The following is a 576,716-nucleotide window of genomic DNA, read 5'->3' on the forward strand; positions in this document are numbered from 1 at the left end:
CTGTGTCTTTCTCTGGCGAGGAAAAGGATTTTTCCTTTAGAAATGGTAGAGATAACGTGGTTAACAAGAAGTTGACATCTTAGTTGAGGGAGATCACATAAGAGATATCATAAGCTTATTTAAATGGCTGCAAAGATGATAAAGGTTATTACTGGGTTTGCTTATATGACTAAGGATAAGCTGCCGGAAATACTTGGAGAGAAAGATGGTACATAGAAGAAAGGAAGAGAATTTGTCTCAATTTTCCAAGAAGGAGCAAATTTGGGATCCAGAATACACCTAAATTACTGTTCATTCTGTTTTCTCAGACCGCCTCCACTTGCCTAGCCTACTCTTTCTCTTTTTGGGCTATTTTGTCCAATCTTTCCCCATCACTGGACAGGGAGTGGGTACAAAATGAGCCAGGTGGATTGTGGCTGGGTTTCATAGGGCTAAACTACAAAGGGGAATTTCTATCCAAGACAACTCAGTACACTAGGTCCTGAAAAGGCAGTTGAGATAAATCATTTGGAGAAGCTGATATTAAAGAAACAAGGTGTAAGGATCAAAAGGAACCAAAGGAAGAAATGGAGTTACAGGTTTAAAAAGCTGAAATGCGGGTGGTAGGTTGACATCAGGTTAGAATGAGGTCTGAAGTTGGCACAAAAAATGAACTTCAGAATGACTACAAAGCAAAATAAAAACAAAATATTAATGGACAATACCAGTTTGGTCTTTATGTAATTGGGTATGTGGTGCATAGGTGGCTCAGGCTAAGGGTTAAGAAAGACATAGAATTCAGTTTGATGGATTCTTAGCTGGTTAGACAGTCACCTTCTATGTAAGGATGAATTAATTAGTTAAGAAATAGATGTCAGCATAGGCAACGTTTTTAGTTGAGTGTCTGGACCTGTCATGTTAAATATTCTTTATCACTGACTTAAATAGAAGCATGAAAGGCAAATATATTAGACCTGCAGGTGAAAAAAATATAAGAGGAACAGTTAAAATGTTGGATGGCAGACTTGAAGAAAGGATTCCATTTTCTCTACTTTGCCCCTGAGAGGTTAAAACTAGCATCAACGGAGGAGCATTTTTAGAGAGGCAGATTTAGGCTTACCATAAAATGGAACTTTCTTGCAATTAATGGTGTACAAAGATGAGATTAACTTTTTAATTTAATTTAATTTAACTTTATTTGAGATTGAGTCTTGCTCTGTGGCTAGGCTGGAGTGTAGTGGCGTGATCTCGGCTCACTGCTTCCACCTCCCAGGTTCAAGTGATTCTCCTGCCTCAGCCTCCCAACTAGCTGGGACTACAGGCGTGCGCCACCATGCCCAGCTAATTTTTGTATTTTTAGTACAGATGGGGTTTCACCACGTTGGCCAGGATGGTCTCGATCTCTTGACCTTATGATCCACCTGTCTTGGCCTCCAAAAGTGCTGGAATTACAGGCGTGGGCCACCATGCCCAGCTGAGATTAACTTTAATTCAACCAATATGTATTGAGCTCCATACATGATACTCTGCTAGATATAATGACAAATAAGAGAATTATTTGGCTGTAAGAGAATTTATGGCTAACTTCAGTAATAATCTGTAAAGTGCTTATTTCTAATATCCTGATTAAGGAAAGTTGCTGGAAGTGTTCAAGCCCAGACTAGGAACTGTATCTCCTTGTAAAGGAGATTCCTGCAAATGGTTGAAACGTTGTGCTCAGCCAGTTGGTTTCAAACTTGACTGTGAACCACGATAAGAAATACATTTACAACAAAATCCAGTACAACCTATAATAAAGTTTCATCAAACAATGTTGCCTTTATACCTTTGCTGTTTTCTATTCTAGCATTGTCTAGTCTATTCCGTTAGAAATATCCTAATAAAAGCCACTAAATTGACTTAGTAATGGGTTGCTACCCCAGTTGGAAGAACATTTTGAAGTAGGAGGTGGAACTTGGCTCCAGAGGTAAGGATTCGAACTTCAGGTGAGATTGAGTACTAGCTGAAATAGGGAAGAGGCCAAAGAGCCTCTCCATAAGACACACCCACCAATGCCATGTCAGTTTATCATTGTCATGGCAACACTCAGATGTTAACACTCATTTCCATAGCAACGACCTGCCGACCCAGAAGTTACCACTCTTTGTTAGAAATGTCTGCATAATCTGCCCCTTAATTTGCATGTAATTACAGTGAGTATATATATTATTGTAGACCCGCCCCTGAGCTGTTACTCTCTAACAGGCTGCCTTTGGGGTAACCCTGCTCTGCAGGAGCAGTCATGGAGCTGTAACATTGCCACCTCAATAAAGCTGTTTTCTTCTACCACCAACTCGTTCTTGAATTCTTTCATGAGTGAAACCCAGAACTTTTCTGGGCTAATTCCCAATTTGGGGCTTGACTGCAACAATTTGGTTAATCACCTGCAGAGGTCTGATATAATATAGTGCTTGTGGGTCTTTAAGTACATGGCACCATGTAGTTAAAAAGTGCATGGCCATAAAACTGTTCTTTGCATGAACTGTGATTGTCAATTGCGTTGAACTGGGAACACTTGACTGTCACAATAAATATGGGCAGAGTAGCACTGAAACATCATACTATACTTGTTCATTGAAGCATAAGTAAACTTCTTTGTAACAACTGAAGTTCTTTTGTGATGTGGTACTGTAATAGACTTCCCAGTCTGCAGAAAGGAAAGACAAGAAGAAATGGAAAGAAATAACTTTCTTCTAAAGAAATAATATTGAAATTGTACACATCACCTCCACTTAAATTCTCTGGTAAAAACTTAGTCAAATGGCCACACCTTTACTTCAAAAGAAGTTGGGAAATATAGTTGTTGACTGGGTGCGATCAAGTGTTCTATTACTCAAGAGAAGAATGGGAGAATGGACACTGGGGTTGTGGGACAATTAACAGGATTAAGTAATTGATTAAGCCATAATAGTTAAACCTTGACAAAACAGGACAACACGGGAGCAGGTATGGGTATTGACCTAGACTACCAACATGAACTAAGAAAATAATCCGGAGCTGACCACGAAACCTCGTCAGATGGATGGCCTGCAACTTAGATTTAAGGATCACCCACATGCCCGTGACTCCAGTTTTCTGAGGCTCTGTTGAATTTTCTCCATATGCTCTTCCTTTTAGGTGTTCATAAAAACTTTATAAGTCTGTGTTGACTTAGTATGTGCTGTGTATGACTAAAAGTACAAAAGTGGAAGATTTGGACACAGAGAAGAAAGGAAGTGGGATGAAACCTTGGGTTTGGCTGTGGTTCAGAGTGACCAGGTAGCATACAGTTCACAGACCATCTTAGGCAGAGGTGGGGAAAAGTGAGACCTTTACTCAGAGTTGGAGGATGTTAGGTAGAAAACAGTAGGAAACTGTATAAACTTCAAAAGAGGATGTTGGGGTGACAGGGAGCAAGTGTGGTGCTAATCATGAATATCAGCCTTTGGTTCCATGTGACCTGTGTTGAGTCCTCCATGCTCAAATACTCCCTCTTTTATGGTTGCCATGGTACCTGAAATTCCTTTGGATTACATCTTTTTCCCAGTGTCCTCCACTAAAATACAGACATTCTTGGGAAAATGAAGTGTCTGATGATGAACATTATTTGGATTGTGAACATGCTTGTAGATTCTGTTCCTTCCACTGACGGGAAGGACTCTAGAAATAGGATAACACCGGATCTAAAGGGGAAGAGGCAACGCAAAGAGGAAAATTAGGCATGGTATGGGTAAGGAGGCTGTAAGTTCCAAATAAGTATTCACAGGTTTCCTGGTCTTTTCTCCTCTTACCTCAAACTACCTCTCTATTTCCTCTAAGTTACTAATGTCGTGATTTGGTGTAAATACTTCTCTGTTTTTCTCCATAGTCAAACAAAACATATTCACAAATACTGGCTTTCTTTGTAGGCTCAGACTACATATTGTCATGTGAGATGCATTATTAATATATTGTGGATATGCCTCCAAGTCAATCTATATGAAACTCTTTTTTTCTTTTTTTTTTTTTTTTGAGACTGAGTTTTGCTCTTGTTGCCCAGGCTGGAGTACAGTGGTGCGATCTCGGCTCACTGCAACCTCTGCCTTCTGGTTTCAAGCGATTCTCCTGCCTCAGCTTCCTGAGCAGCTGGGATTACAGGTGCCTGCCACCATCCCCAGCTAATTATATATTTTTAGTAGAGACGGGGTTTCTCCATGCTGGCCAGACTGGTCTCAAACTCCTGACCTCGTGGTCTGCCTGCCTCAGCCTCCCAAGGTGCTGGGACTACAGGCATGAGCCACCACACCCGGCCCTATAAAACTCATCTTTAATTAGGCATGTACTGATGTAAAGAATAGAAGTACAGATCTGTATTCACTTAATGATGGAGACACATTCTGAGAAAGATGTCAGGTGATTTTGTCGTTGTGTGAACATCACAGAGTACACTTACACAAACTTAGGTGGTAGAGTCTACTATACACCTCAAGTATACATTATGGCCTATTGTTTCCAGGATACAAACCTGTACACTACGTTGCTGTACTGAATATAATAAGTAATTATGGCACAATTGTGCGTATCTAAGCACAGAAAAGGTGCGGTAAAAAGAGAGTATAAAAATAAAAAATGGTACTCCTGTAAAGGGCATTTACCATGAATGGAGCTTGCAGGACTGGAAGTTGTTCTGGGTGAGTCAGTGAGTGAGTGGTGAATGGATATGAGGGCCTAAGACATTACTGTGCACCACTATAGACCCTATAAACACTGTACACTTAGGCTACATTACATTTACAAAACATTTTCCTACAATAATATATTAACCTTAGCTTCCTCTGTTTTACTTTATACATTTTCTAATTTTTTAACTTTTTGACTCTTTTGTAATAACACTTAGATTAAAACACAAATACATTTTTGTACAGCTATACAAAAATATTTGCTTTCTTTATATTCTTATTCTGTAAGCTTTTTTCTATTTTTAAAATGTATCATTTTTTAAACCTTTTTTGTTAAAAACGAACACACAAACATCTACATTAGCCTCAGCCTAGAGAGGGTCAGGATCATCAATATCACTGTCTTCCACTCCACATCTTGTCCCACTGGAAGATCTTCAGGGGCAATAACATTCATGTCATCTCTGATGATGATAATGCTTTCTGCTGGAATACTTCCTGAAGGATCTGCCTGAGGCGGTTTTACAGTTGACTTCTTTTTTTAGTAAGTAGAAGGCACTAAACATGGTGGCTCACACCTATAATCCCAGCACTTTGGGAGGCCGAGGCAGGCAGATCATGAGATCAGGAGATCAAGACCATCCTGGCTAACACGGTGAAACCCCATCTCTACTAAAATGCAAAAAATTAGCCAGGTGTGGTAGCACGCACCTGTAATCCCAGCTATTCGGGAGGCTGAGGCAGAGGAATCGCTTGAACCCGGGAGGCGGAGGTTGCAGTGAGCTGAGATGGGCCACTGCACTCCAGCCTGGGCAACAGAGTGAGACTCGGTCTCAAAAAACAAACAAATAAACAAACAACAAAAAAAATTAGAAGGAGTACACTATAAAGTAACAACAAAAGCTAAAGTATAGTAAATACATAAACCAGTAACATAGTCATTTATTATCATTATCAACAATTATAGATGTACTATACATAATTTTACACACTATACTTTTATACAAATGACAGTGTAGTAAGTTTGTTTACTCCAATGTTAACCACAAACAGGTGAGTAATCCCTTGCACTACAATATTAAAATGGCTACAATGTCACTAGAAGATAGAAAATTTTCAGCTCCATTATAATCTTATGGGCCCACCATGGTATATGTAGTCTATTGTCGATGGAAGCATCATAATGGGACACGTGACTGTATTATAATTTATTGACTTGTTCCACTATTAATGGACATTCAGGTCCTATTTTTAGGTATGGGCCACTGTGTCTTCTATTTATTAAATTATGGTTTCCCCAGACTTTTTCAAAGTGTAAAAGAAATTACAGAGTAGGTACTTCTAAAACTAGAACATTACAGAATCTGAGTTTATTTAAAAATCTCCAAACTTTATAATAGCATTCTAAAATTGGAGGTTCTAAAGGAACTCCAGCAGAACAAGAAGTTGATGATTGGAGGATCTAGGTCAGCATTTCTCTTTTGTTTTTAGAAACAACTTTATGGAGGTATAATTGCTAATAAGCTAAACATTTAATAAGTTGATCAGATCGAAACCATCACCACAATCCATCCATCATCATAAAGTTTCCTTGTGTCCTTTGTCATTGCTCCCTCTGGCTCCTCCCTGCCTACTTCTCTCTTTCCTCGCCAGCAGTCACTGAGTTATTTTCTGTCACAATCTATTTGTTTGCACTTTTTTTTTGCATTTTTGTTGCATTTTCTTGAGTTTTATGATCCCATACAGTATGTACTCCTTTTTATCTGATGTTTTCACTTAGCATAATTATTTTGAGATTCATGCATATGACTGCAAGCTTTGTTCATTTCTTTTCATTGCTGAGTAGCATTCTGTTGTATGGGTATGCCACAATCTGTGTATTCATTCGCCTGTCAATGAATATTTGGATTATTACAGTTTTTACATATAAAGATAAAGCTGCTATGAACACTCACGTTCAAGTCTTTGTATGGACATATGCTTTCCTTTCTTTTAGGTAAGTATATAGAAGTAGAATGGTTGGATCACCTGGTAAGTATACGTTTAACTTTTGAAGAAACTTCTGCATTTCCAAAGTGGCCATACAATTTTACACTCCCAGTAGCAGTGTATGAGAGTTCCAGTTGCTCCACATTCTGGTCAACACTTGGTATGGTCAGTTTTTAAAAATTGTAGCCATTCCATGGGTGGATCACGAGGTCAGCAGATTGAGACCATCCTGGCTAACACGGTGAAACCCGGTCTTTACTAAAAATACAAAAAATTAGCCCGGGTGCGGTGGCGGATGCCTGTAGTCCCAGCTACGTGGGAGGCTGAGGCAGGAGAATGGTGTGAACCCAGGAGGCGGAGCTTGCAGTGAGCCGAGATTGCCCCACTGCACTCGGGCCTGGGCAAAAGAGTGAGACTCCATCTCAAAAATAAATTAAATAAATAAATAAATAAATAAATTTTTAGCCATTCCAATTAGTGTGTAGCTATCTCATTGTGGTTTTAATTTGCATTTCCTCAATGACTAATGCTGTTGAGCATCTTTTCATGTGCTTACATGCCAACTGCATATTTTCTTTGGTAAAGTATATGTTCAACACATTTACACACTTTTAAAATGTTGTTTATTATTATTCAGTTTTGAGAGTTCTTTATATACTCTGATATGACTTTATCAAATGTTCAGATATTTCTTACATTTTGTGGCATTTTTTTTCATTCTATTAGTGGTATCTGTTGAAAAGCAGAAATTGTTAATCTTTATAAAATCCAATGTATCTATGTTTTTCTATTTATGGGCTGTGCTTTAATTCTAAGTATTTTGTATTTTTGATTGGCTATTGTAATTTGTAGTTTTTAAAAAATTAATTCATGATTGTTGCTAGTATATAGAAATATATCTGATTTGTAAATAGTTATCTTGTATTATGCAAACTTGATAATTCATTTATTAGTATAAGTAGCTTTTTCATAGATTCTATTAAATTTTCTATACAGGACTCAACGTTGTATGTTTTAAAAAAGAACAGTCTAATTCTTCTTTTCCAATCTGAATACCTTTTATTTCTCTTTTTTTGACTTATTGAACTAACTAAAATCTTCAATGCAATATTGAGTAGAAATGGTGAAAGTGGATTTCCTTGTCTTTTAACTGCTTTTTGGAAAAACATCCCCTACCCCCACTACACTTTCTAGACTCTGGTAACCCTCATTCTCCCTCTGCCTCCATGAGGTCAACCCTCTGCCCCCATGAGATCAACTTGGATTCATGAGACAAACTCCACTTACTCATGATGTTTTTGGATGTGCGATGTATTGTTGAAATCAATTTACTGAAATTTTGCTTAGAATGTTAGCACTGACATTAATAGGAACTGTTGTTTTCTTTTCTTGTAATGTTTTTGTATATCAGTATCAAGGTAATGCTGGCCTCATAAAATGAATTGGAAAGTATTTCTTCCTCTTCATTTTTCTAGAAGAGTGTGTATGAAATTGGTATTCTTTTTCCTTCATTGTTTTGTAGAATTCACCAATGAAGCCATCTGGGAGTGGAGTTTTCTTTGTGGAAAGTTTTAAACCAGACATTCAAGTTTTACAATAGATATAGGATTATTTAGGTAATCTGTTTCTTCTATAGTGAGTTTCATTGGCTTTTTATCTCTCATAGAATATGTTCATTACATTTAAGTTGTTAAATTTATTTGCATAAAGTTGTTCACAATATATCCATAGTATTTAATATCTATGAAATATTCAGTGTTTTAATTGCTCTCATTACTGTTATTGGTCCTTTGTGTTTTCTCTTTTTTATTTCTGATCAGTTGGACTAGCTGTTTTTATTGATCTTCACAAAGAACCAGCTCTTGATTTAATTAATTTTCTCTATTGGTTTTATGTTTTCTATTTCATTATTTTCCACTCTGCTCTGTATTATTTCTTCTCTTCTGCTTACCTCGTGTTTAATTTGTTCTTTTTTTCCCTCTGATTTCTTAAGGTGGAAGCTGAGGTCATTGGTTAGAGATCTTTCTTCTTTCCTGATACAGGAATTTAGTGCTATAAAATTCCCTCTAAAAACTGCTTTAGTTGTATCACACAAATTCTGATACATAGTGTTTTACATTTTCCTTTTGATTTGTTTTAACTCTATTCGCTTTAATCTTTTGCGTGCTTCTTTCTCTGGCCTCAGGTAGCTTTATTACCTGCATGTGTCAATCAGCACTATGCTGAATACTTGAGAGGAACCCTCTGCAGATGTCCATAGTTCTTTCTGGGCAATACTCTTCTCTTTGCTACTCTGTCTTGTGAACTCTGCACTCCTTGATTTCTCTTGAGCTAGTCTCCTCAACTTAGGTAGATGGCCTCTGCCTGGGTTCCTTCTCTCTGAACGATGACCTTCATTGTCTTATATCCATTGTCTTAACTTTAATATATTTTGTTCAGTGTTTTGGTCATATGATTGAGAGAACAAATCCGTTCCCTATTACTCCATTTTAATCAGAAGTTGGCAGTATTCTTGCTTATTTTTTTACAACTCAGTATTGGATGTTAAAATCAATGTATTGAGTTATTACATGCATTCAGAAATGAAATGGTGTAGAAGAGAAAAGGATATATTAGTTTATGTACTAAGGGTAAGTAAGTTTTGTATTATGACACTTCTTTTTTAGTTAGTATATGCCTTTATGTATGTGTTCATTGGGTTGTGATATAAAAGGCATTTCTTATTGTGGATCATGGTCAAAAGAGTTTGAGAAACATTGCTCTAGGTACATCATGGTTCAGTGCAGGTAGGAACCTGCAGCACTTAATTTCTATGCCTGCATTCAAGGGATCTAGAAAAAAGTCATCTCTATATTGTTCATCTGAAAAATGTTCATCATCTCTTACAAAGGTGTGATCTGAGAATCCTTGAAGTGATCTCTGGGACATATCTTATAGGTCTTAAAATCGAGGTAGATCCACAATTCTATCAGTTAAGAAATAGCTACTGATCACCAGTGTGTTCTAGACACTGTCCATGGAGGTGTTCAGTTACTAGCATGAATAAGTGGGAGGCCCTCTCTGGCCCAGTACTGAAGCCTATCTGGCTACTAAATGAGACAGAAAGTAAGGCAAGGTTTTAAGCAGTGCTAGGAGCACTCAGAACGCAAGGAAGATTTGAAATTGTGAAGGTGAGAAGGAGCGTGTCTGGGGGAATTATCCAGGTTCTTGCAGACTTAGAGGTTAAGAAAGTGAGATCTCCTTTATTTTATTTTATTTATTCATTAAAAATACACATATATTTTAACACCTACTATGTCCTTGAGAGATATCAATGAATAAAATAGATAAAAATCCCTGCCTTCATGGAGTGTACATTCTTCTGGGAGAAATTTTAAAAATATATATAATAAGTAAATTATCTGTCCAAAGGACAAACTGCTATGGTTGAAATAGTAGAGCAGAAGTAGGGTGATTAGAAGTAGGACCGCAAATCCTAATTTTAAGTGGGAGATAGTGGAATATATTTAGAATCCAACTATAATAGTAGCATATATTTACTCTAATAGAAACTCTACAAATATTCCAACATAATTAGACTCTTCTGGTGTACAAACCACCGTAAGACTGCCTATTCTCCATACCGCATTGACATGCTGCAGCCACTAGGGCGAAAATGGGCCGTTTCTTAGAAAAATGGGCTCAGAGTATGGGAGTGTGAGAGAAATGTGGGTGATTACGCACACACTCCTTCCTTCCCCAAGTGTTCCTCAGGGGCTTCTCCGCTTAAGGTTCACTGACAAGACAGGCGGAGTTTTACGTGCGTCTGAGACCAGGTCATTTTTGCCCTTGGCGTCTCTTCCTTGGCGCGTCCTCACCTAGTAGAGAATAGAGGCGCAGCTCAGGAGTAAACTTCAGCCTGGCCGTTCACCACTCGATGTGTGTTACAGCCGAGTGACAGTGGTGAGATAGACCTGCTGGCCTTGCTTTCGGGACCTGCAGCAAGATTTTTGGGTGCTGTCCAAGAATTCCCGCGGTTACACTCAGCGCCCAGGATCTGTACAAAAAAGCCCCAATAGATGTTTTACGTTCCCTTCGTAATATTTAACGCTTGGCCTAGATCCGAGCATTCACTCTAACGTTCGGTTTCTTGATCCTTCCCATCCCCAAACTCTGCGGGTAGATCAGTGACTATTACTATATTTTGAACGAGACTCCAACCCATTGCTCTCTCGAGAGAGAAGGATTGCCCGCCTTTTTCCCCCGGGCAGGAGCTCGGCGAGGCCAGGAGAGCCGCGCACCGGCCGGGCAGGGACGCGCAGGCGTCGGGCGCCGCTGGTTGCGCATCTGGCGCCAGAGCGCGCCCCCAGCGCTGTGCCCGCCGCGACCCGGGCCATGGGCTGGTGCTCCGGAGCGTGCCGGGCGCTCTCTCCCCGCGCGGGGGCACCAGAGCCCTCGGAAGTGTCAGGCACTGCGGTGTATTTTCCCCGTTCTCTTTTAAATGACTGCGGAAAAACAGATTCCGAGCCGCAAAAGGGAAGACGGATTCTCAGACAAGGCTTGCAAATGCCCCGCAGCCATCATTTAACTGCACCCGCAGAATAGTTACGGTTTGTCACCCGACCCTCCCGGATCGCCTAATTTGTCCCTAGTGAGACCCCGAGGCTCTGCCCGCGCCTGGCTTCTTCGTAGCTGGATGCATATCGTGCTCCGGGCAGCGCGGGCGCAGGGCACGCGTTCGCGCACACCCTAGCACACATGAACACGCGCAAGGTACGGCAGGGGAGCAAGGGCTTGGGATGCCCTACGTGGGGGTGGGCATCGCGGGGAGTGAATCCACGATCTGGGAATGGCTACATCCCGTCAGGTTAAAGGATGAGAGAAAATGACGCGGCGCCACACATCGGACAGGCCAGGGTGGCCACCGAGCATTTAGAATACGCATCAGGCGCGCTCCCTTCCCCTCACATGTCTCTATTTCCCGGGCGTGTGATGGCAGAAAACGGCAGGAAAAAGACCCACTTAGAGAGCTAGAATTGTGTTTGGAGACTCCCTTCCCTCTGCAAAAGCACCAACAGGAAGCCCCTCCAAAACCACCGATCCCCAAATAGGTGGCCCGGAATGGGGGCGGTGATCCTTGGTTACCAATGCAGAACACGTTTTGGTGTTTACAACATTTATTTATTTTTAGGATAGCTTGCCCTCCCTTTTAGGCAGGGTGGGAAAGGAGAACGCGGGGAGGGAGAAGGGAGGGAGGATTCCTATAATAAGAATCAGCGCATTTTTCAGAGCTGAACCAAGCACGGTTTCCATTTCAAAAAGGGAGACAGCCTCTACCGCGATTGTAGAAGAGACTGTGGTGTGAATTAGGGACCGGGAGGCGTCGAACGGAGGAACGGTTCATCTTAGAGGTACCTGGATGTAAATGCACACACACACACAGACACACACACGCACGCGCGTGCATGTCTACACGGCCAGGATGTGTGCGTGTGTGCGCGCGTGTGTGAACTCCCACATGCTGCTGCTGTCTGCTTCTGGCCAGTGGCACCGATGCCTCCCTCCTCCCTGCTCGCCCCCAGATTCCCCTCCCCTCCCTGGTGCTTTTGTCTGGAGGGTGTTATGGGTTTGTGTGTGTATGAGCGTGTGTGTGTTTTTGGATTTCAGACTAATTTTCTGGAGTTTCTGCCCCTGCTCTGCGTCAGCCCTCACGTCACTTCGCCAGCAGTAGCAGAGGCGGCGGCGGCGGCTCCCGGAATTGGGTTGGAGCAGGAGCCTCGCTGGCTGCTTCGCTCGCGCTCTACGCGCTCAGTCCCCGGCGGTAGCAGGAGCCTGGACCCAGGCGCCGCCGGCGGGCGTGAGGCGCCGGAGCCCGGGTGAGCAGCGCAGATAGTGCCCTCGGTCGCCTCGGCCCTCACTGTCTCCCCCTGGGGCGGCCTCGGCTACTCCCCAGGTGGGACGTGCCGCGCCACCTGCCCGCGCCACCGGCACCCAGCGGCCGTGGCGGATTCTGCAGCATCATTCGGGGGCCCCGTCGCGGAGCCAAAGCCGCCGGCAGTCTCCGCATTCCCCTTTAAAGGGTCCTTCGCCCGGCCTGTACCATGGAATCCTGTCTTGGGGACCCTTTCCCTACCTCCCCTCCCTTGGCCTCAGGCTCGAAGAGAGAGTGGGCACACTGGTGGCTCCAGCGGCGTCAGTGCCATCGCGGGGCAAGTTGATTCCTGGGCCGGAGCTGGGCACTCATCCATCCACAGTCTCCGGGCTGGGGTCGGGGTGGGGATGACGCGAGCAGAGAGGGAGAGTGCCCCAATTAGTGGTGTTGGGGGTCCTACGCTCAGTCTTACGCGTGTCTGTTTGTCCTCAGCCTCGAGGTGCATACCGGACCCCCATTCGCATCTAACAAGGAATCTGCGCCCCAGAGAGTCCCGGGAGCGCCGCCGGTCGGTGCCCGGCGCGCCGGGCCATGCAGCGACGGCCGCCGCGGAGCTCCGAGCAGCGGTAGCGCCCCCCTGTAAAGCGGTTCGCTATGCCGGGGCCACTGTGAACCCTGCCGCCTGCCGGAACACTCTTCGCTCCGGACCAGCTCAGCCTCTGATAAGCTGGACTCGGCACGCCCGCAACAAGCACCGAGGAGTTAAGAGAGCCGCAAGCGCAGGGAAGGCCTCCCCGCACGGGTGGGGGAAAGCGGCCGGTGCAGCGCGGGGACAGGCACTCGGGCTGGCACTGGCTGCTAGGGATGTCGTCCTGGATAAGGTGGCATGGACCCGCCATGGCGCGGCTCTGGGGCTTCTGCTGGCTGGTTGTGGGCTTCTGGAGGGCCGCTTTCGCCTGTCCCACGTCCTGCAAATGCAGTGCCTCTCGGATCTGGTGCAGCGACCCTTCTCCTGGCATCGTGGCATTTCCGAGATTGGAGCCTAACAGTGTAGATCCTGAGAACATCACCGAAATGTGAGTTCCTGGAGCTTTTCCTCCTTTTTCTCCTTGCCCCTAGGGCCCGAGCTGGCCAGGTGGGTAGGTCCTGGAAGTGAATGCTGTCCCAAGAGTGGGGAGAAGTCAAAGACAAGGGATGCAGGACAGGGTCATCTGTCAGTTACCTGCTGTTTCACTGGCTTGGGACTGCTAGTGCAGGGAGAAGTGTGACACTTTAGAATAAGTTTCAAATATAGATATACATATGCCGATTATATATTTATTCCTCGTGGGAAGGAACTCACTATGCTTTTTATATTTCAAAGCTCTGCTGGGTGTGCTTTAGGCTTTCAGTATGCACTAACTTAGTTTTGGGCATTTTTGTTTCATAAAGTGCTGTGTGTATGTTGTGTTAGAAGTTCCATTAATATTCACTAGAAAAGAGGTTAAAATAATTAACTTTCCCAAATCTGTTGAGGGAAGTGACAGTCTCTCCCTTAACATCTTTTTTGAGATTTAAGTTAACCAATTTCCCTTTTCATTTTATATATCGGATTTTGCTTAGGAGATGGCATCCAGAGATGGCCTTGAAAATGATCTGTAAGAGGAGAAGTTCTGAGTGTTGAAATGCACTCGCTCAAAAGAAAAAAATATGATAGTTGGAAGCCTAAAAGCCTGGTCTAATTTAATTTGGACTTGACTTCCCAGAGATATGATTTTGAGACCACTTGGATTATAACTCTTAATTGCCCATTGAATAATTTCCCAGGACTAGGTTGGATGATAAAGCACTGGGTAGAACTCTGATGAAGGCTGGCTTTAGCATTGGACCTCTGTGTCCCTGGAAATGTTTGAGCTTGTTGTGGCTTGAAGAAACAGAACTGTGTATTTCTATTCTCCTTTTCTGATGCTTTGTGACAAATGCATCACCAAGCAAGAACTTGCCAGTCCTTTCTCTAGCATTCCTGTGTCACCTCTACTGGACTGTTATTGTTATCATTTTTTTCCTGAAGGATGCTGTCATTCCATACATCTCATTAACATGAGATTTTATTCGTATACGTGGAAGATTGTAAGGCAAAGTTTCTCCCAGTTTTCCTTATTGTGTTTGATACTGAGATAGGCAGCCCTAAAGTGGGGCTTGGGCTGTGGCCTTCCGGTTGTCGAGTGCGCATGCATTTTTCCTTCCACAGAAAACATACAACCATGTTTCTGCCAACGTAGTTGACCAAGATAACCTGTTTTTTAATGTAAGTAAGAGACCTTCCTAGTCTCTGTTGCCTGTTCTGCTGCTGATGCTTATGGTGTAAGCCTCAGGCAAAAGGAAATGACAGCAGAGCAGAGGGGAATGTTCAGGCCTAGCATAGCTGAGATGTGTCGGGAGCAGCCAACTGTCGGGCTGAGTCCAGGGTGCTAGGATCTCTATCTTTTTGGCAAGGAGAGCAGGAGCCAAGAGCGGAGAGCAAGGGTGGATAGGGCCCCAACTGTGGTGGTCTTGGACTGGGCTGGTTGAGGCTTACCAGGCTGGTCCAAAGTCTGTGGCCTTTTGTCAGAATCTTTTTCATGAGATGGGGTGTCAGTAGTTAGATGGAGAAGGCCATATGGAATTCAGAGTGCTTCTGACTGTTTTGAGATTATGGGGAGTGCCTTCCACAGTCAGATATTGTTGTGTGTGTGTGGTGGTGCTTTTAAAATTCTGTTTTAGGTGATAGATGCATATAATGAAGAAAGAAAGAAGATAGGGCTGATCATTTTCACTTTGTTTTTCTGTTTGATAATTTTAAGGCCATGATCTGAGAAAAAGGAAATAAAACTATCTTTAAATCTAAAAAATTATTATTTCAGACCTTCCTGATCTTAGCTGCCTGATGTATATGAAATCAATTGATTTCAGCAGAGCTTTCTTATATCTGTCCTCACAATTGTTGTTGCTTCTTTTATATCTGATGGCAGGTTCCTATTTTCAGCTTTTTTAAAGTAGATTTTAAAAATATTTACAAAAGCATGTGTCATAGTTATTCATTCAATCGTGGCACTTCTAATTTCTACTCTAACTTTTTTCCCTTTTGATTTGAAAACCTCTTGGGGTTGTGGGATTGGAGAGGTATATAGGGCTAAGTGTTGAGAACAGGGAATTAGGTTAGTAATATTAGTCTGGCTGGGTAGATGTGAGTCCTGAGACAAAGTATGTTTCTCTGCTCTATCTCAGCTTTGTGTGAGCCCAGCCAGTTTGTGCCCCAGTGCCTTTGTCTGTAACTCGTATGACAATACTTCTTTGGAAAGTACTCCATATAATTATTTTGAATTCTGCTTTTTTGACCTAAAAATGACATCAGTGGATGCGCTTGTTTCACTCGCATCCTTATATGACACCATCTATGTTCTTTTTCTTACATATTAATATTTGCTTGCACAGCTTTTAAATTCTTGTCCAGTGGATACCAGCTACAGTTGGAACCAAATTATACATATTTTAAAACTTTGTTGTTAGGCCCAGTGGTATTCCTAAAATAACCTGTTGTAAAGTTCTGGTTTAGTGGTATGTAGCTGAAGTTACGTGCGTCTATTTTTTAAAAATAGAAATAATGTGGTGAATAAACTGTGATTAGCAACACACAACTTGCTGAAACAACGGTTTACCATATCATTCAAAAATGGTGTATCTTTTAGCATCTATATATTAAACCATCATGCCCTTAGGGTTCTAAGAACACAAATAGTGGGACATTAAAAAAAATGTGTAGATTAACCAAGAGGTAGGATCTTTTTGTTTTGTTTTGTTTTTACATGCATGCTTTCAGCTAAGCTGACATTTTGTCTTCAGAGTCATTGAACCTATTTTATTAAAAATCTTCCCATCACAGTACCTGTTTTATATTTTTTGCCCACTAATGTGACATAACTAGATCAATATCTATCTATAGGTATGTATCACGCCTGCTCAACATCACACTGCTAAGTGGCAGCTCCTGTTATTTGGAAATGGTTATACCACAGCAGTGTTAAAATGAATTTAAACGCAGTACCAATGTCACATGCAATGGAATTCAAGAGTGAAGCCTGTTGTTGGAATTATGTAACTGGCCGTTTAAATCCCAGTTGTATTAAGTGCCAAAGTGCATTGCAAAGGACAAGTTCTGTTTCACCCAAGTGGTAAAAGGCACAGTCAAAAGAAGTCGTGCATTTTTTTAGCTGTGGTAAAAAAAAAATACATAACCTAAAATGTACCATCTTACAGTTCAGTAGTGTTCTGTGTATCCATGTTGCTGTGGAAGGGCATGCATTTTTATGTTGCACGTGCTTTATGAAGACTAATAGGGATCTTTTTTTTGAATTTCTCCAGTGGTATTCTCTGATTTGGGGGTAATATTTGAGAACAGCCTTATATTTTTCCTCTTAGCACAACCTAAATAGAATTTGGAGCTTCTCCTATGACAGACTCTATGTGCAATTTATTGTTGGCCTGGTTAAGCAGCTGTAATGTTGTGTCATTAATACATTGATTTTGGCCCTCTTACTTTAATAAGCTTTGCCATTGCAATTAATTGTACTTAAAAAAAAATCCTGGCATTCACAAAGATTCAGTGAAAGGCATCAATTTTTATTACTCTGATGTTTACTTCTCAGCCCCTCCATTGGGGGTTTTAGAACTTTGGACTGTGTCTTATATGCATTTAAGAGCCATGTATTTAAATTTGGAGCACGGTTACATAAGCCACACTAGACTTGTTAATGAATAAGGCAGTCTAATTTACATCATTCATTATTTAATACAACTTGCAAGCTGGAGTTGAGAACATGCTGTCTTCATAGTGTAGGTATTTACAGACATCAGCTTGGCACAACTGTGTGGAGTCTTTTTAGTTTCATACCTTCAATCTCTGCAATATGGACACTTTTGTTACCCTGGGTAAAACAGTGGAAAAGCCTTGTGACCCTTTTGACCCTACTTTCTTCCACCTCCCCTTCCATCACCCATTATTTATACAGGAAAATGGGTTTGATTTTTTTCTTCTCTGAAAAGTGATATTTCCTTATGGGAATTCAGAATGCTGGAGTTAAGAGAAGAGCCTGGGCTGTATGTTATTACAAGCAAGTATTGGGAAGTTGAAGCAATGTGGTCCCAGTTCCCTAGTGTGGAGTTTAGGTCTGTTTAAGGTCTCTCACTGTTTCTATCCCATAAACCTCTGTTTGTGTCTGCTTCAATATTCCCTTATAAAGGTGTTTTCTAAGCTGAAGAGTTGGCTGAACAGCTGAGAGTTGAGGTCTCTTTCTCCCTAGTAATATTCTGTATGATCTCTTTGACTATATCTAGGTCATAGGAGTATAAAAACTAGTGTTTTTGTTTAGCTGGGGAAGGGGAATTGAATTTCTTTTCTCTTCTCCTTTCTTTCTTTCTTTCCTTTTTTTTTTTTTTTTTTTTTTTTTTTGCCTTGAGTGTTAAGCAAGTGCATCCAGTTTTAACTCATTGGTCATCTTGCCTGCTAGGGAAAAAAACATTATCAAACCATTATTGAATACCATAAACTGGCCTTATCCCTCTGGCTAACTTTACCACTTCTCTAGAGAGTTTCTTGTAGGTTCAAAAGCTATAGCGTAGGATGTGACATGAAAGACCTGCCCCTTGGAACAATGCCAATTTTTAGTTGCTTCTGATGCCTGTAATCAATAGGAGGATTTGGGGGAGAGACTATTGAAGCATGGCAAAGTTTTTACTTGTTTGATGTGTGTTTGTGAGAGAGAGAGAGAAAGATAGAGGGAAGAAAAAAAACCCTGAATCTTGGATTATTTATGGTTGATCAATCATTTTTATAGTCTACTTGGTTGAGCTATTTTAAAACAAATCCCACCTCAAGCCTCAAATGGCAAAGATCTGAGCTCCACTGTGGCCTGATAATTTTAGCTCACATTTGATTGCTGATCAATCTCCATTAGAAAAGTAAAGGTCCCATATAACTGGGTGCCTTCTCACCACTTACTTTGCTCTCTGGGGTGTCCAAAGGACTGGGAAGTTATAAATATTGATCTGGGAGATGGATGAGTGAATGTGCTCAAAGTTACAAAAATCTTGCAAAGAAAAGCAATGTGTAGATACTAAGTTTATTCCTTATGTGTTTCAAAAAATAAAAATAAAAAAGCATATCATGGAAAGCTGAAGTCAGGAGACCTGGAACTTCATCCCAATGTCACCACTACCCAGTCACTACCCAGTTACCTGATCTTGAAGCAGCCTTTTAATGTTTCTGGGCCTCAGCTTGTCACATGTAAACTGAGGGCTTTGGATTTGATGCTCAGACAAGTTTCTCAAGGCTCTGAAGTTCCCTGAAGCCTCGGTCACGGAGATAAGGAAGTGTATACATCAGCTGTGAAGGAAGGGCATGATACAAGGTGCTCGGGGTCTGGCAGTGTGTGAATCTGAAGACCTTTGGTGTCAGAGTGTTATGTGGAAATGTTTTCAGTGTCTGCTCTGAACTCCCTCAAACCATGTCTTTTTAAATGTGAGCTGCTAACAAGGCTAGTGGCATGTTAGTACTGGTCTGATGAGTCCAAGGTCACAGGGTCAGTGTTCAGATGGGTCACTTAGAATCGGAACCTCAGAAAGAGAAAGGGCTTTAGAAATGATCTGCTTCAGCCTCTTCTTTGCAAAAATCAAGGGCAGTGAAGAAAGTTGCCGAAGGCCGACTCATTAACAGCATTGTGGGAACTAGAAGCTCCTTCTCCTAGCATCCAAATGAATGCTGGGGGCCTTTGCTTTAGGGTGCCTCCCCTCCGTTCTGTGTTCTCAAACAGACCGCCTAATTCTGGCTCATCATTTTATTAGGTTGGTGCGAAAGTAACTGTGGTTTTTGCCATTACTTTTGCACCAACCTAATAGAACCACCATAAATGGGGAGACAAGTTTAACATGGCTAAGTCTGTGCAAACTCATCTCTGTGAGAGACCAAGTAATTGAAAAGTGCATGAGCTACTGATCTGAAAGCAATCATCTTATCTTCATATAGGAAGAAATATATTTTCTGTTTAGCTTACTGTGTGTGAGTGTGTGTGTGTGTGTGTGTGTTAAATTTGAAGTGTTCCTCTTCTTTAGGCAATTCATACACAAAAAATTTGAGCTTCAGAGAAAAGCCTTCATGAGTTGGCAGCAATGAGGTATGCTAACCTTGGGCCTGCTGGGCCATCTTTGCAGATTGGCATTAGAAGAGGGGCAGAGCAGACAGAGTGAAATGAAACCTGTTGCCCCTGGAGTCTTTGCCACAGTCGGGGGTGCTTATGTAAGTGGAGAAACCCGCAGCCCTTTCGATGAGGTCTGTGTTAGCTGCCCTGAAAGACCTGTGGCCAGAGAGTACTTATTATTCCCCGACTTCTTTCTTCCCCCTGACTTCTCAATGCCTCAAGATTGATGACTAGTCTCAGTGGCTGAGCCAGTGAGCAAACTTCAGGATTATTGGCTCCCATCCAAAATTCATCCAGCTACCATTTTATGTGTTGTTCGTGTTCTGCTCTGAGACCTTTCCAGGAAAAGCACCCTTCTGAGACATATTTTTGGTTGCATGAAGATTTGCTCCCATGGGACGTGAAGGGCCCTTTACAGACATCTGCTTATTTAGGTTTACAGCCTCACTCTGAAGAAGGTGGGGAGGTTTTGGCAGCCTCTGAGGGGCTGTGAGGTTTATTAGTTTGCCTGGGCCCCTTGGTAAAGCAGAGCATAATTTAGGGGTAGGATCCTATCTAATGTCTCATTTAGGGCTCTGTCTACTCCAACCTTGGTGCCCAAATTTGACCTCGAGAGCCAAGGCAATTCTAGGAGAGGTCTAGAGATTTGAATTCATGTTCACAGATTAAACTTCATGCAGTGGGAAGGAGGTGGGCTGGTGCTTCATCCTCTGTCTTCCCCACCCCTATCCTCTTCTCCTGTTCAGCTCCTGAGCAGTCTGATATATATTGTGAAGAGATAAATGATTTGGTTGCCTTTGGTAATATGGCATCTTCTTGTACAAAATAAAACTGTTAATAATCACACACCATTTAGAGTTCCTTTTTTTATGTCAAATAAGGACAAATTGCTACTTAGCATCCCATCCTTTCCTGTAATCTTCATATCCCAAGAATTGTCTACACACACACACATAGACACACACCATAATGTTGTATGTGTGTACCGTGTTTTCATCAATACATAAATCTGTGTATAAAACTCTGCCATGTGTAATTTGTTCAACTTAATTATCTTGAGTTGTAAAATTTTCTGAATAATTGAGAATGTGCTTCCCTAAACCACTATTTTAATTTTGTTTTTATCATTCTGGATGTCCCTTGGCCAGGATCTGGTTGGGCTGTCTTCTTTGAGAGAAGTACTTGAGCATTAGTGCATTGACCCTGTTAGCCGACCTGGTCACTCAGAGACCCACTGTGTCTATCTTCTGATTCTTTGATATCTTCTCAACATAAACGAACAATGTAAACAAAATTGAAAGGTATCGGAATTTTGGTTTCAACCTCTGCAATATAGTGCAATTTAAAAAGAAAGGATCTTCTCAACGCTAATCTTTGTAACAAGAGTTGTTTCTACTTCATGTACCCCAGAGTCCCTTGCTGTGAGGTGGCAGAGGGGCCTATGCCTGAATTGTCTGACTCTTGCTCACTGTGTGGCAAGTGACCTCTCTTTTCTGGGCTTGGCTTATTCCTCTGTGTGATGCATGTGTAGGGGTGGAGGGTGCTGGGCAAGAGAGCTTGACATCATAGCCCCTAGATTCCCTGGTAAGGTGTGACAAAAAAACACACAACTATGGTGAAACAAAACAAAACAAAACAAGTGTCTTTCTCCAAAGAACAAAACAAAACCCCAAACCAGAACACTCTTTTTAGTTTACTCCCAATTTTACTTCAAAACCCTGCTGCTACCACCCAAACTCAAAGAATGTTATAGATGATATTGCTCCTTGGTTATTTCTTGTGTGCGTCTGGTGCTATGGCTTGAATGTTTGTATTCTGCCAAAATTCATGTGTTGAAACTCAGTCACCAGGGTAGTGGTGTTGAGAGGTGGGAGTTGATTAGGACATAAAGGCAAAATGGGATTGGTGCCCTTATAAAAGAGACTCCAGAGAGCTTGTTTGTCCTTCCTGCCATGTGAGGACACACATAGAAGGTGCCATTTATGAGGAATGGGCCCTCACCAGATATGAAACCTCCCAGAACCTTGATCTTAGACTTCTCAGCCTCTAAAACTGTGAGCAATACATTTCTGTTGTTATAAATTACCCAGTCTAAGATATTTTATTTTAGCAGCCCACATGGACTAAGGTACATGGGTTTGGCCTTTCTCTTTGCAACTCTTCAGCCTCTTTCTGTTTCTGGTGGTGTTTCTTATCCCCTTCTCCTCTGTTCCCAAATCACAGACATATATATACAAACAATCATTTGGCTGTAAACCCCCTTTAATGGATTGTAAAGAAATCTTGACTTGTGTACTTTTTTCTGGTGGACGACCTGTGGGCAGACCATCATTGTTTCAACTGAACCTGGCTTGGTAAGGTTAACACAGTGGGAAAGGCGACAAAGTATAGGAACGTGGTATAACTGAAAGGAGCGCTGGTTAGGGATCTAGGATTTTGGATACCCACTCTCTGACAGTATCAGGGTCTGGGATTTTGGTTGAGCCACTTGACCTCACCAGCCTGACTGATTTCATCTTGAACCTGGAGGCTGTGACACTCATGCATGCTACTCCTTGAAAGACTCTGTGGTTCTGAATCAGTCAGCCATGAGCACTAGTGTTTCCTTTTCTGTTCAAGAATTCACCATTGCCTTCACTCCAGGGGCAAACAAGAGCCTGCTTCAGTTCTTTTGGTGGCTAAACAGCAGAAACCTGACCAGTAGGTTTTCTTTAAGTCCAGCTCTGCCGTTGAGGCTGGATGGTTTTGCAGGTCACCAGCTTCCTGCCATCCTGGGTGACAGCCCTTCCATGGTTTCCCACCAATAGAAACAAATTTTTATTTTTTTCCCTGGGAGTAGTGTTCAAGACTTTTTCAGCCCATTCCTGGCCCACTTCTGTGGATGAGGCTCTGGCAAGTTTTCTAACTGACCTCTTTGGTTAGTCTCTGTTTTCTGTGACCCCCAAGAGCAGAAGCTTTCATGGACATCAAATCTTATTTTTCTGCTCATCAAGTTGTCTTTTCATCTTGGTGGAATAGTTTGTCACATTTCCTGATTGTCATGTGGGTGGGCTGCCATCATGCAAAAAGTAGTTCAGTGTCACTAGTGTTATTGAGGACATGGAGATGTCCAACAAACAGGGTACTCTGCAGAGGCAAGGAGCCCCTGAGCAGCTTATATCTAGCAAGAGACAGATGCATACACATCTAAACACTCCCAATAGTGGGAAGCATTGATGTGTAGATGGGATGTGAGTAATTCCCAATCCTTACTTCCTATGGTAGCAGTAATCCAGCTGAGTTTCATTATTTTCTCTCTGTCAAATAATTTTTGATATTCCTGGGGCCACCTCCACTCATACTGCATTAGAGTAAGCTGCAACTTGCATCTGCAACCAGTTACGATGGAAGGGCTGGAGCGCCTTTCAGCTGAAGCTAATCACTCAACCTCGAGCTTTTTTCTATCAGCAATTTTCCCTCTCTCACATACCTGTATTTTCTGTTTCTTTCTATTGTTCCACATTTTAAGATAAGAATTGAAGCAGGTTCATGTTCCTCCCATCTTAGAAAAGTTTTTCTTTAGTGTGATTCCCTCCCTCTCCTTCTGCTCCTGACTAAAGTACCTCTCCCTTCAAAGCCAGATCTTGGAAGAGTGATCTGTATTCATTATGTCTATTTTCCTATCTCTTATACCAGTCCCATTCCACTGTTTTTCAAACTCACTTCACCATAGTCCCCAGAAGCCTTCATGGGCCATATTGCTCTGTCCTTATCTTACTTGACTTCTTAGCAGAACTTGGCTTCATTTCTCACTCCCTCCTTCTTGAAACATCCTTTTCCTTTGGCCTTGGTGTCACCACACTTTTCTTGTTTTCCCTCTATCTCTCTGCATGCTACTTGTTTGCTTTATTTGTCGGTTCCCTTTTCTCTGCTCTTAAAAACAGACCTTAAAAGTTTATGTCCCTTGGGATTCTGTCCTATGGCTGCTTCACTTCCTGGGCTATCTCTGGGCTACATCACCCTCATCCATTACTTATGTTACCTTCTTTGTGCTAATGATGTCCTAATCTGTTTCCCCATCAATTATCAGTGAAGACCTTTGGACTCATGTGTGCAATACCCCTCTCAGATACAGGAGAGTGTGTCACACTTCTTATTTCTAAACAAAATTTTTCATTGTTGCCCCAAACCCATTGCCAGTGTTCCCTATTGTAATGAATGGCACCATTATCCACTCAGTAATACAAGCCACAAACCGTGACTCTTCCTTCTCTGTAACCCCTACACTCATTCACATATTACGTCTTGTCAATCCATTTTCCTAAGTATTTCCTAAATCTAATTTTTAATATTTCCACTGACATTATTCAATCATTCTTTCAACAAATATTGATTGGGGTCTTCTCTATGTTGGGAACTAGCTAGGTACATGGGATATGGTGAGAAAAACTGCCCTGGTCTCTTCTTACCGGGCTTGCAGTGTGTGGGAGTGGGGGATGGGGAACAAACATCTAATAAGTACTTAACATAAAAACAATATAATTCATGCCATCATCATCTTTTGCCTAAAATGCTGCAATCGCTTCCTATTTCGCATCCCCGCCTCCAGTCTTGTCCCCTCTCTGCCCATACGCCACACTGTAGCTGGAGCGGTCTATCTGAAATGCTGATCTTATCCTGTCACTGCTTATAATTACCCTCTGGCTCCCAGTGTCTCTTAAAATAATGCCTAAAGTTGTTTATTTTTGTTTCAGTTTTTAAAGAATAGAACAAAATTGTCACTATATTGCTATATAAAGAGGCATATAACTATTACATGGACCAGAATGCACAGATCAGCATAACAGTCTTTTTCTACACCAGCAGCTCTATAAAAAAGAACAAATTATAACTGGAAGCTTGCTTGGTGATCTTGGAATTAGAGCAAGGGCATTTAATTTTGCATTTAAAATGTTAAATGGCATTAAGCTAAGCTTGCCTGAGGCATCCATCTCCATAATGGGAGAGCCTTCACAAAGGGAATGTAGAACTTGAAGTACTTTGGCCCAGACTTGTATCCCCTGGATGGACACTCCTTTTCCTCTCCTTCATTCACTGCCCAACACCAATGCTGATTGATGTATTCTTTCTTTGGAAAGGTTAGTGCCTTTAACCAATGCTTCTCATGTCTGGGAGCCTTTCAAATTCCTTAAAGTGATTTTGCACATCTTCTCTCTGAAATGCATTAACTTTATTGTATGGAATTTAGCTGGTAATTATATTTTTTAAAGTAATATTTGAAAGTGATCAGAAATGCAAGCAGCGCAAAGGAGTGTACCATGAATACACTTTGTAACTCTTGTTACAAAGAGTGTACCTTCACTCTGAAGAAGTTGGGGAGGTTTTGGCAGCCTCTGAGGGGCTGTCAGGTTTATTAGTTTGCCTGGGCCCTTTGGTAAAGCAGAGCATAGTTAGGGATAGGATCCTATCTAATGTCTCTCTTAGGGCTCTGTCTACTCCAATCTTGTTGCCCAAATTCGACCTCGAGAGCCCAGGCAATTCCCTCCCACCATGTACTCCCACCCTCTAAAATCCCTCAGCTCCCCTCTCCAATAACAACCACTGATTTTATTTTGTGTCGGTCCCCTTTCAGAAATCTTTGTCTTACATATATAGCACATATATAGGTCTTTTTAGTTTGTACACAAATGAGGGCATGCTATACCCCCTCTTCTACATCTTGGTCGTTTTTCACTTGACGATGTATCTTAAAAATGTTTCTGGATAAACATATGTAACCAACCTTATTTTCTTCCCAGCTGCACAGAAATCCACTGGATGAATAGACTCTATTTAACCAACTTCTTACTGGACAACTCCAGTGTACAAGTTCTTGTGTGTACCTTCTACTTGTGTCCTCACATGGCAGAAGGCACAAATAAGCTCTCTCTGGCCTCTCTTATAAAGGGCATTAATCTCATCCCACCCTAATGATGTAATCACCTCCAGAAGGCCCCACCTCCTAACATCACATGCATAATTTTATCTATAGGAAATGTTCCTAGAATTTGAATTGCAGGAAAATTGCAAGATATTTGTGATTTGTGTGTGTGTGTGTGTTTTCTTGTTGCTTATTTTACTTTAAGTTCCGGGATACATGTGCAGAATGTACAGGTTTGTTACATAGGTATACATGTGTCATGGTGGTTTGCTGCACCTATCAACCTGTCATCTAGGCTTTAAGCCCCACATGCATTGGGTATTTGTCCTAATGATCTCCCTCCCCTTGCCCCCCAACCCCTGACAGGCCCTGGTGTGTGATGTTCCCCTCCTGTGTCCATGTGTTCTCACTGTTTAACTCTCACTTATGAGTGAGAACATACAGTGTTTGGTTTTCTGTTCCTGTGTTAGTTTGCTGAGAATGATGGCTTCCAGCTTCATCCATGTCCCTATAAAAGACATGATCTCATTCTTTTTTGTGGCTGCATAGTATTTCATGGCATATATGTGCCACATTTTCTTTATCCAGTCTATCATTGATGGGCATTTTGGTTGGTTCCAAGTCTTTGCTATTGTAAATAGTGCCGCAATAAATATATGTGTGCATGTGTCTTTATAGTAGAATGATTAATAATCTTTGGGTATATACCCTTTAATGGGATTGCTGGGTCAAATGGTATTTCTGAGACTAGATCCTTGAGGAATCACCATGCTCTCTTCCACAATGGTTGAACTAATTTACACTCGCACCCACAGTGTAAAAGCGTTCCTATTTCTCCACAGCCTTGCCAGCATCTATTGCTTCCTGACTTTTTAAGAATCGCCATTCTGACTGGCATGATAGTATCTCATTGTGGTTTTGATTTGCATTTCTCTAATGCAATGATGAGTGAGGATGATGATGAGCTTTGGTTCATCTGTTTGTTGGCCACATAAACGTCTTGTTTTGAGAAATATCTATTCATATCCTTTGCCCACTTTTTTTATGGGTTTTTTTTTCTTGTAAATTTGTTTAAGTTCCTTGTAGATTCTGGATATTAGACCTTTGTCAGATGTGTAGATTGCAAAAATTTTCTCCCATTCTGTAGGTTGCCTGTTCACTCTGATGATAGTTTCTTTTGCTGTGTAGAAGCTCTTTAGTTTAAGTAGATCCCATTTGTCAAGTTTGGCTTTCGTTGCAATTGCTTTTGATGTCTTAGTCATGGATTCTTTGCCCATGCATATACCTGAATGGCATTGCCTAGGTTTTCTTCTAGGGTTTTTATGGTTTTGGGTTTTACATTTAGGCCTTTAATCCATCTAGAGTTAATTTTTCTATAAGATGTAAGGAAGGAGTCCAGTTTCAATTTTCTGCATATGGCTAGCCAGTTTTCCCAGTACCATTTATTAAACAGGGAATCCTTTCCCCATTGCTTGTTTTTGTCAGGTTTGTGAAAGATCAGATGGTTGTAGATGTGTGATGTTATTTCTGAGGCTCAGTAATATTTGTGATTTTTAAGTAAATATTGCCAAGTTGTTTTGCAAAGAGGTCACATCATTTTGTTCTCCCACAGAAACTGGGAGTGTCTGCTTTCCTACAATTAAGGCAGTACTATTTGTCGTTGAACTTTTGTTATCAAACCTTTTGTCCTTTGTCAACCAGTTTCCTGAGAAATAGTACCTCAATTGCTGTATTTTGCGATTATGTAATTATGATTCAGATTGAAAGTCTTTTCGTATGTTTGTAAGTCATTGGTATTTTTTTTCCGTGAACTTAGCCCTTTTCTTTTTTAATTGAATTGATGGCCTTTTCAAAAAATAATAAAATTTGTACTTCACCTAATGTTTTGCTTGTCTTCTAATGTCAGTTAAGGATTATGATATTTCTTTTCTTCTCCTCCTTCTCTTCCTCCTATTTTGTGAAGCAGAATTAAGTTTTTTTCTAGTAAAGCTTATTTTTTTTTTCTATGTTGTAGGTGTGGCTAAGAAGATTATTCCCTTTTCTAAGAGTATAAAATGAGCAATTTTATATTTTCTTCTACTACTTTTACTATTATATGTTTTTACTTTTAAAGCTTTTGTCTATCTAAATTTTAAAAATATATGGAATGATGTAACAATTGTTTTATTATTTTTTTTTTCAGTATAGCCAATCAGTTTCTGGATCTTATTAGTTATGTAATGCTATCTTTCCCTCGCTAATTTAAAATAGCAATTTGGTTCTGTGGCAGGACTACCTTTGTGTTTGGGCCTGTTTAGGGATCTAGCCTATTCCATTAATCAGTCTGTCTATTTACATGCCAGCATTAAATTTTATCTCCCACAGCTTCTTCTTTTTTTTTTTTTCTACTTGAAGTATTAGTGTCTTACTCATCAGTCTTCTTTCAGAATTTTCAGGATGATTCTAGCGTGATGATTATTCCACATGAATTTTAGGAACTGCTTGCCTAGCTCCCCTGCTTGATAGTGGTGTTTTTAACAAAGATGGCATTACACTTATATAGCAAAGGCTGACAACTTCTTATCAAGTCTTGAAAGCCCCGTGTCCTCAAATTCAAAGCCATTTCTCAGCCTCATTTCATGCCTCTACCTTTGTTTGATGCCATGATACAGCCACTCTGAGTTTTCAATTTATCTACTGAGCTATATTCTCACTTATCTTCCAGGTTGTCCTCTCTGCCTTCTACCCTGGCTAACTCCTGCTTATCTTTTAGGCCTTGGCTGTGATGTTGCTTCCTCTGCCTCTACACCTGGTCTATGTCCCCTCCACTACATGCTCTTATAGCCCCCTGTGTTTCACATCGCAGCGTAGGTCACTTAGTATCATCAGTGTGTGCCTGTGCACCTGTCTGTACACACCGTTAGGACATAAACTGCATGAAGGCAGGGACATATGGATCTTGTTTACTGCTCTTTCCTAGCATCTAGCACAATATCCTAGTTCTCTGTGTTACACAAATACACACGGATATGCACTCATGAGCACCTTCTCCCCACCCCCATATATATACACATAAATCTATCATCTAGAACTCTAAATAAGAGTATTAGTTGGTCTCTGGGTCATCAATATGTAAATCTCTAGACATAATTTTTCTCAAGCTATCAAGTTAAGATGTTTGTTTATATAAATGACCTTTATGGAATTAAAGTGCACAGTGTTAGTTCATGCACAGCAAGAGATTGATTAATTGTGGAAAGGAAAAAAGGCAAAGCCTTGATGAGGCAGGCTGATTACATATCCAACAGGAAGGAGGGACAGCAAAGAGAGGGGAGGATGAGGGCGTTCTGCAGATGAAGAGAGATGCAGAGCACACAAGCTCAGCAACAGAGGAAAATCCAGGGGAAAAGAATCACTCCAGGGTCACCTGATCTCCAACAAACAAATAGGTCTAATGAGAAAGATTTGTGCCTTTTCTGTTAGGTAATAGCTAATAATGGATATCCTTGTGGATCAATTGCAGTTTTCCCTGCGACTGCATTTATGGGGCTTCACTTAAAAGGCAATTCTGGTGTGAGATTTCGGATGTGATTTATCCTTCTTGGAGTACGGATGATAGAGGCTGTTCATTTTTCTCAAAGAATTGCAAACATCAGGAGTATAAAAAGATAATGTGTCAGGTCTAGTTTAATGTACCATCTGATACATATACTTTTGCACTTTTGCAGTAAAAATGCATTGGGCTGATCCTATGAATGTTTCATGGGGCTTCCTTTATATTTATAAAAATTAACGCTATTAGACATTTGAGAAGTTTTGATAGGTGCTTGCAAAACTCATCAAAAAACCCAACTGATAGACATATGAGATTAGAAGGCTTTTTAAAATAGAGTGAAGTCTATAGGTTAATAAATTGTGTTGAATAATCAAAAAGATAATTCTTTCTTAAGATAAATAATATAAATCATATCTATTGATGTTTTATTTATTTATGCTTATATAATCAGTATATTCATAATACGTATACAAATGAAAGTGGTTTAGACTCCATGTGTATTTGAAAATTAAATTTTAAAAAATGAATGGGAATTATGTATTTGACGGGTTTTTTTCCTTTTTTTGTGGAGACAGGGTTTCGCCCTGTTGCTCAGGCCGGTCTTGAACTCCTGGGCTCAAGTGATTCACCTGCCTTTGGCCTCCCAAAATGCTGGGATTACAGGTGTAAGTCACTGTGCCTGGTTTTGGAATGGGAATTATGGAACCAACATAAAATGTTTAACTCTGATGAGAAAAGTCTTATTTTTGGAATTGAGTCATTGGCTCTCACGATAAGCCTAGGTGACCCTCTAGGATTTAACTTCTTGGCTGTCTCATTTGTCTCATTTGCACAAATCTTTCTCATTAGACCTATTTTTGTTTGTTGGAGATCAGGTAACCCTGGAGTGATTATTTTCCCCTGGATTTTCCTCTATTGCGGAGGAATTGCTTTCCCACCAATAAAAAGTGTCTTCTGGAGCTTAAATTCCTGGTGTCTTGAGGGTACTATAGAGCCTCTTACTTACCCAGTCTACACTAGAATCCATGTGGTCATTACCATCCTTTGATTGCATTTTGTATCTATACACATACAGTTCAGAAGGCAATAGATACTCTGTTGGCAAAGTCATCTTTTCCCATGGGTAGCTCAAATTGAGGACAGGAACTAACTTTTATATATGCTTATATTGATTGATTGATTGACTGACTCATGCGTTCATTCATTTGGTTACTCAATCAGCAAATCAGTTTTGAACATGTCTTTGTACCTGGTACTTTCCTGGGTCTTGGGTGACAAGACTTAGGCCAGCTCCTACCATTTATACCTTTTATATGGTCTGTTTCAAGGGCACAAACAGAGCCCCCAGTCAGATGGCCCTACCTTTCTCTCTCCCCAAAACTACAAGGGACCTCATAGGCAGGTGCATGGACAGTTCGGCCTACACACCCAAACTCTATCAACACCACCATAGACATCAACCTTGGACCTCCCCCTTTCCCTTACACTGCTGTACCTGGTGTGTGCATATCCATGGCTTGGTGCACCCTCAGGAAGATGGATCCAAGGAAAAGGCCTGCTCAGGCCGTAGGAGTGGACTCAGGGTCTTTGAGTAGGGAATTCTGGGATCCTGGGGAAGGGTGAAATCCAGGAAGGAGCATCCTATTGGCTCTGTGGACTCCTTGCCTCATGTGGAAGCACTTGCTGAAGGAGAACAGAGTGATGGACTCCAAAGGACCTGGGCCCAATGCTCAGGGCTAAAGGTGCCATGGACCAGGCTGATCGGCCCTTTGCATTGTGGACCTGGCCTCTGCCTCATTGTGCTTTTGTGCTATGACGATGATGCTCTGGATCAGGGCAAGTGCAGGGCATATGTCCTGGGAGTGTGTAGGGGGGTGGCCAGGCTCTTCAGATGGTTCCTACACTTCAGTGCCCCACCCTCTCTTCAGGGGCTCCATGTTCCCAACAAGGACAGAGTATACTGGATTCCTCCCCATCAAGTTTTGTGATATTATCATAGACACAAGCAGATCACAAGCAAAGCATAGATCTGTCCCCAGCAGTCAATGAGAATTGTTAAACGTCATTAGCTACCAGCTTCCTCCTTTCTCTCTTCCCCATATGGATTTTATTATTGCCCCTGAAAGTTCTGGGTCTAAATGTAATGTTTCAAGAATCAGCTAATTGTGGCTAAATACTATTATTTTTTACTGGGACCCCTGGAGGATCCTGAGATTGTAAAAACTGTGCCTGAAAAGTTCCTTTCCTCACGATGTCTTTTTTCCTGAATTGAAAAATTACTGAATATGTCAGTAGACATGCATAATGGATTGATAGATTAATTTTCCATTTTCTTTGGGAGTTTGTGTAGGGGAGTGATTCCTGTTGTAACATTGGTGGGTTAAGGGCTCCACTAGGATGTGTGGTCTGCCACTGCTACTTTGGACTAGTAACTAAAGCTTTCATGTCTCAGTTTCCCCATCTGGAAAAGTGGGCAATAATAGAAAAATAGAAAAGCATTACTGTGAGGTTAAAGTGAGCTGATGCATGTAGAATGCTTATAGCAGTGCCTGACACACAGTTCGCACTCTGCTGTTAGCTTATATGTGTGCGCATGTGTGGAGCTATCTTCAAATATGATTCAGAGGAAACTACTCTGTGAGGTTGGGAGGACTGAAAAGCAAAAGACTCTGCCTTGAGCATGACACTGAACAGCCTGAGGCTAAGAGGACAGATGTAAATGGCGCTGGTTCCCTTATGGCAACCTTTGCATGCCCTTTGGCTTGTCTGTGCATTACTCTCATCGTGTAGGACCTGGTGTGCTTAGCTGATTGGGACATTAACCATTCGTGTGCTGAGCGATCACAAGTGAGATTTCATGACTGTTATTCAGGTCATTGTCTTTGTTCTGTGACTTTGGTTTCTTTGATGGTCCTGGTCTATTTTATTGGTCAGGTTGTTTATTAACAGTCCTCCTGGACTCTGGGATTGTCAGTCATTTTCTCTTTTATTTTTCTCCATTTTCTCTTTTAACTGTCCTTTTTATTCTTTAGTTGTAAGGCCTTTAAAACATAGACATCTTATCCTTTTTTTAAAAAAAAGAATTGTAGTGAAACACACATGACATAAAGTTTGCCATTTTAACCATTTTTAAGTTCATATTTCAGTGATGCTAAGTACATCCACGTGTTGTGTAACCATCACCACCATCCATTTCCAGAACTCTTTACACCTGGAATAATTGAAACTCTGTACCCTTCAAACCATGACCCCCCATAACCTTACCTCCCTCTAGTGCCTGGCAACCACCATTCTACTTTCTGTCTCTATGAATTTGACTGTTCTAGGTACCTCAAAAATGTACATCTTTTTGAACAGTAATATATCCCTTGAATTAAAAGCTTTTTTTTTAAATAAGATATTTGTTTAGGACTTTTACAGCTATTCATGCTTTCCTTTTGCAAAATAACTTACTTATTGTGGCCTTACACAACCACTATGATTGGAATTTCTTTCCACTAGCATCTTTGAAGTTTAACTCCAAAGAAAGTAATCTCTAGCCATCTATAAAAATGACTGAAGGTTAACATGAGAAGTGAAATGCTGAAGATAAAATGGGAAGTGTCCCTGAATTTCACTCCCTTTCCTTACTCCCATAGCCTATAAAAGTTGGCTGAAAAATTGTGCCAATATCAAAACAGACCTTCATAGAGATCCTAAAATTTTACCACTGGAATCATTCTCCTCTCTTGACATTATGCTCATTTTTCTCTTTGCCATGCTTGACCTATCCTGAAGCTGGAGAAGAAGTATTAGTTCCAAAAATTTTCTTCTTGTGAAATGATTTGTCCTGACTGGAGGCCAAGAGCTTTCAAAACTGTGTTCTGCTGTGATTCGTGATGACTTGAATGCTTTTTAGAATTCTTACAGTCCAGGCGAATCATTGGAGATTCTTCTTCAAGAGTCATAAATGGGAAATGTATTGGCTTGAAAGAACAGGGAAAGAGGAAAAGACATTTTAAAAAATGATAATTTATTACAAAAAAAAACATTAGCTGGGCATGGTGGCCGGTGGTGGCAGGCGCCTGTGGTCCCAGCTACTTGGGAGGCCGAGGCAGGAGAATGGTGTGAACCTGGGAGGTGGAGCTTGCAGTGAGCCAAGATCACGCCACTGCACTCCAGCCTGGGCGACAGAGTGAGACTCCATCTCAAAAAAAAAAATAAAAAAAATGATAATTTATATGTTAGATTGAAGTTTCAAGATTTTACTTTTTAATGAGCATTCATTCTGAAATTTTAATAAATCATAGATGAAACTACTTACTAACCCATTTCTTGAAAACAACTAGTATAGAGTAATTCTATAGTGTCAGCATATTGTACATAAAGACCATTTAATTTTTATGGAATGAATGTTAAAAATGTCACAATCAGTTTTTCATCAGTATTTGAATAACTATTTGAATTATAATTATTTTATACAATAAAATTAATAAGGTAAAAATGAGAGGGATGAAAGAATTAAAGACAAGAACTCCAACTAACCCTAATGGTTGGCATAGTTGCTGTAACTGAGTGCAACATTTGTCCCCAACTTCCTGGCAGTGAAAAGAGAAACTCATTATTAGGAAGGAGAATGCCTACTAATTCCACAGGAACACAGATTTGTCTGGCAGTGTATTCCAAAAGGAATTTCTTTTGCAGGAACAATAAGTGATGTAACGCACAGTTTTTATGAAAAATCCAGAAGTAGCTTTCATTTTCTTCTTCCTGAGAAAGCCAGTGAAAGTTGGAGGAAGTGACAAGGACATCAATTCTGCAAGGAGGCTAAAGTTGTCCAAGAATTTAATCTCCTATCCCAGGGCTGTAATTATAACAGATACAACTCAGGATGTTAGACTCCCATTCCTACATGCCCTTTGCTGAACCAGGCTTTGATGGAAACTGGACTGCACATGATTTGAAGTTGTCTCCTTTGACAAGAGCCTGGAAAATTTTAGTCTCTGTTGCTGGTTAAGGCCAGATCTGTTCTCTTTGAAAACCAAACAAGCAGATGGTGGGGGCTGACATCCTTTTATAAAGACCAAGCAGCCTGGTCTGTGTGCTTGTTCAGGTGGAAGCTACCCTATCTGAGTATGAAGATGAGCTGCAGAGGTACCAGCAGAGATGCAGGCTTCCTGGGGGAAGCAGCCCTGTGACTGCCCCAGAACTTAGACAAATGCTTGATTGAAATCCCAGAGTTCCACCCCACAGAGCAGCAGAGAAGGTTTTGGCCTAGGAGCTGTTAGGAGCAGGTGTGACCAGACGGCCTCCCCAGCCATAGGAAAAGCTCCCTTAGGCTCCCGTGGTGCCTCCAACCCTGAGAGAGATGGTCCTCTTGTGAGCCTGCCAGGATGAATTAGCTGCAGAGGGCACCCCAAGTCGCTGAATGAGCTGACTTGTGTTTCTGATGGTTTCATATTGACCGATGTTAGAGTACATCTGCTCCAAATAAAAACTGTGGCTTAAACGTCAACTTTTAAGCCATTTCTATTTTTTGGAGAGTAGTTCAGTGTCATTTTTGTCCTGGTACTCTTCATGGTTTAATATGGTAAATTGGTGCCATGGTACCTGTTCAGTTATTGTCTTCCCATCGGCTGTCGTGGATTACTGTGACCTATGAAAGATCTGAGACCTAATGTAAAATATACAATTATATTAATTAAATACGTTGGAAGAAAAAAAATTGTCAGAAAAAAACCCATCCCTTGCTTCTCCTGGGAATTGTATTTACCATTATACCAACTATCAAATTACCTTGGCTATGTCTGTGCAAGTATTAGTTCATTTTTAACAACAGAAGAAGTTTGCAAAGTTTCCAGAACAGGTAAAAGTAACTTAAAGACATTGTCAATTTTTAATTGTAGTTTCTGTGTCATTTTACACACAGTTTCTTTTCTTTTCTTTTTTTTCTTTTTTTCTTTTTTTTTTTTTTTTTTTTGAGACAGAGTCTCACTTTGCCTCCCAGGCTGGAATCCAATGGCGCGATTTTGGCTCACTGTAACCTCTGCCTCCCAGGTTCAAGGATTCTCCTGCCTCAGCCTCCTGAAAGCAGGGATTACAGGCATGTGCTACCCACCTGGCTAATTTTGTATTTTTAGTAGAGACGGGGTTTCTCCATGTTGCTCAGGCTGGTCTCGAACTCCTGACCTCGGGTGATCTGCCCACCTTGGCCCCCCAAAGTGCTGGGATTACAGGCATGAGCCACCGCGCCCAGGGTTTACATACAGTTTCTGTGTGCTAGTCTCCTGGTAGCATTTATTTGATGAGGTTCATTTTAGAGATTGCTATGCATGGGAGCTCTACACATCTCCTATTCATGTAGGAGATTAGTTGGAGCATTAAAGTCTCTTATGAGCAAGAATTAAATCAGGTGTCATAAAATCTTTCCATGGGCCAGTGAAAGATCGGAAGTTGCTCAAGATGGAACCAATTGGAAATGTGCTCCGAACAACCCAGGGGCAGCACAGCTCGTGGTTGCCAGGAGGAGATGCTGGTTCAGTTTCATGGACCTTCTGTTTTCTTAAGACAACATGGAAATTCAAAACTTTTTAAATGTGAAAATTTTCAATCTCAAATGTTAGTGACTAATTAAAATTTTCTAAAAAATAAAGCACCCTTGTTGGTCAGATCCCGACCACGTGCTTTTGACTGTGACCTCTGGCTGATCATCAGTTGCTAAGATTTACCCATCATGCTACTTGTAGACTGAGATCCAGTCTTAAACTTGCATTCAGGGCTCTGGCAATAAGTTAAATTAAAGTTATCCTTTCATTATAGAGACCTATATGTTTTATGAGAAAGAAAATGTTAAGTTTTTTTTTCTCATCATAAATTTTGGTGGTCCCTGTTGGAAATCACCATATTGGTGGGAACAGATAAGAAAAGTGCTATATAAACACTCAGAGAGAAATACAGAGTGTAATTTTTTTCTTTATAATATTTTGAAGATTTTTTCTCATAATTTATGTATTGAAGAGATGTGAGATATTATCAATTCAAATTTCCTCTTGCACTAGAGGCTGGGTGACATTAAGCTCACCAGCTAGTTAGTAACCAAGCCAGGCCTTGAAACTGGTCTGTTCATTTTAAATAATAATTAGCATTAATTGAAATTCTCATGTGCAGTCTGGTTTTCTAATTTTCCCAACAACCCTAGGAGGCAGTTACTGTCGTTACTGCATTTTGCAGACAAGGAAACTGAGGCGTAGGGACTTGTCTCAGGTCATATAGCCAGTAAGAGGTGAAGCTAGTGCAGTATGTTTAGTCCTCATCCTACACTACCAATTATTTTCCAGGCACTCAAATTTGTAAATGCCCGGAGTATTTGGGCTGTTCTAATAAGCTGCAGTTTTCAGAGGCATTGTGTAAGAATCTGAAGATTTCTTATTTATCTCCTATTGTTGCTCTATGTAAATATAATACAGGACATCATCCTAAAAAGTATCCCTGTTCTTTTCCATTGACTGCTGTGTTTGGGCTGTGATTATTTGTAAAGGTCCATTGTGCAAAAACTCTAGAAATTATTTATCGTGAAGGTGCTGGATTTACAAGTCCCCAGTCCTAGAGCGTGGTACAGTGGCTATGGGCTCAGACTTCAGAGGCAGGTACATCTGGGTTCAAATCCTGTTTTGGCAGCTATGTGACTTAGGGGAAGTGATCTGGCATGGCGAGGCCCCAGTTTTGTCTTCTGAAAAATGGGAACAATCATAGAACTCTCCTGGTAGCATTATTTTGTTAGGAGACAGTCCCTGGGTAGCCTTCTGGCTAACACCAGTTAGCACTCCATAAAGAGGGAGTTACTGGTGCTACTTCAAAGCTCATGGCCAAAAAGAAACTGAAAGCTGAAAATGCCACTGCTCAACAGCATGCAGTAGTAAGCTCTTCAAATTTAGATTTTGGGCTTGCTCATTTAGCGTTCTTTCCATTCACGTCCTCACAGTTGGGGTGCATACCCCCTCAAGAATAGAGCCACAGACTGAGAGTCTGATCTTCCGTATCACCTGCACCTGCTCAGGGACTGACTTTCAAAACTCTTTCTCAGCATTTTTGCTGAGAAACTGAAACTGGCTAGCTGTGAACCCAGGGACCAAGGGAATTTTTTTTTTAGAAAAGGATTATTCTACTCCCTATGAAAGAAACCTTAGAGCAGAGAGAATCCTGTCATAGTTGAAATGCCGTGGCTGTAAGCCTGGGAATTTGAGGTCTATCTACTTTTATCAAATCTAATCTATCAATCAATCATCTATCTATCATCTGTCTATCTAGAGATGATAGATAGATTGATAGATATCATCTGGAGATGATAGATTGATTGATAGATTAGATTTGATAAAAATCTATCTATTGGCCGGGCGCGGTGGCTCACGTCTGTAATGCCAGCACTTCAGGAGACCAAGGCGGGTGGATCACGAGGTCAGGAGATGGAGACCATCCTGGGGAGCTTGCAGTGAGCCGAGATCGCGCCACTGCACTCCAGCCTGGGTGACAGAGTGAGACTCCGTCTCAAAAAAAAAAAAAAAAAAAACACACAACAAAAAACTTCTATCTATCTATGTATCTATCTATTTTATTGATCTATCTATAAGGAGGGAGGATGGGGTAGCAGGAAACGATTCCACTTTGAAGAGTCACCATTTGAAATATTCACAGCTGCTTCCATTTCATTTTGATGTGTTGCCAAAGTACAGTTCAGGTAATAAAGTCTAGGCTAAAGGGGAATTTTTCTTTTGAGTAATACCACTATTAAGCTAATATGCTTAAAGACAAGATGCATTAGATACTACTCCTTGTTGCTTGAAGAGATTACCTAGAGGAATTATTTGATAGGTTGTTAAAGCAAATGTGAAACCTTTTAAAATGTAATGAGGACCCTTTCCAGGAACCTGTAAGTCAAAAATATTTCTGTGAATTTTCTCTAAAATTACCTCTTTTCTCTTATTTTCCAAAAAGCCAGCTATAAGCTTTTTGTTAAGCCAAAGAAGAGGAAATTCTTTACCCTCAGAAAAATGTCTTAGTAAAGGTCCTGAATGTCAAATTGAGACTGGAGAAGATTTGGTGACAACACAAAACAAGATGACAAATAGCATGTACTGTGTTTATGTTCTAATTCTTTATCCACTTTCCGATCACTCTTCAAAGCTTGAGCTCAATGCCCTTTCTCCTTTTAAGCCTTCACTGACCTGCCCAATTATTTAAATATATATAAACAAATATATATTTCCAATAATTTTTGTAGTTCCTTCCACTGTGCCCTCACAGGGCAAGTGCATGTACTTCTTCTTAAAACCTTTTCTTTTTGGCTCATCATATCCTGTGGCAGTGTCCACTGTCTCTCCTTAGAGCATCATCTCCTTCAAGATAAAGAATTGCTGGATTTGAAGAATCATGGAGGCCATTTCTAGTCTTACATTCCTCACATGTTGGGGTTCTGTGGCAAATGAATGCTTATCTGCTGAGGGCAATTATTATTATTATTTTAGACAAGATCTTGCTCTGTCACCCAGGCTGGAGTGCAGTTGGCGCTATCATGGCTCACTGTAGCCTTAACTTCTTGGACTCAAGTGATCCTCCCACCTCAGTCTCCCAAGCAGCTGGGACCACAGGCACCTGCCACCATGCCCAGCTAATTTTTAAATTTTGTGTAGACAGGGTATTACTATGTTGCCCAAGCTGGTCTCGAACTCCTGGACTCAAGCCTCCTGCCTTGGCCTCCCAAAGTACTAGGATTACAGGTGTGAGCCACTGTGGCTAGCTGGTTTTTATCACTTAAATAAATAAGTAAATAAGTAGTGGGTTTGAATATGTTGTGTTCTTGTAATCTAAATTAGCTTTTAGATTGGACAAATTTGGGGTTCCAAATCAGCTTTCCACCCCCTTCTGTTATTGTCTTTCCTTTGTTTGCTTGTTTTCTGCATGAGAAGTGAAGCTGTGTCCTATGACGGTGATAAACTCCAGGTGGAGGATCAGTTTGGGTGCCCTAAGTGAGCAGACATTCCTTGAGCATCAGCTCTGTGCTAGGAAACGGAGATCAGTGAGATGAGATGAGGAGCTAGCAATTCAGTTATGGGGTCAGGTAGACTCATAGAAAAATAAAATTGAGGGTACAAAGAGTACCTCCCATTGCTCTAATTCTTAATTGCAAACTTACAAGTGCAATAAATGCTAAAACTGCATGCCAACCGATGGAATAAAAATGTTCTGATTGGAAAAAGCATTTTTGGTGTTGTGTCTACAAATCACTCAAGCAGTCGTGGAGGGTCCTGGGATAGATTTAGATGAGTACATTGATAAGACTCTATCATATAAGATCCAATCTTTAGGGCAATAGTTAATGACCTTGGGATGTAGTAAATGTGCAAAAAATAACAGCAAAAACTGCCCTCATAATATGAGGTCCTAGCAAGAGTCCTGTATATGGACTTGGTAAGGGAGGAAGGCACATTCTGGGCAGAACAGGATGGTTGAAGGCCACCAATGATTCCTGGCAGATTATTAATAAAGGTTGAGGGCCAGGGACCCTGAGGGACTGACGAGGTGAGAGAAATTCCTAAGGAGTACCAAATGAAACAAAAAATCCGAATTCACCATGCCTCTTGGTCACTATTTAAGGGCCGCTGACTTGCCTAAGAGAGCATGCAAGCAACGTCTGCAGGCTGGGGGGTGGAGGGAAGCTCAATTTTCTGAGAAGATGAAAACTCCGTGGACCTCGTGAGATTCCTGTGAGGCAAGTGCGGGGACATGGGCTCTGGGGGCGGAGGGGCTGTGCTTGGAAGCCCCTGGGCCTAAGCTTTCTAGAGCAGTGGGCCTAGGTTAGAGGAGTTTGAGGTTGTCATGGAGAGAAATCTCCTGGTTGGGGTGTGTGCCACAATTCTGGGCCTTCCCACTGCTCCCTTGAGGGAATGGCACCCTTTTTGGAGATGTGTTTTATTAAGCAGAGCTTGACTCGGTGAAGAGCCCACAGTGTCACTGCACTTTAACAGGGGCAGTGGGGAGTGGTTTTCTGGGAAAGAGCCTGCTGCCCGCCTGTCAGTGGCCCTGACCTGGCACTTCCTCTCTCCTTCCTAACCCTGTGCCTTTGGGATCAGTTGCCCTGAGGCAGAGAGCAGGAGAGGCCAGGGCTGTGGAGATCCTCCTGGAGGCAGGTGGAAGTCACCAGGAGGGGGCAGCGCAGCACACACCTTGGTCTTCTGTTTCCATGCGGAGGCTGTGGAGCAGGGAAAGAAAGCTGTTAGCTGTTTGCTGTTTGGGTGGTCCAGGGAACCAAGAACTTGAGCTCGGGTGTGTTTGTCCACTGAGTCACTGAGAAACCCTGGGGTCTGGCTTTCCTGCAGTTATTTCCTTTGTATGGTTGTTGCAGTCTCTGTCTCTCTTTCTTTCCCTCTCTCCCTCCCACCCTTTCTTGCTTGCTGTCTCTTTCTTTTCTTTTTTCTTCATAAATTTTAAAAATTCAAAAAAGTATAATGACATAATAACTTTATATAATTACATTCAGAAATAATAGTTGAATATTTTTAAGCTATTTTTTCTTTTAATAAAATAGTTTAGCAGTTTAATAACATAAATGGTATAAATAGTTTCTGTGTATGTGTGTGTGTGTGTGTAACCCCAGACCCATTCTCCTTTCCCAAGGCCACCTTCCTTGGAATCATCTTTCTATACTTGGCATATCTACTTGACTGTGAACACTATGTGATATTATTTTTTGTGTATTTTTAAAAGTTCACACAGATTGTTTTATGTTACATGTACGTATCAGTATACAATTTTGCTTATCTTCTTTCTCACTTCGCATAGCAGTGTCTTTCTGTTCAAATATGTAGATCTGATTTAATCTAATATATATATATATATATCACCTTATTTTAAACAATGTCTATTTCTTTATGGATGGACACTCGGGTTGTTCCAGCTTTTGACTCTATGACAATGAATGTTGTAATATTCTACTGATCATATTACAATGACTCTTCTTGAGTCCATATGTGAGAACTTCTCTTGGATGAATACCTGGAATAGAATTGCTGGGCCCTGAAGGGTTCTGATTTATAATTTTCCAAGATACAGGCCAAGTGCTTTTCAAAGTAGTTATAACAATTTACACTTCCTCCAACAATTTCAGAGAAATTTCATCACATCCATAGAAATGTTTTACATTGTTAGACTTTAAACATTTTGTCAATCTAGTGGGAGAGGAATAATATGTCATTGTTATTTTAATTTACATTTCACATTTCTTGGGAGATAAGCAACTTTTCATGTTTCTTGGCCACCGAAGTTTTCCCTCTGTGAATTCCCTGTTATTCACCTTACTGGCTTCTTTTCTAACCCTATGATTTGATTCTTCACTTAGTGGTAGCTAAGGAGAGTTTCTTAGGGGGTAGATTTCCTGAGCAGTTTGTAGCTAGCATCTATATTGTGGACATGACTACACGTAGTAGCTTATGAGGGGGAATTCTTAGGATCTACTACTAGAGGAGCCCTTGCTGAAAATTTTTTTTTTTTTTTGAGACGGAGTCTTGCACTGTTGCCCAGGCTGGAGTGCAGTGGTGTGATCTCGGCTCATGTCAAGCTCCACCTCCCGGGTTCACACCATTCTCCTGCCTCAGCCTCCTGAGTAGCTGGGACTACAGGTACCCGCCACCACGCCTGGCTAATTTTTTGTATTTTTAGTTGAGACGGGGTTTCACCATGTTAGCCAGGATGGTCTCAATCTCCTGACCTCGTGATCCGCCCGACTTGGCCTCCCAAAGTGCTAGGATTACAGGCGTGAGGCACTGCTCCTGGCCCTTGCTAAACTTGTAATCCAGCTCTTCTGTTGGCCTTTCCATCTTGACAAGAAGAAAAATGTATTTATTTATCCAGGGCATTCTTGCCCCCACAGTAGAAGCGTATTCTCTAGTGACCATTTTTCATAACTTCTTTTGATGGTGCTTTTGAATGGTTTTCAGCAAAATTTCCTGTCTGGTCTTAGATTTCAGAATAGTGGTGCTTTGCTTAATTGGCTCATTTTCATCTCATGAATACTGTGAATTTACCATTGACCAAATTTATCCTCATCTCCTTCTTTCTTGGACACTGGTGACTAGAAAGCATAGAATTAAGCTTATGTGTGTGTTTTTTTTTTTTTCTAACGAGTGTATGCATTTCTAAATTGAATTCCGGGCTCCGTTGATATCTCTTTATTTTTAATTTATTTTTATTTTTAAATTGTTTTTTTTCTTTTTTTTCCCACATAGTTTTGTGCAATCCATTGACATCTCTACCCCTGTCTTTCTCTCCTCTATGCCTTCCATTTTTATTTGCTGGTTCGTTGTATTCTATTGAATAAAACCGGGGAGTTTATAAATTAAATGTCTGATGAAAAATGAAAAGAAAGGGCATAAGTAACAAAAAGTTAAAGATGAGTGCCTTGTGCAGATCATAATAAAGTCCCCATTGAGTTCCAGGCCCTTGTTGTGAGCATGGAGGATGCAAGGATAATCCAGGAAAAGAGTGAGGAAGAACTCTCAATGACTTCAGGACAGTGACAGGCCTCATGCTTACACAGCTGGTAGGAGGGGACAGGCTTGCCTGGAAGTCTGGATTGTGACTCCAGAGGAAAACTCGCCCACATTATCTATCCTTTTTGCTGTCAGTTGCATGAGAAAAAGTATTAAAATTCAGGGCTCTTTAGAATGCAGTTCTTACTGTGAGATCATTTAGAAGAGTGAGGTCACTGTGGTCTCTATTGAAAATGTTGGTGAAAAATCTTGCAAAAATGTATCTAAAGTATGATAACTCTGAAACAGTTGATGTTAAAAATTGAGCATTCCTTTCAAGTCTTAAAATGTTTCTTTCTTCTATGTGTGGTGGGAGGAGAGAAGGGAACGAAAGCTTCCTGCACATTTATTAAGTGTGCCAGGCCCTGGGTATCAGGGACAACCAAGAATTTTTTCAGAAGAAGCCGCCGTTCTATCTTGGAGGCTGGTTTTTTATGTAACAGGGGACAATGTTTGTGTGGATGCTTTTAAAAGTATTTCTCTTTGGTGTAATTTTGTCTTCTCAGAGAATCTACTGATTTTTATTTTTAAAATTTATTTTCTAAAAAGAGGTGCCCAAACCCTTACTATACAGCTTGTCATCATTTTCTTTCACACAGTGGGGGACCTATAGATGCTGTGTGTTCCTCCCCATCATTTAATATTTTTTTCATTTTAACTCACATTGTTAACAGCAGGGCTGCATATTTGTTTTCAGTGTCTTAATTGGAATATGTTATATATCTTAAATTTTTTCAAAAAGAAAGGGGAGATTTCCTCCTGGCATAATTTCTTGTAATGCCTTTGTAACTCCAAGTGCAGTTCATCTTTTCTCCATCTGTCCATCCATCCGTCCATCCATCCATCCATCCATCCTTTGAGTACCTACCTTGTACTGGGTACTGAGCCAGGTGCTGTGATGCATATTAAGAATTATAAAACAGATCTAGCTATCTCAAAGACATTGTGATCTAAGAAAACTGAATAGACAGGTACTTAAATAACTGTAGTACAGGGTAGAGTATAGGAAATTCCATGATGATGGTTTTAATAGTTATTTGTTTGGATCACTAGGGACTTTACTGATTGCAAATGATAGAACTTAAGATTAACTTAGGTTAGTGACATCTAGCCTGAGAGACAGTTGTATCTAAAGGCTCAAGTGGTATTTTTAGAGTTCTGTCTCTTTAGCTCTGCTTCTTTCTGTGGACTGACTTCATTCTTGGACAGTCTATTTCCTTGTAGCAGAAAATTTCCCCATGGAAGCCCCAGGCCTGTGCCATCCTTCAGCTATGATCCCAGAGTAAGACAGAGACTCTCTCTTCCCCAGCATTCATTTATTTAATCTCGGGGAAGACTCCTCTTAGTGTAATTGAGATCATGTGCACATCTCTAAGCCCACCAATGTGGGCAAAGGGATGGAGTTTTCTCTCTATTCACCCCTATATTGGAGGGCTTAGGGGGTGGGGGAGGGAGGAGGTTCCCACGGAGAATGCGCTAAGGCCATATGGGGTTTGTGAAATGTGGTTCATCAAAGGAAAGATTGATACTGTTACTGACAAAGGCAGAAGGAGGAGATGCTGGGCCAGGAAAATAGAGAGAAAAGAGGAAGGGGTAGGGAAAACGCACCTTAGTATTTTAGGAGGTAAAGGAGGGAGTGGCTGTCTCTCTTGAAATGTGGGGAAATATGTGACTTTTCTTGTGCAGTGATGACAGCAGCATCTCTGTGGCTCTCACCGTAAGAGTGGAAACACCTTTGAGAGGAGTAGATGCATTTCCACGGTGTTTTCACATATGTACACTGGTGATACTCCAAAAGGGAAAGAAAAGTGAAATTGTTGGGTGAAAGAGTGATGAAACACGAGGAGAAATGAAACCCAGTGCAAGGGTTATTGACCATGAAACCTGGTCAGTCATGGTTTCTGCTCAGTCATGCTCAGTTTTGCTCTACTGCTGTATTTAAAAAAATGGCAAGGCTCAGAGTGGTGTGGAGGGAGCACCTTGGACACCTGGGTGAGGTGGATGGGAGTTCTTCATGGTGCTGCTGCCTACATTCTGAGTCACTGCGATTCACTCTCTGCTTTGTTACAGTTTCATCGCAAACCAGAAAAGGTTAGAAATCATCAACGAAGATGATGTTGAAGCTTATGTGGGACTGAGAAATCTGTGAGTACTCAGGACCAGGGCACATTATCTCAGAGAATTTTCCTGTTGTCTGCTCTGGTCAGGCAGGCATTCACTGGTTCGTTCTAATGTGCATGAAATTATGTGTTTTCACAGGACAATTGTGGATTCTGGATTAAAATTTGTGGCTCATAAAGCATTTCTGAAAAACAGCAACCTGCAGCACATGTAAGTAGAGATTGATTCTTTTGCTTCCCAGGACCCATTTTATTCAATATTTCCCCCCTCTGTTTATTTTCCTTCTTTTCCAACTTGAAACCTCCCTTTTTAAAGTTAGTATAGCTGTGATAATAGCTTAGAAACATTAGCTCTGATTTTGTTTGATTTTTTGAATAGCTTCAGAGGGGTACTTAGAACAGGCTGTTTATTCCCTTTCATGAATTTCTGGGCCAGTTCCATCTTGGACAGAGCAATAGGCTAGCAGCAAGGAGTCTGATGTGAAAACTGTGTCCTTGCACAGAGTTCTTGATTTTCTTCCTTGGAATAATGACATACTCCCTGGAAGACATCAAACTAGTGGAATCGAAAGAAGCTGACTTGGCCTTGGCCTTTATAGGGAAATAAAAATTACTGGTGCTTTTCCCCTCACAATAGGATTCTCTTTTGAACCTTCATTTTCCCAAAGCCGTCTGTCATGGTTTGATAAAGGTAGAGAAAAATCAATCATGGGACATGCCAAAGGTACAGAAAATTATTAACAATGGGAAATATTTCCCCAAAGTCTTGTTGATGCTTTGTCCACTGAAGTCAAACGGAAATATGGAAAATGGGAACTGTTAGCTTGTTTGTTGCTAAATCCTCTAGATGATGGCATTTAAGTCCATAAGGTGTGGCTTTCCTGAGAGTTGTCTTCATTAAACTAAAGATCACCTAAGTGCAGAATATTTATGCATCACTGAGCTCAGACTTGTACTCCCATCCCCTGAGTTTTTAGTGGAACTTCTGCCAGAAGGTTGTTGCCTGCATTTATTGATTCTGTTTTGCTGTACCAAATTCTCTTTGCAGTGATACCTTACATGTCATAGTCTATCTGTGGGACCCTCACCTGGATTATTTCACATGATTTTTTTCTGACAATTGGTAGGACAGATCTTTTTTATGCACATTTCATAGATAAAATAAGAGTGAGAGAGTTCTAGGACTTGCTCAGATTCATAGATCGTAAGTAGCAGAGTTATGACTCCAGGGCCAACCCCTCTCCATGTTCTTACAATAAGAGCACAGGAAATAAAATCTGTATCATCCTTAGAGAATCAGACTTTCTTATAAGGTTCGTCCTCTTTCTTTTTTTTTGAGGAGAACAGTTCCCCAACTGATTTCCATGCCAGTTATAAAAGAAACCATTCTCTTAGAAGCAGATTGCCTGGACACTCTATTGAAATTTGTTGATATTATGGAAAATATTAATTTCATAAAGCCAATATCATAGCTTCATATTTTATAGGTGGCATTAATGATGAAGTCACTTTAAAAATAAAGTCTGTAAATTAAGACATAAAACATTCTACAAAAATGTGATAAAACTCCAGGGAACTTTATTAACACATTTCAATTAAATGCTTTTTGGAATCATTTTTGCAGTCTGCACAAATCTTTGCCTGCACAAATCTGATGGCTGCATAGGCCTTGATAGCATAAACAAGAGAGAAGTTGGATAGAAGAAAAAGGCAAAATGCTCTAATGCAGTCACTTAGATGTAATTAATGACCTCAGTGGTTAAGTTCTGGTATTTTCATTACAGTTGACCTTAGACCCAAATTACTCAACAACTGCATTTTACTGGCTCTTTTATCACATCACTTCTCCTAATGTTGTGATTTGGACAGTGGGCTCTGGCTAATTATAGTTTTATTAATAGACTTACTGATTACTTTACTTTGTATATTTTCATTATTGCATGCTATTTCTATGAATATGAAAGCCACTTTGTATATTTTTTCATGTTGATATATGACGGTGATTTTGGTGGTATTCTTTTTTTTTTTTTTTTTTTTTGAGATGGAGTCTCGCTCTGTCACCCAGGCTGGAGTGCAGTGGCTCGATCTCGGCTCACTGCAAGCTCCGCCTCCTGGGTTCATGCCATTCTCCTGCCTCAGCCTCTCCAGTAGCTGGGACTACAGGCACCTGCCACCACGCCAGGCTAATTTTTTTTTTTTAGTAGAGATTGGGTTTCACCGCATTAGCCAGGATGGTCTCGATCTCCTGACCTTGTGATCTGCCCACCTCGGCCTCCCAAAGTGCTGGTATTACAGGCTTGAGCCACTACGCCTGGCCGGTGGTATTCTTTGTGCAGTACACAGCTTATATAAAGTCAAATATCTCTCCCTAGCTTTCAGAGAAGAATTATTTTAAAATGGGAAGCTAAAGGGACATACATATCTTACAGTTTTCTGAAGAAGCAATTGTTGGGATGTCAATCATTGATCAAATTGCAAAAATGCTACTAATATTTATAGCCATTTATTGAATAGTAAGACAGAGAGAAATAGGCAAGTGCCAGGCAGTTATGAAGAGGTCATCAGATGGCAGTAAGCTTCATATAGTCACAGGACAAAAGAGGCTCTTAATCACCAAAATCTGAAATTAAATTAAGTAGTTTGCTTTTGAGAACAGTAGGGAGGAAGGAAGGAATTAAGTCAGGTGTCTGCCTTTCCGGATCTTAGACCTAACCTCTGCTTGTGATGGAGGACTCTGGGGAACAGCTTGGTTGGTGGTCCCCTGATTTTCCACATGCAAATTGCACTCTTCCCTCAAATATCAACGCAGTGGGGTGCAAGGGAGCTGATAACAAAATATGTATTAAAAGCTGTTTCTCTCTACCCCTGGGATATACTGATGATCTCTCTGAGTTTCCCCAGCAATATAAAAATGCATACAAGATCAGTCTATTTCACTTCGGGTTTTAGGGAAATTTAAATGGGATCCTCTCTCTCACTTTCACCACTTCTCCCCCTACCCTGTCCATGTGAGCATCACATGGGGACTGCCCAGAGCCCCAGAGACTGGTCACTGCGTTATTTCTTGATGCCTTTAATTCCTGCCCAGCCCCTTAGAGCCCAGGGACTGTGAGAAAAGCTGGTATTTGTGTTTTCCAGGGACTTTGCAGAGGTGCTAATTAGCTCCCTTGCAAAGCTCTATAATCAAACAGTAAGAGGATTGTTGATTTTTTTCCCTCCCCTCTTCCTCCATTTTGGCTTTTGGCCCCAATAATAAGTATGGCTCATAAAACTCATCTTGTTCTTTGGCCGGTAACCCCGCTCTTTGCGGTGCTGCTGGCAGCCCCACAGAGGCAGCAGCTCTGCGGGGCGGCGGTTTTACCAGCAGACAGGGAGACCCTTCACCCTAAGCCTCCTCTTTCTTTGCTGCCTCTCTCTGCCTTTTTCTTGAGGAGGAAAGCAGGTTTTTGGTTTTTCGTTTGTTTGTTTTAGAAAGATTGGGACTTCTGATGAAGATGAAAGCATTGTGCCTTAGAAACTGTGGAAGATAGGCAGACTGACTTTTCAATGCATTGTATACCAGTGAAACCCATTCTTTTTTTTTTTTTTTTTTTTTTTAAAGAAGGAGTCTTGCTGTTGTCGCCCAGGCTGGAGTGCAATGGCGCCATCTTGGCTCACTGCAACCTCTGCCTCCCGGGTTCCAGCAATTCTCCTGCCTCAGCCTCCCAAGTAGCTGAGATTACAGGCAGGCGCCACCACACCAGGTGAATTTTTGTGTTTTTAGTAGAGACGGGGTTTCACCATGTTGGCCAGGCTGGTCTCAAACTCCCAACCTCGGGTGATCCAACAGCCTTAGCTTCCCAAAGTGCTGGGATTACAGGTGTGAGCCACTGCACCCGGCCAAAACCCATTCTTAATTCACGTTCCAAAAGAAGAGACCTATGTGGGCACATTTTACAACTTCCTGGTGGATTATTTTTCATGTGGGTGAGCACTTTATACTCAGTGTGAAGAGAGAAGATGCACGCCTAGGAGGAAGGACGGTACCCTGTGTAGGTAGGGGTTTGGATGAGTGGAGATCTTAATATAGAATTAAGCTGGGAGTGGACACACACATTCATGATTTGTGAGACACCAGAGTGGTAGGTTCTTTCTTATCAACTGACTAGCCTTAGTTCATGCTTTAGCTCCTGGTTGTAATGCCAGGACTGTGTGACTGATCAAACACACTAGGATACTTCAGTGATGACTTCCTTGGGCTGACGGCAAAGAGTAGCCTCAGGTGAGGGGCCAGGATCACTGTCACCCTCAGATCTCATGTGTGTTATTTTTTGTTTTTGTTTTTTTTTTTTTTTTTTTTGAGACGGAGTCTTGCTCTGTCACCCAGGCTGGAGTGCAGTGGCACAATCTCTGCTCACTGCAAGCTCTGCCTCCCGGGTTCATGCCATTCTCCTGCCTCAGCCTCCCCAGTAGTTGGGACTACAGGTGCCCGCCACCGCCTGGCTAATTTTTAGTATTTTTTTTAGTGGAGACGGGGTTTCACTGTGTTAGCCAGGATGGTCTCGATCTCCTGACCTCATGATCCACCCACCTCGGCCTCCCAAAGTGCTGGGATTACAGGCGTGAGCCACCGCACCTGGCCAGATCTCATGTTTTATCCAACTCTCAACCCAACACTTGCCTTCCTCGGCAGGAAACACACACTGAAAGTCTCATTGACTTCCTCCGGTTTGTAGAGGTCTTGGCTGTTTTTATGAAAGTTGATGTTTATTTTACATTCATTTTATTTATTAAACACATCTTGAGGCCCAAGCATCGGATACTCTTTAAATAAATTTAAACAGTAAACAAATTCGCAGAGTGAGTCGGCTGCCAGGGTTATGGCTCTGAGTTTCCTACCCCAAAATCTCATGACACTGATCATTGGAAACTCTTTTATAGAATCAAATTACATGTTTGGAACATGTCAGTAAATTATTATTTTTTTTAGTCACAAATATATCTTTTTATTGTCTGGTTGGTCTAAATCTGAAGATGGTATGTCACTAGAATGGTTCAAGATGAAATCTGACATATTCCTTGTTACCTAATTTTTGTTTGTTCTCATCGTGGAGGTATGCGGTTATTTAGATCATATGTAAACAATCTCAGTAGAGTTTTTTTTATCAATAAAATGTCTTTCCTATAAAGACGTATTGAATTCAGTTAATATTCAGAGTTTTGTATGCCACATAATTTCAAAATATCCATGATGCTCTTTAGTTTTAAGGCATATTTTTTCCCTACTGGGTTTATAGTTTTAAATTTTATTTAATCTTACATATCCTCCTATTAATTGTTCAAAAGATCAGGGTTTCTATAAGATATATAACTTGGCTCCAAATCAACATATGAAAAGTAAGCTTTTGGGTGAAAAAGACATTAAAAATACACAATATATTTATGCTACCCCTCCCAGCAAAGAAAAAATTATAGACAAGGTTAGAGGAAAAACTCAGCTATCACTCTAAGTGAAAGAGAGAGAGATCTGGATGTAAGTAAAGCTTATATAATGATCAAATAAAATTATATTTTGAAAAACAAATCTCTATTTGAATACTGTGTTCCTAAAATGTAACATTTTAAATTCATGTTTAATGTTTTTGATTCCTTTCAGCAATTTTACCCGAAACAAACTGACGAGTTTGTCTAGGAAACATTTCCGTCACCTTGACTTGTCTGAACTGTAAGTAATGATTTTGTGTGGCATTTGGGGAAATGTTTTCAAAGGAAGGGGTAATTAAGTATTTTTCTTTTAATGAGTGATGTTGCAGATCTATTTTTATACCAAATTCTCAAAAAATGATTTCTCAAGTTTCAGTCTCTCAGTCTTTTATTCCTTCAAGGTTTATTATCTCTCATTTTTAAAATTCAGTAATTAAAAAAAATAGAAATCTCAGTAGTGACATATCATTTCTGATTCATTTAAATGTTGATTTTACATAAATAATTTCTGGTACAGGGAAAAAAGAGAAAAAGAAGGGGGCTTTGTGTGAAAACGGCTGTATGCTTTATATCTCACAGCTCTGGTTTGGTTCCTGTTGGATCCAGGCCCTAAAGTCAAGCAAACCCATTCAAGGAGGAAATAAAAATGGGCAAAACTCTGCTCACTTTTGTCCATCTTAAGGATAGGGGACATTGGAGGAGAGGTAGTTGTTCTCTCTCCCCACCCATCTTTGTGAGATTTTCTTCCAGATCTGTTATTGCATTCAATATTTATTTTTAAGTCCCATTTTCTTCTGTTGTAAAATGATAGAAAACGTATTGAAAGGTGTTGATGACTAACAGCCAGGATTTCCAAGTGAGCTCCATTCCTTGCATTGTCCCCATTAAACAAATATGAACTGTTGCTATTCTTATGGTAAGGCACCTCAAAGCATCCTAATGCAGAGGCTTTGTGGGGCAGATGTGGGCCCAGGAAGAGGCCTTTGAAGATTAGGCAATGGCATTTGCTTAAACTCTATCTTGCCTGAATTGTGGAGTCTTTTTATGAAGATCCATCCTTATTCACAAGGAAATTGTGCAGATTGGAAGATGTCACTGCTGGAGAGACAACAAGTTAATAGGTGTAATGGGTGTTATATGGTGAAAGTCTTGGCAATTGAGAATTATTTGGAATAAAGTGAATTCAGGACGTTGAAGCACTAATGCTTCTAACACAGGAATAGGCATGACAAACTAAAGGAAGATACATGAGATAGGGTAAAGTACTTGGTGTAAAAATTTTGGGCAACATTGTGTAAAATTTTCTTGCTGGATTAAAAATTAGAGTTTCAATTTCAAATTTATGTCTCAATATTCTTCTTGAAGCATATTTAATCAATTAATTCAACAAATGTTAATTGTGTACCTATTACAAATCAAAATGATATGGCACAGGGCCATGGGGATAAAGGGAGAAAAGTTTCTATGTTCCTGGATTCTGTTATCCAGTGGGAGAAGTAGAAACCTAAAGATAAAAGTGTAATGTGCTGTCATAATCATCGAGCTTGCATAGTAAGCTGGAGAAAGAAGCCAGCTGTGCACCAGTGTTGTGTTGTCATATGAACATTGCTGTATTCATAATTGAAGCATTCCTTTCCTTCTTTATCCCTTCTGCTGAGTTAATGATATCTTCTTTTAGAAAGACTCTTTAGTTTTGCATGTACTCAGAGCTCCAGGAAGCATTTTGGATTAGTGGGGTTTAAACTGGTGGTGGGTCTTTTCTGCATTCTATTCCATATCTCATAACATCAAATCCCATTTTGGTGTTGGAGGGATACTTGGAGGCGATCAAGCAGACACAAATTAAATGAGTCTACCATGACCACATTTTCCCCTAAGAAACTCCTGGAAAAGTCTCCAGGGATCCCTGAGATTCTTAGAACCCAACCAGAAAACCACAGGAGTAAATGATGTTGCAAAGCCCAGGTCCTGTCTTCACGGAAATCTTAAGTATTGTGGTTAATGCCAGGCAGAGTCTATGTAACGATTTTAAATGGCCTCATTTAAAGGCTCATTACCATAAATGGAATTCATCTTAAATAGGCCACTGAGTATTACAAATAAGCATTTAAAGATTTTTTTTTCCTTGTGGTTTTTATTTTCCTCTTGACTACTTCCTCTTTTACCCATTGCAGGCCACAGGAGTCCAGGCAGCATGGCTGAGGTCTGAATGGCGGTGGCTTTCCACCCACAGTGGTCTAACGCAGCTCAATCTGCAGCTCAGTTGCCTTGCCCTCAGAATAGCTTGCTCTGTGTGTGTGTGTGTGTGTGTGTGTGTGTGTGTGTGTGTGTGTGAAGGAGGTCTACAGCTTCCTTTCAGGTTCTCTCTCTCACCTTTACTCCAGCTATCTTGAATCAATGAAACTGACTGTGATTGTATAATGCAGAAAGCTAGGGGTGCCAGCCTTCTGGCATTCACAATTTAGTCTTAGCTTTGTACTTACAGTCTCATTTTAAATTGAGATGAAATTGTTCTGCCCCCTGCTGAAGTTTGAGCTTAGAAAGTGGTAACACTTGAGCCTTTAGCCTGGTCAGAAATAAGTATGTTAGCATTCCTGAAAACTTCTTGTTGGCATCCTTTTAATAACTCTATAATAACCATGATAAATTTGTCATGGCACCTTATTTTCCCCATGTTATGAGATGTTCTTTTCTATCCTATATTTTGGCTATTTCTGTCTCTATCTTGTTTCCCCTGTTATTCTGTAAGGTCTTCTATCATTCTCCAGTGCTGTCTGCATATAGGAGATGCTCCGTAAGTATCAGATAAATGAAGGAATAATAAGTACTGTCATGCTATGAAAGTGGTATGACTTCCAAGCATTGCTGGCTAGAAAGAATTCATAATGTTGTAGTATTTTACAAGCACTAATGTAGCTAAAATGGAAAAAGGAACTTGATCTGTTGTCATTTTTGTTCCCTGTAGGATCCTGGTGGGCAATCCATTTACATGCTCCTGTGACATTATGTGGATCAAGACTCTCCAAGAGGCTAAATCCAGTCCAGACACTCAGGATTTGTACTGCCTGAATGAAAGCAGCAAGAATATTCCCCTGGCAAACCTGCAGATACCCAATTGTGGTAATTTATTTTTAAATCAATGTGTTCTAGTTGCTATTAATTATTCTCATTGCCTTGGTGCGGTAGTCTGGGAAAATTACCACTACCTGGATTGTATATAGTATTCTGTTGATGTCTCCAGTGACTCAGACAACATTTATGTGCAGTGTGGAGTAATCTTTGCAAGTAGAATATTAATTCAGAGTGGATGGCTGTAAAGTGCATAGAGAAAAAGTACACTGCTTATTCTTTTTGTTTGTTTGTTCATTTGCTTATTTGTTCATATTTGTTTTTCCATCTATCCATCCATCCATTTATCCACCCATCCATCTGTGCAAAAACTATCTGCTAAAAGTGTGGCACTTCTCTGGCCACATATACCCTTGGATGGCACCCAGGCCAAGGATCTCAGGGTGATGAAAGTGTCCTGGCAGCACAAGCAAATCCAATTCAATCCAGCACATTCCCTTAAACTTGTCTTACTGCCAGAGGTCTGTGTCTCTTGATGGGGTGCCCCAAGTCTGCCATGCCACGTGCTTCTCCCCATGTCTGGATTTAAGATCTCCTACTTTACCGTCATCCCCTATTCCTCTTCCCAGCGTTTTCATCTCCAACATTTAAAAGGGCACCGAATGGCAAAATCAGAGCTCATGTGAGTGCTAGTGAGTTATAAGGAAGGAATAGCAAAGTGTTCTGCTTAGGATTTTACTAGTCTTCAGTGATGTACCTCTACAATACCCACACATGCATGTTACTACCCCATTGACATTTGAATCGGTTAGTCAACCAGTTAACAAGTTCACAAACAATTATGTTTGATCTTCTGGCCTAGTGGCTGGTGACACAGCAGAAAGCCATGTAGCACCTGGTTCTTGTGCACAAGGAATCTGTGTATTAATCACAAACAACCGATTCTTTGTTTTCGGAAGACGCTATTATTTGAGGTCTATTTTTTATTTAAGAAAAATGGAGCTGCTGCACACGCTTTGTAGGAATGCGATAAAAATAAAGATATGAGTCTGTTTCTTACCCTGAATGACCTTAGAAGACGGCCCTGACCCTTCCCACAGATTTTTCTGTCACAAATAGAGTCCTTTGGTTTCATAATGGGGGAATAAGGCTTTATTCTCTTGCCAACCTCTGTCAGTTTTCTTTGCTAGCTAACACTTAAAAAATAAAAAAACTTTTAATATGTGTCTTTTCCTGATTGATAAGAGGGTAACTGTTCTCTGTTCTGGTGCAAATTTGTACTGCTGAGAGAAATTGCCTAGAGGGACAAGAAATTCAATGTTGAGTCACCTGGCCTTTTGGCCAGCTCCCAAATCCCCATGGCAGTTGTGGCCACATTGGTTCAGCAACCACTGAGAGGAAAAGAGAGAAAGCATCTGACTCTTGCTCTGATTTCACAAACTGCCTCTTAACAGACGTCTGCTTTGTCCTTGCCTGAAACCAATTTCATTTTTTTCCATTGTAATTTTTGGTTGTGTTGTCTTGGCAGCATTCCGGGAATGCACCCCGCCTTACGTGTTATTGCTCGGCCATTGTGATTGGGATAGGGGACGTGTAGGGAGTGAACTGGTCCTCATTTTTCCTAAACAGTTTGTCAATTTTCAGTCATTTTTTATTTCTGTTTTCTACAAATTAGTCAATGAATTGTGTGTCTAAGAGTGAGGTTTTGAATCTACTGTAATGAGGGCATGGGCTCAATTGATCGATTAGGACTGAATGGTTACATTCACGGTAACATTCACAATTCATTTCAATGTCAAGGATGCTTTTCAAAAAGCAACATTATAGAAGAGTGTGGCAAGTGAATCGACAGACTTATTTTTCCTATCGTTTTTGTGTTCTTAACTGTTTTGTTCTTTCCCTTTTAATTTTTATTCTCTTTCAAGTGTTTTACTTTTTATAATTGCATGTATTATATTGATATGTCTTGTTGCAAAAGTAATTTCCTACATTACACATATGATGTTTGTCTTTTTCTTGCCTAACCATTTCTCCTAACCATTTCAGGTCAGTAGTCATAGATCTGTCATATTCTTTTTAACCATTACGTGAAATTCATGATACAATGTGTCTTAATTAATTAAGTGTTCCATATTGACGAGCATTTTGCTTATTTTCCATTTTTTCAATACTGCAAAAATGTTTCAGCAAGCATCCTTATTCATGCTTTTTACACATATGTACAAGTGCAAAGTTTTTTCTAGAATACACAGAAAGAAGCAGAATTGTTGGTTTATGTGGTTTGCACATGAAAAAATGGCTGTATCTATTTATGCCCACCCTAACAAGGTATACCTTGATATTAGCAAACTTGTTAGTGTTTGTCTTTCTAAAAACTGCTGTCATGGCTTTTGAGTTTGCATTTTCCTGATTACTATTGAGTATCTTATATGTTTATTGGACTGTGTTTATGCTTCAGTAAATTTCCTGTTTATATCCTTTGTCTATTTTTCTGTAGGGTTTTTCTGTTTCTTTACTTTCATTGTTCTTTGTTTTTTCTTAATTGTTTGAAAGTGATAAATATTCTCTTTTTAAAAAAGTCTATAATACTGAAATATTTTCTGCACAAATTTAAATATGTATTTTCTGCATAGAGATAACCACCAATAAGGCAGAAAAAATATTTTTGCTTCCCTTTACTTCTCCTCCCAGCTCTCAGTTTGTTATCATCTGGGATTTTATTTTTGTATTGTTACCTGGCTTTTTTGAAGATGTCATATTTCTTTGTATATCATAGACTTTTGTGTCTTACTGTGTTCTTTTGGTGTGATTGTTCTTTTTGCTGGAGTATATCTTCTAATACTTCTTTCATAGAAATTAAAAAAATAAAATCAAGTTCTTGGGTGGTGGGAAATTGGCCTGTATTTTTTCTTCTCAGTGGAATTTGCTGAGTAAAAAATTATAGGCTCAAAAACTGAGAACTTTGAAGATATTGCACCATATTCTTTTTGTATTGAGTGTTGCTGATGAGAAGTCTGAGGTCAGTCTGTTGCTTGCTCTTTCTAGGTAAACTGTGCTTTTTATATTTTTTCCCCTCTAGAGGTTTTGAGAATTTACTCCTTATCCATGTTATTCTTAAATTTCACCACAACGTAACTAGATGTGGGTTTTTTTTTTTTTAATTCTGCTTATTGTGAGGGATACCTTTTCAATGTGTGGGTTCATGTCTTCAGTTCTGGAAAATTTTTCTTATTGATTTGCTCTATGTATTCTTTCCATTTATTCTTTCATTCAGGAATCGACATTGGATAGATATTTACACTTTTGGCTCCACCCATGCTGGCCACCTTTTCCTTAGTAGTTTCCATCTGCTTGTCCTTGTGTACCGCATTATGGGAGAATTGGTTTGCTCATTACTTAGCTTTTCAGCTGTTTCTCCAGCTGCTGATTTTTTTTCCTTTCAACCACTGATGATCAATTTCCACAATCTCTCGTGAGTCATTTTTTTTGTGACTGAAATGCCCTTCTCCATACGGGGTTTGCTACATCAGCAGGGAGTCCTGCAATCCTGCCTCTACTTTTCGGTCCTTTGAAAGCCTCACTATTTTGTGAAGCACATGGTTATGTGTCCACTTGGGGCTGTACTGCTTTTCATTAATCCTCTTCTGCTTTCTCTCGCTTAGGAGTTCTTTATAGTTTCTTCTCCATCAGCGATGTGCCTTCTCACTTTCCAACTTTGTTCTGGGTTTTAAGAAAAATATTGAGTATCACTTCTGGATATCTGGGATAAGAAAGGGAGCCTTCACTTTGGGGCTTAGTCATGTATTAATTTTCTTTTGATGGTTTCCCAACTTTGGTTCTTTCAGGAGAAGTTATAATCTAGACAGAAAATGACACTAGAATGTTGGATTTAAATTCTCTGGAATTCTGTGTTGAAGAAACCAGATAATAATACGCCAATATCTTCAAGTTAGATAAGTCTTCAAGTCTTGTTTGAAAAAAATGAATTTATGGTCAGCTGGCTTTTTCTTTTACATATACTTTAAAAACACATCTGTTGTGTTTAAGTCACAGATTTGAAGTTCATCTTATTTCCACACTTTTTTTGGGGGTAAAACTTTTTAGCTAACTCTGAATCAGTGAAGACCATGGTCTTGTGTGTGTCATCTTTGTAAACCAACAATTTGCCAACTACTGTGGCCATTGTATTTAGTTTGCAATTGGTACTATTTTTATTTCAATGAAAAAGAAGAGCTGCTGAGATTTTATTTGTTTGTAAGATGAGTTTTCTTTAAAAGTTTCCCTTGTTAGTATTTCATCATAGAGATATTATATGGAGAACAAGTTCTCTACATTTTATATGCAAATATGCATATTCCATGGTGCCTGCTGTACTCCTTGATCATAACAGGCATTTGATGAAGGTTTGCTGAATTAACAAATGCATGAACCATATCATATTAATGTTCATATTGGACCAGGTTTTTAATATAATGGTGTGAACGTTTCAGTTAATTAAAAATAACTTACATACATTATTTTAGCCAAATTATTCTATAGTTTAGTATTTTTTCATTATTTTTGAAATTTTTATCTTGATGGCATTTTTGAGAGAGTCTCATTTCTTCTTTTTTCTTTATATCCTTAGAGATTAATCGAGCATGATAGATGGGGCTGGGAAGCTTAACTGCATCATTCTCATTAATAGTGCAGTCAAAATGCCTCACAATATTTTTCTAACAGTCCCCTCCTGCTGTGAATTACTGTAAATTTATTCATGCTGTAAAACAAGTGGTGGTTCATTTCTTCAAACGGCCCTTCTAAACCTTAGAAAAACTTTGTTAATTGCAAGGCAAGAGAACATTTTCATATAACATTTCCACATTAATTGGAATAGAGAGGTGCTATGAGCAGTGGTTCTGAAGACTGAAACAGAATCATGTAAGTGCTGGTGAAGAAAGCTGATTTGGCCAGGCTGTGCTGATTATCATCTCGTATAAAAAATCTCCCTGCTACTTCTTCAAGTGTTTCTAATGAAATTATTTATCACGTAGTATTTTCTTTTTAATTTCTGCTCAATTCCTGCACACTTAGATGATTTTCAGCAGTTAGTCTTGCAGTAGAAACCTTTCAGTCACCTCCCCTGGCATAATGGGATTATTAAGGAGAAGTGGATGTTATATTTTAATTTTAAAAAATACTATCATTATTATTTAAATCTTATCTGAGAGCTTCTTCAGCAAGTGTTAATAGTACATGAAATGCTCTGTCTTAAGTTGATGGCAAATACATTTAAGAAAGGCAGTATTCCTCTGGGTCATATCAAAAGAATCCCTGCACCTATTTTACTAGTAACTAGTTACCACACAGAATAATAGTCCCACAGTGAATATAAGGTGGCAATTCACTTGTTGGTTGAAGAACTGTGCAGTTACTATATAAACCATCCTTAATGGTCCCATGGATTGAAATCAGACTTGCCTTTGATTTCCTTCCTATTTATTAGGACAATTTCAGTTTTCCACTTTTCCAACCTTCCAACTTTTAATGTAGAAGCTTTTAAAGGCACATCGACAAAATACTATTTATGATAGTGAAGGTCAGTTCACAGGTGCCCAGGAGGAGAGGCCGGGTTCCTTGAGATAAATTGAATTTAATGATTTATTTTTAAGAATTACTTTTGGTTTCAACCACAGTTTGTAGCACATATGTCTGTGTAGCATATTTGTACATACTCCTTCTTTTGTTCGTGTTGAACCAAGAAAATAGACTGGTAGTAATTCTACTTTGTTAACACTCCCAGATTAAAAGAATATGCTATATTAATGCTCTATGTGGAAGTTAGAGTGATATGAAACATTATTTTCTTAGCAACTTAGTTGGATTGGCTTTCTTTCCTGAAAACCACACACAAAGGCTATTTTAGTGTACTGCTTTGGTTTAATTTTCTTAGAGATCAGGTTTTATCTCCCAAATCAAGCAAACCACACAGTGGATCGTTGTTTTTCTTTATCTTCTTAGAATGTCAAATGAAGTTGTTTTTTTCTCATCTGTCAACTGCTGTTTAAATTTTTGTGTTTAGAAGTTATGTAGTACCTGTCACTATTGTGACATGGCTCACATGTGTTTAGAAGTGCAGTTTCAAATTTGAGCTTGCAAAGTCATTTTGCTAACTTTCTGTCATTTTTCCTACCAGGTATAAAGCAATCACTTCTAAATAGGTCAGGCTCATTTTGACTTCATTCCTGGTTGTGGAATATAGCTGTTCAGGAGGCAAAGAACTTGGAAGATATGACAAGGAGGTGGAAGGGTAGAGGGGAAGGTTATAGGGTTTTAGTATTCTGTTGAGAGAGAATTAAGAGATAGGTCAAGTGTTTATTTGTTTTAAGTTCTGTTATGTGTGCACAAATAGAAGTGAGAGGAGAGAAGGCAGAGAACAGACAACATTATAATTTACTTGAATACTTTTATACATGTGGAATGATGACCCAACATGAAATGAACAGAGCTCAGGATCACTGAAGCAAGCTGAAAACAAACACAAGCAAGACCTACTGGTGATTACTAAAAAATGTTAGTAAAACCCAACCTTAACCCATCTTATTTGTTGCCAAACTGGGTTAATCCAAAATGACTAGAGATTTGTTTTTCCTTAAGAGAAAGTGAGGGCCTACACACTTTGAATGAGTGATTGAAGCACCTAGTCAATTTGGTCAACTCTCAAGAAGTATGCACTAATAGGTGGAAGCAGAGACATGGAAGATCCCAGCAAAGGAGGCAGCCAGAATGCTCTGGTTAAGGCCCTGGACAGACAGATGTGGGCCAGGGCCAACCCCACTGACTAGCTATTTAGTCATAATACTTGATAGCCTTAACTTCTTCATCTGGAAATAGAAATATTAATGGCACCTACTTTCTAGGATATTTAGGATGACTGATAAGGTGATAAATGGAAAATATTTAAAACAGAGTCTAGCACATACTAAGTACCCAATAAATAATAGCTATTACTATCATCAACAAGAATAGTTAGATTTAAATGTATTTTACATCTGAATTTAAATATATGTATATCTTATATTTTGTCAAATTGCTTGAAATGAAAATAAAGCCACAACAAACATTACAATCAAAGAACTGATTATGTACTCAAATCTGCTTGGGGAATGTAAGATCAATGGAATTCAAATGGATTTCTTTATAGCAGGAGTTCTCAGAACTTTTAATTTTCTAATGTGCATTGTGAACATCCAGAGCTTCTTACAGAGCCTCCTTCTCCTTCTCCTTCTCCTTCTTCTTCTTCCTCTTCCCCTTCCTCTTCTTCCTCCTCTTCTTCCTCCTCTTCTTTCTTCTTCCTTTTTTTTTGTAATCTTGGATTTTTTTCCCTCTAGAATCTCAATAAATTAGAGTTCTATAAGACACACTTTGGGGAAAATTTGATGGACAACTCAGGTCCATATCAGATTTAAGAATAATAGTTGTAGGAACAAAAGCCCTTTGAACAATTGCCCGACACTTATGGTCTAAATCCCTGTCCTTCCAAGTGTGTTCTGTGGAACAGAGAGTTTGCTAGAAATGCAAATTCTTAAGCCCCAACTCAGACATATTGGAAAAGAAGCTACATCTTTAACAAGATACCCTGGTGATTCATACACACAATAGAGTTGTGTGTATGAATATTCTTACACACAACTTTGTGTGTAAGCTTTGGTGTAAAGAAAAGCTTTGGGAAGCTTTGGTGTAAAGAAAGTCAACATTTTCACTGCCTGGTTGATGATTTTCTGCTGAGGTCTACAGGCCAGTACATCCTTCCTGAAGGAATCCAGATCAAGAGACATTTACGCAGAGGTATCTGTCTGCCTGAGAAGCTGGTCATCTCCGATCTCCAGCGAGGTTCCCCAGAGTGCAAAGGAAGACAGCTGTAGGGCTTAGAGTCAGGATCCTTTTACAGTAGAGCTAGCAGCTCTTGGAAACGTTGCTGGGCTTTGCTGTGTACTTGTGCTGATTTCAAATCTTGTTAAGCCAAGAAGTAGTGCCTGGCAAATGGTTGATCCTGCCTTGGCTATTCATGCTTCCCAATTCATTTTTATTGTGCTAATTAAACCTCGAGTGGTATTTCAAGTACAGATTGTTTTTTCCATTATTGAATCTTTGGCCAGCATATTAACGCTGTAGAATTAACATGAGTCAGATGCTTACTTATTTGTGGAAGACTTTACATTTAAAAGATCAAGACTTGGCCAATTTTGCTCAGATTCCTTTGGAAACTGCGATGACAGGGTGATACAATTTCTCTATAAATAAAGGAGACTCACTCTTCTACAGAATAGACACGTAATTATTTTTAAATGAAATAATTCCTTTATCAAGGAATCATAAATACCACTTTATCAGTGGTATTTATGGTCCATGATGAAATGGATATGTACAGCTCGGGAGGTAGTGGTGAAGACCCTGACCTTTGAGTTCAAATTCTAGGTCTATATGTACTCGGACAATGTTGAATAATGTATTTGACTTTTCCAAAACTCATATACTTCATTAATTAAATGAGGGCAAAATACTTATCTTCAAGATTGGTTCTAAGGATGAGATAAAACAAGGTACTAGGCAAGAATATCTGGTTCAGTGAATGCTCAATAAATGATAATATTAGTATCACTATAATTAAATGCTTTTAGAGCTGTTAATTATGTAAGCTTGAGTTTGAAAAAAAACCCACATTAGATTTTATAGGAAAAATTAACATTATGACATAACATTTCCTACTGAGAATCTCTTTATTTTAACCTTTCTCTCCTCAGAATTTCCAAACTATTAGATACATTTATAAAGGTAGGAAATTCATCCCATGGGTTTGTACTTGAAATGCCAAGGTGGGTGTCTTTAGGCTTCATCAGTGGGGTCTGGCTATGGAGGGGGTCATACCTTGAGAACAAGCACCATGACGGGCCTTGACTCTGATGGTCACCCCAGAGTCAGCAGATAAATCTATAAATATAGAAAGTGGAAGAGTCGGCTGGGCACGGTGGCTCATACCTATAATCCTAGCACTTTGGGAGGCTGAGGCGGGTCGAGTGCCTGAGCTCAGGAGTTTGAGACCAGCCTGGGCAATGTGGCGAAACCGCATCTCTACCAAAAATACAAAAAATTAGTCAGGGGTGGTGGTGTGTGCCCATTATCCCAGCTACTCAGGAGCCTGAGGCACAAGAATCACTTGAACTCAGGAGGCAGAGGTTGCAGTGAGCAGAGATTGTGCCACTGCACTCCAGCCTGGTTGACAGAGCAAGACTATCTCAAAAAAAAAAAAAAAAAAAAAAGGGAGAGGGAGAGTCAACAAAGCACAAACACTTGCAAGCTGAAAAAGCAGATGGTTGAGTAGTAACTGACTTAAAGGGTGAGAATACTGGTTACCAAGTTGACAATGGAGAAAGCCAAGGGGAAACTTGGTTTATATGGCAGAACTACTACAATGCTTAGAGTGTGAGAGTACAGGGAACACCAAACACTGTATTGGTTGAAAGTCGGCTAAGCCCAGGTGACTGCACCTCTCCTGCCTCAGCAGAAAACCGGAGGCTTAATTCTCTAAAGTGGATAAAACAAAGGTTCTGAGAAACTACAGATAGAGTGAGGCCATGGGAACCATAAAGAATATGATGGATTTACATACTGAATATTAATATTTCCAGACCTCTTTCTCCTCCAAGCAGGAAATTGGAAGAGCATTATTTGAATAATTTGACCACCCCCTTCCTCAAAATGATTTCATGATCCTGACATCAGGTGGTACCTAGTAAATTGGCCAATAATATTGTCCTACAATGAAGATGACAATTCATAAATTTGTGCGATGTTTCTAGTACCCCATTCTTAAAGATGTATGAATAGCCAGACATAATTGAGGAAAGCTTATAATTGAAAGATAAACACAAAAGCACCAAAGAGAGAAAGAGAGGAAAAAAATGCGAAAAACAAAGCTGATATAGAGAAAAGAAAAATTCAAGAAATGATTATAAATATATGATAGAAATCGTAAGAGACATTGCATCCATGGAACAAGAAGAGGGTGCTATAAAAAAAGAACACTCAGGAACAAAAGAAGGGCCTTGGGAATAAAAAATTGACAGAGGAATGAACAACCTTAAAAGGGGGCTTTAAAGGTTAATCTAAAAAAACTCCTTGCAAATAGAGCAAATAAATGAAAAGTTGGAAAATAGGAAAGGATTAGAGAATTAAATGGACTATCTATAAGGTCCAACCTCCAAACAATAGTTCTAAGTGGTAAGAAAGCATGTGTTATAGTTATATTGGCACATTTTTTTCCTTTCATAGTGGTACATATAACGGTGTTGCAACCTGTAATTAATACCATTTTAAATTTGATGAAATAAAGTAAGTATTGCATATTAGATGGTTCTGGTGTTAGTAAGGCTTGCATACTCATAATACTCATAATAATCTTTTTTTTTTTTTTGAGATGGAGTCTTGCACTGTTGCCCAGGCTGAAGTGCAATGGCGCGAGCTTGGCTCACTGCAAGCTCCGCCTCCCGGGTTCAAGCAATTCCCCTGCCTCAGCCTCCCAAGTAGCTGGGATTACAGGCACCCGCCACTGCGCACGGCTAATTTTTTGTATTTTTTAGTAGAGATGGGGTTTCACTATGTTGTTTAGGCTGGTCTCCATCTCCTGACCTCGTGATCCACCCACCTCGGCCTCCCAAAGTGCTGGGATTACAGGCGTGAGCCACTGCACCCGGCCACATACTCATAATAATCTTTATGTCTCCATTGAGACAATTACAGCACATGAAAAAATGTGAAGACAGAGTATGTTGAATGTGGTGGGGGCCATGGGGAGGGCTGGCATTCTGTGTGTAAGCGAGCCTATATTTCATCTTCCACAGTGGGAGGTCAATAGATACTGCTGAAACAGGAAAACCAACAAGTAGCAATAAAGAATGATACTTAGTGATGAGCAGAGCAATACCAAAAGAAGAAGTTAAAAGAGATGAAATGGGTGCCTCAGGGAACAGGAAATAGTGCCACATGGGTAAGGTGGGACTACTGTTTTTCACACATAGTAGCTTGAATCTTTTTCGTAATTTTTATAGAATTATCAACTCTTGTGACTAAATATTTGATTTTTGAAAAACAAAATTAAGTATATACATATTTTTAAAAGTCACCCAGATTATGCCATTGACTTCAAGGAGATTTTTCACTAAGTAAGCCCATTTCTTCTATTTTGCCTTGACATGCTCTGTAATAAACTGAACAGCTTAATTGTCATAGAAGTTGTGAAGAAAACACATTGAGAAAAACAACAGACTCATCTAAGGCCACAAAGTTAGTATGTGCCAGGTTTAGGGTGTGGGGCTTGTATTACACTCTGTTAATCATTGTTATATATTTCATTGCCCTGTATAACTCTGGCTATTAGGGGCTTTTTTTTTTTTTTTTTTTTTTTTGAAACCCCATGAAAGATGTAACATTGGTCTCTATTGGATGCTTACGGGAAGGAAGAGTTTGGAAGGGGGGGTCTCACTAGCCCCTGAAAGCCAGATCTTATTGGGGAATCCTCTCCCAGTGGTGGGATAACCATGAAATATAGACTGTACAAATCTTATTCCAGTCTGATTTCACTAATAAAGAAAGATGGCTTTGCCGGTAAGAATACATGATAAGAGAAAGGTTTATCCATAATAATGTGAAGACGAAGGGTCAGATATTGCCAGGTGGGTGGGTTAATTGCAATTTAACGGCTGTTGAAAATGAATCGCCTTCTTTGACCTCCAGGTTCTGATCTGAGTTAATGATGTATCATAGTTCTTCAAGACATAGCTGTCGGGTGACTATAGTCCCAAGCAGAGTTCCTGACACCAAGAGAGGGACAGGCTCCACTAGCAGGTCCTGACATATTGTTATACCCTCTAAGACATGCCTACGTGTAAAAATTACCATGATTCTTATGCAGTTTAAAGCAGTGTCCACACTCAGTTGGTGTGATAATTTCATGAAGTGATAGCAGCATCCCTAAAATTACACATAGCTTTTGAAATATAAAAGTATAAAAATGATGCTTTGCTGGACTATTAAAAATGTTTATGAGGTTCAAAGTTTCATCTGATAAATACATTCTCAGAGTCTTTCCAATAAAAAGAACTTTTCACTGAAATGAGTCCAACCCATTTTCATTATATTCCAAACAAGATAGCAATTTTACCTATAATATTTAACTATGATTTATATAACTTTGAAACTTTCTAACACTGCAATAGTTCAAACTGCTTGTCTTTGAAAAATGCTTTGAAACTACATTTTCTTCAATAGAATGAGTCTTTCAAAATCTGTGTCTGGTAGAGGGTTAGATTTGTGAGAGTTACTTAAAGCAAAAAACAGATTTTTGCAAAAACAAAATAGGTGCATCTCACCCTTTTGTGTTCTTGAGCATTAGTAAAAAATGGGGGGTAGGAGACAGGAGGAAATAAAAGACATGATGTCAGTCCTTATGTACAATCTCTGTTTATGTGCAAAAACTGGATTAGTAACTGTAGAACAGGAAAAGAGGTGGAAGACAGTTCTTTATACTAGTGTTCTTGAAATAAAAGGTTATTCGGCAATAATGCTTTAAGTAATGTGCATAATTTATTTTGAAATCTAATTATAGCTTTTTTTGGTTTATGTTAGATCTATGAAGCTGATCAAAGTAGCACTTTTTCAGATCAACAGAAATCAGTCTCAAAAAGCAATTAAAGATTGATTTTTAAAGCATAAACAGTTTTCAATTTATTGCTTTTATTTTGATACTGCATTTAACTATTTGCATATGCCTCTGTTTACTTTTCTTGTTCCATAGGTTTGCCATCTGCAAATCTGGCCGCACCTAACCTCACTGTGGAGGAAGGAAAGTCTATCACATTATCCTGTAGTGTGGCAGGTGATCCGGTTCCTAATATGTATTGGGATGTTGGTAACCTGGTTTCCAAACATATGGTAAGGCTTGTGTTTGGCTGTGTCTTAATAGAGAGACAAGAGTGTTTCAGAATGCGAGAATGTATTAAACCTAGTGATGATCATTTGATATTTTATAAGGCTACATATAGAAATTTACAAAGAGTTTTTGATGTACATTCACTTTCTACTTATTCTTAATTAATAAAGACTAATGCAGGCTTGCATTTTAGTTATGCATACCTAAGAGAGCGAGGAGTCTCTATATCCCTAGTGAGCTCTTTGTATCATCCTGAACAAAGCGAGTGACTTTCCCTGTGGTCTTCTCCCTTGGAGGGAATTCAGGGATCAAGTCAACCTCATGCACTTAGCAATTGAAACCTAGAGAAATAGAATAACTTCTGATTTACTTCTTCGCCTGAGCCCAGTTCAGGCAGAGAAGCTTTTCTAATGCTATATATACATATTTTCTCTAGTTAGGGGAAGAAACCCCAAATCTTGTCACTTTGGGATCAATCCTAATCAAGGTTATTTTTGTCTGTTAATTCATTTGTAGAATGAAACAAGCCACACACAGGGCTCCTTAAGGATAACTAACATTTCATCCGATGACAGTGGGAAGCAGATCTCTTGTGTGGCGGAAAATCTTGTAGGAGAAGATCAAGATTCTGTCAACCTCACTGTGCATTGTACGTAATCAGACTGGCATGTGTTTTTAATAGCAAATGATCATGGACGTACCTACGTTTGTTGCTGGGGCACTCTGGGTGCTGCTTAAATTTGTTAAAAAAAGTATATGCAGTGTTTTGTGCATACTCTATTAAGAAACATTATCAGCCTCTTTTACTGTTCAATTTCTGCTTAATAACTCTTGCTCATGCATGTTTTTTCTTTTAAGCTTCTTTTTCGATTTTGAGCTTGTCATTTTGTGCCTTCCTCTGTCTTTTTTCTGATAGAATATACTTTGGGCTGGTTGCTCCCTCTGGTTAATGTTTTAGCTTAAATTTTCGTAAATCAGTTTCTAAAACTTTCTTCCTCTATAAAAGCAATATGATGCTTTAAAGTTATGATACCTAAAGTATTTACTAGCTGTTCACAAATGCCTAATTGTACTGTTGATAAAATAAAACCTCATTCTTTTGTTATCAAGTTTCTGTGAGAAGGTAGGATTAGTCCTACTTAAATTACTGAAAATTATTATCACCGGTAGAAAACTTTTATTATTATTGTTTTAAATTTCTGTATACATTGAATCTAAGTTCAAAGATATCCCTCTTTTTAATTAAACATAAGTACATTGTTTTTCAGTATTGTAACTAATACAATATACATTTTGAAATTCCAAATTATGGCTTTTAGCATGAAGGTGTATATTCAGTAAAAACTATATAGACACTTCACGTCATTGTAAATTCTGAGCTGGCACGGTATAAATTAATGAGGTTTTACTCTATTTGGATTAGAATTTGGATGAGAAAAACATGAACATGCATGTGTGTAAGTGTATGTCTGACTTACACACGTGTAGACCCATGGCCATAGCTGGTATCAATATGCTGGTTAACACTCACTCATAGCACACATTCAGTGTGTGATTGCTGGAGTGAATGATTGAAATCATCAGCTGTAATCCTTTATCATTGTTAGTACAATCACTATGCCCAGTGGGTACTAAACTCATAATTTCTCATCATTTTGACCCACTCAGAAGCCTGAAGTCAATGTTATCTCCAAACATATGCAAGCACTTTCAACTGTATGTCCTTAAATCAGCACCTAACCCAAAATTCATTTGAGCATGGTGGAAGGAATGATGGGCCCTGGGTGTGGGGACCTGGGCTGGTGGGAGGAAGGTAAGTGTGGCCCCTGCCCCACTGTGGTCCTTGTAGTGGTTGGTTCATAGCACAGGTCTACAAGTGTGTGTATCTACACATGTATGGACCTTATTTTGTGTAATATATATATATGTACATTATATATATTATATATATATTATGTATATATATATGCATATGTATAATATATATAGGGTCTCCCCAAATTATATTTTAATTGAATTTTTATAGATGAAGTCACATATTAAAAACTTTTGTTTTCCAAAGACTATTTTAAGGAGGCCTGTGAGAGATATTTGGTAAAGCAAACAATTAAACTTTGCCCATTTAAATTTAGTAATATCACATTTCTCAGAGTGAGGGACATAGTCACAACATACATGTGCAGAGTTCAGCTGCACAGGTGCTCAGTTGAGAGGAATGTCACTGGTAACTGGAAATCTTTCCGTAAATTATGAAAGTGAATTGGGTCCTTTTATCGGCTTTGCTTCTTCCTAGGTAGTACTGTGGGAGGATTTACCTGAATACAAGTAAGGGGGTAATATCAGATTACCTGCTTTCTATTAAAAATATCCAAACTTGAGTTTTTTTCTCAGTTTCAGGTTAATATCTGTATGGTCACTAGGCTCTGAAAAATTGACCTTATCTGTCATAGTTTAGACAAAGAGCAGAAGCAATAAATTATAAATAATATTAACAACTGGCTGGGTGTGGTGGCTCACGCCTGTAATCCCAGCACTTTGGGAGGCCGAGGCGGGTGGATCACTTGAGATCAGGAGTTCAAGACCAGTCTGGGCAACATGATGAAACCCCGTCTCTACTAGAAATACTAATATTAGCCGGTCACGATGGCAGGCGCCTGTAATCCAAGCTACTCGGAAGGCTGAGGCATGAGAATCGCTTGAACCTGGGAGGCAGAGGTTGCAGTAAGCTGTGATCGTGCCACTGCACTCCAGCCTGGGTGGCAGAGTGAGAATCTGTCTAAAAAAACAAAAAACAAACTAAAAATATTAACAACCAAGATAACCAGTGCAGAGACCCCACTCAGAGGGTTTGTCTGTTCCCTGGCTACAATACCTTAGATTTTTTTCTCCTCTTGTTTGATGAACACATACAGTCAAGAAGCAGTGCCTGAGAGGGAAGGGCCACTGTATTAAACATCAGGATTCAAGATTCTTGTTCCAGATCTGCCTTGCTCAGTAACCTTGATGAGCTCACTTAACCTCATTGCACTTTGGTTTCTTCATCTGAAAAAAATGATGCTATTAGATCTCAAAGGTCTTTTCCAGTCCTTGATTTTGTAATTACCAAAGCCAGACTACATTAAAATGAACAGATGAAGCATTTTAAATACCCTCACTTAGGATAAGTACTCTGTTTAAAAATTCTACTTGATAATGTTTGTTTCCCCAAAGCATAAAGTGCTTTATATCTAAAGTTGAAATAATCCCTACTCTGTCCAGGCTTAGATTGGACCCCAAACATTTAAAAGATCTAAACATTGGCATCTAGGATCCTAGCAAAAATGGACAACACTATCATGAAATGTGATACTTTCAAAGAGTATTTACTATTGACAATCAGTAATAAATGTTGATTTGTTATATTTATAATAATTCATCATCAGCAGCAACATTTATTGCATTGATCAGTTTGATCTGTTTTCGAAGTTATGTGAGATCAGGGCTTCAGGCAAAATTTTAAAAGTCATTTTTGTTATTTAGGAAAGAAGTGCTATCAAAAAGTATTCATTATTTTATTATTTTGAGTTTTTTTGGTGATGAATCTGTATAATATCAAGATACAGATATTAGAAACCAAAGTCAACTTCAAATGAACTCTTTCCGCTGTCAGAAATCTCTTGGATCTGTTTGGAGCTGGTTTTCACTTATACTGAATAGATTTGAGAAATGACTGTAATGCAGGGGTCTTAAGTAGAACAGAGAAAGGAGTCTCTCTGAAGCTCTCTTTGGGGAGTTACATCCACCCTGATGATGATACAAAATACTGATGGATTCCAGAGTTTCTGATGATGTGTTTTTCTAAGCCAAACAATGGTTGAGTAAAATTCCCTATCAATGACACAGACATCTCGAGATGGGGAGAATTCTGAGCTTTCTGATGCTATTAACTCTCTCTTTTTCAATTTAGTTGCACCAACTATCACATTTCTCGAATCTCCAACCTCAGACCACCACTGGTGCATTCCATTCACTGTGAAAGGCAACCCCAAACCAGCGCTTCAGTGGTTCTATAACGGGGCAATATTGAATGAGTCCAAATACATCTGTACTAAAATACATGTTACCAATCACACGGAGTACCACGGCTGCCTCCAGCTGGATAATCCCACTCACATGAACAATGGGGACTACACTCTAATAGCCAAGAATGAGTATGGGAAGGATGAGAAACAGATTTCTGCTCACTTCATGGGCTGGCCTGGAATTGACGATGGTGAGTAACTGACACTTTTGTATGTGGGGAGAAGATAAAGTCTATCATTCACCTGTTGACAAAATCATGTATACAATAAGCCATCCCCCAACCTAGTGGCTTAAAACTCCATTATTTAGTGTTGCTCATGGATCCATAGGTCAGCGGAGTGGTTTTATTTTGCATGTATTTATTGTGGAATTCAGGGTCATGAAGCAGCAGCTACATAGGAGATGTGCCTGTTATGATAAGTGTGGAGTGAAAGAGGACAACTGCAACGATGTGAGGCTTCCTAAGGCCTAGATTCAGGGCTGGTGCACTGGACTGTCTCTTCAGCTTATCTGCCATTGGCCAAAGCAAGTCACAGGGCCAAAGCCAAGTTAAGGGGCAGGGAGTTGTACTCCTCCCAAGAAGGTGATGAGGAAATTAATAATTTTGAACAGTTATCTGATACACACTGGATTAATAACTACTCCAGGATGCTTGGGTATCTTATGAGAAAAGGGTTATTATTATTATTTCCATCACTGTTGCAAGTATTTAATGAGATTTTGTACCCACAATGGCAAAACCCATGCAAAACCGCAAGCGCAGGAACTGTGTATGGTTGGCTCGTGATGCATTTAAGATTTATTTTCTAGCCTCTTACCTAATTCAAAAAGGAGAATTCTGGTTTCTCATCCATGGATGAGAAATTAGTGTCTTGGACTGTTTTGCTTACCCGGGCTGACTGAGCTGAGTGATTCTTTTATTGGCTCCGGAGCTGTTTTCCTAGGAGTGGTAATAGTGCTTCTCTGGCCAAAGGCTAGGACTGCGGAAAGGATGGCTAGCATCAGGGGTCTACTCTGGGCACAGCAGGAGCGTGTCAGTGTGAGCTTCAGGAACAGTGGGACAAGTGTCATGCATTTACCTGCTTCAGATGCTGTCCTTCAGTGGAGTGTTCTTACCTACTCAGTCTCATTGCCCAAATGCTTGCTACCAATGTGGTGGCCAAGGCCTGTGTTTGGATGTTGGGAGCTGTACATGAATAGAGTTCCTCATCAGAGTAGCTCTGAGTCAGTCAAAGTCATGCAAAGATGACTTGGTGGAGAGAAGGGAAAATAGAACCCTGGGGAGACTTGTAAGGCAGGGGCTGCTTGGGCTGCATGTACCTGTGTGGCTCCCAGGGCCCCCCCACCAGCAAAGGTGATCCATGCAAAGCCATCTCTGCAAAACAATAAACAAGAATGCAGTCCTTCTCATTACATGATAAGTTCCTATTATTTTGCTCTTCACTAGACCTCTTTTTAAATGCACAAGCTTGCTTAGTATATTCAAAATGTGATTTGGAATATGTGTTTGATTTATAAACAGTAGCCCTTCAGGAGCACATAAAACAAGCAATATTTGGATGCAAAACCCAGACACCCCTGGCTGTTGCTGTCTTTTCCATTAAATCTTCCTCTTAATTGAGAGTTTAGCTGCTTGGCTATGGTTGCTGCAGTAAATCCCTAGCTTGCAGTGTGCAGGAAGTCATGTTTGAGGGAATAATAGCTTCACAGTTAAATCCAGAGACACTGATTTAGGACAGTAGCTTTTTGCTTGTTCTTACATAAACTTTTTATTTCTGAATAATTTTAGATCTGTAGAAAAGTTGCAAAGATAGTATAGAGCGTTCACAGCCTTATCACCTCCCCCACCATTGTTAATATCTTACATTACTTTGGTACATTTGTCACAAATGAGAAACTAATATTGGTACATTACTAACAACTGAACTTCAGACTTATTTGAATTTCACCAGTGGCCCTTTGAAACTCTTGGGGGCAAAACTTGATTCAGAGTGAAGGTCTGCAGTGAAAAGCTGTCAGAAGTGGTCTGAGTCTTTTGATATCAATGCACAGTACTGTTGGTGTAAAGCCAGTAGCTTCTGTTTTGGAAAGGATTTTGATGTCTTTCCTTTTGAACATTTCTATATGGTACTGATATTTGGTAGAGCTGAACTCTTCTTATCCATGTGGCCTCATTTTCATTGATCATTTCTGCTAGTTTTTACTTAGCTTGTGATGGGGAAGAATTGTTTTCTGGTATAAGAATAACTTGGTGCTTCTCAAACATTCCCTTTAAAAGAAATAATTATTTATAAAAAATACAACTTAGGCTAAATTTTATAAATATGTTTCCTCCCCTTCTTTCTTTCCATCTTCTTGTTCATGAATTTATTAGGTCCTTAAAATATTAATAACTGCTTTCAGAAAAGCCCGTTTTTTTGTTCTCTTTAAGTATTTACTTAAGTGTCAGCTATCAAGGAGTAATAAATGAAAGTGGAAATGAAGGAGACTTGGCCCAGGGTGACAGTGGATATAAATGGCCCTAGTGGGCCATAAACCAGTGTGACCGATTAGAGATTGACCCCACTTGGCTTGGGAAATAGAATCGTTGTGGGTATTTATGAGACTCACAACCATAGCACACAGACAATGACCTTTCTTAGAATTGCTTCCTTTCTCTATTAACCTCCTTTAAAACTAAAGAAAAATAGGCCGGGCGCGGTGGCTCACGCCTGTAATCCCAGCACTTTGGGAGGCCGAGGCGGGCGGATCACGAGGTCAGGAGATCGAGACCATCCTGGCTAACACGGTGAAACCCCGTCTCTACTAAAAATACAAAAAATTAGCCGGGCGTGGTAGCGGGCGCCTGTAGTCCCAGCTACTCGGGGAGGCTGAGGCAGGAGAATGGCGTGAACCCGGGAGGCGGAGCTTGCAGTGAGCCGAGATCGCACCACTGCACTCCAGCCTGGGCGACAGAGCGAGACTCCGTCTCAAAAAAAAAAAAAAAAAAAACTAAAGAAAAATAAACAAATAGCAAAAAAAAAAAAAAAAAAAAAAAAATCCCTGCTTGTCTAAAGTACTTTCCAAGTTAACAACAGCAGGTCAAGTTTGGCTTTATATTCCATTAATATTTCTACTATTATCATATGATAATTGATGAAGAAGTTTAGCTCTCACAAATATTTTTTATAAGAAATTTCAGCTACTTTCTCCCAGTTGTTTTGGTAAGATCCCCCCCTTCCCTTTTTTTATTTGTTATATTGGAAGTTTCCCGGCTTACAAGGAAGCAGGCAGCCTGGGCTCACTGTGAAGCTAGTTGCATTTCCATACAGAGCCATAATTAATGTGACATCTCTGGTGTCGCTTAGCGTATGTGCACCTCATTCAGCTTAGAGCAGATTTCTGCTCGGGCGCGCTGGCTCATGTTTGTAATCCCAGAACTTTGGGAAGCTGAAGTGGGCAGATCGCTTGAGCTCAGGAGTTCAAGACCAGCCTGAGCAACATGGCAAAACCCCTTCTCTACAAAAAAAATACAAGAATTAGCTGGATGTGGTGTGTGTGCCTGTAGTCCCAGCTACTCGGGAGGCTGAGGTCAGAGGATTGCTTGAGCCTGGGAGGCGGAGGTTGCAGTGAGCCATGATCGTGCTACTGCACTCCAGCCTGGGTGACAGAGCCAGATCCTGTCTCAAAAATAAAACGTAAAAAATAATTTTTAAAAAAGAACTAAGATTTCCATGGGATGGTCATTTTGCTTAGGAACTTGTTTTTGAAAAGAGAGAATAAAGACTATTGAAAGAAACTGAAGCATAAATAAACCAAAAGTCTCCAAAACAAAAATTGGTGAAGAGGAATGGACCAATTGGATGTAATGACAGTCCTCATAACCTTTACTTCCGCTTGGGATGCAGACACTAGACGAGGTGGCAGACACTCTGTTCTCTACTTGGAGGAAGGATGGGGAAGTTCGACCTCAAGACAGCGGCAGCCCAGTCCAAGGGGGTGCCAGTCACAGCGTGTGAGGATGTGAGGCAGGCATTAAAAGAGAGCGGCCCAGCAAACCAAGATCCCCGTGTAATGTATCTTGAGAGTGCTGGGCCTTGCAGACTCTGCCATTTCCCCAGCCAGCAGGCTAATGTGGAAGGACAGGTGCTAGCAGATCTTCAGATGTCAGCAGGACCCCAGACACCAAGCCAGCGCCCTTCCCCATCTGTTAATCACTGGTAGCCTGGCTAGTAACTGAGAAAGAGAAAAGACCTTCCCAGACTCCAGATACTAAATCGATCACTTTGGGTCCCACATTTAAGAATTGAACTTAGCTCTGGTTAGTTTGGGATTGTGTTTAAGGCAAAAAATGCAAACTTTCAGCTTCAAAATGAAATCTAGAAAACCATGATGTTTCTCTTCCAGCACACTGAAGAGTACAACTTGTGACAATCAGACTACAGGAGTTTTATGTTACTTTTGTTTTCCATCATGTCTTTAAAATCGATTCAGTATGAGAGATCTTCCCTGGTTCCCAGAACAGTAGCTTCCTGCCCCTTGTTGCACATTTGAATCAACTGGAGACTTTTTGTCACTATTTTGTTTGATTACATTTTTAAATACACATTCCTGGGGCCTAGCTTTAGCAACTCAGATTCCGTGGCTCTGGGATGGGAGTTGGGCTTTGGCTTTTTTTGTTTTTAAGGTCCCTAGTGATTCTAATGAGCAACCAGGAGTGAGCCTCACTGATTGGAGGAGAACTCTGAGCTGTGTAACATTTTTCTGCTTTTGATTGAGTGACAAACAATCCTTTGGTTATTTTCAGCTGCAGATAGAATCTCAATTGAGAAATGGCATGTCCCACCTGAGCTAGAAATGAAAACTCTGGATTTGAGCTCGTGGCCAGTCTCCTGTCCTCCCCAAGTTCAGGCTGGCAGTATGGGGTCAGGGATGGAGTTTGTTGAAGTTTCAGTGTCCCTGCTGCCCAGGTGAAAGGGGGTGGAGAAGGAGATGACAGGGTAGTTGGCTCACTAGTGGCTTTGTGCTCTTGGAACCTGGGAATGTTCAATGCTGATGTGCCGACTTTCTTTCCTGGATACCTTTGTGGGCTTTTGGAGATTTCTCTCTCTGTATTTCCCATGACATGAACAAATGTGCCTCTGCTCCAGCTGGCACAAGCAACTCCTAACTCCAGGAAAGTACTTTATGTTGTTGGGGTCCCTCAGCAGGACCTGACTCCCCACAAAGACTTTCTCCTGTGCTGCCTCTGGACTGCAGGGGACACTCATAGTCTCTTGTCCCCTAGGTGTACAGGTCAAGCCAAATGCCACCTATACCCCATGGCTGCAGGTTTCTTTCACCTTCTCTGGCAAGGGTCAGGCCTTGTCCTCTGAGCCATCCGTTTGCAGAGAACATAATTCAACTCTCAGAGTGGTTCCATGGAAGCCCCTTGGTGGGGTGGTGTCAGAGCAGCACTTCCCTAAAGAAACTTCTTTATAAATCCTTCCTTGTTCTCTCCTTCCGGGGATATCTTACACTCTCAAGGTGAATCAGACATTTCCAAGGACATAGGTCCAGTTCTCAGCCAGTTCCTTTGTGATTTCTGCCTCTGAGTGCCTCACATCACTTTGGTATAAGTTACTGAGGCAGGAAGAGTCTCACTTAACATCCTATTATGCTAGAATCTAGGGATTTTGAACAATGTGCCAGCTGTCTTTGGAGGTATGAGAAACAGAGGGTCCTGGGCTACCCCTTGCAGCGAGTTGTAACACTTGAGACAACGTAGACCCTACCTCTTAGGAAGGTGGCAGGGGTGGGGTGCAGGATGGTGGGAATAAAACACAGCCTCTTGCCCATATAACAAAAGACACCCTAGCCAACCATAAAATATAAAAGGTGGAGAAACACTTGGCTGCTTATTCCTGTCCCCTGTTCCTCTTTGAGGTTGCCTTTATTCTGGTTGTAAGACATCAGCTTCTCATTCCCAGGGATGTCCCTGCCTTGATATTAGGCAGGACCCAGATGAAGGTATGCAGAAAATATAGGCAATGGAGGACAAAGACACCTCTTTAAATCTTCTTTCTTGTGGAAGCCAGGGAACAGAGACTATTAAATGGAATAGGTGGAACCTCTAAGATTTTACTTCTAATGAGATAAACTTTCACTTATTCTCAATTCAAATGACTCATTCAGATCTGATGTTTGAACTTGGAATCCTGAGCATAGTTAGCCTCCACTTTCCATATTATTTAAAGAGCAGCTTTGCTGCAGTGGGAAGGGTTTGGGTTTTGAACTCAGATCTGATTCAGTCACAGATCTGAGTTCCATCCTCCATGATCTTTGCGGCTTTGAGCAATTTTCTTAACACCTTGGAGTGTGAAGCGTGACTTTCCTTCTCCATAAAGTGTAGGGTTCTAGCCCCAAGTAGAGGCCATCTGCCTGTCATGTGTCAGCCCCAGCTTAGAAGGTTGCCGCCTTGAGGCTGAGCATATCTGAAGTGCCGATGCAGTGCCTGACACATGATAGGCAGGTGCTCAGTGTTATTTATCCTCTCCTTAGGTAGGCATTGAGAATATGATAAAGGAGGCGAACATTCCCCACCTCCCTTTGTGTTTATGCCCTGTAGCCATTAGGGAGCAGCTTTCTACCCAGAAATGCTTTTATCTCAGACTAACTCTGCCCTTCCTTATTCAGAAGCATGGGCTTGCCCAGAAAAAGGATCTTGAGACTCTATCATTTTACTACCTGAGCTTTCTAGACTTGGCCCTTGATATGATTTGGCTATGTCCCCACACAAATCTCATCTTGAATTGTAGCTCCCATGATTTCCACGTGTGGTGGGAGGGACCTAATGGGAGGTAATTGAATCATGGGGTGGATTTTTCCTGTGCTGTTCTCATGACAGTGAATAAGTCTTATGAGATCTGATGGTTTGATGAAAGGAAGTTCCCCTGCACACACTCTTGCCTGCTGCCATGTAAGACGTGTCTTGCTTCCCCTTCACTTTCTGCCATGATTGTGAGGCCTCCCCAGCCATATGGAACTATGAGTCAATGAAACCTCTTTCCTTTATAAATTACCCAGTCCTGCGTATGTCTTTATTAGCAGCATGCAAACAGGCTAATACAGCCCTTTAAGGAGAAAATTAAGTCAAAAATTTGACCCACCTTTCAGAGGGTGGGTCAGTCTTAGATCTTTCTGCTGTCTAAGCTCTTTTCCCCCTTCTCCTTTTCATTTGGAATGTAGCCTAGAAATGTGCTGTTGGGGACAAAACCAATCTCCTGTCCTTTCTTCTTTTTTGTAGCTATGGTCAAAGATACCCTGACTCCAATATTTAGGTACCTGGCTATTACTTTGTGTTTCATTAAAAAAATTGTCATTTTTTTGCTGAGTGCAGTGGATCCCTTGAGGCTGGGAGTTCCAGGCCAGTCTGGTCAACAAAGTGAGACCCCGTGTCTATGAAAAATAAAAAGAAATAAAAATAAAAATTGTCGTCCTTCATGCTCACTGAGACCTTTTGACTCTGGTAAAACTTCTCAGTGAGTTGTTAAATCAGGGCTTCTCGAACTTTAATGCACATACCAAACTCCTGGGGACCCTGTTAAAATGAAGATTATGATTCAATGGATTTGAAAATGGGCCAAACTAATGTATTTCTAACAAGCTCCCCGATGATGCCAGTACTGCTGGTCCATGGATCATACTTTGCTTAGTGAGGATGCCCTGCAGAAGCTGGAGGGACCACTGGAAGAACTGGTCAGGCATCCATCAAGATGACCTCACTGACTTTCCCTGAGGATATCAAATAGTAATAACAATACAAATATAGAATAGATGGTGCACAGAGATGCCCTTTAATTGGTTTTGGCATAAAGTTGGATGAATTCAATATGTGGCTTAAGAAGGCTAGGGAGAGTGAACAAAAAGTAGAGACAGCAGTTGCAGGCACGTACACACACACAGGGTGGGGTTATCTGAGGAATCTTCAAAAGTTCTCATGTATCCTATTTAGCTTACCAGCCAAAAAGAAAGACTTGTCTAAGATGAAATTGATCCACTGTATGTCAGTCATTGAAATTCAATCCTCCATATAAAAATCCCTTCATGAACCAGAAAGTGTACATGGAGACTGAGTGGAGATTAGAAGTGATGAAGGTTTCTTTTTGAGTAGAATTTGAGGCAGAAATTAATGGCAGAGAGATCACTTATGATTTGTTGTGAGGAAGAAACCTGAAGCCTTTGTTAGCATTTTCTGATCAGATAGCCCAAGTTGCAACAATTTTGAAGGCCAGGTAGTCCTATAAATGTGAACATCACGTTGATGCAAAGTAGATTCTGTTCAGAATCATTACCCAAGTGATTTAACCCTTTGGCTTGGAACAAACCTAACCAGAGCACCAGATGATAAAATACCCTCGTTTTAAAGCTTACCATTCTTTAGGCAGTACATAAAGAGTGTCTGTATGGCCCACTCATTCAGGAAGAATGTCACAGCTCAAGAATGCTCATTCACACAAGCAGTGGGAGTCAGTGACTTGCGCTTCCTAATTCGGGAGCTCCTGTCTCCTATGCGAAATGCGCGTCAGGAACAAACTATAAATATTGGAAGAGCTTTTCCCACAGCTTCTCCTTCCGTGCTGTTTTATCGAAAGATTCATGACATCTGGATGAACTAGAGCTCTCTGCGGCACTTAGAATGCCCCACACTGGTGGATTTAGATTTGGTGTACTTAGTCTAAAGAACGAGGGGAGAGGAAATTTCTCCAAATGTTATGCATTAAATAAAGCTCTCCTGGCTTTATACTATTTGTTCCTTTGGTCTTTTGTCAGGACCTATTTCTTGTCCTGGAGGTGAAGGAGAGAAATTTATGTCTGCTTTTCTGCCTTAAATAACTGAGAAGAGAATGATTTGGCCATACATTCAGAATAATGATAATTAAGATTTATACTTAAATAGCTTCTTATACCTCAGGAGTGCTAATGTTAGTTAATTATGCTTCCCAAAGCTCCTGAGGAATTGCCAGAGCCAATGCTATTATCCTCTCCTGTCTTATAGAAGACTCCATTGTTACAGAAAAAGTGGAGACTCCCACTGCTATATAGCAAATGAGTGGTTCAGCCAGAAAGGAAACCAGATATTGCAATGCCAATTTCAGGCGCTGAGTTCAGCCTGCCCTTCTGAAAGAGAAGAGAAGAACCTGAAAATCAAAAGGCTGATCCCCCCATGAGTGAGAAAATACTGTCGGCAAAGCAAGGACAGTTTATTTGAATAGAACAAATCTTTTGTAATTGCCTTATCATATGGAATTCTTTGAAATATTTTTCAGGATCACATGATCACATTAAATAGAGTCTGCAAATAGAATGGATAGAAAAGTCTTTTCTCTCTCTCTTTTTCTTTAGGTAGAGCATTAGAGGGAGACTAAAAGTTTAAAGGAAGGAAACAGATGTGTCTTCCTGGCCTCCCCATTATTTTTTATCTTGTTAGCAGAATGGAAAATGAACCCTACTGTCAGGCTACCTCTCTTCCCACAATATATTTTTTTTTATCCAACAAACCTGTTTTTCCTTTAACTATAGAGTCTTAACAGTTGAAATGTCATAAAGATGTTTTCTCTTTCATCAAGATTTACATAAAGTCATAAGATTATTCATGAGCTATAAGTGAGTTTAGAAGATGGAAATAAAAAGGTCCTATTTTAGGTTATTTTGCATGGAATTAGGAGGATGGTGCAGTGCTTGGGTTTGATGCTGTTGGGGAAAGAGGAAAGTGATTCCATCTTTGATGTGTGGAAGACCAAATGCCCTCAGGGCTCATCTGCCTCTTGGAGGTGCAGACCTCACTGGCTCCCTGGGAAGCTTTGTCAGGAGTGCGGCTGTGGCTGTGATACAGTTGCTATCCTTCTTTTACTATTTTTTTCAACTTGTATTTTAGAATCGGGGTGCATGTACAGGTTTGTTACGTGGGTCTATTATGTGATGCTGAGGATGGGGATGTGACTGAACCTGTACCCAGCTAATAAGCATGGTATCCAATAGGCAGTTTTTCAGCCTTCCCCCCCATCCGTCTCTCTCCATCTTCAGTAGTCCCACTTGGGGCACTTCAGGCTGTACCGTGGACTGGCTACTCACTTTCGGTAATTCTTGACAACATTCCTTAGGTCAAGAACAAAGTAAAGGTGAGTATGGCACCTTAGGATGCTCAACACGTTCTTCAGAAAACAGGATTTGACCATCAGATCTGCAGACCTTGGTACTTGGCCTTCAACCTCTTTCAGCTGAGGAGGAGTTGCAGCTTACATCCCAGTGAGCTGTGGGGATCATAGACAGTCTGCTGCTTGTTTGGAACTCCAGTGGGTTGAATAGAGTTCCTGGATTTCAATATTTTATTCCACTGTCTCCCAACATGAAGATTTAAGGCTTGACGCTACTTCTTGCTACCTAAATCTGAGATTTCTGATTTGATGAGCACTACTAGGATAGCACTCAAGAAATCATAATAACCCTTTCAAAACCCCACTTTCAGGGGCATGGCTCAAGTCAGATACAGCTTCTTTGTCTTTCATTAATTCTCTTCTTCTTGGATTTTTTTCTCATAGCTAGTGTTTGTCTTTCCTCAGTGACCTTTTAGTCCTGAATATCTCCAACAGGGCTTCCTAACTTTAGCATATAACAGTGTGCAACAGTATGTAATGAAGGAACCATTTAGAAATTAGACTTAAAAATGGCAAGACATTTTCAACATCTGACCATTGCCAGAAGTCTAAAAAGAAAGTGATACATTTTTTCTGTCAGCATTTAAAATGATGTTAATAATTACCTTACTGTTGGAGTGTAAATATCATGGGAGGTTTTGCTAAACTAGGAAGTTGCTGGAAGCAAAATACTTGATGAGCTGGGGTCAGCTGTAGTAATGTGACCCTCACTTTTCATAAACATTAGGTCTCTATCCTCTCACGTGCCAGTCTAACTAAACCTTTGTATACTGAGAGGTGTTTATTTGTTGTGGTGAGTAGACCTTTGTCAGACATAGTGCAGTATGCTTGGGAGAAATAAAAGCAACTCTGTTATAGTTCGTCTCACATTGTCTTTCTGCGAGTTTCATAATCTTACACTAAATTTGGCTGTTGTGGACAAAAGTAAAGTGACAGTACTTGTCATACATCTGGGAGGATGAAATTAGGAAAAAATAGTGCTTTTCACAAAGTTTAGATATGGCCTAACAGTTTTGCTGGTGAACTTGGTAGGAAAGGCATGCGCTGATATGGGTCATAAGACTGGATGGACACTGACCTATTTTTAATTAAATTAAATTAAATTAAATTATTTATTTATTTTTGAGTCAGAATCTCACTTTGTTGCCCAGGCTGGAGTGCAGTGGTGTGATCTCAGCTCACTGCAACCACCGCCTCCTGAGTTCAAGCGATTCTCGTGCCTCAGCCTCCAGAATAGCTGGGACTACAGGCATGCACCACCATGCCTCGCTAATTTTTGTATTTTTAATACAGATGAGGTTTCCCCATGTTGCCCAGGCTGGTCTTGAACTCCTGAGCTAAGATGATCTGCCCGCCTTGGCCTCCCAAAGTGTTGGGATTACAGGTGTGAGTCACCACCCCCGGCCCTGGCCTATTTTTTAGATTATGGGCTAACGTCTTTATTTACGATTGGACCCCAAATCCCATTTTTCCATACCTAACATTTGTTACAGTGAATAGATGTGATGTTCTTGGATCTTCCTAGGGGCTTCGTGTGGGTAGTGTGTTTGGATGTTCCTGTTCTGCAACGTGGCAGATTAAACCTGTATGTCATTCATAGTCACTGAGGCCGTTTAAATGTGTGGCTGAGATAAATCTGGCTCTGAATCCTCAGGCTTGTCACTTTCTTATGGAGCTGTAGGTGTAAAAGCGATGGTGACCACAGGCCCTTCTCTCACATGCGGTGGGGGTCTGTGGGGGCCTGAGAATAAATCAGTGGCCAACTCCTCCCAGGCTAAGGAGTGAAAGCCCCAGAACTAGAAAAAGCCCTCAGTCCTGGGCAGATGGAAAGGATGTGGCTGGGAGTGTCCCCGTTTTAAAACTTGTAAGGAATCCTCTTAGTTCCTGGCAGTCTGGGATGGTTGGCCACCCTACTGCAAATGAAGACCCACATACTTATATCCAAATATTTAAAGATTATAAATCAAATCAGTGAATGTGAATTGTGAAATAGAGTAGGTTCCACCTTCCTGCAAGACAAATGTATAGTTATGATGACGTGGAAGGCTGGATTTGAAGTTGAAAATCTCATATTGTGTTGAAAGGCACATCAGGAAGAGGGACAAGTGAAATCTTCTAAACTAATGGATTACTGAGTACTTTGAAGACTGACTTGCTCTCTTGGGCTTATAGAATCTTTCCTTCAGCAGGGGTAGTAAATTCCCATGGTGAGGGGGACTCCATTTGGTCTAGGGCTTTTGTAAAGGGAAAGGACTTCAGAGGACAACTGAGTCCCCTGCAAGTGACATCAGGAGGGCAGCCACTGGGACTTCTTGCTGCTGCTTTATTCATTGAGTTAGCCCTCAAACTACAGGGCAGCTTTCAAGACTCTTCTCAGAGTGTTATAACAGCTATAAGCAACCCTGACAAGACATATTCACATATGATAACTCAAAATGAGTTTGAATTGGTGTTTGGGATAATAAAATTCTTCAAAATATGATTGAAATTTACTGGAATCAATGACTTTGCATACATTGATACAGTGCCATCATATGTGGCTGCACAGGGTGTGCACTGCACAATTTCCCATCACATGTGGCTGCACAGGTGCACAGGGTGTGCACTGCACAATTTCCCATCACATGTGACTGCAGAGGTGCGCAGGGTGTTCATGGCACAATTTCAGGTGATGTTATTCACATGGACTACAACATTAAAGGCGCCCCCTAGAGTTGTGCGAAGCATGCACTATACAGCAGTATGCAGCATCCCTGGATGGAAGTACACAGCCATTCATTTCATTTTTTTTCCCTGCTAAAATAGATATTTTTCTAGTTGAAATGCGTTACAATTCTAATTTGAACACTGGGGCCACTTTTATTTGGTTCTTCATTTAGACTAACCTTGATTATTCACTGGGGAATGCATGAACAGAAAATTGGCTCATTTCGCTTTACTTTAATGGCATTTTCCTGCTAAGGGTTCAGAAGTGAAATGAAAACTGAGTAAGCTTTATGGTTTACAAGTTTTACTGTTTCACATGGCAAGTGAGGACTAAAAGCATAGGAAATAGCTTTGGAAATTCATTTTGCAATCACTTAAATGTTAAAACAAAATTTAATTTCATTTCCAAGTAGACTTTCATGTAGAGACCCAGTTAGCTCTGATTGGAGAATAAGTAGCAAATGTTTTTGTTACCAGTTCTTGTTGATGCTGAGTTAAAAAAATGTTTTTGGCAAGTCTCATAGGAATACCTTAAAGCAGAATATTTTGATCATCTTGGTGACTGCAGAGCCATCCTCCAAAATTAAATTGATAACTTTTACATTTCTCTCTGACATACCATTTTTTAATAACTTCTTACACATCAATGATTTCAATAGAGGAAGTACATTTTATTTTTCTTTGTTGTGTTAGGGCTTAAAAAAGGTTTCTTCAGCCCTAGAAACTCCCCTGAAGATAAGGTGGAGAATAAAATTGTGCTTTAGATAGCATTATGCAGGGTGGTTAATAACAAGCTCCTGAATGCAAATGGCCCTGCTACACAGTTAACAGTAACCCTCAAACCATCAGAGAATAACAAAAGTGGTACGAAAATTATTTGTCTCTGGAATAAAAATACCGAAACTGCAATGAAAGTAGCCAATTGTATAAGAGAAACAGTACCAAAAGAAGAAAAATGGTAATAATTCATTGATTGCTGAAGTTTTTTCAAAGCAATTTGTGATCTTTTTTTGTGATTTGTTTTCTTTTTTGGAGGGATGAAAGTGGGAGAACCGGGGAGGGGAACGGAGTTAATGTGGAACAACTCAAGAACTTAAAGTTTTGTTTACCTGTCCTGTGAAAGCAGTCTATTAAATTGCAAAACTTCAGTGTATGTCTAGCTTATTTTAGTTGACATAGGTTAGTAATTTTTTGACTCCAAAATGCATACTTACAAATCTTTGCTCTGTTTTGCCTTTTAGGTGCAAACCCAAATTATCCTGATGTAATTTATGAAGGTAGCTATCGTGTTTTCTACTTTGTATTTCTTTTTCAAAATGTTTGTGTATCATGAAGTAAATCAACTGAAAGAAGACTCTTCTAAGCTCAGTTAAATTTACACTTTAAGCATTACATAGGCCAAAATAGTATTTCAAAAAATCATTCAATATTGATGGCCGTTTTCCCTTGACATTTACAGTGCCTGTAAATAGCACTTTCTCTCTCATACCCTGTTCTTGGAAGTAGTGAATCCATTCCGCTGGCTGTAACAGACATCGTATTTCCTTAATTGGGAACTAATTACCTGTTTAAAAGCCATGGCTACCAAGAAAAGGGAGGTATATCAGTTTCTGGCTATGACAGTAAAGCCAATTCAAAATGATGTTTCTTGTGTAATGAAGGTGTTTGGCTCACAGATGGGAACCTCAAAGGTAGGGCTTGATTTAGGGTTGGTTAAAGCAGCAGCTCCACTATGTCATCTGGGACCCAAGTTCCCTTCACCCTACTCTCTTTTTCCCACCACGCCAGCTTCACTGAAGGCTGGTCCCCTTGTGGTTACAAGAGAATGTGGCGGGGGAGCTGCTGCCATTCACAAGGATGGGAGAAAGGGAAGCGCTCCTGAAGGCGTCCTCAAGGAAAGAGAACTTCCCAAGAGACAAGAGCCAAGCCCTCTTTGTATCCAAGTCAAGACCCAATTGGGTCATAGTCCATTCTTGCCCTTATTACTGCTAAGAGGGATGGATTATCCCTTCAGTAACTAAATTCACCCCCAGACTTTAAGTCAGCTTCCCCGAAGGTGGATAGGCTTAACCCCTTGAAAAAAAAAATGGGATTCTCTCAGGAACGTGGAAAGAAAGAAACCAAAGTCCATTATATTAGTTTTTTTTTTTTTTTTTTTTTTTTTTTCCGAGACGGAGTCTCACTTTGTTGCCCAGGCTGGAGTCCAGTGGCGCGATCTATGCTCACTGCAACCTCCGCCTCCCGAGTTCAAGCGATTCTCCTGCCTCAGCCTCCTGAGTAGCTGGGATTACAAGCACGTGCCACCACACTCGGCTAATTCTTATATTTTTAGTTAAGACTGGGTTTTACCATGTTGGCCAGGCTGGTCTCGAACTCCTGACCTCAGGTGATTCACCCACCTTGGCCTCCCAAAATGCTGGGATTACCAGGGTTAGCCACCATGCCCGGCCTATATTAGCTTTTGATGGAATATCGCATCTCTCCTTTGCTGTTTTGATCGAATGCCAAGGATGTTTTCCTAGGTGTGAAAACCCATATTTAACAGATTTCCAAGCCAGCAAGCCACTGTTTGGGGAAGTGGAAGGCTACATTTCAAGACTTGCTTTAAATTTAGGAATGATTAAAAGATTGATTAAAACATTACATTTATATATTTTCTGTAAAATATTCTGTTCCTTAATTTTATATTTATATATATTGATTGATATTTTATTTTTTCTATAAAATGAGCCTGTCTGTATGTTTATTATATGCGTGTGTATTTAACCTGAGCTAATTTTAAGTTGGGGAATAATATTGTCTTTACCTGCTTGTGCATGTTAAGCCATATTTCTTCCAAGCTGTGGTTTGGTTGATTTTTTGCATATGATTTGTGTGTTGTTGTGTTTGTATTTGTCTTGATATGGTTTAAAGGAAGAATCTCTCAAATTGTTTCACAGAGAAATACGTTTGAATTGTGGTTTTACATCTTAAAATTACATTTTTGACCCTTTCCCAGTTAATTCAAGACTTTAAAAATGTCATCTTCCTGTTAGCCTCAGATCCTACTTTGGATCTTTTGGCCAAAATGTCATGATACTAAACTATAGACACTTGAATGATTTAAATTTTGCAGACGTAGTTGGCTATAACATGAAGAGGGAAAACTAAACAAATAAATGATATCCATTAGTGTTTAAAATTAATAAGTTTTAAGATATTCAAAAGGAAAATGATGAGAATGTGGTTTTGGCATTAAGAATGAAACAGCAAACACATAGAAAATAGATTTTTTTCTGTTATTTTTTATTCACAAAGGAACACATTGCTAATAAAAATACAATTTAAATTGGTTGCCCTGAGGCCAGCATGATGATTCTACCTGGAGAAGTTTAGCTGGGGCTGCATTAACAAGGTAGCCTCTTCAGGATGGAAATTGAAGGCAGTGTACCTATTTAGAATTAAAATACAAACATTATAAACCTCATTGTTTGCAATAAGTTTACCAAGAGTTTTCTGAGACCTTTTATATGCAATATTGCTAATAAAAACTTTGACAACCCCTGAAAAAAAATCAGTCATTATTTCTATCCTGACCCATGTAGACTAAAATTGATCCAGAAGGCAGCAACTGCATTTGCGACTTGGTGAAATGAGAACAGAGCGTTAACAATTCTAAGTATTGTGTGGATCTACCTTTTAATCATTCTGAAACTGAAATATTGGCAATTCAGAACTCTTCAAAAAAGTTTACGTGTGGACCCAAGTTTCATACTGATGCTTGTTCCACATATCCTCTTACGTCTCTGCCCTTTGTGCAAATAAGTTGCACCTGTCCTGGAAATCAGTGTTGCTCATTTCAAATCTGGCGTCACGTGTGAGCGCTACCATCTTCTTGCCTTCACCTGGTCATGTAACTTTCCTCCACTGATATTCTTCAGCTGTAAAACTGGTAGTTATGCTCTGTCTCTGAAGACCTTTCCGGGTCTATAAATCTATGACACGTAGATGATCGATTCCCTGTCGTACTTGTTTTAAATATGCCATCCATAAAGGGGTATATGCTTATGTGCAAAGAAAAATCCCTGAACCAGGTTTGGGGCTGACCAACAAGACAATGATGTAAAGGTCTGGGTTGAATAAAATGTGGGCGTTGTGCAGTCTCAGCGCTGCAGTGCATTGAACTCAGCAGCCTGGTCACGTCCCTCCACAGCCAGACTGTCGGGGGTTTGGAATCTTTGTGATTTGTCTTGCTTCATTCTGGCTCTTACTGTGGCCCTGTGTTTGTTGGCAGCTTAATGACAACTTCATGTTCTTCCTCATTCCCCCTTTGCCCACTTAAGATTATGGAACTGCAGCGAATGACATCGGGGACACCACGAACAGAAGTAATGAAATCCCTTCCACAGACGTCACTGATAAAACCGGTCGGGAACATCTCTCGGTGAGTGGAATAAATAGGTGTCTGAATTGGTTCTGAGCATTTTGGATGCCTCCATGTTAGAGGAATGTAGCTGCTTCAATAAGACACTTTTATTGTTCAGATATAAATAGGGTGTTAACACCTAGGTTGGAAGAATTAATAAAAGGCTTAACAAAAGTGATAAAGGTGTTATATGGCCTTTGACTTATTTGCTGCTTTTGTGCACCACTTTTGGTTGTTAGTGGTTCCTATTTCAATTATCTGTGCTTTAGAAGGGTATCACCAGAAGAGCAAGAAACCAGCTTTATCATTCAGGGACTACACCTTCATACCTGTCTCCTTAAATTTTTAATATAATTTTGACTGCTCGCTAGATGTAGGGAATCCAGTAGCTTCTGAAAGGGACTGGCGGTGGAGGGGATATAATCATATGAACAAAATTAAGATTAGTTGTTTAGAATTCATCAGAGACCCTGGAGGTGAATATTAGCACCTCAAATACAAATAGAAGCAGAGCAAGGCAGTACAAGAGATAGAAGTGGAGGAGCAGATGTTTTGTTCCTTGTAGCTGGGACACTCTGAGGAGCCTTTGTGGGGCAAGTGACTTTTTGCATGGCCTGTGCAGAAGGGTTGGGATTTTGACATACAGGAATGGAAGAGAAGGGCATTTGGGGCATGTGAACAGGAGCTTGTAGGTGGAGAAACATCGTGAAGGTGCTTGATTGGAGGGTAAGGCATGTGCAGGACAGCAGGGTTGGAGATAAAGATTGTGGCCAGGTTGTAGGTCTTGACACAGAGTCTCAGGTGTGTAGATTTATGGCACAGTGAAGAGCCATTGAAGAGGGAAGTCACATGATCCCAGGGGTCTATGGTCAGTTGCTCTGGTCCGAACCCAACAACTTCCTCCAGTTGTTTCTTTTCCTCACTGTCATATGCACACAGAGCTTCCTGTGAGCTCTGCCTCCTTATAAATTCCAAATCTGTCCATATCTCCTTACCTCCACTGCCACTGTCACAGGCTAACCCAGGGGTTGGCAAACTATGACCCATGGGCCAAGTCCAGCTCACCACCTGTTTTTGTATGGTTTTCAGGCTAAGAATGGTTTCTACCTTCTAAGTGGTTTAAAACAACAAAAAAGAATGATATTTCATAACACACGAAAGTTTTGTGAAATTAAAATTTTATTGTCCATGAACAGAGTGTTACTGGAACACAGTCACTTGTGTTCATTTACGTACTGTCTGTGGCTGCTCTTGTGCTCCGATGGGGGTGGAGTAGTTGCAGCAGAGACCATATGGTCTGCAAAGTGGAAAATACTTACTTCTGGCCCTTTACAAGGAAAGTTTGCCTCAGTTGTTCTTTCCTGCATGACCACGCAGCCTCCTAACCCATCTCCCTCTCCCAGCCTTGTGTTTCCTGGTCTTTTCCCACACAGCAGCCAGAGTGATCTTTGTAAAGTGCAGATCAGATCATTTTTTTTGTTGTTATAATTCTCAGAGTCCTCTCACTGCAATTGCAATAAAACTTTTCATATGAAAGCCACACTCTTCATGGTGGCTTATGAGCCCTGGGTGACCTCGTCCTTCCCGAGCTCTCTGACTTCATCTCCCACGCTCTTCTTACTGCTTGCCACCTGCCTTTTTCATGCTCTCTCCAGTGCTCCAGTCCTGCTCTTTGTACTTGTGGCTCCCCATCCCAGGCATTTGCTTCCTGATGGCCATGATGTGGCTTCAGCTAGGTGGCCAGCATGCAGCCATTGCCCACTTCCATTTTCTTCTGAGCAGTTATCATTGTCTGGAATGACCCCATTTATTTGTTTGTTTAATGTATTTTTCTCTTCTCTAGATTCTTTAGTAAGACTCTTAGTAGGGGCAACGTGGTCAGTGTTTTTCACAGCTGTCTTCTTAAGCCTTCAGAATACTGGCTGACACCTAGTAGGCACCTAGTACATTTTGCAGACTGGCTAGACTTGCAGTGAACAGTATAGGGCAGAGGAATTGGAAAGGGGTGATCCATTAGGGGTTTGGTGGAGCAATAAAGACATGTGATATATACTTGAACCAAGGCCACAAGAGTGGAAATGGGAGGTGCGTAAACAGATGCAGTGCAACTGCAACTTTATGCATATCTAGTATAGAGGTATGCATGCATGCACATGCACACACGTATACACACAAACACACATGCTTCCGTAGATGACTATATGCATTACATTGAAATAGCAAGAACAAATACCATGGTAAGTCAACTGGGGAATGGTATCTGCTTCCTGCCGTATGCAATCATTTTAGTTTTTAATTCTTATACCAATCCACTTAATATTTCTTGGTGTAAGAAAGTTGTTTGTGTACGTAAGAAATCCAAGCAGCATGTATTAAGCCCAATTACACAAAATTATATGTTGACTTTAGTTTTCTGGGTTTTTTTTTTTTTTTTTTTTTTGTGATGGAGTCTCACTCTGTCACCCAGGCTGGAGTGCAGTGGCACGATCTCGGCTCACTGCAAGCTCTGCCTGCCGGGTTCATGCCATTCTCCTGCCTCAGCCTCCCGAGTAGCTGGGACTACAGCCACCTGCCAGCATGCCTGGCTAATTTTTTTGTATTTTATTTAGTAGAGACATGTTTTCACCATGTTAGCCAGGATGGTCTCAATCTCCTGACCTTGTGATCTGCCCGCCTCGGCCTCCCAAAGTGCTGGGATTACAGGCATGAGCCACCGCACCTGGCCTTCTGGGGTTTTTAAAATACAAATGATAAATTTAGGCACCTGATTGGCATATCTCCATCTATAGTATAGTTGCTGGAAGGCAAGATCAGTGAGTTTGTATATTATGACTTTGCGGAAGGCTCCTAAAATCTGTATGAGAGGTGCAATATTGTGTTTTGTAGAATTTGTGTGGTTCAGATATTTTATATATAAAGAGTTCTTGATCACAGGAGGGATCATTAGATTAGAAGAGTTTGAGAGCCAAGAAGCAGATACAAAAGTTAAAAATGTTTCTGGTCCAACAAGTGCTCTTCCAGCATTTTGTTGGATTTGCAGGGGAGGGCAGATCTCCCTTGTTCTATCCTAAGAAATATCCTCAGATGAAAACTAACCCATCAAGCAGCCAACCAACCAATCAAACAACTGACCAAACAAACTCACCCATGCTCATCTCCCGTGTAAAAACCACCTCAACACATGCAAGGTACACAAAATTCTGTATTTCTCAATCTGATTTTGAGGAAGTAATTCTTTTCATTGTCAAAGGCATCCTTGTTTACGAAAGGATTTAAATTTAGAATGGCTTCAGTAGCTTTAAGTATTTGTTTACAGATCCTTAGCTGCTTTTCAGCAGTAGAGCCCACTTCCCATTTTCTAGGTTGACTTACACATTCTATAACTAGGCAGAGAAGCCAGGGCAGGCATTACTGTCTAATGAAGAAGCAGAAGCTTGGATAAGTGAAGCATCTCTTCTAGCTGTCATGACTGGTAAAAGCAAGGTGTCCTGTGAACGCAGGGATCTAGGACTCCTAAATCCCAGTTAAGGACTGTCCAAAGCAGGGAAGAGACTGTACTGTGGTACTGCTGCATGGTTGGGGGACTTTCAGGCCAAGTCATCTAACCTCCCCCATCGCAGTTTTCTTATTTATCAAATGGAGTTTGACTTTGTTTATTTAGGTATTCTCCATCTATCTGTAGAAGTCTGCAATTTAATAATAAAGAAACTTATAGCTAAAATACTATGATCTCTTTCCCATGAAAACATTAGTTAGAAATAAAGATTTTTAAAAAACACCCAAAGTCATGAGGTCAGCTTGAGTGAAATGGTTACGTTTATCCATAATTAGCTTTGTAGGAGTTGCTACCATTCTGTTTGTATATAGGCTGCAGAGACGGAGTTAGATCTGTATTGGCTGGGCATGGTGGCTCATGCCTGTAATCCCAGGACTTAGGCTGAGGCAGGCGGATCACCTGAGGTTGGGAGTTCGAGACCAGCTTGACCAACATGGAGAAACCCCGTCTCTACTAAAAATACAAAATTAGCCAGGTGTGGTGGCACATGCCTATAATCCCAGCTACTAGGGAGGCTGAGGCAGGAGAATCACTTGAACCTAGGAGGCGGAGGTTGTGGTGAGCCAAGATCGCACCATTGCACTCCAGCCTAGGCAACAGGAGCGAAACTCCGTCTCAAAAAAAAAAAAGTCTATACTCAAACATTTGCAGAAGCGTTTTTGGGGAGATATACTCACAGTTAAAGTACCAGAGAAGAGAATGATCATTACTTTTGCTCCACACTGGCCAAGAGCTTTGTATGTCTTCTTTTTGTGCTCTGTGATTTATTTAATGCTCTTCTCATCTGACATGAAAGATGGTGTCCTGGGAGAATTAGCCATATGTTTTTATTTTCCTGCCTTCATTCTCAACCACATGCTTTGCAGAGACAGTGTAGTGGATAAATCACAGGATTTATACTTGGGCAGACTTGGTTCCATTTCCAAGCTCAGAAGGTGTGACTGTGAGCAGCTTACTTAATTTTTTTGTAAATCTTAGTTTTTTCATCATCATCATCACAGCTAACATTAATTTATTATATATTGTAGTAGATACTGTTCCAAACCCATTACCTGCATTAACTCATTGAGGATTTACAATAACCTACAAAGTAGAATAATTATATTCTCCATCTTACACATGAAGATTATGAGATGCAGAGAGGTTAAGTAATTCTGAAGTCATGCAGCAGAGTGAGAAATCTAGATTTTATACTCAGGAAAAACCCATGGTCTTAATCTCTACCCTATAATGCTTCTCACTATGAGATGGGTATATCAGTCAGAATAAGCTATGCTGCAGTAACAAAACCTCCACATCTTGGGGACTTAAAACAACAAAGTTTTCTTTCTTGCTTCATTTCGTGTATTGGCTAGGAGCTCTGTTCAGCCTTGTCCTTGTTCCAGGACTGTGGATGACAAAGCATCCACATTTTTAAAGGTTAGCCTTTTTCTTTATGACAGAGATAAAGAGCACTGTGGAGCAGGTGGAGCAGGGTTCCTCAACCTTGGCACTATTGGCGTTTGGGGATAAATAATCCTTTGTTTGGGGGGCTGTCTTGGGCACAGTAGGATGTTAATAATGCCTGGCCTCTACCCACTAGGTGCTAGTAGTACTTTCCCCCTCGTTGTGACAACCCCAAATTGTCAAGTGTCCCCTGGATGGCAATATTATTGTCCCTGGTTGAGAAACACTGCCTTAGACTAAGATCTTGGACAAGAAGTGAAGTTCTACACCCTGGCAGTGACACAAGTCTGAACTAGTCACATGAACCACTTAACCACAAGCAAGCCAGGAAATGTATCCTACAAAGAGAAACACAGAGAAAACCAGAAATATTAGACAAACAGCATTAATGATTACTATGGATAGGGATAATAATATCCATCTTAAAAATTGTTGTGCAGATTCTTAAGCCAGAATGGCTCTCTAAGAAATCTCAGAGCAGGCATTGGCGACTATGTTCAAGTCCAGCTGCTGCCATTGTAAATAAAGTTTTATTGGAACACAGTTATGCCCATTTGTTTACATATCATCATTGGCTGCTTTCATGCTCCACCGGCAGAGCTGGATCCTTAGTTGCGACAGAGACTGCAAGGCTGGCAAAGCCTGAAGTATTTACCATCTGACCTTTACAGCAAAAGTTTGCCAACTCCTGGTTTAGAGAAGCCAACTGTTTTTGGAAGCAGGACTTTGGGCTGAGTAAGACTGGAAGGAGACACATAGTGCCGCTGACAACTTTGCTCTAAAATGTTAAGATGCACTTAGAGGAGCATCATGCCTTGGTCAGCAGCAATGGTAGCAGAGTGATCGCATTTCTATGTGTACCTCTGTCATCTCTACCTCTGGGATGGGAGAGGATTCACATATATCTACATCTACCCTCTTGACTTGTGTAATCCACACCTGGCAATTACATTTTTAAACTTACTTAAACATTTTTAGGCTTATATCATATATATGGGAAAATGCACATATCATAAATTTACAACCCAATGGGCTTTGACAAGTGGAACTCACCCCAGAAGTGCCCTCCTGCTCCCTTCCAGTGCCACTCACTGTTCCCAGGGTACCCTGACTTCTAAGAGCAACAATAGCTAACCTTAAAAATAGCCTTTTATTATGGACAATTTTCAAACATGCACTTCAGTAGAGAGAATAGTAAAATGAACCCCATTGTATTCTTCACCAGCTTCAAGAATTATCGGGCTGGATGCGGTGGCTCATGCCTATATTCCCAGAACTTTGGGAGGTGTAGGTGGAAGAATTCCTTGAGCCCGGGATTTCAACACCAGCCTGGGCAATATGGCAAAACCCTGTCTCTGCAAAAAAACTTAAAAATGAGCCAGGTATAGTGGTGTTTACCTGTAGTCCTAGCTACTCAGGAGGCTGAGGTGGGAAGATACCTTGAGCCCAGGAGGTCGAAGCTGCAGTGAGCCATGATTGTGCTATTGCACTTTAGCCTGAGCAACAAAGTGAGACTCCGTCACACACACACACACACACAGAAAAATCACCAGTATTTTGCTGTTCATATTTCATATTCTCTCTCTCCCTTTCTCTGCCCACCTCTCTTTCTCTCTCTCCTCCCTCTTTAGATGGATGGAGAGAGAGCTGTAATATTTTTAAAATGCCAATTGGATAGCCATTTTTATAAGCTTTAACTTATGTTTTCTCATTTGTAAAGTAGGCATAATAATAGATCTTACATACTTCACTATAGGGTTGTCGCAGATTAAGTGAGTTGGTGTACATAAGGCTGTTATAAGAACAAGTGGTAAGCATTCAATAAATATGAACTGCCTGTATCATTATCATCGTCATGATCATCATCACCATATGATTATAGGGAACTAATTAGCAAGGTTATAACCACCCTCCCTTCCTTTCTCTAGGTCTATGCTGTGGTGGTGATTGCGTCTGTGGTGGGATTTTGCCTTTTGGTAATGCTGTTTCTGCTTAAGTTGGCAAGACACTCCAAGTTTGGCATGAAAGGTAAGAAGGGTTGTGTTTATTTAGCTTCTTATGTGGATCATTTTTGGCTTATGACTAATGCTAATTACCACTAAAGAAGGAAGTGGCTAGATTTATGATGATTAGGTTTTAAGGCTAAAAAAATAGCAACAAGGCTTTGATACTACAAATCAAGACGGAGCAAAATAATGTTGATTACTCAGCACTACCCACTTTTCCATGAGAACAGTTGTCCCGGGAGACAGAACTGGGTTCTTGAGTATCAAGGGACTAATAAAGATATGACAAAGAAATAGTACTTGATGTTTCTTTTGCTCCAGAAAGGCAGGTGAGACACAGTGGGGATAGGATAACCTGGACACATGTATTTTGTGCAGAAAGGTCTATGCTGCTGTACATTTGATTCCCAAATCTTCAGTGGTATGCTTTTGGTGTTGTTCCTGCTTTTCCAGATCCTCATTCTTTGAAATTTAAACAACAGTGTTATGAAGCAAAATAAGAACAGCTATCAGCAGTATATAGAAGCTTCGTGAATACATAGCTTTTTTTTTATTTAAGTGGAAAAATTAGCAGGGCTAGATTAAAAATTAGGCACTAATTGACCCAAAATAGATAACTTGTCTTTTTTTAGAGGATGGAAAATTAATTTTACAGGGAAAACTTGTATAAATTTCTTGTTACATAAAAAATGCCTTGGAGCAGTGATTTAATGATTTAAAACCATTTGCTCTGAAGTTTAAACTTATGTATTGGATAATATGCCAGTGTTGTATTTTGTGTGGTCTCCTATAGATAGACACTATTTAAAAGTGTCTAAATGGGAATGCTGTGAAGAAGGTTTAGTGGTGTCTTAGTTGTGCTGGAGAGTAGGTCAGGTGGATTTTCTTTATCTGTATGGTCTGTTAGAATTATGGGTAATGTTGCTAATATTGCTATTTACTTGAAAGGGAATGTTTCAGTAGCAATAAGTTGCCCAGCATACACTGACATCTGGGATAGAGCAGATCTATTTCTGATGTTTCCTCTTTTCCCTTTGTTGGTGCCTGTGAACATTTCTAAGCCAGAAATGAACAGGGAGGAGTGGTGGTAAATTGGGGCTTAAAATAACTCAAAAAACCTCGTCCTGGTTCCTGCTTGGCCAGCTGATCCTTGATGTTTCTTCAGGGGAGGAAAGATCTTTCATTCTCCAATTATAAATAAAGCTTGGGAGAGGGACCACCCCACAGTGATTTTAATTCATCCTGTGGGGTGGTTCTCAAACTTGACTGTGTGCCAAAAACTCCTATAGGACTTGAGAAAACACAGATTCCTGGGCTACCCCTAGAGTTTCTGCTTTAGCAGGCCTAGTGTTCACCTGACAGCTGGCATTTCTAACAGTTTCTGGAGAATACTGATCCTGCTTGCCCTGGTTGTTGTGTTCTCTACACAACAGTGTAGGGAATCACTGTTCTCTACAATAAACATGGGCTGCCAGGCCCCCTTCAGAATGTGACAAGATGTTGGTAGAGACATCGCAAACCAAACTCACCCACAGCTTTGCACACATTTTGGGATCCCCATATCTCAACTGCACCCAGGCCCAGGCTAGGCGGCTGCTCTGTGTGTGCCGCACCCTACCATGGCATTTGGCGGTTCTCATGTTTATCAGGTGCTTTCCTTCCTTAGAGGCACTTGGACTGGATGTCTCTAAACATAGATTTCACTGGAGGCTACCAACTAACATTAGAGTTTCTGGTCTTGAAGGGTTTAGTTTGAAATATTTCATCCCATGAGCTTTTTGGAGAGAGGATATACCCAGGTTCTTCTGGGATCTCAGCAAAAGCTAAGTGGGAATCCATGGAGCAAAATTTAGGAACTTCTTCCCACCCTTGGTTTAGGAAAATCACTGGCAGAATTACCAGTAAATGGCAACCTACTCCTTACAATGTGGCAATGGAGGAGAAAAAGCGTAGACATTTTCTTTCAGAGAAGAAAATTATGTTGCATATTGAGACTCCAGCACTAACGCTGAAACAGTATTTCATTTAGATAATTTGGGGTGATTACCACTAAAGCGTCTACGTTTTCTGAGTATAACCTGAGGGCATCCTTAATGAATTATAAGAAAGAGTGTGCTTAACCCTGCCACAGAGCCAGTAAATGGCTTCCTACAGCAGTAACTACTATACATATTGTATGTTTTGTTCCCTCATTCCTACACACAAATAAAATCATTTTTAGAAATTTTGTCTCAGAGACTTTTTTTTTTTTAGAATAGCTTACTGTTCTATTTTAAGCTACATGTCTATCTGGGGCATGATGTGAATAAAAAGAGCCTGATCTAGGGTTATTGTTTTGCAAGTCAGATGTCGAGTTGATAAATCTTTGGGGATCTAGAAATTAAGATATGGTTCATGTATCAAGTGCAGATGAAACTGCTTAAAACGTGGTATTTAAACATTAATGTGAGTCAGTGTATTTTAAATGCTATTAGAGCTGAGATTACCACTGAAAAACATATGCTTAAAAAAGGGAAGAAAATGTAAAAACACTATTATGCTTCCGAAAATAACCAGGCAATGTATTAGTTGTGGTTTCTTAGTAACAACGGTATGAACTGTGCATAGCTTTGGCCAGGACTAGGCACCATGTGAAAGGCTTGTGGCTGCTGTGCAGATGAGCTGTTCAGAATGTTATTCCTCCCTTCCTAAGCATCTTTGGGGAGGGTCTAAGCTCATCCTTATTCTCTTTTGCTGGAGGCAGATGGGACAGGAGGAAGGTGGCCAGCTCACCCATAGGCACTCACAGCTTTTTGCCCATCCCTAGCAATGCGTGGTTTATTTCGAGTGTTGACTGTTTCAATCTGTAATGGAAAACTCGAGAATATAAATGACAGTTCAATGCTGCTGATATGAAGGGCCCAGAGAAACAAACCCCAGAAACCTCTTAAGGTCACCACACTACAGCTGAGTGCAGGGCAACACAAGCTTTATGGATTGGCCTGAGATCCACCCCTTACTCCTGCAAACATTACTTATGGTATTGCTCCCATGGGGAGGTGATTTCTAAATTCCAAACTAGTGAGTGAAACTTGGATTTGTAAATGCAACCAGTGAATTGCAGTGTTGTCTTTGAAGATGGGTCTGCAGGTCTGTAAGCTTCGTCGGGTTTTGTTCCTTGTTCTGTGGATTCATCGTAAACCAAATGCTGATGGTCCACTCCAGAACAGGCAGCACAGACTTTGAGCTCCATGGTAACAGCATTCATATTTGTGGTGTTCATCTTTATCTACTGAGTGCCTAGCCCAGAGTTGGCGCTCAATACATATTAACGACAGAATGATCAGAGAAGATTTTCAACTCCGTCCACCTAAGTTCGGTAATTGGAAAACAGTTAGTATTTGGAGGATGGCTAAACAGTGAGTGACTAAAGAGAGAACCTGAGACTTTTCTAAGTTTCTAAAAGAGACAAAGTCCCACCTCTTTTTTTTTTTTTTTTTTTTTTTTTTTTGGTTATTCCATATGAGTCATGGCCATAGATAAGAGATCAGTTTGTCCCGGTTTTGTCTCAGGGTATGTAGGTTTTCACACACTGTTTTCAACAATCGTCATTGTTTAAGTTTGGAGGATTCACTTTGACTTTTTATTTTGCATGTGAACATCTTCAATTTCTACCTCCCTACCTTTGAATGTATCGTTTTGGAATATGTTGTTTTTTCAGTTCTGAAGTTGGCAAAAGTGCTAGATTGGGGATTTTATCTTGTGGTAAACCTAGAATTTATGTTTTATTCTTGCTTGATAGAGTTTAAGCTTCTTGCTGCTAGTGTCCAATAGGCTCCCGGCCCTGTTTCCATAAAGATGTCAAGGGGTAGAATATCTCCCAGTCAGTTTTTCCTTGTTTATTTCTGTGCCTTTACACTGTCCTATTGCTTTTTTGGTTGATATGTAGCTACCATAATTGCAGAAGCCAAATAATGCCCTTCTGTTAGTGTTGGCCATCTATGTAGGGCTTATTCATACATATGTTTAATATGTATGAATAAAATGTATACCAAATCTGTCTAAATCTATGTCGGTATCAATATCCCTATATGAAAATGCATAATATTATCCCTTTTCTTCTAAGGCTGCCTCTGGTTTGTTTTAATTTTAGTTTTCACTGAAGTAGGGCTGAAAGAATTTTCCAGAACAGCTCCATTGCCAAAGGAATAGGCAACCATGCCTTTGAATGCTCTCCTTGTGTTGTAACCAAGTCTTGTGTTTAGCTCTCGCATTGCTTCCTGGCTCCGTGTCTTCACTGAAGACGTAGGAGTGCATGTGAGGGGAAAATGGAAGCATTGAGGAGCACCAGAGCTGCCAAGTCTTCAAAGGGTGCTCCACATTGGGAGCCCTGCCTGTGGCATTGATGGTGTACAGGGTTGCAAAAAATATAAGGGAGCCAGCAGGGAGGAGGGAGCTTGGCATTCATCACCCTGCTGGAGGATAGTTTCGGCTATCAGTTTTGTGTTATTTACATTTCCTGATGGAAGTCCACATATGATATCTAATTCCTAAGTACTAATGCAGCCTTTGTCACTCAAGAGTGAAATATCTAAATGACCCTAAGAAATCTCTGTAGAAGAGACTAGAAGAGGAAGCTTTCTTCTCATTCAGTGCTAATAGACTGCACAGATTTCCTCTGCAGCCTCTGATTCTTGTATGTAAACTCCCCTATCCACATTCATTTGTCCTACTTAAGTGTTGGAGGTTTCCAACTAGTAAAGGCTGGAAAGCTACCCTGCCTTGGGATGCAGATCTGGGTTTTCCTAAGTCCAGACTGAAGGCCCACAGTTCAACTTTCTGCTCTTATAAATGATCTCTGAGTGTCTTTCAATAGCAACCAAAAATCTGCCTATTTAAAAATAGTCATAAACATAGCGGGGCCAAAGCTAAAGAGGTTGAAGGTTAAAGCCTTTTATATGAGCTGAAAACAATTCTGGGAAATTTAAGAGGTTGAGTTTAACAGATATTTGGATCAACTTTTAAGAGGAAAAAATGTGACCAAAAGCCAGAAACACAGTTGTAGAAACATCTGTAAGGACAAACTGTTTTCCATATGCACCCTCTTCCTTCTTCTTTTTTTTAAAGAAAAATGCCGTCGAAAAATTAGAATGGTAACAATTGAATGCACTCTTGTTTTTCAAAATTTCAAGGAGTTTAGAAATACCTAAACATAAAAATGGATGTTCCCATCACCTTCTTCTGCATGACCATTTCCACTCCTAGAAATAACTTTCTTTAACTGTATAGGGTGCATATAGTATGTAAACAATCAAATATATGGCTTCATTTTTGATTCCATAAGGAAATTATAATACCAGTCTTGTTCTGCATTTTTTGGGGGTAACAATTTGCCTTGCGGATTTTTCTTTATCAGTACCTAGCTATCTACTACATTCCATTTAATAGTATTTCCCAGTTGTCTGATATCAGGCTACTTGGATCTGAAACCTGGCTCTGCCTCTTACGAGCTATGTGACTTTGAGCAAATATCTCATCCTCTCTTGCCTCGGTATTTCCGTCTGTAATGGGACAATACTAATACCTAACCCATAGGGTTGTTATGAAGACAAACTGAGCTTATATATATAAACCACTTGGGAATGTTTCTGACACTTAGTAATTGCTCTATAAATATGTAATGTTGTTAATATTATTGACAAATTATGATTTATTTGACTTTTCTTCTTTTAATGGACATTTATGTTTTTACCAAGTTTTCAGAAAATTATTTCAAGTAATTTTCAAATAATATCTTCTGTATAAAGATAGATACTTGGAAATGTATTGCTAGGAGGAAAGATATATATGTTTAAATGTGAATAGATTACCTTGCATAAATGCCTTTCCAATTTAGTCTCCCACTAACAGTATGTAAGGATACCCTTTCATTTCTTACTCTGATCTATACTGAATATTATCAATCTTTTGGCTATTTGAGTTTAAATGATACATTGATTAATAATGAATGTAAATATCTTTATCATGTGAAAAATAAGAGTAATGTTTATTTTTATTGTTGAGTTATAGATATACTTTGCCAATTATATATATATATTTATTTATTCATGATATTTGTGGCTCATATTTTCTTCTAGTCTTTTGACTTTTTGATAGTGTCTTTTGGTAACCAAAGAGATTTACCTTTTTATAAAAGCAAATCTGTCCATCTTTTCCATTTAAGTTGTGTCTTGCTTAGGAAGATCTTTCCTGCTCTAAGGTGGTAAACATATTTCTAAATATTTATTTCACTAGTTTTTTACTCTATGTATTTTTTAAACTTAGCCCTTTAGTCTTTTTGTAATTATTATTATTATTATTATTATTGAGACAGAGTTTCACTCTTGTTGCCCAGGCTGGAGTGCAGTGGCATGATCTCGGCTCACCACAACCTCTGCCGCCCAGCTTCAAGTGATTCTCCTGTCTTAGCCTCCTGAGTAGCTGGGATTACAGGCGTGCGCTACCACGCCCGGCTAATTTTGTATTTTTATTAGAGATGGGGTTTCTCCATGTTGGTCAGGCTAGTCTCAAACTCCCGACCTCAGGTGATCCACCCGCCTCAGCCTCCCAAAGTGTTTGGATTATAGGCGTGAGCCACCGCACCCGGCCTTTTTGTAATTATTTTATTAAACTTTGGTATGAAGTAGTCCTCTCTTTTTCAGAGACGTATAGAATAAAGATATTTGAATAAATTCTAGTGTGACATTTTCATAGAGATGAATAATAATATTTTAAATTTCTTGTATCAGAAAGCCACTAATAAAGCAAAAGAGAAATTTTGAAAATCTCAGTAATTAACTCTTTCTTTGTGAAACAAGTAATGAACTTTGCCAGTTCTTTCTTATAGCATGGGAATATAAACCACACAAAATAGTATCAGAGAAATAAGTTTTCACAGAAACCCTTTGTTAAACTACTCTCCTCCCAGCTTCAAGTGGAGTTCAAAGTCTATCTCAGCACTCTCTTAAGAGGCAACAAAATTTGTCAATATCAACCAAGTCCTCAGAAATTTCAGAAAAGACATTCAGTTGAAAGAGTCATTGAGTAAGGTAACAAAATGAAAATGAATCTAGAGAAAAGAATTAGTCCAAGTGTTCCTTTTCTGTTGTTTGGCGATGCTATAGAAAGCTTTTCCCGTGTGTTTGTGAGGTGAGGATCTACTTTTTAAAGTCTCTTACTTCTTTCCCTGCCAACATTTGGCTTCTGTCTATCTGAGAGCAGAAGATGCTTATTCTTTACAACATATTGAAAATGTGTGTCAGACTTCTAAGAATTGGCTAGAGTAGCCCAGACAGGAAGCAAAAGAATCGGCATCTCTGCCTTTAGCCTTGTAGGTGGATGCACTCTACCTTTTAATTGCTGGTTTTACCTGGGAATTCCCACAACCGCAGCATGATTCATGTGAGAGCTCTTGTTTTCCTGTAATGTAGAAAGTGCATGCAATATTGTTTGGGACTTTCCATGCTAGTATTTTCACTAAAGGTGAAAGAGCCTATAAAAAATTAGATTTTGTACTTAAAGGTCAGGAAATATTGTTACCACTTCTTTGGTCTTCCATTAACCTTGGGGGGAATTTGCTTTGACCTCCTCACATAGCTTATGGCCTATTTCAGACAGGACTTTCAAAATCTGAAAATCTTCTGGTTTTCTTCTTCTTTTCCCCCTTCACTTCTCTTTTACCTTTCGTTGTTTTCCCTGTCATTTTGTCCTGCATGTCTTTGCTTTCTAATTTTATATTTTTTCCTCTCTTGTTTTTCTTCCATCTCATTCCTAACATCTGATTTTGGTGGAAAAGCTTTTCAGAATTTATGAAGAAGACAGATAATAACTTGGCTTAAATTCTAACATATGCTTTGATTTTATCTTACTTTATTTTGAGCAAGAATACTAAATGACTATGGGAATACATTTAGCTCTAAATCAGCAGAATTGTCACGTGGCACTTCAGAAGACAGCCTGTTTGAATAATGCACATCCTTCATGTTTGTAAGTTGTTAACTCCTGAGTCTTCAACCCAAGGAACATATAGGAAAGTAATATTGAAGACATATGAATCAAACATGCTTGAGTTTAAATCCCAGATCTCCCGCCTGCTGGTCATCATTTTGGGCAAATTGTTAAACTCTAAATCTTAATTCCTCTTTGGTAAATTGAGGGAATAATACTCATCTCTTCAGGTGATTATAAGAATTAAATCAGTGCTTAGTTTAGTATCTGTCTCTTTAAACTAATTCTCTAAGAGGTAGTTACTTTTCAGATTTATGTTTTAGTAATACATTATTAAAGAAAATATTATAGGGTGATTCTTGTTGAATTCATATTGAATCTGGAATGCAGAAAAATGTCGCAAATGTAAACAGTGAATATTAGTGTTTCCAGGTTTATTAGTTGAGTCTATAGAAAAAAATTGTAATTACAATGTGTATCTACTTTATGGGTATGTATCATGAATACAAATGTGCTGATATGTGTGCTTCTTTTAAGCCCTTCAGCCCTTTAATACACTATGTGTGAATTATTGCAAATTCTTAATTTTATTGTCCTCTGAAGAATTCATCACTTTAAATTATTTTGGGGTTTATAAAAACTTGTTTCATTGATTGATTGATTTGGTATGTAGGTTTTAGCAGTTTTTCAGGGGAGAAATATTTTCCAAAGTAAAGAGGTGGAAAGGGCAGGAATGGGAGGGGGATGGGACCCCCCAACACCCACTAGCTTAGATCTAAAAACACGACCTCATGGAAACTTCTAATGTGTTTCCCTTTTGTACAGAAAGGATTATAACTGCTAAAGTGATTTATTTTAAAAAATAGGCCTTAATTCTGATGTATGTACAGCCTGCTAGAAAGGAAAAGAGGGATTGTCAAGAAATTAAATTCTTCCTTATGCAATAGATTGTCATTTATATTATTATAACCACAGACCCTGCATTTTCTGTGAGAAAGCCAAGGCTTGGACAGGCTAACAGTGGTGGAAGACCTTTGTTTTTATCAAAGCGTCAGCAAAAGCAGAAACACATTGGCCTTTTCTGTGATCATCTGGGAACTTTAGTGGCCTGAGGACAAAGAGAATGAGAGAGAGAATGAGCCAGTGAGCTAGTGACCTGATCTCTATTTCAATTCTTTAAGTCTTTTGTAGACATTAATATCCTGGATTGAAGCAGAAGAGTCATCTCTGTCTTCAGCGACAGTGTAAGGAAGGAAGGGGGAGGTGACTTAAGGGGTGAGGGTGCTGTGGGGAGGGAGAATGTTGAGAATGAAGTGGTGTTTCTATTTATGGTTGTGGTTGTCAACTTTAGAAGTCCTGGCAAGACTTGAGTATAGTCAACCACCCAACTGAGCCTTTCCTGCACTTGCTTCCTGGATTGCCTGTAAATGAAAATTGCATAAAGACCAGAAATATTATAATAGTACAGGACAGAGAATCATCTGAGCCTCCCCTCCAGCTTTAATATCTACCACCTTGTTACAAAACCATTATATACAATCACACACTCACTACAAAAGTCTGCCCTGCACTTCTGGTGAGATCCTTTATTATTATGGTGTGTAATGATGTAATCTTTTTCTCTATTGTGTAGCCACAGTCTCTTTACTGTTGACATATGAAATACTGCATCTGGAGCCAACACTAAATATCCCTGACTATACCTTCAAATGTGCGGTCATCTCCAGAAAATATTGCCTCTAAGTTATCAATAGAAGGTATTTTCTATTTAGTTGGCATTCCCAGTGAATCTGTTTACTGTTAATTTGCAGGTAGCATGCATCTTGTCAGAGTGATATGGTTTGGCTATGTCCCCACCCAAATATCATCTTGAATTGCATCTCCCATAATTCTCATGTGTCTTGAAAGGGACCTGATGGGAGGCAATTGAATCATGGGGGTGGGTCTGTCCCATGCTGTTCTCGTGATAGTGAATAAGTCTCACACGATCTGAGGTTTTTTTTTTATAAAGAGCAGTTCCCCTACACAAGCTCTCTCTTGCACACTGTCATGTAAGAAGTCTCTTTGCTCTTCCTTCATCTTCCACCACAATTGTGAGACCTCAGCCCTGTGCAACTGTGGGTCCGTTAAACCTGTTTCCTTTATAAACTACCCAGTCTTGGGTATGTCTTTATTAGCAGCATGAGAACAGACTAATAAACAAGGGTACCTTTGACATTCCAGCTTGAGAGCAAAGAGAGGCAGCCCTGCCTTAGCCATCTCTTCCTGGAATGGTGTGGATGTCAGGGAGCAGCTCAACATGTGGGCTGTTTCTTGATCTTTTAAGTCAGACTTCATAGCATGGCTTTGTCATTTTGTTTGAAGTAAATCCTTGAAACATTAGATGTTTCTATATTGAAATGACATGCATTCCATAGCCCAAAAGACATAATTTCTGTGTTATTTACTTGTAGCCTTTCCTCTATGAGTGAGGACAAGTGCAAGGTGATTTTAGAGGTAGATTTATGTGCATATTATGTAATCGTTTATCCCTCACATTATATCTTCGTTTTCCTGTGATGTCATGGCAGAGGGTGGATTAATCAGTAAAATGTCTAGGATTGGATTGAGAATGAGCAGACACCTATCTCAGGCACAACCTGTGAGCCATGTGACTTTATTTTTCTATTGTTCAATGAAGTATACCCTTTTAGCCCTTTCTGTACTGAGTAGCAGAAAATTAATCTCCTACCACTCTGGGTAATCTCAGACAATGGTGGGTAATCACAAAAAATTCCACACTTTCTCTGTCACTTCAGGTCTCTCACTTTCCTCTCCCTTACTCAGGTTGCATTTGCCTTTCTGGGAAATAGTGGAGAGTGTGCTGCAAGTTCAATAAAGTGCCACAGTGTGGCCTTGGTGGTAATTTCTGTATGCTGGTGGCTGTCCATCTTCCCAGTTGTCCTTGGCCACCACTCTATTCAAGTCATAGGTGTACCATCTTGTGTTCCTAACCAAGTTCTGCCACCTTCATATGTGTCTCCGCAAGGGTGTCTTTGCAGCTTTGGGGACATGGAAAATACTGAGACTGGCCCCCACTGTCTCTGCGTAGACATACTATGCAGAGACATACTATTCCCCTACTTTATTACTCTTGTGCCATTACAGGCTTGGGATTGCTCTGACTTCTGGACAACTTCTCTCGTCTTCCAAGAAAGGGGTCCTCAGGATTCTTCTTTTTGAAACTCTAAGTCTGAGTCAGGGCTCTGTGTTTCCTTAACCCTCATACTTGACCTGGGGACAGGTTATAGACTCTTCCTGCCTGTATCTAACCATTTTTCCCCTCACTGACTCTCTTCCTATTTCCTATGGGGACAGGAAGAACATGAAAAATGATTTTTTCTGATTTCATCTTCTTCCACATACTTTTCATCATATATGTGGATCTTGGTTTTTTTTTTCCCTCCAGCTTTTTACTGTAAAATTTTCAATATGAATAAAAGCTGAAAGAATACTAACAATGAATATTCATACACTCAACACCTAGATTCAACTTCTGCTTAACATCTTGTTATTGAAAAATACATTGACAGTATCATGTTCCTTCACTCCCAAATTTCCAGCATGTTTTTCCTAAAACTGAGGACACAGTGTCCTAAAACCACAGCCACAATACCATTACCATTGTGCTCAAGGAAATTAAGATAACCCTGTAATAACAGATATTACCTAGACTATCTTCAAATTTCCCCAGTGATTTAAAAATGCCTTTTATAGTTACTTATATATCAAACCAAGATCAATTCAAAGTTCATGCGTTGCATTTTTTTTTTTTTATTGAGTTTCTTTGGTCCCTTGCAGTCTAGAACATGGCTTCTCTTTTTCCCTGCCTTACACTGGCTATTTGAAGAGACTAGGCAGTTGTCCTGTAGAATGTCCCTCATTCTGTCTCTGTGTGATTGTTTTCTTTGGTATTCTTCAACTTGCCATTTATCCTCTCTATTTCCTATAAACTGGAACTTATTTCTAAAGGTTTGGTCAGATTCAGGTGAGAGGTTTTGGGAAGAAAACATCACAGAAGATGATGTGCACTTCATCTGTGTCACATCTGGAATCACATTGTGTCAGGTTGTTACACTATCAGTGGAAGTTGGATCACCTTTTGAAGATAGTGACCACCAGATACCAGATCTTTTCTTTATAAATACAAGTTTTTCCCTTTGGAATTCATAGCTGGTTTGTAGGGTGATAATTTGACATCTAGCAAATATCCTCTCCTCCTAAAACTTGAACCTACTGGGCTTAGCATACTTTCCTAAAAGCTACTTAATTTCTAAGGGTTGCAGAGGTGTTTTTCTAATCCAATCATTTCTTCTGTTTTTATTTCATTAATTTTTTTTTAAAGGAGAGCTTTCTGGCCTTGGCCAAGAATTTCAGCTCTTTCATTATAGTTCTGTCTTGATGACTCTTCCTTGAGGCAATGATTGGGTGCTTGGGATCCAGCTGCCTACACTAGGGAGGGTCATAGGATTATAGAAAAAAAGTTACAGTTAATAGGATCACTATATCAAAAATATTATTTTATTATAAGAGTATAGTTGGTGGGAATGCAAATTAGTACAGCCACTATGGAGAACAGTTTGGAAGTTCTTCAAAAACTAAAAATTGAGCTACCATGTGATCCAGCAATCCTACTGCTGGGTATTTACCCAAAAGAAAGGAAATCAGTATACGGAAGAGATATCCACACTCCTATGTTTGTTGCAGCACTGTTCACAATAGCTAAGATTTGAAAGCAACTTGTGTCCATCAGCAGATGAATGGATAAAGAAACTGTGGTGCTTGTACACAATAGAGTACTATTCAGCCATAAAAAGGAATGAGATTCAGTCATTTGCACCAACATGGATGGAACTGGGGTCATTATGTTAAGTTAAATAAGCCAGGCACAGAAAGACAAACATAGCATATTCTCACTTATTTGTAGAATATAAAAGCCAAAACAATTGAACTCATGGACACAGACAGTAGAAGGTGACCAGAGGCTGGGAAGGGTAGTGAGGGATGCGGAGGTTGTGAGGATGGTTAATGAGTACAAAAACACCAGAAAGAATGAATAAGACCTACTGTCTGATCGCACAACAGAGTGACTATAGTCAATAATAATTGTAGCTTTTAAAATAATTTAAAGAGTTTAATTGGATTGTTTGCAACTCAACGGATAAATGCTTGAGGGGATAAATACCCCATTCTTCATGATGTGCTTATTTCACATTGCATGCCTGTATCAAAACATCTCATGTACCCCATAAATATGTACACCCACTATATGCCCACAAAAATTGAAAAACAATAAATAAAAAAGAGTATAATGAGCCTAAATGCTTTCAGGATTCCCTTTTGCATTTTGTGGCTGGTGGTAGCATCAAAGACAGTGAGAGCTAGCAGCAGGTGAGAAATCACTTGCAGCCTTTATTTTATAGATGAGGATGGTGGGCCCAGAGAACTTGAGCGACTTGCCTGAGGGTTACCTGGTTTGTGGCCAATCCAGGGGCAGAAGCCAGGTCTCATGACTCCAGCTTCAGTGTTTTCTGCTGTGAAACTAAGACTTGTAAGAAGACTCCACAACACAACTTATTTCCATGCCATGTTCACTGCTTGAGCGTGTCATACGTGACTAGTATTGTCTTGCCCCTGGGTAATGCTATGTTTCTCAAAGCTGGGGACACTTAAGATCTGTGGTAACAAGAGAGTTTTAGGAGGTGCTCAGGGACTAACATTTTAAATTTTGGTAATTCTGTTATCTATTTATTTTAGTGTTCATTAGAAAAAATATACCTATTACATCATACTGTTGGTTTCATCATATTATTGTTTAGGATGAGACTAAATTAATATAATAGAAAAAATTAAAAAATATGGTTTAAACAATTTCATTTCAACTTAAATTTTAAAAAGACTATTGGGTAGGACTATCCAGTGCACTGCAAATTTAAAACTGAACAGAACAAGCTTTCCACCTCATGGAGTTTATTAAAGTTTATGGGAGGGGAGAGAGAAAAACAGAGAAAGAAATATAGAGAAATCTACAGGTGATGGCAAATGCTATGACTGAAAGTGAAGCAGGGCAAGAGGGCTTTGCTGTGTTTAAATAGTTAAGAAAAGCTGCTCTGCTACGATGACACTGGGGCCAAGAGTGAGAGAAAGTGAGGGAGGGAGCTCGCTGATGTCCTGGGGAAGAGTGATCTAGACAGAGGAAGAGTGGGTGCAAGACTAAGGTGGCCAGAGCAGAGTGGGGGCCTGGGGAGGAGAGCAGAGAGGGATGGAAATGCAGCTCACTGAGGGACTTGCAGCATTTAGGAGTTTTGTTGTTGTTGTTGTTGTTTTGTTTTTTTATTCAGAGTGAGGAGTACTTGTCTTATCCAAGGTACTTGGATACGACAGAAATTGTGAAAGTGTATGGAGAGAGATTAAATGTGGGCAGCACTGATGTAATGATGTATTAAATTAATTTCTTATACTGAAGCATGACTGAAGGGAAAGATATCTCATGCGGGGAGAGTTCCTCATACAAGAGTATGGAGGAAACTTCACTTCAGGGTCATGATCAGCTTCATTTTGAGAGGAGAATCCACCCCTCAACACACATACACACACTCAACACACAAACACACACACATAAAACACACACATACACACAACATACACACATTCAATGCACACAAACCACACACATTCAACACACTTTTAATACATACATTCAACACACAGATACATACATAACATGCACATTCACCACATACAACACACACACAACACATAATATGCACACATTCAACACACACACTTTTAAAACACACGTTCGACACACACATACACACAAGACCCACATGTATTCAATATACAGAAAACACCTGCACTCATCCCAGAATGATGGCTTGAGGTTTCTAGGTGTCTGCGGTTCCCCTGGGTCATAGTGTACACTCCTGGCATGTTGTAATTGTTACCCATCACATGGCCATGGCCACTTGAGACTAGAAAGGGATAGGACCCAGACTTTGACTTATGTCTTGACTTTTTCTTGAAATTCTTCTCATCTTCAGCCTGATTCCTTTTATACAGTCTAATCTACTCTAAGGCCTGGGATATTATATCATTAATTGCAAGGCTAATATAATTTGAGTAAAATTTTCTCTTCTTGAGATCTTAGTTGCTATTGGGAGAAAAATGACACTGAAAACTCAGCTGATGCATTTTCAGAGTGAACAAAGACATTGTGAGAATTTTATTTTTCCTCCTCACAATGGTTAAACATTAAGTAGAACCCATCCATGCTTTTTGCATAGCATTCCTTTTGGCTGAAAAGATAAGGATGAAACTAAGATTTTAAGACTCAAGATTTTTGAGGCCATGTATTTGCAGAGAGAAAAGAGCACTTGATTTTTCTGTTTATTGTCCTCCTGACAAATTATTAATAGTACTTTGCCGTCTTTGTCTGAATTAATCTTTCTTGAATCACCATTGGTGATGGTGATAGTGGAGATCTAATTATCCAAATCTCCTAAAATATGGTTTTCTGTCTCACACATTTAGCCTAGGAATGACTGAGTGTCACAGTGCTTCATCTCCCCTTCTTAATCTCTCTATATTTTGGAAAATAGTTGATTGGCTGTCACCTTTTGGGATCTCCTATCTTCTTCCCACATATTTCCCCATACTACGTCTCTCTCTCCTCTGGTCCTGCATGTTGTGAAACAGTGTCTTCTACCTCTTTTCCCCCAAATATCTGGGAATTCGATTCTTCTTAATTCTTCATTACTGTCATATAGCTCTTTCTCTTTACAAATTGCTCAATAGTACATATTTATTCTAGTCTGATTTATTTCCCATCACCTAAAATGCTTATGGGTTAGCAAACTCAGAGACACTAACTCAGATATTACCAGAAAACCAGCATGTTTGAAAAGATGGATCTGCTGTGTACAGACTTGCATAATGGAAACCTAAGAATGGAAAATAAGGGCTATAGTCTTGGATAATCCCATTCATTGGCATGGGCTCTCAAAAATCAATAATGTTAAGTTTGCTTTGACTTCTCAGTTCCCTCTCTAGCCAGAATCTTACACTACAGAACAGATTCTTACCAATTTCAACAATTTTCAATTACAAAACAATGCAAGGAAAAACAGAAAAGAAGTCTAATCAGATTCAGAATTTTCAGAATTCAAATATGCCAAGTGTAGGAAATGCCAAGTCTAAGTAGCTTAGTTCAATCACTTTAGCACTGATTGTAGCAAATGTTTCACCTTAAAATGATAGTTCATTGTAGCTATTTTGTAACTGTAGTAATTGTTGAGAATTTTGTTTGTGGAAGACACTCAGTCATTCCTAGGCTAAATCCTCTCCCCTTGCCAAGCCCCTCCCTCCGCAGGGGTTTTTCTTTCATCTCTTGAGCTACTGCAGTGTCCTCTGAACCCCTGAGATGGAAAACATCCCCTGACCCTTGGTGGCAGGTACTGTAGTTACTTATTATTCACTTATTTAAAAATGGACATCATATCTAGGTGCAAAAACTTAAGGTGCCCATTAATCATCAATATGATCTCTCTGTTGGGACCCCCAGAAATTCATCATGACTTTTGTTTTGACGTATCTGGTTATTCAGTGTTTGTAGGTGTCAAAGAAAACCAGAGCTCAGGACTATTGCAATATGGAAAAAGAGAGCTCAGTATGGAACTGGGCTCAACTCTGCATACAGCATGGACATGTGGGAATTCATAGCCAAGAAGCAGGGTGGGTGGCAGTGGATGGGAAATTACTAAGAGGAAACATCAGGGGTAAGGGGGGATCCTGGATAAACCAATGTAACAGGACTGGTTCTGAGGGCAGGCCAGGGTGATAGACATCCCCTGCGGGACAGTAGAGGATGAGGAACCTGATTAGATGTGGAGGACAATCAGATATGGAAGATTTTGGCTTAACCAACTTAATAGGATTCTTACCAATCCAAGGCAGACGAACGTGGAAGTCCAAAAGTCAGGCCTACTTGAGAAAGAGTTCAGGGGAGCCCAAGCAGAGGTTGGTCAAGGAGAGGATCTTTGTCGTAGGGTGTACTCTGCTCTTCCAGTTCTAGTCTTCCAGATGTGTTGACGTAATTGCCTTAAATTGTACGTGGTCAAATTATAAACATTATTGAAAAAATTTTAAAAGGCAGTGTATGGAACTACTTACTACCCTAACAAATTAATTGCATGTGTTACTTAAAAATATTCTGATATCTCACATTTCTATAATCATTCATAATAGTACATTAGTTAATCCTAAAATCTTATGACCCAATCTACCTACCCAATTGGCTGTCTCCATTGAGTCCCTGAATGATCACCTGAAGTTAAGCCAGATTTCCTTTCTATAGATAAAGATGTAGAGGCATAAGAAATTCTATTTTTTAAATGACAAGAATTTATTTGAATAAGGCAGAGTCTTGAATCTCTGTACTATAGATCTGTGTTAACCAAATGCATTGACGATACAATTCAATTCAAACAGCATCCCAGAAATCTCAGAGTGGTGTTGTTGGTTAAATGAATATGCACATATGAAAGAGCCAAGGACTTATTGCTGCCAGTGTTTCTCTTGGTTTTTAAGGAGTTAGCCAGTGCTCTTTCCCATGACTTCAGTCTGAGCAGGGTCTGTGCCCTCCATTAGGGACCAGCACAACGTTCTTCAGCAGAAAACCACAACAGTAGTGGGTTGAGGAGCTCATTTTTTGATGCCTGAAGGCAAACCTTCAAAATTGAATTTTATACTGTCAGGAAGTATTGATTGCAAACTTATTCCTTTATAAATCACCAAAGGGAAAAATGACTTGATTTACAGTTAAATGCATATCATTTGGTGATGAGCAAACTCCTGTGAGCTAAAGGAAGAGGTGACACAGACACGTTTCCACAGCATTTTCTTGATTCATATTGCAACTGTCGTCAGTGCTCTGCTCAGGTACCCTCTGACTCCCTTTACTGGCCTTGTGTGCTCACCCTGGCTTCTGCATATGTTTGCTTCTGAGGGTCACGCACCTGGAACCTTGTTCAGAGGGCTGGACTTGAGCTAGTGGAGCTCCTCCCCACTCCTGGCATGTGCATGAGAACACACACACACACACACACACACACACACACACACACACAAACACACAGCTGGAAGCAGCTGGGAGTTAAGTGCCTTCCACTCCCTTCCCTCAACCCTTTGCCAGGTTTTGCTGATGAGTGGTGAAGGAGTATGAAAGGTCACCCTCTTGTCTTAAGACTGGGCAAACTCTGTGGTATAATTTACAAGTTCTCTGCAGGATCTGTGGTATAATTTACACACCACAGCTCTCTGTAGAATCAGGCTGAGGCTGAGATTTCACCTGAAGTTGCAATCTTGCCTGGCTTCTTCCTCCCCTCCCTGTTCCCCTCTCCTGGGAGCCCCTCCTTAATAAATCACTTGCCATGAACACTCCACTCTGGGTCTACTTCTGAGGAACTGGCCAAAGACAGTGTTGGAACACTAAGAAATTTAATATGTTATTTGATGCCTTTTATCAGCATCTTTAAAACTATTTCTGTCTCTCATTTGCTAATTTGGACTTTATATGTGCAAGTGGGGGAATCTTAAAAGTTAATTTAAAAATGAATTGAGGTGTAGATTATAGTTACCATTTACTGAGAGGGCCGTTGTGGGCCAGGTCCTTGACATATTTTTTTCCACGTTTCATAATAATCTTGCTTTTTAAGGATGAGTTAATTGAAGTCCAGAGAAATTTATTAATGTGCCCAAGTCACAGAGCTAGTAATTGGTAGAACCACAATACAAGCCCAGATCTTGTGATGTTGATGTGTTAGCTCTTCCAACCTCCCTGCTAACTCTCCTTTCCCCCCTGGGTATTAAAACTTCTATTTCTAGAGCTATCAAGGAGGCATTCTGGCATCAAAGTTTATGACTTACTAAAATGAAAGGAGACTGTCTCTTTAGGAAGAGATAAAATACATTAGAAAATGCCAGACTTAATTTCCCAGAATGGGAGTGATTGAAAATAATTTCTAATAAGAGCTTGAGTCATGTCACTTTGTTGTATACAGAGAGACTTTTGTGCGATGTTTGACAGAATCTGGGTGGTTCATAGAAACACAAAATTATTCAGCAGGTGACAACGGGACAGGGCATTAGCAATGAGATTTGAGAGCAGGAGATGGAAATTTCTTTCGTGGCTCTCCCTTTGAGGTGGTCACGCTCGGTCCTGTGACTATAGTGTACCACAGTGCTGTTTAGAAAATGACTTCCTCGGCCCTGAAATGGACCACAGTGTCCTGAAAGCCCTAACTCATCACATAGAAGTTATCAGTCCATTGCAGGGAGGTTCTTTAAGAAAATGAAGGGATAATGGCAATGATGGCATGGCCATCTAGATGGACTTCCTTCTAGTGTCCGTATTGGGACCTGATTGAATTATTCACTGCTGACACAAGCCCTCTACACAAGTTAAAAATTCAGCAAAAATACACAAAAGCCATACTAGAGACCTTTAAAGTTTCTGTATGGTGAAGTCATCAGCATTTATCGCAGACTGTACCTAGTCTTTCTTTCTGGAATGTTCTTCCTCCATCCATCTGCCTGGTTATTTCTTACTTGGCTTTTTAAGATGAAGCTCAGGTGTCACTTCCTTCAGGAATGCTTCTCTGATCCCCACAACATGGACAAAGTCCCTTTTTAGTAAATTTGTGTGATCGTGTGTAATCATCTAGAAAAAAAATGCTTAGCTTATCATATTGAAAGAATATGTTTTCCTGTTAATCTTCCCACTAACCATCTGAGGGCCACTTCGGGGTATCGTTTGAGAGGTCAGCATTGTAATGGTAAATCTGAAATGGTAAAGAGTAAAATGAAGTATTTTATTTTTATTGTATTTTTGCCTTTGAGGCAAGATAGAGTAGCAGAAGGAGCAGGGGCTGAGGTTTTACTCCAAGCTTTCCTATGTTCTTCTTCTGTGACTCAACCTCTCTAAATTTTATTTTCTTTCACTGTGAAGTCACATGCCAGCACCAAAGTTAGGGAAGATTCCTGAGAATGGTCTAAAGGTTAATAAGATACTGCCCAGCAAATATTTGGTGTTCCATAAAGTTTCATAAAGCATACCTCAGATGGACAATGATGGGGAAATAGGTTTGTTAACAGTGGACATGCATCCATTTACTTGTTCTCCCTATAAACAATTTTTTTTTTTGAGACAGAGTCTCACTCTGTCATCACCCAGGCTGGACTGCAGTGGCAGGATCCCAGCTGATTGAAACCTCCGCCTCCTGGGTTCAAGCAATTTTTGTGCCTTGGCCTCCTGATGTAGCTGGGATTACAGGCATATGCCACCAAGCCTGGCTAATTTTTAGTAGAGGCAGGGTTTCACCATGTTGGCCAGGCTGGTTTCAAACTTCTGGCCTTAAGCAATCTGCCCACCTCGGCCTCCCAAGGTGCTGATAAACATTTTACTGAGCATGTACAATATGCCAGCCACAGGGAATCTACATGTGTACATCATACCTGTGTGATGTACCTCTAGAAGTTTGTAGTCTAGAGGAGGCCTGACATCCCAGCAGCTTCTATGGTGGCTAATGTAAGAAGCCCCACAAAAGAGGGGGATGATTCATTGTCTACAGAAATCAGGGAATTCTTCACAGCAGAGTCCACCCTCCAGTGGGGTCTGAAAGAGTGAGTAAGAGATCTCTGCACAGACGAGATGGAGAAGGAGGCAGTGTTACTTACTGAGGCATGAAGGCTCGTGTTGGGGTGGCATGGATATTGATGGAGTGTAAGATATGAGAGAACAGTGGCAGGGGACGATGATGGAGAGACAGACAAGGGTCAAGGTGCAGAAGGCCTTTGTGCCCTGCTGTGGGGTTTGGAGTTGATACTGCAGGCACAGCAGAGCCACTGAATTTAGTGATTGGTAACAAAATAGTTAAATTGAGAGTGCTAGAATGTCTAAATGTGAAGAGTGATCATGTTTATATAGATTTCTTAGCTCCTGCCAAGCCTTTTTTTTTACTTTCTTAATTTGGTATTAAAGTTGGAAGTGATTAATAAAGTGATAACATTACTAATTTTTAAAACATTCTGGTCTCCTGGCCTTCACATTGTTTTAATGGACTGTAAATGCTTGCATGGGCATGCTTGTTAAATGACTAATGTGGAATCCATTCATTCCTTCAACATCTATTTATTGAGAGCCTGCTCTGGACTCTTATAGACCCTGAGGATGGTTAGAGTCCCTGCCTGGTGGAGCCTCCATTGCCATGGGGCAGATGGCAAGACTAATAAATATATAAGGGCTATAGAAATTATGGCATGGGAAGAACACAGCAGTGATGGAGGGGTGAGGGGAGTCCTTCTTTAAGGAAGTGCTCTCTCTACCTGACTATGAAGAGGAGGGATTAGTGCGGGGTTCCCTGTTTAGGAAATCTTAAATCTTACTGTTTTTCCATTGCTGATTTTAACGTTCTTGGAGTTTAGTAAGTAGTAGGTTCTCCTCTCTTTTCTCTCTCTCTCTCTCAAAGGCAAAATGAAAACTATATTTATCACCACTTATGGGGCACGTCTGAAGTTCGCTGTAGGAAAATAAATTTTCTACCTTACAAATATTTCTTTGCTGGGATTTATGCAGAAGGTTTATGATAGCCAGTTTCTAATCTAGAAATCACAGAATTGGATTTGAGAATAAAAGCATCTTTTTTTTCCCCTTTCACTTCAAAAAGAACACTTAACACTCTTTCTCTTTTTTCAATTGAGTCCCTACTCTGTGCTTGGTTTTGTGCTAAGTGCTTTATGCATACAATCTCTCAACTCCTCAACATGTCTCTGTGAGATATGCATCATCATCTTCGTTTTGTAACTGAGGACATTGAGACTCAGGGAGATTTTGCTGATCTGCCAAGGTTTGTGGCTCCTAACGTCAAGTCTGCCTCAGGACAGTCATGTCCTAACTACTGTGCCTTCCTGCCCTCCCCTATGGCCTGGTTTCATTTCTTCCTTTGTTTATTCTCCTGTGACCCTCTCTGTCTAAATATTTTCTTTCTCTCCCTCATTCATTTGGCAAATGTCATCTATTGAGATGGCAAACATACCCAGACTGCTGGGCAGTCACTGGGAGGGGATATTCAGGCTTCAATGGAGGGGACTGGACCCATATTGAGTTCTGAAACATGGACAAAGTCAGAAACGAGGGCCAATGGCCTTGTCTCCAAGAGTGGTTTTCAGTGAGATGGATGCTGCCCCGGCCAGTTTTCAAGGGACACAGATTGACCTCACTTCTGAATCTCAACAGACAGGATGGAGAGGGGTCTCCATGTCTGGCACTTCATGTACTTTGTCTCGCTTAGTTTTATCCATGGAAACATTTGGTAGATGTCATTGACCCTTTCTGCACATAAAGAACTGGAGGCTCAGAGAGGTTATGTGACTTGCCCAAAGCTGCAAGGCTGTTCCAGGTGGTACTGATTTCAACACACAGCTCATTTCCAGAATCCAAAATCTTAGTGCTGGAGCTGTCATTCTCAAAGTGGATCCCTTAGAACACTAGCATTGGGGAAAAGGCTGGTTTCTGTAGTCCAGTGTAGCAAATGGAGCTTTCCATAGCCCGTCTTGGAGAAACACATTCTGCGTCAGCATATTATAGGGTCCATAGGAATCTTTTAATTCTATTTAAACCAGATTCACAAAGTGTATTTAACCACAGAAATCTTTTCAAAAGAAATAGTCACTAACATAATGAGAAACTAGCGCATGGAATAATGACATACACCTTACTGTCTCCCCAGTTGTAATTTTGGTAGAGAGAGGATGAAGAGAGAGAGGTTAGGAAGGAAAAAAGAAGACAAAAAGAAAAAAAGACAGTGGTGGAAGGAAAAGGGACACAGGAGGTACTCAAATATTTCACAATAAAATTCTAAAATACCTTGTCAGTTTTTCTTTTATTTCCGAGCCTTCTTTCTTGTGCTTTTCAAATTGGTACACAAATGTTTCCCTAAGTATATAAGATGAGATAGAAAGATTAATCTCTTTGGGCTGATGACAGTCTTAAATAATGGTCCATGAGGCTGAGAGAGGCCGTCTGTGCAGGTGACCAAGCCCTAACACCAAGATGTGGGAGCTGAGAGGTGGCATAGGGCCTGGGCCTAGAGGCACCTGCTCCTCTCCCTCATTGCCCAGAGAGAATTGAATCTGCTTTCCTTGGCTCCCACAGCAAGGAGGTGACAGAGCGGGGACAACTCCAGCCTCTTGACTCCCAGCCCAGTGTGTTTTTCCCTGCAGCACATTTATTTTTTTTCAGAGTCTGTCTTATGCTCACATATTATTTTCCCTGTTATGCTTAGCCCATCAGCATTTGCTTAGCCAGAGATATTGCCAGCAACATAAACCATAAAGATTGTAATTTGCCTGGTTTATTGCTTGCTACAGTCCACAGACTCTTGGCGTAACCTAGGACGGGCTTCTCCTGCATATTTCTTTTGCTCTTGGTTCTTTGAATAGAATGTGTATATAATTTGGAATCAAGACAAATTTATAATCAATATTGATATTTTTCTCTTATAAATATGCATATATTCCTAATCAGATATTTAAATGGACTTCCTGGGTTGTTATGGATATTTTTATTAAACATTTTATAGTTTATGCAGATATAAGAGTGACAATATGTATACAGTTTATATTTAGTTGCTGTTAGACCCTTGCTCTCAAAATGTGGTCCTTGGACCAATATCACTTAGGAACTTTTTCAAAATACAGATCTGGGGCCTCATCCCAGACCTACTGAATTCAAATCTGAATTTTAATGAAATTCTCAGGTGATTTATATGCTCTTTAAAATTTGAGAAGCCCTGATCTAGAGTACACAAAAAACATTAAGGCCAGTCTTCGTTTTGTTCATGCCCATTTTTCCCAGTTGCACATTTATATCTTTGACAGAGTGCAACAGCTCTGCACTTTTCATCTTAGAAACTTCATTGTGGGCTGTTTTCTACATTATTACCTAAGAGAGTATCTATAAAGCATCTCTGAGGCACACAGTTGGTACCTGTCTATCTATCCAACTAGATGGATAGATAGGTAGGTAGAGAGATAGATATAGATATAAATATAAATATAAATATAGATACAGACTGTTTAAAAGCTTTGTTATTTATTTATTTATTTTTTCTTTTGAGACAGAGTCTCACTCTGTCGCCCAGGCTGGAGTGCAGCAGCATGATCTCAGCTCACTGCAACCTCTGCCTCCCAGGTTCAAGCGATTCTTATGCCTCAGTCTCCTGAGTAGCTGAGATTACAGGCATGTGCCACCACACCCAGCTAATTTTTATATTTTTAGTAGAGATGGAGTTTCACCATGTTGGCCAGGCTGGTGTCGAACTCCTGACCTCAAGTGATCCGCCCACCTTGGCTTCCCAATGTGCTGGGATTACAGGTGTGAGCCACCATGTCTGGCCTGTTTCTTAAAAGCTTTATTAAAAACTATGAAATGTCTAAGATCTTACCCTACTTTCAAGCTAACAAGTTAGCCTGCCATGATTTCATAGATGATGGCAGAAGACATGAGATTTTGGGGTCAGAGACAGAGGACTCTATTACTTTTACACAGCATGTGGCATGAACAGCATATTTGTATCAATTCTCTCTTCCAAAACCCCATGAGTGTGAGGCAGGTGGGACCCAATGGATGCCTGCACATTCTCTGGATTGTGTTATAGGAGAGGAACCCTGAATTTAGGGAATCTGAATCTTTTAAAATGGACAGTAATTATGCCTGCTCTTTGTTTTGGAGACACTTTATTTTGGAAGGCTGTTCACTATACAAACATCTTTGAAAAGATAATCCAAAACAAAGGGCAGTCAGTACCTTTCTTTGTGAGATATACAGAAGTGCTAGAGAGAACTGTCTCCTCCTAATAGGTATTAGAACATCTTTATCATTGGGTTTTAGGACCAATAAATATTTTCTGGTGGCCATGGAAGATATATTTCCTAATACCTAGATTGTACTCATGGTTGTTTCTATCAGAAACTTTGAGGGGAAACTTCCAGTCTGGGCATTCAGTTAAGCCCCTTACAGGAAAAGAGAAGTTATAGAAAGGAAACAAGTGGGGTTGTGCATCATAAATAGTAGAGTCACTGGTAGCTCTTCCTAGTGTTGGTTGTCCCATTTTAGTACAGAACCTCCTCTTATTCTCAAGATGAGAGATGTGACACCGTTCAGAGAACTCTGGAGAAACTCTAACGGATGTTTACAAGATTGGAAAATAGTAGTAGGAAGAAAAGCAGAGATAAATTGGGGTTAATAATCATTTTCTAATACAGTAGTCTTGTTGTCCCTAAATGGGTTATCATGCAAAACAGTTAATTTCCCTTTGCTCTGGGTGTCCACAAAGAGCCTGAAACTTTCAGAAATATTGTAGAACAGATTTCTTCTTTGACTCAGAGTGTTTCTCAGCTCTCAAAGAACAAGAGAGTTTGGAGAAGGAAAAACGAATAGTTTTACACAGCATATGACAATAGTATGCTGAGAAATGTTCAGGAACTAGTACTCAAGGATACAGTGGGGTTGGGGTCCTAATTTGTAATGTTTGCTGATTTCCGCGGTGTAAACATTCCCACCATGAAGTCAGCCAGCTCAAAAAAGTCCTGAAAATTAGACAAAGAAGTACGAGCTGTCTCTAGCAAGCCATTGCAAAACAGTCATAATTAGCAATTTTTCGACAGTAAAGGTAGTTTGATCATGCAAGAGGTTTGTTTGTAGAAACTCTTTTTTGCAAGACCTTTTAAAATAATATATGTTCTCTTTGCCCCCGGTGATTCAAGCTAGATTTACCTTAAGGTAGGATGACAGCCTACATGATCTTTTGAAGTTCGTTTCAACAGTGCAATTTGATTTTTCGAAAAAGCTTTCCTGTCTGGTGCAGTGGCTCACGCCTGTAATGTCAACATTTTGGGAGGCAGAAGCGGGTGGACTGCTTGAGCTCAGGAGTTCGAGACCAGCCTGGGCAAAATGACAAAGCGCTGTCCCTACAAAAAGTTACAAAAATTAGCCCAGAGTGGTGGCGGGCACCTGTCGTCCCAGCTACTTAGGGGACTGGGGTGAGAGAATCGCTTGAGCCTGGGAGGCAGAGGTTGCAGAGAGCCGAGATCATACCACTGTACTCCATCCTGGGTGACAGATTAAGACCCTGTCTAAATAAACAAAAACAAAAACAAAGCCTTCCTTAAATTGTGGGTTTAACTAGCTGATTTGCTTCCTTTAAATAAATTGGCCACCAGCTCAGCTTATTTCTCTCCTATGGAAGGGCCTGTAGGTGCAGTCTGATTGTCACTGATATTTTTAGAGAAGCAGGAGGTTATTCAGACTTAACCAACCAGTGATGATTCCTTATACTTGGGTTATATGTAGAACCGTAGTGAATTACAACTTTGGACACAAGGTGCCTGCATCGTTGGTTGGACTGAGATCATGGTAAATCTTCTCTGCACTAATGAGGCTTTGTGCCTCTTCAAGAGACTTACCCTGGAATTCCCTCTGGGCTCAGTTTGGCTGTCGATTCTGTAAAGTCCCTCTCTGGAGGGCTCTATTGCTGTGTTGACAGCAACATTTTCCCAGAGAATATAACAGTGGCCCACACACTGCAGCTTCAGTGAAGCTCATGATGAGTAAGCCTCCCTCCTGCCTGAACTGTGCAGTTCCCGCTGGTGGACTGTGCCTTCACGGACACCGTGCAATGTCCCTATCTTCTGGTGTGTCCGTGCCTGTCATGTGGAGTTTGATACAGTGGACTGATTTCTTCTCTGCTGTGTCCTCTCCCTCCTCAATGTTGAGGGATATGTGGAGAGAGCAAACTTGCTGCACTTAGCCCACCCCAGTGAGATGCCCTTTTCATAGCCTTAACAGGCTGGTCTTTTCTTCTCCCAGCATTTAACAGAAGGGAGGACCTCGACTTTAATGCAGATTTGAGTGCCTCCTTCCCTCTCCCTTGGGTAATATTGATTAGAAGGCTTCAATTACTTATTTATCAGATTTATAAAATGCTTATCTTGCCAAGGTCTCTGGGCACATGGACAAGAGTAAAAATAAACAACAAGCAATAATAATAATAAAAATCCACCAAACATAGGTGCTCATTCTGAAGGCTCTACATGAATGCCATTGGAAGCCTGGTGACATTGATTTAGAGCTTCCATTACCACTTGACTTTTTTTTTCTTTTCTTTTTATAAAACACACCCACGTCCAAGGGGGCTTGTTCTCCTGCATAAAGCAAATGCATTAACAAGCAAAGAGATGGAACACATAGATTTGCTGTTGAGGCTAAGGCCAAATTGCAAAGAACTCATATGCCATGTTGCAGAGATCAGTTTCCAACCCCCTCATCTTTTCTTTTGTGGTGAAGGCAAAAATAGAAGTGAATCTTAAAAGAGGGCTTTGTATTGTCTGTCCCAAATTTTTGTCTAGACACACTGAGACAAATTAGCTTCAAAAGAGTTTTCTTGTTCTGCAAAAGGGGCAGAATTCTCTGAGGAGGGTGTGCTATGTCATGCCGTAGGGTTGCTGCACCTTTTTTTGTTTTTTTGACACTGACACAAGAACATCACAGTAGTTGTGGGTTGTTTAAAGGCTTAGCTGTGTGCTGATGATATTGTTTCTCCTCAACTGTTCAAGATCAAGAAGGTGAGGCATTTAATTAGATCAGAAAAGAGTGAGCAAGTTTGAAGAACTTTTCTCAACGTGTCAGATCTGAAATCTTAATTCCATGCTGGACTTTCTCTCTGGAGAAGCCTCCTTCTGTATTCCTGTTTACTTCTGATAAGAGTAAACAAATGGTAGAAATGCTAAAAGGGAACCAAGATACTCTGGACCACCAACACGTCCAGCATTAACAACCCACACCACTAGTGGGTCAGGTTAGCATTTCTGGCAGCTAGCCTTTATGATTAGAAAATAAGGCATTATAATGGGACTCTGCGGTTTTTTTTTTCCTTAAAAATCTGGTTTTGATTATTAACACTCTTGCCATTAGGGAACATTTGGTCTGAGCTACGTGTTAGAGTTCCACCAGTACAAGGGAAGAAAAAAAACCTGAGCTATCCCCTTAAAACAGTTGTCATACTATGAACCCCAGGCTCAATCTGACCAGTTGTTTGTTTTTGTAAATAAAGTTTTATTGGAATACAGCCCCATTCATTCATTTATGGATTATCTATGGCTGCTTTCATGGTACAGCAGCAGAGTTGAGTAGCTGTGACAGAGACCTTATGTCTCAGAAAACCTAAAATGTTTACTCTCTGGCCCTTCACAGAAAAGGTTTGCTGACCCCTGCCTTAATGGAACACATAAGCAAAATATCTAATGAAATAACCATCCACCTCCCGGACTTCCACATATTTTGTAATAGGTTGTGGAGATGGGGATCTTGCCCGGTTCAGCTTCTCTGTTTTAGTCAGGCCAGTCCCTAAATCAACGTAGGCAGATGCACAAGCAGTGAGATGGGAGCAGAAGTTCAAACTTAGGGGAATACCAAGGTCCAGCTCTGCGCAACTTTACCTTAAGAGTCTGTGATTCCCTCTGTGTACACTTCCATTTCATATACTAACATGGGTACTGTGTAAAAAGAGAAAGAGACACCTTCAAAGCTACCATCAGGGGTAGCGAATGGTGCTAGACCTCACTGGTCCATAGTTCCTACTTGATTAGGTCTCAGTTAAGAGCTAGTATATTAGATGGTTATACATGGAAACATAGGTGGATGTTTTTTCCTCTCTAAAAGAAAGCTATGAGCTATGAAGTTTTCTGGCTTGGATGGGTCAGTGATAATTTCAGGGGTATGGCAGACTTTGTGATATTTTCTTGGGAAGTAAAAGAAAAAAGGTATGGTTCTGATAAATATTCTGTCAGGAATTCTATATTTGAGTCTTTTTTTTGTTATAACATCACACTAATTTTTTTTATACAAAAGACTGTCAGGGTTCAGGGTGCAAAAGGGTAAATGTGCAGTCTTTGTATGTTCCATTGTCTTTTCTTCCTCTCTTCATAACTTTTGCAGAGAAGGCCAGCCTTGTTTGTATGTTCCGGTGTCCAAACCTTATGTGTACAAAGTAACTGTGTGGTTCAGTCAGAAGAAAGGTGATAGGAGTTTTGAGAAACTGGCATTTTGAAAAAGGGCAATTCCTGCCTCTGTAGGAGTCTTAGTACTTTTAGGATGTCTTAGGAGAACATACAACTGAACACCACCTCTAAAATTAATTTCTACTTACAGCTGAGTGTTTTTATGTATATGTTTTGTTGACGCTTCTTAAGAGTTCATAACATTCTCTGGTATATCATACTTTTCAGATCATAAGTATACTTTTTTCTTACTCATATAATAACTTTTCATATATACAAACATCTAATTCAAGAATTACCCATTAAAGACCTAGCCTTTTTTGCTTCCCGTTGAAAATGTGAATTTTGAGATTAATAAATAATGTATTTTAGTCATTTCAGTATAACATTCTTAACTTTGCCGGTTAAAAACAATACCTATTTTCAATGAGATGAATGCCCCCTGGTGGAAACAGTGGCAAATATTTGCACTGATTTGGGGGGCCCACAGACAACAAGAACAAGCATATCAAGTGTAATGATGGAACAATGTAGGCATATAATTGACATAGCTTAGAGAGTGTCTTTAGTTTTTTAAGTCTATACTTCATTTAAATGCAGTAAATAGAAGATAACATCAAATTGGGAGGGTCAAAACATTCAACAAGGAACTAACTAAACCCTTATTATGGCAATTTCTCTAGCGTCTTTCTTTTCAGCTTGGGAATCTCTTAGCTAGTAAAGTCATTTATATCAAGGCTCTTCGTAACGATTTTTTAATGGAGGAATTTTCAATAATACCTTGGAGGGTGTTCTAAAACTAAATAGTTGTATAAGAGAGAATTGCTTAAAGGATTATAAGATGGCCTCCAAGAAAACACACACACACACACACACACACACACACAAACACACACACCCACAAACAAACACGTCAGTGGGTGAGAGGAGCAGGTTTTGGGATTTAAGCTTCACCAATGACAACTTTATGTTGTTTGTCTCGTTAACTGCCAGACAATCCATCTCTGGTTCCATAGGGAATGCTTACCAAGCCAGGCATGTGAGCTTGCCAGGACTCATGTTTTTATAGAAAGCTTTATTTTGGAAATTTCTAATCTGAACATACTTGAAATCTAATTCTCAGAAAACTTTGGAAAACCATTTAAAAGGAAGCAGGAAAAGGGAAAAGCAAAAGTGAAGTATGAGGCTGTATCCCCTCTATAGGAAACGGAACTGTGAAGAAGCAGAGGTTGCTGGCACGTTCTGCGGCTCTCCCCTCTGCCCCGTCATACCTAGCTTTGCTGTGGCTGTCGCTCTAGCAGAAAAGCTGTGGTATTTTTTCTGCCTCTGCAATTTTCCCACTTGGATGGAGCCTTTGGAAATGAAAAAAACAAATAATCAAGAGCCATCTTGTATTGAAAGCTGATGTTCTGCATACTTAATGGGCTGAATCACCCTTTCCCTTTTCAGATATGGCTCATGTCCATTAAGCCGTGGATATGGCTGATAAATACCATTGTACTTGTCATATCACCAAGTGCCACATTTTCCGAGGCAGTGACGTTTCTTTACCTCAGCATTTGTGAGAGATTGCACTCTGGAGTATAACGGTTCAGGCTGAAGTTGTCTATTAACTTGAAAGGACTTAGAGATATGTTAATGGCTGGGTGGGAACTCAGTTCTTTAGAAATTCTTCTTAAACCAGTACCTTTCATCAAGTCACGATGCTTAATCTTATGTTATCCGTGGCTTATGTCCTGAAGTGGGTGGGAAATGGGGCTTGACTTCCCCAAATGTAAGAAGTGTAATATACAATACTTCTCACATATGAGAGATCAAGAGAAACTACTGAAGCTTCCAGTAGATATTCCAGAACTTGTTTCTTTGATAAGAAATAGGCTGTTCTCCTACTGTGAATGTCCTCTCGCTGTCCCACCTCCCAGCATGAGAGACCCCTAAAATATAATGCAACAAATGCTCTTAATGACATTGCCTCTCACAGATGTTTATTTAGAAGAACTGTGAAGGGTGACCTGTGAAGGGACATTTTGTGTGTCTAGGGATTGACTTTCCCTTCTTGACAGTGCTCTTTATCACAATGTATTTTTGTATCTGTATCACATTTTTGTGTCTGTATTGCAATGTATATTTTGTTGAAATGGTTTTGGACTCTAAACAGGGTTACCCAGCTTGATCACTCACGTTCTTTACTTGACTTGGCTCTGAATAATTCTCAGACATTTCCTGAGTCAGATTCATCCCTGAAGGGTTAGTATCTACTGTCAGGGATTTCAACTTAATTTTATTCACTTTCAGATATGTGTCTGTATCAGGCATTGGGTTAGATGGTCCTATTTCCCAGGGAATGACACTTTGGAGGGAAAATGTGAAGTCAGTGGATACTTTAAATAGAGTTTGAAAGGTGCCTAGAAAATGGTCCTCAGAGATGGGCATTGAAGGAGGCTTTGGGATTTGCAGAGTGTGAGAGTTGGGGAAAGAGCATGGAGAAGAGAGAGGGATGGATTCCAGGTAGAAATTTTATGTCCCAAGATGTGAAAGTGTAAGAAAATGTGTGGCATTCATACATTTGCTAGGAGTCTGGTTTGGCTTGAGCAGAGAACGGGGGTAGAGAATTGGGAGAAGAGACTGCTGGGTTGTGGGGGCAGGGCATGAAGGGGGCTAGGGAGTTGACAGTATGGACAGAATTTATCCCAAAGACTTCGCATGGAGGAGTACCCTAATTAAGTGTATGCTATAGAAAGAAGACTTGGCAGCATGAGGAGATGGAGGTTGGAAGACTGGGGTGTGATGGGAGGTGGGACTGCCACTGGGTTAGATCAAGTTCAAATAACTCAGTCTAATATTAGCAGGCTGTAAAGGTAAGATTAGAAAATGAATCCCAAAAATGTTGTGGGCAAAGGCAGCAAGGTTGAAAGAAGCTGTATGGCCTGAGGGAAAGGCAGAGGGGAGTCAGATGAGTCTGAGTTCAAAACCTAGCACTGCCGGTTACTAGTTGTATGACCTCCAATAGTCTCACCTGTCTTTAAATTTTTTAAATTGAGAAATAATAATTGTGCATATTTATGAGATACATAGTGATGCGTGATACAAATAATGCATAGTGATCAGATCAGCATATCCATCATCTCAAATATTTATCATTTCTTCATAGTGGGAATGTTCAATATCTTCCTCCCAGCTATTTGAAACTGTATGTTATTGTTAACTCTAGTTCCAGTCCTCACCTTTCTTTGCTGGCTTTCCATCTTCTGGACAATGGGAATGGTACTCTTTCTTCATGGTGCTGTGGTGGAAGTGAAATTAGATTATGCATGTTACAGGGGTAGAGTTTGATAGTCACTCTTTGAGGACACATGAGTGTGCCTGTGTACATTTGGGTACGTGTATGAAGAAAGGAGAGACAGAGGACCTCCATTCAGACATCGATTTTCTCTGTGCTTATTTAAAACTCTTCATTCACATGCTGCACACTCAACAAATACTTATTTAGTGGTACACACATGCAAGGTGCCAGCTAAGGACTCTGTTCCCTTTAGTGACATCTCCTGAGGGGGTGAGGGCAGAAGATGTTTAATAAATTAATGTTGGTCAACTAATTCATGCCCACATATGATGACAAAAGTGTCTAATAGCCAGTACAAGTCAAAATACTAGAAAACCATCCATCTGAGTTATTAACATTTTAATTTAGATCAATAGGGAAAAATAAGTCCTTAGGGGGTTTATTTATATCCTTAGTGAGTGTTTTTTTCTTCTCGCAATTTAGTTTCCTTGAGAACTGAACATTTATAAAGTGTTTTTGGTGAACCCATTTATACAGTAGAATTCATTTTCTCTAGGAGGTTGGGAACTACAGAGAGAAACCAGAGAGTCATAAATTCTATTTAATTCAAGTTCATGCATTTCACTAGAGAAAGCACCTTCTTTATCCTCTTATTGTACTTCCCCTGAGACCTCTGAACAGATGATGTTAGCAGTGATTTAAAAATGCAAATCATATCACAGAAGTCCTTTAAAGGATTGTTCCTCACTCCTCCTCCCACCCTCCATCACACAGGCCCTTAAACAACAGGAATGGTAAATTCAAAACCAAAACTTGCGTCATAGGTAAAAACCAACTATTTGCTGAAATAGGCTGTACCAGTCTGGCTATTTTGATCACCCATGATAGTTGGAAGACAGAGGATCTATATTCTAAATCTGATGAATGTATTTACTATTCACATTACATGTTTGAGGTGAGCCTGCTATATGTACATGTGGAGAAAGAAGTGTGGTTATAAGGCAAAATAAATAGTAGCCCTTGCAGTCAAGTGGCTTCCGTGGATCAAGAGCTCGTATAACTCATTTTCCAGAAGAAGGGCAGATGCATTGCAGTGGGAGTTCATAGAGAAAGATTACTCTTGGCTCATGCTATTGAGATACTTTTATGGAGGAATTAGTTTCAAGTTGTGCCTCGAAAATATTGGCCTGTAGAATCTTCCAGTTTGAGAAGTCCCTAATTACACAGTGTTTATGGGCATGATTTTTAATTGTGTACTGCACCTTATTTCTTCCTATGAGATTTTTATTCATTCTTTAATAACTCACACTACATTTGAAAACTGTTCTTGGGAGGTATTTAAGAAGAGTTGTGGGACTAACTCTTCTTAAAACATAAATTTTGAGAGTCAGGGATGGCTAGTCATTGTGGACAAAGGATGAACTGAGGTTCTTTCATTCCCAGCCAAGCTGGTGACTTGCACACAAGCGCCATGCTATCAGAGCCTCTCCCCAGGCAGTGTGCACCAGAATTTATTGCAACCTCAGTGTGAAAGGAACTGAGAAATCCTTTGGCAACATGACCTGGGAATTCCAAAAGTCGCCCATGCCTTTGTATAAAACCAAGGAAACCAGAGCACATTCAGCCACTGTATGAGCCTGCAGTCCCTTATGCTGATCCCTGCCAATCCCATCTCATCTGAGCCTCACATTCCCACAGTCCCCTGAAGCTTAATCAAGTTGGTAAAATTTATGTGTGTTCCTTAGAATAACCATCACAACAATTATTGCTATTATTTATGGAGCACTTGCTTGTTTCTAAGCATGTTTCCATGCACTTTGCATGCATTATCCCATGTAATACCCTAAACAACCTCATGAGTTAAACAATGAGACTGAGATACGAAGAGGTGCAGTAACCTACCTGGCCTCACCTGTGTGTAGGGGGTGAGTGGCAATACCAGGATCCAAGCCTAGGCTTACAAATTTGCAGCGATCTTCAAGATTATTATTTATTTTAATTATTCATTTCTCTTTGTTCTTGTTGTTATTTTGATCCATCTGTCTCTACTTCTGGTTCCTTTTTGCTGTTTTTCTCCAAAATAGGATATGTTGTTTTCTTTATCTCAGTAGACATCTTTTAATTATTTTAGCCTAATAATACTTAAGGGGGAAAAACAAAAACCCTACGAAAAGAAAAGTATTATCTTAAAACTTAAATAGGTTCAGTGGGAAAAAATCTTGGTTCAGAGGAAGGCTTTATGTTGCACATGTTTGAATTATGGACTTACCGCTCCCAGTGGCCACCACGTGTGTGTGCTTGCAAACTCATTTTTTGCTTTGAGAAACTGTGGACATGTAAGAGTGAAGGTGGCAGCTCTACTACAAAGAATTTTGCATGAGTGATCCTGAAAAATATGTCGAAAATCCACTCTCGATTTTCATCTTTTTAAATTGACATTTTATTGTCCTTGAACCAAGAAAGAAGCCATTCTGTTTCTCTGCTGGTTAGACTTTTGGAAGCTTGAAATGGTGCTATCAAAGACAATGCAGATTAAAAAAAATGACCAGTCAGGTGGGCGCGGTGGCTCACACCTATAATCCCAGCACTTTGGGAGGTGGAGGCGGATGGATCACCAGAGGTCAGGAGTTCAAGATCAGCCTGACCAACATGGTGAAACCCCGTCTCTACTAAAAATACAAAAATTGGCCAGGCGTGGTGGCAGGCACCTATAATCCCAGCTACGTGGGAGGCTGAGGCAGGAGAATCGCTTGAACTTGGGAGGTGGAGGTTGCAGTGAGCTGAGATCACACCACTGCACTCCAGCCTGGGCGACAAGAGGAAAACTCCGTCTAAAACAAACAAACAAACAAACAAAACAAACAAACAAACAAACAAAAAACAGGCACAAAATAATCTCCTGGGTAGCAACAGAGACAACTAAACAAGGTCAACTCAGTAGACTCTAGACCCGGGGGACATGGGTTCTAGACTGAGTTAATCACTGGCTCTTTATTCATCCATAAAATTAGGATGACATGAACTGATCCCTCACTTATTCAGGGTACCAGGTCATGGCGAAATGCTGCTGCATAAACAGTAATGACTCTGTCAATGGAGGTGTCTTAGTAAACTCTCTATATTCTTTCTCATCTCATCTTCTCAAATATTAGAAGTCAGGCAAAACCCTCATTTTCAGTTCTAATGTTCACCTTATTAGCTATGTGACCTATGGTGAATTTCTTAATATCTCAAAGCAAAATAAGTATTTCTTCAATTGCAAAAATAAATGGTGATAATAATAGCTCCTACTGTATAGAGTTGTTGTGAGGATTAAATAAGGGACTATCTATAAATCCCTTGGTATGGTGGGCAATATAGTGTATGGAGAGGTGATCTAACTTACCAGTGAAGAGCAGGACTATGGAGACAGACTTCTCGAGTTTGAATGCTAGCTCCAGCATTTACCAAATCTGTGGCCTTGGTCATGTTATTCACCTTTCTGTGCCTCAGTTTCGCACCTCTAAAAGGGCATAATCACAATGCTACTTATAAGGCTATTATGAGGATTAAATGAATTAATATATGATAAGCACTTAGAAGAAAGCTAAAAAGCTTGGCATATGGTTTGTGCCATGTATCAGGTATTACTATGGTACATAATAAGCATAAGAGTAACATCCAATAAGTATATTATCATCATCACGATCATCATTATGTTATTACGTTGTAATTATTGATCTTGGCGATCCAAAGCAAAGTGACTCATGGAGAATAGTTATACTTAGTAGGGACATGAAAATGAAATTTTAAAAATTGGGAAAATAGGAGGAAAATGAAAATGAAATTAACAAAAAAGTATAAATTCAGTAGATGCAGATCAGAGTCATTGAACCAGCCTGTCATTTCTCAAACATGAGCTAAGTGCTGGGACTATAGAGAGGAGAAGGTCATCTTTGAGAAGCACCTGGTGAGTTTGCTGAAAAGCAAACATCAGAGGGCAATGTGACATGTTGTGTCATCAATGTCTATCTGAGGGGTTCAGATGGGGGCTCTTCCACCCCAGTCCTAGAGACCAGAGCTTGCTTTATGTAGAAGAAGCCACTTGAACTTGGATGTAGAGGCCAAGAGTCTCCCAGGCAGAACAGTGGGACAGGAAATTCTGTGCAGAGGTTTGAGTGTGTGGGATGAGCTCAAGGTGGGGTGTTCTGTGGGAACAGCGTCCTGGATGATGGAGACACAGCATGCATGAGGAGGGGGAGCAAATGGCAGAGTGGGTGGGGGAATTCGAGAGGTGGCCTGGGATGGGCCTAAAGTGGATGTTAGGTAGAAGAGGGCTTCCTCAGCTTTGCGAGCTACCTTGAGTTTGGTGCAGGGTTCCACTCCTCCCAGACCAGGTGGCTACCTCCCAGGCAGTGAGAAACAAGGAATTAGAACACAGCCCACACCCATCCATTAGGAAGTCATTAGCCTAGAGGTAAGTAGCGCATCCTCTACTTTGGCTCTGCTGCGTGCTCACCAGAGCCAAAGCTTCCGCTTGTTAGCTGGGAAGGGCATAGAGAAAAAGCCATTGAGAAATTGCTTTTAAGGGCTTTGTGGTGGCCATTGAGAGGGTATTTCAGAGGAGTGGCAAAGCAGAAAAGCCAGCTCTCAAACCAAGTTGAAGAACAGCTAGGTTCTGATTTGCCAAGAGCTGAGGTATCTGCCTCTCATTCAATGGCACGCAGGGGGAGAGAAGAAACAGTGAGGCTAACAGGGACACACAGAGAGGCTACTGCCTGTCCTCAGGTATGGCTGGAAGAGATGATAACACCACAGATTGGCCTCAATTCAAGCAGGTTGTGAAATGGCTGAGCTGCTGGGGAACAGCCAGAAGCCTCGGTGAGGTGTACTGAATTAATTGTATCTGCTCCAGATCTTGAGAGCCCAGAGCCAATTGTCCAGAGCCTTTGCCTTCAAGAGTTGGAAGGCAGAATGTGCTCTGCTGACCTGGCCCTCAGAGGCAGCTGCCTACCTGTCCACCAGCGGAAAACACCGAGGCTCAAGGTTTGGTTAGCAAAGAAAGACAAGTTTGAATGTTAGACCTGGAAAGGGGAGTCCAAGGCTGCCTAGGACAGCTTCCTTGGGGAAGCTGAGGCCCAGCGTGACCCATGGACTTGTTAAAATCAGCCTGGAGTAAATAGCAGACCTAAATCCAGAAGAACTGGATTTTCCTGATGCTGCACATGTTTCACTATATGCGTCTCTGCAGCCTTATCCATTCTCCCTTAGCCCCTCTCTCTGGTGCCCTTTTTTGCCCTCTGGCCGCAGAGATTGTCAGTCAAATCTACCTTAACCCTAAGCTTTCTGATCCCTTTTCTATCTTCCTACCCATAAGAGCATTTCCTGCTCTTTTCTCAGAGCCTTATTTGGTGATTGGTAACTAAACAGCTTAAGTGCTAGGGTGGCAATGTAGTGGATGTAGGGGATATGACATTCTATTCCTCCTGGGCAATACATTTGCCTTTTACAAGATACCTTCTCGCTGGATTTTCGTTCAAATGTTCCACTTATTCTCCTGTCTACATTCCAAACTCTATGGTATTGACTGGTGATGAAGGGAGGTGATTTGAGAAGGGACATTTTTTAGTACGGACATCCTCCTCAGTGCATAGACAGACTCTTGGTCTGGGAATCTAAGTGGTCTATATGCCAGTACTCTCTCAGAGAACACTTTTAGTCAGAAAAATGAAGTCAAGCAAACGTTTAGTTTAAAAAAATGAAGTGCCTAAAGCCTTTTATTTGTCATTACCTTTTAAGTAAATTTTTAAGGCAGACTAATCATCATCCCCACAAAAGAGGCAAAGATTATCTGTCTCTCCAAGGCAGTTATTCAGTTGATTGTGGATGAATTTTTGTCTGGCTGTTCTAAGCAGTGGATAATGAAAAAAAGCAGAGCCTTCTTATTGAACATTTTGACAAGAGAAATTTTGCTGTTACTCACCAAGATGTAGGAGGGATGCAGAGTCCTGGCTTGGGTGAGGGACGAGGTTGCTGAATAGACGAACATAAAAGGAATCCATTAATGATTTAGAGGACTGCTTAATTTCCCTACTTCTGTAACCAAGAAACAGAGCTTGATCAATACTCTCAAGGTCACTGTTGCTATTTGCTATGCCTGCTGGTCTTTTTTAGAGTTTTGAAAACCATCCTATGCATCCATCCTGATAAATATGCTCAGTTTTGGTACAGGGAGATATGGTTTTAAGTGTGGGGCAGATGAGATGCAGAAGGAAGAAGTGTAGCCTTTCTTTGTGGGAATCTGTAGGGAAATCTACCACAAAATTTTCAGTTCAAGATAGAACCTGGGGACACAAGAGAGAAACTCTCCTTGTGATAGCCAATCTGTTCTGATAAGGCAGTTATTATTACTAAAAGGATCCCTGGCTATAACGTGGATTTTAAAGAACATTATTCAATGTGTTTCCTCTTCAATTACTTCTGTGTCATAATTTAGCTAGCTGTTTGCCTTCAAATGTGGCATTGGCCCCGTGGGCTTGCCTAGTAGTTCACATCATATTCTGTTTGTTCACTTTTGTATTTGTTGGCTAAGTTGACTTTTTTAGAATAAAGATTCTCTAACTTACTAATGTCAGAGCTTTTTAACGCTGATACTGACCAAAATAAGTGAAATGTTCTTTTGGTAACTTATGCAAAAAGTTTTAATGACTGCACAACATGACATTCAAAATGGCAACCAAGACATGAAAGGGGGCCTGTCCTGTGACCCCCATCCCTCCAAAAAATGGATTTCCAAAGTCCTCTCATTACTTGAGGACTTTGACCAGAACACCTAGATTAACTCTTGGAGTTAATTGCCTTTGCAATTATATGTATAATTGCAGGTATATATAATATACTTATATTTTCTTATGTCTGGATTAATTAAAAAGGAAAAAAATGAGTCAACTGACTATTGTCTCTGTAGCATTCTAAAGCAAGCCTTGGTTCCATGCAGCCTCAGAAGCTAACAGAACCCGCAGTGGTAAGGGCCATTTTAAAAAGTTCATCTGCATAGAGTTCTCCTAGATGTGGGCACAAGGTGTTTGGGGGTGGGGGGCACAGACACCCTGAAAAGTTCCAGAGAACACATGTGGTTTCCAGTCAAAATATCATGCAAATATTTTGAAATATTTTCTTGACCACAGTATTTCTTCTTTATACATTGCTCGTAGAAGTAATGTTTTGTTATTTATTTAGAAAAAAAGCAAATGGAGAAATTCCTCTTTCTGATTGGATTTTATGGTCCTATGTGGCAACACCCTAGAGATTAGAATCTCATAGTTTAGTGAGAAAGACTTTTTTAGAATGATCTCTGAATTTGAAAGACATCTAAAACACAACTCAAGCTTGAAAAATGTCTAGACTTTTTTTTAACAGACGAGGCCACTGGGAATATGGTAAAACAACAAGAGATGGTTTAGTTTCAGATGGGAATTTATTTCTTTTAAGCTTGTCAATGAGCAGACAGGCATTTGAGGGGGAGTCTCTTTGTCCTGTGATTCCCCAGCCTGGGAAGAGAAAGTTATTTTTATTCCCAGTTTTCATCATGGAATGTGAAAGAAAATCTGACTGTTCTTTCATTGAGTGTTGCTGAATTATCCTCCTGGTTTCAAGTGTGAACTACAGCAGCAATTCCACTGTGGAATATTATGAACAGAGTTAATTATAACTGTTTAATGAGGCAGATCCCAATTTTCAGTAGATCATGACCCTTAATACATTAAAGAAGAGAGACAGTTCACATTTTTATTCAACTGACATTTGATTAATATGCTTCAAACAAGTTTTGGATATACTGAGATAATAATGAAATGGACTTTATCCTGTTCATAAAATGCCTGTAATAAAATAAAAAGTATCAGTGTTGTTCTTGTTGTTGACTAGCTTTCTGATGTCAGTTTCAGGTTATTAAGGGAAACTTCAGTTAAAAATATCATTGGATTTCCCTGAAGGTCACAAAGTTAGAACAAACACTAGCCTTCACCATCAGTCAAATTCAGATGAAAATTCCTTCTCTGCCACCTACTTTTGTCCTTGTACAATAACAACAAGAATAATACTAATAATACCATTTACTGAGCAATTATGAGTTTGAGCCATATGAACTTGTCATTTCTGTAAGCTAAGACAGTGGTCAAACGTAGACATTTTCATATGGTTCAGCCTAATACATATACTGAGGCACTGTACTAAGGCTGTGTAGATGTCATCTCAATTGATTCTTTCAACACAGTTTTAAGGCAAATATAATAATCACCATTTAAAAATAAGAATATCTGGCCTTACACAAGATTAAGAAAGTTGCCCAAGGTCACAAATTAGTAAAATGAAGACTTAAAACTCTGAGCTATCTTAGGACCTCAATTTTCTCTAGTCACACTATAAAATAGATATTATATAACTTCCCCTAGTCTTAATTTCCTCTGATTGGGAGGTGCTTCTCATGGTGACCAAGATGTAGTGGTTGCTACATAATGTGTAGCTGTAACTACCATCAGTATCATCACCATCATCACCATCATTATCATCAGGGCCTAAAGTTTCACTTGCTCAAGGCTGTGTACAGAGCGTGCACAGTTAGAGAATGAAGAGATGCAACTGGTGTGTACGTGTGTGTTGGTGGGGGTGGTTGCTGAGAGGTCTTTTCTCTATTTGCAGTCACTTCTTGCAAAAGCCATTGTGTTTGAGCTGAACACTTGCACATGCATTTTGCCCACTTTGCTATTTTCAAAACAAAAGAGAAATTGGAAGAAAATACCATATTGAGAACAGAGGTGCCTGTGACAAATTGGATTAATTGAAAACAATCCAAAAAAAAAATTGCCCCAGTTAGTAGGAGAGTGGAGATCAAATTAGCCATGGAGAATCTAAGTAGAGGATTTTATTGATTGCTGTCGGCATAACCTAAATTGCAGAATGTGAGTCATCATGAAAGCACTACTATGTCTGCACTGATAATTGAGAGGCTGCATTTTTCATATGGTCAAGTTGGAGATAGTGAGTGTGGCCACCTGGAATCTTCCCAACCGAGTCCCACAAACACCTCACTGCCTCAGCCACCTGCCCCATGCATTCGCTTCCCAAGGCACAAACACAGATGATAATTTTACAAAATATAGTTTTTAAATGGTTGTTTTCCTGGATTTGATTTGATGTGCAGCATACATGTAGACTTACACTATGCAGACTGAGCTATTTTAATGAGAAAGAATGAAGCATTTCCATTTTGTTCTATTTCAGAGGGAGGGAAGAACAAATAATTCTGTTGTTGCTCGCAGAAATGACTATAAGACAGGGGTCAGTACACTGCAGCCCATGGGCCAAATATAGTTCTATAAATAAAGTTTTATTGGAATACAGCCACGTCCATTTGTTTACATATTGTCGATGCCTGCTCTTGCTCTAAAACAGCAGAGTTGAGTGACTGCTATGGAGCACATATCGAAGGCAGAACTGGAAATCCTAATTATCTGGCCCTTTGCAGAAAAAACTGTGCTGACCTCTTCTATGCAAAATGGAGTGGTTTTAGACAACTAAGTTGACTTTGTACAAGCTCAAGCTGCCTTTGTTTTGTGTCCAGTGTTGCAAGTTTGGCAGTGAGGTTTGGGGATCTCAGGTGTTGACGTGTATATCTGCCAGGACGCTGAAAATGTCTACATCCAGGAGTATTTTAGCCTTCACCTACAGCATTTGGCAGTAGATACGAACCACATGTTCAGAGAGAGAGATTTAATCTATGAAAATACAAAATTACAAGGAGATTAGGAAGAAGTTGCCTAGAAATAGGCAGGAGCCATCACCCGAAAATGGGGGCATCCTTGTCCGTGGCCGTTGGTGCATTTGCTTATATGGACAGGGGCATAGGTTGCAGGTTGCTCTTCATTTTCCTTTCTGGGAGACAGAGAGGAAACAGGATTAAAAGGCAGTTCAGATGAGTTAACATCATGGCATAGCCAAAAAACCCCAGTGTAATGCAATACTCTTTATACTTAGATATAGCTGAGTTTTTATTGGCTGTTTGGAATTGGGCATGTTACTTATCATCTCAGCGGTTTTCTCATCTCCAATATGGAAATAAAATACACTTTAAATGAGCTATGTATAAAATGTGCCTTGCGCAATACAGAATATAGTTAGATGCATAAAAATGTTAGTTACTCTCCCTTTTTATTGTCTTTCCTCTGTCACACACAGAGCTTTATAATTATGGTAGAGGGGCATATAGTCAAAGGAGGGGAAATTCTTGCATATAAAGGGACTTTGGGAGTCTAGGACAGAGGTTGAACCTAATGCTAAGTAGGTTGGAATTTTTTTCTCCATGTCTTGATCTAAAAAGAAATCACAGAAATCTCACCTTTATGTGTTTCCACCTCTCTATATTTGGTAAGAAGATAACATCTCAGTAAAATGAAATGGTAGACAGAAGCACAATCTCATCAAAGCTGTGACTGGGAAAAATACTGAAACTCCTCCCTAGCCTGGGACTTGGAAACATCTACTGTCTTAATTCCCCCTGTGCCCTCCACCCCCCAAATTAATGTCTACCTTGAGCTCTCAGCTCTGTCCACGACAGAGAGCTTCATGTAGTCGTTTCCAGGTGAATTGGTCAAAACTGGGATTATATTCCGACTGCAAGCATAGGCAAGTTCAGGGATCTATCTGTTCTCTCCAAAGACAGAGGGAAGTGGGAGGACCTCCTGAGGGGTGGTGGCAGCTTTCCTGCATCTACTGAAACCTACTTTGTCCTGCTGCCAGGTCTTTGCTGTTGGCCTCTGCCCTAGGTGCCTCCACTGCTGACACTTTCAGACCTGCCGTGACCCCCAACACTAAGACCACATAGGCTGTCCCGTGTACCCCTCATCCCAACACGCCCAGGGACAGTCTTGGCCACGTCTGTGCCTCTTTTGGGGACAGAGGAACTATGGATGTTCTAACTTACTGCCCTGGGCTCTTGGGAAACGCGAGGGCTGAGTGAGGTCCCTGCACATGCTGGTGCAGGCCGAGCACAGTGCAGTCTTTCTTCTTTCACTGGCACTGAGAAGAGGGGACCTATGTGTGGCTGCTGCTTCCCAGAGGTCTTTATGGGAAGCAGCCCCAGGTCTCTTCAACTCTCAATCTTCAAATGTCAAGGGGGTTCTATTGTTTCTCACTGACCCCAGGAGTTAGCCTGAGGGTTCGGGCCCCCACAGTGCCTCATCCTCAGCGTCTAACTCACTAAGGTATCTGCTCACAGTATAGCTTTTCTCTGTGCAGAGCTCTCCTCTCCCGGACCCCAAAGTATTTTGGCTCCTTGCTCATGCACCTGAGTACATCCTCCCTCTCTTGGCCACTGCCATGGCCCTTTAAGGGAGGTTTGGCTGCTCTCCTATGGCTCTGTTGGGCTGCAAGTATGTAATATGGACCCTTGCACCTTGCATAGAGTTCCAGGTGCTATATAGATGTCACAATGTCACTTCAAAGCTGATTACTTTTCTTTTTTTTTTTTTTGGTAGTAGCTAAGATTCTTTAATTTATAGTTGACCACATCCCTGCTCCCTATCTCACAGAACTGACGCCAAGGCCTCCATGAATTGTGTCACATGGGATTGCATTAGCTACTGCAACCAACAAATAAAAACAGCAACCACTTAAACAGATAGGTTTTTTTCGCACAGCAAGAATTCTGGGATCCAGGGTTATTAAGGTGGCTTAATGTTATCAGGGACATTCTGGCTCTTTCCACCTTTCATATCTGCTATCCTCAGCATCTAGGCCTTCTCCTCTTGTTTGTGACCTAGTGGTCTCAAAAAGGCTGCTTTGCCTCAAGACCTTAAAACTATATCCCAACTAGAAAGAATGAAGAAGGATAAGGAGGCTTTTTCTTTTAATTCAAGATTAGAAGATCCTTCCCCCTTACCTTCTAGCTATATCTCAGTGGCCAGAGTTATGTCACGAGCCCACACTTAGTTTCAAGAGGTGCTGGGAAAAAGTATATTGGATCCTTTCCATCCAGGGTAGAGGAAGACAAAGGAAAGGGGGTTTGTGAATGGATTTTGAACAGCCAATCTACAATATCTGCCAAAGGTCAGACAGAGGTCCTTAGACAGAGAGCAGTAAAGCTATTTCAAAAGATGGTATTAATCTATGATGTCATAGGATTACAATTTATTTAGCTTTTCTGAAAGTTCAAAAACTCTTGCTGATTCAGATCATTAATTTAGTGAGGAATTGGGTTGGTGGAATATTAGGGTATCTTTCATGAACAAAGGAATTTCTAAATTAATGACTAGTGGAAACAAGATGGGTGGTAGGAATCATATATCACCATCTTAGGAAACAAACTTTTTAAGCATTTTCAAAGGAATCTCATGAAAACAATTGATGAATCATATAATCTTAAATTATTTTTTTCTTTTGGGTAAGGCTGAATTACCCCCTACTTGCCAAAACATGCTGGAAATGTTTTATTGGCTTAATTTTGATTCCTTTATATATATGAAAGTAATAAAGCTGCATTTCTTTAAATATATTTCCTAACTTAGAGCTTTCATAAATTCACACTGGCTTTTATTTCTAGTCTTAATAAATTAGATTCTACCGCATATTGAATATACCCTGTTAAGTATATTGAAACAGTACGATGTTCACTGAAGGAGGAAGCTTAACATGGGAAAAATTAAAGAAATAAAGAGAGCATCAGGCAGGTGGTTGCATTACCCAAAGGTGAGCAAATTACAGCCCCTGGGCCAGATCTCACCTGCTATCTATTTTTCATAAATTTAAGTTTTACTGGAACACACCGACTCATTTCTCACATGTTGTCTATGTTGCTTTCATACTACAATGGCAGAATGAGCAGTTGTGGCAGAAATGGAATGACCTGAAAATTTGAAAATTATTTACTATTTGTCCCTTTGCAGAAAAAGTTTGGTGATACCTGCATAACTAGTTATGGGGGATTCCGTGAAAGCTGAACACAGTGACTGGATCCCTCTTCTCTTCATGTGGAAATTACTTTAATGTTTAAGTAAAGTAACATAATAATTACTATTATTATTACTATAATAATGTATATATAATATATATATTATATATACTATATATTATATATATTATATATACTATATATACTATATATTATATATAATATATATACTATATATTATATATTATATATACTATAATAATATATATATTATATATTATATATTATATATACTATAATATATATATTATATATACTATAATAATATATATATTATATATTATATATACTATAATATATATTATATATACTATAATAATATATATAATATATATTATATATACTATAATAATATATATATTATATATTATATATACTATAATAATATATATATTATATATTATATATACTATAATAATATATATAATATAGTAATAATTATTATTACTATAATAATTACTAATTACTATTAATATTTACTATTAGTAAAATATATAAAGTAAAATGTAGCAGTAGTGTGTTCAGGACTCCTGGGTATGAGCCATTGGGACTGTCTTAGTCTTGCCGCTATAACAAAGTATCACAGACTGGGTGGTTGATAAACAACAGAAATTTATTTTTCACAGTCCTGGAGGCTGGGAAGTCCGATATCAAGGCACCAGCAGATTCATTGTCAGGTGAGGGCCCATTTTCTGGTTCATAGATGGCACCTTCTCATTGTGTCTTCATCTGGTGGAAGGAGCGCATGAGCTCCCTTGGGCCTCTTTTGTGAGGACATTAATTTCATTCATGAGGGCTCCACCCTCATGACCTAGTTATTATACCTCCCAAATGCCCCACCTGTTAATATCATCACACTGGGAATTAGGTTTCAGCATATGAATTTTAGGAGGACACACACATTCAGACCATAGGAGGGGTATTAATTTTCATATCAAAACAATGGGTTCTGTTTCTGTCTTCAGCTTTAGCCTGTCATGAAAGATGGTCTCACCATATTGTATTTCATTCTAGCACTGAGTCTGCTGCTGACACAATGACAGGGGCCCTGAGTCTGCCCTTGGCTGGCCCTGTGCCCTGGAGCAAGTTACTTAACCTCTCAGAAACTTACCTTCCTTATGTCCTAAGTGAAAGGGTGATATTGACTGAAGAAAATGGGCTATAGGGTCTCCAAATTTCCTTTCTTCACAAAAGTTCCCGGATACAGTGATAAGACAGCCTATTTCTTATCTGACACAGATGATTATTTTTATTTACAATCTCAACCTGAATTGTCTTTTCCGTTTGGTGCGTATGTTGACCAGTGTGTCCTAACAAAGTAGATCTGTTTCATTCATTTGCAACTCTTTGTGAACATAAAGCATTTGCCACTTCAAGGACAAAAGCTGAGACCTAGGTCTGCAGATAATGGAAACAGCTGATATTTACTGAACACCTGCTATATGCCAGACACTTCTAAGTGCTATATATATATATATATATATATATATATGCTTATTTAATCTGCACATCAGCCCCAAATTAACTATTATCATTAGCTCCATTTTATAGGCAAGAAAACTGAGGCAACTTGCCCAAGGTCACACAGTCATTTGGGTATTCCACCTTCAGGGCCCATTCTTTCAACCACTCTTCTTTCTGCCTCTCAGTGGGTCAGGCTTTAGCACAGTGGCTGTTCTCCATCTTCACATCAATCAAGGGGAAAAACAGGTATGAGAGATGCAGGTTGGCATTCCTAGAAATTATGACACTTGAAAATTAGAACAAGACTTTCATTCACCAAAGATCTACTCTGTGCCTTCAAGATCATGCTTCAAGGCTCCTTTTCTCAGCCTGCTGTTCTCCTAAGTCAGATAAAAAAAAAATTAGGATGATAGTGGCAATGCAGGTTGGAAACTGGGTCATTTTTCTGAAATCATCTTTCTTTGCCAATGCCATTTTTGAATTCTTTCTGAGAATTAAAAAACAAACAAGCAAACAACCGATGTGGAACAATCTGTGGCAGATGGTTATTTCAGCTCTAGGTGAGTTTTTGTCATTATATTCTGGGAAGTGGAAATTATTACTTTAGATAATCATCTGTTATTTTAGTGAACTGCCAGCTAGGAACTATTGTAGCTATACGGGTTTAGGATGGGGATTTTTTTTTTTTCCTAGAGATTAGGACATAAATTATTTTCATTTGAATTCTGTGGAATTTTTGATGTTCAGCATGGGAGGGCATTTTCACTATAGTTCCTTGCTATGAGAATGATCTCTGGCATAGAAGAATTGGTATTCCGTGCCATTCTACTGAATATAAACAAGAAATCTAACAGTTCAGTTGGGGGTGGGAGAGGTGAGATGAAATTAGGCTTAAAGAACAAGTTAGCCCACTTTTCAAGGTTTAGCTTCCCCTGGAAAATACAGCAATAAACATCTAAACCATGATATTCATTACCAACGCAAGTCCCTAATTAATTTATTTTATGTTAATTAAGTTTATAATTATATAGTAAAACATTTACTTTCTCCCTCAAGAAATTGACTGAATCTTCTGAAGGGGCTTTGTGACTGTAATTTAGGTGCAATTAGCCAGTTAAATTTAGTTAGGGTTTGGTTCATTTAGCTGCTGCCGGAAGATGGAAACAGGCACTGTCTCAGAAGCAAGCCTGGATAGAGAGGATGTGTTCCTGGAGGCACTCCTCTCGCCTTTGGACAGCTAGTTCTGTTGTCTAGAACAACTGGAAGCCGAAGCTCTATCAAGATATAGTTTCTTTCTTTTTTTTTTTGAGATGGAGTCTCGCTCTGTCGCCCAGGCTGGAGTGCAATGGCATGATTTAGGCCCACTGCAACCTGTGCCTCCTGGGTTCAAGTGATTCTTCCGGCCTCAGTCTCCGGAGTAGCTGGGATTACAGGCACCTGCCATCACACCAGCTAATTTTGTATTTTTGTAGAGATGGGGTTTTACCATGTTGGCCAGGCTGGTCTTGAACTCCTGACCTCAGGTGATCTGCCTGCCTCGGCCTCCCAAAGTGCTGGGATTACAGATGTGGGCCACCGTGCCTGGCCAAGATGTAGTTTTATAATTACCACCTATGTGTATATTCCTCAGTCGAGGAATGCAGAGTCAATTCCACAATAAAGGATAGAGGCAAACCCCTTTTGCAAAACATTTCCTTGTGGTCCCAGAATTGGAACTAAAGCCATGGAACAGTTCTCAGACCCTTTCTACCATGGGTGTGAAATCACTGGCATTTGCCAGCATTCAGACACAGAGTGATATCAGCAGCCAGGACCCACCATTTGGCTGGAAGGACATCTTACCTCCCGAGAGGGGTCAAGAGGGCACGAGCCCACCCTGTAGGTCTCTCAAGCTGGGGTTCTGGGGCCTTCCTCCAGGAACCTAAAGACTTCTTTCAGTTTGGGCCACCCTTTTCCAGGAGGAAATTGGAATTTTGGGGCCACTCTTTCAGTTTGGGCCACCCTTTTCCATGGGGAATTGGAATTTTTGAGCAAAGTTCCTTTCCATGACTTTTTGCTTCATAACTCATGACAAAGAATGTGTTTTGGCCCATGATTTACAATGCAATTGATGTGATCATTTGCAGTGGCTGCTGAGCTACTGCAGGCAGGGTTGGTGTTCACTGCTCGTGCCTGCGAATGGAAAGCTGGAAGGCACTAAGGTACTCACATTAGTTCTGGTTATCAGAACCTGTTAGATTTTTTTTCATCTCTATTGTAAAGTTGGATAACTGAGGTTCAGAGAGGTCCCCTCACTTGGCCAGCATCACATAGCTCAGGAGGGAAAGGGATAGGATCCAAACGGGTGTTTCTGGTTGTAGACTGCTTCTTGCTGCCTAACCAGCGGCAGGTGGGTTTCTTTCAGGCATCACTGTAGAAATGAATCCTTTAGCACGAAATGCGTGGAATGACTGTACTTTTTAAAATTCAAATTCCAGTGGTACTAGTTAGTACAGACAGTCCCTGACTTAGGATGGTTCAACTTAGAATTTTTTAACTTTATGATCATGCAGTGGTGATGAGCATTCAGTAGAAAGTGGTTCGGTATTCTCCTGTGACGCTGAGCAGGGGCAGCAAGCCACATCTCTCAGTCAGCCACAGGATTCAGAGGGTAAACAACTGAGACCCTACAAGGTTTTGTGTTGCCGGGTGATTTTGCCCGGTTGTAGGCAAATATAAGTGTCTGAGCAGTTTTAAGGCAGGCCAGGCTATGCTATGATGTTTGGTAGGCTAGGTGTATTAAATACATTTTCAACGTACTATATTTTCAGCTCATGATGGGTTTATTAGGACATAATCCCATCATCAATTAAAGAGCTTCTGTTTAGTTCTGGGATCTTGGACAGTTAAATGATGGATGGTAAATGGCCATAATTGTGATGAATGAAAGGAAAATTAATATATAATCCAGTCATTCCTGCTATACCCATGTAATTACACTGTGTCTTTTCATCTATATGACATTTTAAATTTTTTACTGCTTTCGCAGAAGGAAATGCATTTGTCCATCACATGTTTTTCAAGGCCTCTTGTTCTTTAAGGAGATGATGATTCCTTTTTTAAGCTAAGAATTTGCATCAGGTTATGAAGTAGATCGCCTTTTCCTTTTAATCACTTTGACTTAGCCAACAACTTCCTGTAAGTTTTGGAAAACATCTCTTAAAATAATGTCAGATGTTTTGGGTACATTAAATTTTTATTTTAAAAAATCTAAAATGCATTTTTTTTCCAGTGTCTTAGGTCTGGTTGATTTTTAGCATGGTCACCATAATTTCTAACCAAGCTGTTATATTTGGAATGCCTTAGCTGGCCCTCCATACTTTAAAAAGAAAAATAAACTGCGAAATCTGGTGTGTGTATATAGAAATTTATGCCCTTTACAATCCAGGGTTTTCCTCATATATAAATTCCACTTGAACCAAAGAATTATGAAGGGACTTCCTGCGCTCCAACATGAAGGAGTCGAGGAGAAGAGAGAATCCTTCAGAAAGAGGTGTTGCTGTGTAAAACCACTGAGGTTGGCACACGCCCCGCTGCTGTAAGACATTGTTGAGCATTAGGAAAGACAGTGAGGTGGGATGACTTAGCAGCATGGGCTTATTCCAAAATGAGCTCTTTGAGCAAATAAAAATGTCCCTGACAGCAGAGGCTTCTAGAACTGTGGGTTAATTTAACTCAAGTGAGGGGTTCTGTTGGCTGCCTCAGTCGGAACATATATAAGGCTGTGACCCTGGGATTGGCTTTGCACTTTTCAAGTTTCCTATTGAGAATCTGCTTTCAGATAGAGTAAGCTCTCTGTTTTAATGGGGCTTTTTGAAATGGGTCACCTGCTAAGCTTAAGGAGTGTGCATAGTGATCTGCCGTTGACAGTATCCTGAGGGTGCCACCAGATGTGGAAAAGCTTTAGGAGCGTGGATTCTGTGCTCGTGACGTGAATGAGTGGGTTCTCTTGAAGACTGATGAACAATTCAGGGATCTGCCCTTATAAACCTTGCTGGGATAAGACACGATCACTGGGGTTTAAGTTGGGTATGCCTCCCAGGATCTGATCTATGACTTTCAATTTCTCTTACAGAGAAATGTCAATTAATGCCCCAGGTGGACTGACAAAGGGCAGGATGATCACCATTTCAACCTAAGCTTCCCCAGATACCAACAGAGTGCCAAATGAGTCTGTGCCCACCCTGCTGTGGAGGAGAGGCACATTTTAATTCTCACTGTAGCTAGGTAATGTCTGAGATGATGGAAGTTCTACTAATGGTTGCTCCTGGGAACAGGCACTAGAGAAAAAGGGGATGTCTGGGTAAAGAACCTTCTTTCTTCCTCATAATCCTCCTCTGTTTTCAAGTTTGGGCACATCCATTTCTTTGGTAAAAAGCTGAAGCCAGAGAAGTGTCTTTGAAGCCTGGAAGCTCCCTGCTCTGTGGCCACCCTCCCCATCAGGGGTCACACATCTGCCTGCAGCAGCGTCAGAAGCAGATATGCGGCCCTACCTTGGTCTGGGAGCAGGAGCTGGAGCAGTGGGCTGTTAATGTCCTCACTTGTGGGGGTGGGCAGTGAGGAGGAGGCAATAAGGCAGCAGCACATGGGGAGAGGGATACCCTCCGTGGGTCTGGGGATGACCACTTGAACTAGGTTCCTTGAAAAGCCACAGTTCAGTCCTCTGAATGAGGACTTCAGCAGTTTCACCTTGTGGGCTCCAGATCATAGGATGTTGGCCTACCTTCCAAGAAGTCCCTGGCCAAACGGAACCCAGGCCTTGCATTTTATCCCACTCTCAGGCAGAGTTGGGTAATTCATGTTTTTTGTAGTCAGTTCATGGGGATTATTAGCCCCACATATGTATGTTTCGCATTCCGGAATACTTGCTGCTTAGCTGAGGTTTCATTATCTTTTGCTCTTAGCTAATTTAAATGGAGATGGGATTTATCAGGTACCTGTATTCAAGTGAGGGTAATTTGTTTGACCCTCTTCTAGCTTAATTGGTACTGCTGGTGGATTTGACTTTTGGGACTTGCAGCAATAGGCAGAGACATCGGCCACACATAAGCCCCCCTGATTGTTGCTATCTTAACACGAATCCTAAATGTTAAAGAGCTCCAAACTCTATTTCTGAAGTATTGCTTGGGATGCCTGATGAAAAAGTGTTGCTTCATGACAAATTTTATTTTCACCTACACTCTTTCTTCTAGGGTCAGCTTAAACTTGGACCTGGATTTATCTTCCTGTTTTGGAGGCTTATTATCTCTATTTTTACTCTTCAATAATTGTGTTCAGTCTCTGAACATGCTTGAGGGGTCTGAGGCGCATCAATACCAACCACTTTAAAAAAAAATTTCTCCTCCTCCTCTTCCTCTTTCTATCTCTTGATTTTCATCTCCCCCACAATCATTATCGTCATCCTCACACAGGCACTGGCTGACCTATGTGTACTTCTTTTATGTGTTTTGTTGTACATTATTTACTTTGTACAAATTGATTCCCAGATCCACTTTGGTCAATGGCCTACAGTTTCAGCCAAAATTGGGCAGAGCCAAGCAACTCACATTGTGTATATCTGAGGTTCTTGCAGATTTTATATAGTTATAGGTTGAATTGGGTAATGGATTTATATCATTAACCTCTTGTTTGGACTCTGTAAGTTTCAGCACTCTGGCTTCATATACTATAAAGAACTGGCTAGAGTATTTTGACGAAAATAAATTGAGGCACAAGATCTATGGTGGCAGCAGCAACTGCATACTCTTCTGTGATGACATATATTGCTTATCTGTACTGACTATTTGAATCACTGATAAGCCCCTCTAGACTTAGAATTGTGGAATGACATCTTTAAGAAAATGTCATTTCACTCTACAGATATCGACCCTATAGATTTTTCAATATATGTTTATTGAAGCAAGACAGAAAGGCTAGACACACCCCAGGAGAACAATAGATTAATTTGGGTGTCTCCATGTGGTAGTAGTAAAGCCTTTTGAGCATCTGAGTACCTCTCAAACCACAAATTCTTCTTTCTTTTTCTCTACTCCACTTAAAGCAATTTTAGGTGATTCTGTGGATGGGGCAATGGTATCAGTCTTTGGATGCATTCCCCATCCTCTGTGAAGTCTCTGAAATGGTAGTTGTTGAGTCCTCGGACACTTGTCATCAGAGCCTGCTGATTAGAGCACATTCCCCTTAGAATTGTTGAGTTTTAACTGTGCAATAACTTTGGCTTTCCTTACAAATTCCAGCTTTGCCAAGTGTGCTTTCTACTTTCATTTTCAGCTCATAATGAAACTTCATTTTGCAACATCAGACCAGAGCTTTTCCTTTAAAAGCCTTCCTGACCATCTCAGTAATTTTAGTTTTTCACCTCCAGCTAATAAATGGACCACGTTTTTTTCCCTTTGTCCCGCATACACTACTGTAATTTTGATCAAAGTGAGAATTAGAATAAACCAAGTCTAGCACCTTTTCCCCAGTAGATTAAAATGCTCCAGGAAGTACTCACTGTGTGTCCACGTGTCTAACTCTGCAGCCTTCACTATACTTCTGAGAAAAATGTGATTTCGTACTGGAAGCTTTGGAATGCCTGGACTCACCCAGTTGCCAATGAGAAGCAGTAGATCCTGCATTGTGTTGCATCCTTCATTCTCCTTCAATTCAGTTGGGTTGTTGAGTACACTGAAGTTTGCTATGGTTTGAATGTTTGTCCCCTCTGAAACTCATGTTGAAACTTAACCCCCAATGTGGCAGTATAGAGAGTTGAGGCCTTTAAGAAATAATTGGGTCATGAGGCCTCTGCCCTCATGAATAGATGGGTTCATTCATGGCTCAGTGGATTAATGGATTGTCACAGGAGTGGGACTGGTGGCTTTATACAAAGAGTAAGAGACAGCTGTACTAGCACACTCAGCCTCCTGGGCATGTCATGCCCTGTACTGCCTTTGAACTCTGCAAAGATTTCCCACCAGCAAGAAGGCCCTCACAAGATACAGCCCCTTGACCTTGGACTTGTCAGCCTCCATAACTGTAAGAAATAAATTCCTTTTCTTTATAAATTACCCAGTTTCAGATATTCTGTTATAAGCAACAGAAAACAGACTAAGACAAATAAAACTCAACATTTAGACCTTACTATTGTGAAACCAAAAATGCCTTCAGCTCTTGGTATTTGTGTGAGGCCATGTTGAGCATAGAAAATGTATAGATGTGCTCCCTCTGTCCTCCTGTGGGATGAAGTCTGAGATGGAGGGAAATCAAAATAAAATAAACACAAGTTTTAAAAGGTACAAAAGAAGGTCCATGAGTGGAAGTGAATGCTTCAGAAGTTTAGAGGAGGGTGAAGTAGGTACTTGCAGGAGAAGGCTTTTGCACTGGATCTTGAAGAATAGTCTGAGCGTCTCAAAGGAGAGCTCATTTGGTGGGAGGAGATCCAGGAGAAGGGATAATATGTGGACAAAGTAAATCCTTGGGAAGCAAAAGGGGTGTTTTAGGGATGTTTAAGCAACTTCTGGATTGAGCACAGAGAAGAAAGGACCAGGACCAAGACCAGGACCTAAATTTATATATGGGGAGATTTCTGCTACAGGTGCAGATGATACCTTTGCCAAAGAGGGACTGACAATTCCGAGGCTCTGAGTTTAGATTTCAGCTCTCTCATTCATTCTTGGGTGACCTTGGACAATTCATATTCACCATGTGAGTTGAGCCAGTTATCTATAAAATAGAAAAAGCGACAACAGCAAGGGATAGTTGGTGCAGCAACCAACAGATATAAAGTGCTCCACAAATATCAAATTAAGACAATAGGTGTTTAAGCCCAGATGCTGAACAAAGCACAACTGTACCTTGCTCACATCTCACTTTGTGATGGAAAGTTTTTGAACCCACTGTATTCTAGACACACGATGTTATGAGAACATAGGAGTTTATTATTTCATTTTACCTAGTAAACATTTTCCAGAAGACTTAAAAGGCATTTGTTTTGCTTTCCAATGAAGGTGAGCTGCTACCTTGGTGCCCCATCCACCAGATCATCTCCAATGGCACCATGCCACGCAGATGCTCAAGTTGGCAGTTTTCTGCTTGAACTCTCCCAATGACAAATGTGATAAGATTTGCTTTTTTAGATAGCAGCTGCATCTTTCTTCCGTTCCCTTCACTTCCTTTGGGCTCAGCAGTTTTCCTTTTTGCTCCAGATAAATTGCTGTTAATTTAAATGTACTGCAGATCCTTGCCATTTTATGGCTGATTGCTTCTGAGTAATAGGAGGAAAATGTGTGCATGCTTGAATGTAAATAAATTTAAATGGGTTGTGAGCCAATGATAAAAAAGCAGAGCACTTCGCTGACCTTCAACTCCCTTCCCTTCCCAGTCTTTCCCTTTGAAAAGGTCAATGAGTAGATCCTAAATCAGCAAATAGCAGAGGTTGAGTTTCAGGCCACATCCAGTTTCTTCCTTCTCTGTTTTCAACTTTACATCCCATTTCTCAGATAGCACCTGCTTTATCCTTGTTCCTATATAGCTCAGCTAGTGCGTGCAATGGTGGCAAAGTTTCTCTAAAGTTGTTTTTGATAAAGGAGCTGGTCTCACGGTAACTACCATGCACCATCGGAATGCTACAAATGCTTCAGAATGTCACATTGTCAAAATATCTATATTTCAGGCTCATAAGCTAGACAGCTCGTTTGGCTGCTAAACCCACAAGATGTTCAGCCATTTGTTGTGGTCTAAAAACTTTCCCCCTCACAAGGAGAAAATAATCTTCTATTGTTTTGTATCATTTTGTGGTCTTTTGAGTTTTTTATAATATGAGAGGGCAAAAGTTATGAGATCCTGATAGGTAAATCGTGGCCTGGATTGAATTTTGCTATCAGTCTCTCTTGAAATCAAATTAATTTTTCAATATGTAGTGAAATATCTTTAGTCTGTCCACAGTATGGGAAGATCAAGGGTATGAAAGAGTAGGGTGACTTGCCTTCTTTGAGGTGAAGGGGGTGGAAGTGATAGTTTGAATGCATATTGCTTACAATTGCAACAGGCTGGCTTTTCCTCAGAAGAAAAATGCCGTATGTGTTTTTATGGCGGCTTCACTTGTTTTTATTGCATGGGCGTGTGGAGCTGAGATCTACTTCTTTGGGAAGGATGGATCACAAAAGGCAAGCACAAGAAGGTTGCAGAGGGACACTTGACATCAATTGAAATAAGGGCCAGGGCAGTTGCATCCTGAGTGGATGGCAATGGTCCAGTAGAACCGTCATCTGGCAAAGTTAGCTGTGTTTCCAACTGTAATAATTAGTGAGCCTGGAGGGGCTTGTGGCAGGAAAATAGCAGATAGAAACAAAGAAAGAGAAGCCTGGTTAAGTTCCTGCTGTAAACATGCTGGGATTAGTAAACTCTTGGAGTTCCTGTGCCATAAACCCATTGGAAATAAGCCTTTATACCAGCAGGTTAATCGTGTTATTGAGTCAACAAATCTTTTTATTCTGGGGTCATGCTGTCTCTATCACTAAGTTTCTCCTGTTTTTATTGACAAAGTTGACATCCTTATATTAATACTCATATTGTTTCAGTGGGAAAGAATTTGAGCTCCACCCTCTTAAAAGCTAAGAAGTTTGATTTGTTAATTTGGCATGCTCATTTTACATGCCATAGTGCACTGTTAAACTAGCTCAGCTTCTGTTTGCCTGGAGGCAAAACTTTTAGAAGGAGACTGGAGACAGATATGAAGGAGAATTAATCAGTGCTACTGAGTACTTCCTAAATTCTTAGGGCTTTTGTGGGTGATTAAATCCATAAATGATGTTTGGCATCTGTACTGAGTTCTTTTGGAAGGGCAGGAGGGAGAAATGCCATGGAAATTAAGCTCCATAGACTCTTTTAGCATTGTTGTAAATGATGACACAGATTGGTGGTGGTACTTACGGTTCTGGAGGCAGATGACACTAGCACTTGGCAGACCAGACACCAGGTGGAGGAAGATGGAGAGTCTACATGGTTGGGCTTAGAGGCGTCTTCCAAAGTTGAACTTGAAAATGTCTCGGAGATTTCTATTACCACATGGTCTATTTTGCCACTTATGGATCTAATAAAGATTCATGCAAATTAAACACAGTATTATGTATACTAGAACCTTCACTGATCCACTGGGTTTCCATGGGCAAGTTCAGTGAAAGCTCACTGTCTTCTTCTTGCAGAACTTATCTCATAGGGTTATTGTAAAAATAAAAAAGAATAGTTTGGGTGCAATGCTAAGTAGAGAACCTGGTGCAAAGTAGATTCACTGTCATTTATTGAGCAAATTATTTACTCATCTTTCTCCTTCTATGGGCCAATGAAGTATTTGAGGTCAAGGAACTGTGTTTTCTTTATTTTTGTAACATTTATCACAGCGTCTACTGTTTGGTTGGTGCTTAACAAATGTAGGATTACTTAATGTTAGATATTATACATCATATTATTTATATATTATTATATATAATATATACATATACTATATGTCTTATAGATATAATATATACATATACAATGTACTGCATGTTGTATGCTATATAAGTTATATAATGAATACTACATCTCCATATGTGTCATATATTTGCTATAATACTTAAAGTTAAGCAACTAATTAATTATTTTATATTAGGATTCTTAGAAAAGAATAGCTGGGCTTGGTGGCTCACGCCTGTAATCCCAGCACTTTGGGAGGCCGAGGTGGGTAGATTGCTTGAGGTCAGGAGTTTCAGACCAGCCTGGGCAACATGGTGAAACCCTGCCGCTACTAAAAATACAAAAATTAGCCGCGCGTGGTGGCACATGCCTATAATCCCAGCTACTTGGGAGGCTGAGGCAAGAGAATTGCTTGAACCTGGGAGGCAGAGGTTGCAGTGAGCCGAGATCTCACCACTGCACTCTGGCCTGGGCAACAGAGCAATACTCTGTCTGGAAAAAAAAAAAAAAAAAAAAGAAAGAAGAGAGAAGAATCTAACTATTTGTATTGTCTAGTATTTCACCAGTTAAAGTTAGCCAGTTCTCTGGGCCAGTTGCTGAGTAACTAATCAGTTCTTTTAGAAAAGATTTGCTAAAATTAGCTGGGGAAAGAAAATCAGGATTTGGGTAGATAGGTATTGTTGAAACTAATTCCCCCCACCCATAAAGACAAATATTAGGTTGGTGCAAAAGTAATCATGGTTTTTGCCATTGAAAGTAGTGGCATTACTTTTGCATGAACCTATATATAAAAATTCTTCAAGGGTCATTTGTATTGTACACAGATGTTTCCTCCTTAAAGTAAGCTGCTAACAGCTGACACAGTTGTGGATGGAGCTGTATGCAGAAATCCTTCGCATTTCTTTTCCTTGTTTCATGTACCATGTAAAATCAGTTTTAAGTTTAAAACTAAGTTGCTCAATAATGAGATGCCCATTTCCCCCAACTTCTGTTCTGTTATTATATATTGCTCTATGGTTTAAAGTGTATTCCATGTTGTGTCTCATTTTTGATGTTTATTTATTATGTTCATTTGAAAGTTATTGTACTTGTATGTTAATTTTCATTGATTTTTCTTTTGAGCATGACTTATGTTTTATTTTGTGTTTCTTTTAGGTTTTGTTTTGTTTCATAAGATCCCACTGGATGGGTAGCTGAAATAAAGGAAAAGACAGAGAAAGGGGCTGTGGTGCTTGTTGGTTGATGCTGCCATGTAAGCTGGACTCCTGGGACTGCTGTTGGCTTATCCCGGGAAGTGCTGCTTATCTGGGGTTTTCTGGTAGATGTGGGCGGTGTTTGGAGGCTGTACTATATGAAGCCTGCATATACTGTGAGCTGTGATTGGGGAACACCAATGCAGAGGTAACTCTCAGGCAGCTAAGCAGCACCTCAAGAAAACATGTTAAATTAATGCTTCTCTTCTTACAGTAGTTCAAATACAAAACTGAAATGAAATCCCATTGGATTGTACTTCTCTTCTGAAAAGTGTGCTTTTTGACCCTACTGGACATTTATTGACTTAATTGCTTCTGTTTATTAAAATTGACCTGCAAAGTTAAAAAAAAATTAAAGTTGAGAACAGGTATAAGTGCACACTGAATAGTCTAATCTACATGTAACACATATTTTAGTGTGATTTTCTATACTCTAATCAGCACTGAATTCAGAGGGTTTGACTTTTTCATCTATAACACAGTGACTAAAAGAGTTAAGGGTATATATACCATCACTTTGGGACTTGGTAGTATTATTAAAAGGTTATTTCCTTCACTGTCAATAAAAGTCCAAATGTTTAGCTTAGGTCTGAGAGTCAAACAATGTTAAGGATTGTCTTAAAGTTCCTTAGCCAGCAAAACAAAACAAAACAAAACAAACAAATGAAAAACGTTTAAAAAGAAGAAGAAGAAAAAAAACAAGAACAAGCAGCAACAGCTGTTTTGTTGGGGCTATAGATTTAAGTTAGGCATAGTCAATTTCAGAATAACTAAGAGTGGAATATATGCATATGGTGAAATTATAACCTTGCCCTTTTTTATTTGCCCTCTGCGATCCACCTGCTTTTTAGAAGTCTGCCGAGTGAGAAGGCCACAGTATCTCATGCTGTTTGCATTACAGAACTGCAGCTTTTCTACTCTGAAAAGGCCTGGGAGCAGAATGGCTGGCCTGCTGTGAGCAGGAGAGGAGATTCTAAGAAGGATAGTCCCCCCTACAACATACTGTCATACTGCTGGGTTTTCATGGGTAGGAAAGCTTGTCCTGACCCCAGCAGCAAAGAGGTGGCAGGTCGCTAATGAATATATGCTTTATAATGTCCTTCTTCATTGCTGAGAGGGCAGCCTTAGAGCTGTGGATTTCTGCATCCCCCCTGAGTCTGACCCATGGACACCTGTTTCATTCACTTTAGCATCACAGTGACCTTTGTATGCTCTGTTCAGTCTGTGTCAGGCAGTATGCTTGTCCTGAAGAGAGGTTTGGCTATCCCCACCCCACCCCACCCCACCCTGTTCCTTTTTTATCAGGAGGACTTCAGAGCCAGGCCTGCAGCATTTTGTTTGAAAACACAATCAGCTCTGACAGTTAGACATGCACACAGACGCCATAGCTGGATTGGAAACATTGATGTTTTAAAAATTTATTTTTTTTGGAAATAGTTGCACAAATGCTGCAATTTAGCTTTAAGGTTCTATAGATTTTTAACTAGTCCAACACAGTCAGAAACATTGTTTTGAATCCTCTGTAAACCAAGGCATTAATCTTAATAAACCAGGATCCATTTAGGTACCACTTGATATAAAAAGGATATCCATAATGAATATTTTATACTGCATCCTTTACATTAGCCACTAAATACGTTATTGCTTGATGAAGACCTTTCACAGAATCCTATGGATTGCAGCATTTCACTTGGCTACTTCATACCCATGCCTTAAAGAGGGGCAGTTTCTCAAAAGCAGAAACATGCCGCCAGTTCTCAAGTTTTCCTCCTAACTCCATTTGAATGTAAGGGCAGCTGGCCCCCAATGTGGGGAGGTCCGAACATTTTCTGAATTCCCATTTTCTTGTTCGCGGCTAAATGACAGTTTCTGTCATTACTTAGATTCCGATCTTTCCCAAAGGTGTTGATTTACAAAGAGGCCAGCTAATAGCAGAAATCATGACCCTGAAAGAGAGATGAAATTCAAGCTGTGAGCCAGGCAGGAGCTCAGTATGGCAAAGGTTCTTGAGAATCAGCCATTTGGTACAAAAAAGATTTTTAAAGCTTTTATGTTATACCATGGAGCCATAGAAAGGCTATGGATTGTTTAAGAACTATTTTAAAGTGTTCCAGACCCAAAAAGGAAAAATAAAAAAAAAGGAATATTTGTACCCAACAGCTAGAAGGATTGCAAGGTAGATTTTTGTTTTAAAATGGAGAGAAGTGGACAGATAAGGCCATTTAATATATCAAAGATCAGTTGACATCTCCTAGGGAATGATGAAAACAGCAGGCTATTAGAAAATTATTTCATATAGTTCTCGTGTTCTTTTCTTTTTTTTAATCCCTGAAGGGATGATCAGTAACATAGCTTCTCTTTTCTGTACTCTAGACCACCCCTTTTCATCATTTTGCTTTTTATGTCTCCCATAAGAAATGTGCTTTTTAGAGCTTCCTAATGCATGTGTTGCATTATTGCAGCATTAGAAAAGGAGAGGTAGCATTTTTGCTGAAATCGGGCCTGTCACTCTCCAATAAAGGTTCTGGCACTTCAATGCCAGGCAGGTCTCCTAAATGAACAGAATGATCTGTGTGAGCCGATGCCTGCCCTTCCAGAGGGGCCACTGTCCCCAGCCGCAGCCAACTGTGTCCCACAGGAATGGGAGCCTAGGTTTCCAAATCTTGTGATTCTTTAGGAGAAACATGAAACCTGGATTTCGTGTGAAATGTCCCGATTGTTAAAAAGTTGGCTCAATTATTTTTAAAACATTTTGTAAGCCAACAAAAGTCTGTGGGCTGCCAGTTTATTACTTTTGTCTTAAAACATGATCATTGTTCTCTCACGGTATCCTTCTGTCTTCCCGTTGCAAATTCACTTTTCTTTCTTCCTGACATTGCCATTGAGGGCTTTGTTACCACAAGCTAAGAAACTGAGTTTAACAGCCCAGTTATCTGCAACATGTCAATTACCTTTGCTCCTCTCCTGTGATTCCCACCATGCTGTGACCCTCAGCTGTCTCCCTTTGCTGGGAATTCTGCACCAATGTCTCCCCTCAACCCATTCCCTGGTTGGTCCTACTCCCGTGTGGCCAGAGACATCCTAGCAAATCCTTCCTCCTATTATATCTGACACTAATTTCTTTTCAACAGCGCTCATGTCTCTTGGCCCAGTCAGGTGCTGCCAGGTTTAGATAGGAAAGTACATGTCCCATTTTCATGGGTGCCCTTAATGTGGTCCACGTCCTATATCTTATTATATTTACTCATGGCTCAATGGGGGCCTCCAGAGACCCTCTCAGGCTGCTGAGCTAGACTAAGGAATGCATCCACCGTCATCACATGAGACACTGACTCTGTGACGACAAAAGTACAAACAGTCTGAGGCTAAGAAAGGTTCATCTCACAACAGGAAAAACAAATCTCAACACACATTAGAGATAATTGATTCAGGGGTTTTCTCTCCCAGTCTCCCAGCAGGGACTGATTTCATTTCTGACCCACTAGGTTTTCTTTCCAGAAATAGGTAGCAAGGACAAGAACTAAACAATCCCAGCCCCACCCAGCAACACAGAACACAGGAGTTTGCTTTTGGCTTCTCACTCTCCAAGTAACCCTGAATTAGGCCCAGAATGGCTGAGGCTTGGAGCATCTCCTCAGACAGAGCAGAGGCGACACCTCTTCAGGGGTGTGTGGAGTAAATAGCTCGAAGAGCTGAAGACAGAAAACCAGTTTCACGCCAGGTGCGAGAGAGAGCATAATGGAGGGAAGCCCGCTTTCTCTCTCCTCTTCTTTTCTCTTTATTTCTTTAGAGCACTTGACTTTTTTTTCTCTCTCTCTCTAGTATTCTAAACTGACCCCATGACCAACTGAGAATTTATTTTTGTTTCATTGGTTGTTTCACAGAATTAGAACACACACGACTTTTTATTCCTCCATTGCAAAATGGAATCAAGATACTACACAAGACCTGTGCTTTCTTCCTTTGCATGATTTACACCTCCGCCTGTTTTGGTGCTAGCTGTCTAGAACTTCTCTCTTGGTTTGAATCTGATTCCTTCACACTACACTAGAAGTTTATTTCATCTTGTTTTGTCTAGACTCCAGATACAGAGGGACAGCTGGACTGAGGACAAGCAATTCCATCTAGCATAGGGTCTCTCAGGGTTGGTGCATCCAGCCACATGGGCAGGGCCAGTCACATCTAGTCTATGTCCCCAGAGCCCTTGGAGTTGCGCAGCTTAGCTGACTTGACTCCAAGGAAATTAGTACAGAAGTAACCACTCTATTAAGTGTGTTCTGCTATGTTCACATGCCTGTAGTACCTGCAAACCATGCCAGGTTCATCTAAAGACATAGGGGAAGATTAAGGACTCTTTTGGACAGACCATGAATTGAATTTGCTGCCAGGTGCTGCCAGACTGAATTTGGCTGACAGAACTCCCAGCCCAGGAAAGTTCCATGACAATGACTGTCGCAGAAGGAAATTTCCCACTAAAGTCAGTCCATTTTCAAGTTTTGGTCTTCAGAGACAAAAGAACGTCCCAGCCACCTGATTTTGATGGTGAGGTAACTCTAAGTTGAATTCAGGCTAGTGTTGCAGTATAGCTTTGGCATGTTCATGAGTGAGCACCCAGAATGTGTTGAACCAACCCCCACCCCTAACTACTGACTATGACTGCAGTGGGTTTTTATGGGGAAAAAAAGTGTGAAAAGCAAAAAGAAAGGAACAGAGATTTTTTATCACCTTTATTGTAAGACAGTCCATTTATGAATTGAGTATAAACACATACAAAGTAACAAGAGATTCCTAAGAAACGCAAATCCTTGAGTTTCACGCACTTCATGTTCAACCATTTGCTGTAATCCAGAGGCAGCCTGTGAATCATTCTCATGCCCTGTTTTTTTTTTTTTTTTCCTATAATGTTCTGGGTTTAAAAGCCATCTTTTCCACATTTTCTGTAAATAATGGATAATCATTTTAAAAATTTTTATTTTTAGTGCTGTTTTAACAATGTAGATAGATCATAAATGTACTTGCTGAATTCAATCATTTTTAACAAGCCAATAAAGTTTGATAATTCATCTCCATGTGTCTTGCATTCTCTGTAGATCTTGTGTACTTCCTCACACTTCCTCAAGTGTGTGCTGTCACCTGAGTGCCCTTGGTTGTGTTCAGAACTGAAGACTTTAGAAGAAACAGTGTGAGAAATGTCACGGAGAGTTTCAGGGGAGTACCAGGCCCATTTCAGATTCTGTGATAAATTATCCCCCCAAAAAGGTCTTTTAAAATTCCTGTCAGTATGAATTGTCCATTCATTGTTTACTGATTCTTGCATCAGAAATATTTTATTTGGCTAAAAGGCAATCCTTAAAAAAAAAAAAAAAAACTTATGCGAATTTTTTTTAAAAACCCTAAATTCTATGGCAAAGCCCTTTGGTATTTTAAAAATTTGAAATGACCCAGGTCACAATAAGAGAGTATACTCAATGCTCTGTTTCTCTATTCTAAATGACTTTGTGGACATATAAACATAATGACTTGTACTTGAAAGCGAGAGAGAGGGGAATATGTTGGATGTAGAGGGAAGATACCATGAGACCATAACTGTTAGCATGGTGCCCACACTTCATGTCCCTTTTGTCTCTATCCTCAGGTCAGCTGCATGGTTCCTGCCCCATTTTTCCCATTGAAAACAGGATGTAAAAGTGAGGTTTGTAGGACCTCAGGCTCCAATTCATTTGAGCCTGCCATTCCCTTCTGTTGACACCCAAAGGGTTTTGCTCTAAATCAGACTTAGGGATTGGAAAAACTAATCTAGTGTGACCTCATGCTTTATCAAGTCAAGTATACTGCCCCTCTTATAAAAGCCCAGTGTTGGGCTGGGCGTGGCGGCTCACACCTATAATCCCAGTACTTTGGGAGGCTGAGGCGGGCGGATCATGAGGTCGAGAGTTCAAGACCAGCCTGGCCAATGTGGTGAAACCCTGTCTCTACTAAAAATACAAAAATTAGCTGGGCGTGGTGGCGGGCGCCTGTAATCTCACCTATTCAGGAGGCTGAGGCAGGAGAATCATTTGAACCCAGGAGGTGGAGTTTGCAGTGAGCCAAGGTTGCGCCATTGCACTCCAGCCTGGATGACACAGCAAGACTCCATCTCAAAAAAAAAAAAAAAAAAAAAGAAAAGAAAAAAGCCCAAACTTCAGTGTTAGTGACTTGTGCTTTTTCCAAACTCCCTTCTCCATTTGTTGAACGAAGAACAGGTTGCATCTAACATCTGAAGGTCATATGATAATTTGGAGTGGCAGGCATTTGTCACAGACTATGCAGGTTTGAATCCCAGCTATGCTCACGAACAATATAATCTTGGGAAAGTTCTTTCACTGCTCCGTGCTTCAATTTCTTCCTTTGCAGAATGAGATGATGGTAATAAGAATAGTACAATATTTACCTCACTGGGCTCTTATAAGAGTTAAATGAGATGGCTCAGGTAAAGCCCTTGGCACATTGCCTGGCAAGTGGGACACTCGGTATTGCTAATAACTAATACTTCAAAGGAGCTTTGGTTGGCGAGTCGTTGGGTGTACCTCGGTAAATGTCCACGAATTACAAACCCACTCGCATATCTTGGTCATATGCAGATTGTGTGGTTGCAAATAATGGAAACCAAATGAAAGGAAACTTCACTCACTGGGTCATCCTGGGTGTGGCCCAACCTGTGAAGGCCACTTTGGAATTGTTTCAGGAGTTATTAGGATTCTGCTCTTGAATTCTTCTCTTTATCCAAGCCAATTCTTACACACTGATTCTGCCTCAGGTTTGATTTTGATAAAATAAGAGGATCTGATTTATTTGGCCAATATTCTAATAGTTCCATGAGTTTGAATGATGGTCTGTTATTTGCAAATTCTTGGAGAAATAGCTCTGAATGTCTTACACTGAATACAGCTGGCCTCACTAGTTCTCATTTTGTTAATTCAGATTTCTTTTTATCATTTCAACAGGGAATGCATTAACTTTACTTTTTGAATTATCTATTTAAAAATCTTTGGCTAAGAATGTAAGTAACAACTTAGCCAAAAGATTGTTTCAAAGAAAAGACAGTTTCAAGTTCCCTCAAGACTTAGAAACGAGTATTCACAGGCAATGAGTTATGAATAACTAGATTATTCTTTTCCTTCCTGAAGTTGTTTCTGGTAATAGCTCTAGAAGGCCACACATGATTGGCCTAGTTGGAACTACTTCATGTTTGAAGTCATAAATTTCATGTTATTAAAAATACTTCATAATTTGCACTTTTTTCCTATCATTAAATCATTTTAAATGAGTGGCGTTGATGTATTTCTAGCACTTAATTTAGGACAATTTTACTATTGCTACCACCTTTCCTAATACATCCTTTAGTGAGCTCTACCACAGGACCTAAGAGATAATGATAGGTAACAGGTATTGACTTCAAACTTAAGTGTTTCATGATCCTCCCAACAACCTTATGAGGCCAAAGCTAATATTGCCTGTATTGTAACGATTAGGAAACTGAGGAATGGAGCCATGAGGGACGTGCCTCAGGTTACCGAGCTAACAAGTTAACACTAGGATTTGAGTTCAAGCAGGCTGTCTGTAAAGCTGGTGCTCCGTATGTGAACTGGATTCTTGAACTGGGCTGGGGCTAGAGCGAGGCCAGCCAGGTGTCTAGGGCACAATTTGAAAGACGGTGGTAACTCTTAGGTTCATGCAAGTGCCCAGTGGCCACTCCTACTAGCACTGGCAGTTGTGTTATTGTTGCACTAAAGTAGAATTCTAAAGTTAACTGAAGTCACTGGAGAGGCACCCCTTGATCCCAGCAAGTCTTCAGGTATTTGTGCCATGAACAAATCCTTTTCAGATCTTGACTTGCAAGTATGTGGCACAGTAGTGAAATTGGCACATACATTTTAAATTTCACCTTGTGAAAAAGAGAAGTTGCATCAAGTCTGTAATTCAGCGCTAATTAGTTAACCCCAGAGCACGTTTGCTTTGTCCGTTATAACTGAAGATGGATTTGCTGTTTTTTATTGCCTTCAGGTGAATTTTCTCATCACTCTTGAACTTTAGTACTTCCCATTCTTTTGGAGTAGTCCCTACTCTCTGGTGAGTGAACTTGAGGGAAACCTTGCGAGTGGAAAGGGCCTGGTGGGAAGGGGTGTGGAGGACACGTCCTGCCATCTCCATGAACAGAATCCAGACATCAGAACAAGGTGGTGAAAAATGCCTGCGCTGTTCCTTGCCTTTCGAACACCCACAGGCAGAGCAGCGTCGGAGCTGCTTGGTCACTTCAATGTGCCTGTCCTCGAATGTCCCGTCTGGCAGCCAGTGATTGAGAGAGACTGCTGAGGGCACATGCTAATTTTCCAGTCATTTGGTCAAGCCCCATCTCACACGCTACAAGACCCTGGAGCCTGTGTTTACTGAGTTAAAATCTCTGCCTGACCATAAATTAATGAACAGTAAGTTCCCTCCCTCTCTCTTTTAGAAATGTTTATCCTGTTGCCAAGAAGGAAAGGAGAAACCTCTTTTGTGTTTATTAACCACGCTTCCATCTCTTTTTAAAAATTATCATCATGCTGTAATCAGTCTTGCTGAATTATTATATAGAAACATAGGCCACGGCTGTTTGCTTTAAGGATTTTAATTCAGCCTCAAGTAAATTCATGCAATTTCACCTCAAGCCCCTTGAGTCGGGGTAGGAAGTACAGAGTCGCCAGCACTGTTTTACCTTACCTGTGGAGAGTTCTAGGTTTGTCACCTGAACTAGGACACAGCCTCTGAGGGTGCTTCCAGGCTTTTCAAAGACTGCTCTCAAGGCAGATTTTCCTCTTTGCGTTTACTCCAGGCTCCTGGGTCTTGGGGAGGTTGATTGATTACCTCTCCATCACGCTTCACTCAACGCTGTTGAATTGAATGCCACGTCTAATTACATGCAGGTCTCCTGCTGGCTTCTCAGGGTGTCTGACCCATGGGGTGCACTGGCAGGTCTCAGGCAGAGGAGGCGTTCAGGGTATGTCTGTTGTGTTCCCCCTGTGGAGGCGCCAGCCTTAAACAGGCTCAGCCCTCCCTATCTGGAGTCCTGCAGAATGGCGCCTTCTCTGTGGCTCCAGCTCTGTCTGGGATCCAGCAAAGCTATTTTCCCTTCCTGATCCCTGGAGTTGGTAAGGGCTTCCCACTGTTGTCAGTTCCTGAGTGCCTATTTCCTGTTTGTTTCTTTACCCCGCCCGCATCTCTCTGTGTGGCCCTACAATATATCTCTTCATTTGAACCATATGGGGTGAGTTATTTTTCCTTGACAAAACCCTGAGACATATGTTATATTCTTTAATGTATGATCTCATTTTATCTTCCATCAAATCTCTTCCAACTCCAGTAAATATTTATTAAGTGTCAATTATAGTTGACCCTTTAACAATGTGGGGGTTAAGGGCACCAATCCCCTGCACATTTGAAAATATGAGTATAATTTTTGACTGCCCCAAAACTTAACTACTAATAGCTTACTTTTTTTCTTTCTTTCTTTCTTTTTTTTTTTTTTTTTGGTGACAGCGTCTTGCTCTGTTGCTCAGGCTGGAGTGCAGTGGTGCGATCTCTGCTCATTGCAACCTCCGCATCCCAGGTTCAAGTGATTCTCCTGCCTCAGCCTCCCTAGTAGCTGGGACTACAGGCGTGCACCACCACGCCTAGCTAATTTTTGTATTTGTAAGAGAGATCGGGTTTCACCATGTTGGCCAGGCTGATCTTGAACTCCCGACCTCGAGTGATTTGCCTGCCTCGGCCTCCCAAAGTGTTGGAATTACAGGTGTGAGCCACCGTGCCCAGCCAATAGCTTACTTTTGACCAGAAGTCTTACTAATTCCGTGAACAGTTGGTTAATACATAGACTAGTATCTACATGTATTTTACGCATTCATGACATATTTAACTTTTCGTTAATTTTTTCAATATTTCTATGTTACAAGGTTCATCTGTTAATTTTTTCAAATTGTTTCAAATCTCCTAAAAATTTCGAATATATTCATTGAAAAAAATTTGTGTATAAGCGGACCTAAGCAGTTCCAACCTGCGTTGTTCAAGGATCAAGTGTGTATGTCGGCCAGTGAGCTAGGTGCTGGGAGGTACCTCCACAAACCAAGCAACTCCATCTTTGGCCTTATGGGCTATGGCCTAATGGTAATGTGTATAATATTGATACTATCACTGCCCATAATAAGAGAACAATGGCTTAAAAAGTTAAATGACTTTTCCAAGGGCACACACATCAGATTTGTCTGCCTATAAAATCTCTGCTTCTGGCATTGTTTCTCTGAGGCCAATGATTTTCCTTTGTCTCTTGGGTGTCTCTAGGCTGCAAGTTCTGAGCTAGCCATAAGATCTCTGCTCTTCATTTTGGTGGCTGTAATTCTTCTTGACTTGGTGTAAATGCATGAAGTATCCCTGCCCTTGTAACCTGTTTTCTTTTTTTTATTTCTCTTTTATCTTTTTTTAAAAAAATCATTTTCTTCTCTTTTCTTTCAGTTCTCTTTTTACTCAAGACAAACACCATAAATATGCTTTGTCTTTTCTTTAATTTTCACACTTTAAAATTTTCAAATTGGTTGGGCGGAATGTACTTAGCTTGCATGTTTATGTGTGTGTGCGAGAGAGAGAGAGCAAGGAAAGGGCACAAGAATTTACACACACACACACACACACACACACCCCTATGGAATAGGAATACCATGTATTTTCAGTTCTATTTGATCAAATGGGAATGTAATCCCAGTACATACACCATTTACCATTATCACCTCCTCAGTGCTTACTGTGCTGTAACACTCCCAGCTCTTCTTAAAAAACTTTCCATGTTGTATTTTTTGCTCTTTGTTTTTACTTCCTTATAAATAGCAAGAAGTTTTGCTGAGAAGAAATAATTACAAATCCCAAAAGGTTGGTGTTCCGTTCTGAGCTCCAAGATGTAAGGATTGAGTGGATTTCAAACTTGGCAAAATTTCTGACTTGGCAAATGCTTCCATCCTTATTTATGACAGCTTGGAAACTTCCATTTTCCAGGGTTTATAAATGATGCTGCTGATTTTGTCTCCTTTTTTTATTTTGCTGTGAATTATAAAATAACCAGCCTGAAGGTTTCCTTATAATATTAACCCTCTTAGCAGAGAGGGAGAGAAGTAGAGAGAGAGAGAGAGAGAGAGAGAGAGAGAGAGAGAAGAGAGAATGTGTGTAAATTGCTGTGTTCTTTCTTTTCTTGGTTATGAGGTGCATTTTACATATTTCATAAGCCCATTTACTTCCCTTTTTCTGCCTTTCAACAAAATGAAAATCTAGAAATGTTGAGGTTTGGGATACAGAGAGTGACAACCTGTGTTTGTCATTTTCACCATAAAGGACTTCTTGGCCAGCAGTCCTCTAAGGGATGATACATTTCATCTCCAAATTGCAATTTAGCATTTGGAATTCTGGAGCAAGATAGGTAATGCATAAAGTATCAGAGAGTCTTTTTCTAGTGGTGTGAATAGGCTATTTCAGGGGGTCTCCATGCCCATATTCTTAGAAAATTGTCCAAGTGGAGGAAAAACAAAGAAGTTGTCACCTTCTTTTCCCTTGACACTCCTCCCCCACTGAAGCCTTCTTCTTTTTCTTTTTCACTTTCTTACTTCTATACTCAATTCCTCAAAGCCCACTCATCTTAGGTTTCCTTTGTAAGTGCTTTTTCCTTTCGATTCATGGGAATATGAAGAAATTAGGAGCCTTCATTTATTGGGTAGAGTAGATAGATTTTACCAAATGTGGGCAATAGGAATTTTGCAGTGCAGAATGTGTCCTCTCAGAAGCAGACACCAAGATGGAATTAAAGCTGCAAAGATTTTTATCCTGAGAAACTCTTGGGTGAGAGAAACTGGGAAGGGAATCCGAGAGCAAGGATCTGTAAGAGCATCAGACTGCAATGCAAGCAGGACTGTGGGTGAATAAGAGAGGGATGGAGGCTTAGGTCAAGCACCCTCGACTGCCGTTCACTCTAGGGAGTTACTGGCGAGGCTGCTGGGGAGTATTTGAGCCAAATCAGCCATCAGAAGACTTCCTTGTCTCCCAGGAGGGTTCTGCCTTTATATTTCCACCACTCTCACTCATTGGCTCTGGAGCTTGGCCTCTGTGCAAATGAGGCGATAAATTCCTGAGTTCAGCATTTGGTACCCTTGGTCAACTATGTTCCCTGTCCTTGAAGGTCTACGAGGTGCATTCTCAACAGTAGACACTGTCTTATCTGAGCTCCACTTAACAGATATGCTCATTAATTGCTGCTTGCCATCTCTCTGTAAAACACAATGACCAACCTACACCCTGGACACTCCTGGCTGAACATCTGGGTTGAGTGCTTTCGGAAACTCCACTTCCTTAAATGACCTACTGTCAGTTTCATTGGTTAAAAGGGCTTCTACTACAATCATTTTTTTTTTTTAAAAGTACCCAGGCTGGGCAAGTCAACATTTTGAAATGTTTAAAAAATGTAATTTTTGAGCTGTAGCTACCCTTTTATTTATGGCAACATAAAACAACATCTGAAACTAAGACCTGTTTTTGTTTTTCTCGCCTACATACTAAAACCACGAGTGATTTTTATTTCATTTCATTTTGTGTTCCCCATCAAACAAATTTCCTATCATGACAGCTCTTGTTATTGATTCATATTCTTTCAGAAGAGTGTTTATGGAAGTGTACATCAATGCCTTGCCAGGCATGAGGACCAAGTCGGAGTGGTACAGAGCGATGCATCCTCTTACACAATTACTCACTCCTGGACTTCAGCAGCCCTTGCATTGAATTGTTTTCAAGGAAAATGAGACCTTATTCAGATGCAACCAACTTTATTGAGTACTTTCTATGTGGTAGACCATAGGTTCCTGATTCAAATGACTACAGGTTGGGACAGTCCTGGGCGTCAGTAGCTGGGGTGGAGGAGAATGCCCCATGCACAGGATAGGGCTGCCCCTAGCCCAGCCCATGTTGGCGTGCAGGAATGAAAGCCTAGCGTACCCAAATCTTCTGATTTTTTTAAGACAAGGGGAGATCCGGGTTTTTATGTGAAATTTTCTAGTTTTTAAATGTTGGCAAGACCCTTCACATTTTTTAAGGTCTCTATGAGCCAAACATAACAAGTGTTGATGCCAAATGTTGCCGTTTGTGACTTTCTGGCTGGACATTCTGCTCGTGGCTTTCAGACGTGGTTCCTTTACAACAGCCCTGAGTAGATACTTGTCTTAAGTCAGGCTTCCTGGAAACAGATGCTGAGATGAGGATTCATGTGCAAGTAATTTATTAAGGGTGTGCCTGGGACCGGTATGGGGAAGCAGGACAGTGGGGGAGGAGCTAAGCAGGAGTATGATTTGAGCCAAAGCCTTGTGGAGGTGGTTTCAGCCATTTAGTTTCAGTGGTTTAAGTTGCCCTTCAGAGTTGTCCCACCCTGAGCTTAGGGAGCTGGGCTTTCATATGTGTACACCTGTCAGTCATTAGCTGCAGGTTGCAACAGGCAAAAATGGGCTCCAATAGCTCAAGGGAAGGCCTCCAGAAAAGTGACACAGGTGCTGGCTGTTGGCACTGCAGGGCACACAATGGCAGTAACAGTGGTTCTGAGAGAACCCTCACGACCCACCACCAGCAATCTGTGGCTCTCCCTAGTCGACAGGCTGAGCCAGAATTCAGAAACTGATCTTTTGACTCTGTGGCCAGTGCTTGTTGGCACCCTTTCCACCTGCTTCTTACTGAGATCAGCATGCAGAATTCAGATCATCTTAGACCCTGGCAAATTGGTATGTTGGCCCTGGGCTACTAGCTCTTCTTTTCCTCTAGTAATGCATGGAGAGAGGGTGGCATGGCTATTCAGAGGTGGGGCAGCCCAACAGGAGCAAGAAAGGGGCTCTGGAGCCCCCAACCCTGTAGGCAGCCCTAAATGGGCTCCCAAGAGAGGCTGAGGCAGCTCTCAGTTCTAAATTTTTCTTGCTAAGTTTGGCAATTTCTTCCCTGAGATGCAGACAGTGTTTCTGGGTGCTCTGTGTCCTGGTGAGTTCTGGGCCTATGAGACACACTTGTCCGCTGCTGGAAAGGTGGACCTTTTGGGGAAATAGGCCAGCAGCTTCTACATCTTGCATCACAGTGCCACAGTATGTAGGCTGTTTCCTTTGGAGAGCTTAAAGCTATTCATGGTTTTAATTTGGAGATACACCCTCTAAAATCCAACCAATTTCCCTTGAAGGAAATCTATCAGATCTGAGGAGAGAAGACAGAAGCTACAGCACCATCTGCTAACCAAACACCTCTGGATTTTGTGGGTTCCAGAGGCAAAAAGATCAGTTTTTTTTTTTTTTTAACTGAGTTCATCACGTGTTCCCAGACACACCTGCCCCGTGCCTTCTGCTGTAGTGGACAATTTGCTCATCCTTCCAACTCCTGGATTACCCAGGACAGCTTTCCTCTCCCTGGGCTCTTGAATGTGGTTCCAAAATCAAGCCAAGTCTTCCTCACCCAAATCTTTCAAACCTGTCCATTTTGTGTACCCCCACCCTGTCTACCATCCTCCAGGCCCTTTGTAATTGAGAGGGCCAAGCTGGTCTTCTCTCTCCCCTTCTCACCATGCTTCCACCCCCTGAGCCCCACATTATCTTCCCAAGATGCAGGCTTGAGCCTTAGGCAACTTGCGCAGCTGAGTAGATTAAGTCCAAGCTTCTCAAAAGAGCATCCCAAGTTCAGGACATTGTCACTCCAGCCATGCTTCCCCACCCACCACCTCTGGTCCACTTCCTTAAGCTGCCTACTCCACTTGGTTTGACCCTCTTCCTCCCACCACCCTCAACTTATTGATTGGGTGACCTTGAACTTGGCACTTAACTCTCCAAGTCTTAGATTTGTCCTCATTAAAACAAGGGTGGGGTGACTAGGAGATTTAAGTGGAAAAAAAGTCTGGCAAGTCATTCAGACAGCATGGCATGCAGTAACAGAAGCAATGACCATAACAATGATTATCATGATTGTTACCTATCTTCCCACCCTCCTAGAAGCTGGCACAGAATTCTGCACACAGAGTGGCACCTTCTTTCCTATACCCCCATATTAATAATTGTGCCATAGTGTTCATCTGGTGAGAGGAGCTTGGGTCTGCTGTTGCTGCATTAAACTGGATTGCTCCAAAGCATTAGACCACATGCCACTCCTGTCAAAGGTGCTACTGGGCTTTCAAAGAAACAGATGAAAAAGATGTGATTCTCAGTTGAGTTCACTTTTGTTGAGATGTGTGAATGTTTCTGAGTAAAGCTATGTGGGACCTCATAGCTGAAAGGCTGAATCAGAAATAGGGAGCTTCTGAGGCACGGAAGATCAGTAAAGCTTTAGGATTCTGAATGAAACTAAATTCCACCCCCCACCCGCCATGGACAGCAGAAGCAAAGATCTCTGGGGAACTTCTTCAGGATGTGAACCAGGGGCTGCCATAACAAGTTACCACAAACGTGATGGTTTACAACAACAGAAATTTATTCTCATCATTGTGGAGTCTGGAAGTTTGAAAGTGAGGTGTTGACAGGGTTGGTTCCTTTTGGAGGACCTGAGGGTCTCTCTTAGTTTCCAGGGGCAATTATCGGCATCCTTTGGCTTGTAGCTGTATCACTCCAGTCACTGCAGCTGCCTTCAGCTCGCCTTCTCCCTGAGTCTCTGTGTCCTCTCTTCCTCTTATAGAAATTCTCATTAGATTTAAAGCCTACCCTAAATCCACGATAATCTCATCTTAGTAATTTTTAATAACATTTGCAAAGGCCCTTATTTCCAAGTAAGATCACTGTCACAGGTTTCAGGGCTCAGGATTGGACATATCTTTTTTTACAGGCCACCATGTAACCCACTACCTGGAGAACAGAGTTGAACTGAGAGGTTGATAGCACAATGGAAGGTACAGGATGTAGATGCCAAGAAGATCTGAGTTCCAATCCCTGTTTGGCCCATGATGTGGACGTATCCCCTAACCTCACTAAATCTCAGTTTTTCCTTTTCTGTAAAAGGGGGATACTCATTTCCACCACGTAGATTGTGAGAATAAGTTAACAATGCATGTATCTAGTACTTAGTAGATTCACAATATAGTTATTGTCTATAGCTATTACCACCACTCATTCATTCATTTAATAAAAATTTAAATCTCTGGACATCAAGGTGAAAGAGACATATCATATGGCTTTTAGTCATAAAAACACTTTGAAGGAGTTTTGTGTTTGTTGAATGAATAAACAGGTGTTCAGATCTGAAGCCTATCAGAAGTATTTGCTTTGTTCCAAGCGAAAGAAGGGGGTTTGGCAGGTCCTCTTATGCACTGTGCTGCCTGCAGGGTGAATGATGATGATGGTGATGCCAGACTTTAAAGGAAGCTCCTATTTTAGACTAGTGTTTATAATCCTTAAAGAATATCATTACATTATCATTCACTTCAATGGTCCACATAGGTGGTCATCAGAGTGAATTCTATGGGGAACTAATATCAAGAGGCAATGTGAGGTGTCTTAACTAAAGAAAAAAACTTACAGCACAGAGCAAGGTGGGGCCAGGCAAGTAACAGTTAAAGGGAGGAGAGAGGGGCAGCCCCTTGGAGAGTGTGTGTCTTATTTAAACAGGGCAGCTGATACTCACTCGTTCATTCAACCATGCATTTAACCCTTCTCCTTGCCTTGGACTGTGCCAAGTGCTGGGGCCACAGGGTGAGAAAAGCAAAGTACTGTCTTCAGGGAGCTTATGTTCTCTGAGCGCAACTCCAGCTCTGGGTGCCACGTGGGAATCTAGGGCTTTTTGCTGCCAAATCATCTGCTTTTTAAAGAGAAGAAGCCAGAGGTTATGTGAAATCTCCTGATTTTTAAATGTTGGCAAACAATGTACATTTTTAAAGAACACTGTGCAGGCCAGACAAAACTTGTCTTTTGACTCAATTGGGCCTGGCCTGTAGGCTGCCAATCTGTAACCCTTGGGGTGGAATCTCATGACTTTTGCCTTAAGAAACATTTTTCAAATGTCTGATTTTACGCTAATTCTCATTTTTCCTGACTTCATTGCAAGCTGCCAATGCTTACTGCTTGTTGTCTATGTCCTCCTGGATTTAACGATTCCTAGGTGCTTCACCTCTGCGTTTTCAGCTGAGCTAACCTCAGTCTATCAGTTTCTCCCTTGCAAACCTAAGCCCCATATCTTTGATTACAGTTTCGTGTTCTCTCAAGCTTCCAGAAAGGCTCTGAGCATTGCCCATTTTTCCCTCAACATTTCTTCTCTTGAGAATTGGAATCTAGTCCAAACCCTTAACTAAACAGCTTATAGATTAGAGCTGCTTTTAAGCCTTTCTTTTGAAACTTGCCCTTCCAATTTTCATACCCATTGAGTTGCATTGACTCCCAACCTTAGGTGTGATATTAATTTCTCTCAGAGGGACATGGATTTAATAGACTTTTTAATTAACATTTTGCAGAATCGGAGCTGTCATTCTTTATGGCAGACTGATACAAATGTCTATAATTACATTTTTGGCATTACATCTGGGGAAAAGTCTAGAGATGTTTGTTTTAACCCCTTCCTAAAACATACTGATTTATGGGCAGGCCTCTTTGTGCACACCTCTAACAGGCCCAGTTGCCATGACAACGCAGAACATCATTTGTCAAAGAGCTATAACTTCATTATATGTTGAAGCTGAAAATTTATCTTTTAGAATTTATTTTTATGACAGGGAAATTTTGCATTTCCATAGATATGCTTCTTCTCCCTAATTCTGCTTGTCTTTAGGGAGATTCAGGATTCAGGTGAATACTTTCTAGAGAACAAGACAAACCTCCTACCTTTCATTCTCTCCCCCTACCCCCAGATGAATTATTGTATTCATTCCAAAGAGAACTCAGATGGCCTCATTAGTACAACAACACAACAAAGGTGAAATTGTATGCCAAGTGTGTCTAACTAAATATGATTTTTGTTTCTTTTAAAAGATTAAAATTTTATTGGTTGATTATTTTTGGCAGTAAAGTTCAAAGAAAGGGAAGAAAGAAAATGTCTGTAAATCCTTCCTACAAGCTGGAGAAAGTGAAATATTTAGTTATTATATTTCCTTGTGTGATGTGTGATTCATGGATTGAAAAGTCAAAGCCGATTAAAGGGGCAGGCAAATATATAAATTAGTGCAGTAGGCTCCTGGGGACTGTGTCAAATGGAATGCTACATGCCTTCTCTGAAGATAGTAGCTTGTTAGTGTTTACTGACAAATGTGGACCCTTGTACAGGATTGTTTGTTTTGTTTTTTTTTTAAAGAAGCCAGAAATCTATGGTGTTTTTTTTTTGTTGTTTGTTTGTTTGTTTTGAGATGGGGTCTTACTCTTGTCACCCAGGCTGGAGTGCAGTGGCACGATCTCAGTTCACTGCAACATCTGCCTCCCAGGTTTAAGCAATTCTCATGCCTCAGCCTCTCCAGTAGCTGGGATTACAGGCGGGTGCCACCACACCTGGCTAATTTTTGCATTTTTAGTAGAGATGGGGTTTCGCCATATTGTCCAGGCTGGTCTTGAACTCCTGACCTCAAGTGATCCGCCTGCCTTGGCCTCCCAAAATGCTGGGATTACAGGTGCAAGCCACAGCGCCTGGCCCAGAGATCAATTTTCACATGAAATTTTCTAATTTTAAAATGTCTTCAGGTCATATGAATTTTGTTTGTTTGTTTGTTTGTTTTTTGTTCTTTTTTAAGCAGGTAATAGTCAAACAAAGCACATCTGAGGGCAGGTTCACTCTATGGACTCCTAGATTTGGTTTCTGCCCTAATGAATGCTACACAACAGCTTAGAATGGCTTTGTTTCTCTAAACGAAATAGCCAAATCAATCATTGTGCTCTCCAGGCCTTCTCAGGATCTGGTGTGTTGAGTGTTCTGTCTGTTGGCCTCTTAAGGGGCGATGTTCCGCCTGTTTGCATGCTGGGCCGTTGTTGGACTCTGCACCACCCGGGAGAGGACACAGTGAGAGAATCCCACCTGCTCCTCGCCGACATGCCAAGATGGATGGCGGGGGTCCATCAGATGCCTTCTGGGATTGTTCAGGGATTTATGATGCTCACTTTTTGTTCTTGATGGATGGGGTCATTTAATCCTCTGCACTAAACCCCATCTTTTTCTTTTGTATTGAGAACTCCTGGACTGCTGCTGCCTTTCCACAAGGGATAGCAAAGATTTTCTTTCCTCTTACTGCATTTGAGAGTGTTTTGTTACTCATTCATCAATGAGGGAAAAACACTAGTAATTCTTGGGAATAAACCATCAAAAACATCTGGGGCAAAGCTTCCCTGTGGGTATTACTGCACCAGAGTAGGAGCAGTTTAGGGAACACCCCCTTCTCTCCAAATCATCCTATGGTGGACATCTATCACCTATCATCTCGCTGGTTGAAAGTTAGATTTAAGACATGTTGGCATTCATGTAGACTTATGCTAAGTATGGAAGCCTCACAGTGGCTCTGGCAACGACAGCAGGTCAAGACATGCTTCATGCTTCTTCCCACCTTTCTCAGGCCCTCCCATGATGCCTTTCACACACCCTAGGCACAAGTCTGTCCTTGTTTACCCTCACGTTCTTGTATACAGTTTCCTGTACACAGAATGTTGTGCACCATCGTATCTCATTTTAACCCAGGCAGGGCTTTATTGATCCTTTATGGGCATTTAAATATTAGCACCACTGGTTAGAAGTGTGATAGAAACAGTTTCCCAATAAGTAGCTGTTAGAAACTGGCACAGGTTTGGGTTCCTTATTATTTTCCTGTCTCCTTATGCTTTAGAGCAGCCTAAGGGTGTGTGTGTATGTGTGTGAGCATGCGTGTATGTGTATGAGCATGCATGCGTGTGTGTGTGTGTGTGTGTGTGTGATTTTGGCTTAATTTTTCTTTCTTTGAACTGTTCTTAGCCTATAAGAGAGAAAGGAGATGTTATAGATTATTGAACAAAATATGCTCATACCCTATGCCAGGTAGAGGCAGTTTAATCTCCAAAGCTTTTCTCAATATTTTTTTAAAAAAGTATTTTGAAATAACCATAGAATGGTAATGAACTAATTATGATCCCATATTCTGTGTTTACTTCTTCCCTCAAGTGATTTTTAAAAATCCTACTGGCATTGTATTTTTTAAACAATATATGAATTACAAAGTAGTAAAGATTTCCTATAATCCTGCCACCCAGAAATATTTCATTTAGTTTTCCTAATGCTTTTCTGTGCCTATAATTGTTCTGTGCTTGAATCATATTGTATATAAATATTTTTATTTCCTATTACATGTACTGAACAGTATATTTACAAGGATTTCTTCATGGAGTTAACATTTGTCATAAATAAACTTTTCCATCGCTCTGTAATATTCTATCCTTTGAATAAACCATAATGTGTTTGATATTTTCCTAGTATTGGATGTTTAAGTAATTTCCAATTTCATTGTTAAAAGTAACACTGTAATGGGCATCTCTGTCCATATCTCTGGATTTTTTCCTAGGATTGATTTCCAGATATAACATTTCTAAATTATGAGGTTTTGATATTAAGACCCTTATAATATATTGCCAATTTACTTTCCAGAAATATTGGCACAGTCACACCAGAAGAGTATACAAATGCCCATTTGTTAGCAACCTTGTTAACATTGTTTTGCTAATTTCTCCCCTCATCTTTGCTTTAGTGTTTATATGCTGTTTTATATACAAGTCTAACCGAAGGGAGGGGGTCAGGGAAAGGGAGAGAGAGAGAGGATCACTGCCTAATAAGAAAAAATTCTAGTTTTCTATGCCCGTGGTACATTGGTGGTCAGTTACCCAGGAGAGGCACTTTAGCATATACCAGACAGTACTTTAAGTGTTTTCCATATGCCAACTCCTGTAATCCTCACAACATTCCTGTGAGGTAGATACCACCATTATCCCCATCCAGAGAAAGAAAGTGAGGCCCAAGGAGGCTAAATGACTTACTCGAGGTGACGGAGCTAATAAATGTCACAGCAAGAATTCAGACAGGGCCTTTGGGATCCAGAGTCTGCATTCTTGTAAGAGAAAAGAAGAGACTTCAGGGCCTAGGCCACATGATGGATAATCAACAGAAGGGGTGGTCAGCACAGGTGATCACAGGATGTAAGTACACTTAGGAGATTCTCACAGTTCTCTTTTCTTAGTGACTGGAAGAGTAGGTTCTGATTCAAAGTAAGATAAACCTCTAAAAAAGGCAAGATATTTTAGCTCAGACGGAAAGATCTTTCACTGCCACTGAAATAAAATTTGTAAATTATTCTTCATGATCATACCCAGTTAACTCCAAAATAATTCAGAAATTGCATTTGTTTTATGCCTAAAAAACATAGTTGTTTTCTAAATACGAAGAGGTGTTAGGGTTTTCTTTCCACCTTGACCTTCAGAACATGGAATCTGATGAAGCTTAATATTCTTGTATTCTCTTGTTACCCGTTTCTCTCCATATAACTGGAAACCTAGTGGCTTTCTTAGATTCTTAATAAGTTACATGCCTGTGATGTTAAGTTAACAATCACAATTTAATTCAATACACAAGCAATTGGCACCCACACAGGGATGCTAGGCATTTTAAAGAGGTTCAGAGATATGAGACATACCTTCAAAGGTTTACGTCCTCACAGGGAATTTTAAGTTCACAAGAAAAATATAACAAGGTAGAGCAAGATAAAGATATTAAAGAACCAAGTGCTACAGTGATCAGAGAAGCTATTTCTTGCTGCAGAGATCCAGGGAAGGATTCCTGGGAAGCTGACATTTCTGCTGGTCCTGAAAGGAGCAGTAAGAGGATAAAAGCAGAGACGGAGGTGAGGAGCAACCTGGTGGAAGTGTCAGGGCGAGGGAGGTGTAGAAGCAGCACAGGCCCAGCTGTAATCACATGATGCAGCATCGTTGTTGCGTGTGATAAACATGCATTAATGTCTATGGCTCCAGCTGTGTATTACGCAATCTTTAACCTAGATAGAAAACCCCAAACCCCTTGAACCAGCTGCGAAAACATAAAGAGGACCTGCCTTCTCCTTCATTTCACTGTCTTCATTCACCTCAGTATGATTTGCTGTAGTCTTTTTCAATAAAAGTCTGTTTTACGGAAGTGCTCCTGAGCTGGCCCAGTGTGTTTGAATCGCAGGGAGGAGGACGATGCGGGAGAAATTGGCTTGAATCCTTGGTTTTCTTATTTGGGCCATAGATAATATCGGCAGCCACCCCCGCACCTGGATAGATTGGATGCGGGCACTCCTGCACACTCTATGGAGCCTTGAGAAGGCCGTGCTGGGCTGAGTGGGGACTTCTGTGTCAGAGGAGCCCACAGCTGAGGCTGCCCTTCTTCAAGTGTGGCCTGTCTCAGAATCATCCAGTTAAAGGTGCATATTCTTGGGCCTCATTGGTGGTGGTGGTGGTGGTGGTGGTGGGTGGGTAGGGAGGGCAAGAGACTGCATGTTCAAAAAGCTCCCTACAGGGTTCTGATGCACACTAAGGTCTGACAGCCATTGTTCTGTGAAGTGCTTCTCAGCTTGGGCTGCACACTAAAAATCACCTGGAGAGATTTTTAAAATATCCATGCCTGGGATCCACACTAGAGGAACTAAGTAAGAATATCTGGGCATGGGGTCTTGACAGCAGTCTCTTTTTAAAATACCTTAGGTGATTCTAAGGTGCAGACAGGTTTGAGAATAACTTGAATTGGATGAGAGTAACCTAATGCTTTTAGTGATTTGCATGAGAAAAAGAAAGGAAAGAAAAAAAGGAAGGAAGGAAGGAAAAAAGGAAGGAACAGGAAAGAAAGAAAGAGGGAAGGAAGGAAGGAAGGGATCACTCTAGTAGATACTAAGAAAGGAAAGAAAAAAGAAGGAAGAATAAAAGAGGAGAGACAGAAGGAAAGAAAGAGAAAAAGAAAGAAAAGAAAGAGAGAGAGAAAGAAAGGCAGGAAGGAAGGAGGGAGGCAGGGGAGGGAGGGGGCAGGGATCACTCCTATAGATACTAAGATGAGTGTCCAATCCATTCTTACTCTTGTATTTTAGGACTACATATAAATCTTTGGAGCTTCATAGCAGCTTCCCTTGATAACCCAAATCAAGTAACTCACTGACACTTTATTTCTTACCTGGAGCACTTTTTAAAAACCCAGGCTATATCCCAGACCTAAGTAAGGATTTCTGGGGGCAGGACCATCAATGTTGTTAAAGTTCCCTGGGTGATTCCACTGTGCAGCAAGGGTGAGAATTGCAGGAGGATGCCCGGGTGAGGATGGGCACAGAGGTGTCTCCATGTCTTAGTTCATTTGACTTTCATCTTCCACTTGGGTAGCTCACTACAATCGCCATAGCCACTGTGTCTGTGGTGTTATACTGTCACCTGCCTAAAATTCTAGCTTAGCTGGAGAGGTGGGCATTTTCATACAGAACTTTACAAAATACAAACGGAGAACCTATCAAAAGCCTATCAATAAGGTTGCCAGATTTAGCAAATAAATACAGGATTCCCAGCTAAATTTGAATTTTAGATAAACAAGAAATGATTTTTAGTATAATTATGTTTCATGCACAAAATAAAAAATTATTTCTTCTTTGATGAAATTTAAATTTAGCTGGGAATTCTCTATTTAATCCTACCTATAAAGGAAGTTAAATCAAATCAATTTAAAATAGCAGGTGTCTGATTCTACAGTTAATAACAGGTCTCCAGGATTGCTGTGCCCTGGAGGCTGCCCCCAGGATAATTAGGCCTGAGCCCCAAAGTGTTAGTCCCCCTTTCTTAAGTCACTGTTAACAAGGAGGGAGTTGACCACTAATTACATTTTTTCCCTTGATGATCTAGGTCAACACTTAGTCTGGAGCATCTAGGAACCCCTAGAAGCATTGTTCTAGTCACTTTCCATTTCAAATCGGAGGGGTGTGTCTCATGTTGAGCCAGTATAACAATTGACTTCATCTTTCCTGGCTCGGGTTACTACCTCTGCGCACATGTTGAGAGTTCTAGTTCAAGCCCACTGACTGCAGGCAACAGGAAAGGCATCTGTAACATTACGCACAAACCATTACTCATACACAGGGCCACCTTCATGGGACTGAGATCTGTGCTGTCATATAGCTTAGCAGGGCTGCCTGCTTGGTTTAATGCTCTGTTGTCAAGATTTTGAAATTCTTAATATTTTATAAATGAGGGGTCTGCATTTTATTTAGCAATGGACACTGAAAATTATGTAGCTGGTCCAGCTCATGCAACAAAACATGGGCAATATAGACTAAAAGCAGTGGCATTTTTGCACAGCTGATAATTTACATTCCTGGTAGTGGGTATGGCCTTAGTCTTCTCTCTTGGGTAGGTGATATTCCTTTGGCGGGGAAAACCATAACAACTGCCTACCCATGCCTTCTAGCTATTTCAGGGATGCCTGCCTTAACAAAGACTTCTGCCATCCAAATCCAGACGTTTTATCTGGGAGCTTGAATTCACCTACATATCATTTCAAGTGTGGCTATCTTTCAGAGTGGCATTTAGTAGGTGTCGCCATTCATCAATCAGCAATTATTGAGTATCTGGCCCTGTGCAAGACATCTTTCCTCGCTTGCCCCTTCATCATTATCAATCATCACAGTAGATGTATCCAGTGCCCATCTGTGCATGACCCTTTGTTTCAAGATGGTGTGTGCTAAGCTGTATTCTGTCAGCGAAATGAGCCCCCACTCCAAAAGGCAGTCAGGGTTGTCTTTGGAACAGAGAGTTTCTCCTCAGCTAAAAAAGGATGTGTCTATCAAGTGCTAAAGCCACGGGATATGTTTTCTGGCCACTACTAGATTTAGACAGAGATAACAACAACAAGAACAACAAGAACAACAACAACAACAACAAAAATGCACAAAACTCCAAAGATGGCCCATTGGGTTGGCAGAAAACCAAAGCTGCCCCTCCCCCCTTCTTTGTAATGGTCAGGTTGTAAAATCAGGCAGTTGTCTCTCAAAATCATTGCTGAAGATAGCCGCATGGGTAACAGCAGCGTGAGGCTGACCCAGGGAAGCCAGCTGATGGAAAACTATTCTGAAATCCTGTGTGTGAAAGTAACCTGAAAAATAAAATGTGTGAGAGCAACGTAAGGCATTTCTTTTCTTATTTATGGCTCATAGAGCTTGCTTGAGGCATTTCGGCATTTCCCCTGCAATGCCAGCAAATCCTAATCTAATATAAAACTCAAAACAATTGACAAGACAGAACAGCTCCAGAAACATAAGGAGGCCCTCGTGGTTGAAGAGTAAGACAGGATTTACTGGCATGGCTCGTGTATTGTGCCAAGGCATAATGCTAGATCCCATCACATTGTGGGGCCGTCTTAGAACAGAAATCTCAGGGAAACAGAGCTTCTTACCATTCTAGCAAACACCATAGTTCTGTTCTTTGCCAAAATGTTTTTAAGTTAGCCTTATGGCAGAAGTAAAATTGTTAAAATATGCTGACATATTGTGAACATTTTATTAATCAAAGAGTTACTATTCAGGTATTTAAGGCCGTGCATGTTGATATGGGGCAAAAAAATCACTGCTAGGTTTAGAGAAATGCAAGAAGAGGGCAGCTCTTCCTATGATCTGCCCTGTTCTTTTGCCCTAGTTGGTTGGGAAATGATGGCTATGTTGGTGCTTTTAAGTAAGAGAAGTAGCCCTGCAAGGAACTGAAACATCTTGAATGAGGGAGGATGCTCCTGAGTTGAATTAAATGGAGTGGAATGATGGGCAAGAACCCACCAGGTACTTGGAGCATGTGAGTTGCAGTAGGGAAAGTGGGATGAGCAAGTACAGTCAATGCCCTTGGGGGACTTGCATCCTCATTGAGAGAATAAATTATTATCCTATTAGATTACACTCTAATGTAATGTTATTGTTTTCTAGCATAATCTAATATTATCATCTAGTATGCAGGACCACAGTTTCTTGTCCAAAACTCATGGAACAGGATGCCTTGGATTTGGGGGATTTGGAAATTTTGGAAATGCTCACTATGGTTCATACAGTGATTATCACTACCACCTCCGCTGGGGCCTTGGGGAGCTCTCCACAGTCAATGATATTTCTGCGGTGGCACTGAGGCTGGTCCCAGTAACTGGGATCAGTAAAGTCTACAAAGAACCTTACAACAATTCAAGTCAGATTTTCCTGCCAAGCGAGTGTAACTTTGGGTTTTCAGAACATCTTGGATTTCAAAAGTGCAGATAATAGATTGAGAGCTTGTCGTAGAGTATAATATAATATAATATAATATAATATAATATAATATAATATAATATAATAATACTGGAATATACTATAACAGAAATTCAATGAGGGCATTATTTCCCAAATACCCAGAACAATTCCTGGCACAGAGTAGGCATTCAGTAAATATTTGTTAACTAAATAACAAAAGTAATAAGAAGAAATGTTACTTGTTATTTTATTGAGTGTCTATACCATGTCAGGCATAGAGAAGCTTCATACTAATCCTTTCAGGTAGGTGTTGTTATTCCTATTGTTATTCTTATTTTAGAGATGAGGAAACTGTTTCTGAGAGAAGTTAAGTGACCAAAGCTACCAGGGTGGCAGTTGATAAAGCTGTGATTGAAACTAGGGGGTTTGGCTATGGGGATCAAGAGCCCACTTGGAAATGTCAGGCTGCCTGGGATCTAAGTCCTAATTCTGCCGCTCACTGGCCAGGTAAACTTACACTAATGGTCTGACTTTGCTGTGCCTCAATATCTTCACATGTAAAATGAGAATAATAAGTTCTATGTTATAGAATTATTTACAGATATATATAAAGTGCTTACAAACTGTGTTTGGAACTTAGATAGACCCTCAATGAATGTTAGCTTAAACTGATGCTTTCGAGGGAGGCTTTGTAGCAAAGAATTTTGTCTGATTGAATAGAGAATAAAAAGATAAAACTTTAGATAACCTCATATATAACCCACTAATCAAAGAATAATCACATGCTACTATGATAAACTCAGGATCCAGTAACTAAGTCTAAGTCACAAAAGAAAGTCTATTTGGTTGTCTCAAGTGATTTAGGTGTTGCTAAAACTAAATAACTTTTCTTTTAAAAATTGGTAGACTAAGAATAGAAGAATGCTTCCTTTATATGCTAAAGATGCCATGTCATATACCAACAGTCACCATCATACTTACTGATAAAATCTAAGAAATTTTCCCATTAATATCTGAAGCAACACAAGAATGCCTATATTATTACCATTATTTTATCACATCCTGGAAGTTCTGGCTAATGGCATAAGACATGAAATGGTTATAAAAGGTTTGCTTATGGAAAAGGCAAATATATTAATAATTATAGATATTATGCTTTCTTCAAAAATAGTGGAGAATCAAATTACAAATCCAATAATAAAACTAGAGGTCCTATAATCTGGCTGGATACCATATACAATATTTAGTGGCTTTCCCATATGTTAGCAATAATGTTAGACAATATAATGGCAAACGTGTCACTCAGAATAGGAAAACAACAACAGCAGCAGGAACAGCTATAGTACATCCAGAAGAAAATAGCGACAGAGATGGGGAGGAAGTTATGTGGACAAGATTGTTAGTCTCCACAGAACTTACAATAGCAAAAAAAAGGAAAAAGAAAATAGTGTGCAGTAATACCAGAATAATTAACCGAATTCATTGAGTGATGGTAAAATTGCAGAGATAATAAAATAAAGTACATGCTCGCCATACAATGTTAAGAAAAAATGTACAATATTACACTATTTTCAGTGTATATTGTATATGCATTATGATCCCAAACTTATTTTTTATGCAGTAAAAATGATGAGATCAAGATGTTATTATCAGACATGGGGTTGTAGGTGATTTTTATTTTCTTCTTTATACTTACCGCATTTTCCAAATTTTCTACAAAAAGCAAGCACACAGTCATAGAATACAACATGTTACTCAAAAGTATTTAAGAAAAAATAATACCAGAGGAATCAATGTACCTACTATTACTTTTCTTCCGATATAGTATATTGTAATTCACTATTATAATAGTTCACTATTTTGTGAAGTTTTATTGCCAATATATAATTTAAAGCAAAATAAATGGTGGCTTATTTACCAAAAATAGATAATTCTGGACTTTAAAATATAAAATAACACTACATACCTTCTGCTTCATTGATTTAAAAAATTGAAATTCTGTACAGAAGCCTTAATGATTTTTTTTTTTTACAATGTTTTGCTATGCAACTTGGATTCAATTTCTGGAGTAGAGGGAATGCCAAGATGTGCACAAAGGCCTTGGGAGGTGAAATAACATCCATTTCATTAATTCTTTGAAAAATAAATGACCTCACTTTCTTTATGACTATAGTAATTAACACTCACATTTGCACTGATTCAGAACGATGCTTTGTATTATTTATTACCACCCATTTGTGGTTTGGTGGTCAACCTAATGGGTATCTTTGTCAGAAAGTTTCTGTTTGTGAAACACATTGAAGTTGTTCTCATCTGCTTGTCCAATAATTTCTCATCAGAAGAGTCAAATACACTTTAAAAAACTTGAAATAATGCAGACCACAGATGAGGGCAGATTTTAATTCTGACTTTTAATTGGCCTGTCTTGTATCCTGTTCACTCTGGTAAAATGCAATATTGATTAATTTCCATGAATCCCTTAGTCCCTTGCACAAAGCTTAGTATGTAACAGTTGTTCAGGAAATGTATGTGGACTGGATAGAAATGAGAATAAAAACCAGAGGCTTCAAACTCTTGGACCCGTCCTCCCATTTCACTGTGACGGGTCTTAGTACATTTTGATTCTCATCTAAAGACATTAATCCTTGGGGTCACTCTTACTCTGTAAAGAGCAGTGACCATCTTGCTGCATTAGGTCAACACCAGATATTTATGGAGCGCGTACAGGCCATGTGCTGAATCGGGCTGAGCGTTAGTTTTTATGATGTGGAGCTGATTTCAGAGCCTCTAGCAGATGCAGAGCAATCTGTGCATTCTTCAGGCCAGGCCCCAGCGTGCCTGTGGGTTTTCTCTGCTTTGCTGCCCGGGAGCTATGCTGCCGCCTTCTCCCTAATCCCTGCAAACAGGCAGCGTGTGAGGAGTCTGCCAGCACATCAAGTGTGTCTGCAAAATGCAGACAAATTGCTGCTCTTTATTAGAGGTACGGATGAAGGACTCTGGGAAGCTCTGAAACTACAGGGCTTTGGGTTTCTTGGCTACTTTTTTCTCAAGCTCTACTTTCAGAAATACGATGTTAGTAAGTGGTACATTTCACTGCCAACATCCCTCCCTTCCTCCTTTCATTCCTCGTTCTTTCCCTTTCTTCCTCCTCCTCCTCCTCCCTCCTTTCTTAAAAATTTAGAAATAAAATAAGACCTTCTTATTGCTTTTTCTTGCTGATTAGGAAAAATAGCCAGCCAGTTCTAAGTTTGGTCCTTTGTGAGAAATGTGTCCTCTGCCTGGCGTCAGTCATGCTCTCATGTGAACATTCCCTTGAATTTGTCCTGTTTCCAGCTCATCCTCTGCTACCTTGATGCATTCCAGGACCACAATCATTGACAATTCTTTTTTTTTTTTTTTTTTTTTTTAACTCTTTCTCACTCTGCTCTTGTCTTCGCTTTGTCTAACTTTGATTCTGTGGTCGCTGGTTATAAGGTCACTGTTTTTTTGAGAAAATCAAAGCTGTCTGAAGAAAACACCCACAAGCCTCCCCAGACCATATGCCACCTTTATATGCATGGCCATGGCTCTGCCTTCTCTCCTGATACAAGGCTTCTCCCCAGGACCGCCCTCCCCATGTGCACTGGCTGGACTCTGACCTCTTTTGCCTGTTGAAAGACATCACCCCAGCCATTGTCCACTCTCTTTCCTGCAGCGTTACATTTTCTTCTGAACCGGATCATTCCCATCAGTTTACAAATCTGGAAGCTCATATTCCTCTATTCCTCATGTCTGAAAAAACACACTGCTCTTGACTTCCCATGCACCATGCCCCAATCTAGCGCGCTGTTCTCCTTTGCCTCCAACAACCTTCTCTCGAAAGGGTTCTTTCTTTCTCCAATTCCTCTCTTTCTCCTTTCTCTTTAATTCCCTCAAATCAAGCTTTCATTCCAAATGCTGCACCAGAGTGTCCCCTTCAGAGGTCGTTGCATTGCTAAGTCCCATAGCCCCTCCCAGTTCTTATCCTACTTGGCCTGTTGGAGGCACCCAGCGCAGCTTCTTGTTTCCTTCTTCACTGACTTCACTTTCTTCACTGGCTCCAGGCTGCTGCATTCTCTCTTTTCCTTCTACATGGGTAGTAGAAGGAAACTACCAAGTGGGACTGTTGCTGAGCCCTGAAGCTCAGTCTTTGAGACCCTCTCCTCTCCAGCTGCTCTCCCTCATATGGGGATTTTATCCAGTCTCATGGGTAGAAACCTCAGATGCATTTTGAATCCGTCTCCATGCTGGCATTGCCCACCTCTCGTTTCCAATGGAGACCTGTCTTCCGAACTGTAGGCTCGTATGCCACCTATCTGCTCAGCAGCTCCACTTGGATGCCAGGTGAGCATCTTACACTTGGCATGACCAACACAGAGCGCTGAGCTGTCCCATGAGATGTGACCCTCCCACAATCAAACCCAACTCAATAAATGGACACCCAGGCTGAAACCTGTGAGTCCTTGTGACCCCTCTCTTCACTTACACCCCCAGCCTATATTAGCTCTGCCTTCAAAGTATAGCTAGACTCCAACTGCTTTGCTTCACCTTCACAGCTACTAACCTGGTGCAGTCTTCTCTAATCTCTCCTAGAATATCTGGCCACATTGGCCAGAGTGCACCCTGGGCACCGTACTCTCTCCCTACAGCATTTGTATCTGTGGCTCCCTCTTTCTGGAATGTTTTTCTCCTCTCCTTCAGGTCTTTGTTCAAATATCACTGTCTCCCGGAGGCCTTCCCTAACCATTGTTTTCAATTGCAGCCCTTATACCTGCTAGACTGTCCCGGTCCCTCCTCCCACCTTACTTATGGTCAGAGCACTTGCCACTCTCAGATGTGCTGCAGATTTCCTTGTTGTCGTTGGTAATTCTCTGTCTGCCCCCACAAAATATAAGCTACATTCACGGCAGAAATTTTGGTCCATTTCTTCACTTGTCCTAAAACAGTTCATTGTAATAAATATTTGTTGAATAAATGAATGAAAGAATGAACATCCCAGGTTGAATCTAGGGCACAGCAAGGTTCAGAGCCATGTGATGAGACGCATCCCAAGAAAAGTGTCACTGTTAGTGGCCCAGATGTTTCCACATGTGCAGATATGTTCAATCCCATAGACAAAACATTGAAGCAACCAGTGGAACTATTCACCCTTTCTCCAGAAGTTTGATGACACAAGCAGTGTGAATGACTCTGGAATCCCTGCTAATCCCCTGTTTTCATGTCCAGCCAGTCTTGCATACCATTACATTTCTTCTGCTCAGGAAAAGGCTGACTGAGCTTTGTCTGGGTATAGGACGTACTTTGGGATGCAACTCCGTTCCTCGTGAAGAGGCTCTGACCTCTCTATCTGCACTTCCTTCTTTACTCTTCACCCTCCTGATCTAAGTCTTGCCCTCCTGCAAATCATACTCCCCATGGCTGCCAGCGTTATCATCATAAATCTGTGTTTTCTTATCTGAGGGAAAGAACGTTTTTAAGGCACTATGTGAGAATCTCATTCTGGTTCTGGATAGCTCAACAGCCAGCTCTGAACCCAGAGGAATGCCGTTGGCTGAAGTTACTGATCTGCTTCAGGATTTTACCTCCACTGCAGGCTCACAGGTATCTGACTGCTCCAGGGTTGGGACTCTGGCCGTGGCTCTGCCTCTCCTCGTTTTCCACCCATAGTGCTGCTTCCCTGGCCTCACTCTGGGTTCTCCAGCAGAAACCGGCATGCTCATGGGTGCTCCCATCTCCCTGGGGCTGATTTCAGTGATGGTTGGGGCTTCCCTCCGTATGACCATTGGAACCTCACCTCATCCACAGTCTGGCACCACTACTTGGCTACATTAATTATTCAAACCCTCAGTTTTTTAATGCCACATTTGGAGAGAACTAGATCTGAGTGAACATTTGGGAAAACTAGACCCACTGTTAGAGCCAATGCAAAGGCCTTAGAAGACCTTAGACTGGGGGAACCCAGTTTTCCAGAAGTTTATGAATGACCAGGAGTGTCTCTAAGGAGAGGAATGAGGCAGAGTATGTACCTAGAGGACCTCATAATCTATTCCCATGATCCAGTCTTTTTGAATAATTCTTGGCATCTAAGAGCAAGAACTACATATTCACTTTGCTTCATTTGCTGTCTGTGTGGCTGAATGAATTCCCCAGCACCTCAGTTCCCTCCTGTAGGAATGGGGGGTCATAGCATCTACTGGATGGTATTACGGTGAGGAGCTAATAAAATGCCTCATGCGTATAAAGAACTCAGTAGGTGCTAATTCTTCCTACTATATGGCACACAGTAGGTTTTCAATCTCAACATTTTAAGTTAGTGGGTTGGTTCCCTGGGTCTACAGTAGATGAGTAGTTATTATGCCTGCAGGTGCTCTGGATGCCTTGTAAAGTGAATGAGGCATGCGACCTGTGTTTCTGCTCTTCTCTCAGTAGCCTCCCCTCCCAGCACAGCATTCTCTCAGTTCCCAGGAAGTCCCCTGAGCTGCAGGCCTTTCTCACCTTTCACTTTCCTTCCGTTAGAGGTGGCTCCCACTGCCCTTCACTCCCAGGACCCGACTGAGAGGTGAGCCAGCTGCCCACCAGCAGTGCTTGGTTTGAATGGTTGTGATGGTTTGATGTGTTCTTTTTACCAGGGAAAGTTGCATTTTCCCTGGAGATTTTTGAGGGCAGTGTTAGAACTCAAAGGTGTGGCTCTCCAAAGGTGGGTCACGTGCAGCTTGGCCCTGCCCTCAGTCAGAGAACTGTAGGGGGCACAAGTCAGGGAGTGTTGCAACGCCTCAGCCCTGTGCAGACCTGCTGTAGGGGTAGAGGCTTTATGCTATGCACTATGTAGAATAAAGAGTTGAAAAACTAGAAGCTTTCTTTTAAGGAGTTTACAATCTAGCTGAGGACATAGATGAGTAAACAGATTGTTATAATCCATGGCTATCAAGATCTGCAAACAGTTTTATGTGAGCAGACAGGAGAAACATTTAGCCCAGTCTGAAGTGGTCAGGAAGGCATCCTGAAAGAGCTGATTTTTGAGGGAAAAGGATTTTAAGGGGGAAGGATTGGCATTGACAAGACATAGAGGCAAGACACAGCACAATATGAACATTGAGCTACCAATCACTACTGCAGTTGCTAGGGTGTAAGAGGGGAGATACGAGAAGAAAGTTGGGGCCAAGGCCTAGGTGAGGAGTTTGGATTCTAAGGCAGTAATGTGAAGCCATTGATCCATTCTAAGTAACAATGAGGGGAGGAAGAGGATCCTAGTGGCAATTTAGAAAGGTCTTTTCAGCTGCAGCATGGCGGATGGACCAGAGGAGGGAAAGAGGGAGGCAAGAGGCTAGAATAGGCCATAGCTGCAGCTGCCTGAGAGCTGGAGAGGCCTGGGCCAGAGTGCTGGCTGCTGCCTTTTCAGCCAACCTTAGTCCAGCCATGGATGGTTCACTGTTTTGAATAAATTAATGGGCTTTATATTTATAAACATATTACAGACTCCTCCCACATTCAGAATAAGTCAGAGAATTTTTGTAAGGGGAGGGAGGTCAAATTTTTGTAAGGGGAGGGGAAAAATGACTCCCTATTCTTCTCTTGTTATATTTGCTGATGTTTCTGGGTAACTTTCATAAATCTGTGGTCTTTTCCTGCCCTTCTGTTATAAACAGCTGACATTTCTGAAGGGGAACTGAGAAGCACAGTAACTGTAAGAAGCTATAAAGTGTTAATCATGAGGGAAATGCAAATGAAAACTACAATGTAATACCTCACTCACACACACACACACACACACACACACACACACACACACACACACGGCTATCACTATTTGTTTCTATTTATTCGTGGCTATTGCTATTGGCTTCTATTCGTTTCTGCCCATTACAGAAAGGAAAGTCTTCTCAAAAATGGCTGTTATAATTTCTTGGGTTGAATAAACCCAAAGAGGAAGAGTAAATACTAAAGAATTCATCCATGTAACCAAAAAACACCTGTACTCCAAAAACTATTAAAATTTGAAAAAAAAAATACCACCTTGCTCCTCAAGAATGGCCATAATTTAAAAGTCAAAAAACAATAGATGTTGGTGTGGATGCGGTGAAAAAGGAACAACACTTTTACACTGCTGGTAGGAATGTAAACTAGTACAACCTCTATGAAAAACAGTATGGCGATTCTTTAAAGAACTAAAAGTAGAACTACCATTCGATCCAGCACTACCACTACCAGGTATCTGCCCAAAGGAAAAGAAGTTATTTGAAAAAGACACATGCATAGGCATGTTTATAACAGCAGAATTTGCAGTTGCAAAGATATGAAACCAGCCTAAGTGCCCATTGACCAATGAGTGGATAAAGAAAAATGTGGTGTATACACACACACACACACACACACACACACACACACGGCTATCACTATTTGTTTCTATTTATTTGTGGCTATTGCTATTGGCTTCTATTTGTTTCTGCCCATTACAGAAAGGAAAGTCTTCTCAAAAATGGCTGTTATAATTTCTTGGGTTGAATAAACCCAAAGAGGAAGAGTAAATACAGATGTCTCATTTCATACAATTCTCAGTTTAATTGAAAGACTTTAATCTTGCTAACTTCTGAATTTGACAACGCTTAATTGTGTAGATTCAAGCTTCCAAGCTCAAAGATTCTTGGCTAATGATAAGTATAAATATATGCCATGGAATACTACTCAGCCATAAAAACGAATGAAATGATGTCTTTTGCTGCAACTTGGATGGAACTGGAGGCCATTATTCTAAGTGAAGTAACATAGGAATGAAAAACCAAACACTATATATTCTCATGTATAAGTGGGAGCTAAGCCATGAGGATGCGAAAACATACAGAGTGATATAATAGACTGTGGGGACTTGGTGGGGTGTCAATTGAGAAGTGGGTGAGGGATAAAAGACAGCATATTGGGTACAGTGTACACTGCTTGGGTGATGGGTGCACTAAAATCTCGGCAATCCCCACTAAAGAATTCATCCATGTAACCAAAAAACACCTGTACTCCAAAAACTATTAAAATTTGAAAAAAAAAAAAGAAGCCATAAAGTGTTACAGAATGCTAAGGAATGTGCTTCTATTTGTTTCTGCCCATTACAGAAAGGGAACCCTTCCCAAAAATGGCTCTTATAATTTCTTGGGTTGAATAAGCCCAAGGACATAAATAGAGATATCTCATTTCATACAAGCCTCCATTTCATTGCAAGACTTTAATCTGGCTAACTTCCAAATTTGACAATGCTTAGTTGTGTGGATTCAAGCTTCCAAGCTCAAGGATTCTTGGCTAACAATAATTTATTTGGTTGGGTTAACAGTTAAACCTGATGTGAACATTTACCCTTTGAAAGTACATATTTTCGTATTATAGTTTCCAAAGGGATCTGAGAAATTGTCCTTCCTGGACAGACCTCTCATCGTCCCCTCCATGTGATCAATAGAATGCAGTTTTCCAAGCAAAAGCTATATTTCTAAATCATTTAAGAAGAAACAAGTGGAAATTTAATTTTAAGCTGGACACTATTTTTTCCTTTTACAGTCAGCTCATTTTTCATGATTCTTTATTTTTCCCACCAGCATCTTTCACGTTAGTGTTTTAAGGAAGGAGTGTTTTATTGCCAAAGTCTTCACAACATGAAGGCCTACAAGCAGTTATAAAGATTGGGCTTAGATGATGTATATTAAAAGTGATAAATCATTTTCCAGCCTTTCATTACATTTTGTTTTCTCTGGATCCTTACCTCCTCTGACTCATGTACCTGGGCTGATGAATGCCCGTCTCTCCAGTTACACTGTAATCCAGGGCCTGTGTTTCATTTGCCTGCCAATAGTGATAGCCAATAAATTAATCATGCAACCACACAAGCCTTGCCATGCAGGCTGCTGCCAGCGTAAAACTGCCCATCAAAAGCCTGCAACTCTGAATCTCCATTTATCTAGTACCCTCAAGACTCGCATCGTTCCCAGCAACTGGAGCTGCAAATGCTCATTTCTTCATAGGCATGGGCTGGGAAAATGAGAGAAGGCTAATTAATGCATTCAAGAGATCCTACTGAATCAGCAAGCCCCTTAAAGGCACAACAGACACAAACAGGCAGCTGCAGCTCCTTGGGATTCAAAACAACAACAAAAGAGCTAGTTAAATATTTGAATAGCTAAAGTATATGTCTATTCATTCCCATGGAAATTGCTAAAATAGGCTGTCCTCCCATCTCCAGAGGAGTCAAAGTCATTGAAATCCCAAAGCCTTTTATCCTGTCAAACATGCCTTTGAAGAGCAGGACATTTACATCTCCATAACAGGCCAATTCAACATTAGTGGTAATAAAACTTGGGTGCATGAAAGGACTCCAGAATGTGGTACCCATTCACTCTGGCCTCTGGGGATGCAGAAGTAACTTTTTGAAAATAAGACTACTATTGCCCAATCCCTGTGTTAGTTTGGCATTTTATAGTTGCAAATGGTTTGAACAATAGTGGAGATTTATTGTTTCACATAAATATACCATCCAGGAGTAAATACAAGCTTGTATGTGGCTTGATGCAAGGCCCAAACACTGTGGCCAGGATCCATCTTTTGGCTCTTTTCCATTTGGGTGGCTCAACTTGAAGACAAACATTTGTCTTATGGTTGCAGGACAGATGACTTTCATCCACTCTTGATGCTATATCCTCCAGATGCCCATCCAGCAGAAAAGAAAATTACGGCTTATGTCAACCTTCGAACACACATCATAGACTTCGTTTTGATCAGGCCAGCTTTATGGTCACATGCTCATCCTTGAACAAATCAGTGTGGGCAGGGATTGGAATTATGTTGATTTATTTATGTCTGAGCCATTGGTTCCACCTTGAATCACATAGGTTGCCTGGGAGTTGGGTGAATAACCAAAGGAAAATCATTACCAGTTGAGGAGGAGGAGGAGGAGGTGGATACTGGTTGGCAGTGAAAACAATAGACAAATAAACTATATTAGTCTGCTCAGGCTGCCATGACAAAAACAGACTGGGTGGCTTAAACAACAGACATTTATTTTCTCATAGTTCTGGAGGCTACAAGTCCATGATCAAGATGCTGGTTAGTTGGGTTCCTGGTGAGGGCTCTCTTCTTGGTTTGCCAATGGCCACCTTCTTGCTGTGTCCTCACATGGCCTTTTCTCTGTGGCTCCAGTAGAGAGGGGCAGAGAGAGAGAGAGAGAGAGAGAGAGAGAGAGCTCAAGCATATGCTCTGGTGTCCATTCTTATAAGGACCCCAGCCCTACTGGATTAGGGACCTACCCTTGTGAACTCATTTACCTTAATTACTTCCTTAAAGGCCCTATCTCCAAATATAGTCACACTGAAGATTTCAACATATGAATTCTATGTGCACACAATTTAGTCCCCAATACAAACAAAAATGATAATCCGCAGCTGTGCATCTCTGATTAATCCTGGTTTAGGTGTGATTTTATCCACTAGGAGTCCAGTTGTAGTTGTTTCTATGGAGTCTGAGAATAAATGTACCCAGGTAGCTTCAAATGTACACTGTGAAGATCACCTAGTTATGTACCCAATCATGTTGTTTCTATTTACCAACTATGAATTTAGGGACCAAGAAGATTCCTGGAGACTGACATTTAGTTACGATTCTAGAACTATGAAAAAATTTGACAATCATCAGGCAAGAGACCTTTATGGAACTCATCTTTCAGTAGTGCCTTTAATGAAAACTTATGAGATCCACAAGAAAGCCGGAAGTCTGAGACTATAGAATCAGACCCTCTGACGTTTTGAATTATGGTGATGTGGCCCAGCTTAATCACTCATGTATTCCAACATACCCGGCGCCAAATGATCTTTGAGCACGAAAAAAATCAAATTTTCTCTCCAATAATAAAGATTTGCATAATTGGTAAACTCTAGTACATTAATTCAAAGATAATTCCCCAAGGGGAGCTTTGAAAATATGGCAAAAATATGAGACATCATCTTTGGAATAAAGGTGTGGCCTTCTAAGGAGATGGCTTGTCAATATGAGTTAGAGTGACTTTTTATAAACTTCTTGCTTCCCTTTGTTGTAAACATTTATATATTACATATTGACATACACACCTACATATGCTTTAGAGACTACATATGTACTTTCTTAGGCATACATATTGGAGTCTTTTTATAAGATAAAAGGCCTATATTTTTATAGATGAGGCTGCTTTGCAATAAGATTCACTTGGAACTTCACTATTACAGAAAAAGATAACCCTTAAAACAGAAAAGATGATTTCTCCTCCTGCTGCACATACAACACAGTTTGGCAGGGGGGACTCTATTCATTTCAGTCTCTCAGGAACCCAGAACCTCATGATGCTGCCTTCTAAACACCAGGCTTCATAGTTCACTGTGGCAGGATGAAGAGGAAGCGAAAAACCCAGGACTGACTATTCAATTTTCTGCCTAGAAGTGCTGGGTCATTTCTGCTTACTTTTTCATTGGCAAAAGCAAGCACCATGGATCGGTGGGTGGGGGAGTCCAATTATCTTCTGGGCAAGGAAGGAGAGGCAAGAAGAGCAACATCTAACGTAATCATGGATCCGTGCTATACCAAATTTGGTTCTCAATTGAAGAATGCAATGGTGAAAAGTTGCAATCCATCCAAGATTTATTCATTTATTCATTCAGCTCTTTAGTATCTACAATGAACCAGGCACTGTACTCAATGCTAGAAATACAGTGGGGAGACAAGACAGAAATATGTATTGCTTTTAAAGAACTTACAGTTTAGGAGGAGGTTACAAGTAAGTAGATAGCTAAAAATTCAGAGTGGGATGGAACTATGACAGAGAAAGAACAGGGTGCCTTGGAAATACAGAGAATGGGAGACACGACTAATGAATGTTCCTACGGTTGTCTATCTCTGAGCTTTACAATTCAGTCTCTACTATTTTGTGGGCATTTTATGTCCTATTTATAAAACCTTTCAATTAGAAATTGAGACATCTATTGAGTACCTACCATGTGGGAAGTGCCCTGCTTGATGCTGTTGTATCTTATGAAGCTTGCGGAAGAGAGTACGGAGTTGAATAAGACACTTTTCTTTTTCCCACACAGAGTGCTTAAAATCTAATAGGAGAAATAAGATTACATAAATAATGAATGCAGTGCAGAATGTGGTGTTTATCATAAGAGACAAAAAGCCCAAATGTCAATGGAGGTATTTCTGATTTGGGGAATAAATAAATGCTTCATGATAAGAGTAACTTTTAATGTGAATTTTGTTGAATAAATGAGTTTAATGGTCAAAGACAAAGCATGGGGGTTACATGTCTGGTGGGGAAAAAAAAAACAAAAAAACAAAAACAAAACATCAAACGCAAAGACACCAAATCTGAAAGCTGCCTATAGGCAGAGAATGTGATTATTTTATTCTACTCTCATTACATCCCCAGCATTTATCACACTGTCTTGCATCCATCAGGTGATCAATGAATAGTTTTCGAATGAATTAATAGGAAAATTTGAGGCATCTTTATTAAAGGTATGCAAACTAATAGTTTAACTGGAATCTTAAGGTGAAATTAAGGTGATAAAGCTGGAGCCAGGTCATGGGGCCAGGTAAAGATTTTGAATGTTATTGAAGAGTTTGGACCTTATTATTCCCTTACCCCTATATTTACATAAACCATTATGTTCACCAAAGCTCACATGACCTCAAGACGGTCCAATCAGGTGGTCAGGACAGTAATTATTGCCCCACCCAATAGAGAGGAACTCAGAGACAGACTAAGTAATTATGGAGGTTATGTCAGGAAATAACGAATCTAAGACTCAACACCCAAGGTAGTGCAAACTCTGTTTCTGTTCCTTTGTACTGCATTACCCCTCTGTTCTGAGGCAGAAACGCCCTTTTGGTGTTGGGAGCAGTAGAAAGAAATGACGCTGTCAGAGCTGTTTCTAAGATAAACTGGGAGAGAAAGGGGCTGGCAGCCAGGTCACTAGGGAGGAGAACATTAAAATAATGTGGGAGAAGACCAAACTGCTGTAGTGACCATGAGCATAGGCAGGCTAGGATTTCTTTTTAGCAGGGATAAAAGGTTTTAGCATAAATTCTACCCTTGTTGGTCAATACCTAGGTCAGGGTTTCGCAATCTCAGTACTGTTGACATTTGGGGCCTTGAATTCATTGTTGTGGAGACTGTCCTATGCATTGTCCCTGACCTCTGCCTGTTAGATGCTCCTAGCACACACTCTCCACCCACCCCACCATTGTGACAGCCCCAAAATATCCCCCTGGCCAAATTTCCCCTGGGAGGCAAAAATCGCCCCCGTTTGAGAACCACTGACCTAGGCAATCAATTTTGATTAGTTTCCAGAAAATCAGTGGACCCTAAAGAGCACATTGGGCATTTAGTGGGAAAACATCAAGGAAAGAAATGCAGTCTCATCTGATGGGTTTAGTTTCCTTCCACTGACAGTGTGCATGATGGCCCATAGTTAATTCGTTTGACCAGCATTGCATTTTAAATAATGGGTTTTCATTTTGTCCTATTTATGGTCATTTTATCCAATTATTTTTATTCAGCACCCAGCTTTATAAGTGTGTATAATCCTGTTATGTTCTATTCCATTATGGGAACTTCCTAACAGAAGAGTACACAGTAATACAATTAAATAAACATTTTGGCTATTGTGTTGGCCTCACACATTTCCTGACTTTGGCTGGATTCGAATGTGGTTATGGGATGGGAAGGGAGACAATGGGTCACTAAAAAGAAAGACAAAGGTGCTGAAAGGTGACATGAAACAGGTCACCATGGTTCCCAGATTGGTGGGAAGAATTCAGGTACCACTTAAAATGGAAAATATCCTGTAATGAGAATGGAGCTAAAAACCTTACCATTTTCTTCCTCCCTTCAAAATTCCATAATACAATGGCAAAAAGTTTCCTGTGCGGTGCTTTGCATGAGCTACAACAAATGTTGGTCTAGAAGGACTAAAAAAAGAATTTGCATGTTTTATATATGTGAATATAAATAATGTAAGTATAAATATGAATATAACTATAAATACGTAGCAGAAATTGCAAAGGCGTTTCTAAACACATTTAATGTGGTAACAAAGCTTATGCAAGAAAGAATGGAGAGCACGGCCTTCCTTCACGCTGGGCTCACTTGGTGACTGGGCATAATGGACAGGTCTGGGCAAGTCAGCCAAGACGTGAGTCATTGTTTAGGTTTTCCTTGGAAACAAAAGCTCCTGGGAATTTGACATCAAGTGTTTGCCAGACTCTGCGGACTTGTTAGTCTCCTGCAGGGCCACTAACATCGCTTCTAAGATGATTCCCTGAGAATCAGCCAGCTTCCTCCGCAAAGACTTGCCCTGAGTGCTAACCAGCATGGCTTTGCAGAGAGAAGGGAATTTGGGACATGTCTCAGGGAGTCATTCATCCAACATTAAGACAGTGTTAACAGGGAAATTGTGTGTGTGTGCAACCAGACATCACCTGCCTTCCCTGCAGGGAGCTTCGACAGCTGAGAAAATGTTTATAAAGCATTTTGAGCTCTCACTGGGGTGGTACTGTAGAAAGGCAAATCTTTGATATGACTTTCTCACGTCTGTCAACTCTTATTATTAAGCAGAGGTTGCCCCTGCCTTTCTCAAAGTTCCAATCATGGAAACTAATTATTAGGAGTTGCAGGTTCCATTTTTCACCTACCCAGTGAAGATTGTGACCACCTCTGTTAAAGAAAAAATCTTTCTGGAATCTACAAGAGATGTAAAAAACTCAGTGTTGTATGTAGTTTAATTGGGAATGAATAAAATGTAGACTCACTAAACTGCTTTTGAAATAGTCCACATGTACAAAACAAAAGAGAGAAATAGTTGGCAAGTTTCTTCTCAAAACTAAATGTTTGAAATATGTGATCAAGACAGCTTGCTATGTTCCAGGCAAGTCTAATTTCATCTATTCCCACTTGAGGCTTCTGAACTTTATGGGATGTAAGGCTTTTATTTTTAAAATGCTGCAACAGAAGCTGATTAATTTTCAAATTAAAGCAATATCTGACCTCTAGTAAGTTTCCTGGCATATAGCAAGCATTCAATAAATACTGTTTTTTTTTTTTAATTGCTTTTGCAGAGCACTGGCCTTTTCTCTTAAGATGAGGATATAGTGGCCCCAAAGCCTCTGAGTATTATTTAGCAGGAGAAAATCTAGGCCGGTTGACTGAGTGCTTTTCCTTATATTGCACATGATCTCACATTCCCAAAATACCCAGGCTCAGGAAAGCTATATAAGGCCATGTGTCAATCTTCTCAGTCATATATGCCTAATGTTTAGTCCTATAGACTTTGAGAACTTGAATAGGCCTCAGATGCCATTTCTCAAATTTTCTTTTATGGAGTAGGAAACAGAGTCCATGAAGGGGGAAGTGGCTCACTCAAGGTCATGCCGTTCACTTCTGGCAGTGTCTAGAGAGGGCCCACATCTTCTGACATTCTAGTCCAGCTCTTTATTCCACACTACTGCCTGGAGTGCTGGATTCTAAGAATTGCTCAGCTTTAAATACTGTCTTCAGTCATGTTCCATTGGAGAGCCACAAATCAGGAGAGTAGCAAATATATTTGCAAAATACATAATGGTTTTTATGTTGTATGTATAATTTGCATATTGGCATTTTCATTACATTTGCTATATTTAATATTGTTACGCTTTTTCAAAATTGTTGTTCTCATCCATTCCACAAGTGTTTATTGAGTGTTTATGCAAAGCATTGGAGATAGTGGTAAATTACACAGACAAGATCCCTGTAGCAAATGCTGTTGGCGTCACCCCCTGCCCGTGTCCTCTCAGCTCTCACCACCCCAGCACTTGACTGCAGAGTCTTGCTGCAACCACTCATGACTCTGCATAAGGACCTTCTCTGGTCTGGGGGTGGTGGCTCATGCCTATAATTCCAGCACTTTGGGAGGCCAAGGTGGGTGGATCATGAGGTCAGGAGATCAAGACCATCCTGGCTAACACGGTAAAACCTCGTCTCTACTAAAAATACAAAAATTAGCCAGGTGTGGTGGCACATGCCTGTAGTCCTAGCTACTGGGGAGGCTGAGGCAGGAGAATTGCTGGAGGCAGAGGTTGCAGTGAGCTGAGATCGCACCACTGCACTCCAGCCTGGGCAACAGAGTGAGACTCTGTCTCAAAAAAAAAAAAAGAAAAGAAAAGAAAAAAGAAAAAAAAAAGAAACAAACAAAAAAAGGAGCTTCTCTTAGCTGGAAGCCTTCAGTCAATGACAGGTGGGAGTTGGAGGGTAAATGACCCAGCTTCCTCAGCTTTGGGATGGGATAACTCTAAGGTTCATTCTACTCCATCACTCCAAGTTCCCCAGGCATTTGAACTCCAGTTGTCCACAGTGTAACCCACTGGATAATGTATCCATTACAGACTTCCTACCTCTTTTTGTTTCACTTCTTGACTACTCCTTTTGTGCTTCCTGGGATCTCTTCTTAGTAAACTACTTTTGCTTGAATCCTTAGTCAGGGTCTGTTTCTAGGGGAGCTGGTCTAAGTCGCTGGCTTCTTGAGGCTCAAATTCTAGAAAAGGATGCAGATAATAAACAACAAATCAATAAAAAAGGTCACATATGGGTACCTATTGAAAAGAATGAGATGATAGAGAGTGGAAAGGGGTTCAGAGAAATTCTGATTGAAGTGTGAAGTTGGGGTCCCTCTGATAGTGTGATATTTGACCTGAAACCTGAAAAACAAGAAGTAGTTATAAAAAAAGAGCCTGAGGGCCGGGCGCGGTGGCTCACGACTGTAATCCCAGCACTTTAAGAGGCCGAGGCTGGCGGATCACTTGAGGTCAGGAGTTCAAGACCAGCCTGGCCAACATGGTGAAACCCCATCTCTACTAAAAATACAAAAATTAGCCGGGCATGATGGCATGTGCCTGTAATCCCAGCTACTCTAGAGGCTGAGGCAGGAGAATTGCTTAAACCCAGGAGGCAGAAATTACAGTGGGCTGAGATTGCACCACTGCACTCCAGCCTGGCCAACAGAGCGAGACTCCGTCTCAAAAAAAAAAAAAAAAAAAAAAAAAAAAGCTTGAGAAGAAGATTCTGGGAAGAGGCATGAAAAAATGCAAAGTGAGCAGGAATAGGAAAGAGAACACTGGGCTGTTTCATGGGGAATGAGGCAGGGAGGGGGAAGACCGAGTAGGTTGGCCTTGTCATGAGAGACTCTGTAGTAAGGATCAGAAGTTTATACTAAATGCAAGGAGAAACCGTTGGAGGATGTTAAGCAGGTGAATGCAATAATCTGATTTATACTTGAAAATGGTTACTCTGGCAGCTCATGGGAAACAGATTGGGGGAGGAAAGAATGAAGCAGTGAGCTAAGTTAGAAGGCTACTGAAGAAATCTAGGTGAGAGATGATGGATGCTTTTCAGTTTCCAGACTCAACTGTTGATAGAGAACAGAAGTAAATAGAATACAAACACAGAGGACATACATGTTTATGTCTTCGTCTCTGTGGGTATTTATATGTATTGAAGTGGTTCTTAGCATTTGGGGGTGAGAACTCTTTGAAAATCTGATGAAATCTGTGGATCTCCTCTCCAGGAAAATGCAAATGTGCACCGACACACAATTTTAAATTTGTGCTGACAGGTTGGGAAGTCATGGAGTCAGTTAATAAAACCTCAAGCATATTTTTTTTTTTTTTTTTGTCTACATCTGTTAGTAGGGATAGGCTCTCTATAATGGTAAGTAAGTGCCAAAGTGGATCACAGTTCAAACACATATTTTTGTTTATGGATAAGAATTGAAGGAAAGATAGCTCAGCATCATTGGCCCTCTGGTAGAAAGACTCTGAGATGCATTCTACTCTGTCTACGCCCACATAACAATACCAAGAGAATTCGTTGTTCCTTGAAATTGCCCTGTGCTATCTTCAAGCCATAACTTCCAAGCTTGCCCTAGGTGTTATCTTAATTCTGGCCAGGTAGAAGGGAGTACACAGAGGAAGTCTTAATAGGCAAGGCCTGGAAGTGGGACCCATTGCTCTGCTCCCCTTCATTGACTAGAATTTAGCCATCTGGCCACAACTAACCACAAGGGAAGCTGGGAAATATCGTGTAGCTATTAGCCCAGCAGGGTGGGGAAAAAGGGAAATACGAATTTCAGAGAACAGTTAGGAGGTTCAGCCAAATACACACATTTTTCTTTATATTTGTCACATAGGAGTTGCTCAGTGTTACATTTTTAGAGACCAGTGGAAATACCTCACATTGTAAGTTTGATGAAGGACAAGGGATGGAGCCAAGTGAAAGTTGGTCAGGAGGATACAATACCCTTTGTGTCATGATTTCCAGAACCAGTTTAACTCAAAGCAAGCTCTCTTCCTACACTGTGGAGATGGGGCTTTCTTTTATTAAGGATATGTCCTTAAGTAAAAGATTAAGATCAAATTGAAGTGGAAACTTGGCCCCAAACTACACTGTTCTGTGCCCGGAGGGACTGGAATTAATTTGAAGCAAACTATTACTCACCCCGATTATGTGCCAGTAGGAAAGGGAGATGATGATACTGTCAACAAGGCGAACTTTTGCATTCATTTTTTCTCACTCCAATGAGCAGTCATTCTAGATCTCAGATGTGACAGTTCATTGGCTACTCAGGCAAGCACTTGGCCTGTCTACTCTGGACTCAACTCTGGTCCATTCTCTCCCTGAAGCAAAGCAGCCCGGGGACTCCTCTTTCAAATGTCCTTTAGGGAGTGGGTGTGGGCCTAAGAAGTTGGAGGTGAAGTCCATTTTTATTAGTAAATCATATTTTACCGTTTGATTCCATATTCCATGACAATGGTAAAGTCATTTTTCTTGGGGATGGAGGGTGGTGAGTCTTACCTTAAAACATAAAGAAATTACATTTGAGAACATGGCAAATTTTAATTTCTTCAGCGTTAAAAGAGAGGAAAGCTGATTTTCTCTTAACATAGTAAAATGATTTTTCTGAAACTTAAAAATATCCAGAAGCTGTTCTCTCTTGAGATCAGAACCTTTCTAAGCCTCATATTTAATGTTTGCTCAATTCAGTACCTACAGGGAAGGTCAGGTTTCTTCCACGTTGCCTGTTCCCAGCTCCTTCCTCTGATTCTCTCATTTACATCATAAATCTTCCTTTTCAACCCCCTATGTTTTAGCTCTTTCCTTTAAGAGAAATTTGAAAAAGTGTTTTTTTTTTGCCATTTATTTTATTTAATTTGAATTCCATCTTAGAGTTGTTAATGTGTTTACATGCTATTTTTTCCTACATTCCTTCTCTCCGGTCAGGGAAAATGTTGAGCTTTCTTCAACATGAGATGGATTTAATTGGTTAATTTCATAATTTAGAGTCTTTCTTGGTCTACATTCCAAAAGGAGGGGATTCTTTAAGCTCAGTACAGCTACATTTACTTTTGAAGGAGCCCTTTATTTTGCAGTGAATAAAGTGTCTCTTATTAAACAGAAAATAAAAGAAGGTTTGGCAGGACTCTACTCCCCATGGATGAAACATCACAGGAAATTGAGAAATTGTTTCTTTTTGGCCTTGTGGGAAAATTTTGCTTGTGAAATTTAGTGTTAAAGTTTTAAGACGACTGCTTAAATCCATCAAGAAAGAGCTGTTGAATGAATAACAGCTTCTAGGGAAGAGGTGCCAACCTGACCTTTCTATATCTGGTCTTTTAAGTGTTTGAGGAAGTGTGCGGTATGATCAAGAAGATTGTATTCTCTCCTACATAATGACTGAGTTAATTTTAAACAGAACTTAGACATAGTTCATCAATTTAAGAATAATTTTGTCAAAAGTTGGCCTCAGCTGGGTGCTCCTTCATTTGTGCCTATAAGACAGGGCATTGTACAGGCCCAAATGAGAAACGAATCCTAGGTAGAGAGTCCAGTTTCCATTCTCAGATTGATCTATGGGCTCTAGAATTTTGATACGAAGCCTGTGTCTTGAGCTTCAGACCATCCTGCCAACTGAGGGTGTTGCCTTCCATTTTCTTCACATAGGCACCTTGTTTGAAATTTGTGGCTAAAACCCATGTTCTTGGTTTGACTCCTAAATCTGTTTTCCTTCTAAGTTCCTTAGGGACTCTGTGGGCAGCATAACCACATACTTAGTTGTCCAAATCTGAAACCTTCATTGTTTTCTCTCCACACTCCCCTCAATTTGCAATCAGTCACCAAGTTCTGCTACTGTCCCTAAATATGCCTGCAGTCATCTCCTTTCTTTCACCTTCCCCTTCCCCAATACCCAGTTCAGGCCACAATTCTCTCATGCCTTGATTTCTCTAAAAACCTCCTTAACCAATCTCTTGCCTTAATTTTTTTCCTCCCATAATCCTGATTTCACCCTGCAGCCAAAATGATTTCTCTAAAATTAATCTTTACAATGTTACTTCCTGGCCTGAGTGTTTTTTTTGTTTGTTTGTTTGTTGTTTTTTTGCCTAACTGTGCGATTTTCACTATAATATCCAAACTCTTGACTTGGCCCTTACTTGTACTTCCCATTTCCCTCCCCCAACCCCCCTTCCAGCTGCATCAGCCTCTGGACACATTCAGCACTTCTCACCTTAGCCAGAGCTGTATTCTGAGTGCAGTCAGTGTTCCTTCCTCTGCTCTTTCCCATTCTTGGCTAATTCTAATCTATTTTCTAGAAATCCTCTGAGCCCTCTTTCTCGAGCCGCCTCCCAACCCTCCGTTGGAATAGAGGCTTCTTTTCTGTGCTCACACACCCTGGACTGACTTCTTGGATGGCTCATCCTCCACCGAGAGCTTCTCAAGTGCCGCTTTGCAGCTCATTTCTCTTTGAAGACTGTTCTGCCTGATAAATAAATAAATGAGAATGAATAACTACTTAGTGTTTTTCTATATTTAAAATTGAATCCTAATTATACTGTTTTAAAATTCAGTTAATTTTGGTGATTTTGGAGCATGGGAAATGCAACTAAAAAAGAATGAAAAAAAAACCCACTATGATTTGACATCAGAAGATATGAATCCTGGCTCAGTGACCACGAGCTGAAAGATTTGCTAAGTGTATCAGCCTCCCTGAATCTCAGTTCCTCGTCAATAAGCATAGGATAATTTCTCATGTAAACAAAGGTTGGCTGAGGACCAAGGAAGAAGTGCCCGGTGGGTAGGTGGAGGCACTCAGTGAACTATAATGACTTCACAAGTGAGAGGAATTCTTATTTGCTTTGTATCTGCAATTCTCATTGTACCTGTGCAAAACTCCAGCTTGGGAGAAGCGGGGTGTGAATGGTTTCATGGGGCACACGATGGGAGGGGAATATTTGTGAGGTCTCTTCCCAGTTAGGTGGAGCCACACCAATGGTGGGGAATTCAGCAATTCCTGTAAGGGGAAATTGGAAATTGTGCGTCTTTAGTTTTCCCGTTGGGTAGAGCTCAAAAACACACTTCTACCCTCTCAAATACTGTTGGTGAAAGTGAGACCTGGCATAGTGTTGTAGCAATTTGATAACCTGTATTGAGAACCTTCACAATATTCATTCCTTTTGAATGAGTAATTCAATTTCTAGAATTTATCTAAGGGAATTATTTTTAACAAGAGAAGGGGAGCACTTAAGGTGTGTAAAGATGTTCATTGCAGTTGTTTATTATAGTTAATGATCAAAAATAATCTGAAATGTGCAATCAGTGAGGGACCATGATCACATTGCCCTTCAGTGAGTTCTCTAAAATGGGAATGTAACATTGAAAAACATCTTAAGTGAAAAAAACAGGCTTAAAAAATTCAATCTATGGTTTAATTAAAAGTGTTTAAATCAAACAAATTTAAGAAAACAAAAGATGACCAGTGGGAAAATACACTTTGTTTTAAATGGGGTTAGTTGTAACTAAGAAATCCATAGGCAGGACTCTGCCTCCCTAGACTAACAGCTCCAATGACTGAAGTTCACTGTCTTCTGTGCAAAGGAATCTTTATTTGGCTTTGGCTCAAGGCTAGGCCTTCATCTCATCTTCTAAAACCTAGAAGGAAGCTTTCAGAGGAAAATATAGATCAGAAGTAAAATTCGGATTAGAAGTTGGGGGGCTGAAGTTGTAGGATACGAGGGAGGGAAAGCCTACCTTTACCCTTGAACAATCATCATGACAACAACCTCCTAAGTCATCTTGAGTGTGCAAAGTGCTTTTCTGTACATTGTTCATTTAAATTGATTCCTCTTCAGTTTAGCTAGCTAATTATCCAAAATGTCTGTAAAAATTATGACAGAGGAGGGAAACACAGTTACTGATTTGGGGTCCATTCCCTTTACCCTTCTCATATTCAGGTATTTCCCCACTGTGCAGAATTCACTTTGAATCCAGCGGAAATTACCTAGGAGGAAAGAGCTGGGCTCAGGAAGGAAGCAGACATTTCACTGTGGCTTTATTCACGGGAGGCTCTCCAGACGTTTGGCAGGTCTTTTCTTACATGTGCCTACTGGACCTTGTGTTCTAAGAGGCACAGAACAGCTGTACACAGCCCAGTGTCACACAGCAAGTCAGGAGCGAGAATCCATGTAGAATTAAGATCTTTTTTTCCCTCCCTCCTGAATCTCTATCTAGCCCGTGTCTACTCTCCCACGGGATTTTGTGTTGCTTTTTTTACCGTCTGTCTCAGCTTCAAAAAGGATCTGTTTTCTCTTATTATTTTCCCACATTGCTGCGGTTCAGAACCGTAGTGCATTTGTCAAATGCATTGTGTGTGTCTTCACCCCTGCAGCTTCCCTGTCAGATGATTCAATACAAGGCAATGATCTCTCCACTAAGGGGGAAGAAAGAAAGTGAGAAAGAAAGAAAACAGCTCAGAGCCCTTAACCCTGGGTTGTGGCTATTTTTCTCATAGACAGGCTGCTCTCTCTTATCTGATTGGAGCCTCCGTGTTCTCTGAATAGGAAATAAATCTCTACACAAAAATCCAAGGGTTAGTTTCCAGGTGTTTGATAGGAAGCTTTCATCCCAAGTGGTTTGTTTATTTATTTATTTATTTATTTATTTATTTATTTATTTATTTTTGTCGGGGGGAGTTTGTTGCATTATTTGACCAAGGACAGTGTTGACCACCTCCGGTTTCTACTTCTCTTTCGAAGTTTATTTTATGTTTTGTTGTGGTTTTCAGATTTCTCATGGTTTGGATTTGGGAAAGTAAAATCAAGACAAGGTGTTGGTAAGTAGTTAACTCACTCCTTCTTTGGATAAGTAATGAGTCTATGTTTTTATTCGGATGAAAATGCTTAGACCCTCTTTACATTCCACGGTCTTTGATTCATTTTCTGTGTTCCTGGTTTTTGATTTGTTGAAGAAGTAGGTCTAGAATTTTTCCAGAAAAGGCATTACTGTTGTTAATTGAGTTTAGTACATGGTTTTACATTTTTAGATTTGACTCGTTTTTATCCTGTGGGGGAAGTGTTAACTGTCGTTCCAGTTCTAGTTTGTGATGCATTTTTAAGAAGGTTAAGGAAATAAATACAACTACATTTCAGCTACATGTACAGGGAATAGCTGACTGAATAGTCAAGCTGGACAAGTTTAGGTCTTAACTTTCTTCCATTGGCCAAGATGTAATAGAGTTCTGAATTGGTAAATCAGTTTCCATTTATGACCATTCCTCTTTCAAAACAGATTCTAACGTCCAGACGCTGTGATTTCTGCTTGATTGCATTCTATTCCCTGCATTCAGACTATGTGCTGACAATTGAAAAGCAGTTTGTAGCTTACCAAGTGAATGCAGATGATGTAGCTCCTCATTAGAATTGAAATCAGGTGTGATCTCTTGGGACCTCTAATTTGTTCAGAATTTTCTATGGGTACAGAGACAATGAACAGGAATTGCTTAGAAGGCATGAAAAGACGGCATTCTTACATCTTTCATGTGGGTTTCCAAGATCCGACCATCTTGGGCATCTGTTGGTTAGTTATTCTTTTGGTAGCAAGGTTGGCCATAGGTAAAATGGCAAAGTAGGGGAAATGTACCAATGTCAGGAGGCTGCTCAATTCCAAACCATCCACCCTATGCTTGTTCATCCTGGCCATATAAGGAGCTGTTTCCTGTCACTTTCCATCCTGACGTCAGACCTTGTCTTGTTGGGCAGTCTCTATCACTGTCTGTCCAGTGATCCAAAAATGACCAGCCGGCTGAGGCAGCCTGGCCAGATGGGGCCTGGAGGGGGAAAAGTCACCTTGACTCTCGCTAGCTCCATGGATTCCAAGGTTAAAGTTCTTAACCAGCAAAGGGGAAGTGGAGACTTGGCAAAGTTAGAACATGAAGCTCAAGTAGTCAGGGCTTCTAGGCAGCTCCCTAGGGGCAAATTTCAGACACAGCTGATCATAGTCACTTTGCCAAGATATCAGAGGGATGATCCTGCCTGGGCAGTCTTAAAGGTGTTCTGTTTTACGGGTTTGATGTGTATGCGTGCGTAGGTGTATCCCGTGTGTTTTTGGGGAAGGTGGTAATAAACTCTCCCATGACAGTCCTATAAGACAGGGTCTTGCTTCTGCTAAATAGCAAGTCATTGCAACCACTTAAATATTTTTCCAAGCCAATTTGCACTGCAGAAGGGTGCTTGTTCCCGGAAAGCTGCAAAAATGTGGTTTTACTGTTTTAGGCCACAGCAGAGAGCTCTTCAGAATTATTCTTCCGGCTGCAGTCCAGCAGAGGTGCTGCTCTTATAAAACATAGGTTTCATTATTTTTCAAGTTTGGTGAGACCAACAATTTAGGAGATGATTGCCATTGAGAAGATAGTGTGTCACTCGTGGTTCCCAAAAGAAAGGGGCACACCATGGCATGCAGAGCCACGTGGGGAAGTGCTGGGATCCATTAAAAGGCAGAGGAGGGAAGGGAGAACTTGGGCAGGAGCTTTTAGTGTGTTTCCAGGTAAGGAACTGGGGAGGGAGGGTAAACAGGTTTAGGACTGGCTAGTCTGAGTAACTTCAACAGGCTCTAGGGTACAGGAGCTATCTAGAGTTGTCAAGTACTTGGCCCTGGGGTGGGGAGGGCAGGTGGATAGTGGCCTAGAGTGTGAGCCTCACATCTGGAAGGTGGTTGGGGTGTTGTCTCTGGATTGGTTGGTTTGCATTTGAAAGGCATGCTCCCAGGCAGGGTATTTACCATCTGTAGGAACTGACTCACCAGGGGTGGGAGGGGCCATTCCTCCAGGATTAGCACGGCCCCAGATGTCAAAGCACCAGAATCCAGAATATAAAAAGGCTTGCTTAGTACAGCTGCTCAAGAGTACTAACCCTTCCCCTCACCTTGAAGGCACTGTTGGTATTGAGAGAAGAAAACTCCCCCAGATGAACTTCGTGATTCTTATCACAGGAAATTAAGTCTACATTAGGCTTAGAAATGTCTGTAAAGTCATAGTACAGGATGTGTGACCAAGCAGACATATTAAAATAAAAATGGGCTAAAAATGTTTCCAGACTTAACTCATGTTTTTCAGCTGAGTAATTAGAACTATTTACCCTAAATCAGCCAAGTGTGCACCTACCTCGCCATTTAAAACTTTATATGAATATTATAATACATTTTTTCAAGTCCTCATATGAATTTCGTTTAACACACGGTGATGTGCCCCTTTATTCTTCTGTCTTTTTCATGGTGCCTGCTCAAACACATGCATAGACATACAAAGACACATCCTGTGATATGCACAGACAGGCTGCTGTCAAATTATGTAGACATTCATTGTCCCGCTGAGAGCTTCTTCTGCCTTCTCAACTTTGCTGTGCTTTGCATTCCATTATATCAAAATGTTCACAGAAAAATGGGCTTAAACCCTGCAACCTTGCCAGCCATATCAATCTTCTAGGTTTTGGAACATCAATAATGAAGAAAACAGCACTTGAATTAATATCCCCCTTGATGAATTGTTGAGGTTTATGTGTTACTCACATTTGTCAACAGTGATTTTTCTGGCAAAGTGAAAAGGCTTTTGAAAAATTACCTGTGGTGCTTTTTACTGCTTCTACGCTTAATCCTCCCCTCGCTCCCCAAACAAGAGCTCATTCCCTTGCAATCTGTTACATTGGAGTTGGGGGGTTTAATTGGAGAGGTTTAGGAAAGGAAAGGGTATCCCTTAGTGAGGAAGGAGAAGCAGAGAGCAAATCACTTGGTTGGACTCTTTAAGTGAGGGCTTCGCTGTGTACTTGGCAGAAGATTCAAAGTCTGAATTTGGGAATCTCAAGTTGTCTTCTAGGTATCAGCCTCCTCAAAAATGATTGAATGCTGCTCTGATGTTCATGAACTTCAGAGCATCCTGGGCCAGGGGAGAGTCAGAGAAGAAAGCAACTGGGGTCAATGCATTTCTAATGGTTCCAGGGGCTCCAGAAGGAAATATTGCTGGATCTCTGACAGCACGTGGAGTCTTTTAAAATGAAACTCCTGTACAAAGGCATAAGAATGATACCAAGGACTTCCGGGACTGTGGGGAAAGGGTGGGAGGGGGGTGAGGGATAAAAGGCTACACATTGGGTACGGTGTTGCTGCTTGGGTGATGAATGCACCAAAATCTCAGAAACCACTAAAGAACATATTCATGTAACCAAACATCACCTGTTCCCCAAACAACTATTGAAATAAAAAGAAATTTTAAGAAAAAGAAACTCCTGCATTTCTGGGGGTAAAGGTGGTGCCTGGAATCTACTGAGAAACATGCAGCCTTGGCTGCAGTCCTTCAGGGAGCGCAGGCAGTAGCATGTTTTAGTAATCTTGCAGGAGGGAACAGCCATGCCGGGAACCAAGGAAGGGAGTCAGTGGTGAGAAGGTTTTGTTGACAAGATGCGGAAACCTTAGCATAACACATCTTAATTTTCTTTTTTTTTTTTTTTTTTTTTTGAAACTGAGTCTCACTCTGTCACCCAGGCTGGAGTGCAGTGGTGTGATCTCAGCTCACCACAACTTCTGCCTCCCAGGTTCAAGTGATTCTCCTGTTTCAGCCCCCCGAGTAGTTGGGATTACAGGTGCACGCCACCACACCTGGCTAATTTTTGGACTTCTAGTTGAGACAGGGTTTCACCATGGCGGCCAGGCTGGTCTCAAACTCCTAACCTCGTGATCTGCCTGCCTCGGCCTCCCAAAGTGCTGGGATTACAGATGTGAGCCACCATGCCCGGCCAACACATCTTCATTTTTAATTGATGGCCAGAAGCTGGATGATCTAGGCCTGTCAGGGAGCAAGTAGCAGAACAGGGATGATTAGGAGTATTGGAAAGAACTTGTCTTTGTAGTTATTCTTGGCAGGATTTCTGCTGTATCCTAATGCAGGTGAACTAGGCACAAGACGAACACAACTGATGGGTTTGCCTTTGCTTTTGAGTGTTCTGTGGCTTCTAAATTGGCTGTGTGAGGACTTGTTTGCAGAATTGAGCCGGAGCGCATCATTAAAGGCAGCTTCAATGCACATCCCCTTGAGAGAATGCTTCAAAAATTACCTATAATAAGAGTTGGCTGTCTCCTGCATAGTTTGTTTAAGACACTGCTTAGCTGGGGAATGTCCAACTGTTATCACTACAAACTGTGATAATCTCCATATGAGGGGGAAAAATGGATCTTGGAGGTTGGGGGATGAGATATTATTATATTTCATAGGGGATTCAAGACTGGATGACAAAACAACTTTTGTTTTCAGAATTGCTGTGCTTCTCACTAAAATAGTTAAGTGTGAGGGAAAAGGTAAAGGATGGAAGTGCTGAAACATGCATTTAGTAGGGGGGGTTGGAAGAAAGCACATTTCCTTGCGTAGGAAGTAGCAATTCAGACATTTCCCTGGCATGGCATTTGCCTTGGCTGGGCATTTGATTCTGCCTTTTCACTCCCTATTGTCTTTTCTCTTTATTCTTTCTCTGGGCTTGTGCCAGTAGTCGGGTCAGTGGTCTGCTTCCATGGGACCCTGCCTGTGTAATACATATCTTGTGCACCTCCCACGTAGACAGTGCCTGTCATGAGCCACTGCCGTCTTCGTTGGTTTGAAGCTTTCACGTAGACCTTTATCTTTGTGCATCTAATTTTGGTTGCAAACAGTATGAGTTTAGTGGCTAATGGGTAAATTGTTTAGACAAGATACAGTAGACTGTATGTGTGAGCATATACATTCTGAGACTTTGGGCTAGAAAATTTGTCTTGTACAAAAAATGCTATGATTATTAATTTAGTATAAAGACACCAAGTTATGACTATAAATAGTATTACAGCTAACAACAAAGCAGGTAACTTTGCCATGGGATTGATCCATTATTGTTATAAAAGTATTTTGTAGACAAAAGTGGTGCAGATACTCACAGAATATGAAGAAAGAGGAATGTAGTCATAGGACAGTCAAATGTATATCTGGTCTACCAGTTAAAGTTCATTTAGTAATACCTAGTATTAATACATACTCATGAAGCATATTTAAATTTATAATACATTTTCCTGTTACTAATCTCGTTCTAGTGTCATAAAATAAGCAAATATTATTTTGCATATAAGTCGATGTAGAGGTCCAAAGAAAGTAAGTGACTTGTCCAAAGGGTAGAGAAAGGAAACTCAGATCCTGAAATTCCCAGAACAACTTTCAATGCTCTGTGAAATAGGGATCCCAGATTCATGTTGACAGTTTCAATGACAGAGTGTTCTAGAGACAATCATAGAACAGAGAGGAAAGCTACGTATTATCTTACAGGAGAAGGAAGTGAAGAAATTGGAGCTCTCATACACTGCTGGTGGGAATATAAAATGGTGCAGCCACTTTGGAAAACAGTTTGGCAGTTCCTCAAAATGTTAAATATAGAGCTACCATATGACCCAGTAATTCCACCCAAGAGAAATTAAAACACGTGTCCACATAAAAATTCGTATATGAATGTTCATAGTAGCATTATTCATAATAGCCAAAAAGCCAGAACAACCCAAATGTCCACCAACAGATGAATGGATAAATAACATGCAACATATCCACACAATGGAGTATTATTAGGCAATACAAAGAAAGGAAGTACTAATACATACTACAATGTGGATGAATCTTAAAAACATGATGTTAAGTGAAGGAAGCCAGTTACAAAAGACCACGTGTTATATGGTTCCATTCATATGAAATGCCAGAGAGATAGAGTGTAAATCTGTGAATGTCTACGGCTGAAAGTGGAGAGAATGGGGAGTGAGTGCTAACTGGGTGATGAAAATGTCCTACAAGTAGATTATAGTGATTATTGTACTACTCTGTGAATATACTAAAACCCACTGAATTGTATACTTTAAATGGGTAAATTTTATGTATGTGAATTACAGCTCAATAAAGCCATTGATTACAGGAGAATATATATATTTTTCCATCTCCAGGCCCAGCCTCCGTTATCAGCAATGATGATGACTCTGCCAGCCCACTCCATCACATCTCCAATGGGAGTAACACTCCATCTTCTTCGGAAGGTGGCCCAGATGCTGTCATTATTGGAATGACCAAGATCCCTGTCATTGAAAATCCCCAGTACTTTGGCATCACCAACAGTCAGCTCAAGCCAGACACATGTAAGTACAGCTGTTTGTACTTATTGTCCCATTTGCTGCATAGCTGTATCAACCAGAGTGTTTATCAGAGCCCCTGATAGGGATGACTGGCGGGGAACAGGGTGCAGTGAAATGTTTGAGGATTCTTGCAGCTTTTGGCCCAGGAATAGATCCTTTAGTTTGTTGCTTATGGAATTCTCCGGGTGTGTCTCCTGCTGGGAAGGGAACTGTGGGCAGATACTGACTCTCTTGGGATCTATTTTCCAAAACCATTTGTCAATGTGAAGTTGGAATCAAGGCATGCTTATCTTGAAAAAGAGAGACAGAAACCAGAAGTGTCATTTGAATGCACATATATCAGTTATAGATGACAAGCAATGAATGTAATTTAAATTTAGCCTATAGAAAGTAATTGAAATATGCACTCTAGGTAGTTGGGAAGGCACTGTGTTGCCCACAGGTGGTATCAGTTTGGGGAGTCCTGTATTCTTTGCTCAGTCCGAGTTCCCAGCATGAGGCCTTGTTGTGTTGCCACAATAGCAAAGAGACATGGCAGCAGATGATTTGCATATTAAGTACACTTACTTTCATTTTTCAAAAACAAATTAACCCATTAATCTCTGTTAGCAAGCTTGAGATTTTTCTAAGGGCCTTTTGTGCTATCTTCTGCACCACTGCTCCAATATTAAATGTGTAGCACAGCCTTAAAGACAACAAAAAATAAACCCACAGTGGACAAACAGGCTTATGGCATTGCTTCCAGGCCTTCCTTCATATGTGAATAAGGGGCCGTGAGGGCTATGATGTCAGATCCCAGAGATTCCCTGCCACTAAGGAGTGGGTATCATGCATGTTCCTATCCTGTCTTAAATACCATTCTCCTACCTTGTCATAGAGGTAAGGTAGAGGATTACTGCAAGATTAGGCTTTGGGGGCTGCCTCTCTGTTGAGAGCTTTCATGGGATGAAGGGCCTTAGCAATGAGTATCAGATCTGTGCATATATAAGGAAATATCTGTAACTTCATCCTATTCACTCAAATTTATCCCAAGGCATGTTTAAGGTTGGATATGAGTTTAAATGTTAGGAAGAACAGTATTATGAGCTTTTAATGTGTGAGACTGGAATCCACCAGAGATTTTGGTTGACTCTGTAACATGACAAGATAAATAGAATAATGTGTGAAGAATATTGAGCTCCTTGAAATAAAAGGTATTAGTTGAAATTAAGGTATTATTAATCTTAATACTGTCATTGTGGTGTGAACAAGGTGAGTAGAGGCATTGCTTAAAATGTGCCTTCTTTGATGGGGTGAGCCTCCTCCAAAGATCCTTGGAATGCCCTGTACACAGAACTGTCAAATAAGGAGTAAGACTAAGCAGGATACTGTGATGGGAGCATCTGTCATCATTTTGATTGTTCTCCCTAGGAATAGAGTACTTTGACATTGACACCTCAGTCACCACCCGAACCAGGCCTATGATGCATTTCAATTAGCCTGAGGCTGTAGTATAATTGAGGCTGATAAAATCAACATACCCTCAAAAAGTTGCTTTCCTTTGTGGAGGGAGGAAAGATAAAGCTGCATAATTAAGTAGACCCGATCAGCCCAACAAGTCCAGTAAGAGAAATCGAACAAACGAGCAAGAGAGCAAACAAACAAAATAACAAATGAGATCCTCTAGTCAAAAGTGGGCTACATGTCTGGAAGTGCTTTCTTCCCTTAGAAATTCAGAAAGAAAGATTTCAAAGGTTATTTCCTTAATCTGGAGTCTGTGGAGATTTTTTGCAAAGGTTTGGGTTCCTTTTGGAGCAGTCTTGATTGTGTGGCTCAGTCATTCTGTGCCTCCTGTCAGTTTCTGGCCTCTACCCAAATGGCCAACCTCCATTTGGTCACTCCTTCTGTATAAAGTCTTGCTAGGCCCTGCACCCAACCGCAATGTCCCAGCTTAGTGTCCTCAGTCACTCCACACCATATATCAAACGAGATTTTCATTTTTCCAGGCAACAAGTCACTATACTCTTTCATGATTTTAAGAACACTTAAAATAACAAATCTTCCATGAATCCTTTTTCAAATAAATGAGAATGAAGAAGCGATTTACTTCTTTCCTTCCCTTCACCCTTTTGTAAATGTCATTTTTTATCTCATAATTTTTTTTCCTTTATCTTCGGTGTATCTGTGGCCTTTTGTTAAGTAGTGAGTATGAGCACTCTCATGTGTTTCTGCAGTCTCTTTTAGGTTAGACTGTAAGCTCTTGGAGAGCAGGATCTTTATCTGTTGAACCATTCCTTCATAGCACAGGACGTGGTGTACCTTTGATGTCGGCCACATGTTGACCAGATGTAGCTTTATATTACTGAAATATTAATTTCTAGCAGATATGTAACAAGAAAGATGACTCATAATCATTTTCATTGGTTTTATTCCTATCAAACTTGCCTACATAGTTGTTTATTTATTAGACATGTTTTTAACAATATATTAGCCAATTTAAACAGATTTAGATAACAATTTTAGCAGAAATAGACTTTGGACAAAAAAATCTTTTCTTTGAACATTCTAATTGTAGTCGTGCAGAAATTAAAATATTTCAAAATGTATAGACCTGACATGTAGATGAATCTGTTGGTGTAGGCCCATGAAATGTTGAGAACTTAGATTTCAATTAGATAATTCCCATTGACTATATATATATATATATATATATATATATACACACACACACACATATATATACACACACATACATGTACTGTATATATACACACATATATAAGTATATGTACATATACCTATATGCACACATATAGGTATGTGTACATATATAAGTATATGTACACATACCTATATGCACACATATAGGTATGTGTACATATACATATACATGTACATATACATATATGTGGGGTGTGTGTGTGTATATATATATATATATATATATATATATATATAAAACTCTGTCACCCAGGCTGGAGTGCAATGGCACAATCATAGCTCACTATAACCTTGACCTCCTGGGCTCAAGTAATCCTCTTGACATAGCCTCCTGAGTAGCTAGGACTCTAGGTACACACCGTCATGTCTGGCTAATTTTTTTTTATTTTTCGTTTTCATTTTTTGTAGAGATATGGTTCTCATTATGTTGCCCAGGCTGGTCTTGAACTCCTGGACTCAAGTGATCCTTCACACCTTGGCCTCCCAAGGGAGGGAATGCAGGCATGAGCCCCATTGAATATTTTTTACAAATGAGCTTTTAAAGAACCTCCAAAGAAGGGCTCTTTCAAGAAGTTGCAATGATAAAAACATTTGAGAAGATCTCAGAGAGAGTTTAGAACACTTTCAATGTGCTTACAGCATAATATCACATGGACAGTACAATATCGCTATTCTTATGGATCCAACAGAGACTTGAGCCAAAACCTGGCCTATTTACTTCTCTTTCCTAAAACTGCATGCTATTCAAAGATGTTGACTTTAGAATATACATATGGTCTTACGAAGATCGCTGAATTGTAAGAATCTAATATATGTAAGATCTATATGTATGATCTTACTCATCTCACTGAATTTTAAGAATCTGACTTATATAATAAAGACGATTCATTACATATTTATTTATAACACTCTTTTAATACTAGGAACGAGAGATCTCTTGAAAATGATGGCTTGTTCCCTGCTCTCAAGGAGTCTCACTGGCAAGGCCAATGGTTAGATCATCATATAATCATAATGCAATGTGATAGACATTACAACAGGATAGGTTAGAGCACGGGTCCAAAACCCCAATTACCAACAACGATCAGGCACGTCAATGCAAGAAACAGGCTGAAGGAAAAATGATATGGGCTAGTGAGGGCCATGCTGGAGTATGGGCCTGGTATTGACAGATACTATAATTTTTCCAGAGAAAACAGGTGTTTATTATTTTATGTGGATTCCCCAAGATTTAAGACACCGGGTGAGATAAATAAAAATATATCAGTGTGAGTCAGGTTTGGCTCACAGTCTACCACCTGGGTGTGATACTCTGAGTTAGACTTGAAGGATCAATGAATAAAAACACCTTATTTTATAAATGATGCTCAAAAGTGGTTTGTCCAGAGTGACACAAGCTCAATACTTGCATAGTTTGGCTTTAAAAACAAAACAATAAACAAACATGATCAAATTCGACTTCTTAAAATGATGCATAAAATCATTTAAGTGAAAGATGGTGATCAATTATATCCCTTGAAGTATGTTTTCACTATCTGGAGTGATATGAGGGTTTCATTTACAAAGTCCAGAGATGGTTTGCAGGATTGTAGAGCAATCTGAACAGGGCTGAATTCCTCCCGAGCACTTTCCAATAGCAAGTCTGTCTACTTTATTGCAGGGCCCAGAGGTTCCCCCAAGACCGCCTGATAATAATTTGGTATTTGGAGGCTCCTGTGTCACTGCAGGAACTAAAGGAGGCTAAATCCATGCCTGATGGAGGAGAAGAGTTCTATGGTTATCTGCAAATTCTGGCCAGACAACATCTTGACGTCACTCCTTAGCTTCCATAACCTAGCCAAGCAAGAAGTTGCCTTTCCAAGACAAAGCAGTGTGCTCTAATGACTAACCCCTCAAAGTACTATGCCACTTTAACTATAGACCCATCTCCTCGATCAATCAGGATGGCAAGATGGAGCTGAGGAGCTCAGCAACATCAAGTCTGGAGTTGGTCTTTAACTCAACTAGCTCGTTTAGACGTGTCTGAACACCACATCACCTGACAGCACGGGGTGGTTTCCCAGTAAAATTTACAAACTCAGCTCAAGGGCAGCTGTGTTGCTTTCCTTTCCTTGACTGCTGAGAAACTTTTTGACAGGGAACAATGGAAACACACCTTCTGAGCTGAAACAAACAAACAGAAACAAAACATACTAACCAGCAAAATCCCCAAATCATCAATCTTGGGTTCTCTTGAAGGGCAGGAGTGTGTTTTATCTTCTCCCGTCGGAGCAAACACTATAGATGTCCTCCCTAAAATTCTGTCTTCCCTAGAGCAGCCTTGTAAATTAGCTAGGGTCCTAGGGTTGAGGCCTAAATCAACTTAAAATTGTCTCTAAATATGTACCTGGATGTGTTTGTACTTGCAGAGCATGCCCTCTTCATGTGCCTAGGGCTAGTAACTCCCTGTGGCAGAGGCATGTAAAGTATTCTGACTTTTTTTTTTTCAACTTAATTCCATTTCCAATGAAATGGATTTTTAAAAATTTTCTCCAGAGTGTGCCATACTTCTCCAGCTATTATAGTTAATGTGTGTGTATCCTTGTGTATATGTGTGTTTGTGTGTGCATATGTGTTTTCCTAGTGGTTACATGCTTACTAGGCAATTATGTAAATAAGCACAGATTCATAGGCCAGCTAGGCCTGAGGAAAGAAGACATTATAAAGGGAGGGAGTATTTTAACATTAGCTAAAGCTATCACACAAGGCACCCATTCTGCTCCCCTCAACAGCCACAGCCCACTTCGTCCTTGTCTTACCAATAAGGGGAAAGGCTGGAGGTGATATTTTTCACAGAACCGCAGAGGTTTTGAACATATTTGCAACATTACTTTGAGTACACATGAGCAAAAATTCTGAATTACATCCAGGACCCCAGAAGCTCATTAGATCAAAGAGTGCGGGGCCCCTCAGAGTTACCAGAGATTATCTGCAGACTTCAGTGCAATCGAATGACCATGGTCCATTTTGATGGTCAGAGGTAGGACTGAAAAACGGGTAGAAACAATTGCTTTAGCGCTTCCTTCTGTACTTTGCCTATTAATGTTTTGTCTTTCAAAAATATATTTTCTCCTAATTGTTTAATTGGCCAAATAATGGCTGCTTTGGGAGTTGTTTGTATGCCTTGGAAGGCCATGGCCTGCACTTTAAAAATAAGCTAAGTCCATTCTGCCCAGCACGAGCATTAGGACAGAGAATGCACTTATTTTAGGATCCTTAAAAATTGCTTCTTTTATGGCACACTGGGTTGACGACTCATCTCGTGGGAGCCTTCATGGCACATTGCTGCTGTTCTGCAGGTCCCAATACAATTCCTTCCCCCTCTCAGTGCCACGGCCCCCCCATTGCTAGCTACAACAATTTGATATCATATTCCCTTTTCAACTCCAAAGGAGATGATAAGAAGCTATCAAATAATGCTTTAAAAAAGCAACTTGAGTTTCTTAAAAGAAAGGAAATGAATACATGCTGCATAATTACATTTAAAATGTAAGCCATGTTATTATAAGCCGCACTGAGATGAAGATTTGTTAGCAAACCAGTTTCAAGCACACTCACAGTGAAGTAAAATCATGTTTTTAGCATCTGACCATTGGGTAATATTATTCTTTGTTATCAAAAGAGAAATATCACCCAAGTATAGTATACTTAGACCTCCTAGAGGAAACACTCCAGTCCTAAGCTTGGTGTCTGAAAAGAAAAACAAAAATAAAGATTATGGATTTAGGTCAGGGAGACAGAGTGATATTCTGAAGACTGTGTTTACTCCCTCATCATCGGCCAACCAAGATGGAGTTCTGCATCCTGCACATATCAGACATTTCAGTCCAATTTCACCAAAGCATCAGTGATGTTCTAGAAGCATCCCAGCAGATGGAGGATCCTAATGTATTTGTTCTGGGTATTTCCCAAGGCCCAGCCTGACTGGAGTGTGTGTACCAACAGGATGAATCCAATCAAGCTACGCCCCCATTTTGGTTTCGGATTGGCCACTCTTGCATGTGCTAGTAGATTGTGGACCAGGACCAGCTGAGCAAACACAGTTGCAGAGTAGCCTCCTATGTTGCTAAGAAGCTCCTGCTACCCAGGTGCTTTGAACAATTGAGTGCTCCCTCTGGTTAAGTAGAGATGGCACCACCGGAGTTTTTCTTGGATGTGAGGCTCAATCCTTTACGGCAGCTATTATAACAAAGTGAAGGTTTTCTCCCTGGGAAATGCAGCTTTTCTCTGTCTTTACTAATTCTGCCAGCCTGTGAGAGTAACCACCGTAGCTGGGCTTCTTCTCAGATTAATTGTCATGCCAGGTCTCCTTCCTGGGGAGCTGTGATGCTGCTCTGAGGTTGATTGCTGAGGTTGTAGTGGGTTTTTGTTTGTTTTTGTTTAGTTTTTCTTGATTGTTCTTCTTTCTCTTGAATGGCAAGAGAAGAAACACTTTCTCTAACCCACGGCCAGGAAGGAAATGGGGAGAGAGCTACTTCTTAGTTCAACCTGGTTGCCACATAAAGGAATCTCTCTCCTTGGACTCAGCCCCTAACTGGAAGCAAGAGCCACTGCCCTCTGAGACTGAGAGAGCAGCCCGAGGAGGAGATGAATCCATTCTGCCCTTTGTTTGGGTTTGCTTCCTGTCAGTGAGAGAATGCTGAGGCAGTTCCTGTTATGTGAAACTTTCATTTTTAAAACCAGGACAGTCCTAAACAGACTGGAATGAGTTGGTCAATCCCAGTTGGTATAGGCCCAATGATTTTTGCTAGTAAGATAGGATTGTCTTCCTCACCCAAAATGCCTTCAAGTGCCCTAAAATGGGTATTTTAAAATAAGAATAAATAATGTAGATTTAGTAGAAAACCTGGAAAACATAAGAAACAAAGATGAAACGAAAAGTCCCATGTAATTCCACCAGTTAGAGTTAACCACTGATATCGTTTGGATATATGGCTTTCTAGTCTTGTGGATATCCTTTTAATCTCTTGTAATATAAAGTCTGACCATATGTGTCCTTGCATTTGTTTGTACTGGACTCTGTTAATATTTCTATAGTAATGGCTCACTTTGGGGAGATTGTGCTGCACAGTGTGTAGGAAGCACATTGGGTGTATTATTCCCAGTTTTGTATTTTGTATTTCCTTGGAGATGTGCAGGGGTTAAGAGCGGGGGTCTGGCCATAGCTGGCCACGTCAGACTCTCATATGGTAAGTATCACAGAGCACATGAGGCCTGTGTTATGCGCTGGAAAGACTCAGGAAATGAGAGGCTCTCTTGTTCTGACAAGGCAGGCTGAGAGCTCTCATTTAGGGTCATCACTCCAGATAACTCCAAATGCAGTTTATTGCTCAACTGAAGCAGATGATCACTTTTTGCCTCCAAGTTCTTCACCCTAGCTAGCTCCTTTCAAAGAGCCGAGTATGCTGGATCTTAAAGGGCCAAACTAGTTACATCTCATACATTTCCTGATGTTTAGGGATGCCTTCACTTCCATCAAGGATACCTTGGCTGTGCAAGGACCTCTGATAGCTGGAGTCTCCTTTTGGTCACTCCCAGCTTTGCTTAAACTTGATGGAGTTTGCTGTCCAGTGATCCCCGGATCTTTCATCATGAAAGCCTTCCTTCCTCTCCTGATGTCTCAGGCCTCTAGACCTAGACTGGGGTTCTGGCAAGGAGGCCTCTATCAATAGTATGACATCCAATAATATGTTAGTGTTGATATTTTGCACAGTAATATTAAGTTTAAGAGATTATAAAAATGAGTTCAAATGAATAAGTTCCTGTGATGTAAGAGATTAGATATGTGTGATTTCAGAACCAAAGGCAGGGGGGAATCCCAGAAAGAAAACAATAATATAATCCTAGTTTCTATATATTATTTTTATTCATTACTGTATATGGGTAGAGATCAATATTCTTTCTTATGCTGTTACTATTAATTAACACATTTTTTAACCATGCCATTGAACTTTTGGGTGCATTAAAGTGGAACCCAAGCTCCTCATTAGATAATAATGGCATTTGGACTGAGTGCCATATTCCTAAATTTCCAATAAAGTGGTTGATATAGAGAGGACAGGATAAAGCCCTATAGTGTGCAGTTATATCAAAACAGCTAGTCTCCACTTTAGGGAATGCCTTTACTAGAGATTACATGAAATGTCTGCTTATAAAATAAGCAGAGATGGCACCACTAAGCAGCCACCTGAATTGTTTTCCTACAGGAATGATTACTTTTCAGATCCATTTATGTTTTCATGCTCAATACTTACTCCCCTTCCCTGCAACACCCAAAGAGTTTACTTTTGCAAGTCATTTGGTCTTCAGTCTACTACTGAGGAATAGAGAGGCACTAACTGCTTTACCCAGGATCAGAACTCATGTTCTTACCTTCTATTAATAGAGTACTTGAGCCAGATGGACTAACTGGTCTCACATTTTCTCTATCTTGGTTTTACTTCCATAAACATCAATATCTTTACCCACATGATTTTTCCATCCTCCCATTTTTTTCCATATGTATTAGGGTTCAGGAACTATGATGCTAATGATCACATTTCTTCCTAGTTCCTAATTTCATTAGTGCCATTTCCTGATATCTACAGAAACAATTATCAATACATGTAGCTGCTTGAGCCTTATTTAGAAGGCTAGCCTTTCTTTTCCAAGTGCTGTCAGAATGTATACATTTAGTCTGTCTTTTTCCCTTTTAGGAGTCTTTGTTCTGGGTTGATGGCAAAATTCCTCTTTTTACATGTGAGATTTTTGATTTCACTGAATTCTACCTAGATTTTTATGGACATTGGATTTTAAAGAGGAAAACACTCATTTTCTTAGTAAGATATTGGTGATACATAGCTATGCCATTGATTTCCATACTCCTGAGCTTTGGGGAGGGAGACAGTGGCCAAGTAGCAGGCAGAATAAGATCATCACTCATGTCCTGAATCAATCACACTTTCCTTCTCGGATTGTGTATATGCTCTGCCACTTCCTACATATTACATCCTGAGTTTTTAAGTAAAGTGGATCTTAGCCAGATTTGAGTCTAATGGCTGATTCATCGGCATAGTTCTTGGCGTTAACATCTCAGTGTCCTCTTTAGTTCTCTTTGAGGATTCATGTCATTGAGGGCCTTTGTGCCTCCACTTGTCTCAGTATGAGGAAGAACTTTGGTGTGAGGGCGGAGCTATGTGAAGGGTTGCTGGGTTGGGGGATTAGTTCATATGGTCCCCATGCCATCTATTTACTTTTGGAGAGAGGGGACTTTGAGTGGGTGGGTATGGATAGATGTTCCTCAAGGAAACCCTGCTGGCTAATGGGCACTACATCTGTGTATTACTGTGATTCTCTCTGTAAGCTCCCCATGTGGCCAAGGACCCCCCTCCTACCAGGGCACTTCCTGCCACCTCATTGCACTGGTCTCAACCATTCAGCCTGCTGCTGCTGCACCATGTTGGGCTGCGGTAGGATAGGGAAGGGGTTCTGTTGATTGCTAAATGTTGCCTAACTTTATTTCCCTCTCCCACATTTCATGCAAGGGAGCGGACCTAACACATGACTTGCATTCTCTTCCTATGTTCAGAAACTCCAGGGCTTGCCCACGTGTATGTATGAGTGACCAATGGAGCTTGGAATTCTTTATCTATATGATCTGTCCGAAAATGAGATCTTTTGTACTGGAATTTGTGATGTAGTTGATCATTCAGAGCCAAACGCATATACCAATAAAGACAAGACTGTCATATATGTGGTCTCTGTTGCCTACTTTCGTCACCTGCTAATACTTTTTCTTACATAGACTTGAGAATATAATTCAACATTGGGATTCCTCAAGGCACCACGAACAGAGCTCTAGAAGTTGTCCGCATTGGTTCCCCAGTTGCCCCCACATAGCCTCTCTGGGTTTTCTCGAAGCAACTCCTTCACTCAGGTAGGCCAGCACTAGGGTGAGGCAAGAATGTCACTTGCTTAAGGCACAGAATTTAAAGTGACACCAGAAGTGTCAGTACTCAAGATAAATAATATACTCATGCAACATTTTAAAAGATAAAAAAGAATGCAAAAGATCTATGAAGAAAATATCAAAATTTTAAATAAAGCCAGCATAATCCCAGGAGGGCTGGGATGAGTGTAAGGTGAGTGAGCTTAGTCCTACAAGTTCAGGGTCAGATCCTGTCTTTCCTTAAAATTCTGATATTTTTGGCTGGGCATGGTGGCTCGCGTCTGTAATCCCAGCACTTTGGGAGGCTGAGGTGGGCAGATCACGAAGTCAAGAGATCAAGACCCTCCTGGCCAACATGGTGAAACCCCATCTCTACTAAAAATACAAAAATTAGCTGGGCATGGTGGCTCATGCCAGTAGTCCCAGCTACTTGGGAGGCTGAGGCAGGAGAATCGCTTGAACCCAGGAGGCGGGGGTTGCAGTGAGCCGAGATCATGCCACTGCACTCCAGCCTGGCGACAGAAAGAGACTATGTCTAAAAAAAAAAAAAAAAAATTCTGATATTTTTTAAGCGCAAATATTTGCATTCAATTTTATCAAGAACTATTGCATTACACTTAATATAATTTATCTCAATAACTGGATTTTTAGCATTTCCTTAATTGTGTGCACAAAGCAAGAATCTCACTCCCTTTAGCCTTGACCTTGGCCTCAGGGCTCCTTCTGGCCTGGATCTTGTGTAAACCTCTGGCCTTTGCAAAGCTGTTATGTGTACATAAACTTCTCAGTGGATTGTCTGTCAGTCTTCGGATACTTCCTGAGTTCCTGGCCTAATTGTCCTTCCTCACTGCCTCGTCTTCCCTTGGAGATGCAGTCCCCTGTCTCCCTTTTGTTCAGCCAGCCTCAGCATCTCCAGCAGTAACCATCCTGTGCTATCTACTGAAATAGCAGATAAGTGCATGCTCATCTTCTCACTACATTTTTAAAATTTTTATTTGTTGTATGTGACTCTCCAGAGTGAGGAAATGAATGAGGCTGCCAAAGAGAGAGAGAGAGAGAGACAGAGAGAGAGTGAGAGAGAGACGGAGAGTGAGGCAGAGACAGAGACAAAGAGAGATAGATTCTTTGGAAAAGGACAGGAGGGAGGATCAGGGGACTTTCTCAGTAAGTCTGAGAAATAATCTAGGGGAAAAATGGATAAAATTTTTAAAAAATAAGGGAAATTCTTTAAAAAACCTATATTGCTTTTGTCCCCCACATTTGGAGGTGTATGATACATTTGCTAAGCTGAAGATACAGTATTTGAGATTTAAAATATTCCATTTTCACTCAGCCAGTTTCTTAATGCCATGCGCTCTTTTTGTAATATTTGCATTCTCTATTTTTATATAATTTCTACCTAATGCTTTTTATGGGCCAGGCCCCATGGATTGTATTTTCACATTAAAAAAATCTTAATAATTGCTGCAGTATAGATATTACTCTGTTTTACAGATGGGAAAAGTGAGGCTCAGAAAAGTTAGGAGGAAAAGGAAAATGCAAATTCCATCCTGAACAAGGGGTTGTTATTGAAGCCCAGGTGGATGTCCTGGAAGTGAGGACTCTTTCTAGCCCAGTGCTGCTCATCCTTTCCAAATTAATACCCAGCAATTTTCTAACTCAGCAAGAGGAATTGTAGTGTTGGCATTGCCCCTTTCATGTGGGTGATCAAGTATGCTGGGGTGTATTAACCTTTGGATCTGAAGGGTGAGGAGTGTCCACATGGTGGGTGCTGAACTTACTGATAAAGGAGGAACCTGCCAGTGGGCAGAGCCCAGGCCATCTATGGTACAATGATTGATATAGGCTCACTGGCCTGTGATGTTTTCTCTCTCAGTAGTGTCTTTAAGAAATATTAAATGATCATGAATATAAAGCCGTTATTTTTATTTTTTTGCCAATTAAAATTATGTAAAATTCCACTTTTTCTTTTGCCAAGCCCTCTCTGAAAAGTTTACATTTTTAGTTTTAGTTCAGAAAATCCTAGAAAAAGCAAGCTATACCATAGATCTCAGACTCTTTCTTGAGTGGGTTCACTCCTCGGAGATTAGCATATCTGATTTCCTAGGTGAACTTGATATCCAAGAAAAGAATTCAAAGTGTGCCAACTGTGTTTGGGAGCATGTTGAGGTGCATATATTTGCTGAGTTTCTGTAGGCAATGCTGGGAGGAGTGAGAACCCACAGCTCCTGGGCAGGGTCACCCTGTACAAGGAGGCCAAGGGAACACAGTGTCTAGTAAAGCCTTCTTTTCAGCATCCTATGGGGAACCAGCCTTGATGCGAATCTTATGAGCATCGCAGAGGACAGACAAGTACTCCTCTGGCTCACCTTCTACAACTCGTTCCTTCATTTTCCATTCAAAGGTCCATGTTTCCAAACTGGCTAATTGAATGGAGTCAAAATTTCTATAGATCTTTATGCTTTAGAGAGCCGTTTTAAAAACAAGAGTTGGCATTCATACGTGGCATTCTTCCAAGCCTGCATCTACGTGCTTCATAAAGTCAGGAGATATCAAGGAGCTGATATTCTTGAGCACTTTGTGACAGACACACATGTTGACCAATATCTCATATAAGTCTTTTAATGGAGAGAGTAACACATGTTCTTTAAAAACATCATACAGCACTTCTTTACTGGGCTTGGTAAGTGCAGATGAGTTAGAACGGCAAGGTTAGCCAAAATGAATAATTATTTTCTGACTCAATGTTTATTCTCTTAATTATCTTGATAACTTTGAAAAAACCATAGTTTGGAGTATGAATTATTCAAATGTAGTTCAAAGTCCATTGTGACAAGTAATAAAATACATTCAAAATATTGTTTACTAGAGTGTTCCAAGCCCGCTGAACCTCTATGCATTATCAGCTACAAAGCTGCAGAGCATGGCCAGCCCTTTGGGGTGGAGATGCAGCCAGAGAGTGGTTTGGAGAAACTAATTAGAATGTGACTTCAGAGAAAAGGGGCTGAAATATTTCCAAACAGAGAATTTGATGAGTCCTTTGCTTTCCCTGGGGTGGGGGTTATGTATGTTTCTGCATGAATCTCGAAATATTTGCCAGTATGGAAAATTTTCCCAATGAGAGGAGATAAAACAAATCTCTGACTAATAAGACTGTCTGGGACCTTTAACAATAAAACTCCAGGATGGGGAGGGGACAACAAGGGTAGGAATGAAAGTTCAGATTAGGCTTAGGGTATATGTCGTATGTCTCTGTTGGATGATGAACGTGTAATCAGGAAGTCACGTCTCACCAGGAATTCAGTGGCAGTAGTCAATGACTGATATAAAAAATTGCAGATGGAAATAAATACTTATTGGCAATTTTGTAAGTTCTGAATCATAGTCTGTTCAACGAACAAACAAGTGCTTTGGCATCTCCGGCTCCTAGAACAGTGCCCAAGACATTGTAGGTTTATAATAAATAGGTAGTAAACTGAATGAACAAAAGAATGGATGATCTTATCTACTTTGCCTGTCATCTTACTGTAGCTTTGGGAAGAAAATACATCTCTACTTCATTGAGCTTCAGGCATCTCTAGTATTTGCCTATGATTCTGGTAGGAGCAAAAGGTTGGTTATCTTTCCTTTTGAATTGCATATTAGCTATGCCCATTGCCATGTCTGTTCAGTGTTGGGTTTGAAGCTTTTTCTCTTGCTCTTTCTGTCCCACCTCCTAAGTAATTTGTGTTTTGAGAATTCTCCTGTCTGGTTTTGTAACTTGGGTTTCAGGTATGCTAAAGCTTTATGTTTTGTATTATGAGAGAATAATTTCTCACAAGGCCTAATGCTGAAGTTTTAATGGAAATATACATATTTCTCTCATTGAATTTACACAATAGTCATATGGTGGGTATTCTTGTTACTTTAATCACACAGAAGGAAAACAGTAAGGCACTGAGAAGTTAGGCAACTTGCCCAAGAACATACAACTACTAGGCAGGAGAGCTAGGAGTTGAACCTAGATACCCAAACCCTAGCATCGGCTTTTAATGCACACACTGAATTCGTGCCCGTCTCTCTGTCTAGCCATCAAGCCAGGCTTCTTTCATGCTCCCACCAACACACACACACACACACTGACCCACAATGGATTTGAGGCAGTTTACGTTGGAAATGCAGCCAGTTTAACTGATGAGATGGGTATCTGCAACTTTCTCATTTTCCCTGTCATTTAAATCCTGAAATTTCTTTCCATACTATAAAACACTGTTTAGATTCAAAATTGACAACAAGGGAGAGTATGATTCCAAATGGTAAAGGCCAGGCCAGAGTCTCAAGTCCTTCATCTTTGATGGAGAGCCACCCCTTGGCCACTGCCAAGGGCCAAGGTGATTTGGAAGGTGATGGTAGCAAGTTACCAGGCGGTCTTTTATTTGTGGCTTTGCTCAGCTTAGTTTTTCTCAAATATGCAAGAAAGCTGGAGGACACCACTGTTGGAGGAGATCTGTATCTATTTATCCTTAACCCCATGTCCGGTAGCAAGCCACTTGGCTGTTGGCAGTTGTCAGCAAGCAAAAGCTCTTGGACCTGTGTTTTTCACTGTGTCATCTCTTTTGTTCTAGTGTGTGTGTGTGTGTGTGTGTGCGCGCGCGCGCGCATGTGTGCATTATAATAACTAGAAATACTTTCTTTTATTTATTTATTTTTCCGAGTCGGAGTTTTCGCTCTTGTCGCCCAGGCTGGAGTTCGCGATCTCGGCTCACTGAAACCTCCGCCTCCTGGGTTCAAGCGATTTTCCTGCCTTAGCCTCCTGAGTAGCTGAGACTACAGACAGGCACTACCACACCCGGCTAATTTTTTGTGTGTTTTTAGTAGAGATGGGGTTTCACCATGTTGTCCAGGCTGGTCTTGAACTCCTAACCTCAGGTGATCTGCCCGCCTCAGCCTCTCAAAGTGCTGGGATTACAGGCATGAGCCACCACACCTGGCCTGCTAGAAACACTTTCTAAGAATCAAATCCCTGCATCCAAACTGGTATCTATCAAATCTGAGTGGCTAGAGGTGAGGCCAAATAATCTGCATTGTTAAAAAGTCCCCAGACGATTAGGATAAATGTAAGAGTTTGGGGATCACTGTTCCAGGTTAGACCCATTGTGGAAGGTTCTCATCCAGAAGGACCATGAAGCTGGGTAAGGTGACGTGAGGTGGCAAGCTCCCTGAGGACAGGCTTGTACCTTGGTTGCTGGTAAGTTTTTTTCCTAGCCTTCCCAGCTTTGCTGATACATGGTTACCCTTCCTGGTTGCAGTACAATTCTTTTAGGTTTTAAAACATGGAACTGTTTCACTCATGCGGGTTTAGGGCACAGGGATTGTGGTTTTGAGGGTATAGTAGCACAGGAGTTGAAAAGGCATTTAAGGGATAGTCTTGTCATTCTAATGACAAGCGCAATGTCTCCATGAGGCCATGGTTCTTGTTTTTGCATAATCAACATGGAACTTGATCCATTCATGAGTTTAGGATTCTCTGTGCACCAACAATACACCTGACATGGGTCACCAAATAGCGGATGAGAAGAATCTACTGATTGATATTTTCACAAACACTTCATAAAGTTGCTAAAATGCCAAAACTCCTAAGCTTAACTATTTGAAAAGGATTGGCAATTTTTTTAATCTATATAATCAGCAAAATGCAGAAATGCCCAAAGTGGGTGAGATTAGGCTCAATCCTTCTAATAATTCGGTATCAAAATAATTAGAAACTGGAGTTGCATCAAAAGTTTTCTCAAAATTCAAGTTCACTAACCTAGTTGACTTTTCTCAAGAGAAAATATGCTATAATAATGTCAAATTATCAGAATGTTAGTTGTATAATTTAGTACTTAGTATAAGGAATTATTGGGAGATCATTTTATTCCTCCTTGCAAATTCTAAAGTTTCTTTTGGAATTTCATTTTATGTGATTTGATCTGTACAAAATAATGTAAGAAGAGAATGGGACAGATGGAGAGAAATGATTGAATCACCGTGTTTCAATGAAAAGTATTCAAATTGCATTTCACTACATAATGAATTCTGCTTCAACTTACTTTGACATAAATAAGATTGGGTAAGAGAAACCAGAAGTAAATCAAATAAATTAATAAAACTATCAGAGCTGCTTCAATTTTGGTCCTCAGACATTGTCTGCTTTATTTGTATAATATAACCTGCTCTTATAAATAAAAACTCTTGCATATAACTCAGTTGAAAACAAAAATGTAAGGAAGAGTTAGAAAATTTGGAGGCCTGATTAGGGCACCTTCTAATTTTACAAATATCAATTTTTTTGAAAGTTGAAAAACTGAAATTTGCAACCTAGAAGAGTGACCTTCAACTTTCAACTAGACTTTTTTAAAAAAAGAAGATGGGAGATACAGACATGCATGCAACATCGACGATTAGCTGTTCTTCATATTTTCCTAATTATACACATTTACTGAACATGAGGACATTTTTGCATTTTGTCTAGACGAAGGCTGTGTCTCCACTGGCATAATATATCACGACGTTTGTGAGTCTTGTGCAAAATTGAATTTGCATCTCTGCCGCCGCTTGTAGAGTTCATTATCTTGCAATACAACCACTGGGAAAAATACAATTTTCTGTGTTTAATAAAACTGTTGTCTTCTCATAGTGCTTATGATGCTTGAACAATTTGTCAGGCACTATTTATCACAGATGCTGAACACTAATTATACTGTGTGTAGTGCCTGTAAGAGTGATTTTAAATATTTTCTTTATTTAATATGTATCAGTGCAACCAGGGTTTTTTGCAACCACACTATTATTTGCATTTCTGAGAATCAATGTGTCTTTTCACAATATTAAACATAAAAGAAAAGCCACTAAACTAAGAGTAGAACATGTAAAATATGTACTGGATATAGTCAGGAGGCAAGGAAACGGATGGAAAACTCAGTCTCTTTGCTCCCTAGTTAGCCTAGGGCTGTAGAAAGAAGTAGGGCATTGGCCAGTCTGAAATATGTCTCCAGGTCTAATTAATACTTTATAACTTTCTAGGATAGAGATGATCACTGAGGTCCCTCCAGGCTACTCAGTTCTGCAATCTGTGATTTAAGTAAATCAGAAGTTATTTAGCATGGCTTCACTAATCAGAAACCTGAAAGACCAGAGGCCTGTTTTCAGATGATCCCTTGAAAATGAGATTCAAATGACCAACCACTAAAAGAATCAAGTGCTAAATCACGAGATCGAGACCCTGAAACATAGTCTCCAGCTATTACGTGTTTTTTTGAAGAATGGCTATCATACAAACACAATTTCAGCGGGTCTTTATATTAAAGACACCATTTAAATGGGAACTGCATCCGGTGTTCTTTGTATGGTAATAAACTGAGCACATAAAATGAATGTGTAGCAGAATAGAAGTTATCTTTTTTTTTTCTTTTAATAATCCTGAGAAGCATCATGTCGAACACATGGAAAACCCTTAGACTGAAACAATAAACAGAGTTAGTTTGGGCAACTTTGAAAGAAAAGAAGGTAAGGAAGGGTTATTTCCTATGAGACTTATTGGAACCCAGTATTCAAAATGGTTTTCCTACTGACATCTTGAAGAATTCTGTGCTTTGTTACTATCATGTTTTCACCAACAAAAGAATTAGCTGGTTGGGCCTGGTGGCTCACGCCTGTAATCTCAGCACTTTGGGAGGCCGAGGCAGGCGGATTATGAGGTCGAGGTCAGGAGTTCAAGACCAGCCTGACCAACATGGTGAAACCCCCTCTCTACTAAAAATACAAAAATTAGCCTGGTGTGGTGGCGGCGCCTGTAATCCCAGCTACTCAGGAGGCTGAGGCAGGAGAATCGCTTGAACCTGGGAGGCAGAGGTTGCAGTGAGCTGAGATTGCGCCACTGCACTCCAGCCTGGGTGACAGAGCAAGACTTCGTCTGAAAAAAAAAAAGAATTAGCTGAAAGAGAACTTTAGAGAATACAGAACACCTGTAGATGGGAAATGGGATTTCTAACTCTCTAGGTCAAGACTATATACTTTCATAGGTATATGAAATGTGTGACCAGTATAAATATATGTGACCAATGAGACCACTATGAAGAATTTGTTGTGGACTCAGGTAAAGCAGTGCCACACAAAGAAATTCACCCAAAGAGGAAGTAATGGTTATAACTCTTCATGAGGTTGATGTTGTCTTCCTGTATTTTTTCCTGGAAGACAACAGTTTAGTTTGGACCATGATCCCATTGGAAGAAGCTTCGAAAGCTTTTGGAGCTGTTGGTCACCTCGCCTCCTTAATGCCCAACATTTGATGGTTTGGAGAAATGTAATTGCCACCCAGGCACTGCCTAGGCTTGGGTGTTCAAGTCTAGCCTTAATTATCACCGAAGCTCAGGGCCACTGCCATTCTCTGAAGCCCCTGATCTAACCTGGGGCCTCCAACTGTTTCAGATGAGTCTTTGTCTTAGCGACACAGGCACATTCTCTTTTTCTGTTCTGTTGCTGCAAAGTGGTATCTGAGGCCTGCCACTGGAGTCTGTTCACCTAATGCCGTTCCTTGAATATATTGCATGAGAAGATTCTTTTCTGTTTTTTATCCCACCATCTCCTGTTACCTTTATGTCAACACTTTCTCCTTGAGCTGACCCCTCATCAGCTTAAAACCAGTTCTTGCTTCTAGATTTTGCTTAGCTTGTGTTTTCTGGGCCACCAAATACTTTTCACTGGGTAATGTAAAAGGAGACAGAGCAAGCCAGGAAGCAGATGTCTCTTGGGTGGTGTGTGTCTTTGAGAATTGGAATTTGAAATCTCTGTATGAAAGGAGCAGTGAATGGGTGTAATTAGTCAGGCTGATGAAGGAGTAAAACCTGGTAAGCAGTTTTTCTTGACTGGCTTAATGAAAAGCATTAGCTATCAGTTTCTGTCTAAACGCGCTGAGGGTAAAACAAGTGTGGGGTTTGAACAAAAGATAAGATTCAGCGTGGGCTTGGACTCCGTTCCCAAGAATAAGTTTTGCTTGGGCGGAAAGTATGTGGTTCATCCGAAAAAAAAGAAATCAATGATTTGTGGCAGTTCTTCGTGCATTTTATTTCAGGATAATTTATAATATTTCAGGAAATGTAAGGGGTTCTCGCAAAGGCCCAAACTGGTGTTTTATAACCAAGTATGAATGTGTTGCTCCTTTTCTTCTCATCCCCTCAAGCCAGACACTTTCTCTAGGTCAGTTTTCAGGGCCAAGGAATCTTTTGGGGGTTAACTTACGGTTATCTTCCATCAGCTTTTGTCCTTCCCTGTGGCATGGACCTAGCCTAAGACCTTAAGACCTGCTCACCTCCTAGTGACTAGCAAGAAATTAAGTACCCCCTGGAGGGGAAGATTTCCTGCTCTCAAAGAAATTTTTAAAATATACTCTAACATCACTTATGATGCCTTTAAAGGCCTCGGAGAAAAACGATGTGAGTTTCTAGAAGAAAATGATTTTATATCATTGCTTGACTATGCTAAGCTGTAGTAAGGATTCTTCATGCAGCAAGACCAAATACCCCAATGATCAGCTCAAGTCCAGAGGGTGGCCCAAGATGCTGTTTCCTTTTTTGACCATCTCTGCCTCCAGGGACAGCAGATAGACATCTCCAGCAGGACCAGCGGCATCCATTCTCAGCTTGACTTTGTTACATAGATTTCAGCTTTCTGGCTTGGACCCCTGTGAAAAAATCTCTTAAACTGGGAAACTACAAAAGGGCTGGATCCACATTTTTTTTCCTTAAAGGAAAGATTATTTGTTAACGTTAATTGAGGTTGCAGATTATTTTCTTGATGTTGTGGGGACAAAAGTGACACATGATCTTACTTTCTGTCCTATTTGATTAAAATTCAGATAAATGTTACAAGGGATGACAAAACCCATTTTTTTTAAAGGTACACAACGTCTGGATAAACTACAGAGTGGAACAGAAAACAAAACAAATCCAGCCTCGTATTTTTTTTCCACATAGTTAATAATGCAAGAAAAAGCCAGCCAGGACAAAGAAAGCAGAATAAAAATGTGGTTCTTGGGTTCAGATGTTAGAGATGAGCATTGAGAGAACTTAACCAGTTCTGGAAAGGGAAGGAGAAAGAAAACTTTTTTTGAGACTTGCCATCTGCTAAGTGTTTCCACATACGTTATCTCAGCTAAACTCCACCTTCAGGCAATTTCTTATAGATGAGGAAAGGGATGCTTGAAGAGTTTAAATAACAGACTCATAGCTCAGGCAGAAAGTGGCAGAGAACACTTCGGGAGGACATGGCGGGTGGATCACAAGGTCAAGAGACCGAGACCATCCTGGCCAACATGGTGAAACCCCGTTTCTACTAAAAATACACAAAAAAATTAGCTGGGCATGGTGGCAGGCACCTGTAGTCCCAGCTACTCTGGAGGCTGAGGCAGGAGAATCGCTTGAACCCGGGAGGCAGAGGTTGCAGTGAGCCGAGATAGCGCCACTGCACTCCAGCCTGGCGACAGAGCAACACTCCATCTCAAAAAAAAAAAAAAAAAAAAAAAAAAAAAAAAAAAAAAGTGGCAGAGAAGAGACTCAAACCCAGGTTCCCTGCCCTCAAAGCCACCCCAGGGACTTCTGTCTTTACCTTTTTGTAACCAGGCACTGGGCACCAATCCTATAAAAATCCCTAAGAGGTTGGACCCAGTGCTTAGAGTACTCAACATATTATAAAGTTCACCTGACCCCAGAGACCTGCTTCAACCCATAATAGCAAAAGCGTTGAGTCCATGATCAGGACAAATCACAAGTCACACAACCTGCTTTAGTTTAAGTCTCTGGGAAGCCCAGCCTTCATTTTTGGCTAATTGCCTCATTGGCGAACTTTCCCCATTATTTATTAATGACAGAAATTTTTTTTTTTTTTTTTTTTTTTTTTGAGACGGAGTCTCGCTCTGTCACCCAGGCTGGAGTGCAGTGGCGCGATCTCGGCTCACTGCAAGCTCCGCCTCCCGGGTTCACGCCATTCTCCTGCCTCAGCCTCCCGAGTAGCTGGGACTACAGGCGCCCGCTACCACGCCCGGCTAATTTTTTGTATTTTTAGTAGAGACGGGGTTTCACCGTGTTAGCCAGGATGGTCTCGATCTCCTGACCTCGTGATCCGCCCGCCTCGGCCTCCCAAAGTGCTGGGATTACAGGCGTGAGCCACCGCGCCCGGCCCAATGACAGCAATTTTTTAAAAAGTGGCTCTTTAAAAACGCTTTTAAAAAATCTTTCTGTAATTCTAAAATACCTTTGATACTTTTAAGTAAGACTCAAAAATACTTTTGTATTTTATTTTTTATTTATTCATTTATTTTTGATACAGAGTCTCACTCTGTTGCCCAAGCTGGAATGCAATGGTGCAATCTCAGCTCTCTGCAACCTCCACATCCTGGGTTCAAGTGATTCTCATGCCTCAGCCTCCTGAGTAGATGGGATTCCAGGTGTGCACCACCACACCCAGCTCATTTTTGCATTTTTAGTAGAGACGAGGTTTCACCCTGTTGGCCAGGCTGGTCTAAAACTCCTGGCCTCAAATGGTCAGCCAAACTTAGCCTCCCAAAGTGCTAGGATTACTGGCATAAGCCACTGTGCCCGGCCAATATTTTTGTATTTTAAATGTGGACATCACATATCATTGGTGGCATATTCTAAAAGTATAACTTATTCAGTCTTCACTAGGATTTAGTTTTCAGAAAAAATTGTCCTGACACCACCATCATTATTACCAGTATCGAGACAGTTGCCTCATACTTGAGTTTTAATCCTAGCCTCACAGCTTGTACTCTTATGTGTCCCTGGGCAAGTCACATAACCTCAATCAGCCTCAGCTTCCATTCTGAAAAATGGTAGTAGCAGCATTATAAAGATATAAATGTCTGCTGTTTGGGGGCCTTATTAAGAGCCAGCTGCTGCACTTAGCACTTTGCTTACATGAGTAAAATGAGGATAAGTATGCCCAACTTCTTTAGTTCTTTTGCATCTTCAGGGATTTCCAATACACATACATCTAGCATGAGGCTTGGCATGTTGTAGTCAGTAGCCATCAGTCCTGCTCTCCTCCCCTTTACTTCCCCCTCCCTCACCTTAGGTCACACTAGGTCACTAATAACTCAGGACCTCTTGTTAAGGTCTTCAATAAAACATGGTGGTGATGGGTGACAGCAGGTCCATGGGTGTGACTGATCAGTGCTAATGGCCGTGACCCTTACCGTCCTCATGTGACAGGCTCAGAGCCAGACTGGGGCTAATTGATTCTATTACATTTAGAGATTTAACCTGTAGGGGGTACTCAGAATCTTTTTTATGAAGGGGCCATTTGATGAACTGCTGGGGTAAGGATCCATTTCTTAGCCTTGGCTTTAGGTTGCTTGTCCCAGGTAGGGAAAATGTACATTGGACTTTCTTGATCTTTTCTCATCCTCTAGGATCAGTTATAGCTGACCATTTGAATGAAATCTCCTAGTTACAGAAGCAGTAATTTGAAAGAAAAGTAATTAAGGGATCTAGAGGAAATTGCGAGATATAAATGAAATTTCCATCTTCCTACTGCCATAATATCTTCAAAGGATCCCATTAGCAATCCCCTTGGGATGAATGCCATGATTAAAAAATGCTTATCTGTGGTAATGGAACAAAGACGTAGGACACAAGGCTACCCTTGATCATATAACAACAAAGAAATACACCTGAATCTGGGAGATTATCTTCTTGTGAATTATAAGGAAATGCTTCTCAGTCATCTTCATTGAAGTACTGACTGGCAGACAGAAGTCTGAGACTATAACTCTAAGGTGCTTTCTTCAATTGTAATATATCTTTGAAATCTCAGATTTTATTTTAAACATATGCTTTGTGATCTAATTCTGTGTGACAAACCACCCCACCATTAGTGGCTTAAAATAAGAACAATTTACTTTTCCCATAGTCCCATGTGTCAACCTGGCTGTTTACTTCACCGTGTGCTGTCAGTTTGATAGGAAAGTCCAAAATGGTTTCTTGCCTGTGGCCGATAGTTGGTGATTGCTGGCAGGGAATTCGGCTGGAATTGTCAGCCAAGGGCCCCAGTTCTCATGGATGCTTGTGCTTCTTCACGTCATGGAGGACTCAAGATGGTCAAGCTTTTTTTTAAAAAAAGTGCCAGGCCTTCCGAAAGCTTAGGTTCTAGAATGAGCACTGTCTCACCTTCCCTGCATTCTTTTGGTTAAAATAGCCTAGATTCAAGTGAAGAGATTATACGAGAGCATGAAAACAGGAAGACACGGTGCATTGGAGGCCATCAAAGCAATAGTGCACTACAACATGGGAATTTTGCACACTCTTCCAGAATACATCTCCTATATGTGTTATAAAAATATATTCTCCCAAATAGTCAAGTAAAACGAACTCTTGTATAAGCTGTGGCAATATGCATTCCATGGTTTTGCTTACCTTGGCACACTACTGTGGACATGCCACTAGGGAAGTAAGTGCCAGGATTTTCTTCTTTTCTCAGCTGAAAGGTTAGGTCTTGGGACCCAGTAGGGCGGATCTGGGACGAGAGTAGAATACAGATGGTTAGTCCACATATTAATCTCACTTAGTGTGCATGTATGACTGAATCCCAAAGCTAAATACAAGTGATTTTTATTGACGTTCATGTCTATGTTTTCATCCTTTACCCACAGAATTAAGTTATAAATTAGAACCTAGAGAAGTATGGGAAAGACCCTGTTTTATTAAGATGTCCAGGGATGTAACTTAATTTGCTTGGCTCAGCTAATATAGTCTGCTTAATAAAATCTTTACCAGCATGTGTCACACTAAAACTGGTTTTTTTTTTTAAAGAGGTGAACTTAGGCCGGTATGATATCAAGATGGATATAGGCTAGGAGAGCTGCAGAGTATGGTTTTAGTAACCCAGTCTGATTTATTTCCCTAAGGGTGGAGGAGTTTTTTCACTGCAATCAGTAACAAGGATACTTTGAAATAGCACAGCAGCTGGAAAACAAATCATATATCTAAATGTATCTGCCCTTGTTTCAGGCCAAAGTCTGCAAATTATCCAAAAGACATTTTTCTTGCTTAAGTTATCTGAGCTCTGCTGCTACACAGGATTGTATATTACACTCACTCCTGTAGGGCCCAGAGAGAGGCCCCAAGCAGTAGGTTCCACATAGGCAAAGTACAGAAAATATGCACTGCCCTGATTGCCTTAGCTCTGTCTCTCACATCTTAAACCTTCTGTGTGAGAGATTCCATGTGGCACATCCCCAAAGCTAACACTGCCAACTCTGAAACCTGACTTCTAAAGAGTAGTATTGAATTTCTGCTTCCCACTCTCCATATTTTATTAACAAAAAGCTTCAAACATACAGAAGAGTTAAAAGAATTATTCAGTGGGCACCCATCTACCCACCTGGATTCTACAATTAAGATTTCCCTGTCAGTGCATCATCAGTCCATCCATTTCTAGAAGCAATTCAGAATAAGCTGAAGAAAACAGGACACTTCAAGTACAAACTGCAGTTCAATATTTACTGTCCTAGGCTGGGCACAGTGGCTCACGCCTGCAATCCCAACACTTTGGGAGGCCAAGGCAGGTGGAACACCTGAGGTCCGGAGTTCAGGACCAGCCTGGCCAACATGATGAAACTCCATCTCTACTAAAAAATACAAAAATTAGCTGGGTGTGGTGGCAGGCACCTGTAATCCCAGCTACTCGGGAGGTTGAGGCAGGAGAATTGCTTGAACTGGGGAGGCGGAAGTTTCAGTGAGCAGAGATTGCACTACTGCACTCTAGCCTGGGCAACAAGAGCGAAACTCCATCTCAAAAAAAAAAAAATTACTGTACTTTCTTCTTTTCTTTTTCTTTCCTTCCTTCTTTCCTGCCTCCCTCCCTTCCTTTTTTCCTTCTTTCCTTCTCTCTGTCTCTGGTTATAAAAGTTGCATGCAATGAAATACACTAGCCTTACATGTACTATTCTATGAGCTTGGTGAATACATGTTCCTGTGTAACCATAACCCCTGTCAAGATCCAGAACATTAGTATTACCTCACAAAGGTCTCTCCTATGTCTTTCCAGTCAATTTCCTCCACTCACCCTCCACCAGAGGCAATCACTGTTCCGACTTTTTTAAACCATAGATTCATTTTGCCTGTTCTAGGGCTTCAAATAAATGGCATCACACAGTGTATACTCTGTGTGAGAACTGGGCTTCTTTAATACATCTTAAAAATCTGAAATCATGTAAGTGCACCTCTTTGTGCTGGATCCAGAGGCAGCTATGCTGAGACCCTCTGCTCCTCTCCTTGCCTCGCAGGAGCAAGAATTATCCCAGGAGTCAGTTCTGACTGCCCAGAAATTTTGGAGCACTTGACCCCATGCTCTTATTTCAGTGTCCCCAAAAGCCTGCAGCAGCTTCTCATTGGCAGTGTAGATGTGGACGTGCAGGGCAGCGTGTGACAGAGATAGGAAGAGCCGGCACACCCATGCAGGCACTCACGAACCCCAGACGCTGTGTGTTTATTAGGAGGTCTGCCTTTGTGTCTGTGAATCGGACTCTGTATCACTGATTTTACTCTGATTGTTCCATGAGACAAAGGAGGAAATAGTTTGCTTCAAAGCATGCAATGTGACCCAGAGGGGAGAATGGTGTGTATCGCTGGGGATGAAGCTTCTTGGCCAACGAGGCAGACACTGCTCATTCTGCCTTCAATGTAGTAAAAGAGCCACCTGTGGGAGCTGAAGTTATCTTTAAGAGGCTTTTCCACACCTACAGAGTTCTTTTGACAACAAGAAACAGGTCACCCTACTTTCCAAGATAGAAACAGTACATTCAGGAACAAAGAGAGGGTAACACAGATGGAATGTGCCCCACGAGGCCTGTCAAACCGAGTGTTGCAAGGAGATATCATCAGGCTGTTCAATCCGGGGGGCGCGGACTGAGTATGTTCCCAAGTCTGGGTCTCTCAGTGTTATTTGGCTAAATGAAAAGTCTAACAGGTGCCTGGCAATTGCATGCACTGGTGAGACCCACACTTGGGGGTGTTTGGGTGTTACTTGACTATTTGGGAGAATATATTTTTATAACACATTGAATAGTCCTCATTGCACACCCACATTAAGAAGCTGCAGCCCCATAGTCTTGAATGTATTCCAGCTGTGAGCTGGTTCTCTTTTGCATCTCACACGTGTAGTTTAACGCGACACAGTTCGTATAAGCAGACTAGCAGCAATTATCTCCTCTAATGGATTATTTTATTTAGCTTTGTGCGTTATTGGGACATGGACTGCTGAACTAAGGCAAAGTTGAGCGACTCCTTTGACTTCTTGCAGTCCAGCTATCCCAACTTTTTGTTCTGTCTCATTTTGTGGCATGGACCCATCAGATACTACTCAGCAAATAACAGGAAGATTCCCCCACCATACCCCACAACCTCCACCTAAATATTCTATCTAAACTTCATGCTGCTCAAGGTTGGCTAAGAGCAAGGGGCTTCTTTGAGTTTTACAGCCTGGAAATATTGTAGTCTTGTAAAATTATTATCCAAGCAATAGTTTGCCTACAAAAATCTTACTGTGAGGACTAACTTACAAATATATCTGAGTGATGACAGACATCAGATTAATAAATTGCCATATGCATCTCTAAACAACAGATAACTATCAGTCATTTCTAATATTGTGTAGGATGACTTCAAAACACCATACAGGACCAGGGACACAATTCATAAGCCTTTTCCTCTAATTAGCTACAGACAAAGCTCAATAGATAGAGGGAAATTGGACAGGCATCAGAGAGGATAAGACAGATGCCACTGGGCTCAGCTGGAACAAAATCACAAGAAAACATACAGGTTTATGATTCAAGCTTATCTAAGCAATAATGGAAAAAAATATAACCCTTAGATAATAGGGCAACCTGAAACAATAACCTATACAGCTTACCATATTCAGGACAAAGAGAAGGAAGTGAAGGGTGGGGAGACAGCAGGATATTGACAATAAGAGAAACAAAAGCACAGGAGGCTCGTGGACTTCGTACTCTTAAAAAGTCTTTTAAAAAATGTCTTCTAAAGTAAAGACATACTTTGCAACTTTCCAGGCCTCACTTTTAAGCAATTATTTGGGTACAGAGATTTCTACTTTCTCTGAATCTGGAGATGCTGCTTGGATGTGATTTTAGAAATCAATAGGTTTAGAAGTCCCTGGCACTTTTGATCCATTAGCTGGTTCACAGAAGCAGCCTTTCATAAAAGTCTTTGTAAACTGCTTTTCCCTAAAATGATTCTCCCTAAGCAGCTCTTCTCTTCTCCTATACTTCATCCCGGCAGCCAGATAATCAAATCCTAGAGGAGAGACAGGGAATTCTCTTCACATTTCTCTGGAGCCCATGACCAGGCACCCATAACCACAATTAAGAAGAGAGGCCAGAAAGGCAGGGCCTGGCTGTGGGGCTCCTTTAGCTTCTTGGTAAAGGGTTTTAAACCGGTTCTTATTATCTTTTTAAATGTTAAAGAGGGAAGTCCTGTTGAACCCCTGATGGCATTCAATTATGGGCATGATTATAAAATGTCTCAGCTCTTTGGGGAGTGTGAGCAAATCGATAGAGTGTTGAGAGAGTGCAAAGCTGTGAGGCTTGCCTTCGCAGGATCTCCTCCCTTCTCCCACCTCACTTCTGCAGTGGAAGTTTGTAGTAGAAGGGGCTTGCTTGCTGCATGGAGGGGGTTTAGGGAATTATTACCTAGCAACGCAGGGCAAATAAATGGTGCTCCGAGACCTTTAACTCATTTGATAAAATTTTTAAAGGGTGCCATGGGGCATTCCTCCATATTATTCACTTGCAGAGGCCTATGTTAATTCGTAAATAAATAACATGGTTCTAGGATCTTTGGCCACCCCACTTTTGAGTAAGCCTCTCACCCTCTCTTTTCTCCCACTCTGTCATACATTTTTGTTGTTGTTCTGTTTTAGATGAGTTCTCTGTGAAATGAACCTAGGTGTGTTTGTTTATGTGTTTTTCTGAACAAGGCAACTTTGGTTAATGCACGTGGCTCCATGTTTCAAAGAAATTATATGGCTACTCTAAATATAGCAGGATAATTTCATCATTAGGGTGAACAAGCATGCATGCATTCATTGAGCAGTGATTTGTGACATACGCCCTGTGTGCCAGGCACTGTGCAAGAATGGAAGCTCCATGAGGATAGAGATATTGGTCTTCTTTGCCCACTGCTGTATCTTTGATGCCTGAAACACTGCCCAGCACAGAGCTGGGGCTCAGGAGCATGAGGACAGCCTGCACATACAATGAGGGAAATTGGAAGCACATTTTTTCCTCCCTAAGGCTGTAACCCAGTTCTAATCACTTGTGAAACCCACAGATTGGAAAGAAAGAAGTAATTTCATGATGTTAGGCCTCAGTGGTGTGTCTCTAAAGTGATTTAGTGTCCTGAAGGATTCTGGGCTATCTCACTACTTTAGACAACTCTGAAATGGAACTGGCAGAGTGTAAGTGCATTGGAAGGACCTGCTTTTTAAAAATAAATCAAAATTTTAACAAAATGCTTTTTTCCCCTATGGCTTACGACTGTACTTATACATAAATGACCTCGTACCATATGCTTTAGGAGGGATTAAACTTTAATAGTGAGATATTCTAAAGCCCTGTCAGGACATCTCCACAAAATGCTTGTTCTTCTGCCTCTCCCTAGGAGTGGCTCCTGATAAGAGGAATGGTGAGGATGAGGATGAAGACCAGGACGAATGAGAGTAAATGGGGAAGCCCGTGGCAGTAGCTGAGAGTTAGGAGCAAGAGGAGTAGGCATAATTTGGGGAGGTAGACCACCTTCCCTTCCTAGAATTGTTTGTCTGACCTCTCCTGGAATCATAGCCCTGCTCTGAGAGATGTTCTTGTTATTCCTGTCATGACTCCATTCAACATATGAGGCAACCAAAGCCCAGGGATTGTTGTGGCTCCTCGTGGCTAGACAGCTGGCAAATGGAGGGGCTAAGCTGAACCTTGAGAGGACCCTTCTGAGCCCCCATTTTTTTTTCTGTCTGAGACGGAGTCTCACTCTGTTGCCAGGGTAGAGTGCAGTGGCACAATCTCCACTCACTGCAACGTCCGACTCCCTATTTCAAGTGATTCTCCTGCCTCAGCCTCCCGAGTAGCTGGGATTACAGGCACGCACCACCACACCCAGCTAATTTTTGTATTTTTAGTAGAGACAGAGGTTCAACATGTTGGCCAGGATGGTCTCGATCTCCTGAACTCGTGATCTGCCTGCCTCAGCCTCCCAAAGTGTTGGAATTACAGGCGTGAGCCACTGCACCTGGCCTTGAGCCCCCGTTCTTAATCACCATGCCCTACTTCCCCCAGGGGTTCCCCCTGTGGTGTTGCTGTGACATTTTTATGCCATAGTTCGGACTCCTGCTGCCTATTTCAGCAGTCATGATGGTCCCCTGCCTGTTGTGGTGCAGGATTCCCTTGAGTGCTGGCACCTCTTGTTCTGTCCCTGGACAAAAGTAGCATGAGGCTGAGAATGATGCCTGAGCCAGGTGTGATTAGTGCCTTAGGACCCAGAAGTGCAGAGTGTGGAAGCAAGCCCTTCCTCCACACCCTCACAAACCACTTCTTCAGGGCTGCTCTGCCTGGTCGTGCATGTGTCCCTCATTACTCACTTTGGCCGGAGCATTGGTGAACTCCTTGTTGCACCTGCCACATGGGGTTCTGAAGAAGATGAAAGAAATATCAACTGAAAAGGCCTGTGAGCAAGGGACCCAGGGCTCTATAAAACCAAGGGTCATTCTTGTCTTCGTAGCCATGGCAACCACAGCTTAGCCCAGGGTGGGCAGAGGGCCAGGCCCACTGATTTGCACAGAACCCCCTTGATGTGCAAGGAAATCTGGAGGCAGAAAAGCCCATGGGATAAGAAAAAGATGAAAGGTCTTATCTGCCACTGTTTTTTTTTTTTTTTCTATGATATCTGTAGTTGGCTTTGAAAACCATCTTTATAAGACAGATTCACTTCTGTCTTTTTGGGAAATGATTGTAGCTGATGAGATTCATTATAACCACACAGGAGCAGCCTAGCAACATCTGACTTCTGGGCTTGCAGAAGTCTCTGCTTCTCTGTCAGGACAGTCCTTCCATGGTGCCATCACTTTTTCAGAAGTCAACTCCAGTTTACTAGCTATTAGTGGTTTTTCAAGTGATACTGTGATATCCTGTCTGTCCGTGGCTGGCTACAATGCACTTAGGTGAAGTAGATCTTTGTGTTTGAACAAGCAGACCTTGTTCTTACTATGTACATACTCAGACTTGAAGAATTACACAGTGGCTTAAAACACTGTTGAAGAAAGAGGGTTATCTAGTGTTTTCAGTTTCTTTCTTTCTTTCTTTCTTTTTCTTTCTTTTTTTTCTCGTTCTTATTTCTTATTATTTTTATTTCTTATTATTCCTGTCATGACTCCATTCAACATATGAGGCAACCAAAGCCCAGGGATTGTTGTGGCTCCTTGTGGCTAGACAGCTGGCAAATGGAGGGGCTAAGCTGAACCTTGGGAAGACCCTTCTGAGCCCCCATTTTTTTTTTTCTAAGACAGAGTCTCGCTCTTTTTTTCTCTTTTTTTTCCTCGCTCTGTTGCCCAGGCTGGAGTGCAATGGTGCAATCTTGGCTCACTGCAATCTCTGCCTCCTGGCTTCAAGTGATTCTCCTGCCTCAGCCAACCAAGTAGCTGGAATTACAGGCATGCACCACCACGCCCGGCTAGTTTTGTATTTTTAGTAGAGATGGGGTTTCACCATGTTGGTCAGGCTGGTCTCGAACTCCTGACCTTAGGTGATCCACCACCTCAGCCTCCCAAAGTGCTGGGATTACAGGCGTCTTCAGTTTATTTCTGAACAAAGGCTTGCTTAATAAGAGGCTTGCCTTCAGTGACAACAAAGTCTAGTATAACACAAATATGCTTTTCCTTGAGTGATTTGAGCACTGAAATATGGGAGCTGAGGGGGTTGATAATTCTCCAACCTAACATACAGCTCCTCTTAGAAGGATGTCAGCATGAATGTCTCCTTAGCCATATTGGGAAACATGAAATATGTGTTTATTTAAAGACAAACAGGAGTATTAATTTGCTTCAGAAAATTTGAATGACTTTGAAATTAAAAACAAAATTATCTTATCTAATTAGAAAACAACACCCCATCAAAAGTTAAATGTGTATTTCAGGACAAAACATAGACAGGGTGTGTTTAAAATATCTGAAAGGGTGCCCAGAGGAATGGGTTTTATATTTGTACCTCCAATCTCAGTTGAATTTTTAACAGTTCTGTTACACCACTAATCCTTATCCTTTACTTTTTTTCTCTCTCTCTGGAAAGTCAGGAGGGCACCTGCCCTCCCACCAGCCATGACCTACTTCCCAGTCTGGTGTTCCCATCCCTCTGCAACTATATCAGTGAAGGCCAAAACCCACAGTTTGAGTAACATATTTAAATATAGGTCAAGAATTGGAACCAGCTGAGCTTAGAGAATAGCACGTCATACGATTCTATATTGTTTAGGTGAAAATTGTGTTTCCTGTTCCTGTTGTTCATATTGGGGTGATAGAGGGAAGAAGAGAGACAGGAAGAAAAAGGGAAAAGAGAGTTAGAGTCAGAACAGAGACAAGAGTGAAGAATGAAAAACGTGTCTGGATGTGAACAGAGCAGTGGAGCAGAGTGGACTCCCCACAGAACCCAAAGACCTGGATACTACAGGATACTAGTTCCCTATGGGGTGGACACCAAGCTTCTCAAATTCTTTGTCCCTTGGTCTGTGGAAAGAAAATTCCTGCCCTACCCAAGTCTTAGGGTCCTTTAGAAAATACGAAGGGATGCAACTGAACAATATCTGTCAGGGTGGTGTAAAGGAAGCAGGCCATGTTACAGGAACAACTTACTTTTTGGGCATCTCAAGTAAAAGGAACATGGCATAGGTCTATCCTTCCCATGAGACATGACACCAAATGCACTGATTCTCTTGCTGGAAATCAGACCAGTTTCATTAGTGTCAGGAAAGGAAGCGCGCACTTCCCTATAGCCATGATCACGTTCGGAAAATGAGTGCTGGTTCGGGTGTTAGAGGTCCTGTAATTGTATCTCTTCACTTAAAAGACAACTATTCATAGAGTGACTAGTTCAAGGTCTCACAGGTAGTAAAGAGCAGACGTGGGACCAGACATCAAGCTACTTGTTTCTGCTCATTGACTCTGTTTCTACCCTTAACCTAGCTCCTAAGCTTCCTGAGGCTCAGAGTGTGTGAAGGATTCTGTGTGCATTCACAGGGTTGAGGCTAGTGAGGAAAGGATATTCTTCAAGTTTTCATCCTGAAGTCCAGAAACCCCATGAAAAGTACTGAGAATACTGTGGGCACACTGAAGGGCTGGCATCTGTGGTTTCCTGTTCTTGGTACAGCATCCATATCTCTCAGAGGTCATGACAGCCACACCAATTCTAAAGGGACAAAAGCAGGCTGCATTTCAGAGGCACGCCTTGTAAAAATATGTGCACTTGTGAGTCTAACTGTAAATTGCTTAGTTTTTTCAGTGATTGGATCATGAATACCACCTTCTCCAGTAGGAAAGGAAGACTTGTGAGCACTTCTCAGATAACAGGGACAGTCTGGATAAGATTAAAACACAAAGGCCTCATTGTATCGATTCATTTAAAATTCCTCTCCCCCAAGTCTTCAAATTAAAAAGTTTTCAACAGCTAAACCCATCTATCAATTTCAGTACAGAAACTTTTTTTTCTTTGCAAGCATCAAGAAGCCACATATTGATCAAAAAACAAATGAGTGGCAGGAGGTAAGGAGCCGGTTGTGCTAATAAACGGCATACAGTCAGCTCCCACTTCGACCTAGAAATAAAACTACGAAGTAGAACATTGTAAATAGAATGGTGTTTTCTAAAGGAAAATGGATAACTACAGGTTACATATTCAATTAATGTTTTTTCCCCAGCAGATAACTCACAGATGAGAACCCTCAAAATGAGGTGATAAATGTAAATTACTATAGCTCTGTTACAACTTTCATTTTATTTTGTTTTGTTTTGTTTTGTTTTGTTTTATTTTATTTTATTTTATTTTATTTTATTTTTTGAGATGGAGTCTCTCCTTGTCACCCAGACTGAAGTGCAGTGGTGTGATCTTGGCTCACTGCAACCTCTGCCTCCTGGCTTCAAGCAATTCTCCTGCCTCAGCCTCCTGATTAGCTGGGACTACAGGCACGTGCCACCACATCCAGCTATTTTTGTGTGTGTGTGTGTATTTTTAGTAGAGACAGGGTTTCACCATCTTAGCCAGGATGGTCTTGATCTCCTGACCTCGTGATCTGCCTGCCTCAGCCTCCCAAAGTGCTGGGATTACAGGTGTTAGCCACCGCGCCCGACCATAATTTTTAAGACGTAAACAGTGCTTTAAGTCCAATAAAATAAGAGCAAATGCATTATGTATAATACTTATACAAGAAACCTCAAGTTATTGTGAAGAGCATATTGATTTTCATCTGTCTCTTCATAACCCTCTTTTTCCAAAATACTGCACCTCCTAAAATGCAATAATGATGGTGGTGCTAAGAGTGAGCTAACCCCAGTCCAGTCCAGGGCTAGATTCCCCCTTCCCTCCCCTGGCTTCTTCTCCATGTATGTCTAGACCATAATTCCCTCTGTACAGAATGCTCCAAAACTCACTAGAGTCACCTTACATTGAAGTGTAGATGCATGTTATTTTAGTAATATTGCTTCAGTAGTAGTTGAATGTGAAGACTATCATCAGGCTGGGCACGGTGGCTGACGCCTGTAATCCCAGCACTTTGGGAGACTGGGGTGGGCGGATCACTTGAGGCCAGTTCAAGACCAGCCTGGCCAACATGGTGAAACCCTGTCTCTACTAAAAATACAAAAAAATTAGCCAGGCATGGTGGTGTGTGCCTGTAATTCCAGCTGCTCAGAAGGTTGAGGCAGGAGAATTGTTTGAACCTGGGAGTCAGAAGCTGCAGGGACCTGAGATCATGCTACTGCATTCCAGCCTGGGCAACAGAATGAGATTCTGTCTAAAAAAAAAAAAATTAAAAATTAAAAAAAAAAAAGACTGCCATCAATACTATTGGTGTTTTCCACTTTAGGGATCTTTGTCTTTTTCCTACAATGAGAAGGCAGAAAACTTCAAAAGATTCTTGTGTGTTCTTTTTTGAAAGCCTCCAAGAGTCCCCATGCATGCTGTAAGAATGTGAGAATTAGGGTGAGTGAGTGTGCATCTGTATTTGTTTCACAACACTTCAGGAGAAGGAGAGGGGAGGTGAAAATCTTTAGAATCGGGTGCAGGATTGGGGATGATTTTTCGTTCTCTGCTTTTGGTACTTTTGGGAGAAATCTTCATTTTTGTAAATAATGAGTATACACTGGTTTGCAAATAAATAAATACATACATAAACATGTAAATAAATCTTTAAGTTACCATGAAGGAAAGGGAAGCAGGCAAACGAATCCACAGGACTAGTACTACAAAGAGGGATAAGTCATTCCGGCTAACTCTATCCCCTCAATCTTTGGGTGTCTTGTGTAGGAATCCTGGCCCTTCCTTCCCTATGTCTCTAAGGCTTTCTATGTGATAACAGAGACACCCTGGGCTCTGCTGGCAGAGAGCGCTGGTTCAAAACTCATTTCTGCTTCTATGAACTCCATGATTTTAGCCAAGTTACTCAAACTGAGCCTTAGTTATTTCATCTGTAAAATGGGCACAATGAAGCCTTCTGTAGCTTCCATGAGGTCTAAATGCAACAATAATTGTCAAGTCATTCACACAGTTTCACATGCTTACAAACAAGTTATCTCAATGATTGTTCATTCCTTTCTCCACCCTAGCCTGCCTCATTATAGTTACCATGTAATTTGAAGATGAAAGGAGTTTTTGATTTTTACTGTACTGCTCGTTTGAAAATCTGTACACGTAACTATTTTAATTTAAATTATTTAAAATTCCATAAACTTAACATTTTATTTTCTTGTTTAAAGTGGCTATGAAATAATACAGTGCAGATGGAACATTTCCATCACTGCAGAAAGGTCTGTTGGTGCTTGTGGTGCTATTGGCTCTCTTGCAGCTATAGGTGTGATACAGTTGTGGTCAAGGAAATGTCAACAAAAGTCTCCAGGTAAAGCTTTTCTGGAAGGCAGCTTTTGCTGCCGGGTTGATGTTATGACCATGAGGTGATCTTGAGGATGGAAGCCATAGGAAAGGAGTAGAGAATTAGTTTAGAGCTGGTCATTTGGAGATACTTAACAGCTAGCCATTTCTCACAATCTCATCATGTTCCATCTTTCCCAATCTCCATGTTATGGTCATCTCATAACTAAAATACTTAATAGCTCTTTCTTAAATTGGGCAAAGTCTTAATCTCAATGCATCATGTTCTTTTCAATAGGAAAGGAGGCCAGATAGGAGAGGTAGTGTGTTCTTGGAAGGCAGAAAAATCTTTCCTTCTTTCTTCTGATGTCCAATTGTTCTTTCTTGTCTCTATTCTTTTCTTTTCTCATTTCTTCCTTCTTTTCTTTTTTCCTTCCTTCCTTCCTTCCTTCTTTCCTTCCTTGCCTCCCTCCCTCCCTTCTCTCTCTCTCTCTCAGATTATAGAAAAGACATTCACCTGGCCTGGGAAACTCTTTTACTGTAATAGGGAAATGCTTCATCAGTGAACCTGTAGAAATCCCTCCCTCGAGTATTTTTCTAAGCAGATGCATCCACCATTACTGATGGCCTGTTTTAGGCTGTTCAAAACTAGTGAAACTAAATGGACAGTACCTACAATGCCAAAGAAAGAAATGAGAAAAAAGCTCACAGATGCTACAAAACAGCTTCAATATGGAAATGTCCCTGCTTCTGAACACCTTCTTCTTTGGCCTCTCCTTTTAAATCCGAAGTTATTATAGATTATTTTTTCCTACCCTGTATGCTAGGCACATGCTGTTCCGAACTAAGAATTCATGAATTTTAATTCTCATTAGTAAATTGGCTTCTTGCCTAACCTTGGGCAGAGGACACACCATGTCTTTAATGCATTCCTCTAGGAATCACATACAATGCTGTAAAAGGTTTAATTATTAATGGAATTTGCAGAGAACTTGCCTAGCTGTATAACTCCAGCCAACCTTAATTTTTAATCTTTATAAATACCTTTGAATTTTAATAAGGCAAGTTCACAGCAAGGCAACCATTTATTCTTCAAGCATGACTTTTAATTTATGGTTTCTTCCCATTCTTTGCTTTATCTCCTCTTCCTCCCTCCCCTTTGGATGGATTTCTCTACCATCATACACCAACATAATATTTTATCTTCTTATAACAACTGTGTTTTTAAAAATGTAGTTGAGAAAATGGAAGCTAATTGTTAAAAAGGGAATCTCAAATTTCTGTGAATGTTTTTATTCAAGCTCTGTTTCTCCTCTGATGTAGAAAATAAAAATTTAGTGATATCCCTTCAAACAACAGAATATTCTGTGAAGGTGTATGGGAGGTATTTCTGTCATATTACATATGCTTGTTGACTATAAAGTTGGTTTTTTGAAACTCACATTACCCCTATAGTAACAATCTTATAAATGGTGGTTAGAGTATGAAGATAGCTCACATAAGTCTGTTTTACTCAAAGTCCAATCTCTGGCTTTGAAATGAAAAATACTGGGAAGCAATGCTGTTATAATCCAAGTATTTAAATAGAACAGAAAACATCTCCATTTTAGTTTTTAAACCTCCAGCTTTTCTTCTCCTTTATACTAATATTTTTCTTGCCTTACATATGTTCGTCAACTCTTGAAGATCATTAAAGATTTTTTTTCCTTTAACAAAAGGAGAAAAGAAAAATGAATAGTGAAATGGTGCTGATATGACTATGTAAGCATCAGATGAGAGAAGAAGGCACACGGTGGCCTGCAGTGGTGGCCACATTCACGAGAAAGAATTTGCTAGGTAGAGTTATCTTTATTCTGGAAGGTGAAACACGAGTGGCAAATGGAGAAGGATATGGGGACAAAATGTCCCTCTGAAGGGGAAGAAAGACAGTAGTAGAAATGTTGAGCAGAGCAAAGAGCCTTCAAGGTGACACTGTTACCCCAAACCTACTCCATGGTGGGGTTTTAGAGGGTGTGTGTGTGTGTGTGTGTGTGTGTGTGTGACTGACAGAAACCAGGCATGTGCAAGGAAATGATGTGGACACAGAAGCAGGGTTTTTAAAGTGCTAGGCATAACTAAAGAAGGCTGAAATTTTCTGCTTCACCTGAAGGATAGAGGGAAGGACAGTCCCAGGAGATGAGACAGGGTAAAACAAGTTTCTTCCAAGCTATCTTACAAACCAGTGCTTTTTAGGCTCATTCATGGGTCACAAACAATCAATATTTTTTTAGAAATTAAAATCAAATGAAATTGAATTTTAAAAGTACATTACCCTTTGGAGAGAAAACATGAAATTTTAGGTGTATACTGGCTAATGTCTACTAGATTGCTATGTAAAAGTACTTCTTAATTTGGATTACAATCAAAGTCAGGGAATGACATTGCTATGTGTGGTACTTTGGGGTAATTAATCTGGGAGTGTCAGGTAGGTGGATTCTGTACGCAGACTTAAATTAATATAGATCTGAAAGGAGGAAGGGTCTTGTCAGGGTGATGGCAGTGATTGGAATGAATGAAGATAGACATGGGGAAACGATAAATGTGAAACCAATAGCATTTGGCTGCTGATTGGATGTATAATATGAGGACAAAGGAGAAATACAAATTGTTTCTGTTTTAATCTGGGTACATGAGTAAACGGTGAGAGAAGAGGTATAAAGAACATGAGTGGAAGCTCAGGCTTGGGGCAGCAGAATGTGAATTCGATTTCCAATACTTTGCATGTGTGAAGCAAAAGAGACATCCCAAAGGAAGCTGGAAATGGGAACTGAGCTCAGGAGAGCTGTGGGGCTGGAGCTGTGAATTGAGAGAAATCCCTATGGAAGGGAGATTTGGCTCTTGAGAAAATGTATAGCTGTAGTGTGAGGGAATGTGTAAAGAGGAAAAAATAAGAGAAAACACCAATTCTGGAATTCCAGACTTGGGAATGCCTAGAATTCAGGAGCAGCAAGGAGATGAGGAAAAAGGGGAAGAAATGAGAGAACTAGTGTCACTGAAGTGGAAGGACAAGAGCAGCTCTGAGGGGCAGGCAATGGGATCCAATGACAGAGAGGTCAGAGAAGGTGGCATGTGAGAGAAAAAGTGTATTTGCCAGATTGAGCCCAGTAGTGACCTTGCAGAGCAGCTTCAGCAGAGCAGTGGGAGCGAGCTGACTGCTAGGGTATGGGTTGACCTGGTTGGGAGGTCTGGTGGCGAAGGCCCCCATGCAGTCAGTTTGGCAGGGACAGATGGAGAGTGACTGAGAACACTTGATTTGGTTCTTCCAGCTGACTGGGTCTTCTCTCTTCTGTCCAACCACTACGTTGATGACCCTTGCTGGATTTAGTGTGTTTTCCATTAAAACAGACCCATCCCCTGTCCCTGCCTCTCAGAGCTCTAGGGTTAGTGGATGGTAATGATTCCAGTCCCATAACTCCCAGCTCCATGAAGACTGAGGGGATTCTGGGACTGGCAGGGCTGTAAAGGCACTTAGAGATGTTTTTGGTTGGAAGTGCCTTGCTGGCTGTGCCTGTCGATGGACAGCTTTGCTTCTTTAAGTATTCCTTTGTAAGTTGTGTGTATCAATAGACAACCTTCCCCCATCATGTCCATCCTTAATCACTTTTTACTTTTGCTTTTTGTTAAAGTAATTTTAAAAGGAGTGTTCCTTTTTCAAAAAGAAAAATTTTAACCAATTATGTAATTCAAAAGAATCTACTATGCTGTTGGGGAAATTTGTGTAAATTACAGTGAGGGTCACCGCACTTGTGGCAGTTATGGAGTAAATGTGGAATCAATATTTCTTGGATTGAAACATGGAAATCTACTTTAAACCACACCAAAAAGATGTATTTAGAATCACTGACCACTAATATTAAGTGATGATGAAACTAAACTTTACTCCTATAGCTTTGTCCATACCTGGCAGGACTGCTTCTAATGCAGGTTTCTACTAGATCATGATATATGAAAGGCAAAGAAATACGGTGAATCCAGTAAGAGAGTCTTCACCTGGGAAGAATGTGTTTTATTTGGATAAGTTGCATAGCCATTTCCATAGCAAAGGAATATTTTCAGAAAATGAACTGAAAGATGTGTTGCATATGGAATCTCACTTGGCATTTTGGTAAAAATGGAGAATCTTTGGTTCCCTATTATTACCAGCAGCAACAATAAGCAAACAGAAACGTTCTCTCTGAGTTCATTTACTTCTTTTTCAAAATGTGGAACAAAAAACAGCACACATATTTTTGTGCCTGCCTGGCAAAAATCCCAAAAGCTCTGCTTAATTCTGTTCAGGGTGGGGGGATAAATTTTACACTAGCAACAAATACCTGGGAATTAAAATAATGTGTGTCTGTTGATAAAGCAACATTTTGCCTCTTCGGAGGCATTACTCTTCTTCTTTTTTTTTTTTTTTTTGAGTAACACTCTTTGCTTTTCCTGGTTTTACAGATCTGATATAAATAAAGGTGGTTGTGGACTTTAGAGTCTTGTCCTATGTTGCCTTTTGCTTTGTTCTATTTTAGAATGCATTTGAATATGTTCAAATGCCTTGTCCAAGTTGATAGCTTCTGAATTCTCAAATTCTTACATAAAGGTCAGACAATACCCTTTGGCTGCCTCTTGTGTTCTCTGTTGGTTGTGGTTTTGGACCAGGAGATGTCCCCTGAAGATGTCCTCTAGAAACCTTTACTGCTCAGGGAAATACTCAGCTGTGTTTATCATTGACCAAGGAGCAAGTGTCTTTTTAAGATGTCAGAGCACAGAAAGCTGAAGTTATTCTACTACTGGCTACCAAAACAAAACAAACAAACAAACAAACAAAAACAAGCTCCCTCTAGCTGGACCCTTCAAACAAAGGAGTCTGTTTCATTTGTAGGAGAATGTGGGAAACGACATTTACCTCTGGGTCTGTATGACTGCCTTTGGCAGATTCTCGACATACATCTGATGAACAAATGACTCAATGAGCAAGAAAACTGAGGTGAAGCACTTGGAAGCATACCATGTCAGAGTAGAAGTGACTTGTCTGGTCATTAAAATAGGTAAATAAAAGTCCTTTATGCCTTTCTAGTCTTTAAAACTTTTCTACAATGAACATCTATTACTTTTGTAATCAGACACAAAGAAAGAAAAAACGAAAATAATAAACAGAACACTAGTTAAAAATAAAACAAAACAAAGAGATCTAATTGCTTTTTTAATGATGGCATTAATTTACTTGATGACACATTTCTTTAATATTTCTCTCATTTGCAGCAAGCCATGTGTTAACAGTGCACAATACACATACTCAATGCATGGCTGATAAAAACATTAAGTCAACAAACATTTATTGAGCACTTATTAAATAGCAGGGTGCTTGCTAGGCACAGTGGGGTATTTATGGATAAATAATACATGAGCCAGACCCTCAAGGAGCTCACTTATGATGCAGGTGGGACCAAATCCATAATTGTTAATAATGAATGGTAGCTTTTAGTGGCAAACTGTTCCTTACAAGCAAGTAATGTCCTTTGTCCGTATTAAAAACTTACTCAATGGCACAAGGCACACCTCTTACAATTTTTAATTAAACTTCTGCTTTGAAGGAATTGTAGATTCATATGGTATTGTAAGAAATAACACAAACAGAGCCCATGTGCCCTTTACCCAGTTTCCCCCAATAGTAACACCTTGTAAAACTATAGTACAATATCACAAAGCTATGATATTGACATTCATACAGTCAAAATACAGATCATTTCCATTTCCACAAGGATCCCTCATGCTGTTCTTTTATAGCTACACCCACTTTCCTCCCCATTCATAAACCCCTGGAACCCACTATTCTATTCTCCATTTCTATAAGTTTATCATAATGTTATATATATGGAGTCATTCAGGATGTAAACTTTTGGATTTTTAAAAATTACACTCAGGACAATTTTCTGGAAATCTATCAAGGTGGTTGTGTGTATCAGTAGTTTGTTTCTATTGATTGCTGAGTCGTATTCCATGGTATAAATGTATCACAGTTTGTTTAACCATACGCCTATTGAAGGACATCTGGGTTGTTTTTTGGTTTTGGCTATTATGGATAAAGGTGCTATAAATATTTGCATACATTGTGTGAACATAAGTTTTCAATCCTCTGGGATAAGTGCCCAGGAGTGCAATTACTCGGTGGTAGGGTAGTTGCATCTTTAGTTTTAGTTGTTTTTTTTTTAAGACATTGCCGAAACATTTTCCAGAATGACTGTACCCTTTAACATTTCCACCAGCAATGTATGAGTGATCCTGTTTCTCCACATCCTCACTGTCATTTGGTGTTGTCATTGTTTTTTGTTTTAGCCATTCTGATAGGTATGTAAGATGTCTCGTTGTGCTTTCACCCTGCATTTCCCTCATCTAATTATTTTCAACATCTTTTCATGTGTTTGTCTTGCCATTGTTTATATATGGTGAAATGTCATCTCTTCATCCCTTTTCTTCATCTTCTAATTGGATTGTTTATCTTTAACAATTCAGTTTTGAGAGTTCTTTATGTATTCTAGATAGTAGTCCTATGTCATTTATAGGACTTGGAAATATTTTCTCCCAGTGTGTAGCTTGTCTTTTCATCATTTTAACAGGATAAAAATGTAAAGCAAAGGTTTTGATTTTGAGAAAGTCCAATTTGTTAATTTTTCCTTTTAGGTTTTGTGCTTTTGGTTGTCAAGTCTAGGAATACTGTGCTTGGTTTTAGATCCTGAAGGTTATCTCTATATTTATTTTTTTCTACGAAGTTCTGTAGTTTTATGTTTTACATTTAAGGCCATGATTCATATTTTATTTAATTTTTATACACAATGTGAGACTTAGGAGATTTGATTTTTGCCTATGGATGTCCAATTGCTCTGTCACCATTTATTGGAAAAGTTATTGTATTAGTGTTACAGGGCTGTTATAATAAATTACCACAAACTTGGTGGCTTAAAACAACAGAAACGTATTCTCTCATAGCTCTGGAAGCTGGAAATCTGAAACCAGTATCATCAGGGCCATATTACCTCAAAAGGCTGTAGGGGAGAACTCTTCCCTTCCCTTGTCTCTTGTCTTCTTATGGCTGTTGGTAATCCCTGGTGTTTCTTGGCTTATAGATTTGTCACTCCAATCTCTTGTCTCCCTTTTCACATGTCTGTGTCCCTGTCACTCTCTGTCTTCTCCTTTCCTGTCCCATCTAAGGATGCTCGTCATTGGATTTAAGGCCTACTCTAATCCAGAGTGATCTGATCTTAGAAATCCTAACCTTAATTACATCTGCAAAGACCCTATTCCAAATAAGGTCCCAATCTGAGGACTCAGCAGCCATATATTTTTGGGTCCATAATTAAACCCACTACAAAATTGCTTTTACATGCTTGTCAAAAATCATCTGGGCATATCTGTCTGAGTCTGTTTGGGTTCTCTCTTCTGTTCTATTGATTTATATGTTCATTTCTCCACCAATAGCACATAGTCTTAATTATTGTAGCTATATAAGCTTTAAAATCAGGTGCGTAAGTTTTAAAATCAGGTAGAATGAGTCTTCCCATTTTCTTCTTGTCAAAATTGTTTTTCACTATTCTGTATGAATTTTGAATTTCCATATACATTTCAGAATAGTGTTGTCAATATCTACAAAAGATTTCACTGGGATTTTGATAGGAATGGTGGTAAACCTGTAAGTCAGTTTGAGGAGAATTGACATCATTACTGTGCTGAGTTGTCTAATCCATGAACATAGTATGTTTCTTATTTATTTAGATCTTTGATTTCTTTAATCAGTATTGTAGTTTTGAGTATGCAAATCCTACACATGTTTGAATATTCAACTAGCCTTGCATTCCTGGAATGAACCCCGCTTGATCATGATGTATCATTCTTTTGATATATTGCTAAATTCTATTTGCTAGTGTTTTGTTAAGGCTTTTTGCATATATATTTATGAAGATGTTTGTAGTATTTTTTGTGTTATGTTTTCTAATATCAAGATAATACTAGTTTTATAAATAAATGTATAAATACTCTCTCCACTTCTGCTTCCTGGATGAGACTGTGGAATTGGGATGAAATTTTTAAATGTTTGGTAGAATTCTCTAGTGAAACCATCTAGAATTGGAGATTTTCTCTTGAGGAGTTATTAACCACAAATTCAATTTCCTTAAAAGTTATAGAGCTATTCAAATTAGGTATTTCATATGTGGTCATTTGTGCTTTTCAAAGAATTGGCCCATTTTGTCCATAAAACTTGTCAAATTTATGTGTAACGTTGTTTGAAGTATTCCCTTGTTATCTTCTCCATGTCTGTAGGGTTTGTACTGTTTTATTCTTGATGTTGGTCATTTGTGTCTTCTCTCTTATTTTCTTTGTATTACTAGAAGTTTGTCAATTTTATTTATTTATTTTCAAAGAACCAATTTCTTGGTTTAGTGTTTTCCTCTATTGTTTTTGTTTTCAATTTTATTGATTTCTGATCTTACATTTTTTAAAATTCCTTTTCTCTGCTTGTTTTGGGTTTATACTGCTTTCCTTCTAATTTCTTGTGGTAGGAACTTAGATTATTCATTTGAAGTTTTTTCCTCCTCCTAGTGCAAGCATTTAGTGCTATAATTTTTCTCTCAGCACTGCTTTATCTATGTCCCCCAAATTTTAATGTTTTGTTTTCATTTAGCTCAATGCAATTTTTTCTTATTTCCCTTGAGATTTCCTATTTGACCCAAGGATTATTTAAAAATGTGTTGCTTGATTTGCAAGTGTTCAAAGACTTTCTTGTCATTCTGTTATTATTTTTATTTTAATTCATTGTAGTAAAGGGGCACACTCAACATGATTTCAGTTTATTTAAATTAGTTGTCATTTGGTTTCTAGTCCAGGATATGATCTATTTTAGTATATGTTCAGTAATAAGTCTGAAAAAAATGTGCATTCTGCTGTTGTTGAGTAGAGTATCCTAGAAATGTCCATTAGACCTTTTTGGTTAATGGTGTTTTTATTTCTTCTATATTCTTGCTGATTTTTTCTGTCTAATGGATTTATCAATTATTGAAAGGCAGGTGTTGAAGTCTCCAACTATAATTGTGGATTTGTCTATTTCTCCTTTCAGTTATATCAGTTTGTCCTCGTATGGTTTTCAGCTCACATTTAGGTTTATTATGTCTTTTTGGTGAATTGATTCTTTTATCATTATTTCATATCCCTCTCTCTCTCTCTGATAATTATCTTTGCTATACAGTTTACTGTATCTGATATTAATATGGCCATCTCTCCTTTGCTTTGATTAATGTTTCTAAATCTTCTTCCATCTTTCTATTTTTGACTTGCCTTTTTTTTTTTTTTTTTTTTTTTATGAGATGGAGTCTCACTCTGTCACCCAGGCTGGAGTGCAGTGGCGCGATCTTGGCTCACTGCAAGCTCTGCCTCCCCGGGTTCATGCCATTCTCCTGTCAGCCTCCCAAGTAGCTGCGACTACAGGCGCCCACCACCACCCCCGGCTAATTTTTGTATTTTTAGTAGAGACAGGGTTTCACCTTGTTAGCCAGGATGGTCTCGATCTCCTGACCTTGTGATCCGCCCACCTCGGCCTCCCAAAGTGCTGGGATTACAGGCGTGAGCCACTGCACCCGGCCTAACCTGCCTTATTTTTATATTTGAAGTGAATTTCTTGTAGATAGCATATAGTCAGGTCATGTTTCTTAGTCCATTTATCAATTTCTATCTTTTAATTGGTGCATTCAGATTATTCTATTTAATGCAATTATTGATATGTTAGGGCTTAAGTTTGCCATTTTATTTTTTGTTTTCTGTTTGTTCTCTTTGATTGTTGTTTTTGTTTCTCTTTTGTCTTCTTCCTGCCTTTCTCCAGATAACTTGAACATTTTTTAGAATTCTTTTTTTATTTACCTGTAGTGTTTTGGAGTGCATCTCTTTGTATGCCCTTTTTAGTGGTTGCTTTAGGCACATTTTATATACATACATACATATATATAACTTATTACAGTATTCTGTTTTTGACATGTTACCAGTTCAAATAAAGTGTGGAAGCCTTAATCATCTTTATTCCACTTTACTTTCCCTTTCCATTCATATATAATTGTCTTACATATTTCTTCTACATACATTAAAATCACAACAGAAAATGTATAATTTTTGCTTCAACCATTGAGCACAATGTAGAAAACTCAAGAGGAAAAGGAAAATGTGTTGCATGCATTTACCTATATTTTTATTCTTTTCTTGTTCCTGAACGACATTTTTACTGGATATAGTATTCTGGACTAATTAGTTTTTTTATTTTCATCACTTGAATAAGGTGTGGTACTTTCCTCTGGCCTCCATGGTTTCTTATGAGAAATCTGCTGTTATTCAAATAGTTTTTTCCTTATAGGTAAGATGTTATTTCTCTCTTACTGCTTTCAAAATTTTTTCTTTGTCTTTAGTTTTGAGAAGTTTGACTCTAATCTTCATAGTGTGGATTTTTTTGGAAGGCTTAGCTTGTTTGGAGTTCACTCCTTGAATCTTTAGGTTTATGTCTTTTGCCAGATTTGGGAAGTTTCAGCTGCTATTTTTCAACTTTATTATTATTATTATTATTATTTTTGCCATATCTTCTTTTTTTCTTCTTTGACTCTGATGACATAAATATTAAGAGCTTTTGTTAAGATGTAGTTCCCTGAGGCTCCATTTCTTTAGTTTTTCCAGTCCATTTTCCTTCTGAAAAATTGAGTAATTTTTGTTGTTCTGTCTTCAAATTTAGTGATTCTTTTCATCTGCCCTCTTTATTCGGTAGTTGAACCATTTTGCTGAGTTTTCAAGTTTGCTTATTGTATTTTCCAATTCTAAAATTTTCATTTGGTTTTCTTTATATCCTCTGGTTTTTTTGTTTATTTGTTTGTTTGTAGGGACTTTATATTTCTTTCCCGGCACTTACTATTTTTTATTTGTTTAAATTGTATTTGTAATTGCTCATTGAAGCATTTTCATGATGACTGCTTTAAAAATCCCTGTCATATAATTCAAACATTACTGTCATCTTGGTGTTGGCATTATTGATTGTTCTTTTTAAACTTCAGTTTGATATCTTTCTGGTTCATGATATGATGACTGATTTTTCCTTATTGAAATCTGGACATTTGTGGTATTCTGTTATGAGATTCTATGCTATTTAAACCTTCTGTTTGAGATGGTTTCCTCTGACAGCACTCCACCAGGGGAAAGGGGGACTCTGACACATTACTGCCAGGTGAAGGTAGAAGTCCATATTTTCCACTCAATCTCTGTTGACACTTGAGAGGGCAGTCTCCTTGTTCCTGTTGGATGCGGGTAGGAGTGGCTTTGTCCCTATGGTGGTTCGCTGGAGTATAGCGATTCTTGTCTAAGAGTTTTCTGTATAGACTTCCCTTTTCCTGTACTTTGGACAAAGAGGTCAGAATTTTTCTGGGGATTTTTTTCTGTGCCCACTGGCATTTTCAGGTTTCTGGCTTCTTAAGCTCCAATTTGGGGACATACGAAGCAAAAAGAAAATCCAGGGAATTCACCACCATGTCATTCCAAAGTCTCCAGGTAGTCTGCCTTCTCTTCACCTTTCAGTCTTCTTATGTTTGCTTAACACAGTGGTTCCCAACTTTTTGGCACCAGGGACTTGTTTTGTGGAAGACAATTTTTCCACACACCGGGAATGAGGACTGAGGGATGGTTTTGGGATGAAACTGTTCTACCTCGGATAATCAGGCATTAGTTAGAGTCTCATAAGGAGTGCACAATCTAGATCCGTCGTATGCGCAGTTCACCGTAGGGTTCATGCTCCTATGAGAATCTAATGCCGCTGCCGATCTAACAGGAGGCAAAGCTCAGGTGGTGATGCTTACTCATCCGCTGCTCACTGCCTGCTGTGCGGCCCAGTTCCTAACAGGCCATAGATCAGTACCAGTCCATAGTCAGGGGGTTGGGGACCCTTGGCTTAGTGTATGTTACTCTATGGTTTGTTTGGCCCCACCAAGTCTCCTATTAAAATGTGATCCCCAGTGTTGAGGTGGATCCTGGTGAGAGATGTTTGGACTGTGGGGATGCGGCCCTCATGAATGGCTTGGTGCTATTCTTGAGAGAATCAGTTCTCACACTTTTAGTTCTTGAGAGCCCTGGTTGTTGAAAAGTGGCTGGTGCCTCCTCCACTCTCTCTCTTGCTGCCACTCTTTCTAGCCACGTGTTCTCTGCTCAGGCCAGCTCCCTTTCCCTTTCCCATGAGTGGAAGCAATCTGAGGCCCTCTCCAGAAGCAGATGCTGACACGATTGTTCTTGTACATCCTAGAATTGTGAACCAGAAAACCTCTGTTCTTTATAAATTACCCAGCCTCAGGTATTTCTTTATATCAAGGGAAAGGGACTAAGACAGTTGTCTAGGGTTTTTAGTTGTACTTAGTGGGAAAAATTGGGAAAAGTACATCTACTCCATCTTCCCAGAAGCAGAAGTTACATCTCTTATATTTTAATTTACCACTATGGTTCCCCAGATGTTGAGCTTTCTGGAAAATTAATAAAACTACTCAAGTGTAGAAGAACACTTGCTATATATGTGACTTCTTAACTGAAATTATGTTTTCCCCAAATCACTAGAGAAGTGTCCTGCTCAATGTAAAAGAGATGATTATGAAGGAGGCATTTGACTTTGGGATAATGAGGTTGATACAACAGTTTAGACTTAAGGAAAGGAGGTTTAGGATTGGTAGGGTCCAAATTGGGGAGCTCACCTGGCTAAAATCTGGCATTTGAAATCTATCAGTCCAGAGTCCACAACGTGCAGTGCTACAAAGGGTAGGTCAAGTCTACCTCTGTTCCAAGGCTCTCCAGTGTAGTTGCTGGATCATAGCAACAGAAGTAGTTTAGCAAGCAGAAGAGTCATAGCTACAGTTACTCTGTCCTCCCAAAAGTAGCATCCCACCAAGGGCCAGGGAGGATGAGAAATAAAATGGAACCATTTGAAGAAGGAGCCTAGAAGGATGTAGCTATGTGTCACAGTGGGTTCTTGACTCAGAAGAGAGCTAAAATATAGTTTAGGAAACTAGAGGAAAATGTTAGTCAACAAAAAGGGATAGGCAGGGTGGTTAAAAACATCAGTACTCTTCATCCTAGTACTCAGGAGACATTACTAGTTGATCATGGTACTGTTTCCCACTAGACCCACAATCCTCTCAACATAATGTCCCATGCAGGCACTACCAATCAATAGGTGGAGACACGTAAGAAGACATCTGTTTTCCAGCTCAGGCGGGAAGCTCATTCCAGGCACACAGGACATCAGATCTAGAGCAGCACAGTGGACTCCAGATCCCATTAGGAGCAGGCCTAAGGCTGCTTATTTCTTGCCTTCCTTAATGAGAATTGGTTCAGGGTCTGGGTGCAGCTGAGCCTGATACTGCTGACTTTGATTATGAGAGCTGAGATTAGTCAAAGACCAAGTGGCAGAGAAAAAAAAATCTTTCTTTGCATATTAAGATCCTAGGCTTAGCTGATCTATATTGTTAATTCCTGAAGATTTCAAGTTAGCCTGCTTACAAGTTGAATTTCAAGAGAGAGATGGCAGTGATTTACGGTGACATCTATTAAGCTTTTATAGAACATAATACATGTGTTCTTGCTCCTACCATAAAATTAATTGTTGCTAATTAGTTAGGGCTGCCAGCTCGCTTGCATGTGAAAGTCTGTCACACTCCCTTCTCCTGGTCCTGTTAATTAGCCTTCCACAGCCTCCTACTGTCTCAGTGTCCTGTAGCTTTCCTCTCAATGTATGTTTCTTATTTAAACAAATGAGCCTGCTGTTTGGCTTTGGTTGGTTTTGGAGAGAGGTTTGACTTTGGGGGCATAGAAGTCCTTGTTGGCAGTCAATGGTGTCAGGTGAGACAAACCATTTTTGTACACCATCATACATTATGTAAGTGCATTTGACCCAAAATAAGTATTCCTCTTTCAAAGTTGTTTTTTAAATTGAGTATTGAATTTCCATGAAATAATACAATTAAGTTCTCAGGTACTTGGTTTTGATGATCGTTTCTGGGTTTCTGGAGTCTGGGATGGAGATCATTCTGGTGGGATGACAGCCCATAAGCACGTGTGCAGTGGAAGGAGCACTGGGCCGGGCAGCTTCTTGGTTGCAATGACAGCTGCATGGCATGGAGCATTGTAATGTTCAGTTGTAAGGGAGATGCTTTGAGGTGCTGAAGATATCATGACAGTGATCGAGTTTGTCCACAGCCCTCACAGCCCTTGGAGGAGCTCTGACTCAAGTGTTCTTGCCTAGGGAGTACTGGTTGTATAATTGCTGTTGACATTTCCGTGGTAAAAAGAGGTCAGTTCTGTTGGATTTTTCCAAGAGCAGGCAGCCTACTTTGTCCAAGCAGAGTAAATCTAAGAGTGACAATCTCATGCAGTTATTATCACATATAATGACAATAAAAAGAAAGGGTTTTTCCTAAATACAGTTCTGCACCCAGTGAAGCTTGTTCACTCCTCTGCTCAATGAGCCAACAAAACAGTCAGGCGCCAGAGAGAGAAAAATCCTGTTTGCATTGATTGCGTCCTGAATGCCTCTGCCCACCTCCTGGGAGGCAGCTTATTTCACACATCCTCATGACAGAGTAATGTGACTTCATTGACTGGCAAGCAGCTGTCAGTGCAGCCTGTGAGGTGTCTGGGTGTGCCCACACACCGAAATCAAGAGAGAATGGAAAGCACAGCACTGCAATTGAAATTTAAAGGGGAAGTAAGTCTTTATTACAATTGACTTACAAAAGTGGAGGCTGTAGCTATGTTCAAATACAATCACGTCTGTGAACCCACTTGTCAAGCAACAGAAAGGCACAGTTTTCATTCATTCATTCTTTTGCTTTGGAGCAGGGCTTCACATAACAGGTGCTGGAAAGGCAGTATCAGGAACCAAGACTCCAACAGCGCCAAGCAATCAGGTATTAGGAACTGGCTGGCCATCATACACATTGTCATATGCATTGATGTCTTCCTACCTCTTTTCTGCCTCCTTTGCCCCTGTCCTTTGCTCCACAATGGGGGCTTCTTTGCATCTGCTTCTGCACCTGTCTTCACCTGCATGTCCTTGCCTGACATGGGTCCAGTGAAAGGTGACACATGACCACACCTTCTGACATTAGATGCAGGGATTCACATACCATGACTCCATGGTTATTTGCACTGGGGAGGTCTGAAGGGGATCCACACAGTGTTTATGCATGAGTGTAATCTTTTTACTTCTGAAAAGCCTGGGATAGAAGACCAATGGATGAAATAAGGGATCTTTTATGACAAATTTATATGTTTTTTAACAAACTCTTTGCTTTGGCAACTCTGTGATCACTTAATTTGGCAGCATGGTTAAGGGAAAATATGATTGAGAAAGCTATTTATGTTCCTGAGAGTCATGTTGCGTATGGTAGCCGAGTGAATAATTCTTTCGTTCCGATTATAAAATCACTTGGCTGTTAGAATTTATAGCTTCCCTTTTATTTTCATCACTACCACTATAATCTAGAACTTCATGATAATGCTTTTATTAATGCAACAACCTTCTAGCTTGTTTCTCTGCTTCTGGGCACTTTCATTTAATACACCATGCATATTGCTACCAGATGATATGCTATTTAGATAATGCCATTCCCTCATTAAGGAACCTGCAATAGCTCCCATCTGCTTATACAATCAAATCTAGACCCCTTCATCTAACCTTCAAGCTCTCTATGGTCTGGTCCCCTATCTACACATACATTGAAACTTACATGCCACCACCTTGCGTCATACCCCTGATTGAGCAGAGGAATCCTAGTCCTACCACCCTGCCTCGGTGCCTTGCTATTTGCCTTTTTTTAAGATCCCTACTTTGCCTCTCTGCCCATTCAGATAAATACATTTTTCACATCTCACCTTAGACCCTTTTGTGTCTATAAAGCCTTTCCGATAGTTACCATCCACATCAGCTTCTTTCTTGAGTTCCTATCACTCTAGTAGGCAAATGCTTGGCACTGTTTTTAGTCTAGTTTCTTGCAGTGATATTAGTGTCTTATCTACAAAGCTTCATCTCCAGGATGAACTTTTTGCTTTCTTGATTCTTAGTCTCCAGAATGCCTAGTATGCTCCTCTTGTGTACAGAATATTGAACTTGGAATTGAAAGGCCAAGTTTAAGGCCTGGCTCTTTAACTGACAAGTCATGTAGCCTTGAATGGGCCCTTGACCTCTTTAAGCCTCTGTTCCCTTAGCTGTAAAATGGAACTCAAGATATTTTCACAGCCCATTTCACCGAGTCATTTTAATGCTCAAATAAAATTGCATGTGAGAGTACTTTATGAGCCTTCAAGTGCTGCGAGAACAGAAGGCCCCATTATTATTGTAGTTTGTCTGTAATATTTAACTTAAGTTGAACCAGGAAAATATATCTGTGAGCCATTGTGTAATCTTGAGGGCCAAATTGCTAAATAGCAGTGGCCGCACCATATAACATTTATTGTACATTTCATTGTTCAGAGTGCTTTTTATTAGGATTACCATTCTGTTCTCTCCAGTGCCTCATGAGGTTGTGAGGATCAGGTATTTTTATTCCCACTTTGCACCTAGAAAAAGGAAATCAAAGGGAACAAATACAGTAAGTGAATTTCTGTAAGTCACGTAGTTAGTTGATGGCCACAATTGAACTGAAGCTTCCATTCTGCCTCTTATTCCTTGCCTGAAAATTGTGGTCATTTTCAGTCTCCACTTTATCACCACCAGACCCCTGCCTCTAGGACGCTTTCCTCTGTGGTTTTCACTTTTCCTACTTTGTCTCATTGGTTCTTGTACAGCAAGGGTGGCTTTATATTGGCTAGCAAGGATCTCACTCCTGTTCATTTCATTATAATTACATTCACATTCATAAGGTGGAGGGACATTTTTTTTCTCTTTACAAATACTGTTGGTTGACTGAAGTAGTCTTAGGTTGGGGGACCCTAGATCAGAGAAGAGACCTGAGTTCAATGTTAGGTCCTCACTTTCTTTGCAGATGGTTTAATTCTCTTGACAGGTCAGGCTTTCCCTAGAGCCTTGTCCACGCGGGCGAGACTGAGACCTGTCTCTTTTTGGCCTAAGGATAAATAACAGGCTATCTGGTATGCTTCCAGACTGGATGTGGCAGTGCACACCACTCATCCAGTTGTCCCTCCTTTGTGCTTAAGCTCTTTCCCACTCCTTCCGTCTGTTGCACCTGCTGGCCCCAAGCCTGGAGCTATTCTAGCCTCCACCAAATGGGGCAGTCCTGCCTCTACTGCTGACTCCACTACAGCATGTTCTGAGGTGAGAATTCTTCTACTCTATGTTTCATGCATTAACATGGAAGCCATGCCCCCATCTCCCTTCCAGAAATCCGTTGAAAAATCTCATCCATTAGGACTTACATTGCCCTTCACTTCACCGTTATGGGTAAGAGGCCAACTGATGCCCTCACCTCACCAATCTAAAGGGATTTCTTCAATACCTTTCTAAGGAGGTGCTGCTGGAAGCATTAGAATCTTTCAGCCATCCCCACAGGGACAGTGTCATCAGCAGATTACTTCCTCAACTTCAGCATAAATTCCAGTATAATTTAACATTGGCTTATTCTTGAGTGAATTTTTCCAATATAATCTACTCGGAATATTTGATGCCATTTTAATACTTTAGACCATGCCAATCCCAGATGTAAATGGTTCATACTAACATATAAGAACAGAATTTTTTATCACCCAGAGTAAGTAGTTCCCTGCATAATAGCATCACTGAAGCTCTCCCAGGAGAAGGGACTTCATGACAAAATGTGGGAGCCATAACAGCAGCCAGATTAGTCTGACCCTCTGCAGTATCTTCACCAGGACCCCAAAGGACCCCAAAGCCCAATGGGTGGAGTAATTCTCTTTTTTCTGAAGCAGTATGATTAGGTAAATGTGACTTTGTTGTACAGTTCTTATTACTATCCTCAAAAGCTGAGTTTGTAGCATGGACTGCAAAGTGTGGCAGTCTTCCAGCTGACAGAAGCATACAAAACAAGTCCTTATCTCAAGACAGAGGAGAGGAACCCAAGCACTGTGACTCTCACTTTATAAATCTGCCCTCAGCTCATAAACTACTTTTAACACCAGTGATTCTTGACATGAGTTCACACCAGAGATTTTGCAACTCATTGATATGGAGGGTGTAAAGAGGCAGGGGACAAAAAAAATACATCTGGTGGCTGCAGAGAAAGGGTTATTTGACTTCTGGGGACAGGCTATAGTAATATTCCACTGATTTTATACAGCCTTTGTCTTTCCTGCCTGCACTGTTCTTATATTCTTATAAGAGCTATTCAGGAAAGTAGTGTCAGGATATGGCTGGAATAAAGATATAAGGATGAAAGATAGTTAATAGAAGAATGAAAAATAATGCAACTCCCAATTCTTGGGAGGAGATAAGAGATAGTGCAAGCTAAATCCTCCTCTATGTAGTGGGGAATTAATAAGTGAGAAAACCTGAGCAGAAGTTATAAGCATATTCATTAGAGTTATGGACATAATACCCAGAAAACCAAAAATCAAATGTGTTCAAATTGGCTGCCCAAGAGAATGGGACCAATGACAGAAAGGATTGTGGAAAGGAACAATTTCTTTCCATCTTAAACTCTTTGGTACTACTTAGCTTGTTATGTGCATGTATTGCTTTTTAAATATTTTTCTTAAAATTAAAAAAATCTATGGATTTTTTTCCCTAAAATTCAGGGGTTGTGTGTGTGAAGATATGACTTAGTGATAAATTAGGTTGAGCTATATGAAATAGCAAATATTGGTTCGTTTTTGACCTGTATGAATGGAAATTTCATTTGATTCAACCGAAATAGTTTTCAGATTTTGTTCTTTCATGCGGACACGTCTTCACTGAAAGCCCAGCATATGACTGGGTCGGTGGCATCCTGCCATCCTGGAAATGTCACAATTCATTGTGTCCAACAACGTTCTCTTTCCAACCAACACTTCAAGTTCTGCTCAGCTTACTAGAGAGAGTTCAAAGGGCACATCTTCCAACCGCAAACCCTATGCTCAAAGGATTTGCTTCTTCTAATACCCTTAACCCAGTATTTTTTACGTGTGTTATGGCAGTTTTTACATTCTGCCTTTTACAACTTTATTTGTATACTTATCTCATCTCTCTGTTAGACTCTCCATCTTTTGAGCAAAAGAATCATTTTCTATAGGGAGAGACTGTGTGGGCTTTGAAGCAATTCTGGCATGCCTTGCCCACTTTCCAGCTGCATAACTTTGGGCACCTTCCTTAACGTCTTCAAGACCCAGTTACTACATCCCCAAAATGGGGACAGTGATGTCTCTCCCGAGGCCCATCAGGATGTTTCAATCAGAAAATGCATGCACAATGCCTAAAACATGCCCAGCACACAGCTAATGTGCAATTAACAACCATTGACTTCCCCTTCCTCTTACTCATCCTTGAGTCTTCCACAGCACCAAACACAGTTCTTTTTCCTTTAGATGATTAAATGGTAAATGAAGGAGTGGGGGAAAGTAGGTTGGTTTGAAAGGTTTTGAAAGTATTGCAAAATCCTTTCAGGAAAACAGATATTAACACTACCTTTTAAAATAAGAGCTCTCAAATAAGCATATTAAAGAGGAAATAGCACAGGACTGTGCTTTGCATATTAACTGATCTGAAAACCATCCAGAGATGGAAGCCATTTGGGATGCCTCCAAAAATATTGCCTGTGACCCTCCACCTTTCAGACATTGGCCATGTATCAGTGGTTGTGAACTCTGCTGAGCCTCTGCCTTCTATGGAATTGGGGTAGAGTCTACAGCTGAGGAGAGCAGCCTGGGAAGCTTGCATGGAGTTCTGGACCTCAAAAAATGCCCACCAGCCTCTTAATAGGTTGAGCACTTGCTCCTTCCTCTGTTCAGAGCGTTCCCCATTAAAAACTCCAGCCTGTTTTTGTAAAGTTGGCCCCAATGACTCCATGGAGCCTTTCTGAGTTGCCCAGCTGCAGAACACTTTGCTTGTCACTGTTATCGCTGTTTACCACATTCTGATTGTGTTATTGTCATTGATATATTTCTCTTACCTATTCCTGTGCCATCATTAGAGTATGTGCACAGAGAAGATACTCCATATGTTTATGTAAAAATAAAATGTTCATTCATTAAGATACAGGTCAGGGAAGCCCCTGAATAACCACTGGTGTGATTTTTTAATTTATCCCCACCAAAAACAAAAGATTTCTTCCACCATGGGAACATTCTTTCAGAGGTTCATTGGTAAAAGCCAACTTACTTAAAGAAGTCAATTAGAAAACTGTAGTAGCAGCGTGGTGTGGTGGCTCATGCCTGTAATTCCAGCATTTTGGAAGGACGAGGCGGGCAGATCACTTGAGGTCAGAGTTGGAGACCAGCCTGGCCAATATGGCAAAACCCCATCACTACTAAAAATACAAAAATTAGCTGGGTATGGTGGCACACACCTAAAAAATCCCAATTACTCGGGAGGTTGAGCCCGGGAGGCGGAGGTCGCAGTGAACTGAGATCGCGCCACTGCACTCCAGCCTGGGCGACAGAGTGAGTGAGACTCCATCTCAAAAAAAAAAACAACAAAAACAAACAAACAAACAAACAAAAAACTGTAGTGGCTACTAGTTTAAATTGTTGAAGGAAGAAAAGTTTTTGTGGGGAGGGCACATGAGTGGAGGATACCAGGGATAAAACAGACACCAGCAAAGAGACCTCAATGGAGGTTTATGGCTGGCGTGGTGGCACGCATCTGTAGTCCCAGCTACTTGGGAGACTGAGGTGGGAGGACTGTTTGAATCCAGGAGGTTGAGGCTGCAGTGAGCTGTGATCATGCCACTGCACTGCACTCCAGCCTGTATGACAGAGTGAGACCCTGTCTCAAAGAAAGAAAGTAGAAAGAAAGAAAGAAAGAAAGAAAGAAAGAAAGAAAGAAAGAAAGAAAGAAAGAAAGAAAGAAAGAGGAAAAAAAGGAGGTTTATGCACACAGTGTGGGAGGTACAAGGGTTGAAAGCATGAGGCTTTCCAGTGTTGAGAGCAGGAAGAACTTTAGGGCACAGGGACACAGAGTCAGAGATAAGACTGTCTGGCCCACCTGCCAGGATTTTGTACAATCACGCTGCATAATGATTCTTGAAAATACAAACATTGCCGGGACTGACTGACAAGTATTGTTCCAGCGGGGAGAGCTGTCAGGGCAAATCAATCCAATTCTACCACATGCCAGTGTGTAGAACAGATATAATTTTGGCTGTTCGGGGATGTCAAAGCGAAGGATGTACCGTATGTGTATTTTGAAATGTGGTGTTCTTTTTAGTCTAACAGCTTGAAAGATTTCTGGGGCTTTCCCCCCTTGGCTTTTTTCTAGAAGTTTTGGGAATTTAACTTCAAATAATTCCATTGCTTTTATCTGCTGTAACATGCAGGTTAAATTAAGCCTTTCTCCCTCCACTCCTATGGACACTTGCTCTCATTTGGGGTATTAAACATTAGTCTAGTGAGGAAAGGGCCATTTGCTGGCATTGGATGTTGTATGAGGCATCTATAGGTCCCTGGTGCCCTCCCAGAAATGTAAAGTTGATTTGCAGCAGGCTATCTAGTCGATCACTGCAACAAATAAATGCAAGGCTAAATAGAGAGGCTTAGGATGGCTCGCGTGTCTAGGCCCCTTGGGAATCTCTGAAGGTCCACTTGCTCCTTCGGTGCCCCAGTGCTATGAGGGCTTGAGGCCCTCAGAAGTTAGCTCACTGAAAATCTCTCTTCTCTGTTCAGAATTTTTCTGTGCCCCCACCCCACTGCCCTCTCTGCACCTTCCCTAGGAATCTCTTCCAGCAGTTATCTCCTCTGCCTTCTTCTCTTCTCTTCTTCTTTTTTTTTTTTTTGGAGCTATTTTATTTCTGACCCTCAACTATTCCTCTTAACTTACAAATACTCTCAAACCTCACAACAGCCCCTAACCCCCATGTGCTGGAGCCATGGTGCTGTCTCTAGATGGACCTGTCTGCCCCTGCATCCTCCGCCCCCTCCCGTTTCCCACAGGCTCGGCCTCCATTCTTCAGTCCTGGCTTCCATTTCCTCACTTCCCATTCAGGACACCACCCAGGGTAGGCTGCCTTCTATTGTCTTCGTGATCATGATCCATGGCCCTCTCCTGCCTCTGATTAGTTCATTTTCATCTTGTTTTCTGTCTTTCCCTGATTTTCCTCATAGTCATTCTTTGAGGATTCATTTTTGGTGACATCCTCTGTACCATTAGGGGTCACAGATCTGACTGCAGCTTCTGTGGCTGGGGACAGCACCTCCCACAAGAGTCTTGCTGAGCTGCGGACTTTTGACAGGCAAAAGGCCGGAGAGGAAAGATGGATGAGGGATGGGAAGGAGCCCGCCCTCAGCTCTGTACCAGCCTCTGTGAGGACAAGTTCTAGTGCTATGCCCTCACTGGCTTCCTTGCTTCCAGTTTTAGTCCAGCCAGATGAATCTCTCTAAAGACTTGCCCTGATCACTTCTTACCATGCTCAAAGGTCTTCAATAGCTCCCCAGGACTCACATATATAATGTAAAATCATGGACTCAATGCCTGTGGAGTGTGTGAGCTGGGGCAGACCTAAGATGCCATGTAGTCCAAACTCCCTTATTTAACAATGAGGAAGGGGAGGCACAGAGAAGGAAGTCATATTTACTAGTGCCAGAACTTGTCTGAACTACTTAGTGAGATATTCAAAGCCCTCCATAATCCAGTCTCTTTCTTTCCCTTCCTTCCTTCCTTCCTTCCTTTCCTTCCTTCCTTCCTTCCTTCCTTCCTTCCTTCCTTCCTTCCTTCCTTCCTTCCTTCCTTCCTTTCTTTCTTTCTTTCTTTCTTTCTTTCTTTCTTTCTTTCTTTCTTTCTTTCTTTCTTTCTTTTTCTTTCCTTCTTTTTGAGATGGAGTTTCACTCTTGTTGCCCAGGATGGAGTGCAATGGCGTGATCTCAGCTCAATGCAACCTCTCCCTCCCGGGTTCAAGCGATTCTCCTGCCTCAGACTCCCAAGTAGCTGGGATTACAGGCATGTGCCACCATGCCCTGCTAATTTTGAATTTTTAATAGAGACTGGGTTTCTCCATGTTGGTCAGGCTGGTCTTGAACTCCTGACCTCAGGTGATCTGCCCTCCTCGGCCTCCCAAAGTGCTGGGATTACAGGCATGAGCCACCGCACCCGGCCCAGTTTCTTTCTTTTTTTATGGCATGTTGCCTGCTGTTCCTCTTTTGGAAAAACCAAGATAAATCACTCTTTCCTAAATCCACTCTGGACTTTTCTTTCACCTCATCCTGGTTCTTTCTCTTCTCCCCTCTTAAGTGTTCTCTTTCTCACCATTTTTTTCTCTTATTCAATTACTCATCTATTTTTACATGTTCGTGTTATTATTTGTTAATAAAATAGTTTTGGTTGTCTCATGTATTCCAGGCTCAGCAGTGGATTGGGGAAATTACACCTATTTGTCAACTCCATGCCCAAAGCATTCTTGAGTATGCCCATAGGTGTTTATTTTAATGTCCTTATGATAAGAACTGTGGACTCCTTATGCAATGCCTTGGGTGAAGATAGCTTTTGTGTCATGTGTTCATTTCTTATTGATCTCTGTTATGAGTACTATTTTTAGGAAACTCACTTCTTACTCTGGAGACATTTTTGAGGACATTGATCATTGTGCCTATCGGCATCCCTTTTGTAAAATCGATTTGAAACATTCCTTTGAAAACAAACTGTCATGAAGAATCTTACTTCATGAAGAAGGGATCGCTGTGTTTTTATTTATGAGTAGCCAAAATTTTGTAAATTATTGTGTTTTCTTTTTGGCTTCTCCTGCCAGCAAGCTTAGGATCAAATTATGACTTAAGTTTAATAACCACTGAGGACCCAAGAATCTTCATGCTTGCATTTCTACTTAACACCTTGTCTTAACTTCCTATTTTATTTCTCTTGACTTCAGTTATTATTACAGTTTTTGTTTTTCTTTGTGTCATTTATAGTACCTAAAATCTTTTGTGAATGGAGCAAAGATGTAAGTAAATGGCATGAAAGATATAAGTACATGGGTTTTTCTGCCCTTTAGGTTATAAGGTCCTTGAAGACAGGGATTATTGTACTCTTCTCTTTTTCTAGGCCCTAGAAAATGCTGAGGCACTTTTAGTAGGTGCATAGTAAAAGTTTATTGAACTAAATTGTTAGAAATAGACCTCTGATTTCCTAGATAGGCACAGCTGAACTCATATGCTTTCTCTTTTGCTTGTTTTTTGTAAGAAGGCCAAGGCAAGGTATGTTGTAGTGGAAAGAATTCAAACCCTGCCTCTTACTAATTATACAATCTCACATGAGTTATTTAGCTAATCCACTCCTCCTCTTTGTTTCCTTAGTTTGAAAATGGAGGTAAGAATACCCTTCCAGATTGCTATGACAATTGGTAAGTCCTGTAAATCTCAGCACATTCTCTGGCCCATAATAACAATCAGCACAGGTTAGGCACCCTGTTGCCTCCCTATTTCCTGATTTCACTGGAAACAGTACTTGGAAAAGGATAAGTAAGTGGATTGCTCTATGGCCACAAGTAAGTCAATTAACTGAGGTGTCATCTGTAAAATAAGTGTGGCTATTGACCTCATTCAGAGGGATATGAAATTAATTGATGATAATGCACATTGGGAATTTTTGCTGAGAAGTGCTTCAGAATGGCTCAGTCTTGTTACGTGCTCTATTTCATCCTTAATATTATTTATGAATATTTAGCCTTTTCTTGTTCTGGTGTGTTTTATGTCTGTGGTCTTAATTGCATTTATTTTTTAATTTAGTACCAACTTGTATCTTAATAAAAATGTAGGTGAAACTTTAAAACATAGTTTCTATCTTTCACACAAATTTGTTTTTATAAGGTGGATGATTTTACCTGATTCAATATGCTGCTAATACATGAAGATATTTGGAAAATCATTTTTGTTAATTTTATTTTATATCAAGTTCAAGCATTTTTTGAAGTATTTAACATTTACATTCTGCTTTTAACATTCATATTTTATATTTATCAGTAGTTTTCTAATGAAATTGTTTATTAGGAGATGTGCGGCTCATTTCAGATGATAAACATGAGTGTTTCAAGTATTTCTAGTAGAAAAGATATCAACTAAATGAAATACCTGTTTTCACTTTAATGTCAGGAAACCCTCTCTGTCTTCAGTATGAATCAGTGTCCTCTATTTCAGAGTCCAAGGGTTGCTTTTCTGAGAGGGAGGGAACCTGAATCCTAGCTGGGTCACCTTCTAGCTGTGTGGCCCCGGGAAAGTCATGTCACTGTGCCAAGCCTCTCACTGATCTGTCAAACCCGAGGGAGCCAGTCTCGATGATCTTTAAGTTCTTTTCCTATCACAGTATTCAGTCCTGGGAGATGGAACTGCTAAAGGCAGGCTCTGCATTTAGGACCACAGGGAAACCGAGAGAGAGAATTTCGGGAACTCCCAGTACAGGCCATTATCTTTTAGAGTATATTAGTTTTAATCTTTCTCCTGAAAACTTTAAGATCTCTCTCTTTTTAACTGCAGGTTGCTTTATCCTTGTCATATATTAGATACTGAATAAATGTCTCTGTTGAAAGTCCATATGTTTAGTGGAATAAGTCCACTGGGCCAAGAGTATCTATGAAACCCCATTATTGAGGAAATGGGAAAGGCACATTTCCTGAGACCTTAAATGAATAAAGTTATATTTATTTTTTATTAGTTTTAGATTTCATAGCAATGGGTATAGACATAGAGTAATACTTTATCTATTGCCTGTGTGTATATATGGAATATGTACTTCTGGGAGGAATCTATACCAGAATTTGATTTAAGCAATCTGAAACTACAAGCATCTATGTCAGCTGCTGAAGACACATTGCGACACAATGCATTTTTCAGGACTCTAATGTGATACGAACACAGAGCTGGAAGTCAGTTCACTTCTGGCACTCATGGGACAAATGACCAAGGGCACCACATTTCCATTCTGAAAAATTCCATCAGTGACAGGGTTGCCCAGACAGGGTGCAGATCACACGAGTTTGGTGGTGTATTTCCTATAGCTCTTATTTGATTCCTCCTTTTCCTTTGGCAGGGTGAATTTTACACAGAAATTTTTCTATAAAACTCTTTTTTTTAAATTAAGTGATTGTTTTGAGTTTTCCTTCAAATCTAGGAAGTCATTCATGGTAGAGTTTGGTTCCTTTTTTTTTTTTTAAATTTGAGAGAGTCTCATTCTGTTGCCCAGGCTGGAGTGCAGTGGCACGATCCCTGCTCACTGCAACCTCTGCCTCCCGGATTCAAACAATTCTCCTGCCTCAGTCTCCCGGGTAGCTGGGATTACAGGTGCATGCCACCATGTCCGTTTAATTTTTGTAGTTTTAATAGAGACAGGGTTTCACCACGTTGGCCAGGCTGGTCTCAAACTCCTGACCTCAAGTGATCAGCCCACCTCGGCCTCCCAAAGTGCTGGGATTACAGGTGTGAGCCACCACACCCAGCCTCTTATTTATTTCTTATTACAGTTGCTTATGTTGGGTTTAAGGTGATTTGCTCAAGTCTCCAAAGTTAAGAGCAGCAGATTGGCTGATCACAGAGAAAGGAAGCATGTGAGAATTTTGCATGCTTATGTGATAGCTTATTTATCATGGAATCCTTAGGCATGCTTCACTCAGGATATTTTGTGTAAAGTGAATCAAAAATGTCCACAGAGCCCTTCAAGATACTGATATTCAAAGTCTTAGACCACAATGAGATAGGAGTTTGTCCAGAATGTGAATCAGGGCATTGCTTCCTTCATTACAAAAGTCTTACTCTCAGGAAAAGTTAGCCTAATGTCACACAATCAGCCAAACTAAACCTTTGGATGTCTGGCCTCTTAGCTCCACTGCTGAAAGCTGGAGGAGAAATGGCAGCCCAGTGTTGTTACAGCTTAGGCAGGTTACTGAGCCTTTCTGAGCTCGGCCCCTGAGAAGGAAGGCACTGGTAGGGTGGAGAGGGAAAATGTGGGCCCAGAGCTCAGTGGGTGAGAGGAGCAACCGAGATGTCAGCAGAGGTGGTGCAGGGTAATGGCTCCCTAAGATAGAAGCTTCAAGACAGCTGGGGCTCTAGCACGAGGGAGAGGGAGTAAAGGATCAGAAATCAGGTGTGTAAGCCCTGAAGTACCAGGGGATGAGGGATAGAGATGGCGTCCAATTGAGAGGCTTGGGCATCCTTGGTGCATTGCCGAGGTTTTATTTAAATCAGGGAGGTAAAGGGATGTTTAAGGAGAGTTGAGGAAATAAGGAGCTTGTGGAGTCACAGGCAGTGAGCTCAGAGTACACCGTGGAGGGGTGTCCAGGGGAGCTGAAGGGGCATAAGCGATCCACATTGGGAGGATAGTGTCTGGATAACTAGAGACTTCCTGTGGTGTTGTAGGGAAATGGAAAATGGGCAAGTTGGGATGAGTTTTGATGCCTTCTTAAAGGAGAATGGGAAGACGTTCTTAGCTCAATGACAGGAAAGCTTCAGATTAGATGTTCTTCCCACTGCTGCCATCCCAGAGAATAGAGCTATTTTATCACCTACAGGCTTAGAAGAGTTGACCTCAATTAACTCAAATAACATAGTCAAGTAGTACTTGTCTGTGGTTATCATTATTAAACATATTTTTTCACAGATATTTATAAATCACCAATTGTATGCACAGCACTGTGAGGCCCTGTCAGGAATACAAATACAAAATTCCTGTGCCCCTAAGTAGCTCAGTCTTAAAAAAGAGAAATTTGGCCAGGCACGGTGGCTCACACCTGTAATCCCAGCACTTTGGGAGGCCAAGGTGGGTGGATCACGAGGTCAGGAGTTTAAGATCAGCCTGGCCAATATGGTGAAACCCCATCTCTACTAAAAATACAAAAACATTAGCCAGGTGTGGTGGCACACACCTGTAGTCTCAGCTACTCAGGAGGCTGAGGCAGAAGAATTGCTTGAACCTGGGAGGCGGAGGTTGCAGTGAGCCGAGATTGTTCCACTGCACTCCAGCCTGGGCGACAGAGCGAGACTCTGTCTCAAAAAAAAAAAGAGAGAGAGAGAGAGAGAGAGAAATTTATTCCATTTAGAGAGAATACATTGGCAAAAGGACACTGCTCAGATTATCGGTGCCCCAAAACATAACAAAGCAGATAAATGCAAATATAGTAGCCCATTTCCTAAAGAAAAGATGCAGCTCTCCTGCTTTCAAGGTCAACGTGGAAAAACTGCTTTAATCAATTTTAGTTTTGGAAATAATGAAATTGTGGCTTTGGCCTTAAAAACTTATTTTCCACCAAATTTTTCTCCTGCTTGGACTGCGAAAAGAAAGAAGGTATGTAATAAAATGCAAAAAAAAAAAAAACAAAAAAAACCAACGTTAAATACTTGCCTTGCTCTGGTTAGAGTGAGAAGTAAATCAAGTGGGAATTTAATTCCCAATGAACATGTGACAACCAGGGAGTTAAATATTAGATTTAAATAGGGCAGCTAATTATCTGCAAGAATTACATTTGTGTCTTTATATGGGCACTCTCCCTAATGAACACATTTCTCTCCTCTTAAATTCAGTCGTTGTCACTGGAGCATGAGAAATTAATATACGTTCTTATATTCATCAATATTGTTGCTCATAAAAAGACCTTTTGATTTTTATCACCCTGAGTTCCCAGAGGCTCACAAAAGCATTCATAGCTCTGAACCACATGAATTATCGGGGGGAAAGAAAAATCCCATTAAATCAAAATCTTAATTACCACTTGCATTTTCTATAAAGTTGTGTCCAAAAAGAAACCAAGCAGGCTGTCCATCAACATAGAATGGATAAATACATGGTGGTACAGTCCTTCCACAGAATATTATACAGTGGTATAAGGGAAATAATTCATACTACACACACAATACAGCCCAATCTCAAGGACACCGTTGAGAGAGAGATTCAAGATCTGCAAGAATTCGTACTGTATAACTCCATTTAATGTAGGTTCAGAAACAGGTGAAGCTGAACAAGCTCTGGGAGATAAGTAGGAATGTAGGTACAATCAGGAAAGAACACACTGGTGCTTCAAAGTTACTGGTGATATTCTATTTCTTAAATGGGATGGTGGGTTCATAGGTATCCATTTTATTATTATTATTTACTGCAGTTTAAATTAAACTGCAGATATATGGTTTATATTTTCGTATAATGCAGTTCACAATCAATTAAAAAAACATTTTAAAAAATGTTATCAAGTTACACCGCAGTACTAAATCTCTACTTTGAGTTGCACGAGGCATCAGGAGATATTTAGGGCTCGGTCTTAACCTTGGGAGCTTACAGATGTGATATAATTGTGGGATACATCAGAATACGAACAAGCTATGACAGAATGTGAGTTCACAGGAAGAGGTCTTTGGTGGTCAAAGTGGTCCTGGAAAGCTCTATGAGAGAGTAAGAATTTGAACGGGGCTTTGAAGGATGAACTAAGCAGAGAGGAAGCCTGGCAATTGTTTTTACTTTTTTCTCTATTTCTCTTATAAATTAAGTCTCTGCTCATGTTTAGTACAGTTTACAATTGAAAAGAGACTTTGTGAAGTAGAAGAAAACACATGAACTCTGGAATCAGACAGACTCGGGTTCAAATCCCAATTCCATTCCCAGACTGTAAATCTTGGAAATTCCTGCAGACTGTTTTCCTACTTGTAAAATGCAGAGAGGATTATGTCATGGGATTGTGAGACTGAAATGAGAGAATATAGTTGGCCACACATTCCAAGCTCTAGAGGGCATCACAATCTCTTTTTAATGCACTACCATTCAGCAACAAGGAGTTCAGAAAATAATACCAGCCAAGACCCAGCGGAACTCCCGTGCTAAGGGACTCAACATTTAACGTGCTGAGTGAGGAGGCACAGCTCACATGTACTTCTGTCCTCTGCAGGGTCTCCTTGTGGGCCTGTCCTCCATGACCTCTGTCCTTTGGTGTGCTCCCTCTCTGGTTTCCACCTTGCAGCCAATGAGCTTCTGAGGACCCTTAACTGCCTCCTGCCTTGTGCACCAAGAGGGTGTATGGATGAATGACTTGAGCCGTCGCTGCTCCAGACTGTAGGGAGGAACATTCTCTTGTCCTGGGATTCATCTGCTTTTGTCTCTTCTTGGCCTTGGAGAGCCAAGACTGAGCCATGATTTTAAAACACGGCTAAGGAAGCTAGTCCTTAATGCAGACGTCTAGATGTTTCTGATCCAAACAAAGGAAGTCAGTGAGGCCCAACCATGTTTTAGCCCACCCCACTAGAAGGCTAAAACTGAGGTGAGGCCAAAACCTTAATTAACAATGCAAAGATCTTGCATTTTCCTTTTGTATCCTCTGACTCTGTCTCCCTTAGGAATCTGAGATGGCTTAACCAATAATTCAGGATTGCTAGCTATCTCTCTGCTTTGCCCTGCTGGACACACTGCTAACAAATATATGCAAAGCATCTGGCTTATAAGAAGCCTGCCATTAATGTGAATTTCTCATTTCTCCCCTTTTTTACTCTATAAAGTTTATCAAGGATATTTTGCAGTCAGCAACTAGGTATCTACTTTAGTTTTATCAGAAACAATAACTGAGTTCTGGAGAAAAAGGTGATGAAACCTCCGCCCAGCCATTTGGGGTGGACTGTGAAGATGGACACCCAGCTTCTTCGGTTCACTGTGCACAGAGGAGAGACTCTTGGGCCTGGAAGCTCAGGTACAGGCCACCAACTCTTCACCCGCTGCCTTCACCTCCACATGCTTCAATTCCAATTTCCATTCTGTCTTTGTTTTGCAGTTGTTCAGCACATCAAGCGACATAACATTGTTCTGAAAAGGGAGCTAGGCGAAGGAGCCTTTGGAAAAGTGTTCCTAGCTGAATGCTATAACCTCTGTCCTGAGCAGGACAAGATCTTGGTGGCAGTGAAGGTAAGAGAACATTCCAGAATGTCTCATTAACCATGATCACACTTACGTGTGGAAATTTAACTCTATTTTATTATATTTTGGTGGCCAATGCAGGAGTAAATTGTTCCTGCTATGATGGATGTATTCAAATTCCTTTAAACTAAATGGACAGTGGAAAGGACATTTGGGGCACATCCAACTGTCAGAGGTTCTTCTCAGTGGCCACTGACAAGTCTGCAGGCTGTGAAGAGCTCTGAGCTACTCTTCCAAGTCCATGCTAACTGAATTTTGGATGGAAGTCAGTGGGGCCAAACAGAATTCGACCAGCTGAGTCCTTCCTGAAGACTCACATGTGTCTCCTCAAATTGTTAGGTGCTTGTTCCAAGCTCAGCTGAAGCTTGTGTCAGGTTTATGGTTCTGGAAGGAAGGATTGTGGACTTCACTTCCCCTCTCAGCCTCTGTGCCACTCAATTCTCTACCCTGACCCTCCCAGATGCGTACAAATCTCCAGGGTTTTATATAGCACAGGCATGATTTCATCCAGGGCTGGATGGCATCTCCTGTGGAATTCACCACCCAAGGAGACATAGTGGTTTTACTAAAATGAAGACTGAAAGTCCTCCATCATAGTCACGTCCTCATAAACTCAAAAAGGAGTCCTGGTCTTCAATTAGATAATCATTATGATTGAAGGGGATACAATTTCCACTGAGCTCTCTAAAACACAAGAATTAACAAAAATAGCACAAAAGGCTTCAGGTATTTTACATATATTTTTCAAAAAATTTTTAACTCACCAAAATAATGGGTAATATATATTTAAAACACTTAAAAGGGGCATATATTTATAAAATGAATTAAGCTCCAAATGAATATGGACATGGCTAATGTAATAAAATGTAAGTTCTTGACATAATATAAGATTATTGAGTTTTTTGCTGTTTTATTTCTGCCAAACAGGAAACATTTTTACAAATGGCATTTATTTACTAGTCATAACCAGGACAACTTTTCATTTTAGAAAATCAGGAGTCTATTCCATTACTGTTATACTTAACATTAAAATGTTTCAGTACATACATAATGGGCACAACTGAGAAATAAAATTATTCTTGGAGTCATCCAGCAGACTAAATGGTTTTTATTAAAGTTTATCCAAATAGAAAATCTGTACATTTGCTTTGTCACCAAAAGAAACTAACCAAGGTGGCATGATACTCCTAAACTCTCAGAGAAGACTCCTAAACTCTGCACTTTGGGGTGAATAAAGAACAGGCCTTCCTAGGAATGATAAATGTAAACATTTTTCAAATAAACATCATCTCCCCAAGATGGACAAATGGAGGGGGAGAGAGAGAGAGGAGAGAGGAGAGGAAGGAGATCCTAGAGAGATGTGAGGGTGAATGGGGTAGAAGGTGGCAAAGTGAGAATCTTGTAGTCATTATGGAGATGTTTAATTCTTGCTTTTGCTATTACTTCCTCTTTTACTTACTCAAAAAGTTTTGTTTGTCATTGTTTAGCACAAAATGTTCAGAACATTTGGCAGTGTTAAATCTGCAGTCTCTGTTTTCTTCTTACTGTATCTTTTTTTTCCCCCTTTTGGTTAAATGAGACCAAAAGGTAGCTCTATTTTTGTAAATTCATAGTTTGATCACATGTTAGAGCTGGAAGAATCTTTGGGAACATCTAATCCTAGGCTAGCCATGTATTATAGACAAGGAATCTTAAGACTCTGGATTTGTGTTCTGGGTGCATATTTTGTACTGCCACCCAGGAAGCTAAGTCAGACCTTCAGACTCTGCAGGTGTCACAAGATGGACTCTTTGAATGTAAAGAAATCCTGGGAGACTAGGGAATCCTAGATGAGAGTGTAGAAATAGCTAAGAAACCTCAGGCAGATATAGAGATAGAGCCAACAGATTTCTCAGTGGGTATGGCCTTTCATCTTAGTACCACTTCTTGCCCTGTGCCTACTTCTCTGTACTTCTTGCAATACCTTTAAGGAGAGTGTGTTGCGTAGCTGAATCCAGGGCACCCTCAGCTTATGTGTTATATTTCCTTCCAAACATATGCTCAAATAGGACTTCAGGGCTTGGACAACTAACAGTGAAGAGTCAGCTGGTGACAGTGATGTTTAGCCTAGTAGCTGGGTTGGCATTAAAAGACATCTTATGCCATTCCAGTTTCCTGCCCACGGCATGCTTCTGTTTGGGCATATGTCCCATTATCACTGTCAGTGAGGCCCCTCTCTAGTTTATATCCCAATCACATTCCTAGTTCCACCTCTGAACCAGACCTAGGGCCTAGTCTTCACATACATCCTGGCTTTGCCAAGTAAGTATTTGCAAAGTAATGACCTATGATGAGTGCTTCTTTAATCAACACTGCTTAAAAAAAAGGAAAAACAAGATTTAATTCTTTGTTAAATCCCAACTCTTCTCTTTGCTAGTTTCATTCTTGTTGAAATTCAAATGAAACTATCATCTGTCATCTCAAATAAGGAGGACAAAGTGCCTGCAGACTAAAAATTCATTCTAACTTCATGGTCACAAACTTAAGAAGTCTCATGTCAGTGACCTTACATGTGAATTTTTTTTTTTTAAATGAGAGGTTTTGCTTATGTTTGCTAGAGTAATTTCAAGCTTCAGAGAGGATGTTTATTTCAACTCTCTGGGATTCAGAGGCTGCAGCCACGTAAGGGACTAGCTGGACCTTCCACAGGCTCCAGGCTGAATTGGATCAGAATAACCCATGGACCTTTCACAGAGCTGTCACTCGCCAGCCTGACCTGCTCATTTTTAGGGCTTTAGGCCTATTGAAAGTGTATTCAAAGACTATCCAAAGGAGCCTGGGAAGAAAATGTCTATAGTTCAGCCCTGACCACAATGAAGGGATTTTTTAAAGGAATGAAACCAACTGAATGCAGCTGCCAGGGATTGCACAGCTTCTCACCTCTATGGAGTGACTGCCGGGCTTGCTCCTCTTCCATTGGAGACACCCAGGGATGTTTGACAGCCTTTCTGCTGTTGCTTAGCAACCCCTGCTGCATTGATTATGCATGCTAAGAAATAGCAGCTATTGTCCTTTTTCCTTCTCTAGAAGGAGCTGACTCTGGTGTGAAATCTAAGGCTTTACGTTCAGATTGACAGATGTCAGATTCCTGTAAATTCTGGTGTTGATGATTTAAGAGCTTGAGGGATCCATAGGAAGAGATTTAGGGTGGAAGTGATCCTAAGGCATGTGCACAACACTTGAGGGCACACAGAGCTGAGCATGCCTCTCCCATCAGAGTATTTGCTTGTTTGGATCCAACCAGATTGTCCCTTTCCTGATATCTTTGGATGACCTTTGTTTTTTTAGTGAAATTGATCTATCAACCATTTTTTTTTCCCTTTGCACTGAGTTATAATCAAAGAACCCATAGAGAGGAGGAGAAGCAGAGAAACCAGTCTTTGATCAAACTGAGTTACTTTACCTTTAAGTAAGTCAATTGCCAAGGAAACGCTTCATCGCAGTTTCCCTGCATTAACTGTGGATGCATTAGCTATTTTTGGCTCCATCCAACCTGTATTTCCAAAGCTGCAATTCCTATAACATTTCCTTGTACTATGAATCCACATTGATTTTTGCTTTTTAAATATATCCACAAGTGTGCATCGTGGGATTCATGGTCTCTCCTCCCCTCCCCACTAACTCAGGTGTATTTCTAGAAACATAAAATGCTGAATAGGAGAGAGACCTTAGAAATCATATATATAACCCAAGCCTCATGTTTTATGGATGAGAAAACTGAGACTCAAGGAAGTTGAGTGACTTCCCCAAGGTGTAAGTTAAAGTGAATCAGAGGTGTTGTACAGGAAGAAGACTTGGCAAGATAAAAAATGGTAAAATTTGACTTCAGCAAGCACTTTCGTTGGAATCTGACTTAGGATTTTTGCTTTTCATGTTTCCAAATTCTTTCTTGTCAACAGAGAAAATGATGATGTTTTTCTCCACCAAGAGTTTGGAAAAGTTTTCTGATAAACCCTCTAGCACATAATGAGGCAGGCCCCAAGTGGCATCCAACATGTTTCTTCCATTTCCATGTCGGGATGGCCCCTACCCAGCCTCTTGGCCCAGGTAACTCCCATCCACGCATCAGCTCTCAGTTCAAGTTGTCCCTCTTGGGAAGGATGTGCCTTGTTTGCTCCTCCATCTAGGTCACATCTCCATGACATATGCTATTAAAACATCTGTACTTGTCCTTTATAGCATTTGTCAATATTTTAAAATTATATATATATATTTCTGGGCTTATTTAATGAATGGCATTGAATGTCTGTCTCCTCTAGTAGAGTGGCATATTCCCCAGGATGGCAATAGTGCCTTTTAGCACACTGCCTCATATGTAGTAGTATGCAGTAAATGCTTGTTGAATGAATGAAGGGATGGATGGGTGGGTGCATGGAAGAACAAAAAGATCATGAAAATAATAGCCTTTTGATAAATAGAGAGTTGCACCAGGTGTGGTGGCTCATGCCTGTAATCCCTGCATTTTGGGAGGCCAAGGCAGATGAATTGCTTGAGCTCAGGAGTTCAAGACCAGCCTGGGCAACATGATGAAACCCCATGTCTACAAAAAATACAAAAAGTTAGCTGAGTGTGGTGGCATGCACCTGTGGTCCCAGCTACTTGGTAGGCTGAAGTGGAAGGATTGCTTGAGCCTGGGAGGCAGAGGTTGTAGTGAGCCGAGATTGCACCACTGCACTCCACTCTGGGTGACAGAGTGAGACCCCAACTCAAAAAAAAAAAAAAAAAAAAGAAAAGAAAAGAAAAAAAAAGAGTTGACAGTTGGCATTTCTAGGTAGGGAAATAATTTGATGATCTATTGATAGTCATAGACTTTTATAGCTGAAAGAAACTGTAAAGATGATATATATATAGAATAACGTAATCTAACAAGAAATTATTTTAGAAATGATTGAATCACTATATAGATATATAGAGCTAATATTGATATTCTTTAGCTTAACTCCACCATTTTGCCAATGAAGAAACAGGAATCCAAAGAAGACAAATGACCTATCTAAGGTCACCTAGCCTAAAAGAGATCATTTAATGTCAATGTCAGACCTAGGACTTAAACACAGTCCAGTGCTCATTGGGTACCATATTTTCATTTATTGAATTTTACATGTGCCCTGGTGAACCAGATTGAGGAAATCCAACACAATGACACTTATCAAATAATATAAAGGAGTGTGTTAGTTATGTCGTTTATATGGAAGGATGGGAGACATGTTCATATTTTCCCAAGTAGAAATTTAATTCAAGGGAATAAGTGGAAATAAGATATACTGGATTCCTGAGGGAGTGTTTAGGCCTCAGGGGAATACAAGCAAAATATTATAATCAGCTTTTATAAAAAGAACAATATCATGTTCACTGGAAACCCAACTCAAGCTGGCTTAAGCAGAAAAAAAGAATTTATTGGCTTCTAGAAATCCATGCTACTAGAAAACCTACCTATGGGTATCCCAGCTTTCAGGCACCACTAGATCCAGGGAATGAACGATTCTCTTTCTCGTCTTCTCCATCCCTTGGCTCTGCTTCCCTCTGTATTGGCTTAATTCTCAGGCAGGTTATTTCCACATTTTGCTAAAGACTTGACAGCAATGACTCAGGGCTTAGATCTTGCCCTCCCAGCAACTCAAAAGAAAGAGAGCTCCTCCTTCCAAACAGCTATGCAAAAATCCAAGGGATGACTCCTATTGGCTTATCTTGGGCTGTGTCACCAGACCCTCTGGCCAGAGGAATGGAATATTCTGATTATCCAGGCCTGGGTCACATACTGACCCTTGGAAATGAAAGTTGGGGTCCACTCTACCCAACCCAAATGGACTGAACGTGGGGAAGTATTGTTTCCCTGGAAGAATATTAGAGATGCTATAACTAAAAGAAGGGAGAAAGAAATCTGACAGAAGAAAGTGAAAGATGACCAACTCAAATAGGAATTGCAGGAGAGCTTGGCCTCCCTGTGATGAGAAGAGCTGGTATCTGAAAGCTCACTCAAGATCTGAGGCAGCCCTGGTGACTGTCCCTTCTTTATCATCTCGGCAGGAGACATCAGGGAATCTCCTTGGGACTCCCCTGCTTAGTGCAGCTGTCTCTTGCCTCTGCTACTCCCTAATATTTGCCTGCAGCTTTCATACCAGCTACTGCCCACACTGCCTCCATGACTCACTTGCTGATTCCCCAAGAGGGAAAATACTATGGTCCAGTTCTTCCAATTAGTCATCTGCAATGCCATTTAGTCTTCATGCCAGGACACCTACCTTCCATCCAGTCATCTGAGGTGGTCACGTGGTACAGAAGAGGCCACCTCTGGGAACAGAAGCAACCAGAGCCACTTGTCTCAGAATCTATACAAGAGCAGTATAAGGGCTCACAAGAAAAGCACATTCTCTCCAATTCTGGAACAGTTTAAAAAAAAAAAACATAGATGAGAAAAAGCATCAAGAGTTAGTTGACTCAAGTGCTCTACCCAGGTAAGGTTATTTCTAAGACAGATGGCTCTTTTCATTATTTCTTTTTATTTTTTATGACAGTCATCATATCACTTTTCACGTCTTCATTAATTGTGAAGTCCTTCTCCCATTCCTCCCTCTTCCGGTGCCTCCTTCCCATGTTTCCACTTACATTGGCATGTGAAATACTTGTTCCCAAAAAATGGAAATTGATGATGAAAAGATTAGTTACTTAAGAAGACAATTGTTAGTGTTACTCTAAAAAAATAGTTTGTGTCAACATGACGTAATGTTGCACAAAGCACTGCAACATTATAAGGATCTAGGAACAGAAACTGTAAAACTTTTAATAGTGTCTGTGATTGTCTTTATTATCCAGATGTTGCTTAATAGACTAGATTTCTATTGTTCTTTGGGTATGTACATTCTTTCCTGGTGTGCACACTCAAGAGTGTGTGTGTGTATGCATGCATGCATGCAGGAGTGCACTGTAAGATAGAGAGTTAGGCATTTGAATTAGATAGGCCCCAATTATTAAGTTCCTATATCAATATACCTTTCCCAGTAATTTCAACTTTAGACCTTGGGTCAGGGATCTGTTTTTTGAATTGTTAATCACTTTGGTGACCCTCATTTCTGGCTTATCTTCTATTTATCCACATATTTTCAGAAAAGCTAAAACAAAACAGTGCATTTCACTCTAATGAGGACTCATCTGGCATCAAACATAGCTGGAGGATTCATTTCACACTTTTGTATCTCTGGAATGTATGCATTGAAATAGTTGTGCTGCTTTTTAATTTACTTTAACATGATGAACGAATTCCCAGTCAAACAATGGTCTACCATGATCCACCAGCTCCTTTATGTCTAGCAAAATTTTATTGGAAAATTTTATGCTGGTGTATTTAAAGCCTGTAAATATATTGCAGTTGTCCACATTGGAGGTCAACTTCTGATTCACTCTCTTTTGATTCAATATTTCTCTAATTGACAGTTGCTACGAATTAGTTTCCTGTACAAAGACATAACATTTCTAATATGCAACTTGATATCATATGCAAGTATAAACCATCTATTTTATCCACCATATTATTGCAAATAGTTTAAAGTATGTGAATCAGAACTTAACCTCCTGTTTCCCTTTGGATAGTTGCCTTGTTAGATCTGAGCTGGAAGAGCCAGTATGGCTGAGAAAATAGAGATAGCAGTGAACACCCTGGCTATAAATCTTGTATATGAGGTTGTCACTTGGTACATAATTAAAGTCCTGTCAAAGGAGTTATATACAACTAACTGAGTTGATATACATAGAGTATTGTTTTCTAGCACATAGCAAGCACAATCTGAGTGTTTGTGATCATTATCCTCTTCATACAATCATTTAATGAGTTTTTACATTTGTAGGGATGTTGGGAAGCTACCTATTGCACTCTCTCTAGTTTCTAAGATTTTATTTCTCCCAAGTTCTTTCTATCCACGAATTCATTAAAATACACTCCTCCAAAGCTGAATTTTGTAAGAATTTGATAGACACTTCCTCTACCTATTTTTAGAAAAGATTCTGTCGTTAGAAGTTCATGCAGCATGCAGCATTATGATCAAGGCTTGTTCTAAATGCGTGGTTAATCATTGCCTGTAACAAACTTATAAGTGTGTCTACCTTAATTCTATCTCAATTTTATAGTTTAGAAATGTTTTCCAACATTCCCAAGAAAGAGGTTGGCTCACTAATAGCCTATGGAGGTGGCTTTTATAGAACAATGAAGTCCAACAGAAGCATAATGTGAGCCACTATTGAGAGTCACATTTGTAATTTTGAACTTCTTAGTATGCATATTTAAAATGTAAAAAGAAACATATGAAACTTATTTTATCGATATAGTTTATTTAACTCAACATATCTATATTATCATTTCAATGTATTATTAATATAAAATATTAATGAGAGAGTTTATATTATTTTATTTATAGCAAGGTCTCAAAATCTGTTAGGTTTTTTTTTTACCTAAAATACATCTCAATTTGGACTTGCCAAATTTCAAATCATCACTAGCCACCTGTGACTGTTGGCTACCATATTGGACAGTGCACATCCAGAAGCCATCAGGAGACTAAAGATTCTCCATTTGCAACAGATCTTGCCACAGTGATCCTAACCCAGAGGAACTCAGGCATATTAACCAAACATTCTCATGCATCTTGGTTGACTGGTTTGGGAGTTTTTAAATTTCCCTCTGTGTTTTAAACACTATGGTGGGAATTGGGCATAGTGAGGTCTTACCATAATAATCTCTTCTATATTTTGTCTTTCACCTTAACAAAGACACTGTTTCTATGATCTCTAAAATATATGAGAAGAAGAATATAAGATCAGTACTTTTAAAAAGAACACAACCTCTATTTTACCTCATCTCTCCTAAACCACCTACACTTTGAAATGGATGATCATTTGTCACATCCTACAATATTCTATCACACCAATGATTTCAAATAAGCCCTCTTGCCTCTCTTACTAGCTTTCCATTAACCTTAACATTTTGCTGAAGCATTTCATATGAATTTTGATTTTTCTTTTGTTTTTGCTCTTCTATTTCACCAGCACTAGTTTCTCAGTTCTGTGCTAAAATTTGTTTCATGCTAGTGCATTATTTCCAATTCTGAATCAATATGTACTCCAGGCAGTATCTCGCTACAGTTCTGGAGGAGCCCTCTCCCTTAAGAGTATCTTCAGAAAAGATGGCAGCTTTGGGGTGTCAGGAAATTCACCAGGAATAAGAAGAAATGAAACTACAAAGCAGACAGTAGGAGTAAGAAAATAGCAATGCTCAGTGATCGGGCAAATATGCTTGTCAAAATGAACCTGAAGAAGAGGGATTGTCAGTGAGGGAAGCTGCCACCCGATATTCATGGCCTCAGTGCATTGCCAAGGGACTCAGGGAACCAGCCAAGCCTTGCATAATTGAGTAAAATGACAATCAGCCATGGTACTAAAACAGAGATGATTTTTATAAATAGGGTTGATAGCAGGATTTTCCAGCTTCTGATTGCTATCTGGCTATGGTTCCACCCTTAGAAAAATTCTGCCCTTACAGTGCCAAATTCAGAAGATGATTTTGCCCAAGTTGTTACCACCATATTTTCTGAATCTCTTAAAATAGAATTGAATCATAATTTAGAAAAAAAGACCCAACATGCAAAAATGGATGGGCATGTTGGATGAGGCCAGGTTTGTGAGATGCATTTGCCCCATGAATAGTGGAATCTCTTCTCTCAATTTCAAAAATGTTACTGAAGCACAGTTTTTGACATTGCACTGAGAATGGGCTCTTTTCCATATTTTGCTTTGGGGACATGGAAATGTTAGATGCTTCTTAACTCTTTCAGGTTGGCGTTTCAAAAAAGAAAAGCTTGTTCTCTCTCTCTCTCTCTCTCTCTCACACACACACACACACACACACACACACACACACACAGTCTAGCATTCTTTTTTTTTTTTTTTTGAGACGGAGTCTCGCTCTGTTGCCCAGGCTGGAGTGCAGTGGCGTGCTGTCTGCTCACTGCAGGCTCTGCCTCCTGGGTTCACGCCATTCTCCTGCCTCAGCCTCCCGAGTAGCTGGGATTACAGGTGTGAGCCACCATGCCTGGCCCAATCTAGCATTCTTGAATCAATACTACATAGCTAAAATTTGAGCAGAAAGATTATACACAGAATTTGTTCATGCCTTGTGATAATGACCTTCAAGGGCCAGTACCTTTTCCAACTCACTGAAAAAGATAGGCATGTGCCTTAGAAATAAGCTATCTCAGTGACTCAGACCATCCTCTGTAGAGACTGGATCTGTGAAAAAACATTGCAGGCCAAGGGCTGGATCTGTGTGTGCAGTATGACACTTTGGGGAGGTTGGACAGTCCTCTGGGAAGAAGTGGTAGCTCCAGCAGCACCTCTGCTCTCATATCTTGGGTTGGCCCCTGGGCCTTATTCATGCATACTTTGACCTTCTTGGATTCTTACGTGAGCAAACTGAATACAAGACTGGTTGTGGTTTCAAATTCAAATCATCAAATGTCCCTCTCTACCAAGGAAAACATCCCAACTTACACTACCTTGCATCATTATCCTTGTGTCCCTGTGGAGTAGATGATGATATTGTTATCCTCACTCTCAAAGAAGAAAACCAGGGTCAGAGAGCTCGAGGGCAGAGCCAGGATTTGAACCTGCTTCTTCTGATGCTAAGCTAGAACCCCTTCCGTTTGAGCACCACCATTGTGAGGATTTGTCATTTTACTGGAAGGGGAACACAAGTTTGGGGCCAACTCTCCAGGAGAGAGTGCATTTGGGCAGCTCCCCTCAGCCTTGGAAACAAGTCCTTTCACTTGGTTTCTTTTCCTGGTCCGTCTTTCATTTCCACTCCTCACTTTGGCCCATGTTCAACTTTTCCAGATGATCATTCACTGGTCATTCTTCCTCACATTCTTTTATCTCTACTTTCACAAACTTCGTGTATCAGGGGTTCTTTTAGTTGCCTGATACTGGATCAGGCAGCAGGTGATAAAAGGGTGAACAGGACACACTTCGACTGTCAAAGGCAGGAGTGGAGACAGGCATGTACCCAACACCATTACGCAAGTGCAAGTGTGAGAAAGGCACTGGTGTGTGTGGTTTGCTCCATGGGCCCAGGAGAAGGACCCAGCAGATAGACTTCCATCTCTTCTATCTCCTCCATCTCCTCCATACCCTCCATACCTCATCTGCTATTTTTCTACTGTGAAGTTCAGCGAGATAAGCACATCACTTCTCCCTGTGCAAGAGGGATGCAAAGGAGTTGAGTTTGGATCTAGCTAAACACTAAACTAATTAAATCTGGGTGGCACAGGGGCCATGTCAGGCCCAGTTTCTGTAGCTTCAAGGGAGCAGAGACCCAGACCCCAGGTTCCGGCCACTGTTCATTTTGTTATTTAATGAAGGAATGTGCGGTTTCTATGGCAACAGCCCCATCGAAGCTTTATGGCCCCTGAGCACTTGCTGACCCAAATTCACTCACTTTTCCAAACAGAGCTGGTGGTGCTTATAAAGACACTTCTCAGAAAACCACAGAGTAAAGTGAAAATAGTATTGATCCCGAGAGCGTGCCCTAATAAATGCCTCACCTGCTAATCTCCAGCTCAGATCTGCTCCCTGGGGAACTTCACCTGTGGCACATTCAAGGTCTCCAGGTCACGTAGGTCAGGCATGTCCCCACAGGGAGAGAAGCACCGAGGCCGTGATCTAGAAAATGACCACCAGGGACCTGGCCGTGTTCTGGACACTGGATATCATCTTTTAGTTTTGCAGTCAGTACATATCTGACAGATGACAGTGCTTTCATTCCATTCCAATACTAAATTTAAGTGAACACAGATGTTCCCATTTGCCATCTAACCTTAATGACTGACTGTAGTCTCCCTGGAGATGGGATTCACAACTCACGTGCCACTTCTGCCAGGAGAAGTATGCCTTTTCCTCAATTAGAAGCAACCACTCCCTCTCTGACCTCTCTTGCTGTCAGTGTTTAGTTCTCGTGGCCTTCATCATTCATTACACAAATAGATGTTGAATACTAGCCCTGTGCTCTGCCCAGGGCTGGCAATGCAGAAATGCATAGTTCCTGGGTCAAGAAGCTCACAGCCTGTACCAGAGATAAGCAAGTAAACATGCAATTGGAATGTACTGTGGTCTGTGATGTGATAGAGGTAAGCATGAGGTGCACCTAGCAGAGTCAACCACTCTGGCCTGCAGTGCAGAGGGGATGTGACAGCAATGAGGGGTGGTCAGGGAACACTTTTCAGAGAGGTGGCAGCTGAACTGAGTCTTGGAGGACTGCTAGATACTAGCCAGGTATATTGGTTTTCTACAGCTGCTATAACAGGTTACTGCAAATTCACCAGCTTAAACAACACAAGTGATTTATTTCAGTTCTGGTGGTCAGACACCTGAAATCAGTTTTGCTAAGCTAAAGACAAGATGTTACAGGGCTGGTTCCTTCTGGAGGTTCTAGGTTAGCATGTTTTCTTGTCATTTTCAGCTTCTAGAGGCCACCCACATTTCTTGGCTCATGGCCCCTTTCTTCATCCTCAAAGCCAGAAATGTGACATCTTTTCTCCTCTCTGATCTTCTGTCCTTATGGCTCTCTCTTTGCTTTTATTTATTTATTTGGAGACAGAGTCTCGCTCTGTCGCTCAGGCTGGATTGCAGTGGCATGATCTTGGCTCCCTGCAACCTCTGCCTCCTGGGTTCAAGTGATTCTTCTACCTCAGCCTCCCGAGTATCTGGAATTACAGGCACACACCATCAAACCTGGCTAATTTTTGTATTTTTAGTAGAGACAGTGTTTCACTATGTTTGCCAGGCTGATCTCGAACTCCTGACCTTGGGTGATCTGCCCGCCTCAGCCTCCCAAAGTACTGGGATTACAGGCATGAGCTACTGTACCCGGTCTCTCTTTGCTCTTATAAGGACCCTTGTAATGACATTGGGCCCTCCTGGATAATCCAGGATAATCTCTCCACCTCAAGATCCTTAACTTAGTTACATCTGCAAAGCTGCATTTGCCACATCAGGCAACATATTCACAGGCTCCCAGGATTAGGAAGTGAACAGCCTTGGCAAAGGTGAGGAGTTCAACCTTCCATGCCAGTGACCACACCCAATATAGCATTCCAGGCAGAGGAATGTGCACATGTGCAAAGGGAGGGAGGCATGGCCTGTTGTCATCGGGGCAGCTGCAGACAGTTCCTAACGTGGATGCATGGGTTTCGAGAGGAGTGTCAAGGGATTGAGCTGGAGAGAGATGCAGGTGCTGATTCATTCAGGACAGTGGGTTTTGAGCTTGAATTGCAGTTATTTATATACATGTCATATCTCCCTATTTGCCCATAAGTGCCTGAGGCCAGGATCTGGGTCATTGCCTTCTTGATGTCATCACAGCTCTGGCTCAGTGATGGGCACATGCCAAGAGCTCAGCACATTATTTGCATCACTAAATGCCAGCTTTGCCCTGTTATGACACCACAGTGGCAGAGTTATCTAAGCAGAGAACTAAAGGCACCAAAACCCAGCTGTCATGCTCCTGGGCATCTTCACCTTGGCAGCATGACCACTCTTCTTGCGGCTTGCTGGGCAGGGATGTTTTGTGAGCCGGCAGTGTTTGTGGGCACAGGCTGGAGAAGGCTCTGTGCAGTGCTACATAAAGACAGGCAAACTGATCGTTGCTGAAGCTGGAGATGGGTCCACAAAGGTTCACTGTACTCTTCTTTCTACTGAATCATAACATAAAGTTTTTAAATCTTATCTGAGCAGAGGTAAGCTGCACATAGCATCACAGAAAGAAAGCACAACAGGCACCAACAAGGGAAAGAAGCCCGTGGGAATTATTGGGTGCAGACCAGGGTTAGAAAGGATGTGGACCCTAAAAAGACCTCCTGTCTGTAACCTAATGAGAGAACCTCTGTGAAAGTGTGTCATAAGCTGGAAAGCTTTGCATATGCCTAAGGAGTTATTCCTCAGTTATTAGCACAAATGTTATTTCCTTAGGAACTAGGCTGTTTTCTCATCTTTTGCCTAACAAATGAGATGGATGTCTTTCCTATCTCAGTATCATAGGGCCCACTGAAGTAATCCTTCTCTTTTAACACCCATCCCCAGACCCTGAAGGATGCCAGTGACAATGCACGCAAGGACTTCCACCGTGAGGCCGAGCTCCTGACCAACCTCCAGCATGAGCACATCGTCAAGTTCTATGGCGTCTGCGTGGAGGGCGACCCCCTCATCATGGTCTTTGAGTACATGAAGCATGGGGACCTCAACAAGTTCCTCAGGTACAGTGAGGCGGGGAGGTGGGCTCCAGGAGGGAGCAGGCCTTCAGGGTTCAGGAGTGGAGGGTTCATGGGAGGGAACAAGGGACCCCTGGACCTTTCTCGAAGCATCTTATTTGATAATGACACCAGCATATGCCAGAGAAAGGAGGAGAGAAAAAAGAAGGTGACAGTCTTGTTCTTTTTCCTTAATGAATTCTATGTAATGTGATGCAAATGATCCAACTCAATTCAGTCCGCATTCACTGAACATTTGCTACATGGAGTGGTATGTGACATGGGCATTTGGGATGGGTTTTAGATGATCTGTAGGAGTTTGCTATGTGGTGTTATTAAAGGCAAAGGAAACAGGAAGAGCTAAGGTACCCAGGTGTCACAATGGAAATTGCAGTCCAGTGAGAGTGAAGTTTTCAAGTTCCCAGACTGTGGAATGAACAGTAAGGAAGGGAAGCAGAAAAACAGCTGGAGGAGTCAAGGCTGAAAGGGTGGGGCAGGTGCTTGGACTTTATCCTAAGGACAAAAAGAATAACCAGGAGGCCAGTAGTTCAGAGGATCTACAGTGGAAAGATCCAAATCCAAAGAAGAAAAGCTTCAGAAGGAAGGAGGTAAAAACATTGATTGAAGACTCCAGATTATGCGGAGACCCTGAGGTCATGAAAAGATGGACAGCTTCAACTGAGAAGTTTTGTGGGATGTGGGGTCTTCAGAAAAAGGCAAGGCAAGGAAGAGAAAATGTTGACTATAAAGGGAGTCACTGGGCTATTGATTAGGGTTAGTGTCATTTGAATTTCTAGCATTGGCCTGATTGGTTGGGATTTATTTATTTATTTATTTATTTATTTATTTATTTATTTGAGACAGAGTCTCGCTCTGTCACCCAGGCTGGAGTGCAGTTATGTGGTCTTGGCTCACTGCAACCTCCGCCTCCCAGGTTCAAGTGATTCTCCCACCTCAACCTCCCACGTAGCTGGGATAACAGGCATGTGCCACCATGTCTGGTAATTTTCATATTTTTGTAAAGACAGGGTTTTGCCATGTTGGCCAGGCTGGTCTCGAACTCCTGACCTCGAGTGATCTGCCTCCCTTAGCCTCCCAAAGTGCTGGGAAAACAGGCATGAGCCACCACACCTGGCCCTGATTGGGTTTTAGTTCAGCTGTGCCTTCTCAAGAACTCCCCTCCCTCAGATGATGGGTACAGGGAACTGGGAGGAACCACAAGATAGAGCAGGTGAGAAATGGCTGAAAGTGACTGTGATCTGGGAAGAAAGGTCAAGTTGCTTTGAAACAGTAAAGCTAACTCACACAATATAAGTGGTGACTTTTGAGGAGACCATGCTGCGTGATGATACCAGTAGGGATTTTGGCCTCCAGACACAGCTGAAGTTGAGTCTCAGTCCAGGCATTATTAGCTGAGTGACCTCAGGCAAGTCTCTTTAGCTGTTCTGATGAGAATCTTGAGCTGGCAGAGTAGGCATGAGGACTGAACTAGAATAAGTATAGAAAGCTCTTAGCGTAGGAGCGAATGGGGAACGTTCAATAAGCAGACGCTTGAATTCTGCCAGGAATGATGTCAGCTGGTAAACCAGCTGCCTCGGTAAGAGAAATCACAAGGAGAGCTGAGTTTGATAAGATGCAGGAAGTTGGTGATCACCCTGGTAGGGTCCACAGTGAGTGATCTCCTGCATCTAGCAAGGGAGGGAAGAAATGTGCTGAGCAAGATACTCCTTGGGGAAGGAAGGCAAGTGATGCTTTGGCTTCTGTGGAAGTGGCAAATACATTATCATGAACCTAAAGAGTAAGAAGTCCCAGTAGTGAGGACGGGAGATTCAGGTTCTCCTTCCTATTCTGCATCAGCTGCTGGTGTCCCTTAAAAGAGCCTCCACCCCAGTTCGCTCAATCACCTTTGTTCTCAGGTAGGCCTGCCTTGTATCCTCTCTAAGTTTTATCTGGGTCTAATATGTTTTTTTTTTTTTTAATTTAGCTAGTCCTCATTTTGGAAAGATTAGCAAATGGGCTGCTTGTGATATCTTGGTAGACAGTAATAGGAAAGTTGTTAAAGGCTGTTCACCTGCCCTTGCTGGGCACAGTTTCCTTACCTGTGAAAGGGGTATCATTTAATCCATCTCAAGGTCTAGTGTGTGCATTGTTGGACTGAGAGGTAATCAAGAAATGTTGTCCTCACAATCTTTCACAATACTTCATCTCTGCCACAATTTCCTCTTCATTTTGGTTGAGAGATCTGAAATCCTGGGGAAGTGGCACCTTTCTTGTGATGGCAACACCTAGGAGTCTCTGTCTGCCTCTCATTTCCATGGGTGCTGAAGAGGGCTTTGCACAGAAATCAGCCCCAGTAAGCTTCATGTATCTGCTGGAAGACTCAGACACTGCAGTTTAAGTAATCAGTCAATCACTGCGAGAACATACTGCTGTTTTTAGAAATGGTATCACATGGCTGGTGCCGTCTGGATCATTTTTACCCTCTTTAGCCTCATGGATCCACGTGCAATTTAATTCTTCTTTGCTGGGCTGGATCCCTGTTCTCTGCTTTTCCTATGATTGTGTGGGCGAGGAAATGCCAGGTGGAATTAGGAATATATAGCCGATTTGCAGTATTCTGAGACAATCTTGATGCATTATCCTACGTCAGCAAAATTTTTCTTGTAAGTGATAGGACAGGGGATGACTTTTGAACATTGTCTTGTCAGCTCTAACATGAAAGGAAGAAAAAAGCTGAATGTGGTTGAGGTCTGGCTGCTTCTAAGAGAAATATTTTCCCATTGTTCCCATGCCCCAGTCTACTTCCCTAATTCAAGATGGTGCTTTCGAAAATCTGTAGCATAAGAAATACAAATGTGCTCACCTGGATGCAATTAAATGCTTCCGTGAGCTCACAGTGTGTCTGTACATACATGAATGTGTGTGTGTGTGTGTTGCAACTTGACTCTTTCACTTTCTCACTCAGCCTCTCCTTCTCCCTAGCTCTCCTTCCTGCCTTGCAGAAGGAACAGGCACCTGGTTCTCCCTTGGCACCTTGCACAGGGTGTGGAGCAATTGGAAACCTAGCCTGCTTGGTTTCAGAACCTGCTAAACTCTGGGAACAAGAGGTTTGCCATGCCAAAAGTCTAGTTCTCAGGTGCACTAACATGCTGCAAATATAGGCTGTCCTCTTTCCGCAAGGGAGCTGGGCACTTAGCTGCCATGAAAAGTCCCCAGCTGTATCAGCTCTGCCCTATAAAGACAGATGTCTTCTCTTGTCTCCCTACCCTCTTTATTCATCCAGAAGCCATATATTAAGCACCAGCATGGCCAGGCTCTAAGCTAGTTAGGGTGGGAAATGAGGAATAAAACACATGTCTTTGCTTGCAAGGGTTTCATGATTTTTCCTCTTAGAATCTGTCCAGAGTTGCCGTCTAATGAGGGGAAAAATAGACTACTATTTTTCAAACTATCACAGCTAACATTTATTGAACTTTCTAAGCATTTTAATATGTTTCAGGGTATAAACCATCCTTGCCGTCATTCCTACGTTACAGTTGGGGAAACTGAATCACACAGGTAGCAGATGACAGAGCTGAGATTCAAACCTGCAGCCCCTGGCTGCAAGAACTCATGGTCTTAACCACTCTGCCATCCTCTCTGCTGAGGTGCTTGTTGAAAAGACCAGAAGGAAAGTGGTGTGCTATAGAATCCTGGAGCCAGAGCAGTTGGTGCAGTGCCGGCTGTAACCCACGCTGGAGAGAACTGGACAGCTAAGTCAGGCCCATGAACCTGCTACTTGCTTCCCAAGCCAGGGAGCTGATGGTGCTTTTTTTAATTTTGTTATTTTTTTACCTCTTAAGGAATGTCTTCCTGGAAGAGATGAAATGTGTTTTGATTTCTAAGACTTCACGAGGACCTGGGAAAGTGAAAGCAGAGGATTGCAGCGTTAACCGTTATTTCTGTTCCTCTTAAGGACTTGTGTAGCAGACCCACCTACCCACTTTTTACAGCAGTATGTTCTGCTCAGAGAAAGCATCCAGAGGCTTATTTTATTTAAAGAGCCGTGTTCAGAAAGTTGAACAGCAAATACCCAGATATAAACAGGGGAAATTACTTTAAAAATCCAGGAGTCTCCCCCAACCCACACATACTAATATAAAGTGCATTAGGCATTTGAGGGCCACCAGCTTCCTGACGTCTGCAGAGTGTGGGGTTGGAGGACAGAATTTTGTGCAGAGGTGGCCTTTTGCACTGACATCTAACTTTTCCTCTATCCTGGAGTCTTGCCTCTGAGAGATATTTAAAGTAGATCAGTTTTCTGGAACTGATATAAGGCTGTGGCCAATCAACAAATTATTTTATTATTTAAATGGTACCTATGAAGATTAAATTCTGACCGAGTCTCTGGGTCTTTATTTCAGATTTTCTTTAGTTTATGTGCACCCCAGCCCCTTCTCCTGGTGCTGAGGTCATAGTAGATTTAAGGAAGACAAGTGAAAACATTGGCAATTTCCCCTGACCCCTCAGTGCTGAAAAGGATTAGGCTTGATTCACCTTTAGTGAAGTGGAAAGGGCCCACCCTCTAGTATCCTGAAGAGCCCTGTTACAGGCCAGTTACAAAAAGTAATGCACAGAGGATAACTTGTGTTTTCACATCACCTGTCAATTTCATTTTTAAAGAGAATCTTTGTTTGCAAAGCCTTTCTCCCTGGTTTTCCTGTGAAAGGCCACGAAGCACTATGCAAGCACAGTGTCAGTCCTCCTCACATCAATGCCCTTAGCAAGGGGCAGTTAGTATCTACAATTTACAGAGTGAGGAAACAGGCCCAGAGAGGTTATGTAACTCACCCAAAATCACACAGCAAGTGTAGGACAGGATCCAAATTCATTTCACATATCCCGGAGCTTTGGCCACTGTGCCGCTTCTTACCTTGAGTAGGTGCTTTTGAGCTGAAGAAAGCCCTGGAGCATTTTCCCAGCATTGTTCCTCAATGTGACAAGAGGCAGCTGGGGGTTGTGGTTTGAGTAGAGGTGAAATATGTTAGGACTGGCTTGTACAAAAACAGGAAACTCCTCCCCAGGGAATGGTTAAATCCAGGTATTTAGAGACAGGAAGAACCTAAGAAATTACCCAGTATAATATTCCTCTGTATTTTTGACTAATGAAGAAATTGTACATGAGAGAAATTAAAGGGCTTCCCAGGATCATGGCATTGGACGCTGGTAGGCCTGGGAGACCCCCCAACTCCTGTCCAGTGTTCATTCCCTGAGATTACAGGAATGAAAGATCTGGTGACAGAATGATTCCCGAAATCAAAGGCAAAGACAGTCACTGTAGGCTGGAGCCGGGATGGAAGTGGGGATACGCCTGTGGCTTGAATAGTTGGGGGAAGGAGGGCGGAGAGGCAGGGCAAACCCTGACATGTGTTCTCAGACAATTCTGGCTTTCTCAGTTTCAAATACTCACACGGCTCTGAAACCCTGCAGGTGAGGTTACCTACTTTAACATTTATGCAGAATCCTCTATATTTATTCTAAGTGTTTCAAAACGTCTTGAGAGAGATCTTTCCTTTCCCAGAGAGAAGCCCTTGGCCACGCCAGGGCAGAGCCCGACAGCAAACCCCGCCTTTATTCCTTGCACTGCAGCGCCCCCTCAGGCCACCAGGGGCAATGACGCTCATCTTGGCTCACAGCGCAGGATGTCACAGCAGAGCCTGCCGCGCTGAGGGCGGCATCCTAAGACGCGGATCCTCCCACCCTTGCAGGACTTGCGTGTTAGGGTGCCCTAAGTCATCACATAGCTGAGGAGAGGCCAGGTGTGTAAGACAGAAGAAAAATAAGATTTAAAAAATCATAGTCCCCCTCCCCATAGTGTAAACAATAAAATTTTCCCCAGCAAAAGAATAAACAGGCTGTGGTTCAAAAGAGTTCTCCTATGTGTTGGCCATAGCCTGTGTTGAGCGGAGGTTGGAGGAGGGGTGGACAGAAGGAAATGGTATTTTGTATTGAGAATGAACATCCAGATTGAGAATGCCCTGGGACTCTGTTGTTGAACTGGGCTTGAGAGAGCCAGGCGTAGCTTCAAAACCATGCCTGGCCACAGATCAGGTGGACTATGGAAGGCCGCAGGCTGCCCAGCTCTGGTGCTGGTGGGGACACTCTGGAGGAATCAGCTTGGTTGGGGGATACTCTGGCATAGCCTGGCTAGGTGGGAAGGGGTGGGGACCCACTGGGCTGCCATGTCCATCCCACTAGGAGAGTCCATCTTTCCCCATATGTTTTGTTTTTGGTTTTGTCTTCCTTCACCTACCTGCTGCTTCTCAGGGTCAGGGGGCCCTGGTAAGTGCCTGAACCCAGCACAGTGCCAGAGCCCCTAAAATGTCAACCTGTCTGTACACTGGAGGGAAGGGGGACATTCAGGCCCACGGGGTCCTGGGAATTCCAGACTCTTTGGGAAACAGAGCAGCCTGGGTGCTCTCAGGACTGCAGAAGTACAACTGTGTGAGCACCTTTGTCTCCTCTTCATGCTAAGTCAGGCAGCATCTTTTAGCACCAGCAGCTACAGGGTGGGGGTGAGGAGCTTAGCAAGAGGGACGGGGAGGGGCAGGGGCAAAGGGCCCCTGGAGTGAAAATGCTGAGGCCCCCAGCTTCATTCTCCATGTCCTTCCCCAGGGCACACGGCCCTGATGCCGTGCTGATGGCTGAGGGCAACCCGCCCACGGAACTGACGCAGTCGCAGATGCTGCATATAGCCCAGCAGATCGCCGCGGGCATGGTCTACCTGGCGTCCCAGCACTTCGTGCACCGCGATTTGGCCACCAGGAACTGCCTGGTCGGGGAGAACTTGCTGGTGAAAATCGGGGACTTTGGGATGTCCCGGGACGTGTACAGCACTGACTACTACAGGGTGAGTAGCTGTGCAGATCAGAGACCCCAGGGACCTCTTTCCCTGCGGGACCCCTGCTGTATTTGTTTGCTGAGGCTGTCATAACAAAATATCATGACTGGGTGGCTTAAACGACAGACATGTGTTTCTCATGGCTCTGGAGGCTGGAAGTCCAAGCTCAAGGTGTGAGTGGGATTGGTTCCTCCTGAGGCCTCGCTCCTTGGCTTGCAGGTGGCTGCCTTCTCACTATGCCCTCACATTGGGATGGTGACAACCCAATCCTTCCCTTTAGGCCTAAATTTCTTCTTTTAAGGACACCAGTCAGATTGGATTGCATCCCACCCTAATGGTCTTTTTAACTTAATCACCTACTTAAAGTCTTGTCTCCAAATACAGTCACATTTTGAGGCCCTGGAGGTGAGGTTATCAACGTATAAATTTTGGGGGGACGCAGGTCAGCCCATAGCACCCACCCTGCTCTTGGCACTCCAGCGTGGTGGGTGAGATCTCCAAGAGTGAAGTCCTCAGTGTGAGAATCCTTCCAGAGAAAACTGAGGGCCTGGGGGAATTCCTGGTGAGGTTAAAGGATGCTGAGGTTTGGCTTTGATTCTGTGAAAGTATGCCTGGAGCCTTTGTTTGAGATTTGAACAAAAGTGAACTTGTTCACATAAATAATAGTACACCGGACTTTGGAAGTTCCCTCCAAGCGCCATCTTGGTTGAAAGCGGTTTAGCTTGGTGAGATGGAAGAAGTTTTATCCTGCCTGTTCCTAGACACTTCCACACAGCTTGTCTGGTGTTTCCACCACTGAAATCACTGAGAGGCAGAGTTACAGACAGTGACTCAGATCCACTGATGACCTAGAACTGGCCCCCGGGATATGTTAACTTTGTTAACTGAGATTTTGGAACTCGGACATGAGAGAAAAGGGAATTTCTGGAAATGTTGAAGTTGTGATATTTAGAGTGAAGATTCGGGGTGGTGTTCTACCACTTTGATTTTCTACCAACCCTCAATTTGATTTTCTTGTGTGTTTTGCTGTTTTTCAAGGAGAGAGGAAGGGAAAAGGAAGGAAGGGAATAAATGTGCTGGTGTCTATAGCTTAACAGCATAAAGCACAGAACTGGCTACCTTTCATAATAGGGTAGGGCTGGTGAAGATGCTGGCTTTGCTCTTCTCATTGTTATTTATTTTTGAGGAGGCACCTTCTCAGTTTATTTCCTGTTCCCCTTCCTGCAGTCTTGCTCACCTCTATGGCCTCTGCGTTTTAGTGGGGTGAACTTTGCTATAATTAGTGTAAGAAAATTAATCTATTGTCGTGCTCCATTATTCTTCATTTGACTGTTTTGTGGTGTTTTTTTTTTTTCTTGGTCACCTTGATAAGCATCATTTACATTTTGTGTGGCAAAAAGGAATAGAGACCACATGGAAAAAGATTCTCTTGGGTGTATTTGCAGGAGATGGGGGCACACTCTTAACTTCAGGTGTTCAAAATGTAGCTTAAAAGCAGTGACTAGTTTGTTCAAGATATTTAAAACGTGGGGAGACTTTACCTACCAGAGATGGTCTCCTCTGCTAGTTCTACACCTTAATGAAAGTTCTCCCTTCCTTGATGGGGGCAGGGAAACACATGGATGATTCTCCGAAGAAAAGCTTTGCTGATCTTGGTGAGCACCCAAGGGAGGGACATGTGGCCCAGGCAAAGGCTTTCTCTCTGCAGTATTAGTAAAGGGTTCAACGTGCCTGGCACAAAAAGTGAGTGCTTGTTAAGTTTTTCCACCTAATTATTACCCAAATCAATAGACATACACTTCATCTCCAAAGCTAGGACTTAACTGGATGGAACCTGGCATCCTCCTCTCTAGGAATCTCCAAAAATAATTTAAAGAAAAATACCTAAAATCTCAACAATAAAAAGATAAATCACTCAATTCGAAAGTAGGAGAAGGTTCTGAATAGACATTTCTCCAAAGACAACATCCACATGGTCAATAAGCACATGAAAAGATGGGTGACATCATTAGTCTTTAGGGAAAATGCAAAGAAAACTCACAATAAGACACCATTTCACACCCCCTGAGATGACTACAATAGCAAGTGTTAGCCAGGCTGCAGAAAAATTGAAACTCTGGTACTCTCCTGGTGGGAATGTGAAATGGTGCAGCTGCTTTGGAAAACCGTTTGGTAGTTCCTCAAAATGTTCAACATAGAGTTACCATGTAATTCAGTAATTCTACTGCTAGGCATGTACCCAAGAGAACTGAAATAATATGTTCCCACAAAAACTTGAACACAAATGTGCATGGTAGTATTACTATTAATAGCTAAAAAGTGGAAACAAGTTTATTGTCCATCAACTGATTAATGAATAAACAAAATGCGGTAATCCATACAATGGAATATTATTCAGCAGTACAAAAGAATAAAGTACTGATTCATGCTGCAACACAGATAAACCTCTAAAACAGTGTGCTAAGTGAAAGAAGTCAGACACAAAAGGCCACATACCATATGATTCCATTTATATGAAATGTCCAGAATAGGCAAATCCATAGAGACAGGAAGTAGATTAATGGTTACCGGGAGATGGGGGCAGGGAAGAATGGGAATTGACTGCTACTGCGTACAGGGTTTCTTTTGGGGGTGATGAAAATGTGCTAGAACTATATACAGTGGTGGCAATTGTACAACATTAATCATATACAAAAAAAAAACACTGAATCATTCACTTTAAAGGCTAAATATTTTGGTACCTGAATTATATCTCAAAAAAGAAAAAAAGAGCATGAAAAGGAAAATAATAGCAAAACAGTGACCATCATTATGAACATAAGAAATTAATCTCGGTCATTTATTTACACATTGTAAAAACACTGGACTTTGCCATCTACCATATTTTAACATTTGTTAAAAAGAAAATCCTCCACTTAGGTGGCAATATTCTGAAGTACTTTCTTCTGAAATGATCGGAAGAATAACGATTCCCAGTTCCTTTATTTGTTACATGATCTTGGAACTGGCTGAGTCACTAAGAAATGTGCTCCAGATGCCATGTTAATTTCACCCCCGTGGCCACTACTCGGTTGCAGTTGTAGGGTTAGTTTTTGTTTGATTTTCCCATTCAGGATGAGGGAAAAGAACCAGCCTTGCAATGGCCTCTGTTGCAGATGGGAATGGGCAAGACTGGGTAGGGAAGTGAAGGATGGATGCAAAACCTGACAATTTGCTAGCAGCCTAGGGAAACAAGGAAATGACACTTTATTTTGCCTTTCTAAAATGTCAGAATGATGGTTCACCTTTTCGTTTCATGAAAGTGAATATTTGCCATCATAGAACTGGTTCTTGGGAGATGTTTGCTTATTGACATATCGATGGGGCCCATTCTGTTGAGTTTGTCAAATGGACAAGCAGAAGCTGTTGATCTGTTTTACAGGAGAACTCCAGTGCCTCCTGCGGTGGCTAAGTCCCAGAGCACTCTTGCTTTTACATCAGTCATCCACCTATTGGGTCACTTGAAAGCTTAACCTTGAACCCATCCCCTTCACGGTGTCTCTTCAACTTCTCTATCACCATAGCTGGGGTAATGTGTTCTCCTTATGATTCAGGTTTCTCATTTGCTGGCACCTTAGTAATTTTTAAAAATTTTTTTCATTATTTTATCCCTATCCTCTTCAACACTCTGCATTGAACTCCAAGGTGAGAAGCTGCTTTAGCTGATGTGAGCTGTCGTCACCAATGTTAAAAATTCTTTCCATCGCAGTAATGGGACACAGTTGTGTGTGGGTTTTTTTTGTTTGTTTTTGGTTTTGGTTTTGTTTTCTGACCAGGGCTATCTTATGTGGAAGAATGGTGATTGGGCATGGAGTCAACTGAATTGCATAAAATGTTCCTTATCTTTAAGCAAGAACCATTCCCACTAGAAGTCCAAGCCTTCCACTCATGGTGGCTTATAAGCAGCCTTGAGGGATAGCCATGTCTCTGTGCAATTCATGGCAGGAGGGGCGGGTGGCAGCTGTTCTTTCGTTACAGGGGAGCTGGTAGCACCAGGAAATGGCTGCCTCCAGGCGTCCACCCTGTTGCAGCTGAGCTAATTATACCTTCCCAATGAAGGGAGAAATCGGAACACTACATTTGCATTGAAACCAGCCCAACATGGCGGGTCCAAAATTACTCTAGCATTTATGTTCTCTGAATTGTTTTAATTAGCAGATCTGCAGTACCAGTCTTTTGTTTTTTTGTTTCTTTCCTCCACTGGCAAAACCTGACATTTAGGAAACATCTGAACCAGATTTCAGTCACATTCTGCCTGTTGGAGACCTAGGGTCTCACTCTACTTGGTCATGCCTGTGCCGCATTGAGACCATTTAAATTTTTGTAATGTGCCCCTTGGGTGGTTTGCACTGTTTGGTTTTAACATATGCTTAAAATGTATGTGATCTGTTGATGAGTGGAGGGCCCCAAACATCTGCAATCCTAGCTGTTAAATCTTGTTCTCTCTTGGGCTTCAGCTTTATGTTGGAGTGGTAAGAAACCCTGTCCTTTAATTTATCTTCCACTTAAGAAAAGAAAAGGAAGAAGAATAAGCAAAGTGATTTATAGTAGACATTTACAGAAACAAATGAATATAACTTGGCTGAGCAAGGCCAGGGCAGAACTCTAAAGTGTTAAAGAGATGTCAGCAACAGATTCCAGGAAATCATCATTAGATGCCCACTCCCAGTTTATCAACTGGGAAGAGAAAGGAAGATGTGTGGTACCAAGACCAGCTAATATAGCAAGTGGCCAGATGAACAGATATGAATTTTAGCACCTTTCACCTTACCCTACTCACCTTAGAGGTTTCCAAGGGTTGATGAACTGGAAAATATAGTCCTGAGCCACAGAAGGGAGAAGGTTTAGTAATTTAAGAACTGGCCAAGCATGTAAGAAATAATCAAGAGTTAACCATCATTCCTTGGTCTTTAAAAAGACTGTGTTTATTTTTAAGAAATATTTTTATGTAATGTGAATATTTTGAGATAGGTAGGTGGATGGATGGATGGATAGATTGATTGACTGACTGATTGATTAATAGAAAGATAGACTCATCCCACAGATGTTTTTACCATCTTGTTTTGTCATGTACTAACACCATTCCCTCTATGAGGAGCAGCATAAGAGGAGGTTTCAGTTCCACCTCCTCCCTGACTTCCTCTTAGCAGAATAATTGCTCACAAATATGTGATTTTTCTATACTCCATACAAAGAGGCATCACAGCATACAGTACCTTGCATCAAGGAAACTGGCTCATATCTATGTCTCTCATTAATATGAGAGCTGATAGAAGATAAGTCTTACACATCTTTGTTTCTGCAGAAACTGGCACAGGGCATGGCGCATATGAGGTGGTCAGTACATGATTGTTGAACAGGACTCCCACCAGGACTCCCACTTTTTGTGTGTGCCTTTGTAGCCCTGCAGGTGAATAAATAAGGTACTCAGATTTGTATTTGGGTCTGGCTTTGAAGTTAGGAGTGTTGACTTCAAGAAGTAAAGCTAGGAATATAGGACCATCCCTATCTCAGACAACATTTTCGTTGCAGTGAAGAGCCCAGGGCTAAAACTTACTTCTATTGATTACCATAATAAGAAAATTTCCTCCTGTAAACTATGTCTAGAACCTTTGAAACCAGGCACAATATTCAATTTACAGGGCAAATCAGTTCCTTCCTAAAAGAGGGATGTCCTCTGTGTCATTAACTCTCATTTGCATGGATCATTTTCTTATTTTTCTCATCACTATATAATACTTAGACAATAATTCTTAGCTTTCACATGAACAATTATAGATCTTTCTGTTTCGGCTCTTTTGATTAAAGTGTACTTAAAACCATAAGAGTTTGTTTATTTTATGAAATCATCTTCAATTAATGCTTCTTACAACACTTAGAGCACAGTTCAGAGGAACCCGTCTGCCAGGGAGAAGTCTATTAAGTTCAGACTATTTCTGTATTAAACGGGACTTGCATAAACTGTTTCAAGGTTCTAAATTGGTTTAATTTGTATTCAGCCTCCCTAAGAACCTTTTACATATGCTTTGGAGTTGCCACAGGGTGAGCGTGAGAGTCCTCTCATTCATTCATTTTATCAGTACATGTTTATGAAACAACTACTATGTGCTAGATGCAATGGTAGATGCAAAAAGCATCTAGACTTTTTAAAGAAAGGCACCTAGGCTCTACTTTGAGGAGTTCCCAGACATTTTAATACAATGTGATAAATGCTGTAATGTAGATACAAAATGGGAACCCAAAAGAGGAAGCCTCCAGCCTGCTTTGGAAACTCAGAGTAGGGTTCTCAGGGACACAACGTTTGAGCTGGTATTTAAGATATAGACCCTAAATTGTTCCATTTGCAAGGAGGCCCTAGGCCAGGATAGAGAGGAAGACAGAAAGTAGGATATAAGGAGAGATGTCAATGTAAACATCACAGTATGTGATCCAGGAGTGGGGTCTTCTTTGCTATTCTTCTGAGGCTATCAAAATACGCTCTTGAGGCTATTATCACATTTCACAGGGGTTTTTGCCATGCCAAAGACTTTGGACTTGATCCTTTGGCAGTGTGGAGCCACTGAGAGATTCTACACTGGAAAATGACATATTAGATTGCATTCTGATATGTCATATGGTCTATGAAATAGATCCGCCAAACAGATCCCAACATCTTCACCTCTGTACTTATTTGATTTGCCTAGAGCAGGGTCTCTCACCCATCAGCTGTCAGTGGATGTGCTTCAAAAATGTGATCTTGTAATCATAAGGTAAGCAATCTCTTTCCTTGATGCAGAAATCCTCAGAGCCTTTAATCTATTGCTATGCCTTGTGATCTTTTAACAAAGGCTATAGAAACTTTTGGAAACCAGCATGGAGACACGTTATTCCAGTTCTTGGTCCCATCCTTCACCCAACTGGTGAAGAATGCTAGCAGTAGATGGGTAAATCCTTGTGTCCCCTTTTTTTTTGGTCTTCTGAGTCTCTTTTTCTTGAAATCACTAGCCCCTATACTTTATACGTAGAAGTGCTACATTCAGAAATTAGTTATGCTTCCAGGTGCACTGGGAATGACAGTAGGGAAAAGTGGACATTGCCCATTGGCTTGGATGGGGCAGAAGGACTCTGATGCCTCAAGGTCCTAAGAGGTCTCTCCTCCTCCAGTTTTGAAACAGTTGGGCCTCCGCTTTCTCGTGCCTGTGATATTCTATGCTTTTGCCTCACTCAGACCAGAGCCTCTTCTAAAAGTAAGCTGGCAACAAAGAGTTAGCTGGGGTACAGAGGGAAGAGCATCCAATTTGGAGCCTGAAGACAGATATTCAAGTCTCTGATTTCCTTTTCTACCCTTATGATCATATCAGTTAGGAATGTGTTTAGCCTAAGGAACCAATATGCTACTAAAGGTGGCTAAGCAGATAAGGGGTTGTTTTACTCAAGTGAAAGGAAGTTCAGAAGCGGGCAATTTCTGATTGGTTCAGAGGCTTTCCAGTGTCAGAGCTGTGGATTGGCACTGGAGATGTACTTGGTCTTTCCCTCCTGGCTGCAAGATGGCTGCAGCAACTCCAAACATTAAAACTGCAATCCGAGGAGGAAGGCCAGGTTGCTGCACAGAGCAGATTGTTTTTTCCTGCACACCTTTTTCCATCAGGGCATAAATCTTTCCTAGAACATCCCCTCTGCAAATACTTCTTTTTGTACCTCATTGGCCAGAGGTGGGTCAAGACTAAGGGCTGAGCTCACTCGCCAGAGATCAATGACTTGTTACCAAAGACCTAGACAAAACTGCAATTCTGTTACAGAGAAAAAGGAAGCAAATGGCTTTGGGGTCATCAAAGAAAATTATCTGTCACATTGACCTTATGCATCATGATAACATCTGTTTCTTTATTTGCAATGAGCCCCTGCCTTTAAAAGTTGAGAACTATAAATCGAAGTGATACAAAATAATTGCTTATTCTTCTGTGTTAATGCTTCTTTTTGCTCTGGCTGCTTTTAAGATTTTCTCTTTATTACTGGTCTTGGGCAATTTGATTATGATATGCCTTAGTATTGTTGTATTTATATTTATTGTGCTTGGACTCACTGGATTTCTTGGATTTGTGGGTTTATAGTTTTCATCAGTTCAGAATTTTTTGGCTATTCTTTGCTCAAATATTAATTCTGCTTTTCCCACCAACCCCCTATGGACTCCAATTTCACTTATAATAAGCCACTTGACACTGTCTCATGACTCACTGAGCTGTTTCCATGTTTTTGAATTCTGTTTTTTCTGTGTGTTTCATTTTGGATAGTTTTTGTTATTATGTCACCAAGTTCAGTAATTTTTTTTCTCCTGCAATGTCTAATTTGCCATTATTCTCATCCAGTATAGTCTCCATTTCACACTTTGCAGTTTTCATTTCTGGAAGTTCAATATGGGCCTTTTCTTATATCTACCATGTCTCTAGTTAACTTTTTAAGCATATGGAATATTGTCATAATAAATATTTCAATGTATTTGTAATTCTAACATCTGTATCTATCCTTAACCAGGTTCCGTTGATTGAGTTTTCTCCTTATTGTGGGTCATATTTTCTGCTCCTTTGCATGCTTGGTAGTTTTAAGTTGGAAGCCAGACATTGTGAATTTCACCTTGTTGGATGCTGGATGTTTTTGTATTCCTGTAAATATTTCTGAGCTTTGTTATGGAATGCATTTATATTGCATGGGAACAGTTTGATCCTTTTGTGTGTTACTGTTAAGATTTATTGGTCAAGACCACAGCAATGCTTACTTTAGGGCTTATTTCCCACTATTGAGGCAAGATCCTCCTGTGTACTCTGCCCAATGCCCCATGAATCCGGAGGTCCTCACCCTGCTTCATAGGAACCAGCTTTATTTCTCACCCTGTGTGAGCACTGGGCACTGTTTTCTCAGATCTTTTGGGAAGTTTTTCCTTCGGCCATGAATAGTATCCTCACATGCACGCACTGATCAGAACTCAGCTCGGTATTCAACGGGCATCCTCTGCAGATCTTCAGAGTTCTTTCTACGTGCAGCTCTCTCTTCTCTGGTATTCTGTCCTTTCAACGCTAGCCACTTTGATCTCCCCAGACTCTCAGCTCCATCTCCCCAACTTAGGGAGCTTGTTGGACTCTTGGGCTCCCCACTCTGTCTTTCTCAATGAATTAAGCTCACAATGTTTGTTTCTCATCTCTCAGATCACTCACTGTCCTTCATTGCCTGTTGTCTAGTATGAAAACAATTTTTTCACATATGAAGCCATTTTTTGGTTGTTACTCCATCTTGCCTAAAAGCAGAAGATGGTTATCATTTCTCTTGATAATGAATATATCATTTTGAAAATCTACCAGTGAACTGCCTACAAGCTGCAGCATGGCAAACAAGTTCTCTCATCGCTTTAAGACAGTTACTTCCTGTGAAGGTTTTTTTCCTTTTTAATTAAATAACTTACATTTACATAATACTTTTTCTACAATTAAAGTTTCCCTGCCTACACAGAATTATTACTTAAGTAGGAGAGTATTCTCCATCTCCAGTGAGTATTGAGCAAGAGGAAATTATCTTAGCCTACTTGTTACCTTTGAGAGATTCCCTGGGCTAAAAAAATGAATTGGTTCAAGAAGGCTTTGAAAAAAAATGTGTAGGCAGAATATTAGTAATGCTACCCACTTTTCACATTCTCCCACAGTCTTTGCCTATGGTTGGGGTCAAACACCTTGGATGGATGAAATGGCTGAATTAATCCAAGATAGTTTTGCAGACATAGTTCTTAACCATGCCTCTTTAATGTATAAATACCAAGTAAGATGTATTCTGTTCCCCAAGGAAAACCACACGTGTCCTGGGGAGAAGAGACGTAAATGAATCACTCTGATACTAGGCAGTGTGATACATGTTATGGAGAGCAGAGATAAACTGATTTGGGGGGAGATGTGGGATGACATCTGGAAAATTCTCTGAAAGCAACAGAATTTGAGGTGGGCCTTAAAGGATAAATAGCAGGTAGAAATGTTGTTAACCGCAAAGACTATTGCCTGTGATGGATGTTATAAATACAATTAGATGACCTGTTAACAAGTACTTTTTGGGAGGATGTAGAAGTTCTAATTTTGAACTCCACATGCCTCACAGAATGGTAGGCACTTCCTAAGTTCTTACAGATCATGACAATTGCCTAAAAGGAGCTTCCAAGAAAGATTCTATAATATTCTTCTTGTAAGTCTTTCAAAATGAAGATGCTCTTCAAAGTAGTGGGTCTTCAGGATGAAAATTACTCCTGAGTCCAAGCATGATTTGACTTCATCTTTCAACTCTCCATATCAATCTCTTAAAATTCTGTCCTCCGGTCATTTCTACCTAGTCTATATGTCTATGTATGAGAGACTAGAAAACTCCAAGATATTGTTACATCAACGTAGCATAATACTGGATACCTACAGAGACGTGAAAAACACCAGGGTTTCTCTTTCTGCAGAGCTGCAGTGGCTTTCCCTGTTGATCATCCTATTGGTGACCATAAGAACTTAGCACAGTCATGTTGCCTGAGGGATTCTGCTTACCAGGTACAACTAGTTTAAATTTGACTCCATGAAGAGAATTATCAAACATAAAATAGCTTGTGATATCCAACTAAGAGAAAACGTCTGAAATTCTTTTTATGCTGATGGAGGCATGGAAGTATGATCTTACCTAGTACTATAGAACTTCCTACTGCATGGGCTCCTAAGCTTGGTCACACATCTGAATACCCCAGAGTGTCTTTTGCGTAATGTTGATTTTTGGGCTTCACTTTACATATACTGATTCAGCATCTTGAAAGCGATGAGATTTGGGAATTTATATTCTTCACAAGCTTCTTAGCTGAGTCTGATGTCCAGCCAAGTGTAGAGCTATGTTTTTGTTTGTTTGTTTGTTTGTTTTGAAGTGGAGTCTTACTCTGCCACCCAAGCTGGAGTGTAATGGCACAATATCAGTTCACTGCAACCTCCACCTCCCGGGTTCAAGTGAGTCTCCTGCCTCAGCCTCCCGAGCAGCTGGGATTACAGGCACCTGCCACCACACTGGGCTAAATTTTTGTATTTTTAGTAGAGACGGGGTTTCACTGTGCTGGCCAGGCTGGTCTCGAACTCCTGGCCTTATGATCTGCCCCACTCAGCCTCCCAAAGTGCTGGGATTACAGGTGTAAGCCACTGCGCCCAGCCAGTGTAGAGCTATTATATAGGCACTGCTCAGGTAGACTTACAGAAAGTAGACAAGGATATAACACGGTCTCCTCTATGCTGAGATTCAAATGGTAACTTTACAAAAGGTCTTAGTTATCAAGCTTCTAAAGGAGAATAGTTGCTGTGAAAAATTCTCTCAACCATGACCCTTGACTTTCCTGAGAGAGATGGTATTACCATAATTAATGGATTTTTAGGACTTCTGATGGGAAAGACCCTCTGAATTTTAATCACTAGTGCACAGTCATATCCTACTCTCTTGAACACCAGAGCTTAGGTTCATTGAACCATGACATTTCCGAATGAACCCAAGAACTATTTCTTACGGTATCAGTTAGTAAACGAAGTGCTATTTGAGGCTCTCTTCTCTCATCCTGGGAGGTGAGCTTGACTCATTCTCTAGGTAATGTTGTCAAAGACATCATGAGGATCACAAGAGAGACAGAGCAAGCAGCAGGTGGAAAGTGATGCACCATGTTCCTGGACATGCCAACACAGAGCACACCACCGCCCCTGCCCCGCAACCCCTCTCCACAAGGAGCTGGGGCTCCCAGGCTGGTGGTCTAGGCAGACCCCTGCTGGCCTTCTCTGTCACTGCATGGTTGTGTATCTGTGTGGGTGATGACTGGTGGAGGCCCTACGCAGGAAATGCAAGAAAAGGCTTGTGGAGAGTCAAACAGCTTGTCAAGGTATCCTTGTGGGTGTCTGTATTGAAGTGTCACAGTATGAAGGCATTTTATTAGCAGCTATTTTAGAATCCGAACACTGAAATGGAACAGTTTCTTCCCTACATGGCATTTCCAGGCTGGCTTCCTCCCTCACAGCCTTACGACAGCACCAGCCTTCTCATAAGGGGGTGGAGAACATGACGCTGGGCTCCTTTGACGGCGGAGCCCAGCTATGTGGCCCACGCCCTCAGCCCTGGAGATAATTTGGTTCATTCACATGTTGGTGATGACAGAGATACTGCAGCGGAAGCTGGGGAGGATTTGAGGCTCATGCCTCGCCTTTGTGTGCAGCACAGAAATCTTCCTGGGTTTTGGAAAGGTATGGAGAGATTGATGCCCGGGGTTAAGGGCGTGGAGGGAACATCCACTCAAAGGAGAAATTGCAGGGTGAGTGATGTCCAACCTCAGTATGGCTTTTTTCTGCAGCTACCATGGGGGCTTAAGTTCTTCCCAGCTGTCTTAGGGCAAGTAGTGAATTTCTTTCTGGAAAACTCATTAGACTTCATTGTAGGAACAACGACCTTAGAAGACTCCTGTTAATGTCTTAGAGGGCTGATGTGGGGTCTTGTAAGGAAGACTGACATACCTGGCCTCCTTTTATGTCTCAGCTTGGCATGTAACCCTCTCAGCCATCTTCCAATTTACTGATGAGAAAAATAATATTCAGGGATGTGAAGTCACTTTCCTGAAGTGCCCTCCCTTATGCCTCTGGCAGACTGGCATCTGAGCTCCTGTTCTCAAACAAAAACTCCATGCTCTTCCCACTCTGAAAGCTTCTCTGTGCCCTCAGCACACCCCTGGCTCCTCTAGTCTTCTCCCTGAGAGGTGGGCAAGGGTCGCCTGGTGTATTCTCAGAGCTCTGCCCTTTGTAATCATAAAAGATCCATCTAGGACAGTGGCCCACTGTGCAGAGCAAAGTTCTAAAGCTGTGTTGGTTGCAAGAAGAAAAGGGATACTCCAAATTTCAGAACCATGGCTTTTTAGATTGGGAAGGGGCTTCAGAAGTAGTCAGTCTGTCCCTTTATTTTAAGGAGGGAATCTGGGTTTTTTGTCCAGCCTACCAGCTCTCCAGCTTTGGGTCATTCCTGAACCTGACTAATATGCCAAGGAACATAGGCAGGCAGACAGCAGACTTGGATTTATTCTCACTTTCAATATGTGTACAGTGTGTGGCTTTGAATAACTCATTTAACTTCTCAGAACCTTACTTCTCATCTTAGTAAAATGGTAAAGAAGTCGGCTCTGTCTGCTATGAGTGCTGTCATGATGCCACCATGAAAATTGTGAAGTATACATATTATTAAGTATTATTTATTCTGTTTTTGCCATTGGGGAATGGGGACAGAGCAGAGTCCTGTGGCATATACTGTGCTACACCTAGCATATTTGCAAGGATGCTCTATTGAGTAACCACATCCTTGAATCCAAAGATGGGTTCCAAAGATTGTGAATGCTGTCTTGGGTCTTTTTGGCATGGGCCCAAGATGTTGCTGTGGGGGCATATATGATACATTGACGTCACATTTTCGTTTTCTTCATGTCTCCTGAATTAATAAAACACTTCCTACAAGTGCAGCCACACTTCATGCATTGTTGGTCCACCCTCCCAGGCTAGAATGGTGTTTATGAGGTCTTTAGGAAGGTCAAAAGACTTCCCCAGATTCCTAACTGGCTGCTGTCCTGTACTCTGTTTTTTCCGTGCTATCCCTAAAGGCAACTGTAGCCACCACCACTAAAAGCATATTTTAATACTCCATGTCATGTGCTTCCTTTGTGTCTTTGGAGTTGGTCCAGAACGATCACTCGCTTACCTTTTGTCAGCCATTCTGAGTCATATGTATTTGCCTGAGCATGAAACACTTGTGTTAAAGGAAAAGTTTTGTGGCGTAAGCCACACACATTGCAGGAAAAGCTCAATTTGCATAGCTCAGGATAGGGCTCTGACCTTTAGCAGTCTGGGGAAGCCTGCCCACTCCTGCACCAAATAATGTTCTGCATGCAAAAAAATAAAATATACAGCATTACAAAAGAACAGCGTTGCATTCAGCATAGTTATAAAATGTTAAAAGGGTGACATAATAACACGTGTTTTTGTTAAAACATTAAATAATGAGATCTTTTGGCGGTCTAATAGCTATTAAAATTTCAAAGTGATGATCATAAATGATGTTTTGAGATAATCTATAACAATAATAATGTGGCATGAAAATATCTGATTTCTATGGGTGACAACTTCACAGATTCTGCCAATCCTAAGAGATGCTAAATTTTTGTTAAAAGTTCATGAAAATGAGATGCAATTCAAGTTGACAGAACCCTGTGAATTCTATCCATGGATCCCTTTAGGATCTGTGCATTACAGGTAAAGAACACTTCCTTTACAGCATTGTAAACCAGTGCACGAATGCTCATTAGACATGTATAATACAATAAAGTTCTGCTGGCTAAGAGCACTCTAGAACATTGGAAGCAGGGAGATGAGGGTAGGAGAATTGCATAAACAGCATAGTCTCTGGAGCCAGATTTTCTGGGTTCAAATTCCAGCTCCACCTCTTACTATTTTTGTGATCTTGAACAAGTGACTTAACCTCTCAACACTATTTCTTCAACTTTTAAATGGCAATAATAGGGCCGGGCATGGTGGTTCATGCCTGTAATTCCAAGGAGGGGAATTTGGAAGGCCAAGGTGGGTGGATCACCTGAGGTCAGGAGTTCGAGACCAGCCTGGTCAACATGGCAAAACCCCTTCTCTGCTAAAAATACAAAAACTAGCCAGGTGTGGTGGTGGGCGCCTGTAATCCCAGCTACTTGGGAGGCTGAGGCATGAGGAGGTTGCAGTGAACTGAGATCACACCACTGCACTCCAGCCTGGGGGACAGAGTGCAAAAAATAAAAAAATAAAAAATAAATAAAAATAATAAAAAATAAAAAATGGCAATAATAATAATAATACCTTCTTAAAGAGATGTGGTAAGGATTAAGTGCACCTTAAATAGTGCCTACCTCATAGCAGGCACTTTATATGTCAGCTGTCATTATTGTAACTATCTGTGCATACAGAAAGAGAATATCTCAGAAATAAAGAGCATCAGGGTGAGTCAGCGCTGGGCAGGGCAGTGTTAAGAGGGCATGCACGCACTGGTGTTTGGTTAGCTGTGAATTCAGCCCACATTACTCCACCTCTCAAGGATATTGCAAGGAACTTTACCCAAGAGCCTTGCTGAAATCAATATACTTCATGTCCAAGGCAATCCCCCATCCTATCCAGCAACTTCACTTACTTCTGGATGATCATTTGGTATGATTTCATCTTAAAGAACCCATACTTGCTTCTGGTCATCACTGCATTTTCTAAGTGCTTTCAAACAATGCTTAAATAGTTTATGTTAAAATCTAGCCTGGAACAAAGGTCAAGTTTAGTGATCAGTTGTTTCTGGAATCCTACTTTTTCCCTCTTGGAAATTATGTCAGTCTTTGCTCATCCCCTTCAGCATCTCCACTTTTACTTTTTTCTTGTTCCTTCTGTCTGAGTGAGTGCCACACTTACATTGTCAAAAGGAGCAGGCTGGGACAGTGTTTAGCTATGCTTGAAGACATAGATTCATTTAAAACAGTTTCCATTTAAAGAACAATTTAACCATATTTGTTACATCACTTCTAGAATTCAGGTCATTCTTCTTGATGGAACAGAAAGAATCAAAATAGGAATTATGTAGCTAATTCATTTAACAAATATTGCTGAGCATGAGCACCTTACCTGCTAGGCACTGGGCACTAGAGGGAAAAAGTGAGCAAAAATAGACACATCTTAGCCTCCTGGACCTAATGATCCCCCTAGAGAGCCAGACATTTATCAAATAATTCCACAAACACATATTGAACAAGACCTGTGATAAATGGCATGGAACAAACATTCTGAGGGCTATGAGAATCTGTAATAAGGGAATCTAACCAGGTTAGATTCCTGTACTCTGGGAAGACTGAGGAGGGCATCTTTGAGCCCTGGGCTCCTTCCCCACTGGGCAGAGGAAACAATGAGCAGGAAGGCCCCGTGGCAAGAGAAGCAGAACATGGTAAAGGAGATGGCAGATGGCCAGTGTGCTGGACATAGAGCCCAAGGTGCAAAACCCAGCTGTAGAAGCAGAAGGACCTTGCCAGCCATGCTGAGGATTTTTTGTGATCATAAAAGCAATGAGATGCCACTAAGAGCTCTCAGAAAGAGGTAGGGCTTTGCAACTCTGTGAGCCAGAGTAAGCAGATGGGCTGAGGGGCTCTTACAGAAGCTCAGTGGGGAGATGATGGTTTGGTGGGCATAGATTCAGAGCAAAGTGAAAAGACTTATAAGCTATTTAGGAGGCAAAATTGCAGGACCTGGAGGTGGATTGGGTATGGAAAGGGAAAAGAAGAGGAAGATATCAAGGATGTGAGATAGATTTCTGGCCAGAATAACTGGACAGTTGGTGTCATTCTATGACCTTGTTTTGGAATGGTCTGGAAGGAGACCAAGGATTCAGCTGGGTGCATTAAATTAAGTTTAAAGTGATTTTAAGTCATCTGTATTTCAAGATCACCTCTAACCGGCATGAAAACATTCATAGGGGGGTATCCAAATAGTTGAACAACGCCAAGGTGGGAGAGTTGGGAGAGCTGGGGACATTTGGGTGAGAAAAAGGAAGACCTAAATGTGGACATACTAGCTACCTTCTGCTACATAGATGAGGATAGAGGTTCTAGAGGCCAGAACTGTGTCTGTTGCATAGAAGTTTCATGAAGCAGATTTGGCACGATGTAAAGAGGAACTAAGAACGAGAGCTGTGATGTATCAGGGCTGCCTTCCCAAAAGATGAGTTCCTTGTCACTGGAGGGAAGTGTCCAAGTGTAGGTTTTCCATCTTCTATTATGCTGCAGAAAGGGCTCCAGTGTTTTAAAAATTGTGTTCTATGGAACCCAGTGAGTTTATGAAGGGGCTTCAGTGACTGGTTTTGTAAACAGTTGATTTCAATTTCATCTCTTTATGTGTACTATAACCGTTAATATAACTACTAATATGAAATATGCTGTAACCAATAAAAACTAATGAAAACTAACATGCTCAAATGTGTTATATACACAATTTTAACACATTAGACAGTGGAAAAACTTTGATGTGTTTTTGGGGTTTAGCTTTATAATGTATAAATACTACCAACTTGAAGTTTTAGAAATGAATTCCTAGTAATACATGCATTTTTATTTTCATTAGTTTTGAAGATGGTGTCTTAAGATTATATGAAATTTAGATAAGGCCTAAAGATCCTTATAACTCAAAGATTCCATTGGTTTTATTCAGACAATTAAAATAAGCAATCATATTCTCATTTCTATACATTTATTTTAGCCCCCAAAAACCCATATGAGCAGATCTAGGTCCTCTGTGCACAGGGAAACATTTATGAAGCACTCTGCTTCCAGAATTAACTATGATTTCAGCTCTCCCTACGCTCTCCATTGAGCCCTCTTTCCATGCTTTCCTTCCTTCTTTCAAACTTGCCAAACTTCATCTGAGCTTTCAAAGACATTGATTATATGTGCATGGACTACTCTAAAAAAGTCTTGGTATCTCATTATATTTATGACATAAGTATTTAAATAGCTTAAGGACCATGGCCAACAGCTTCTCCATGTCACAGAGAAGAGAATGTTCAAATGTTCACAGCTTTGAAGCACAGCTCACTGTGAATAATTAAGTGGCAGTAGTTAAGAGAAAAAGGGGAAAATGGTAAGCAGATCAGAGAAACCCAGAGAACATTTGATTCAACTTTTTACCAGATGACTGCTTCACTATTCTCCAGGCCCTCAGCAGAACTCACCAACTTTGCCACAGAGAGAACATTCACCCAAGGACACACTTGGCCATAACAGTCTTCCCTAGTTTTTCATTCAGTACCAGAACACCTAATGTGTCCTCAAATACTCCTACTGTAATGAGTGTGAAATGAACAGGAATATGGCAGCCTGTTTCAGCCCCTTGAACAGGTTCCTCATTCTCAAAAACAGACCCCAAAACCCTTTCAAATAAAACACAAGGTTGACCTGCTGACAAACATAGTACTCCTGTTATTCATAAGATCAACCACCTGTGGTTACATAAATCCAAAGTGTGCTAAATAACGATTTCTGTGCACTAAGTGCCACCCATGTGATCTGTACATGATCTGAGCACACTAACCCTCCCTGGGCCTTTGTGTCTGGGCCTCAGTTGTGAAATGAGGACAGCGTTCATCAGATCAGATGATTTCTAAAGTCCTTTCAGCTCTAAAAGTCTAATCTCAAGACTCAGGTTCACTGAATTAAACCAAAATATTGTCTTCACAGAGAAGACTTAAGATCAATTCTTAGAGAATTTACAAAACTAGGGGAAAAAATTTAAAAAAAACAAAGATACAGTTTCTCCTACAGAATGTACAGTTTTGCTCAATGGTATTTTTTAAAGTTTATTTCTTTGTCGACTGTTTATGTTTAACCCCCATGAATCATCAGAAGATGCATTTTATCTGCTGGCCTTACAGGTAAGAGGATTAGATGATACTATCTTTTTCTGTTCTTTTCTCTTAAAGCAATATCCCCATATTAGAGAAGAAGTTTATTTATTAGCCACATGCAGACTTTCATGGTTTGCTTTTTGTTCTGGATGTTTGTGTGTGTGGAAATACATAAAATGACAAGAAATGAGAAAGTACATAAAACCTGATAACAGTGTCTGAACCCCACGCATATCTGCTATCATACTATAGACTAATATTACCTGTGTAGAGCCAGGGCCTCTCCTCATAACAAATACCCTAACTTGATAAGGTGGCAAATGAATCAATCGTTATGTGGTTTTTATTAAATAATACACCCAAGGATGCATGCCTTGTGCTACTTGGTGGTGTGCAAAGTAAGTCAAACATTGTCAACCATTGTCAATGTAATTTTTATAGATCTCAGTTTTATAGATGGTAATTTAGAGCTGCAGAAGGTTAAAGCTCTTGTGTAACTTGGAGCCAGATAGCCCAAGAGTTTTCTTTACCTTTTTAAGGCATAAAAGAAGTAGGACTCAGATTGAATTCCTCTCCACATCTCACTTATAAGAGAAACATCCTTTATTTGTCCAACATGGAGACTGAGCAGCATGGAGAATGGGCTGTTCTCCAGTTTGAAATAGTGATTTTCCCAAGTACCAACCTAGTTCATATCCTCAAATGATGTGGAGAACCTCTTGGTTTCCACCCTTGGTTTCCACCTTTGTAGGTCCCCTTAGAACTTCCAAGTGGAGGTGCATGTCTCCTCCCCTTGCCTTATCCCTGCTGGCTTCAGCTTTCCCTAAGCAGCCTCAAGGAAGTCGCCGGCTGTTTGGGAGTTAAGGGGAGCAGGCCTGGATATCCCCTGGGTGTGGCATATTTCCAGGACAGAAAGCTGCAAAAGGAAAGAACAGTGTGGGAAAGAAATGCCCACTTGAATGAGATCAGGATGTTCTGAGCCCTGTCCTGGTGCCGCCTGGGGCTGCAGTTTGGCAGTGCCAGGAGACACTCATTGCCCTCGGCGGCTCTGGGAGCACCTTGGAAGGCGGCACCCTCCCCCGGGGGAGCACACACAAGCTGCTGCAGGCAAAGAATGGCCACCCAGGGGCAGTTCTCAGAGGAAGGAAGGTTCCTTTGAGGAGTGGACAGCAAGACATTCTCACCCTGGGACTCAAGAGAAGTGGAGCTTTTTTCCCCCCTCTTTCCCAAAATGCAAATAGCCTCTGTCCTTGGAATAAGGAAGATGGGTTGCTAGGCAATCACTTCTAAACAAGCACTCCCCCTGCCCCTTTTTCCTGACCCCTAGAACAATGGAGACTTTTCAGCAAATGGAACCAAGATGGAGGAAAAGATGTGGCAAAAACAGAAATGGAATCAGAGATTACAGAAGTTCTGATTCATAGAGTATTGGAAGAAAAATGTAATATTAATAGGTTTTGCTCTAGGCAGACTAAAGGGGGTCTCACTTTTGCCATCACATTGGCGTTATTTGTCATCACAAGTCAAGTTGCACAGGCAGTGCAGCAGCCGCTGTCCTGTGCTGATCCCACTTGCAATGACTTGGGTGACCTTAAGGATGTGACGTTATTACCAGTGAACTAAGAGTTCTTAGGTCTCAGTCTGTTTATCAGTGCAACAATATTAATAGTTGGAATTATCATATTTTCAAAATAATCTTTTTAGCAATTCCCACATTTCGTTAGATTCTGCCTGTCAGGGTCTTGGTAGGAAATATGTGTGATATTCACACAAATTGTGTGAATTGTATTCACACAATACAATACAATACAATATGTATTGTAAGTGTGAATACAATAGAAACAGATTTGAATTAAAGGGCTATTGACAAAGGTGTAGATACGTTTTAGGGAAACACAAAGGATAGCATAGGTCCCTATGCCCCCTTGGTCTGAAGGGACAAGGGGAAGGAGTGGTTATCTAGCCCAGGAAGGGTAGATACCTGAGAGGGCTGCCTGACAAGAGCTCTGCCTTTTGGTAGAAGGACATAGCTAGCCTATGATGACTCCACACCTAAATTCTGTCCTCAAAACAGTGGGAAGCCAGGGGTCAAGGGGACAGTCCAAATGTATGAGTCAGCTTAGCTGCCGTTAACAATATGCCATAAGCTGGGAGGCTTAAACCACAGAAATTTATTTTCTCACACCCCTGGAGGCTAGAAGTCTGAGACCAGAGTGCCAGCATGGTTGGGTTCTGGTGAGGGCTCTCTTCTTGGCTTGCAGACGGCCACCTTCTTGCTGTGTCCCTGTGTGGCAGAGAGAGCTCTGTTGTCTCTTCCTCTTTTATAAGGACACAAAGTTCTATGGGATTAGGGCTCTACTTACGGGTGCCTTTAACTTTTATTACCTCCTTAAAAGCCCTGCTTGCAATGCAGTTGCATGAGGAGTGAGGGCTTCAACATAGGAATTTGGCGGGGACATAATTTAGTTCACAGCACCAAGTAACAATTTAGAGTCGACACTGAATTACCGTAGTGCTAGAGGCCTAAGAGAATCAGAATATCTCCCTGGGAAACTTACCACAAGATTTTAAAGTATCCATTAATGCAAGACCTAATATTATTCTTACTTCTTGGTAGAGCCAACTAAAACACTGTGAGATCAGGTAACTTTTCCAGAGAATGAGCATGAAGGGCAGGTGCTGGCCAGCTTGCTCTGTTTGACAGAGGTAGCAAGGCCCTGATCCCACAAAAAAAAAACTATAAACACAACTAGAGAACTCTGTTAGCAATCAGCAGGGTTTCTTTGACTTTTGTCCATTGTAAATGTTTTCATGGTGGAAGCAGTGTTATTAAAAATATTCTTGAAATTTGAAGAGGAAAATTAGATCATCTATAAATCCATATGATTGAATATTTACTGATTTATTTGTTTTTACACACTATTCTCTTGCTTCCTGTGTGTATATGTAGATATAGACATAGATATACACATACACATACACTTGATTCTTATTATTCACAGTGGTTATTTTCTATAAAGTCACTACATTGAATTAGCTGAATTAGCTGCATTAGCAAATACTGAATCACTGCTCCAAGGGGAAATATAGGAATAGGCTCCTGTAAACCCTGGTCACAACATCTTCATTAGCTGATCAATACATAACCTTGTTTTATGTACGTTTCTGTTTAAATACATCTTATTTAGTATGTATTGTTGATTCATTTACATTGAACTCAGGGCCAACAGCCTGAACATAACTCACATCTGAATAAAGTGTATCTAATACACATATTTTCTCCATAAGGCACAGCACAGACTTCTTGCTCTTAGGAACACGAGACAGAACTTTAGTGCTAAGTTTGGGGACCATTTTAAATAGCAAAATCACCAATAACAAGCACAAAAATGCAAAAAAACATGGTTCTAAATAGCATAAAGGATGCATCCTTGCAGTATGGGAGCTGAAACAAGAAGGTAGAATGTCTCCTTGTTCAACCTTCACTGGAAATGTGCATATCAGACAACTCAAATATTTTTGCTGCTCTGTGCATGGTTGTGAATGACTGTGGAAGAACCTTGAGTGTTGGTTTTGATATTACAAGTACATTTTACAGTGTAGGACAATTTGCAAATACAGAATTCGTGGATAATGAGAATCAACTGCACATATACCATATATACACCCATGCACACACACATTAGTTGTACAGGCATACCTCATTGTATTGTGCTTCACTTTATTGCACTATGCAAATATTGTGTATTTTTACAAATTGAAGGTTTGTGGCAACCAGGTATCAAGAAAGCCTATCAGTGCCATTTTTCCAACTGCATGGGCTCACTTCATGTCTCTGTGTCACATTTTGGTAACTCATGCAAAATCTCAAACTTTTGCTTATTATAAGATCTGTTCCAGTGATTTATATTCAGTGGTTTTTAATGTTACTATTGTACTTGTTTTGTGGTGCCACAAACTATATCCATGTAAGACAGTGAACTTAATAATTGTGTGTGTATTCTGACTGCTCTACCAACTGGATATTTGCCATCTCTCTCCCTTTCCCTGGGCCTCTCTATTCCCTGATACATACCAATATTGAAATTTGGACAATTAATAACCCTACACAAACCTCCAAGTTTTCAAGTGAAAGGAGGAGTCACACATATCTCACTTTAAATCAAAAGCTAAAAAAGATTAAACTTAGTAAGGAAGGCATGTCGAAAGCCATGGTAGGTGAAAAGCGAGGCCTCTTGTGACAGGTTGCCAAGTTGTGAATGCAAAGAATAAGTCCTTGAAGGAAATTAAAGTGCTGCTCCAGTGAACACATGAATGACAAGAAAGCAAAACAGCCTTCTTGCTGATAGGGAGAAAGCTTCAGTGGTCTAGATAGAAGATCGAAACAGTCACAACATTCCCTTAAACCAAAGCCAAATTTAGAAAAAGGCTCTAACTCTATTCAATTCTGTGAAGGCTGAGAGAGGAGAGAAAGCTGCAGAAGAAAAGTTGGAAGCTAGCAGTGATTGGTTTCTAAGGCTTAAGGAAAGAAGCCATCTCCATAATATAAAAGTGCAAGGTGAAGCAATAAGTGCTGATGGAGAAGCTACGGCAAGTTACCCAGAAGCTCTAGCTAAGATCATTCATGAAGGTGGCTGCACTAAACAACAGATTTTCAATGTAGACAAAACAGCCTTCTATTGAAAGAGGATGCCATCTGGGCTATGAAAATAGCTAGAGAGGAGAAGTCAGTGCCTGGCTTCAAAGCTTCACAGTGTCCCGTCAGCTGACTCTCTTGTTAGGGGCTAATGCAGCTGGTGACTTTAAGTTGAAGTCAATGTTTATTTACCATTCCAAAAATACTAGGGCCTTTAAGCATTATGCTAAATCTACTCTGCCCATGCTCTATAAATGGAACAACAAAGCCTGGATGACAGCACATCTGTTTACACCATGGTTAACTGAATATTTTAAGCCTGCTATTGCAACATGCTGCCTGGAAAAAAAGATTCCTTTCAAAATGTTACTGCTTATTGACAAAGCACCTGGTTACCCAACAGCAATGATGGGATGTACAAGGAGATTCATGTTATTTTCATGCCTGCTAACACAACATCCATTCTGTAGCCCATGGATCAAGGAGGCATTTTGACTTTCAAGTCTTATGATTTAAGAATTGTAAGGTAATAGCTGCCATAGAGAGTGATTCTTCTGATGGCTCTGGGCAAAGTCAATGGAGAACCTTCTGGAACATATTCCCCATTCTAGAAGCCATTAAGAACATTCATGATTTGTAGGAAGAGGTCAGACTATCAGTATTAACAGGCATTTGGAAGAAGTTGATTTCAACCCTTGTAGATGACTTTGAGGGAGGGATTCAAGACTTCAGTGGAAGAACTCACTGCAGAAGTGGTGGAAATAGCAAGGGAACTAGAATTAGAAGTGGAGCCTGGAGATGTGACTGAATTGTTTCAATCTCATGACAAAACTTGAACATATGAGGAGCTGCTTCTCATGAATGAACAAATAAAGTGGTTTTTTGAGCTGGAATCTATTCCTGGTGAAGGTGTTGTAAACATTGTTGAAATTACAACCACGAATTTGGAATATGATATAAATTGGGTTGATAAAGCAGCAGCAGAGTTTGAGAGAATGACTCCAATTTTGAAAGAAGTTCTGTGGATAAAATACCATCAAACAGCATTACATATTACAGAGAAATCTTTTGTGAAAGGAAGAGTCAATCCATGCAATAAATTTCACTGTTGTATTATTTTAAGAAATTTTAAGAAATTGCCACAGCCACCCCAACCTTTAACAACCACCTGACCAATCAGGAGCTGTCACCACGAAGGCAAGAACTTCCATCAGCAAAGCAATGATGACTTGCTACGGGTTCAGATGATTGTTAGCATTTTTTAGCAATAAAGTGTTTTAAAATTAAGGTATCTACATTGTTTTTATTTAGCTATAACGCTATTGCATACATAATAAACCACAGTATGTTGTAAACAGAACTTGTGTAAGCACGGGAAAACAAAAAAAATTGTGTGACCCCATTTATTGCCACATTTGCTTTATTGCAGTGGTATGGAACGGACCCTGCAATATCTCTGAGGCATGTCTGTACTCATCTGGATCTCACAATTTGTGTTCATTTTGTGTGTGTGTGTGCCTAGTCTTTTCTTCTATACATTTTTCTTGTTACAATGAGTGATGTTTATATTTTTGATGGCTAAACAGTATTCCATCCAATTGCATTACTATAATTAGCCTAATTGTTTCCTATTGTTGGACTTTTAGATTTTTTCTGTTTCTTACTATTTTAAATAGCTGTGCAGAGAGCATGATTGTATGTGGGACTGTTTTCTTCTTTTGACTTACTTACTTAGGATAAGTTCCCAATAGAGGACTTGTAGGCTTGAAAAATATGAACATTATTATGACTTTTGAGCAATATTATATTGTCATCCCACTCTTAAAATAGTTGCACAGCATTCACCAATACATGAACATTACTAACTACTAATCCCCAGTGTCTCTGTTACATCCAGCCTTGAGAAGATAATGATTAAATGAGAAATTGTGCAAATTCCTAAATAAAACACTGTCCCTAGGTGTGAGTCTGTATTCCTTTGGTTATTGGTGCATGACTTCTGACCCTCTGACTTTCTATTAGTTCCTCTGGAGCCAAGGCAGGAAGTCAACAGCCAAAGAGGTCCCTACCCATCATCCCATACAAAGGGCAGAGGATGAGTGTGAGAATCACAGCTGAAGCAGGCATGCCAGGTTGGGCTTGGGTAGCATGTCCAAAATGGAGCGCGTAAGCTCGTGATGCCAAATGTGAGCCTCAAAATAGGAGTAAATGCATAAACTGGGGAAACGAAAGTCAGGGTAGGTGCAGACTTCAAGAGAGCAGGTAGTGTGAAAGAAATCCTTTGCCAAGTTTTTATATAAATGTAGGCAATGACCTCATGGCAGGACAGGTCTGTCTGAAGGGGCTGGAATAAACAGATGGCAAAATCAACCAGATTTCCCAATTTTGGTAACTCATTCTTGCTTTGTCTTATTTAGATTTTCTGCTTTTTGCTTTCAACATTTAACTTTTGTTTTTGTTTTTTGAGTCAGTCTCTCTCTATTGCCCAGGCTAGAGTACAGTGGTGCAATCTCAGCTAATTGAAACTTCCGCCTCCTGGGTTCAAGCGATTCTCCTGCCTCAGGCTCCCAAGTAGCTGGGATTACAGGCACACACCACCATGCCCAGCCGGTTTTGTTTTGTTTTGTTGTTTTTTTTTTATGTTTAGTAGAGAGTGGTTTTTGCCATGTTGGCCAGGCTGGCCTTGAACTCCTGACCTCAAGTGGTCCACCCACCTCGGCTTCCCAAAGTGCTGGGATTACAGGTGTGAGCCACCACACCTGGCCTCAACATTTAACTTTTGAAGTCTTGATTTTTTTTTCTCATAAGTGAATAATTCCTTAAAGTACATGTATACATATTTGTGTATGTAGTTACTTGTGTATATATGATTAAGCAAGTAATTATTCTAATCTTTTTTTAATTTTGTTTTTGGAAACAAAATATAATTTATTTGCCCTGTATTCAAACTTTATAATAACTGAAAGCTGATGTGTTTTTTCATTGTCTTCTTAAATCAGTTGAAAAGGTATGATACTTACATGTTCTTGTTCCCCATTAAGTGGAAGAATTGTATTTTTAAAAAATAGCATTTTACTTTGGCTATTATGTCCACAGGATAAAAAGGAAGGGGATTTTAGAGGGAGAAATTGTTTCAAAATGTTTTGAATCACTTAGCAGTTTAACCCTTAAAATGATAGTTTCTGGGGTTTTATTGATTATTTGGAAGGTAAGTCTATGCAGACAAATAGTTAATTGGCTTAGCCAAGAAATTAGAGAATTCAGTAATTCAGTGGGGAAGTGGGGTGTCAAGCCAGCTGATCGATTAGTATCACGTGGAAGAACTAACCAAGGGATTTAATTTCTGGGTTTTATCCATTGCCTTTGTTACTGCATAAGCATTCTGATTAATGAAAATGTAAACTATTTTAGAATATTCTGCAAGTTTTAGTACTTACATGCAATAGTATCTTTCCTTTTTATTGGGTAGAATTATATTTTGCACACCCCCATGGAACGATGTTTCAGTATTGAATGTCAGTGTTAGAGATTTAGGAAGAGGAACAGTTTGGTGGCCTTTAGCTAGGGTTGCTTTTAGGAAACCCACCTATGCCACACCCACAAGGGTACATGTCAGGCTATCTGGGCAGCTATTAATGACTGAGAATGAGCCGAGGAGGATTAAGCAGGAATTTTTCTCAGCAGGAGGATCTTGACTCTAGATTATTAGTGGTCCTAATGAAGAAACAGATCTATCTGCTGGCCTGTGTCACTCAGGAGTCTGTGGCAGCACCAGGGTCACCTGAATCCTGGTCCAGAAATCTCCCCTAGGAATCTATGGTCAAAAGACTCCATTGTCAAAAGAACCCATTAGGTCTGAATCCATGTGGTAGCTAAGTGCCTCTCTCTTCTATATGCCAACTACATCATCACAAAGATCCTCATGCTGATCTAAGGTCCATCTTATCCTCTTTGTCCCAACATCTTCATTTAGCTTTATTTTAGCCCCCTCTCACTTCTTACTTACAAACCCAATGCGCAATGACAAAATCACACTTTTGTACACATTCCATATAATATAAAAATGTAGGGGAACTAACACTTATCCAGTATGTGGGATGACAACTGTTTGACGTTCACCTGACCGTATCTTTTAAACAGATAAATGTGTATGCTTTGATTTAAAAATAATTTCAAAGATATGATATATCCCAAGATAATCTACATTCCACAAAGACGAGTAGACAAAATGTAATGATGTTTATCAAAGGGGATGGAAAATATGTATGTATTCAGCAGATTATATAGATTTTTCTTTCTTAGAGCAGTGGTGGATTTTTTTTTTCTCCTGCCTAATTTATACCCCATGTGACTTTTGTTGGGCAAATCAAATATAGGGAAGTGGGAAAGGATACTTAATATTCTGACCCTTCTGAAATAGGTCTTGGTAATGAGATCGTTTTGCTGATGCATGAGCTGAGGAAAAACGGCCCCTTCAGCATCCTCGGTTCTAGTCTTAAAAATTACTACTACTTGCTCTTTAACAGCGTCTGATACCAAATTGCTGTTCTTTAAGTTCATAATCAGTTCTGTCCCCATGGTTCCCTGAAAACTAAATGACCCCAAGGTGAAATTGACAGAGGAAGCATAAGGTGAGGCATACAACCACTTAGGCACAGGCTCTGTCCTGTGGTCAGCACCAACAGATTCTAAGACAAAACCACAGAGCACCTCTTGTTCTTGGAAATCATCTTGAAGGACAGCAGTCAAGGCTTCCACTGGGGCCTTCCTCTTTGGGAATTCAGGCCTTCACAATTATTTTAATTCCTTGTCTGACTATAAACAACTGTCTTTGAACCCTTGGGCTGCTTCTACTAATGGAAACTAAGGTTGATTAAATTTTTATTTCCCTAGGACCACTTAGAAAATAAGTACAAATCATTTGAAGATCTCAGTGATCAAAAGTGCTCTTCAATTCTAAATCTGGGATAGTGTAAAAAGAGACCTGAGCTGTGGGAGCCTTGATCCCACTGGGTATTTGTAGGATCATTCCCCATAAAAATTCAGATTTCCACTGTCAGGTACAAAAAACTAGTTATTTTAACATCCCTACTGCCCCTCCGCCCCCACACACAAATTACATGATTTGAATGGAGGGACGCGATAGCTTTCATTTTAAATGTGAAGGTCCATTGTGAAGGAAAGAAATAGTCTTACTTAAGTAGAAACTGTAGGTGAGCAGATTTGAACTCTAGGGTCACACCCTGTCTGACAATTATGGTGGAAGACATGGGACAGTGGGTCTTGGAGCTGGGGCTCTAGAGTTAGCCAAACACATACATTTCAGTTTCAGTTTCCTCCTACTGACTTGAAGAGCTTAGAAATGTTGACTCTTCTTTCGAGCCTCAGTTTCATCATATCCAAAATAGTAATGACAAAATTACCTATCTTGGGGTTGCTGTGAGGATTAAATGAGATACTTCAGTGATGATTAGCCTTTATATTCCAGGGCAGTGGTTTTCAAACTCTGGCCTGAGTAAGAGTCGCCTGGAGGCCCCCTTAAAACAGATTTCAGGGCCGGGCATGTTGGCTCATACCTGTAATCCCAGCAGTTTGGGAGACTCAGATGGGCAGATTACCTGAGGTCAGGAGTTCGAGGGCAGCCTGGCCAACATGATAAAACTCCATCTCTACTGAAAATACAAAAATTAGCCTGGCATAGTGGTGCACGCCTGTAGTCCCAGCTACTTGGTGGCTGAGGCATGAGAATCGCTTGAACCCGGGAGGCGGAGGTTGTAGTTAGCTGAGATCACACCATTGCACTCCAGCCTGGGCGACAGAGCGAGACTATATCTCAAACAAACAAACAAACAAACAAACAAAAAACAAAAAAAAGATTTCTAGGTTCTGCCACAGTTTCTGATTCAGTAGGCTTAGGGTGGAGGTGGAACCCTAGAATTCACAAGTCTCTCGAATCCTCAGATCAAGCCAATATGGCTGGCCTGGGGACCACAGGCTAAGAAGCTGAGAACCACCACTATATGATACAGCAAAAATAGTTTAGAGCAAGTTCTCAGATTTTAAAAAATTAACCACAGTTCGTTAAGAAGTAGTTTGTGTATAAACTAGAAAGACTTGCTATTGGGAGTACAGAGCCGTAGGTTCGTGTCTTATCTTTGCCGCTAATGTACTGTGTTGCCAAAGAAAAACCTCTCCACATCTCTATTTCATATTTTTGTTGTCTTCATCCTGTATCTTCAGCAGGTTGTTGTGGAGATCAAATGAAAGAAATGTGTTACAAAACTTTAAGCAGTATTAACATATAAAACAGTGAAACTGTGGAGTTGTTGCTATTATTATAGACTATGAGTGTGACTTTACCTTCCTGTCATAGAAATGCCTTTGATTAAGCTACAGATACAAGACTGTGTCTTCTTAGGAAAAGGAGATTTTAAAAATCACATATCTGTCCCAGCAAGGGTGTTTGCAGAAACAGCCAAATCTTTTGTAATAAATCATTTTTATTTAGATAAATCAGGCAGATAGGAAATAGCTAGTCAGATATTAACCAAGCTCTTGACATGATTTTTGCGTCCTTTTCTATGAGTGATTCAAAATGAAGTTGCTCTTTCTGAAAACCCTATAATTTGTATCTCAATTTGAAGGAGGTATGATCAGCTGGCCTATGTGGTTGATGTGACTAACATTTATTGAGCCTTACTAAGGGCAAACTCCTCTGGGCACGTTATAGGGGCTACTGATAATATCTACCCAAAAGTTCCACTGTCAAGGAAAAAAGCTCTGTTTATACTTTCACACCATCAATACATGCTGAAAGCCAGGATTTGAACTTGCTTAATATTCACAGTACAGCCTAAAGGTCTGTTAATCGCTGGTAGCCTGATCTTTCAGCTATGCAACTGACCTATTAAGAGTGATATCTACCCACTGATTAATCTTTGTGCTCATTGTTGGTATAAATACGGAAAATGTTATTGTGATAGCTTTCTGAAGATTGAAATCTACTCTCTTTGAATTGGTTAGGCATAATTTGAGATAAAGTTCAAGATTTTAAGATGCAAGATTCATTGCATGGAAGTAATGTTCTTGTCAGCCTCTGAATGGGTAAAGGGAACTTACATTAATACAGCCAACATTGATTAAGGCTCCGTGTTAAGACAAGTAAGACACACCTTCAAGGATCACACAGTTTAATTAAGAAGTAGGACTGTTAGGTGTTCCTCTGTTCACAGGTGAATCGTAAAACCAGAAAGGATGGGAAAGAGGAGGAAATGAGGAGAGGGTGTGGGAAGGGGCAAGGAACACTAAGAAGAGCTGCTCCAGGACTCTTTGAATTTCTAATGAGCATATTCCTGCAGCTGGAGCTTTAATTACACATAGATGCCCTCTGTGTTCTTTGTAGAACAACCTCTCAGAGTTTGAACAGTGGTTGCTGTCTGAAGGCATGGGCAGGTTAAATTACAATTATTATCTGACTACTACTTGAAGCCCAGAGATGACTACCCTTTCACAAACAGCCCCCAAACCGTGTGATGTTGTGACATTTTCAACACTCCCGCTGCCCCCCGACCCCTGCTCCATATTCAGACTGTCTGATAGTAATTCTCTAGAGCAGCATTCCCCAACTTTTTTGGCACAAAGGACCAGTTTTGTGGAAAACAATTTTTCCATGGACAGGGGTTGTGAGGATGTTTTTGGGATGAAACTGTTCCACTTCAGGTCATCATCATTAGCTAGATTCTCATAAGGAGTACACAACCTAGATCCCTCACATGCACAGTTCACAGTAGGGTTTGTGCTTTTATGAGAATCTAATGCCACCACTGATCTGATAGGAGGCGGACCCCAGGCAGTAATGCTCTCTTGCCTGTCACTCACCTCCTGCTGTGTGGCCCAGTTCCTAACAGGACAGGGACCAGTACCAGTCCATGGCCTGGGAGTTGGGGATCCCTGCTCTAGAGGGATTGCTCCAGTCACAACTGAAACTTTTTTTGCCACCTTACAATATTGAAAAGTGTCATGGTTGTTTATGCATCTCATTTGTTGACAGACTTGTTTCCTTTAGATATAGTGAACCTGATGAATTACTGGAGAGAATGGACAAGAAAGGTCTAGAGAGAATGTAAGGGAGACAGAGCAGGAGACAGAAGGTGGCCTTTGCCCATAATTGGGGAACCCACCATTACATTCACTGTGTTTAAGTCCAGAAAGGTAATTATAATTTAACTGTTCCACTCAAGACGTTCTAACATACATCTAGAAAACATGCAAAAGTATCCTTTAGATTAGAACAGATGGTCTTGTAATTGGGTTTTGAAACACAGGTGATTTCACGAGGAAATGTGAAGTCCATTAGCCGGGGCTGTTTCTGATGAAGCTGAGGGAGGGTAGAAAATCACACCTGCTCCTATAAATGGGATCATATATTTGATACCTTTTGATTTGAAAAAACAAGCATTTAAGACCCAGGTTGACCCAATTTCACATGTCAGGGTGAAAAGAATTTGTTAAGAAGTTCAGCCCTGTAGCCTAATACCACTCTGAAAGAACATTCTTGAAGTTTTATGTTAATTGAGCACCATTAGCTGTGCACTCATTAATTTCTGGTCAAGAATTGGTTTGCTGAATGAAGAAGTGATCTAGTGAGTACATTTGAATGACTCATGTTCATAGATTTTGATATAGTTTTATAAAAATAAAAGGATAGGGAACACATCCCCATTTTTTTAAGTTAGGAAAATGCAAACAGTATTCTTTAGTCCATGCACAAAGGGGATCACTGGTCCTTGAGAAAATCAGAGAATAAATATTTTCTTCCCTCTATTACTTAAAACTTCATCCCTTACTTTTCCTTTTCTTTATATTTCCCTCCTAGCTTTACGAAAAATTTAAAGTTTGATGATTCATTTTTGAGGAATCAAATGGTAGTGAAGCATTAAGAATGAAAAATCAGTGACACCAAGTTGAACAGTTTAAAAATTATTTTTCTTAGCAGAAGCATTAACTAAGCAATGGTAAACATGAGGAGAATTAACTGCTTTCAATTTTCTCTTTAAATAGTATTTTCTTGATTGTTTTATTTACTACCACTAAATTATACTTAGGATGCAGAAAATACCCTTCTAACTTATTTTCACAAAAAGAATTTTAATGGTAGAACTTCTGAACTTTTATTGTATTTTCCTTATAATGTTGCCCTACATGTAACTAATGATGTTAACTAATATTATTAATTAGTGATATATATATTTGCCTGTTCTTCAATGTTGTAAATTTCTTATTCAACTCCTTAAATACTGCAGTTACTTCCTTAAAATCTTTACTGTTGTATTTATTACCCATCAATCAACAAGTGCTTACTTAGCCCCCATGGGGCTCTGCAGGGGACACAGATTTGCACCAATAGATATAGTTCCACCCTAGGAGCACTTTTAATCTGGTTTAAATGCTAGACACCCTTGTGGGTTGGTAGTTTCAGTAGAGTGCCACAAAGAAGCTTGAGCTACATCTTGAAGGATATTTGGAGCTTGTGAGATCTAGAAGACATGTGAGTACAGTTCACCAGAAAATGCAGCCACGCCAACCAGAGGCAGAGGAGGGCCATAGATAGGCTGCCATGGCTGGAGGGAGAGAGAGAGCAAGGAATTACTTGGTGAGAGAGGACCCTGGAAGGTGTGAAGTCCTTGAATGTTTTTCTAGGGAATTAAGGTGATCTCATGTAAACCCAAGGTTCTTAAGGGGTGGATCAGAGAGTGTGAATCAGGATCACCCTGGGAACTTAATCTATAAATTTCATCTCTTTCACACAAACACACACACACTCACACTCACTTACACACTCATTCATACACTCATTCACATCTTCCCAAAGAGTGAGACAATTCTCCCATCATGTTTGAGAACCACTGCATTAGAGAATCATAGAAAACTTTGTGATGGGACCCTGATGCGGCGAGGGAAATCAGCTCTACAGCTGTGTGCACACTTACAGGGCCAACATGAAGTCCTAATGAGCCTGAGCCCTTTGAATGGGGAACCTAGGTTATCATGAGGGTGAAACCAATTTATTTAGATCAAGTGATGGCAGGCGATGCCAGGCCACTTGCCTGTGCTACAGGAAGGACCTTGGAAGGCAGGCAGCCCACAAAGTCAGCCAGCGCTGCTGGGCAACTGCACAACAGGCAGGTTGGCCTTAGAGGCACTATCACTGTGCCAACCCACAGGCCAAAACACCAAGGAGCTGAGGCTACCAGGAGTGGCTTATCTGACTACATCAAATGGCATAAGGTGACAGATATTTTTGATACAAGCTGGGACTCTGGCTTTAAATCTGATAGTTGGATCTGCACAAAATTATGCTATCCTTGGAGCTGGAAGAGAAACAACCTCATCTTCCAAATGCAAATATCCCGAATCAGAGAACACAGGTTACTCAGCCAAAGCTCCTCAGCTACTGAGCAGCAAATCACCAAACCTCAAGAAAAGGCTTGTAGGACTAAAGTAGTACAATTCAAACTTTTACCACTGGACCTGCACAGCTCACACCACCCCACCCCACAAACTACTATTTTGTTTCTTGGTTACATGCCTTTTGTTTGAGGCACTAAATACTTCTCTGAAAATTATCTCTTTATATTCTCAGTTGTCACCACTTCAAAATTATGTTCTTTGCTTCTTAAAATCATCCGTTCTTCATTTATTCTTCCATATATTTATATATTTATTAACTAGATATTTATGGAATGTCTATTTTGTTCCAGGTATTATACTTCCATCCTTATCTGGTCCCGTAATATATGTGAGAGGATACCTCAAAATAATAAGCCATTGAAAATGCCATTCATTTCTTGACATTGCCCCAGTATTGGCAATTAAATGACTACATATATAAGTCATAACCAATTGCATAATTTCTAAAACTGCAATTGATCCCACTTTTTTCAAGAACTGCTGAACAGCATATATAATTTCAGACCCACCCTGAAAGTCATGCAGAGTTTTTGACCTGCAGTTTAGAAGTAATCTGGCTCAATTTTCTCATTTTCCAAAAGCCGCAGAGCAGAACCAGGCTATAAGCCTTCCGACTCCTTGTCCAGTGTTTTTTCTACCTCATCAAGCCATTGCTTTGAAAATGTCTTTTTTTTGTAGTCTTCTTTAAAAGTAAAACCACTTTTCTTTCTGAATAATGTGTCCTCACTTTCAAAAAACGTCTTTGAAGGCAAATTTATTTAATCTCCTGAGAGTTTTTTCAAACCCAGGCAGTCTAGTACCTTGTACCTAAAGAACATACAATTTTAGCACATAAAGTTCCTAGGTGTAAAGTGAGTTGGTAATAACAAGTACAATATCCCAACATTGGTGGCATCTTTTGCTGGGGGTTTTTTGCCTTTCACTCCTTGCTCAGGCAGCACAGACGTTATCTATGCACTGCCAGGCTGGTCCTGAGGATTAAATTAGATGAAATGCTTTGGAAACTGGAAGGAGCCTAGAAATGTAGGAGCTTGCTATTATCTCCAATAGTCTCTCAAAGGCCAGGCGGATATTCATCTTTGTATCCCAGGCATCTAGCAGAGTTTGTTCAATAAATATTTGTTGAAATGAAATGAATGAAAGATTTGTCAAATGTCATGTTGAGAGCCAGCGCTTGGGAGTCAAGCATGTCACAGAGTCTTTGTGTCAAAAATGACATCAGAGGAAAAAAGGTGAATGTGACATTGTTGTGTATCTTACTTAATACGGACAAATAAGGCTTTTCTCTGCACTGATTGCTCCATCTGAAAACCAATTGCCTCCCATTTTGTGTGGTTTTGTATTCATTCTCGAAGCCCAGGCACTCTTTTGCTCTAAGGGTTTCCTGACTTGGATGTTAAGCGAGCTTCTAGCCCTGGCTTGTTTCTGTGTTGTCAGGCACAGATAAAGGCATGGTGGAATTTGCCCATTCCTTTGAGTGAAGGAAACTGTCAGAAACATTGTGGTCAGCCTTTAGAAACTCTCCCACGTTGGTTCCAAAGAGAACATTTGTGTGTGTGTTTGCTTTGGTTTTGAGAACTAAACACCCCTTTGACATTACGTGCGCCAGCTCCTGAACACTGGGGTGTTTCAGAAATGATGCCATGGGCACATGACGCAAGAAGCACTGCCCTGCTTTAGCAACAGGAAGAAAAGAGACCTGAAGGAGAGGCTTAAAGAACAGAGGGGAATGAATGGAAGTGTTTCAGAGAGGACAATGCTGAGGGGCACCCCACAATTAGAGAGGATCACCCCCACCCCTCACTGTCAATTGCATTTTTGTCCTTTTAAAATTATTGAAGAGGATATAAAGGCTCCGAATGCTGTTGGCCCGGCATCTTTCCCTGTAGCAACATCAAAAGTCTTGGGTCACACTGGGTAGGAGCAGGCTGCCTCCAAGCAACTTGGCCAGCAAGCATACCTGGATGGATTCGTCCCTTCCCTGAAGCGATTTATTAGGAAAGCTCACACCTTATATTGACACATTTCCTCTCTTTTTCAAAGGAGGGATAATTGTGTTTCAAATATGATTTTCTAGCAGAGCAAAAACAGTAATTTGTTTTTGCCCTCAGTGGCAAGATTCACATTTTGATCAGAGCACATTCAATCTCTAATACATTTTACTGAGTACATAGGTAGCATCTTGTTAACGAGACAAGGACATAGCGGACACGTTGCTTCCCTCCGTATTTCTGTGCTGGGCACCCCGTGGATGTGGCGATATGAACATTAGTTATGCAGATGAAGTCTCTCAGTGCCAGGCCCTGAATCCTCTCAGCCAGGTATTATCTATGCGAGTTTATCTGTCCAGTGGCACATTAGCAGGGTGCATCCCCTGGTCGGTTCTCAACCGTGGAAGCTCTCCATCTCCAACCACATCATCCCCCAAACCATTTTTCTCCCTCTCCCTTCCCTTTGAGCCCTTCTTCTTTGGAAATTCACCAGTGGAATTTTTCTCCCCACATCTCTATGGTGAGTTTTCCCAGCTTTGGAAGGCTCAGTTGCCATGGTAGCGAGCCTCCTCCGCCTGGAGCTGAGCTGGTGATTTCGGAAGAAGGGATTGTGGTGGTAGGAGGGAGGGGAAGAAAAGTCATTAAAGTCGGCCAATTAGTATGCAGGGCCAGTGCCCCCTTGCAGTTCCTCTCACACGAGGAACAGCCAGGGCTCTTTAGATCCCTGCTGGTCGAGATGCAATGAAGCAAAGGGAGGGGAGACCTCCCAGCCGTGCACCTGTCTGAAGGTACCTGTCTGGAGGAGGCCTTCCATGGCCTCAGTCCAGGGAGGAGCCAAGTCCTGCTGCCACCCCACAACCAGTGCCTCCTCCTCCTCTGACCTCCTGTCTTTTGCCTCCCTCCATTTTGAAAACAGAGCTTCATGGAGAGACCCCAGTGAGGGAGGTGCTGGAATGTGGACCAGTGGTAAAATCTACCCTTCAAGGTCTCATATATTTCATTATTTTTCTAGTTGGTGGATGGTTGTTCAACCACAGTTGAAATGAAGGACAAATATAAAATGTGTCCCAGGATATTGGTGGCTGCTTGATACCTGGGGGTATCAAGTTGGCTGGGGGTAGCCAACTTGGATGATATTGAACAGAAGAAAGTGACCACACTTTCATAGGCAGATGTGACTACTTACATGGCCCAATGGAATCTGTTCTCCCCAGAAAATCTGTCTGGAAGGGAGAGTATTGATGAGTCTGCCTCTATCTGAGCATATTTTCTCCTGCCACTGCCAGAGGTTGGATGTTCTCGGGGGCTACTCCACTAGAGTGTTCCTGGTCCCCAGCCCCCTTGTAGCCTCTGATACCAGTGCTCACTGCTGAAGGTAAATTATTATAATCTGTTTCTTTTTCCCTGAATTATTTGTCCAGATCCTGTGGATTTGAAGGTTTCCTCCCGGGTTCCACACTGTGCCCATTGTCTGGCACCGTGCCTGGCAAAGAACAGAACCTAATAAATATTTACCATCTACACTGCCTCTCTCTTTCCACTCCCTGCCCAGCCCACTCTGATTTGACTTCTGCCTCATTGCTGCATCAAAGTTATGCTTAGTCTAATCTGATTTAAGTCTGTAGTCAAGTTAATTGCAAGGGTCCAATGTCAATTTCCTGTGCTCCATTTATGCAGATGTGATGTGCTATCACTATGCTTATATATGTTACCATTGAGGGAAGCTGGGTGATGAGAACAGGGGACCTCTGTGGACTCTCCTGGCAACTACTGTGAGTCTGTTATTAGTTCAAAGTAAAGAGTTAAGAAAAAAAAAATATATAAATATATTTAATGTATTATATATATATATAACGGTTCTCACTAAACCCTTAGTGAAACCTCTCTGGAAATCAAGCCAATAGGCATTTCCAGTCCTCATCTTATTTGACAATTGGTATCCACTCCCTGTTTCTTTAAATGTTCTTTTCTTGGCTCCCTTGATACCACACCACCTTGTTGGCCCTTGTGTATTATAGGCACTGTTTCTTAGTCTCCTTCACAGGGAAAGGCTCAATCACTAACTGTTGGAATTTCTCAAGGCCCCTTCCCAGTCTCACTCCTCTTCCCAAAGCCATTTCCTCTATTCTCCAGGCGTCAGTGACCACTGCAAAGATGACTCACAAATGCACACCTCTGGTCCAGTCATTCTCACTTGCTCAGGTTTCACTTTGGAGACTGCAGAGCTCCCTTTATCTCAACACAGGCAGCTCCTCTCCCAATAGCCTCTTTCCTAGCTCCCATCACCAGCATGCCCTAGCCTACTCAAGTGCTTCCTATCTCAGTGAATGACCATCATCTGCCAAGTTCTGTAAGAAACTATATTCTCTCTGTACTCTTGCTACCAGCATCCTACTCTGAGCCATCAAACTTTCTGGGCAGCAGTATCAGCCTGGCCACTGCTCCCACTGCAATCCCTACTCTGCACAGCAGCCAGAGTGTCCTTTGTAGAGTGCAAATCTGGCCATGCCATTCTCAGCATAAAATCTTCTATGTTTTCTCATTGCTTTTAGGGAAAAAAGTGAAATCCTTTCTCTGGCCTGCGACATCCTGCATGTCCTGGTTCACATATGACCCCTCAGCTTCATCCCTTGTGAATCTCCCATTGTTTACAGCACTCTAGCTATACTGGACTTCTTCAAGCTCCTCAAACACACTTTGCACCTCTCCTGTCGCAGGACCTTTGCACATGCTGCACTCTCTACATCTAGATGATTTTTCCTCCTCCCTTCACCTGGTGAATTCTTGCTTATTCTTCAGGTCTTGCTTGAATGTTACCCCCACAAGAAACCTTATATCAGGCTTCCAGCCCAAAGCAAATTCTTTCATTTTAAGCCTTTGTGCAAACCAATATTTAGCCAGAACACTGGTTACAAAAACTGAAGTATTTTTATACAAGTTTTAAAGTAGCCACCACCCTGAATCCACATCCTTTAGCCACTAAAGGGTTACTTCCAAGCGCAACATGGAGACTTTCACCCACCAAGAACTATGTAGGTTCAGATTAGTCAGTGCCTGTTAAGTATTTTGAATATTTCTTCTAATTCTAAACACAATCTTTTCTACCACATTTATTACATGTGTAATTTTAGAGCTATGTTGAGATTATTTGATTAATAACTCCCCTACTGTAAGTTATATGAGGTTGAGGGCCATGCTCACTATCATATTCCCCATATCTAATGCAAAGCAGACACCCAACAAAAATGTTCAATAAATGAATGATTTAAGTGAATGAACAGACTTTTCCCAGATAACATCTAATTTGATCCCTGAATCCCATAAAAACGAAAGTGCAAGCTACACGGAGCACAGGTAACAGTAGTGGCTGATCCCAGAGGATGGTTTGGAGGCAGGTTCCCCAGGCAGTGCCTTTTCTGCTCTCCCACCTTGTCCCCTTCCTGAAGACTTGCAGAAGACACTCTTTATTGTTACCACTCCCAGATCACTGCAGCGCTTCCAGACTCTTTAGCATCTCATATCCTCCATCCTGTCACCATGACCCAGTTTTAGACTTTGGAATTCAAGCATTGCTGACAGAATCCGTGTGTGGCTTTTTTCCCCCTGTTCTCTAAATAAAAGATGAAATCAGAATGGTCATGTATTTGCTGTCTCAAAATAGTGCTTTATTTAGAGAGAGAAGGTGTTAGTTATTACTGGCATTTAACATTTGTTGAGTGAACAAAATCTGCTGAACATTGAAGAGAACATGGAATTAAAGAGTTCCTGCCCAATGTGTGTTGTGGCCTAAATTAGACCCAGACAAGTCACTAATGTGCAGAAAGGATGGATCTGCAGAGTGCCCCATTGCAATGCATAAAACATGCTCCAACTGAGGAGGGAACATTTTTTTCCTAAGAAGAGGGAATATTGTGGTCAGGACTTAGAGGTAAACCTTAGACCATTTTAAAAAGAGCAAAGAGAACTAAAAATTCCATGTGAGTCCTTAGAAACAGAAAACCCTTGGGAAAAGTAAATGTTCTCCCCTTCTGCAAGGGCCTTCCCTAAGAGAAATGCAGTCCCTAGGTTCCTACTGAGACATATCCAGTCCTGGGTCTACTGCCAGCATGTGCTGTAGAAAGCCCTGTTGGCTTCAGAAGGTGTCACACTGTAGAGGACCGCACTTCCAAGAGTGACTACATACTGTTTTGCTTTTTTTTTTCCCCCAGAACAGTTACAGTGTTGGTAGAATTTAAGGGAAAAAACACTTTTTATCCCTTGGTGGGGTTTTTTTGGTTTGTTTTTTGTTTGTTTGTTTGTTTTTTGGCATGGAGTGGAATGCAAGTCTCACTTTGCCCAATGAGACCCTACAAAATCCCAGTTGCCCAAATGAATAACACATATGACTTCTGTCAGTTTTGAACTGAATCCAAAACAGGGTGATAATGTCTGCACATTGGAGTTGATTCTGGCCTGGGGGATGAGAGGCTGTGCCGCTGGGTCTGCCACACACTTGGGCAAGTCTTTTATCCTTTCTGGGCCCTAGTTACTGTACCTGAGAATTGGACATCAGAATGCCTAGCTTGCTGGGTTGTTGCAAGCACTAAATATACTACATATATAAAGAACTAGCAAATGGCATGGAATATGTGTTGGTTGTGTTTCTAGCACTAAGGACATACCACCTTTATCTAGACAACTAAACAGAAACTCGAGGTCAGGTCCAAATTTAGGCTAACAATTCCAGATGCTTAAAGTTTTTAATTCAATAGATGACATTCACTTGTCTAAAGGTAATTAACCATTAATAGAGGACAAGAAACATATGGATTCTTGAGAACCTCAGCTAAGTCAACAGTCTCTAGCCTTTCCAAGTATTGCAATCCTGGGAAAATAAAGGAAACAGATCTCTAAAAGGAAAATATCTGATTGGCTACAAGTCTTAAGTGTGACAAGATGCTTAAAATTGACTTAACAAAGAGCACTTTTTATATTGTGAAGTGATCATCATACTCTTTCAATTTGAACATTATTGTGAACATATGAGGCTGCTGTACACAGGTCATAAAAATGTCAGAAGAGTGAATAGATTTAGCATGAAATATTAACCTCGGGAAAAAGCCTCTCTAAAGATGTAACCCCCTTCCCATTAATGTGTGTGATTAAGCACTCTGAAATTTATTAGTGCAGCATGAAAGACGTTGCTATGATAAGACTTGGCAGTGACCTCCATTATTGGTTCTTACTCAGCCAAGTTTACAAAAGGAAACTTTAAGGCATTTCATCAGAGGGAAGCACTAGAGTGAGATAGCAATTCTGCCCCAGGTGACTGTACGCCGTGGGCAGAGCACAGATGCCAGTGGCAAGTCACTTAAAGCTCAGCTTTGTGGACTTAAAGTGGAACTTCTTCCTTCTATCGCTATCTCCTGACATCACACACGTGGAGGAGAAAGACCCTTTGTCAGGGCCTTGGAGTCTGCCCACACTGTGTGAATCTTGGGAGAAGACATGAGCTGGTTCCAGGAGATACCAGTGATGCAGTTGCTGGGGTAGCGAGCCCTGCATTCAGAGTCAGAGTGAGTACTCTATTCTAGGTCTGCAACCAAGAAGCTGCTGGCCTTGGGAAGGTCTTTAAGTGCCAAGTCTGCCATCTATATCATAATATTGTATACAGAGGAGATGAAAAGAAAGAATAGAGAAGAGATATAGAAAGAGGTAGAGAGAGACACAGGCTACAGCTTGTCCCCTACTTCAGGTATGTGCCAAACATCATGGCAGGTGCCCTGCAAGCAGGCTTAGCTAGATTTTCTAGTGCCTCCAATAACTAACTTACTTCCTTTCTGTGGCTGTTTCATGGCTGTTTCAGTGCAGTATGTGCACTGTGGCTGTTTCAATGCAGTACGGCCCGTATGCAGAGTCACCTGGGGCTTTGTTCACATTCAACTGGGTGATAAGCAGCATGTGTCTGCACCCCTGTTTCCACCTCGCTGTGGAGGCAAAGCATGCATACCTTTTACAGTCCTTGTAAAGCCAGTGTCTATCAGCTCCTGAGTTGCTGTTGATTTCATAGTGTAGGATTTATAGGGAAGAGCTGGTAGCCAGACAGGTAGGTATAGGGTTGGGCAGGAGCTGGGATTTAGACCTGGGCAGGTGCAGCTAGCGGTAGGGGACTGGCCCGGGGCAAAGCTGGTCTCTGAGACTGAAAACCATCTCCATTCCAGGATGGGGGTCAAGAAGAAGTTAAGTGCCCCTTGAAGTGGATGGGCCCAGAAATGAGGAGTCTTATGCACAGATGAATTGGCTTTAAGGAATCTGTCCCTAAGGACAGGCACCCAGGCTCTGAGCTTATGTTTAGACACTCAGACCCAGGTATCTTAGGAAGTCTAGAGGACTAGTAAGGTTACTGACACAGTAACAGAATGGAGATCTAGTCAAATCCCTGTACCAGAAAAGGGACTATTTGGAGGAATTCCAGAGCTACGAGTGTTGAGCTGTGAGATAGGGGTACTTGTGGGTCAGCTCCCCTGGGGCAAGTGAACAAAAAGAGTGATTTCAGGCATAAAGTGGGAGCTGAGTGGTCAGCAGAGGGCACCAAGTCAGCCTGCCATGGAGGCTGATGATGTGCACAGCAGAGCAAATTTGGAAAGGAAGTGGGCTAAGCTGCAGCTGCTTAAGTAATGCTGGGTCTGGGAAAACCTGGGTGGGGCTGGGGGGTGTTCAGCCATGGTGGAATGGCAGAAGGAAGAGATATGGAGTCTTGTGGCTTAACCCCCTCGCTGTGGCAGATGCCACCTCTCCCTCCACTGCCTCAGAGCCTCTTGGCTCTGCCTGACTTTGAGACCATTGGTCATTTTGCTATGCTCCAGCCCCTGCTGTGATAACCGGCTCTCTGTGGGGTCCCATCTGACTGCACAGCATCTTGCCTGCCTTACATACCTCTCACCTCTTGGCCTGGTGCCTCCTTGTTGATGCTGAGATACGAAGCTCAGACAGACTCCTCTGAAGCCTGTACATGCTCAGCTTGGAAGTGTTGGGATCTTTAAGCAGTGGGAGGCAGAAGCCTGAAAATAAATGATCCCCTATTCTTCCCATCAAACAGGCTTTCCTGAGAACCCAGTGTTTTCCAGGCACAAGCAAGCAGTCAATCACATGGATACCAAAGAGTGGCTAGTGTAGTAGCTCCTGCTTTTGCTCTTGCCCCACTTCAAGGGGCACTTAGCTTCTTCTTGACCCCCAACCTGGACTGGAGATGGTTTTCAGTCTCAGAGACCAGCTTTGCCCCTGGGCCAGTCCCCTACCACTAGCTGCACCGGCCCAGGTCTAAATCCCAAGTCCTGCCCAACCCTACACCCACCTGTCTGGCTACCAGCTCTTCTCTATAAATCCAGCACTATGAAATCAACAGCAACTCAGGAGCTGATAGACACCTTGTCCTTAGGCGGCTTTACAACGACTGTAAAAGGCATACATGCTTTGCCTCCACGGCCAAGGGGAAAGAGGGGTGCAGACACGTGCTGCTTATCACCCAGTTGAATCCTCCCCTGTCTCACTCTCCTTATCCCTCATGCTTGCATCTCTGGCATTGCACTCTTTGGGAAACTAGTAGGAGATACACCTTGGCCTCTGGCTCTGCTTCACGGAGAAACTCGCCCACCCACCTGCCAACATTATTATGTCTTATAATTTGATTCCATTAAGGAAAGAGAAGAAATTTGATACTGGAAGGACCTCATTTACACATGATACAGTGTCACCCATGACACAGTTCTGCAGTCCAGGCTCAGATGATGTCATTCTAGTGAAGTACCAATGTGTGAAAGGTTGTCCCAAATGGACTCTTCTCTGCAGTTGAGGTTGTCAGCCTCTTCTTTGGAATCCCCCATGCAGCCTTCTTTTCTCTCAGCTAAAGAGGCTCTTCTCTGTTGACTTCTGACTTTGAGGTTCTTGGTGCATCTTCTGCACACTCTTTAGTGCCTCCTGGAGCCCCTGTCTTTGGCCTGCATAAGAGAACCCAGGCACTTATGTCACTTATGTATATGCATAGGAGGATGAGGTTAAACACCAAGCCCGCTCATTAAGTCCATTTGAGCGTCTGTTTTATCCCTCTCCCACTGAACGTACTTTTGGTGGCCCCAAATTAGAGTTTTCTCTTTTACAATTGCCTGGGCTCCTTGAAGCTTGTGATAACATGCATAAGATGCTCAGAGTCCTCAATTGTGACTCCTTCCCATCAGTAAGTTATAAAGCCTCTCTCTTTTTGTATTGTCTGTTAAGTCTTTAAAAGAGAACTCTTGTGATGAAAATTGTATTCTAATGTCTTTAGCTATGGTACTACCAGCATATTGGGCCATTAGGGCACAAATTATTATAATTAAAGATATTTCACACTAATATTTAATTCTTGCTCATTTGAATGTATTTTAGCTGAGTACTATTGCTATACTGATACACTGGACAGCCTTGTAATCCTCTTTGGCAAGTTTAGCTCTTGAGTTCTCAAAATCAAAACTAGAAAAAGTCTGAGTTTTTAAAATAAGATTTAAAAAATCCTATGTGGAAGAGAATAGTGTGTATATTTCATGGTAAAACTGAATTTCATCTTGGTGAGAATGATCCTGCCCTAAATTCGCTTTCCTAAGCCCTCCTTGTGTGTCCATTGCCAAGACTCCTGCACAGCACAGCTTCCTGTTGAGAGTGGACTTCCAGCCACACTGACTCCCACCCTGGGGAAGGGTAGGTGGACCTCCCCATGCCAGCTTCCACCCCACTGTTTCCTGTAGGTTTCCTCCAAGCCACACTTTCATGTCCTCTGCTCAGGTTCGCAGTTTCTACAGAACAGCCTCCCCAGCCCAGCAAATGATGGCGAAAGCACAGCGAGGAGAGGACAGGGCTGGCTACCTCCCTTCCTGAATTTTTAAATGGCACGAATGGAAGCTGTCTTGCATTCTAAGAGAGGAACCCGAGACACAGCCTCGGGTCACATCCCACGTCCTCATTGCAGCACATCTTAAAAACAGTTTCAGAGCAATTTTAGGTTTATAGCAAAGTGGAACAGAAAGTGGAGTTCACATATACCCCCTGCCCCTCACATGTACAGCCTCCCCCACTGTTAACATCCTGCACCAGAGCGGTGCATTTGTTACAGTCAGTGAACCTGCACTGACACATCATTATCACCCAGAGTCCATAGCTTACATTAAGGTTCACTCTTGATGTGCTTTCTATGGGTTTTGACAAACGTATAATGACATGTATCCAGCATTGTAGTATTACACAGAATAGTTTCACTGCCCTAAAAATCCTCCGTGTGTCTCCTATTCATCCTTCCCTATCCCCTAGCCACTGGAAACCACTGATCTTTTTTTACTGTCTCCGTCGTTCTGGCTTTTCCAGAATGTCATGCAATTGGAATCATACTTGATTCCAACTATATGACATTATGTAGCCTTTTCAGGTTGGCTTCTTTTTACTTAATAATAGGCATTTAAAGTACCTCCATGTCTTTTCATGGCTTAATAACTCATATCTTTTTAGTTCTAAATAATATTATATTGTATAGATGTACTGCAGTTTATCCATTCGCCTACTGAAGGACATCTTAGCTGCTTCCGAATTTTGGCAATTATGAATAAAGCGGGTGTAGACATTCATGTGCAGGTTTCTGTGGACATAAGTTTTCAATTCCTTTTGGGTAAATACCATGGAGCATGACTACTGGGTCATATGGTAAGAGAATGTTTAGCTTTGTAAGACACTGCCAAATTGTCTTCCAAAATGGCTGTATCATTTTGCATTCCAACCAGTAATAAATGAGAGTTCCTGTTGCTCCACATCCTCATCAACATTTGATGTTGTCAGTGTTCTGGATTTTAGCCATTCTAATAGGCGTGATAGGTGTGTAGTGGTACACATTACAGCATTTTGGGGGCCAGTATGGTCACCACTTAATCGCATCTCAGGTAGATTCCAAGACTTTCAGTTCACTTTTAGTTATGAAACAATTGAGTCTAGTTTAAAACTTTATTCTTACATCAGATTCAAAGCTTCCCCATCTGGTGTCACAGCCTGGAATTCTCCCCTCTCCCTCTTCTGGTGCTAGTTCTTCCTGTTTGGTTAGGGCCTGGAGGAGGGACTGAGGATGGAGAATATACATCTGGTTACTTCTCAGTTGTCATTCTCTTTTCTGTTGTCACTATTTCTCCATGGGTCACCCTTGGGCAGCCAGAGTACAGACAAAAAGGCTAAAAGTAGACATTTTCCACAGTGCCCACTTATTCTTGAAAGACTCACATGTCTTTGCCTTTTCAGATGATGGGCAAGCGATCTCTGCCACTGGTCCTCTCAGCTCCACCATCTTTGTCCGTCCCTTTGTGCTTCCTTTGCAGTACACACAAGCCTGTTGTCTAAACAGAAGCTCAAATGCACAATGAGGTCCCAGCACCCCTTCTTACAGCATCCCCAATCTTTATGAGGAATTCTCTTGAAGCCCTTATTTGGTTTCAGGTTGGGGATGGGGTAGCAGAGAGAGGGAGAAAGGATGAGAGTTAATTACCTGTCTTCTGGAACATTCTATCAAAAGACCAATGGCTCCATATCTCTTGCTCACTCCTGCTCCCAGTTCTTTCCCCACACAGACTGAGAGAGGAGAAGGATCTAAGGTAGTGGGCCATTATAGGGCCCGTGCCATAATTGGGGCAGAAGTTGGATCCAGCTGTGAGATGCTGCGCTGGCCCCTGACTGACACAGAGCCTTCTCTAGAACAGGTAGTAAACACAACTCCTTTTTCCTCACCTGAAGGCCAGAATTTCTGAATAGGGCAGGGAGGGGACAATTGAAAACGCCCCCCTAGTATCCTATTATGGAGCATCAGAGGTATGCGGGGAAGGGGACTTCACAGCTGTCCTCATCTGAATATTCAAACAGTTAATGACCTAATGGCCATTCATGACAGAAAATCTGATTGCAGCAAACAGGAAATCTCCCTGCTAATACTCACCCCTGCCTGTTCTTGACCTTACCTTGGTTACTGGTAGTCAGGCACTATTCCCCTTGCAGTACTGCCTCATTACTTGGAAGGTGGTTTTTAGCCACACCTTTGCCTGCTTCCCTCCAGTTAAGCACAAGCTTACCCCCTACTGCCCTGGGTGATAGAAATGCAAAGCAAGCCTGTTGACAATTTCTGAAGACCCCAAGAGGATGACTATCAGAATGAGGCCAGTTCTAACTGACTGAGTTTTCATTAGTGAAGATCATGAAATGCCTGGCCCATGAAGGCTCGAGGTTTGCATCTGGTGTGAGCTCACATGCGTGGATGCAGAAGCTTCCCAGGTGCTGTGGGTGTCTCTTGGCGGCATTTTACTTTATAATGCTCAGTTTGGGTTCCTCTTCTGCTGAACCTAATTTTTTCACTCCAGGGGTAACCACTTTTTCCACTTTCAAATAATGGTGCAACTTCAGTGATTTAATTTAGAGAGGTGATGAAGTGACCGTTCAAGTGTTCAGCAAATGGATAAAAGCCTTTCACAAATTCCTCAAAAATAAACACTCTCATCTTCTGAAAGGTTTACTAAATACACACTGTAAAGAACTAGCCATCAGCATATATACTTCTTGTTATTCGATGGTTGCAGTATTATGTTTTATTCAAGTTTGGTTACATGGATATGGAAAGGTAAAGTCTGACCCCTGAAGCAAAGAGGATGGTCATTCTGCAAGTAGGGCAGGGACAGCAGGAACAGAGAAGAATCTCACCATGTCTTGACCATGAAGGTCTCAAGATGTCTAGGAATGCATTTCTGGGGGTGGATAGGGTTGTCTACAAATGGTGCCCCCAACATCAGGCCAGGTCAGGCCAGGCTAGGAGGTGAGGGGCTCCAGTAGGTGGCCTGCTGAGTTGGAGAAACAGTTGGGGGACGGAGCTGAGTGAGCTTGGTGAATCAGCCCCGAGAGAGCCTACTAGAAGGCTGGACTCTGTGCAACACAATATTTCTCTTTATTGTGTCCTTAGTGTTTATTGTCCTATGGTTTTCCTTTAGAGTTTAGCAAAGCCATTCAGCTCACCTTGAGCTGTGCTAAGGTGAAACATGAAAAGCTTCATTTGTGAGATCATTAAAAAGGGATGCAGTGCATTCCTGGAGGCCAGCATGGAGGAAGCAGTCATAATTAAAGTGAGACAAAAACAAATGGGAGGAGAAAAAGTGTGGAGGGTGAAAATTTCACTCCTTCATCTATTTCAACAACTGTTTATACCGCTGCTCAGCACTATACTGAGTACTAGAGCTACAGCAGCAAACAAGACCATGAAAGCTTGTTCTAGTGGAGGGACACAGAAAAGACAAGCAACATAATACAAATAATAATTGTAGCTAGTTCTAAGTGCAATAAAGAAGGAAGGGAAAGAGAGCCAACGTGGCTTTCAGTGTGCCCCGTGTGGTAGGCAAGGGGGAGAGATGTCGGTGGGGAGGAGAGGGAGCTGAGCTGCACCTGTGTCAGGTAGGAACTGAGGGGTCCTGCTAAAATGTTTGGATTTTGTTCCGAGTACAGTGGAAGATGCTGATGAATTGTAAGCAGGGGAGTGATGAGATCCAATTTACATTTTGAAAAGAATCCTCCAGTTGCTGTATGGGGAATGGATTACAGGAAGCAAGAGTGAAAGCAGACATACCTGTTAGGAGGCTACTGTGAGGATCCGGGCAAAAGAATGTGGCAGCTTGGCCTAGGTGTCAACAGTGAAGATGGGGGGAATGGGGTGCAATCAGAATATGTTCTGCAGGTAGGGCTGAAAGAACCTGATGGTGGCTTGGATATGGGGATAAGAGAAAACAAGGAATCAATGATGACTTCTCGGGATTTATCTTGAACAAAAACAGGAGTGATTGGTGGTGATGGTTGTGCTATTTAAGGAGAAAGAAGAAGGAAAGAAAGAAAGAAAGAAAAGAAAGAGAGAAAGAAAGAAAGAGAGAAAGAAAGGGAGAAAGAGAAAGAAAGGAGAGAGAGAGAGGAAGAGGGAGAGAGAAAGGAAGGGAGGAAGGGAGGAAGGGAGTGAGGAAGGAAGGAAGGAAGGGAGGGAGGAACAGGGACTTTTCAAAAGGGGGATGAAATCTGAGGACATTTAGTCCTTGGGCCAGCAGAGGACAGACCATCATTGGAAAGGGGGAAGATTGTTCCAAAGTCTGATGTTCTTAAGTTGAAAATAAATCATCTCTGCTTTTCTCTATAGTTTCCAGTTAATTTGCAACCACTTGTTCATTCTGTATAAGCCTTGCCATTCTTGGGAGTATTCTTGTCTTCATCTCCAAAGACAAATTCAGGGATAAAGAGAATTACAATCCCCAAGTCTGTGTTCAGAGAGTAGATACTAGTGCTGGAAGACTTTTATATATTTTATTTAAGCTATTTCAAGAAATGGATTAAAGTAGATATTAACCAGTTAATAGAGTATCCTAAATGCCAATGATCTGCACATAAATACGTGTTTTGTTATAAACGAAGTGCGATTGTAGAGGATAGAGACCTTGGGAGGGAATTCGCAGAAACATAATCATAGGAGTTGACTAAGGGATTTAGAGGCAGAAAGGAAGATGCACAAAAAAAAGAATGCCAGTTGATCATCATTAAGGACTTCAGGGCTATGAGATCTTCTCTCTTCTTCCCAGGATACCATAAGGGCAGCTTTCTTCCTCAAAGACAGCTCAAATTGTTTCAGGAGTCAAAGGGTGACCGCCTTAGCAGTGATGTGATCACATAACAGGTAGAATATTGGGGAAATAATTAGGAAAAACAAGGTAATTTGGAGGGATTCTCCTACCCAGGTACTGACTGAGAGAAGCATGCAGAGACCATTTGCATAAATCCTAAAGCTGAAGTCCCAAGGGGGCTATGACTAAGCATCCTAGAGATTTGAGCTCTGAGAAACACTGAAGGAGCTAGTAATAATAGGATCCCTCTGCTGCTGTTTTCTCTTTTCTAGTGAGGAACTGGGACCTTGAGGGACTGTGAGGGACACCCACACAGTCAGACCTGCTTTGTTTCCTAGAACCTGTTACTTCATGCAAAAGAAAGCGTTGGTTATTGATACAGTGCAATTATGTCATTGTCAAATTATCTGCATCAAAGAGGAAGAGACTCCCTCCTGAACAAGACTCAGAAAACATGGCTGATGACTGCCTTAGCTGACTTGCATAGCTGGTCATGCCACCAGGTGGACTTGGGGAAGTGATGCAAAATGAAAGGCAGATGCAAACAGAAAGAGACAAGGTTAGAGGATTGGAAACATCCGTCTTCCATCACCATCTTGGACCCTGATTCTGACTGTGGTCTTGGATTTCTATGTCTTCGTTTCCCTACTTAGTAAACGGTAATGAAACTAGGCCACAGACTGTGTGTATTTGTTGTAAAACCCCATAATATTATGTAATGTGCCTTAAAATATTGCCTGGAAGTAGCAAATTATTTCAATATAGAGGTATTGAGATATAAATATAGATGTAGATACAGATACAGATATAGACACACACCCCAGTGCAGCTGTGCTTATTATACAGAACCCTACCAATGATAACCCTGAGTAACACTGGACTGCTTGCTTTTGAAACACATAGAAGCTGTTCCTGGCTCTGGGCTTTTTTGTACCTGCTGACCCCAATACCTGGAATGTAACCTCTTCCCAATGTTTGCATGTCTTGTTCTTTTACTTCATTCAAATCTCTGCTTAGCTATCACCTACTCAGAAAAGCCTTGACTGACCTACCTTTCTATCTAAAATAGAACCACCCCTCTGTTCTTTCCAGTCCCTTACTCTATTATTTTGGCACAGTATTTATCACCACCTGAAATTATTGTGCCTAGTATTTGTTTATTTACATATGACCTTTGTATCCCACTAAAATGAGAGCTCCATGAGGATATGGAGCTTATTCACATCCGTGACCCCTGTGCCTACGACAATGCCTCACACCCAGGAGGTAGCTCAATATATTTTTGCTGAATAAGTGAATGTTATCAAAATAAGCAAATGAATTATCAACTCCATGGTTAAGGAAAAAGAAACCTATACTTTTTGCAATAAGTGTTTAAGAAGTCTAAAAATACTATAATAGCTTTTCTTCTTATCTGTTGTAATGCAAATAGTCCATTGAGAGAGAGGGAGTTTGGCAAGAGGGAAGTTTAGCTTCTCCTGACATGAGTTACTGCACAGTACTCTGGCCCTTACTATAGTGGTAGGGGTGGGAGTGAGCTCCTACAGGAGGCAGTGGCAATGCTGGGGGCTGGTTTGGGGAAGTTAGACCTCTTTTTATTAAGCTCTGCTGGCCCTCTTGGGCTCCCCTGCCATCATGCTAAGCATACATGTGGCCATGCCAAGGCAGCTTCAAGGTGAGCCGCTCCTGCCTCCAAGCCAGACTGCCATCCTGAGGCTCCTCACCCTGGGGAAATTCTGTTGGGGTGACAAGGAGGCTGCTGTGGTTGGATGGCTTCATGCAGTGAAGGTGGGATGGCCAACAGGCTATACTACAGGAGGAGCAAAAGAAAGACACCCCTGGGGACAGGGCACCCAGTACTTCCCTTCTCACTGACTTCTCCCAGCTCCCTCTCACACTGTCCTCTGCTGAGGGGTCACTTTGGCTCATTCATCTGTGCTTTCAGTGGCTTTTCCTGGTAACGTATTCTATATGTTCATTACCCTATGCACAACATATGTCTGTTTTTGTTCCTAATTTACAGTTTCAACAGGACATAGGTGTCCTTCTCTAAAGCAGATCAGCTACTGTCCATTTTGCCTTTCCCTTCTGGATACCCCTCTGGGCTCCAAGGGGTATGTGCCCGCAGCCCCACCAGCACTTACAGGAAGCTGCCTTTTTGGTTTTAGCTGCTGGTTCTCCTCCCATATTTATTTCATACAGTATTGCCCACCTCTGAGACCATTCCCTAGGGCAACCACATACAATCCATTCATTTGACAAGTATTTGTTGAGCATCCCAGCACTGGACTGTGCTGTCTCCCATGAAGTTGTAATCTAGAGGCTGGAGGAAATAGCAAACATGTAACCTCAGCTTACAGCTGACTGGGGCTGTGAGGGAAAGGGATTTACCATTATGATCTAACAAGGGAACCTGCTTTTGGTGCCTAAGAACATGGTATTTAAGTTAAGTCCTGTTGGACAAGTAGAAGTTAGCCAGGTAAAAATTGAAGAGCAGCACGTTTGAGGGACCTATGCCATCAGAAAGAGCTAAAGGAGTTTGGGAAAGAGAGGGAAGATCAAAATGTAGGGGACCCTGCAAGGAAAGGACAGAGAAGCACAAGACCAGCAAAGTTGCTAAGATCAAACGGGGCACAAGCAGCCATTCTGATGACTTTTAATTTTATCCTAAGGGCAATGGGAAGTCACTGAAGAGTTTGCTATTGTATTAACTGTGAATTGGAAAAAGGTCAGAAGGAAAATGGGGAGTGATTGTTGCAGTAGCCCAGGGGACAGGGGGAGGAGGGAATGATGGAACTTGAAGATTTCTCAAAATGGAGGTGGAAAGAAGTAGACAGACTCGAGATGTCTTTGGAAGCATAACCTTGGAAAGACATCTTAGAGTATTCCATAAGCCCTTGACTGCATACTTCAGGACTTCTACTAAGTGAGAAAAATGAAGACCCTCTTATGATTAAGCCACTGTCTCTGTGACATGTAGCAGATGGGGATCCCTAACTGATATGGCCTCTTTATCCCTACATTGGCTAAGCTTGTGATTCACTGTGGCTCATTAATTAATAAGCATAAAGTTCTTGGTTATGCCTAGCATGTGGCAGGCCTGCAGTAAATGGTAGCTAGATGTTAAACATTAGCCACACAGCTACACATAAGCTCAGCCATTGCAGCCTCTGTTGGGGCATTGTGGCTAACACCTTCTTCACAGAAAACTTCAGTGAGGAACTGGGACCTTGAGGCAGGGAACGGGAATGTCTTTGAAGAACCTTCTCTCCTGCTACCTTCTATGAGCTAGTTTTTGCAGTCTTCTTCCATGTGATCCTCTGGACACACTGGCAAATGTTTGGGTGTCTTGTTTTCAACCTGTTAGCAGAAGGGAACTGACAGCATCACTAGATTAAGGAGTGAACCAAACTGTATTAGTGCTGGGACTATCACAAGCCACAGCCATTTGTTCACATTTCCACTATGGCATTGATTCTGTCTTGCATTATGGCCATAGAACAAACTCTGGAGGGCAGGAACTCTATCTAACTCAACTTTGTTTCCCCACAGCTCACACAGCACTAACTATAGGTTGGTGCAAAAGTAGTTGCAGTTTTGCCATTATTTTTCATGGCAAAAACCGCAATTACTTTTGCACCAACCAACAGTCCCTGCCACAATGGGGCATGACTGTATAAACACGAATGTGTTGAAATGGACTGAAATAAAGATATGTGCAAAGAAGCAAGAGTGGTGATTTATCACATGTGGATTGGTTGCTACCACTGAAGTCACACTTTATGTCAACTATCTCACTTGAACCTCAGAGGTAAGACGTAATAAGTATCATTGTCCCAGATTCTATGAATAAAAAACCTGGGCTTAAAGGGAGGTGATGTCTTGCCCAAAATCACATGGAAAGTCGTTGTAATCACAAGAAGCCTGGGTCTTCACTGTAGTTCAGTGTATCATACAACTCCAGGAGGAGGGGGAGAATGTACCTGGACCACAGCGTGAATGGTGCCCTTCAGGATCGTGCAGTGGAGCAGGACTGTGTCAAATCCTGCGGCAAGGGTTTCACTGTTACTCTAACGCTATCGCCTGAATGTTTCCTTTTCCTTAGGTCCCAGCCATAGGGCTGTTCTCCAAGGGAAACATCACCTCTTCAGAACTTTTAGTCTACTGGGGAAGTTTATAGGCTTGATTTAGGCTTATAGGTTTTATCCCTTTTTGGATACAATGAACAGACTCTAAGGCAAGTGATTTATTTACGTTCAGCTAGTTGGCAAGTGGCTGATCTAGAACAGGAAACCACGTCTGTAGACTTCAAAGCTCATTCACTTCTGCTTCCAGGCTTCTCCAACAGGAGTCTGACTGGGTAGCCTTTGGACCCAAGATGGTGTGTCTGGACCATAGACTCATGAAACCACAAAATAAACTTACTTTTCATAATGCATTAGGAAGTCTAATGCAATCATTGTATCCAATGTTAAAGATGAAATATAAGACTTTAAATAAATTCCAGACTTGCTATAAACACCTGGGCTAGTGCTCCAGGCACAGTCCCAGTTAATCCCCAGTCCCTCAACTGTTTACTTCTTTCTGCAGTATTGGGATGCTTTGGTGGAAAGGTTTGAGAAGCACAGGGCTACACTACAGTGACTTCCCTAACACTGAGCTTCCACTTTTCACCACTGTGCAGAGAAAAGCAGTTGGTCAGAAACTGAGTTCCAGTTTCAACATCGCAAAGCAGCTGCTGCTTGTAGCATGTGCACTTTTTATGGGTATATTTTATCTGTAAGTATATCTAAAGAGGAATAAGGAAAATGAGCTTTAAAAGTAGGTCATGTCTTCAGCTCAGAGCATGGCACACAAAGTACATGCTCAGTAAGGGAAAGCTAATTTGTTATATTATTTCTTAACTCTTACAATCATCATAGTAATCATTATGTCCTTCAAAACGAAGATCACAATTGCTATGTGTTACATATATCAGAGATAGCAGAAAAGAACCATAATGATGCCAGGTTGGCATTTAGAACCATAATGATGCCAGGTTAGCATTTAGAATTCTCTAGAGAAAGTGGTTTTCTGTTGATGTTACACTCACATGAAGGCAGACATCAGTAACCATAGCAGAATGAACTTCCCCAGCTGAGAGGAAAGAAGAACTTACTCATTTTTAACTGATTTTGGTGTATTAAGTCCTCATCTCAGGCTAATGGTGGAATGTAGATTCCAGAAGTCTTCAGTATTAATGAAGAAGCTGGGATTGATGGTGGGACAGCTACTCTCTCTACTTGCTGGACAGGATGCACGCAGGACAGCAGTCATCACCACAATCACAGATGATATGGAGAGTACTATTTGGAATGCAGAGAAGCCTTTGCTTTTCTGGCTCTGTTTACAAATTGCTGCATTTGTCCCTTTCTAAAAGCTACCTGGAATATTAGCCTGTCTGAGTAACTTACATAGGAAGAGTCTTACATTGGAGTTTTGGTCCTAAACCAGCATAATGCCATCATCATAACACAGACAATGACACACATATTGATCCTATTTTCCTGGTTGCTTTTTCTCAGCACCTTGGTAGTCTCCGTGATTTTCACCATCAAAGGGTGCAATGCCTTTGTCTCAAATGCTAAATGTTAGATGGTCTCTTGGGTTCAACACATAATGCTCAGGAGGCCATGAAAAGCTCGGTAACATTGAACATTTTAAAAAGGCAGCTTAAAGAAATGTATAGCTTTGGAATGCACAACTTCCCATTGCTGAGTGATGTGTAAACACAATAACCTCACACCAGGCAGCGTGGTGTATTAGTACTTTCTGAGGGTTTCATTCTTCCATTGATCCACTTGGGAAATTCCCTATAAAGATTAAGAGTTACTGGGGAGCGGGGCTGTCAGCAGGAGGGGAAGAACATGTTGTTACTATCTAATTTTACTTTATTCTTACAATGAAGAATCATTGTTTCTAGATCCAAATGTAATTCTAAAACTTCTGTGTGATTAAAGCTTAATGCTGTACTGAGAGAAGATTTACTTGCTCCCCATTAGAGCCAAATGTAAAATAAGATGAAATTATAATCGCTTCTAAAACTAGGGGTCTTTGGCTGTTTAAATTGTGTACAGTATACAAGCAGGGTGCCTTCCCTATGTCATGGGGAAAATGAAACCCATGTGGGAGGTAACCTGAAGCAACATGGAGTCCAGGAAGCCATTCTGCCCCTGTATACACCTTATTAGGGAGTGTCAGGGTCTCCTCATTCTCCCTTAGCCAACTCCCAGGGAACCTGCAAAGGGGTGTGTAGGAGAGTGAGGGAAGAGATTGCTCTAAGGTTTGCATTGGAAATGGACCAGGGCTGCTGTAGAACAACAGCAGGTTTGCTAAGCTCTAGAATGAGATAATAATAGGGAAGCCACCAAGAGTTACCCAGGAAGGGAAGGGAGCGGTAGGGTTGGGTCTTCACTTGGGAATATGAAGATCTGATAAAGGGCCACAGATTTGGATTCTGGACCAGAATTGCCCACCTCCTAGTATTCAGAGCTGTTCTTGCTCCCCTGAACTGTGCCAGAATCAGAAGGGAGGGATGAGCGAGGAGAGTGTTATAAACTGAATATTTGTGCCCCTCAAAATATATACATCAAAGCCCTAGCCCTTAGTATGACTCTATTTGGAGATGGAGACTCTGAGGAAATATTAAGGTTGAATGAGGTCATAAGAGTGGGTCCCGGATCCGATAAGATTAGTGTTCTCATGGGAAGAGGCATCTGAGAGCTCTCTCTCGCTCTCGCTCGCTGTGACTTCCCTCCATGTGAGGGCAAAGCAAGAAAGCAACCACCTACTAGTCAGGAAGAGAACCCTCTCCAGAAAACAAATTGGCTGGAACCTTGACCTTCAACTTCTAGCCTCTAAAACTGTAAGAAAATAAATTTCTGTTGGTCTGTGGAACTTTCCTGTGGCAGCCCAAGCTGACTAAGATAGAGAGCCCTTTCCATCCCTGCAGCTGAGTCCATATCAGACTGAAGCTAAAATGCAGAGTGCTAAGCCTTTGGAGAGATGGTCCTGACCTATACTCTCTACCTCCTAGCTGTGTGCGCTTGGGTCGGTCCCTTGAGATCCCTCATCTTTTTAAGTTGGGATAAAAGAACATGCCTGACCTACCCCACAGGACTAGTGGAGAATCAAATATGTAGAGCATTATTTTATTTTATTTTATTTTATTTTATTTTATTTTATTTTACTTTTGAGATGGAGTCTCACTCTGTCACCCAGGCTGGAGTGCAGGGGCGCGATCTCGGCTCACTGCAACCTCCGCCTCCCAGGTTCAAGCGATTCTCCTGCCTCAGCCTCCCGAGTAGCTGGGACTACAGGTGTGTGCCACTGCGCCCAGCTAATTTTTGTATTTTTAGTAGAGACGGGGTTTCACCATGTTGGCCAGGATGGTCTCGATCTCTTGACCTTATGACCCTCCTGCCTTTGCCTCCCATAGTGCTGGAATTACAGATGTGAGCCACTGTGCCCAGCTTGTTTATTTATTTTTAAGGAAGGCTCATTGAAGTATAATATGCCCATAGTATAATTCACCCTTTTCAGTACACAGTTCTGTGAGTCTTAGCAAACACGGTCACTTAACTTCCACCACAACCACGACATAGAACATTTCCATCACCTTTAGGCTTCCTGTGTGCCTGACTAAAGCAAGTCCTCCCCTCCTCTCAGTTCTATAGTTTTCTTTTTAAAATATCATGTAAAAGGAATCACCTAAGGGTTTTGAGTCTGGCTTCTTCCAAAGAAAGACATTTTTCTAATATCTACTCTTTGCAACAATATTTTGAAGTTGGCACAATTATTAGAGTGAAGAGCTGTGGAAATGTTATGTAAAAGCAAAAAGTGTAGGCAAACCTGAGGTATAATTATTATAATCATTTCTATCATTATTATTATTATTATTTCACAGTAGAAAAAATACAATCAAATTTGAATGGAAATTTTGTGTTGAATTTGCCTTATCTAGAATCCAGGTGTCAGGAGATAGTCATAATAGCTCTGTGACCCGTCCCTTCAAAACAGATGATAATTTGCCTTATTTTGGGAGAGTAGTTATTGAATGATGTAAAAAGTATTTGACAAAATATTGTTAGCATTAAGGTCCAGCACATCTTCTCTTTGACTAATCCAAAAATACTTGGCCTTGAAGTTACTAAGTCATTACCTTATGTTTGTGACCAGATTGAAAGATGTTCTAGGCTGCAAATAACAGCAGTTCCAGGAGTGGCAATAATCCATTTCCAGGGCTCAAAAGAGGGAGATGAAGCTGGTTCCAGCACTCCTCCTTACCTGCCCTGAGCTGTGTTCATTCCGGAGTGAGAGATGAGGCAGAAAAGCCTGTTTCTACCCACAAAGTATCCCCTGATTGAATAGCTACGTGCCTAGAAGCCCCTTATCACTCTTTGTAGTAGGAGAATTCTCATTTTCCTGGACGTGGTCATTGTCTGGCCACAATGGCTCCAGGTTCTTCTCCAAGGGGAAGATTTTTGTGGACATTGTTTCTTTTTTTCTGAGATGGAGTCTCACTCTGTCACCCAGGCTGGAATGCAGTGGCGTGATGTTGGCTCACTGCAACCTCTGCCTCCCGGGTTCAAACGGTTCTCCTGCCTCAGCCTCCTGAGTAGCTGGGATTACAGGTGCGTGACACCACCCATGGCTAATTTTTGTATTTTTAGTAGAGACGGGGTTTCACCATGTTGGTCAGGCTGGTCTAACTCCTGACCTCGTCATCTGCCCACCCTGGCCTCCCAAAGTGCTGGGATTACAGACCCTGTTTTTAACCTCCTTTTACAGATATAACATGTAATAAATAAATAAATAAGGTCTAGCTATTCCTTAAAGTTTAAAGGTTCATGAATTTTTAAGGAACACATCAGGAAAAACTGCTGAGACAAAGCAATGGAGCGTAGGGTGTGATGAGGAGGTCTAGGAGCCCCTTCAATATTTAATGCAACCAAAAGCCTCTGACAGCTAATCATCTCTTAATGGGGCTTGCCCTTTGGCCTACAAGTTTCTAAGGGACTAGGATGTTTGGCTTCCAAATAAGTTATCACTCACTCACTGAGTAAATACCACAAGCTGAAAGTGGCCTCCCAGGCATCATTGGTCTTTGCTAGGTGAGTTTAGAAGGTCCCAGATTGGCATTACTCACCTCTAAATCACTAGCAGCTTCAAAGCCAGAGAGGCATTTGCTTTGGGTCTGTGGAAAGGCTCCTGTCTACCAATGTGCCTCTCAGAAGCACAGAAGGGAGATGACAGAGGGAGAGTGAGTTTTGGTGGGGTATGATCCTTTGGGGAAGTAAGAGACAAATGAGAAAAGACTAAATGCAACATTTGGGTCTGGACAAGTGAGATTTGAGAGGAGATTCATAGGGAAGTAGGAATGGACAGGGAGGGGCAGTATGGAGACGAATGGATACAGTAGAAGAGAAGGGAAGAAGATGGGGACACAAGGAGGATGATAAATGCATTTTCTAAGAAGCCCAACATAGTGGGGAGAGCTAACCTGTCACCTCCTCTCTCGTCTCCACGTATACCTGGAAAACGAGTGGTGCATTCCTCGTTAACGTGTGCCAAGGATAGCAAACAACAACAACTCATGGGGAAGAACCTAGCCTGTCAGCATGAAGAGTGGTGGAATAGAGAGCTGTCTTCAATACCATTTGGTCGCCAATTCATATTTACACTTGCTCAGCAAATTCCTTCATTTCCCTAAATTCCAGTCTTCCAATTTCAAAAAATAAATTGTTCGTTAGCCACAAACAACTGAAATTTTTCACAATTTACAACCTAATGACCAGAGTGTGTACTTTGAATTTATTGAGTAAGAAATAAACTTTGTAGTCAAACCAATTAGATGTGTCCATTCTGATTTAAATATAAAATCATTGATTTCTAATGCAAGATATTTACACCAAGGGCCTTTTAGTATTTTCTTCAGGATTTATTGTCTAGAAATACCTTTCAAACAGGTAGATTTAAAGAATGTTCAGGCCTGGGTATTTTAACTAGAACGCAGTTGTTATTTTTCTCTACATATCACTATCAAAATTACGAGGTGTCATAGAAATAAATATTAAGGGCTAAAAGAACAGTTCTTTTCTTGATATATTTTAAAAACCGGATCCATTTTTTTTCAGCTTGATTTATTTTAGGCACTATGGAATTTCTTTTTGGCCTTGTGCCTCAGACATTGTTCTGATTAGCTTTGCTGGTTTAACCAAGTTGCAGTGATTAGCCCTGATGGTCATCTGGTTTTTAAAATTATGTTTTCATAGTTTAACTTCCCTCTTTAGTCTCTCTTAATTTTCTCCAGCCTCAGAAGAGATGTGATACTAGTAACTATCTTTAGAAAAATACTCCCTTATGTTATACATAATGAAGTCTTCCTAGACTTAATTCCCAGACATAATAGTTCCAAGTCTGCAACATGGACACTCCCCCTGTCTACTGTACAGGTGGCAAACCGAGACATGGGGTTTCTTATACAACTTAGAGAGACTTTATACTCCTTGTGAACCACAGTAGATTTGGCTGCATTTTGAGAAGTTATGAATTTCTTATTTGTAGCATCAAACAGATGAGACTGTTTCCATCTGTCTCATCTAAGGCTTGGTTCTATCGAGAGTTTACAGAAATGACTGGAGAATGGACAGGAAGGTAGTGAAGACTGATCTGTTTCAAGGAACACATTGAGAATTCCTCCCCCAAAGAGCAGCATTCATGGGGAACCCATTAAAGACATGGTATGCTTACCAACCCCTGCCTCATCCCCCACCAGAAAGAACTGATTCCGTGTCCATCCCTCTTGAGGCATGTGATACGTTAGGCAAAGAAAGGAGTTCCTTCTGTGTTCCCAGAGCTACACGAAGAGCACTAGAACCATCCCTGAGCTGCAGCAGGAAGGGAGAGTTTTTTCTTGAAGTGGTGGGACTTGAGCTTGCCTTCATAAAGGAGACCTTTGGGAAGTAGGGAGAAAGGGAAGAAGATCAAACTTTCTAAGAGGCATGAGTAACTTGGCCCTGGGTAGGAAGCCACCTAAGCTTGCTGGCTGAACACAGAGTGTGTGTGGAGACTGGAGAAAGCAGAAAAGCAGAGTGGTCCATCCTAATGAATACAGGATGTCCAATGGGGAAAGGTTTGGTATGTGGCTTTAGGTAAACTACTTAAACTGACTGACTTTTAGGGGCATTACTTGCACTATCCAGGCAAGTCCATGTCTGCTGTAGAGCATAACTGTTGGGTTCAAGTGAGATAATTGAATAGAAATTCTTCGTAAATGTTGAAGACTGAGTGTTGATGGATGATTACGGTGGCACTGAGGTGGTGGGTGATTCCGGAACCACGGCGTTTTTGTGCTGGAAGTAACCAAGGGCTGCCCTAACTCTTCACATTTTACCAATAAAGACAGAAGCCAGACCTGAGGGTACCTGCTCAAGCTGGTTAATAGCAGCAGCACAAGAACTAGAACTCCAGTCTCTTGGGTTGAGGAAAATAAAAATTGCAAGTCCAAGTCAACTCTCCAGATAACTGGGTTTCTCATCTTGCACCAGGTCAACCTGGTGAGTTTAGTGAAGACCATGAGACCCCATTCAACTTAATTACTGGAGAGCCCCTGAGGCCCCACAGCATATCAGGCTGAGAGCAGGAATTCTGACTCTCAGTGTCATTCCTGGGATCACATTCCATCTCACAAATATTTAAGCAAGGGCATGAGGGCAAGTTGCCAAGTAGTACGATACAAAACAAATGTCTCATTGTGTTTGTTGCTGCACAGTGTGTTGTTTGTGTGGTCCAAAAACCATCAAGTGACTATAACTAGAATGTGACAGTAATTTGTAACAACAGTGACTTTTTTGGGGGGAGGGTCTACTTTTGTGACATGCTTCAAAATTCTGAGAAAGGGTTGCAAAAGAAATGTTCAGAAATGTACTAAATGGGCTTAGAAAACTTGTGAACCCTGTCTGAACTTTTATTAGATTGTCCCACCACTCACCCATTTGACATCTGAACAAGGAAAGCATTATTTATAACAGCATGCGTGAAATCCCAGAAGGGATTCTTGAAAGAATTAGAGTGAAAAATCTGCCCCAAAGAGACAGCAAGCAGAAAATAAATGATCAGATGAGAAAACATGTAAATCAAAACGTGAATCTTTTGTTCTCTCTCTCTTCTTTAAAGGAAACAGAAGCTTTTTCTTGGCTATTAGCAATTCAGGATAGAGAACCAGTATCAGGTTTTCTATCTTGCATTGCTAATGACCAAAAAAAGTGGGTGCTGCTATCAAAGGAGCCACTTGGTTAAGGCCAAATGAAGAGTTCAGGAGAGTGACATATGATGATTCTTCTTAATGTCTCCAGAATGGCTGCTTCTGGAGTAAGTAAGAGAGTGAAGGTTCCAGAGAAGAAAGCCACACCTCAAAAGCATTAATACTTTAAGACTTAGAAAACACTTTCACAAATGCCTGCTTGAGTAAATACCTCCCAACAACATTAGGAGGTATACATTATTACTTACATATAATTATTAAACCTTGGCCACAGAGAGATTTGGCAACTAGTCCAGGTTACCCCAGTAGGAAACAGGTAAGTGAGCGATTGGAAACCAGCTATTGTCATCCACTGCATTGCAGCTGTGAATATCCAGGTAGATATGGAAATCCTGAGATCTTGCTAGATTAACACACCTCAAAGTGTATTTTTAGCTGTCTTACCTGAGACATATATAAATGGTTATCTCTCCCACAAACATACATTCAAATAGTTTAATTTACCAAAGTTAAGTTTGTTCTTTCCTGCCAAACTCCTCACATACTTTAATAAGCCTCAGTCCCTGATGGATCTCCTTGAATTGAAGAGGGTTGCAATTTACAGTACATTTGACATATTTGATCTAGGAACTTCTGGGGTTGTTAAAATAACACAACTCAGACAGCATAACAAGAAGACCAGGTCCCAGTCTTTATTTTAAGATTCCTACTTCTCTAAGCCCACTTTGACCACTGGGGTTCTATTTTATCTAACGAGAAAGAACAGCAACACCAAAATGCACAGTGGAGCTGGTTGCACCATAGCACTATGCTGACATGAACAATGATGAAATGAGCTCTTCTTTATAGGGTAGGAAGAAGGTTAAAATGAGAGAGGTAAGGTTAAAAATAAGATGTATAGCAGAAGGGATTATTTTTCCCTTTGATTTCATCTTACCCATTTTTTTTTGCATGTTAGGTAAGCAAAACAATGCCATGTTTGTATCTTAAGAGGTTCCCATAAAATGCTTGCTGTGTGGATGAAAATGGTCTGTTAAAATGTGTAGACCTCTGTCCTATCTGCACCACCCAGGCAAGGTCACATAATTGCCAGGAGCAATTTCATCATCTGTAGGCTAGAGGTGCCACCAAGAGTCCTGAGTTCTTTATGGTTTGCTCACACAATTAAATGACACCAGACGTGTATAGATGTTTTCTAAACCATATGGTACATTCCAATTATGGCTTCAGAGAATGGCAAGGAGACTAGAGATGCTTTATTCTAGGGGTTAACAATCTTTGAAAATGTGTGTGCCAAAGTGCCCAGCCTTTTCTGGCACATAAACAGAAGGGTCATTTGCCCACCTCTGCAAGGTGGCAGCAGCATCCCTGCATGGCCCAAAGCAGTCCTCTCCTTGGCATTGCCATGTGGGCTGCCCAGACCTGGTGAGATCATTCTACCCTCATACCGCAAGTCCTCCAAAGCATCTGGAAACAACAGGTCCTCTGTGTATGTCAGCAGATTCCCTCTCCCAAAGTCCTGGGCACCTGGGGGTCACAGAGTTATAAACAGGGCAGATATTTGCCAAACCAGAAATGTGCTGAAATAGCTGCACCCATATTTACTACCCACATCCTTTCTGGTTGGTCAGTGTCTGTGCCACACTGATTGCAGTTTGAGTATCGACCCTGAGGGTGACTGTTGCCACCACCTTCAGACATCAAGTAAGACCATAAGAGAAGTCTCTGTCCATTGAACACTGATGACCTGTCACTGCTGAAGGAAGAGTGAGGAAATCTAAGGCCAATGGAAGCCAACTTAGCCTTTATGAGCTTTTTGTTTATTAAAAACTGAATAGTAGAGATGGGTCACCTGAGCCAGAAGTTTTTGTCCCTATTTGTCAAATTTGGATGCATCATACAGAGAAGAATGAAATAAAATATCCTCCCCCTTTTGTACTCTTGTGCTTTCTTTGGTGCTAAGAACATCACTGGGAATCACCAAGCATGTTAGACATCTCTGACATTTCAGCCTCTTGGGTTCTGGGGTAGGGGAACATTTTCCAGACACTATTAGTTTATTTTCTTCCTTTAATAAATACTAACTGGATATTGAGATTAGAATTGGGCAGAAACTCTATGCACCATTACTCTATAAACTCAGGACCCAGAGTTGTTAGAGAGGTCCAATTTTCTGCTGTAGGATAAGCCCACCTGCTCTCAGCTGTCAGGCATACTGTGTAGCATGGTGGTGCTGGGGGGTTACCAGGATGAAAAGCAGAACCTACCGCCACAGGACTACTGTGCAGAAATCTGTTCATGGGTTTGAAATCGGGCATCCCTGACAAACCTGGAAATGAGCTTCCTAACTTTCCTCCATGAAGTAGGAAGTCATATACAATTTTACTTTGTCAAAGAAAGTTTTCTTTGCCTGTACTAATGCGATTGCTATCTGATGCCCCAGTCTCAGTGTTTTCATTAAAATGGGCATTTAAAAAATGTATTTATCTATTGTGGTAAATAATCTAAGGAGCAGTGCCCTGTAATAGAGGAAAGTCCTGAGCTTAGAATCCAAAGACCTGAGTTTTGTTTCTGTAAGCAATCTGAATCTTATTGCCTTATTTGTAGAATGAGAATAATGATGCCTGACCTGCCCATCGCTGAGTGATGGTGGAGGGGTTTGAATCAGCATCATGCACACATAAGACCTGAAAGCAGAAGGAGACTCTGGCCTTGCCAAGGAAGTAGAGTCACTGGTTGGTCATTTTGGATGCAGAGTACCTCTTTGTTCTCCTGGTCAAAGTGATCTTGTTAATTAGAAGATTGAGTCATCCTCTTAGCAGAAAGTGTGTGTATGTGTGTGTAGTTTTATTTATCCAAGGTGATCATCTACCTAATCATCATCCCTGCTCCTATCTGGTTTTGAGAGAAAGAATTGCAGATAATATTTTTTTAAATGATTTTGATCACTCTTTGCCTTCTGTCTCTGTTGCTTGAGACTGTGAAGAAGTCATATATCCTTTATGTGTTTATAAACAATTAAAACTATAAAGTGCAAATAAGGAAAGCAAACAGTGTCCCCCAGCAGCTCCCTTCCACACCTGGTTTCGGGGTGACTGATGCCTCCCTGTTGATCCCTTTCTCCCCAGGTCGGTGGCCACACAATGCTGCCCATTCGCTGGATGCCTCCAGAGAGCATCATGTACAGGAAATTCACGACGGAAAGCGACGTCTGGAGCCTGGGGGTCGTGTTGTGGGAGATTTTCACCTATGGCAAACAGCCCTGGTACCAGCTGTCAAACAATGAGGTGTGCAATGGGTCTGGCCAAGACCCTCCAGAGGGCTGAGATCCCAGAGGCATCCATTGGCTGGGGCCTTGTTTTGGGTTGGAAGACCATGTCAGGACACGATCTTATGGGCTTTGTTGGTGGCAGCACTTCCCAAGTAGCCTGCTATGTTTCTAAATTTCATGGTCAAAGTATAATCACTCTGAGAAAGCAAAGCACAGTGCTCGCTGCTATGTCCTTGCTCCTCTGGTGATGGGACTGAGGAGTCACTTTATGCAGCTCATCTGATAAATTAATAGCAGACGTAGCATTCCAGAATCCATACAGTCCAGCAAGTTCTTTAGTATTGTTCCAATGAAGTTTCAAGATTCTTTCCTTTTTGAATATTTCACCAGAACATTAACTTCTAGTGAAAAACTCAAGCATTTTGTTTTTTCTATTCTTACGCTTGCAAATATTGTTTATATTTGAGGCACAGCATCTTGATCAGGCACCGTACATCTTTTTCAGATCCATTTCTATCTTTTTAATCCAGTTCCTTTATCCAATAGCCTGAGAGGTTTCCTGTCAGTCAGTGCCTTAACACCCAGGTGACTCAGGTTCCATCTCAGACCAATAAAAACCACAACATGTGGGAGCTCCAGTGTGAGGTTTGGGACCATTCCATATAAATTATTTTTCCACCAGTTTTGTGAAATCAGAGTGGCTTGGACAAATGGATATAAGCCAATCAAAATAAACACGATATAAACTAACCTATAATAATTGCTCTCTTCCTTCTGAGAAAACAAAACCAAGAGTGGGCTTCTTTTGTAAAAGCCCTCTCTTCTGCTGTTTTTTTGCACTGACATTTCTTCGATGTGCATTGCTTTTCCTCCTGTCTCATCCTATCTTTGATCTCCATCCAGGTGATAGAGTGTATCACTCAGGGCCGAGTCCTGCAGCGACCCCGCACGTGCCCCCAGGAGGTGTATGAGCTGATGCTGGGGTGCTGGCAGCGAGAGCCCCACATGAGGAAGAACATCAAGGGCATCCATACCCTCCTTCAGAACTTGGCCAAGGCATCTCCGGTCTACCTGGACATTCTAGGCTAGGGCCCTTTTCCCCAGACCGATCCTTCCCAACGTACTCCTCAGACGGGCTGAGAGGATGAACATCTTTTAACTGCCGCTGGAGGCCACCAAGCTGCTCTCCTTCACTCTGACAGTATTAACATCAAAGACTCCGAGAAGCTCTCGAGGGAAGCAGTGTGTACTTCTTCATCCATAGACACAGTATTGACTTCTTTTTGGCATTATCTCTTTCTCTCTTTCCATCTCCCTTGGTTGTTCCTTTTTCTTTTTTTAAATTTTCTTTTTCTTTTTTTTTTCGTCTTCCCTGCTTCACGATTCTTACCCTTTCTTTTGAATCAATCTGGCTTCTGCATTACTATTAACTCTGCATAGACAAAGGCCTTAACAAACGTAATTTGTTATATCAGCAGACACTCCAGTTTGCCCACCACAACTAACAATGCCTTGTTGTATTCCTGCCTTTGATGTGGATGAAAAAAAGGGAAAACAAATATTTCACTTAAACTTTGTCACTTCTGCTGTACAGATATCGAGAGTTTCTATGGATTCACTTCTATTTATTTATTATTATTACTGTTCTTATTGTTTTTGGATGGCTTAAGCCTGTGTATAAAAAAGAAAACTTGTGTTCAATCTGTGAAGCCTTTATCTATGGGAGATTAAAACCAGAGAGAAAGAAGATTTATTATGAACCGCAATATGGGAGGAACAAAGACAACCACTGGGATCAGCTGGTGTCAGTCCCTACTTAGGAAATACTCAGCAACTGTTAGCTGGGAAGAATGTATTCGGCACCTTCCCCTGAGGACCTTTCTGAGGAGTAAAAAGACTACTGGCCTCTGTGCCATGGATGATTCTTTTCCCATCACCAGAAATGATAGCGTGCAGTAGAGAGCAAAGATGGCTTCCGTGAGACACAAGATGGCGCATAGTGTGCTCGGACACAGTTTTGTCTTCGTAGGTTGTGATGATAGCACTGGTTTGTTTCTCAAGCGCTATCCACAGAACCTTTGTCAACTTCAGTTGAAAAGAGGTGGATTCATGTCCAGAGCTCATTTCGGGGTCAGGTGGGAAAGCCAAGAACTTGGAAAAGATAAGACAAGCTATAAATTCGGAGGCAAGTTTCTTTTACAATGAACTTTTCAGATCTCACTTCCCTCCGACCCCTAACTTCCATGCCCACCCGTCCTTTTAACTGTGCAAGCAAAATTGTGCATGGTCTTCGTCGATTAATACCTTGTGTGCAGACACTACTGCTCCAGACGTCGTTTCCCTGATAGGTAGAGCAGATCCATAAAAAGGTATGACTTATACAATTAGGGGAAGCTAATGGAGTTTATTAGCTGAGTATCAATGTCTCTGCGTTGTACGGTGGTGATGGGTTTTAATGAATATGGACCCTGAAGCCTGGAAATCCTCATCCACGTCGAACCCACAGGACTGTGGGAAGGGCAGAATCAATCCCTAAGGGAAAGGAAACCTCACCCTGAGGGCATCACATGCACTCATGTTCAGTGTACACAGGTCAAGTCCCTTGCTCTGGGCTCTAGTTGGGAGAGTGGTTTCATTCCAAGTGTACTCCATTGTCAGTATGCTGTTTTTGTTTCCTTCACTCCATTCAAAAAGTCAAAATACAAAATTTGGCACAGCATGCCAACGGGAGGCTGTGCCCAGACCAAGCACTGGAAGTGTGCTTCTAGGCATAGTCATTGGTTTTGCAAAAAGAGGGCTCAAATTTAAATAGAAATTTACAGCTATTTGAATGGTCAGATATACCAAGAAAGAAAAATATTTCTGTTCCTCAAGAAAACTTGCTACCCTCTGTGAGGGGAATTTTGCTAAACTTGACATCTTTATAACATGAGCCAGATTGAAAGGGAGTGATTTTCATTCATCTTAGGTCATGTTATTTCATATTTGTTTCTGAAGGTGCGATAGCTCTGTTTTAGGTTTTGCTTGCGCCTGTTAATTACTGGAACACCTTATTTTTCATTAAAGGCTTTGAAAGCCAATTCTCAAAAATTCAAAAGTGCAAATTAACAGAACAAAAGGAAATCCAGTAGCAACTGCAGTCAAGCGAGGGAGTTGACAAGATAAACCTTACGTCCATTCAAGTTATATGCTGGCCTATGAGAGATGAGAGTTGGGTCGTTTGTTCTCTTTGTTGATGATTTTAAAAAAACCCTCTAGAATACACATAATAACATAATGAAAGCCATATCTCCATGATATATATGTGCACATATATATACATACATGTGCATGTATGTATCATATTAAGGACCCATGGTACTCTTAAAACACTGTAGAACTCTGTGACGCAGTAAGGAAGGGGCAGATTTGTACAAAAACTTTTCTAGATTCCATCAGCAAAAACCAACACAGGTTTGTCACGCTGCATGTCTGGCCAGCTAATCTCGGGGGAAAAGCTACAAGTTATTTATTTTATTTTAAGAGAATAAAGTAGGTAATAATTTAAGGGATCAAATTCAAGGAGGAATGTGCAATTTTAGAGCAAAGATTTGTTTAAGGCAAATGAGACTTTGGGAGCATCCCATTCCAGTTTTGTCTTTTTTTTCTCTGAAAGAAAAAAGCAAAAAATAAAATAAAATTCCACTTATACCTTCTGACAAGTCCCTAAAGGTCTTGAAATAAAAGGTTCTATGCAAGTGCAAAGTTTTATAGTTATTTTTATTGCTGATTATTACTATTACTATCTCTGTTGTCTTAAGAGTATGTGCTGATTTCAGAGACATCTCAAATTGAAAGAATATCAGATTGCTTTTAAAGTAGCTGAACGAGCCACAGAATATCTGAAATTATTCATTGTTGTTCCTCCACCACCCCCTTTCTCATGGTCTGATTTTTAGAAGAGTGGCATCCTCGTTCTAAAATGTAATGATCACCAAATACGGCCTTCCATCAAATTTGTGAAAACTACAACAGTATAACAGTGACAAACCTAATTCTCTAGCCCAAACCTGGTCTGACAATCATTTCCATTTAGAAGTCATTGAATAGTTTTCCAAACACTTTCCATGTGTGTTAGCAAATTATTCCTATTTTGTGTAGATGAGGACGTTGAGACTCAGAGACATTCAGAGGCACGCTAGAGGTCTCCAGCCTAGCTTCCAGCACCATTGGGACTGAATCCAAGTACTCTCACTCTGAACTTCGTGGTTCTGTCCACTAGAGACTCTAATATGCAAACAAGCAGTTCAGGAAAGAAAGCATGCTAACACATTCATGAAGCAGTATATGAAGTTAGAAGAACAAAAGGAAATACAGGAGATGACAAGCAACTGAGATATTGTGATATATAATCATGCTCTTAGCTTCAGCTAAATTCAGCTAAATTCTTGTACACTGAACCAATGTCATAATCAGGCTTATTTAGAAAACACTTTGAACTATGCTATAAAAGATTATATCAGAATTCATATTATACATGTGTTCACATCAGCGCTACCTGTGATGTTTTCATGTATTTATGTATGTGTTATAAATACTTGATTTATACATATACAAATGCACATACGTAGTGTGTTTGTGTGTTTATGTATAAATTTATAGGCACACAATAATAGAGGTAATTATAAGTAGGATGCGGTATGAATAATTTGCTTAAAATATGCTAAATAACCAAAACTGTTTAACGTCATGTTGCTGTTAGTGCTTCCATACTCCACGTGGGTAGGACTACATCACACTTTTCAACTCTGTGCAGTACTGCATGGGTGGAAGACATATTTAAGATAATGTGCTTCCCAAAACAACTGAATAAAAGCCATCCCACTACATTGAGTGCTTTCTCTGGCTCCTTGCAAAGAAAGATACTTTTTGTAATGGTCCAGGAAAGGAACATTGCTTTCTTTTTGTCTTTCAGCACATTTGTATTATGCTCACCTTGTCTCTGTCTCACTGTGACCCCTTTACACTTGAGTTCAGAGTTCAAGCATTCCAAATATAAATTGGAATGTTGGCAGCCCAGTGGCTTGAAGGCCAATGATGAGCAGTCCAAGACCCCACAGCGAGATGAGCAACTCTTAGGAATTCCCACATCCTAGAGTGAATGCACCAACTAACAGTATAGAATGCTGTCCTTTTCAAAGCGTCCTAACAGCAGGATTACCTGGTCAAGTATGGACTTTCTTTGAATCTTTCTTTTCACAAATTGGACTGCCTGTAATACCAATAACATTGTTGTATCTAACTAAATAAATGACTGCATATACACACATACCCTCAATTCTCTTGCTTCCCCATTTTCTTTTTCATCCCCTGTCTCAGGACTTTTATTTTCAATGTTGACCTTTGGTTTGGCCATATATCACTGTTATAGGAAATCTCATGAGAGGAATGGCTAGTGACCCAACTCTCCAAATGTCTAAGTTAGTAGTTACAGCTGATTTTTTATGATGCATAATTGGAATGTGGAGCCTCTGAGGTTGTGATAGCTTGTACATGAATTTCAAATGTCATTCTAAAGAATGAGGGGTGGGAGGGATTTATAGTTAGAAACGACAGTGCAGGAAGGGGTATTTTCTTGTTGTCAGGGCTGGAATGAATCACTGCTGCTCAAGTCAAAGGTTCTTGAATATCCTTAGTTTTTGCATTTCCCCTCCTTTTCCTTTGACCTTTATTTATTTAATTATGTATTTATTTATTTATTTATATACTTTTGCTCCATTCAGCACAAACACAAAGCAAAGCAAAAAAAAAAATATATATATATATATCTGTATATGTGTTGTAGGCAAAACACTGTGAATTTCACAACAACCACCACCAAGCAACTATTTTGCCATCTTAACATACATCTCAGGAGACGAAATGAGAAAAGATGGGGATGTCATTTTTTAGTCTATGCGTTTGAGGCCAGGTCCATGTTTATTTATTTCTTTAGTCTATGCATTAATGAAAATGATCCTGAGTGGAGGTTAGCTGAACGTTCAATGTACTGGAGCAAGCATCATAAAAGCTGCTAGTAGCCATGTGTTTGAACAGGAAAAATATTACAGAAAATGAAATGTAAAGGCCTATATCTTGCAGCTTGTATATCTTACTATTGCTTAAAAAATGTATAAAGCAGCTGGAAATGTTTTAAATACAAGGTCTTTGAATTAAATGTGGATTTTAAATATGTAATCCCTTGACAAATGACCAAATTATGGTGAACTATTGCTCCCTGCGTTCTTTGATCATTACCTATGACTTACAAATCTGCCTGGAGATGTGGACATTCTGCATTTGCTTCTGTATCTGGAGAGATGTTTGTATATATCCAGGCCGTATACACACACATTTCCATATCTCTCTACAGATATATTTCCCCTTCAATCGTGACCTGGTATTTGGAACTCTCCTTTTCATTTGGCTTATCTTCCTTTTAATGTGATGTCTCTGTGCTAATACTTACCAGTTCTTGTTTTGCAATCTGTTTTGAGGTCCATTGCTTTACTAAGACCCACTGCATCTTGGCTGATTTCAAAGTGACACCTGAATACAGTGTTTAAAAAAAAAAAAGTTTTGTTTGTAAATCATGTGACCAGCTTCTCTCAACCTGACATGGAAAGTCTCTTGTACTACAGTGTATTTAATAAAAATGATGTCTTACAATAAATAACATACTCCAAAAGAGAGACTAAAAATGACATGATGATTAATTTTTAAAAATGTATAGAATTTCCACAAGCATGGTGTTCTCTTTATTCTATATGTATATATGTCTGTGTTTGGTTTTGGTTTTGTTTAAAGACAGGTTCTTGTAATGTTGCCCAGGCTGGAGTGCACTGGCTATTCACAAGCATGATCATAGCTCACTGCAGACTCAAACCCCTGGGCTCAAGCCATCCTCCTGCCTTAGCCTTCTGACTCCCTGGGCTCAAGCCATCCTCCTGCCTTAGCCTTCTGACTCCCTGGGACTATAGGTGCACACCACTGCACCCAGCTATATGTATGTATTTTTAGATAGGATCACTGTAGATGCCTGTAGTGCTCATTAGTTGAAGGTAGTGAGAGTAAGTGGTTAGTCATAGAAATAAGTTTCCTGTCTGATCTATCCATAATTCTGATATTTTCAACTTACACCTTAGATAACTAGAACATCACTGTCAATTGCTTTACTTTCTGAAACAATATAAATGCCCTATCTGTACTGTCCAATATGGTAGCCTCTACCCACATGTGGCTAGTGGACACTTGAAACATGGCCAGTGTGACTAAAGAACTGAATTTGAATTTTGATTTAATTTCAATTAGCTTGTATTTAAATAGCCACATATGGCTAGTGGCTACCATGTTGGACGGCACAGAGCAAGAAGACAGAATCACCAGGGTTTTGAAAAGATTAAACCTTAGAAACATCCCAAGAGATGTGTGTATTGTGGCATCCTAGGGTTGAGGCCGCTTTGAGGATCTGAATGACTCAGGAGTATAAGTAACTGAATTAAAAATGCCTCACTCTCTTGGCCTTTCTATGCACCAGTGTTTCTGAAATCATAATGGTGGGGGAGGACAAAATTAGGGTGGCTTTTCAGGGGTCCTACGGGCTGTCTCTTTCTTACCATCAGAATGGTCTGCCCACATTCTTGTTCTCAGTATTTCACAGTTGGATTTCCCAGGGTCTGGCCTCTTCTCAACCCTCTGAGAGGCACACCAGCATCTGGGCAACATTCCTGCCATAGGCTTGGCAATAGACGCTCCAAAACTCAGAATCCTCAGAAACATTGCCTCCTGAATACCTCCTCTCAGTGGTGCAGGTATGTTTTTCTTGAGTTAAAAAAAATACAATCAGGTGAAAACTCAGCAGAGACTTGGAAAATGCAATGCCATAAAAGGGGCAAAACGACTTGTGTACATCCCCCTCAAAGAAACTGTGGATTGAAGGAGGAAAGTTTAATGACTAATGCCTTGGCAAGCCACAATCCAGTTTGGACTACTAAAGATCCTGACTTTTACCAGACTACATTTGTATATTCCTGTTATTGGTACAATTATAATGGTATCAATTTAAATTCCAAACCTGAAGCCGTGTCCCAGAGCCCTCTCTTGCTTCCCTGTGTATCCCATCTGGCCTTCCCTCTTCAAATACTCCTTCCATGCATGCATAAGGGTGCCTATTTTCTTGGATGAGAAAAATGCTCCTGAAGTATTACTATTAATAACATCATTAGAACAGACATACTTACTTTTAGAATAAACCAACAAAATGAATCCTTCTTCTGTGCCAGGGTGTTATACATGTGTATTAGTATCTTGTGGCTGCTGTAATAAATTACCACAGACTAGGTGGCTTAAGACAACAGAAGTTTAATTTCTTACAGTTCTGGAGGCCAGAAATCTGAAAGTAAGAGGTTGGCAGAGCTGCACTCCCTTGGAAGGCTCTGCGGGAGAATCGTTTCCTTACTTGCCCCAGCCATTGGTGGCTCCAGACGTTCCTTGCTGGTGGTTACATCACTCCAGTCTCTGCCTTCTTGATCAAATTACCTTCTCCTCTTCATATGTCTTCTTCCCTGGGTGTCTGCTTTTTTCTTTTCTTTTCTTTTCTTTCCTTTCCTTTCTTTTCTCTTCTTTTCTTTCTTCTTTTCTTTTCTTTCTTTCTTTTCTTTTCCTTTCTTTTTTTTTTTTTGATGGAGTCTTGCTGTATTGCCAGGCTGGAGTGCAGTGGCGTGATCTCGGCTCACTGCAACCTCTGCCTCCCAGGTTCAGGCAATTATCCTGCCTCAGCCTCCTGAGTAGCTGGGACTACAGGTGCACACCACCACGCCCAGCTAATTTTTGTATTTTTAGTAGAGACGGGGTTTCACCATGTTGGCCAGGATGGTCTCGATCTCCTGACCTCATGACCCACCTGCCCAAGCCTCCCAAAGTGCTGGGATTACAGGTGTGATGGGTATCTGTTTTATAAGGATACATGGGATTGCCTTTAGGGCTCACCCAGAAAATCCAGATAAGTGCCTTCTCTCAAGATCTTTAACTTCATCACAACTTTTGCCATATAAGTTAATATTCACAGGTTCTGGAGATTAGGAGGTGGGTATATCTTTTTTTGGAGGGGACATTACTCATCTCACTACAGATTCTTAACTCATCCAACCCTTACACCTATCCCAGGAGGCAGGTACTATTATTATTCCCAGTTTACAGATGAGAAAACTGAGTCACTAAGAGTTAAGGAAGCTGTCAAAAACTGTCAAAAGAAATTAACCAGTAAAGATAATGCTTAGTATTTGCCAAGGAGTTTCATACATTAACTCATTTAATCCTTAGTCAACTCTATGAAATTGAAGAACGCAGGGGGCTCAGCTCCAGGCAATAGGCAGAAAGGCAGGTACCTGACTGGCATAAGGAAGCCTTGAAGTTAGGGTCTGGGCTGGCCATATGACTTAGGTTCAGGGTCTGGGCTCCAGGCCACCGAGAGACTGGTATAAAGCAGTTCCGTGGCCCAGTCCTGTAGGAATGAGGTTATCAGCAGGAGCTAAAGCCAAGATTCAAAGTTCAAGGAGACTAGACAGTCTCTAGCAAATTGAACCTGGGATGTGAGGAAGGACTTTCGTCATTAGGGACAGGATGAGAATTTAGCCACTAAGCTTAAGCAAAAAGTCACGCCAGAGCCACCAGCTAGGTATTTTTGGTGCCTTCCTATGGCCCAGTGCTTAGGTTGGTGCAAAAGCAATTCCAGTCTTTGACACAACTTTGGCAAAAACCACAATTGCTTTTTGCACAACTTAATACTAATCCCACCCACTTTCACTCATTAGTCTAGGGGAGGATGAGTCTCCAGGTGAAGGGAGCTGCCTAGCAATGGGGCTCTGGAGCTAGAAAAGGGGTGATGTTAGAACTCAGATTTAGGAACGCCTCTCTTGCAATAAGATCTCTGCAAATTTGGCCATTTGCCAAACGTCAGAGTCTTTGGTAGCCTCCCATGTTTAGAGCTGGATAAGGCCTAAAGGTCCCATGCCCCATCTGCCATCTACAGGTAGTGTTTTACAATAAAAGTAAGGCTCAGACCAAATTCTTCCAAACAAGCAATGATTTATTATCAAGACCACATGTTGGCTATGTAGACCAGAAACTTCCCCTTTCTGTCTTTGGGTGAAGTCACAGCCAAAGGCAGATTCAAAAATGTGCTAATGCCAGGACCAGCCCAGCCTCTGTTGAATCAGTTGACAGGGGAGGGATACACAGAGGACCCAGGGAGCTCTGGTCACTGAAAGTGCCACTCCTGGCATTAGAGAGCTGAGCTTGCTACATTCTTCTGCCTCCTTCATGTAGGAATGACAGCATCTGTACAATATTCCTAATTCTCAATCTTCAAAATCAGTCATTTCTGCCAAAAAATAAGAAAAACTCTAATATATTTTATGCTAATTAAGACACTTTCTGATATTGATATAAAAATTTTAAATGCCAGTTAACTACTCAAGTCACTTTTCATGTGGGCTCTGTTTATGTTGATCACCTCTGGGATATGAGGTGTATTTAACGTGTACATGCACATCACACTATATACAACTGATTTTAGAGTCAGTTGCCACACAGACAATAAAACAATTTCCATAAAGACCCTTTTCTCCTATAGTAGATATGGATTTGTAGCTACCAAACCCAAATGTGCAAAATGTCACTTGCTTCATTTCCTTTAAATCAGGCTATGTCTGGTTCTAGCCCATATCCTGCAGGAGCAAAATCAGCCTTAAGCATCACTTGGCGTGCCTCCCTTTCATAAGGTACCCCATGAATCCCAAGGCCCGTTGATACCTAGGAAATATGAGAAGGGTCTCTAATGTCCTCTCCATCATGATCTAGTGGCTCTGGTGCCACAACTGAGAGCTCTGTGTCTAGGACAGAATGTTCCCAGACACATCACAGCCATTTCCCCAAAGTCTACCTCTTCCCTGTGCAATTTGAGGACTCCACACCGACCAATATCTCTAGGCTTGGGAAAATCTCTGTTACAAATCCTACCTCTACTCTCCACCCTTTCCTTTTCCCTAGCTGAATCATCTCCTAAATACATGATTAGATCATTGTTCAGCCTTTTTTTTTTTTTTTTTTTGAGATAGAGTCTTGCTCTGTCACCCAGGCTGAAGTGTAGTGGCACGATCTCAGCTCACTGCAATCTCCGCCTCCCAGGTTCAAGTGATTCTCCTGCCTCAGCCTCCAGAGTATCTGGGACTACAGGTGCAGGCCACCATTCTCTGGCTGATTTTTCTATTTTTAGTAGAGACAGCATTTCACCATGCTGGCCAGGCTGGTCTTGAACTCCTGACCTCATGATCTGCCCGCCTCGGTCTCTCAAAGTGCTAGGATTACAGGCATGAGACACTGTGTCTGACCCATTGTTAACTTTTTATATTATTATGACAATGAAAGTGCTATTTGGAGCTGAGGCATACAGTAAACCATGACTATTTTCCTTTTCTGTATTTTGTTTTCTTAGGAGTTAGTAATTGACTTTTGTTTGTTTGCTGTCTTAGTTTTCTAATTATCGTTATTCAAACCCAGGCTCTTAGCTATTTGTCTAAATTTCCTCTCAAAACATTCCAGTGCATCATGTATTTTACCCATTCAATCCACCTGGACAATGTCTCCTGTAGCCTTCTCATCTGATGCAATCTAGACATATGACCTCCCAACCTGTTGCAGAGCCATCATCTGGGATCTTTCTCTTCCAGAACTTGGACTTTTCCCGTTTTTGTTCTGCATGTATCTCCTTCCTTCCTGCCTCCACTATTCTATGTCTTCCTTTTCTTGGTTTACCTCTTGATTTGGTGGAACTCATCCTCCAATAGCTTTCTAAGAAAAGGCAAACAAGAAATTTTTGGAGACTCATTGTGTCTGAAAATGCTTTTATTGTACCCTGAAACTTAACTAACAGTTTGCCTGAATATAGAATATTAGTTTGAATTTTTTCTTAAAATTTTTGAAGGCATATATTGATTGTCTTCTAACTTTAAGTGAGGCTGTTGAGAGGTCCAAAGTGTCCTGATTATTGATTTCAAAAATGTAATCCTTTTTTTAAATCTGGAAATTTTAAAAATCTTTTCATATTTAGTATTCTGAAATTTTACGAAGATGTGTCTTAGGTTTACGTTAATGCACTGTGCTGGATACTTCAATGAGCTGTTTCCATCTAGAAACTCATTTTTTTCAGTTCTGGGAAATTTTCTTGAATTATATTGTTGATTAATTCTTCTCTGTGTTTTCTCTCAGGAAATTCTATCATTTAAATACTAAACCACCCTCTTGGACTGGACTTCAAATTCTTACTTATGTCTTCAATTTTCTAGGAGAACTTTTAAAAATTTATTTTGAGTTCTGTCATTCTCATTTTTTTCTTTAAAAATGACTTTTCATTTCACTTAGAATAAAACTTGAATTCCCTGTCATGGTCTACAAGGTCACAAAAGATAGTGCTGTTGAAAATGTCTGAAACTTCTCCTCACACCATATTTGCCTTCTCTCACCTATATTCCAATACCTTTCATCACTCAAGAATTTTGCATATTTTATTTCCTCTTCTGGAAAATCTTTTGCTCCAACTTTTTAATGGACCTTTTTCATATTGCAGATTTTGCAATATCCTTTTTTAAGAAGACTTCCATAACCTCATAAACAAAATATTCTTTCCTGTTATTCTCTTCCTAGTACTCAGTTTTCTTTCTTTAAAGTCTTTATTAATTCTTTCAGTAAGGGTGTGTAAGTAGAAAACTCTTAGTTTTTCTCTGCATGGAAAGGTGCTAGTATAGCTGAAAATGGAATCCTGGCTCAGCAGTCACTTTCCTCCAGCCTTTGGAAATATTACTTTCATTGTTTGGCATTGTTTGTTATGAAAAGGTTTCTGTCAATATTCTCATTCCTCTTTAGATCATCTGCCATTTCTTTCTAGTAGCATTTTAGATTTTCTCTTTGTCTTTCATATTATTTAGTTTCATTAAAATGTGTGTAGATATACATTTTTTTTACTTCTTATGTGGGACTTAGTTTCAATCTCAGGACTTGTGTCATTTTTCAGTGCTGTTTCATCCCACCATTCTCTTTTGGATATATTGCTCAAGGGCATACTATGTTTTTTCTTCTAGAACTTGAGGTAGACATGTGTTGGAGCTCCTCATTCTCTCCTTCATTTCTCCTCTCTTGTTATTTGCCTTTGCAGCATTTAGGGATTTTTCTTCAGAGAAGCCTTTCAGACCTCTTGTTTTCTCATAAGTTTTGTCTATTCTGATGCTTAATTTACTGAGTTTACCTCTTCTTTCATTTACTGTATTTTTCATTCTTAGAATTTCTATTTGGATCTTTTTCAAAATTGCCCAGTCCTTTTTCAAAATCTTAGTCATTTCATAATGTCTCATGGAGTCATTTCCTAGCTACACTTCTTTGCACATTTTAAATACGTTGAGTTGAAAGTCTCCATCAGGTTGTTCTAGTCTCACTAGGTAGGGGTTGTAGTAGGCTTAATGATAGCCCCCAAAAAAGGCATTCCACATTCTAATCCCTGGGACCTGGGGATACTATACAGCAAAAGAGAAAATATCACCATACGTGGGGAAAGATGTGACTAAAGGGAGGACCTTAAGAAGAGGATTTTATCCTGAATTATTCAGGTGGATCCTAAATGTAATCACATGTATCCCTATAAGAAAAATGCAGCAGGCATTTTGAGAAACATTGAGGAGAGTGTGATGTAAAGACCAAGGCAGGGATTAGAGTGATGTTACTATATACCAATAAATACCTGGAGCCACTGGAAGCTGGAAGAGGCAAGGAATGGACTCTCCCCTAGAGCCTTCAGAGGGAGTGTGCTCCTGTTAACACCTCGATTTCAGAGTTCTGTTATTTTAAGCTACCCAGTTTGTGGCCATTTGTTATAGCAGTCACAGAAAACTAGTACGGCCATTAATTATCTAATTTTTAAATCTGACTAGTCTAACCTTCAGGTTTTGTCATTTCTGTTCTGTTGGTGTGCCTTCAGCGAGAGTTGTGTTTTCCCAGAAATCTTGTCTATACCTAAACATTATGGAGTTATCCCAGGTGACAGCTTAACATTTTTTCCCTCCCTGGGAGCTGCAGGTTTGTATTGTTCCTGGTCTGTTTTGGTGTTGTATCAGCACAGAACCACACAACACAGAGTAGTGTGAATTTGGCCTACATCCATGCATAGTGTAGTATGGGTTTCTGATCTGTTGAGAGTGACTGTATTTCCACCCTGTAGTGAATTCTTACCATTTTATGTTGTCTTGATATCCATTTTGAATACAAGTTTTAACTTTCTTAGACCAGAAACAGGGCTCAGTCAACCTTGACACAATTTCCAGTTCTACACCGCACCCAAATGGCTCAAGCTGGTGGACAGAAATAAGAATTTAGGAGCATCTCTCTTACCTAGAAGACTGGGCTCCCTGCTTTCTTACAGCTTCCTTTAAATGGACCATCAGGCATTTGCCCATGAATTTAAAGTACTCCATTCCCTATTCCCTTATATGTGCTGCTAATCGCTAGATGTGCTCTCTCTCTTCCTGACTCATCATTCTCATCATTCCTGGGTTGATTGCAAGACCCGGGGATGGAGGACTGCTCCCCTGAATTATTATTCCTTCCTTGTCCACAATCTGTAAATAAAACTCTCCGAACTTGTTTTCTGTTGTGCTGGGTATTGAAAGTGCACCTTCCATCTGAAGAACTAGGGGCTGCCCCAGGCTGGCCTTTCCCCAGGATGCCAGGTAGAACACAAGGTCAGTCTCCCAGTGCTAGAGCCATGGTCAGGCAGGTATAAAGTGAACATGGGTCAGATAAGAGCCACAAGGGCATCTGTGAGTAGAAACAAGTTTTCTTTGTGAACCCCTGGTGACAGTTTGGGCAACTAGGTATGAGGTTGTTCACCAGGTTAAAGAAATATCCCTTAAAGGCACTGTAAATGCCATATCCAGCTCCCCTTCATTTTTCATTTAGGCAAAGTTGCTAACTTCTCTGGTACTGGGACCCCAATTTAGCCAAGAGCTCTCTAAACACAATCATAGATCAAGGAGGCCATCATGCTTCTTACTAACTTCCTGAGCAGGTAAACAAAGTTCTCATAGTCTCTCTTCATTGATGTGGCACCTTGACTTTATACAAAAATCCTAGTCCTGACACCTAATCCATGAGCTACTTATGACTCCCGCCACAAAACTGTCTGTCTACTCTTAATACCCCTTTGGGTCACAAGGATTTATCTCTAAGACTTTAATTTGGGTTTTAGTTTCATTTGGCGTGTGGAGGTTTTTCTTCTTTTAAATTTTTTTTGTTATGTTTTATCAAGCATATGTATGTGTTCATAGCAAGATACAAGAGTTTACACACCTGTTCTGTCTTCCATCTTCCCTGGAAATCTCAAAGCTTCCTTCTCCAATTTGAAGGAGGGTTCACTTCACATAGTCTTACTTTTCCGGCAAGGTGAATATTAGAACAGTTTTCAGTTTTCACTGTGGATCAGAATCACTCGGGACAATTTGAAAGATACGGAAGCCAATGCTTTACCCTGAAAAAGTTAGTTTCTGTTATATGGTGGGCCAAGGCATAGATATTTTCTGCACTGTCTTTAGGTGTTTCCACGGTGCAGCCACAGTAGAGAAATATTGTCCTAAGGGATAATAAGGCTCAGCTCCAGAATTCCAACCATTCAAATAAAAACACACTGGGCTGGACCTAGGACTTGACTCAGCAGAGAATGGGCCAACCAGAGAAGAGCCTAGAACTTTAGTTCAAGAATGCTACATACAGCACTAGATAAATCGGAGGAGCAGGTCATCAAGTATCCAAGGAGTTGAGCAGTGAACCACATGTTCTCTCAGGAAATAAATTTCCTGCGAAGCTCCATGGAAACCAGTTATGGTCCAGTGCTTAAGGCATTCAATCAATCAATCCTCATCGTGGAAAAAGCTGGAACTTCAGCTCTCCATTATGCCAGAAGAACAGTTGGTAGTTCTCCAGCCATCAATTCTGATGAGGCTCATCCTGCTGCTGCTTGCTATAACATGCAAGCCTTGGACCCAGCCTATGATCATGAAAACTGAGCTGGCAGGATCCAGCTGGAGTTGAAGTTTTGTCATATTGCTATTAAACCCTAGCCTCTGATCACTGCAGGGCAGGGGCCAGTACTTCCTTGATCATGCAACAGAAAAGCCAGGGTCCCACTTCAAGAGTCTAAATTCAGTCCTACCAGATTGCTGTGTGCAATCTCAGAGAGTCCTGGACAACAGTGTACACATGTACCAGCTACTAATCCTGTGCCCATGAACTTTCCCTCGAATTATGCTAGTCAATGATCAGCCCAGCATGTCTGTCATATATGCTATCTAGGCTTCTCTCCTTGCTTACATGAAGATATTGTATCTTTTACTTATTAATTTTTATTGCTGTTTCTTACATGTAGAATGTAAACTTCATTCAGGCAGATATTGCCTTTGGTTCACTGTCTAGGATGGCTCCGGACACATAGGTGGTACTCAATATTTTTGAATGAGTGAATGAATGAACGGGTGGATGAATGAATAGATGAAAATTAAGGAGCTTGAAATAGAAGGTCAAGAACCTAGGCAGGTAGTTATGGTAGACTGATGTCTCTAATATGCCTAGAAATGGAGGTGTAGCCTTAGGGAAGTCATCCTAACCCTCTTAAGACTTAGATTCCTCATGTGTAAGCTACATAATAGAGGCTTTTATTTCTAGATTAAAATTAGCTAATTCCTGACTTGAAACCATAACAAAATTTATTATAAATGACTTCAAATGCTTCCACATGTAAACAGAGCCACTTTCTTTCTGACTCACTTTGGAGACAGATCCAAGACAAGGCTCCAGGAAAAGCAAGGTTACCGTGAGTCAAAATAGTAAAAGCTGGGTGTTAATTTTCAAGTGGACAATTGAGGTATCATGGTTGTTTCCCCTTAAAAAAGAATCATTGTATTCAGAAGTAAGAGATTAAGGGTTCCTTAGGGAACACCTTCCCCCATACTTGCTGGAAATGAGGCAATGGCCAAATAAAAATGGCATAAAAATAATTATCTGGCCGGGCATGGTGGCTCACACCTGTAATCCCAGCACTTTGGGAGGCTGAGGTGGGTGGATAGCCTGGAGGTCGGGAGTTCCAGACCAGCCTGACCAACATGGTGAAATCCCATCTCTACTAAAAATACAAAATTAGCCGGGCTTGTTGGCACATGCCTCCAATCCCAGCTACTCAGGAGGCTGAGGCAGGAGAATTGGTTGAACCTGGGAGGTAGAGGTTGCGGTGAGCTGAGATCACACCATTGCACTTCAGCCTGAGCAACAAGAACGAAACTCTGTCTCAAAAAATAATATTATTATTATTATTATTATTATTTGACATCTTTAAGATGATTGCTACTTTGCTTAATTCAACTTAACCAGGGAACTTTTCTATATTGACTTTCAAAAAGCACTTTGCAAAATTATTTAATGCTTCCTTAGTTTGTGGACAGAATGGTTTTGGAAACAAATGTGGCCTTCCTGTTTTAGGGTTTAATAAAGGTTGAGATGTTGGGGTGTGGGTGGAGGAGGTAAATATGGGTCAGCATGGCTTCCTTGGGTCTCCCATAGCATCACAGAATATTAGGGTTGGAAGAGTGGTGAGAGTTAATCTGTGACCACCCTTGCCTGGGTCAAGCCCTAGTGAGAGGAAATTTATTTGAATATCTCCCCTGCAACCCCAGTCCATCTGCATTTTGCAAAGCTTTCTTAGCAAGGACTTCCTGGTGCTGAACCAACATCTGTGTCCTCGGAACTACTGCCCATGGGCTCAGATCTCCTGGGAGTACACAAAATAACTCATTCATTATGACTTGGCATCCCTTTATGACTCCCTTGTGCTCTTCCTCCCTCATCCATCCCCCTACTGAAAACTCTGTATGGCTTGCCAAATACCCAAAAGAAAGGGCAAGGAACCAAGCTCTGCCTGGTAACACTAACATCCAGCCCACGATTCTTGGTTACTCTTGAATGGCATCAGCTCATTTTCCCTCACCTGTTCTCCAGGCTTCATCTCATTCTTGGCACAAGGGGAAATAACTTTTTTTCTCTCTCTTTTTTTTTTTTTTTTTTTTGAGATGAAGTCTCGCTCTGTCACCCAGGCTGGAGTGCAATGGTGTAATCTTGGCTCACTGCAACCTCCACCTGCAGGGCTCAAGTGATTCAAGTGATTCTCCTGCCTCAGCCTTCCAAGTAGCTGGGATTATGGGCATGCACCACCATGCCCAGCTAATTTTTGTATTTTCAGTAGAGACGGGGTTTCACCATGCTGACCAGGCTGGTCTTGAACTCCCGACCTCAGGTGATCCACCCACCTCGGCCTCCCAAAGTGCTGGGATTACAGGCAGGAGCTACTGCACCCAGCTGGGAAAATAACTTTTTAAGGGATCAAAGAGGTTAAAAGTCAGGTGTGTCTCCTTTTTCTTCTCTGGGAAAAAAATAATCTCTCAGTGGTGTCAACACAACGAATAGGGCTCCTCACAGCCTTTGTATTTGAGGTCCATCTAAAATCTTCCTGGGTGCTGTGAAGAACCAGTAAAATGAGGGAGTCTGGGTGATCCACGTGATAGCGAGCTTTGCCATCCCTAATGAGGGAGAAAAAAAAATCGGTGAAAGGCATTGCTTATTTGCTTGCTCAGCCAAGGGTTGGGTGGGAGGGTGGTGTTTGTTAACTTAAAGATAGCCTTAATTTTATTTGTTTTTTCCTAAGGAACATCTGCTTATACAATGATTAGGCATTGACATTCATTAACACAGGAAGTAAAATGTCTGAGGTTTGTGTCACCAGGAGTGTTCAACAACAAAATAAGACAGACACTCGTGGGAGTGATTTGAGTGCATTTTTCACACTGTGCAAAGGTTCACTCTAGAAGAATGTGTAGTATTCAGAGGATGCAGCCATTGAGAATGCGGTTTTCTGCAGCAATAGGTCATTTTCCCTAGAACTGTGGGCACGGGATGGATGATGTGGATGATGAGGGACATTGACCATGTGCATGCGCCATGTGAATGAATGCCTAATGAGGACTGGCGGCAGCAACATCTCAAAAAATACTTTCTGAATAAATGAATAAATTTCTCAGGCACACAGTGAAAAGAATGCAGTACATTCTGTGCACTCTTTCTACATTCCAGGGTGCATTTACATATATTATGGTATTTTCTTTCCTAACCTTCCTATGAGGACTAGAGCAACCACCACTCCCCGCCCCACCCCACCCCCAACCCCCAGCTTCCGCTTTTTACAAATAAGTATCTGGTCCTTGTCCTGTGAGTTAGTGTTGGAACTAAGGTGAATTTCTTAATCCTTGATAGAATTCCAGGACACTCAGCCATTTGGCCAGAGACTTTAAGGAAAACACTCTCAATTCTTAGTTCTCATTTGTGATATCAGAATACAGCATCAATATATCCTGAACGCCCTGCCCCCTTCCACCCTCCTCCCTTGGTTAAAAAGAAAAAAAGTGATGCTATCAAAAATCAGATTTTTGAGCATGTTAAGTATTGTAGGACAAGTGCGACAAAAAGGAAAATAATATAATTTAAAAGTCAGTTATTCCATTTCCCAATCTCCTTTTCTAGACTTCCAGCAATAGGCATTTGAGTAGATATTTGAAAAAGTGTAAAACGCGGCAGTCAATTGAATTTTTCCTGTTAATGAAATGAGAGAATCGAACGCCTCCACAAAGAAGTGATATGTCATTGTCCCTTGGCTCTGAGGAGAAGGTGGAACTAGACTTCAGACTCCTAGAACGCAGGAGATGTGGAGCGCACCGTGGAGATGTACTAGCTCAAACATGTCAGGTTACACATGAGGAAGCTGAGGCAGAGAAGGCTCATGAAAAGTGATGTAATCGTCTGAGGCAGGGCTGAGTCTCACCCCCAGGTTTCCTAACTTCCAGAGCCCTTACAGCTGTGGGCTCCAATTGTCGATTTCACTGGCTCCCTGCAGCTGAAGCAGCCTTTTTCATCACTGGGGCCTTTGTGTGTGTGCGTGTCCACAGGCATGCCCTATTTTCTCATCTACCCCTCTCCCACAAGACAGAGTTCGACACCTATAACCAAGCACCATAAAGCTGTGCATTAACATTTCAGTACCTACAAAATAAAATTAAAGGCTTTCTCTTAGCCTTGTTGTGTCTCAACAGTAAGGATGAAAAACCAAACTACATTGCTCCCCAAATTGTAGTTGTCCCCAGCAATTTCTAGATTTCACTTAAGAGATCAGTCCCAAAGAACAAGCAGAGGATGAAAAGGAATCTGGGAAAGCTGTCAGCAGCTCCCCACTCTATCCCCCATGTGGGTCCCCACCCCCTCCTCAGCCTCAGCCTTGGCTTTTGGAGCCCGCTGCCCTCTTGGGACACAGTCCGCCCTCCATCATCCTACCTACTGGCTCCGCATCCCTCTCACGTCTTTTTAAAGAGGTATTTTGGGAAGCAGCACACGCACATCCAGACACCAATTACTCAATCTCCCAGCAAGTATGGAGATGATGGAAGTATAGCCCTGTGATCTCCTAGCAACAGCGTGGGGGAGGCTGCAGCGCGAGCTGGTTGCCCAGCACCACCCTGCGTAGAAGGCATTTGCGCATTTCACTTTTGTTGTCTTTGACGGCCATTTCTAAAACGGGCTGGCTGTGTATTCTTGGGGGGATTTTAGGCACTTAAGTTACTCTTTTAAAAGATCTCTGCTGACATCCACAGGTCCTATAATTAACATCTCAAGCCTTCACAGGCCGGAAGTGTTCAGGAAGTGGTCCGTCACCCCTAAAAATACAGAGCCCCCTCTAGGTCCTCCTCCGGCAGTTTATTAGGGATTTGTCCGGACTGTCCCCTCCTTCCTCCACCCTGCCTTCTCTCGCCTTTACACGTATTCAGCCCAGATGTAGACACTCAAGCACTCTTTGTTGGTTTTTTTTTTCTCCTATTTGTGAACTCTGCCCTCTAAAAAAAATCAAGAAGATTACAGTCACTGGACATCTTAGTTTGCTTTTTAGCCTAAAAAGACTCCCTGGCTGTAGCATAACTCCACACCTGTTGTCCCACTGCCTCCCTAATCTCCAGCTCTACTCCCCATGCCCACCTCCCACAGCAAATGTGTCACTGACAAGAGGAATGTTTGACAAACTAGAGTAAGAATTGATTAAATGAGGGAGGGAGGTGAGAGCTAGCATGATAGCTAACTCCCCTCACTGGAAGTACTCAGAATCCCAGGGGAGATGGCTGTTGAGTGCAAAGGCAGTCCTTTCTGTAGTTTATAGCGGAGGGATGGATATTTGGGGAAAGAGAAATAGAGGATCAGAGAGAAATGTGGGATTTCCATTATCAATAAAAGAAAACTAAAGGGCAAGAGACTTGAGGACAGCTGCATCTGCTCTAAATCCAAGACTCACATCTGTTATTGCTGACCCAGGGGCCCCTCAACTTTGGGAACCCTTGAGAGGCTCAAGCCTTCTGGCTCAGGCTGGAGGGTAAGGGAGAGCAAATGGAAACAAAAGGACTGAAATGCTGCTCTTGAGAAAGGGCGGAGTGCCAAGGATCAGGAGGGAGGACTGAGTGCTTTGTTGCAGGAGCACTGATTGGAACAAACAGGAGAGGGCACTAAACCTACCCTAAGTTAACAACCATCTCTCAGATGTTGGGTGTAAGAAATGATGTCTGAGATAAGAAGATCTGACTCTAAAATAATCTTCCAAATTTTATTTCAGCCAAGTAATAGGCTGTTTCTTCAATAAACAAGGAAATCTTCTGTTTTCTCTTCTGCCTGTCTGTGCCCTGGTTTGCTCTTCCTTGGGCCAAAAAGTTTACAAGATGATGTTATTTCCAACAGCCTCCTCTGTGGGACTCATGGCCCATAAAGCCTTGCCAGCCTTTTCCCTTCTAGTCCTTCTGAGGAGACTCCTGGTAGGTGCTGACCATCTTGCTTCTCAATGGAATTCAAGCATGAACAGTTTGGGTGATGAAGACATAAGCTAGGACTAAAACTCTACTGGAAAAGGAGAACAGCAATTCTCACCCTGGCTCCAAATTGCAGGACAAGGTCTGTGGTGGACCCTACAGCCACCCGTGAGCACATGAACTCCTGTTTGCTCCTGGGACTGATTCAGGGACTAAAATAAGCCTGGGCTAAGAGGCTTAAGGATTTCAAAAAGGAGGATGAATGTTGGGGGAGAGATGAAAAAGGCAGAGTAGTGCCTGGTCACTGCTTGTGCTTAATAGTACTCTTTAGAAGTGAGAAATTGGGTAGAGGTGATAAATCTGTTTCTAAGCAAAACTCTAAAGAAATTGCCATGGGGAAAGGAATTTTGGTCTTACAGGCTTCCTTCTATTATTCTCAGTCACTATACACATGGACTATAGAAAGCCCACATAGCTTAGATGTCTACTCCCATTGGGGACACAGGGATCTGCTAATTCTACAGAGAAGGGTGGATTGGTCAGAACCCCTCTCTAGCTCCCCTGGGCACCAACTTTAATAGGAGCACAAGGTTAGAGCTCAAGGACCCTCCTTGTTTATATCAAGTTTATAAACATGGATCCAAGTTTATAGTTGGGAAAGAGACAGTTTTGGGAAGCCTCTCAGCTAGGTTAAAGAGAAAGCCAGGGTTATTTCTCAAGTCTATGGACTAAAGATCAGACATCTAAAGTTACTCTGGCTCCCTGAAGGCTGAAAACCAGCTCATGCTCTCTGCCTAAAGCTGTGAGCTTGACCTAAAGGCCAAAATGGAACAAAAGACTGAGCCACAGATGTTGATGAGGGTATCTAAGAGACTGTGAAAATAGAATTTCTTCCACCCTTTTCCTCAGGACTAGTTCCATGTCCAATAAATCTTGTGAATGACCACTTATTCTTCCCAACTTCGTGGAGAAATATACCCAGGAGTAAAGCATGATCTCCAAATTGTTACTTCTGAGCCTACTGAGGTTGATGATTTTATCGCTTATCTGAAGTTCTGCATGTTCAAGTTCTGCTCTGACACAGGCCTTTGTCAGGAGCCCAGTTACCATGGCAGTGCCTCCAAAATAGAACAAGCCCAACACACATCCATAGAGGGTACAATAAATAGAATAAGTACTACTTACAATGCATTATTTGGCTTCTACTGGGTAGTAATTTGTGCAGAGTTGAAAATAACTACAGCTCCCCTCCTTCATTTAATTAAAGGAAAACAATTCCACAAATCGGAAATGTGCAGTGTTTATATCAGAGTGGAACTCGAGTTGCTGCATGATCAAGAGGCCAGGATCATGGGTAAATTTACTATGGAAACGTTAATGTATTAAAGCTATTGACGTTCAGAGACTAACTCCAAAGCACTCTTTCTTACAACCCACCTTATACTGTGATTTGGTTTGAGGCACCAGCTAAGTATTAATGAAGATTAGCACCTAAGAAATGTAACAACATTTTTTCCCACTAGTAGAATGAGCATTTCTCTCTTTTTGCCCATGGCCATCCTGGTTTACCTCTATTGTCCCATGATACCCTCAAGTGGCATGCTTTGGATCAAAAATTACATAGGCATCCTAAATCTAAGTAACCCCAGGGTTTAGAAGGCTGGTGGGGGACTGCAGTAAAAAAAAATGTCTAAAATTCCCTCTGAGAGAGAAGATACTCATGTTTATGGTAGATATTTCAATGAATATTATATAGTTTGGGCTGTTTCTAGGTAAATCCATATCTCAGGGCCTCCGGTCTCTCATGTTCTCCCTGAGAGGACCTCCACCTTACACAGAGCAAACAGCCTGACTCAGAGGAGAATACACTGCCTTTGGAATCAGACAGGTCTGGGGTCCAGAAACAACTTTGCCTCTTACTCTGTGAAAGTCTGTTAGCCTTGATCTTATACCTTACATGCATAAAAATGAGGCTAACATTCTACTTTAATTGGCTTGCTGTGAAAACTGAATGATGTTGTGTGTAGGTACAAGTGCCTAACACAATGTCTGGTCTATAGTGAGAAGTGGTTATTCGTGTCTGTTTTTTGTTTTGTTTTGTTTATTTTCCTACAACAGCTGTGGCTAGCATGGTAGACTGGACACACATGACCTCTGGGATCAGTCAGAACTATAAATGATCAATCCCTGGACAAGTTAATTAACCTCTGATGCTCCCCACCTCAAATCTTAAAAAGTAGACATCATCCAAAACATCTCACAAGGTGTAGTGGGGAATGACAGCAATGACAAATGTAAGTCACCAAGCATGGATCCTGCCACTTAGTAGACAGTTGTCACATTTAGGCTCCCTGGGAAGCAGACACCGGGATGGAGAACAGAATGTAGGATGTTTATTAAGGAGTGCCACTGAGATCAATACTTGTATAAGGAAAGAAAGGGAAGCAGGATTGGTCAAAAAATGAATTAAACTGTGATATAGGTCTAAGGACAGTCTCAACCTTCCCCCAAAGGGAGCTCTGGCACAACTATGGCTTTCCAGAGTTCTCCAAGTTTCGCCAAGACAGCTAGACCTTTAGATTCGCACATTTATTAGTGACTGGATGGAAGCTGCCCCAGGAAGATGCATGAACTTGAACAAAGTGGCTTTCTGTAGCTGAAGCAGCCTGTGAAGGTGCTGACAGCTGTAGGCTGTCTGCTACACTTCCAGGAGCCAAATTGACAATTCCTACAATGAAGAAGTATTTGGAGGGCACAGCTCTGTGTCCACCACAATCCACTCCTCTCACTACTTAGAGCTACTGCCTTGTATATATACAGAGAATAGCTTGACGTAATTCCAGTAGGCTTCTCTTCCTGAGAAAAACCTGGAAGAGAAAGATTTGTTGGTCAGATTACAGTCCCTGCCACTGCAGGTGGTCTTAGTGACAAATGTACGATTGTCTTCCTTCTCCACTATCTTTTCTAGACTTCCTTCCCTCCAGTTTACCACCTCTGCTGTTTTTTTTTCTTTTTCTTCTTCTTTTTTTTTTTGTTTTCGTTTTTTTTGTTTGTTTGTTTGATTCACTCTGTCACCCAGAGTGAATCACCCAGTGAATCAGAGTCTGATTCACTCTGTCACCCAGGCTGGAGTGCAGTGGCACAATCTCGGCTCACTGCAGCCTCCGCCACCCGGTTCAAGTGATTCTCCTGTCTCAGCCTCCTGAGTAGCTGGAATTACAGGCACTCACCACCACACCCCACTAATCTTTGTATTTTTAGTAGAGACAAGGTTCACTAGGTCGGCCAGGCTGGTCTTGAAGTCCTGGCCTCAAGTGATCCTCCTGCATCGGCCTCCCAATGTGCTGTTAATTTACAGGCATGAACCACTGTGCCTGGCCATTAGCTGGTTTTAATAGTTTACCTGGTGCAGTGACCTAGACCCACATCCCAGAGCTCCTGGTCACCATGCCCATCTCAGGATGCACTTGTTTATTTACCATCAAAATTGGTCAAGGAAGTATCAGAAAGCAACCAATAGATCAACTGGGTGCTAAACAAATTCTTCTCTGCCCCATTGTATAAGAGCAACACATCTCCTCCTGAGGATCATGACGCTAACTCCTCTCAAAGGAGATTATTCTCTAGCTCTAAGACTTACTGTTGTTTTTCCTGTTGAGTTTTGGACTAATATGGGGCCCATTAATCCTTTTTTCTTGCCTATTTCCCCCTTTTTGGAATGTGAATATCTATCCTATGCATGTTCCATCATTGTATTTTGGAAGTAGATAACTTGTTTAATTTCACAGGCTCACAGCTGGAGAGGAATTTGCCTTAGGATGAACTGTGCCTTGAGTCCCACCTGTATCTGTTTATTATAAATTAACCAGTCTATGGTATTCTGTTGTAGCAGCACAAAACTGACTAAGACAATAAGTTTAGTGTCTCTTCAGGGATGGGTATGCTCTGAAGGGCATTAGCATGTATCAGTTATCAAGTTATTGCCTTTTGGTTTCAAATCCATTCTTTTTAAAATAAACTTTTATTTTAGAGAAGCTTTAGATGTACAGAATGATTGTGAAAGAAGTACAGAGAATTCCCATATACCCCTCACTCACTTTTCCCTATTATTAACATCTTACATTAGTATAGTACATTTGTCACAATCAATGAATCAATACTAATACATTATTATTAACTAAAGTCCATACTTTCTTCAGACTTCACTGGTTTTTTGCTAATGTCCTTTTCTGTTCTAGGATCCTCTCCAGAATATCACATTGCATTTCATAGTCATGTCTCCTTAGGCTGTTTTTGTTGTGACAGTTACTCAGACTTTCCTTGTTTTTGCTGACTTTGACCGTTTTGAGGAGTCCTTGTGCATTATTGTGTATAATGTTCCTCAACTGGGGTTTGTCTGAAGTTTGTATCATGCTTAAACTAAGATAATGTGCCTTGAGGAGGAAGACCACAGGGATAAAGAGTCACTCTCGTCACGTATTTTAAAGGGTACATTCTAGTAACATGAACTTAACACTGTTGACGTTAGCTTTGATGACCTGGCTTGAAGTGGATATTTGCCAGGTTTCTCTACTGTTAATTACTCTTTTTTATTCTTCTCTTTTCATGTTCTGCCTCCTTGAGGGTGCAGTTTTAACATAAATTATTTAGAATTCTTCTGCATGGGAGATTTGACTCTTCTATATATTAATGTATTTAATCATTTATTTATATCAGTAGGAACTCATGGATATTTATTTTATACTTTGGGTAATAATCCAATAGTATTTGATTTATTTTGCCATTCATAGCATTCTAGCTCTGGCCATTTGGAGCTCTTTCAGTTGGCATCTGGATCCCTTTGACATACCCCCATCATTGTGGAGTTCCTTTGTTTGAGCACTTTCTGCCTTTCAGGTACTATGCATGCTCTAGGCCTAGAATTAACCATCTTTTCAAAAAGGCTTGCTTCCTTTTGTTGGAGAATGGTGTTAGAAACCATGATCTGAGTGCTAGGTGTACTTGCAGCAATCTGAGTCATTGTTTCTCGGTCCTCTTAGCTAACAGAACAAGGAAATATATGTGTGTATATTAACTAGTATATATACATGTATCTATAAATATCTCTCTATCTATAACCATCTGCTTCTACATTAAGCCAAACATGAGTTCATACTGATGTCTCCAACTCTAATATGTTGCCACAAGGAACATTCCAGCTTTCTCCCTTTGCTTATCTGTAACCTCTCTAACTACAACAGGGAAAAATCGGGCTCCCATCATCCATTCACTTGATTGTTCTACTCCAGCATTCATATATAATGGTTTCAGAACAGTTAACCCATATACTAATGGAAAAAAATTTCATCTAGAGTACAAATCTTTTCTTTAATTTTTATTTTTTAAATATATTTTTAATTTCAATAGCTTTGGGGATACAAGTGGATTTTGGTTACATAGATGAATATGCACATTGTACATTGTGCCCAATATGTAATTTTTTATCACTTAGCTTGCTCCCATCCTCCCCCTTTCTGAGTATCCAAAGTTTATTATACCACCAACTACAGTAAAATTCCTATGGATAGTACATTTTGCCTTTAGTCTTATAGATACCACTCATTTCCAAAGTGACTTAGATTCCATTCTTCTTTATCCTGTTTGTGATAGTAGAGTTGGACCCTATACCTTTTTTTTTTTCAGCTGACATGATATTAAGCTTTTTCAGTAGAGAGTACTAGAAGGACACTGGAGGGATGCTGAAAGATAAGGGCTTCTCTTCCTGGTTCTGGTATGCTCTTCCCTACTTGCTCCTATCACATCATGGCAGCCAGCAGCATGTGGAATGTCCAGTGATGCTCACCCTTCCATCAAGTTCAGCCAACAGGGCCAGGCTCATGGGCACTCCAGTGCGATAACACAGGACCCCACTCTCAGAAAGGGCCTCGGGCTTGGTTCAATGCTCTGTGGAATTCAATGCTGTCTTGAAATCCTTAATCATTTTATAATTTTGTACCTAGGCCTTATAAGTAAAGTTTAATGGGGCAATAGAGCATGCATTGAGCAGAGGACATAACCAGATGATAGTAAACATGTGGTCTCAGGTCTGCAGGTACAGCAGACAGTGGTAGCTTGAGTGCTAAGCAGTTGGCCTGGCCATCAGGTACACACAGGCATACATGGGCAGTCTGGAACTCTGCAGACCCCAAGAGCATGGCCTTTGCTGGGACAGCAGCAACAGCAGCAGAAACAGCAGAGGTAACAGCTGCAGCCCTGAAAGAGAAGGAATACTCCTCATAGATGCAATGCTGGGACCTGTGTTGAGAGGCCAGTTTGCCCACCAACCCCAGAGCCTATCACTGTGGCATCAGCATAAATATTAACTCTCTGGCCTGAGCACCAAGACAGGAATTTTATATGGTCAGCCAATAAACTTTTTCTTCAATTCATTTTATAGTTAATAAAAGCATTAACATGGACATTTCCATAAAGCAATTGAGCAGTTACTCGAATTCTTTAAAGAGTTTGGAATGTCTGGTTTTGAAACCTACTGCAAGATTGAAAAGCAAATACCAACAGCCTTGAAAATAGAAATTAAATTTAAAGATTAGTGCGTTCAATGGGAGCCCAGTATTTCCATGTGAACTTTCCAATGAACCAATTGTCAACAATAAAGGCAATTTTTAAATTGATGTCTTCTCGTCATCGGAGATACAGCAATAGAATACATAACAGGCATTTTGAATTATATGCAAATCATGAAGTTATTTTTGGTTTCTTATACAAACTCCAGAAATTACAGGAAATGTCAGAGGAAGCATTAAAATCCCATTACATAAATTTACATTTAACACTAAGAGAAACAAATATTATTTATGTAAGGAGTTAAATCTTTTTAGGAAAAGATTTAGAATTATGCTTGAGATGTACTAAAGTTTATATTATAAAATAATGCCAGGAATTTATCTTGATTTTATCACAATCTATAACATACTCTTAACAGCTCCATTAACAGTTGCAACAGAAGAAAGATCTTTCTGAAAATTAAAAAATTATTTATTAATTTACTTTGCTAAATGCAATTGACATTACACTCAATTATAACATTAAAAATAAATTTGATAAGTTTGTATAGATTTGCAGAAAAAGGAGTCAGAAAAATCTCATGATCAATCAAGATATAACATTAATAAAGTATTATTTATTGTATTACATAAAATTATGACACCAAGAATATTAATTTTTAAAATTTGTAAGTTTGCTCTTTGGGTAGATTCTTCATGTTTACTGGAGCTCAGTAGCAAGCCAGGAGTGGATGCTCTTGGTCTAGAATTTGAGTGTTTGTGTTGTGATTCTTCCACTGGGATTTGCCATAAATTCCACATGGAATTTTTTTTTTTTTTTTTTTTTTGTCACCCAGGCTGGAGTGTAATGGCACAATCTTGGCTCACTGCAACCTCCGCCTCCCAGGTTCAAGAGATTCTCCTGCCTCAGCCTCCTGAGTAGCTGGGATTATAGGTGCCTGCCACTGTGCCCAGCTAAATTTTGTATTTTTAGTAGAGATGGGGTTTCACTGTGTTGGCTAGGCTGGTATCAAACTCCTGACCTCAAGTGATCCACCTGTCTTGGCCTCCCAAAGTGCTGGGATTAGAGGCAGGAGGCACTGCACTGGCCTCCACATGGCCTTTCTTCCCAGAACTTTACCTGTAATACCACAGGGTCTCTCAGGATTTATGACCCAAATATCAGGGCTGTTTGCACTGCACCATAGAGCTTCCGCAAAGTCCTTTCCTGATATGGGTATTTGAAGTTGACAGGCCTTCAGGTTACCCAGAGCAGCAGTAGACCCTAGGGTAGCCCCAATATTTGCACTCTGTTTAATCTTTTCCGCTTCAGTGTGATCAGGACCTATGACTTGCCTCTAAAACCAATAGATTACAGAAAATGTGGTGAGATGTAATTTCTTATCATTCATCTTTGATTTTTTTTATTTTTTATTTTTTTGAGACAGAATTTCACTCTTGTTGCCCAGGCTAGAGTGCAATGGCACGATCTCAGCTCATCGCAACCTCCGCCTCCCAGATTCAAGCAATTCTCCTGCCTCAGCCTCCCCAGTAGCTGGGATTACAGGTGACTGCCACCATGCAAATTTTTTGTATTTTTAGTAGAGACAGGGTTTCACTATCTTGGCCAGGCTGGTCTTGAACTCCTGACCTCATGATCCACCTGCCTTAGTCTCCCAAAGTGCTGGGATTATAGGCGTGAGCCACTGTGCCTGGCCCATCTTTGATATTTTTAATGATGCAGACTGAGTTGTATCCTTACTGATGTTTCATCTGTTTTACCCGATGAGTATGCTGTGTTTTGTTAATCATCTCCCGAACTTTCTACAGGTAAGGGCTTACTGGCTTCTGATGGCTAACATGCCCACTTTTCCTTTATTATTTTGGGGTCCTATCATCTCCAAGGCTATTCATGAGCCTAATTCTGTTATGGTGTTCACTACTGTCATCTCTGGCTCACAGAGGACAACCACTACTAAGACTAGTGCATCCCTCTCTCCAGTGTATGGTTTGGGAGTTTGCCGATCTTTGGAATTGGGCTATTGTGGAGAATAAGCCCTAAGCCTGGTTCTTACTGTTCTCTGCCTTTCCTCCACTCACAGGACATTAGAATTTCTTAGTAAAATAGCAAGGAGGTTCTATGGTTTTCATATGAAGTATTCAGTTGGAAATTAGTACTCTCAGCCTCTCCTTATCTTTTTCCAGAGTTTTAGTTTAGCAATAGCCACCAAGGTACATTGTCTTATATTTGATACTTTCCCCCAAATTTCTATCTGTCTCTCTCTTTTTTTTTTTCTTTGAGATGGAGTTTCGTTCTTGTTGCCCAGGTTGGAGTGCAGTGGTACAATCTCGGCTCACTGCAACCTCCACCTCCCAGGTTCAAGCAATTCTCCAGCCTCAGCCTCCCGAGTAGTTGGGATTACAGGTACACACCACCACACCGGGCTAATTTTTGTATTTTTAGTAGAGATGGGATTTCTCCATGTTGGCCAGGCTCATCTCAAACTCCTGACCTCAAGTGATCCACCTGCCTTGGCCTCCCAAAGTGCTGGGATTACAGGCATGAACCACAGCACCTGACCCCCACATTTCTCAAAGTCCTCATAGAGCTTATCAGATAACATCATCCACAACCACATTCATCATCAATAAACTTTTTAACAATTTTCTGGCCATGTTGCGCCAGGAGTTGTGTGGACTCCTACTGTGACTAGTTGTGGTCTTCATTGTTAGTAAGAAGAGAATGACCCAGCTCTAAACCCCCTAGCACCTGCTTTCCCACACCATGCTTGTCACCAGCTATTATAGAGATCAGCATGCAGGCTATTTACAAGGACGTGTTTGGGGCCAACGGCTGGGGAAGGGAAGATAAAGAAGCAATTTGGTCAGAGGGTGAGGTCAAGCTACCTACAGGCCCCGAAACAGTCTCAGCCAATCCCAACAGAAACTTGAAGCTGTGGTGGCTTTTCATGGTTGCCTTGAGTTGGCCTGAGGTTGTCAGGCTTTTATATTGCCACCAATTTTATATTAGTCAGACATGAATGTGGACCACCACAGGCAGAGATATGACTTTGGGTGACCTCAGATGAGGACCACCTACATGAAGGTGCTGCCAGCTATCTGTCCTCAGTGTTCCCAGCAAGTAGGGCAAGAATTCTTTCATTGAAAGGATACTTGTGTTACATAACACAATATCCATCACAGTAATTAGTGAATTTCATTTCTCTCCTTCTGTCATCTGAAAAAACAGATATAGTAAGAGAAATATACACAGCTCCTACTTGACATACTGGAAATTCTGGGCAGTGGAGGAAGATAGACTATTATAATGAAAACGTGCAGAATCCAGGATCAGCCTCATGTATAGGTAAATTAGGTAATGTCTTCTATGTTTTGAGTGATTCAGAAAAGCTTTATGCCTTAAAATCTCTATTCTACTTAGTTTTAATCTATTTCCATTGTCCTCTCTTCCCATATATATATATATTTTTTCTTTCTTTTTTTTTTTTTTTTTTGAGACAGAGTCTCGCTCAGTCACCCAGGCTAGAGTGCAGTCTCGTGATCTCAGCTCACTGCAAGCTCCGCCTCCCGGGTTCACGCCATTCTCCTGCCTCAGCCTCCCGGGTAGCTGGGACTACAGGCGCCTGCCACCACGCCCGGCTAATTTTTTTGTATTTTTAGTAGAGATGTGGTTTCACTGTGTTAGCCAGGATGGTCTCGATCTCCTGACCTCATGATCCGCCAGTCTCGGCTTCCCATAGTGCTGGGATTACAGGCGTGAGCCACCGCACCCGGCCCTCTCTTCCCATATTCTAAGAAAAAAAAGTAGTTATAAAACTTAGTACATGTAGTAATCAAAGGCAAAGTGTCCCAGCAAAGTTCTTGATGCTGAAGACCATTTTCCCCAGGAAAGGAAGCCTAAAAGCTAAAATAATAGCCAGATTAGGATGCTTACAATCTGTTTTAGAAATATCCTCAAAGAAAACCTAAAGGGATAAGACAATTAAAGTGCCCCCCTGCACACAAGTTGAAGTTGGGTGGTGGGTGGGGGTCAGGATTTTGTCTCCTAAACCAAGAAATGTGAGTATGCACAGAATGTAGACTCTGAGGTATCCCTCCTGTATGCGTGTTCACATCCAGAGGGACTGTGGCACCAGCTAGTGAAGATATGGACACTGCCCACCTTCAAAGGAGATGGGAAGACATTGGGAAGGAGTGAATTTGTTCCAGCTCACTGCTGCTGCAAAAATATGCCCAGCTCTTATGAGTTACTGTGTTTATTTTGTGTGTCCTGCTCCAATTTCATTATGATTTTTGTTTTTCTCATTATCTGTCTAAAATTCTGTGATTTGAGGCAGACACTCAGCCTCTGAGAGACAGAGGTTTGCTCTTAAGATAGGGAGGCCCCCAAGACTTTGATTCCCTGTTTGTTTATTTTCCTCGGGTGAGCAGATATGAAAAATACCTGCCACCATGAGTCAGAAGTTAGAGCCAGGACAGCAGGTCAGATGGCAGAAACACAGGCAGAGGGAGGAGAGTGTGAGGTATGTAAAGTTATAGTCCCTTTTTCTGTTTACTCTTTTTATACATTTCAACCTTTTAACACTTAAACTTTCCCCAGCATTCTTATTTCTGTGACTAACTCTTTACTTGCCCTTAGTTTACTCATACATATGGTAAATGACTGCTGAAGGTCGACCAGATGTTTGACTTCACTTACTCTCTCTTTGGGAAAACAATTGAATGAAATCCCAGCTACTCATTCTCCTGCAGGCAGGGGTATGCAGTGATCTCTTCTGAAAATGAAAAGATGAACATGCTTATTGTGTGGCTGGAGGCTCTGGAAGCATAAAGACACTTTCTGCTCCACCATGTTGAGAACATAAGGAATTAATTGTACACCTTGCTGAGGGGTAAAAAGGCACATTGTATATTCCAAGTATCAAGATCCTTCTTTTAGGATTAGAATATGTAGCTGACATGGAGAAAATACTTTCAAGATGTTGTGGAAAAAAATAATCCTCAAGACTCCAGCTCTTTACAACCTGATATTATTCATCACCTGCATAGTTTCATATCTCTGTGGGGTAGGAGTGTTTATTGTTTCTCAGAGACCATAACCCAGATATCCCTTCCAATCCATAATCAAACATGAGTTCTCCTGAAAGATACAGAAATAACGCAGGGGAGAAGACATGCGAACTCTTCCCAAGAGTTTCAAAACACTTCCAGATATGAGAGCATTCAAGAACAATTTCCTCCTTGGAGATTTCCAGGCTTCTATCAGAAGGACAGGCACATGGCTTTGCATTTCATATTCACACTGGATCCCAGTGTGAGTCAAGCACATAGTCTGGCCTTCTCTGCCCGTGTGTGCAGAGGCATTCAGACAAACCATGGGGAAGGACCATGTAGAGGAACGGACAGGACATCTGCAGTCACAGTGGGTTCCTACCCCTGCCTGACTCTTACCTAGTTGTGTGCTCTCTCTGAGCCTCAGTTTCCTCCTTTGTAAAATGGGGTTGGCAATTCCAAATGGCTATTCTGATCATTAAATGAGAATAATGGTGACAAATTCCCTGCACAACAGAGACACTTAATAAATACATGAGTAGTTAGATCCATAAGGGCAGCACTCTTGTTGATCCTCAGCACTTTCCTCAGTGCCTGGTATAGAGTAGATGCTCAAAAATATATGTGGGATAAATGATTCATATTCTTTCCAATTTCCCATCACAGTCACTCTATGAACTAGGTAAGTGCCCCATTTCCTGTCAAAGAAGGACTGCATTGACCTATCAGGAGAAGCTATAGTGGAGCCTCAGTTTCTAGATTTATGTATTCTTATTCCATTTGTGGAAATATAAATGGACACAATCACTTTGTAGAACAATTTGGAAAACAAGTCTAGCAAAGTTGAACATGTGCGTACACCTTGAGCCTCAGCACTTCCATTTCTAGGGAAATATACAAAGAATGTACAAAGTATATACAAACTATACAAAGTATGTACAAAGAATACACCTTTGTATATAAAGCTACGTTTACAAAAATATTCGTGTTAGTAGTAGCAAACACTGAAAAAACAACCTACATATGAAGTAACTGGAGAATATACATACTCTGAATATTCTCAATGTGATATTTTACAAAAGAAAATTAATAAAAAAGAACTTTAGATGCCAGCATGTATTATTCTCATGTGAATAATTTTGGGCAAAAAATTCATTTATAAAAGAATATACATATGGTTGTATACATATAGTTTAAAACATGCATAACAGTCATATATATTGCTTAGGGATACAAACATAAATAATTGAAGTCTGAAAAATGCAAGGAAGAATGAGCACTATATTCAGAATCATGGTTACCTCTGAGATGAGGAAGGGGGGTAATTAGGCAAGAAGATGCAGGGAAGTCTAACAGAGGGAAGTCTTGGTAACATGTGGTGTGTTAGGAAGGTGGTGGGAAACACAAAGGTATTTATGTGGATTTTATTTAATATATATTAAAAATAAAAAATACATGTATGAAAAGAATCTTCTCATCCTTTCTCCTCTGCTAAGAGTTAGAGGAATCCTACAGAGTTTGCCCACCTCTCCATTCTAAAGATAGATAACCCAAGGCCCAAAGGACTGAATAATTCACTTAAAGCTACACTGTCAGATAGTGAAAGAACTGAGATTAGAATCCAGATTTTCCAGGTCCTGGGCCAGAGGTTTTCACACTGCTCTTTTAAACTGCATTTGGTCCAGTTCCCTTTTCCTCCTTATAGGAAGGAAACTGAACATAGGTGTGAGCAGAGGCATCAGAAGGGTTCAGGCATCACAGGTGAACCACACAGGAGGCACAGAGAAAGGATGCCCTGAAGCCAGGCAGACAGAATGTTTTTGAGTCATTGTTTAAGCAGTTTCTCTAAAGCCTCCACTTTTCTTGCCTTAGAAAGATTGTGAGGTATTCCTAGAAAAGATCATGTGGACTTGCTTAAATTTTTACCCCTGATCTCTGGAAAACTAGGACCAAAAATGCTAAATCTGGGTTTCACCATCAAAACATTCAGACTTCTGGGGACTTTTAAGTTTATGTCCTCAAAACTCTCAAAGTAGGAGAATTCACAGTTAAAGGTTTCAGTTTCAGGAGTTCATGAAAATAGCAACATGTGGCAAAAAGTTTGTGAATAAAGAAATGAAGCCCCCACGTGTAACTCTCATGTACAAAATGTAAGAAAAAAATGGCACTCAAAGTAAAAGAAATGTCAATACCACTTTACCTATCTTATTAAATACTCATATATACTCGACAATGAATTTCCACCCTACACTTTTAAATTCTTCCTCCCACTAAGTTTCAAGCAGATCAGGTCAATTCAGTTGCTTTGTTACTGATGACAAGTTCACAGGGCTATTTGTGGCTATTCCTCCTTTTGTATGTGACAAGGTCTTGCTGGTTTTTTAACCCAACATTTTGAATGCACACTTTTCTGTCCTATGTTTACTCTAGAGAGACAGTTACTTGGCTGCTTGAGATACAAAAAGTTGGGAGATCCCCTATTGCGTCAATCCTCCCTCTATCTAGGGGACTTTCTGAACCTACTTCCCGAATCCATGAGGTATATAGATGTGGCTCTGTCATGGCCACACTGTTCCACAGCTCAGGGCACCTTCTTGACCCGGCTCCATACTCCTAATCCTCCCTTAACCACAAAGAGGATTCAGCCCAAGGCCGGGTCACCTGACTCCATTTTCCCTTATTTCGCCTCATACTCTTGCTAAAAATTTCTACATCATTTCGACGTGGTCTTTCTGAAAGCCTTTATGTCACTTTGCTATTTCCTCCTTTAACAAGTATTCCCAGGTGGATCAATGCCCACTTGGAGTTTCTTCAGAAAACTTTTCTAGAAAAGATTCATTTCTGTTAGGATTTTGCTCAAGAAAATTTTACAGGTGGGGCCTATTTACTGGGTCTACTTCTCAGTCCACAGCATGTCTACCAAGCCACATAAATGTGACCACACCTTCAAGGGCCACCATATGCCTGTGGATGGAACAATGGATGAGGGAGCTCTGGCATTATTTTTCAACCTCAAGTGGAATTCATACCTTTCCCCCTTCTTGTTCTTTTTAAGCTGGGGGTCATGCTAGTTGCACCTTGTTTCTTTGCTACAATACGTTGATGTGTCTTGCTTCCTTTCAACATTTGTATAGATCTTTGAGGAGAAGAGCATGTCATGTTGTAAGAGAGGATGAGGCAGAACTTGTGAATCTGAGTGAAGCCCACCAGGTTGCACAGGGAGGTGGGCAGCATGGGAGGGCAGGACCTCTGGTGCCATGGGCAGTACTTATGGTTGAGATACATCAATGCCTTTCCAAGAAGGGAAAGCAAGATGAGGGAAAGGCATTCAGATCTGCTCTCTTTGCATTTCCACATGCACAACTCTGACCCCAGTGGTGGAGCAAGGCCAGGCTTACCTGGAGCAAGGCCTAGATGATGGCCATTGGATGGAACTTCACGTCCACCAGAGGCCTCAACCATCATTTCGATGTCATCCCTGGACAAAGTTATACAGAGTCCCAAAGAAGCACAAGGGAGATTGAAAGGAGACACTCATCATACAACTCTGATCTTAAATTTTGTTCTCAGACTTCATATTTCTTTCTGTGATAAATCAATACTTTCGATAAATTATTAAAAGTTTTTCTGAATAGCATAATTGCCTGATCACATTATAACTTCTATTTATGAATTAAATATGTAAAATACACTTCCATTTTTATAATCCCGTTTTTTCCTATTTCTTCATTATTAAATATACCTTAGATATATACAGTTTACATGTTTCAAACATACTTAAATTTTATTGAAATATACCTGTATTCTAAACATGGGTCCTGACAGATGTGCCCTGGTTTCTTTCTCGCTGTCAGAATGGCTGAACATGCTGAAGGACAGGCGAGAGGCAACTGGGTATTCTGGGTTCTACCTTTTAGTTTTGAATTTTTCTTCCAAGAGGTTAAAATATAAGATTGCAGAACTCACAAAAATGAGTCAGTGGTGGTGATTCTTTGGTTTTCTGAACATAATCACATTTACTTCATTTGCTTTTTAACAGCAATAAAGAAGACACAACATAAATCATAAAAGTTGGCCTGGGCCTTGCTGGCAGAAAACACAGAACCTAAGAAAAATGGTCCATCACAAATAAGAAAAACACCAAAGACCAAACAGCAGCACTGGAAAAAAAGAAAGGGGCAGGGGAAGGAAGGAGGGGGAGAGGAAAGAAGGAAGGAAGGAGGGAACGAAGGGAGGGAGGAGTTCTTGCATTGCCTTGAACATGACTAGTCTCCTGTTTGCTAGAGGCATAAACTTGCCTTGATTCTAGGTGAGAGCCTTGCCAGACATCACCTTAGGAAGAGGATGAGGAGGAGGAAAGTTAAATTTTAAATTCACAGTTTGGCGACCCCAAAGAGACTGTGCTAAACTTGGGAGGGCAAGTGCCTCATTCACAGGAAGCAACTGAGGTATCGAAAAATCCATTAATTGGCAAGTTTAAGTTCCTTGCTCTCTGGAGGTTTGAGGATTCAGAAGTATTGAATTGTTCAATTGCTTACAGGAATTATGCATACCTCAGTAACAATACTTAAAAGTTCACCCTTGGCCAGATATGGTGGCTCATGCCTGTAATCTCAGCACTTTGGGAAGCCAAAAGCAGAGGGATCAAGTAAGACCAGGAGTTCAAGACCAGCCTGGGCAACATTAGTGAGACCGTTGTCTCTTTAAAAAAAAAAAAATCAAAAAATGAATTGAGCACAGTGGTGCATGCCTGTAGTTCTAGCTACTTGGGAGGCTGAGGCAAGAGGATCACTTGAGTCCAGAAGTTCGAGGTTGCAGTAAGGAGCTATGATTGTACTACTGCACTCTAGCCTGGGCAACAGAGCAAAACCCTGTCCTTCTCTATTATTATTATTAAAATAATAATAATAATAATAATAATAAAACATTTACCCTATTTCATGCTTACATGCAGACCCGTTTTAGCTTTTACCTTGTAAAAATGGGATTCTACCCATACACCTTGCTCTCCATGTTGCCCTAAAGAATCTGCCCAGTAACCAGTTCTTGTCACTTTCATCACTTGCCTTATGTTGGTGTGAAGGAAATCAGATGTCACTAATAGGAGGGAGGGGTCCCAGGCACCTCTAAAATGAATAACAAGGTCCTTCCAGAAGGAGAATATTCCTGTAGAAATTCTAGTTATTGTTGCAATTAACCCAGTGAATGAGGATTTGTTTATTGAATGCAGCACAGGGCAACTGCATGATGAATTGTCAGGAAAGACGTCCAAACTTCTTTAACTTTCATTGTTTGCACTGAAACATGGAATTAATATGGCTGATTTGAAGGGGAAGAGACATCTCGGAGGGTCACTGCAAAGTATTAAGGATCTGAATTATGGAGTATTTTAAAGGAATGAAATCTTGTGACATTTAAGTTCTGAAATTTACCAGAAATAAAATATCTACAAGGAGATCTGATGGTCCTGCCTATAGAGAAAATGTGAGTGAATAAATGAGTGAGCCAATGAATGAAATTCACTGGATTCTGGGGGTGAGGAAAACAAAGAGCTAGTGACATGAAAGATTATTTGGGGTTTTAAGGGCATGATGTATTAAATACTATTAAATTGCATAGCAAAAAAATCACATTTTTAATTCCCTTCATACATTTTGATTCCCTAAGGAGGAAGGCTCAATGCACAGCTATTGATTCACACTTTGCTAACCTTTGCCAATCACCCTTAAAAATATGTAAAGAAAGAGAAGATAATTCTTCAGCCTGGAGCCATCAATAGACAACATCTAGCCAGAAATTAATAACTTGTACTGTTTCATTTGAATTAATGTTTACTGATAGCTTTTATTTATGAACTGACTCTTATTTTCATTTACCTATGTGACATAAAGTTTCCTCTGGAAATATATTTATTTATGGAAAAATGAGAGTAGATATAAAGCAAAGTATTCCTGAAGCAGTACATGTGATTCAAGATATGTGAAACTCCAAGCATGTTATATGAATGACAGATGTTTGGGAAGCACTGCGTTAACACATAAATTGTTCATATACCACAGTTCTTTAAATATTTGTTGCTTAAAGTAGGTCAAACATGTCCCTTGTTTACACTATTACTTGCTTAGCATGTTAGTTTCTTCATAGATGCTGTAAAAAATCATTTCTTCCAATGCAGAGACATTTTTGCACTTTCCCAATTATTTGAGCCAAATTTAATGAGATTTCATAGTAAAAGAATCCTAATGTGGAATATTAGCTTCACAAAAAGTAATGGTCCCTCAGGAAATCAGGAAATTGTTTTATGACTAACAATTTAGGCTAGGGTAGTTGTTTGGAAAGCTCATGGGATCTTCTAATATCCAGGGCAATTGATGGAGAATAAAGACAATTATGTTTACATTCCAATCCTCTCTTTAATCAATTTTTCTTTTTCTATAGCTTTGTCTGCCTTTTCAAAATAGGAACAGAAGGAAAAAAAAGGTGGCTTAATGTGAAGGTGGTGTGGGGAGGGGGTTGGAAAGTAGGTAAATGGGCTGAATTAAAAGTAATGAAAAAAAATGAAAACAGAACCTTGACAGGGGAAGCATTTTATAGATGATTCATTCCAAAAGATAGCAAAAAACACATCCTTTGGAAATTGGCAGATGTGACTTCAATTGCTGGCTTTGCCACCTACCAGCCATGAGCCTCAATTTCCTCATTAGTGTATAGTATAATGGCGTGATTAAATCTTGCTCATTGGAAAAAAGCACAAGTGGGAAAGACAGGGTAGGGGAATAAGTCAGGAAACAGCTTTGGGGGGTTGATTGAAAAAGTATTCCTCTTCCTAAAAGAATTTGGAAGTCGTAGTTTTCAATCAGAACAATTAGGATCTGTAAAAGTTGTTCTTATGAAGATAAATCAAAGTACATCTATTGTCAGACAGAAATATTTTCAGAGTGCAGCTATAGAGCAACATAATTGTTTTTCAATAAAAAAGCACATATTTACAGGGCTCTACAAATATTTGATCAAGACCTAAAAGCATAACCACAGTGATCTTTACCTATGAAGACGCAGAGGCAGGTTTCTCTTACAGTCTGGAGAATTTTGGCCTCTTTCTAAGCATTCATGAATTTTAGAAGCACAGAATCCAGGTTTTGCTCTATATCAGCTATATTAGGGTGAGATGCTGGCCATGGGTCATATTTTCAATATAAAACTTACTCTCCTGCAACAAGTGATTAGCTCTAATCCCCTTTAATTTCTTACAGATCATGGGCTTAGTTAATATGCATGTCTGTCATAAGGGGCTGGCATTATGCTAAAAATCTGGTCCCAGCATGTTGGGAAATGTATTATGAACAATGTCATCTTTACTTAGCTGAGACTCTCCCTTTAGTCTGAAGACGAGTGATTAAGAGTAAGTAAAAGAGGAGGAGAGCAGAGTAGTGACAGGTCTTGGTGAAGTGCAAGATTTGACTGGGGTCCGTACACTTATGGCAGATAGTGGGTTTGATGAATGCAGTGGGAGGAGGATGCATATGGAGCCCAGACTCTGCAGAAAGGAGTTCCCACATTCATTCTCGAGAGGGCAGGAAATTTAAGATGAGGCCAGGATGTCTAATACCATAGCTAATCCAAAAAGCCAGGCAGGCCTCTCTGTCCAAAGTAGGAACTGGCTAAGTTGAACTTTTCTGACCACCTTGAGAGTGTGAGACAGCCCATAGCCAGGGGTTACCTTTCTCTATTTTGTTGGAATACCAGAATTAGTGCATCACAGTGTGCTAACGAATCTGTGTTTGGGGCCAAGAATTCCTGCCTCAGACATCATCCTTAAGACTATTATGGCTTGCCATTGTCTTAGCTCACTTTCCTGGCACACTAACTTCAGAGAGTCTTCAAACAGGATGGTCACCACTGTAGTAAGAATAGGACACTGGAAAGCATGTTGTAACTGGGAGGTAGGAGGCAGGACTCAACTCCAGAGGCAGGGCTTGGACACTGGACCAGATTGAGGACTAGCTAAAACAGGGAAGAGGTAACCTCTCCACAAGACATGCCCACTAGTGTGCATGTCAGTTTCCCATTGCCATGGCAACACCTAGAAGTTACTGTCCCTTTCCAAGCCAATGACTTGACAATCTGAAAGTTACCATCCTTTTTCTAGAAATGTCCACATAATCTGCCCCTTAATTTGCATAAATATGACTAAACAACTGCCTCTGAGCTGCTGCTCTGGGTGCACTACCTGTAGGTAGCCCTGCTTCACTAGGAGCAGTACCTCTGCTGCTGCTGTACACTGCCACTTTAATAAAAGTTGCCCAGCACCACCAGCTTGCCCTTGAATTCTTTCCTGGGAAAAGCCAAGAACTCTCCTGGGCTAAGCTCCGGTTTTGGGGCTCACCTGTCCTGTATCAACTAGAAAGCTTTATGTGACTTAAAACAGGCTCATTAAGAGATGATTCAGTCCCAGGGTTGTTGGGTGATGTTCCAAGGGGCCCAGGAGGGGATGCCTTGAGGAAGGAAGAGATAGTGTTACTGACAAAGCCAGTCCTCCAAAAGATGGGTTCTTTCTTTGTTTGGTGTCATGAAGCCAATATGTGAAACCAAAAGTGATTGTCAGGCAATGCAGGCTTCATTTGATGGCCGTGGAACTGAGAAGCAGGAGCGTGGCTCACAAATCAACTTCTCAGTTCATGAGAGCTAGGAAGCCACAGATATGGGGCACCTTAAATGTAGGTGTTGGGTATTAAAAGCAAGGATAGGAATATTCATGTCTTTTCCAGAAATAGGCAGACAATTTCTCAGGACCAGAGTGCTGCCTTCCTTTTTGTCCTTTTATGGTTTCTTCCAGTCATTGTCATGGTGATTGTCAATAGTCATGGGCTGGAGGGAAGGTCATTTAGCATGGAAATTAGATTATAATGAAGTTAGAGGTTCTGCAGAGGTCAAGTGAGCTGCCGTCTTGGATCCTTCCAGTTTCAGCCAATTTGGTCGCCAGGGGAAACTTCTAATTGCAAGCATCCTGTTTCTTAAAGATAAGCAGAATTAAGGTGGAGTAAAATTTCAGCTAGGTCACATAACAGTAGGTTTAGGGTCGACTGAGGTGTTGAGGGATGAATCCCCGTTGCTGACTCAGTCAGAGCAAACTCATTTTTAATTGATATTCATATTGGGACGCTAAGTCAGATTCTTTTTAAATTAGATGCACTTCTGAGGCTCAAATCATCACAAGAACCAGTAACAGGACCCAATCTCCCCATTTTCTAGGTGCTGAATTGAGGCCCATGGAGATATTCAACGAGAGTTGTGAGCCAACTGCTGCATCAGGTGTGTTGTACAGTGGTGATCAGGACAGATACCTTCCCACTCTCTTGGAAGTTACATTCTGCTGAGTGAAGTGGAAGACGCCCAGATAGCAAACAAATCATTAATAAATTATACAACAGTTTCTGCTCCGGGTCAGCCTGGAGTGCTCTTGAGCACCCAGTCAGGCTCTAAAGAAGTCTCATTCCTCCTTAGTCTTTCATAGGGTTCTAGAGATCCCCTGGGGTTTAGAAATGCCCTGAAGCTCTCCTTACATGGGGGTTGGAGAGAGTAGCCTGGGTGCAGGTGACCTGGAAATGCCACCTGCAGGAAGGCAGCCTACTGGGCTTGCCACTCTCTCTATGGCTCTTTTCTCAGTCCACATGTCAGACACATCCTGGCAGCAGATATTCTCACAGTCAACTAATTGGGCTTAGCCCAGTGCCTCTCAGAAGCTTCTCCTTATTAGCAACTTGATCCTGCCTCCAGGTGTCCCAAGTTCCTACCCTTGGGCTATTAATGTTTTACCTCAACATTAATGAATGCTCCAATGGAACCTCTTCCATCAGGAAAAATTTGATCCCCTATCAGAACTTCTCCTAAATCATTTCCAACAGAAAATGTTTCTCTTCTCTCAAGAGTAGGATGCCCTTGGTCATTAGAATTGCCTGGCCTGCATGAGGTGGAAAGAGTGGAGGGAGGGAGGAACAATTTCACTGTGATCCGAGAAGAGTCATTTTTGCACGCCAAATGGAAAAAATGACTCTTTTTGTAGCAAACGCAGAAAAAAAGAAGAAAAGCAATATATTTCCACATATCAATGATACACTGAATATTCAAACACTGAGATCCTGCTACCATGCCAATTGTGGTAAATGGTTTGATAGACAAATGTGGAGTGAGATGAGAACTTGTAACGAGGGGTTCTGACCCAGCCGAGGGGTTCAGAGAAGTCATCCCTAAGGGGGCAAGGAGAAAAGAGTGTTCTTAGCAGAGGGAAGAGCAGGCTAAAAGCCCTGCGGGCTGGATGCGGTGGCTCACGCCTGTAATCCCAGCACTTTGGGAGGCCAAGGTGGGCGGATCATCTCAGGTAGGGAGCTTGAGACCAGCCTAAAGAACATGGAGAAACCCCATCTATGCTAAAAATACAAAAAATTAGCAAAGCATGGTGATGCATGCCTGTAATCCCAGCTACTCAGGAGGCTGAGGCAGGAGAATCACTTGAACCCGGGAGGTGGAGGTTGCGGTGAGTCGAGATCTCACCATTGCACTCCAGCCTCGGGGGGCAACAAGAGCGAAATTCTGCCTCAACAAAAAAAAAAAAAAAAAAAAAAAAGGCCCTGGGGTAGCAAAAGACCTGGCATAGTCAAGGAACTTAAGGTATCTTAATGGAGCTGGAGAGAAGAATGGGGGGATGAGCTTGGAGAGATACACGGGCATAAGTCATCTGAGGCCTTACAGGCCGTGTCACACAGGGCTTCACTATGAGGGATCAGTGAGCACATGAAAGGTTATCAATTTACGTTTACCAAAATTGGAGGAAGGTAAAAGGTAGGTCAGTTAGAAAACTATGGCAGTCTTTCAGGAGAGAAATAATGTTGTCTTACATTTGCTGGTGGCAGTGGATGTGGGGAGGCATGAATGAATTCAAGAGATATTTAGGTTGTAGAATTCCTGGGGCTTGACCAGGCTGAGTCAGAAGAAAACAGTATTTTAAAATTGACTCTGAGGTTTATCATGAGAAAATAGGTGCCACTGAGTGAGGTGAAAGACAATAAAGAAAGCATCATGAGTTCAGCTTTGGATGGCTGAACGTGTCATTGTTCAAGGCTGCTGTAGTGGTTCTTCCCAGCAGAAGTACCCTGCACAAATCTCAGTGAGGTGATCAGCAGCCCTAGAAGGCAGAGCTCCAGACTCTAATCTCCACCTTTAGATTCCCCAAATTCCATGGCCATAACTGGCCACTTTTGAAAGGTGATTTTCTTCAGAATTCCTTTGAGGAAGGTCATGCTTTTGGCCTGTGACTTTGATGTCAGGTGTTAATAGTACTCAGCCTCTAAGAGAGACATAAAAAACAAAATCAAAGGGAAAGGTTTCTTTCCCCTTGGGACATTCCTAAGATCTTATTTCAGGAAAGAAAAGGGGGCTGAATGTTAATGTTTCTCAATGCCCAATAAGGCTTTAAAATCCCATTGATAGTTTAGCAACCAGAAGAGACTTTCTCAAGTCTACTGGCACATGACAGAAGGTGATGATGAACCAGGGTCTCTCAGAAGGTAAGAGAAACCAGTGCCTCTTTCATTTTTTGAGTCATTCCTGATATGTTAAAAATAAAGAAATGCTAAAACAGAGATATAAAAATTGTGCCATATTTTAAATATTTTCAATGAAGAACTTAATGCTGTTAACAAACACAATGCCATATGAGCCATTCACGATGGTATTAAGAGATTTATGAATATTTTTAGGTATAGTTCAATATAGGCAGTGTGGTCTGGAAACAGGTAGACAAATATAATTTTAAAGCATATTAACACCAACTCCACACGACATATAGGAAACGTGTGCCAAAGTTTCATTTGATTAATGCAGGAAAAATGACACCAGTTAAAAAGGAGGCTATGAAAAATTGAGATTCTTACAGCAAATGGGCAATTCAGGAATGCTAAAGTATGATTACTAAATTAGATATTAAATGATGAATATGCCACAGAGTAATGAAACATAATCTGTGGCTTATCTTATCTTAGAGCCAGAAAAGAAATTTATCACACCTTATTGGTTTCTCAGAATTGTAAATATCTGGACCCCAATCAATTGTGCGAACTCAGTTACCTTTCCCTAGAGAGTCTGATGACCCTTCATCAGACCTGTTGAGCAATGCATGGTATTAAAGAACATACAATCATGCTTTGCCTTGTTTCTAAATTTTTCTTAGCAAGACACAAGTTTAAAATTGTATGACAGACATCTGCTGCTTTTAGTCTTACCTCTGTGACTGGTTGCATAAATATCTATTCCCAGGAGACCAGGGCAAATAGTCCTTCTACATCTTCACCTTCAATACACGAACACCAGTCAGTTGTATCAAGCTGCAAGCCAAAAATAAAATTCTAAGGCCCCCAGTTGACTGAACGGATGCCTCTTCTTGGCCAAGGGCATTCCAAAGTAAACCGAAAAACTAGTTCAGGTGGCAATGGAAAGGGGAATCAGACCTGCCTCATTATACCCTCCTCCCTTTGGGATTCAGGCATAACTTACCAACATTAACATTAAAATAGAGATCTTAAGATTGACAAAACAGACTCTCTAGCAAATAAGATACCAGATTCGAACCTGACTCTGGTATAGCATCACATGACAGACAGTAGGCTCTGAAAAAAATTGAAGTATTTTTCCCCAAACTATATTTTTTGGACATATTTTGAAATGGCCCTGTAAAGTTGTCTGACGGAGAAAATCTACATTCTGTACAGAAGGCTCTTTCCTTCCCAGGTCCTTTCCTGATCCAGGAGAGAGTTAATTCTTAAAGATTAAAATTAGATTAAAGATTAAGATTAGAGAAAGATTGAGATTAGACTCTTATATCTAGCACATTTTAGAGTCCGATAAGAGACATTTACCATCTATTCTCTCTGAAGCCTGCTACCTGGAGGCTTCACCTACCTAACAAGAACCTTGGCTTCCACAGTCTCCCCTTATCTTAACTACAAACGTTTCTTTCTGCTGACTTCAACACTTCAGGCAGAAGTTTCAACCAATTATCAATCGTGAAATATTTAAACCACCCAAGATCTGGAAGACTTCACTTCTCCATATTCTGCTTTTCTAACAGGAATCAATGTACACCTTACACGTATTGGCTTATGTCTCTGCCTGTAACTTCTGTCTCCCTAAAATGTATAAAATCAAGCTGTAAGCCAACCACCTGGGGTATATGTTCTCAGGACTTATTGAGGCTGTGCTTCAGGACTTGATCATTCACATTTGGCTGAGAATAAGCCTCTAAATATTTTACAATGTGACTGTTTTTTGTTGGCAAAGCTCCAAATTGAAAAAATATTCTTAATCCATTGATAGTTGTTTAATAGTGAACTGAAGATTTATATAAGGCAGGCTTCTCATGTTGAAAAGTGCTACTGTATTCTCATCCATCAGAGAAAGCTGTTGAAGAGGTGAGAAGAGGCAATGTAATGTGAAATATCACTTTTTTAAGGCAGTAGTACTTGAGTGAAATTCTGTGAAGAGATGCAGGGATGGATTGTTGAAAATTTTATGTAATAGAAGAAAATGTCTCATAATAAGTTATGTTCAGAAACTAAAATTCTGTGAGTATGACCAAAATACACTTATCTAATACAAAAATCTCTTCCACAGTGAATACCATTAGGGGCTTATTTAGGAGTATGCACTTATATTTGCAATTTAATAGTCATTATTTTTGGAAGTTTTATTAAATCTGTAGAACCTATGCTGTTATGGTTTTAGTATGCATCAATAACTTTTAAAACTAATTCTAAGTTCACTTTGAAAATAGATAATAGAAAAATTGCATGGAAAGTTACAAATAAGGTGTTGAAAAGATATAAATATTCACCCCAAATCAATTACTACTCTTTTCTCTAACTCAGCATCTATCTAAAAATATCCTGGCAATCCAGAAATTGACATGTCTCCACAGTCCTGTGCAAACACTATTTTGAAATCTAGTTTAGCAAAAACAAAACTTCCAAGAGGAACTAAGATCGGTCACCTGCATTTTCTGCTGAGGGTTGCTGAAGGCAACTTTAGCTGCGTTGTCAACAGTGCTTGCATGCCTCACCTGGAAGGAATGGGACATTTTGGTGGTATTTGTAATGGGACCAGGATCTGTATTTCAATTCAATTCCTACTCGGTTAGACTTCAAAGTTATCCTGGGATTTTAATTAAGCACTTGTTGAATAGTAACTGTATGTGTGTCTCTGTGTTTTCTCTTCCACTTTTTCTCAAGATGGCACCCTGCTTCATTCATCCTTGATATGGTTTGGCTGTGTCCCCACCCAAATCTCATCTTGAATTCCCATGTATTGTGGGAGGGACCTGGTGGGAGGTAATTGAATCACAGGGGCAGGTCTTTCCCATGCTATTCTTGTGATGGTAAGTCTCATGAGATCTGATGTTTATTTTAAGGGGGAGTTTTCCTGCACAAGCCCTCTTCTCTTGTCTGCTGAGATGTGGGACATGCCTTTCACCTTCTGCCATGACTGTGAGCTCTCTCCAGCCACGTGGAACAGTTAAGTCCAATAAATCTCTTTCTTTTGTAAATTGCCCCGTCTCAGTTATGTCTGTATCAGTAGTGTGAAAACAGACTAATACTGTAAATTGGTACCAGTAGAGTGGGACGCTACTGAAAAAGATACATGAAAATGTGGAAGCAACTTTGGAACTGGGTAATAGGCAGAGGCTGGAACAGTTTGGAGGGCTCAGTAGAAGACAGAAAAATGTGGGAAACTTTGGAACTTCCTAGAGACTTGTTGAATGGCATTGACCAAAAGCCAGATAGCAATATGGACAATAAGGTCCAGGTTGAGGTGGTCTCAGATGGAGATGAGGAACTTGTTGGGAACTGAAAGCAAAGGTGACTCTTGTTACCTTTGGAGCAAAGAGAGTGGTGGTATTTTGTCCCTGCCCTAGAGATTTGTAGAACTTTGAACTTGAGAGAGATGATTTAGAGTATCTGCTGGAAGAAATTTCTAAACAGCAAAGCATTCAAGAAGTGACTTGGGTTAAAAGGCATTCAGTTTTATAAGAGAAGCAGAGCATAAAAGTTTGGAAAATTTGCAGCCTGACAATGTGATAGAAAAGAAAAACCCATTTTCTGAGGAGAAATTCAAGCCAGCTGCAGAAATTTTCATAAGTAACGAGGAGCCAAACGTTAATTCCCAAGACAATGAGGAAAATGTCTCCAGGGCATGGCAGAGGTCTTAACGGCAGCCCCTCCCATCATAGGCTTGGAAGCCTAAGAGAAAATGGTTTCCTGGGCCAGACCCAGGGCCCCTGTGTTGTGTGTACTCTAGGGATTTGGTGGCCTGTGTCCCAGCCACTCCAGCCGTGATTAAAAGGGGCCAAGGTACAGCTCGAGCTGTTGCTTCAGAGGGTGGAAGCCCCAGGTCTTGGCAGCTTCCACATGGTGTTGACCCTGTGGGTGCACAGAAGTCAAGAATTGAGGTTTGTGAACCTCTGCCTAGATTTCCGAAGATGTATGTAAAAGCCTGGATACCCAGGCAAAAGTTTGCTGCAGGGGTGGGGCCCTTATAGAGAACCTCTGCTAGGTCAGTACAGAAGGGAAATGTTGGGTTGGAGCCTCCACATAGAGTCCCTACTGGGGCACCACCTAGTGGAGCTGTGAGAAGAGGGCCATTGTCCTCCAGACCTCAGAATGGTAGATCCACTGACAGCTTGCACCATGCGCCTGGAAAAGCTGCTGCAGATACTCAACACCAGCCTGTGAAAGCAGCCGGGAGGGGGGCCTACCCTGCAAAGCCACAGGGGCAGAGTTGCCCAAGACCATAGGAACCCACCTCTTGCATCAGCGTGACCTGGATGTGAGACATGGAGTCAAAGGAGATCATCTTGGAGCTTTAAGATTTGACCACTCTGCTGGATTTCAGATTTGCGTGGGGCCTGTAGCCCCTTTGTTTTGGCCAATGTCTCCCATTTGAAATGACTGTATTTATCCAATACCTGTACCCCCATTGTATATAGGAAGTAACTAACTTGCTTTTGATTTTACAGGCTCATAGGCAGAAGGGATTTGCCTTGTCTTGGATGAGACTTTGGACTGTGGACTTTTGAATTAATGCTGAAATTAGTTAAGACTCTGGGGGACTATTGGGAAGGCATGATTGGTTTTGAAATGTGAGGACATGAGATTTGGGAGGGGCCGGGGGCAGAATGATAATGGTTTGGCTGTGTCTCCGCCCAAATCTCATTTTGAATTCCCACGTGTTTTGGGAGGGACCTGGTAGGAGGTAATTGAATCACGGGGGTAGGTGTTTCCCATGCTGTTCTTATGATAGTAAGTCTCATGAAATCTGATGGTTATGATAACAGGGAGTTTTCCTGCACAAGCCCTCTTCTTCTCTTGTCTGCTGCGATGTGAGATGTGCCTTTCACCTTCCGCCATGATTGTGAGGTCTCCCCAGCCACACAGAACTGTAAGTCCAATAAATCTCTTTCTTTTGTAAACTGCACCCTGGTCTCAGGTATGTCTTAATCAGCAGCATGAAAATGGACTAATACAATCCTTATATCTCTAGCACACATCCAACTGAATGTCACTGTTAGTCCATTTGCATTGCTATAAAGGAATACCTGAGGCTGGTAGTTTATACAGAAAACAGGTTTATTTGGCTTACATTTCTGCAAGTTGTACAAGTTTGGCACATACATCTGTTTGGTTTCTGGTGAGACCTCAAGAAGCTGACAATCATGGCAGAAAGCAAAGAGGAGCCAGTGCATCACATGGTGAGAGAGGGAGCAAGAGAAATAGGGAGGAGATGCCAGACTCCTTTAAGCAACTGGATCTCATGTGAACTCACTGAGTGAGAACTCACTCATTACTGTGAGTACCAGCAGCAACAAGCCATTCATGAGGTATCTGCCCCCATGACCCAAACACCTCCCACTAGCCCCATCTCCAACATTAGAGGTCACACTTCAACATAGGATTTGGAAGGGATGAAACATCTAAACCATATCAGTCATAGACGTGGAAGACACACAAGATGCTTGTTGTTTGACTGATTGGAATTAAATTGTTCCACTTCTCAGGGAGAAATGCCACAATCACAAGCTTCCCACCTGGGGCCCAGGATGCCATAATACCAGGACATTTCCTAGGAATTGAGCCATTACCTCTTCCTCCTATATTGAACATTTGGGGAAGGGGATAGGAGGGAAGTACATGCAATTTTACACAAAATGTGCATTGCTACCTGTAGTAGGCAGAATAACGGCCCCCAAAAATATCCAGGCTCTAACCCCTGAATTATGTAAATGTTACCTTTTTAGAGAAAACTGTATTTGCAGATGTGATTCAGTTAAAGATCTTGAAATGAGGAGACTAACCTGGATTATCTGGGTGGGTTCTAAATGCAATCAGAACTATGCTTATAAGAGAGAAGCAGGGAAATTTTGATAGAGAGAAGGCCACACGAAGAAAGAACAACAAGAGATATGAAAATGCTGGCCTGGAAAATTAGAGTGATGATGTGATCACAAGCCAAGACAGTCCCTAGAAGTTGCAAAGGCAAGGAAGGGATTCTTCCCTAGAGTCTCCAGGGGGAGCCCAGCCTTAACACCTTGATTTGACCCAATGATATTGATTTTGGACCTTTGGCATCCAGGACTTTGGTAAGAATAAATTCATGTTTTTTTTTTCTTTTATTATTATACTTTAAGTTTTAGGGTACATGTGTACACTGTGCAGGTTAGTTACATATGTATACATGTGCCATGCTGGCGCACTGCACCCACTAACTTGTCATCTAGCATTAGGTATATCTCCCAATGCTATCCCTCTCCCCTCCCCCCACCCCACAACAGTCCCCAGAGTGTGATGTTCCCCTTCCTGTGTCCATGTGATCTCATTTTTCAGTTCCCACCTATGAGTGAGAATATGCGGTGTTTGGTTTTTTGTTCTTGCAATAGTTTACTGAGACTGATGATTTCCAATTTCATCCATGTCCCTACAAAGGACATGAACTCATCATTTTTTATGGCTGCATAGTATTCCATGGTGTATATGTGCCACATTTTCTTAGTCCAGTCTATCATTGTTGGACATTTGGGTTGGTTCCATGTCTTTGCTATTGTGAATAATGCCGCAATAAACATACGTGTGCATGTGTCTTTATAGCAGCATGATTTATAGTCCTTTGGGTATACACCCAGTAATGGGATGGCTGGGTCAAATGGTATTTCTAGTTCTAGATCCCTGAGGAATCGCCACACTGACTTCCACAATGGTTGAACTAGTTTACAGTCCCACCAACAGTGTAAAAGTGTTCCTATTTCTCCACATCCTCTCCAGCACCTGTTGTTTCCTGACTTTTTAATGATGGCCATTCTAACTGGTGTGAGATGGTATCTCATTGTGGTTTTGATTTGCATTTCTCTGATGGCCAGTGATGATGAGCATTTTTTCATGTGTCTTTTGGCTGCATAAATGTCTTCTTTTGAGAACTGTCTGTTCATGTCCTTCGCCCCCTTTTTGATGGGGTTGTTTGTTTTTTTCTTGTAAATTTGTTTGAGTTCATTGTAGATTCTGGATATTAGCCCTTTGTCAGATGAGTAGGTTGCGCAAATTTTCTCCCATTTTGTAGGTTGCCTGTTCACTCTAATGGTAGTTTCTTTTGCTGTGCAGAAGCTCTTTAGTTTAATTAGATCCCATTTGTCAATTTTGGCTTTTGTTGCCATTGCTTTTGGTGTTTTAGCCATGAAGTCCTTGCCCATGCCTATGTCCTGAATGGTAATGCCTAGGTTTTCTTCTAGGGTTTTTATCGTTTTAGGTCTAACATTTAAGTCTTTAATCCATCTTGAATTGATTTTTGTATAAGGTGTAAGGAAGGGATCCAGTTTCAGCTTTCTACATATGGCTGGCCAATTTTCCCAGCACCATTTATTAAATAGGGAATCCTTTCCCCATTGCTTGTTTTTCTCAGGTTTATCAAAGATCAGATAGTTGTAGATATGTGGCGTTATTTCTGAGGGCTCTGTTCTGTTCCATTGTTCTATATCTCTGTTTTGGTACCAGTACCATGCTGTTTTGGTTACTGTAGCCTTGTAGTATAGTTTGAAGTCAGGTAGTGTGATGCCTCCAGCTTTGTTCTTTTGGCTTAGGATTGACTTGGCGATGTGGGCTCTTTTTTGGTTCTATATGAACTTTAAAGTAGTTTTTTCCAATTCTGTGAAGAAAGCCATTGGTAGCTTGATGGGGATGGCACTGAATCTGTAAATTACCTTGGGCAGTATGGCCATTTTCACAATATTGATTCTTCCTACCCATGAGCATGGAATGTTCTTCCATTTGTTTGTATCCTCTTTTATTTCCTTGAGCAGTGGTTTGTAGTTCTCCTTGAAGAGGTCCTTCACATCCCTTGTAAGTTGGATTCCTAGGTATTTTACTCTCTTTGAAGCAATTGTGAATGGGAGTTCACTCATGATTTGGCTCTGTTTGTCTGTTGTTGGTGTATAAGAATGCTTGGGATTTTTGTACATTGATTTTGTATCCTGAAACTTTGCTGAAGTTGCTTATCAGCTTAAAGAGATTTTGGGCTGAGACAATGGGGTTTTCTAGATACACAATCATGTCATCTGCAAACAGGGACAATTTGACTTCCTCTTTTCCTAATTGAATACCCTTTATTTCCTTCTCCTGCCTAATGGCCCTGGCCAGAACTTCCAACACTATGTTGAATAGGAGTGGTGAGAGAGGGCATCCCTGTCTTGTGCCAGTTTTCAAAGGGAATGCTTCCAGTTTTTGCCCATTCAGTATGATATTGGCTGTGGGTTTGTCATAGATAGCTCTTATTATTTTGAAATATGTCCCATCAATACCTAATTTATTGAGAGTTTTTAGCACGAAGGTTGTTGAATTTTGTCAAAGGCCTTTTCTGCATCTATTGAGATAATCATGTGGTTTTTGTCTTTGGCTCTGTTTATATGCTGGATTACATTTATTGATTTGCGTATATTGAACCAGCCTTGCATCCCAGGGATGAAGCCCACTTGATCATGATGGATAAGCCTTTTAATGTGCTGCTGGATTCGTTTTGCCAGTATTTTATTGAGGATTTTTGCATCAATGTTCATCAAGGATATTGGTCTAAAATTCTCTTTTTTGGTTGTGTCTCTGCCTGGCTTTGGTATCAGAATGATGCTGGCCTCATAAAATGAGTTAGGGAGGATTCCCTCTTTTTCTAATGATTGGAATAGTTTCAGAAGGAATGGTACCAGTTCCTCCTTGTACCTCTGGTAGAATTCGGCTGTGAATCCGTCTGGTCCTGGACTCTTTTTGGTTGGTAAGCTATTGATTATTGCCACAATTTCAGCTCCTGTTATTGGTCTATTCAGAGATTCAACTTCTTCCTGGTTTAGTCTTGGGAGAGTGTATGTGTCGAGGAATTTATCCATTTCTTCTAGATTTTCTAGTTTATTTGCGTAGAGGTGTTTGTAGTATCCTCTGATGGTAGTTTGTATTTCTGTGGGATCGGTGGTGATATCCCCTTTATCATTTTTTATTGTGTCTATTTGATTCTTCTCTCTTTTTTTCTTTATTAGTCTTGCTAGCAGTCTATCTATTTTGTTGATCCTTTCAAAAAACCAGCTCCTGGATTCATTAATTTTTTGAAGGGTTTTTTGTGTCTCTATTTCCTTCAGTTCTGCTCTGATTTTAGTTATTTCTTGCCTTCTGCTAGCTTTTGAATGTGTTTGCTCTTGCTTTTCTAGTTCTTTTAATTGTGATGTTAGGGTGTCAATTTTGGATCTTTCCTGCTTTCTCTTGTGGGCATTTAGTGCTATAAATTTCCCTCTACACACTGCTTTGAATGCGTCCCAGAGATTCTGGTATGTTGTGTCTTTGTTCTCATTGGTTTCAAAGAACATCTTTATTTCTGCCTTCATTTCGTTATGTACCCAGTAGTCATGCAGGAGCAGGTTGTTCAGTTTCCATGTAGTTGAGCGGTTTTGAATGAGATTCTTAATCCTGAGTTCTAGTTTGATTGCACTGTGGTCTGAGAGATAGTTTGTTATAATTTCTGTTCTTTTACATTTGCTGAGGAGAGCTTTACTTCCAAGTATGTGGTCAATTTTGGAATAGGTGTGGCGTGGTGCTGAAAAAAATGTATATTCTGTTGATTTGGGGTGGAGAGTTCTGTAGATGTCTATTAGGTCTGCTTGGTGCAGAGCTGAGTTCAATTCGTGGGTATCCTTGTTGACTTTCTGTCTCGTTGATCTGTCTAATGTTGACAGTGGGGTGTTAAAGTCTCCCATTATTAATGTGTGGGAGTCTAAGTCTCTTTGTAGGTCACTCAGGACTTGCTTTATGATCTGGGTGCTCCTGTGTTGGGTGCATATATATTTAGGATAGTTAGCTCTTCTTGTTGAATTGATCCCTTTACCATTATGTAATGGCCTTCTTTGTCTCTTTTGATCTTTGTTGGTTTAAAGTCTGTTTTATCAGAGACTAGGATTGCAACCCCTGCCTTTTTTTGTTTTCCATTTGCTTGGTAGATTTTCCTCCATCCTTTTATTTTGAGCCTATGTGTGTCTCTGCATGTGAGATGGGTTTCCTGAATACAGCACACTGATGGATCTTGACTCTTTATCCAATTTGCCAGTCTGTGTCTTTTAATTGGAGCATTTAGTCCATTTACATTTAAAGTTAATATTGTTATGTGTGAATTTGATCCTGTCATGATGATGTTAGCTGGTTATTTTGCTCGTTAGTTGATGCAGTTTCTTCCTAGTCTCGATGGTCTTTACATTTTGGCATGATTTTGCAGCGGCTGGTACCAGTTGTTCCTTTCCATGTTTAGCGCTTCCTTCAGGAGCTCTTTTAGGGCAGGCCTGGTGGTGACAAAATCTCTCAGCATTTGCTTGTCTGTAAAATATTTTATTTCTCCTTCACTTATGAAGCTTAGTTTGGCTGGATATGAAATTCTGGGTTGAAAATTGTTTTCTTTAAGAATGTGGAATATTGGCCCCCACTCTCTTCTGGCTTATAGGGTTTCTGCCGAGAGATCCGCTGTTAGTCTGACGGGCTTCCCTTTGAGGGTAACCCGACCTTTCTCTCTGGCTGCCCTTAACATTTTTTCCTTCATTTCTACTTTGGTGAATCTGACAATTATATGTCTTGGAGTTGCTCTTCTTGAGGAGTATCTTTGTGGCACTCTCTGTATTTCCTGAATCTGAACGTTGGCCTGCCTTGCTAGATTGGGGAAGTTCTCCTGGATAATATCCTGCAGAGTGTTTTCCAACTTGGTTCCATTCTCCCCATCACTTTCAGGTACACCAATCAGACGTAGATTTGGTCTTTTCACATAGTCCCATATTTCTTGGAGGCTTTGCTCATTTCTTTTTATTCTTTTTTCTCTAAACTTCCCTTCTCGCTTCATTTCATTCATTTCATCTTCCATCACTGTACCCTTTCTTCCAGTTGATCGCATCAGCTCCTGAGGCTTCTGCATTCTTCACGTAGTTCTCGCCTTGGTTTTCCGCTCCATCAGCTCCTTTAAACACTTCTCTGTATTGGTTACTCTAGTTATACATTCTTCTAAATTTTTTTCAAAGTTTTCAACTTCTTTGCCTTTGGTTTGAATGTCCTCCCGTAGCTCAGAGTAATTTGATCGTCTGAAGCCTTCTTCTCTCAGCTCGTCCAAGTCATTCTCCATCCAGCTTTGTTCCGTTGCTGGTGAGGAACTGCGTTCCTTTGGAGGAGGAGAGGTGCTCTGCTTTTTAGAGTTTCCAGTTTTTCTGTTCTGTTTTTTCCCCATCTTTGTGGTTTTATCTACTTTTGGTCTTTGATGATGGTGATGTACAGATGGGTTTTTGGTGTGGATGTCCTTTCTGTTTGTTAGTTTTCCTTCTAACAGACAGGACCCTCAGCTGCAGGTCTGTTGGAGTACCCTGCCGTGTGAAGTGTCAGTGTGCCCCTGCTGGGGGGTGCCTCCCAGTTAGGCTCCTCGGGGGTCAGGGGTCAGGCACCCACTTGAGGAGGCAGTCTGCCCATTCTCAGATCTCCAGCTGCGTACTGGGAGAACCACTGCTCTCTTCAAAGCTGTCAGACAGGGACATTTAAGTCTGCAGAGGTTACTGCTGTCTTTTTGTTTGTCTGTGCCCTGCCCCCAGAGGTGGAGCCTACAGAGGCAGGCAGGCCTCCTTGAGCTGTGGTGGGCTCCACCCAGTTCGAGCTTCCCGGCTGCTTTGTTTACCTAAGCAAGCCTGGGCAATGGTGGTCGCCCCTCCCCCAGCCTCGCTGCCGCCTTGCAGTTAGATCTCAGACTGCTGTGCTAGCAATCAGCGAGACTCCGTGGTCGTATGACCCTCCGAGTCAGGTGCGGGATATAATCTGGTGGTGCACCGTTTTTTAAGCCCGTTGGACAAGCGCAGTATTCGGGTGGGAGTGGCCTGATTTTCCAGGTGCCGTCCATCACCCCTTTCTTTGACTAGGAAAGGGAACTCCCTGACCCCTTGCGCTTCCCGAGTGAGGCAATGCCTCGCCCTGCTTCGGCTCGTGCACGGTGCGCGCACCCACTGACCTGCGCCCACTGTCTGGCACTCCCTAGTGAGATGAACCCGGTACCTCAGATGGAAATGCAGAAATCACCCGTCTTCTGCGTCGCTCACGCTGGGAGCTGTAGACCGGAGCTGTTCCTATTCGGCCATCTTGCGAAGTTGATCAATTCGTGTTGTTTTAAAGACACCAAGTTGGTGGTAATTTGTCATAGAAGCAATAGGAAATGATATACCACCTGGCCTTCTCTCAGATGGCTGTCCTATCTCCGCACCCACTTCTCTGCAATTCTCCAAACTGAGAAATCTATGATAAGGAGGTCACTGGATCTGAAGTCAGAAGTCCTGGCCTCATATGCCCACTCTTTATGTAACAGCTGTCTTCACTTTGCCAGGTTCCCAAGTTCCCTTAATTGTACTTGGCCTGAGGATAGATAAATCAGAGCCATAATTTTTGCCTTCAAGGAGCTCACAGCTGAGTGCATTAGACAAATAGGCAATCACAGAAGATCACTGGACAATGTGTACTGAGAGAGGCAAAGGCAGAGCTCTAGGGGAACTCACACGTGCTTGCAAGCCCTTCACCCAGGCTGGAGGGAGGGAGTGAAGCATGGCAGGGAGGACTTTCCAGAGGAGCTAATGAGATTACTCAAGCCCAGTAATAAGACTTCCACTAATTGCTAACATTGTTAATGCTATCTGCCAGCTCTGCACTGGACTGCTGGCGCTGGGGGAGCAGAGCTCATATGGAGCGCGATGTAAGTGTGCCATCCGGAGTTAGGTGATGCAGCAGCCTTCCCTGGCAGTGCCAAATGCTTTACACAGGTGAGTTCATTGAATTTTTGCAGTCACAAGCAAGTGACTATTTTTAATCTGATTTTCCCCACAAATAAACTGAGGCACAAAATGAATAAGTAACTTGCCAGAGCTCCTACAGTTAGTGAGGGGTGAGAAGTTCTGAGAAAGTAAAACCCAGTCTTTATCCATAGCTCCTGCTTTTAACCATTCTTGAAATGGATATTATTTTTCTCAGACACGGACTGTGTAACTCAGTGGTGCCGAAACAAAATATGGTGTATTTCTCTATGATGAAATGTAAAGTAGCTCCAAATCTCAATTTCTACTTATGAAAAGAAGAAGAAGGCAGCAGTTTAACCTTAACACTCAACCACACGTGGGTTCAACTTAGTAACTGCTAGTTTCCATTAGTTGCTTTTGGATGAAAGCAAAATTCAGAATGTACCCCTCCCTCCTATCTTTCCTAGGGGACGTCTGAGTTTAGAGATACCTTATTTGGCATAGTAGTGTCAGAGTTGACTGAGGCTGTCAGTTCCACGGGCTCTCTGTCCTTCTTAGTCCACCTGCTAAGGTGCTGTGGCCCTCAGGCTGCCGCTCAGTAACTTCCACACCTGTCAGATGTCTTGGGCTATTTCAAAGTCAAGGGGGAGCCTCTCTCTGCACCAGTATTGATTCTCCAGAGTTCAATTCCAACTGCATGGTGAGCTAATGCTGTGACCTTGGACATGTTGCTTAACCTAAAATGCCTCAATTTTCTCCCCGTTAAATAAAGAAGATAATCGGAAACCTTTGTGAGGTCTTTGTAGTGTGTTAACTTGGCTAGGTTAAACCACAGTCCCAACGTTTTTTCCTCTTCTATTTCTGGTTACAGTGGGAACCAAGAGAGACTCTTGTTGGAGGTTTGGAGGGCAAAGCAAAGCAGCTGCCATGCTGCAGCTCACATGTGTCCTGGCTCACCTGCCAGCTCACCTCAATGGTGTGAGGCCACAGCTGGGCCTGCAACTGCTCCCCATTCCCTTAGACTCTCTCCTTCAGCTTCTCTGGCTCCTGGGCCAGCTGTGTGTGTTTAGTTCCATGATGAAGGGCCCTGGCTTTTGGAAGGCAGCCACACCAGCAAGGTTACAGGCAACAGGAAGTGATACTGTTTCCAATCTGTCCTATGGATTCCACAAGGCTCCAGGTCATTTTACTGGTTCCAGCTTGTCCTTGCTCTCCCTCAATTTACATCCATCCTCCCTCCCCTACTGCCTGCTCTGTGGATTGCAAGCTCCAACATCAATTGTAGAAACAGCAAATGCAAGAGCCATACAGAGGCTGCTGAACCAGCTCCCACGATTGCATCAGGTCAGATCTCTGTAGGAAGTATGTCCCTTGAGTGGTTCTGCCTCTCTGATTGAGCCCTGACAGATGCTTCTCTCCAGATGCTGCTGTGAGATCCACTGAGGCAATGATGGAAAGCCATTAGAGGAGATCCTGGCACACAGGAAGCCCTCAGTACTTGGCGAACATTGTCATCTAGGAAAACAACAAGGGTTTGGAGATAAGACAACCCTTGATTCAATCCTAGATTTGTAGCCATGTGTGTTTGACCAAGTTATTTCTACCTATAGCGTTGTTATGAGGATCAGGGACGAGGTACGTGCAGGTCTGAAGCATAGTCAGTGCTTATCCAGGATAGCCAGTACAGTTGTCCAAGCTGTGCACTGCACATTCCTGGGGTGCCACTGAGTTGAAGTCCATGTGAGTGACTATCTAGGGAGTTGCTCAGGGAGCAGTCGGGGTGGCGGTGTACAGCAGTCATCCATAAAATGATCCCTAACTGAACATAGGTTGTGTTATTATGGTAAGATGTTTAGAAAAACACAACCTAAGTTCAGTTAGCTACTTTCTATCCCTCATCACCAAATACCATTAATCAAAATCAGGTTTCCAGCAGATTGTTGATAAATCATATTTTCCATCTGTGTTAACCTAAGACCCACCCATTGCCATTATCATTCCTGAATTGATAAACACTATCAGCACTTAAATTTTTTTTCAGGGGGGTGCATATTAGGAAGGGAGTCATAAAATATTGTATAATTCATCAGTGATTTATTTGTGCCTAGCTATGATGATTTTGGAGTACATAAAGTCTGGGAAAATGGAGGAAGATTTTCCTAGGGGAGGGTGAATGGGAAAAGTCCAGAAATAACTGGTAAAAAGATGTTCAGAGAGTGGATGGCATATACATAGAGGTCTGAAGGACTGAAGATAAACAAAAGAATGAGAGTTTTTTTGTGAGTGTTTTTTTGGTTTTTTTTTGTTTGTTTGTTTTTTTAACCAAGTAGTAGAGTTGTATCCAAGTTAAAAGCTAACTTCTGCAAGAATCTTCATAAGGAAATATGTCTTCTCAATTCCCCACGATGGGGCATTCCCTTTCGAATGCCTTTCAATGAGAAAGCAGTGCTTTTAGATAGACGTACATAGTGACTTTGTCCCATATGAGATGTTCAATGGTTGTAAACATTTGGGAGCAAAGTGGAGATTTAAATTTAGGCATCAAATACCTGCCTTTGCAGGAGCCTCTTATAGAGATGCATGTAATAACGCTACCACAGTGAAGAGAGGAGCACTGTAATGTAACCAGGACATCTGGAGCCTTCCAACTAAAAATCAGAGTGAATTTATATGCTGACAAGCCACCAACACACAGGCCTCGGCCAAGGTATTCACAGTGATAGGAGATTATGGGCTGACTGCTCTTTTCTTAAGCTATAAGCATGCAGAATGCTCCTGTCTTCTCTCTTTGTCTCTTCAATGTTTCTCTCTTTTCCTTTCTCCTTTCTCTCCTCTTCCTGTGACTCAATCTGTGTCTCCTTTTCCTTCCCTTCTCTCTTCTCTTCCCTTATTTTTTCTTTCTTTCTTTAGTGTTTGAGCTTTGGAAGCAGACCACCTGGGTTTGAGTCCCAGCTCAGCCACTTAACAGCTGTGTGGCCTTTGGTCAGTTTCTTAACCTCTTTGTTTCCTTGCTAGGATGGCAACCATCATGTCTACCTCACTGGTAGTGTAAGGATGATGTGAGAAGATCCTTATAAAGTTTTTATCAGAGTACTGCACACTTAGTAAGGGCTCTGTCATGTAATCAATTCTAATTATTTTCTCTCTCTTTTTCTTCTTTTTCTTTTTCCTTTCCTCTTTTTCTGTCCTTCTTCCATTCTCCCCTCTTCTTGCTCACCACCAAAAGTAACTAAGGAGAGATGAAGAGTTGAATTCCGGAAGGAATCTCAAGTCTTCATCTGTTTCACATGCGACCTTACATCTTCTGGCCAGGGATCTTTCCCACACATCACATAAAATCCCTCTGCTTGCAACCAAAGTCCTTTCCATTTCATCCTGCCCCTTGCAGGAAAGGTGAAATTCAGGAAACACAGTTCCTGCTATTTGTTCAAAGAAAAACTTGACATTGTTGTATAGTCCACATCAGGAAATGATTTTATACCTATGTTCAAAATTGTATATTTTAAATCTCAGATGAAAATACTATATCATAGATAAGGAAATCTATGGTGCTATAGACTGAACATTTGTGTCCTCTTAAAATTCATAAGTTGAGATGTGATGGTATTTGGATGTGCATCCTCTGGGAGAGATGCTAAGGTCAAGAGAGTGTTCTCATGAATGGGATTAGTGCCCCTATAAGAAGAGACACGAGAGACATGATCCCACCACATGAGGATACAATGAGAAGATGCTATCCATAAATTAGGAAGACGGCCCTCACCATATACCTAGTATGCCAGCACCCTTATCTAAGAGTTCCACCCTACAGAACTGAGAAAGAAACTTCTGTTGTTTAAGCCACTGAGCCTATGGTATTCTCTTATACCAGCCTGAACTGACTAAGACAAGAGGTAACCACAGTTACAGGGTTTCAAGATTTCTCATTGCATAATTTCACTTCTTCCTTAAGAAAGAAATCCTTGAGGAAAATGGCCAACAAAGGAATCCCAGATTCTTTAACACATGATCCCCCCAGGAGGCTTCAGAGAGCCGGGTGCTTCTGCTAAGCAGTTTGGGTACCATAGGCGGGCTTGTGATACCCTTGTCAAGTTCTTCTTAGAGGCCTTGTACACTAAAATCCTAAGAATGAGGTCTTTATCTTTATTCTTTAGACACTTTCGTTGGTGTTGTGGGAGGCCACTTAATACCAACCTTCACTCAGGTTCTGAAAAGTCAGCAGTAGGCATTTAAAAACTGAAACCCAAACATGTCCAGCAGTCTCCATGCTTATATTTTTTTCCTATCAGCTGTTAGTTATCAGTGAAAACGAGGAAGATCAATAAAAACAAGAAAAGATACCTGCAGCAAACTCAAAGCTGTTTTTTTTTTTTTTTTTTTTTTTTTTAGGAATACAATCAGTAGGTATCGTTTTGTGCCCTCTGAGCAGAACCAGCGTGGAAGGCCCTGATGGAGGAAGAAAACCATTAAGAGACTAAGCATAATTAACCATTAGAATTCATTAGTGAAAACTATCAGAGTACTTTGCTAATTCTGCAGATTTAAAATTGGGCTTAATTTCTAGAAATAGACATGCAGAGGAAGTTTCTACTGGTAAAGTTGTTACGGACATTTGCAAACCTCTTTTCATCTGCAAAATGATCTTCAGGTTCTCGTATGTTCTCTGAGAACCTTGCCCTCTCCACAACTGTGAGAGACCCCTGGTCCCCAGGACCAATCAGAAAGAACTTGGAAAGTGAGAGATTTCTAATATTTGTGGGTTTATTTGTTCATTTGCTCATTTATTCATTCACTTAACAAATGTTGATTGAGTACCTACTATGTGCTAGAGACCACTGTAGGGGCTGGGAACAGACATGGAAACAATGGGCAGAACACTCTGCTCCCAGGAACTCACACTCTAGAGCAGGGGTCAGCAAACCTTTTCTGCAAACAGCCAGATAATAAATGCTTTAGGCTCTGTAGGCCACATGGCCTCTGTTGCAATTTACTTGATTTTGCTGTGAGAGCACAGAAGCAATCAGAGACAAAATGCAAGTTAGCAGGAGTAGCTGTGCTCCAATATAACTTTATTTACAAAAATAGGTGGTGGGCCAGAGATTCATGATCAAGTTTACCTTGTATTAGTCTAATTTCATGCTGTTGATAAAGACATACCCGAGACTGGGTAATCTACAAAAACAAAGTGGTTTAATGGACTCACAGTTCCACATGGCTGGGGAGGCCTCACAATCACGGCAGAAGGAGAAAGGCACATCTTACGTGGTGGCAGGCAAGAGAGGATGAGAGTCAAGTGGAAGGGAAAACCCCTTATCAAACCATCAGCTCTCATGAGACTTATTCACTACCTCGAGAACAGTATGGGGGAAACTGCTCCCATGATTCAATTATCTCCCATTGAGTATCTCCCACAACATGTGGGAATTATGGGAAATACAATTCAAGATAAAATTTGGGTGGGGACACAGCCAAACGATATCACCTTCCATTTAAGTCTTCCCCATTTTCTTGTTTTAGTAGCCTGCTGCATACCATACTCATTTTATCAGCCTCCTTCACCCTGTTTTCAGGGGAGCAGTTCTGCCCATTGGCCAGGCCCACGCCCTGCCATCAGATTTCAGTGACACTCCACCATTAGCAGTTTAGATAACTAAACACCTATTAGCTGAGAACCCCAGATGAATTCCGTCATGTGTGATTAGCTTCTGGATTCTCTGTCATCAGCCTCTGCTCACCTTCTGGAACATTGTGTGAGTGAGTCTCTGTAGACTCCCCCATGCTAGAGGAAGGATTAGACTATGCCCTTCCATCTGTTGCCTTTTGTCTGCTAGTCTGGACTTTCTCCTAAGACTTCAAAATGTTAAGGGACCACTAAGGCCTGCTCTACCCAGTAAGCAATTCTAATTTCTGAATCTAGTTTAGAACCCATCTGTCTAATCTATTGCACTGCAACGAAACAGTAAAAATTCAGCCACATATCATAAAGATTATCAATTATTTTAATACATTTGGCTTTAATATTGCTTGTTAAGGTGTTTTGTAATATGTAAAGGGGAACAAAGGAGAGAAGTGTGTGCATGTGGATGTCCATGTGTGGTTGTAGTTGGAATATGATGAGAGAAAGCAGTTGTGGACTTGTTTAAATGGAATGCACAGTTGACCCTTGAACAACGTGGGGGATAGAGGGACACCAGCTCCCCTACCCAGTCAAATCCACACGTAACTTTTGACTTCACAAAAACTTAACTATTAATAGCCTGCTGTTGGCCAAAAACCTTACCAATAATACAAACAGTTGGTTAATACATATTTTTTATGTTATATGTATTATATACTATATTCTTTATAATAAAATAAGCTAGAGAAAAGGTTATTTAAAAGTCATAAAAAGAGAAAATATACGTACTACTCATCAAGTGTAAGTGCAACATTATAAAGGTCTTCATCCTCATTATCTTCATGTTAATAGGCTGAGGAAGAGGAGGAATAAGAGAAGTTGATCTTACTGTCTCAAAGGTGGCAGAGGTAAAGAAAATCCACATATAAATGGACCCACACACTTTAAACCCATGTTGTTCAAGGATGAACTGTAAATGCAACAAGGTAGAGAACATTCTGTGACCTTGACAGCTGGAACCAGATTTCCACCCAGGTACAAAATTGTCTTTGTTGGAAAAATGCTGTGTAGGGTTACAAGTGACTCACTCTCTCCCCTTCCTGCTGGGTGAAGTTTCAGGTGGGGGGTGCTACTTGTCTTAACAGAGGAAGAAAAATTGCAAAGTCTTAGACCAATCCAGTGGAGAGGGGGTAAGGAGCAGAGACATAGGGTTTAGAACAAAAAGAAAAATGGCACCAATGTGGTGGCAGAAAGGCTAACCCAGAAAACTATTCAGTAAATGCCACTAACCCCAAAAATATTTGGAGTAAGAAGTATTTGTTGATTCTTGGTTAGTGACAATGAAGAAGGATCTGTGTTTCCACATGTGAGGCATCCCACAGACAATGATGAACAAGCTGGAGTTGAAGAGGCCAAAGAAGCAGGAGAACTTAAGACTTCCAGGAATTCTCAGAAATATTTGGACGAGCTTTGGACTGTCTCGTCTCCTCAAATCTCAAGGACTGACATGCGGTTCAGAATTGACATGCCTGAATTATGTAAGAAAACCCCAAAACAAAATTGCACCTACCTTAAAAGCAAGATATTCTAATTAAATCAGTACTAGAATTAATGTGAAAAAAGCAAAATTCATCAGTGGAATTTCCAACATCCTCTCCCTAAACATTTGACTCTCTGATGCAATATTCCCTCTAGACACCAACCAGTGTTCTGTGTGGTCACAATTGTCCCATCTTTTAATCATAGTAAAACTTACTTCAGGAATAGCCTATGAATTTGTCTATATAAAAGTCTGAGAGCTGACAATGTTAAGACCACTTCAAAGGAATATGGACCAGAGCCTCAGAATTAAAGCCTAAAATGCATGCAGTGGGATTTCATGGACAATTGGCATGCAGGAAACATTCTGGGCAGAGGCACATCCAAGTGTTCTTAAAATCACATCAAGGCAGAAAACTTTAAGTTGGAGCACTACCTCACACCATATAGCAAAATATATTTTAAATGAATCAAAGAATGATACCCTTAACTATGAAAAAAATTATGAGCCTTTTACATTGCAAAAAATAAAAATAGCAAAGCCAAAGAAATATGGCACAGTGGGAAACAAGTTATTTGCAACCCACATTAACAGTCATAGGGCCTAATTTCCTTAATATATCATGATTTAACAACGTCTCCATTCATGTAACAAATACTGATTGTTTGCCCACTATGTATCAGCAAAATTCCAGGCATTGATTTGTGGATACAGTGAGTAAACAAAATAGATAAAGTCCCTCTTCTCATGCAGCCTATATTCTGGAAGGTGTGTACACAAGTTGTGAGAGATTTTAAAAAAAGAAACCCAAACACATCAATGAACAAAAGCATAAACCGGCAGATCTCTTAAAAACAAATATAAAAAATGACAACTCTTAGTTATTCAGCACTTTCTGTTCTAAGGGATTTATGTTGCATCAAATCACTTAATCTTTACAACTCTATATGATGAATACTGTTATCTTCATCTTCATTTTAAAGACATGAAGAAATAAGTATTAATAACTTGCACTAAATAACAGAACTAGTAAGTAATATATCTAGGGTTTGAACCTAGGTAGCCTGCCTCCAGAACTCACACTTCTTAATCATTAGGTTTAACTAGCTATTTATTTATTTATGTAACTTTAAAAAGTTTTTTATCTTTTCAGAGACAGGGTCTCACTCTGTTGCCTGCAAGGCTGGAGTACAGTGGTGCAATCACAGTTCTCTACAGCCTCAAACTCCTGGGCTTCAAGCATCCTCCTGCCTCTGCCTCCTGTGTAGCTAGGACTAAAGATGCATGACACCATGCCTGGCTAATTTTTTAATTTTTATTTTGTAAGATGGGGGCTCTCACTATGTTGCCCAGGCTGGTCTTAAGCTCCTGGCCTCAAGAGGTCCTCAAGCCTTGGCCTCCCAAAGTGCTGGGATTACAAGCTAATTTAGGATTGCAGCCTAAATTAGATAGTAATAACTGAAAATATACACTTGATTTCATTCACAATTTTAACTGCAAGTTAAAATATACAGTTGATTTCATTCATAATTTTAATTGCAAGTTAAAACAACTAGGTGAAATGGTATGACATTTTCACCTAGCAAACTGGTAATAACAATAAGCCTTAGTGCTAAGAAATACACAGGGGAAAGGATCTCTTACTGACTGTTGGTGAGAGTGTGAATTGGTGCAACTTTCTTGGAGGGCTGCTTGTCAGTGTGTATCCAATCTAAAATCTATGCACCACTTAGCCATTCTACATCTAGGAATTTATTTTCTAGTTATATTCACTAATTTGCGCAAAGCTGTATGTATAAGGATTTGAAATTTGGTACTTTTGTAATAGACAAACCCTGAAGATGATTTAACTTTTATTAATAAGAAAATAGTTAATTCAAACGTGCTTCATTCAGTCAAAGGAATACTATGCTGCTATGAAAAAGAAGCCAGATTTGTACTTTCTGACATGAAAAGATCTTTTCATTATATTACTAAGTTTTAAAAAATCAAGAAAGCAAGAGCCAGGACAGTGGTATAACTTGCTCCTATTTGTATAAAGTAAAAGGAGACCCACATGGACACACTCACAAAGAATACACAAGAAACTTCTAATGTTAGTTCTTTTGAATTGGGAGCCCAGGGTGGAAGGATGACTCTTTTCATTGTTTAACTTCTCCTTTTTTAAAAAAAATGCACATATTTGTCTTTCAGTTGAAAAATATTGTTTAATTGAAAAAATACCCTGTAAGCCTGTATTTACAAGCCAATCTTGAACACTAGAATAACCCTGAAATTCCCATGAGGGCAATACTGGGCAGTAGATTCCCAGGGCATGAGGCTGCCCCTCCCCTGCACCTTTAGAGATCAGGGTCTATCCTTGCCCAGCCTTGAGGGAATCAGTACCCGAAACCATCAAGGCAATTCCATAAATGGGAATTTGCCCAGTGCAAAAACCAACATAATACCCTTCAGAGTCATCCAGACAGGCTGGTTCCCTACATGATAGTCTGCAAACTTTTTCTGTGAAACGAGAGAAAGTAAATAGTTTAGGCTTGGGCAGAGGGTTGGGGGGGCACAAAGATGTGGTTCTTGCCACGTGTCTTTTTGGTTGTTATTTTCAAACTCCATTTAAATATATAAAACCCATTCTTAGTTCTCTGGTCAAATAAAAACAGGCTGCAGGCCAGCTTTGGCCTTCAAACGGTTCTGTAGTTTTGCTGACCTCTGCTCTACATGAATCACAGTGGGCAGCGGACAGAGATTCCATGGCAAGGTAGAGGGTTTGCCCCTTCTCTCCCCAGACAGTGCCACCACACAGCTGGTGTCGGCAGATGGATATTTTTCCTGTGCCCTAATAGGCTGGTGCCCAAGGGCATATGCCTCTCTCTGCTCCACCCACCTGTTACCTCCCTGGTACGGGAAATGAAATCTTTTCTTTTTTTTTAACTTTTAAGTTCAGGGGTACATGTGCAAGTTTGTTACATAGGTAAATTTGTGTCATTGGGGTTTGTTGTACCTATTATTTTATCACCCAGGTATTAAGCCTAGTACCCATTAGTTATTTTTCCTGATCCTCTCCCTCCTCCCACCCTCCACGCTCCGATAGGCCCCAGTGGGTGTTGTTCCCCTCTATGTGTCCATGTGTTCTCATCAGGGAAATGGAATCTTAACTCAGTGTCTGACTTCTCACTCTTCTCTTAAAAGTGCCTCCCCTGCTGTGAACCTAAAACTGCTCTAAAAAAATGGTTTCTGTGATTTTTGTTTTTTGTTTTTGAGACAGAGTTTTACTCTTGTTGCCCAGGCTGGAGTGCAGTGGCGCGATCTCGGCTCACTGCAACCTCTACCTCCCAGGTTGAAGCGATTCTCCTGCCTCGGCCTCCCAAGTAGCTGGGATTACAGGCATGTGCCACCAAGCCCAGCTAGTTTTTTGTATTTTTAGTAGAGACGGGGTTTCATCATGTTGGTCAGGCTGGTCTCAAACTCCTGACCTCAGGTGATCCACCTGCCTCGGCCTCCCAAAGTGCTGGGATTACAGGCGTGAGCCACCGTGCCTGGCTTTTTTTTTTTAAAGGGGCCTCCCCAATTCCTCTCTGTGCCACCTCTTCCCTCCCTGGAGCCACCCAACCCCCACTCATTCTGTATTTGTCTTCTGGGGTAATCTCACCTCTTTGTCACTCATGTAAGGCAGAGAGAAGTAGTTGACCTTAGGGGTAAACGCAGGAGCTCTCTTCCCTTCTTTATCTCCTCCCCAGAAGTAAGTGCCTGCTTGTAAGATCAACAAAAACCTCTCAGTACTGGCCCAGGTCTGAGCAGCCCTACCGTAAGTGCCTCTAGCCTATAGACAGCTTGTTTGTGTGTGAGTTCTAAAATTTCTGTCACTGGAGCAGCATTGACTAATTTTCCTGTGTGCTTTGAATAGTGCCTAGGAGAGCAATGTGAGCACATGGACATTTTATGAAAGAACTATCTGATAATGATAAACAGGCATCTGGAAAGAACATCATTTTACCAAAAAAAAAAAAAAATTCTGGCAGCAGCATGAGATTATGGAGAAAGGATTTTAGTGTTAGCCTTTGGCACAAAAAGATGGGAGATTCCCAAGTCTGATAGATGAGCATGCTGTCTTTATGGGGAGCGATGACAGAAAATTGTGGTGGTTTAATTTCTTTCACCTGGGCTGCATGTGGGCTGTTTCAGAGAAAAGCAGACTCCCAGGTACTCTGAGTTCAGGGTAGGTCCAGGGAGGAAAATAAGATGTGGTCAGTGGCAGCAGCTGTTTGTACTTCCTCCCTGGAACTGGAGCATGGTGCTAACCCCAGCTGTGGAAAGAGCCATGAGACTGAGAAACTGTGTGGTTTCAGTGTGTGTAGCCATGAAACCCCAAAGACTTTGGTTCTAGCTTAGGTTGATTACAGATTTGGACAACTTACATGTTGATTTCCTCATGTGTAAAATCAGGAGGTTGGGCAATGGTGATATCTGATGGCCCTTTCAGCTCTAATATTCTATATGTCTATAACACTAGATTGAAAATTTTAAATTCTGAGCCAGAACTCCAAGCCCAGGTGTTTCCTCATATGAGGGTTTTTCTCTTTGTGGAAGATATAAGAAGTTATATCTTCTTCAACTGTCAATTTACCATCTTCAGATCCCTTTCTCCATCAATGAACCTAGAAAGAAAAGGAATGTGTCAAAGTCATTGCATACAATTTTTTTTTTCATTATTTAACAGAAATTTGAATGCCAGTTGTGTGCCAAGCACAATGCTAGATCCAGGGGACTCAGCAATTGAAACGTTAGCCATGGTCTTAAACCTCATGGAGCTCACAGTCTTGAGTCAAATCAAGCATGGTATGCAAGGGAAGCAGAAGATGCCATACAGAAGACAGGAAGGGCACCTCTCCCAGTCTCAAAATATCAAGGAAAGCATTTGGGAGGCAGAATGTTGCAGACAAGGGGGACCAGCATCTGCAAAGACTGAAAGGCAATAGAGAAAATGACACACTCTAGAAACGAAAGACATCCTGGAAGAACAGGGCTAAGAATGTGAAGGGAATATGGTCACGGATGAGACAGGAGAGGCAAGCCAGGTCACCGGGGGACGAGTGATAGCCTAAGGGCCATTGAAGGATTTTTAAGGACGGGAGCGACAGGACCACATTTGAATTTTTGAAAGTGCATTCTGGCTACAGTGCAGAGAAACAGCTGTGAGGGAGGAAGAATGGAAGTAAGGAGCTCGGTTAGGAGGTTGCCTCCATTATCCTGATGAGAGAGAGATAATGATGGTCTCACCAGGATGGTGGCAGGAGGGATTGAGAGAACAGTGGGGAGATGTGTGCTTGACATTTAGAGTCCATGAGAGGTGGTCACCAATTGCCTGTGGGCAGTGACAGGAAGATTGAGGGCTAGGCCCAGGTTTCTGGCTTGAGGAGGGTAGTAGAGCTGTTTGTAGAAGTAGAGGAGCAGGCATGGAGCTAGGGGAAAGAGATGGTCAACTTGTTTACAGACATGTTGAGTTTGACAGCCTTGGGGGACAACATCCTGGTGAGGAGGTGATATGGTTTTGGTGTGTCCCCACCCAAATCTCATCTTGAATTGTAGCTCCCATAATTCCCACATGTCATGGGAGGGACCTGGTGGGAGATAATTGAGTCATGAGGGCTGTTTCCCCCATACTGTTCTCATGGTAGTGAATAAGTCTCACGAGATCTGCTGGTTCTATAAGGGGCAACCCCTTTCACTTGGTTCTCATTCTCTCTTGCTTGCTGCTGTGTAAGATGTGCCTTTTTCCTTCTGCCATGATTGTGAGGCCTCCCCAGCCACGTAGAACTGTGAGTTCATTAAACCTCTTTTTCTTTATAAATTACCCAGTCTCGGGTATGTCTCTATCAGCAGCATGAAAATGGACTAATACAGATGTCCATTAGTATTGGAAGCTCAGGAGAAATCTCTGGCCCAAAGACACAAATCTGAGACTCACGGGAATTGAAGTCAATGCAGGGGTTGGTGATCCCTGGTACAGCGTGCACAGTGATGAAAGGTCCAGGTCTGCATCATGAAGCGAACTGGCATTTAAGGAGGGGCAGAGGAGGAGGATCTTCCAAAGGACACCAGAATGAGAATGAGTGGCAAACCAGGAATGGGCGAGATTCGAGGAATCAGGAATGGGTGAGATTCGAGGAACCAGAAAAGGGTTCCCTGTGAGAGAAGAGCCAGCACCAAATGCTGCACAAACAACGGCAGAAATGACTGGACAATGAAAGCCTTTGACAACCTCGGTGAAAATTTCAAAGGGCATGACGAGGATGAAATTCAGGCTGTGGTGGGTGGAAGGTAGAAGTAAGGAGTGGAATTCAGTGCATTGACTGCTCTGTGAAGAAGTTGGGCTGTGAAGGGAAGAGAAAGATGGAAACAGGTGTGCAAGAGCATTTTTTTTTAAGATAGGAGTGACTTAAGGATGTTTACATGCATCTAAAGGGAAGGAGTCAATAGACAGCAAGAGATTGTGATTGCAGAGAAAATGGGAGGCAGGGGGGTCAAAGAGAATTCTCAAGAAAAAGAAAGGGTAGTTGCAGTATTAGCTCATTCATACCTCTTTCCTTATAGGAAAGGACAGGTAGGAGTGTGAAGAGAAGAGAGCAGGGGAGTGCCAATCACTTGGGGGATTTCTTGTTTAATATCTACTAATTTCCCCATAAATTCCTGGTTCCCTGCCCTTGCTCATGGTGCAACTTTCACTTTGAATGCTTCTTCACTCACTCTCTGAAAGTCCTACCCAGCTGCAAGGTCTAGGTGGTCTGCAGCCCACCCCAGCTTCTCCTCTGCTCTGCACAATTACAGACTGAACCCATTTTATGGACCTCCAGAGATTGCCTAAGCTTCAATGCCTTGTCTCTCACACCAGACTGGATGTTCCTTGAGGGCAAGAACCAGACCATGGAATTTTAAACCTTTCCCATATGCCGGGATACAGCAAATACTCCACATACAATTTTTGATTCACTGTCTCAAAATTGAAAAAGTGTCAGTCTTGACTTTTAGCAAGAGCTCCCTCACTCTGACCTCTTAGAATAAGAAATGGGGAAGGCAAAGAAAATTTCGAACCAGGCAGCTCAAGGTAGGTATGGAGTAAGGTGGGTGTGGAGCAAGTTAGATATGGAGTCTCCATATTAAGGACTTTGGGGACCTAGAAGATGGAGTTAAAAGTGATGGCTTGGACACTTATCAGCATTTTTTTTTGTGCTGGGCAAGTCAGTTAACACCTCTGAGTCCCAGTTTCCTCTTCTCTAAATTGAGGTTAAAGTTACTTACCTAACTAGTTATGGAAAATACCAAGTATCCTTGTTGTTTAAGACATTTTGATTCTGGGATTGTGTCTTGCAACCAAACATCCTCACTTAGATGGAATTACCTGGTAGAAAATCCACACTTAATATACTAATAGTAGGATGGGATGCACCCTTTATGGTGGTTGAGAGATTACAGTTTTGGCATGTCGTATGATTGTGGGGTAGTGTGTGCTGTGTGCCATGTGATATATGATAGTATGTGGCATGTTGTAGTGTGCACTCTGTGATATGTGATGATAGCATGTGATATGACCAGGCAATACATGGACCATGTAAAGTGTGATACAGTGTGTGATTTGATTGTATGGTAGGGTTGTATTAAAGTTATATCTGGGATTTTATTCATAGGGGGATGACTGAATGGCAACATGAACAGGTCAATGCCATTGAAAGAAAAATTCAATGTTACTCACAGTTCCCATTGAAACAAGAAGCACAGTCCACTACACAGGGCCACAGAGGAGCACCAGGTTTGGCCAGGAGGCAGAAAGGCATGAGGGGAAGGCAGAAGCCAGAGCTTTTATTGAGACTTCCCTGGGAAACAGTTCAGGATTGGCCAGTTTGAATAATTCCAGAGGACTTTGGGGCAAGGTTGTGGTCTCTAGTTGCTGGATACCTAGTCCTGAGATGATTTAGGGCATGGGAAATATGGGCTTGGCGTGTGAGCTTTACATAGAGAGGCAGTTGGGGAAATAGATAATGGGTTGGTTAGTTTGCCTATGAAAGGTGCACTCCAGGCTGAGCCCTTTGCTATCTCTAAGAATTGGCCTTCCTTCAGAAGGGCAGTCTCTCCCTGGGTCTGTAGGGCCCCCAAGTGCCAGAGCATCAAGAATACAGAAGATAAAAAAATATAGTTAAATAATTGGCCCTGTTGTGAATGGATGCCTAATAGACAAATACAGAATCTAAGAAAACAGAAGAACAATTTACTGTGTGACATGTGATATATGATGATGGTATATGATATGACTGTGTGGCAGTGTGTACTGCGTGCCACGTAGCACATGACAACATGTAATATGACTGCGTGGTAGCGTGTACTGCATGCTGTGTAACACATGATAGCATGTGATCTGATTGTGGCTGTGTTCTGGGAAGATGATCCCAGCAGCACAAGGTGGCGTGGAATGGAGAGCAGAAAGGCTGGTGAGCAATGGACAGTGCTATAATGATGTCCATGAAGAGAAGAGCTAGAAGGGGGGAAAATAATACATGTCCCTGGTTAAAGCTGCTGCTTACGGCCGGGTGCGGTGGCTCATGCTTGTAATCCCAGAACTTTGGGAGGCTGAGGTGGGTGGATCATCTGAGGTCAGGAGTTCAAGACCAGCCTGACCAACATGGTGAAACCCTGTCTCTACTAAAAAAATACACAATTAGCCGGGCGTGGTGGCACAGGCTTGTAATCCCAGCTACTCGGGAGGCTGAGGCAGAAGAATCGCTTGAACCCGGGAGGCAGAGGTTGCAGTGAGCTGAGACAGTGCCATTGCACTCCAGCCTGGGCGACAGAGTGAAACTCTGTCTCTAAATAAATAAAGCTGCTGCTTACTTCTTAGCCCATGAAAAGGAAAGGAATGCCTGCATTTCTATCACGTGGAGGCACAGGATATAAAGTGACATGACAGATTCATGCTAGTCATCCTTCTAGGCATTCTGCAGATGAGAAAATAATAAGGGGCAAGTTACTAAAACCAAACTTCAGAAGGTAGACAGCAGAATCCATGATTCAAACTACTATAGCAGGTATGCATTTCTTCAGTTGACAAACACAGATGTGGAAAATAAACGTAATTTTCTTTGTTTTTCTTCAACTGAATTCAGCTTCTATCTTAAATTTCCTTTTCACTTAAAAGCTTACTCTAAATTATTCCATGTAAAATGGTGCAGCCTCTGTGAAAGACAATATGGCAGTTTCTCAAAAATTAAAGATAGAATTACAGTATGATCCAAGAATTCCACTTCTGGGTGGAGCCATGAGGCACCTAGAGTAGTTCAAATTCATAGAGACAGAAAGCAGAATGGTGGTTTCCAGGGGCTGGGGGAAGGTTAAAATGGAGAGTTATTGTTTAATGGGTCCAAGACTCATTTTCGGGTCAGCCAGCTTTGATGGACACTCAGCTTATTTTTAACATTGAGCTACTGCAAATAGTACTTCTTTCTTCCTTTTTTTTTTTTTTTTTTTTTAGATGGAGTATCACTCTGTCTGCCAGGCTGGAATGGAATGCAGTGGCATGATCTCAGCTCACTGCGACCTCCATCTCCCGGATTCAAGAGATTCTCCTGCCTCAGCCTCCCGAGAAGCTGGGATTACAGGTGCCTGCCGCCACACCCGGCTAATATTTTGTATTTTTAGTAAAGACGGGGTTTCACAATATTGGCCAGGCTGGTCTTGAACTCCTGGCCTCAAGTGATTCGCCCGCCTCGACCTCCCAAAGTACTGGGATTACAGGCCTGAGCCACCGCACCTGGCCTGCAAATAGTACTCCTATGAACATCCTCATACATGCTCGTGGTGAAGATGTGTTTGCATTTCTGTTAGACATATACCTAACAGTGGAACTCTTCTCTCACAGGATCTGCATATTTGAATTTAGCAGATACTTGTAGTTTTCCAACGTCTTTGCCAACTTAGGAGACCCACCAGCAATGCAAGGAGAAATACGATTAATCCAACCAACATGATTTTTTTCTTGTCTTTTTCATTTTAATCATTCTGGTGGGTATGTAGAAGTATTGTATTGTGGTTTTACTTTCGTATTTCCCTGATGCCTGATGAAGTTGAGCACCTTTTCATATGTTTATTCACCATTTGGATATCTTCTTCTGTAAGGGGCTGTTCAAGTCTTTTGCTCTTTTCTTCTATTGTTTTTTCTTGCCTTTTTATTGATTACTAGGATTAATGTATACATATATGTATATGAAGATATATAAAATACATAAAATCTATTTATCTATTCTGCACATGAATTCCTTGTTTTGCAAATTTGTAACTCCACTCTGTGGCTTGTCTTTTCCCTCCCATAATAGTATCTTTTCCTAGAACAAACGTTTGTATTATTAATGTGGTCCAGTATATCAAAATTTTTTGATTTATGACTAGTACTTTTTGTGTTACACTTAAGATATCGTGAAGACATCCTTCTAAATCATGAAGACATTTTTCTAAAAGCTTTATTGTTATACCATTCATATTTTCATCTGCAATCCATCTGGAATTGATTTTTGTGTATGGGGTGAAATAAAAGTCAAGATTTATTTTTTCTCCATGTGGATATTCAGTTGACACAATACCATTTATTAAAAAGACCATTCTTTCTTCGATGTATTGCAATGTCACTGTCATTAACCAGCACATCATATATGTGTAGGTCTGTTTACGGATTCTCTCTTCTATTACGCTGGCCAGTATGTCTATCGTTGTGTCAGTATCACACTATATTAATCACCATAGATTGATAACAATCCTTGGTGTCTGTTAGTATGGGTCCTCCAGCTTTTTTGCTCTTCAGGAATGCCTTAATAATTCTTGCCCATTTACGTTTCCATATCCATTTTAGAATCAGCTTTTCAGTTTACACAGGTAGACACACATGCACACACCCCTGCTGGGATTTTGATTAAGACTGAATTGAATCTGTTGATAAGATTTAGAGAAATTGGCATGTTTATAATATTGAGGCTTCCAGTCCACAAATATGGCATATTGTTCAATTTATTTAGATCTTTAATTTCCTTCAATAATGTTTTGTAGTTTATAGCGTAGAGATTTTCACAAATGTTGTTATGTCTACTTCTAAGCACATTGATGCTTCCTTAATTTTCTATTTATAATTTTCCTTTTTATCTTGCTAAATACAAACATTAATTTGAATAGTATACAGATTCTACCATTTTAATTGTTTATTTGTTTCTTGTATGGAAACAAACTATTTTTATTTTGACCTTGTATCTAGTCACTTTGCTAAGTTAAATCATTAATTCTAATTGTTTGCAGATTCTTTTGAATTTTCTATGTACACACATAATATTTTTAAATAATAAGAGTATTTTTTCTTTTCCAGTCTTTAGCATGCCGCCTAATTTTCTTGCCTGATTATACTTGCTAGAATCTCCAGTATAAGTTGAATAAGAGAAGATGTAAACTGAGCATCTTTGTTTTATTCCATCTCAAGGGCGAGGATTTTTCATATTTTACTATTAAGTATGTTTACTGTAAGATTCTGTGGAAGTCTTTTTCAACTTAAAGAAGAACTGTTCTATTTCTAGTTTGTTAAAAGGATTTTTTGAAAATCATGGGTATTGAATTTTCTTCATTGTTTTCTTTTTTCCAATAAGAATTGTGAAATAATTCTCTATTTTCTGTTAATGTGGTGAATTATACTGGTTAATGTTTTAAATGTTAAACCACCCTTATGCAGTAATTTCATTGATGTATAATTTTCCATTTAAGATTTTCATGTCTATGTTCATGAGTGACATTGGTCTGCAATATTCCTTCTTCTAGGATCCTTGCCAGGGTTTCGTATCAAAATTGAACTGTCCTCTGAAAACAAGTTTGGAGGTGCTCCATCTTTTCTTTGGTCGGGAAGAGCTTATATGAGATTGGTACTATTTCTTCCTTGAATATTTGGAAAATTCCACTGATGAAGCCATATGGGCCTGGAGTTTTCCTTCTGGCAAGAATATTATTCAATTTATTTAAACATTTTTAAAAATTATTTAGATTTTCTGTTTCTCCATGGGTCAGGTTTGACAACTCTTGTTTGTTGAGGAATTTGTCCATGGCATGTAAATTTTTAAATTTAATGAAGTGAAATTGTTTGGGCTATCCTCTTATAATCTTTCTAATAGTTGTAGGATATACACAGATGTTCTTACTTTATTCCTGTTACTAGTACTTTTTTTCTTCATCAGTATCATTAGAAGTTTATCATCTTCATTAATTTTTTTCAAATAATTAGTGTTGGCTCTGTATATTTTCTTTATTTTATATCTATTTCACTAATTTGTGTTTTTATTATGTTCTTCCATCTACTTCCTTTGAATTTCTTTTGCTATTCTTTTCCTGGCTGCCTGAAATGGAAACTTACATTGTATATTTTAAACCCTTACATATTTACTATTTTCTTAGAAATTTTGGTAAATATTTCATGTAACTTGAAAACAAACTGTATTTCATTGTTTCAGTTCCAGTATTCTGTATTTATTGGTCATGTTGTTAAGATCTTCTATAACATTATTGATTTTTTTGGTCTGTTTTACTAACTACTGAGAGAAGTTTTATAAGTCTCCCACCATGATTGTAGATTTGTCTCTCTTTTTAATTGAGTCAGTTTTTCCTTTATATATCTTGAAGTCATGCTATGTTCAGTAATTAGAACATTCTACAGATTTAGAACTGTTATATTTTCCTGGTAGATTGACATGTTTATCATAATGAAATAACTTGCTTTATCTCTAGAAATCCTTCTTGCCTTAATTCTGATTTGTCTGATACTAGCATGGGCTACCTACCTCAGCTTTCTTTTGGTTTGTGTTTGATGTGTTTTGAAATATCATTTTACTAATATTTAAGATGTGTGTTTTATAAGTGGCGTATATGTAGTTTTATATTTTTCTTCAGTCTGACACTCTGGGGTTTTTTTTTTCTTTTTCTTTTTTTTTTTTCTTTTTTTTTTTTAGGCAGAGTCTCCCTCTGTCACCCAGGATGGAGTGCCGTAGCAGCACAATCTCGGCTCACTGCAACCTCTGCCTCCCATGTAAAAGTGATTCTCGTGCCTCAGACCCCTGAGTAGCTGGGATTACAGGCGCCTGCCACCACACTCAGCTAATTTTTGTATTTTTAGTAGAGGGGGATTTCACTGTGTTGGCCAGGCTGCTCTTGAACTGCCGAGCTCAGGTGATCCGCCCACCTCAGCTTCCCAAAGTGCTGGGATTACAGGCGTGAGTCACAGCCCCCAGCCTGGGATTTTTAATTAGAGTATTTAGTCCACTTTGTTTCTCTCTTTTTTTTAAGATAAAATTAGTTTATTGAAATGAAACAAACAAAAAAAAAAGGATGAACTCTTATGTATCCTCCAAATTTACATATACTAATCTAAACAAATCATTCTCTTTTAAATACTAACCAGAAGAGTATTTTATTTTCACTTAATTACCAATATATTTGCATTTACAACCACCATCTTAATCTTGGTTTTCTGTTCCTTTGTTTTCATGTCTTGATGTCTTTTGGATTAATAAAACATTATTTTTATTATTCCATTTTTTTCCTCCATTGTTCTATTAGTTATACATTTTCTTTTCTACTTTAAGTAGCTATTCTGTAGACAAGCGTGTGTAGACTAGCTTATTGGTACTTATTACTAAGTTGATAATGCAAATTATTACTTTTACTACCTCTCTGATAATGCTTTAAGTACATTTGCTTTGTCATTTTTTTAATGTATGGTTATAATGCATCTCATTCTAAATATATTTTAAACAGAGGAAAACATTACCATTATTGTGTTATTTAGTTAATATTCATTTACACTTGCCTTTTCTATTGTTGTTTTTTTTCCTCTGAATTTCTATGTTTCTCTCTGAACTCATTTTGGTTTTTTCTTAAAATATTTCTTTAATATATTAATCTAGTAGAAGATGTCATTCTTCTTCTGGCTTCCATTGTTTCTATTGAAAAAGTAGTTGTTAATCTAATTGTTGCTTCTTTGAAGATAATATTTTACTCCCACTTGAGCTGCTTTTTGGGACTTGAATTTCATATAAATATATTTATTTATTTTATTTATTTATTTATTTATTTATTTATTTATTTATTTATTTATTTATTTATTTTAAGACAGTCTCGCTCTGTTGCCCAGGCTGTAGTGCAGCACCGCAATCTCGGCACATTGCAAGCTCTGCCTCCCAGGTTCACACCATTCTCCTGCCTCAGCCTCCCAAGTAGCTGGGACTACAGGCACCCGCCACCACGCCCGGCTAATTTTTTCTGTTTTTAGTAGAGACGGGGTTTCGCCGTGTTAGCCAGGATGGGCTTGATCTCCTGACCTCATGATCCACCTGCCTTGGCCTCCCAAAGCGCTGGGATTACAGGCGTGAGTCACTGCGTCCGGCCGAATTTCCTATATTTTACACTATGCCTACTGTTTTCCAAGTAGCTCTCACAGGTTTTTTTTCTACAGTTCTTACCTTTTCTCGCTCTCTCTCTGAACTTTAGTTTGAATTTTTTTTCACTGACTTCATTTACTAGTCTTGTCTGGCTGTATCTGTTTTGCTTTTAAACATGTCATTGAGTTCTTAATATTAAATGTGTATTTTTCAGTTCTAAATTTCTTATTTGATCTTTTTAAAAACATACTAAATCTCTGATGAAACTCAATTGTTTTCCTCTAATTTCCTGAGCAGACTAGTCAACTATTTTAAATTCTTTTTATGCTAATTTCAATATCAAGATGATTGAGATATCTATTTCTAAGTCATTTATGTTTACATTTATTTATTTTTCTGTTACTTTGCAAATTGATTTTTTTTGTTTTTTTTTATTTTGATCTCTATTCAGTGACTCTTTTGGAAAAGTAAGACATTTTTGTATGACTAATTCAAACATCACAGAAAATTACAAAGTAAAAGTTCATCCTAAATCTGACTCTCTCTAAATTTCTATTATTAAGAGGAATTAAACATCATTCATTACCCAAATTAGGATAAATGGGCAGATACAGAAATAATCAACATGGGATCAAACTACACATGTTGCATTTTATTTTATTTTATTTTATTTTATTATTTTATTTTATTTTTATTTTTATTTTTTCAGATAGAGTCTCACTCTGTCACCCAGGCTGGAGTACAGTGGTGCAGTCTCAGCTCACTGCAACCTCCACCTCCCAGGTTCAAGCGATTCTCATGCCTTAGCCTCCCAAGTAGCTGGGATTACAGGTGTGTACCACCACACCTGCCTAATTTGTGTGTGTGTGTGTGTGTGTGTGTATGTGTGTTTAGTACAGATGGGATTTCACCATGTTGGCTAGGCTGATCTCGAACTCCTGGCCTCAAGTGATCCACCTGCCTTGGCCTCCCAAAGTGTGGGGATTACAGATGTGAGCCACCACACCCAGCCACACGTTGCATTTTAAATAGAAATTGTCTTAATTTACTTAAATTTAACAACAAAAATAAATTAAAATTGTTGATCCATACATAAATGTTTATCACCTTATTATGTTTTATTTCTTTGAAGAAGGTTCTAAAATTAATTGACTGTATTCTATGAAAAATGCTAAAATTAGTGCTCTTAAACTCTCTTCCTCATCCTCACTAAAGACTTATCATTTCCAGATTACATTATTTTTACTTCATGACTATTTTGCAATTTATGTTCTATTCTATAATCATGATCCCAGAGTGTTTTTTTTCCATCAAATTTTTTAAGTTAAACTTTCTACTTTGATATAATTAGAGATTTACATACATTTGTTAAAAAAAATACAGAGAGATTCCCTGTACTCTTTAACAACTTTCCGGCAATGGCAATATCTTATTAAGCTATGGAACAATATCACAACCTGGATATTGACATTTACACAGAACAGTTCCACCACCATGATAATTCTTCATGTTGCTCTTTTATAGCCACATCCTCCTTCCTCCTACCCATGACCCTAACCAACCAGTAATCTGTTCTCCACTTTTGTAATTTTGTTATTTCAAGAATTCTACATAGGTGGAATCATACAGTATGTGACATTTTGGGATTGACTATATTAATTCAGCATAATTCTCTGGAGATCAGTTCAGGTTACTGTATATGCATTAATCATTTGTGCCTTTTTGCCATTGAATAGTGTTCCATGACATGGATAAACCACTGTATGTTTAATCATTTACCTATTGAAAGACATCTGGGTTATTTTCTGTTTTTGACTATTACAAATAAAATTTCTATTAATATTTACACACAGGTTTTTGCATTAACGTAGATTTCCTTTTCTCTCAAAAAAGTTTCCAAAGTCTAACTAGTTATATAAGAAATTGCTGTGTACTAATCCACAGTGGTTGTATCTGTATATTAGTATTAGTGGTTAAATCATTTCATATTCTCATCAGCAATATATGAGCAATGTAGTGTCTCCATATTTGTCATTTGATTTTGTAATTTTTAAAATATTACCTTTCTAACATGTGCATAGTGATATTTCATTGGTATTTTAACTTGCATTTCCCTAATGGTTAATGATGTCGATCAATTTTATCATCTTAGGTTAAATGTCTATTTATGACCTTTACTCATATTCTAATTGAATATTTTGGTATTTTTTACAACTGAATTTTGAGAGCTCTTTATAGATTCTAGACACTAGTTCTTTTTTGGATACATGATTTGCAAATATGTTACCCTTCTGTGTAGCTTGTCTTTTCATCCTTCTAACAGGGTTTTTCATAGAATAAAAGTTTTTAATTTTAATGAGGTCTAATTTATCAATTTTTTCCTTCTATAAATTATGCTTTTGGTGTCAAGTCTAAGAAGTTTTGCCTAGCTCAGAACCCAGATTTTACATTTAAGTTTGTGATCAATTCTGAATTAACTTTTGCATAAAGTGTGAGGTTTAGGTTGAGGTTCATTTTCTTTTAGTCCAGGATATGAAATTGCTCCAGCAACATTTCTTAAAGTCTATCTTTTCCTCTATTGATTTGTTTTTGCACCTTTGTCAAAAAATCAGTTGGCTTTGGGAGGCCGAGGCGGGCGGATCACGAGCTCAGGAGATCGAGACCATCCCGGCTAAAACGGTGAAACCCCGTCTTTACTAAAAATACAAAAAATTAGCCGGGCGTAGTGGCGGGTGCCTGTAGCCCAGCTACTTGGGAGGCTGAGGCAGGAGAATGGCGTGAACCCGGGAGGCGGAGCTTGCAGTGAGCCGAGATCCCGCCACTGCACTCCAGCCTGGGCGACAGAGCGAGACTCCGTCTCAAAAAAAAAAAAAAAAAAAAAAAAAAAATCAGTTGGGCATATTTTTGCAGGTCTATTTCTGGGTTCACTATGCAGTTCCATTAATTTACATGTCTATCTCCCTGCTAACGCAACACTAATACAACACTCTTTATTACTGCAGCAAGAGTTACTTCTCCCATATTATTCTTCTTTTTCAAGATTGTCTTCAGTCTTTTAGGATCTTTACCTATCTAGGTACGTTTTAGAATAAGCTTGCCTATGCCTCCAAAAAGACCCTTATAGGAATTGCATTAAACCTGTAGGTCAGTTTGTGGAGAAATAACATCTTTAGCATTTTGAGTCTTCCAATTCATGAACATGGTATGTCACTATAATTATTTAGGTCTTTTAAAAACTTTATTTTAACAGTATTTTGTAATTTTTAGTATACACATTCTGTATATGTTTTGTTAGATGTGTACCTAAGTATTTCATTTTTTTTTGAGCAATTGAAAATTATATTATGCATTTTACATTAGTCTCCACTTGCTTGTTCACAGTACATAGAAATGCAGTTGTCTTTCACATATTGACCTTGTATCCTACAAACTTGCTGCACTCACTTATTAGTTCTAGGAGTTTGAGTCTTGTTATTTTTTTGTAGGTTTCTTGGAATTTTCTATGTAAGCAATCATATTATCTACAAACAGAAACAGTTTTATTTCTTTATTTCCTTTCCTGCCTTTTAATTCTTTTCTTGTCTTAAATGCTGGCTAGAACTTCCAGTACTATAGCAAGTAGGAGTGGAGAGAGGAAACATAACTGCCTTGTTGCTGATCTGAGAGGTTAAGCATGCGATCTATTATCATTTAGTATGATGTTAGCTGTAGGTTTTTTTTTTAATAGATGCTCTTCATTTTGTTAAGAAAGTTCATCCTCTATTTCATTTGTGGAGTCATTTTACCATAAATTGGTGGTTTTTGTCAAATACTTTTCCTTCGCCAACTAGTATGACCATATAATTTCCCTTTTTAGATTGTTGGTATGATAGATTATATTGATTGGTATTTTTCGAAGATTGTACCAGACTTACATGCTTAGAATAAATCTCACTTGGCCATGACATATACTTATTTTTATACATTGCTTGATTTAATTTGCTAAAACTTGTAGAAGATTTTTATTTCTATGTTCATGAAGGATACTGGACTTTAGTATTCTCTCACTTTTTTTGTACTCTCTGGTTTTGTTATCTGGGTAATACTAGCCTAGCAAAATGAGTGGAAAGTGTTTTCTACTATTCTATTTTCTGAAAGAGATTGTGGAAAATTAATGTTAATTCATCTTTAAATGTTAGGCAGAATTCTCTAGTAAAAACAACGTAAGCCTAATGACTTCTTTGGTGGGAGATTTTAAATTACAAATTCAATTTCTTTAATGTTTATAGGAATATTCAAATTATCTGTTTTACCTAAAATATCTACTGAGTTTTAGTTATTTCTGGCTTTTGGGGAATTGGTCCAATTGGTGCAATTTGTTTTCAGTTGTCAAATTTATGAGCTAAAAGTTGATTATGGTATTTCCTTATTATACTTTTAATTGCTGCAGGATCTGTAGAAATATCTCCTGTTTTATTCCTGATGCCGATTATTTGTTTCATCTTTCTTTTTATGTTTGTCAGCCTTCCTAGAAGTTAATTTTTTTTTCAAAAAGTCAGCTTTCTGTTTCTTTTTTTTTCTATTTTCTATTATTTTCTTGTTCTTAGTTTTATTGATTCCACTCTTTACTATTTCTTTCCTTCTTCTCACATTGGGTTTATTTTTCTCATCTTTTTCTATTTTTTTTGAGGTAGGAACTTTGTTAGTTTGAGAGGTTTTCTATTTTCTAGTGTAAGCATTTAGCTATACATTTCAATTTTAACACTGCTTTAGCTGCATCCTACACATTTTCATATGGTGTGTTTCATTTTTATTCTGTTCAATGTTTTTAAGTTTGTTTCTTTTGAGTTCCGCCTTGACCCATTAATTATTTTAAAGTGTGTTGTTTAATTTCCAAGTGTTTGAAGATTTTTCTGTTAATTTCCTGTTATTATTTTTGGTTTGATTTTATGATGTTCAGAGAACGTGCTCACTATGATTTTAATTCTTATACTGAGGCCCAGGGCATTATTTATCTTGGTGAGGATCCCATGAGCACTTGAAAAAAAATGAGTATTTTGCTGTTGGAGTGATACGTTCTATATATGCCAATTAAGTCCTGTTGGCTGATAGTATGCATTTTTAAAAAAATCTCTTCTAATATTCTGTCTAGTAGTTCTATCAATGGCTGAATGACTGTTGAAGTCCCCAACTATATTTGCAGATTTGCCTATTTTTCCATACAGTTCTATCAGTTTTTGTTTCGTGTATTTTGAAGTTCCGCTTTTTGGTACATTTGAGATCTTTATTTTTTCCTGATGGATTCATCCTTTCATCATTATGTAATATTCCTCCGTCTGTGGTAATTTTCTCTGCTCCAAAACCTACTTAATGTGTTAGTAAGGTAGTCATTCCTGTTTTTTGAAAAAATGAAATGTTTGCATGGTATTTTTCCATCCTTTTATTTATAATTAACATTTCATTATATTTGAAATATGCTTCATATAGACAGCATATTGTTCATCCACATTGTATCAAGGTATGTTTTTAACCAGTGTATATTTAAACTGTTTAAGGTAATTGTTAAAAGTTAGGATTTAACTTCTCATTTCATGATTTAATTCCTGTTTGTTCCTTCTAATTCTCACTCCTTTGTTTTCTTACCTTCTTGTGAGTTATTTATATTTTTAGGATTCCATTTTGATTTATGTATACTCGTTTTGAATATATAGTTTTTTACAGTTTTCTAGTGAGTGCTCTAGATGTTATAATATGCATATGTACCTTATTATAGTCTACTGGTATTGAAGTTTCACCACTTCAAGCCTTACTTTCACTTAGTTTCCTTTACTTTCCTCCACTGCAAAATCTAATTATATTGAGTTTTTCCTCATCAAATACCACATTAAATAAATACCTCATTAAATACCACATCAGATGGTTTTATTATTTTTGCTTCAGTAGCCACATATGAGTTAAGTGACGCATGTGAAGTGGAATAGTCTATAAATTTTTCCCCAATTTTTACTCATTCCAATGTTCTTCTTTCCTTTCTGAAGTTCCACGTTTTCTATTATTGTTTCCTTTCTGTTTGGAAAACTTCCTTTAGACCTTTTTAAGGGGATAAACCAATCCCCTTAAACAATAAATTATTTAGGTTTTCCTTTGCCTTAAGATGCCTTTATGTCTGCTTTATTCCTGGAAGATATTTTCACCAGACGCATTTTCTTTTCTTTTCTTTTCTTTTTTTCTTTCTTTTTTTTTTTTTTTTTTTTTTTTTGAGACAAAGTCTTCCTTTGTCGCCCAGATTGGAGTGCAGTGGCGCAATCTCTGCTCACTGCAACCTCCGCCTCCCGGGTTCAAGCAAGTCTCCTGCCTCAGCCTACCGAGTAGCTGTGACTACAGGTGCGTGCCACCACAACCGACAAATTTTTTGTATTTTTTTAAGTAGAGATGTGGTTTCACCATTTTAGCTAAGATGGGCTCGATCTCCTGAACTTGTGATCTGCCTGCCTCAGCCTCCCAAAGTGCTGGGATTACAGGTGTGAGCCACCATGCCCGGCCTACCAGACACATTTTCAGGATTCACAATTGTTTTCCTTTCCAAATTTGAAAAATGTGCAACTTCCTCTGGTCTCCATGGTTTCAGATGAGAAACTTGCTATCACGTAAATCAATGTTTTATTAGCTGGGTGCAGTGATGTGCACCTGTAGTCCCAGATATTCGGGAGGCTGATGTGGGAGGATTACTTGAGCCCAGGTATTTGAGTTCAGCCTGGGCAATACTAAGACCCTGTTTCTTTAAAAAAAAAAAAAAAATTATTTCCCTATAAGTAATGTGTTATGTCTTTCACAAAATTTGGGATATGTTTTAGCCATATTACTCTGAATAACTTTTTAGTGCCTTTCTATATATACTTTGCTTTTGAGACTTCAATAACATGTATATTAGATCTTTTGTTATTGTCCTGCAGGTTCCTGAGATTTTGTTCTTCTTCTATTAGTGAATTTTAGTTTTGTTGTTCAGATTGAGTAAATTCTATCGATCTGCTCTCAAGTTCACTGATGGCATTCTATGTAATCTCCATTCTATAATGAACCTATCTGGTAAGGTCTTTCTTCAGTTACTATATTTTTCTGTCTGATAACTTCACTGGGTTCTTTTTTTATAGCTTCTCTTTCTTTGCTGAGATATTCTAATCTTTCATCAGCTCCAGAAAATTTTTAATTGCTTTTTGAAGCATTTTTATGATGACTTCTTTAAAATTCTTTTTAGATTATTTGGCGTTGGATTCATCTTATTGTTAGCATCTGCTGATTATCTTTTCTCATTCATGTTGTCATTTTCCTGATTCTTGGCATGACTAGTGATTTTTTAAAAAAGTATATCTTGGATATTTTAGATATTATATTTAGAGACACAGGATCCTATTTAATCTTTTTTTTTTTTTATTTTAATAGCAGGTAGTGCCCTTGTTGGAGTGTAGCAGGAGGGCTGGGTGGGTAAGTGTGTTTAGCTTCCCATAGAGCAATGTTACCCCACCCTTGCAAAAGTGGGGCACTGACTCACACTGCCTCAATGAAGATGTGCTGTGTGGGAGTTCAGTGCCCCCGATACCTTCCTAGGGAAAGTGGGGCACTGCCTCACATACCACATTACCTTTGAGCAGGGAGATCAGATCAACTCCCTGGTGGGCTTCACTGCCACCAGGGAGGGGGAAGCAGAGAGCTTACTCACGCTGCTTTGGTGCTGAAAGGCAAGTCCAGAACCTCAGTTCCCCACTAGCACCACAGGGAGAGGGCAAACAGAGTGGCCAACTAGCCCTGCTTTCCCTAAGCTCATTCAGCCCTACAGATTTTAGGGAGAAGTGGAGTTTCTGCTCCCTACAAGACATGGTGATGGGTTGGGGGTAGAAACAGAGTGCTGCATTACACCACTTTCTCTTGTCTTGATCCTGCATTGGGTAAAGTATCAGCTCCCCACTGGGCCACACTCATATGGGCAGGGTGGAGGGGGAGAATAGGTGTGCTGACCAGCTCTGCTTTGCACCATCTTGTTTAGTCTTATTTAGCCAAGTTGGAGTAAAGACTCTTCTCTGGGCCCTGGTGACACAGGAGGGAGGATGGAGAAACCAAATGGTAACCTTTGCCTAGTGAGCCTCTTATCAAATCCCATTGCTGCCAAGTGGAGGTGAAGCCTCAGCTCCCCACTGGATTCCATTAACAATACCCTGACTAGGGATGTGTAGCATGGCCTGCTTCCACCATGCAGGAAGTGTAAGATCAGCTGCTCACACAACAGTCATGTTGCCATGACCTCCTTCTCCCAGGTGGGAGAAGGGAAGATTATCTCCATGGTCAGTCCTGCAGATACCACCTGGTAGGGGAATCGGAGCATGCCACCCTGCTTTGGTGGAAGGTGAGGTTTTTGCAACATAAAGTTCCTGCACAATGCACTGAACCCCCAGAAAGGGAGGTGCGGTTGTTCCATTTGTGTTTTACCAGAAGCGGGGCAGGTATTATCAAACAGATTTTTTGTCAGTAGGGGTCACCACTTCCCCAATATTTTGGCCAGGGGAATATGCACCTGTGTCTACTGATGATGTTGGGTTGGAGGCCTCTGCCGTGTCCTGTCAGGAGAACATGGGAGGCATCAAGGAAACCCAGGGACTTCACCTTCATGTTATTCCTCAAATCCCATGTTGTTCCTCAAATCCCGAGTCGTGGGCATGCCTTATTTTCATCTTTGAGAAATTTTGTATCTTTGTATTATGTCCAAAGACCTAGGAGAAATGGGCTACTGCATCTTGGAAGAACCAGAAGTCTCAAGTCATTTAATTTTCATTCTATATTTAGATGGACTCAACACACAGCTTTTCATATTTGATTTCTATTCTATTTTTATCTAGACTTTTTCCTCAGACTTCTCAATCTGCTTCACTCCAAGTTGGGGAGTAAAAGTGAGGCTTTTATAATTTTTGCTACCATCTCTTCTAGCAAGAACTGGATGCAGTGGTATGTTGGTAAATCAATTCTAGGGGGAAAAAAAGAAGTCTTGATTTGCAGTGCTATGATTCCTGTAGTGTAAACACTGTCACCATGGTTGATGTCAAGCTCCAACATGATATCACTGAATGTGAAGTTGGAAAGAGCTGTATACAAAGGGCTCTCATGAGCCAGTATGAGCTGGCTCCAGGAAACCACTAGCTCTGTGTCATTTTATGGACTCTTCTATTTCTATTTCTGGAAGAAACTTTCCAATGTGTTTGATGATCTATAATTATGATATAAAGTTGCAAACTTCCTTTTATAACAATATATAGAAAATGTTATACTTTTTTAGCAGCAGTATCCCCAATCCAAGAAAAAACCTGCATTTGGTGGGTTAATGCTTTAATAAACTGCTTGGAATAAAGAATTAGAACTTGGAGTCATATTTGAATAACAGTAGCAGTTGATAGTTGCTGCAGTTAAGGAACAAGGGGACAACCAACTAGCGTAGTGTGTAGTTTTTTGGTTTTTATTTTTATTTTTATTTTTTTGAGAGGATTCTAAGCTAAGAGTCAGACCTTAACTCTTTAGAACAGTAAAAGGACCCTGGTGAGGATCAGGGGAGGTCAGAGAATGAGGATGAAGAATCTTGTAATCAATGGGCAAAAATAAAATTAAATCTCTCTTAGAATTTGTGCCTGAGATATAAATACTCTTTCCTGTTTTCCCAGGGAATTTTCAGTAACATTTACTAATGCATGTGGCACTGTTTCCTTTATTTAGTTGGGGAAGGCTGAGAAATAGTGTCACTGAGAGCATCGTGGTAGAGATCCTGTGAATAATGAGGTCACTGCATAGGAGCTACGCATAGTTTCAGTGCTATTATTATATTTTCTCATTTTTAAACATGTTTTGCTCATTTTATTATATTTGCAGGATGGTGTAGCATTTTATTGTTGTTCTGTGCCATGGTCCTTCTCCTGAAGCTTTATTATATTAACTTGGGATAAAATGAAAATAAATGTTCTTGGTTCTAATTAGTATATGATCTTTGTGGGGATATTCTTCTGACTTACCTTCAAAACTGCATCTGCCTCCACTCCTACCACTAAGGTGGCCACTGCCCTCTCTTGTGAGGCTCTTTGCACCAGCCTCCTATCTGATCTTCCTGTTACCACTCTGAAGGAACCATCATCCAATCCCTAAATAGCAACTAGAGCGAGCCTGTTAAACACAAATCAGATCATAATACTTCTCCACTCAAAATCCCCCATATTATCCCATCTCATTAGCGTCAGAATCAAAATCTCCTCACAGCTCGTAAGGCCCCTGCTTTCACTTTATTTCTTATTATACTTTCTCTGTTCCTCCAGGCACACTGGCCTCCTGGCTGCTCCTGGAACACACTAGGGTGCTCCCCATCCCAGGGCCTTTGTCCTCTGTAGGACACACTCTTCCTTCTTTCTGCAGACATCCATATGGCTCACTTGCTCTGCTGCTCTAAGTCTTCACACAGATATCACTTTCTCAATGAGGTCTATCTTGTTACCCCACTTAAAGCTGCAACTCATCCCCCAGCACCATAACTCCTATCACTCTCCCCCATGGCACCTATCTTCTGATGTACAAGATTATTCTCTTACTTACTTGGCTTATTGTTCATTATCTGTTATTCCTGCTAGAATATAATCTCCACATTTCACGGAATATTTTTAGAGGTTTTCCCAATTATTTTTATTATGGTAAAATGCACATAGCATAAAATGTGTCATCTTAACTGTTTTTAAGTATAGAGTTTTGTGGTATTAAATGCATGTATACTGTTGTGCAACCATCACCATCCATCTCCAGAGCTCTTTTTCACCTTTTAAAACTAAAACTCTTCCATGCGAAGAAATGAAATCTCCCCATTGCCCCTCCCCCAGCCCCTGGGAACCACCATTCTAATTCTCTTCACTGCAGTATCTCTACCACCATATCCAGTGCCAGGCAGGCATAGATAATCATGAAATATCTGTTGACTTAATGAATAAAAAAATTAAAAGATAGTAACTGAAAGTGTGATGGAGGTGAAAGGAAAGACAAAACCATGTGTTTTCGTGCTCAAGGCTTTGGCAAACTGTATCTTTGATCTCTTATTTTTTCCCAGAGAAGAACCTGTAAACTTGACTCTTAACACCCACACTATAATTCTCAAGAGAAAACAGTTAATTAAATCATAGCCATGACCTTTCGCTGTTGAGTTCTCTTGTCCAGGATTCTGAGTTGAAGGGGTGCTTACTTTGTCTCCTCAGAGCTTTGATTATTCAAACCCAAATAATTATAGTTTAATTAAAAACATCAAGTATTTTTCCTCCCTTATTTTCCCCTTCCCTCAGTTCATGGGCTACATTTGTTTCAGGCATGAGAACAGAAAAAGCATAGCAGGAAGGAGGGTAAGGAAGAAACAAGGGAGTTGTATAACTCCCCCTCGTCTCAAAGACACCAGTTCACCTGGGAGAATAAACTACATATCTTTGCTCCCTTTTCTTCCCTTTGATTCAGTGAAGAAGCTACAAAAATGTCAACCTAACCTTAGCTAAACTCACTTGTTAGTGATTGACAACACATTTTTTGAAAAGCATATTACCTCTTTGAAATGAAATGTATTTAGTCCTCCACAGATTTTCAATAAGGCATAATTTATAATTTCAAAAAATAATAGAGTGTGACATTATTATGATATGAAACCTCCTCAAACAGCATTTTAGGAACCACAAGAAAAGCAATCAAAATTATGTATTTCTTTTACATCCTCATTGAGAATTATTATTTCTTGCATTATCATTTGTGTCTGCAAGTTGCTGTTGGAACAAATGTCCTGTGCCTTCCAAAAGCATGGAGAATGGGCCAGCTGCCGATTCGGTTGATTCTGGTCCAGGGTTAATGAAGTGAAGATTCCAGTGCCCTGAGGTGGCTTAGCAGCTAACACGTTCCAACCTCCATGCTGTGCTCACCTAATTAGAAGGCCCTCACCTCTACCCCACCCCAATCTCTGCCTGATTAACCCATGAGAACCAGTCAAACATATCTTTCCTTTGTGGGTTTTCTTGATGCTTTGTATTATAAATGCGTGTGAATGTTGCAACATTGCCTGGCTTCAAAGTCAAGGGTACAAGCTGATACCCATTCGGAGGTCAAATAAGTCTCCAAATGGACAGGACAACGGAGTGGAAGTCACGGGTAAGCCGTGAACAGAAGCAGATGCTGCCAACATCCAGCTATGTTCCTACTCAGGACTGGGACCGGGTGTGTCCAGATCTTCCCACTATTCAAGAAAAGTCAGAAACCTATATTTCATAGAACATTTGAGTTATCTGCTGGCAAGTGTTAGGTTTTACCATATGAAAGTTATTTTTATAGGTTAAAAACAGTCAAATAATAATTTCATATGGTATGGTAGGCTAAACAATGGTCCCCAAAGATATCTCTGGGACCTGAGCATATGCCTCATATGAAAAAAATAAAAGGGTCTTTGCAGATGTGATTAAATTAAGCTTCTTGAAATGGGGAAGTTATCCTGATTATCTGGATGGGCCCTAAGTGCAGTGATGAGTGTCTCTATAACCGGGAAGAGAGGGAGATTTCACACAGAAGAGGAGGAGGATGTGGGCCACAGAGGCAGAGGTTGGAGACATGTGACCATAAGTCAAGGAGGGCCAGAGCCACGTGAAGCTGGAAGACTCAAAGAATAGATTCTCCCCTAGAGTGTCTGGAGAGAGTGCAGCCCTGGAGACATCTGGATTTCAGCCCAGTGAAACTGATTTCAGACTTTTGGCCTCCAGCATTGTGAGAAAATAAATGTATGTTGTTTCAGGACACCAAGTTTGTTAGTTTGTTACAGTAGCCACAGGAAATGAATCCATACAGTTCAACTCAATAGAACATGGGCAAATTCAAATATATATATATGTATTTTATATATATATAATATATATATTTGATTATATATTTTATATATTTGATTTATATATATTTGATCATATATACACGTATATATGGTTCTATATATATTTATATAGAGAGAGAAAACCAAAAAGCATCTGAGACAGTACTCAATCAATTTAGATGTGTATTTTGCCAAGGTTAAGGACGCACGCCCAGGAGACAGGTCTGTGCCTTTCTCCAAAGATAATTTGAGGGCTTCAGTATTTAAAGGGGGAAAGCAGGCTGGAGGAGAAAGAGGGAGGGTGTGGTCACATTACTGAATCCACATGTTGCAAGGGAAAAGCAACAGGTAGGGGAATAGTTAATGATATATTTCTCTGACGCTCAGTAAATCTGCACTTTACGTAAGATAAGGTGAACATACGTGGCTACCTGTGCAGATATTTAACCTTTGATCTGTAAGCTCTCTGCTTAGGAATAAAAGGAAAGGCAGCTTCTTGCGTGACTCAGCTTTCAGCTTAATTTTTTCCTTTTGGCAGAGTGAACTGGGGTCCCAAGTTTTTATTTCCCTTTCACTACACACACACACACAAATAGTATGTTTAGATAAACCCACATGTGTATATGTGTGTGGAAAGATGTGTGTGTGTGTGTGTAAAGGCAACATGCAGGCCAGACAAAGCACATCTGCAATGTAGAGCTGTCCTTCAGGTAATTAATTTGGTCTATTTCAATCTGTTTCTTTTTCATCCTTCTCTTATCTATAGTGACTGGCACTGTTCTCTGTACCTTCATCAAATGTTATTTGAAATCACTGCTAATGGAAAGTAAAGGATTCTGCCAGTACATCACCTAAGCCCTTGTATTTCCCAAAATACCTCTGCAGAGGTTTAATGACTCCAAATTCCCTTTACCTTCTGATGCAAGTCATTAAGAAAAAAGATGACCTCAAATATTGTCTTCAGATTCAATTCATTAAGTGCTGGGCACTATAAGATCCAGAGTCAGGGGAGAGCAGAAACTGTCAGAAAAAGTAAAAAAGTGAAATGCCTCAAAATCATGTTAATTGAACCATATTAAGTATGTGTAGTGAATTCTTATAATTTTATGTTGCCTCAGGATTCATTCTAAGTTGGACTTTCTCATACTAGAAGCATGGCTCAGTCACCCTTGACACAGTCTCCAATTCTCCACCTCCTCCCAGTTCCTCAAGGTGGTCAGACACCTGCTTTATGTAACCACCTTCTGGTGACCACCCTTGTATGGGACAACTAGATACAACCTACTTGACACCCCACTGACCCCCATATTTCCCATGGACTGCATAGATATTTCACAGTGACCCCCTCTCAGTCACAGCATGTCTCCCTGGAGCTTCTGCCTGCTTCCTTCAATCCCACCGACAAGAACTCCTTAGAACTCCCCATGGGAAACCTGCTTGAGTCATGCCTGGGACCCCAGTAAAGGCGTTCGCTCTCAGGTCCCTCAGTCTCTCTCTCTCTCTCACTCCCCACCTGCCTGATTGAGTGTGCCTATCCTGCCCAGCTCTTCCCTGCCCTTGGCCCTGTAAGGTGTGCAGCCCTCTTATGTCTGGAATCCATAAGTAATTAAAAAAAAAAAAAACAACCCTGCTTCTGTTTCTCCATGTGTTTCGCTGTGCTGCCTCCTCTGTCTCACCTGACCAACACACCTGAACCCAACTTCTGTCCTGGTCAGGGTTCTCCTAGAGAGTGGCTATCTTGGATGATGGCCACTCTCAAAAGGAGACCTGAAGACCAAATTAGGGGAAAACTTCACATCATGCAAGTCCACACATTTTTGCTGCTGCCTTTGCTAGGGTCCTTTGGATCTTGACCTGGCCTCTGGATCTAGCTTCTGAGGCTTAAATCTATGATGGCTCCTCCTCTTGGGTTTCCGTGAGGTCCCATGTTGGTATGCCTGAAATAAACTCCTCTTGACCTACGCTAATTGTGTCGCTATTGCTGGCAACTAAAACTAGCCAGTGGCTTCTTCAGGAGTCAACTCAGCAGCTTTCCTTCTACTATGGACTACACTAGTGTTATCCAAACTGTCAGTTCAACTGGGGTAAGAAGCTTGCACCAGAATGTGAATCAACACGCTACTTACTTCATCAAGAAAGTTTTGTTGTGAATTTCAGCTGAGTCAAAATGTGTATTTAGTGATGTAATAATAGATTTACATTCCCTTGCAAGTTCTTTGTCTCGTTAACAGTAACCACCACTGTGAGGACTGACAGCTGATTCACAGATCTCACTTAAAGTAGCACTGGCTGTTAGCCAACTTCCAGCTATCCTCTCTCCCACCTTCACCTTTCCCAGCCTCTCGTAATCACTACCCTGCACTCTACTTCTATGAGATCAACTTTTTTAGCTTCCACATGTAGGTGAGATTATGAGTATTTGTCTTTGTGCACCTGGCCTATTTCACTTAACGTAGTCCTCCAAACTTATCCATGTTCCTGCACATAAGAGGATTCCTTTTTTTTAATGGCTGAATAGTATTCCATAGTGTATATATTCCATGGTGTGTGTATATATGTGTATGTATATGTGCACCACATTTTATCCATTCATCTGTTGTTGGACATTTATGTTGATTCCATATCTTGGCTATTGTGAATAGTGCTGCAAATAAACTCAGAAGTGCAGATATCCCTATAATATATCAATTTCCTTTCTTTTAGATATATGCCCAGGGAGAGGATTGTTGGATCACATAGTAGTTCTATTTTTAGTTCTTTGAGAAACCTCCATACTGTTTTCCATAATGGCTGTACTAGTTTACACTCCAACAACAGTATATAGGAGTTCCCCTTACTCCACGTCCTGTCCTGTACTTGCTATGTTTTGTCTTTTTGGTAATAGCCATTCGAGCTGGGGTGAGTTGACATTGCAATGTGGTTTTGATTTGCATCAGCCTGATGATTAATAATACTGAGCATTTTTTTTCACATACCTGTTGGACATTTCTATGTCTTCTTTTGAGAGATGCTTTTCAGATTCTTTGCCCACATTTTAGTTGGATTATTATTTGTTTTGTTTGAATTTCTTGTATATTCTGGACATGAATTCCTTGTCAGATGAACAATTTACAAATATTTTATCTCATTTTGCTGGTTGCCTCTTCACTCTGTTGATTGTTTTGTTTGCTGTGCAGAAGATTTTTGGCTTTTTATAGCCCCATTTGTCTATTTTTGCATAAGTTGCCTGTGTTTTTGAGGTCTTCTCCATGAAATCTTTGCCCAGATCAATGTCTTGAAGCATTTCTCCAGTGTCTTCTTCTGATAGTTTCATAGTTTGAGTCTTACATTTAAGTCTTTAATCCATTTTGAGTTGATTTTTGTACACGGTGAGAGATAGCAATCTAGTTTCATTCTTCTGCATATGAATACCCAGTTTTTCCAGCACCATTTATTGCAAAGACTTTCCTTTCCCCAATGAATGTTCTTGGCGTCTTTGTTAAAAATCAGTTGGCTTTAAATACGTGGATTTATTTCTGGGTTCTCTATTCTGTTCCAGAGTTCTAGTGTTCTATAGCACTGTAGGATGACTATAATTAACAACAATTTATTGTATATTTTCAGATAGCTAGAAGAACAGCTTGTGCATGTTCACATCACAAAGAAATGAGAAATGTTTGAGATATGAATATGAAAATTACTCTGATTTGATCATTACACATTGTATACATGTATCGAAATATCATACTGTACCCCATAAACATGCATAATTATTATGTATCAATTAAAAATAATAAAAGCAAAAAATGTAGTATTGGCCTAAAGTTTTCCTAGGCTAAGAGAACTCTAAGGATGTGATTAGTTCTGCTCTCTTCCACCTTTTCTTCACAGAATGAAGAAACAGAGCAGGAGAGAGGAACAATTTTTGCATTAGAATGATGGTGCTAGTCTATATACAATATACCACTTTCTTTTTAATAATAAGGAAATAGTTTTTTCCCACTTTACCATTAATTTTGCCCTTTCAAGTCAAATCCTGTGCTAAGTCCAATTTGCCAGAATGGTCTTCTAAAAAACTTCTCTTGGCCTGTTTCTAATGCAAAACTGCCTCGGTCGCTGAAATGAATCAATCACATGCACTTATTTGCTACATTTACCACAGGGAAACGTTAAAAAAAATAATGAAAAATCAGATTCATAAGACTTAAAGCAGAAACATAACACAGCTTTGCTGTGCTCCCTCTTCCTGAGGACAGGGAAGGGATAGATCTGGGAGTAGTTTTAAAATTGGGACATTTCTTTTAGGTAAAATGAAGAAGTCTTCACCTTACTTTGTGTGTCTGTTAAAATTTTTCACAACAGTGTGCTGTCAAGTACCTCGAGGCATCTGCTAAAGACAGGAGGACACTTCTTACTCCAAATGAAACCAGGAATGGAAATGGCAGTGAGTTGATTGAAAAGCATTTAGTTGAGACCTTCCAGGGTTCATAACACTGAACTGGGCACATACATATGAAAGGAGAGATTCAGTTCATTACAGGCATTAGAAATAAGCAGACAAAAATATATTCCAGAAACTCACCAAAATGAGACAGAAACTATATAAATGCCAAAAATATATTTTCTTCAAATCCTGAAAATAGATGTGTTGACTTTTCTTGGAAACAGTTATTTTAAACTGTTGGAAGACATACAAGTAAACCTAAAACTAATAAAGGGGCCTGTGTTAGAAATGAGCCCTCATAGCAAGCATTTTGGGGGGTTATTAAATTGTTCTGTGCTCCCAAATACTTTATTAAAGTATGTTATTAATTAAAACCAAAAGTGTACCACGAATTGGGCCAAAGAAAAACATCCAAATTCTCAACATGCACTTGAAAAGATTCGATCCCTCTGTGATCTGTGCCAGTTCTGATTCATGCCACGCCAGGATTCTCCTCACTTCCAGCTTACCTATGAACAGTTTGTTTACATGGTACCTGCCTTCCTTATAGGACAATGAGTGATGAGCCTTTAAGATAAAATGCTCATTCACATATTCATTTAATAAGTTACTACAAAAGACTAATTGTTGCCATGTAATCATTGCTACATATGCCTTAATGAACACATAGAACAGGTCCCAGCTCCTGTGAGCTTATACTGTGTATAATTGTGAAAGAAACCACGTGGACAAAGGGAGAGTCCTGTTCACACAGCATTCTAAGGATAGGACTCACCTCCCACCTGATCTGAGTATTTCAGAATCTCAATTGCAATTTTAGTTGGAGACTATCTGGTTCAGATTTATCCCTGTAACCTTATCCACAAGTGTCATTTAACTTTATTGTATTTTTATTGTCAGACATAATTCATTCATTCACAATGAGTCACAGCACGTATCCAGCATGGGGCAGAGTATCTTGGAGGGCAAACAAGCGATGCCCTGGCTGTTCCTAACGTGTCCTTTCAATAACCTGAGGACATTCTGATGCTCATTCCTTTGTTTGTAATGTGTTTTGCCTTTTCCCCCTTGATATATTTTTATTGTTGGTGCTTTGAAGTTTCACAATGATATCACTAAGTTTGAATCTTTTATTATTTATTAAGATAGATATTTGTTGGGCCTTTCTAGGAGGGGAATGCGTCTTTGAGGTCTTATAAATTTTTTGATATAACTTATTTAATAAATACTTCTGCTTCATTGGGTATTTCATTTTGTTCTTCTGGAATTTCTAATAGTCTGATATTAGATTTCCTAATGTATTTTCCTAATTTTTTAAAAAATATTTTCTCTCATATTTTTATATCATTGCCTTTGTTATATTTTCTTGAAGATTGGACTTTATTTTTCAAGACTTTCACTAAATTTTTAATTCAGTTTAATTTCATTTCAGAAATCATCTTATCTTGTTCTTTGTTTCTTCCTTCTGGTATCCTATTTTGTTTTATTAGCATATATAAGGGCAAGCTAGTTTGCAGGGACAAATAGACAAGGGACCAGGATTAAGACAAGGCAAATGAGACGGTCTCCTCTCATGCCAAATTTAAGGTGGCACCAAAAAGCTCAGCTATCAAGATAAATACTGTTCTTAATATCATATTTTTTAAAATCAAAATTAATGTAAAAATGCATGATGAACAAAATTTCAAAATTTTCAGTAAATGTAGCCCCAATAAAAGTGATGTGCCAAGCATTCTAGAAACAAAGTCAAAAGGAAACATCAGTATATTGATCCTGTCTTTATTTAAAATTGTGATATTTTGTTCAGCAGATGTCTTTTGAATGAATTCTTTAATGTTATATTAAGGTATTATTTATCATGGTTACTGAGTTTTTTGGCACCCTTTTACATTTAGGGCTGGAAATAAATGCCTCACTTGACTCATTGACTTCATCATAGTCCCATCCCTAAATGGACACAAATATATAATGACTCAGCAGCTGAAGCTTCTCTTTCACAAAGCAGTTGAACTAGAATATGATTCAGCCATAAAAAAGAAGGGAGTGCTGAGGCGACTCATGAATAAACCTTGAAAATATTACACTATAATAGACATAAAATTATGTGATTCCATTTATAGAGATATCTAGCATAGGCAAATCCATAGAGACAGAAAGTAGATTAGTGATTTCTGGGGACTAGGAAGAGGAAGAATGAAGAGTGACTGCTTAATGGGTACAGAGTTTCCTTTGGGGGTGATGAAAGTGTGCTAGAACTAGGTTGTGGTAATGGTTGCACAATACTGTGAATGCACTAATTGATAACAATGGTAAATTTTATGTTATTTGTATTTTGCCACAACAAAAAAATTGGAGAGATCAAAGGGAGCTAAGCAGAAGCAAGGTTTCTATCCTTCACTTTTAAGTGGTTAAACATTGATACTAGCAGATAAGGTACATATTCCTTTGTACATATTACTAAGGTACAAAACTACCTTGTCTTCTTTCTGTTTATACTAATTCCTTTATCAAAGGGTTGCTTGGCCACACTCTTTTTTTGTTCTTTGTATGGCTAGGCTGCAAACTTTACGTTCTGGTTTCCTTTAAATTATAAATTCCATCTTTAAGCATTACTCTCCTTTCTCATTTTATCATAAGCAGTTAAAAGAAGCCACACAGCTCCTTCAATATTTTGTTTAGAAATTTCTTTCAGCAGATATTCTACTTCATTGCTCTTAAGTTCTGCCTGACACAAAGCCCTCAAACCTGAACACAATTAAGCTAAGTTCTTTTCTACTTTATAACGTGGATGGCTTTGTTCCAATTTCCAATATCTTGTCCCTCATTTCCATTTAAGAATTCACGCAAATGGCCTTTACTGTCCATTTTTCCACAAACATTCTGGTCATGAACACTTAGTAATGCCTAAGAAGATTCCGGCCCTCCTTACACCTCTTGTTCTCCTTCTGAGTCATCACCAGAATCACCCTTAATGCTCCATGTATGGCAATCTAGGCATTTTATAGCTTGCTCCTCAAAATTCTTCCAGCTTCTACCAATTACTCAGTTTCAAAGCCACTTTCACATTTTCAGGTATTTGTTATAGCAACAGCCCCACTTATCTATGCCAATTTTTTGTCTTAGTTTATTTTATGCTGCTGTAACAGAGTATCACAGACGGGGTAATTTCTAATAAACAGAAATTTATTTCTCATGATTCTGGAGGCTGGGAAATCTAACACTGAGGAGCTGGCATCTGGGAGGGTCTTCTTGCAGCATCATCCCATGGTGGAAGGTGGAAAGGCAAGAGAGTGTTCACTCATGTGCATGAAGAGCGAGAGGAAGAGAAAGAGAAAGGAAGAAAAAGAGAGAGCAAGATGGAACTGAACTCGTTTTTATAAGAAACTCACTCTCAAGATAACATACCCACACTCATGATAATGACATTAATGAGGGCAGAGCCCTCAATACCTAATAACCTCTTTTTTTTTTTTCTTTTGAGACGGAGTCTTGCTCTGTTGCCAGGCTGGAGTGCAGTGGCATAATCTTGGCTCACTGCAACCTCTGCCTCCTGGATTCAAGTGATTCCCCTGCCTCAGCCTCCCGAGTAGCCGGGACTACAGGTGTGCACAACCACACCTGGCTAATTTTTTGTATTTTAGTAGAGACGGGGTTTCACCATGTTGGCCAGGATGGTCTCGGTCTTCTGATCTCGTGATCCACCTGCCTCAGCATCCCAAAGTGCTGGGATTACAGGCATGAGCCACTGCGCCCAGCCATCTAATCACCTCTTAAAGTTCCCACTCTCAATACTGTTGCATTGGAGATGAAGTTACCAACACACGAACTTTGAAGGGCACATTCAAACCATAGCAGCAACTTTATTCATAACAGCCGAAATCTGGAAACTACTCAAATGTTCTTCAGTTTGTGAATGGTTAAACAAAATGGCACATTCACATCATGAGGTACAAGTCAGCAATAAAAGGGAACAAACTCCTTTTATATTCAACAACTTGTATAAACCTCGTTTATAACAACTGAATAAACCTCAAGTTAGTGAAAGTAGCTGAATAAACCTCAAGTGAGTGAAAGTAGCTGATCTCAAATTTACATACTGTATGATTTTAATGATAACATTCTCAAAACAAAATTATAGAGGTGGAGAACAGATAAGTTAGCTACTAGAGGTTAAAGATAGTGTGAAGATGGGGGGAATAAAAAAGTAGTACAAAGAAGCTCTATGGTGCTTGTGCATTTTTTATCTTGATTGTGATGGTCCATACACGAATCTATACACATGATAAAATTAGGTAAACCTGCGTGCATGCTCACAGTAATGAATGCATATATAATTGACAAAACCTGAGTAAGCTCTGTGGATTTTTCCTGGTTTTATATTATGCTACACTTATGTGAGATGTTACCATTGGAGAAGGCTGAGTGAAAGGTTCAGTGAATCACTTGCACATTTCTGTGTATATATGAATCTATAACTATTTCAACATTTAAAAATATATTAAGACATAAGTAAATGGACAGGAAATGTATACCAGATACATGTGCCAAAAAGGTTGCCATAATATTAATATTGGAGAAGGTAGAATTTATGTCACAAAATTAAGACAAGGAAGAGAACTTCATTATGCTAAAGTGAGCATTTACAATATGCAATTATGATTGTGAACGTATATCCTCCAAATAACATAGATTCAGCATTTATTAATTTAAAAGACTTCAAAAGACACAAAGAGAAAAAGAAACGCATACTTAGTTTGAACTTTAATTCACTTTCCCAGTCGATGATGATCAATGACAAAAAAAAGCAAACCTTCAAAGGAACTAAATAATATAATTAATTTGTTATATTTAAAATTACATACTCTGAAAATAGAGAAAAAGCTGTTTTTCTAGTGCCCACAGTCCAGTCTTAAAAATTGACCTTAAAAATTGAGACAATAAAGAAAACATTGACATATTCTAAAATGTCAAATAGTACAGATCATAGTGCAATAAAACTAAAAATTAGTTTTATCTTCATTATTAGTTTAATTATGATCTCTGATCATAGTGCAATAAAACTAAAAATTAACAGCAAGATCGTGAAACAACTCACAGATCAAAAAGGAAATGCCAACCAAAATGTTTTCTAATTCAAACATCACTTGTTAGAATAATTAGATATGCTAAATAAACCTGCTCGAAGTTCACGGCCTTAAATAATGTCAGTACACAATAATGAAATGATTCAACTAGAAAATTTTGAAAAAAAACAGAACATTTAAACCAAATGAGAACAGAAGGAAAAATGAATAAAGATAAAAAATAGCAAAATTTGAAAACAGAATAATACTAAAATTAATAAATATATTCAAAACCTAAAACTGTTTAAAAACTTATAAAACTGATAAATCAAAAGAAAATCTAAAAAAGAAAAAAGTACAATTGTACAAAATAAGAGAAGAAAAAATTAGCCACATAAATTAGGATATTAAAGAAAAATCCTGGCCGGGCGTGGTGGCTCACTCCTGTAATCCCAGCACTTTGGGAGGCCAAGGCAGGTGGATCATCTGGGGTCAGGAGTTCGAGACCAGCCTGGACAACGTGTTGAAACCCTGTCTCTACAAAAACACAAAAAAATTAGCTGGGCATGATGGTGGGTGCCTGTAATCCCAGCTACTCGGGAGGCTGGGGCAGAAGAATCGCTTGAACCTGGGAGGCGGAGGTTGCAGTAAGTCAAGATCGCGCCATTGCACTCCAGTCTGGGCAACAGAGTGAGACTCTGTCTCAAAAAAAAAAAGAAAGAAAAATCCTAAGATACAACTTTGTTCAACTCTATGCCATATGTTAAAACCTGGGTGAACAGACTAGCTCTGGAAAAAAAAGTTTAGCAAAACTGACCTCAGAAGAGACAGAAAATCTCAACAGACTGATTTTCGTAGAAAATGATAAATTTGAAAAAAGTGTTACATCCAGATGGTACTACAGGAAATCAGCCAAGTCTATAAAAAGCCGACAATTTATTTAATATTCCAGAACATAGAAAAAGAAGTGAAAGTTTAAAATTCGTGTTATGAGGCAAGCATAATTGTGATATCAAAATTGATGAGCAAAAACAATGAGTTTCAAAAAAATCTAAAATAAAATAATAGCAGGCAGAAGTAGCATCATAAAAGAATATAGTATGTCCACATGGGATTTATTTCAAGATTTTAAGGAAGTTTTCATATGAAGAGAACAATTAATTAAATTCAGGACATTTATTGATCTGAGGGAAAACATACATACACACACATAGTTTTCTACAACAACTAAAAAGCATTTAACAAAATATAACATTCATTTATGGAAGAAATAATCAATGAATACTTTTGAAAAATGATTCTAAAATTGCTCATTCATTCCGTTTACATCATTTTTTAATGGGACAACATTAGAAGCATTCCTACTGAAGTCAGGAATAAGACAAGAATACTCTCTAGTGGTTGTGATTTTTGTTTGTTGTGTTTTCAAACTAGACAGGTCAATCCTAAAGTTCATATGCCAAAATTAGTACAAATAGGGAAATTCTAAAAATAAAAGGTAATGATAGTGTATTTCAGGCATTAAAACTTGCACTAAAGTTTTAGTAATTAAAAACAGTATTATTGATGCATGAATAGACCAATGGAACAGAATTTTAAAAATTTGGAAATACATTCTAATATAGGAGACTTTAATATATAACAAAGGTTTCACCCAAATCAGTGTGGGAAAAAAAAAGATCCACTTAGTAAATAGAATTAATGGGAATGATGTACGTGGGAAAAAAATTAATTTGATTCCACACCTCATATGATACCCAGAATGAATTTTAAATGCATCAAAAATGAAATGTAATAAGCTAACTCATAAAAACTATATGAACACATAGCACTGTATCTTATAAACTTATATTGGGAATGGTCCTTCTAATTATTACACTAATCCAGAAACTCTTAAGGAAAAGACTGTTAAATTGAGGATATAAAATTCCAAAACTTTATTATGGCAAAGAACACTAAAAGTAAAGTTAGAACACAAATGAAAATATTTAGAAAAATATGCAAAAGACATATTATGGACAAAGAGCTAATCTCCTTAATATAAAAAAAGATTCTAGAAATAGGAGGAAAAAAGACCACAAAAATGTAAATAAGTGTAAATAGGTACTAAAACTTCAAATACTTTTTTAAAAGATAACAAAACAATAGAAAAGCGGGCCTAAGATACAACAGAGAATTTATGAAAAATGAAATAAAAATTGCATGTAAAGGTATGAAATGACATTTCATCTCACTCACTGGCATTTCATGGTGAGATGGAAATGAGAGTGGTTATCAATATGAAGCTAGCCAATAAGAGAGAAACTAAGCAATGTTTAGAATTAGAATGCCCTGTGGATTTGTCAGAAGAAAAGAAGTTCGCCAGAAATCCATAGAAGTGTTAGGAAGACACAAATCACAAGGAATGAAATGGGATATTGAGATAGAAAGCAACCACTGAAAGTGAGAGGTGACTTTTGAATAGTAGACTCAGGGATTCCTTTGAATGGAGAATCTGTTTTCTTAAGCACATTTTGTGAAAACAATCATATGCAAATGCTTCTACAGCATCCTTTTGGTGCATGTGGGAAGGGAAGTCTTCTACTGCTTATTTATGAATAGTAATTAGAGGGGAGGTCTTAAAAACAGCAATTGCTCAGTCCATTAGTAGAGTTTGCAGACTCGCAAGGCTTAAAGTACACCAGCCACCAAATTCTATTTCTGGATGTGCCTACAACTCCATGTAAATTCTGAAAGCTAGTTATCCCTTTTCCTGCTCCTGTCTCCTATGTCAGAGTGCAAGAAAGTGTTTCAGACGTGACAAGTTCTTACCAGGGGAATGGCATTGACAGGTAAAGAGGACACAGTTATCAGAAACTCTAGCACAAGTGAAACAGGCATTTCAAAGGACTTTCGGAACATAACATTGAAGTGAAACATTAGTTTCTCCATCTATAGATTCTAAGCTCAGCAGCTGGAAAGCTGAATGGTAGGTGCTTTATCTTTAAGGACTATTTCCAACAATATAATTGAATCTCATGAAGCTATTGTTCAGCATAAGATGCCAGATCCACAAGAGCACATACAATGTGGTTTCATTTGTATGAAGCTTAAGAACAGTCAAATTAATCTATGGTATTATCACACAGGAGAGATTTACTTGTGTACAGCAAAATAAAATTCTAAGGCTCCCCAACCTTCTGAATGGACCTCTCCTCTCAGCCAAGGACATTCCAAAGTTAACCTGAAAAGCTTGTTCTGCTCAGGCTATTGATATTGTTTGGCTGTGTCCCCACCCAAATCTCATCTTGAATTCCCACATGTTGTGGGAGGGACCTGGTAAGAGGTAATTGAATAATGAGGGCAGTCCTTTCCCATGCTGTTCTCATAATAGCGAACAGGTCTCACAAGATCTGATGGTTTTAAAAAGAGGAGCTTCCCTGCAGAAACTTTTTTTTTTTTTTGCCTGCTGCCATCCATGTAAGATGAGACCTGCTCCTCCTTGCCTTCCATCATGATTGTGAGGCCTCTCCAGCCATGTGAAACTGTAAGCCCAAAAAACCTCTTTCTTTTGTAAACTGCCCAGTCTCAGGTATGTCTTTATCAGCAGTGTGAAAATGGACTAATACAGCCGTAATGGAAGCAGGAGTTGGACGTGCCTCATTATGCCCTCCTCCCTTTTTGAATTCAGGAAGAGCCAACCAGCATTTACAATCTATTGTCTCTGAAGCTTGCTACTTGGAGGCTTCATCTGCATGATAAAACCTTGGTCTCCACAACCCCTTATTGTAACCTAGACATTCCTCTCTATTGATAATAACTCTTTCAACCAATTGCCAATCAGAAAATTTTTAAATCTACCCATGACCTAGAAGCCCATTCTTCAAGTTGTCCCACTGTTCCAGATCAAATCAATGTAAATCTTACATGTGTTTGATTGATGTCTCATGTCGCCCTAAAATGTATAAAACTAGGCTGTGGCAGGACCACCTTGGGCATATGCTCTCAGGATCTCCTGAGGGCTGTGCCGTGGACCATGGTCACTCATATTTGGCACAGAATAAATCTCTTCAAATATTTTACAGAGTTTGACTCCTTTTATTGACACTTGGGAGAGGAATATGACTGAACAGGTCATGCAGGATCTTCTGGGTACTGTGTTTTTAAATATATGTGTGCTAGTCACATGTGTGTTCACTTTGAAAATTCATGTCCTACACACTTGTGATTTGTGCACTTTTCTACATGTGTGTTAGACTTGAAGAAAAAGGTTTTAAAATGAGATAACCTTTTTCACTTATCCAGCTGGCAATTATTCAAAATATTGGATAGCATGCATTGTCAGGCTACAAGGAAGGTGTGACTCTTAGACATTACTGGTCAGAGAATAAATTGGTATTAAGTCTGCGAAAGGAAAACAAATCTCGGAACCCCAAACATACTAAGCCAACGGGAAAGGCCAAGCTAAGAACTGGGTTGCGCAAACCTGCTTCCATTTTGTTCTTAAATAAGATACTTACAAAGATTTTTTTTTAAAGTTACATACCTTTCTCACAATTTGCCCAAGATCTTGTGGTCTCCATGATCTTTACCATAAAACAGTTCTGTTGAATTCCACCCAGGCAATGTGATTTGATAGCTTATCTTCACAGGTACAGGACAAAGGACGGAACTCAAAGTCTTACCTCTGCTCACCTGAGACAAATGCGTATCTGATTGCTTCCTTTGTCCTATACTTACTTTATATTATGTAAAAATGCAGATTCACTGAGCCAGAGGAAGGCATAAGTGAGTATTCCTCTACCCACCTAGCACATGTAAATTGTGTCTTCAGTGAAAGGCTGACCAAAAACTCAAAAGTATACAATGGCTTGCCTCTTACCTACCCATATCGTTTTAAAAATTTATTCCGGCTGGGTGCGGTAGCGCATGCCTGTAATCCCAGCACTTTGGGAAGCCAAGGCGGGCGGATCACAGGGTCAGGAGATCAAGACCGTCCTGGCTAACACGGTGAAACCCCGTCTCCACTAAAAATACAAAAAATTAGCCCAGGCTCTGTAGTCCCAGCTACTCGGGAGGCTGAGGCAGGAGAATGGCGTGAACCCGGGAGGCGGAGCTTGCAGCGAGCCGAGATGGCGCCACTGCCCTCCAGCCTGGGCGAGGGTACGAGACTCCGTCTCAAAAAAAAAAAAAAAAATTTATTCCTCTTCCCCCAATATCTGTGTTTTCCCTTTAAATATTGAGGTACCCAGGGCCTCTTCAGAAAAAGCATGGGCCACAATTTTTCCTGTGGATGTATGATCTTTCCTGGGTGTGTCCTTAACCTTGGCAAATAAACCTCCTAAAATGATTGAGATTCACCTTGATCATTTTATTTGATTTATAAGCCCAACAAAGGTGATTTGGGAAAGTATCCAGTATCCAGCAATTTTACTTCCAGAAATTTATCCTAAGGCTATTCTTGCACACATGTGAAATGCTGTATCTATATATACTAGCAAAAGATCAAAAACAATCTGAGTTTTCTTCAAGGCAAAAAAAAGATGAATCAACTGTGGCTCATCTATATATTGAACCGCTATGCAGCTGTTAAGAAAGAATAAGGAGGCCAGGCCTGGTGGCTCACGTCTATAATCCCAGCACTCTGGGAGGCCGAAGCAGGTGGATCACCTGAGGTCAGGAGTTTGAGACTAGACTGGCTAACATGGTGAAAACCCGTCTCTACCAAAAATACAAAAATTAGCTAGGCATGGTGGAGCATGCCGGTAGCCCCAGCTACTCGGGAGGCTGAGGCAGGAGAATCGCTTGAACCTGGGAGTCAGAGGTTGCAATGAGCCGAGATTGCACCACAGCACTCTAGCCTAGGCGACAGAGTGAGACTCCTACTCCAGAAAAAAAGAAAAAAAAAAAAAACAAGAAAGAAGGAAAGAATAAGGAAGATACTATGCATTAATAACAAAAGTCCTTCAAGATATATTTTAACTGGAAAGAGCAACCTACTAAAATACATACAGTATGTTCCCATTTGCATGAGAAAGTGGCATTAATAAATAATATATACCTGTATTAAGTTGTATAAACATGAAATTCTTGGGAAGGGTAAACAAGAAACACAATAATTGTCACCTGGCTGGGAGTGGAGGATGGGAACTAGGAAGATGAAGGTCTTTCTCTATTTATTGTACCATTTTATAGTTTTGATGCTCAAAACATGTAAATGATTTATCTGTTCCAATGACTACATTTTAAAAAATTATTTGAGGAGGAAAAGATTTTTTAAAAATGTGTGACATATATCCAAGTTCCCAGAGAGCTGGGACTCACACTTGTGTCTTTCTGATGTCATTTCAGATAGCCATCAGACAGCTGGTAGGGGTGTCTACTGTCCTAACCTGTCCCTAACCTATTTTACTGCTGAAATAGGCTAAACAGGCTGAAGAGTGAAAAAGGCTAGGGACAGGCTAAAGGGTAAGGCTGAAGTAGGCTAGGAACAGGCTAAAGACCTCTCTTCTCCCTGTACTGGGAGCAGGATAGAGAGGCGAGTAGGATAATGAAATCCTTTTTTATCTTCAGAAACATATATTATTACCTTTCGAAATCCTCGATGTCAGGATTGTCTTAGCTTTCCAGCTGGGTACCAAAGGACAAGGACACCGATGCTAGTTAAGATGCAGCAGTTCACCTTGGCCCCCGCACCACTGTTTAGAGTCATGCCACTGCCTCTCTCAGCTGCCCACAACCCACCTACCTGCCTCCCCACTTCAGAGCTGGGCTTTTAACCTAGAAGCCGTTTTACATGCACAGCTTCTCTGCCTTCCCTTCCCACCTCCCCCTGCAATTCACAGTTCACTGCACTGACTACTCTCTCTCAGGCCACAGAAAAGCATGGCCTGCTCAGCACATGGCTTAATTTTTCATAATTATTAAAGTTTATTTTTATTTTTGTAGATTCAGGGGTATATATGCAGGTTTATTACATGTATATATTACATAGTGGTGGGGTTTGGGCTTCTAGTGTACCTACCACGCAAGTAGTGAACATTGTACCCAATAGGTAATTTTTCAACCCTTACTTCCTCCCACCATTTCCACCTTTTGGAGTCCCCAGTATCTGTTAAGTTCCTAGATACACGCTTCTGGGCTGCTCTTCCAGCCCTGTGATTCTGGGATCCACAATTTCACAGCCAGGTCTTTCTATATAATTGTGAACCACTTGATTTCTTCTTAAGAACATAAATGTGAACGAAATCTATATCCATACATTCAAAAATATCTTTAATTCTCATTCACTATTGCACAGAGAGTTTCCTTTTTGCAAATAAGCCTGTCTTATCTCACCCTTACAAGGTTTTGCTGGGACTAATTCCATGTTCCTTAGAACCACGCCACTCAAAGTGTGGCCTGTGAAGGGATCAGCAGAATTAGCATTGCCTGTGAGCATGTTAGAAATGCAAATTCTTGGACCCCATTCTAGACCTTCTGAATTAGAATCTGCATTTTAACAAGATGCCCAGGTGATTTGCATGCACTTAGCAGCTTGAGAAGCCTGCTCTAAAAAAAACATGTTGTATGCTTATAAGATCCAATTAGGGGAAAAGGCTGGGGAGCAGAGGAGAAGGGAAGACTGTTGATGTATTCGTTTCTGCAAAATACTCTTCTCTCTTGAAAACAGGTACTGCACATGGATGCCTTGACTTGCTTATAATGAAAGATAAGCAGGCCATGGGAAATCATTCACAGGTATTCCATATGGCGTGTTATGAAGAAAGTATGACTGAGCTGATCTAAGGATCCAAGGGAGACTGTCAGGAATTCCGCTTGTCAAAACTCTGGATCAACTGGAGATGGGGATTGCCCATGAGAGCACAGCTGGGAGGAAAACATATTTCCTTTAAAAAAGATATTTCCAAGTATTTAGGTAAATCCACAGGAGATGGAGACTTTGGGATGCATAATGATGTTACCATTGGAAAGACAAATTGCAAAATCACTCAGCGTCTTCCCCAACAGCCTCCTGGAGGAAGGCGGAGTTGACTGAGCATCTCTAAGAATAAGACGTTAACTGTGCTGAAACTTATTCCAAGTGCTGGGCTAGTCAAAGAGAGCCTGACCCAGGAACCTTGTGTCAGAAGTATTAAAAGAAGTAATGAAACAGAAGAGGAGATGCCCTCTAATGATGTTTGTGGTTGAAAGAGTGAGAAAGGAAGTCAGAGTGATTGAAATACATTATGTCATCTTGCTTTCTTACATCTTCAGAAAGGAAGGAGTGAAACTATATTAATCTGAACAAATGTTTTGTCTGATTACAAAACAAAATAGGTATCCATTGTAAAAAATTTGGAAAACAATGGGTCAAACAAAACACAAAGTATTCATAATCTTATTACCCAGATTATATTTTGATATGGAACTATTTAGTTCTTTTATCTTCATTTTTCTTACTATTTTAAAGGTTTGCTTTGTTGTAACTGCACAATGTAGGGATGCAAATATTCAAAAGTTCAAACAGTTTAGACTATACAGGATAAAAAAAGAAAATCTTTCTTCACCCGCATTCTCCCTAGCCCTCTATTCTACCCAGGCAATGCTATAAAAAGCCTTTATCTATTTGCATTCTTATATATACATACACAAACATATTGCCTGGGATAGTTTATTCGATACATATGTGGATTCATACTCTTCTCATATTGTTCTGCATCTTGCTTTCATCCTTTTAACCATATGTTTTGAAGAGTTTTCCAGGCTGGCACATAGGAACCATCATGCTCATTAAACTGCTGCATAGTATTCCATCATATATATATATACACACACACACACACATCACAATTTATTTAATCCTTTTCCTACTGTCGCTTAGTTTAATTATTCCCCTTCTTCAATATTATGGTTCAAAAGGCAATGACATCTATATACGTGCCTCCATGCACATATGTGAATATTTGTGTAGGATAAACCCCTAAAAGAATAATTCCCAGCACAGTCTCTGTTTACATTTCTGATAATGCCTTCCAACTTTCCCTCCAGTCAATGACAATTTATAATCACACTGATTGAGTATTCATGGAGAGTATTCCCAATTCCCACACTCTGTCTCAAATAAGTGATTAAAAGTATTCACTTCCCACACTCTGTCCTGTGACGCAGTGAAGGACGTGCCATCCCGAAATATGCCAAATTTATATATTGATTATTTCAAGTTGACAACATTAGAGAAATTGTAGTTTCATAAAAGGCTAGTGGACCTGTCTCTTTCTACACGCAGCAAGCTGTAAAGATTCTTCTAAGAGGGATACTCTTCCTGTTCCAGAATGAGAAAATAACCCTAATCACCAGCAACTGGGAATTGAGGGCTGCAGTGGACCTGAATAAAAATACTTACTGAAGTAACCCTTATCTTCCACTAGTTTTATGCCTCCTCTCATATCTCCTAGTGACTCTTCTGGAAATATACTTCCCTAGCCAGATCGCCTTTATCCTGTCATTTTTTTCTCCAATTAATTGTTCTAGGTCTAAAAAGTATAAAAACATCTGTTAAACTAAAGCGCTTCTGCACAGCAAAAGAAACTACCATCAGAGTGAACAGGAAACCTACAGAATGGGAGAAAATTTTTGCAATCTACCCATCTGACAAAGGGCTAATATCCAGAATCTACAAAGAATTTAAACAAATTTACAAGAATAAAACAACCCCATCAAAAAGTGTGCAATGCCTATGAAAAGACATTTCTCAAAAAAAGACATTTATGCAGCCAACAGACACATGAAAAAAATCTCATCATCACTGGTCATCAGATAAATGCAAATCAAAGCCACAGTGAGATACCATCTCACACCAGTTAGAATGGCGATCATTAAAAAGTCAGATAACAACAGAAGCTGGAGAGGATGTGGAGAAATAGGAGTGCTTTTACACTGTTGGTGGGAGTATAAACTAGTTCAAACACTGGGGAAGACAGTGTGGCGGCGATTCCTCAGGGATCTAGAACTAGGAATACCATTTGACCCAGCGATCCCATTACTAGGTATATACCCAAAGGATTATAAATCATGCTATTATAAAGACACATGCACACGTATGTTTATTGTGGCACTATTCACAATAGCAAAAACTTGGAACCAACCCAAATGTCCATCAATAATAGACTGGATTAAGAAAATGTGGCACATATATACCATGGAATACTATGCAGCCATAAAAAAGGATGAGTTCACGTCCTTTGCAGGGACATGGACGAAGCTGGAAACCATCATTCTGAGCAAACTATCACAAGGACAGAAAACCAAACACCGCATGTTCTCACGCATAGGTGGGAAGTGAACAATGAGAACACTTGGACACAGGGCAGGCAACATCACACACCGGGGCCCGTCAGGGCGTGGGGGTCTGGGGGAGGGATAGCATTAGGAGAAATACCTAATGTAAATGACAAGTTACTGGGTACAGCAAACTAACATGGCACATGTATACCTATGTAACAAACCTGCACGTTGTGCACATGTACCCTAGAAATTAAAGCATTAAAAAAAAAAGCAATCTTGCTTTGGACGCCTTCTCAGACTCACTCTATTGTGAAGAGACAATTTAAATAAAAACAATTTCTTTGTTTTTCACTTGTTAATCTGCCTGGTGTCAATTTGGTTTCTAGATCCAGTCGAAGAGTCCACATAACAACTAAGGGGAATTGGAGGTAACCTCTGGCTCCCCTGTTACTTTTCCTAAAACATTGCCAATCTAGCCGGTCAAATTTTATCATCAGTCATCTGATTTGCTTGTCCTCTATTTTGAATGAGGTTGACCAGAATTTTCTTGTACATTTGTGGTCATTTTTAGTTCTGTGAATTGCTTGTTCAATCCAATGCCATTTTTCTAATGGGTTGTCTTTTGTATGGATTTGTAGGAGCTCTTTATATATTACAAACAATCATGTCCAGTTTTTTAACCTTAATAATAGTTCTACCACCAAAAAATAGTCAAACTTGAGAGAATCACAGCCTATTGAAAGTTAGAACAGATCATACTTGAAAGGCCATTTCATTCAAGAGAGCTCAGTCAAGTAAATGAGCTCCAAAAAAGGATAATAGGCTGGTCGCGGTGGCTCACGCCTGTAATCCCAGCACTTTGGGAGGCCAAGGCAGGCGAATCACGAGGTCAGGAGTTTGAGACCAGCCTGGCCAACATAGTAAAACCCTGTCTCTACTAAAAATACAAAAATTAGCCAGGTGTGGTGGCATGCACCTGTAGTTCCAGCTAGTCAGGAGGCTGGGGCAGAAGAATCGCTTGAACCTGGGAGGTGGAGGTTGCAGTGAGCCAAGATGGCATCATTGCACTCCAGCCTGGGTGAAAGAGCAAGACTCTGTCTCAAAAAAAAAAAAAAAAAAAAAGGGATAATGGACACTTTCAAACACACCAATGTGAAAGGCATCAAGACTTGGCCATAAGAATTCATTCTCATCATGGCCATTGATGTTCATGGGATCAGCTTATCAGGTTGCTTCCGAACACAACTTTTCTTTTGGTGAAATCCAACACTTTTTCTGTACAGCATGCAGATTTCATTCTATAGTTTATATTAAGGACAGGAAGATAGTGCCTTTCTATAAAAAAAATCATTTGTGTATTTTTATACCACCTCCTTTTTCAAAGAATAAAATTAGAGTTTAGGCCAGGTAGTGGCTCACACCTGTAATCCCAGCATTTTGGGAGACCAAGGCAGGAGCATTGCTTGACTCCAGGAGTTGAGGCCAGCCTGGGTGATATAGAGAAACCTCGTCTCTATAAAAAGTTGAAAAAAAAAAAAAAAAGCCAGATGGCCAGGCACTGTGGCTCATGCCTGTAATCCCAGCACTTTGGGAGGCCGAGGCGAGTGGATCACCTGAGGTCAAGAGTTCAAGACCAGCCTGGCCAATAGCAAAACCCCGTCTCCACTAAAAATACAAAAAGTTAGCCAGGTGTGGTTGTGGGTGCCTATAATCCCAGCTACTCGGGAGGCTGAGGCAGGAGAATCACTTGAACCCAGGAGGCAGAAGTTCCAGTGAGCCGAGATCGCGCCATTGCACTCCAGCCTGGGCAACAAGAGCAAAACTCTGCCTCAAAAAAAAAAAATAGCCAGGCATGGTGGCATGCGCCCATAGTCCCAGCTATTCAGGAGGTTGAGGTGGGAGGATCACCTGAGGCCAGGAATTCAAGACCAGCCTGACCAATATGGCAAAATCCTGTCTCTACTAACAATACAAAAATTAGCGGGGCATGGTGGTGCACATCTGTAGTTCCAGCTACTTGGGAGGCTGAGGCACAAGAACCACTTGAGCCCAGGAGGCAGAGGTTGCAGTGAGCCAAGATTGAGCCACTGCACTACAATGTTTAAAATAAAATAGAATTTAAAAGGAGACAGGAAAAAGAAATTAAGGACAACTATAACACTCTGAAATGAGTGCCCAAAGGTTTAGCACAACAGCTAGAAGTTGATTGCAAATTTAGTCTAAGTGTCCTCAAGCTAAGGTAAAGAGGCAAACACAATCAGAGCAAGATTCACATTATTTGCACAATTAAAAGAGACCAGTTACTCAAGCCAAGCAAGTTTCCCCAGCACCGAAGCCTCATAGAGGAAATACTGTGGGATAGGAAAAATATCATTTTGAGAGTAAATTTTATGGAGAAATTTGTACAGTTTTGTCTCCCTCAGTACCAACGTTGAAACAATAGAAAAGTCGAGTAAAACAGTTTTTTAAAGTGAAGAACATTTTATAAATTGAACAATAAAGGACATTTGAAAATTCCCACAATAAAATGTTAGCAACAATAATAAACAACAGGCAGATAGGTGCAAATTTAATTGCCTCACTTGAAGCAGACCTTATAAATGAGAGTATTACTATATAGAATGTATTTATTAAAGGGAAAGGGTGTATCTTAGTCTGTTTTGTGCTGCTGTAACAGAATACCAGAGACTGGGTAATTAAAAAATAAAAGATATATTTAGCTAACTGTTCTGAAGGCTGCTAGGAAATCCAAAATCAATTGGTGAGGGCCACTGTGCTGTCATCCCATAGTGGAAGATGGAAGCAAAAGAAAGCACTTGATATGGTTTGGCCATGTCCCCACCCAAATCTCATCTTCAGCTGTAGCTCCCATAATCCCCACATGTCACATGTCATGGGAGGAACCCAGTGGGAGGTAACTTAATCAGCAGGGTGGGTTTTTCCTGTGTTCATCTCATGATAGTGAATAAATCTCATGAAATCCGATGGTTTTGTAAAGGACCGATACCCTGAATACACTATCTTGCCTGCCACCATGTAAAACATGCCTTTGCTCCTCCTTCACCTTCCACCATGATTGTGAGGCCTCCCCAGCCATGTGAAACTGTGAGTCCATTAAACCTCTTTTTCTTTATAAATTAGTCAGTCTCAGATATTTCTTCATAGCAGTGTGAAATAGACTAATACAGCACATGTTCTAGACAGAGGGGGAACAGGGCCAAATTAATCCTTTTTATCAGAAACCCACTCCCATGATAACTAACCCACTCCTATGATAATGGCATTAATACATTTGTAAAGGCAAAGCCTTTAGGGCTTAATCACCTTTTAAAGATTCCATTTCTCAACACATGCATTGGGAATAAGTTTCCAACACATAAACTTTTGGGGATACAGTAAAACTATAGCAGGGTGTATTTGGCAAAAATACTCATCATAGGAATTTTTTAAATGATATTTTCTGCAAACGCATGTGGAATTTGAGTCTGTTTTCAGAGATAAGTGTGCAACTTTCTGGCATACCTCTGCTATTTATATAGAAGCGCAGGTGCAGAGAGGATTCATTGGCACAGGTGGGCCATGAAATATACAGGAGTTATCTCAGGCTAAGGTTTATCAAAGGAAGCTAGCTAATGAAGAAAGACATGGGGATACATTTTTCTCTTCTAAAAGGAGGAAGTTTGGAGCCCTCCTCTGCTCTTGTCCCTTGAGGCTTGTCATGCAGAAAGAGGACTGAGCTCTCAGCCAGGTACCATCACCTGGATTGTGGGCCACATTCTGAAGAACAGAGCTTCTGAAAGACAGTCAAGGATGGTGGATGAGGAAACAGCCTTGTCTTATTTCTCCTCTTCTACTCTTGAAGTCCAGTAGTGAACTTTTCTCATCTATCAGGCAGGCTTGCAACTACGTAAATGCTATGAGATGGCCAGGATGCTGGGCTGGGACCAGCTCAAAGCTAGGCACTGAGAGGGGACCTCGTAGTTCCATAAGGATAAGCTAAAATAAAAAAACTTGGGTACAGGTTTTGAGATGGTATAGGCAAATCAACCTTATGTTTTTTGTTTGTTTGTTTATCTTGAGCTAATGAAGATCTAACTCAGTGCATTTCAAAGTGGGGTGTCCAGAGCAGCTGCAGCAATCCACCCTGGAAATGTGAGAAATGCAAATTTGAAGGCCCTGCCCTACATCTGCTACTCTGATGATGTGTCCAGAAATCTGTATTTTAATCAGGTTTCCAGATGATTCTGATGCATGCTCAAGTTTGAGAACCATGGATATAACTTGCAGAAGAAAAAGGTGCTTTCTCATGACCCACTCCACCTTATTCAAGTTTTTCATCAGAATGGGGCCAGCTAAAAATAGTGTTACTTTGTCTTCTATTTGCAGATTGTCACGCTGTGGTTACATCTGCTTCTTAGGCGTAGTCCATGGAAGGGTGAGTGCTCTAGAAGTTTGATTTGGGGAATTGTGGCCCCTTGACCATAATATAATCTAATAGGACCCTGATCTTACCCTGGTTTTCACAAAATTTATAAATTATGTCTCTAAAACAGCCAGGCTGGAGTATTTATAGCCTGAGGAAGCTAGCCACAGCATAGTTCTAAAAAAAAAAAATCCGCAGTTTGCATCAGTAAATGCTGAAAAAATGTAAAGGCTCATCTGTTGCTAGAGGGGGAAAAAAAGGAAGAGAAAGAAAAGGGCAGAGAACTTCTCAGAATGAGATGTTCGATTTATTCAAGCTTGTAAATATAGAAATCCAGACTGCTGGTGAAACTCGAAATAGTAATTTTGCTCCCATCTCGCAAGGATGGAAGAAAGCATTTAGATCCACACTCTACCTATGCGGAAAAATCGTGAGACCGTGTGCTTCTAGCAGGTACCTGGAATTGGTGCTTGCATTTGGAGATGCTGTGGCCAACTTCTCATTATACCGTGGTCAATCAAACACTCTTTGTCCCCGATGTTCAAGAGTTTGGCTCTATGGGTAAATCTGCACCATTAAAGCCAAAGTTCATAAAGCAACTATGGAAAGCTTCTATCTTAGTGCTCCCAACTGAAAAAGAGTGACTGATGGCTTAAGTATTTTTATAACTAAAGGAAAAGTGATTAGTGGATTGAGTCAGAGTCACATAAAAGAAAATTTGAGCTCTGTACCGCTTGCTTGTGATTTATTTATTTCTATCATGCAGTTGCCAGTGCTATTAAAATAATGTCAAAGACATAAAGATGAATTTAATAAGCTATTGATGGTGGATCTGACAGTGGGTTAGTGCCTAAAGTAGTGAAATGTCAGGGTAAAGTGCATTATGTGCTGACTTGCATCGTTAAAGTGACTCCAGGCAAACCGAGAAGCAGCCGTTAGACTTCCTTCAGATGCACTAAACGGCTGCTCTTCCGCTAAAAGCTCCCCAGCTCTTATCCTGGGATAATGGATCAGAACTGAAACATCTATGTCTAAGAGAGAACAAGGGAGTGCCCCAACAGGTCTAAACTAGATCAAACACATTACCATCAATGTGCACACATCCTTAACAAAGCCAAGCTAATTATTAAAATGTGAAATATGGCTCAAAATGCAAACCAAGCAGAAATTCTATAAAGGACAAAACCAAGCCCCACATTTACTTAATTCCTAAGTCTTCAAGTGAAATGGTCTTTTCATTTCATTATCAGGCTTTGTTCAATGCAGTCAATATCTAATTATGTTTTTAAAAGTTAAGTTTGGGATCTAAATTACCTATAAATACAGGGATATTCTTAGGGATTTCTTTGAGATATAGTCCCATTATTTCTCATTCACTTGCCTTGAGCTATGAGAAAAACAAATTGAAGCTTTAAGAGTTGTCTCAAAACACAACTTCTTCTAAACTGTCTTTGGTCCATGAGTTTTGAGAGTTCTCACAGTGGGTTTGATGTGCTAGCTGTCTGTATTCATAAAACTAAATGAGTAATTGGCAAGTCTCTGTTTTGCTTTGTGCTGTGGGTACAGGAGAAGAGAAATGAAAGGGGCAATGGGGGAGAGGGTAGAAGGGAAAGAAGAAAATAGAAAGGGAGTAAGAGAGAAAAAGGTGGTGATAATTGAGTAGAAAAGTGAAAGAAGAAAGAAAAGCAAAAAAAAAAAAACAGAAAAAAAGGCAAAAAGATCAATTTCAACAGGTCTTGAAACATAACCATTTCAAGAGGAGATAAGGAATCTGAGTGTTCCATAATTTCTTGTCCCATTAACCAAACCCACCAATTACTCAATTTCTACCTCATTTTGACTATGAGGCCGAAACAAATGAAATGCATTCAGTTCTGAATTTAAAACCTAAATCCTGAATTTTGGATTTATGGAACCAAAAATGACCTGTAGCTAGACTACATATTTCCAAAGTTGGCTGTTGTTCCGTGGCATGTCAAGGGTGCCCATGAAGATACAAAACTTTTCACTGTTTGTTTCACTATACTTGAAGGGAGCTTGAAACGAAAGCAATGTTGTTAAAACTTTTGAATTAGGTAAATGTTCTGCACTTAGCAATGTACAGTTGATTCTCATTATTCGTGGTAATTATGTTCTGTAAAGTTGCCTCAAACACAAAATTAGCTAATACTGAACTATTGTTTCTAGGAGGAAGAGTTAAGTTCTTGCAAGCCTGTAGTCACAACATTTTCATCAACTGAAGTACACATAAGCTTGTTTTATGTTTCTATTTAAACACCTTATTGTGTGTGTGTGTGTGTGTGTGTGTGATTCATTAACATTTAACTCACAGCCAACAGTAATATAACTCATGTCTGAATGAAGCTCATATCGTACACATACTTTCTCTATAAGGCATATCATATTCTACTTGCACTTAGGAACACTGGAAAACACTGCAATACTATGTTTGAGGACCAGTTTAAACTATGAAAGCACCAATAAAAAGCATAAAATATGTGACAAACTACAAAAAGAACACTTGTTTACAGCATGAGAACTGAAACAAGAAGGCAGTGTGTCATTTTGTTTGACCTCAGCTAGGAACATGTGCATTGGGGTGACTCAAATTTTTTGCCACTCTGCATGTCTTCAAATAACTATAAAATCACCCGCCAGGCATGGTGGCTCATGCCTGTAATCCCAGCACTTTGGGAGGCTGAGGCAGGCAGATGACCTGAGGTCAGGAAATCGAGACCAGCCTGGCCAATGTGGTGAAAGCCCGTCTCTACTAAAAACACAAAAATTAGCTGGGCATGGTGGCGGGTGCCTGTAACCCCAGCCAATAGAGAGGCTGAGGCAGGAGAATCGCTTGAATCCAGGAGACGGAGGTTGCAGTGAGCTGAGATCGTGTGCCATTGCACTCCAGCATGGGCAACAAGAGCGAAACTCCATCTCAAAAAAAAAAGAAAAAAAAAAAAAACAGCACCAGGAATATCCATTTTGGAGCTATAAGTTAATTTTTGGTGAGTAGGTGAATTAGCAAAAATGGAATCCACAAATAAGCAGGAAACACTGTATTTGGTTTTCCATTCAATTTTGCCATAATCTTTCAACTTTTAATCTGCCTTGGCACTTTGACTTTCTGTAAGTCTACTTGTTCTTGAGTTTCTTTGACTGTATAGGAGGAAGATTATTCCTGTTCCTTCTACATGTCTAGAACTCTATTTGAGTTCTTGGCTTCTTTTTCTCTTTTTTTTGCAGGAGTTGGGGCAGGGATGGAGTTTCCCTCTTGCACTCGTGTCGCCCAGGCTGGAGTGCAGTGGCGTGATCACAGTTCACTGCAACCTCCACCTTCCATGTTCAAGAGATTCTCCTGCGTCAGCCTCCCAAGTAACAGGGATTACAGGTGTGCACCATCAAGCCCAGCTAATTTTTGTATTTTTAGTAGAGACAGGGTTTCACCATGTTGGCCAGGCTGGTCTCGAACCCCTGACCTCAGGTGATCTACTCGCCTCAGCCTCCCAAAGTGCTGAGATTACAGGCGTGAGCCACCGCAACCAGCTGACTTCTTTTTCTTAAGTAAAACAAAATAAAGTAAAATAAAAATAGAGGATACTGAATCATTAAAAATTTAGAAAAAATGTAAAGCAACAAAACTTGAAAGACAGCCAAACTGGAAACTGAATTAGTGTTGAATCCCTTCATAAACTTTATCTCACTTACTCATGTCAACCTTTGTACTGAGTATTTTATAAGTGCAACAAGAGGTTAAGAGATGTATCCATGGTCAGATAGTTAAGTCATAGGACCAAGACTTCAAATGAAACTTTTAGATTATAAATTCCATCCACCTTCTATAAATAGAATTAAAAGAGAAGACACAATCATTCATGAAGCTTTGATTAAAATGTGCAAAATGAAAATGTTTTTTATATTTCTTTATAAAGCCCACACCAGATAGCCCCCACAATAGTTGAGTATAAAATATTAACCTTACAGGGATATGTTAAGGCCATTCTCACAAGGGGGAAATATAAACAGTCATTGAGAGAAATGGAAGGCAATGCTTTTAGGGAAAAGTGCACTAGTTGTAACTTTGGTTGTAAAAGGGAATACCCTGGCTTGTCAAGAACGACTTAGGAAAAGGCTCCTGAAATCACTGTAAACTATATTCTCAAGTTGTCAGGCCCCAAAAGTGGGGTGTTAAAAGGTAAGTGAGGCACACTGGAAACTGAGTCCTCTGACTACAGTGGACAGCTGAGAAGCTCCAGTGTATCTTGCCCAGTAGAAAGTTGGGCTAAGTTTGCTACATTTGATTTTCCAAGAGAATTTGGAAATTCTCTTTTGTACGTGAAATTTCCATGGCAGAGACAGTAGATGCTCACTTCAAGTCCATGAGCTCCCTGTATTTCCCAGCCTCCTTCCACTGCAGTCAGGTGTGGGGCCCTGTGACCATTCTATCCAATAGTTAATGGCCTGTGAGCAGAAGTGAATGAGATATAAATCACCAAGGCCTTTACAAGTCTTCTTCCTCCCTCCTTTCTCTCCCCCAATCTGTCTCTCTCTCTCTCTCTAGGAGTATGAGTTGGTATACCTCAGGCTCCTATTATCCTTCATCAGTTCTCTCCAGGATGTCCCAGCTGCCTTTGGACTTGAAGTATAACACTTCTTTACATTCTGAAAGTCAAATTGGCCATCAAGGCATGTGGCAAAGACCAAGAGTTGTGTCCCAATATCCATTCTTGCCTTCTATGCTTCTTTGGTACTAGACTTCAGACATTCACATGAATGTTCAGAGTAAAGGCTAATTTTCAAGCTACCCTTATTGCTATGCGTGGCCCTATGACTAAGTGTTGGTCAATTGGATGTGAGTGGAAGTTGTGTCTGCCATTTTAGGGGTGTGCCCTGTCTTGCCCTGTTTTTCTTTGTCTCTCCCACTGGAAACAGATGTCATAAAGAGCAACATTGGACCACATGGATGAGAAGAGAACTGTAGTGCCTACTTAACAATGTGGAGCTGCTACGTTAGTCTTGAACTGTTTTGGCTCAGATTCAGAAAAAATAAACTTTTAATTTGTGTAAGCTACTCTTGGATCCTAATGCAGTCACACTGTATCCTAGATAATCCAGGCACTTAGATGCTATGGCTACTGCTTTAACTCCTATCAAAACCCTTGGAAAATAGAGCTAAACAGGTTTGGGAAGTGGCATGACATATCCATGAAGTCTGTGCACTTTGAAGTAAGATAGAACTGACCCTGAATTTTACTTGGCCACTTCCTAGCTGTGTCTCCATGGCCAAGGTAATTAAAATATCTGAGCTAGGTTTCCTTTGCTTAAAAATTGAGTAAGTAATACATCATAGGATTGTTGTAAAGGTTAAATGAGCTGGTGTATACACAGTTCCTGGCATCTAATAAATATTAAACAAATGCTTGTTGCTATTGCTCAGGAGTCAGACACACTAAGGAAGTTGGAAGACAGGAGGAGAGGGTAGGAATGGCTTCATCTGCTCACCTTGCTTCTGCAACCAGAGGGACTTGCAAACACTCTTCTCTCAGTTTCTGTAGCTCGTGGATAGAAGATGTCATCCCATGGCTGACAGACATCTGGATTTTCTGTGCTGTGCTTATTCATTGAACTTAATCATGACCTCACTTTCTATGCCTGAGTGAGTAGAGGCTCCTTCTCCCTCCTTGGGTACAGTTGTTGATGGATTGAAAAGCACTCACTGAGAAAAGATATACTGTGACCCCTCCCAAGCCCGAGTCAATGTGAAAAGGGCTAAAACTGTGCCAAGTGCCAGAGTCCACTGGAAATTTCTGAATCCAGCTGCACACCCAGATGTGCATGTTGACAGGATGCCAAGCCATTCCAAAGTCTTGAGCAATGCGCAGTTCCAGGGCCCAGTGAGCTGGTGCCAAGGCTTTGACTGCCACTCCAGGAAGCCAGCAGCGGGGCAAGTGGGGGAAAGAATGCTCATTGAAAGAAGAAATTATTTTATGTATGGTTTCCCTGCTGACCAATGACATCTCTACCTTGCTAGTGTCCCACCTGTCCTCCAAAGTGGCTGACCCCACTGGAGATTGTTGCAGGCTGCAGCCATCTTGATGATGAGAATTGGCATCATCTGGGAGGAACACTCACTTCGTAACACTTCCCTTGAAAGCCATACTGTGTAAAACTAACTGCAGAGATGCAAACTTTCTTGTTGGAAGCATTGGCCTATGAAGGTAATAGAGAGCCATAGGGAGAAAAACAAATTGGTGGAGGAAAAAGTGACCTATACTGCCATCTGTCTGTCTGGAAGAGCATAGGTGACTCAATCCATTTCACATTTACCTCTCTTCAGCATTCAGCTAAGGTAAAGAAAAAATGGAGGGAAATAACTTGGATCAAATGTCTGTCAGCCCCACCCCTCAGCTTCCCAATTATTTCATCCCTCCTCCAGCCCAAACACATCTTTCTCTCACATCCTGATAGAGGCATTTCCATCTGTTTGCAAAACCTCACATTCCTGCCATAGCAAGTTGGAACTCAGAATATTGATACCCATTCTCTCTCCACTACTGTGTTCAAAACTGTCACCATCACAGGGGACATCAGGCCTTGGTGAACTTGTCTTGTAATCCAGCTTCCAAGCACAACATTGTTTCAATGGGAAGGGAACTCATTCTGGGTCCAAACAAAAAGCTGGTTGGTGACCTTAACGAATACAACCACGACATGTTTAAGACTGTCTGCACACGAAAATCAGCAAACATCAAAGATAGCATTGCACAATACGGAGTGTGGCACATCCAGAAAATTCAGGGGGAATGAAATTGCAAATGTAAGGGATAGAGTCAAAGACTGCATTTTAAGTTTATTTCCACCCAAACTGGTTCTTCCTCTGCCATGGAATAAGGAACAACTCAGCAAAGGGAGAGAAAGAAAGCAAAGCAATGAGGAGTTTCAGCCGCCTATTCTTTCAGGGGAAAGCTGGCGTGTGCTTTTCCCAAACTCAGCTATAGGCAGAAAACCAGAAGTGAGGCCGCTTCATCAGGAAAAAGAGATGCAGACAGCCCAAGTTACACAAATCCCTGAGCCTTGTCTGCACAAGGGTGTTTCATTTCATGTGGCTGCTCAGTATGTAAAGGATGAAAGTCTCATTTTAAGTAAATAGTGACATGGACTGTGGTGTTGATTAACAATCAACCATGTCTCAAGTCCAGCTCTCTCCAACGAAAAGCACCAAGAAAATACAATCTTCGGAAGAAAGGACTTGACAGAAACCACAGGCATGAAGTTGCATGGCCAGTTCCTGTTTGGGAAAAGCAACAGCACATTTGGTCTCTGAATTCCCTGCATTTGGCCGGCCATGTGGTCTCCAAAGTGGCTGTTTTTCTGAAGTCTCCATTGCGCATGGACCGACACACTCAGGCTTGCCTTCTTTCTGATGCCTTTTTGAGTGATGGCAAGAGCTATGTGAGTTCTCAGGGTGAGCTCTTTGTGTACAGGTTTGGTGTAAATAAGCATTCAGTTGAGCAAAGGTAGTTCTTACCAAGCCCTTGGCCATCACAAGACCACCTGTGCTGGAGCAGGCTGGGGCTGAGGAAAGGTTGGGAGTGAGTCTCCAGCTTCCCAAGAAGGAGTGACGTGGTCCCTGCCGAGAAGGAGTCATTTTGTTCATTCCCAGTCTCTTTCCTCCAAATTTTCAACCTAATTCCCACCTACGAGAGCAGTATTTTGGATACATGGAGCTCTCAGAGTGCCTCATTCCTGCAGTTTCCAAAGGCCCTTCTCAGTCCTCCTGTTTTCCATAAATGTAAGATGTGTTTCCAGGATCACCAGCTGCCTACTAGCAGGAAAGACCAAGGTGATCAATAAAGCACAGCAAGACCTTCCTTTTAAGCCACCCCAGCATGTTGCATTTCTAGAGCAAAGGAAGGAATGGGACTGAAGGCATAGCTTTGTTTGTAGGCTTTCATGTGCACCAGAATATACATTAAGGGACATGCCACACAATGTGTCTGTTTTTAAAGTGTTCATTCTATGCCGGACACAGTGGCTCACACCTGTAATCCGAGCACTTTGGGAGGCCGAGGCTGGTGGATCACTCCGAGGCCAGGAGTTTGAGACCAGTTTGGCCAACGTGGTGAAACCCCATCTCTACTAAAAATACAAAAAAATTAGCCTGGTGGCAGGTGCCTGTAATCCCAGCTACTCGGGAGGCTAAGGCATGAGCCTCTCATTTGAACCTGGGAGGCAGAGGTTGCAGTGAGCTGAGATCATGCCACTGCACTTCAGCCTGGGCAACAGAGCAAGACTGTCTCAAAAATAAAATAAAATAAAATGTTCACTCTAAAACGATTTGATTAACACACTGTTGACAACTGAGTTATCTGCTATGAACAATAGAAAAAAATGAGTTAAAGAAAGACCATTGTCTTGAACTACTGCTCTCAGAATGGTGGTCTCAAATTGTACAGAGCTCAACCTGCAAACACTGGAGCTCTCATCCCCTGGGGGGCTCTTAAATGGCCTGGAGGGTTTCCATAAGTGGGCCTACAGTTCAATAAGCAGGCCTAAAGTTCAAAGCCAATTTTCAGAATAAAGAAACATTCTCCCCAGGCTCCGGACACCTTGCAAATAGGAAAGTGGACCTCTGATGGTGATTCATAAGCATTTCAATCTCATTCTCTAAGTCTTGTGACTGGCCATTCCATAACTCCAAATGCCTTTGGCTTTGAAATTTCCTCCCAGGGTGCCTGCCTGGCATGTAGAAACTTCATTTAGCATAGCGCAGGTGGTCTTGTGCTGGCCCAGGGCTTGGTAAAAACTCCCTTTGCTCACCGGAATGTTTACCTACACCAAACCTGTACACAAAGAGCTCACCCTGAGAATTCACACAGCTCTTTCCATCACTCAAAAAGAGCATCAGAAGAGCAAGAGAAGATGGCAATCACCTGAGGTCGTGAGTTCGAGACCAGCCTGACCAACATGGTGAAACCCCATCCCTAATAAAAATACAAAAAAACAGCTGGGCATGGTGGCACATGCCTGTAATCTCAGCTACATGGGAGGCTGAGGTAGGAGAATCGCTTGAACCCAGGAGGCAGAGGTTGGGGTGAGCTGAGATTGCACCATTGTACTCTAGCCTGGACAACAAGAGTGAAACTCCATCTCAAAAAAAAAAAAAAAAAAAATTTGAGGTAGGCTATGTTCAGAATCTCAAAAATATTTTCTTAGAAAATAAAAATAGTTGCTCTAAATTATTTCTCTTATGTTTTATGTTTTTTCTTTTTTTATCTGTCTTAAATTTTTTAATGAAGGAAATAATGTTAATAAGCAAAATACATTTATTTGAGAATATTGGAAAAATACCTAAATGAACAAACAGGTGAGAAAAACTGTAAGCTACCTATGCAAAGGAAGCCACAATTTACCTTTTGCATCTTTTTTTCCAGTCTTTTTGTTATACATGTTTTGTGTAATTGAAACCATACTGTTTTATTTTATTTATTTATTTTAGATTCTGCTTTTTACACTTAGTAATGTGTAAAAAGGTCAGTGTGGCTGGAGCAGAGATAACATAAGCATTTCTCTGTGATATTAAAAAATTGTTGCATGTTAGAGAGCACAGATGACTCCCAGACAGAATGAAGGGATAGATTTAAAAGGAATTTAATGACCTTCATATTTGGAACTACAGGGATTGCCGTAGAAACCTTAAGGTGAACCCACGGACAGGTCTAGCTACAATCACAGGGACTGAAGAAAGGGATAGAGTCAAGATACCACTTCTCAGAAAGAGAGGCATTCAGTATGAGTTGAGAGAAACACATTGGAGGTCATAAAGCTGGAACTTTACAACAGCTTCCAGAAAGCAGAAGACTTAAAACTACCCAATACAAGTTCAACCTTGTTATTTTATAGACAAGAAGAAACTGGATCCATAATGATAAAGTGACTCATGGTAAGCCCCATCGAGTGGAAGTTTGTGAGAGACTCAAAATGTTCTGACATTGGATCCAACATTATTTGGTCTGCATCTTCCTGCCTTTTCTTCCACTTGCCTTCTCCCACACTCCACGTTGGTGTACAAGTGGGAATCAACATGTGTTATAACCATCTCACAGGGAGATGAGCTCAGATGGTTAATGGATGTGAAAACTCTTTGACAATGGGAAAACGACAAAAAACTAAAGCTTTATTGCTGCTGCTGCTGCTGCTAGTTTCCTACCTACTGAGGATAAAGATGAATGCAGCCACCTTTGACTCATTTAATGTATTCATTCAATAAACATTACTGAGTGTGCCAGGCACTGGGTGTAGGCATTAGGTATACAACAGGGAACAAACAGATAAAACACTTATGGAGTTTATAGTCTAGGTAAGACACCAAAGATGAACAATAAATTAAGTTACAGCCTATGATAGTTGAAGATAAGTGATAAGGAGGAATAAGTAGGCAGAGATAAGTTATGCAATGTTCTGGAAGGATGTTAGATAAGGCCGCTAGGGAAGGAAGCCGTGTGTATATATGGGAAAGAGCATCTAGGGACAGAGAATAGCAGGGGCCAATGCCTTGAAACGGGAGTGTGTCTGTGCTTTTGAGGACCAGGGAAGAGGTCAGTGTGGCTGGAGCAGAGATGACATAAACAAAGGCATGATAGGGGCCCAGATCATGTAGAGTTGTGGAGATGAATTTACTGAGGGAAGATAGTAGATGGTTCTGAACAGAGGAGTGATGTGGTCTGACTTCAACTTTAAAGAGGGTCTCTCTGGCCATATAAAGAATAGACTCAAGGGAAGTGAGAGGGTGGGCAGGAGAAGGTTAATTCAGCAGGCCTGGTTTGCTCAAACCCTGCACACTCAAAAAAAAAAAAAAAAAGAAAAGAAAGAAAAGAAAAAAAATGCCTGAGGGTGGTCTTAACTCCCTAAGCTGCTCACACCCCTCTTCCCCTACCCACCCACCCACACACAGTGAGGGCCAGGAGAGAAGCTAGGAAGCAGATGCACTCATCCAGGTGGCAGAGCAGGGTGGCATCTGCCATGATTTTGTCCCATCAGTGTCCTGGGATTTCTGTTGACTCTTTTGAAACTCCTTGGCAAGGGAAAGATACCTTTCATGAATGTCAATTGATGAAATCCAGAATCTCTTTATTAAACGGCTAATTCTGGTCTGATCTGTCAGAGAATCATTTCTGCTTTTTCCCCAGTGAAGAAGTTCTTGAGAAACTTGGTATCTCTAAGATGCTAAGCAAAAAGACCAAGGTTTCTTGTTTCTCTGTTGGTGTGAGCCAGCAGGTCTGCATCAGGCAATGGATGCAAGTGTCATTGGAAGTGCCTGGGAACAAGGAGAAACCCATAGCATTCAGATTTGTCTGTGATCTCCACCTCCACAACATGGCCACTAGTAACCTCATCATTATTTCAAATGGGCGGACAACCCACTGGCCTTGTAACCCTCCCAAGGATGGATTTTGACTTGACTTTCCTACAAGTCTCCCAAGTGTAGGAAACTTGGGAGAGCAGGAGAAAAATAGATCAACTTCTACTTGAGTGGGGAAATTATTCCATTTATATATTCTAGATCATTTTATTTTTATTTTTATTTATTTATTTATTTATTTTTTGAGACAAAGTCTTGTTCTGTCACCCTTGACTGGAGTGCAGTGGAGCGATCTCGGCTCACTGCAACATCTGCCTCCCAGGTTCAAGAGATTCTCCTCCCTTAGCCTCCTGAGTAGCTGGGATTACAGGCACCCACCACCATGCCCGGCTAATTATTGTATTTTTAGTAGGGACAGGGTTTCACCATGTTGGTCAGGCTGGTCTCGAACTCCTGACCTCATGATCTGCCCTCCTCGGCCTCCCAAAGTGCTGGGATTATAGGCGTGAGCCACCGTGCCCTGCCCCATTTTCTTTATTATAATTTTCACCTGGAATAGTCACAACAATGGGGGTATATTAATGAATTGTACTGATGGGTGCTTGGGATAAAATGCAATGAGTGTTTGTAGATGAAGTGCAAGCCTATATGAAGTGCCTGTTCCATAGCAAGATTTGGGGAGGAGAGCATAATGTGCTTCACACAGCTGCGAAGCTTTGGAGAACCTAAGGGCTTTTATAAACAGGAGAGTAAACTTTTTCTGTAAGGAGTTCAGTGTGTGTTTGGAAAAAGGAAGGCAGGGGCAGACCCTATCAGGAGCCATTAGCTTCTTAAGTTCTTCAGCTGCTGGGATTACGATCTCTGCCTATCCAAAAAGCAAGAGAAAAGCACAGACTGAGAACTCAGCCAGACATTGGATCAAATCCCAACCCCATCTCTTATCAGGAGAGTTACCCTGGGCAAGTTACTTAGCATCTTGGGGTATTTCAGCCTTCCATTCTCCTTTCATTAAATGTGGATTATGTTACCCGTCTCCAGGCATTGGTGTATGAGATTTAAATAATAACGTTTGGCACTCAGCCTACAGTAGGCACCTAATGAATGCTCACTTTCCACTTCTAGGTATTCCACGGACTAATCAACCATAACAATATTATCAGTATAATTGGGAGGAGAAAAGAAAACAGGAGACTTTCCTTGGTCAGTGAGAAGGTACAGCTTTCAACTCTTCTTTTGCTTGCAGAGCCTGCTGAAGTATCATAGAATCTCCTGCCTAGGGAAACCACAATTTCATAATCTTTGCTCATGCTTTTTGCCCCATAGTTGATTTTCAATGGTCTGCCACGTGGAGGTTTATGGCCAGCACTCTGATTGGTCAGGGCCATGCTGTATTGGTGGTTTATTATTATTTTAACATGCCCCCTGTTTTGTGCCAACAAAATATGGATAGCTGGAAGGTGTAGAATATTCTTTGCTTTTCTGAACAACTCAATGAGTTTTCGGCTAGCAGAGGTATCTGTAAACTAATGTGAACTAGGAAGTTAAGAGCTTGACTGACATATGAAGAATTTATGTTTTAAAGACAGAAAGCAGAGAGGAAAAGAAGCTATCCAGAGAGGATGAGGCCCCAAAAGATTGTGACAAGATGGGGACAATATGGCCACTGATAAGTTACCTCTGGTGAGTGATGGCTCATGGAATCTCCAGAAAGTGATGTCTAATATCCATGGTGAAATTTGTATCTGTACAGAGCTATGCAATAGCTCCTTTTATTTCAAACTTTCTGCAAAAGTGTTAGTAGCCCTCTGAGGGAAGAAAGGTTTTGGAGTGGTTGCAATGTAGGCTGAAGGAAGCCTACATGATAAAACCTAAAGCCATGTTATCAAGCTAGATGCTATGCAGACTTACCAGGAGACCAAGAAATCTCCTGGAATATTGAAAGGAGTAGCACATAGAAGGTGGGGTGGGGGCTTGAGTACTAAGATAAATGGCCACCCTAGACGTTTGAGACATTTGGATGGAGAACTCTGGAGTCTATTTGAATTGAGTATTTTGTTTTCTTAAGTGCACTTGGTCAAAACAATAAAATCACTCACAAATGCACTTTTCCATGCATCTGCCTGTGTGAATGTATGAGATATACCTGCTCCCAACTCCAGAGATAACATTGGGATAACCCAACAGCTTCAGAGGCCAGAAGGCAGCCATCCTAGTGCCTCGGGGGCCCTTGAGGGGATCTGAAAGCTGAAGTACGGAGAGCTGCACAAAGGGCAGGTCTTCCCTGCTCTTTTATGAGTAGCTGGATGAGAGGTCTTAAAAGTGATGACTGCAGAGTCCATTAACAGAGGCTGCAGGCTCTTGAAGTACTTCCATGCCTGAGCCAGTGAATTCTAGCTCTGAATTTGCCTTCAACTCCAAATAAAAATTTTTAATTCAGGGGATCATATCCTGCCCCTCAGGTTCCCCCTTCAAATTTCAGAAAAGCATTTTGGATAGAAATGTCAATTAACCAGGGAAGAAGCATTCACAGGAAAAGGGTACGGTGTCATTTGTGATTTTAGAACAAGTAAAAGAGGCATTTCAAAAAAGTTCCAGGGTTGACATCGAGGCAGGAGTATGTTTAGCCATTCTCAGACTCCAATTCTGGCAGCTGGAACCCAAATTGTAGGTGCTTTGTCTTTGAGGGCTCAATGAAATATGAACTACTTAAGATGTTGCTCAGATGAAGAAATATATGCGTTTATTAAGTATAAATGATCAGAGGATTCTTTACTTCATGAATTCTTGTCTAAAACTTCACTGGCACATACATGAGACATAGGTGTCAAGGATATTTTTGAATTTTTCCTTGGCTCATGCTCATCAATAACATAAATTTCTGTGAAGGAAGTACCATATTTTGCTCAAACGCCATATCCTTCTGTTCCAAGAAAAAATAAAAAAGGATATAAACCAAGAAGCAGCTTCTATTTGGGCCTCTTTGGCAGGGAAATAAAGGGGAAAGAAACTGGGAAATATATTCCCTTGCTCAGAGTAGGGAATGGGAAGGATTCCTTGATAAACATATGTGCTACTAAATCCTGCCTGGAAACAAAGAATGATATAAACAAGCCGTGGCTTACGGTTTCAAAATCCAGTAAATTATACTTATGGTTGTGCATTTGTCAAGATAAGTAGCTAATGGTAATCCAATAAGCAGATAAGAGTAATAAAATGCACTGAGGTAGGGCAGAAGTCAGACCTAGTGATGGGGACAACCTTTCACATTTGTGGTCCTAAAAGACCTCATCAAATATCTTAGGACAGGAGTGATGGCCAGGCCAGGGGCAAAAGGCTGGGGAGAGAGTGGGGAAGAAAGGTCATTTTTGTTAGTAGCCCTTCAATAGTGACAGAGCATTTACTATTCCCTAGTTTTATAATAGCTGAAGTGATACATTTCATATGAAGAAATATATAGCAATATAGAGAAGAGACATATTTCTGCCTCAAAGAGATTTTAGGAAAGAAAAACTAGGGCAAGAACCAGCATTCTATGGGGGATTACTGTACCTAGGCAGCAGAATAAGCACTAAACACATTTTCAGACTTTAGACTAAAATAGAAACCCTAGCAATTGTCGAATTCCTAAAATTTGCTGGGGACTGATTCTAACAGACTCCTTTAGATCTACATCTGTTGTGTTGTGACTGAGTATGCGGGAATAGATACAGCTCCAACCCGCCTTTCCAAGCTATCCTGTTCTCCAGGTGGCCTCTGAAATCTTTCTCTGCTGGAGTTCTATGGACGTAGCAAGATCGGGGGAAGTGTCACTGTGAAAGCAACTCTCCATAGTCATCTTCTAGTCACTGGAAACAGAAACTAACAGTCTGGTTGTCCTTAATAGAGAAAATCCCATCAAGTTAAGGCTAATCTCTGACTTGTGTGGGCCTGGGAGTAAGGAACAAATGTATTCCTGCCTTCATATCTGGGCCTCTAGCTGACACATGCAACCCCACTGGGCAAAGCATCACTGTTCATATTCGACATGAAGAGCTGGCCTCATAGCAAGGCCAAGGCAGGGCTACAATCCCTGCGTGAGCCCCTGTGCCCATCTATGCAGAGGGCATGGGTAGAGATGCTTTCACAAAGACTGCCCAGAGCAGCCAGTAACATGTTCTGCCTTCCCAATTATCTCTTGCTCAGATAGAATTATTTTAGAAAAATTTAAAAATGTGCATACTAGAGGTTGTTATTTTGGCAAATTTAGTTTAGCTGTCAGAGGTCATGCAGGGCAAGTAGAAAGCACTTCTTGTTTGCTCTCAAACCTACCCTGATTCAAATTCTTGCTCAGTCACTGTAATCTTGTTTGAGCTTTAAATTCTTTATCTCTGAAAGAGAAGACATAACACTTACGGTGGATGGTGGTTGTAATCACGTGTGGCAAACACTTGACATACAAAACACATTCATTTAACAGTAGCTACAATTAAGTGCTAATGTCATCAACTGTAAATATTGAAGCAGGTAACAATTATCCTGTGCTGAAAGTTTTCCTGAAACGCTTATTTAGGGTCCAATTTGCCAGACTTTATCATGAGTAATACCTTCTAAATATCTACAACTACAGTTCACAAACTGTTTTCACATTTATTGTCTCATGTAATTCTCACAACTGCCAGAAAGTTTGATAATATTATTATACTCACTTTATTTTTTTATTTTTATATTTATTTATTTTCTGAGACGGAGTTTCACTCTTATTGCCCAGGCTGGAGTGCAGTGGCGTGATCTTGGCTCACTGCAACCTCCGCCTCCAGGGTTCAAGCGATTCTCCTGCCTCAGCCTCCCAAGTACCTGAGATTACAGGCATGTGCCACCAAGCCCTGCTAATCCTTTTATTTTTAGTAGAGATGGGGTTTCACCATTTTGGCCAGGCTGGTCTTGAACTCCTGACCTCAGGTGACCCACCTGCCTCAGCCTCCCAAAGTGCTGGAATTACAGGCATGAGCCATTGTGCCTGGACTTACTATATTCACTTTAGAGATGAGGACACTGAGACTTGAAGAGGCTAAGTAAGTCACCCATGGCCGCAAAGTTAGCAAATTAGCCAATATCGGTATCAACAATCCTAGGCTGACTGCCTCACAGAGCAGTGTTCAAGTTTATGCACATACATGTTCTTTCATTAAACAAACTCTTGTTGTACCCTTGTGGCCCGGAGCTAAGTGCAGAGAGCACAGCAGTAATACAAAAGGCATCACCTTTGCATTCAAGGGATTTATATTTCTTCAGGGAACACAGACATTGGAAAATGAGCAACTGATTAAAAATTGGGCAGAAAGTCTAAACAGACACCTCATCAAAAAAGATATACAGATGGCAAGTAAGCCATCTTAATTGAAAAGTAAAGTAAGATGTAAAGTAAGAAAAGTAAAGTAAAATAAAAAGATGCTCCACATCATATAGTATTAGGGAATTTTAAATTAAAGTAAGATAGCAGATACACTTATTAGAATGGCTAGAATCCAGATCACTGACACCAAATGCTGGCCAGAGTGCGGACCAACAGAAACTCTCATTCAGTGCTGGTGAGAATGTAAAATGATACAGCTACTTTGGAAGACAGTTGGTGGTTTCTTACAAAACTAAACATAATCGTACCACATGATCCAGCAAATACGATCCTTGGTATTTACCCAAAGGTGCTGAAAACCTAGGTCCACACAGAAATCTGCGCTTGGATACTTATAGCAGCTTTATACATAACTGCCATAACTTTGATGCAACCAAGAAGCCCTTCAGAAGGTGCCTTAGTCCATTCTCTGTTACTAGAACAGAGTACCTGAGACTGGGTAATTTCTACAGAAAAGAGGTTCACTTAGGCTCATGGTTCTGTAGGCTGAGAAGTCCGAGATTGGGAGCCCGCATCTGGCCAGCCTCTGGTGAAGGCCTCATGCTGCCTTGTAATATGGTGGGGAAGAAGAAGAGGAAGTGGACACTTGTGAAAAGGGCAAATCAAAAGGGGTGGCCTCACTTGATAACAACCCACTCTCATGGTAACTAATTGAGCACCTCAAGAGCCAGAACTCACTCACTCCCGTGACAATAAATGCCACCCCAAGAGAGTAGCATTCATTCCTGTTAACGATCTAATCCCCTTTTAAAGATCTCCCAACACGACTCCATTGGGGACCAAATTTCCAAACATGCGTTCTGGGGGCACACTCAACCCATAGCAATAGGTGAAAAGATAAATAAACTATGGTACGTACACACAATTGAATATTATTTAGCACAAAAAAATTAAGTGAGCTATTAAGCCATGGGAAGACATGGAGGAATCTCAAATGCATATTACTAACTAAAAGAAGCCAATATGAAAATGCCACATACTGTGTGATTCCAACTCTATGACACTCTTGGGAAAGCGAAACTATGAAGACAGTAAAAAGATCAGTGGTTTTCAGAGGTTGGTGGAAGGGAGGGATGAAAGGCAGAGCACAGATGACTTTCAGGGCAGTGAAACTACTCTGTGTGATACTACGATGACGGACACAGATCATTATACATACGTCAAAACCCATAGAAAGTACAGCAGGAGTGAACCCTACTGTGTATGCTATGGACTTTCAGTGATGGTGTCTCGGTGTCGGTTAATCAATTGTAAGAAATATACCCTTGTGGTGGGTGATGTCAATAGTGGGAGAGATTGTGCCTGCATAGGGGCAGAGCATATATGGGAATTCTCTGTGCCTTCTGCTCAATTTTGGTGTGAACCTAAAACTGCTCTAAAAAATAAAGCTATTTAAAAAGCAACAAAATAAAACTACTCTGATTGTAGAAAATGCAATGAAAGATTATGCAGGGAACTCAGCAGTCTAGTGTAGTCTTGGAGAATCAGAAAAGCGGTTTGAAGTAAGTGATCTTTGAGCTGAAATCTGCACCATGAATAGTTGAAATATCAACTGTACTAAGTGCCATACTTGGTGAACTGAAGTAAACATATGGGCAACAGGACCGTAATAATGAACAATAAATTAAATCCACTTAAAACAGTTATCGTACATGGTGAATACTACTTGTTGTAATGATCAGTCTACTTGTGTGAAGTGTGCCTCAGATCTGGAAAAACTAAACTGGGGAAGGGGCCAAATATTGTCATGGTAACAGAAAGAACCCATGCTAAAGGGTTTTCAATAAGCAAGAACAGCCAGTATTACGTAAGTAGCCATCCATGGGAGCTGACATCTGTTATTCATTTGTTGATTTTAGGTTGAAGAAAAACAGGATAATTGGAAATACTTCTATGTTCTGGGAAAATACGGAATGGAAGAGCTCTTAGTGTTTCTTAAATGGTGATCCATTACTTTTAACATTTAGTACAAACCTGCCCTCTCCAATTAATGAATGAACAAGAGAGCTGGACAACATCTAGATTCAATCATTTCAAAGCTATGGAAGATCAAAGACAGGTTCTTGCTTAAGCCAGGAGAAAAGAGGGCTTCCATCATGAAAAGGACTTCCACCATGAAAAGCATCTTTTGGGTGCTTGGGAAGAAATGAGAAGAAGTGTATTAAGAAGGAGGTGGAAAATATTTAGCAGATGGTTGCAACTCTGCTACCTATCTCAGAGGAAAACAGCAAGGAAAAGAACAAATTCAGCTACCTACATAGCATAATAGTTCAAAGCAAAGATATTTATATCAAACAGACTTAGACTTAAGCCCCAGTTCTACCATTGATTAGCTATAAGATGTTAGGCAAGTTTCTGAATTTCTCTATAATCCAGTCTTCTCATCTGTGAAATGGGAACATTACCAGAAGATTGTACACTCAGTTATTATTTGACGTCATCTAGCATATAATAGCCACAAGCTAAATATCAGCTGTATTTTTTTAACGCTGTGAGTAGCTCTCCCAGCACAATAGTTTTGCAATCCTGTTCATCTTTAATTCCTGTTGGACTGAAAACATTTTAGGAAAATGCTAGGGGAAAATCAGAACCCTTTGGTGAGTTGCCAGAGAGCTGACAGTACAAGGGCAAATGCCAGCCTACTGCAGTGGTGGTTTCCAAAGCAAAAACCAGACTTGGGCCCATATCTCTGAGGGGCTCCAGTTTGGCCTCAGGTGTCTAGTGGAGCCCATAGTGCTGAGGTGTGCTGATGCCTCATCCCTCTGCTTATTATCCCTTTAAAGCAGGGTGGGTGACTGGACATGGGAAGCAGCAGAGATCTGACCAGTACACCTGCCTTCCTCACTTGGATTCCTAAGCCCACCTGAGTTGTCATCCAGTCCCCTGTTAGAACCCTTGTAGCCGCAGCTGTGTTCTATAACTACAGCAATGTCTGAGGATACTTCGCTTTATGTGCATAAAGGAGAGAGCACAATTTCAACAATTATTCTCTGCATGCGCTCAACCCAGTTACTTAGTTAATCTGAATTTCCAATTCCTCGTGTTTACAAATGGGGCCAAGGATACTGTCTCCATCAGGGCCTAAGCAGGTATCAGATGACACACTCAAGCTGGGTGGTGGGGAGATTTCAATAAAGGGATTACTTACCAGGTGTGAGCAAGGTTTGGGGAAGCCAGCAAGGGCTGATACCATCCTTGGATCTGCAGGGGAGAATCATTAGCAGTCAGGCTCACCTAAAGGGCTGAGGGAGGAAATGGTTTCCAGGAACCAGAGAGCATCACTCTGCAGATACTCCACAGGAACAGACCAGAGAGTCAACTAACTACTTTTCCCTGCTCTCTGATTTTCTACTGATGCTAAACTACTGGCTGTGTCCAAATGGAAGTGCTAGAACAAGGAGCTGGTTGATGCAGTTCATACAGGTCAGCCTCCTGGGGGGACAGAACAAGGTAGTAGTGGGTCTGGGGTGGGGGAGTGGGAGAGTTTATAGAAGATACCCGGCATAGATACCACCAAGGAAGGTATAAGCACGAATTAAGTTAGTTTGTAAAAACCTGCCCGTGCCTGACACACAATAGGAGTTCAGTAAACATTAATTCCCCTAAACCCTCCCCACTCCCCACCTCTCACTGAGAAACCCACAATCTTGCAGCCACAGTCCCTGCCCCACATTCAGTAGAGATCTCCAGATACAAACTTGCACACACGCATAATGCTCGCTTTCTATGTCAGGCTTTCTATTTATGTGTGGTTGATTTTTAGGTTTTGGCTTAAGTGTTTATTCACTCTACATGCCTTAGTGGAGCTTTTAGCAATCAAACTTCAGCCTGTTCTTCCCAAACTTTACCTGGCCCATCGGATACTGGCACTAAATTAGTGGTTAATTTCTAATTAATTTGCCTGCTTTGAGGGATAGATGTATTAGCATCAAGTTTTGACAATTCCCAAAAATAATTAAATATCCCTAGAGAAAAAGGAAGGGAAGATTCAGGACCCGTAGTTCCTAAAAGGATTTGAACACCACTTACAATAGAGCAAATTTCCAGATAGCTCCAGGAGCTTAATCTTTGGAAGCAGGAGTTTCTTTGTTTACAAACAAGCAGGCGTTTGTTAGCCAGTGCAACAATAAACCTCTGCTCTCTGGTCAGCCATTTTCATTAAATTATTCTTAAAGACCACCAATAAAAGGTGCCAATCATTCTACTTAACTATGTGGCTAACCATCTATTATTAACCAGAGCACATACTTCTGGAATAACAAATGGGGTCGCAAAGATCTGAGCTCGATAAGCCCTATAATGAGATAACTCCCGGGCCTGGTATCATGTGATAAATGGGATGATTGATCAGAACTGCACAGGAGAGACTGACGTCCTCTCTGCGCTCTCCCTCCTCTTTCCCTCCCTCCCTGTGGTTTAGCTCTACTAAAAAATGCTAAATAGAGATATATATATTTCATATAAGAAATATGCAAATAAGCCTTTTTTATTAAATGCATATTTGCTAGAGGTTAAACCCTGGTATCCTGCAAAAATCAAGAGAAGAAAACTTGCTGAGTGTTTCTGCCATGTCATTTTCCAGCCATATTTAACAGAGAGAGATTTCTGGCAGGACTAAGTGCAGCAATTAGATTGGAAATTTAGGTCATCTTTATAATTATGTTCAGATGTGATTGGAAAAATATCTCGGGAGCCATAGATGTTTTGGTTAAAAGCTTATTTCAGAATGCAGGTGAAAAGGCAAAATCTGGTCTCCTATGTAATTAAATCCCTGTACAACCTGGATGAGACATTTTATGGGCTAAAGTAGCAGCAGCAAAAATGCTTGATTTGAACACACCCCAACAGAAGAAACTACCTTATCTTTTTTGCCCTGCTTAATAGCAAACTACATATAGCACAGCTTTCTTGGCATAATCTCTTGGTCATTTGGTGTGGAGACCTCAGTGTGCTTTATCAACATTAGCCTGCTAATCCCAGCAGGAACCTGAGGGGGTTGGCAGGCTGCCCATTAATGTCATTTCAGGTGAATTCATAGATAACTGCAAATTTTAGTCTCTGCTTTAGAGCCAAAGAAAGGAAGTTCTCACCCCTCTCCAAACAGTGGGTATCAATGTATTATCACTAGGGCATCAGTGATGTTCCTGCCTGGTATCTGGGCCTAGAAAAAATGGAAGGCTGAGTGTCCAGGTGTCTCTGACCCCATGAGGAAGAGGAGTGAGCTGGAGTAGGGATGGGCTGATTCTTCCAAGGGGAGTTTTTTTGAGGAGTGCATCTATCTAGAAAACAACTATCTCCCAGTAGACCAGTGGTTCACAGCTTTGCCTGCACATTGAAATCCCTTGAGACACCCTAGCAATCACTGGGTCTCACCTTCAGGAATTTTGATTTAATTGGCCTGGGTTGTTGGCTTCAGGCCAGCGAGTTTCTAAAACACAAGAGGTGATTCTAATACAGAGCCAAGGTTGAAAACCACTACTAAAGTCAGGAGTTTCACTAGGAACCACTACTTTCAGGTGCTTTTTCTGCTTTGGAAAGATCCAGTTTTGCTAGTGAACAGAAAGTTATTTGATCCAATCTTTATGGTGGTATCATTTACTCCTGACTACCTTGTGCCTTGCACACTGGTGTTTTTCAGACTGTGGGTGGTGGCTTACTGGGAAGTGATGAAATAGATTTAGATCATTGCAACTGGCACATTTTGTTTTAAAAATAAATACAATAGAATTGGAAACATCTGAGTCCATTATAGATAATTATTTTGTAATAATTGCTTTGTAATATTACAGAAATTGTTTTGTAAAATATTTCTTTGTGTGTGTGCACACGTTGTGAACTTGTACTGGATCTTGATGTAAACTGTTTATCTTAATGAAGATCATGGTTTAAAAAAGTATAAAACTGCCTTTACTAATGCTAATACTTTAGAATGTATCTCTTCCGTTTTATATAAGAAATCTGGGGCTCTGGACGCTACTTTGGGCTCAGACAACTTATGAAAACAGAACACACAGTCTTAAAATAGAATGTAGACCTAAAACACCTAAAAACACTTAACTTTGTAAGATTGTAACAAAAATTAATACAAATGGAGTTGATAGCTCTAATGTAGTGGTGGACCCAAAAGCCATATTAGTACTAGCAAAAGGGCAGAATTCACACAGTATCATAGTTGTTCTGCAAGAGCTTTGGCACCTAGTCATGTCCAAAGCAGATATAAAACTCCCTCAGCCACCTGAAGGACAGTGTTGCAGCAATTCATCAAAAAGAAAAACCACAGGCCCTTCTTTCCTTCCATTCGATTTAACTGGTCTTCATTTTCCACAGTAGTAAACGTTCTAGATGCCTCTTGTAGACCTCAAAGTATGGGAAAGGAAGCTTCTAGTCAAAGGTTTTTTATCTTAAGATACTATAAATGATGCTAATTTTTAGTCCACTTGAAATATGTAAGTTGTGCTATAACAAATCATTCTGTCACGTGACCACTTTCCATGTAGTTGAACTGATCGAGAAAGTATATTTGAATTGATTCCCATCATAACCAGGGAGGCACATCTAACTCAGTGGTGAAAAGGTGCATCACACATTTGCCTTGCTGCTGGTTATGTGGTCTGGGATCTCTGCCTTCTCTCGTTTTCCTCCCCTGCCTCCCACCCTCCCTGCAGCAGCCCTCAAGCCTGGGGGCTTTTTAGAATAGATGTGAAGTTTTCAACCTGTGGACCTGCTGCGTGTGGAGGTGCTTTGCCTGCATCCCTTGTTTCTTGAGTCTTTAATGATGCCTTTGTCCAAGCCATAGCCCTGTCTCTACACTCCTCCACTCCCGCGCTGGGCTGAGGCACCGATGATAAACCCTGAGGCTGGCCTTTGGTGAGGAATTTGGGGCTTTCCCCATATCTTCTCTCTGCACCTTTTTCAAGGGGTGCTGCTTTTTCCTCTCTCCTGCTCAAGTTCCCTTTTGCATCGTCACCACCCAACACTTTCCATGACACTTCCTTGCTGTGGCCAGAAGCCCACCAGGCAAGGTTGGAAAGAACCTCTGACTTCTCTTGTTTAGTTTTGGAACCACATTTATTCACTCTTGCTCAGCCTGGGATGCGAATATTGGGCCCTGCCACCCTCTGCCGGCATCATCAGCCAATTTTTTTTTTAGTATAACAGGCACTATTTTTGAATAAACAAATCACTTTGCAAATGCTGTTTTCTATTTTTATTATTATTATTATTATACTTTAAGTTCTGGGGTACATGTAGAGGTTTGTTACATAGGTATACACACACCATGGTGGTTTGCTGCACCCATCAATCTGTCATCTACATTAGGTATTTCTCCTAATGCTATCCCTCCCCTAGCTCCCTATACCCGGACAGGCCCTGGTGTGTGATGTTCCCCTCCCTGTGTCCATGTGTTCTCATTGTTCAACTCCCACTTGAGAGTTGTCATTCTGTCACGTGACCACTTTCCATGTAGTTGAACTGATCGAGAAAGTATATTTGAATTGATTCCCATCATAACCAGGGAGGCACATCTAACTCAGTGGTGAAAAGGTGCATCACACATTTGCCTTGCTGCTGGTTATGTGGTCTGGGATCTCTGCCTTCTCTCGTTTTCCTCCCCTGCCTCCCACCCTCCCTGCAGCAGCCCTCAAGCCTGGGGGCTATCATTGTTTTTGCTTTTAGAAATTGAAGAAGTTTTAAACAGGACTCTCAGTTGGAGTTGAGAGTATTCCATGGTATATATGTGATATACATACCACATTTTCTCTATCCAATCTATCATTGATAGGCATTTGGGTTGGTTCCAAGTCTTTGCTATTGTGAACAGTACTGCAGTCAACATACGTGTGCATGTGTCTTTATAGTAGAATGATTTATAATCCTTTGGGTACACACCCAGTAATGGGATTGCTGGGTCAAATGATATTTCTGGTTCCAGATCCTTGAGAAATTGCCACACTGTCTTCCTCAATGGTTGAACCAATTTACACTCCCACCAACAATGTAAAAGCATTCCTATTTCTCCATATCCTTTCCAGCATCTGTTGTTTCCTGACTTTTTAATGATCACCATTCTAACTGGTGTGAGATGGTATCTCATTGTGGTTTTGATTTGCATTTCTCTAATGACCAGTGATGATGAGCTTTTTTTCATATGTTTGTTGGCCACATAAATATCTTCTTTTGAGAAGTGTCTCTTTATATCTTTCTCCCACTTTTTGATGGGGTTGTTTTTTTTTTTTCTTGTAAATTTATTTAAGTTCCTTGTAGATTCTGGATATTAGCTCTTTGTCAGATGAAGAGATTGCAAAAATTTTCTCCCATTCTGCAGTTTGTCTGCTCACTCTGATGTTAGTTTCTTTTGCTGTGCAGAGGTTCTTTAGTTTAATTCAATCCCATTTGTCAATTTTGGCTTTTGTTGCAATTGCTTTTGGTGTTTTAGTCATGAAATCTTTGCCCATGGCTATGTCCTGAATTGTATTGCCTAGGTTTCCTTCCAGGGTTTTTATGGTTTTAGGTCTTACATTTCAGTCTTTAATCCATCTTGAGTTAATTTTTGTATAAGGTGTAAGGAAGGGGTCCAGTTTCAGTTTTCCACATATGGCTAGCCAGTTTCCCAACACCATTTGTTAACTAGTGAATCCTTTCCTCATTGCTTTTTTTTGTCAGGTTTGTCAAAGATCACATGGTTGTAGATGTGTGGTATTATTTCTGAGGCCTCTGTTCTGTTCCATTGGTCTATATATCTGTTTTGGTACCAGTACCATGCTGTTTTGGTTACTGTAGCCTTATAGTATAGTTTGAAGTCAGGTAGCATACCTCCAGCTTTGTTCTTTTTGCTTAGGATTGTCTTAGCTATACGGGCTCTTTTTGTTTGCCGGTTTCTCTGTGTGGCCTTTTTCAGGTTTAGCCACCAGAGACTCAGAGCCAGCAAATCTGAGTAACCTGGTGACTCTGCTTTCCTTTAATCACAACATGAGCTAAAATACACATTGGTTCCATATTTAAATCAATATGTTTAAATTGTAGATGTATGGCATTATTTCTGAGGCCTGTGTTCTGTTTCATTGGTATATATATCTGTTTTGGTACCAGTACCATGCTGTTTTGGTTACTGTAGCCTTGTAGTATAGTTTGAAGTCAGGTAGCATGATACCTCCAGCTTTGTTCTTTTTGCTTAGGATTGTCTTGGCTATACCGGCTCTTTTTGTTTGCAAGTGCCTTTCTGTGGCCTTTTCCAGGTTTAGCCACCAGAGACTCTGAGAGCCAGCAAGTCTGAGTAACCCAGTGACTCTGCTTTCCTTTCATCACAACACAAGCTAAAAAACACATTGGTTCCATATTTAAACCATATTTAAACCAATGTGTTTTTTAGCTCGTGTTGTGATGAAGGGAAAACATAGTCACCGGGTTACTCAGACTTGCCAGCTTCAGAGTCTCTGGTGGCTAAACCTGGAAAAGGCCACACAAAGACACTTGTAAACATGCACCACCTTTCTGAATTGCTTTCATTCCCTATCATTGTTTTTGCTTTTAGAAATTGAAGAAGTTTTAAACAGGACTCTCAGTTGGTTGTTCTTGCCATCCATTTGGGTCCATTCAGAATCTGACAACTGGCACAAAAAGAACCTTGAATTGAGCACATACTCTACTTTGGTTTTGGTGCTGCTGCTTCTCACAGTTTCAGCAGGGATTAAGAAAGAACTTAGTGTGCCCAGCAGATCCCCAAAATTGGCCAGCTTGACTTCCTAGCAAATTGCTGAATTTTTCCACTTTCTGTTCAGGACCACTAAATGCTGAAATATGAATGTGTATCAAAATGACAGCAATTCATTGTATTCTAAAAAAAAAAAGTAAAGAAATCTGGGACTCTGAAAGATTTCACAACTTTCTCCGCATTCACCCAGATATACCAAGTGATGACTCACAGTCAAATCAGGCCCCTGTGTCTCCAAGGCCCAAGCTCCCTTTGTTACCCATGATGTATTTCTATCATCCAAGACCCAGGCTTACACCAATGTCATTGGCATAGCCTCAAGTCTTTGCTCTCCTTAATGCACCAACTAGAAAGACAGCCAGCTAAGAGAACAAAGTAAAGTTCAAAAAAGAAAAAGAAAGAAAAGAAAAAAGAAAAGAAAAGAAAAGAAACCTAAAGGCCTCTTCCCTTCACATATCTACCAAAGCAAAGAAGGCTCACTTGCTCCCCTTCCAGAGTTTCTCAGCCTTCAACCTGCAATGCTTTCTCTGCTGCAACTTAGCCCCTCCTCTGCCTATCAACAAGATGTTGAAGAGAAGTTATATTGTCCTGCTTGTAATGACCATGTATGTTCTTGCAGAGGCTTCTTGGGTCACACCCAAAGTGAACAGATTCATTGCATATCAAAGTGGTAACAGCACACTCCCTCTTGCAGAAGCACGAGCCTCCTGCAACACATTCAAACCCAAATGAAGAACCCTGAGTGTACTAAGGAGTGCTTAGATTTAAGTAAATGTTATTGAAGTATCACCTACATGCAGGAAACAGCATAAGCCGAAAGGGTACCATGCAATGAATTTTCACAAACTGAATGTATTCTATTAACATTACCCACATCAAGAGAGAAATACAGTAGCGGCAGCCCCAGAAACCTCTCGCTTACATTCTCTTTCCGTGTCACTACCTCCCACCAAAAGTAAACACCACCCTGACTTCTAACCATACTTCTGCCTACATAAAATTGAATGTTTTTATGTATGTACGTTATATGTATTTAAGTTAAATTATGCTATTTTTACTCTTTTGTGTTGAGCTCCTTACATTCAATATTGTATTTGAGAGGTTCATTCACACTATTGTGTGTACATATAATTTATTCAATTCCATTAATGTTTGGTATTCTATTGTATTAATGTATAGCAACTGATTGACCTATTTTCCTATTATGGCCACTTGGATATTTTCCAATTTGAGGCTACAAACATTCCATTTCTACTATGAATATTCTACTATACATCTTTTAGTGAATGTATGTTCACATTTCTGTCAGTTATTTACTAGGAACAGAACTATTGGGTCAAAGGCATGCATATGTTTTTCGGCTTTAACAGGGCCTGCAAAAGAAGTTTTCAATGTTGTACATTTTACCTTCCTACCAGCAGTATAAAAAGAATTCAGTTGTTCCACATCTTCACCAAAGTTGATATTTATTATCTTCTTCATTTTAGCTATCCTGTGTGTGTGTGTTTGAGAGAGAGAGAAGCCTGTTTAGTCTTTGTCATAGCTTTAAAATCAATTTTATTGACATAGGCATGGGCAAGGACTTCATGTCCAAAACACCAAAAGCAATGGCAACAAAAGACAAAATTGACAAATGGGATCTAATTAAACTAAAGAGCTTCTGCACAGCAAAAGAAACTACCATCAGAGTGAACAGGCAACCTACAAAATGGGAGAAAATTTTCGCAACCTACTCATCTGACAAAGGGCTAATATCCAGAATCTACAATGAACACCAACAAATTTACAAGAAAAAAACAAACAACCCCATCAAAAAGGGGGCAAAGGACATGAACAGACACTTCTCAAAAGAAGACATTTATGCAGCCAAAAAACACATGAAAAAAATGCTCATCATCACTGGCCATCAGAGAAATGCAAATCAAAACCACTATGAGATACCATCTCACACCAGTTAGAATGGCAATCATTAAAAAGTCAGGAAACAACAGGTGCTGGAGAGGATGTGGAGAAATAGGAACACTTTTACACTGTTGGTGGGACTGTAAACTAGTTCAACCATTGTGGAAGTCAGTGTGGCAATTCCTCAGGGATCTAGAACTAGAAATACCATTTGACCCAGCCATCCCATTACTGGGTATATACCCAAAGGACTATAAATCATGCTGCTATAAAGACACATGCACACGTATGTTTATTGCGGCATTATTCACAATAGCAAAGACTTGGAACCAACCCAAATGTCCAACAATGATAGACTGGATTAAGAAAATGTGGCACATATACACCATGGAATACTATGCAGCCATAAAAAATGATGAGTTCATGTCCTTTGTAGGGACATGGATGAAATTGGAAATCATCATTCTCAGTAAACTATCGCAAGAACAAAAAACCAAACACCGCATATTCTCACTCATAGGTGGGAATTGAACAATGAGATCACATGGACACAGGAAGGGGAATATCACACTCTGGGGACTGTGGTGGGGTGGGGGGAGGGGGGAGGGATAGCATTGGGAGATATACCTAATGCTAGATGACGAGTTAGTGGGTGCAGCGCACCAGCATGGCACATGTATACATATGTAACTAACCTGCACAATGTGCACATGTACCCTAAAACTTAAAGTATAATAAAAAAAAAAAGAAAAAAATAAAATAAAATAAAATAAAATATTTAAAAAAATCAATTTTATTGAGGTACAATGTACATATAAGAAATGGAAACCATCTAAAATACATGATTTGATGAGCTTTGAGAGATGTATACACCCATAAAGTCACTGCCACAATCAACCAGATAGTTCCGTATCTCAAAAGTTTTCTCATGTTCCTTCTGTATTTTCTGAGAGAGGCTCTGGAAGAAGAAAGGGCTTCTTTCCCTGGTCCCAGGGTACCTCACTTACCAGTCTCCAGTGAAGCATGTTTCTGAAATTCTTCACTGCTAGACAATGCAGATTCTTCAGTGCAGCCTACAATGACAGGCTCCTGTAGGGCATAATTTTCCCCAGCTCTCGATGAAGGCAGCATTGGCAAGAGACCCAGATAGCATAGCATTAATTGTATTTAATTTTAATTGATTAAAACTTAAAAGTATTCACATACAGCTAGTGGCTACCTTATTGCACAATGCAGGCTTAGATTTTACTAGAAATTTCTTTCAGAACTGGGGCAGGCTAGAGTCATGTTGATGTTTCCCCCCGTGACACAAATGACTTTCATGGACCCCACGTTTCTCAGGGGCAGGTTCTTGACTTATTCAGGACTTTTCACTCTACTTTTTTAATCCAGAAAACAAACGCTGCACCCAAATAATCTGTGGACCATCCCTCTCCCTGCCAAATCTTATTAGTAATACACTTGTGGCAAGTCCTTGATTCTGTCTGTGCTTTTGGTTTAAGCGTCGAGGTTTGGGAATCAGACAGACTAGATGAATTTCCTCGGCAGCTCTCCTCATCTGTGTTACTGTGAGCAGAGCCCTCATCCTGCTCAGATCTAACTTCCTTGTCTGCAAGAACAGGGTCATAATATCTATTTCATGAGTGTCTGACACATCCTAAACCCTCAATAAATGTGTCGTTGCCCACACTTCTTGACCTGTTGAATGGTGCTAAGAAACACCTGCATCCTACAGGGTTTTATTGTCATGCAAACCCTTTGGGAAGAGCAGAGCATTATAAAAAATGTCAAGTGTTGTTCCCTGAGTTAAAACAAGTAGGAAAAGCAAGAGCAACTTCCACCAGTCAAGGCCACTGAAATAAAATACATGTCAGCCTTAGGTAAGCTTTATCTTTCCAAAGCCACTGATAACTACTTTTGCTAAGAGCCATCAGCAGAGTGTCTGCTTTCTTGCCAGGAGGAGAAACAAAGACTTTGATCTGATCTATGATAGAACACATTCCTTTCTGTTTTGACTCTTCATTTGCAGGAGGCCCAGGACAGGGATGCTGTTTGCTCAGATCTCATGGTAAGTTCCCTCCCACTGGGGCAGATGGGGTTTACGCTGGGGAGAAGAGGTCTGAGAGCTATGTCTACCTTAAAGCTTTCTCCCTGTACAGCAGGTCCTAATCAGGTGCTGGGGGAGGAGGAAGGAGGAATCCCAAGGCATGGGAGATGGCAGATGGATGCCCTGAGTATCAGCTATTGGCCAGTCATTCGTCAGGAGCTTTATTAATGATACTGCTCACTGTTCAATGGAACACAGGCCAGAAACTGTTACACCATTTAACTTCCACACAAGAAATGACATTATCGTGCCTATTTACAGACAAAGGATCTAAGATTTGAAAAGGAAAAAAACTTACCCGAGGTCTCATCGCTAGCTGAGATTTGTACCTATGTCATTATGGCTCCATAATGTATGCCCTTTACCATGAAGTAACATTACCCCTGCAGCCACATGCTTTTCTACTGAATGCTCATGGACTCATGAGGTAGATGTTCTTGCCTTTCATAGATGGAAAACAGACTTAAGAGTTGAAATAAATTTTCACAAGAGTTGAAATAAATTTTCACAAATTTACAGATCTGGAATCCTGGTAGTAGAACTAAAACTCGTACTCAGGTACATTGATTTTTTTAAAAATTCCATATACAGAACTCTTTCCATCATTTTACATAGTAATAACCAAGATAATAATACTAACATTATCATGTGTCAGGCACAGTTCTATGCATTTTATATGTCGTAATGCATTTTATCCTCACACAAAACCATAGAATATTTTTGCAATATCATCTTCATTTACAGACCATAAAACTGAAGCACAGAATGATTAAGTACTTTCCAAAGTTGCAAAGTAAATAAGTAGAGAAGTTGTGATTTGAACCGGAGCAATGTGTCTCCAGAGCTACTTTTTAATCGTTTTGTTAGAGGCAACCCCAATGTCAAGATATCTCTGCCCCTGGTGGGTGGCCTTTGGGACTACCCTAATGCATCTGGGCAGGATGAAAAGCCACAGGGTGAAATGAACACCAGAAGAAAGGCATAGAAAAAAAAGACAATTTCAAGTGACAGAGCTTTGAGAAGAGCAGCAAGTTAGCTAAGAAGGATTGTCATGGTTGTTTATGGTCCTCAAAATCGCTTTGATTCTAACACACAAGAAGACCAGCCTTGCTCTATCCACAGTGGAAATCACCCGAGTCTAGAATTGACATGAGAAGTTGATTTATTTTCATTGTTTGTTACAGCAATTCAGTGCAATTTATTTAGGACCACTGTCTCTCACTCAGAGGGAAACTCATAATGCAAACACATTAATCTTGGGAGACAGTATCTTGGATACCAGCAGTTAGGATAATTAGATTGTTACTCTCAGCATGCAGTGCCTGTTCATAAGCAACAAAGAAGCTTATCAGATTCTAATAATCCTTAATGTATATTATACAAATTACTGAATACAATGACATTCACATTTGCAAAGAAAATTCCATAACCTAGGCTCTCCTTTGCTATGTGAAAGTCCAATCTGTATTTTCCTTTCATAACTGAAAGCGATTTATCTCAGCAGTAACCCGACTAGAACATTTTCTATTGATTCTCTAAAGGCTCTTCATTAAGGAAAATCTGAAAATAAAAACCAGGGGCACTGTGACCCTGAGATCATCCAGGCTTGGACCCAAAGTCATGACCCATCAAATACAGTGGGTATCTTTCTACTGGTTAATATTAGTTGAACCCTTCAGACACCTAGTAACTTTTAACCGATAGTATCCTTTCTCAAGATTCTGAGTTAAGAGACCTCAAGCTCCTCAGAAAAGGATGATAAGGAGGCCATGGTGCAAACCCTGAAGCTTAAACCACCCTCCTAGTTCAATGCGATGAATTCCCTGGGATTGGTGGCTCTCCTGCTACATCCCCTTGTGAATTCCAAGATGTAACTCTGTCTCTGACATGGACGGTAGACTACATGTTCAGATAGAGATGCTCAGACAAAGTTACTAAGCCAGACGGTCAAGCTGTCATGGGTATAAAAATCATCAGATGCCCACAAACATCTATGGCGACTCAAAGATTCTGGGAGTGATGCCCCATTCATTGGTACTTCTGCCCCTGACCTGGATTCTACATTGTTGAACTCCAGGCTACCACCTTGATTGAACGGTTCTGACCCACACTTTTTGTGCTGTGAGTTACGTCACTCTCTCCCCTGTGGCCTGAAATCATTGCCTTTACCACCATTAATATCACCCATCTTCGACCTCAGACAGGCATCACAAGGGTATAGAATTCCAGGCTGTTTTTGATCAATTATTATTTTTACCTAACTCAGTGGCTTTTTGTACAATGTTTCATTGAGTCCTCCATGAACCAGAAAGCTCTGGAAAATCCTGTGGCCCCAAAGACTTGCCTCAGCTGCTGTCTTTGGACAAGTACAGGCAAGGAAGGCAAAGTGGGTAAGACTCCAGGCCCCCACCCAGTCTCCATCAGGGGTCCATTTTCAACTGAATTGTCTCAGGTTGTGTTTGAACAAAAGGCCTTGCTGTTATAATGAAATGCTTGATGACACCAATCTAAGGGAAAGGCAAGGCTTGAGGGAGTTAAAGCTGTTTTACACGCTCATTCTGAGAGCACTACTCTCAGGCTTCAGCTTCTCCTTGTGCGTTTGCATCCAAATGTGAAGTTATTAATAGTCTTTCCTCTCTCTTGTCATTGTTACATGTGTTAATTGGTCTTCTTCTCTGTACTGTCTCAAAACAAGATACATTTATCTCTGCTGTGAGCACAGAACCCATTATTCTCAGTCCCAGATTGGTCAATTCTGTGGGCCTCCTTTTCCTAAACTTTAAGAAGATTATAATAATATTTAACTCATACATTTGTCATAAGAATTGGGGCAGATAATGTGTATAAAACCGTCAGGTTGAACGTTCACTTTATAGGCATTTTAACTCACTAGTGCCTTGTCCCTGTGTAACAGGTATCTCCCCTCTTGACCGAGCTGTTTTAGGGCAAGAAATGGACCTCAGTAACAGTTTAATGGACATAAGTAACATTTATTGAGTACTATGTGCAGGGTATGGGCTGCAGCATTTTACATTTCCTATCTCATTTAATCCTCATGAGAAATCTATGAGATAAGTTACATTTATTAACCCTGTTTTGAAAATGAGCAAATCGAGGTTCAGAAAGGAGATGCAACATGCCCATGGTAACATGGGTTAAATAAAATTGGGATTCAACCCAGGTTGGGTGGCTCCTGAACCTAAGCCCTTGCCTTACTACTGTATTGCCTGCAACAACAATCAATTTAATTGATCCCTAAATATTTGTTGTGTGTTGGAGGTCCAGCTCACAGTGCCCTTCTTGTCTAAGATTTTTCCATCCCACAATGGTTTTTCCTCCCTCTGGACTCCCACATGCACTGCCAGTGTTTCTCATTAAGTAGCTAATCACTTTCATATTCCCATGCTTTGTGTGCCTCCCACCCACCCCACCACTGACTAACTTGTAAAGCTCCTGGCCTGGCACATAGTAGCAACTAAATAAATATCTATCAACCAGACAATGATTGACATGATGTCATTTGTTATGAAATCTATAAGTCTGAATACTGATGATGAAAACAGTAGCATTCATTCATTATTTTATTTAACCTTATGAAGTACTTACAATAACTCAGACAACCCAGGAAAATGTTTGAATTTTGAAATGGGAAAAAAGTTTTGATTTCTAGATGTCTTCTCTAGCACACCCTTTGGGGTCTTCTCTGCATTTTATAGACTGAGCTGTTTTACAATGCTGTAAATTGAAGAATTTACAATAATTGATAATGCAAATGATTCTTGCCCATAGAAATGCAAAAAAATTATGTCTGTGAATTGTGCTTGATTATTGTCCTGAGGACAGACTAGTTTTACATTTATTTGGAAGTTCATTTTATCATTCCTTTTTGCCCATGTATTTCTTTCTTTGACTTTCCCTTTGAACTTATATCATCTTACTAGTTCCCTCATTAATCAAGGAATTAAATAATGCCTCTGTATATGTTCATTTTATATTTGTATAAGGTTTACAAGTTTGCCCTTTTTAAAAAGTACCCTTTTATATACATCATAGAGTGCTCAAAATTAAACATGTCTATCCAAGGTGCAAACTAAGTATGTAAATTTCTAAACACAAATCTAAATTCTATCCCTTAGCTATAAATTTCTAGAATGTTTTCTCACATTTCCACCCTCCATTTCTTGGCAAACAATTTCTACTTTTTGTCTCTATGTGTCTGTCTCTTCTGAACATTTCATTTAAATGGAATCATACACTATGGGGCCTTTTGTATTTGGCTTCTATCACTTCACATAATGTTTTCACATTTCATCCATGTTTTAACCTGTAGCGTACTTCATTCCTTTTGATGGCTGAGTGATATTTCATTGTGTGGGTAAACATTGTGTTTATCTGTTCATCTGTTAGACCTTTGGGCTGTCCTTATTTTTTTTTTTTTTTTGGCTATTGCGAATAACGTTGTTACAAGTTTTCATGTACTTTTTTTTTTTTTTTTTTTTTTTTGTGGACACATGTTTTCAATTCCCTTGTGTATGCACCTAGGAGTAAAGTTCTGGGTAATATGGTAACTCTATATTTAACTTTTTAAGGAACTGCCAGGCTGTTTTCAAAGCTTCTTCACCAGCCATGTAGAAGGGTTTCAATTTCCCCTCATCCTCATAAAGGAGGTTTTTTTGTTTGCAAAACATAAAAAGAAAACATCTGTGAAAACAAAGCATAGTTACCATGTCATACATCTCATAGGTCACTGGGAAAACACTGTCCTACATCGATGACACTGGGCTCTGCTGGTTCTTTCTCAAGCAGCACTGTTTTGCCTGCACTCTGCAGCCCCACATGTGACAATAATTTCCAACCGAGTATCAGAACTTGCTTTTTCTCGTTGATCTTTTAGCCTGGTTTGTGGGAGGAGGCTGGGATGATTTCATACCTGCAATAAGTCCAACTTTCATATCCAGGCCTGGCTCACTGGGACCTGAGAAATTTGGCAGCCTTCCTGTCCTTCACACCGCCATGTCCTGGGGCTGAACTGATTGGCTACTGTTATTCTCCTTTCACTTAAATAATATACCTCTTGAAGCTAGCACATAGCTCAAGCCCAGACCAGGTACTGAGAAAAATTTGAGTCTTGAGAGAGTAAGAAACCTTCTAACCTGCACCCAGATCTTTCTCTAGGCAACTTGCCAATGGCTGTGTCACCTCTGACAATGGGTAAGTGTGGGAAGTGAAGGGAGAGAAACATGTTGTGGGCTGGTCAGAATATTTGTGAGCCCAGAGATTGTATTTTTTGGGTGCTTCTTCCAGGCCTTAAGCAGTGAGTGACATGAGTAACGGGCATGTCAGGCCTCTCACACCCACCTAGTGGATCTTTTCAGTTCTGAACGTGTTTCAGCCAGCCTGTGGGGGATAGTAATCGGGTTTGCTGTTTGAAGGCTGGGCTTTGGTGTGGTTTCACACCAGGCCTCTCCACTGTGTCTTTTTAAAGTTTCATCACTCCCAATCAGCTGTTATTTCACTGCCTGTGGTTTTTCTGTCTCACAGTCTATAAGAAGATTAATAGTGCTACGACTAATGGGATCATGATTTTAACAGGCGATTGCAACCAGCTTCAGGTAGGCACCGACAGAATTCTCTTGCAGCCTGAGGGGTGCATAGGACTTTGGAAAACAGATACTGGACTTCTCAGAATGGGAGTTCAGTTTCTTCCTGAGATGAAGATAACAAGGGTAGCTGGTTCCCCTGCGTAGGTCCTCTTAGCACAACAATAACCAGTTCTGGCAGATCTGGTCCCCTCCTGCCTTTAGAGTTGGTGTCTTTTGAGCTGAAGAAATGAAAGAATTTGTTGAGCAGGTGCTTTTTGTGTATAAAAAGCAAAGGACAGCCGTTTGCACATTGGTCTTTTTAGTCACTGCTATGGCCTGAACATATCCCCCAAAACTCATCTGTTGCAACTTGATTGGCAATGTGATAGTATTAAGAGGTGGGACTTCTAGCAGGTGATTAGGTCATGCAGGTGGCACCCCCATGGGTGGAAGTAGAGCCCTCAAGAGAGTGAGCTCTCCCCTTCCATCTCCCTTTACTCTGTCGCCTTTGGGCATGTGAGGACACAATGTTTATCCCTTCTACCACATGTGGGCAAGAAAGTCCTCACCAGACACTGAAAGCCAGTGCCTTGATCTTGGACTTCCCAGCCTTCATATCTGGGAGAAATAAATTTCTATTATTTATAAATTACCCAGTCTGTGATATTTTTCTATAGCAGGACAGACTAAGGCAGCCACACACATTCTTAATTATTTTATGATTCTCATACACACCAGCCCCTTTGCAGATGAGTCTGATGGACACATATAGTGACCCCTGTATATGTCCCCATCTCTAGGTGGCATAATCCTTCAAACCCAGAGACTGTTCCCTCTCCCTCTGGAGTCCTGTCCTGACATCCCCTCTGTTGGACTCTGCTGCTATTATCTGTGGAGCCCCTTTAGGCACTTGGAGCTGCTGTTTGGGGCCATAAGTTCTCTCATGGTGCATGTTCAGCCTCCTCAGCTAACTTATAAAGGAAGGAAAGAATGTGATATGTGTTGGATATAAGCCTGTGTATCAGATCTCATTTGATCTTGAGGAATGGATACCATAATCCCCATTTTAGAGATGAGGAGCCTGAGGATTCAGATGGCTTAGGTCATTTGCCAAAGCCACACAGCTTACGGCCAAGCTTGGCTTCAAACCCTAGATTGAGTAATTCCAAATCTCATGCTTGCTCTACTAAACTGCACTTGGGGATAAACACTTCAGAACTGATCTCTTATATGTCTTAGTTTGCTCACATCATAGCACAGTATTTTGCTCTGTTAAACACTTGAGGTTTGAGCTGCTGATGAAGGTTCTCTGACAGATATATGGATATATCCTTGGCTACTAGAAGCCATGCATAATATATCAGGTCATGTCAGGTCAACATGAGATCAGTACAACAAGATCATAAACAAAGACATAATTTTAAAGCCTAAACTAGCTTGTCATGAACACATCTTTCCATTTCCAACTAGATTCTAACCAAACCATATTAGGTTACATTAAGCCCTGTATATACGGGGAAACCCATTTTCCCCTAAGCCAATTAACTGGGTCTTCTTTCCCAATTATTGCTGTAATCAAGCTAATGTGTTATTAAGAAGACTGAAATAATTGTTTATGATCTGGTTTCTTTGCCCAATGAATAATTGAATTGAATGGCCATTAAAGAAAATCTAATCGATGGCTATGCACTGAGTCAGTCCACAAATCGCCAGTGTAGTGGAACATGAAGTTATATGCACTGAATTTTAGGGCTAAGCGGAGAGTTGTGATGTCATCTACTTCGGTCTTGCACATAAGATCAATCCAAATGCTAACTCTCTCTGCTTTTCTTTATACTTTCCAAAATGCTCTATCCTTGGTGACTCTTTTCCTTCCCTAGAATGCCCCACGCTCCCTCCCAACTTCGTACGTGCTGGTCCCAATTATCTCTTACTTAGCCTTTGGATCTACACTCAATTTTAATTTCTAGAGAGAAAGCTTACCTGAAGCCCCTAATAAGTATAGCATCTTTAATAAAACGCCCTACGTACCCACTGTCACAGTTATAATTATTTTGTGTCTAACTAACATCTGCCTCCTCTAATTTAAATACCATAAGGGCAAGAATCTTGGAGTTGGGGGGTTTGCTTCTGTTTTGTTTTTCATTGTATCTTTAGCACCTACCAGAATACAGATGCCTACTGGATGCTCAGTAAATATGCGTGTATTGAATAATTATAGAGCGGTATGAATAAATGAAGGGGGGAAAGAAATAACATTTATTGGCAGCCTGCTGTGTGTTAAATATTTTATAACAATATTATGAGAAAGGCATTCCCCCAGCCACCTCTTTTTTCAGAAGAGGAAACCAATTTTAAAAGACTGATTTCTTTATGGTGAAAACTTGAACTCAGACCTATCATAACATAAATCTGTAAGAGTATAAATCCACTGCTTTTTCCACTAAAGCCTTCCATTGTGTTGTTGTTGTTTTAGTAGAAGTGCATCATGAATTTTACTTCATGGAGCTGAACTCAGGTTGGTGAGTTGCCTCTAGGGCATCTTCTAGACTCCACTTAGTGCAACTTCAGATTCCTCTTCAGTAACCATCGCATTGTTGAAGCACTGTTGCTACCTGGAGTGCTGGCCTAGTTCTGCCAGCAATCCCACCTGCTGCTGCTATTCCTCATCATCTGTCCTAAAGGTAACCTGGAAGCAAAAGAACGGTCTTCGGATTTAGCTAATTACATTCATGCGCTGCCATGGATGGATGTAGAGCCCTTGTAAAAGGGCTGGATACAGCAACATGCTTCTTGGTGTAAAATGAAAACAAGGGGCCAGGCGCCGTGGCTCATGCCTGTAATCGCAGCACTTTGGGAGGTCAAGGAGGGTGGATCACCTCAGGTCAGAAGTTCAAGACCAGCCTGGCCAATATGGTGAAATGCCATCTCTACTATAAATACAAAAATTAGCAGGGCGCAGTGATGTGCGCCTGTAATCCCAGCTACTCGGGAGGCTGGGGCAGGGAATTGCTTGAACCCGGGAGGCGGAGGTTGCAGTGAGCCGAAATCACGCCACTGCCCTGCAGTCCGGGCAACACAGCGAGACACCATCTCAAAAATAATAATAATAATAATAATAATAATAATTAATAAATAGAAGAAAAAGAAAACAAGGACAGAAAATGTAAAAATTTTTTGAGAGGCCATTACAAGAAGTACTTTAGAAAGAAAGAAAAACCCCAGAGAATATATGTATGAATGAAGTTTACCTTCTAAGTAGGGAATATGTTAATGGAAGTGCTACTGCTACTTAAGAAACACTAAGAATGGAACCCAGAGTCTTCTAGCCACCCCCAGGGATCGGGGGGCCTTGGGCAGATCGATTACACATTCTGTGGGTGCTCAAAGCAAACCAAACTCCTCTGAGGGAAGCATCTTCAAGGGGTCAGTGCTAGTTTTGTCTGTAGTTGGCAAGAACCACAAGTGACTTTTATGTAAACTGTCATTTTTAATAACAACTTGCAAAGTATTGAGAAATTTGTACAACAAATGGATTGACTGTCTTTCTGTGCATCTTTCCAGCTGTTAGACTATTGACACAGGGCTGAATTAATGATGGGATTTCTTCTCTTGGCTGTAGGCAATCTCTAGGATTCTAGGATTTACCTGAGGAACCTATATTTACCATGGATATTTTCCTCTTTAGTTCATGGTCTGCTTGTGTGAAAGATTGGCTCCTAAGTAAATTAGTTAGCTTTGGAAGGTCCTGGATCATCTTTCACTTGACCCCTAGCTAGGTTTGTCTGATTACACAAATAAAAATATGAGACACTCAGGTAGATTTGAATTATTTTGAATTGCTTATGCATTGCAGATTGAAATTTTAAAAAGTATTAGAAATGGTATATTGTACTAAAAATTACCTGATGTTTATCTGAAATAGCTGATAAAAATCTAAATGACATGCCTCTTAAAAATTGCATTTCCTTGATGATTTGGCTGTCCCCAGCAGCTGCTTGTTTTGCAGAATTTGCTAACAAAATTTCTTGCAATTATAGTCTGTGTTCCCATTACATTGTAATGTAGCTTCAACAGTGGTCACATCCAACTTATATTGTTCTTTTGTTCATTGAATATTCATTAATGAGAAGCCACTCTCAGTACTAACATTATGAGCTGATATACTGAACACATACTGGCATAAAGTTAACAAATCTAAAAATTGCTCTTTAAATTTTATTTGTTGCCACACAAAATGCCATCTTTCATGGCATAACTTGCTTTTCCATTCTTCAGCATTAAAATAAATCTCTTGATCAACAATTTTTAAATTCTGAAACATAAAAAAAGAAAGCATGGTCATCAATTTTAAATCCTTTCTTCTTCAACCCTACACATGCTGAAAGAGTATTTAGTAGCATCCCTATAAAACAATTAAATTCTTCAAGGGATAAAATCCATTTATAAAAAATAGTCAAGTGATGTAATAATTATCCTCTTCAGTTTGGTATTTATTTTCCCATTCATAGTAAATTTGTCCTTTGAAGAACAGCCATGACACTTAAAGGGATAAATTTTCTATCATTTCTTTCTCTAACACATGCCACAGCTTTCTTCAAGGGATAGTCTTCAATAATACTGTTGGGTTTTGTTTCAATTTACATAATCATATTGCTGAAGAGATTGAAAACTGTGAGTGATAAAAAATAAAAAATGAAGTAGGTTTTCATTCATTAGATTACTTAAAATTTGGAGGCCTTTCTGTTAGAATTAAAATTTAACTTCAGTGTTTCAAACGAACTAAGGAGTCTCTCAACTGCATTTGTTAAAGAGATCCAATGGGCTTTGGAATGCAAGAGAACTGAAGAATACCAAATACCAATTACAAAAATCCTTTAATTGCACAAACAATATAAATGCCAAAGTACAAGAATTTCATGACAATTACTTCGGTGTCAATAGAAAGGACATCAGATGCTGTGTGAGCAGCTTTATGCAGAATATGAACAGGACAGCCAACACTTTCCATAGAATCATTCATGCTTTGCTTCAACATTTAATAAGTACTGTCTATATCCATAAAGGTACATAAGCAAATTCACAAAATTTGTATTTGTATTGCTTTCCCCAAAAGCAGTAAAATTTTTCTCATTAAGTCCTAACTCAACCAGAGTCTCTGCAAAAATATGCTGTTATTTTTGAGTTCTCATCTGGAAGGGCTTTTATTCACAGTAGCCTTATAAGCAAGCTTTTTTAAAGTAACAAAAAAATTGCACAATCAAAGTGATATTTTTTTCTGTATCATGATTACTTGGATCAGTGGCTACACCTTAAAAAAGATCTTTGATAATCTGGGTAATAATAAATGGAGCTAGTATATTTTTGTTACTGCGGTTGATTTCATCTCAGCACTTGAAAATTTGCTTGCAATTTTGGAATCTGGAAATACTCTGGTAGCAGTACATTCAAACACTTTTGTGAGCAGAAGACTAACGATAATATAGAGTGTGGAAGGAGCTACTTACTACAAGGCCATCTCTAACTTGCCTCCGTATCTTCTTAAAAGGCTGTCAGGAGACAGTTCGTTATTGCCTCCTGGAGCCTGACAAGGCAGGAGGCTCTCTGTCACACTCCCACTTAGGGTGCAGCTGCAGGCTATAAAACTGCTTGCTTCAGCATGGCAAGGGCTCTTCAGCAACAGGATGTTCCACCACTCACGTTGCAGTCATCCTGCCCCTTTTGTTCTGGTGCTATCCTGTGGAACAAAGGACCCAAAGGGCTGGTACTCTTGCTTTTGCTGTCTATGTGAGTAATAAACTGTTTAAATCAAATAAGAGCCCATTGTTTCTTTCCCAGCCAAATCTGTCAGTCATGCTTGATAACCCCCATGCTAAGTCTCTTTCTAGCACAGAGCACACATCTGATCCACAGGAAACATTCAGGTGTATCTTTGCCTGGACAAACTCAGAGGGCTGATTCCAATACAGCAAGTAACAACTCTCCTTTTCTCTGCCATCAAAGCAGTTAGCCAACAATATCCATCAGCTATGACCACAATTATGCTGCATAATAAGACCCCCAAGTCTCTGTGGACTAAAATAATAATAGATTATTCTCATACCTGTGGGCTGGTTGGAACGGCAGATCTACTCTGAGAGTCTGTTATTCTCTTTGGACAGTGTGTCCAGCTAGGCATGTTCTTCCGTGAAAATGGCAGAGGCACAAACTCAGATGTCATACTCACCGCATAAGCACATTCCAAGCCCCTGCTTGAATCACATCTACTACCATCCCACTGGCAAATCAAGTCACATGGTAGGGTAATAAGTCAAGGGCATCTCTACTCCCATAGAGATGGAGAGGGAAGGACTGATTATTTTTTAATAATCTAATTTTTTACATCCAAGAACCACTGTGTCCCCTCAATTCAGAGGACATAAGCTCTCCAAGGAACATTTCTGCCCCTCCTTTTGGGAAAGGGATGGTGAGTGGGACTCACGGCACAGCTCTCTTCAAAGAATTCCTTGTCATAAGTGCTCCTTTCATTTCTACCTATCTAGACTCTTTTATATTCCTGATAAAGGTTAGGGGAGTAATTGACTTTTAATTCTCTTCTCTAAAAGAAAGGCGATCTGCTTTGCAACTCAATTAAATATCTAATATCTCTTGCATAAGGGTCTCTGCCAAATCCTTCATTTTGACATCTTTTTACATAACCAAAACCTGGAAATGCACACAGCAATGACCAACTTTGGGGCTTTAAAAAGAAATTTTAATTTTAGTGAAACAAGGAATTTACCATCCTTCCTCATAATCTCTTGTTAGTTAGGTTTTGAAAAAACAAGAAATTGCATATGTAGGAATCCTAGAAAAAGTCTTAGAGAGAATGAATTTCCAGTGACAAAGCCCTCCCAGTTTTTTTGTTTGTTTGTTTCTGTTTTGTTTTTTGTATTTTTCTTTACCAGTGAGAGCTCATGACTCCTCTCTGTTCAGGCACCCAGAGCCCAGAACTGCTGCTGCAAGGCAATTATGAAAAACAGATTAACTTTTACTTGGTTTTCTTATTGATGTTAAATTCTCTACAGACAATACATTGCTTTATTGCCAGCATCCAGGGCAGATTGCTCTCACTGTCCTGCCTTTGATAAGTCATTGTCTGACCTGCCCGTATAGATCTCAGCCCACAGTGGTCTTGTTGTGCTGCAGGTATACAGTACAACTGAAAGATATTCCACCATACTTTCTACTCAAAAGTTAACTTCTAATGCTTCTTGTACATGTTTGAACAAAACTTTTCCTCCTCCTCCCTCTAGTTCTTTCTCAAACTGAAAAAAAAAATGTGTAGCAGTGAGTAGAGGAGGCTTTAACAAGGGCACAAATGAAAAGGGAAGAAGAGGTAGAAATAATTGCCACACAAGAAATATCAGTGTCTCTATCAACCAGACTTTGGAACACTGAGAATTATAGTGGAAATAAGCCACATACTGTAAAAATTGGAATGCAGCTTGAGCCATAACCTTCTACTGCTGATTGGTGCATTTTGATGGGTGATAAAGATGTTAACTCATTAATGACAGACCCACATAGATGGTAAATTTGATTAAAATAATATTTCAAGGAACTGGACTTTATAGACATTTAAGGAAGAAAGAATAAGAATACTAGGTTAATGGCTTAAGGGGTTATCTTTTATAGTGCACAAAACTATTTGCATCTCTGGACAAAAACCTACAAGTTAACCTACAACTTCACGGAGTTGGAGTCTTTAATTAATAATAAATAGCTGAGCCATAGACAATACACTCCCATAGACAGTTAAGTAATCCTTGGGTGGGCTTGTTAAATCGCACCCCAGCTTGTCTTTGAGAGGCTGTGTTGCATTCTCTTGGCCTTTATGCAAGTTTTGAATAATTTTTTCTTAACAAGCATATCTGGGCATGTTTGCTCATTTGTGGATGAGCTTGGTGAAATTCTATTTGCATAGGGATTGAGGAGCCTTCTGGGAAATAATGTATGCTGTTCCCACTGCAGGCTGAGATCTATAGGGGTAGGTCAGACAATGGCTTATCAAGGTCAGGGCAGTGAGAGCAATCTGCCCTCGATGCTGGCAATAAAGCAATGTATTTTCTGTAGAGAATTTAACACCAATAATAAAACCAAGTAAAAGTTAGTCTGCTTTTCATAATTGCCTTGCACCAGCAGTTCTGAACAACATGAGTGATACAAATCTTCATCCCTTCTAGGGCAGACCACTCCCATCTAATTCCACATTGGAGGAGATGTCTGAGAACCAAAGGGAAGGTGACACAGAGGCCTACTGGCAGTGGGCTAGAAGAAATATAATACCCTCAGGAAAGATGAGTTAGGTTAACCCAGAAACAATGCTTTGCCTCTCTGTAATCAGATCAGGCAAGGGATTCTGGGTACATCGGTGTTAGGGGTCAAATCGTGTCCCCCACAAAATTAATAAGTTGAAGTTCTAACTCCAGAACCTCAGAGCATCACCTTATTTGGAATTGAGTTGTTTCAGATGTAATTTATCAAGATGAGGTCATTAGAGTGGTCCCATCCCCATTGTGACAGGCGTTCTTATAAAAAAGGGGAAATTTGAGCATAGAGACACATACAGGAAGAATAGCATGTGAAGATGAAGGCAGAGATCAGGGAGATGCTTCAAGAAGTCAAGCAACACCAAAGATTGCCAGCAAACCATCGGGAGACAGGGGAGAGGCGTGGAGCAGGTTCCCTTTGCAGCTCTCAGAAGGAGTCAAGGCTGCAAACACCTTGATCTTGGACTTCTCCCCTCCAGAACTTTGAAACAATAAATTTCTGTTGTTTAAGTCACTCAGTTTTGGCACTTTGTTATGAGAGCACTATTAAATGAATCCATCAGCTTTAAGGTCTGTTGTAGCAATAGCCACACTGACAGTCATTGTCTAAGCACAGGGAACCACAGCTGGTAAGACTACAGCAGCTGGGCACAAGAGCTAGGGCATATTTCACTTAATTTTTTTTTTTTTTTTTTTTTTTGAGAGAGTCTCGCTCTGTCGCCCAGGCTGGAGTGCAGTGGCGCAATCTTGGCTCACTGCAAGCTCCGCCTCCCGAGTTCACGCCATTCTCCTGCTTCAACCTCCCGGGTAGCTGGGACTATAGGTGCCCGCCACCACGCCCAGCTAATTTTTTTGTATTTTTAGTAGAGACGGGGTTTCACCATGTTAGCCAGGATGGTCTCGATCTCCTGACCTCGTGATCCGCCCACCTCGGCCTCCCAAAGTGCTGGGATTACAGACGTAAGCCACTGCGCCCGGCCATTTCACTTAATTTTAAAAGCTCTTTATAGCCTGATAAGCCATTTCACATAGAGTAAGTCATTTGATCCTTAGAACACCCTTGTATGGTAAGTTGGCCAACTATTGTTCCCATTTTCAAAGGAAAAAATCTGAGTTTCAGAAAGATTAAACAATTTTCTCAAGAACAAAGAGTCTGTAAGAAACAAAGGCAGGATTTGAACCCAGACGATTTGATTCTAGGGCCAATTTTCTGTCTATTACATGGTTCTTGGAAATGCATCCTGTTGTCTTCACCTCTCATTGCATGATGACTGAGTCATTTCCTAGGCCTTCAGGGTCTAAAATAGAATTGTGACGACTTAAATATTCTTTTCCTATCTCATTAGAAAGCAAGTGTATTTATCTTCAAAGCCTGGGCAGATTTATGTTAACTGAACAGACAAGGCATTTGGAATGACCTCCACACGATTCAGGTACCAGTTAAAACTGATTTGGCCAGTTCGTGTACCCCACACCTGATGTGCCAGCACAGAAGACTCTTAAGAGGAAAACATAGCAGCAAACACCAGGTGAGTTTATGGGTACTTATTATTAGTCACGAGGCTACTAGGTTGAAGAAGCTTAATAGATATTGCCTCCACTGCACAAATAGTCCTCCTTGCCATCAGAAATCAGTCATGTGGTTTTCTTGTTCTATCATTTCTCATTAATTAGGATCTGTCCTAAGTGATGTCAGAGAAGGAATATATTTGTGTAAACTGCACTGATGGAACAAATCTTTCTGGAAAATTTGGGGCATGAACTTGGAGTTGAAGATTAATATAATTAAGAAATATCATCAGTATATTCCAGGTGGGAAGAATTAAAAAAACAAGTGCAGGTAAGTAGATTGTAATATATAGTTAGGGTATGACATCATACACTGTTATCCTTGTAACTCTTAGAATTTCATCTATCCATTCGTTTATTCATTCTTCAAGAATTTATTGAGTACCCATTAGGTGTCAGGCACTGTTCTCTGCACTGGGACTCAATGGTGAACAATGCCTTCAAAAAACAAACATAAAAGCTTTCATTTATTGAGCTCTGTCCCAGTGTCTGACCCTACTCTAAGGCCATTACAGATATGAGCTCATTAACTTTTTTTTAACTTTTACTTTAGGTTTGGGGGTACATGTGAAAGTTTGTTGCATAGGTAAACACATGTCATAGGGGTTTGTTGTACTTTTTTTTCTTTTTTGAGACAGAGTCTCATTCTGTCACCCAAGCTGGAGTGCAGTGGCGCAATCTCGGTTCACTGCAACCTCTTCCTCCCAAGTTCAAGCAATTCTCCTGCCTCAACCTCCGAAGTAGCTGGGACTACAGTGGCGCGCCACCATGCCTGGCTAATTTTTGTATTTTTAGTAGAGACAGGGTTTCTCTATGTTGGCCAGGCTGGTCTGAAACTGCTGACCTCAAGTGATCCACCTGCCTCAGCCTCCCAAAGTGCTGGATTACCGGTTGTTGTACATATTATTTCATCACCCTGTTCTTAAGCCGAGTACCCAATAGTTATCTTTTCTGCTCCTCTTCTTCCCCCCAACCTTTCCTCTCAAGTAGACTTCAGTGTCTGATGTTTCCTTCTTTGTGTTCATAAGTTCTTATTTAGCTCCCACTTATAAGGAGCACATGTGGTATTTGGTTTTCTGCTCCTGCATTAGTTTGCCAAGGATAATAGCCTCCAGTTCCACCCATGTTCCCATAAAAGACATGATCTCTTCTTTTTCAGATATCATTTAATTTCTTATAACAACACTTAGAGGTAAGAATTATTATCTTCACTTTATAGATAAAGAAAGTGAAGCTACAAGTTTAAATGACTTGCTTAAGTTTCTGAAACTAGGAAGGAAGAATAAGGATTCAGCAAGGTCTGCCTGATTTCAAAGCCTTGGTCCCTAAACACAAAACTTGCCCTCTCTCCAGATGTCTTACAGGTCAAGTTTCATCTCAAAAGAACCTAAAGCTTGTAGTCCCAGCTACTCAGGAGGCTGAGGTGAAAGGATCACATAAGCCTAGAAGTTCAAGTCCAGCAACATAGCAAAACCCTATGTCTTAAAAAAAAAAAAACAAAAAAACAAAACTAAAGCTGTGCAACTTTCCCTCCTATTCCCCAGTTGCAAAATACATTAATATAATGAAGGGGCTTTCTCACCCCTCCTTTATCCTTATTTGGATTTGTTTGTTCACATACTTATTAAACTGTATTGACCACCTACTGTGGGTCTAGGCACTCTGCTGGGAGCAAAAATGAAAATGATGTGACCCTGCCCCTCACAAGCAAAGGCCCAACATTGTGGGGGTCTCAGGAAGACCTCTAAGGATGCTGCCAGCAAAAAGAGAGAGAGGTGATACTCTCAAATTAAGCAGGTGAAGGAGAGATTAATAGAGCACCTATTTACAAAAGTATAGGCAAAGTAAAGAGATATCTCAAGGGATAGTGCAGAACCCTAGGCGCTAAGGAAGAATAATCTTCTTACAATACGTATAGGCATTCCTTATTCTTGCTAGGATAATCAAACTTGGTTCGAATTAAGCTTTTCTATTTTGAAAATGTTTACTGCCAAGTCCACATATGTGAATGCCCCAAGATTTTGTTTTTAGTAAGCGCTAGGGAAGGGCATTTTCACAGTGTCTTGTTTTTCCCTTGGTTCCTTTTCCATCAACATCAAACACTTCTTGTTAACAGTAGCCTTCTTTATTGATTTCAGTTACCTTCACTGGAAAATTCTCAAATGCTTTTTACTCCTGTTAGCAGCTTCCCCAAGGACTTCATTTTTATGCCAACCACTTCTCTTCTTAAAGTGATGAAACCATCTATTGCTTGCAATGAACACCTTTTCCTCCATATCATCAAGAGGTTCTCATTTTCAATGTCTCAGAGACATGCAGAAAGCATCCCTTGGCTCAGAGGTGTGTTAATTATCTATTGCTGCATAACAACTTACCCTCAGAACTTAAGAGACTTCTTAACAATTATTATCTCATGGTTTCTGTGGGGCAGGAAATCAAGAAAAGTTTAGCTGGAGAGTTCTGGCTCTGAGTCTCTCATGACATTGTAGCCAAAATGCTGGATGGGGCTGCAATAATCTGAATTATGCTTGAATGGGGCTGCTTCCAAGATGGCTCACTTACATGGCTTTTGACAGAAAGACCAAGTCCCTCACCCTGCAGGCCCTTCCACAGCTGCTTGATGCCATTATGTTGTCTTCCTCCGGGGGAATGACGTGAGAAAGAAAGGCTGAAGTTGCAGTGCCTTTTATGAAGTTACCCACCATGTGTCCAATATGTGCTTTCATTGGAAGTGAGTCACTAATTCCCCATACTGAAAGAGAACAGAATTAAACTCTACTTCTTGAAAGAAGGAGTATCATAGAATGTGTGGACATTCTTTAAAGCCATCATTAGTAGTATGTGGATTCACCGCTCAGGCATTCATTGCATCAAAAGACTTACTGTCTCATAAGTCAGTTCATTATGTTTTCTCATCTCTTAATTTCAACTGATTGCATTGACCTGGTGCCCATCACCTCACCACCAGCCTTGGAGGTCTTTTGATTACTAGAGGAATATCTTTCATAATGAGAAAGCACATAAAAGCAAGGGATAAAAATAGAGCCATATTAAGGGTAAGAATCTATATTTATCTATTATAAAGCCAATATTAGTATCAACAAAGGACTTTACCAAGTGCCCTGCTGAATAAGAATTTCAAATGCCAGTTTCTTCAGAACTAAGCCCAACCTCTTGGAGGGTTCACTGAATTAGTCAGTCCCTCTAGGCTATGTTTAATAAAAGATTTATCAACAGATACATGAGAAAACACAAAGGAGTTGTGATAAACTTTAGGAAATCAACAGTCTTGCCACATATGTGCAGAATTCTAGAAAATGGTCCTTTACAAAGGTAAAAGATGAGATGGGGCAGAATGAAAGAGAAGCACTCATGTTGACCAATGACCTACTAGGAAGGAGTGTGGCACTTTCGCTCCTACATTCTATTTTGCATTCATGACAGGTTGTGGTGATTGTCTCACTCTCACCATCACCACCACCCAGAGCATTGCAGCTGTTAAGTAGAATAGTAATATGCCTATGTTGACATGGAGTGTAATGAGGTGTAGGCTTGTAAAACAAACCACTGGTGGAATGAGACTGTGGGTTGGTTTTAGTACTTTTTTCATTGTCTTGCACAGTGGAAAGAGCATCCCTGCTTCACTCTCCGTCTGCAGGATCACAACTAAAATAGTTCTTACTATTTGGTTTTCCAGGGAGAAAGAAAGAATAAGACTTACAGAAACATGACATGATTATAAAGACTTGACAGACTGTCCTGTGGGCCTTTGATAAGGAAGGAAAGTTTAAATTAGCAGTAAATACAAGGCTTTATGATCTCTAACAGATGTCCAATCAATAACTGCCTTTCTCAATCCATGTATCTATTGTTTGGGCAGAAAGTACCACTTCTGTATTCTGTGTTTGCAGCTACAGGATAGAGAATCTCTAACATTTCTGATCAGTGGGGCCCTACCAAGCCTCAACTTTCAAATTGAAACCAGTAAGGGCAATATCAGTTTATTGATATAAGGGGATTTAGAGTGCATCTATTCATCTCTTAATTTCAACTGAAGGATCTCTAGAATACATACAATTTATCATAGTGGATGTGAGACAAATACTTAAATGCATAATTTACAAAGTATGATGGAGACCTAGTTCCATGACGCCTGACCCCTCCAACAATATCAAAGTCATAAACAAGGACATCATGTAAACAGAATAAGGATGTTTCTTTGGAAAGAGGTGTTGTCATTCTTAGTCTCTAATTCCTTATGGGAGTGGGAAAGGAGCGTTGCCTTCTTTACCTAAATCCCAGTGAAGAACACTTTTGTGGGACCACTTGGAGCCCCTCAGGGAACTTCCTCTTCCTTAGAGTTGCAAATGCAGAAATAATTTTTTTTTTAAATCAGCTCCATAGTTTACATTAATGTCTTCTCCTAGACATTCTGGTTACTGGACTGAGATCATTTTCATGACTCAAAGTTACTAGAGGGATGTCTATTATCTAAGAATGACTGAAAAAGTCCAGGAACTTGCAAAGTTTTCATCCAGGAACATTATAAAAGATTCCTCCAAAATATATACTTTAAAGGTGAAGTGGGAGACAAAAAAAATGCACTTGTGTTTGATTACATCACAATTTGTGCTTGTTTAGTATGTCAGTTATGTATATAATGAGACCAATGCCTTTCCCACATAAAATTAGACCAGCTCCATCCTACTGGAGATGCAAATTCTCACAATATCAAGCCAGAGTGAAGAACACTCAAAACGCCAAACTCCTAAGATTAGAGATGTCCATCTTGATGTCTGTTGTTGGGGCCTTCAGAGTTGGGCAAGATTAACCATGAATTGGTGGTCATGGAGACGGAATGACTAGGATTTAAAAAGGTTCCTGACCACCTCACTGATGTCTTCAGTTCTGCAATTAGATATATACTTCTTCCATTTATGGGTTTATTTCCTTTTAAATGTAAACTACTCTGGATATTTCCCCCTCTCATGTTTTCTTATCTTTTTCCCTTAACTGATTATGATAATGGACACATTAAGCCTCATCTGCCCTACATAACTCAATGTAAATGACTTTATTAAATCCACTATTGAAAGGAGATTTTTAAAGGAAGAACAGAAATGAGGATACCAGTCTAAGAGAGAAGGAAAGGAGATAAGAGGTCCTCTAAGGGATAAAAGGAAAAGAAGACTAGTAGGCAGACAATAAACTTTACTCTCAGAACAATTTTACCCAGGTCTGGACCTGAAAGTGGGACCCAATGCTTAGCACCATGGTGTCTCTTTCTGTTTGAGGGGTACCATGACCCACCTCACAGACCACCAGACAGTTACTCATTTAAACAAGAGCGGATGCCATAAATGCGTTTCACGGTATTTGATGTCAATAAATTATAAGTCATTTCCTGATAGAATGGTTGGAAATGAAATGAATTGTAAGATGAGGATGAAAATGAAAGGAAGCAAGATCTCTCTCCAAAATGAGAGCGGACATGATCACATAAGGCATTGCCCTGGTCATGACTCTAAAGCTGGAAAAGTTATCTTAGTGTTTGGCATCCACACTCAAGTACCTTCTCCTTTTGATGCTCTCTCCAGTCCTCGGTAGCCTGGCAAAGGAGTCAAGTGGCTCTTGAAGAACCCTCTGAGAGGCTAACAATGGGGTTGTGCTCAGCCCAGAAGATGAGGAAGCAGAGGGTCCTCACTGGGTGTGTGTGGTTCCTCATCTGTCACCTCAGGACAATGAATGGAGCACACCAAAAACATTGTTTGAGAGATCTCAATTGGACCACAAAAAAGCACATTCTTCCACTGTTATTTCCTGGAAATAAGAGTTATTCATCAACGGAAAAGGGTGATTACATGATGCTTAAAAATAGAAAATATCACCAGCATTATCCAAGGTTGCATTCTGTTTTTCTCTTCTTTCTCATCTTCTCAACAATAATTTTATTCTCTAGCTTAGTAGTGGGTGTGGCTTCAGTGGAAGGCCCATGTGATCTCATTAAAGGATACAGCTCATTGAAGAGCACCCCAAACCCAACTGCTTCAGCCTTTCTGGCCCAAGATCCTGCCATTGCTTCCAAAATGTAAGAATTGGACCAATTTGTCACAGAGATGAACTAACTTCTAGCAGGAATATGTGCTTGAAACTGTTATGTGTGGCAAGGGCTGGAGAAACTAACAGAGTGTACCATTAGTTTCTCTAACACTAAGGCCCCATATTTCTTTCATGTTGATACCTGAGGTTGGCTGAGGATGTGTTCCGCATTTTCATATAAGTTATGTCTCAGATACCAGCTGGATGTTTGTGAGGTAAGTGATGACAGTTTCATATCCACAATTATTCACCTCAAGTTGCTCTTGGGCATCTGTTACAGATTTAGTCTATTCTTTTTTATTACTGTTATTATCGCTCCATGTCAGGAAGAGTGTGTAGACAGAATATTGACTTGACAGCATTAATAGCTAAAATATGCAGCATTGTATTAAGAGAGAAAGTGGTTTAGCACAAAACTCACAGGGTTGGAGGAGAGTTTAGGAGTTCATTGTGCCAGAACATGAGGCAAGGCCATTCTTAAGCTGCCTTAGAGAGAAAGAGTAATGTTGTTTGGGATGGTTAAATTCTCCCTGGGAAAACCACTCTAGCGAAGAAATGACTTAACTGGAATTAGGCTACAGGGAGGCTGCCCTGGGAAATAAAAGCAATGTCTGTAAAAGAGAACAAATTTTCCATGTGATTAAAATATATAAAGAGATCTACTAAAGAGGGAATTTAGAGATCTAGAAGACTATTCACAAGAAATTTGGGATGAAACTGAAATGATTAAACCACAGCATCATAGAATGTTAAGGTGTAAGGAACTCTAGAGGTGATAGGATTCAACTTCATTTTGTAAATGAAGACCCACAGAGTTGTGTAAAAAAATGGATACCCTCAGAGGTTAAGTGGTTGGCCTAAGGTCAAATTGTGAAATATTGGCTGAGCTGCAACAAGAATCCATTTCTGCCCCAAAATATCTTTACATAACAGCTGTTAAACACAGAGAGATCAAGTTCATTTGAGATCGAAACACATTTATATTGACTTTTTTTGTATCAGTCAGGGTCCAATTAGAGAAGCTGAAACCATGCTAGACATTTCAGAGAGTAGATTTAATACAAAAAATGGATTGTACGACTGGAATACTGAAAGAGCAAAATGAGGCTGCTGGAGTAGCCAGATATTAGAAACTTCAGCATGCAGTTACCACCCCTGGAATTGAGGGAACAAAAGAGATGGAATGGGATGTTCAAAACTCAGGAGCTTGCCGGAAGGACCCCTCTGTCTCCCCACATCAGGATTACAGGGCAAAGTACAGAACTCTGGGCTTAGGTCTCTGTCTACTAAATATATTATTCTGGAAATGCAAAGAATAATAAGCTAGAGGAAAAGCTAGCAGGGAAGATTTCACACTTACTCTGGGAACCTGAAGAAGGGGCTTCTCAGAATAACATTGTTAAGACCTGCTTCAGACGGTGAGCCTCAAGTCCTCCAAGCCCACCATGAGATCTTGCACCCTGGGCACGACCTTAACCACAAGCAACAGGCAGTGCAACACTTGAAATTACCCTGCTGCAGGGCAAACAAAGGAAAGAAATGTCTGCCTCCTGTTCATAGGGCTGATGCTGTAGTCACGGGGAAGGCTGCCTTTTCACACCTGTGCCCTCAACACCGTTACTCAGATTGGTTTAGCCACGCAAGGCAGGCTAGAGGAAATGAGAAAGTGTGTGGCTAGAGGAAGCCAGCTTCCTGCAGAAACTGACCTGACTGCCTAGAGATCTCATGCGCAGTGTTTAAGATGAACTGAGCTGGGCCGGGCGAGGTGGCTCACACCTGTAATCCCAGCACTTTGGGAGGCCGAGGCGGGTGGATCACGAGGTCAGGAGATCGAGACCATCCTGGCTAACACGGTGAAACCCTGTCTCTACCAAAAATACAAAAAATTAGCCAGGCATGGTGGTGGGTGCCTGTAGTCCCAGCTACTCGGGAGGCTGAGGCAGGAGAATGGCATGAACCCAGGAGGCAGAGCTTGCAGTGAGCCAAGATCGCGCCACTGCACTCCAGCCTGGGTGACAGAGTGAGACTCCGTCTCAAAAGAAAAAAAAAAAAAGATGAACTGGGCTGGCAAGGGGAGTGGGGTCTGGCCTTCCTGGTGCGCATCCAGGGAGGCTAGCGATCACAGGCCATGATGCTAAGTGCTAGGGACTCTGCCATAAACCTGGCTGGATGAATAGGGCCCTAAAGTACTATTAGAACTATAATTAATCAATGATAAGTATTTTCTTGCACATTTTCTTCAATACCCTCTAACATTTCTAGGTCAGGTACTGTGATCTTTCCAGTTTACAGCCATATTCATGGTGCTTAACACAGTGTCTGGCATATGGCAGACAACTCAGTAAATGCAAACAATTCTCCTACAGCATGGTATTTCCTAACCTGATCTGGATTTAATGCAATCTATGAATTAAGAAGTATGATTTGCTTTACATGGATCCCAGGCAGCTAGGCAAGGTTGCTGAGTGGGAGTAGAGCACAATGGTATTCAGCAGAATGGGGTGAGAAGAGCTGAAGTTTAGTTCATGCTCCACATGCCCGGCTGAGTGGTCTGGAAAAGGGCAGTGTTGCCCAGAGGAAGGGACACTTTTTTCTTGGCATAAATGTGTGGTCAGCTTGCCATATTATGGCTGTGTCCGGAAGTGGCACTTTTTCTTATCCACATGGGGACGCTGTATAGTGTCCACATTATACAGCTATTTTGATTGCAAACCAAGACCATGGCTTAGCTGTAGTTCAGACATCACAGGGCATATAGCTTCTTAGTTTGAGGAGCTGCTGCTCAGCTGTCACCATATGCTTCTGCTTAACTCTGGTGGCTTTGAATTGAGCTACCAGCAGAAGAAGCCAACGAAGTCAAGCTCAAAGGAGGTAGCAGAGAGAGGGGCACTTCAGTGTGTAAAATAAAGGACAGGTAAGGAAGCATTTAGGCTTGTTTTTGTTCATTTTGATCAAACTTTGCATTATTTTTATAATCCCTTTCTTTTTTCAGCAAATGTTTACTGCAAGCTGTCTGAGGACCAGCTGCCGTTCTAGCACTGGGAATACAGTGTGAACAAGGCTGGGTTTATGGAGCTGATGTTCTTGTACGTGGAGCATGGGTAAAGGGGAGATGTGTAGAAAAATATAATTTCAAATGCAATAAGTGCTAAGAAAAAATATGAAAATTGATCTAATAAGTGACGGGGTGAGGGAGGTTAGTTGGGGAAGATCTCTTTGGATGGGTAGCACTTGAAGCAAGCCCCAGATAAAAGAAAGAAGCAATTTGGAAAAGGCAGAGGAAAGTGTAAGTGCAAAGGCCCCAAGGCAGGAATGAATTTTGTGGATTCAAAGAGCAGAAAGAGATCCAGAGTGGGTGTAGTCATAAGACAGGAGAGCAGTAGATTAGATTACTATCTCCCAGCACTTTGGGAGAACGAGGCAGGTGGGTCACCTGAAGTCAGGAGTTCAAGGACAGCCTGACCAACATGGTGAAACCTCGTATCTACTAAAAATACAAAGTTAGCCGGGCATGGTGGCGCATGCTTGTAATCCCAGCTACTTGGGAAGCTGAGGCAAGAGAATCGCTTGAACCTGGGAGGCAGAGGTTGCAGTGAGTCGAGATCGTGCCACTGCATTCCAAAGCCTAGGCAACAAGAACAAAACTCGGTCTCAAGAAAAAAAACGATTAGATTACTGTCTAGAACATATTTATTCTCCCTACCCCATCTTCATGGATAGAATGTATTTTTCCTGATACTTGATTTAGATCTTTGTCACTGACTTGCTTTGGTCAATTGTATTTAGCCAACATGACATGACCAAAGGTTTAACATTTCCTTATGAAGATGGACTTGTCCTCTTTTACTCCTGCATTTTACCATAAGAATGGCATGCCATGAAGAGCCGCTGGTTTAAGGAGGATAAGAATCATGTGGACTGAACCAGGACATAGTCTAGAGTTGCAGCCAAGCCCAACCTGGATGAGCAAGCCCCAGCCAGCCTACAGGCATGGAGTGAATGCTTATTAGTGTATATTGCTGAAATGTGATGGTATAGTGTGCAGCAATAACGGATTAACACGCTGAGGGATGGGAGAGATATGAAAGAGGGGCCTTGAAAGTCACAATAAGCGGTTCATAATTTTCAGAAGTTGTTTTCCTCACAGCACAATTATGGAACTCTAAAGCAAAACTGGTTGTGTTTATTGAATGAATGAGTTCTGTTTGTAGCAGAGTAATGTTGGCATTGGCTCCCAGATGTGTACCAGAACCCTGGCATGAGGCACTAGGAATAACGTCAGAGGGGTAGAAAGCCACATGAGGGCAATGTGGGGAGAACAAAACTTGATAAATTACATTTTGGTCCAAACAAAGGTGCAGGAAAACTAATCCAATTGCAGAAAGATGTCAAAATACAGGGAAAATGAATCAAACAGGCCTGGTGAAACTGTTTCAGAAGTGCAGTGTGGAACAGGCAGGGTGTTAAACAGCATAAGCATCACGTCCAAGAAACACCAAAGAAAGGCCTAAGACATGGAAGATGGGGCCAGAAAGAATTAGGCAGGAAATAGGTCCCAGGCAGACGGCAATGTCCTATAGTTGAGAACAGGGGGACTTCAGGTTTTCAACTAACTCAGCAAGAAGCTAACTCAGAGGTTTAGTATTTGGAAGGGGCAATCCTGAGTTCCACGTAAGTCCTTGGTACTTCAGCCGACTCATCCATCAGGGACCACAGCAAGACAGTAACAAACTGCACTGGGGGGTGTTGGTGCCATCTTGTTCTGGTTGTAATCCAATACCAGCAACTGGCCTGCAGGATGTTGGGCTTTTTTTTTTTTTTCTTTTCCTTACTGCCAAATATCCTTTGAACCCTTTGTGTGGTAATAACATGTAGGCTTCCTTGGGAACCCACCACTCTCTCCCCAGTGCACACACTTTCAGTCCATCCCAGTTCCAGGGAATAAAGCAAGAATTAGTCACAGCCAGTGACAGTCATAGAGATTGCATCAGGGATGGCCATGTGGCCTACTCTGGGCTCTCAGACTTTACCTGGAACTACGAAGGGGGAACCACACTCTTTCTGCTGAGATTGTAACCTGGAGCTGTTTCTGACCCACTTTGCCAGCAGTTAGGAAGAAGCTGCCCAGAAAATAGGGGCAACGGAGAACAGAAAGATGAAACAAACTATCCTGGTAATAATATCATGTGAATACCTAGATCGAGCTATTCTTGAAGAGGAGACATGCTCAGGCTTTTTAGTTACAAAAGCCAACACATTCCCCTTTCTGACTCAAACCAGTTCAAATTCTTCGTCACAAGAGTCAGGTAAGTCATTTTACCTCTCTTGAGTCCTCTCTATGATCACCTTTAAAATGATGGCTCCCAAGGCTTTGTTCAACTTTGACCACATGAAGACTGAAGGTCTTTGACTATGAAACAAGGGCAAAAATGACTACTGTGGGATTGTTCCCAGCCTTCCTCATTACCCAGCCCTCCAAAGGGAGCACTGCAACTGCCAGCACAGATTTCATCTCTCCTCTTTCCACCCCACTTCGAAAGAGGAAGAATTCCTCCCTGCTGGAGAAAGTCTGTCAACCTACATAGTAAAGATTAAAATCAACATTTTTGATTCCACATGTGGTATTTGTTCTGCTGTGCCTGGCTTATACCTCCTATCATAATGTCCTCTAGGTTCATACGTGTTGTCACAAATGACAATATTTCCTTCTTTTTTTTACAGCTGAATAGTATTCCATTGTGTATCTATACCACATTTTATCTGTTGATCTGTTGATAGACACTTAGGTTGATTCCATATCTTGGCTATTGTGAACAGTGCTGCAATAATGTAGGTGTGCAAATATCTCTTTGACATACTGATTTCATTTTCTTTGGATATGTAATGGTTACCAGAGGCTGGGGAAAGTAGTGGGGAGGTGGATTGGGAGAGTTTGTCAACAGGTACAAAGTTACAGTTAGGAGGAATAATTTCTGGTGTTGCATTGCACATTAGGGTCACTGCAGTCAACAGTAATGTACTATATACTTCCAAATAGCTAGAAGAGAGAAATTTGAATGTTGTTACCACAAAGAAATCACGAGTGCACAAGGTAATGGATATGCTAATTACCCTGATTTGATCATTACACAATGAATATATGGATCAAAACATTACATCGTACCCCATAAATAGGTACTATTATTATGTGTCAGTGAGAAACAAACAAAAAACAAAGAAATGGAGAGAATGGAAGAAGGCGATAGAAGCAGAACAGGCCTAAAAGTTGAGAGAGGTTTGGTAGGTGATGGTGAAGACAATGTAAAAGAACCGCTCCATGTGTCTTTATAGCAGCATGATTTATAGTCATTTGGGTATATACCCAGTAATGGGATGGCTGGGTCAAATGGTATTTCTAGTTCTAGATCCCTGAGGAATCGCCACACTGACTTCCACAATGGTTGAACTAGTTTACAGTCCCACCAACAGTGTAAAAGTGTTCCTATTTCTCCACATCCTCTCCAGCACCTGTTGTTTCCTGACTTTTTAATGATTGCCATTCTAACTGGTGTGAGATGATATCTCATAGTGGTTTTGATTTGCATTTCTCTGATGGCCAGTGATGATGAGCATTTTTTCATGTGTTTTTTGGCTGCATAAATGTCTTCTTTTGAGAATTGTCTGTTCATGTCCTTTGCCCACTTTTTGATGGGGTTGTTTGTTTTATTCTTGTAAATTTGTTTGAGTTCATTGTAGATTCTGGATATTAGCCCTTTGTCAGATGAGTAGGTTGCGAAAATTGCACACGTATGTTTATTGCGGCATTATTCACAATAGCAAAGACTTGGAACCAACCCAAATGTCCAACAATGATAGACTGGATTAAGAAAATGTGGCACATATACACCATGGAATACTATGCAGCCATAAAAAATGATGAGTTCATGTCCTTTGTAGGGACATGGATGAAACTGGAAACCATCATTCTCAGTAAACTATCGCAAGAACAAAAAACCAAACACCGCATATTCTCACTCATAGGTGGGAATTGAACAATGAGATCACATGGACACAGGAAGGGGAATATCACACTCTGGGGACTGTGGTGGGGTGGGGGGAGGGGGGAGGGATAGCATTGGGAGATATACCTAATGCTAGATGACGAGTTAGTGGGTGCAGCGCACCAGCATGGCACATGTATACATATGTAACTAACCTGCACAATGTGCACATGTACCCTAAAACTTAAAGTATAATAAAAAAAAAAAGAAAAGTTAAAAAAAAAAAAAAAAACCGCTCCAGGGCGTGCCGGAAGTCGACAGAAGCCAGGGCTGCCTGCATGAGCTCCTGTGAATCCCCATGTGGCTTTTTCAGACTGCAAGTCAAGGATTTGGCTGACTTGTATAGGACTGTTGCCTTGACCATGAGTGCTGTGGACGGCTGAGCCGTCGGGGGCTGAGTTTTGAGTTATGGCTGCTGCATCGAGATATCTTACGGACCATCGCATCCCTCAGAGACTGTGAGGGGCTCCCTCCAGGAGGGTCGCTCTGAGTCCTAAGAACCACTGCAGTTGGCACCAGGCAGAAAAGGAAGGGCCCCTGCTCCTCGGAGCAGCCAAGTCTGAGGAATGGCAATGAATGAACTCTTGGGAGATTATTCTTAAGTTTCCCAGCTGTCATAAGGGCTAAAAAAAATCAATTGATGGATGAGTGGTTACACCAGCTCTGTGGTTAAGCATTTGTAGTGGCACTTGCCTAGTTGTTCGGCCATTTCAACAAATAAATTGGATTGAATGCTTGGCAGTTGATCAATGGCTCTGTGCTCAGCCCTTGCCATGCACACAATACCTGAAATACGGTGGTCTCCAATGCCTTTGCTGCAGGCCCTGCCAGAGCTTCTTTGACTATTGATTCCCCTCACAAAGTTTGTAAGCAATAACATTGCATTACTAAGAAATCACATGCAAAATGCATTATTCAGATTTTACAGGTATTTAGAAGATTCATACATTTGTAAAAACTAAATTAAGGAACCATTAAAAACAGAGTATTTCACTTTTAAAGAAATCATTTATTATAAGTCTTCTGAGATCACATCCTCAATTGCATTCTTTTCTTCTGAAAACCCTCCATGGACTTACATGGGCTTTCTTTTTTCTTGTATAGGTGAGAGGCAGGAAAATCTACAACTAACATCAGATTCCAGAAAGAGTAAAGAAACCCAAAGAGATGAAAAACTATTGCTTTGTGCCAGGGGTCTGTGAATTTAGATGGAAAAAGTAAATCTTTATTTCTACTAACCTCTAACTGAACTTTAGCATTTCTTTTCTTTGTGAATGTAGGCTGCAAAGCACATAATTAATTGTAGTGCCTATGATTTTGCTATCGGTAGAAATTAAAGATGTTTTCCAATTGCACTGCAGGTATGGCAGACATCTCAAAAGATCAAATGTGTTAAGTACTACTTCAAAATTATGAGAGTTCTTAGACCTGCCACTAGATTTAGGATTCTAATACATTAATAAAGAAGCACATGTATTATTTATTACATACCCTAATTTTTTAATATTTATTTTGACGACTGCTATTAAACAATTTTTTGTATTTTTTATGTAATTAAAAACATTAATCTACATAAGCATTCACGGAATTCATCCTATTGCTAAAAAGTTACATGCCACATACGCAAAAAAGTTTGAGACCCCCAGATCTAGACACCTGCATGTACTCAACACTATCCAGGCCAGGTCAGCTCCTGGTGTGATGAGTTTGCCTCAAGCTTTCCAACCACAGCACTCTTGTTTCTTCCGTTTGTGGCCTGTGAAATGCCTTTTCCCAGCTGTTAAAATCTGTCCAAATTCTTCTCACTTGCAAGGACCATATCAAGGCAAGGCTTCTTCACATAGGAGCCTTTTTCTTCCCCCAAACAAAAGAGGCAATTGCTGCATCTTTTGCATCTCATTGCCACATGCTTGCATCTCTCCTGTGTTGCTCTTAAGTTAAAGGAGGCAACAGAGCCAAGCACAGGATGGTAAAGAACTCTCACACCAGCCAGTCTGTGTCTGAATCCTGTCTGTGTGAGTTTGCTGAGGCTGACATAACACAGATGGGTGGCTTCAACAACAGAAACTTATTTCCTTGTTTTTATTTTTATTTTTTAGACGGAGTTTCCCTCTTGTCGCCCAGGCTGGAGTTCAATGGTGTGATCTCGGCTCACTGCAACCTCCGCCTCCAGGGTTCAAGCGATTCTCCTGCTTCAGCCCCCGCACCCCCGCCTCAGTAGCTGGGACTACAGGTGTTCATCGCCATGCCCGGCTAATTTTTGTATTTTTAGTAGAGACGAGGTTTCACTAACTCGTGAACTCCTGACCAGGCTGGTCTCGATCTCCTGACCTCAGGTGATCCATGAGCCTCAGCCTCCCAAAGTTCTGCAATTACAGGTGTGAGCCACCACGTCCGGCCACTCATAATTCTGGAGTCTAGAAGGCCAATATCAAGGTGTCAGCAGGGTTGGTTTTTTTCTGAGGCCTCCCTGCTTGGCTTGTAGAAGGTCATCCTCTTTCTGTGTCTTCACATGTTCTTCTCTCTGTACCTATCTGTGTCCTAATTTCCTCTTGTTATAAGGAGACCAGTCATTGGATTGGGGCCCATGTTAATGACCTCATTTTAATTTAATTACCTCTTTAAAGATTCAATATCCAAATAGAGTCATTTTCCAAGGTCCTGGGATTAGGACTTCGGCATATGGATACAGAGAGAGGAGGAAGGACACAACTGAGCCCATAACACTGTCCATACCACCATCCGGGTATTTCATCTTGGGAAGAGTTCTTAACATCTCTGTTAGCCTTGGTTACCTTATCCCTAAAATGAGGATGGTAATGAAACTTGCTTCACATGGCTGTTATAGAAATTAAATGAGTTATTTCACATAAAGCACCAGAAACAGACCCTGGAACATAGATGATGATACCAAGAAAGACAACAATCACCACAGCCTGGTGCATTTGCCTGATCCCCACTATCACGTGGAAGGCTTCCTCGAGGGCAGAGATGGCATCATATCCATCTCTTTCTTCTTTTTTTTTGTGAGATGGAGTCTTGCACTGTCACCCGGGCTGGAGTGCAGTGGCACAGTCTTGGCTCACTGCAAGGTCTGCCTCCTGGGTTCAAGCAATTCTCCTGCTTCAGCCTCCCCAGTAGCTGGAACTACAGGTGCTCAGCACCACACCTGGCTAATTTTTGTATTTTTAGTAGAGACGGGGCTTCCCCATGTTGGCCAGGCTGGTCTTGAACTCCTGATCTCATGTCTGCCCACCTCAGCCTCCCAAAGTGCTGGGATTATAGGCATGAGCCACCACGCCCAGCCTCTTTCTTCTGTTTTTCCTAAGACAGTGCTTCAACATGATAAATATATTTAAACTCAATGCTTAATCTTTTTTTATAAATGCTAAATTGGTTGGAAGCTATCCTGAGAGGAAAACATAAGTTGTATATAACTCTATTAAAAAAACAAAACCCACATTTTTTTCCTTGCCCCTTTTGAAAATGCCAAGGCCAGTGTACTCAGCCTAACCAAGTATGCAATAGCACTTAAACTCCACAAGGAATTTCTTTTTTTTTTTCTGACAGGAATCACTAGGAGTTAGAAGAGAAGTCCTCAATAAGCATTGTTTCTGTAATACATTTAAACAAGGGATGTTATCCAAATTTTGTAATATAAATAAAAGGAAAATTCTCTGGTCACTGAGGATATCACCACAGTGAACCCGTTTCCAATTTCATCCTATGAAACTTAAATAAGTAGCCTACTTTTGGGATACAGATGATATTATACAATGTACAAAATGCTGGGAGAATTCAATGTAAAAACCACTTAGTTCAATTTCTACTCTATTGTTTTAAATCAAATACATATATGCTTACAAGGCCAGCCCATGCTTAATGGAAACTTTGGAAAGACATTTTGTTTCACAAAAATTTAAATTGATAGGCTGCCATGGAATTAGCTTTATTTTGTGAGATTGCCTTATAATTATTAGGAGTTGGCTCTACATAGCTGCTTCAAATGAAGCTGAGTTCTGTGCAAATAATTTTCTTAATGTTTGCATAGCATAGTTATTTAAAAAAAAGAAAAAGAAAACAGAAAGCACACACAACAGAAACAAAAAGACCTTAAGATGGTTAAATGTAGTTTATTTCATGCTCTTATTTTAATGGTGCTTTTGGCTCAAAGCCTTTTATTACTACATTTTATTTCTCCCTTTATATTTGATCCCACTTTCTCCTATCATAAAATGCTCTAAGCATGATTGGATTCAGAATTAGGCTGGCTTATGGCACAGCAACATCTGTGACCCCTCTCTTTATGAGCAGAGAGAGAAAAACAAGGCACGTAGAAGGAAAACAGTCCCTGTTCTCTCTGTGGGAAAGAGCTCTGGAAAGCTAGTTTAAAAGAAGGATTCTTCTGGATGGTTTTTTCTAGAATACATCTTCTGCCCCAATCCTACTCTGTTTCCTCCACTGTCTAAAGACATCTTGTTTTCAAAGTGTGAAATAAAATACTCTTGGGACATTTCCCTTTCAACGCTAGCATGTAAGTTTGACAGAATTGAGAAGACCAGGGGGTCTATCACAGCCTCCCAGTGAAACTCAGCAGAAGTCTTGGTGGTTGAGTCAGGACATGAGTGGCGGTGCAGCAGGTCCCTAGGCAGGGAACCAACAGGACTTAGAGGGCCTCCCACTAGCTTAATTTCTGAATCCACGTTTTTCAGAGTTCTTTGTCTTGTCTTCATTGGAATGACTGTCATCTTTTGAGCAACGTTCAAACTTCTCTGCTACCTTCTTGCAAGTTTTATAAGCTGCTCAAATATACATAACAAATGAGAGTGCCTGTGTCCCTTCCAACCCATAATTCCATGCTGTTGGGAAGAAGTAAGGATATGGTAGGCAGTCTCTAATACAGCCTCCAATAATTCCTACTTCCTGATTTTCACATCTTTGGGTAATCTCCTCCCTTTGTGTGAAAGCTGGACACACTGACTTGTGATTAGAATGTGGCAGAAGTATTGGGGTGCGGGATATCACTTCCAAGTTTAGGTTGTAAGAAGACTGGTTTCCATGCTGGGTGTGTGCCCTCTCTTATCTTTTCATGGATGGCCCTTCCAGAATAGGCTAACTGCCATGTCAGGAAATATTCCTGGGAAGAGACACACATGGCAAGTGCCCAAAGCCAACAACCATGTGCCAGATTCTATGAGTCAGGGTTCTCCAGAGAAACTGAATCAATAGAGTATATACACAGATTTATGATAAGCAATTGGCTTATGCAGCTATGGAAGCTGAGAAGTCCGAAGATCTGCAGTAGGCCAGCTAGAGATCCAGGAACCAGGAGAGCCAGAAGTATAGTTCCAGTCCAAGTCTTAAGGCTTAAGACCCAGGACAGCCAATTGTGTAGTTCCAGCCCAAGTCCTAAGGCCTGAGACCCAGGAGAGCCAATGGTGTAGTTCTAGTCTGAAAGCCAGCAGGTTCAAAACCCAAGAATAGTCAGTATTTCAATTCAAATCTGAAGGCAGGAAAAAATATGATGTCCCAGCTCAAGGTAGTCAGGCAGGAGGAGTTCTGCCTTAATTGCAAGAGGGACAGCCGTTTTGTTCTCTTCAGCCTTCCCGCTTGTTTTTGTCAGTTCTCACACTGCTATCAAGAACTGCCTGAGACTGAGTAATTTAAAAGGAAAGAATTGGAGTGTGGGATATCACTTCCAAGTTTAGGTTGTAAGAAGACTGGTTTCCATACTGGGTGTGTGCTCTCTCTTATCTTTTCATGGATGGGCCTTCCAGAATAGGCTGAGACTGAGTAATTTAAAAGGAAAGAGGTTTAATTGACTCACAGTTCCACAGGGCTGAGGAGGCCTCAGGAAACTTACAATCATGATGGAAGGGGAAGCAAACACGCCCTCTTCACATGGTGGCAAGAAGAAGTGCTGAGTAAAAGGGGAAAAAGCCCCTTATAAAACCATCAGATCCCGTGAGAACTCATTATCACAAGAGCAACATGAAGGTAACCGCCCCCATGATTCAATTATCTCCCACTGTTTCCCTCCCATGACACATGGGGATTCTGGGAACTATTATACAATTCATGATGAGAGTTAGGTGAGGATACAGCCAAACCATGTCACCACTGATGGGATGAGAGCCATCTGTGATAGACAGTGCAATCTGCTTTCCTCAGTCTACTGATTCCAATGTTAATCTCAGCCCAAAATACCCTCACAGAAACATCCAGAATAATGTTTGACCACATGTCTGCGTACTCCATGCTCTGGCCAAGTTGACCCATAAAATTAACTATCACATAGACCTTTGAGATGACTAGAGTCCTGGTTGACGGCTTAACTGTAACCTCATGAGAGACCTTGACAGGGCTGCAACAAATAATTTTTTGTTAGAAATGTCTCAAATATTAAATAGGACTTAAACATTATCCATTATTTATCCTAAACTCACAGTGGAATGATCATGGCTCACTGCAGTTTACACCCCCTGAACCCAAAGGATACTCCTGCCTCAGCCTCCAGAGTAACTGGGACTACGGGCATGAGCCACCATGCCCAGCTAATTATTATTTTTTTTTGTAGAGACAGGAGTCTCACCCTGTTGCCCAGGCTTGTCTCCAACTCCTGAGCTCCAGCAATTCTCCTGTTTCAGCCTCACAAAGTGCTGGGGTTACAAACATGAGCCACCATGCCCAGCCTGAAATTCAAATTTAACTGGACATCCTGTATTTTAATTTGCTAAATCTGACAACCCTAGACCTTGAGTCAGAGGCACCCAGTCAGCTAAGCTGTATTGGGCTTTCCCGACCCACAGAAGCTGCAAGATAACAAATGCTTGTTGTTGTGCTCAATGACTACGTTGTGGAGTAATTTGGAATGCAGCAACTGATAACTAGTACAAAGAAGTACTTGTAACAGAAGCAACAGAGCAATGCAACGCTAAAAAGGAACAAGTGCTGGTTGCAGGACCAGAGAACCAAAGACTGGCCCAAACCATTTTTTCAATGTTCTGGACTTCGTTGAAAACATACCCATTCACAGGGCATTCTATGTATCTGATGAGGTACGAGCTGTAGTCAAGAATTCCTGGGTACCCAGTTAGTGGGAAATAAAAAACATCCTTGAGCCCAGAGGTGGTATAGAAAGCAGTGTTTCTCAACTTTTAATATTCCCTTGAGTCTCCTTTCAATCTTGCCAAATGCGAGGTCTGATTTAGCAGGTCTGGGTGGGGCCTGAGTTTCTGCTTTGTTAATAAGCTCCCAGGTGATGCTGATGCTGCTGGTTCTCAGAGGACACTTTCAGGAGCAAGATTTCAAGACATTTTTCCTTGCTAAGGGCCCAACTGGGCAATAAGCCAGATTGGTGGAAGGTGGGGCCCTTTAGAGGATGTGGATGTGGATTCACTGTTCATCCTCTCATGGACTTAGAGCATCTTAGGCTCTTGGCTGGAAGGAAAGATAACAATCTATGGAAGAGAATCTATTTCTACCATCTCCTTTGTTTTTCCCTTTTCATATATTCAAAAGTGATTCTGTAGAGGTTACAGATCAGAATTTCTGGGGATGCAAGTGCAGTGTGAAAAGAAAGCAGAATTTTAACTCACTCCTTTGTTAATTTTTTTTGCCACAAACTTTAACTGGTTTGAAATTTTAATAGCATTAAAAACGGACACTGACATTTTCTTTTTTAATATTTATAATTACAAAGCAGTAGTAGATGTTCCTTGTAAAAAAAAAAAATGAAGCAAAAATGTGAAAACAAATACACCATATCCTCATAAACAGAGATTAATACTACTAACATTTTAGTGTATATGCTACCAGATCTTAATGATCACCACTTTAGTGTCAATTAATTTTCACTACATCAAATACCCAATTCACATTCAAATTTCCCATGGTTGCCCCAAAGATAAAATTAACATAGCTTAAGAAAATTATTTTGAGAAATCCTTCAAAGATAACTCAATTCAGTCACTGACATTTGAAGTCCTATATGTGACTGATATTTCAGAGTTTGTCTTGGAGAAGGTGGTAGGGAAGACTTTGGGAGAGGTCAGTGAGAAGAGACGGAAAACAGCCCACAACAGAAGACACATATATGTTGTCCTCTGCTGCTGGCCTGGCAATCAAACATTTGAAAAATTGCTTCCTGATTGGTGAGTTAAATGTGAAACTAGGTAGCAAGTGTGAGTGGCAAGTATCCAAAAAGAGAAAGCGATTCACCCAAATGCTTTTAACTGTGAGGGGGGAAGACAGTTAGCCAGTTACAATACTGTAACAGTCACATGGCATAACTTTTGGTCAAAGATGAAGCAAGGCCTAAATATCCTCTATATCCTAAATTCTGCTGCAGTTGCCATGGTGACAGTGTCCTGCATTGGGCCTATGAAAGATGACAGTGAGATGAAGAGTCCGTGTTTTTATTTCTTGGAAAATAATGAAGGGTGCTGCACAAGGGGAGCCTGCCTCCAGTCCTGCCATAGGCAGAAATCACGTCAAGATGTCTGGGATTTTGAAAAGGGAAAGTTACTCTCTTCCTGAAAAATAAACCAGGTACAGATTCAAGTTTTCATTCAGGGAGAACGAAGAGAGATTTCATAACGATTAGAAAGCTAGATATTTCTGGAAGTGTTACATATAAGCCTCAGCTACATGATCTAACCAGCCCCCGTTACATGCCTCATCTTGAGAAGGCACTCAATACACATGTGCCTTCCCTGTCTCCCTCTGTGCACTTTTTTTTACCCCTGGATCTCAGCAAGAATGTGGGAAGTAGCACAAGAAGGTGAGCCCATAGCTCTGGAGACACTGAGGACCCCTTTCTATACCAGATCCCTCATCTCAGGCCTTAATTGCAGCAGTGAATGTAGCACAGATTACCAACTTCATTTGCCTCAGTCACGTACTAATGATGTGACCTTGGGGAGGTGACTCGCTTCTTTTTGCGTCAGTTTCCTCATTTATTAAATGGGAATATCAATGACTACCATACAGTGTAGTTTCGGTGAAGATGAAATCAGATGCTCCACAAAAACATCTACCATAGTTCCTGGAATATAGTAGGTATTCAAAAATAATAGTTTCCTCTGGCCAGGTGCAGTGGCTCACCCCTGTAATCCCAACACTTTGGGAGGCCGAGGCAGGCAGTTCATGAGGTCAGGAGATGGAGACCATCCTGGCCAACACGGTGAAACCCTGTCTTTACTAAAAATACAAAAATTAGCTGGGCGTGGTGGCATGCACCTGTAGTCCCAGCTATTCAGGAGGCTGAGGCAGGAGAATCACTTGAACCGAGGAGGTGGAGGTTGCAGTGAGCCAAGATCACACCACGGCACTCCAGCCTGGTGACAGAGCAAGACTCTGTCTCAACAATAATAATTATTATTATTATTATAATTTCCCCTTTTGCTTTCCTTCAGTGGACTCAACCAGCTGTTCTTGGCCCTTACTGGCTGACATGATCCCTTCAGTTTTCCAAGGTTATTCTCCTCAGAAGAGTTAGTAGAGGATGGGATGCAGTTTCCTCAGCTCCCTGCTAAGAACATTCCCCCAAGATAACTCCCACCCCATGGGCAGTTCACCAAGTCTCCTCCCTCCCTCAATGCTTTTGAGACCTACTACGCCCAAGGCAGATCTGCAATAAAGGGACAGGCAACACAGAAATAAGAGGTGTTCGCTTGTCTCCAGCACGCAATGCTGAGTCCCTGGTCTTCATCGTTTCCCAGAGCTCTGTTGATGGTGATTGTATTTTGGGTCCCCCGTTCTTTATCACTTGCTGCATCTCTACATTTGCTCCCATCGTAGATGAAGCATCTATCCCTGCCCCTTGACTTTGGACTTGGACATGTGACTAGCTCTGGTCAAGGGCATGGGACCAGAAGTGGCAATGTACCAGTTTTGAGCCCAGGTCATAAGAGACCTCGCACATTTTTCCATGTGTCATCTGGTGCCTTTGCTATTGCCATGAGAACATGCCTGTGATAGCCCACTGGTCCCAGGAGGAAGATGGAACAATGGAGCAGAACTGCCCCTATCATGGCAGCCTGAGGCAGAACTGCGCCATCTCTCCCCTAGACCTACCCTGAGAAGGAGAGCTGGCCAGCTGAGCCCTGCCAAGATGAGCTGACCCCTCACCAAGCCACAGGCATGAGAGCCAGCCCAGCATAGAGCCACCCAGCCACCCAGTCAAGGCCAGGCTAGGTCCACTCACCCTGGCCGAAAATAAAAGCTTGTTGCTTTAGGTCATTGAGTTTGTCATACAACAGTAATTAGCCAATCAATACACTGCCTCACACAAGAATAATTGCTTTGGGTCATTTCCTTATAATAGAAGAAAAGAACATTTGGTATTAAATATTTGATAATAAGCGGTAGGCCTATCCAGTAGCTTTGTCATTCAGGGATGGTTGGACTCTAATTTTATATTGGAGGAGTTTCCCAATAATAAAAACAAGTATGTTCTTATGTGTATACAGTGTTGTGATTGATAGATTTTTGTCAAGATTTCTTTTTTTTTTTTTTTTTTGAGATGGAGTCTCGCTCTGTTTCCCAGGCTGGAGTGCAGTGGTGTGATCTCGGTTCACTGCAAGCTCTGCCTCTCGGGTTCATGCCATTCTCCTGCCTCAGCCTCCCAAGTAGCTGGGACTACAGGCGCCTGCCACCACGCCTGGCTAATTTTTTTTGCATTTTTAGTAGAAACGGGGTTTCACTGTGTTAGGATGGTCTCGATCTCCTGACCTCGTGATCCGCCCGCCTTGGCCTCCCAAAGTGCTGGGATTACAGGCGTGAGCCACAGCGCCCAGCCTGTCAAGATTTCTTATATTTATTATAACCTGAGTAATTCTTGGACTCTGTAGCAGGGAAGGTACAAAAGTTATGGCCCTTTCATAATGAAAAATAAGCATGTTAGTGTCTATTTAAGGCTACAATTTTTTTCAGACAAATAAAGTTAACTTGGATGTTGAAAGAGTAAGACGCATATTATCAAATCATAAGGCAGCTTTATTTTTCCCACTGCCTGATCAAACCTGCTCTATGGCTACTTCTTTCTCTGCCCTAGAAATAATCTCCAGCAGGTATCAGGGCTTATCTGCTCCCCTTGGGTAATAAAACAATCTCTGTCACTTTAATCTCCCAATCTATCTCATTTCAGTATTTAGATATCCAGTCCAACGTAATAATCAAATGCTAAACTTCACTTGTAAATTAAGCTTCTTCCTTTTCCAATCTAGGCCTGCTTCAGGCAGAAAGCTTATGGGGCAGGAGCTCACGGTCAGCTTCTTGATTTCCCTCACTTACATTCTGTGCAAACCCTCCACCTACCAAGCTGCTTCTAACCCTTTGGGGGTGGGAAGGGTGAAGGTGGGAAGAGGATGGGGAGAAGTAAAGAGAGGAAAATTCTGATGTCACTGACTGATCTTGTGGCAGCATTTTCTGGCTGTGGGAATTACCCTCACATAGGGTGCTTTGTTGGTTTGGGGATAATCATTCACTGGACTCCCCTACCCATAGGTCTCTGTCAGGATGACATCATGTTTTCACTGCCAGTCACCTCCACACTACCTCTCACTCTGGGGTTCCCACTGCTTAATGGGAGCTTCCACTCTACTAACACAGTGATATGGTTTGGCTCTGTGTCCCTACCCAAATCTCATTTGTAACTCCCATAATTCCCACATGTTGTGGGAGGGACCTGGTGGGGGATCATTGAATCATGGAGGTGGGTCTTTCCTATGCTGTTCTTGTGATAGTGAATGGGTCTCATGAGATCTGACAGTTTTAAAAATGGGAGTTTCCCACACAAGCTCTCTTTTTGCCTGCTGCCATCCATGTAAGACGTGACTTGCTCCTCCTTGCCTTCTGCCATGATTGTGAGGTCTTCCCAGTCACAAGGAACTGAGTCCAATTACACCTCTTCCCTTTGTAAATTGCCCAGTCTTGGGTATGTTTTTATCAGCAGCATGAAAACAGACTAATTCACACAGACTGTATGAGCTATCATGAATCAACACTATCCCCCACCAGACCAAGGTCTCCAATGGTCTCTTGAAACCCAGGCCACTAGGAAAGAGAGGAACACCCCCAGTGCTCCTCCATGAGGGGTGGGAATGGGATCCAACACAAAGTTCTCTCTCCAAAGAAATTCTTGACCTCATCTTCAACCTCTTTTGTGGCATCTCCAACTTCTTGTAGATGGGAGTCAGTGGTCTCTATATCAGTACCTAAATGTCAGCTTAGGAGGCTGAGAGAGCACCTGGCTTTGGAATGTGAATGTGTTGACACCAATTGTTGTGTGCCTTCAGCCAACTCTAAGACAGAATCCCTTTTGTAATAATCCTGTCTCAGACACACACACACACACACACACACACACATGCACAACCTTTCTTCACCTTCCAAGGAGGGTCAGCAGAAAGGAAAAGCAGGGAAGACCACCAACCTGCAGTTTAATGAAATATGTATGAGGAAGCTAGTAATCACGCGTGATGGTTTCCCCACCACCTCACCCCTACTCTTCTCTCAGTTCTAATCTTTCACAACTGCATGAATTTGACATTGCTGGTCCTATACATGATGTCAGAGCAATGCCTTCTGAAAGGAGGAGGGCCTTGTGCACACAACAAGCCAACCGTGCAGAACAGAAGAGGAGAAAAGAAGGTGACAGGACAGTTTTGCTGTCACACCTGACATCAGGACACCCAGACAGAGCAGAACTCTCATCTGCTGTCCTCTCCAATCAACCATGTTCTCAGCTGTTACGTTGTTAATTCAAATTCAGAGAAATGAGCATTTCAAGACAAGCATGGTTTCTGGAGATGTTACAAAGAGTTGTGAAAGTTGCATGGCTAGAGATCCCAAATAACCATTCCAGATGGCAGGCACTATCAAGATGTCTTGGACAATCACACACATGGAAAACATTTCACTCCCAGGAATATCTTTAAAATAATAGTTTTCAATGATTCATTAACAGTTAAAAGCATATGGTTCTTTCTTAGGGAATTTTGGATTGTTTAGTCTTTTTTCTTCTTGAAGAAGCACAGATAACATCAATTGAGATGAAATATCTTGATGGTGGCCACCAGTGGCATGTGGCCTGTCTGCTGGCCATGGCTATCATGTTGCTTTGCTAGTCCTCCAGGTTTCTGACCATTCAGAAGGGTAGCCCTGAATTAAATTGAAGAAAAGGGAAGGAGGCGAAGAGAATGTGAAAAATAGGTAAGAAAGAACAGAGGAACCATGGTGAACCAGAGACTTCATCTCTCCTTATTCATTTTGATGTTACTTCTTTTCAAATAAAGAGAACCAGCAAATGGGACCAGGGAAGCAAAGAGAGGCATATTACTTCTCTTAACTCCATCTGGGCCAAGGCATTCAGAGAAAGAAAAATGTGAGACACTAAGGTAGAGAGAACTGAAGCAAGAAATAAGGAAACTAAATTTTGTAAACAGAAAACAAATACCCAGTGGCTCATGCCTGTAATCCCAGCACTTTGGGAGGCTGAAACAGGAGGACCACTTGAGCCCAGGAGTTGGAGACCAGCCTGGTCAACATAGTGAGACCCCATCTCTTCCAAAAAGTTTAAAAAACTTAGTCTGGCACAGTGGCATGTGCCTGTAGTTCCAGCTGCTCAGCAGGCTGAGGTGGGAGGATCCCTTGAGCCCAGGAGGCCTAGGCAGAAGTGAGCCATGATTGTGCCACTGCACTCCAGCCTGGGTGGCAGAACGAGACCCTGTCTCAAAAAAATAAAAACCACACAAATAATAATAATAATAAAATACCCATACAAGAAATATTATTTTAAATGTTGTATGCCAAGATTTAGCCTCAATGATATTTATCTTGAGATTGTTTATAATTATCATAAATTAGAAACAGCCAATATGGCCAACAATATTTTTTAAATGGCTAAATAAATAATGGTCAACTAGACCATGACATGATATGCAGCGATTACAAATTATATATACAACTCTACTTTCCAACAGGGCAGTAAGCTCATATATATAGTTAAGTTATAAAATGCAAATTATAAAAACTACAGACTGTGTGATAACAATCTGGTTAAATAATTCATACAGATAGATAGATACAGATGTATAGAACAATATGTTAAGAATTTACACCAAAGTGTTACAAGTAGTTAGCTTTTAACTATGAAATTTTAGGTGATTTAATGCTCTGCTCTTCTCTAATAGTTTTGAGATTTTCTCCAATAAGAATTATCTACATGTTCATCAGATAATTTTACAGTCTTCCCTTGGTATCCATGGGGGATTGTTCCAGGACCCCAGTGGATACCAAAATCCTCAGATGCTTATGTCCCTAGATATCAAATGGCATTGTATTTGCATATAACCTAGGTACATCCTCCTGTATACTTTCAATTATCTCTAGATTATTTATAATACTTAATGCAACATAAATGCTTTGTAATATAGTTGTTATATTGTATTTTAAAATTTTTATTATTTATTGTTGTATTGTTATTTCTACTGTGTGTTCTTAAATATTTTTGACCTGCAGTTGGTTGAATCCACAGATGAGGAATCTGCAGGATATAGAGGGCTGAATGAAATATATAAAATTGTTATGAAAATTGGGATTCTAGAAAAGATAAAAAGCTGCCTTTCACTGAGAAGCTATGCCTAGACACCAGATACCACGTATATTCCCTGAAGGCCATTAGCCCTGAAGCCAGAGCTGCGTGCTCATGTACGCTAGCAAGGCCATGAGACTTGCAAGGCAGGAGGGCCTCCCACTCTAAGGCACTGAGAAGTGGGGAAGGGTCTTTCCTGTTCTTTCTGTGCTGCTTGCCTGAGTACCAAAGCAAATGGAAAGCTTAAAGAAAGAAAGATTTCATCTGCTCAAAATTCCTCTTTGTATCATTTATTACACAGTCCATGAGACTAGGCTTTCATTTATGATAACACAGTGCTGCAGTGTTTAGGGATACCGAGATGTCATAGAAGGAGTGATGGTCTGAGATACAGAAGAGGTGGGTCCTCTCACAACTCTGCCACTAAACTTGTTGAATCTCAGACAATTTCAATTCAAATCAATAAACTCTTATTGAGCATTTATTATATGTCAGGCACAGAACTCAACACTAACATACAAAAATGAATATGATACTCTCCCTACACTGAAATACTCCAAGCCTAGCCAGGGAGATAAGCAAACAAACAAATGGGTATAAAGCAATATGGCGCACATGATGGTAGAGATACAAATACAATTCTATGGGATCACAGAGGTGGGAATGCCCTATTTTCTGTTAAGGTGGGTAGGGTTTGGGCATTAGATGTCAGAGACGATTTAAAAAGAAAGAGAATTCTTGAGTTGGACCTTAAAAAACAAGGCAGGAAAAGATATGCCAGACAATCACTTCCCTCTATGGCCTCAGTTTCCTCAGCTTTAAAATGAAGGCTCAACCTGATACCCTCTAGTATCTGCATTGCTCAGGGCAGAATGACTGCCAGCCACACCACCAAAGGCTTCAACATCAGCCGTGTTGCTCATGCAGTCCTGAACTCCTGCTCAGAGCCAGCATACGAGAGGATTATCAGGTTGCTGGATGTGTTCCCCTACATTGGAAAAATCAGAAAATTAGATTTAAGCAACCATTTGTGTTAAGAAAATGTATCCAAACTTGGAAACAGAGCTAAGAGGATGGCTACAAACTCTTTAATGCCATTCTGAAACACTGAAGCATTGTTCAACTGGCCCAGGAGGGGTTAAATCTCTACGAGAATGTGCCTCTGTTGACATTTCTGTTTACTATTGATTAGAGCCCAGACACTGTGATGTTATATGCTAAATTGTAGATTTTAGTCTGGTGAAAATGCAAATTACTTGTATTCAGTAGAAAAAAAAATGCCCTCAAAGGTTATAGTTGCATGGCCCTGTAGGATAGTATCCAGATTTCAGTGTGCCCTCCCTAAAGATCTGTGAAAACCCCAGTTTCTTAAACGTTCCTTGCAGTTTTATCAACTTACTTGTTCCCTTAGTAATGAATTAATACATTTTGATATTTGTTCATTCTATATTTGAATGAGTCCTGATTTTAGATTTTTGAAAATTATCTTTTCACATTTAGGGAAAGAAGAGAATGTCTTCATTTTCTAACTGGGAATCAATTGCAGAAGTCTTGCTCATTCCAACACTTAACTGCAATATTACTGCTTTTTTGTGGACTCATTTTAGCTGCCTGCCTTTATTTCTTCCTGAACTAGGAGAGCATTTGGGTTCATTTTTATGACACCTACTTTGTGACAGTGATTGAAGTGAAGGAATCAGCAGTCTTCACACATAGATTCACACACAGACTCACACACACACCTACATGCACACACATGCACTCAGACACACAGGCTGGTTTGCTGATTTGGTTCTTTCCTGGATGTGTCTGAATGAATGAGTCATGCACCCACTTTGCCACTCCTCATGATTATTACTGGATCTTACTAAAGGAAAGGCAAATTCCTGAGACCGCTTTATTCCCGAGATCATCCTCACACTTGGAGGCTATAACATTTTGACAAACGACCTTCAGACTGCTTTTTAGCAATAACACCATTAACAATACGGTGTTCTGTGTTTTATAAAAACATTCCTGTGTGAGAGGCATTGTGCTTCTAATTTTATTGAAGAGGAAAATGAGGTCCAGGTAGATCCCTCGCCTAAGATCAACTGCATAGAAAACAAGGAACCAAAAATTAAGCCCAGATCTAACTCAGGGACTAGTGCTCATGGTGCTACCAAACTGCCTCAAAGATTCAGCTGAACAAACAAATGTTACTTTATTTTTCATCCTGCTAACTTAAATGTAAAGTTTCATTAGAGAACATTGTTTATAAGCCATTGCATATTTTCAACTTATTATGTGAAATTCCATATGAATCTACTGAAATGATCATTGACTTCATGGATTAGTTTATTTTGTCCATATGCATACATTTACCCCTGGGGACTTGGAGGAGCAATGTGTTAATTAAGTCATTGATCATTTTTCAGATATGAGAAGCTGAATGACTCTCCCTATGAGTCATTACCACAATCAAGCTACTCTGGTAACGCCCACACACACACACACACACACACACTATGGCATATGAAGGAAGCTATTGGGTGGGAATGGTTGGAGTCTGATCTCATGATAGAGAAATTATACGTCCACTGATACTGTCTCAGTATCCAGGAGGAGGTAAAGTTATTGAGAGTGGAACACATTGGTGGAACAATGCTTTTGTCATTCCCATCATAAATTTTTTTTTAATCACTTAACAGCACCTTTCTGCTCAGGCTGCAGTGATACACACTACAAAAAGAGAGCAATAAGACCAAAGGCACACCTTTTATGAGATTTTAACATAATTTAGAAGGCATGAATGAGAAAAAAAGGAGAGAATACAAAGAAAGACCGCAGAGAAAATATAGACAAAAGAAAGTTGAAGTAAAACCAACTAATGGTCTTAGGTTTTACACTAAAAATTCTTAGAAAATAGCAGATGGGAGAGAAGCAGTTTGCTTCCTGCTTTGACACAGTGGAGTTGTTCATTCTGGGAAAACTTTGTAAACCAGGTAGAAAATTAAAAATTATCAATTTCCCAAATATGTATCAAGCTACTACTTGTGCTAGGATCTCTGTTAAAAAAAAACTGATGTATAATTTTGAATATATATTTTTGAATGTGTATTTCTGAATTTGAATACATATATTTTAAAGATAGAAGATGGATAGATAGATGATTGATAGATGATGGATAGACAGATGGCCCTTGACTCATGGCAATTATAGCCTAGTGGTAGAGATGAATATGAATTAAGTCATCACAGAAATACTTATAAAATCACAATTAAGTGAAGTGCTGTGAAGGAGGGGCAGGTGAGTAAGACCATGTAATGGGCAGGGAGGAATGACCTGGTCTAGGGGTCAAAAAGCTGCAGTGAGGACATGGTGATCGACCTGGAACCTAAAGGGTACACAGGATTGGAGCAAAGATGAGGAAAGAGGTTACAGGCAGAGACAAGAGCATGTGCACAGGACAAGAGGGAACAGGGTTGGTGCAAGGGCCTGAAAGAAAGCAGCCTGGCTGCGGATCAGGGAGAAAGGAGCAGTGGGGGTGAGAGGAAGCCAGAGCAGGGGGAGGTATACTGTTGTTAAAAGGACTTGTTGCTGAATTTTAAAGTGATAGGGAGCCACTGAAGTGTTTTACCAGGGGAAAGGGGGACATGTCCTAAGATTGGCATTTTGATGCATATGCTAATAGAAGCTTACAGGCTTTCTAAAAAAGATTGGCATTTTGATGCATATGCTAATTCCAGCTGTAGCACAAGAATCAGACTGAAGGTAAAAATGTAAGAGAGACCATTAGTAGGCTGCCGCAGAGGTCCACACAAGAGAGGAGGGTGGCTTGGACTAGGACAGTGGCAATGAAACAAAGAAATGTCTGTGAACAGTATCTAGAGGAGGAGAAGTAAGTCTTTCCATTAGGCACTGGAGAGTAACTCAAAGGATTTGGTCTTGTTCTACCGAGTGGATGTTGGTTCCATTCACCAAGGGGAAAAACACTGAAAAGAGGGATAAGGAAAATGGGAGATGACGGTAGTAATTATGAGTTCAATCGTAGTTATCTTGAGTTAGGTGCTTAAAGAGAGAATTATTGGTAAATTCAAAAGCAAGTCCATTGGGCTACTTTGAGAAATCTACTGTTAGATAAGTCAGTTTTTGGTACTCCCAGTGGCCAGGAGGTTTGATCACTTCCAAATATATATTCATGTACCAACTTCCCTTGAAGACAGTTTCCAGTTTCTATTATGATACCTCTTGACATCTTCTGCCTCCAATTTTTCACTTTTCCTTCTTGAGATTGCATTAGAAATTATGTAATCGGAATGATATTGATTCATTAAACTAGGTCATGGCGTGACAATTCAATTGTCTGTACATTCCTTCCCAACTTCTCAAGTGTGGAGATGTTTTTAAGAGCTGTAGCACACATCGCCATTCCAGTGTGGAAATTAGAAGTGTTTCAAAACTGTAGAAGACATAAAGGTAGGCACACCAAGCACTGCAGGCAAAACAGGAAAAGTAATATTGTGTTAGATAAAATGGGGAAATACAAGCAATGCTTTTTGAAATCACATTCTAATTAAAATAAGAGAAAGAAAAACAAAACGAAGATGTTCAATCTATTATCTCTGATTTTGCACTGGTAGGATAGGAGATAAGCCTATATATTAAAAGGCATGATTGTCAGACATTTCTCAACGTGAGAAACACGAAGCAAGATTGGGGTAAAAAGCAATGGGAAAAAAACAGGTGGAAACAACTACCTTTGAGACTAAGCCTAAAATGAAAGCTGATGGTTGTTGGTGCAAATGTAATCATTAATTGCCCAAATCTGTTCTTCCATCATCCCATTTCTTCCATTCCATTCAGCACTTTTAGTCACAACTGAACCTATGTTACATAACGTAATGAAGTCATACGTCTCAGCAAGTAATTTTTTTTAAAATTAGCACATCATCTGGGAAGAAAGAATTGAGCAAAGTCTTGTGGGATCCCTCATTGAGTTTGTGGGTGGGAATGTTTAGGAGGATGTCAATAATAGAATCTAAGTACAGCTCCCCTCTGTGCGTACTCCACATATTAATATCAAAAGGACGAGGCAATTACAACCCACCTGTGATGCATTCTATGCAGTTCAACTCCTTCAAAACTTACAAGTTTTCTAAAATCTCTCAGGCTAGCACCATTCTCTGATCAAACTAAACTGGGCTGCCATAAACTCTACCACCCTTATCCTCTAATTAATTCATTCTGGGTGCTAATTAAAGCTATGAATGCAGGGGTAATTAGGCTAAGTAAAGTGTGCTTATTAATCAATAATTGACAACTTACTCTTAACAAATGTATTTCCCAAGAAGTGAATACAATTTAATTAAATACAATGCTTGCAAAACAGATAGCTGCTTTTTATGGTATCCTTGAGGTGTAGGTCAATATTTCTGTCTTAATTTTCCAGTTGAGAAAGAAACAGAAATATAACTTACTCTGGCTCATCCACTGAATCAGAACTTATTATTGTTGGGGCTGTATTTGGACCTCATCCATAAGGCATGAGTCTGTTGTTCTGAGGTTTAACAAATATGGATAAAAGCCTCTCCTTGCCTTTCCAAGTAGAAATATATTACATTTGTCTTCAATAAAACTTAGTGAACATCTCACTTGAGACCCTTGTCACATCACAACATAATTAGTTATTTGCATTATCAATTGTGCCAGTTCAGGATTTCCAAATTTGTTATCTTCAGAGGGTAATACACATGCCTACAAAAGGGAATTAAAAACGCAATGAAAAATAAATTTGGGGAAATCTGGGTTAAACGCATTTAAACAGATTTCTTTAGTGCAGAACTTCTCAAAGCCTTTAAAATGTTCATATGCATTATGAATCCAAAGAGTGACACATAACATTTCTGCAATTTATTTGACTATAGAGCTTTTTTCCCCCCTCAGAATACTCATTAACCTATGCAGAACCATGGTTGGAAAGCATAGTTTGGAAAACTTTGCACAAGACCTCGCGTTAATCTTATTCACCGTGTATTCCTAGCACCTAGCATGATATCTGGCACATAGGACATGCTCTCTATGCCAACAATTTCCAAATTTTTATTTCCAGCTTCATTCTTTCTTTGGAACTTTAGACTGATATATTCAACAGCCTATTCAACAACGTTGCTTGGTTACCTGGTGGGCTCCTCAAACTGAGCATGTCCAAACCTGAACTTTGGCTCTTCCCCACAAAACCCATTCCAACTGCAACCTTTCCATCTCAAATGATGCAAACTCCATCTTTCCAGTGACTCGGGCCAAAAACCTTGGAGTTATTCCTAACTCATTTTTCTCATCTAATTCATCAAAGAACAGCATTCTCTACCTTCGATATATATCCAAAATCTCACCCCTTCTCACAACACATGGCTCCCACCTAGGTCTGAGCCACCATCATCTCTCACCTGGATTCCTGTTATGGGCTCCTACCTAGTCTTCCTGTGAACTCTTCTGTCCTTTCTTGAGTCTCAACGTGGGAACCAGACTGATCCTGTTAAAGCATAAGTCAGATCATATGCCTCCTCCCCTCAAAAGCCTGCAATAGCTCCCCATTTTCCTCCAAGTAAAAGCCAAAGTCTTACAATGACATGGAAGGCCACAGGCTAGGTCCCTGCTACTTTTCTGACTCTCTCTGTGTCTCTCTCCCCACCCTCCATATACTCTGGCCCCCAAGTTAATGGTCACATACACCATGTACACTCCTTCCTTAGGCCTTTGCAAGAGTTGCTCCCTCTGATCAGAACAATCTAGCCCTATAACCAAATGTCTCATCTTTCAAATATTTGCTCAAAGCTCACCTTCACAATGAGACCTACCCTGACTACTGTAATTAAAATTGCAACTCAGCCCCACTCCCACCCCACCCCCACTCCTCCTTAGCCTGCTTTTACTCTTTCATAGCACTTACCTTTTCTAATATTCCACATAATTTACAGATCTATGCATTTTTCTACCTCCCTCCACTAGAATATGTGTTCTATGTGTAATTCATTGATATTACCCAAGCATCAAGAACAGTGCAGGGCACACAGCACATGCTCAATAAGTGAATGAATAAGAGTTGAATGAACATTGCAGTTCATGCAAGATGTTACATATGCTCAGACAGATGTAATGCAGACCTTTTATATGGCTCAGTTCTACGGGCAGAAGACCAAACACTATGGTCATTTTATTTCAAGTGAAACAAAGGTTATATATTTTTCATAAATTAGACAAAGCCAATATGCTTTAATTCTGTGTTTACCTGACCAAGACAGATACTATCCAAAAGACCTGGCAGCCAACAAGAGGTTGGTCTTCACAAATTTATTGAAATGTGGTTACTTAAAAGAATGGTATATGAGAGTTACAGAAAGGAAATACTAAAACTTCTGGTGGTCTATATTTTTCTCTTAAAAAAATAAGAACGAAAGACTATCTTAATATTTCACTGACTCAGTGACACAGATGGCCTCATGCAGATCGTGTATCTCAGAGCATGTCTAGGATTACAGGCATCTGAGGGAAAACTGGGGAGTTTGCTGTGGTGGTTCCTTCCCTCATTTGCTCATTTTCAACATGTTGTAACTTATTGTCGTTAAGTGTGCCAGCAAAGAGAATGTATAATTTCTCTGACACTCATTTCTCTAGTGTTACATAAACTAACTCTCAAAAATTATACCAGTGCTATGGACTGAATCTATATGAATTCTGAGTCACCCCAAAATTCATATGTTGAAGCCCTAATCTCCAATGTGATGATGGTATTTAGAGATGGGACCCTGGCAAGGTAATTAGGGTTAGACAAAGTCATAAGGGTGAGGCCTAGTCTGATGAAATTAGGGCTTCTGTGAGAAGAGACACCAGAGGGCTCACAGTCTCCCTATCTCCATGCATGAACTAAACAAGAACCAGGCAAGCACACAGTGAGAAGGAAGCCATCTACAAGCCAGGAAGAGGGCCCTCTCCAGAGTCTATCCACGCTGGCACCCTGATCTTAGTCTTCTAGCCTCCAGAACCATGGGAAATAAATTTCTGTTATTTAAACCCTGCCACTCTATGGTATTTTATTATGGCATCCCGAACTGACTAATACAAAGAGTATCTTAAAAGATGTCTTCTTGGCTGGGTGCGGTGGCTCATGCCTATAATCCCAGCACTTTGGGAGGCAGACAGATCACTTGAGGTCAGGAGTTTGAGATCAGCCTGGCCAACATGGCGAAACCCTGTCTCTACTGAAAATACAAAAATTAGCTAGGCATGGTGGTGCATGTCTATAATCCCAGCTACTCAGAAGGCTGAGGCAGGAGAATCACTTGAAATTGGGCAGCGGAGGTTGCAGTGAGCCGAGACTGTGCCACTGCACTCCAGCCTGGGCAACTGGGCGACAGAGCAAGATTCTGTCTCAAAAAAAAAAAAAAGAAAAGAAAAGAACAGAAAAAGGATGCCTTCCACGAAATCTTGGAGCAAAAAGAAAATGGCAGAGCTGAGACCTCACTTCTACTAGGAACTCTTTATTAGACACATTACCAGATAAAAATAATAATGATCTAATTACGATGATTAAAAGTATAGATAATGTTGAAGGTGAATGATAAAACATGGGGTTTCATTATACTAGTTTTTCTTCTTTTGTGTGTATTTAAAGTTTTTCAAAATGAAAGGTTTAAAAAATTTTAGGTTGGCTAAAAAACAATGATGAAATTATCAAGAACATTATTTTATTTACCTCCAGTATCATTCACAGTAAATTTTTCTCTAGGTATTTACTGTGGCTTGAGAGATTAGTTAATGAAGATGAGAAGCCATCAGAAATATTGCAAAATGTTTTGTATTTCAACTTTGCATAATCAATGTTATACATTTCTAGGTATGTTTTACAACACACACAATATATTAGTACCACGGTATGGAAGAATAATTTTTATGTAACATACACAGACACACACAAACACACATAGTAAAGGTACAGTTTTCACCCCTTTTTGTTGATGGAAGTGCACAGACAAAAGAGTTTGGTGGCCCCGGTGCTTAAATGGTAAGAGGAGAAGACAGGCAACAGATAAACATGGAGAATACCCATAAAGACATTAAGGCCCAAATTGGGGGTTGGGGGAGAACAAATAATATTAGGAACTACCTAGAAGGTTAATGCATACATGCATTACTTGTATACACAAACATTATTTGTAAAGTTGATACAGCTCTTTGAAACCCTTTGGAATAAAAGGTGCATAAAACAATATATTATTAATATTATTATTATAGTGCATATTTGTGTTTCTGTATTAAGCTGCCAGAGGAGTCTTTTAATGGTCTCATTTTTTATGCAATATATACATAGGTCCATTGAAGAGACCCACATTTATCTAAATTATTGAGATGAATTTTAATTTGTTTGGACAATACTAAAGCTTGGAATGACTAAAGAGGAAAAAAAAAAAAAAAGCTCAGCATGCTAACAAATAAATGTTAAATGACCTGGGACAATGGAGTACATATTTTCATACTTCCACATATTCATTTCACAAATTGGTGGTGTCCAGATGTCCTACGGCAAGGTTTTTTTGTTTTGTTTTGTTTTGTTTTGCTTTTTGAGATGGAGTCTCGCTCTGTTGCCCAGGCTGGAATGCAGTGGCACCTCTCAGCTCACTGCAAGCCCCGCTCCCAGATTCACGCCATTCTCCTGCCTCAGCCTCCCGAGTAGCTGGGGCTACAGGTGCCCACCACCATGCCCGGCTAATTTTTTTTTTTTTTTGTATTTTTAGTGGAGACGGGGGTTTCACCATGTTAGCCAGGATGGTCTCGATCTCCTGACCTCATGATCCGCCCACCTCAGCCTCCCAAAGTGCTGGGATTACAGGCGTGAGCCACCGTGCCCGGCCGCAAGATTCTTAAAGTGTGGTGGAAGGCCAAATGCGGGGCTGAAAAAAATCCCCATTTTTAAAATCTTTTTAGATGATACTTTTAAAATGTCTTTTAAATAACAGACACCTTAACTATTTAAGATATTTTTTCTTCTTTTTGTGACAATGATTCTGCATTTTTTTCCAGGCATGATTGAAGGCTTTCACTTTGTAGTTTTAAATTAAAGCTAAGGAGAACCTCACTGGTTTCTCATCAACAGCAGCACAATTTGTTTGCTGATTTCAGTGCAGTGGTTGGGTTTTTCTTTGTTAAATTAGAAAGCTGAGTGGAAACAGGTGGATGAAGGGGTTCCCATGCCTGTGAAGGGTCTGTAGCCCAGAAGAGTAAGGGAACCATGGTTGTGGGAACTAAGCTTCAGGGCTGTCTTTCTGCTTTTATCCCATGTTCATGACAGTTTTTGGCAAACTGTACACGCTCCCCCCATATTGAGCCATACTTTTGGCTTCAGGAGATAAAATACATTGCTCTTATTAAAATAGGTCATAGAAGCCAGGCACAGTGGCTCACGCCCGAAATCCCAGCACTTTGGGAGGCCAAGGCAGGCAGATCACTTGAGCCTAGGAGTTCGAGACCAGGGGGCAACATAGTGAAACCCTGTCTTTACAAAAAAATAGAAAAATTAGCTGGGCATGGTAGTGCATGCCTTTAGTCCCAGCTATTTGGGGGACCAAGGCTGGAGGATCACTTAAGCCTGGGAGGTCAAGGCTGCAGTGGGTTGTGTTTGCCCCACTGCACTCCAGCCTGGGCAATAGAGAAAGACCCTGTCTCAAAAAAGTAGGTCATAGACACAGAAAAGGGAAAAGATACGGGCGCCTACTTGAGGGTGGAGGGTGGGAGGAAGATGAGGATTGAAAAACTACCTATCAGCTGGGTGCAGCTCACACCTGCAATCCCAGCACTTTGAGAGGCTGAGGCAGGCAGATCACCTGAGGTCAGTAGTTTAAGACCAGCCTGCCCAACATGGCGAAACCCCATCTCTACTAAAAACACAAAAAATTAGCCAGGCGTGGTGGCGAGTGCCTGTAATTCCATCTGCTTGGGAGGCTGAGGCAGGAGAATCACTTGAACCCAGGAGGCAGAGGTTGCAGTGAGCAGACATGGTGCCACTGCACTCCAGCCTGGGCGACAACAGCGAAACTCTATCTCAAAAAAAAAAAAAAAAGAAAAAGAAAAGAAAGAAAGAAAAATTACCTATCAGGCATTACACTGATTACCTGGTGACAATATTATCTGTACACCAAACCCCCGCAACACACAATTTACCCACATCACAAACCTGCACATGTGCCCCTTGAACCTAAAATAAAAGTTGGAGTAAATAAATAAATAATAAATAAATAAATAAATAAAATAGGTCATAGAGCAAGAGACAGCAAGTCCATTCACCACCGGCTGCCTAGGACTTCCATCCTGCCATTGCATGCCCTTCTTCCTCCAATCTCACTCTGCTTCCCAATCCCAACCTTTCTATCACATGCAGCTAGAAAGCTGTGTCCCTCCAGACTGGAAGCATTTGTGTTTCTCAACCAGCAGATAACTCACTGAAAAACCCCGACCCTGGGAACCAAACGCTCTGGCTTTACCACTACCTCATCAGGGCTCTAACTTTCTCATCTGCAAAATGGGCATCCTTTCTACTTGGTAAAGCAAGGAACAGTCTATCACAGAAGTCAGGAGGACCTGATGGGCTTTTGAAATCAGCTTGTGTGGAATCGTAATTCCACCACCATCAAGCTGTGTGTGACTTCACTCTCTGAGTCTTGGTTTTCTCATGTAAAACAGGGATGTTGATGGTACTGATAGCCTTGATGTACCGGTTCAAGAAATTGCTCTTTGTGGGGCACCTGGAGCAGTGACTATACCCATGGTAAAAGTTCAATAAATGATAGTCATTATCAAATAACAACAAGGACAAAATTATAGTACAGATTGCCCAAAGCCAAGGAATCCCAAGTACAGTTTGAAATAAAACAATTGTATCCGTGTTCTCTGGCTACTATAACAAATTGCCACACACTTAACAGCTGGCAACATGGTAAATTTACGATCTTACAGTTGAGTAGGTTAGCAGTCCAACATGGATCTCGCCAGCTGAAATCCAGGTGGTGGCTGTGTTCCTTCCCTAAGGCCCAGGAAAGAATCCATTTCTTGCCATTTCTCTAGAAGCTGGAAAAGCTTCTAGAGACCGTCAGCATCCCTGAGCTGGTAGCTCACTTCCTCCATCTCTATCCGCTTTTGGAACCCTTGTGATTACATGGGGCTCACTCAGTAACCCAGAATAATCTTCCTATTGTAAGGTCAGCTGATTAGCAACCTTGATTCCATCTGCAACCCTAACTCCGCTTGATAATTTAAAGTAACATAGTCACAGGTTCTAGTGATTAGGATGTGGACAGCTTTGAGGGGGCATTATTCTGCCTAATAGAATAATTAAACAGAACCACCTTACCCACAGGGTGACACACATAGGTTTCTTTTTAATTAATTTATTTATTTTTGGGACAGAGTCTCACTCTGTTGCCTAGGCTGGAGTGCAGGGGCGCGATCCAGCTCACTGCAACCTCTGCCTCCCGGGTTCAAGCAATTCTCCTGCTTCAGCCTCCTGAGTAGCTGGGACTACAGGCATGTGCCACCATACCCAGCTAATTTTTGTATTTTTAGCAGAGACAGTGTTTCATCATGTTGGCCAGGCTCATCTCAAACTCCTGCCCTCAATTGATCTGCCCACCTCAGCCTCCCAAAGTACTGGGTTTACAGGCGTGAGCCACTGCGCCCAGCCGATATGCATAGGTTTATTTCAATTGCCACTGGGCAACCAGAAAGAATGACAGAACCAATAAGAAACTACCAGAAAGTAGAAGGGTTGGAAGTTCTCAGTTCTCAGGTATCAATCACTTGGCACAAAAGTTACCGTCTTCCCACCAAAAATCAGGTAGCCTTGTAAGACTTCATCACAATAGCATTCACAGGAGATATTTACAGAGAATATTTGAATCTGAGAAGTGTCCTCCTTCAAGCACTTTGTGGATGTATGGTTAGAGAAATTAGGAATCAAAATAGAATTCAAGAACTATGAAAACTGAAGGCTGTGTTTTAGGGCTGAATATTGAGTCATTGCAGACTCATGACTAAGATACCTTAGCATTTACTAAAGCAGAAGGAAGCAACCAGTGTCACAATTTTACTATGGGATGTAGGTTGCTTCAACCAATACAGAATCATCCAGAAAAACAAAGAGGAAGAGGAATCAGATTAGAGCAGGACCAGCGAGGGCTTTGTCAAAGGCCCCGTGAGGAGAGATGGGTGGTTAACACCAGAGCCTTGCATTTTGCCTGGTAAAATGGAGAGAAACACATTCCCTGAGGTTTGTGAGGCTGAGCTGCAGGTGTAACTAGATACAATAAGAATGTTGGTAGCTGGCATGTATATGTTTATACTTAAACCCTTGTTGCTATAAACAGTTTTCCTCACAATGTGCATTTATAGAGGGTTGATTCTAAAAATTAACTGTGGCCTAAATTATCCTTGAAAATCTATTCAACAGATTTTTGAATTCACCAAGACACAGATCCTTGGAGTTCAAAAACCAAGAAGTAACTTACATTGTTTCTCTTTGCATTTCGACTATGGCCTTCCTTCCTCTGGGACTATCAAGGCCAAAATGTAATTTGATTAGGGTATCTTTTTTTTAGCAAATAATAAAAATATCTTCCATTTTGCTTAATGGGAAAGGTTGATTTCATATTAGTTAAATGCATGCATCATATGGCTTGAGTGTATTCAGCCATTATCAACTATTTATTTTGCTGTATTTATATGCTATGTACTTTTATCAGATGGAGCTGACCAAACTTTATGATCAAGAATCTGGTATCTGGTTGGGCAGATCATCTAGGAGCATTCCTTATAGAACGGAGCCCAACCATGGATAGCTCCTGTTCTAGGGGTGCACCCCAACTCTGAATCAGCCAGTGAGAGCAAAGTCCAATGCTCTGCATGGTCTCTGCCAGCACCACCACTCCTGTGACATGTTCTGGGCCTCGGGTGATTCCAAATCCATCATCAAGGCCAGCTATGCCTAGCAAATACTTCCCATGTCTGTCTCCAGTAATAATAATGGTGCTTCTCATTTGTAGAGTAAATTTCAGTTTTACAAGTATCTCGCTTACATGACATCCAAAATAAACATTTTCTTGATATGTTGGTACATTTGGAAAATAAACCTCTCTTCAGATCGCTCCCTTTATGCCAATAGTAACAAACACAGAAGTAGCTAAGTTTGCGCTTTAGGCATTACCAAGGGTTGTGCCATTAGTCAGTCATGAAAGATTCCTGAGCACTAAGTCAACTTTGCAGGCTGCCAATAGTTAACTTAGGCATGTTTTATAACCACTTCATTTTTTTGTTTCTAATTGCAGGAAAGGATGACTCAAAGCCCAATCTGAAGAAATTCAATCACCTTTCTCCTTGAAGCTCATAACCCCTCTCATAACGATTATAAATCAACTTCTAGATTTTTCTTTTTGCAATAAGGCTTGCTTTTTTTAATTCTCCTGGAAATTAGCAGAAGTCACGATTACCTTTAGAAACACAGGCAAGATTTCCAACATTAATGCTACCATTCAAGAGAATTTTCTTCAGAATACAAAAATGCCTCTTGGAGGAGAATCCGGGCAAGGTTTCTTTGAGAGGCAGGGAATCAGGGGTTTGTTGTCCTTTTTTGCAATGTCATAAATTAAGAAGGAGATCAATTCTGCCATTTCAATTTGTATCAGCCTGAAGGTCAAACAGACACACGTAATAAATTCTGACTCAGGCAATTACAAATTCAGCTGACTCCTTCCATTCTGAAAACCTTAGTGCTGATCTCTACCATCCCAGAATAACTTCCCCAGCCATTAGTAGATTATTCTGCTGGGTAGAAGGTGTACCTTTTTTACCTTCTGCTTATTACAATTCCAAAAGGAGGACATAAACACTAGTGATTTCATATTCCATCCAGAATACTGGATGTACATCCTCAACTGCTGAATGCTGAAAAGGTTACTCAAATTCTCCAAGTGATATCCTATGTAAAGCAGCAACCACCTGCTTGGGAACATATTATGAGGCCCTCTGAAGATGAGGCAAAGACCTTTTTATTTAATTACAACACATTAGGGCAGAGGAAATGCCGCATGACACATCAACATATAAGTCTCTGCAGTCAGGGACACAGCTACCCCAATTTTCCTGTCTCCCTAGCTTGTATATCTGGCTTATTCAAAATCAGTCTAGGAAAAGGGAAAGGACGAAAAACAACAATGATAATATTTGTTGTCAGATACTACCTACATGACATTAAATGTGTCTTGAGTGTGTAAAACCACCACCAAAGAAACATTTTAACTAGCTATTAAGCACTGGAACTGTGATAGGAAAGAGGGGTGTCATAAATGCTGTCATTTCCCACCCGCGCCCTTCCACCTGCCAGCGGACCTGTCTCCCAGCCACCATAAGCCTCTTGAGGCCCCTTCTCAGGAAGTCACCAATGGTATGTGCTGCCCTCACCCTACTCCCTGAGGCTTTAGTCCATGACCTGACACCAAGGAATACAAAAGGTTGACCCACGTCTCAAGACAAACCAATGCTCTGGTGTTTGTTACTGTATCTGTCCTCATCTCCATTTTTACCAACTCCTACCCTTCAGGCAGTAAGTAGGCTTCTCTGGGAAGAATTCAGATTTTTTGGTAAGAAAAATTGCTAGCCACTGCACAGAGGAGATGGAGACATGGCCTATTCCTGGAGACGCTGGGAGTAGTCTTCCTGGCAAGGTGTAGTTGACACTCTCGGTGTCTCACCCATCACCTCAGCCCTTCCAGAATCCACTGCAAACGTTTCCCTACCAAACCAAGGGCTTCCCGAGTCTCTCTGCATGAGGGCATCCTCTGTCTTTTTTCTTTTTTTGAGACAGAGTCTCCCTCTGTCACCTAGGCTGAAGGGCAGTGACATGATCTCAGTTCACCGCAACCTCTGCCTCCTGGGTTCAAGTAATTCTTCTGCCTTAGCCTCCCAAGTAGCTGGGATTACAGGTGCCCACCACCATGCCCAGATAACTTTTTTTGTATTTTTAGTAGAGCCAGGGTTTCATCATGTTGGCCAGGCTGGTTTTGAACTCATGACCTCAAGTGATCCACCCTCCTCAGGCTTCCAAAGTGCTGGGATTATAGGCGTGAGCCACCATGCATGACCCATCCTCTGTCTTTAAGGGGTTGCATTGCCACAGAAAGGGCCAGCCAGAAAGGTTAGGGAGTTACCACGATCCTTAACAGATAAGGGTTGTTAGTGGATGGATAAATACCCAGCTTCCCTGTGTCTCAGTATAACAGCCCTGAGGTGGATTCATAGTCTCCCACAGGGTCCTTAGCAGGTTGAGTCCCAGTTGCCCTCATGGATTACCTGCTCATGAACATACCTTTTAGTATCTTTCTTCTCTTCTGTAATCACTTCCCAGCCTTGCTTCCTGGAACCCCTCTCAAATAAATGACACCCATCGTCTTACCTTCTGGTCTTTCTTGGAGGGAGCCCAGATTGAGGCATAAGGGTCAGGTGCAGAGCCTGTGGCCTAATGGTCTTGGAGAAGGGGTGGCCTCTCCAAAGAGGTAGCATTGGCTGTGGGCGGCTGGGACATGATGCCAGCCCCCATGGCTGGATGCTGGAACTGCCCTTAATCCAGCACTCCCCATGCCCGCTTGCTCCCTGAGAAGCATCTGTACATGAGAACTGAAAGAGGTGATGGCTAAGTGATGCTAGGTTTCAGATGCAGGCGTGTATCAAATGTACAGTTACCCCAGCACTGCTTCCTTACCTGAGGAACATGGCATCCACCTCTGGAGAGACTTCACTGCTCTCATGCTATTGAGAAGCTTCTGGACTCCCTCTGGGCCGGGGCTCTCCACTGTCACACTGCTCAGCATCTTATCTCATAAGGTCTTAGGCTCCTTGGCAGCCCCGGCCCTGTAGCCTGGAGCTCCACGGCCTCACACCAGGAAGAAATAAAGATTTGGAAGATCTGTAAGCTAAATATTTCTGGAAATTCAGCCAAAAATCCTTCCACAGGAGGGAGGCGGGGCAGAGGAGCTGATCAATGAAGATGAGCTACCATGAGGGAGCAGCCACCTGAGCACTGGGACTGTTCTGGAAGGCAAGGACTCCACACTTGGGCCCAGCTCACTGAGGCCTCTGTCATCCGAGCAGCTGTGGCCTCACTTTGTAGTTAGCATAGCCATGTAGGACCAAAGAAGACCAGGCATCTCCCCTCCAGACATTCACAGATCTCCAACCAAACAAGATTGCATTAGGAACCTGAAGGGGACCAGTGTCTCTGTATTTCCTTCTAGATGTGGGTACCCAGGTGATGTACGGAGGTGGGAAGGACTGGGCTTGAAGCCATTTGCACCCTAACCTGGGAAGGGCATGCCTGTTACAGTAATTTTTCCTTATCCCCTTGCTATTTGGAGTCAAACAAAACCTGCTAAACTGAGTTTGAAATTTCTGACTAAGAACCAAAATAAATACATAGAAGCAAATTTGTAATGATTTACTCAACTGAGAAAATATTAATATTTTGAAAGAAACTACAATCTAAATTTTAAATATTAGAACATGTAGTTCTTCTCATGACATATTTCCAAAATATTTGTCTGAAACTCAAACCACAGAGCAAATCAGATATGAGCAAAGCTTCAAGAAAGAGAAAGGGGAGGCACTGAGAATGGACCGCGGTCATCTGTTGAATCAATTAAGAATGCTTTAACTACACACGCAGCAAAGGGCTCTCAGCAAAACTCACTAAGCCTTCAGCATTAGGACCAAAAGACAATAAACAAGGCTAGAAGCAATGCCACACAGCTATCTTCAGAAGCCTGGAAGGATCTTTTCTGTTTTCCAGATATCAGCCAGTCTTTAAAGCTACTGCATTCTATGGAACAAGAAAGGGACTGACGGACATATCCGCGTTCTAAAATTACCATCCCAGGCATGTTCCAAATGCATAATTTCCTTTGAATTATACCACAAAGCCACTTAACCACAGAGAGAGTACTGTTTTTAGTTCTGAGCCTTTATCTCTAAAATAAATTCAAGTCCTAATCCCAGCATTTACCCATGAGCAGTTCTACGACTGAACGAAGAAGCCCTGAAATTCTTGACCCAAGTTGTAAGCAGGAATGAGATGAGCGTAGAGAGCAGAGCCAGGGTTTTGGAGAAGAAAGGGCCTAAGTGAGTGTGGTGATTGCAGCTTAGGAGCTCCTTATTCTGTTGCTCCTCCTATGACTTCATCCTCAATTACCACCAAGTGCTGGGCTTGCGTCCTCTCGCTCATGCTTCTCTCCACCCCATCTAACACTCTAACAACATCGATGACCTGCAATATGTGACCTGGGATTTAGAGCTCAGCAGGTTTTGTGTGGAGGTACACTAAGGTGAAAGTGGTCAAGACCAACAGTCCAATATAATCATTTCATCCACATAACTGGAGTCTCCTGTGTTGTAATTGGGAATGCAAACCACACCGCCAGCTGGACACCTTCTGCCTGAACTGGGAAGGAGACTAATCCTCCACAAGGTTGCCTCTCCTCATCCTTCTTACATCAGAGCTGGAGGCAGTGTCCAAAGGGCCAGCCGTGGAGCACTTAGATGTGCTCCCATGTGAGGAGCTCTGCAGCAGGGTCTGGAGGCTAGCTCCCCAAGTTCTTTGGTTATATGAATACTTCAGTACAGACACCCACACTGGCCTTTTCTCCTCGGGATGGCTGAGTGGCAAAGGGTTCCCAAACTCAGCCAAATGTTGGATCCAAGGCCTCCTTTCCCTGAGCCTAGATGTATCTGTTACCCATTGCTATGTAACAAATCTTCCACCAACTAGTGGGGTAAAGTATGTGAGTCAGCTGTGTGGTCTGCTAATTTGAGCCAAGCTCTGCCCATCTCACTAGGCTCATGCATGTGCCTGTAGTCACCTGGCAGGTTGGCTGGAGGCTGGCTGGTCTAGGATGGGTGACAATAGCAACTGAGGCACACGTCTCATGTTATTCAACAGGTCAGCCCGCACTTGTGCATATGGCAGTGGCAGGCTGTAAACAAAAGTATTGAGGTTGTTGGTTGTGCAGCAAGAAAACACTGAGACTCATGCTCATGTGTTCAACCATGCTAAAGAAAACAAACAACTTTTTCTCTCGTGTCAATACACTTCTTCTTTGCTGCCAGAGAATCTTTTGATTTCAGCAGGCTTAATGGTCAGATAAAGAAAAGAGGCTCTTCTTTGCATATCTGCCCTTCTCCTCCACTTCTCAGTCCATACAGCCATGCAACACTGCTTTCTTTTGAAAGCCGCTGAGCCTAGGCTTGAGCTGATACACTGCCCTTTCTGCTGCACTCAGAGGTAGGGAAACAAAATGCACCCATTGGCCAGCAGAATGCAAAATCATATTGTAAAGGGCGTGCATACAGGGGGTGGGTGGAGCGTCTGCCCATTTTTGTGAACAATCTATCTGTATTAAGAGCACAAAGCTAAGTTGGGTTTCCAATACTAGGGCGACTACAATCTTGCCCTCGTAGGAAACAAAAGAGACTTGGACACAGGTATTGACGATGTGCCTTTCATGAGATGCCTTTATTATTTGACAGATGGTATAATGCCTAGTTGTCCAATCTGTGCCCAGGAGTCCCTCACATGGGAAGCTTGTTTATACTGGCAGATGCCCTTGTGACTCTCATCTGACCCGTGTCCAATTTATGGTTGTCTGACCATTGCTCTGGTGCTGGGAGCCTGACCTTGTTTTCTCCCCAGCAGCCTGGAGCAAACCCAGTCTGTGGTAGCCCCTAGTTCTTCAGATAGAAGGTACACATTCATTACATCACCACAGCAGGAAACAAGTTCAAATATTTTCTTTACAGACCGGGGCAAGGAGGGTATACTGAGTCAGCAGAGCAGTCCTATATCCCTGGGTCTTGCAGACATGAAGAGGCAGGAATGAAGAGTTCAGGCAGAGAGCACACCTGGTGACTGGCAGCACGAACAAGGGAATAGGGTGTGGGGCACTAAGTTCACAAGCAAATGCCTGATGATCCTTGTACAGGAAGCCATGGGAAAGCCGGGAGCCCAGTCTTCCAAGTAGGAGAGATGCCTCTAGGTTCTTATCTCTGGCCACCAGCTTGAGCCTTTTGGGTGTGGTGCAGAAGTGGAAACTGAGTCAAGGGTGACTGAGCCCTGCTTCTGGTCTGAGAAAGTTAAACTTGTATTTAAAATTGATGTCAAGCAACACAAAATTACAAAAATTCACTACACTATCCCAAGAGGCATCCAGGCTTTCTCAAGTACAAAGGAAACTATCTCTCCCAAGATCTGATCCCATTTCTTGTCCTAGGAATAAGTGAAATTTACTTCAGTGAGTCCCCATCTTCTGATACCTAAGCGTGTTGAAAGCAGATACCAGTAAGCTTCAGAAGAATTGGTGACCCATAATTCAGACCATGTTACTTCTTTCATTTTGGTGCAAGTAGTTCAGGGTGGAAGAAAGGCTACCACCTTAGCAGTGAGGAGGGAGAAAAAGCCGTAGCCCATCATTTACACTTTAAATGCTGGCTCTATGACGTTCAGTTTTCCATTCCTGAGTTATTTCATTTAGAATAATATGTCCAATCTCATCCAAGTCATTGCAAATGCTGTTAATTCATTCCTTTTTATAGCTGAGTAGTATCCCATTGTACATATATATTACAGTGCCTTTATCCACTCATTGATTGATGGGCATTTGGATTGGTCCACGATTTTGCAATTGTGAATGTTCTCACTGATATGTGGATGCTAAGCTGTGAGGACATAAAGGCATAAGAATGACACAATGGACTTTGGGGACTTGGGGTGAACAGTAGGAGGGGGGTGAGGGATAAAAGACAACAAATACAGTGCAGTGTACACCACTCAGGTGATGAGTGCACCACGATCTCATAAATCTCCACTAAAGAACTTACTCATGTAACCAAATACTACCTGTATCCCAATAACTTATGAAAAAATAAAAAATAATAATTAAGAAAAAGAGGCCAGGTGCGGTGGCTCACCCCTGTAATCTCAACACTTTGGGAGGCCGAGGTGGGCGGATTCCGAGGTCAGGAGATTGAGACCATCCTGGCTAACATGGTGAAACCCCGTCTCCATTAAAAAAAAAATTACAAAAAATTAGCCGGGCATGGTGGCACACACCTGTAGTCCCAGCTACTCGGGAGGCTGGGGCAGGAGAACCACTTGAACCCGGGAGGTGGAAGTTGCAGTGAGCCAAGATGGTGCCACTGCACTCCAGCTTGGGTGACAGAGTGAGACTCTGTCTCAAAATATAAATAAATAAATAAATAATAATTGTCTCTGCAATGTACTCACCTAGGCCTGAGGCACTGCACTTCCCCATGTTCCCATGGTGGCTGAGACCACTGTGACTAGTGGGGAAGGGGAGGAGGTCACTGTCACAGTCACCTTTCCCCTTTCAGCTCAGATAATTTCTGGGGAAGGAGAGGGCTGCCATGAGAATGGTATGGCTGTGTGTTGGAAGGACAGAGGGAGAAGGAACAGGAAAAACCCACTTCCCATACTCTCTAACTCCAATCTTGGTCAACACATGTCTGGTGGTTTACTTGCATCCTGACTTTTCAACACCACCATCCTCCTCATGACCCACTCCCAGGAACTAGAGCTTCTGCATGTGCGGCCATGCTCCCCCGTGCACCTTCCCTTAACCCGGCACATGAGGGTAACAGGCTACTACACTTCATATACGCTGGCTGGGTCTGCGTTTGAATTCCTAGAATTGGAGATGACATGGTCCTGTAAGCCATCTTCATTTCGTATTCCATCTCTATTGTGATCAATGCATTTCTTCTAGATGTCTAAGTTGTGTTCCAAGTGTGGTCTCTTTAATTTTTTTTTAAGTCAGAAGATCCAATACCTTTGTCTCATTCATTTCTTTATTCATTCCACAAATATTTTTTGAGTACTTACCATGTGTCAGGCACTGTTTTAGCAATTGGGGTTACAATGGCAAGTGAGACCCAAAGTCCCTGCCCTCTCTGAGCTTTCGTTTCAGTGAGGGAGAGAGACAAGAAAAAAAAATTGGTAAATGACAGTAGTATCAGGTAACTGCTCTAAGAAAAAGTAGATAAGGGAATAGAGTGTGAGGGAGAAGAAACTTTTAGCTTGGGTGGATGGAAAAGGCTTCTCTGAGGAAGTGATATTTCAATAAAGACCTAAAAGATGTTAGAGGACAAGTGAGGAGGAGGAGAGGAAATGAGATGCCGGGGGAGGGGGGAAGAGAATTCCTGGGACAGGAAACAGGTCTTCCTTGCCCGAGACCTGCAAAATCACTCAGGAAGAAAAAACAATCTATTTCTTGTAGCCATATTTCTTCTGCTTTTCAAACATTCCATGATGGTTAAAATCATGTTAAAACATTTTGAGGTTTATGCTTTTGCTTCTAAAGTATGGACAAAAATATGATTAGACTAGAAAAATTGTCAAATATTAGGGGAAGGCCACCCTAGCATACTCTGTTTCTAAATTTTTCTCAGCCAGTGTAGACAATGAGGTCCTACTTGCAGTCCTGAACAAAAAAAAGTCTTTGAAACTTTATTCAAAAAAAAAAAAACATATTTGTGCACTCTGTCTCTACGGCTGTGATTCATGGGGATGGAAGATAAAGAGAGGGCAAACTCAGAGACTGATCTCAACAGTCAAGGTCTCTCCTAAACACCTCCCCAAAGAGAGGCCAAAGAGAGGGCATGAGAGCAGGAAGGAGGCGCTGGGATCTACAGCCAGCCCTCCTCAGAATGTCCACTTCCATGCCCAGATGGCTCATGAGGGCAGCCATTAGCCCATCTGCAGAGAGAGGCTATGAAGAGAATCAGAGGTCTTGTGGAAAGGGTCTTTAAGAGAAATACAGAAACTTAGGTGGTTGCCAGAGCTGAGGAGATGGAATGGGAATTTTCAAACCAAAGCCTCCCAGAACTCTCAGACCCTAGGGAGAGATTAGGCTGACGGCATCTAGAAACCAAAGGGTTCCGACGGGAGCCTTCACTCTTTCAGCATAATTGTATCGTTCCGACACGTTCTCCCTTTTCCCCTCTCTCCATCACAGCTGTCCATTGCTTTCTCCTCCCTTCCTTCTCCCATCTCCTTTCCCTCACCCCCTTACCTATCAATTGCTTTTCTTCCTGATCCATTTCAGCTTCCTCTCTCCTCGTTATTTTAAAAGAAAATGTAAACAAAACAAAATGTGTAGTTGCACAGAAATTCCAATGAATAAAATGGGATTTTACCATCAACAGTGCTTTTTTTCTGCCCAAATTGGAGGTGACAATGCCACCCTCATTTCCTGTTGGTGCCATCTTCAATCAGTATGGGCCTTTGCAGGGCAGTCTGATATTACACAGAAAGGGTTGTAATGTGTTCCTGTTCTGTGAACCAGTAAACACACTCTCAGGAATGTGCTCAGCAATTCAATGGAAGACAAAAAAATGTCACACACATGC

General features: G+C 40.8%; 1 protein-coding gene, 3 long non-coding RNA genes and 1 pseudogene across 44 annotated transcripts, besides 15 other annotated features; 2 read left to right on the plus strand and 3 right to left on the minus strand.

Moving 5' to 3' along the window:
• Window positions 10,865-11,084: a silencer, noted in NCBI's record as "silent region_19985". NCBI's record gives its function as "represses an Ori minimal core promoter by ATAC-STARR-seq in GM12878 lymphoblastoid cells {active_cell/tissue: GM12878}" and the evidence as "EXISTENCE:reporter gene assay evidence [ECO:0000049][PMID:35858748]".
• Window positions 11,133-369,665, plus strand: NTRK2 (neurotrophic receptor tyrosine kinase 2). Of its 38 annotated transcripts, none has more exons than XM_017014751.3 (21): window positions 11,133-11,396; window positions 11,913-12,034; window positions 12,291-12,832; window positions 12,988-13,571; window positions 44,770-44,844; window positions 44,959-45,030; window positions 50,455-50,523; window positions 53,248-53,402; window positions 66,184-66,320; window positions 66,835-66,967; window positions 70,265-70,570; window positions 84,503-84,538; window positions 87,584-87,684; window positions 94,597-94,696; window positions 203,651-203,698; window positions 209,854-210,042; window positions 276,773-276,903; window positions 291,073-291,245; window positions 297,894-298,128; window positions 362,817-362,975; window positions 363,863-369,665. In XM_017014751.3, exons 4-21 carry the CDS (start codon window positions 13,360-13,362, stop codon window positions 364,046-364,048), a joined length of 2,517 nt encoding a protein of 838 aa, XP_016870240.1. In that variant the 5' UTR covers window positions 11,133-11,396; window positions 11,913-12,034; window positions 12,291-12,832; window positions 12,988-13,359; the 3' UTR covers window positions 364,049-369,665. The 38 variants fall into 38 exon arrangements, with proteins under 38 accessions (XP_016870240.1, XP_047279388.1, XP_016870242.1 ...); XM_047423432.1 differs by having other exon boundaries at window positions 12,291-12,499; XM_017014753.3 differs by lacking the exon at window positions 203,651-203,698.
• Window positions 36,697-36,956: an enhancer, noted in NCBI's record as "active region_28506". NCBI's record gives its function as "activates an Ori minimal core promoter by ATAC-STARR-seq in GM12878 lymphoblastoid cells {active_cell/tissue: GM12878}" and the evidence as "EXISTENCE:reporter gene assay evidence [ECO:0000049][PMID:35858748]".
• Window positions 44,349-44,428: an enhancer, noted in NCBI's record as "active region_28507". NCBI's record gives its function as "activates an Ori minimal core promoter by ATAC-STARR-seq in GM12878 lymphoblastoid cells {active_cell/tissue: GM12878}" and the evidence as "EXISTENCE:reporter gene assay evidence [ECO:0000049][PMID:35858748]".
• Window positions 44,739-44,828: an enhancer, noted in NCBI's record as "active region_28508". NCBI's record gives its function as "activates an Ori minimal core promoter by ATAC-STARR-seq in GM12878 lymphoblastoid cells {active_cell/tissue: GM12878}" and the evidence as "EXISTENCE:reporter gene assay evidence [ECO:0000049][PMID:35858748]".
• Window positions 50,792-51,710: an enhancer, noted in NCBI's record as "OCT4-NANOG hESC enhancer chr9:87323096-87324014 (GRCh37/hg19 assembly coordinates)". NCBI's record gives its function as "activates a minimal SCP1, AML or CMV promoter by ChIP-STARR-seq in naive and primed H9 embryonic stem cells {active_cell/tissue: H9 hESC(naive and primed)}" and the evidence as "EXISTENCE:reporter gene assay evidence [ECO:0000049][PMID:30033119]".
• Window positions 52,324-52,383: an enhancer, noted in NCBI's record as "active region_28509". NCBI's record gives its function as "activates an Ori minimal core promoter by ATAC-STARR-seq in GM12878 lymphoblastoid cells {active_cell/tissue: GM12878}" and the evidence as "EXISTENCE:reporter gene assay evidence [ECO:0000049][PMID:35858748]".
• Window positions 102,026-102,225: an enhancer, noted in NCBI's record as "active region_28510". NCBI's record gives its function as "activates an Ori minimal core promoter by ATAC-STARR-seq in GM12878 lymphoblastoid cells {active_cell/tissue: GM12878}" and the evidence as "EXISTENCE:reporter gene assay evidence [ECO:0000049][PMID:35858748]".
• LOC124902193 (uncharacterized) lies at window positions 169,976-174,678 on the minus strand. Of its 2 annotated transcripts, none has more exons than XR_007061632.1 (3): window positions 174,594-174,678; window positions 174,265-174,335; window positions 169,976-170,092 (listed from the first exon to the last, which is right to left on the minus strand). It is a non-coding gene; the product is annotated as an uncharacterized LOC124902193 (long non-coding RNA). The 2 variants fall into 2 exon arrangements; XR_007061631.1 differs by having other exon boundaries at window positions 169,976-170,095.
• Window positions 194,394-194,940: an enhancer, noted in NCBI's record as "OCT4-NANOG-H3K27ac hESC enhancer chr9:87466698-87467244 (GRCh37/hg19 assembly coordinates)". NCBI's record gives its function as "activates a minimal SCP1, AML or CMV promoter by ChIP-STARR-seq in naive and primed H9 embryonic stem cells {active_cell/tissue: H9 hESC(naive and primed)}" and the evidence as "EXISTENCE:reporter gene assay evidence [ECO:0000049][PMID:30033119]".
• Window positions 194,394-195,616: a biological region, named in NCBI's record as "MED14-independent group 3 enhancer GRCh37_chr9:87466721-87467920".
• Window positions 194,417-195,616: an enhancer, noted in NCBI's record as "MED14-independent group 3 enhancer chr9:87466721-87467920 (GRCh37/hg19 assembly coordinates)". NCBI's record gives its function as "activates an origin of replication core promoter dependent on BRD2, BRD4, P300/CBP and CDK7 cofactors, and independent of MED14, by STARR-seq in HCT116 cells {active_cell/tissue: HCT116}" and the evidence as "EXISTENCE:reporter gene assay evidence [ECO:0000049][PMID:35650434]".
• Window positions 204,868-205,368: an enhancer, noted in NCBI's record as "OCT4-NANOG-H3K27ac hESC enhancer chr9:87477172-87477672 (GRCh37/hg19 assembly coordinates)". NCBI's record gives its function as "activates a minimal SCP1, AML or CMV promoter by ChIP-STARR-seq in primed H9 embryonic stem cells {active_cell/tissue: H9 hESC(primed)}" and the evidence as "EXISTENCE:reporter gene assay evidence [ECO:0000049][PMID:30033119]".
• Window positions 297,484-297,984: an enhancer, noted in NCBI's record as "H3K4me1 hESC enhancer chr9:87569788-87570288 (GRCh37/hg19 assembly coordinates)". NCBI's record gives its function as "activates a minimal SCP1, AML or CMV promoter by ChIP-STARR-seq in primed H9 embryonic stem cells {active_cell/tissue: H9 hESC(primed)}" and the evidence as "EXISTENCE:reporter gene assay evidence [ECO:0000049][PMID:30033119]".
• LOC105376118 (uncharacterized) lies at window positions 373,227-378,458 on the minus strand. The gene is made up of 3 exons (XR_001746806.2): window positions 378,371-378,458; window positions 377,255-377,373; window positions 373,227-373,358 (listed from the first exon to the last, which is right to left on the minus strand). It is a non-coding gene; the product is annotated as an uncharacterized LOC105376118 (long non-coding RNA).
• Window positions 387,379-388,578: an enhancer, noted in NCBI's record as "P300/CBP strongly-dependent group 1 enhancer chr9:87659683-87660882 (GRCh37/hg19 assembly coordinates)". NCBI's record gives its function as "activates an origin of replication core promoter dependent on BRD2, BRD4, P300/CBP, MED14 and CDK7 cofactors, with strong dependence on P300/CBP, by STARR-seq in HCT116 cells {active_cell/tissue: HCT116}" and the evidence as "EXISTENCE:reporter gene assay evidence [ECO:0000049][PMID:35650434]".
• Window positions 399,021-399,070: an enhancer, noted in NCBI's record as "active region_28511". NCBI's record gives its function as "activates an Ori minimal core promoter by ATAC-STARR-seq in GM12878 lymphoblastoid cells {active_cell/tissue: GM12878}" and the evidence as "EXISTENCE:reporter gene assay evidence [ECO:0000049][PMID:35858748]".
• Window positions 427,338-485,246, minus strand: LOC107987088 (uncharacterized). Of its 3 annotated transcripts, none has more exons than XR_001746809.1 (4): window positions 485,056-485,246; window positions 432,709-432,739; window positions 431,734-431,834; window positions 427,338-427,400 (listed from the first exon to the last, which is right to left on the minus strand). It is a non-coding gene; the product is annotated as an uncharacterized LOC107987088 (long non-coding RNA). The 3 variants fall into 3 exon arrangements; XR_001746807.1 differs by having other exon boundaries at window positions 431,734-431,831; window positions 432,500-432,739; XR_001746808.1 differs by having other exon boundaries at window positions 432,500-432,739.
• On the plus strand, window positions 502,293-502,561 carry UBE2V1P10 (UBE2V1 pseudogene 10; annotated as a pseudogene).
• Window positions 564,646-565,147: an enhancer, noted in NCBI's record as "NANOG hESC enhancer chr9:87836950-87837451 (GRCh37/hg19 assembly coordinates)". NCBI's record gives its function as "activates a minimal SCP1, AML or CMV promoter by ChIP-STARR-seq in naive and primed H9 embryonic stem cells {active_cell/tissue: H9 hESC(naive and primed)}" and the evidence as "EXISTENCE:reporter gene assay evidence [ECO:0000049][PMID:30033119]".

This window comes from Homo sapiens, chromosome 9, assembly GCF_000001405.40.
Source record: "Homo sapiens chromosome 9, GRCh38.p14 Primary Assembly".
Classification (NCBI taxonomy): domain Eukaryota; kingdom Metazoa; phylum Chordata; class Mammalia; order Primates; family Hominidae; genus Homo; species Homo sapiens.

Bases quoted from the DNA above. Each gene is read 5' to 3' on its own strand.
- NTRK2 (XM_017014751.3), top strand. From the start codon at position 13,360: ATGTCGTCCTGGATAAGGTGGCATGGACCCGCCATGGCGCGGCTCTGG. The intron at 53,403-66,183 runs GTAATTTATTTT...CTTGTTCCATAG, and splicing joins CCTGCAGATACCCAATTGTG to GTTTGCCATCTGCAAATCTG. The intron at 298,129-362,816 runs GTGAGTAGCTGT...CTTTCTCCCCAG, and splicing joins ACAGCACTGACTACTACAGG to GTCGGTGGCCACACAATGCT.